This window comes from Notamacropus eugenii, chromosome 1 (assembly GCF_028372415.1).
Source record: "Notamacropus eugenii isolate mMacEug1 chromosome 1, mMacEug1.pri_v2, whole genome shotgun sequence".
NCBI lineage: Eukaryota > Metazoa > Chordata > Mammalia > Diprotodontia > Macropodidae > Notamacropus > Notamacropus eugenii.
In genome coordinates, this window is record NC_092872.1 from 90,417,476 (window position 1) to 90,994,191 (window position 576,716).

Sequence of the window (576,716 nt, forward strand, 5' to 3'; positions counted from 1 at the left end):
CTTAAAAAGGGTATAATCTGCAAAGATCTGGTGCTTAGAAAGAACACTTATCCTGCCTCAGGAGAAGGGGAATCAGAGTCCCTACAGGCAAATAAGAGGGCATGAAGCCCTTGGGACTGTCATGGCAAGCAAGGCCAAAATGATCATGGGGAAGGAGAGTCAATAATGAATTACACAATTAGGGTTTACAGGAAAATTCCTACCTTGGGGCAATATTCTCTCTACCATCCAAAGGAATTGGTATTTCTAAAAGTGAGGCACAATGGAAAGAAGGACCAAGGGATAAGACCTCTAAGGCAAAAACATAAAACTTGTTAAGAAGAAAGACCTCAAAATAGATCCTTTAAAAGCTTTAATTCATTGAGAAAAACAAAGATTAAAAAGAGATTAAATAAGTATAAAAGCTATGAATGAAAGAATGTAAGCCTAGTATAGACAGAAAAGGTGATGAAGTAAAATAATGAAGGGAATGAGGGGAAAGACCTTCTGTGCTGTTTTAGAAATAAGATAGGAGAATGACATTTTAACAGCTAACAAACAAAACAAAACTTAACTGATGGGGGAAAATAGGAGGAATTAACTAAAAAAAACAATAACTAAGAAAAGCAATTAATAAATAAAGCTCCAAACCTAGGTAAAGTGGTACCAAACTGGAAGGAGGAAAGGGTTGAGAATGAGGGAAAGAGCCAATGGGAATCAGAAATAACTGGGAAAACTTATTAATTTAGAAGAGGGAAAAATCCTAATTTGGAAGGAAAACAATATTAGAGAAAAAAATGGAGAATGCTAATAAGTTCAAAGGCAAATGGACTAAGCAGTCCATGAAAATGAAAAAGAGTAGTAGAATGAATAAGAAAACAAAATCCTACAATGTGGTGCTTACAAGAAATACATTTAAAAAGAAAAGACACACTTAGAATAAAAATGAGGGGTTGGGGAAAAAACTTGCTATGCATTAAGTGAATAAAAAAAACCCAGGAGTTGCAATCATGCTATCAAACAAAGCAAAAACAAACATTCCAATAAAAATGCAATACAAAGAAAATGACATTATACTGAAACAAAGTCAACAAGCTAATATCAATATTAAAATCTGCTCCAAATGTCTTAGTATCTAAATTCATAAAGGAAACATGCACTCCTCTATAAAATATAACAGTTTGCCTCTAAATCTGGGTTACACTGTTATCAATGCATGTTGTCCATGAGAAACAGTAGGCACAAACGGTAATTCCCAACTCTTGACTGCAGATTATGATGTCCTTGGTCCTGTAAACAGCTATACTACACAAAACCTCTTCCCTCCTAGCAGTTCCTTTCCTGGTCCTCTCTTGATCAGCAAAGTTATTCTTCTGTTTTTAAACCAATGAAGCAATGACAAACTTTTAAAGCTTAACAAGACGTTAAGAAGAATGATGTATCTTCCAACAAAATATATCAACATCGACTTTATATCAGAGAAAAGCAGTTCCTTTAAGCCAGATAACTGAAAAGCTCTTCAGGTTGGCGCTCTGTGCAATGCAGATAAATGCAGCCAGCTTTTCAGTAAAAAAGATTCAACTTTCTCCAATCAGCTTCTAGCAAGGCAAAGTCTTTTCCACCATAGGTACAACACCTATGTGCAGTAAAACAGATACAAAGCCTGCCTTTGCCCCTCTATTTTTCCTTCTCAAACCATAGAAGGCACTAGAAAGCAACCAGACACCCCTGAAGTTTCTTCTTCCTCAGGCTGTAGATATCACTAGAGAGCAATAAGTCGGTCACTAAGCATTCACCAAACTCTTACTATTTACCAGGTACACTATCCAGTGTTGGGGATAAAAATATAGGCAAAATTTTTCAAGTTCACATTCCAACGGGGAGGACGACATGCAAACAAGTTTGTACATACATGATCTATACACTGAAATGGAAGGCCATTTCCAAGGGAAAAGACTAGTAGTAACGGGAAGGGATGAACCAGGAAAGGCCTCCTGCAGAAGATAGAATTTTAGCTGAACCTTGAAAGAACCCAGGGAAGCTAGAAGTCAAAGATGAGAAAAAACATTCTAGTGCTCTGATAGCTCTGTACAGAGCAGAAACAGGATGCAACTCTTTTCCAATCAGCACAGCAACTAAAGAGTTCTCTCAGCTAATTCAGCATTACTCCAATCTGCCAAGAAATTCTTTTCTTCCAAACATCAGGCTCCCAGCAAAGCAGCTGAAGAGCCCATCAGTCAGATGGAAACAGCTTCCTTCGTAGCCTTTTATGTCTTGTTGCAACTCTACATTCAGCTTGGGGCAGCTAGGTGATGCAGTGGATAGAGCACCAACACAGAAGTCAGGAGAACATGAGTTCAAATCTCATCTCAGACATTTGACACTCACTACCTGTGTGACCTTGGGCAAGTCACTTAACCCCACCTGCCTCATCCTGGGTCATCTCCAGTCATCCTGATGAATATCTGGTCACTGGATTCAGATGGCTCTGGAGGAGAAGTGAGGCTGGTGACCCGCACAGCCCTCCCTCAGTTTCTCTGATGGCATGGTCTTCTTTGGCAACGAAGGATGAGCACACACATTCAGCTTATTTACTCTTTGGCATCTTTCTCTGGCCTCCTCTCTGGCTTCTAACATTTCAAATCAATGTCTTCTCAGGTACAATGACTCATCTGTGATTTATGACATGAAACTCAATAATTCCATACCTTTCTGTCAGGTATCCGTTGTATGGCCTTCCCATAGCCTCCAAAGAGTTGATTTCTAATTTCTGTTATAATTTTCAAAGCTCTTAAAAAAAACCATGCAAATTGCCACAATCCCCTGCAGCCATCATTACCTTAGACATTGTTCTTCCGCCTTCAGATTAGTCCATTCATCTGAGGGACAGATTTCTTTCTGGTCCTCAAAATAATCTGTGTCTCTCAACATTTTATTGGAGATGCTGTTTCTTGTTTTCCTTACATATGTGTTCTTTTTCTGTCCTTTTCAGGAACCAAACTGTTCATATATGAAAGCAGTGATAACTTGTAGTATCATTATTGCTAGGAAGTATAGGAATTTCAGAAACAGAGAAATATGTAAGATTTGGTGAAAGGTTCTAGGTTGAAATCCTGAGTCTTGAATGACTAGATAAGTCACTTTACCTCTTTAGGTTTCATTTTCCTCATATGTAAAATAAGAGGGTTGGACTGGAATGACCTCTAAAGTTTCTTTCCATTCTAGATCTATGATCCCATGATATAGAATTTTCTATTAAAAAAAGATGTGAAGGCTTTGAATGCATCCACTACTGGAATACGGGGGCTGGAGAATCTTTTTGGTTAGCAAAGATGACCATTGGGAGTAGCTCAGGATGACAGATTTGGGTCCGCTCTAAAATATATTTTCACTCTCCCAGATTTTGAAAGTTTATGTCAAGATTCTCCCAGCCTAGGCTGGAAAGATTTCTTATTTGCTTGGGTGTGATGATTCCCTGTCCTGGAGTAGGCAAACTGATTTAAATTCACATTTCATCTTTGATTACCCTTAGTCAGCGCAACTGCCAAAAATGAGGATTTGAGAGTTATGGAACAAAGAAAGTGTTTTTCCTTCAACCCTTTTTTTAATCAATGTAACACACCCTCAAGGGCTACTTCCCTCACTCTCTTGCTTTAGCAGGTCAGGTCTCTAATGATTAGCTGATTATGAGTACTCCTCAGAGTTTTAGGGGATAACCTTGAGGGCTGTTAGGATTTCCAGTCTTATAGCTCCTAAGACCCATTGCCCAGTGTGCTGCCTGCCCATTATCAAAAAGAATCAATTGAATTCTATCAGATTTTAGAAAAGGTGTTTAGGAGAACAATTGATACAAAATGGCACACTCTCCCCTTGAACACACAAGGTCCATAAGGAAAATGGGGTCAAATTTAAAAAGTACAATACTCAGACACATGTGTAAAGAACACATAGAAACAATGGGTACCTCAAGATTCCTAGTGCTGGGAATCCTTTTCTTCTTTCATGGTGTCCTTATAAAGTTCCCCTTAGATATAGTTTTGTGCTGGATTTTGAGGACATAGCCATAACCAACATTTTCCTGTGCCATAAGTGTTCATGATCTTTGAAGGTGTCCCTATCTTCAGGTAGCAGTCTTTCAATATCTGTCTACAGGCATTTTTTCTGTCACTGGCTACAGACATTTCATTAACACACAAGATAAAGTTATGGAGATAACATTTCTTTGGTTGTTTTGGACAATGCTAACTTTTCTCTGTTATTCACATGTCAATTATCTAGTACAGTAGATTTTTAATCTTTATCTCCACCATACATTTTTAATCTGCCCCCTCCCACTCACTCACCTGACTCCCACCCTAATGGGATTCTTGGACTATTGTTGCAATAAATCAGTTGATCAGCAAATATTTAGATTGGAGATTGCAGAAAGCATTTACTATGTGCTGGGAACCATGCTAGGGATAAGGGACAGAAACTGGAACTGTGATTTCACTGATATAGAGAACTACCAGATAAGAAAACTCCCTCTATCAAAGTATGGCAGCAGTTTCTCCAAAAAAATTTTAGTCTTAGAAAGAATGAAGGTTCCTCACCTGGGATATGTATAATCCCCAGGAGGACAAGAAATCTGTCAAGAGATTACAGGGAATATTTGACAAATAACTACATTATCCTATTGAAATTTTTTAATCTTATTTTACTTCTTGCACACATATTCATGGTAAATGCCAGAATTTATATCCTTTCATGTTGAATGAGGTATGAGATGTTTTACTGAAAGCCAAGGGGTACAGGGATTTAAAAAAATGATTTGATCCTCTGGTCTAGTGCATTAAGAGGTTTAATGACTTGCTCAGTCTATTCGCTGGGTAACCTCAGAGACAGGACCTCTTCAATCCTGGTCTGACTGGCTCTGAGACAGACCAGTTCTTCATTTATTAGGCTATATTAATAACTAAATAGTAATTGTTTCTCTTTTACCCAGGAACCCTGAGGGTCTTCCCCTCCCAAGTTTGATTTCCCTTGAGTAAAGGCTTAAAGAAGCCTATTCATTGAATGGGTGTATCTCACTCAAAGTGAGCATGTGATAAGACCTTAGCCTGAAAGCGTCTCACATTGCATCCTGGGCCATGTCCAGCCATCCTGATGAATATCAGGCCACTGGACCCAGATGGCTCAGGAAAAGAAAATGAGGTTGGTGACCTTGCACAGCCCTCCCTCATTCAAATCAAAGACAACTGCAAGTCATGTTATCATCTCGATGTCATGGTCCTCTTCGAGAACAAAGGACAAACACAGTGACAACAATACTGCTTCTCTACTGTGTTAGGGAACTATGTTAGGTGCAAGATTTTAAGCCTGAGTGACTGGGAGGATAGTGTTGACAGAAATAGGGAAATTGGAAGAAAGCAGGGTTCAGGAGTAAAAAGAATAACTTCGGCTTTGGACAGAGTGAGTTTAAGATATTCACATCTGACCACATCACCCTTCCTTGTTCAGGAAGCTCCAGTGTTTCCCTGTTACTTCGGGGAGAAAATGCAAATTCCTCTCTTTGGCTTTTTAATACCCCCCACTGTCGGGCCCCAGTCTACCTTTTCAGAATTATTGCGGTTCAGCTTAACTGTTTGCTGTTCTCCCTATAATAGCTTCTTTCAAGATCAAGCAACAGCTTTTTTTACAGGAAGCCTAGCTGAGCCTCCAAAGAGCTTCCTCCTTAAGTTACTTTGTATATCTTCTATTTTTTATTTAATGTATACATTGTTTCTCTCCCCCGATACAATTTAAACTCCTTGAAGGAAAGGACAGTTTCATTTTGGTCTTCTTTGCACAGGGACCCAGCACACTGCTGTGGTTCAGTCGCTCCTGTGGTGTCTGACTCTGGGTTTTCTTGGCAAAGACACCGGACTGGTTTGCCATTTCCTTCTCCAACCCGGCACATAGGAGGAGCCTAATAAAGGCTAGTTGAATTGAATCGCTAATTAATCTGAAACAATATGCAATCCAAAATTCTGTTCGAATCAAATATTTATTGGATGGCAGAGAACCAGTGGAAATATATTGTGAAATCCTATTTCTCTCTATAAGGCTTCAGATTGGCTCAGTTCAGCGTTAGGACAAAATTAGGATAAAACGGTGATTCTGGATTCAGAAGACCCCAGCTCTGCCCTTGGCCACAGGGCTTCAGTCTTCTCGTCTGGAAAATGGGGTTCGGGGTTACATCCGCTCTCAATCTTATGACTGGGTAGTAAAACCAGTTTCCGATCCCCCCCACCCCGACTTCACACTGATGGCTCCAGGGGGACACCTAGTGGTGGCCCAGGAGGGGATCGGGCCCCACTCTGGGCCCGTGTTCTTGGGCCGGGGATTTAAAGACTAACATTAGCTCGTACGCAAAATGGATGACGGACTTGGTGGGGAGAGGTACGTAAACAGCCTTCTGTCCCACAGAGCGCCGCCACCCTCCACGAGGGGATCCAAATAAATAGAGTGAATAATAGGGAGATTGCAACTCCACCGCCAGGCGCGCGTGCGCACAAGGGGCTCTGGGCTCCGGGCCTTCTCTCCCCCAGGGCCGGCTGAATGTGGCGCCGCAGGCCGGAAGTGCAGCTGCGGCTGGTTCCGGCGGCTGGGAAGGTGTTGGCATGGAAGAGGTTCCGCAGGGTGAGCCCGGGAAGGGGGACTCGGGTTGGGGGGCGGGGGGGGGCACTGCGGGGCGCGGGCGGAGAAGATTCTTAACGGCCGTTCCGTTCCCCCCCAGACTGCCCCGGAACCAGGAGTGCCCAGGCGGGCAAGGGGGCCTCGTGTCAGGGATGCCCGAACCAGCGTCTGTGTGCCTCGGGGGCTGGCGCCGCCCCCGACCCGGGTGAGGACAGCGCGAGGGGCGGGGTGGGGGGGAGCCAGGGGAGAGGGAGGGGGAGCGCAGGAGAGGAGGGAGGGGGAGGAGATGAGGGAGGGGGGGAGCGCAGGAGAGGAGGGAGGGGGGAGCGCAGGAGAGGAGGGAGGGGGGAGCAGAGGAGAGAAGGGAGGGGGAGGAGAGGAGGGAGGGGGGAGCGGAGGGAGGAGGGGCGACAAAGGAGGGGGGCCACCAAGTCCCCGAGAAAAGAAATTAAAGGAGTTAAGCGGGGCGGGGTCAGGGATAGGATTTAGAATTTGTAGTATGTATGCCCCACCTTCAACACACTCTCTTCTCTCTCCATATATATATATATATATATATATATATATATATATATATATATATATGCATGTAAATTACATATATGTATATACATGTGTGCATACACATGTGTATCTGTACGTGTGTATATAAATGAGTTGAGAAAGTCATTTATAGCAAGCACAAATTACATATATATACACATACATATGTATATATGTAATTTCTCCCCAGTAGATTGTACCTTCCTTCAGGACAGGTACTTTTTTCATTCACATTGTATCTTCAACATTTAACAATGAGTTAATGGAAACATTTCTCCAGCTCTTCCCACATGCTGATAATAGGAATTTAATATATACTTGATGACTGGGACTCCACATAAACACACAGATCAGGACTAGGAGTAGTAAGGAGCTGCTCCTGCCCTCCTGTACTGTGCCTTAGATGGAGCCACTTTGGCAGGCTGAAAAACGTGTAGCCTCAGAGATCTGGCAGACAGAGGGAGCTCTTGTTTCTGTAGTATACCCTAACCTAAAACAATGTTTTTTCTACAGCGATAGAGGAAATCAAAGAAAAAATGAGAACTGTGAAACACAAAATCTTGGTCTTATCCGGGAAAGGCGGTGTTGGCAAAAGCACGTTCAGTGCTCATCTTGCTCATGGCCTAGCGGAAGATGAAAGTAGACAGGTAGGGAGCTTTTTGAAAAATTTGGAAAGATCTATTTGGAGTTTACTTAAGTAGTGCTTGATTGGAAGCTTTGAACTCTTGTAAAATGAAAATGGATACTGATTCCCTATATTACTGTACTCTGGCATATTCAGATCATTTCACTACACCCTGAGTTTATTGTTTCACTGACCTATAGTTTGGTAGATTCAGCTTCTGGAATTTTGGGGTAAATCCATTGTGGGTTTGTTTATTTTTCAGGTTTAAGATAGGAATACCTAATCCCCTATTCTTTACAGGCAAGCAGAGTGAATTTTTTAAATTCCTAGTCTTGTACAGAGTAGGCTAACATACAAGTTTGTATCTACAAATTTAGTGACAGCCTTTGTACCTTACGCAGGGTGGTCACTTTTTAGAGGCATTCAATGAAATACCAGATTCCATCTACCATCATCTAGCTGGTTTAGCAAAGAATCTTTGAACTACAGATTGTACATCTTTTCTCTGAAACCAGGGGACATGTGTTCGGTGCACAGGGAAATTCAGCCTGTTAGACATACCACATCTATTGATTTCTCTTTTCTGAACTCCGTTATACTTACATACTCTATCATTTAGCACCTTGTCCACACCTATATTGAGGGTGGGTGTTCCTCCTTCTGAACCAAATTGCTGAGTATATGATCTTTATTGGTTTCTGTGCCTGAAGAAATTAATCACTAAGTGATCAACCTTCTAGAGATAAGCCTTTTCCAAATGAGTTGAGATAGTCATTTATAGCAAGTACAATATTTATTTGGAGGACCGCTACTGAAAACCAACTTGTTAGAACCTGTCAAAGTTTCTCTTTGCTGCCATGATAATAGTAATGATACATTTCAGTAGTGCCTTAAGGTTTACAAAGTACTTTCTTTAATCTAGGTTCCCAAAGGGGGTGATACTCCCCCCAGGCACTGAAATGATCCAGGGTGAGGCAGGGACATAGTAGCCTTGAATGCAATTGGGGGACATTGCATAAAAATGAGGGGGTGGTGGAAGTATAAGGAAGGAAGAGAAGAAAATTTTGAAAAACCTTTTATACATATTTCATCTGTTGTGTAACAGAGTTAAAGCTGTTGTGATTACATTATTCCAAATAAATATACAAAATCCAAGTTATTACCAATCAAGTCCACCAACAGGTCTTAACAAGCAAGTGTCAGCTGGCAAGCACGTTGTGCGTATGTTGGGAAGTCCAGCATGTGTCAGTCCAAATATGTGCATGTAATGACTGTAATGATGTAAAAACCCTACAAATTTATAGTAAATTATTAAATTTAAGATGCATCATTTTTTTTAAAAAAAATTATAATTTTTTGAAATGATGCAAATTTTTAAAAAGCCTTTAAAGGATTAAAGAAAGTAGATTAGAGGTGCACTGAGTAATTTTTTTAAAGGGGGTGGTAGACCAAATAAGTTTGGGATTCTCTGCTTTACAACATGCTTGTGAGCTGAGTAGATGGTGAAAGTATTATTCTTAGTATCATTGATCTATCAGACAGTAGAAAGGCAGGCAAACCAATTTTTAAGTTGTGGTAGAATGTAAAAATAAGGTTTCATAAATCTAATGCTTTTATCACTTAAGTGATAGTTACACAACATTGAATCCCTCTAAGATGTTAAAATCACAGTGAAGCATTTATGAGTTATGAATCTATATCCCAGACTTTTGGTGGGAAAGTTAGGTCATTTGAGTTTCATACATGTAAAACAACAATGTGTGTATATGCATACATAGATATATATACAGAGAGAGAGAACAAGAAGGAGCTTCTTAAGAACCAACTGTCTTTTCTATTTATATCCTCAGTACTTAGCACAGCACTTTTGCACATAGTAAATGCTCAATTCATTCTTGCATATAAATGTGTACACATATATGTTTATATTTGACTGGATGACTTCTAAGGTGTCTTCCAGATATAAATCTATAATTTTGAGATGACAAAGGAAACAAGTCATTCTGGTCCATTGCAGTCGTTTGTGTTTTGATGTACCAGCAGAGGGAGCTAGAGTTAGAAAGCTGATCTATTTTATGAATATTGTACTAACTGTAAACATGTGTGAATGAAAAACAGGAACAGGAAACTAATATTGAACACACAAAAAGTTAGAAAAACAAGAGAAAGAATAAAGGTATAAGGAACACTTCCATTTTGGAATGGAAACATGATTTTTAAGAATGAATATTTACCATCTTTTCAAAGGTTTACAGATTATTTTATCAACTCATTTTTGAAGAAAGAATGCTGCTTGGATTTAGGAAGCCTTCTGATGGTGTGTCTAATTCATTCTGGAGATGTTTCGCAGAAGATCTCCTTCCTGAAATCTTTAGTTTTAGATCTGAACCCAAGTGCAGGCTCTGTCATTGGTCAGGATACCAGGAAAACTCAGGTTGCTCAGGCAGACTAGCATGAAGTCCAAAATCGCCTTTTTTCATTCTCTTTAATATTTCTTTGTACTTCTCTAGACGCAAGTAAGTGTAGTTACTTACAAGAATCCCACATTGTTTGCTTTTTCCTTTCATGATTCTTCTTCCTCTACCCGTATTTACCTCCTGCTTTATATACTGTACTTGTACATTTTATTATGTAAATAGCCAACTCATACATTGTTTCTAGGTTGCTTTGCTGGACATTGATATTTGCGGACCATCAATTCCCAAAATGATGGGACTGGAGGGAGAACAGGTATGACTTCTTGAATGCAATTATGAATGTTCTCCCAAGTCATATGCTGCAATATACTCTTGAAACAATAGAACTGTGAATTTAGCATGTAAATCTTTATGTGAACTAGTGTATTAAATCTGATAAATTTTGCTTAATAATTTATTCAGTTGTCTTTAAATTTTTAATTTGTTTTTTATATCACCTACATTTTTCAGTATATTTCTTCCCTTTTCAGAGTTATATATTGTAACAAAAAATAAAAGCAAAGTAAAAAGACTTTTTAACCAAATCAGTGCATCACCTGAATCTGGCATGCTATGCAATGTTCCACACTCAGAGTTTCTGATCTCTGCAAAAGAGAGAGGGAGTTACATTTTCTTGTCTCTTCAGGGAGAAGCTTCATCATTAAAATTACACAGCATTCAGTTTAGGTTTTGTTGTCCTTTCTATTTACACTATAAATTGTTTTCTTACTTTTGCTTACTTCACTCTTCATCAGTTTGTATAGGTCTTCCTATGCTTCTCTGAATTCATATTTCTTACAGCATAGTGGTAGTCCATTATATTCATGTATCACATTTTGTTTACCATTCCACAATTGACAGGCATCTACTTTATTTCTAATTTTTTGCTACCAGAAAAAAGTTCTTCAATGATTATGTTAGTACATCTGGGACCTTTCTATATTTGACCTCTTTGGAATACTTGGCAGTATGGAATGGGTATTTTACACCCTTTATTAGTATAATTCTGAATTGCTTTCCAGAGTGGTGGAATCAGTTCATAATTCCACCAACAATGTATTAGGATGTCTGTCTTTCCACAGTTCCTCTTAAATTTGTCATCTTTGACACTCACTTTCTCTTAAAAAAAAAAAAATCTTCCTGTATCTGAAGTGTATTCTGAAGGAGCCAGCTAACTAAAATGGTAAATTTAGTAAATTCATATTATAAAATAAATCTCAAAAGGCTATTTGGGAGTGTTCAAGAGTGATGCCTAAAGGGAAAGGGGAAAAAATAAGAAATGTAAAAACGACTTTGAACTCACAGCTTTGATTAGCTGGATTAGGATTTTCAAGAGGCTTACACCAGAAATGAGATGCTTATGTTCAAGTGATAGCTTAAAGAACTGCTAGGTTCAGAACTGGACCTGTACATAATAGGGGGAAATTCAATGCACAGCTGATACCTCCCTTCTGACAGACAGGAAATGAGAAAAGATACTCTAATGGATAGTCAATTAAAACCAGAAACTGTAGTAAACTACAGGAGGTTTTGATGCAAGTGATTCTAGGAAAGATACCACAGGGGGCAGTTTTGACACTGAATTAAAAAGAATAAATGTAAAGAAGCCTGAAGAGGCTGAGTCAGTTTTAAAATATACATTAAGGAGTCGTGTGTTTCCCTATTTAGCTTCCTTAAATTATCCTAAAGAATTATCGTCATTAAATTTGTTTTCTTTGTAAGCTAAAACTTAATGATAGCTCCAAAGGTAATAGCTTTTTGCAGAGTAGAAACTTAGAAATTTGTGATTACATAGCCAGAGGTAAACATAGTTTGACTATCCACCATCCTGACCTAAGAAAGGCTTTTGCCACTTAGTGAAGGTATAGGGGCAGCTGTTAAGAAGTGGAACTAATGTTTTGACTGTTAACAACTGCAATCTGGCTAAAAGCTTAGTGGTACATAATAATGTAGTTGGTAGTCGTTTATCTTTAAAATTATATCATCCTATGTGGTCAAATATGGCAGTTGTTGCTCTTTTCTTTTTTGGTGCTCTCTTTTTGTCCCTTTAGAGCTTTGTTCTTGTCACAGTCCACAGGAAAAGAGAGAGAAGCTTTTCTCCTTTATGTTGTTGCTCCAATGTCTCCATTTGTTTCTCTGTTGCAACTTCTTTTCCCTTCTTTCACTGTACTGTTTCTGTCCAGCATGCAGAATAGTTTGACATATAACTAAAATTTGCCACCAAGTTGAGAAGATCCAAGGCTGTAGAATCCTAATAGTTGAGTTAGTTGAGAAGATCCAATGCTTCAGACCTCTTACAGTCTGATTCCTTACATTAGATGCATTCAGCCAATCTCCCCTCTGAAACCACTAGTTTTGAGTTATGCAAAGACAGTTTTTAGACCATTCATTTAAAAAAAAAATCCTTGCTTTCTTTTAGGCCTGGAACCAAGGACCTTTTCCTTCCTCTGTTATTAGAATACAAGGTCTGCTGGCTTCCCACCACCATTCTGTCCCCTTCATCCACCCTTAGAATCCTTAGCTTTCTTCAGAGCTCAGCTCATGCCTCTTCCATGAAGGCTTTTCTGAGCTCCTTCAGTACTTCTGCCTCCTCCCCAAATGATCGTGTCTTGTGCTTTTATTTATGTTGTATGCGTTATATATCTCTGTATGTGTCCATATTGTTTCCTGACGGAATGTAAGCCCCTTGAGAGCAGGGACTAGGCTTGTCTTTATATCTCTAGCACCTAGCACAATGCCTAGATAGTACATAATCCATAGATAAGGCATTTCATGTTTGCTGATTAATTTGATTCCAGCTTGTTTTTTCCCTTTTAAGCTTGTGGGCTCTTTAGGCTTTACTGGCTCATTTATGTTTTGAGACTCATGACATTCCAGCTTCCCTTTCCCTTTTTTATTTTTGACCCTCTTATAGCAGAAAATTTTATAGTAGGTTTTATTGCCATATAATAATTTTTGCATTTTTCACAAAAGACTTTACTACCCCAATGCTTATTTCGCTTTTATAAATAAATATTTTAGACCCTTCACTTGTATTTGAATCCAGGTACCTCAACCTAGCATATTCCCCCAAAGATAAAGACTCAACCTCTTAAAGAACAGATGTTCTTTAACACCTTCCTTTTTCTAAAATCCCTCAAGAGCTGGTTACATTCTGTTGAGATTTTTGTAGTAGTATGATACTAGTACTGAAATAGATATGGGATCTCATCAATTCAAGAGTTCCCTCCAATAACGAATGCATGTTGCAAGTAATCTATGCCTGCCCATCCTGTGAAATTCTCATTTATGTTCTCCTAAAAGTTCACTGCAGAAATTCTACTCTTATGTCCCAGCATGGGGACCTGGCTTCTTGAAGGCTATACCAGAGGAACTCAAGCTTTGACAGATTCTGCCATGTTGGAAACACTTCCCAGGAACTGACCTAGTCTATTTTCTATCCCACTACCTGGTGATAAAACTTTTTCTGGCCACAGTAACTCATGACATCCAGGAAAATGATGCTAATATTCTACAAAAATTTATGCATTATGTGTTACCATTGTAACAAATGTATTTTACCAATAGTTTTTGATTCTCATATTTGTTCAGGTTCATCAAAGTGGTTCTGGATGGTCTCCGGTGGTAAGTTTTTACCTAAACCTGCTTTGTTTTTGTGATAGTACATCATGTTGTATTTACAGGGAAATATATATACAAACATATATAACATATTTTGTGTGTATGCATAATAGAAAAGGCTAATAATAAGTATTTGCTTCTCTGACAACATTTTTCAGAACAGAGTGGTTTGTTTATAACCAGTTCTATTGTAGCAACAGAATAACCCATAATGGAATTCAGTTCAACAAATAGTGAAGCACCAACTATTAAAAGAGCTACTATATGTAGAGCACTGTATAAATATATAATGTGAATGTATATGTATAATGTGAATATATATGTAGAGCTCTATATAAATGTATAATGTGAACATATATGTAGAGCTCTATATAAATGTATAATGTGAATATACGTGTAGAGCTCTACATAAATGTTAGCCGTTGCTATCATTAATAATGAAAAATGTAATAACTCCTGGCCTTAAGAAATTTACATTCTCTGGGGAGGGATCCTACTTGACCATAGATAAAGGGGAAGGGAATTTATACATTTATATACTGCCTGCAACATTTCTAGCATTGTGCTAAGCAATTTTTTAAAAACAAATATCTCATCTGATCCTTACAACAATCTTGCAAGGTAGATGCTGTTATTAGCTTTATTTTACAGTTGAGAAAACTGAGGCAAACAGGTTAATTGACTTGCTCAAGGTCACACATCCAGTAAGTTTCTGAGGCTGGATTTGAACTTAGGTCTTCGTGCTTCTGGCATAGCACTCTGTCTACTGTGCCATCAAGCTACCTCTGATGAGACAGATACGTATATTGGACAAGGAGGGAAAAGAACAAGGAAAGATCTGACAAGATCAGTAGGAATATTCATGAAGTAAGAGCGCACTGGTCGCTTGGAGGGAGAATAACAAGGAAGGTTTTACAGAGAAGGCTGACCCCTGTTCTGAAAGGCAGAGAACAGAGAGTATATTCTAGGTGTAAGAGAAGGATACTTTATGCAAATGTGGGGAAGCAAACGTCTGATTCTTATTATGCTGCCGTCGTGTAGACAAATGGTACAACTAAATGCCAGAATGGAATAAGTTGCTACTTTGTGGCTACTGACATATTTTAGGGAAAGTCTGTCCTCCAATAAACCAATCTTCTGGGCAGAAGTAGAAGATGCTGCTTCTTCCCCTGTGACTGGAATGTAGAGGAATAATGTGAGGTAGGGCTGAAGAGGTAGATTGGACCCTGATTGTGGAAGACCTTAAATACTCGGCAAAAGTGATCATATTTTATCTTTGATGTAGTAGGGAACCACCAAAGATGCTTGGACAGAGGATTTACATAATAACACCTTAGGCACATGACTGGCCCTGAATTACAGTGGCAGCCATGTGAGCTTACACAACATGACCAACATGATGATTCTGCAGAAAGTGAATCAGCAGGACTTGAGAACTGACTGGACCTTGTGGTGAAGGAAAGAGTCAGGGATGACTTGAGCATCGTGTAAATCTGAGTGCTGAGGGAGTGTGCAGCCAGAAATCAGTAACAGCTGGGTGCCAGGCACTGTGTGAGATGTACAGATAAAGAAAATAATCCCTATGTGCAAGAAGCTTAAATTCTGGTGGGGGAAGTTAACAAGTACATTTGTAGATATATATGGAATAAATACAGATTAATTCAAAATAGCTAACTATACGGGAGTATGAGAGGGAGGGCACTGGTAGTTGGGGGATCAGGAAAGACTTTGTAAAAAGTGGTGCTTAAGCTATATCTTCAAAGAATGGAGGCATTCTATGAAGCCAAAGTGAGGAGGGAAGTGCATTCCAGGCTTGAGACATGGCCAGAGCAAAGGCAATACGATGCAGGAGGAGGGAAGGGGGGCCAATTTGACCATATGACAAAGTATGCTAGGGGAAACAGTATTCATTGAGGCTGGGAAGACAGGATGGAGCCATGTTATGAAGGGCTTTAAAAGCTAAACAGGACTTTTCGCTTTATCCTGGAGGTGGATAGTCAAGAAGACTGAGTCAGGAGGAGAGCACCACAGTCAGCTCTGTGTGCACTTAAGGAAAGTCACTTTGGCAATAGTGTGGAGAATGGACTGGAATGGGGAAAGACTTAAAGCAGGGAGAGCAGTTAGGAGGCTTTAGCTGTAATCTAGACAAGATGTGATGAAAGCCTGAACTAAGGAAGATGGCTGATCTAGTGTTCTAGGGTTGGAGGAAAGTCAGGAAGGAAAAAGGGTTCTTTGTCCCAGCCTAAAAGAACATAAAGCCTCAAGAGAAATAAGGAAAATTGGAGGAATAGTGGGGTTAGTGGGAACAATGATTACTTTAGTTTGTGATCCATGAAACTTGAGGTGCTGACAGAGGTCATAAGATCACAGTTAGAGCTGGTAAGGGCATTAGAAGGTCATCTAGTCCAACCCCCCTCATTTTCAGATGAAGGAAACAAGGCCTAGAGTGGATATACTTGTGAGTAACAGGTGGCATAGCCAGGATTTAAAGTCAAGTCCTCTGACTTCAGATGCATGCTTTCCCACCGTACTGTATGTCTTTCAATTAAGATGTAGGTCACTGTAGTCACGAGAGAGATTAGGGCCATATGTACAAGTTCACATAACTGAATCCATGGCGAATGGTGAGATCCCTGAGGGGGTGGCCAGAGCTCAGGATAGAACTTTAGGGGATACTCCTGCTGAAAGGAGTGGAAGCTAGGTGATGATACAGAAAAGGAGACTGAGAAAGCACCTTTGCTGCCATGTTGTTTTTTCCAGTAAAGTATTTCTCCTGTGACTGTTGCTTTTTGCCTGTTCCCTTTGCAGTATGTTGAAGAAAACCTTGGTGTGATGTCAGTAGGCTTCTTGCTTGGCAGTCCTGATGATGCCGTCATCTGGCGGGGACCAAAAAAAAATGGTTTGTGCCAAAGTCTTTCCTCATTTTGGCTTATTTCAGAACATGTGGTGTTGCTCTCAGTCGATGCACGTACCTTTGTAAACTCAGTTGTAATTGTCTCAGTGCCTGTTGGCCTTGCTGTGTCATTGTATTTAATGAGCTTAAATATAGAGAGCTGATGAGTACTAGTTCTGATTTAGTAATCTTTCATGTCATTTGTAAGAATTTTGCTCCTTAAAACATGTATGACTGGCATTTGTGTCATGACTCAAGGGGCATATTTAGATTTAGAGGTAGCACTGTAGGCTTATGTCATCAATAGCGTCAGACATTCACTATATTTAGTGAGATTCCATGGTAATGACTGAACAAATGTTATTTACATAGCATATAAATTAATGCCAAACCTTTTTTTTGTAATGGAAGCCATAAAGGTGAGGAAGTTATACCTTCTCTTTTCTCTCTTTCGAAGGAATGATCAAGCAGTTTCTCCGTGATGTGGATTGGGGAGAGATCGACTACCTCATTGTAGATACCCCACCGGGCACTTCAGATGAACACTTATCCATAGTCCAGTATCTCAGTGCAGCACACATAGATGGAGCAGTAATAATCACTACTCCCCAGGTGAGACTAATGCTATACACTGACATTAAGCATTGCTGGGAAGCAGTGTAAAGAATGTTGAATTTGGAGTCAGAAGATGGGAATTCAAATCCTGGTCCTTCCAGTTTATGTCCTTGTGATCCTGTTTTTCTGTTTGTTTGCCTAAAACTTGAAGGATGTGTGTTCATTTAACATAACAATTTTTAAATTGTGACATCTTTAGAAATAGTGCCCAGTTTCTTTACACATCTTATTTGCATCCAGGCAACTGTAATGTAAAAAAATCATTACATGTGTTTTTCCTGTGTTAAGTTAAACACTTCTTTATTCTGTAGCCCCTTTTGATTTGTATCACAAATGCAATGTAACTGTATATTATTCTACTTCATAAAAGTCTACTTTGCTAAAGTTTCTGCTTTCTCCCACAGCCCCACTAAGACTTGCAAACAACCAGAATTCCTAGTTTTTGGTGCATTTTTCAAAAATGGTTCATAAATATTCCCAGTATCTGTGAATTTAGTACTAAGGCCTGAAAAGAGTATTATATAAGCTGCTAATGAGTACTGGTTTTTTGGTTTAGTCATTTTTTTCAATAGTTTCTGACTCTTCATGACCCCATTTGGGGTTTTCTGGGGAAAGACTCTGGAGTGGTTTGCCATTTCCTCCTCCAGCTCATTTTACAGATGAAGGACCTGAGCCAGTAAGTTGCCAAGGGCAACACAGCCTCAGATATGAACTCAGGTCCTTCTGATTGCAGGGCCAGCACTCTGTCCACTACTGTATTACCTAGCTGCCCAGTGACTGTTAGGGTCCTATTTTTTCCCCACAGAAGGAATATAATAGAAAGGAGTCTCATAATAAGAAACTTAACATCTTGGATTTAACGACACTTAAATGGGGACCTATAAAAACCTATCCCTTAAGAAAGCTCAAGTTGTCTGAGATGAGAAAAATGGACAGTGGTCACTTTGATCAGTGATTGGGATATGCTTTCTATTAATGCCCTATTTAATTGAAAGAAATAGTTAATTGACTTTACTGCAATTTGAAAATTTTCTCTAGTCTCTGGTCCATTTCTCCTATTAGTAAGATTTTATGTTTGGGAAATGCATTATATTATATGATTTGTCAGGAAATACAGGTATACATTAGGATCCCACTGTGTGACAGTATTCATAGGAGGGCTGAATTGATTAGAAGGGGATTCTATCGTGGACTCCCACCTAAAAGGATTTTAGTTACTGAGTACTGAAAGGACCTAACAAGATGATGTTATATTGTAACTGTTAAATCTCTTCATGCACACAAACCCAAAATCTGGGCTTTATATGGAAATGTTGGTTTTGTAGATGCTAATTTTATAATCAGAAATTGACTAACATAGATAAATAGAGGAATAGACATGTTGGTTCCAGGAGGGCAAGAGAGTCGGATGTATGAACCAAGATAAAATGTGAGAGAAGAGAGTAGATAAAAATTTTTTGTCAAAAAAAGAAAAGCTCTGTAATTATTGGAAGAGTCCATGAAAAGACAACTGACAGAAAAACCACTTGTCTTGAAGGATATCCAAAGAAATAGGTTTTCTGCAGATACACATTTTCAGCATGAAACCAAGTTGAAAGTACCTAGTTCATTCAATTAGTAAAAGTTTTTGAGGGTGTCTTTGATTTTATCACATTAGACCATCCCATGGCTCTGAACCCATGGGACCGGTTTATAGCAGAATTCCTGTGAATTATTGAATCCATGCCAGTCTAGTAATATGTTTAACATTATTTTTCCTGTCTTAGAAAAGGAAAAAACTTTGAGCAATTAAGGTCATGTTATTGACTCAGTACCATTACTATACTATCACTGATAAATCATATCCCGGCCTATTTTTAAAGAAGTCCATAAAAGTTTACTACCTTAGCTAATTTTTTAAAAAAATGTATTGATTCTTCTGAAAACAAATTCCAAGTTTATGTCATGCCTAATAGGGTTGTAAAGGGTCTTCTCACAGTGGAATATAATAGGACAGTAACTCAAGAACACCCACTTATATGTATATGTAGATTAAATGGGGGAAAAAATATGAAACCAAGATAAAGCTATTTCTTTCCCTTGATCTTTTGGTTAATTACAAGACAGAGAATCTAATCTTAGAGACTTACTCCGCACTAAGTTTTACTAATATCCTGTTTTCAAATTGACATTTTGATTGCGTATTTTTTCTGCTCAGACAGTTCATGATCTCCAGAACCATCCTTTTTAATATATATCTACTCCTAACAACCAGCTCTACTGTTGGCCTTACTCTTTAGAAATGTAGATGGGCAGAACATTTCTGCCCAACAATCTGAAATAGGCAAGAAAGGTTAAACTGTCATGCTCCCCCTAGAGCTTTTTTCTAGTTTAGCAGTCTTGTATGGAACTTGTGTCTATTCAGTAGTTCTCAGTATATTTTTTGAACTTTTTTTATACACTAAGCAAACAAAATTATAAATTCTGGTGGTGATAATAAACTGATAGACATCTAACCATGTTCTCAACTGTAAAAATAGTATATTAAAGCTTCTTATGTACTGAAAAACTGACTGTATTCCTTTGATAGGAAGTATCACTACAGGATGTTCGAAAAGAAATCAACTTTTGTCATAAAGTGAAATTGCCGATAATTGGTGTAGTAGAGAACATGAGTGGCTTCATATGCCCCAAATGTAAGGTAAGAATGTGTATTTTTTTGAGAGAGAGAGAGAGAGAGAGAGAGAGTAGTATATATAATGCTACATGTTAATTTTTTAAAAATCTTCCATGCCTGAAGAAACAATTTTATGATGAGAATCTTCTTCCTAGAGCTATCTCTGGGTTCTATAATTCCAGAAAGTAGGCCCACAAAATTCTTTATTACGGATTTCATGAATAGACTGCTTTAGTTTAGCACATTAAATATCCACAAAAGCTGCTTCAGAGAATGATGGGGCCTACTTATAAGTGCAGTCCTTTAATAGGCTTTTAAAACTAAATTTTTTTATTCCATTTATGTACTAACTTTCTTTACAGAATGAATCGCAAATATTTCCTCCAACAACAGGGGGCGCAGAGGTGATGTGCCAAGATTTAAAAGTCCCCCTCCTTGGTAAAGTGCCTCTAGATCCACAGATAGGTGAGTGGTCCTCCAAGTATATGAAGACCTATAATGTCTTAAAATGAGTCAGTGATAAATTATTCAGTTATGCTCTTAACTAGGTAAGTTAAAGTAGGTTTGGGGGAATAAATATTCTCAAAGCAAACCTTCATTTGAAGGTAACATTATTATAAAAGTCACCAGAACCAAGAGAACAGAAATGTCACGTTCTGTTCATAAGCTTAAATTTGATTTTCTTTTTCAAGGTAAAAGTTGTGATAATGGACAATCCTTTTTGACTGAAGTGCCTGATTCACCAGCTACATTAGCATACAGAAATATAATCCAAAGTAAGTGTTTAAAACATGTTAATAATTATTTCCTTAAAGCTATTTCTCATGGTTCACAGTTGTCTTATCTGATATCTTAGATAAATGAGTGCTTTGTCCAGAGTTCCCTAGAATTTAGAGTATATTCATGTAAATCCTTCCACCATGTGATTATGACCAGTTGCTGAGCTGCACTTGTAAAGTGTAAAGACTGAATAAATTTTTTTAGTGTAGTGACTTCCTTGTAGATAGTAAATACCCAGCAAAGTGTGGTAAATATAGCAAAGAAAGTAAGTTGTAGGAAATTAGTAGTAGTGAATTCTCTGTCATATTAATGCATATATGAATATTTCTCTCCCTAGGAATTCAAGATTTTTGTGGCTTATATAGTTTGAAAGAAGAAAAGCTGACTAGCTGCTGACATGTGAATTTTTATGGACCTTAGCTATAGTCATAAACAGTCTGAGAAACGGACCAGTGCTATGTATAATTTTTTTAAAAGTCTAATCAATAACAGGGATAAGAGTTAAAAATTCAAAAGCCTGCCCTGGTTTTGAAATCACTTTTTTAAAGACACTTTAATCATCTAATTTTGATATACTTTTTATTAAGATATAAGTTAATATAAGGCACTGTATTTACAGATATGCCATTTAAAAAAATAAACATTTTTCCTCCTCTAAAACCTGACTTCTGAGACTTATTTGAAGCAGATAAGAAAAATGGTCATCATTTAAATTCAGCAGCATTCAGATGGGGAACCTTTCATCTAATTTCCCCGACCTTCTCAAAAAAAAAAAATTTAAATTCATATATTCAGTATTCTTTAAGAATCCACCTACCCAGATGGCATTCATTCTGTACCTTTGTATAAGGTCTCCACTAGCAGTTTATGTTACATTTTACAATGTGGCTTACATTTTCCTTAGATTTTGTAAAACTAAAGTTTATTGGAGAGAAGGGGAAGAGAGGTAAGCATTGACATACACTGTCAGCTCTTAACTGATGCTACCATTTATAAAACTGCTAAAGAGTGTCAGAATTACCAACTATGTTTTTAATCAGGAAAATCCAACAAATGGTTATTTCTATATTTAATAAACTCTTGAGTACCTGTGCATCAGGCACTGAGGAAGATACAGACAACTGAGTATCCTGTCTAGTTTGGACAATAACACTATTTTGCATTTATTTGTACAGAAGTTTACAAAGTGCTTTTACATATATTCTCATTTGATCCTCATAACACTGAGAAGCATAATATATATTAACCTGATATAATAATAAATAGTAGGTAGTTTAGTTCATATTTGAACCAGTCATCTTAGTCCAGCATTGTTCTATTCTACTAGCAAGAAGATGTCAAAAGATGGTATATAAGTGCCATAGAACCAATACTTATTTAAGAGTTATGAATTCATAGAAGGCCAGTATAGTGGGAGCAGCCAAGAAAAGCTTCAGTGGGGTGGACAGATGTGGATTAGATGAGACCCAAGTCAAGAAGTATGTGTAGCTTATTCAAGATACAATAAGACCAGGAAGACTGGAAAGGAGCCAGGTTACACAGTGGACCACAAATGCTAGTTTACTGTTACAGCCTTATTCTGGAGGGAATGAAGAGCTGCTTTTCATTTAATGTTTGTGTATTTCCATTCTCTCTAGACCAGGCTTTTGAAATTCATCTTGACACTCCTGTAAAATGGAAAATATGTTGATGTTTCATTACTATGTATGCAGAGAGAAATAAGCATAATTTCAGCATACAAAACATTTGCTCATTACTTAAGTATTAAGAAAGGGATTACTACTCCACAGTACTATTGTATTAATTAGTATCATCATAAAACATCACGATTTGGAAATAAAAGGTATTCCATAGCTAATTTCTTCAAAATTTAAAATCAACATATCTAGATGTATTTACCAGAAGATTCTAATCTTATTAAGTGGGAAGTTTGGGGTTTCATCTTTCCTTCTTAATAGTATTTAAATCTTTTGAAACTTAACAGTACTAGCTTGGCTTACATGTAAACTATTAAAAACTTGAGGTGTGGTATGTAGACACATAAAGTGACTCTTTCCTTGGGGCAGCTCGGTGGTGCAGTGGATAGAGCACTAGTGCAGGAGTCAGGAGGACCTCAGACCCTTGACACTCACTAGCTGTGTGACCTTGGGCAAGTCACTTAACCCCAACTACCCCATCCTGGATCATCTCCAGTCATCCTGATGAACATCTGGTCACTGGATTCAAATGGCCCTGGAGGAGAAGTGAGGCTGGTGATCTGAACAGTCCTCCCTCACTCAAAGCAAAGTCAAGTGCAAGTCATGTCATCATGTCTCTGATGGCATGGTCTCCTTCGGCAATGAAGGGCGAACACGCTCCAGGGCTTTAGCCCAAACTCAAGATATAGAACTACCTCCGACTTACTCTCTGAAACACCGTCTGGGATAGAAACCTTGATGTGACTTTAGTGATACTTCTTTGTCCTCCTATTTTACAGTGGATGTAGCCATAGAGATTAGCAGTTTGGAGGGAGATTCCAGCAATCACAAGGGCCTGTTGAGGAAAAAAAATGTTTTTATTAAATACAAAAATCCTACTGATTTTTTCATTTCAACCACCTTGACCGGCTATTAATCTTGCCTCATTCTGTTTTCCAGAAAACTATGGAATGTGGTTTCATTGTACTATTAATATTTTGTTTCAACTTTGGATAAACCAGATCTTGGCAGGAAACAGGCTCATCTTTAAGTATACTTAAGTACTCTGACTCATGCACTCATCGTAACGGGCTGAGTGTTAGAGGCCGAATGCAGCCTTAAAATGGTATTTCAAAAACCCCACCACTCCTGTGACTACAAGATTTAAGAAAACAACATGGAGATGTTCGTGACTTACGAGCCATTTGAGCTTCAGGGAGAATAAGGTACTAAAGAAGAATACAGTCCAGATCAGTGGACAGATAATTAGACCAAGCCAGAAGATTCTAGCTTCAGCTTCTGTTCCAGTTGAATTATTTAAAGAGACCTGTTAAGAGAATGGATCAAATTAAAATGTGATATGTTGTGGTTTATATTGACTTGACTTGTACTATTCACAATATGCATGTACCAGAAAAGAGGCAGTAGGGATACATCTTGTGCAGGGCAGGAATCAAGACAGGTACAAGTCCTGAAACAAACCAATATAAAAATTTAACAATTTTTGGTTTCTCCTTAACTCAGTTCTTAATACCTTTTTGGCTTCAAAAATCCAATGACTTTTTCCATCTTCATCTATCTGGTTCCACCAGCGTAAGCCAACCATGAGTCTTCCTGTCACATTCTAATGAAAACGGACAAATCAACTATAAGATGCAGTTTTCTTTGAGCTCACTATTTATGTTATTACAAACATACCACACAGAAAGAGTAACTCCCTTTAATGGAAGGTAAAATGTAAGTCATATAATTAATAACTGTCATGGGGACAGAAAGGGAAGGGAGATTGAAACATGCTATTTTCTTAAAATGAGTTTTTAGTGACATCTGATTTTAAATTAAAAAAAAATAGAAGAGATAAAGTCTGATCCATCTATTTCAGGACCAACTTATAAAATGAGAGACACAGAATTATCCAGAATCTGGTGGATAACAGAGAACTGCCATCCTAGCTAAGGTTCATAAATGTGAGACTTCTTTGTTGCCATCAGTAAAGAAGTAAATACTGTAACTTTTCACCAGCTTTAGGTAACACTGTTTCCATATCCTTAAATATTTAATAGCAATTTTAACCAAAGTAGGAGTTTGGTGCAATGTATAGAGAGCTGGAACTATGGGACTTCATCTCAGATCACTTAAACAAGCAGTTAATTAAAATTAAGCAGTTAATCTCAGCACCCTGGGCAGTCCTCTAAGACTATAAACTGCAGAGGCGCCACCCCACATTGGGAGTTTGGTCATCCCAGCATTCCCTATATCAGTGAGATCTCAGATGTAGTCTCTATCCCAAACCTGTATCTTTATCCAAATTCTACTTTTTTAATATTCAAATGAATCAAAAAGTCACAATCAGAAGATAAAGATTATAAAATTATTGGAAACAAATCCATTGCTGGTGCAAGACTTGTCTTACCTTGACAGACCAAAAGTCAAAGGACAGAAGCAGGAGAATAGTGACAAAACAGGCAACAAAGCTTTTGCTGAACCAGTCACAGAACAAGTAGGTAATGATTGCACTCACGCGGAAAAAGAGGTGGAAAAAGGTGGCCAGTGGATGCCTAGGAAAATAATCCAGAACACTTACTAGCTTTAAGAGGTAAACAGGAAAACGCTGTTAATCCAGGCTTGCAGAGCCTGTCCCTGAAGTAGCATTATTCAAATGCAGATACTTTATTCCTTAATATATTTTATGACAGATAGAATTTTAGACTGTAGATTGGATGGAAATTAGCTAAATGTCTAATACAAAGCATTACTGATACTAACGCATCTTTTGTTGTTTTTTTAAAATAGATTTTTCAAATTGATATCTTGTGTTTTAACATTGTCTAGATTTTCCCCATGCTTCTACTCCTCCCCCTCCCCGAGTCATCCCTTACAACAGAAATTTTAGAAAGGGAAAAAAATTCAGCAATACTGATCAATTCGTCAAAAGAATATGAAGTTGTAGGCAATATTTCATACCCATGTAATCCCCTTCCCCCACCTTCTTGCTACAAAAATATTAAAGGAAAGGATCCTCTCATACCTCTCTTTGAGGACAAGCTTATTTGCTATAATGCTGCAACTTTCCTTTCTCATTTGTTTCATTATAGTTGTTCTTTCCATTTGCATTATTGTAACCATTGTGTAGATTGTTTTATTTTTTCTTTTAAAAAAATAATTTCATACTCCCAAGAGTTCAAAATGGAAGCTTCAGGACAGCCTGCCCTAAACAGTCATTTTTTTCTTAGGGTGTGTTATTCACTATTTTGTACAAGTAAAATAGTGAGTCATTTAAAAAAAAAATTCAAATGAAAACCAGCCTTCTCTCCCTCCCACTCTCTTTTAAGAAAGCAAGAAAGACAAAACCTCCTACAAATAGGTACAGTTAAATGAAAAAAAAAAATTCCCCTGTTCTCCATGACCAGAAAAAATTATGTCTCATTTTGAACTCTGACCATCATTTATTATCAAAAGGTGGTAATATGTTTCATTGTGATTCTTCTGGAATTGTGGTTGGTCATTGTGAAGATCAGAATTCCTAAATTTTTACAAAATGTATGTCTTCACAATGTTGTTACTATAGAAATTGTTTTCCTGGTTGTGTTCACTTCATTCTGTATCAGTTCATATAAGTTTTCCCAGGTTTCTCTGAAGTCATGCCCAACATTATTCCATACAGTGCAATAGTATTCCATCACATTCATAGACTTGTTCAGCCAGTCATCAACTGATGGGTACCCTTTCATTTTCTAATTCTTTGGCATCACAAAAAGAGCAGCTATTGTAAATATTTTAGTACACGACTCCTTTTTCTTTGATCTCTAAGGGGTTTGCATCTAATAACATTATCATTGGGCCAAAGGATTTAATAGCTTTGGGGGCATAATTCCAAATTGCTTTCCAGAACAACTGGACCAATTCTTAGCTGTTCCAAAAGTGCACTAATATACTTGTTTTCTCACAGTGCCTCCAGCATTTGTCATTTTCCTTTTTTGTATATCTGATGAGTGTAAAGAGGGAATTTTCATGTGACTAACGATGGCTTGGATTTATTTCTTCCTGCTTGTTTATATCTGCTGACTCCTTACCAATGGGGAAATAGCTCTTACTCATGTAAATTTAAACTTTTTGCCTATACATCTCATAAAGAGACCTTAGAGTAAATTACTACAAAAATTCCCCCTCTCCTCCATTATTCTCTCTGCTAATTTTAGCTTCATTGAGGTTTTTGGTGCAAAAAATGTTCTAATTCTGTGTAATTAAAATTGTCAGTGTTACCTTCTGTCATTCTCTCTATTTCTTGTTTGGGAAGCAGAGTTAAGTGACTTGCCCAAGGTTACACAGCAAGTGTCTGAGGCCAGATTTGAACTCAGGAAGATTAGTTTTCCTGACTCCAGACCCAGCACTCTATCTAGCTGCTTTTTCACCATTCAGCTGCTTTTTATCAAATTCCATATTATTATCACTGATTTGGATATAGTAAGTGGCACAAAAAGCATCAGAAGCTTCTTATTGGAATGTGTAACTGGAAAAGATGGTGGGATGGCCATGGATAAAGAAGAAAGAATAACAGGTGAGTGCTCTGTTGGGATCCATAGTTATTAAGTGAGCTCAAGGGAAGTCCTCAGCATTGCAGGACCTCTCCGGGGAATTTATGGAAAGACTGACAAGAACCTCACAGAATGGGAAGGTGATGATTTCAATCTGCACTGTCAGAGAGGGTCTAAACACTGATTAGCCCAATTTAATCAATGAATTAGACAATACATTTTTTTCCTTAGAATTACAGAATACTAAAGGTACTCAAAATAAGGATATGAAATATTAGGTCAGGAGAGATGATAAAGGAAAGTATTAGTAGTTGCTCAGACTACAAAACTGGTAAGAAGAAAGAATTTATGGGCTTATATGATATAGAGTTCATATCTGACCTAATGGCAGGGTAGGTGAATGCGTATTCAATACATATGCTTTAGGCTATATTTTTACTCATATTATTCCAAATCTGTTATGAAACAATAAGGATAATCTTAGCCACTGAGGTTTTTTTTTTTAATTGAGTTCTCAAGTTGTGATATATGAATGTAATGAAATACTATTATGCTATTAGAAATTATGAGCAGGCAGATTTCAGAAAAACCCACAAAAATTCCTATGAACTGATGCTGCATGAAGTAAGCAGAACCAGGAGAACACTGTACACAGTAACAGCCATACTGTGCAATGATCAACTGTGATAGACTTAGCTCTTCTCAGCAGTACGATGATCCAAGAAAATTCCAAAAAATTCATGACGGAAAATGCTATTCACATTCAGAGAAAGAACTGATGGAGTCTGGAGGCAGACCAAAGTATGCTATTTTCACTTTCTTTGGAGTTTTGTTTTGTTTTTTGTGGTTTTTACCTTTTGTTCTGTTTATAATGTGGAAATATATTTAACATGATTGCATCTAATCAGAACGCTTGCTGTCTTGGGGAGATGGGGAGACAGATTTGGAACTCAAAATCCTATAAAAAATGAATGTTGAAAACTATCTTTATATGTCATTGGAAAAATAAAATGCTATTTACATAAAAAAATAAAGATTGAGTTTTCATAATTTTTGGCAGTTGTATTATCTTTGTAAACTTTTAAAAGACAACCTTTAAAACATACCAAATGCTTAAATACTAGACAGTGAGACCTTGGTTAACTCTCATTTGATGTAAATACTCATTTCTCAAGTGTTTAAGTCAAATGAGACCTTTTTTTCTTCTAACCTTGTTAATTCTTTCTACTATATTGTTTCCTGCTTTAATTTGTACATTGGGCTAGAAATCATAAGATCATAGAAGCAAAGTTAGAAGGGTCTTCAGAGGACAGGAAGTACAACCCCCTCATTTCATATAGGAAATAGGCTCAGAGGAGTTAAATAACTTGCCCAGGGTCCCACAGCTAGTGACTAATGTCTGAGATGAGATTCTAACTAGGAGAAATCAATGTTATGTTATTATATTAATAATTATTAACTTTTGATCTACCCTTTTCCTTTTATTTTTGTTAAAATCCAACATCTGAAAAGGTCAGTAAGCTGTATCTAAGGGCATGGATGAGTAAGATTGTGCCTAGCACTCAAGGTACATGCTCATTTACTAGGTTGGGTGGAATCCTACCCAACTGGGAAACCCAGTTTCTGTTCAGAGTATAAACAGAATCCAGGCTGGATGAGTCTTTGCCTAGGGAAAGAACCCCCTCTCCTTGATCCTCCTCCATCAGAGTTTAGGGCAACTTAGCTCATTAAGAAGAAAAATAGCCATACAGTTGAGGATGGAAATGCCTTGAGACTGCCTCATGACCAAGCCACATTCTCAGCAGGAGGAACCGAAGACTTTTAACTTACCTTCTCATTAAATTCCACCAATCAGGGATGAGTTTTTCTTTCCTGGGGACTTTCCTTTCAGAAAGGATTTAAGGCACTTCAGGGTCCCCTGTAGGGTCTCTGGTTACTAAGAAAAACCCCTGACCATCGATTGATTACTAGCTAGCCTAATTAAAAAACTGATTATTAATTGCCCAGAAACTCTATCTCTTGGGGGTTTTATATGTGACATGAACGAGGTCTTCCCAACTCTATGTCCAGCACTTTCCACTACATAAAGCTGCCTCATACTAACTGAATGTTTCTGGAATAATTGAGGATCTTATGATAGTTCAGTCATTCCTGAGTATCAGCTATCTCTACAAATTTAAGAAATTGTCTGAAAATACACTGACCCTGAGTTATACCCCAGAAGTTTTTTTGATTCTTGACATCTACTTGTTTTCTTGTCTTGCTGTCTCCCTAAGGCTAGGTATGGGGAGGTGGGGGGAGTAGCAATAATTTTAGGGTCTCGGTCAACTGGATTCTGGTTAATCAAGGTTTTATTTAAGACATAAATATAAAGTACTATGTGACCCTTCTTAGACCATTTAGTCTTTTAGCTCTTTCAAACAAGTCTCTAAGATGCTGAACAGGGTTTCTTCACCTCACTGGTGTCACAGACCCCTTTGCTAGTCTGGAGAAGCCCTATGATTACCTTCTCAAAATGGTGCTTTTAGGTTTACAACAGAAACCAAATATATTGAAATGCTGTTATATATATATATATATATATGTATATTTATATATATGCATATATATGTGGCATATTGTATAAATTTATATGCACATATACGGAATATGTGTGTATATGTGTGTTCATAGATGTACACATGTACATGTGTATACACACATGCATATACGCACCAAGTTCACATAGCCCAAGTTAAGAACCTCTACTTTAAGACTCCAAGTTACATACCAGTGGCTGATTTGCATCTGTAGATATGATTCCCTTACCCTACACCAATGAAATCACAGGTCCAGACCAAAAATAAAAATGATCCCAAGAAAAACAGGATAGTTATTTCAATATGTTATTCTTTCAGAACAAGTCATATTAAAAGTTCTTTAGGGTCAGTTTATATCTCCCCAATCTCTAGAACTTCCTTTTTCATGCATACAGATCTTGTATTAGTAAAGTGTGTATACCCAACAGGTTTAAGCATTTCCCCTGCTTTCACCAAAAAAAAAAAAGATATTGCACTAAGGCAGAAGCAAAATCTTAAGTCAAAATATCTGTTCCTTCACAGAAGGGAGTAGATTTGCTTCTCAGCACTGCAAAAATATATAGGTTGTAACTCATAAAAATAAATAGGACAGGCTTTCCTTCTCTCCTTCTACATATTCCCTGCCCTACTCCTCAAAGCAAAGCCTATAGTCCTCTCTTATTTATGGAATCCAATCTAATCTCAGTCTGACTACTTTCTGCTACCTCCTCCCATCTCTGCTTCTTCATCATTCTACCTTATTTTTCATTTCTTCGCCCAGCAGAACCTTTCCTTTTCTACCAAGAAGAATTCATCACTTTCCTTATAACATATAAATCAAATAATTTGTTATAGATTTAAACTAATGAGCCAAGCAGTTCTTCTCTATTTGACAGTTAATATGTCAGTGTCTGAATATGGGGACACATGTTGAAAGGGGGAAACGAAATTACTTAATTAAAGTGTTGTCAAGGTTGATAACATTAGGTTTGTTTGTCCACTTTTAAAACAAATGTTATTTCCTACTGGGGTCAAGTTACTTGACAGATTAAAAATAGTGTTACTGTCATAACTACTATAGAAAAAAAGTGTTGCTATACTCAGCTATAAAAGTCACATACTGTTAAGTACATCCATAATGAAAGAAAATACCAGTTTAGCTGCCCCTTCAGAAATTACATGCTCCTTCTAATTCAGTAAAGCAGGCTTCTATTTTAAAGACATATTAAAAGGACTGATACTCATCAAGACCAAAAACATCAGTATCCTTAAATTAGAAATAATAGAAATTAGACTATGACAATGGACAAGCCAAAGCTCTATATCTACACTGTTACGATTAACCATTTTTATTATTTTTAGCCAAAAAATTTAGTCAAACAATATAATTGACTGATTTTTTTACTCAATTGTCCTGTTTGAATTTATTAAATCCCTCACCATTATTACAGTGTGTTGTTGTGGTCTAGATTTCATTTCCTTCCCACATTTTGCTAAAGATGGCATCACATCTCCCTACTCCTCCTCCTCCATCCAAATTAGGGAAAATGCTCTATTTCTGACCTCCTTGGTACTACTAAGTAGGTAACATAAATGGTCATAATAATACGTTCTACATTCCCACTAAAGGTCAGAATAATAAAGATTTGGGCACAGAAATTAATCAAAGTTTGTACTCCCTTCTCAATCACCACATATTACTTTTCTCACTTGTTTTCTGTTCTATAAAGTGACATCACACTTTTGATGCCTGCAGTAACTGTCAGAAGATGAATGAACAATTCAATAAAGGGAAACAAAATAGGCAGATTCGGTTTGGGCAATCTTTTCTTCACGTTACTGGAGCTGCTGCAAACATTGTAGGGTCTTCTTTGGGGGGGGCAGGGAAGTGTTGGGATTTAATCTGGGGAAGATCTCAATCATGGGGCTGTTCAGTAGCACAAAGCCAAACCTTTTATTCAACTGTCCGATGTGAATATATGAATATGGTGGCTTCAAAATGCAACATGCCATAAAGGCATGTTGGCACACAAGCACGTAGACTAATTAGAGGACACTTTAACAGGAGGATACCTTAAATACTATATTTAAGCCAAGGACTGCTTCAAATAAGTACTAACTTTTGCACAAGTAAACAAGAGTCAACAGAAAAATTAAAAAATGTAATTAAACCAAAAGGATAAGATATATCCTAGAGAACTGCAGCCTATCATCTTAAATTAGGGAAGGGGGCTTTAAGAAGGAACTTGAATGTAACTAAGACAACTCATTTTTATAGATTCAACAAAGCATTTATTAAATACCTATAATGTGTGGACTTCTGGTGTTTGTGATTCACAAGCTACAGGGCTGGACATTTACTTCAATTCCCCCCCACCCCATGCTAAAAAAAAAAAAAAAGAGGCTAAGAGGTTAAGGGAGAGATTAAGCCATAACATACAGACACAGAACAAGAAAGCAAGAAACCTCAAAAGATAATAATAGCCTTAAAAATTAACAACACAGAATGCTAATCCATAACACCCCTTTTTGGTGGCTCTACCCTGCCAGACTTTCTGCCATCAATGGATACACAAACCAATCCATAGACAATGCTTCTGGACACATTCAGGAATTTCCTTCCTGCAGAAAAATCTCTGCTGGCACATGCAAACCTGCCTTTCCCAAATTATCCTGTTGCAATAAGCAATGGAATAAGAAAGTTTTGAGAGGAAGATGAAGAGGTAGAGAAGAGGGGAAATCAGGTTTCATGCTGATTAAGTTGGCCTCTAGGTTAGCAAACCTTGGAGTTTAACACAAAGACTCTGGCTAGAACACCCAATTCAAGCTCCAGTAGCTTCACAAAAGGCAGCAGGCACTGATTTAGCACAATCAGGGAACTAAAGACTAAAGAGAACTGAGGCAGGAAGCTACTGTGCATGGCTGCACTGCAAAGAAACAGGTACTGAATTTTGATCCAGAAGAAAGTGGTACTGATATCTCAACTTATCTACTCCTGAACTTCTAAAAGAGACTAGGGGCAGAGGCCAAAACCACTGAAAAGCAAATACCCCAACAGGGGAGGAGGCTGAGGCAGCCCTGTAGCTAGTCCCAGAGATAAATGTGCCATCAAATGGGTAAGAGTCAGAAAGTTAAAAACAGGAAGAAGGGTAAAAGGACAAAAAATTTCAAGAGGAAGAAAATTCAATTAAAAATCAAAGAGATTAAATTGTAGAGAAGATGCTAAAATGAGAAGATATTCTTACCAAAACATCCAAAAGGTTATAAAATCTTCTAAATAAATATTTTTAAACAAAGGAAACTGAACCACCACCTGATAAAGCAAAAACCTTACAGATACCCAAAAGAGCATGAAACCTCACCACAATATTCCAGAACATTCAAGAAGGAAATCAGAATCTTGAGTGAAGTTAGAAAAGAACAAATGAGGAAACTGAAATATTTCATCTGGGGTAGTAGGATGATGGTGGCTCAGGTGGGACCCAGGGTAGTGGGATGGAGCTGTCCCAGATACCTTCCTGGACAATGAGCAGGGTTCTGTGGCTTTTGGCCTCTCTGAGCCAGGAGCTGCCTGTCAGACCCAGATCAGGGAAGAGAAAGTGCTACAGGTTCACTATCTAATTAAAATCATCCATGACCAAGAGAAGCCCAATACTTCAGAAGAACTGCAAGTGGTAACCGAAAGTTGTGTGGAAGTTAAGGAGATACACAAAGAACATTATCTGGTCATTATCAGGTCAACATCTACAGTATCTCATTGCTCTCTGGCCACTCTTATTGGGCTTTGCTTACAAGTAAAACTTCAGAGGAATTTACCTTTCAAACATAAGTTGGAAACCTACATCTCTGAAGGACCCTATTCCACAGAAGAAGATACAAATAAACAAATCAGTGACAATGAAAGAGTTGCAACTTTGATAGAGAACCCCAGATTTCAGGAAATTGTCAAACAGTGCATCATTGGGTCTGATTAGTAGCCTGAGAGTCATCAAATTGTAATCATTTGATACATTTGTCTAGCTCTTTGTTAAACAGAATGTCCTTTTATTACTTGGACAATTTGTACCATTTCCCAAACAAGACTTCATTATAAGGTAGCATCTATTATGTTAATGTATGTAACATTCTCAGGCTTGATCACGTTTGGTGATCAGAAGTAGAATATTTTCTAGTTACTGTGCATAAGACGCATCACTTTCTCAGATGCTCATTCTGACATCATACTATTCTTTGTCAGATCAACTATCCCTACTATATGCAGACAAATCAGGCTTTAATCATTACTCTGTAAAAGTAGAAATAAAATGCAGATGCTTCTTATAATAAAACTGTCTTACCATTTCAATGTTTATTGGAAAAAGAGCAAATGGCAGAATTTATGGTGTGCACAGAAGAAATAATTAGCAGAATTTAAAAAAAAAACTTGAATCTATAGTGGTCTCTCCAAGAAGTGAAAAAGAAAATAAAAGATGAGTAAAAACAAATAGACTGAAGCAAAGGACTATCTAAGAGAGAAAGAGAAAGAGAAAATCAAAAGACAAATACATTAAAAGAACACATGATCTCTATAGAAGAAAAAGGCATTGATCTCAAAGACAAGACATAGAGAGACAACTTCAGAGAACCTCCCAAAAGAACAAGACAAGTTGAAAAACTTGATCATCACAATGCAAGAAGTCATAAGAAAAACTTCTCAGAACTTCTAAATATAGAATACAAAGCAGCAATCAAAATAATCCACAGACCCCTTCCAGAAAAAAAAAAAAACCTATTACGCTTTAAAGTCTAAGATGCATAGAAGTAAAATTTAATAATTCCAATGATAAATTAGCAATTGACCAGCAGGATGACTTTCAAATATAAAGGAAAGAAGATCTGAACAAATATGAGACTTTTCTGCATCCATTAGAAAGCACAGAAGGGAAATGAATAACATCCCAAAAAGTCGAGACTTAAGATATAACCTAAAATGACGTACTCTACAAAATACCTATTAAATGCAAAGCACCGTGCCGAGAGGGAAATGCAGAGATGAATAAGACAAGTCGCTGTCTTCCAGGAGATTACAATCCAGTAGAAAACAACCCTGTCTTGGCTGTCAATGTTAGACCATAAACTCCTTCCCTCTCACATCATGCTATATATTCAAACTTAGCATATCATAAATGTTAAAGTGAAATAAATTTTAAAATCACCAATAAAAGAATCATTGACCTTCATACACATTCTCTTTCAATATGAAAACATTCTTAGGGGGAAAGACTAAGTCAACTTCATTTAATTCTGGGCTATTTCCTTCTTTCTAACTATTTGGGATTTGGCCTTATAATAGAAAGACTATTGGATTAGGAATCAGGCCCCTGACTCCAGTTCCTGATCTGGCAGGATCAGACTTTCTACCACAGATACACTTCATCTCTGTTTTCAGGTTCATATTATGTGTCCCAGTCACTGATGCTGTGACTTGACAGATGATAGATTCCTCTCATATTGCTGGTTCTCATTTCTGGATATTTGCTCAGACCAGCTGGACTCCACAGGCATCCACATATTCTTTAACATTTCTAGCACCCAAACTATTGTTTGTTTTTCCCTTCCCAGACACTGTCCCAAGTGTCGTGTGAGGTAGTAGTCATTCATATTTGAGTGAAAATTAGTTTAATCTGATTGCATTCTTCCTAACAGAAAGAATAGGAATTTTGTGGAGAAATACTCTTGGTGCATCAAACACATGGAGGTAGGAGAGGGGATCTAGGCAAAAGTTTATTATGGGGAGTGCTGGGCAGCCATAGAGTTATATCAGGGCACTAAGTGGCTTGAAGGTATGGCCACGTGAATACCAGAAAGAGAGAGGAAAAATAAAAATCAGACCAAAATCAGAGCCCCAGCATACCACAATCAAAATATATGGGATCTGGAGGACCTGGGATTTATTGCCTGGGTGACTGGTCGTATGCAAAGCGCTGCAAGTCTCTGAACTTCAGTTTCCAGAAAATGAATTTTGTGGAATTTCCATATTTCTATATTATGGAAATTTCCAATATGTCTATAAAATGAATTAATTTCCAGTTTCTATAAAATGAATAAGGTGGAACTGATGCCCTCTGATGTCTGTTATGGTTCAAATTCTTTGGTCCTCTAGCTTCAAGAGCTCTCAGAGGTTATCTACTCCCATTCTCTGTCTGATAAATATTTATCCAACTCCTTCCCTCTAAAAAATTCATAAATGACTATATTGCTTAAACACTTATAGTGATGGGGGAAGGAAATCATAAAAGAAAGCATTTCACTTCATAAACTCTTATGAAGTTTATCTGCTGAGCTGAAAGAAGTTTTTGTTCCTTGTAACTTCCATCCATTTGTTCTAATTCTGCCCTCTGGAGCCAAATACAAAACCTTCAGTTTTTCTAAGAAGAAAAGAGTGTTAAGATACCAAAAGAAATTAAAAGTTTGTCCACTCAACAAAAAAGTCTTGCTCTCTCACTTCTAAAAGTCAAATGGGAATGTTTCCTCCTTTTGGAAAATAAGGCCAAAGAGAGAAGTGGTAAGCCACCTAATCAACTAACGGAAAGCTTGCAAGTACAAGTTGGGTCCTTTAACCTCCTGTGATTTGAAGGAGAATCCACATCTTGGAGTGGAGTGAGATCCTTCCCCTCTATTTGAAGATATTCCTTAAGAAACCCTATCTAACTCTCTTTAAGAAACTCCCTTTACTTCTCTAATACCTGCCAAACTTGTGAGGTAAAGGTTCAGATATAATTGCATTTAGCTAATATGACAAATGACATAGTATGTGGATTTGGAGAGAATGTAAATGAGAATAGCAGGGCAGATATTATAAAGAGTAGATAAACCTTTATAAATCACATTGCAATTAAGAGGGAAAATGAAAAGTACAGTGAAGTAAGAGTTAGACATCCCAGGCTTTAGTCTTGAGTCATACATAAACTAGCAGTGTGACTTTGGGAAAACTATTTCACTTTTCCAGGCCCCAATTTCTTTTCCTATAAAATTTCTTTTTCTAAAATGATTTAGTGTATCTTTCAATGACCCACCAGAACGTACCCAAAATCTAAGTTACCCATCTTCCAGATGGCTTAGCTTCCACAATTTATTTCATGTTAAGGGAACACCATATAAAGGGAAGTTAAACCAAAAGAGATGCAAGGAGTTAATTTCATAATATGTCATTTCCTGCTTTAATCAAAGAGAACTGAAATTTGTTTAGTTCCTTGATTCTGTGGGTTATTTTCCTTGGTAATCATGAATGTTCCTTAAAATGAAATAATCTGATCTCTGTTGGAGCTGCTTACATTGTTACATTTCTTTATTTTTAAGTAGATTTTTGAAAGTCAAGAAAAAAGTAACTATGATTTATTTTCCAAAGTCAAAATCCAGGCAAGTTCTCTAAAACCTGATGGTTCTGATAAAACTCAATTCTATTTCAGGAAAACAAATGGCCTTCTAAAAGAGCAGATGGCATGATCATCAGATATTTCCTTTCCTTAGTTTATTTTATACTGTGCCCTTTTTATAAGAAGATATTGTCACCCCTATTATGGTAGGTACTTTGATTTATCTCTGTTGCAGCAATTTTCCCACTAAGGCTGTTCATATTCTGGAACCTAGTTCTCCTGATCAATGTTTTGATCTGTTGATATGGCCAGCTAGAGTTAGAAGGACCATTTCTGACCATAGGACAAAATTTTTGATGTAGAGAATCATCTAAATCATTTTATAGAAAAAGAAATTGGGACCTGGAAAAGTGAAATAGTTTTCCCAAAGTCACACCACTAGTTTATGTATGACTCAAGACTAAAGCCTGGGATGTCTAACTCTTACTTCACTGTACTTTTCATTTTCCCTCTTAATTGCAATGTGGTTTATAAAGGTTTATCTGCTCTTTATAATATCTGTCCTGCTATTCTCATTTTACATTTAAGACTCAGGGAAGGCAAATGAATTCCCTCAAATCAAACATCTATCCTTGTCACATAGCTAGAACTAAAATTTCCTAGGTTAGGAAAGACTATCTGAATTTACCTGATTTTAGCTTTCCTCAATTCCAATTCCTCTTCATTTCCGAAATCAAGAGACACATCCTCTGTGTCGTCCACCAGGGACTAGGAGAAAACAAAACCAGAAAAGCCATTACTATGGACTGAAAGAGTGCTGGATTCAGAGTTGAGATCAATCTGACTCCACCATATGTACAACCATGGGCAAGTCCCTTAATTTCTCTGGACATCTTTCCTCAATTGTGAAATGAAGAAGCTAGACTAAATGCCCTGTAAGATTTCTTTCATCTCTAGATTATTAATCTTATGATGTCATACATTTCTGCACCATATTATCTGTCCTATACCACATTAGTTCATAACTTTAGGAATCCCCTAGGTATACTGCCCATTGCTTTAAATTTATTCTGGCCTCTCATAAAGAATGAACAATAGGAACTATAGAGGGTCATACCCAAGTCACAGAGTTAGAGGTGGAAGGGATCTTAGTAGAGGTCATGAAACTCAACCACTTCATTTTACAGATGAGGAAACTGAGGACCAGAGAAGCACACACACACACACACACACACACACACACACACACAGCACATTCTAGTAAAAGTTCACTCTGTTAGGATCTCACACATTGTCCCACCTTACTGCTTTGAGTTCAGTCTCTTCTTTCATATTCAACCCTCGGCCCCATCACCCTCTCCAACTACTCCTCTATGAACTGCCCTTACCTACCTGAGACCACTACGTCTAGCCTTCATTAATCCCACACTACACAATGTCAAAGGGCCAACAACAACAATCCCATTTGTACCATAAGCTCTCTTATCTCCCTGCCTTATCGTCAGCCACTCAACAAGTAATGTATTAAGTGAAATGCCTACTATGTGCCAGGCACTGCGCTACTTCACGATCTCAGCCCCTCCCATTTCCCCATACCCCAGGCCCTCCCATCCTTCTCCTGCTGTCAGAGCCCTTCCTTTGTCTTTTCCTCAAGGCTCTCCCTCTTCTCTCTTCCCTCCCTTACCCTTCCCATTCCTTCCCTTCTACCCCAGCTCCAGCACCACTCATCCCTTTTCTTCCAGCCCATCTTTCCCTTCTTCTTCCTCTGCTTCCTCCTCCTTCCTCCATGGCCCCTCCCAACCCTTCACTTGATAACCCCTTCCAGCCCTACCCCCAGTCCCTCAAAACCCTCCTTCATCGCTCCCCACCCCCACCGTTTCTCAACCAGGATGCTCCCATTCTTCTCCCTCCTTTCCACAACATCCCCCGACTCCAGCCAAGCCTTCGAGGCCCCTCCCATCACTCTCTCATTTCCTGGGGCGGAGGCGACCCCATCCTCCATCACCTCACCTGCTTCATCTTCCCACCTGGCCACCCTGGGCCGGCCCAATCCTCTACTAGGTTGAGGCCTGGTTTTTTTCCCTCTCTTGACGTCCGGCCGCCACTGGGCAGAAGGGTCAGGGGCATAGGCGGGATGGGACGGAGGTGGGGAGGGCAGTGCGTTGAGCTCAGGCTGCGGAGGTACCAGTTGCTAAGGGGCCGCCCTCCACACCCCAGAGCGCAGGCGCAGGATTGGCTGTCCAGCGTACCGGAGACCTGGGCTGGGGGCGGGGCCTTGGCGAAAAGGGTTAAATAGGAAAGAGTGAGTGACCAATGAGCTGCTGGAGGATAGGTGGACGCTGGCTGAGGTGGGCTGGTGGTCCTGCTGTCCAGGTGGGGCGGGTGTTAGTGCTGTCCAGGCTTTGGGGAATCACAAAATCAGACTTTCAATAATTTGGGAAAATCGTAGAGGTAGCATAGTTGTTCTCGAAGAGGACTGTAACATCGCGAAAGTGATGTCCTATCTTGCTAATGTATTAGATAAAGTGAGTCAGTCTGTGCAGTCACCAGCCTCACTCTTGAACCATCTGGGTCCAGTGGCAAGATATAGACCAAAAGGACTGGAAACGGACCCAGATGCAGTGGGAGACCTTGGCCTTTGAAAGCTAAGGTGTTTCCCGTGTCTCAAGCATGATATTTAGAGTTGAAAGGGACCTTAGAGATCTAGTGCAACTCCCTAGTTTTGCAGTTGAGGAAACTAAGAACCAACCAATCCATCAGTCAATACTAAGTGCTTACCATGTGCCAGGCACTGTGCTAAGTGCCAAGCATACAAAGAGGCAAAAGGCAGTGACTGCTCTAAAGGACCTTACAATCTAATTCACCAGAGAGTTGAAGTGATTTAAGGTCTCACCAACAGTAAGCACTAGAACATAGGTCCTATGTTTCAGATGCATATCTCTTTCCACTATGCCTCTTCAGCTTGTCCAACAATTTGAACAGAAATACCCCCTGCTATTATCTCTAACAAACATCGGGACTCTGCTTGAAAACCTTCAGTGATAGGGGAGGGGTCTCACTCACCTGACAACTCATTCCACTTTTGCATGACTGAGGAGGAGGTAGGGGGAAAGAAATATTGAAGGACTATGAGTGGGAGCCATCAATGGAGGGTGAGATGACAGATAATTCATGAAGGGTAGAGGTGGAGATAGACGGAAAATTCATTTTTAAATCTCATGTCTAATCTAGCAGGATGCTGAATAAATCCCCCAACTCACACTGGCAGGTTGGACCCCTAGAGTGCAACTGACTCCGTTCCTGCTTTTCTTAGGGTTCTAGAGGTAACCCTGAAGAGTTATGATTTCTCATATGATCACAAACTGCCATCCAGTGAACTCCTCTCAGTATTGATCAACCAATTGACTTCAATTAGTTTTTATAAGACAGTATTTTCTGAAAAGGCATAGCAAGGACAGAAGTTACAAAAAAACATTCCCCAAACTAGAGAGGCACTGTCATCCCTTTTCATATAAAGTTCATAGGAGTGGAGTTCACGGGGTTTAAGAATGGGCAATAATTTAAAGAACTATACTATTGAGGCATATATACAGGGAATATGTGTAGCCAAGAGGATATATTGACCCTGGTCATCTGTCTCTCTTCTCACAGTCTTTACCAAGTTTAGTTTGGGGCCAGGTGTTGTCAATGGGAGAATCACTGCCTTGTTCAGGTGTGTTGGCTCCCTACAGGATTCAGTGTCTCAGCTGATGAGTCAACCCACTGCAGGGCTGGGTGAACTAGGTCACACAACTGCTGTGTGGTGGTCTCTGCTACCGACTCAGGTTACTCTGAGGAGCTGTGCTCTCACTTCTGACCTTTCAAAGCTTACAAGGTCATAGCCTGGTCAATCCTGTCTCCATATGTTCACTTACCAAGATCAGGAAGTAATAAATACTAAATTAGCAGGTACTACATACTCAGGGACATGTGGCAGCTAGGTGGGGAGATAAAGCAGCTTTCTGTTCCAAAAAGTCATAATCCTCACTATGTAACTCACTCAAAAGTCACTCTGCTCTAACATTTGGAATGTACATTCAGTGTCTCTAATGAGTTATCAATCCTTCCAGCCCCTAAGCCAATGAAAAATCTTTTCATTATCATATGGTATGGACTCTTGAGTCTTTTACGTCCAGCCTCTCCCTCTACAAGGTTCCGTGTTTTAGATTGGAAACAAGCAATGAATATCAATGTATGCTTTGTATAAACCACCAAAAAGGGCAGATCTAAGCATGCTTTAGGGATTTCTCATTAAATTGAGTGGTTTGATTAAGGAAGGTTCCAAAGCAAGGACATAGTTGGTAGGAGGAATCTGTTACTAATTTTCATGGAGGAAAAGAGTTTCATAAGCATACCATGACCCACTGCCAGAATTTTTCTTAAATAATGAATGACCAGACACCAGAGGGTTCAGAGTTGACTCATGAGCAGTCAGAGTAATGCTACTGGGTGAAGTAGAATCATCAATGAGAGTCTTTTACTTTATTATGAAAATCTTGTATCCCTTAACCCAATCTCCATACCTCCCCCCCCCCCCCCAATGCAATACACTCTTTGGAGGACTGGAGAGGGTAAACTGGACGTTTTGTTTTGGAGATGAATAGTTTATGATAGTCAGAATAGAAGGTTTCACCTCTTCCTGGAGCCTGGAAACAGGTTAGTAATTTGGAGAATTTCTAGTAATTTCTAGTAATTTGGAGAAAAGTGGGTTTTATCTCTACCACAAGTTTTTTATCTCTTACAACTCCTCAAAATGTCAGTCTGAAATTTAGAGACTGAAAGTCAGATATGACAGTTGAAAAAGGTTACTTCTTAGAAAGGTTTTCACTAGTGGTTAATGATGGAAACTAAATGGTAAGAGTGGTGAAAAGGGGGATCATTGAGAAATGAGAATGTAGCAGAAATTTAGGGGCTTTTTCTCCCCAGATTTGCAACAGGTTTATATGCCATTGAATTAAGGTTCATAGATAGTTGTCTTGCTGGGAAATCACCTATAGAAACCCAACATTTTGCCTAACTGTTACTAACTGCCCTTGAGTTGTGGTTAATGTCCCAAAATACCCTCAATTCTCCAACATCTGTCCAAAGAGAAGGGAAAAGAAGCATAGATCATCCAAAAAGTGTGACCAGTAAAAAAACACTGACATTTGATCTTGTAATTCAGACACATAGATTTAAATGCTTGCATTCGCCTGGTTGCCTCATCCTAGCTTTGCCCTGTGTTTGGTGGTTAGTCCAAAAAGCAACTGGGACAGTTAAGAGAAAACACTGACATGGTCTACTAGGTCTCCCTTGCCTCTTCATGCAGCAGGCATTTATTAAGCAACTATTTTGTGCTAAGCTCTAGAGGTACAAAGATAAAATTAAAAATGTTTCTGTCTTCAAGGAGTTTTCATTCTTCAAAGAAGAAAACGAAAAACACACATAAGTCTGTTAATTGTCTCTTCTTGACTTTTCATGACATTACCCTTTCATGGTTATCTACCTAGCTGTATGATATCCTTTGTCCCCTTAGCTGAGCCATCATCCATATGCTACCCTCAAGTCATGGTTGTCACCCAAGGCTCTTTTCTGGTCTTTCTTTTCATCTCTCTATATCTTGTCTCTTGATGAGGTCATTAATGCTAAGGAATTACATTTTCACTTCTATGCAGATAACTCCTAAATTTATTTATTCAGTCCCATTCTCTTTCCTGAGTTTTAGTAATGTATTACTGGACATTCCCACCTGGATGTCCCATAAGGCATCTCAAACTCAAGTTAGGACAATTCCATGGTATAGTAGAGTAATGAACTTGGAGTCATGAAGGCCTGAGTCTGAATCCTATCTCAGACCTTTACTAGTTGTATGGCCCTAAGAAAGTCATTTAATCTCTCTGCGCCTCAGTTTCCTCATCTATTAAATAAAGGAGTTGAACTCAGAAGACTTTATGATCCCTTTCAGCTCTAAATCTATGATCTTAGATCCAGAACAGAACTCATATTTTATGTTAAGCCTATCTCTCTTCAGAATTTTGCTATTTTGGTTGAAAACAATACCATGTTTCTAAGTCCCCTAGGTTTTCAATCTTGGAGCCAACCTAGCACTGTCTTCAATCTCTCTCTCCCTCATATCCAATGAATTGCCAAGTCTTATCAGTTCTTCTTCCACAATGTCGCTCTTACTCATGTCCATTCACACAACTGCTTGAGGCTTTCATCTCATCTCATTAAATAGCCTTCTAAGTGAATTTCCAGGTTTCAGTTTCTCCCTCCTCTAGCACCATATTCGTGTTGCTGACCATATTAAAGCACAGACACTGTATTCTAGAACAGGCCTAACCTAGTCCAGTCCAGTGATTTAGGATGGAGGTTAAAATACAGTGAGGGATCTATGTCCCATGAAATGCAATGAAAAATTTGTAAAGTTAAAGCAGATGTAAAATGCTACTCCTCCACCTCCACAGTCAACACACAGCTGGCCAGGAAGACATTCCATAAGAGACAGCAACTTGGATAAAATCTCTGCTACCAATTCTCTCTTGTTTAGGTTATTTATGCTGGACAAAAATAGCCTAATGGCCTCTCCCTTAAAGAACCAGCCCAGCCTACATGCGTGGGTCACTTGGCATGGGGGGTGTTGAATGAGGCCTAAGGGGGTTGGCTGCTCCTCAGCCATGGCTCTCTGCCCCACTGTCCCCAGTTTGGCCACTGAAGGGAGCAACATAAAGTGACTATAGCAACAGAAGCAATACGAAACAAATGTTCGTCTTATGCCAATGGATCTGACCATTGCCCTTCCATGCTCAAGAAGCATCAGTTGCTCCTTATCACCCAGAGGATAAAATAGAAACTTCTCTCCCTAGAACTTAAGGCCCTTTATGATGCGACGTTAACCTACCTTTCTAGACATTTCATGTTATTCTCTTTTATGTTCTCTACCTTTTAGGCAAACTGTTCTACTTACCTGTCTTATATTTATTTATATCCTACAGCTTACTCCATGTTCACCAAGCCCATTTTCCATCTCCCTGTCTTGGCTTAGGTCCCCTACAAAAGGAATTCAGTTCTGTTTTATCTATATCTTATCTTCCTTCAAGGCCCAACTCAGGGGGCTTCCTGTCACAAGGAAACCTTTTCTAATTCTCCTGCTTTTAGGGTTCTCTTCCTCCTCAAATTATGTCACATTTCCTTATCTGTTTAAATTTTGCCTTACTTTGAGGAACCACAGTTACCACCCGCACTTCCTATTCTATACCACCCTGTATCCAAGCATATGACTTTTTTAATGGGTTCAGTCCAATGGAGTTGATTTTTAATAAAAAAGAGGGCAAGCCTTCTTATTCTCATATTCTATAACTTCTTATGTATTCTATCTTAGTGGATTTTAATTATTGATCATTTACAAAAAACAGCTTACAAAAAGGTGTGAGCCTTTTTTATCAGAAATTAGGAATGGAATAAGTAACTTATTCTGATAGACAAAAAGAATGCTAAACACAGAACATTAACAAGTAAACATCAATGGAATGACTTAAAAACAGGATTCAATAAGTTAACTTATAACTACTGTTATAATCTCCCCAGAGGCTAATAACTAAAACCTATCAGAATATAAAGTAACCACCTGAAAACCATGATCAGAAAAAGAGCCTTGACATCATTTGTCAAGAAATTATCAAGGAAAACAGCCCTTATATTCTAGAACCAGAGAGGGTAAGATAGAAATTGAAAGAATCCACCAAGCACTTCCTGAAAGAGATCCCAAAAGGAAAACTCCTAGGAATATTGGAACCAAATTCCAGAGGTCCCAGGTCAAGGAGAAAATATTACAAGCAGCCAGAAAGAATCAGTTCAAGTATTTTGGAAACACAATCAGGATAACACAGGATTTAGCAGCTTCTACGCTAAGGGATAGAAGGGCTTGGAATATGATATTCCAGAGGTCAAAGGAGCTAATATTAAAACCATGAATCACCTACCCAGCAAAACTGAGTATAATGCTTCAGGGGAAGAAATGGAATTTCAATGAAATAGGGGACTTCCAGCATTCTTATTGAAGAGACCAGAGCTGAATAGAAAAATCTGACTTTCAAATACAAGGATTGAGAAACATGAAAAGGTAAACAGGAAACAGAAGCCATAAGGGACTCATTAAAGTTGAACTGGTTATATTGCTACATGGAAAGGTGATATTTGCAACTCATGAGACCTTTCTTAGTATTAGGGTAGTTAGAGGGAATATATACAAATATACATACATATATGTGTGTGTATTACATATGTGTAGGTATGTGTATGTATGTGTGAACATATATGTGTATATATATACGCATATATATGTATACACACACATATACAGAGGGCACAGGGTGAGCTGAAGAGAGGATACCTAGAAATAAAAGTAAGTATTGAAAGAAATATGCTGAAAGAAAGAGAAAGGGAGAGGTAGAATGCGGTAAAGCATCTCACATAAAAGAGGCAAGAAAGAGCTTTTACAATGGAGGGGAAGAGGGAAGGACCTGAAAGGGAATAAGTGAGCCTTACTTCATTGGATTTGGCTTAAGCAGGGAATAATACACATTCAATTGGGCAAGAAGTGGGAAAGGGGATAGGAGAGGGAAAATCATAGAAGGGAAGGCAGCTTGGGGGAAGGGGTAGTCAGAAGTAAACCCTATTGTGGGAGGACAGTTCAAGGGAGAAAATGGACAGAAAATAGAGGGCAGGACAGGATAGAGGGAAATGTGGTTAGTCTTTCACAACATGACTGTCATGGAAGTGTTTTTCATGGCTACACATGTATGACCTATATCAAGTCACTTGCTTTCTCAATGAGGGTGCGTGGGGAGGGAGGAAGGGAGGAAATATGGAACTCAAAGTCTTAAAAATAAATGTTAAAAATTGTTTTTGTATGCAACTGGGAAATAAATTGTACAGGCAATGGGATATGGAAATCTATCTCACCCTACAGGCAAATAGAGGGCAGGGGGAATAGGAGAAGGGGGGCATGATAGAAGAGAGGGCAGACTGGGGAAAGGGATGGTTGGGGTACACACTGTCCTGGGATGGGAGTGAAGAGAGATGGGGAGAAAACTGGAATTCGAAATCTTGTGGAAATGAATGTTGAAAACTGAACATATTTTTAAAAGAATATAAAGCAGCCTACAGGATATATACATATATATATACATATTATATATAGACATTTTAGATTTTACCTGGAGTCAACATTGTCCAAAAAATTGTCAACACATGTCTGCTAGTAAAATGACCATGTGTGGGCCAGTCCCTTTCTTGTTTGCTGTAGCTCTGGATGTCATCTCTAAGAACTCTGGAGCAATGCCAGGGATGACTGCCTTTTGGCTTTAACCTCCGATAGGAATGCTGGGCCTGTCAACCTCATATCTTTGAACCTCAGCCTGATCATATCAGGATACTTTTCCTCCTAAAATCAGGAGGGGAAAAAAGCAGCAATGAAATGAGTCAGTCCAAAGCCAGTCTGAGACTTGCCTAGGCAGGACATAGCCCTGACATGCTATGTGCTCATGGTCACATGGAAGCTATGGAGTAGTCAGGGCAAATAATCCCTCCCCACACCTGGCTCTTGGTCTTTAAAGAAACAATCTAATTTACATCCAGAAAGGAAGAGAGCCAGAGAGGTGGGTCACTCTGTTTTGTTAGTTAACGGAGTTATCAGCAATTCTGGGTATGCAGTCAATATACAAGGTCCACATCATCTCAAAGTACAGATCCTTTAGTCCTGAGTCCATAGCTGGAAGCAGGCCCCAAAATTTCCTAGTGCTCACATGCTCCAAGGAATATAGTTATCCCTTCCACATAGTGACTTTCCCCATCACATTTCCAATGTATTGAGGGTGAGCATAAGAAATTAAATGGGAATTTGAGGGGAGTTTTGCAGAAGCCTCAAAGGACACATGAAGGCCAGCAGATGACACAAAAAAGTTTAGAAATTCAGAAATGCATAAAATATATGTACGGTATTGTATAATATAAAATATTGTATCTTTTAATATCATAATAATTCAGACATCTTCTCTGGTACAACAGGAAGGCCAAAACAGTTTATGCAGGTTTTCCAGATCACAGTGACACCATGCTCCTAACTCTTGAAATGTGAAAGGGATAATTGCAATTTTGTTACAGTTGAATCTATCCTAGTAGAATGAAAGCTACCAGAAAACAAGGACTATTTTTTGTCTATCTTTCTGTCCCCAGCACCTAGTACTATGCTTTACATGTAGTAGATATTTAATAATGCGTCTTGAATTGAGTAGGCCGGTGGCCATAGATCTAGGTTGCTCTGCCTACTCAGAGCTAGGAGGCCACTAAACTATACATTAGGATCCCTACAGGCTTCATATTGACTTAGAAAACCACATATAAACATTATCTGTGTTTTATTGCATTTTTTGTTTAATATTTCCCAATTATGGTTTAATCTGGTTCCAGCTGCATGCACTAGTGTTATGGCCCACATGCTGTGTCCACAGACTGTTTGTTTGATACCTCTGGACAAGACCTGTCAGTTGAACAATTTGATACATACAGTCTTATTCTCAAGTTGTTTCTTGTCTTGTAAATATTGTCTCTCCAAACTAGATTGAGAATTAAAGTTCAGGGACCTTCCCATATTTCTCCCACAGGCCCTGGAGTAGTGCTGGGCAAATAGGAGGTATACAACATATGTTTGTTAATTGAATAAGCATTTAGAATTGATCACATTCTCCACCCTTGATAACAAGGCATTGGTGAAGACAGTGCTCCATACTCTCACTTTTTGAACTTGCAGTAAACTCCTGGGCATTTCAAGTCCCCTTCATCAGCCCAAGTTGGTTTTAGTGCCCCACACAAGAGGCCCCTCTTCTCCAGACATGCCAAGTTTCTAACAAAGTTACCCAACAGTCAAAATTCTGATGTTGAAATCATTCAGGTAATTCAAGTTGAGGAAATTCCCTCCCCTCAACCTGTGCCTGAATTAGCAAGGTGATTTCCTTCAGACCCCACGACATTCTCAGAAGCAATTTAAGCTCTTACATGCTGCCTAATGATGCTGTGGAAACCTCAGAAAAGCTCAGCATTACAATCCGTAGATTGTGTGTGTCTGAATGTGTTTGCATGTGCATGTGTGTGTGTGTGTGAGAGAGAGACAGAGAGACAGAGAGACAGAGAGACAGACAGAGACAGAGACAGAGACAGAGATAGAGAAGGAGACAGAAATGGAGTTAGAAAGAGACTGAGACAGAAACAAAGGGATAGGGAGAGACAGAGAAAAACAGATTACTTTCTCGAAAACTTCCCCAAAGTTTTCCCCTTTATGTTGGCCCACATCATGATGGGAAGTAGGAACACAGGAAATTAAAAAGCAAGGTGAAAACTGACCCTTGGGAATCATCTCTGAGGTAAAACTCTGCCAGTGGGGAAGAAGGAACACTAACTCATCTACTTTATGTTTACCTTATAAGCAGCTTGAAGCATTTTCATTTTATTGTCTCTTATTTTCACTTACTTTCTCACACACTATTTCTGTGAGGGTGGGTAGGAAGACTCTTCTCCATTTTATTGAATCAGAGAGAGAGGTCCTGAGAGACAAAAAAATCTCTTTCAGGGTGATGTGATAAGACAGAGATAGGTTGCGGCTAGGACCAGGATCTCTTCTTTCCTAGTGCAGAATTTATCTATATTAAATATTTGCTAAGGTAGGGAGTTGTCCTTTTCGTAGGGGGAAGGAAAACCTTGGAAAGGGATGTAGGGGAGTTTCTATACCTATAAGAGATGGATGTCATGAAGTGAGCTCGTAGGGCAATGAACCAGCATATGTTGCTGTTCTGTGTGACTAGGAATTAGTCAGCATCATAGTACTGTGAAAAGAATATTGCCTTAAGAATCAAGAGGTTTAGGTTCAGTTTTCAGTTCAGCCACTATGTGACCTCGTGTAAATTACTTCACCTCAGCCTCAGTTTCCTCTTTTGTAAAATGGACTCCAAGATCTTTAGGGTCTCTCCTAATTTCAATTAGTTTTCTTTGATTCTAACATTTACCCTTTCAATGCCTCAGTTTCTCCTATTGCAGGAATCAGATACAGCAATGCTGAACTAAAGGGGAAGAGAGGGAAAATGCAGCAAACAAGGATAATTTACCTAATACTTAGGAAGCTAATGGATAATAGTGACTATTGGGATGTATTGTGTTAAAGCATTCACTAATAGAAAGACTAGTGTAGTTGAAGCGAGATGGCAGAAACTCGATTGAGAGTAACTACCTTCCCATGGCCATGGTCTTTATGCCTTGGGATTCTTTCCTTTCCTGAAAAACATTACCAGGCTAATCTTCCTTTAAAAACATACTTTGCATCACCTCCATAGCACAAAAGTATCCAACATCTCACTGTTTATGCATAAAATCCAGATTTCTATTCTTTGAATGAGACTCTCCAGAATAAGTCTGGCTCCAACTTATCCCGGCAACCTTATTTTCCATTATCTCTTATGAAAACCTAGGTGGGTCTATTCATGGTTCCCCAATATCTTAAGTAAGCCAGTATCACTTCATTCCTGAGTCTGAAATGCCTTCTCTCTTTCCTTCCACTATGAAGCTTTCCCCAAAGTCCCCAGAGCTCAGTGGTCACATCCTTTACTGAATTCCTACGGGTCTTAAGATCAGTTTCACCTATCTGGCCCTTTATTGTGATGGGTTACATTACTATGAAAACACTGATGACTGGAGCAAGGCTCAGAGTAGGAATTTCTGACTAGTAGTACGAAGAGAGAAGGAAACAGAAACTCCAACAATTTTCTGAGGGGGATAGGCCTTGACTCCTCAACTGTAATAGCTGTGGAAGGTGCTAACAGCCAGAGAAATTCATTACTAGCTCCCAAGAGGGTGGAGGCATGGAGGCCAAGAAACAGTGCTAAGGATTTTGAATGAGGGGCAGAGTTCTCAGAGGAAACCTGTTTGAGTAAAGGTCATTCTCTCTACAAAAGAAATTTCTTTCCAAGGCAGACTAGTCTATTGATTTGGTATTGGTATTAGTATTGGTAGGAAGCTCTTTTCTTATGTAGCACAAGCTCTGAGGTTACTATCTCAAATTCCTCAAAACTGGTACAGTAGGTCTCTAAAGGACAGCTGATAAGGGGCTGGGGTTTTGTTGTTGGTGGTGGTGTTTATTTGGTTTTTTTTCACTGTTACAAACCCCTAGTGGGAGCTATCTCTCCCTTCCAATATCATTTAACTAGTTATCAATCCTTCCATATATCTATGAACACCAATAAGATTTTACAAAGGGAGCATTTCATTAGAAAGCTCCAAACAGGGGGCACACTCTCCCCTGGTCTTTATGGGGGTGGAAGGGTGGCTCAAACTTAAAGTGGTTGCTACAAAAAATTCCCTTCATGGGGAGGGTACGGGGGTGGGGGAGGCAGGATATTTCCTGGCCTTAGAGTTCTTTTTCACTCTTCAAGATAAGTCCCCACCAAGTTCACCTCTAGGTACAGATTAGCCAGTAGACAAGTCACTCCTTTGCTGCCAGTCTGATTCACTGATGTGTTGGGTCAAACAGGCTCCTCTTCCTCACCAAACTTGGCTATGGAGTTCCTGAAAGGACCTTTGATGGCCCTTCTAACCTTTCAGCTTTCCAACAACTTACTCCAAGTTCTTACCAGGCACACACAGATATATGGTGGCTAGATGGGAAGATAGGGTAGTTATAGCATGCCAATGGCATTTCTTGCTCCTCACTTAAAAGTTACTGGAGAAGAGCTTAAAATCTCATTTGCCCAAACCATTTTTGCTATGATCGGGACGATTGGCCCTCCCCCACTCTTCACTGAAAGTGTGTGTGTGTGTGTGTGTGTGTGTGTGTGTGTGTGTGTGTGTGTAAGAGAGACAGACAGAGACACAGAGACACAGAGAGAAAGAAAGACTGAGATACAGGGATGATTCATAGTCCAGTGCAAGAACAAAAGTTATCTTTCCTTCTAATTGACAGAATGCTGCTCCCCAACTGTCATGATGTGTTTATGGGGTGGGGCAGGTAGAAAGGAGCCAAGGAATCACCTGGCTTTTGTTGCATCATCTTACACAGTCCAGTACTCCCTAAGTCCTGCAAATCAAAAGGGATGGAAAGGAAGAATATTTATTAAACACTTGGTATGTAGGAAGCTCTTGAGATTCATACGAAGGAGGTCGCTCTGTACCCACACTGTAATTCTAAATGTTCTGAACAAGGCCAGGGATTCAAGTATAGGTTTGGAGAACAAAATAAGAAATAAGATGAGGTACTCAGAGGCAATAAAAAAAAAAAAGAAATTTTACTTTATAATAGTATGGGAAAGATATAGTGTTTGATTAGCTGGATGGGACTCCCTTTACATCCGTTACGATGTGCCAGGTGACTCATACTGCAACAACGACAAGAGTCTGCCAGTTAATGTGCTTCAAACTAGCTCTCTGGGGAGAGAAATGCATATACCAGGTGCTTTTGAGTTTAGTTTGTATTATTAATATTTTCTCCATTGCTTTCTTAAGTCTAGACAATTAACAAAACAATAAACTGAACCCTGATTGGAAGTGTTAGTCAGTTTCTGAAGTACAAATGCTCTGAAAATTTAACGATTGACTCTCCAGACCTGGTACAAGCTGGCTCCAGTAAAGCCCTGAACAGCAGCAGGGGCACATCAAGTCTAAGTCTTCTCACATCCTGGTCTTTTTGTGACAACTTGAAAGCGATGTCCAAGGTTTAATCATTATTCCCCTGAAACAATTAAATTTTGATGATCATTTCATTGCCTTTTTAAAAAAAACACTTATCTTGTCTATGAGGAGTCCTTCTACTTTAACATTCATTCTACAGAAGAGGAAACTGAGACCGAGATAGGAAAGTGATTTGCTCAAGGACACGCAATTAATAAGAGGGAGATATGAACCAGGTGCAATTAATTAAAATTCATTCTTCTTGCTTTTGTTGGATACTTAATATTTTCCTGTACCCATGAGCTAAGGTCAGGGGGTAAGCCAGACCTGACCAGCATAATCCCTATTCTTTTGGGCTGGGGAGACTTAAGAGTCTTGTAGCTCTGAGATTCCTTCCATTTCATCTTTGAGGGTGGAAAAGTGAGGAGTTAAGAGGGATTTTCTACCTTGAAGGTCCTATAACCACCAAGAGTGTGACTGGGAAGATCCCAACATGGAGAGGAGGCAGCACTCAAGTAAAAGTTGCCTATTCACAAATAGCTTCTCATCTTTCCTGGGCTGACTTTGCCTGTAAAATTTTGAGGCATAGGATCATAACTATCCTCTCCCTGAACCCTTTGAAATTTCTCTTCTCCTAAAATCTAGACCTCATTCGATTGTTTAGTCTTCCTTTCTTCTGGCACAAATTCTACAGTGGAGTAGTTACTCCTCCCCAAAGTTCCTTTTCTTTCTGCTTTAGCCACCAGTTCCTCCTTGATGGTCAGAATGAAGGCCAGTATGCTATGGAGATCCCCCCCACCCCACCCTTCCCACAAGACTTTTTCTTCCTTCTGAAGGAGGAAATTGTCCCAGAAACAAGTCATGAATTTATCAGTTAAGCTGCCTCTGGCAGAATGAGAGCTCCAAAATTTTAAGTCCTCATTACTGTTATTTGATTCATTAAAGCAAAATATGACTTCAAAGTATCCTCTAAAAAGGTATCTCCCCCACATGTGTCACATCTGTACTAGATTCTCTGAAATGTATAACAACAGAAATGACCTACATGAGTTATAAAGGGCACATATTACTAGCTCCATTTTACAGTTGAGAAAATTGAGACCCAGAGAGAAAAAATCACATATCCAATTTCCAATCTAACAAAAATTTCTTAAGGCCTTTACTCTATATACAGCAAAGAGAAAATTCGTATTTGGCGTTGAGAAGTGTTTTTTTTTTTTACCTGGGGTCCTTGAACTTGTTTTTAAAAATATTTCAACTGTATTTCAATATAAATGGTTTCCTCTGATATCTTATTGGGGGGGGGGTTCTAAAATTTATTTACTTATTTTTAGTTTTCAACAGACAATTCCACAAGATTTTGAGTTCCAAATTTTGAGTTCCAAATTTTCTCCTCTCTGCCCACCCCAAAGACAGCATGCATTCTGATTATTACTTCCCCCAATCTGTCCTCCCTTCTATCACACATCCCCTTTCTCTTATCCCTGTCCCCTCTATTTTCTTGTAGGGCAAGATGGATTTCTGTACCCCATTGCCTGTATATCTTATTTCCCAGTTGCATGTTAAAACAATTTTTAGCATTTGTTTTTAAAACTTTCAGTTCCATCTACTTTCTCTTCCTCCCTCCTCACCCATCCCCACTGAGAAGGCAAGCAATTCAAAATAGGTTATATATGTGTAGCTGCACAAAACACTTCCATAAAGTCATATTGTAAAAGTCATATTTCCCTCCATCCTGTCCTGCCCTCCATTTATTCTATTCTCTCTTTTGACCCTATCCCTCCTCAAAAGTGTTTATTTCTAATTAACCCCTTCCTCCCATTTGCCCTCCCTTCTATCATTCCCCACACACCCCTGCTTATTCCCTTCCCCCCTACTTTCATGTAGTGTAAGATAGATTTTCAAACCAAACTGAGTGTGCATATTATTCCCTCCTTAAGCCAAATGTGATGAGAGTAAGGTTCACTCTTTCCCTCTCACCTGCCCCTTCTTCCCCTCCATTGAAAAAACTTTTTCTTGCCTCTTTTATGTAAGATAAGCTGTCCCATTTTATTTCTTCCTTTCTCCTCCCAATATATTCCTCTCTCACCCCTTGATTTTATTTTTTTTAGATATCATCCCTACCTATTCAGCTCACCCTGTGCCCTCTATCTATATGTATATAACCCCCCCCCAACTACCTTAATCCTGAGAAAAGTCTCAAGAGTTACAAATACTACCTTTTCATGTAGGAATGTAAACAGTTCGATTTTAGAAAGTTCCTTATGATTTCTCTTTCCTGTTTACATTTTCATGTTTCTCTTGATTCTTGTGTTTGAAAGTCAAATTTTCTATTCAGCTCTGGTCATTTCAACATGAATGCTTGAAAGTCCTCTATTTCATTGAATGACCATTTTTCCCCTGAAGTATTATACTCAGTTTTCCTGAGTAGGTGATTCTTGGTTTTAATCCTAGCTCCTTTGACCTGTGGAATATCATATTCTAAGCCCTTTGATCCCTTAATGTAGAAGCTGCTAGATCCTGTGTTATCCTGATTGTGTTTCCGCAATACTTGTATTGTTTCTCTCTGGCTGCTTGCAATATTTTTTCCTTGACCTAGGAGCTCTGGAATTTGGCTACAATATTCCTAGGAATTTTCCTTTTGGGATCTCTTTCAGGAGGTGATTGGTAGATTCTTTCCATATCTATTGAATTATTGAATATCTCTGGTTCTATAATATCAGGGCAGTTTTTCTTGATAATTTCTTGAAAGATGTTGTCTAGGCTCTTTTTTTGATCATGGCTTTCAGGTAGTCCTATAATTTTTAAATTGTCTCTCCTGGATCTATTTTCCAGGTCAGATGTTTTTCCAACGAGATATTTCATATTGTCTGCTATTTTTTCATTCCCTTGACTTTGTTTTATAATTTCTTGATTTTTCATAATGTTATTAGCTTCCATCTGCTCCATTCTAATCTTTAAGGAATTATTTTATTTCACTGAGCTTTTGGACCTCCTTTTCCATTTGGCCAATTCTGCTTTCTAAGGCATTCTTCTCCTCATTGGTTTTTTGGATCTCTTTTGCTGTTTGGTTTAGTCTATTTTTTAAAGTGTTATTTTCCTCCACATTTTTGGGCCTCCTTTAGCAAGCAGTTGACTTGTTTTTCATGATTTTGTTGCATCAATCTCATTTCTCTCCCCTATTTTTCCTATACTTCTCTTACTTGATTTAGAGAATCCTTTTTGAGCTCTTCCATGATCTGAGACCAATCAGTACTTTTCTTGGAGGCTTTAGATGTAGGAGCTTTGACTTTTCTCTCTCCTTCTGTTTGTATATTTTGGTCTTCCTTGTCACCAAAGTAAAATTCTGTTGTCTGATTCTTTTTCTGGATTTTGCTCATTTTTGCAGCTATTTACATGACGTTTGAGCTCTTTGTCAAGATAGTTCTCTGCTTCCAGTGGGAGTGGAGAGTGTACTGTCAGCTGCTCAGTCCACCCACAATCTGTGGGCCTAGAACTCCAGAAGCAGTTGCTGCCCCTGCAGCTGCTGCCACAGGCTTCTCCTCCACCCTCTCCCTTACCCTGGGGCTAAGGCCTGACCACTCTACTCTCTCATACAGATCCCACAAATTTTTTCCACCAACCTTCCAATTTGCCCTTGGCATTTTGGGGTTGTGAAAACTGCCACAGGTGCCCAAGATTTAATCCCTCCAAGACCTGCTCAGGTCCCCTTGGTGCCAGGGCAGCCCATGCTGAACTGAGCTCTTTTCCCAGCACGGCACAAAAGGCACTTCCCAGTAGCCTTCCAAGCTATCTTGGGCTGGAGATTTGCTTCACTCCATCATTCTGTGGGTTCTGCAGCTACAAAATTTGCTTAGAGTTATTTTTTACAGGTATTTGGCTGGGTTTGGGGGGAGAGCACTAGCAAGCCTGTGCTGTTACTGCTCCATCTTAGCCCTCTGTTATCTTGTGCATTTAAAAATATCTTTCTGAGAAAGGGTTCCTAATAGCCACCAAATTACCAAAGGGTCCATGATACATGCAGAAACGTTAAGAGCCTGTAATGGAGAGAGGATTTTATGACTTACAAGCAGATAAATAAATCATGACAATTTAAGGAGGTAAAAGACACCAAAAAGTTCTCATAGGAGATGGCACAAAAGCTGAATTTCAAAAAGTGATAAGGATTTTATTGCCTCATAGATAGTTTGAATGGGGTATCATACAGGAATCTCAGGGAAGAGGATAGGGAAGCAATAACAGATGAGGGAAATCCATTTTGTACCCTTTTGAAGGCAGGGATGATTTTTGTCTCATTAAGTCAATAAACATTTATTAAGTACCTACTATATACCAGTCACTGTACTAAGTTCTGGGGATACAAATAAAAACAAAGACAGTCCTTGACCTCAAGAAGTTAACAATCCAATGGGGGAAACCAACACATATCAGGAAGCTGAAAAAGGTGAGGAGAGGAGATAATCCCTTCTGCAGGGGCATGATGGAGTGTTTCAAAGATATCCAAAACTTTAGCACAGAGGACAGCTTCTGCAAAAGTTAAAAGGAAGGAGATGGAGTTTCCAGTTTATGGGATGGTAGGTCTTAACTGTTAGGCTAAAATGTAAAGTGCATGAAGGGGAGTAATGTTTAATATGTCTGTAAAAGCAGACTGAAGCCAGATCTGAATGGCAGATTAGGAAGTTTGAATTTTATCTTAGATGCCATAAAATGTCAATGCTGTTTCTTAAACAGGGTGGTAAAGGCCAGACTAGAAACAAAATCTTCTGACTCATAGTTCAGTATTCTTTCCACTTTAATGACATGTAGTCTTAGTAGACTGTGTGTGTGATTTGTCCTTCATTCTCAAAGAAGACCATGACATCAGGAAGATGATGACATGACTTGCAATTGAATTGGATTTGAGTGAGGGAGGACTGTGCAAAGTCACCAGCCTCACTTTCCCCTGCAGAGTCATCTGGGTCCTTGTCCCCTCCCCTCTCCTTCCCTCCCTCTTCTCTCTTTTTTTTCTCCTCTCCTCTTCTCTCCTCTCCTCTTCTTTCCTCTCCTCTCCTCTCCTCTCCTCTCCTCTCCTCTTCTCTCCTCTCTTCTCAATAGAGCTCAACATTGTGTATGTTAGCTATAGCGGACATAGCGAACCTTCTTTTTTTTGTCATCTCTCTCAGTTCTGCTATTCATTCACTTGCTATGAGACCTCTCATAAAAGACTAATCCTTTCTGTGCATAGTTCAATTATTTTTCCAAACACAATTCAATTCAACAAGTGTTTATTATTTTCTATGATCCCCACATGAACAAAAGCAAAAATCATCCCTGCCTTCCAAAGGGCACAGAATAGCTTTCCCTCATCTGTTATTCCCTCCTTATCCTCATTTCTCAGGACAATATGAGAAGCCTATAAATAGCAGATGAGCAGTCCTCAAATCTGCAGAACGAATTGCTGTAGAATAACTGATATTATTTTATTTTTATTTCTTAGGCTAATTTGGCTTTAGCTTCTAGAATTTCTTACCAGATTGTTACTAATGTACAATTCTAGCTAGGTTTCTTTGCAGAAAAAAAAGACACCAGACACAGCCAGCTAAGACCTTTAGAAATCTGTTCCAGAAATACCCCAACCAAATTTTGAACACTTCCATCATCACCACTTCTGCCCAAGATGGGTGGGTGGTGCTGTACCCACATCCCCTTACCCTTCCTCAGTTCCTAAACCAGACATTGTCCCCTCTGAGAAAAATCGGTAAAGTCTCATCTATAGAAGTGGGGAAAACCAACACAGATAAAGCAAAGCAGTGACAATTATTACTACAGTCACACCAAGTCCAAATGGAGCATTTATTAAACTGATTTGACTAGAGAGCATGACAGGACTGGAAATCTGTCTATGGAGTATATAAATGCTGGTCTGGGGTAGGAGTGGTGGGAGTGGTTGGGAGATTGTAATAACCTAGGGATGTACCTTTCTGAAGAGGTAATAGACTAGTTAAATGGCAGACAGACAGACAGACAGACAGACAGACAGATAGATAGACAGACAGACAGATAGTCAGATAGATAGATAGATAGATAGATAGATAGATAGATAGATAGATAGATAGATAGATAGATAGGCAGACAGACAGACAGTCAGATAGATAGATAGATAGATAGATAGATAGATAGATAGATAGATAGATAGATAGATAGATAGATAGATAGATAGATAGATAGACAGACAGACAGTCAGATAGATAGATAGATAGATAGATAGATAGATAGATAGATAGATAGATAGACAGACAGTCAGATAGATAGATAGATAGATAGATAGATAGATAGACAGACAGACAGACAGACAGACAGACAGACAGACAGTCAGATAGATAGATAGATAGATAGATAGATAGATAGATAGATAGACAGACAGACAGACAGACAGACAGACAGACAGACAGACAGACAGATAGATAGACAGACAGACAGACAGACAGACAGTCAGATAGATAGATAGATAGACAGACAGACAGACAGACAGACAGACAGACAGACAGACAGACAGACAGACAGACAGACAGACAGACAGATAGATAGATAGATAGATAGATAGATAGATAGATAGATAGATAGATAGATAGATAGATAAATGTATACATGGATAGATAAATTGAGATGGAACATTCATTACACAGTTACCATGTGCCAGGTACCATTCTAAGCACAGAGGATGCAAATGCAAACAAGATAACCCCTATCTTCAAGGAACTTATATTCTAATGGGAGAATATAACACATAGAGGGATGCTGGAAATGGGGTGAGAAATATTACCTTTGCAGAATAATGGTGCTGAGAAGTAGACAGGAAGAGTCATGGACTCTAGCTCCTCCCATGGCCAATCATAGATTGAAGATAGAGGAAAGCTCACCTGTCAAGGCCAGAGGATTTAGAGGTGGAATCCAAGTTTCTACTAGCCAATGGCTAAGGATGAGTGCTAGAATAAATGCCATGGTGTGGATGACATGGTGAGGAAATAATAAGAAAGTCATGTGGAGGTCTGGGCAGGATGAAGTTTAGAATGAGCTATGCATTTTTAGACATGGCCATTGTGTTGATTTGTTTTGCTTAAATGAGATTCTTATATCAATCAGTCAATCAACGAGCATTGATGTTGGAAGCTATAACAGTGTTCCAACACCTATTTTGTGGACATGTTAGGTTTTTTTTTCACTATAGAATTTTTGCTCCTTGAAGTCAGGGACTGTTTCATTTGTGTCTTTGTATGTTCATGGACCTAGCTCATAGAAGGCACTTGATAAATTCTTGTTAATTGTTTACATTTTTAGATTATTATGATTGGGAGATGAAAGTGAAAATTATATGAAAATCAATAATATATTTAAAAGAAAAAAATTCATTTGGATGTATTTTGGAGCATTTTGGAGTGAGAAAAGAACAACTGATTTGGACTCTAACAACATGGGTTCAAATCTTGACTCTAAAAACTAAAACATGGAAAACTCATTTAACCTCTCTGGGCCTCAATTTCCCAATCCATAAAAAGAAGGAAGTTGTAGCAGATTATTTCCAAGGTCTCTCCCAGCCCTAAACTCTTATTTTATTGATTAGCAGATGGGGTTGTTACCCTTTACCACTTCATTCCTTCCCCTACCTCAACCCTGAATATCAGCACCAGCAGATTTAAAATTTCCCCTTTGTGACTTTTCCCCTCTTCCAAGGCTGCCCTTGATTATTTCAAGTAAATTTTACCTGGAGGGAGGAGCCAAGATGGTGGAGTAGAAAGATACACATATGCTAGCTCCTAACCCACAGCCCATAAAATACCTGTAAAGAAGAACTCCCAACAAATTCTGGAGCAGCAGAAGCCACAGAACAACAGAGTGGAGGAGATTTCTGCTCCAGAGAGACCTGAAAAACCAACACCAAAGGTCTGTCACGCACCGCACCCGGAGCAGAGCCCAGCCCTGCCTTGGCCTCACAGCACCGAGGGGAGCAGATCTGAGCAGGCTTCAGGGGCAGAATCTCCAGTAGCCACGCAGGTCTCTTCACCCGCAGGCACCAAAGGTCAGTGAGAGGGTCTTTTCAGCTTGCCGAGAGGGGAGCGGGGTGTGTTTGTGACTCAGACCCCCTCAGGAGGCAGCAGCAGAGGCAGCAGCAGAAAGGGGCTCCCAAAGCAGGCAGGAGCCTGGATCCATTGTTGAAGGTCTCTGCATAAACCCCTTGAGGGAACTGAGCCCCGTGTGGCAGCCCTGCCCCCACCCGAGCACCTGAACTTAATCTCACACTGAATAGCAGCCCCTCCCCTCCAAAGCCCTAAGGCTGGGAAGCAGCATTTGAATCTCAGACCCCAAGCACTGGCTGGGAGGATCTGGAAGCAAGGTGGGTGTGGAGAGGACACTCAGAAGACAAGTCACTGGCTGGGAAAATTCCCAGAAAGGGGGGAAAAAAATAAGAGCATAGAAGATTACTTTCTTGGTGAACAGATATCTCCTCCCATCATTTCAGATGAGGAAGAACAATGCTTACCATCAGGGAAAGATATAGAAGTCAAGGCTTCTGTATCCCAAACATCCAAAATAAATATTCAATGGGCTCAGGCCATGGAAGAGCTCAAAAAGGATTTTGAAAATCAAGTTAGAGAGGTGAAGGAAAAACTGGGAAGAGAAATGAGAGAGATGCAAGAAAAGCATGAAAAGCAGATCAACACTCTGCTAAAGGAGACCCAAAAAAAATGCTGAAGAAAATAACACCTTGAAAAATAGGTTAACTCAATTGGCCAAAGAGGTTCAAAAAGCCAATGAAGAGAAGAATGCTTTAAAAAGCAGAATTAGCCAAATGGAAAAGGACATTCAAAATCTCACTGAAGAAAATAGTTCTTTAAAAATTAGAATGGAGCAGATGGAAACTAATGACTTTATGAGATACCAAGAAATCACAAAACAAAACCAAAAGAATGAAAAAATGGAAGATAATGTGAAATATCTCATTGGAAAAACAGCTGACCTAGAAAACAGATCCAGGAGAGACCATTTAAAAATTATGGAACTCCCTGAAAGCCATGATCAAAAGAAGAGCCTAGGCATCATCTTTCATGAAATTATCAAGAAAAACTGCCCTGATATTCTAGAACCAGAGGGCAAAATAAGTATTCAAGGAATACACTGATCACTGCCTGAAAGAGATCCAAAAAGAGAAACTCCTAGGAATATTGTGGCCAAATTCCAGAGTTCTCTGCTCAAGGAGAAAATATTGCAAGCAACTAGAAAAAAATAATTCAAGTATTGTGGAAATACAATCAGGATAACACAAGATCTAGCAGCTTCTACATTAAAAAATCAAAGAATTTGGAATATGATATTCTAGAAGTCAAAGGAACTAGGACTAAAACCAAGAATCACCTACCCAGCAAAACTGAGTATAATACTTCAGGGGAAAAAATGGTCTTTCAATGAAATCAAGGACTTTCAAGCATTCTTGATGAAAAGACCAGAGCTGAAAAGAAAATTTGACTTTCAAACATAAGAATGAAGAGAAGCATGAAAAGTTAAACAGCAAAGAGAAGTCGTAAGGGACTTACTAAAGTTGAACTGTTTATATTCCTACATGGAAAGACAATATTTGTAACTCTTGAAACTTTTCAGTATCTGGGCAGTTGGTGGGATCACACACACACACACACACACACACACACACGCAGAGCACAGAGTGAATTGAATAGGCTGGAATCATATCTTTAAAAAATGAAATTAAGCGGTGAGAGAGAAATATATTGGGAGAAAGGGAGAAATGGAATGGGGCAAATTATCTCTCATAAAAGAGGCAAGCAAAAGACTTTTTAGTGGAGGGAAAAAGAGGGGATGTGAGAGAAAAACATGAAGCTTACTCTCATCACATTCGACTAAAGGAAGGAATAAAATGCACACACATTTTGGTATGAAAACCTATCTTACAATACAGGACAGTGGGAGAGAAGCAGGGTGGGGAGGGATGATGGAAGGGAGGGCAGTGGGAGGAGGGAGCAATTTGAAGTCAGCACTCTTGGGGAGGGACAGGATCCAAAAAGAGAATAGTGACAATGGGGGGCAAGATAGGATGGAGGGAAATATAGTTAGTCTTATAGAAGACAGCTATTATGGAAGTCATTTGCAAAACTACACAGATATGGCCTATATTAAATTGCTTGCCTTCCCAACAGGAATGGGTGGGGAGGGAGGGATGAAGAGAAGTTGGAACTCAAAGTTTTAGGAACAACTGTCAAGTACTGTTCTTGCTACCAGGAAATAAGAAATACAGGTAATGGGGTATAGAAAGTTATCTGGCCCTACAGTACAAAAAGAGAAGATGGGGACAAGGGAAGGGAGGGATGTTAGAAGAGAGGGTAGATTGGTGATAGGGGCAATTAGAATGCTTGGTGTTTGGGGGTGGGGGGAGGGGACAAATGGGGAGAAAATTTGGAATGCAAAATTTTGTGAAAATGAATGTTAAAAGTTAAATAAATTAATTAAAAACAACAACAAAAACAAAAACAGAAACAAAAAAATTTACCTGGAAACAAATATTCGATGTTTGTAAGCAAGGGTTCAAAGTTCATTTACCGACTCTCCTCATTGTTTGCGATTGAATTACTCAATTCTCCCTGTCTGCATGAGTGGTAGAATTGGTGAAAATTTAGGAAAAGAGGCATTCTTGCCTTGGTTTTTGGTTTTGTATTTAGTTTTTGTTGTTGTTTTGGCTTACACCTTAAAAAGAGATTCCCAGATTTTCCTGAAGAGGAAATTCCCCAAAGTCTCTCGCGTGTTAAATTGGAGAAATGGAGTCCATGGAGATACTGGATCCTCTTCAGAGGTGTCAAACTTACAGCCCTAGAGGGTAGGGCAGGAAAACTTCCTAAATAATAAAGGTAGAGAAAACCAGATTAAAATGAAATTGGAAAATGCTTAACAAAACAAATAAAAATACAATGCAACATAAATAGTGTTTGAGGTTTTTCTATGACTCTTTGTGACCCCATTTGGAGTTTTCTTGGCTAAAATACTGGATTGGTTTGCTATTTCCTTCTCCAACTCATTTTACAGATGAGGAAACTGAGGCAAACAGGGTTAAGTGATTTATCCAGGGTCACACAGTTGGTGTCTAAGGCCAGATTTGAACTCAGGAAGAAGAATCATCCTCATTCCAGATCTGGCACTCTATCCACTATCCACTTCCCAAACTTATTTGGTGTACTGCTCCCTTTTCTAAAAAAAAAAATTCACTCAGTGCCCTCCTGGGGTTAGGTTAGGTTACCCCTTACTTTTATTCAACACCTCCAATGCACCTGAAGCTATTACCACACCCCTCATCCATATCACCCACTTTGGGATTCTATGTTTGACTACAGTTATCACCTAACTGCCCCTTGAGATAATGTTAATTGCTGTTTTTCTAGATCAATATGGGTAAGAATCTGTTTCTATTTGATTTCACCTTATTCTAGACTTTCTTTCCTTTCAACGACCTTTCCCTAAGAGAAGTCTAGAACCCCTTCTCTGAAGGCAAAATACTAGGATCTCTCCCATGCTTTCATCAATTCTGCCCCTCATAAAGGCATGGAACATTGAGTGATTAATCAATCTCTACCAATGAGGAGAATCTGATGCCAATGAACCTTGAACCCTGAGTTACAGTATGATTCATCCTATATCCTACTGGGGACACCTTGGTCCCATACATCCTTGCAAATGTACTCAGGCCCCACCCACCCCCACATATACAGGACCCTGGTTGAGGTTTCTAATAGTCTGCTAGGTATGACACACTTGAGGGTGATAATAGTTATAGTAATAACTGACATTTACATAGCTCTTTATAATTTGTAAGGCATTTTATGGACAATTTTTTTTTCAAAAATTTATTACTTTTTATTTATTGAATTTATTAAAGATTCGCCATATTGACAAAACTCTTAAGGAACCTCACCATTGGCTAGACTCTTAAGGAATCTGAGCACTTGTGATGCTCGTATGGACAAGCAAGCCTGACTGAATCTTAGCTAGATTGAATCTGAGTCATTTTATGGACATTATTAAGTCTGATCCATAAAAACCCTGTAAGCTAAGTTCTACAGATATTATTTACCACATTTTATAGATGGAGTAAAATTGTCCATAATTATATAACTAGCAAGTGTCATATGTGAAATTTGAACCCAAAACTCTTCTGAGTCCAAGTTCAGTACTATTTCTTCTATAGAACACAAAGAATGGTTGCTAGTAGAAGATAAGGAAGGTGTGTATGGGGGTTGGGGGGTAGATAAGAAAGGATATCAAAAAAAAGTTTCATGGAGCTGGAACTAGTCTGCCACCAAGAACCAGTCTAAGAGGCCAGAAGAAAGAGTTGACTCTTTCCTTCTAGAAAGGTTTTCAGACCTGAGGTGTTAGTGCAGCAATGGTATTTAATTTTTCTAAGTATAGAATGAGATTCATATAGACTACTAGACATGGGAGGTACTTTTAATATCATCTCATCTAACACCTTCATTTTACAAAAGAGGAAACTTAGGCCCAGTTAGGAAAAATGACTTGCCCAAGGTCATACAGCTTATCAGTGCTGGAGTCAGGACTTAAGCCTGCCTGGTTGCCATACAAAAGTTCATTTCAGTGAACCACACTACTCTGATTTAGCTTAGTGTATCTGTGGAACCCAGGACTGAGAAAACAGCAGATTGTCCATGTTAGTGCCTACCTAAGTAATGGAAAGTAATCTACTTCCACTACTGGGAAGTTTAACCAAGGTGCTTCTACACAGACACCGCAGACAAGGAAGGTACATCTTCTCCATGAAGTTTCAGGTGTGTTCACTTCAGATTTATTTGCTTTCCTAGCGGAGAAAATCCTAGTGGAGTGGTACCTTGAAGAGGAACCCAACTGATGTCTCACTTCCCAGGAATTTGAGCCAGAGGATTTGACAGTCTTGGAGTTGGGTCACCCAAGACAAAGAAAGCAGTGGTTGAGAAATCCCATTCTCAGGACCCAGAGTCATGAGGAGGAATAATGAATGAAGCCATGGGCTCCACAGGGGAATCTACCTGTAACTTTTGACTACAGCCCAGACCTTACTTAACCCTAGGAGTTTTAGGGACTTTCCAGAGTCTGGTAACGATGCCCAAAGAAAGATTTTTTCTTTAGTCCTTTAGATAGTCTGATTTTATTCTGCTACCCATGTACTCAATGTGAAACTAAAAGCTGCTTCTCCAGTCAGCTTTGTGGGTTTGGCTTGCCTTCTTGGTCTCAGTCATGTGTCAGAATTTCAGGTCTTGCAAACAAACTATTGTCCTTGTGAAGGCCCGTGGATGCCCATCTCGGAAGTCATGCCATTGCCTCTTCCTTCCTTCCTCCACCCCTTGCTCTTTGTGGTTTTTCTTCCAAGAATTCCCTTTGAGGACATCCATAGACAAGGTCTGCTGATTTCCTAGCATCCATCAGCACTGTTAGGGATATATCCCTTCTCAGAATTAAACTATCTTTGCTCATCACACTTATCCTACCCCTTGTTGTTAAATACAGAGTGGGTTTCTAAAGCTCTAGACAGGCAAACAAAGTTAGAAATCTACACACTCAGCAAAATTTCAAAGTTGATATTCTATATTTTGTCTCCTAGTCTTTTCTAGAGACTCAAAGAATGTTCCGGCTGGACAGGTCCCCAGAGCACTTGAACTAGGCCTTGAAAGGTAAGCAGGATTTTAGCAGGTATTGTTGAATACTATTTAACCAAGAATCAACACGATTGGGTATATGTTTTAGTAAGGCTAATACAACAGTCAAAGAATGGATTACAGTAGGGAGGGTTTAGAAGAATAGGGAATTCTTATAGAATTAATAGATTAATTAATAAATTCTTAATAGAATTAAGCCCTTGGGAAATCCCCTTCCTGAGAAGATTCTTCCTTCTCGTCATTCCTTCACTTTGGAGGTTTTCACAGGGCATGTCATAAACCAGTTACTCCACTGCTAAAACCATTTTACTCCTTTGTTGTCTCTGTAATCGAGAACCAAACAACACTAATAGTCATTTGGATCGTAAAAGGCGAGCCATGCACTAGGAAAGTCTGAGGATACAAAGCGGACCCTTGGCTAACTCAGCAGGCTTTGCTATGCTGGTAAATATTCAACCACTGGTTCTCTGGGGGGTTGGGGAGGGCGGGGAATGTGCTCGTGACACACTCAAGTTTAGTCTGTGTTACTCACATTTTCTCTATCACTTTCTAAAGTCTAGATAGTCAACGAAACAGCAAACCAAAGCCTTATTTACAGTTATCTGCCAAGGTGTAAGTGTGGACACTAAAAATTTAATAATCACTCCTGCCCATCCACGGGTCAGGCACCTTCTCAGCCTTGATAGTGGTGATGAGAAAACCGTAGGGCATTATGCCTACAAAGACATGAAAACTACATACTAGGTTCCCCTCCTTAATCACTTCTTTTGTGTCTGCTTTGTAGAATGGATTGAAACGTTGTTAGGGAAGGATGCTGGGTATGGTGACAAATTGTTTAGAAATTTTATGAGGGAAAATCTATACACTCAACGTGGAGAAAATAAGAAATAATTCTTGGTTCTCCTCTCCCACCCTTCCCAAGACCCTTTAAAATGTTTTTTAGAGGCAGCTAGGTGGTGCAGTGGATAAAGCACCAGTGCAGGAGTCAGGAGGACATGAGTTCAAATCTCACCTCAGACACTTGACACTCACTGTGTGACCTTGGGCAAGTCACTTAACCCCAATTGCCTCATCTTGGGTCATCTCCAGTCATCCTGATGAATGTCTGGTCACTGGATTCAGATGGCTCTGGAGGAGAAGTGAGGCTGGTGACCTGCACAGCCCTCCCTCACTCAAAACAAAGTCAAGTGCAAGTCATGTCATCATTTCTCTGATGGCGTGGTCTTCTTCAGCAACAAAATACTAACACACATATAAAATGTTTCTTGAGTTAAGGAAATATGAGTACAGTGGCAAGAGTAGTAATATTCTGAATTCTTCTTGGGTTGGAAATCTTTATACATGTCTTGTTTATGTGTCTCTAATTCTTTTGATATTGGAGAAGTGGATTTGATTATTTATTTGGAAAGAAGAACTCACTTTTGTGACTTCTCTCTCTTAAAGGGGAAGTGCAGCTTCTGTCAAAATCTGTTGTTTTGAAATGCTTTCTCCAAAATATTTTGGGTCATACTTTGGATACTTAAAACCATCCTCAAAAAAGATAACCAAGTCCAACTGGCTAAGGAAAGAATTGTCTTTCTTAATATCTAAGTCTTCTCACACATCCTCACCACGTTTTTGTATCAGCCATACGTGGGTATTCTCTAGTTCTCCCAAAGTCTCCAAGTCTATGTCTCATATTTCTCTCAAAATCATTCTCCACCTCAAGTCCTCTAGGACTGACTGTTTCTTCCTAACTTGAACATGCACTTTTGGATGGATTGCTCTGCAAATTCTTCTATCACTTCCTGGTATGTTAGGGCTCTCTAGTTCATTCACAGTTGAGACCATTTTTTCTATTTCCTTCCCATTTCATTGTCATAACTACCATAATGTTTTCATACATATACATATGTATATATGTCCATATATATGTATATGGATATGTACATATTACGAATTTAAGAAAATGAGAGAAAGCCTGAAAAGACATTACGCAAACTTAGGTTCCAAAAAGATTTTGAGAAGCTAGCTAGAATAATTAACTGAAATAGTATTCTTTGAGTGAATTCTTTGGTTTTTTCTTTTGGGCGGTTTTGTTACATTCCTATGTTTCCACTGGGGCAGCTAGGTGGTGCGGTGGATAGAGCAGCAGTGCAGGAGTCAGGAGGATCTGAGTTCAAATCTCACCTCAGACACTTGACACTCACTAGCTGTGTGACCTTGGGCAAGTCACTTAACCTCAATTGCCTGGGTTATCTCTAGTCATCCTGATGAATATCTGGTCACTGGATTCAGATGGCTCTGGAGGAGAAGTGAGACTGGTGACCTGCACAGCCCTCCCTCACTTAAAAACAAAGTCAAGTGCAAGTTATGTCATCATTTCTCTGATGGCATGGTCTTCTTTGACAACAAAGGATGAACACATACGTATATGTTTCCATTAGTCTGAGAACTTCAAGTGAGGAAACTCCTTTTGCCAATGCAGATTGGCAACTCCTATATAATGTATAGTCTTAGAGAGTTACCTGAAATGTTGATGGGTTATTAGTCTGTGAACTAACCTTTATTAAGAGTTGGTTATATGCTAAGTACTGGGCTACACTCTTGGGATTCAAAAAAAGGCACAAAAAAAAATTCTAGTACCTGCATTCAAGGATCTCACAGTCTAATGTGGGGGAAAAGAGGCAAACAACTATGTACAGACAGGATGTATAAAGGGTGAATTGGAGGGTAATCTCAGAGAGAAGACACTAATTAATATTAAGGAGAAACCAGGAAAGACTTCTTGCAGAGGGTGGGATTTTAATTAAAAGAGTGAAGGAAGCCAGGGAAAATGGTAGGCAGAGATGAGAAGGGAGAACATTTCAGGCATGCTGGATAACCTGTGAACATACTCTTAGAATTATAGTGTTACATGTGAGGAACAGCATGAAGTCTGGTGTCACTCAGAGTATGTAGAAGGGAATAAAGTATAAGAAGACTGGAAAGATAAGAAGGGGGCAAGTTATGAATGCCTTTAAAAGTCAAACAGGGTTTTCAATTTGATTCTGGGTAATAGGGAACCGCTAGAGTGTATTGAGTGGAGTAGGTGTCATGGTAGGACCCAAACTTTGGGAAGATCTCTTTGGTAGCTCAGTGGAGGATGGCCAGAGTATACGTGGTGGAGTGGGAAGAAACATCAGGTAGGGAGGACAACCAGGAGAGGAGATAATATGAAAGACTGGCCAGGGTCATTTTGTTCAAAATGTATATTTACAAAAATAAATGTACATCTATACCTGGTTTTAAAATAGCAGCTATAAAAGTAAAGAATGAGAGAAGTATGGCCACACAATGATTTTTGTGGGAAATTTTCTGGTGGGGCTTAGTATGAATCAAAAGTGTGACTTGGCTGCTTGAAAAAAAATGCTAATACTTTCTGGGGCTGCATTAATAGAAACTGCCCAAGTCAGACCAATTCTGGGCAATACATTTTAGGAAGGACATTGAAAAACTGTCAGACATGCGGAGGATGGTCACTAAGATACATGAGAAGACTGAAGACCATGTTACAGCATCCAAGTGCAAGGTGGACTCCAAATTCCTTTACGCTTTGGCTGGCTATATACGCATGATGTCAAGACTGTGCCTAGGCAGGTAAGAAACCCAATGAACGTGTCCCAAGGACTTAGTTTGGTTTCCATGCCTTGCCCCCAATTTACCCATCTACCAAGAAGAGTGGAAAAGCTTTGGAACTGAGAAACAAGGGGACTCCAAACTTTATAATTATTTGGCAGTTATTAGGCAAAGAGTCATTACAATAAAATCGATGAACCATCAGTCATCAATCAATAAGTATTTATTAAGTGCTGAATATGTTCCAGGCACTGTGGAAAGCACAGGGGAAACGAAAGAAAAATAAAAACAGTCCCAGCCCTTGAGGAGTATATATTTGAAGGAACATCTAAGAAGATGCATTAAAATGACATATTTAAAACAAGGTGCTTTGCATTCTGTTGTCTAATATGTTGCAGCGGTGAGCAAATTAACTGGGACAAAGTAAGACAATTTCATCGCAGTGCAATAAACTTTACAACTTTTTGACATTTCAAGAAGCTTTTAATATTTAATATATCCTACTTTTACTGAGGATGTTCATTTCACATTATTTGGTACTGAGTTCATAAGATTTTGACACAAAATCTCTAATCCTTCATTATGAAGCCATATTTTTATCATATTGGATATTAAATGTACCTTTGACAATTCATTTTTCCCCAAGTCTAACAAATTCCCAAGTCATTTAAAAATGGTTTTTCATCATTTTTCTAAATTTATTAACTCTTTATTATATGTGGCATAGTGCTAAGGTCATGTTGCAATTTTCCTTCTCCAATTTGAAATTTCTTTAATTCTGGTGTAATGAGACACCTGCCAATACCTGTCAGCTTGCTCAGATGATGTTTCTCCATAAGGAGCATGCTAGGGAGCATGCTACTTCTGGGAGAGTCACATTAATTTATAAACAAAGTGCCTTGGAGGTACTTGGAGACACATGGCTGTTCTGTAACTTAGTCCAGTTGACTAACTCCAAGGTGGGAAGACTTTTTCCCATAAACTGCAAATTAGAACTCTTTGTGGCTTCAAAGAGACCTGAGTCAGCTGCATTCCTCTCAATGCCTCATCTTCAGCTGTGCTCTGAAAGTGTGGCCACATCCAGTAAGAGACTATAAGGAAAGGAGAAGAGCTATGAGGATGTCTTCCCCTGCTGATGTCACATGGCTCCCCAGAAATTGAGCTTTGGTGAACTTTCCAATTATTCTTTTCCATTCTAGGTAAAAGAAGAAGAGTCTGCAATTTTGGTCAAGAAACAAGAACCACAGTAATCTGAGAGTTGGAATCCAGGCAGGGTCTGGTGCCTGGCATAACATTGATGCCCCAAGGAATCATCTTCAGGAGTGATTTTTTGGGGACTCTAGCACAGTAAAAGGATTTGTCTAGCAATTTTGCCACATCTGGAGATGAACTTGGCAGGACCAATACTATGTAGGAATTGAGCTGTTTTAAGCCTACTAACCCAGAAACTGAGATGGTATAGGGGAAAGTATGCCCTGGCAGCTTGGGGGGGGGGGAAGTGCTTAAATAGTTTACTGGAATTGGGGTGCTAGTTTCTAAAATGAGGGGAACATAGTGAGTAGAGGTTTAATCTGATGGTACCCTAAACACCTGAGAGTATCAAGAACCCTTAAGGAAATATATAGCCTGCCTATCCCTGAGAGGGATATTACATGGGAACAAATTATGCTTCTCAGTATATCAATATATTGATAAGAATCCATCATTTTCTCAATTGGGATGACTTCGAAAACCACTGGAAGCAAATATACATACCCAGAACTTTTTTGTATTTTTATATGATGAAGATGCCCAGATCTGATAGGTTCACTTGGATTTCTAACAATGGTTTTAGTTTGAATCAAAAAATTAATGAATTAATATTATCTTTTTCTTCCAGTAGTCAGTGCTCCAGTCTTTCTATCATGTTACTCATAATGATTGTTTTTTTTCTTCCTAGTGACAGTCAGCAACTCTTCTTTTTTTTCTAGTCTTCTTAATCTTTTTGCAATTACAAGAAATCTATGCCATACTGTAATGGAATCAATAGCAAATCTACTAACTGCCAGGACCCTCTCAATGTCTTTTCTTGTTTTCTGAAGTTTCATAAGGCTATTTTGCCACAATAGTTTGTCAGTTTTCATGTTCTTTTGCATTTCCTTACTTTTTTTTTTGCACTTTGGTGTGACTAGTACTGTTTCATTGCAGGTTTTAATTATCTTTGAAACACCTGACTTCTCCCTACCAATAGCTACTGGAATGTCTCAAATAGTTATTGAAGTGTGCTCTTATAGTTATAGTCATTCTTTAAAATCACAACATTTAAAAACATATAAGAAGAAATGAAGGAAACACATTGTGTGGCATGAAATTCAGCATTCAACTGAAAGAGAATGAACTAAAGATCAGGAAACTAGATCAAATCAGTTTCATCTGGTCAAAGTTCAGATTTTCTACATCAGCCTAGTGCCAAGAAAGGCATAAATGCTTGGTCCCTACTGGCTTAAAATGAAGCTACAGCAAAATTATTGCTTATCCTAAGTAATTTGCCTACCAACTATTGTAAGTAATTTTTCCCCAAAATAATCGGCTTATGTTAAGCAATCTTATCTTCTTTTCTACATGATCAAGAATACAGATTTCCAAGCTTTGGTTAAAAAGTTTGTCTCCATGTTAGAATCTGAGTTCAGACCCAAGAATTTAGATTTTTTTCAAAGTACAATAGCCAAATTGAGTAAACCACACCATGCATCTTAGTTACATGAAATACCATACCTAAACACATTAACAGTCTATAGAACTAGGACAGAAAAACCAACATTGAATGTTAATTTAAGAGGACAAAATTTAGAATGAACAGATATAATACAGCCTTTAAAGATTAAAATGAAAAGCTATATCAAATGCTATAAGCTAGAGTAAAGATGCCCAGAGACATCTGAACCTGTGACCAGGAAGTTCAGTTAAGAGTAAAACATTAGGCCTGAAGACATTAACTATTTGAGAGGACCCTGTTATGCATACTAGTGAGCTTGGCACTTGAAGAAAAGAATTGTGTACTGGCGATAGAATTCCTTGTAGACCAGACTCTGGAAATAGACAAACCACTCACTTCATAAAGGAAAAAAAAAGGGTGAGGATAGTATTTTCTTCCATAGGTCTTTTGCAGGGTATTATGACTCAAGCAAGGTGGGCTACTTTTCTAAAAAGAGGTGTTTGGGGTTTTTTTAAAGCCTTTGGCTTTTGAACTAAATTAATATGGCATACTCCTTTTTTTCTCAAGGGGAAGAGATAGCCTCATGACCAAAGACTTCTACTCTGCCAGAAGCTGGAAACACAGAGAATCTCCATACCCATGTGTCTAGACATACCTGGCCCAGTTACATCTGGTGGGGAAGATATGTTCAGGATCACTGGATCACTGCCTTGTCATGTTGGTGGGGCTTGCATAGTTCAATGAAATTATGAGCTATTCTGTTCATGATTACTCAAGACAGACAGGTCATAGTGGAGACTTTTTTAAAAAATTGTATTTATTTAGTATTTTATTTTTCCCCAGTAACATGTAAAAACAATTTTAACATATATTTTTAAAACTTTGAGTTCCAAATTCTCTCTCTTCCTCTCTCCCCATCACTCCTCATTGAGAAGGCAAACAATTCCATTAGGTTATATATGTGTAGCTATGCAAAACATATTCATAATAGTCATGTTGTGAAAGAAAACATAGATGTAAAAAAAAAACCAAGAAAAATAGAGAAAGTGGAAAAAGTTGCTTCAATCTGTATTCAGACACCACCAGTTCTTTCTCTGGAGATGGACAGCATTTTCATCCTAAGCCCTTCAGAGTTTTCATTGATCATTGTGTTGCCAATAACAGCTAAGCTATTCTCAGCTGATCATCCTACAACATTGTTGTTACTTTGGACCCATTACATTTCTTTTTTTTTTTTTTAGCAGTACTTTCATTTTATTTGAATTTCTTCTCTTTCCAGGGAAACATATGTGTTTTACAGTATCTATAAACACACCAATATGTTTACACTGATTTGTGAACTTAGTACATTCTGGAATTTTGGAATACTCATCAGACCCAAGGCAATATGCAACAACATGAAAGAGGGAGGAATGCAATAGATTAGGACATTTTATGGCTAAAAATACTCATAGCAGCAGATTTTGAAGGATGATTTCATTAAATTAAGTCATTTCACTTGGTCATTTTATTGCTACAGCAAAACAAAGCCATTTTATTATTGTTAAAACCGTTCATTTCTACTTGTAACTGATTGTCTTATTTGGCTCATCCACTGTAAGTTTTCCTGTGGATAACATGTTTAAAAATAATTTGGAGCATATTTTTTAATTGTTTTTTTTTAATGTTTATTTATTTATTTTTAGTTTTGAACATTCATTTCCACAAAATTTTAAGTTCCAAATTTTCTCCCCATCTTTCCCCTTACCCCACCCCAAAACACCATGCATTCTGATTACCCCTTCCTCCAATCTGCCCTCCCTTCTATTGCACCCCTCCTTTCCCTCATCCCTATCTTCTCTCTTTTCTTGTAGGGCAAGATAGATTTCTATTCTCCATTACCTGTATTTCTTATTTTCCAATTGTATGCAAAAACAATTCTCAACATTTGTTCCTGAAACTTTAAGTTCCACCTTCTTTCCCTTCCTCCCTCCCCACCATTCCCACTGAGAAGGTAAATAATTCAATATAGGCTATATATGCGTAGTTTTGCAAAAGACTTCCATAATAGTCATGTTGTGTAAGACTAACTATATTTCCCTCCCTCCTATCCTGACCCTCATTTATTCTATTCTCTTTTTTGACCTTGGCCCTCACTAAAAGTGTTTACTTCTAATTACTGCCTCCTCCCATTTGCCCTCCCTTCTACCATCCCCCCTACAGCACTTATCCCCTTCTCCTCTACTTTCCTGTAGTATAAGATAGATTTTCATACCAAATTGAGTGAGCATATTATGTCCTCCTTAAGTCAAATGTGATGAGAATAAGCTTTACTTTTTCTTCTCACCTCCCCCCTTTTCCCCTCCATTGAAAAAGCTTTTTCTTCCCTCTTTTATGTAAGATAAGCTGTCCCATTCTATTTCTCCCTTTCTCCTCCCAATATATTCCTCTCTCACCCCTTAAATTTATTTTTTAGATATCATTCCTTCGTATTCCATTCACCCTGTGCTCTGTGTGTGTGTGTGTGTAACCCCTTCAACTACCCAAATACTGAAAAAAGTTTCAAGAGTTACAAATATTATCTTTCCATGTAGGAATGTAAACAGTTCAACTTTAGGAAGTCCCTTATGATTTCTCTTTCCTGTTTACCTATTCATGCTTCTCTTGATTCTTGTGTTTGAAAGTCAAATTTCCTATTCAACTCTGGTCTTTTTACCAAGAATGCTTGAAAGTACTCTATTTCATTGAATGACCATTTTTCCCCCTGAAGGATTATACTCAGTTTTTCTGGGTAGGTGATTCTTGATTTTAATCCTAGTTCCTTTGACTTCTAGAATATCATATTCCAAATTCTTTGATTCCTTAATGTAGAAGCAGATAGAGCTTGTGTTATACTGATTGTACTTCCACAGTATTCAAATTGTTTCTTTCTGGCTGCTTACAATAATCCTTGACCTGGGGACTCTGGAATTTGGCTACAATATTCCAAGGAGTTTTTCTTTTTGGATATCTTTCAGAAGGTGATTGGTGGATTTTTCCAATATTTATTTTGCCCTTTGGTTCTAGAATATCAGGGCAGTTTTCCTTGATAATTTCATGAAAGTTGATGCCTTGGCTCTTTTTTTGATCATGGTTTTCAGGTAGTCCCATAATTATTAAATTGTCTCTCGATCTATTTTCCAGCTCAGTTGTTTTTTGAACGTGATATTTCACATTATTTGCCATTTTTTTATTCTTTTGGTTTTGTTTTGTAATTTCTTGTTTTCTCATAAAGTCATTAGCTTTCATCTACTCCATTCTAATTTTTAAAGGACTATTTTCTTCAGCGAGCTTTGGAACCTCCTTTGCTATTTGGATAATTCTGCTTTTTAGAGCATTCTGCTCCTCATTGGCTTTTTGGACCTCTTTTGCCAATTGAGTTAGTCTATTTGTAAAGGTATTATTTTCTTCAGCCTTTATTGGGATCTCCTTTAGCAAGCTGTTGACTCACTTTTCATAATTTTCTTGCATTGCTCTCATTTCTCTTCCCTATTTTTCCTCTACCTCTCTTACTTGATTTTCAAAATCTTTTTTGAGTTCTTCCATGGCCTGAGACCATTGCATATTTATTTTGGAGGTTTGGGATGGAGAAGCCTTGACTTTTATGTCTCCTTCTGATGGGTATGCATTGTTTTTCCTCATCAAAAAGGATGGAAGAAAATAGTTATTCACCAAGAACATAGCCTTCTATAGTCTTATTTTTTTTTACCCTTTTTGGGGCATTTTCTCAACCAGTTACTTGATTTTTGAGTCCTTTGCCAAGAGGAGGGTCTATTCTGGGGACCTGTAAGTTCTCAGTTCCTCCAAGGTGGCACAATGAAGAGAGAGGAGTTTACTCCTCTCCTGGCCTGCTCTCTGGTCTGGGAGCAACCACAAGCCCTCTTCTCTCCAGGATCTGAGAATAGGATTCCCTCTCCACCAGCTCCACCAGCAGCACTCTTCCTCAACCCAGGAGAGCCACTCAGGGCAGAGATGCAGATTAGCAGCTCAATTCCCCCAAGGTCTTTAGGCACAAGGCTCCAAAAATGGACACTGCAGATGCAGTGGCTGATGTCAGTGGGAACAGAATACGTTTCCTTTTCACCCAGGTGAAAGAGCTTTCTCACTGACCTTTGAAGCTGTCTTTGACGTTTGTGGGTTGAGCAATCTGGGAACTGCAGATGCTCCTGGTGGCGCCCTGAAGCCTGTTCCAACCCTGTCCCTGCCATGCCACACAGCCCACACTGGGCTGCACTCCACTCTGAACCTGGAGCAATAGACCTTTCCTATCAGCCTTCCAGCCTGTCTTGGCCTAGAAATCTCTTTCACTGTCGTTTTGTGGATTCTACTGCTCTAGAATTTATTTAGAGTCATTTTTGCAGGTATTTTATGGGCTGTGGTGTGGGGGAAGCTTACACAGGTCCATCTTTCTACTCCGCCATCTTGGCTCTGCCCCCAGAGTACATTTCTTAATTCTATGATCACAGTGAGAAATATAGAAAATAAATTTGTATGACATCAGGCCTACTTTTCTATTTTCATCATCAGAGAAATACTTCTAAAGAAAAAAAATTACAGACACAACAAATATTGTTAAAATTGGCAGTGTTCCATTTTTGATGCCTTCAGGAAGCTAAGTGAATACTGAATCAATGCATTACATTTCAAAAACTGTGGCATACCTGTATATTCAGTACATTCTCAGATGGTTCAGCATTATAATAGCCACTACAGATATTACACAGTTGACTCAAAGTGTTGTGCTTATGGGGACATTAGAAAGAAAATTAATCAATGCATGAAAATTGCATCCCTTTTCAGAATATAAATTCCACATTCCTACATATAGTATTTCTACATTCAATAATATGATGATATAACTGTCATGAATAGGAATTTCTAGCAGCATTCTGTTATATACCCAAACTGTACTGGTGAATTGTCATTCTGAAGGAAGATTTTTCTTCTTTAAATGGACACAAATAAGTTGAGGTCATTTAAGGCAAGTGCTTTTCTTTTCCTTATCTATTCAAGAAGGAAGTTACAGAAAGGGCAGCTAATAGATACCAGGGACTTTCCTGTGTATATATATATGTATATATATATATATTTACAAATCTCCTATTTAAAAAAAGTTTGTCTTCCTGCTGTGTTATAATCAGCACATGAATGATCTTAACTACTAGCAAGCCAAGGAAAGAATATTTAATTTTTCAGCTTCTTCCCATGAAGGAAAAGGAAAAACTTTCTCAAATATTCTTTCTAACAAAGATGATTCCTAGAATATAAAGAGTTTAAAATTTTCCCCTTTAACACTATCATTAAAACCAGATGAGGGAGAAGGGGCATTTGGGGGGAAAGATTTGGGTGCAAAAACAAACATACAAACAAAAAAACCAAAAAAACTTCATTTGCTTGGTCATTTTAAAAAAGGACATGGAATACTGGTAGCTAATTTTGATTAGTGGTGATTTCACTGGGACAGATGTCTATGACCTTCATAATGAGGCAACACATACATTTAAGCAAAGATCAGCTACCCCAAAGCAGTATTACGTATTATTTCAATAGCTTTATGAATCAGTATATTGATTATCCTGTATCAAAAAAAAGTTTTACTTCTATAAAATTAAATTGTAAAGGAAAGAATTGTATTGAGTAGCCATTACATTTCATTTTGCATCAACCCATGCAAGTCTTTCCAGGTTTTTCTGAGAGCATTCTGCTCATCATTTCTTATAGTACAATAGTATTCCATCACAATTAGATAGCCCAGCTTATTCAGCAATTTTCCAATTAATGTGAATCTCCTCAATTTCCAATTCTTTTTTTTTTTTACAAAATTGATGCCATGTTTATTTTTATTAGTTAATTTATTTTCAGTTTTTGACATTCACTTCTGTAAGTTTTATTTTCTCCTCTTCCCTCCCCCCCTCCCCAAGACAGCATGCAATCTGATATAGGCTCTACATATACATTCCTATTAAACACATTTTCACATTAGTCATGTAAATTTCCAGTTCTTTACCACCAGAAAAGAATTGCTATAAATATTTTTGTACATATAGGCCCTTTACCTTTTTGTTTTTTATCTTTTTTGTGGTATTGTTATGTCAAAGGGTGTGCATGGTTTTATAGCCTTTTGGGTATAATGCTCTATTGCTCTATAGAAGGGTTTAATCAATTCACAACTCTGACACTGAAGTCTCATTTTTGCCATATCCCCTCCAATATTTGTCATCAATTTTTCTGTCCTATTATCTAAACTAATTTGTATGAGGTAGTACCTCAGACTTGTTTTAACTTGCATTTATCCAGTCAATAGTGAGTTAGAATATTTTTTCATATGCCTATAAATAGCTTTAATTACTTCATCTGAAAATTGATTATATCTTTTTGATCATTTATTATTTTGGGAATTGCCCTCATTTTTATGATTTTGACACAGTTTTCTATATGTTAGAGAAATGAGGCCTTTATCAGAGAAACTTCCTTCAAATTTTTTTCTTACACAGCTACTATCACTAACTATAATTCCTTCCATCCTATCCCCATTTATCCTATTATCTCTCTCCTTTTACCCTGTCCATCCTCAAAAGTGTTTGCTTCTAATTATCCCTTCTATCACCCACTCTTATCCCCTTCCCACCTACTTTCTTGTAGGGTAAAATAGATTTCCATATTCAATTGAGTGTGTATGTTATTCCCTTCTTAAGCTAATTCTGATGAGATTAAAGTTCACTCATTCTCTCTAGCCTCCCCCTCTTCCACACTACTGAAAAAGCTTTTTCTTGCCTCTTTTATACGAGATAATTTACTCCATTCTACCTTTCCCTTTATCCTTCTCCCAGTACATTCTTCTCTCATCCTTTAATTTTGTTTTTTAGATACCATCCCTTCATATTCAACTCATCTTGTGCCTTCTGTCTGTAACTACTCTAATAATGAGAAAGGTCTCATGAGTTAAAAAAATCATCTTTCCATATAGGGATGCAAACAGCTAAACTTTAATAAGTCCCTTATGATTTCTCTTTCCTGCTTACCTTTACATGCTTCTCTGGAGTCTTGTCTTTGAAAGTCAAGCTTTCTATTCAACTCTGTTCTTTTCATCAAGAATGCATTAAATTCCTCTACTTCATTGAATATCAATTTCTTCCACTCATGGGTTATACTGGTTTTTTCTGGGTAGGTGATTTTGGGTTGTGATCCTAGCTCCTTTGACTTTTGGAATAATCATATCCTAAGCCCTCCAGTCCTTTAATGTAGAAGCTTCTAAGTCTTGTGTTATCCTGTTTGTGGTTCCACAGTACTTGAATTGTTTCTTTATGGATGTTTGCAATATTTTCTCCTTGACCTGGGAACTGTGGAATTTGACTATAATATTCCTGAGAGTCTTCCTTTTGGATCTCTTTTGGTAAGTGATCAGTGGATTCTTTCAATTTCTATTTTACCCTCTGGTTCTAGAATGCCAGGGAAGTTTTCCTTGATAATTTTATGAAAAATGATGTCTATGATCTTTTTTTGATCATGGCCTTCAGGTAGTCCAATAATTTTTACATTCTCTCTCCTGGATCTATTTTTCAGGTCAGTTGTTTTTCAAATGAGTTATTGCACATTGTCATCTATCTTCTCATTCTTTTGGTTTTGTTTTATAATTTCTTGATTTCTCATAGAGTCCTTAGCTTCCATTCTAATTTTTAAGGAATTATTTTCTTCAGTGATCTTTTAAACCTTCTTTTCCATCTGGCCAATTCTGCTTTTTAAGACATTCTTCTCCTCATTGACTTTTTGGACCTCTTTTGCCATTTGATCTAGTCTATTTTTTAAGATGTTATTTTCTTCAGTATTTTGGGGGGGGGGATCTCTTTTACCAAGCTGTTGACTCGTTTTCATTATTTTCTTGCATTACTCTCATTTTTCTTCCCAATTTTTCCTCTACTTCTCTTACTTGATTTTCAAAATCCTTTTTTGAGCTTTTCTATGACCTGAAACCATTTCACATTTTTCTCAGAAGCTTTGGGTGTAGGAGCTTTGGCTTTGTTGTCTTTTTCTGGTTGTATGTGTTGATCTTCCTTGTCACCAAAGTAAGATTTTATAGTCTGAGGGTATTTTCCCATTGTTGACTCATTTTCCTGGCCCATTATTTGACTTTTTAACTCTTTGTTAAAGTAGGACTCTGCTTTCAGCGTGAAGGGTGTACTATCTCAAGTTTTAGGGGTTTTATGCAGCTTTTTTCAGAGATACTTCTAGGGATCTGTAGGTTTTCAGTACTTCCAAGGTGGTATGATCTAAGAAAAGGTGTTTACTCATTTCCTGGTTTGTACTTTGGTCTATGAGTGACCACAGGCACTCTTTTCTGCCTCTCCACAGCTGCTATGAGCTCTGCTATATCAGTGCTTCCCCTCACCACAGAATAGCCATCTAGGACTGGGATGCAGATCAAAGTATGTCTAAAGCAACAGAGTCCTGCCTCAGTGCCAGCAAAGAAACCCCTGTAATCTCCTTCTAACCAGTTGTTCAATCCCCTTATCATCTGTGAGCTAAGAACCTTAGAAGCAGCCTCTGCCACTGATACTGCTGATTTAGTCACTCCCACAGCCTCCTCCTGGTTTGCTGAGGCTGGGGCTGGACTCTGTTCATCTCTTACCCAGGTATGACTGACCTTCTAAGTTATCTCTGGTGTTTGTGGATTGAAAAGTCTGGAAAATGCCACAGTCACCAGTGATTCAGTCCCTGAGACCTGCTCTGGGTTTACTGGGTCCAGTCTATGCTGGTGCAGCCTGTGCTGTACTGTGCTCTTCTCTCAGATTGGTGCAACAAGACTTTTCCTGTCAACCATCCAACCCAAGATTGTCTTGGGTTGGAAATTTGTTTCACTCAGTCTTTTTTGTGGGTTCTGCTACTCTAGAATATGTTTAGAGTCATTTTTACAGGTATTTAGAGGGGTTTGGGGGAGTGCTATGTCAAGTCCCTGCCTTCACTCTGCCATCTTGGCTCTTCCCACCCCAGACTTTTTACAAAAGATGATCCACTGGAGAAGGAAATGGCAAAGCACTCCAGTATCTTTGCCAAGAAAACCCCATGAACAATATTAAAATTATAAAAGAGATGATATTGGAAGATGAGTCCCTTAGATCTGAAGGTGTCCAATATGTTACTGGAGATAACCAGAGGATGACCACAGGTAGTTCCAGAAAGAATAAAGTATCTAGGCCAAAGCTAAAAGGAAGCTTAGTTGTGGGTGTGTCTGGTGACACATGTGCCTGTGAAAAGTCTGATGCTGCAAAGATTAATATTGCATAGGAACCTGAAATGGCAGATCTATGAACCAAAGTGAACTGGATGCAGTCAAACAGGAGATGGAAAGAGATTAACATCTTGTGCAACAGTGAACTTAAATCAATGGGTGAATTTAATTCAGGTGCTCATTACATATACTATTATGGGCAAGAATCCTTTAGAAGAAATAGAGTAGGCCTCATAGTTAATAAAAGGGTGAGGAAAGGAGTTCTGGGGTTTAATTTAAAAAATGATGGAATGAAGTCTATTTGAACCTAAGGCAAACTATTCAATATCACAGTAACACAAGTCTATGTTTCAACCATTGATACTGAAGAGGCTAAAGTTGTTCAATTTTATGAAGACCCATAACATTTAAAAATAGCACCAAAAACTTATGTCACATTCATCATAGGAGATGGAATGCTAAAATAGGAAATCAAAAGATATTTGGAGTAACAGGCAAGTTTGGCCTTGCAGTATAAAATGAAGCAGGGCAGAGACTAATCAGGTTTTGTCAAGGTAACTTGCTGGTCATAGTAAACACGCTTTTTCAATAACCCGAAAGGAAACTCTAAACATGGACATCACCAGATAGTCAATATAGAAGTCAGATTGATTTTATCCTTTGCAATCAAAGATGTAGAGGTTATATACAATCAGTTAAAATAAGACCTGGGGTTGATTGTGGCTCAGATGATGAGCTTCTTATTAAAAATTCAGACTTAATTTGAAGAAAGTAGGGAAAGCCATCAGATCATATAGGTGTGACTTAAATAATATGCCTTATGAATATGAAGTGGAGGTGATGAATAGATTTGAAAGACTGGGTGAGGTAGAGTGGCTGAAGAACCATGGCCAGAGAGTCACAATATTGTATAGGAAACAGCAACAAAAATATCCCAAAGTAAAAGCAGATCAAGAAAACAAAACAGCTGTCTGGTAAGGCTTTACAAATGGCTAAAGAAAGAAGGAAAGGGGGCGGAGCCAAGATGGCGGAGTAGAAAGACACACATACACTAGCTCCGAACCCACAGCCCATAAAATATCTGTAAAACAGAACTCCCAACAAATTCTGGAGCAGCAGAAGCCACAGAACAACAAAGTGGACAACATTTCTGTTCCAGAGAGCCTTGAAAACCTCTCACAAAAGGTCCTTCGCACTGCGGAGCCCTGCCTTGGGCTCGCGGCACCAAGAGGAGCAGATCCGAGCAGGCTTCAGGGGCAGAATCTCCAGTGGCCATGCAAGTCCCTCCACCCATAGGCACCAAAGGTCAGTGAGAGGGTCTCTTTGGCGGGTGGAGAGGGGAGTGGGGTGCTCCCATAACTCAGGCCCCCTCGGAAGGCAGCAGTGGAGGCGGGAGCAGACTGGTGCTCCCCAAACAGGCAGGAGCTCAGATCCATTGTTGAAGATCTCTGCATAAACCCCCTGAGGGAACTGAGCCCCAAGAGGTGGCCCTGCCCCCACCTGAGCACCTGAACTTAATCTCACACTGAATAGCAGCCCCACCCCCACCCAAAGCCCTGAGGCTGGGAAGCAGCATTTGAATTTCAGACCCCAAGTGCTGGCTGGGTGGATCTGGAGGCCAAGTGGGTGTGAAGAGAATATTCAGAAGTCAAGTCACTGGCTGGGAAAATGCCCAGAAAAGGGAAAAAAAATAAGACTATAGAAGGTTACTTTCTTGGTGAACAGGCATTTCCTCCCTTCCTTTCTGACAAGGAAGAACAATGCTTACCATCAGGGAAAGACACAGAAGTCAAGGTTTCTGTATCCCAGCCCACTCAATGGGCTCAGGCCATGGAAGAGCTCAAAAAGGATTTTGAAAATCAAGTTAGAGAGGTGGAGGAAAAACTGGGAGCAAAGCATGAAAAACAAGTAAACACCCTGCTAAAGGAGACCCAAAAAAATGCTGAAGAAAATAACACCCTGAAAAATAGGCTAACTCAATTGGCAAAAGAGGTTCAAAAAGCCAATGAGGAGAAGAATGCTTTCCAAAGGAGAATTAGCCAAATGGAAAAGGAAGTTCAAAAGCTCACTGAAGAAAATAGTTCTTTCAAAATTAGAATGGAACAGATGGAAACTAATGACTTTATGAGAAACCAAGAAATCACAAAACAAAACCAAAAGAATGAAGAAATGGAAAATAATGTGAAATATCTCATTGGAAAAACAACTGACCTGAAAAAATAGGTCCAGGAGAGACCATTTAAAAATTATGGGACTCCCTGAAAGCCATGATCAAAAAAAGAGCCTAGACATCATCTTTCATGAAATTATCAAGGAAAATCGCCCTGAGATTCTAGAACCAGGGGGCAAAATAAATATTGAAAGAATCCATGGATCACCTCCTGAAAGAGATCCAAAAAGAGAAACTCCTAGGAACATTGTGGCCAAATTCCAGAGTTCCCAGGTCAAAGAGAAAATATTACAAGCAGCCAGAAAGAAACAATTCAAGTATTGTGGAAATACAATCAGGATAACACAAGATCTAGCAGCTTCTACATTAAGGGATTGAAGGGTGTGGAATAGGATATTCCAGAAGTCAAAGGAACTAGGACTAAAACCGACAATCACCTACCCAGCAAAACTGAGTATAATACTTCAGGGGGAAAATTGGTCTTTCAATGAAATAGAGGACTTTCAAGCACTCTTGATGAAAAGACCAGAGCTGAAAAGAAAATTTGACTTTCAAACACAAGAATCAAGCAAGAGAAGCATGAAAAGGTAGACAGCAAAGAGAAATCATAAGGGACTTACTAAAGTTGAACTATTTACATTCTTACATGGAAAGACAATATTTGTAACTCTTGAAACATTTTTCATTATCTGGGTAGTTGGTGGGATTACACACACACACACACACACACACACACACACACACACAGAAAGAGACAGAGAGCACAGAGTGAATTGAATAGGATGGGATCATATCTTAAAAAAAAATGAAATTAAGGGGGTGGAGCCAAGATGGCGGAGTGAAAGCAACGACTCACCTAAGCTCCTGGAAAAACTCCTCTGGATATCTCTGGGGGGAGAGTCTGACCAGACTTTGGAGGGGTAGAATCCAGTGGGTGACGGACTTTGACGGATTCGGAGCCCAGGTTGCACTGGAGGGTCCACGGGAGGGATCTGTTCCGCGGGGGTAAGACCCCGGCGCACAGCGCAGCGTGGTCGGCACGGCAGGGCGGAGGGGACCTGAGGGGCCCGAGAGTGGCGGGCGAGACCAGCAGAGCAGGAGATAAGCCAGGCCGAGCCGATGAGAGCCGCTGAGCGCCAGATATCAGCGCAGCAGCCCTTGAAACCTTCAGCCTGAAGACTGGACTTCGGTGGGTCAACTACTTGAACTTCCAGGAGCTGGGATGGCGGAGTGATCAGTAAGTGCTCTCTCCTCCCCGCTGATGACCGTGAGGGAACCATAAAATTCTTCCCCAGATTAATCCTGGATCAGCGGGAACAGTAGAAGGGGGCGGGTGGTCTCATAACACCAGAGGCTGGAAAAGTGGCAAGGGGGGATTCTTCCTACTGTGGCAGAGGCGATCTGGAGGGACAGACGACCCAGGGCAGAGAAAATTCGCACTGAGACCCAGGCAAGCCTCAGCGCCGGGAGACGAGCCCCAAGAGGGGCGGGAACACGCATTAGCTTCTAGGCGTGCCCTAGCCCTCCAGGGGAAAAGGGAAGACAATAGGGAAGCTGGGATCACCATCCCCTGACCTTGTCTTTGCCTCAGGTCAGCTGAGGAGATCTCCTGAGACCAGACCACCCCTCCCACACACCTAACAAGCTAACCCCAGGGTTGATCTGGGAAACAACAACAACAAAAAAAAAGCCTGCTTTTAGCCTAGACACACATCAACTCAACTTAAAAGATCTGTATCTTCTGACTGAAAGAGCCAAAAGCTACAACACTCAGCCAACATCATGAATTGGAAAAAGCAGACGAAATGTGAAAAAACCATAGAATCTTTCTATGGGGATAAGGACCAAAACACAAACACCAAAGAGGTCAGAGCTGAGACTGTACTTCCATCTGAAACCTCAGATGGGACCATGAATTTCTCGCAAGCACAACTAGATTACCTGGAACATCTGAAGAAGGATATAAAAGAAAAACTGGCCAATGATTTTAAAATTATAAAAAAAGAATTCACTGATGAGAACATCACTCTGAAAAAGAAAATTGAAGAAATGGAAAAGGAAGTTCAAAAATTAACTGGAGAGAATAATTCCCTAAAAGGAAGAGTTAATCAAACGGAAAAGGAAACCCAAACCTAATTGGGAAAATTGATCAGATGGAAAAGGAAACCCAAAACCTAACTGGGAAAATTGGTCGAATGGAAAAAGAAGTACAAAAATTAAATGGAGAAAATAACTCCTTAAAGGGAAGAATTGGTCAGATGGAAAAGGAGATGCAAAAGCTAACTGAAGAAAACAATACGATGAAGATTAGAATTGGGCAAGTAGAAACTAATGACTCAATGAGGCAACAAGAATCAGTCAAACAAAATCTAAAGAATGAAAAGATAGAAGAAAATGTAAAATATTTAATTGGAAAAACAACTGACCTGGAAAATAGATCCAGGAGAGAAAATTTAAGAATTATTGGCCTGCCAGAAACCCATGATGAAGAAAAGAGTCTGGACAACATCTTCCAGGAAATCATCAAGGAAAACTGCCCAGAAGTACTAGACTCAGAGGGCAAAATAGTCATCGAAAGAATCCACTGTTCCCCTCCCGAAAGGGATCCCAAACTCAAAACCCCAAGAAATATAGTTGCCAAATTCCAGAGCTATCAAGTGAAGGAGAAAATACTACAAGCAGCCAGAAAGAAACAATTCAAATATCAAGGACACACAGTCAGGATCACACAGGACCTTGCAGCTTCTACATTAAAAGATCGAAAGAATTGGAGCCCAATATTCCATAAGGCAAAGGAGTTGGGACTTCAACCAAGGATCAACTACCCAGCAAAGTTCAGCATAACATTTCAGGCAAGGAGAAAGTCATTCAATGAAATAAGGGATTTCCAGAGCTTCCTGACCAAAACACCAGAACTCAATAGACAATTTGATCTTCAAATGCAGGTCTCCAGAGAATCATAAAAAGGTAAACAGAGGGGGGAAAAAACAAAAACAAAAACTTGCTACTCAATTAGGGCAAACTGTTTACTTCCCTATAAGGGAAGATGATACCTGTTAATCTTAAGAACTGTGCAGCTATTATGATAAAAGGGATATATGTAGAGGGAACGGGCATAAAGTAAATGATGTCATGTCAAAAATATGATTTAAGTATGAGAAGGGAATGTAATAGGAGGTGTGGAAAGGGGGAAGCAGAAAATGGCAAATTATATCACAGGAAGAAGTACAAAACTATAGTAGAGGGAAGGAGGGGAGGGAGATGAGCATTGTTTGAGAGGTACTCTCATCCGATTTGTTCAAAGGAGGGAACAATAATCTTAAGTAGATAATCCTAACTAGCTCTATAGGTAGTAGGAGGGGAAGGGGGAAGAAAGGGGAGGGTGGCTAAAAGGGAGGAAAGAAGCAATAAGAGTAAAGGGGAGTAAAAGGGAGGGGGGATAAAAGAAGGAGGGGAAGGCTGCAGGAGGAGGGGGAGAAAAGTGAATACTATTGAGGAGGGGAAGGGAGACAGGAGAGCTAAAAGCACAAATGGTAGGAAAGAGGTTGGAGGGAAATACACAGATTGTAATCATAACTGTGAATGTGAATGGAATGAACTCTCCCATAAAACAGAGACAGATAGCAGAATGGATTAAAAGCCATAATCCAACAATATGCTGCTTACAAGAAACACATTTGAAACGGGGGGATACACATAGGATAAAGGTCAAAGAATGGAGCAGAATATATTGTGCTTCAGGTCATGTAAGAAAGGCAGGAGTAGCAATCCTAATCTCAGACAAAGCGAAAGCAGAAATAGATCTAATCAAAAGGGATAAGGATGGAAACTATATCCTGCTAAAAGGCACCATAGACAATGAAGCAATATCATTACTAAACATGTATGCTCCAAGTGGTATAGCATCCAAATTCTTAGAGGAGAGGTTGGGGGAGTTGAAGGAAGAAATTGATAGCAAAACTATACTAGTGGGGGACCTCAACCTCCCCCTCTCTGAACTTGATAAATCCAACCTCAAAATAAACAAGAAAGAGGTTAAGGAGGTAAATAAAACTCTGGATAAGGTAGATATGATAGATCTTTGGAGAAAATTAAATGGGAATAGAAAGGAATATACCTTTTTCTCAGCGGTACATGGAGCATTTACAAAAATTGACCATGTACTAGGACATAAAAATCTCACAATCCAGTGCAGAAAGGTAGAGATAATCAATGCATCCTTTTCAGATCATAATGCATTAAAAATTACATGTAATAAAAGGCCATGGAAAGAGAAACCAAAAATCAATTGGAAACTAAATAATCTAATTCTAAAGAAGGGTTGGGTTAAAGAAGAAATCATAGAAACAATCAACAATTTCATTCAAGAGAACGACAATAGTGAGACAACATACCAAAACTTATGGGATACTGCAAAAGCAGTTATTAGGGGAAGTTTTATATCTTTGAATGCTTACATAAATAAAATAGAGAAAGAGGAGATCAATGACTTAGGCTTGCAGTTGAAAAAGCTAGAAAAAGAACAAATTGAAACTCCCCAAATAAATACCAAATTAGAAATACTGAAAACCAAAGGAGAGATTAATAAAATTGAAATTAAGAAAACTATTGAATTAATAAATAAAACCAATAGTTGGTTTTATGAAAAAACTAATAAAATTGATAAACCTTTGGTCAATCTGATTAAAAAAAAGAAAGAAGAAAACCAAATTACTAATATTAAAAATGAAAGGGGTGAACTCACCTCCAATGAGGAGGAAATTAAAACAATAATTAGAAACTACTTTGCCCAACTTTATGCCCACAAATTCGATAATCTAAACGAGATGGATGAATATTTTAAAAAATACAAATTGCCCAGATTAACAGAAGAGGAAGTTGAATATTTAAACAACCCCATCTTAGAAAAAGAAATTGAACAAGCCATCAATGAACTCCCTAGGAAAAAATCTCCAGGGCCAGATGGATTCACAAGTGAATTCTATCAAACATTTAAAGAACAGTTAATTCCAATACTACATACACTATTTTTGAAAATTAGGGAAGAAGGAGTCCTCCCAAATTCTTTCTATGATACAAATATGGTTTTGATACCCAGACCAGGAAGAGACAAAACAGAGAAAGAAAATTATAGACCAATTTCCCTAATGAATATAGATGCAAAAATTTTAAATAAGATTTTAGCAAAACGAATACAGCATCTTATCACGAGATTAATACATTATGATCAGGTAGGATTCATACCAGGACTACAGGGCTGGTTCAATATTAGGAAAACTATTAGCATTATCGATCACATCAACAACAAAGCTAACAAAAACCACATGATTATCTCAATAGATGCAGAAAAAGCTTTTGACAAAATACAACATCCATTCCTACTAAAAACATTGGAGAACGTAGGAATAAAGGGAACTTTCCATAAAATAATAAGCAGTATCTATCTAAAACCTTCAGCAAGCATTATATGCAATGGGGATAAGCTAGATGCATTCCCAATAAGATCAGGGGTGAAACAAGGTTGTCCATTATCACCACTATTATTCAATATGGTACTAGAAATGTTAGCTGTAGCAATTAGACAAGATAAAGATATTCAAGGAATAAGAATAGCCAAAGAAGAAACTAAGTTATCACTCTTTGCAGATGATATGATGATTTACCTAGAGAATCCAAGAGATTCAAGTAAAAAATTACTTGAATTAATAAACAACTTTGGCAAAGTTGCAGGGTACAAAATAAACCCACACAAATCTTCTGCATTCCTATATATTAGCAACAAAGTCCAACAGCAAGAGATAGAAAGAGAAATCCCATTTAAAGCTAGGGTAGACAGTATCAAATACTTAGGAGTCTACCTGCCAAAACAAACCCAGGGATTATATGAACACAATTACAAGACACTTTTTGCACAAATAAAGTCAGATTTAAGTAAGTGGAAAAACATTAGTTGCTCATGGGTAGGCCGTGCTAATATAATAAAAATGACAATTCTACCCAAATTAATATACTTATTTAGTGCCATACCAATTAAACTATCAGACAATTACTTTCTAGAGCTGGATAAAATAATATCAAAATTCATTTGGAAAAACAAAAGGTCCAGAATATCAAAGGGACTAATGAAAAGAAATGCTTGGGAAGGTGGCCTAGCGCTACCAGACCTCAAACTGTACTATAAAGCAGCAATTATCAAAACCACTTGGTATTGGCTAAGAAACAGAGAGGTAGACAAGTGGAATAGACTTGGCACTCAAGATGCAGTAGGCAAGGAATATAGCAACCTTCTGTTTGATAAATCCAAGGACCCCAGCTTCTAGGATAAGAACTCATTGTTTGACAAAAATTGCTGGGAAAACGGGATAACAGTGTGGCGGAAATTAGGCATAGACCCATACCTGACACCGTACACAAGAATAAAGTCCAAATGGGTACATGATTTAGGTATAAAGATTGATACCATGAATAAACTGGAGAAGCAAGGAATAGTGTATTTATCAGATCTATGGAGAAGGGAAGAATTCTTTACTAAAGGAGAGATAGAAAGCATTATGAAATGCAAAATGGATAACTTTGATTACATTAAACTGAGAAGTTTTTGCACAACCAATCCCAATGCAACCAAAATCCGGAGGGATGTAGTAAATTGGGAAAGAATTTTTACAGCTAAGCTCGGGGATAAAGGCCTCATTTCTAGAATATATAGAGAACTGACCCAAATGTATAATCATACAAGTCATTCCCCAATTGATAAATGGTCAAAGGATATGAACAGGCAATTTTCAGAGGAAGAAATTAAAGCTATCCATAATCATATGAAAAAATGCTCTAAATCACTATTGGTTAGAGAGATGCAAATCAAAACAACTCTGAGGTACCACATCACACCTATAAGATTGGCAAACATGACAGAACAAGAAAATGATAAATGCTGGAGAGGATGTGGGAGAGTTGGAACACTAATTCATTGTTGGTGGAGCTGCGAGCGCATCCAACCATTCTGGAGAGCAATTTGGAACTATGCCCAAAGGGCTACAAAAATGTGCATACCCTTTGACCCAGCAATATCGCTACTAGGACTATATCCCCAAGAGATCATAAAAATGGGAAAGGGTCCCACATGTACAAAAATATTTATAGCAGCACTCTATGTAGTTGCCAAAAACTGGAAGTCAAGGGGATGTCCATCAATTGGGGAATGGCTGAATAAATTATGGTATATGAATGTAATGGAGTACTATTGTGCCATAAGAAATGATGAACAAGAAGACTTCAGAGAGGCCTGGAAGGACTTATATGACCTGATGCTGAGTGAAAGGAGCAGAACCAGGAGAACTTTATGCACAGCAACGACCACAGTGTGTGAGAGTTTTTTCTGGTAGACTTAGATTTTTGTAATAACACAAGAACTTCTTACAAAAAAAAAAAATCCCAATGGTGGATCTCAAGGCAAAATGCCTTCCACACTCAGAGAGAGAAATATGGAAGTCACTCACATAATGTTGCAGATCATGTTTGTGTAAGTGTATGTGTGTGTGTATCATGTTATGATTTGTTATACGATTTCTTTCATTTATCTTAGTCTGACTACATAGCATGACTATAGTGAAAATATACTCAATAGGAAAATAAAAAATAAAAAAAATGAAATTAAGGGGTGAGAGAGAAATATATTGGGAGGAGAAAGGGAGAAATGGAATGGGGCAAATTATCTCTCATAAAAGAGGCAAGCAAAAGACTCTTTAGTGGAGGGAAAAAGAGGGGAGGTGAGAGAAAAACATGAAGTTTACTGTCATCACATTCCACTAAAGGAAGGAATAAAATGTACACTCATTTTGGTATGAAAACCTATCTTACAATACAGGACAGTGGGAGAGAAGCAGGGTGGGGAGGGATGATGGAAGGGAGGGCAGTGGGAGGAGGGAGCAATTTGAAGTCAACACTCTTGGGGAGGGACAGGATCCAAAAAGAGAATAGTGACAATGCGGGGCAAGATAGGATGGAGGGCAATATAGTTAGTCTTACACAACACGACTATTATGGAAGTCATTTGCAAAACTATACAGATATGGCCTATATTGAATTGCTTGCCTTCTCAGTGGGGATGGGTCGGGAGGGAGGGAGGAAGAGAAGTTGGAACTCAAAGTTTTAGGAACAAATTTTGAGTATCATCTTGCAACTAGGAAATAAGAAATGCAATTAATAAGGTAGAGAAAGTTATCTTGCCCTACAGGACAAAAGAGAAGATGGGGATAAGGGAAGGGAGGGAATGTTAGAAGGGAGGACAGACTGGTGATAGGGGTAATTAGAATGCTCAGCATTCTGGGGTGGGGGGAGAGGAGAAATGGGGAGAAAATTTGGAATCCAAAATTTTATGGAAATGAATATTGAAAACTTAAATAAATAAATTTTAAAATAAAAAGAAAAAAAATGAAAACTGAGTGCCACAGAATCCATGTTTTCAAATTATGTTTCTGGAGAAGACTGTTGAGAGTCCTTTTGACAGCAAGGAGATTAAATCAGTCAATATTTAAAGAAATTAATTCAGACTACTCATTTGAAGGACAAATTTTGAAGCTGAAGCTTAAATACTTTGGTCACATGTTGAGAAGATAGGACTCACTGGAAGGGGCCCTGATGTTGGGAAACATTGAAGGCAAAAGAAGAATAGGATGGCAGAGGATAAGTTGGATAGATAGAGTCATGGAAGCAATGAATATGAACTTGGACAGACTTCAGGAGACAATAAAAGATAGAAGGACCTGACTTTCTATAGTCCATGGTGTCATGAGGAGTCAGACATGATTGAATGACTGAACAACAACATGGCCAGGGGAGCAGCCTCCAACAGAGGAGTGTCCAGTGAAGGAGTATCTAGCAAAGGCAAAGCATTTGACAGAGACCAGTAAGGAGCAGGTCTGACAAAAGCAGTACAATAATATCACTAGAGTACATGATCTGCCCCAGAATAGCAAACATGTGAATCACCCCCTCCACATGTGTGCCCTGGCCACATATACTCTTTTTGTATATGTTCTTCTATTTCCTGGTGACATATGATAACCCCTCCACAGCAATACCCTGGCCTCACATGTTTCTATATGCCTATCCTCCCACATGTGTTCCCGATTCCTTATTTGCATCCACTCTTCCCAATGATGGCATGTGCATTTCAGGGAGAGAGTGTCCTAGGTTTATGGGGGAAATGGTTTATTGCCACTTTTTTTGCTATGTCATTTCGTCCAGTTGTACTGCTTTGAGCTAATTGTGTTCTCTGACTATTAAAGGTAAAACAATTAATGAGGGCTTGTGTGCTATGACTTTCCTCAATAAATGTAGAATACGAACTACCTTGGGCTAGCCTTCTCTGGGGGACTCACTCTGTGAGTTGGGGTGGAGAGAGGGAGAGGTTGAGAGCCTTCAATCTCTACATGTGGATGGAGTGAAGGAACTTGAGATGGTCATACCAGAAATGAGAAACCTGGAAAGGAGAGAGGGACTAGGGAATTATTTCCAAATATTTGAAGAATTAGATATGTTCAATTTTTTAATAGAAAGGACAGAAAAGGAACAATAAGTGAATTTTGAGGAAAGATGTAAGGGAAAGTTTCCTAACGATTAGAATGGAAAGTTTTTTTTTTCATTGGAAAACTTCAAGTAGAGACCAGATGACCACTTGCTGGGGATATTATAAAAAGCATACTAGTTCAGCTGTAAGTTAGATTCCATGATTTCTAAATTTCTTCTAATGTTGAGATTCTATGACTGACTCACTTCTAAGAGTGACCAATCTTCATGTTTTACCAAACTCTGAGAGCAAGGTCGTTAATTAACGAAATCTTTTTAGCTCCCATTTTGTGCAGAGTCCTCTATTTGGGGTGGTAGTGAAGGGCTATGAAAAGGGAGGAAGAAATGTTAAGTAGACTGAAGGGAGGGGAATCTGCACAGTACATTCAGCAACTCAATTCATCAGCCATATACTCAATACATAATATGTGCAAGGCATCATGGAAAGAGCACTAAACTGAGTCATCTAAATTATAGTCTTGATTCTGACCTTGACTTATTATGTGACCAGAGCAAGATAACATTTACACACACACACACACACACACACACACACACACACAACATACAGTTATCTCCCCCAACACAGTATGTGAGAATCTTCAGGACATTACAATAATAAGTATATTTATAATAATAATATATGTGTATATATGTATATGTATATACATATATAGATATAGATAAGATGTCTATGGTTTCTGTTTCCTTATCTGTAAAATGGATATGAGGACTTGCCCTGCCTGACTCATCAGGTTGTTGTAAGTATCAAATGTCAAAAAGGTATACATGAATGTTCTTTGAAAAAGTGTAAAATACTGTGTAAATACAAGGAAGCAATTAACACATATTTATTAAATGTATACTATGTATCAGGCACTACGCTAGGTACTTAGATGCAAAGACAAAAAAAAAGTCAAATAGTCCTTCTGGAGAATCTTAGATTCTATTTGAGGTTAACATGTACATATATGTGTGTGTGTATGTGTGTATATATGTGTGTGTATGTATATATGTGTATCAGTATATACATATGCATGTGTGCCTATACATATATAAATGTATGTGTACATATACATATATACACACACACATACAGTTATCTTCCCCATTGTAGAATGTGAGCTCTTTCAGGAGCTTACAATAATAAGTAAACATAATAGTAATATATGTGTGTATAAGTTTATATGTATATATGTACATATAGATATAGATAGATAGATGTAGATATATAGGTGGGAATCAACTCCCACCCTTCCATATAAAGTACATATGAAGGCTTTCATTGTGTGACTCAAAGGGAGGTAAAATAGAACTCTCTACCCTCTTCTTTCCCATTCTTCTCCAAGGGAGACTTTCATTTCTGCCAGGAGGGGAAGCTGGAGGTTGGGGGCAAGATCATTCCACTCTCCTCAGAGAAAGAAAGTATTGGGCTAGAAGAATATCTACCTGTTCCCTTAAATGGTTGGATTTCTTCTAACTTCTGATAACTTTGCCATTTGTAGGGGAAGAAAGACCCCCAAGCTCCATATGCAACACTTGACTGCTTTCCATCAATACCAGTTCCATGATGAACACAGATAGTAAATAGCAGAGAAACCCATTTACCCACCGCATAGCAAAACAAGACACCAGAGAAGGTATATACAGGATAATATATACCAGACAACACAGAGTGAAGGAGCTGTCCCTTTGGAAGTAAGACAACTCAGCTTGATCAAGAAAGGAAGTTCTGCCAAAACTCCCCAATTCTGTGAAGTAGCATGCTGCATATAGGGACATGAGGGAGACTGACAGCACCTCTCATTTCTTCCCAGAGTGTTTTCTTTCAACAATCTGAAATGGGGTTGATCTCTTCCATCTTCTCTCTCAAAGTTGGAAGCCAGCAGCACATGAAGCAACTTGATTCTAGAACAAAACTAGGAACTTGATGAGTCCCCAAAGGGGACTAGCTCTGAAGAATTTCAAAAGGGAACTCATAGGGAACTGGCCTTGAAAAGTCCCCAGAAGGGACCCCTGCTTAAAGAATCCCCAAAGGGGGACTGGCTGAGAACTGAAGCTCTCTTCTCTTACCAACTGCACCCTGCCTCTCACATAGGACATGACCTTCATCTCCACCAGTAAAGAGTCCCATATCAATTGGCTTTGAAACAGGTTACACAGACAAAATAAATACCAAGTGATTCTAAGGGATGACCCTAGCCACTGGAGGAGTCAGAAAGGTTTCATGTAGAAGAAAGGCTTTGATCTGAGTTTTGGAAGAGATTAGGGAGTCTAAGAGGTTGGGATGATGACAGTGTATTACAGGTAAGAGGAAGGGCCAGTGCAAAGACACAGAGATGGGAATCATTCTAGTTTACCAAACAAGGCAATTGCATGGTCAGAACTGGCTTTTAAAAAATCTCCTTGCAGCTGAAGGAGATAAATTGCCAAGGGGAGACACAAGGCAGGGAGGTAAATTAGGAGACAATAGCAAAAGTGCCGATTAGGGGTTATGGGAGCCAGAACTTGGGTGATAGGCTTGTGAGTAAAGTGAAGGGGAAGGATACAAGTGATACAGAGTAGGTAAAATCAACCAGAATTGGTAAATGATGGGATATGTGGAGTAAGAGTGAAAAGTTGAGGATGACTGAGGTTGTGTACCTGGATGACTAGGGGAAAATGGTGGCACCCTTGAGAGAAAAAGAGAAGCTTGAAAGAAGGATATTTTGGGGAGAATAAATAATGGTTAATAAATAATAATTTGTGATGCAAAACTAAAGCTAGATAAAGAGATCCTTGAGTAAACTGTATAAAGATGATAATTAAGCTCACCGGAGCTGATGGGGTTACTAAGTGAGAGTCTAAAGGATAAGGATAAAGGATAAAAAGGCAAAGAATAAGTACTATTGTGATCGAATGTTACTTGACTTTGGAAATTTACAATGTGCTAATAATCTGTGAAATCCTTTGAAAATATTTAAATATTTGAATATTTAAATTTAAATATTTGAAAATATTTAAAAGTAGCTTAATGACAAAAGTAAAAGTAGGCTTCCTTTTAGTACTAAAATATAATGATGTGACAATCCTATAGAAAAAGCAACATTTGAGACAAAAAGATTGGTGAATGCTAAACGAAGAATCAGGAACAAGGAAGCCTAGGTGCTCAAGGATTGACAAAGGAGAAAGAAATTCTAGAGGACAGGGGTTTTACCTGAAAGTATTTACTGTTAAGGTAGTCTGGTAAATGTTGAACAAACATATCTAAAAATGAAAAAATATGACACACTTTACATTTAATCTGCATTTTTAACATTTTCTCCATCACTTTCTTAGTCTAGAAATTAACACAATAATAAATCAAACCCTGATCTGTAATTTTGTTGATTTAAGAAAATCACCTGGGCTCACACTGAAAATTAACATTTTCTCTAGAGAGGTGGTGTGACCTGGTTTCCACAGACACCTATGGGTAGGAAATAGGATGCATAATAGAAGGAATTAACAGACTGCACCAGGGTCAGAGAGCCTATTGACTTGGCTGGTATGTGATAGCCATAGAAAGACAGTAATAAGAAATGAATTTAGAGAAATGTATCAGTTAATGGAGAGCCATGAATGTGTGGTTGTTTGACATGAGTTGGTGGGGGAAGGTGGAAGTCACTGGGGATATTTTAATGTTCCATTCTTCTTATGGTAATCATTTGTTAACAAGGAACTATTTGAAAAGGAATTGGTTACACCAAAGACATGAAGTTCTAGTGGTAAAATATCAGGTGATATGGCCCCTGAGCTATTTTTTGACATGGGGCCAGGGGTTATGGATGGCACATTCCTTTACTGGCACTACTCCAATAACATAACAAACACAATTGTCTTTGCATAAGATGGGCCCTTCGAGTAAGACTAGGGATGCCAGGTTTCTCATATATCTATCAGGCTACTTGGAAAGAGTGGACATTTCTTCCACAAAGCCTTTGTAATTCATGCCCCACCTCCAAGATTTGAAAGTAATTTTGAACCTTTCAACCTACTTTATTTGACCTTTCCTTTGCACTTAATCATATTCTAACTTGTATTAATGAAATTCTAAGCTTCTCAAGGTCACAAACTTTCACTTTTCATCTTTGTATTCTCAGTGACTGGCACGTGAGCCTGGGATATAATGTATGGCATTCCTCACACTGGTACAGATTACGACCTGTCTATGTCTTTTTATTTTGTGCAATTATCATTCACATTCTCCACAGATCTTCCACAGAAGACCCATCCAGAGTTTAGAGGTCATCTTTTAGGTTAGAGGTTCCAAAGCTTATTTGGTCTATTGCCCCCTTAAAAAAATTACTCAGTGTCCCCCAGGAAATCTACTTTCTTTAACCCTTTAACATTTTTTTAATTGTGTCTTTTCAAAAAAAATACAAAAACCTTTTTAAATGATGCATCTTAAATGTAATAATTTATTGCAAATTTGTAGGCATTGCAATTTTGATGACACAATATTGTATCATGTACCCATATAGTATCATATTGTAAACAAGTCATTACACACAGTTATTCCTGTAGATAAATACTGGACTTCTCAACAACATAAAAGATACTCACCTGCCAACACTTGCTTGTTAAGACCTGTCAGTGGATTTGACCACACTGATCAGTTATAACTTGCATTTTGTGTGTTTATTTGGAAAATAATGCAATCATTGTGACTTTAACTCTTACACCACAGATGAAACGTGTACAAATGGTTTTTCAAAACTTTCTTATCTTCTCTTTTTCCTTATGCTTCTAGCACCCCTTTATTTTTATTCAATGCCCCCCAATTGTACCCAAGGCTACCACTGTACCCCCATTGTTCCAGCACCCCACAGAGGGTGATATCACCCACTTTGGAAACCTCTGCTTAGGTCATTTTATATACTGTAGTATTCAGCAGATCATATAGCTTTGAGATAGTGATGACTAATATTTGAAATGAAGCTAAAGATTTGTGTGGCAGCATATTGACTTTGAAAACTATATAGTAAACGTTATCTGTATCCTATTGTACTTGTATTTTGTTAAACATTTCCCAGTTACATTTTAATCTGATTAGGTACACTCTGCAGCATTGTGGGCCTTCTGTGTGTTTGGAACCTCTACTTTAAGCACTTAAGAGTTGTTTATTCAATTGAATTGGATTTTTACTTTGGCTATAAAATGAGAGCCATTGATAGGGAAATTGCAAGAAATGCTAATTTGAAGGGGGAAATGATGAGCTCAAGTTTTAGCATGTTTCATTTTAGATATTCATGTGACACTCAAATAGATATGTTTTATATGAGGTAGATTGCTGAGAGAGTGAGAGATTAGGGTGGAAGATAAAGATCTGAGTCACCCATGTTCAGGAACTTTGAGACTTTGAATGTCAAAGGGTTCCCTGAAAGAGAGTGTATAGAACAGAGATTCTTAAACTTAAACCTGGTCATAGACTCCTTTTGACTGTTAAAGACTGTTAATGGCTCCTTCTCAGAATGTTTTTAAATGTCTAAAACAAAATACATAGGATTACAAAGAAAATATATTACATTAAACCTGAGTTCGAATCCTGCCTCAGACCCTTACTAGCTATGTGACTGGGCAAATCACTTAACTTCTCTTAGACTCAATTCTTCATCTGGAAAATGGGGTTAATAATAGCACCCCCCTCGCAGGATTGTTGAGAGAATCAAATGAGGTAATACTTGTAAAGTACTTTGCAAACCTGAAAGGGCTATGATTATATTTTGAAATAAATATGTAACTTTTTTCTCATCCAAGTTCACAGACACCACCTGAAAACCATGCATGGACCTCTACTGACCCTTGTTAAGAAGCCCCGGTGGTGGGCAAGAAATTTGTTCTGTGAAATTTGATTTAGTCAAAGGGCCACACTTGAGGACCTAGAGGGCCCCATGTGGCCTTAAGGCCGCAGGTTCCCCACACCTGTGCCTAGAATATAAAGTAAGAGAAATTAGCAATGTCATCTGTAAACAGCATGTCCTGGAATTAGCTTGCAGATTATTGCTATGACTAAGTGGGCGGGTAGGCACAAGGAGGTAAATATCATTAGTCAAGGATCACCTGAATTACACTTTGAAAGGGTGATTATTGTCAATACGTATATGAAGAAGCAACATTAGCAGTCTAGCATCAATGATTTTGAGGTTATATATTATAGTTCTGCTGCAACAGAATTCACGAGAATATTCTTCCTTTTAGGAATGGAGATTTGAGAGTTGACCTGATGTCTAGATTTGCGACTGCCAGCTGGAGAGTGCAAAACTTTTTCATTCTTTTATTAATTTTTGTTATTTGTGATTCAGGGCCGTTCTTTTTGCATATCTTGTTTAATTGAAAGCCTGTTTTCTGTTAATATTAACCTCACCCAATTAAAACGTGACTCATGTTAGAGGAAGAATGTTTACCATTCCTCAGATAAGAAGCCAAAAAGAGGGTCAAAGCTTCCCAAGTAATTTGACTTAAGGTGACTCTCTAGGCTTATAAATCTCTCCCCACCCCAGTCAGACTTTTTGTGAACCCTCTAAATGTAGTTTAATCTATAACCTAACTTAATTTACATATAGAGTCTGTTTAACTAGATTTGCTTCCTTAAAGAATGCATAAGATTATAACTCTAATTAAATGTTTATTTAACTTTTATGACTTTGAAAGAAGTATGGGGCTATGAATCTGTCTTTTAGAAAAAACTTTGTTGCCCAAAAGAATGTATGAGATTACAATCTGTAAAGGAATTAGTTCTCTACCTCCCTGAGGTAACTTTACCTATAGAAGATTGTCAGAAAAGCCTGATCTTTGTTCTGGGGTTATTTTTTTCTATGCCTCTGAACTTGTTCTTAAGCATAATAAAATCTAGGTTTTTAACTTCTGTAATTTCTGCACTGTGGTAGGTCTATTTCAGCAGCACTTACCTGCCACATGAACCCAAAAAAGAGATATTTCTACCATAACATGAGTCTATACTTGTCTTCTCTGTAGATTATAGAGATAGACTAGGAGAAGTGCCAGTTGAGAAATTGACTCCAGGTTTAATAGCAAGTTTAAATACGTAAACTTCAACTTAGGGAAGCTTTTTTGTCCCTTGTAATGAAATATAATAAGGAGAGAGATAAGGGCTGTACCACTGATGTCTTCAGTAGAAGAAACTCCCAGATGAGGAAAATCTCTTTACCAACGAAGACTGGCACCTTCTCTGAAATTGATCATTTTAGAGAGTTGCCTAGATTAGAGATGTCAAATTCATAGTAGTCCACAAAAATCTTGAGTGTATCCCAAAGCAGATTAAAATGTAATTAGGAGATATTTAATAAAACTTGACATCCCTAGCCTAGAGAATTGAGAAGTCAAGTGACTTGCCTAGGGTCACACGCTTATCCATATCAGAGGGAGGGTTCAAGCCTAGGCTTTCCTGGCTCCTAAACCATCATTCTACTCATTGTATCACACTTCTTCTCACAGCACAGAGAAGAAAACAATATTAACACAGAGAGCAAAAGACTAAGCCTTAGAAGACTTCCACAGTAAGAAGTGAAGCCAATTTTAATATCTTTGGTCCTGAAGATGGATACCCTATGACCTTTAGTTTAAGAAAAGGGCAGAAGAGGGGGAGGAGCCAAGATGGCAGAGTAGAAAGATACACATATGCTAGCTTCTAACCCACAGCCCATAAAATACCTATAAAGAAGAACTCCCAACAAATTCTGGAGCAGCAGAAGCCACAGAACAACAGAGTGGAAGAGATTTCTGTTCCAGAAAGCCTTGAAAACAGACACCAAAGGTCCATCGCGCAGCAGACCCAGAGCAGAGCCCAGCCCTGCCTTGGCCACGTGGCACTGAGAAGAGCAGAACCAAGCAGGCTTCAGGGACAGAATCTCCAGAGGCCTTGCAGGTCCCTCCATCCACAGGCGCCAGGGATGAGTGAGAGAGTCTTTCTGTCTCGCCAGAAGGGGAGCAGGGTGTCTCCATGGCTTGGGCCCCCTCAGGAGGCAGCAGCAGAGGCAGCAGCAGACAAGGGCTCCCCAAGCAGGCAGGAGCTCAGATCCATTGTTGAAGGTCTCAGCATAAACCCCTTGAGGGAACTGAGCCCCAGATGATGACCCTGCCCCCACCTGAGCACCTGAACTTAATCTCACACTGAATAGCAGCCCCACCCCCACCCAAAGCCCTGAGGCTGGGAAGCAGCACTTGAATCTCAGACCCCAAGCGCTGGCTGGGTGGATCTGGAGGCGAGATGGTTGTGGAGAGGACACTCAGAAGTCAAGTCACTGGCTGGGAAAATGCCCAGAAAAGGGAAAAAAAATAAGACCATAGAAGGATACTTTCTTGGTGAACAGATATCTCCTCCCTTCCTTTCAGATGAGGAAGAACAAGGCTTAACATCAGGGAAAGACACAGAAGTCAAGGCTTCTGTATCCCAGACATCCAAAATAAATATTCAATGGGCTCAGGCCATGGAAGAGCTCAGAAAGGATTTTAAAAATCAAGTTAAAGAGGTGGAGGAAACACTGGGAAGAGAAATGAAAGAGATGCAAGAAAATCATGAAAAGCAGTCAACACCTTGCTAAAGGAGACCCCCAAAAAATGCTGAAGAAAATAACACCTTTAAAAAAAATAGAAAGATTATTTTAACATTATTGATCATATCAACAACAAAACTAACAGAAAACACATGATTATCTCAATAGATGCAGAAAAAGCTTTTGACAAAATATGACACCCATTCCTATTAAACACACAGGAGAGTACAGGAATAAAGGGAACTTTTCATAAAATAATAAGCAGTATCTACCTAAAACCTTCAGCAAGCATTATATGCAATGGAGATAAGCTAGATGCATTTTCAATAAGATCAGGGGTGAAAGAAGCATGTCCATTATCACCACTGTTATTCAGTATGGTACTAGAAATGTTAGCTATAGCTATTAGAGAAGATAAAGAAACTGAAGGAATTAAAATAGACAAAAAAGAAAAGAAGTTATTACTCTTTGCAGATAATATGATGACATACATAGAGAATCTCAGAGATTCAAGTAAAAAACTACTTGAAACAATAAACAACCTTGGCAGAGTTGTTGATTACAAAATAAACCCTCACACATCTTCTGCATTTCTATATATTAGTAACAAAGTACAGCAGCAAGAGGTGGAAAGAGAAATCCCATTTAAAGCTAGGGTAGACTCTATAAAATATTTGGGAGTTTACCTACCAACACAAACCCAGAGACTATATGAACACAACTATAAGACACTTTTCTCACAAATACTCAGATCTACATAAGTGGAAAAACGTCAGTTGCTTGTGGGTAGACCAAGCCAATATAATAAAAATGACAATTCTACTTAAATTAATTTACTTATTTAGTGCCATACCAATCAGACTATTAGATAATTATTTTCTAGAGCTGGAAAAAATAATATCAAAATTCATCTGGAAGAACAAGAGGTCCAAAATATCAAGGAGACTAATGGAAAGAAATGCTAGGGAAGCTCTACCAGATCTCAAATTGTATTATAAAGCAGCAATTATTAAAACCACTTGGTACTGGCTAAGAAATAGAAGGGTAGACAAGTGGCTAGCCTATTGGCAAGGTACTCAAAACACAGTAAGTAATGAATATGGCAATCTACTGTTTGATAAATCCAAGCTTCTGGGATAAGAACTCACTGTTTGATAAAAATTGCTGGGAAAACTGGATAATAGAGTGGCAGAAACTAGGCATAGACCAATGCCTGACACCATACACAAGAATAAAGTCCAAATGGGTACATGTTCTAGGTATTAAAATCGATACTATGGACAAATTAGTGGAGCAAGGAATAGTGTATTTATCAGATTGATGGAAAAGGGAATAATTTTCAACTAAAGGATAGAAAGCATTATGAAGTGCAAGATGGATAATTTTGATTACATTAAACTGAAAAGGTTTTCCACAGCCAAATCCAATGCAACCAAGATTCAGAGGGATGCAGAAAACTGGAAAAAAAATTTTTGCAGTTAGTGTCTATGATAAAGGCCTCATTTCTAGAATATATAGAGAACTAAATCAAATGTACAAAAACGTAAGTCATTCCCCAATTGATAAATGGTCAAAGAATATGAACAGGAAGTTTTCACAGGAAGAAATTAAAAATATATATAGTCATAAGAAAAAATGCTCTAAATCATTATTGATTAGAGAAATGCAAATCAAAACAACGCTGAGGTACCACATCAAACCTATCAGATTGGCAAACATGACAGAACAGGAAGATGATAAATGTTGGAGAGGATGTGGGAGAGTTGGAACACTAATTCATTGTTGGTGGAGCTGTGAGATAATCCAACCATTCTGGAGAGCAATTTGGAACTATGCCCAAAGGGCTACAAAAATATGCACATCCTTTGACCCAGCAATATTGCTTCTAGGACCATATTCCCCCATCATAAAAATGGGAAAGGGTCCCACATGTTCAAAAATATTTATAGCAGCACTCTTTGTGGTGGCCCAAAACTGGAAATCAAGGGGATGCCCATCAATTGGAGAATGGCTGAATAAATTATGGTACATGAATGTAATGAAATACTATGGTGCTATAAGAAATGATGAACAAGAGGACTTCAGAGAGGCCTGGAAAGACTTATATGATCTGATGCTGAGTAAAAGGAGCAGAGCACAGCAACGACCACAGTGTGCGAGAGTTTTTCTGGTAGACTTGGAATTTCATTGCAATGCAAAGACTTTAAAAAATTCCCAAACATCTTTTAAGGCAAAATGCCTTCCACATTCAGAGGAAGAGCTGTGGAATTCAATCACAGAATGTAGCAGATCACTTTCTTTTGCATTATGTTTTGGTTTGTTATATGATTTGTCCCATTCATTTTAATTCTTCTATACAGCATGACTATGGTGGAAATGTATTTAATAGGAATATATGTGTAGAACCTATATAAAATTGTATGCTGTCTCAGGGAGGGAGAGGGAAGGCAGGGGGAAAAAATCTAAGTTATATGGTAATGACTGTAGCACACTGAAAATAAATAAAATTAATAAATAGAAAAAGAAAATATCTACACATAACTATTGTAAAGGGATCCAGCAGAGAGACTACTTCTGACGCTCACCTTGTTTTTTACTTTCTTTTTTATTGTGAAGTTGTGTAATGTAAAGATCTTCCCAACCCATTAATGGGCCTCAGATTAGGGGAAGTTTGTTTGGTAGGAATGCCCACACCTTTTGTCAATTGCTAATGAGGCACTGGGTCACAAAGGTCGTGCCCTCTGGCTCTGAAAAGTATATATATATATATATATATATATATATATATATATATATATATATATATATATATATATCCCCTGAGTTGAGGTTTTGCTTTGGGGGCTCACTCTTTGAAAGAAGGTTCATGTGCCAGATGAGACTCTAGTTAGGCATTAAGGACTTCCTCCTCAACCCCATCTTTGAAAACCCAGATGTTGGTGCTTCTCTCTCTGGTAACTATGTATGTATGTAATGGTCAGACAGTTGGATCTGTCTATTGATCTGTGATGTATATATTGCTCATGGTCAGACAGTTGGAATCCCTGTCTGTTGGTCTTTATTTCTCTACTTGAATTTTCTCTGTTGGTATATGTGATTAAAGAAGATTGTTGGCCTCTCAAAAGTTGCTTTTCTTTTAGAAAAACAGATCTAAGAACCTGCTGCACAGGCCCTGCTGTGTATGCTAAGGAGCTTGCTGCTACAACTTGACAAACATTGAGAAATAAAATATGTACATACAATACATACATACATTCTACATACAAAGGAGAAAAGAAAAAGAAGATAGTATGTGAAATCACAAAGCTCTAATATGTACAATTTAGGCTTTTTAGAAGTACAAAATAAATCTAGCTCAGTAGTTCTAACAATGTCCCACTTGTCTATATCTCTTCTCAACTTCCTTCTGCTCTCTTCTGTGTGTTTTTAAATGTTTCATTAATGACCTCTTAATTTGGTGGGGGAGGTTTGGAAAGCCATCAATATTATTACTCTTCCAACTCCATAGTATCTCCCTCTTTCTTCCCATCAGAAGCCATTACTTATAACAAATACATAGTCAAACAAAACAAACCCACACAATGGCCATGTCTGCAAATACATAGCCCATTCTGTACCTCAAAGTCCATCCCCTTTGTCAAGAGGTAGGAATCATGATTCGTTATTGATCTTTTGGCGTTGTGAATGGCTGGACAAATTTTAACAACTCCAACACTGTATGGGTGTGCCTGTCCTTTCACAAATCTTTGCCAAGCTGATGAGTTTAAGGTGGAAGATCAAAGTTAATTAGTGTTTCTAACTTGCATTAGAAGAAATAAAGATGTCTTCTTTCGACAACTGCCTGCTCATATCCTTCCACATGAAACATCAGCAAAAACGGGTCACATGAACCAAAAGAAGGAAGACTAGGTGTCTCCTCTATCTTTATAACCTGTTAAAACTCTTCCATAGAAGAATTATACACAAGAAGTAAAGTACTTGCAGCAATCTCTGAATGCTAAGACACCAAAAACTCTAATAAACTAACAAACTGAAAAATTAACAGCAGAGAAGGATAGTCTCTAGTCCTTAGTTCTCTTACTCAATAGCCTCTCCTCTCCTCCAGCTCTATGAAGGCAGTACAAGACACATGATCTTGTGCCTTGAGATCTACTCAACAATTCTCTTGCTGCTGCTGCAATTGCTTCCAACACACCCTGCTTCTGTCCTCACCAAAACATTTTGTGACAACAAGAGCAGAACTCAGCTCTTCCACTTTGATCCCTGTGCAGATGGTGGTAGAGGTATTGGAAAATGAATTCTGACTGGAGCAGCAGTGTACTGTGCTATAGCTGTGATTAGTGAAAGGATTTGAGAATTGGGGTAGGGCACCAGATTGTGGGGCTACACCAAGGCTGAAAGGAAGTGGATTGGCTTCTGGGTGGGGTCAGTTTTGTTCTCCCAAAAGCCACTTAGGGCAAGAACTGAAGCTGGTAAAGAGTGAATATGCCAGCATAAGAGGAGGCTGAGACAGCTATGAAGTACATTAAAGGGAAAGGACTCAGAAAATGAATGACAGAATATAAGGAAAAAAGAATGAAATGACAAAGATCTCAGAAGGAAGAAAACTCTGTTAAAAAAAAAAGCCTTAAGAAAAAGCAGATAAATAAACAAAAATATATTCATAACAAAAGTGAAGATTTCCTCTAGAATATCTAAATGGGTTCAAACATCTTTGAATAATTATTGCAAAACAAAAGAAAATAAATCAACACCTGATGAGAAAAGGGAAACTATAGATTTATAAAAAAAGCAAAGAACAATAAAAGGATGTTACTGAATAGTTCAAGAGAAAAATAAGAATCATAAAGGCAGAATTTATGGCCTACGTGGAAGAAATAATTTGAAGAATAGAAAAACTTGAATCTGTGGTGGCAAATCTCTCCAAAGAAATGAAAGAACAACTTACTGGGAAGACAATTATACAGAAGTAAAGGGCAATCTGGAAGAAGAGAAGAAAAAAGCAATAGTGTTAAATGAATGCATGATCTCTCTGCAAGCAAAATAGTGATCTCAAAGATATTGTATTTACATATTGGCAACTTACAGATCATAGGTCTCCAGAAGCACATGAGTCCAAAAAAAAATTTGAAGAGCATAGTGCATGAATTAATAGAGGAAAACTTCCCAGAACTTCTGAACACAGAAAACAAAGGGCCAACCAAAGGAATGCAGAGATCACCTCCAGAACGAAAAATAAAATAAAAATAACTTTAGGCTGCCATGGATTATATATCGGGGAATGATTCTTATTATATTCACATATTACATATTTGAATCAATTGCCTATTTATCTGAAAGGTCAAACCTTAATCTGAGAAGTGTTGCAAAGTATTTAATTTTTTCCCTCCTAGTTTTAACTTCATTGATTTTGTTTGTCCAAAAATACCTATCTTTAAAAGATGAGATTAATAATGTTCAGTGAGGGCTCATCACTAGGTTAGCTACTAGGTGATGATTTTTTTGACCATAGCAACTCTCAGAGTTCTGTGAAGTTCACAAGAAATAACATGTGAAAGTAATTTGAAAAGTACTTTTCAGATATAAGGATCACAGATTTAGAAATAGAAGGTACCTTTTAGGTCAACTAATTCAACCCCCTCATTTTACAGATGGATATACTAAGGTACAGATAATTATATGCCCAATAATTAATGTCATTATTATTTCTTCATTGAAATTACTAGAAATCTTGGTGATGTGAGGTCCTAGATTTGTCAGCCCCTGACATCTCTGAGTTGAATTACTACCAACAATAACAATAATAGAGGTCATTATATCAAGAACTTATCATCTTCAAGCTACCTAGAATGAAAGTCTTTAAACATAGAGAGATCAAAATCATATGGGAAGAGGATGAGATCCACAGTATCCTAATTGTCTTGTCTGTTACTGGAATTGTACCAATTGTACCAAGGATGTTTTCAGTCAGCTTAAAGAGGTTGAATTTATATCTTAATACTTATTTAACTTAATACAATATTCAACTACAAAATTCAGTTATTTTATTTAGCTGTGAAATAGTCTATGGAACATTAAATACAAGATAGCAGGACAGTGATTTGCCCCCAAACCATTTCATTCTCAACCCTTCCCCCAAAAATTAAAAAGAAAGAAGTACTGATGATGACAATAAAAACAACAATATATCCCTTTTTTGATTTAATTTTATTTTTAATTTTATATAATTTACTTATTTTCAGTTCTCAATATTCACTTCCACAAGAATTTGAATTCAAAATTTTCTCCCCATCTCTCCCCACCCCCACCCTAGGACAACATGCACCCCATCCACACCTTCCTCCAATCTGTCTTCCCTTCCATTACCCACCCTTCTTTCATCCCCCTTTCCCTCTATTTTCCTGTAGGACAAAATAGATTTCTATACTCCATTGCCTGTATAGCTTAATTTCCAGTTGCATGATAAGACAACTTTTAACATTTATTCTTAAAGCTTTGAGTTCCATATTCTCTCCCTTCCTCCCTTCCTCCCTCTCCACCCACCCTCACTGAGAAAACAAGCAATTCAATATAGGTCTGTGTAACTGTGCAACTGTGTAACAATGCAAAGCACTTCCATAATAGTTATGTTGTAAAAGACTAATCACATTTCCCTCTATCCTATCCTGCCCTCCATTTATTCCATTCTCTATCCCTTGACTCTTCCTCCCACAATAGTGTTTGCTTCTGATTATCCCTTTCCCCAATTTGCTGTACCTTCTATTATCTTCCCTTTCCTGTCCCCTTCTCCCTTGCCTTCCTGTAGGGTAAAATAAGTGTCCATATCCAATTGAGTGTGTATTATTCCCCCCTTAAACCAAATCCCATGAGAGTAAGGCTCACTTATTTCCTTTTATCTCCCTCCTCTTCCTCTCCATTGTAAAAGCTCTTTCTTTCTTCTTTTATGTGAGATCATGGTTTTCAGGTAGACCAATCATTTTTAAATTATCTCTCCTGGATCTATTTTCCAGGTCAGTTGCTTTTCCAGTAAAATATTTCACATTGTCTTCTACTTTTTCATTCTTTTGGTTTTGTTTTATAATGTCTTGGTTTCTCATTTGCTTCCATCTGCTCCATTCTAATTTTTAAAGAACTATTTTCTTCAGTGAGCTTTTGAACCTCCTTTTCTATTTGGCCAATTTTGCTTTTTAAAATATTCTTCTTCTCATTGACTTTTTGGACTTCTTTTGCCATTTGGGTTAGTCTGTTTTTAAAGGTGTTATTTTCTTCATTGTTTTTGGGGTCTCCTTTAGCAAGCTGTTGACTCGTTTTTAATGATTTTCTTGCATCGCTCTCATTTCTCTTCCCAACTTTTTCTCCACCTCTCTTACTTGTTTTTCAAAATCCTTTTAGAGCTCTTCCATGGCCTGAGATCACTGAATATTTTTTGGAGGCTTTGGATGTACAAGCCTTGACTTTGATGTCTTCCTCTGATGGTATGCTTTCCTCTTCCTCATCTGAAAGGATGGAATTAAATGCCTTTTCACTAAGAAAGTAACCTTCTATAGGCTTATTTTTTTTTCCTTTTTTGGGCATTTTCCCAGCCAGTTACTTGACTTTTGAGTCCTTTGTCAAGTAGACGGTATACTACCTTAGACTTCAGAGGTTTTGTGCAGCTGTTCTCTGAGATATCTATAGGTACCTGTAAGTTCTCAGTTCCTCCAAGGTGACACAATCAAGGGAGAGGAGTTTACTCCTCTCCTCCCTGCTGTGAGCAACCACAAGCACTCTTTTCTGCCCTGGAACTGTGAGTAGGATTCCCTCTACATAGCCACCACCAGCTCCACCACACCAGCCCTCCTCCTCACCCCAGGACTGCCACTCAAGACTGAGACCCAGATCAATTGTTGGATTCCCCTAGGGTCTTTAAGCTGAGGGCTCCAAAAGTAGATGCTGCTGCCACAGTGGATGCCGCTGCCCTGGGACCAGAGCTGGGGCCACACAATGCTCCCCTCTCACCCAGATGAAAGAGCTTTCTTACTGACCTTTGAAGCTGTCTTTGGCATTTGTGGGTTGAGAAATCTGGGAAAAGCAGCTGCTACCTGTGATTCCATGCCCTGAAGCCTGCTCCAGTCCTATCCACGCTGTGGGCTGCACTCTGCTCTGAGCCCAGTATGATAGAATCTTCCTGTTGGTCTTCCAGACTGTCTTGAGCAAGGAAATCTCTTTCACTCCTTCATTTTGTGGCTTCTGCTGCTCTAGAATTTGTTTAGGGAAATTTTTTACAGATATTTTATGGGCTATGGGGGGAGAGCTTCTACAGGTCTGTCCTTCTACTCTGCCATCTTGGCTCTGCCCCTAATAATAAATCTCTTGACCTGTAAGCAGGTCATTATGAGTCTACCTTCAATAATGGATATAAAACTATCTTGAAAACTTAAAAGGAGTACATAAATGTGAGTTAGAAATGTTAATTATTGAATTATTGCATTGAATTAGAAATGTTCATTATTAATATATAAAAGTAATGTGGGGGTACAAAAGCACCTTACTAAAATTGTCCTCTACTGTCTCAAGATAATATGAAAGTGATTTGATTATTTAAGGTTAAGGTGGCAGAAAACCCTAGGACTACATGAATTTATAAGTATATTCTACAAAACATTTAAGGAATTCCAATATTGTATAATCTGTTTGAAAAAAATAGGAAAAGAAAAGGTACTAACATAACAAATTCCTTCCATGTTACATATATGGCCTTGATGTTTAGACCAGGGAGAATCAAAACAAATAAAGAAAAGTATAAAGCAATATCCCATAAAATTTTACCAGAGACTAAAGCAACATATCACAAAGGTCATGAATGCACTATGACTAGTTTGGATTTATACTAGAATTTCAGGGTTGGTTCAATATTAAGAAAATTATAAAAAATAATTGATCATATGAATAACAAGAACAACAAAAATCATATAATCATATCAATATTCACTGAAAACTTTTTGGCAAAATGCAACACACATTCTTGTTTATAACAACACTGTAAAGCCTAAGAATAAATATATTTTTCTCAATATGATGAGTAATACCTATCTAACAAAGAACCAGCATTACCTGCAATTCTACCTAAATTAATTTATTTATACAGTGTCATACCAATCAAATTATCAAAGGATTACTTAATAAAACTAGAAAACATAATGAAATTAATTTGGAAGAATAAAAGGTCAGGAATCTCAAGGGAAATAATTTTTTTAAATGGGAAGGAAAGCAGTTAAGAAGTATCAGTTCTCAAATTATACTGTAAAAGAATAATCTTAACAATGATTTGGTAATGATTAAGAATTAGAAAGGGTGATAAAATTAGATACACAATACACAGAAACAAATGAGCACGGTAACCTAGGTCTCAAAACCCAAAGATCTCAGCTGTTAGGAGAAGAATTTACTATTTGACAAAAAAGTGTTGGGAAAACTAGAAAGTTGAGAAAAGCTTAGGTGCCAGCTAGGTGGAATACAGTGCTGACCCTGGAGTAGAAAAGATCTGAGTTCAAATCTAGTCTCAGACACTTACTAGCTGTTTGACCTTAAGCAAATTACTTTACCACTCTAAAACACAAATTTGTATGCTTCTTCTTGCCTGACAACGAGAACTATTCAACCTAAACCATTTCCCTTTTTGCCTTAACTACTAAGAGAGTGCTGGAATTGATTTTCAAATGACCTAGATTCAAGTAGTTATTCTGTTCTTTGCTACCTCTGTGACCTTGGGCAAGTCTCTTAACGTTTGTGAGCCTCATTTTATCATTTGTAAAAGGCTAGTAAAAGTGATGGAATTCAGCTGAGCTATTTAAAATCCTAAAAGATGATGCTGTTAAAGTGCTGTACTCAGTATGCCAGAAATTTTGGAAAACTCAACAATGGCCCCAGAAGTGGAAATGATCAATTTACCTCCCAATATAGAAGAAGGGCAATGCCAAGAAATGTTCAAATTACCAAACAATTTCACACATCAGCAAGATTATGCTTAGGGTTCTGCAAGCTAGGCTTCAGCAATGTATGAATCAAGAATAATCAGAAAAGCAGGATGGTTTTTTGAAGAGGCAGAGGAACTAGAGACCAAACTGTCAACATTTGCTGGATTATGGGGAAAGCAAGAGTTTCAGAAAAACATCTACTTCTGCTTGGTTGGCTACACTAAAGTGTTTGACTGTGTAGATCACAACAAGATGTGGCAAGTTCTTAAAGAGATAGAAGTATAAGGTCTTCATAGACCTGTGGTTGTCAGTAGAAATAAGAATAGCCTCAGATTATGCAGATGATACCACTCTGGTAGCAGAAAGTAAAGAAAAATTAAGAAGTCCCTTTTTTTTTTACTCTTTATTAATTTATTTTTAGTTTTCAACATTAACTTCCACAAGATTTTGCCTTCCAAATTTTCTCCCCATCTCTACGCCCCTCACCCCAGATGGGGTGCATTCTGATTACCCCTTCCCCCAATCTGCCCTCCCTTCTATCACCCCCTTCTCTTATCCTTCCCTTCTGTTTTCCTGTAGGCAAGATTGATTTCTATTCCCCATTGGCTGTATATCTTATTTCCCAGTTGTATGTAAAAATAATTTTTAACATTTGTTTTTAAAACTATGTTACATATTCTCTCTCAATTCCTCCCTCCCTTCCCACTCTCATTGAGAAGGCAAGCAATTCAATATAGGTTATAGATGTGTAGTTATGCAAAATACTTCCATGACAGTCATGTTGTGAAAGACTTTCTCTCCATCCTATCTCTCCCTCCCCCCATTTATTCTATTCTCTCCTTTGACCTTGTCCCTCCTCAAACATGTTTGCTTCTCATTACCCCTTCCTCCTATTTGCCTTCCCTTCTATCATCCCTTACCTCTCTTATCCCCTTCCCCTCTACTTTTCAGTAGGGTAAGATAGATTTTCATGCTCAGTTGAGTGTGTATGTTATTCCCTCCTTAAGCCAAATCTGATGAGAGTTGAGGTTCATTTATTCACTTTCACCTCCTCCCTCTTCCTCCTCATTGTAAAAGTTTTTTCTTTCCTCTTTTATGTGAGATAATTTACCCCATTCTAGCTCTCTCTTTCTCCTTCTTCCTGTACATTCCTCTCTTACCCCTTAATTTTATTTTTTAGATATCATCCCTTCATATTCAACTCATCCTGTGCCCAATCAATATAGATAGGTAGATATAGATATAGATGATATATAGATATATTCCCTCCAACTACCCTAACATTGAGAAAGATTTCATGAGTTACAAATATCATTTTTCCAAGTAGGCATGTAAACAGTTCAACTTTAATAAGTCCCTTGTGATTTCTCTTTCCTGTTTACCTTTTCATACTTCTCTTAATTCTTGTGTTTGAAAGTTAAATTTTCTATTCAGCTCTCCTCTTTTCATCAAGAATGCTTGAAAGTCCTCCATTTTGGAGTGGAACCAAGATGGCAGACTAGAAAGACACACTTATGCAGGGTCCTCCTCACAGCCCATAAAATACCTGCAGAGAGGGACTCTCAACAAATTTTGGAGCAGCAGAAGTTGAGAACAACAGAGTGGAGAAGATTTCCAGCCCATGGTGACCTGAAAGGCCCACAGAAATGTCGGTTGCTCCAGACACGGAGCCAAGCATGGAGCCCAGCCCAGCCTTGGCCAAGTGGCACAGCGTGAGGAGACTCTGGGAGGAGGACACCTCGGGGGCAGAATCTCCAGTCACAGTAGCGGGTCCTCAGATCCCTCAGCCCACAGGCACCAAAGGTCAGTGACAGGGATTTATCAGACAGCCAGGAAGGGAGAAGGGCCTTCCCATAGCTCCGGCAACAGGCAGCAGCCACAGAGCCTGCACAGCAGCCTATACTGAAGCTCCATTGTTGGAGCATAAAAACCCCTGGGGGTATTGAAGAGCTGAATCTTACCTCAGCCCTGGGTGGAGGTCCTGGGAGAACTGGTCTTTGTCTCACATTGAATGGCGGCCCTGCCCATTCAGCTTATCTAAAAACCAGCCCCCAGTGCTGACTTGGGAACTGAAGGCCAGGTGGCTGTGGAGAGGTAACTGCTAAAATTCTGGGTATAAAAATCCCTCTCTGAGTCCAGACCAGTACATGCTTGATTGTGCCACCTTGGAGGAACTGAGATCTCACAGATTCCCAGAGTATACCCTACTCTTGACAAAGGACCCCAAAGTCAAGTAACTGGTTGGGAAAATGTACAAAAAAGGGAAAAAATATAAGACTATAGAAGGTTACTTTCTTGGTGAACAGGTATCTTCTCCCATCCTTTCAGATGAGGAAGAACAATGCTTACCATAAGGGAAAGACATAAAAGTCAAGGTTTCTGTATCTCAAACATCCAAAATAAATATTCCATGGGCTCAGGCCATGGAAGAGCTCAAAAAGGATTTTGAAAATCAAATTAGAGAGGTGGAGGAAAAACTGGGAAGAGAAATGAGAGAGATGCAAGAAAAGCATAAAAAGCAGGTCAACACCTTGCTAAAGGAGACCCAAAAAAATGCTGAAGAAAATAACACCTTGAAAAATAGGCTAACTCAATTGGCAAAAGAGGTTCAAAAAGCCAATGAAGAGAAGAATGCTTTCAAAAGCAGAATTAGCCAAATGGAAAAGGAGGTTCAAAAGCTCACTGAAGAAAATAGTTCTTTCAAAATTAGAATGGAACAGATGGAGGCTAATGACTTTATGAGAAACCAAGAAATCACAAAACAAAACCAAAAGAATGAAAAAATGGAAGAAAATGTGAAATATCTCATTGGAAAAACAACTGACCTGGAAAATAGATCCAGGAGAGACAATTTAAAAATTATGGGACTCCCTGAAAGCCATGATCAAAAAAAGAGCCTAGACATCATCTTTCATGAAATTATCAAGAAAAACTGCCCTGAGATTCTAGAACCAGAGGGCAAAATAAGTATTCAAGGAATCCACTGATCACCACCTGAAAGAGATCCAAAAAGAGAAACTCCTAGGAACATTGTGGCCAAATTCCAGAGTTCCCAGGTCAAGGAGAAAATATTGCAAGCAGCTAGAAAGAAACAATTTGAGTATTGTGGAAATACAATCAGGATAACACAAGATCTAGCAGCTTCTACATTAAGGAATCAAAGAATTTGGAATATGATATTCCAGAAATCAAAGGAACTAGGACAAAAACCAAGAATCACCTACCCAGCAAAACTGAATATAATACTTCAGGGGAAAAAATAGTCTTTCAATGAAATCAAGGACTTTCAAGCATTCTTGAAGAAAAGACCAAAGCTGAAAAGAAAATTTGACCTTCAAACACAAGAATGAAGAGAAGCATGAAAAGGTAAACAGCAAAGAGAAGTCATAAGGGACTTACTAAAGTTGAACTGTTTACATTCCTACATGGAAAGACAATATTTGTAACTCTTGAAACTTTTCAGTAGAAGGAATTTGGCAGTTCCCTTACTCTTACTTTTGAAAAGCTTGGCTAATATTGGAATTAAATGTTCTTGGAGTATTTAATAGAATTCACTTGTAAATATATCTAATCCCATTTTTCCCCCAGGGCAGTTTCTTCTTGGCTTGTTCAATTTCTTTTTGTGAGATTGAATTATTTAAATTATTTTTTCATATTTTGTTAATCTAAGTATTTTATATTTTTGTTAAAATCCATTGCATTAATATTATCAGTTTTGTTGGTATATAACTGGGCAAAATTATCTCTAAAGATTTCTTTTTGCTTCTTCATTTGTTGTTAATGCTTCCATTTTAATTTTTATATTGGTGATTTGATGTTTTTCTCTCTTTAAAAAATCAGATTTGTTAATAATTTAATCTATTTTATTTGTTCCTTAAGCAGTTCTTAGATTTATTTGTTCATGCAATAAGGATTTTCTGGATAATAATTTTTGAAATTTCTTCTTTAATTTTTAGAATTTCTCTTTTGTATTCAGTTAGTGTTTTTTGATGTTTTGCTTTCTGATTTTTTTATTGTATGCCCAGTTCATTGATTTGTTCTCTTTTTCTTTTGTTGATAAAAATATTCAGTCATAAAAATAAATAAATAAAATAAAATCTTGGGCTGTGAAGAGCAAAAAAAAAAAAAAAAAGTCCTCCATTTCATTGAATGTCCATTTTTCACCTGAAATATTACACTCAGTTTTGCTGGGTAAGTGATTCTTGATTTTAATCCTAGTTCCTTTGTCCTCTGGAATATATATTGTAAGCTTTTGGATCCTTTAATGTAGAAGCTGCTAGATCTTGTGTTATCCTAATTGTGTTTCCATAATACTTGAATTGTTTCTTTTCTGGATGCTCACAATATTTTCTCCTTGACCTAGAAACTCTGGAATTTGGCTACAATATTCCTTAGAGTTTTCCTTTGGGGATTTCTTTCAGGAGGTAATTGGTGGATTCTTTCAATGTCTATTTTACCACCTGGTTCTAGAATATCAGGGCAGTCTTCCTTTATAATTTCTTCAAAGGTTGTGCCTAAGACTCTTTTCTTATCATGGCTTCCAGATAGTCTAATAATTTTTAAATTATTTCTGCTGGATCAATTTTTCAGGTCAGTTGTTCCTTCAATAAGATATTTAACATCATCTGTTTTTTTCATTCTTTTGGTTTTGTTTTATTATTTCTTGTTTTTCATAAAGTCACTAGCTTCCATTTGCTCCATTCTAATTTTTAAGGAATTAATTTTTTCAGTGAACTTTTGGATCTCCTTTTCCATTTGGCCCATTCTGCTTTTTAAGTCATTCTTCTCCTCATTGCTTTTTAGACCTCTTTTGCCATTTGAATTAGTCTATTTTTTCCCAAATTTATTAATTTATTTGTTTTCAATTTTCAGTATTCACTTTCACAGGCTTTAAATTTTCTTCCCTTTCCTCCTCTCTCCTTCCCTAAGACAATGTACAATCTTATATAGGCTCCACACATACATTCCTATTAAAAACATTTTCACATTAGTGATGTTGCATAGAAGAATTATAGTGAAAGAGAGAAACCATAAGAAAAACAAAATAAAACATAACCAAAGAGAAAATAGTCTGCTTCACTCTGCATTCTGACTCCATAATTCTTTCTCTGTATGAATGGCATTTTGCATCATGAGTCCTTTGAAAATGTTTAAGGTGTTATTTTCCTCAGTATTTGGTGGGGGGAGGGGTCTTCTTTAGCAAGCTGTTGACTTGCTTTTCATGATTTTTTTTGCATCACTCTCTTTTCTCTTACTTGATTTTCAAAATGCTTTTTGAGCTCTTCCATGGCCTGAGACCAATTCATATTATTTTCTTGGAAGCTTTGATATAGGAGCTGGACTTTGTTGTCTTCTTCTGGTTATATGTTTTGATCTTCCTTGTCCCCAAAATAAGATTCTATAGTCTGTTTTTTCCCCACTTTTTGCCTATTTTCCCAGCCCATTACATGACTTTTTAGCTGTTTGATAGTGTCTCTGCTTCCAGAGTGAAAGGTGTACTGTCACAAACTTCAAGGGTTTTGTACAGCTATTTCCAGAGATATTTCTATGGACCTATTAGTTTTCAATTCTCCCAAGGTTGTATGATCAAAGGAGAAATGTTTACTCCTCTCCTCATCTGTGTTCTGGTCTGTGAGTGACCACAAGCACTCTTTTCTGCATTGGAAGTGTGAGGAGCATTCCCTCTCCACCTCCACCATAAGCTCCGCCATGCCAGTGCTCCTCCTTAACCCAAGACCACTACCCAGGACTGTGACCCAGATTGAAGCACAGGCAAAGCAAGAGAATCCTGCCTCAGTGCCAGAAATCTCTGCAATCTCCCTCTGATCAACCACTCAATCCCTCCACTGTCTGTGAACTAAGAGCTCCAGAAACAGCCACTACTGTTGCTGCTGCCACCACCACTGCCCTGAGGCTGGGGCCAGTCCATGCTCCTCTCTCATCCAGGTCTGACAAACCTTTCCTACTGATCTCATAAGTTTTCTTTGGCATTTGTGGATTGAGAAGTCTGGAAAATAGCCAAAGCTCCCAGTGATTCAGTCCCCTGATACCTGCTCCAGCTTGGGTTGTTGGTGCAGCCCATGCTGGACTGTGTTCTTCCTTCATGTTGCTGCAACAGACTTTTCCTCTCCACTTTTCAAGTTATTTTGGATTGAAAATTTGTTTCACTCTGTCATTTTGTTGGTTCTGCTGATCTAGAATTTATTTAGAGTCATTTTTTACAGGTATTTGGAGGGGGTTAGGGGAGAACTCAAGCAAGTCCCTGCTTTTACTTCACCATCTTGGCTCTGTACCTCAAGAAGCCTCTTGATGAAGGTAAAAAAAAAAAGAGCATGTAAAAGCTGGCTTAAAGTTTAACTTCAAAAAAATTCAGATCCTGGCAACTGATTATACCACCTGCAGGCAAACAGAGGGAGAAGAAATGGAAGCAATGTCAGATTTTGTATTCTTGGACTCAAAGATCACTGCAAAATTAAAAGATCTTTGTTCCTTGGAAGGAAGATATGACAAATCTGGACAGCACACTAAAAAGCAGAGACATCACCTTGCCAACTAAGTTCTGTATAGTCAAAGCTATGATTTTTCCAATAGCAATTTATGGCTATGACAGCAGGACTACAAGAAAAGCTGAGTGTCACAGAATCAATGTTTTCAAATTGTGGTGCTGGAGAAGACTTTTGAGAGTCCCTTGTACAGCAAGTCAAATCAGTCAATACTTAAAGAAATTACTCCAGACTATTCACTGGAAAGTCAAATATTGAAGTTCCAATGAAAAGTCTTTTTCTTACCTCTTTTATGAGAGATAATTTGCCCCATTCCATTTCTCCCTTTCTCCTCCCAATATATTCCTATCTCACCCCTTAATTTCATTTTTTTAGATATGATCCCTTCCTATTCAACTCACCCTGTGTTCTCTGTCTCTCTCTCTCTATGTGTGTGTGTGTGTTTGTGTGTTTGTATGTGTGTGTGTGTGTGTGTGTATAATCCCACCAACTACTCAGATACTGCAAAAAGTTTCAAGAGTTACAAATATTATCTTTCCATGTGGGAATGTAAACAGTTCAACTTTAATAAGTCCCTTATGATTTCTCTTTCCTATTTACTTTTTCATGCTTCTCTTGATTCTTGTGTTTGATCAAATACTGAAGCTAAAGCTTAAATACTTTAGTTACATAATTGGAACAAGGACTCATTGCAGAAGATACTGATGTTGAGAAAGACTGAAAGCAAGAGGAAAAGGGGACAGCAGAGGATAAGATAGACAGATAGTGTCTTGTGAACAATGAGCATGAATTTGGTCAGACTTCAAGAGTTAGTGGGGTACGGAAGGACTTGGTGTGCAATGACCATGGGGGTCATGAAGTCAGGCATGACTGAATGAATAAGTAAGAACAAAAATGGAGGTGGTGGTGTCATACCACCAGATGATCTCTAAAACTGTTTCCAGCTCTGAATCTTATGATTCTATTGCATCCAAAAATTCATCCTAGAGGACACTCAAAAACAGACCCAAATCAAGCCACATTCTTCATGTTACTAGGCTACTTTCTAGGACTCTATTGGAATCTGATGCATTCTGTCCAGTCACTTATCAGATATATTATAATGATATAGATATGAAACAATAGATTATTGGCATGTAACTGGTCATTATATTGTGTTGTTGTATAGTTGTTCATTGAATTTTAACTGATTGTTATACTGTAGTAAGATAATTATGATTACAATCTGAGGTGGGGGGAGGCCATGTGCTTTTGTTAGTAATGGAAACTTCCAGTGAGGAAATTCCTTCTTGTAATGCTGATCAGCATCAGAGGGTTGCTATGGTACTGAATGACCAAGGTCACACAGCAAGTAAATTGCAGAGGCCAGATTTGATCCCTGGTTGTCAGTAGGGTTGAAATAGAACCTTTGGATTCCCTGAGTCCCTTAGTCCAGCTCTTAGTTGCTACTTATAATCATGAGCCAAGAACAAAGGCCAAGAAAAACTTCAGGTAGACATAGGGGAAAATCCAGAAGTGAAAGTCAATAAGTTGTATCCGCCTCTGGTGGCCAAGATGACTCAGAGGCTGTATTACCTCACAGAACCAGTCATAAGTCTGTGGACAGCTACCAAACAAAGGGGGAAGGGGGTTGAGAAATAACAACAGATTCTGTTTCAGGCTGTTCTCTACTTGTGTAAGCAGCAAGGTAAAAATGTGGAAGAAACAGACCTAAAAGCCCTGGTGAGACATTTGTGGCTGGCTAAGAGCTGGCTTTGGGGTTGGGGACTGAGTTTCCATACCACTGGAACCCTAGATTGGGCTGCTGTCCCTCCATCCTCTTAAAGAAGTTCCTCCCTTTCCCTTCCCTTCCCTACCCAAGTAGACGAATACACAGTAGCCTGGGGTTGATCTATCTTCCAAATTGCATTTCTGAGTCCTCCCATCTTTCAATAGAGCAGCCCAAGCCTAGCCAATCCTACAGATATTGAAGAAGCAGCATAGATGATTCTACTAATGACTTCTGGATGGCATTAGGTGTGAGGAGGCAAGCTGTGACTTTCCCAGGGGACAAGCAGGAGGCTTAAGAAGGGGGAAGCAGTGTTGAGGGAAGGGTAAATAATACATTTTGTTCTTCACCTTGGTAGGAGGTGGTAGCAGTGACCTATACTCATGAATACACATTACTGGCTTGACAGAGTGATGGCTTTCTCAGCCTGCTCTGAGAATCCACACTCCCCTGTCTCAGGGCCTGGAAGACAGTGGGTTTTTTTTTGTTTTGGGGGGGTTTTTTTGGATTCCTACTCTCTAAATGTAGCATTTTAAAACTGGAAGAGATCCATAATCATCTGATCTAGCCACCTTATTTCACAGAGAAGAGAACTGAGGCCCAGAGAGTCGAAGTTATTTGTACCAGGTCATGAAACAGAGTTATGTCAGAGCTGGGACTCAAATACTGACATCCTAACTCCCAGGCCAAAAGTTCCTCAATATTTATATCACAACCATGTGGTTCTTTGTATAAGCCATATTCTTCCCCTAAATCTGACTGGCATGAAACCTGAGTGTATTTTATAATAATTCTCTTAGTTTTACCCATTTTTGGCATTTTCATTTTTGAAGAGAGCAATGGGGATGAAAATAAATAAAGCATTTTATTTCAATTGTAAGAAAAAAACTCCACTGGAAAGAAATATTTTAAAGGTTAACATGAGAGGTAGCGTGCTGTAATGTGGAGAGAGTCAATCTCCAAGTCAAGAAGACCTGTGTTCAAGTTCTCCATCCCAAAACATTCTTGTTGGGGGCCCCTGGATGAGTCATAATCTCTTGATGTCCCAGGTACTTCCATGAAGTTATCAATCTGCATTGATATTGGGTGCTTCTTATTCTACCACTGAAAATAGCTAGAATGTATATAGAACTTACTATACACCAAGTGCTTTATAAATATCTCATTTGATCCTCACAACACTTGGAGGTAGGTGCTATTTTTATTCCCATTTTACAGATGAAGCAACTGAGGGAAATAGAAGTTAAGACACTTGCTCATGGTCACACAGCTTATGCATGTCTGAGGCTGAATCTGAACTCAGACCTTCTTGACTCCAGTCCCAATGTCCTATCCACTGCACCACCTAGCCATACCAATGAAATCACAAGTCCAAAAAACTTTTTCACAATAATTTTTTTTCCTTTCAAAGGGATATCATTTTCGGGTTCCAATCTATGTTTACATCAATATAGTATGCATCTCTGATGAAGGAGCTAAAGTGCCTCATGTAGGATCTTCTACATTCTATTACTAACTAGTAGCTATGGCATAACTTTGGGCAAATGCATGTCTCCAAATCTGAATTTCTTTATCTATAGAATGTAAGATTTGGACTCTTCCACTCCAAGGCTATACTTAATTTTACCACCCTTGCCCCAGACTGTGAACACAATAAAATTAAAAAGAAAATGAACCACAATCACATTTACATTTGTATAGCCTTTTTTTGTCTAGAACACAATAGAAGCTTAAATAAATGTTTGTTAAACATACTCCAATCCAGCGACACTGGCTTCCTTGATCTTCTTCCCACATCATCTCCCAACACAGGGAGTTGGGACATTCATTTCATTGGTTGTCCCCCATGCCTCTCTCCCTCTACCTGCTTGTTAAATGAATACTTAATACTTGTAGATTTAAAGCTTCAGTGCCTCCAAAGTGGGGAATGTGCCTCTATAACTTCCTTCAAGCCTTAGCTAAATCTCAATTTCTTCAAGAAACTTTTTCCAGTCCTCCTTAATCTTAGTACCTTTACTCTGAAATTATCTCTGCTTTTTTCTGTATATGTCATACATAATTGTTTACATGCTATCTCTCCCATTAGACTGAGAACTCTTTGATAGCAGAGACTGTTTTTGCCTTTTTTTTTGTACCCCTAATGCTCAGCACCATGCCTGGCATATAGTAGGTGCTTAATCCTTGTTAAATGAACACTTAATACTTGTAGATTTGAACCTTCAGTGACTCCAAAGTGGAGTATGTGCCTGCCAGAGACAACACAAAAATGATACATGGGAGTGCAGGAAAATTTTTAGAAATTTATTCTTATATTTTAGTATTTATTTTATTTTTTAAATTTAATTAATTTGTTTTCAATTTTCAACAACCACTTCCATAAGTTTAAAATTTTCTCCCCTCTTTCCTTCCTCCCTCCCTGAGATAGCATGCAATTTTATATGAATTCTACACTTACATTCTTATTAAACACATTTTCACATTAGTCATGTTGCATAGAAGAATTAAAATGAATGGGAGAAACCATGAGAAAAACTAAACCAAACCAAAACATAAATAGAATATTTATAAATATTATAAACAAATGAATGAATGAATGAATAAAATAAATAGAAAATATCCTGCTTCATTCTGCGTTCTGTCTCTATAGTTCTTTCTCTGGTTGTGGATGGCATTTTGCCTCCAGTCCTTTGGGAATGTTTTAGGTTCTTGCATTGCTGTAAAGGGATGAGTCTATCAGAAACAGTCCTCACACACTGTGGTTGCTACTGTGTATAATGTTCTTCTGGTTCTGTTCATTTCACTCAGCATCAGTTCATATAAGTCCAGGTTTTTCTGAAGTCCAACTGTTCATCATTTCTTATAGTTATGCTTATATTTGTAACCTAAAAAAGAAATTAAGCTTTACTAACTTTAATATATGGATTGACTCTGACATGCTCACACAACTCATAAATCAGACATTCATATGACAGGTATGGTATGAGAGGTATCCTAAAAGAAGAGTAGGAATTTCACAATGTGAATGAATGCATTGACAGTGGTACCCATATTTGTTCATCCACTTTCAGCCTATTGAAAAATATGGTAGTTCACATGTATCCAGGCAAATGGCCTACAGATTATATTATCAAGTTTTCACAAAACTAGCCTTCACAAAATGAACAAATGGTTTAAAAAGATTCCTGCAAAGAAATGAAGTGAGCCCAAATGAATAAGAAAATAGGAAATGGACAATTCTACTTCTAGTACAAGGTTTTAGTGGAATTATGAGGTAATAACAAGGATGTTCTACCCTGATCTGACAAAAAGTGAGCCCTAAAACTTAAAACTGCCAATTGAGTTGTATGAAATACGAATTTGCATCCACTACCATTAACAATTACCTTCCCCAAACAGATATTGAGTTTTGAAATATTAGCTAGTGATAGTCTGAAGTTACTACAATTAACACAACATTTTAAAAGCTAAGCTTTTGTGATTATAAGCAGTATAAGTTTATCACCTATACAAATTCTCTTACCTTCACACTTCAAAATTTGGAAATAGAATTTTTAACCTGTTTAAAAATCATCCACATAGAAGTGTCAGTGGGTTTTGAATTATTTGTTAGAATTTTAAAACTCAACAACTTCTGATTAGTTTGTAAGAGTAGCTGATTGACACCTGAGAAAAAAGGAAATTTTCTAGACTAATTTCACCAGAAAATCTTGCACAACTGGTGGATGAGATTGGAAAAATGAGTATGATGATTTAGTAAGCATTGACTACCATGAATTTCTTCCATCTGGATTCTAAGAGGCATCTTTTTTCAGCTCACAGCCATTAAAAACAAGTATTTAAATAAACTATGCTTAGAACCAGAACTTATCACGTATAGGAGTACCCAACTATAATAATTCCTGCTACTGGGGGAGGCTGAGGCTAGCAGATTGCTTAAATGTGGGAGTTCTGAGTTGCAGTAGGGATAAAACCAATGGAACATCCACCACTAAGTCCAGCACCAACATAGTGAGTTGTCAGTAGTGGAGGTCCATCATACTGCTTAAGAAGGGGTAAACCAGCCTTGACTGGAAAAGTGGAGCATGTTAATTTAAAGCTCCCACACCGATACACCTTGAAGGCAGTCTATGAGTGACTACTGTGTTTGTTTCTAGGCTAAGCAGATAAGGAAACTCAGTCCCAAAAAATAAGTAAATTAATAAACAATTGAAATAACCAAGCATATGTAATCATATTGCTATAACTAAAAAGAGTTTAAATTAATAATTTTGGTGAGAACAAAAAGGTTTTATACATTAAGAAATAAGTAAACATTCTTTTAAAACATTTTATTTCATCTTTCATCATTTTTAATGTCTTTTGGGTATATATGTTATAATGTACATAATATATGATTAGAGAATTACATGTACACAATATATAAATAAGTAAATATATTGGAGGGATGTCCATACTCGAAAATGTTTTTATAGGAGTAAAGAATAAAAATATCTTTGGAAATTGTTGACCTGTAGGATAAAGTACAAACTCTTTATGTTACCATTCAGGACTCTTTATAATCTGTCCTCAGTTTATCCTTCCTACCTATCTCCTAGCATAAAACCTCTACTCCAGTCAAGTTATCTATTCACTGCCCCAGGAGTTTACAATAATCATCCCTGTTTCTTGGCCTTGGTTCATACTACTCCTTCCTCTCCCACCTCTCCATCTGTCATTCTTCAAAGCCCATCTAAATTACCCCCTACCCTTTGTCTACAGAAACCCCCCAGAAGTCCCAGAGCTTTTTTGTATCATCTTACTCCTTGGGTGTGATTGAGATACTGATTACCTCATTACTTCAATTCTGTGTAACGCATAGAACAATCTTATCACCCAAACTAGAGTAGCAGATCTTTAGGTGCAGAGATCATAGAATGATGTAGATACAGAATTGAAAGGGACCTTAGAAAGTCATCTGGTACAATAACATTACTTTACAGATGAAACTGAGGCAAAAAGGAATTGACTGTAGCAGTGCCATATTACAATCATGTGGTATGTTTTTTTTTTCTCTCCCACTCCCAGCAGTGTCTAGCACAGAACACTTAATAGGTGCTTACCATCAAATTGAAACCAACCTCTTTGCAGTAAGGATAGTCTCACAGCTATTACACAAACGGTACCACCAATAAGAGTGGGTTCACAGCTACTACACAAACCAGTACTAGAGGGATGTTATATCTTGTCAATATTTCAGAAAGCAATATTTCTAGATATTTGTCATCTCATTGGGAAATTTCCTGCCAATAACAAGTGACAACTATTGTCCCCAGCCTATATACTTACTAAGAATTGACATCAGAATTCTTCGAGATGCAAGGTAGAAAACAAGACACACATTATGTAGGAATTAATTTTGCTTGACTCAGTACATAGCAACTGCTATTCATAAGGCCCTGTGGTAGGAATTGAAAGGACTCCAAAAATGACTAATCATAAAATGTAACAACTGGAAAGGGACTTAGCGCCTGTCTGATTCAATGAATTCATTTTACAAGTAAAGGCAAAATGAATAAGGAAACTTGGGGCAGGTATTTTTGTGTACTTTCCGTGTTGCCACCACCCCACTTAACAGCTAGCATGGGAGCTGGGTGTGCTTAATCATTCAAAAAGTCTTCATGGAGCAATTACTCTTGAATGGAATCTACATTTCTAATCTGTTATTAACACACGATTTGTATGTATGCATGACATCTACAAAGACTGACTTTTAAGTAATGAGACTGAACAAGACAGTTGAGGATGGCATTGATAATCATCGTAGTGTGAGGTAGGTTGGACCAAAGTCTGAAGTTTGAAGATCAAGGCAGGAAAGTAGGAAAGGTGTGAAGTTGGTGATCCCATGGGATACAGTCCCTTTCCCTTAAAGTACTTAGTAAGCTGCCAAGCTGGTATTCCTAAAACACAAACCCATGTTATTCTCCTTCTCAAGAAGACCTCCTAGTTTCTAATTACCCCTAGGAAAATAGAGTATTTATAAGCCAGGGTATGCCCCCCAACCCTTCCCTCTGCTGGTTTAGGCAAGTTCTTCTCTGAAAAGTAAGAAAAGCTGTGCCTAGGATTTGACTGGCCCAGGACATTAAGGCCTGTCCAAGTCTTAAACAACTAGTGTATTTCACTGCATAATTGTCCCAGATTTTATGATAAGGTTTTTGGGGTATTTTTGTTTTGTTTTAGTTTTTTTGCAAAAAAGTGGGATGTGACTATTATGAGAAGCTTTTAAAATATTGCACCAGTATTACTTAAAAATCATTTATTACTAAATTGTCTTTGGTGCAAGATTAGTATGCATGGAATACTTGCGAATATACGTTAAAATTGAATGGTGACAATGCACTAAGAATGGGCTAAGAATCCTAGGTTCCCCTTGCAATGCCTGAGAGTTAAATGTGCATCCATATGCCACTAGCAAATACATTGCTTCTCTGTTTACCTTTTAAGTGGCATAATGAACAGAATTATGTCATGTGATGATTACACAATGAAAGGTTATAAACCAATTTTTGGACTGAAAACACAGGATGCAATGATTTTGAGGAACATATTTATGTAGCTTTCCATTTACTAAGAACATAAAAGACCTGTCTAAATAGAGTTAGTAGCTTTTCACACTTGGTGAATATCCCAAGACTGTTACACCCTACTATCCCAACTTACTACACCTTACCCACCTGACTAAGCATGTTTCAATTTGAGGGAGGTGGATACCTAAACTGAGTTCTGTATCCTATCCATGCTATGGCTAAGTAAACCTTTTTTGGTTGACTTGCAACAATTGCAAGTGTCTCATGGCAATCCAACATTAGACCTAAACTACCACGGCACTAGCCTTAATCAGGTTCAGGCCACAATTGGCTCTGGTCAAAATCAAGAAATATCTTACCCCGGGTTGGAATAATAATACCATCAGATATGGAAACTGCATTTTAAAATTTACAAAATACTTTCCTTACAGCTTTGTGAAGAAGGAAGTACAAGTAGTATTATCTCTATTTTTACAAATAGGGATACCACGGCTCAAAAAGATTTAGTCAGCTTCCTACAGTCACATAACTACCAAGCATCAGAATCAGAATTCCAACTTATATTTCCTGACGGCAAGTTGCATGCTCTTTTCACTACTCAGCTGTATCCACAGCCTGAAATCAAATGAGGAAATATCCTTCCTCATGAATAAAGTGTGTGGGTTGAGTTGTCAAATTTCTCACTTCATCTTTTGGATGCTATTGTCTGGGTGGCTTCTCCTGGACAGCAGAGATCTGAGCTCAGAGTTGGTGAGACCTCCTGTACCTTTGCATGGTGATGGACCAGTTCAAGGTAATTCTGCCCCAGGTGAGGGCACTGCTATCCAGTCCTTGGCCTGCCCAGGTACGGGGCTTTCTAGATGGTCTTCTGGAAAAGGACCTCCTCTCCAAAGAGTACCACCAGGCTTTGCTCCGAGAACCTGATCGAGAAGCACTGGCCAGAAAGGTTTCCTTGTCCCTGTTGGAGAAATGGGATCTGTGCATAGGGACCCTGCTCCAATGTGTGAGATGCTCTGGGAACAAGCTCCATACTCCAGGGATGGATGGAGTCTCTTCAAGGAGTAGAGGTAATAAGAATATCCATATGTTAGGGAACAGTAATTGTCTATAGGTCTGGGGTTTCACCTTTCTCCATCCCTTTGCTTTCCCTGAAATAAATAACTTGTGACATTTTACAGATAGGGAATGTAAGGTCTGGAAAGGAGCAAGGGTCATAGAATATGGTCAGCAAGGAGTGAGAAGCTTAAACTTCCATCTTTGATATTGAAAATGGTTTGAGATTTCGGGGGTGATCGAGGGTGCCTGAAATGTAGACCTTATCCTAAGTCTCTCACAAAGGCTCTATAGAGTTATTCAGAAGGAAAATGATAGAACTGTGCCTTAGAGGTGGAAGCTATGTCATTTGATAGCAAGCTGAGGGAATGGAAACCCTGCTTCTTGTCCTAGGCATCCCTGATTATCTGAGGGTCTGGGGGAAGGAGCAAGAGGAACCTTGGAATATAGTTAAGTATTGGATAAGTGGAAGGTTTTGGAGGGTGGGAAAAGTTGGATCTCTAGGGTCCAACCTTCTGTGACTTCAAAGAGCTAACCATCTCTCCACTTCTGCTCTGCCCTCCCCCACCCTCTCCACCTCAAATCTGCTCTCTTTTTCTATGTGACATGGTTCCTGTTATGTCGGTAGTATTTCCTCTCTGGGATGTGATCTTGACCTCTTTATCCAAGCAACTCCAAAAAGTGGAACTGGGTTCAAATGTGGTCTTTCGCAAGGGACTGGTGGGGATGTGAGGACAGGGAATGCCCACTCCCTGTTCCTGGGCTCACATTCCCAGGACCTCATTGTCATATGGATTAAGCTGATCATCTAACCAATGAGTCGCTCATTCTCTTTGCAAGTATCTTTTGGGCACCTACTCTTCACCCAATCAGAGTGGGACTTAACCCAGTCTTAGATACTGTGGGGGATACAAGAGAAAGAGAAAATATGATTCTTTCCCCTTAGGAACTGTTAAATCTTCTCTTTTTCAGATTGCATAGTTACAATTCTTCCAACTTTTTTCCTCCCAAAGAGTTCATCCTTCCAAACAATAAGGGTAGACATAGACACGGGAGCAAGCAGCCCATCTCTTTCTTCAAAGGTCTTAAGACAGAAGAAATTTTCATCTGCCTATGATTGATTAGGTGACACAAGGATTCTATACTCTGTGGAAAAAAATATTCTACCTGCCCTCTTTTTCCTCCCTCAGGCCTATGGCACCCCAAATCTCTCCCATGAAAGAAGAGTCTGTCCCCATAGATACTTCCCTGAACAACAATCAGAGCACTGTATTAGAGTGCTTTTTCCCATCACTCATTTAATATGGAGCAAAGCTTTTCGAAGTATGACCCACAAGCCTTTGCTTACCCATTGGATATTCCAGGTAGTAATAGCGAACTCTTTGAGAAAATTAATATTTATTCAGAATGGTCGACTATTCTGGTTATTTAACTATTCTAGGTAACTGAGAGACTATAAAAACATCCTATATTGATTCCTAATTTTCAAAGAATTAGAATATGATAATATATACTTTGTACCTAACCATAGGCTCAGTGTAATGTAATCTTTAATGGTTTAGAAGGCATTTCAGGATTTGATATTGCTTCAGAATTGCTTCTAAAGACATCAGTTCTCATTGTGTGGGATTGCCTCCAAAAAAAATTTTTTTTTCCTTCAATCCTCATCCTCTTTAACCTCTCTGAGGCATTTGCCATTGTTGGCCATTCTCTCCTACTGAATATTCCATCTCTTCCTTTGTCTTCAAAGACACTGTAATTTCTTGGAGGGGTCCATCTCCAGCCATCCTAATCTGTATCTTTCCACTGGACCCTGATGGCTCCAGCAGAGAAAGTGAGGCTGGTAACCTTGCACAACCCTGCCTCACTTAAATACAATTCACCTGCTAGTTATGGCATCGCCTTCCTGATGTCATGGTCTCCTTTGAGAAAAAAGGACAAAAAATAACAATGATCTCTTGGCACTTCTCCTACCTCTTGAGTTGCTGCCTTCTTCACTGTCTTCTCTATTCCATTAAGGAGGATGTTCCTCACTCACTACTCTTTTCTTATCCTCTTTCCTTTTTCCTTCCTGAAGGAGGAGGAGGCACTATCAAAGCAGATAAAAGAAGAAGTTGGAGAATATAGTGTCTTGGAAGATGAGGGTAGAGAGCATGTACAGTAGGAATAGAAGCCAACAGTGTCAAAAGCTTTAGAAAGTTCAGGAAGGATTAGTACAAAAAAGGGTGATTGGATTTGGGGTGATTAGAAAATTATGCATGACTTTCAGCGCATTAGTGGTGGCTGATTCCAGCTCAACAAGGGGTTGGAGAAAGAAAGTATAGAAATGACTAAGGTGGATGTTCCCCACTCTCTCCCCTTTCCTTCTGATCACAGAAGACAAGGTATTCTATGGTCTGCTGGGGCTAATTCTTCAACTTGCATTTTAGCTATCATTCCTTGACTCCTTCTCCAGGAACTAGTTCAATTAGTTATGTCCTCTTTCTAATCCTCAAATTTTCCTTTTCCCCTGGCTCTTATATTTGTGTATGAATACAACTCCGGTATTCCCAACTAACAAAAAATTGGGAAAAGGTAAATATGTTTATCTTTTTCACCCACTTCATTTCTATACATTCCCTTATTGAACAGGATGCAGCCATCATCAATCTACTGAAAGACATGAATAACTTTCTAATCAACCCCGAATCCAATCACCCTTTTTTCCCAGTTCTAACCCTCATTGAGTTTTCTCTCCTTCACTCAAAACAAAATCAAGTGCAAGTCACATCGTCATTTCTCTAATGGCATGGTCTTCTTCAGCAACAACGAAGGACTAACATGATGCTTTTGACACTGTTGACCTCTATTCCTACTATGTATACTCTCTGCCCTCAAATTGCAAGACACTACACTCTTCTGCTTTTCCTTTGTCTGCTTTGCTGGTTTCCAGTTCCTTAATATGTGTTTCTTAAAGGTTTGTCCTTGTCACTCTTTTCCCAGCACAATCTCTGGACAGTTTCATTCATTTCCACAGCTTCCACTACTACCTTACACTGATGCCTCCTAAATCTGTATTTCTAGTCCTGACCTTTACTCTCTGAGCTCTGGGCTCACATCTACAGCTGCCTATAGGACCTCTTTACTTGGATGTCCCACAAATGTTTTTAACAAGCTTGTTCTCTTCCTTATGCACGTTTTTGAATTCTGTCAGCTGGGCACAATTTCTTTCTGTGGAAGTATCATTCAGTTTCTCTTCCATGTTCCTAGCATTGTAGTTATCACTGACTCTTCCCAATTGCTCTATGTAAGCACTAAACAAATTCTGTCTACCCAATTCCTACAACATTTCTCCCAAGTGTACCTGATTCTCCATTTCCTCTGCCACTACTCTTGTCCAAACCCTCCTTACCACATCCCTGACTTAGCACAAAAGTCATTTCTACCTCTATGATCTCTCCTCCTACTGATTCATCCTATAGCTAGCATAATATTTTTATTTGTGGATTGAATCATGATTATTCTTTTCTAAAAGTCTTTAGTGTTCCCTTATTAATTCATAATTTCAAAATCTTTTTCCTGTCATTTAAAGCAAACTCCGTTGCCTCCACAATTTTGTGCCACTTCGCCCTGCTGTTTTTTATTAATATTATTCCTCTCTACACATTCCATACTCCAGTCAAACTAGATTAGACTTTCCCTCCTCAACTCTGTCCTGTGCTCTCAACTTCTATACCTAGCTGTAAATATTTGTGAAATGAATTCATTTATTGGGCACGTACTAAGTACCCAGACCTGTGCTAGGAACTGAAGGAAATACAAGAGAAGTAAACAGTCCAATGCTTTCCATCTCATTAAGGAAACAAAATATATGATGACAATGATAATGATATCTCTTGTTGATTGACACATGAAATAATCAATAAACTCTTCAAGAAGTGAGATGTTTGATTCTCTAAATGCTAGTCTTAAATCACATAACAATGTCTATACTTTGGTTTCTTGTATGAATAATAATTAATTTAGGATTCTCATCATTAACCTCTAATTCAAAGCAACAAATGTTCCCATCCATTATGGAGAGGGTGAGATTTTTTTTCTCCTCATAGTAAGTGTGACTATGGAAAGAAAGGAAGACAGAAACAGCACATGAGGTCTATGGGATGTTCCATTTTTGGAAAAGTGGTTCATGAACTGAAAAACGCATCCTCCATCTCTTTGATAATCATTGTCCTAGAATGTTCCTGAATACCTTAGACAAAAAGGAAGGGAAAAAAGAGTCAAAGTACCAAGACCATTGGAGTTCCCATTGCCAGACATGTATGCTTCCTTCCTCATTCAATTCTGGCAAGCAGATGGCTCCAAGAACAGAAGAAAGTGCCATTCCTTGAAAATGCTTGACTCATTTTCCATTTTGTGGTAGATGATTTTGCTCATTTAGAGCAATTCTTTTGAAATGGGAAGGAGAATTTGTCATGAGAAAGGAAGTTCATTTTTTGAAGAAAAAGTATATTCCTACAGAATGAAAGTAGACTTTTAATGAAACAAGGAATTTCTAATCATTCCTAATGAAAACACCAGAGTTGCATAGAAACTTTGAAGCAGAATCACCAGAATCACAAGAAATATAAGACAAACATGCATGAGTTTATAATCCTAAGTAATCCTAAGTAACCAAACAAAGGTAAGCTATGTGCATTCTAATATGAGATTGCATGTGTGTGTATAAAATATATATGTATGCATGTAAGTATATATGTATGTATGTATGCATATATGTGGCAGTTACACAATGCAGTGGATACAGTACCAGGTCTGAAGTCAGGAAGACCTCAATTCAAATCTGGCCTCAGATATTAGCTGTGTGACCATGAATAAGTCATTTAATTTCTGTATGCCTCAGTTTCCCCATCTGTAAAACATGGATAATAATAGCATCTACCCCCCAGAGCTGTTGTGAGGATCAGATGAGATAATAATTGTAAAACTCTTAGAAAAGTGTCTAGTACATGGTAGCTGCTATGTAAATATTAGTTATTAGTTATTTTTGTTTTTCATTATTACTACTCGTTCCTTCTGAACTCTATTGTCATTAGGTGTAATAGAGGGAGTTCTAATTAAGCAGAAGGCCTGGGAGTGTTTCTGTTATCTTTTAATGATCCTATAAAAAAGAAAGGAAAGGGAAGGAAAGAGGAATACACAGAGAGGGCTGAGAGAAAGATTGGTGAAAATTATCTCAAATAACTGGAGCACACAAGTAAAAGTCTATATAAACAAGGAGGAAGGAATGAGGGAGGGGATGACACTTGAAGTTTACTCTCATCTGAATTCATTAAAAGAAGGAAGAATACATATATATAGTTGAGTATAGAAATACATTTCACTCAACAGGGAAAGAGGAGAGAAAATGAAGAGGTGAAAGGGAAAACTAAAAGGAAGGATAAATTAAAGGAAGTGTTTTTCCTAAGCAAAACAACCCCTGAGGAGAGAAAAAGGGTGACAATATAAATAAATTAAAGGAGCAAGGAAAAAATTATATTTCATTTCTATGGATAGGGGAAGAATTCATGACCAAAAACAAGGAATAGAGAAACCACAGAAGGTAAAATGGACAATTTTGATTATATTAAATTAAGATGTATCTGCACAAACAAAATCAATGCAGCTAAAATTAGAAGATAAGCAGGTAGATAGGGGAAATTTTTGCTGCAGTTTTCTCTGATAAAGGTCTTATTTCTAAGACATATAGGGAGCTGATTCAAATCTATTAAAATAAGAGCTATTCACCAATTAATAGTCAAAGGCTATGAACAAGTAGTTTTCAGAATAGCTTTCTAAGCTATTGATAACCATATATAAATATTCTAGATCACTAATAATTAGAGATACACAAATTAAAACAACTCTGAGGTTCCACTTCATACCCATCAGATTAGTAGAGTTGACAAAAATAGAAAATGACAAATGTTGAGGAGCTATTGGTAAATAGGTTGCATTGTTGGTGGAATTGTAAACGGGTCTAGCCACTTTGGAAAGCAATTTGGAACTATGCCCCAAAAGTTATTAAAATGAATATATCATTTCAGCTATTGATAGCATATTAGTTCTGCTGTATCCCAATGAGATAAAAAGAAAGAGAAAGAAAGTTTATGTGTGCAAAAATAATTGTGACAGCTTTTTGTGGTAATAAAAAATGGAAACCAAAGGGAATATTCATCTCATTGCTGTTGGGGAATACCTGAACAAGTTATGATATATGAAAGTGTTGTAATACTGTTGCACTATAAGATTATGAAGAAGATGGTTTCAGAGAAAACTGGGAAGACTTGTGGCAACTGATGCAGAGTGAAATGAGTAGAATCAAGAAAACATTTTCTATGATAACAATATTGTAAAGACAAACAATTTCGAAATGCTTAGAAGCTCTGACCAATCACAGAAGACTCATCATCAAACATGATATTCAATATCCTAAAAAGGAATGATAGACTCTGAGTGCAGGTTAAGATTTTTTATACATGGCCAGTGTGGGAGTTTGTTCTGTTTGAGTTAGCTTGGGTATACATGGTCTTCTTCGAAAATGAAGGATGAACACACACACAACACATACTTATAACAAGGGTTTTGCTCTTGCTTTCTAAGTGTAGAGAGAGGGAGAGGGAAAGTGGGAAGGAGAAAAGGCAAAATTTTGCTGATTGAAAAGAAAATAAATTTAATTTAAAAAGAATGACTCCTGAAGCATAGGTGGAGTTGAGATCTCATTTGTCCAAGAGATGAATTACTTACCTTTAATTTATTGACATATATATAAGTTAATATAATATAATACTTTATTGCCTTGTTGAATCTGTGTGTTCATTTGTGTGGATGCTCATATCAGTGGTGCAGCTCCCAACACTTTAAAGCCTTCTTGTTTTATATTATTATAGTCAATAACTTGTCCTTATCGTTCCACAAACCTCTATCCCATGAAATGATGTCTATTCATTAGTCCTTTTCATATTCCTGAGGTACCTCCTCCAATCCTTAACAGAATTTGGAGGTGAGGTATTGGATCCATCATGTAAAATATTATATATAATGCCAGATTTTTTTCAGTGTTTTGACCAGTTGGATTTTTCTTCTCTTCTTCCTATTTTTATTTATTTTTAAATTATTTGTCATAAGGCATAGTTCTTTGGAAAGAGATAAAGGAGAAGATAAAGGGGGAAATCTGTAAATGTAAATTTACAATGCAAAGTGAAATATACAGATACATGTAAATGCAATGTAAAGACAAAAGACATCAGTAAAAATCTGTTCAACGTATTTCTGAGGTGCCGAGATAGCAGTGAAACTGATCATCTGGTATCTCAAATGATCTTACTCTTCACCTTTGGCTCTTAGGAAATCCTGATCCCTTCAAGATAGTGCCTTCTTCAGGAGATTTTCCCAGGTCTCCCAGATGCTGGTGCCTTCTCTTCAAGTTATACATCCCCTCTACTCTATAGGTATCATGTATTTACCTATTTATCTACATGCAGCCTCTCCCATTAGAGCATAAGCTCCTTGAGGGAAGGGGATGTTTTCACTCTTTCCTTTTCATCCTCAAAGCTTATCCTCTCAGTGCCTGGTACAAAATTAGCATTTAATAAATGCTGGTTGATGGATTGTTTCTTCTCCAAACATGACCAGCTCACCCCCTTTTCTGGTCCTGAATTGGATCATAGATCTAGAGCTAGAAAGGATCTCAATCTAGTCTAATGGTCTCATTTTACATATGAGAAAACTGAGGCCCACGAAGATTAAGTGACAATCAACCTCACAAAGGTAATAAGCATCAGGGGCAGGATCTGAACACACATCATCTGACCACAGAGGTAAAAAAAATTCTTTCTGCTGCCATACTCCCTCAACTATCAGTGTGTGTGTGTGTGTGTGTGTGTGTGTGTGTGTGTGTGTGTGTGTGCGTGTGCATTTATGCCTTTTCTCATGTGCAAATCATCATTGGAGATCTGTTATAGACTATTTATACTTCCCATAAATCTGTCCATTGCTCCTTTGGTTATTTGTAATTTTGGCTCCTCCAAAGAATATCATAATTCCTTGATTTGTAGCCTTTTGGCATCATCAGGAGAATATTAACAGGAAAAAAGTGAGCTTTTGAAGAAGCAAACGTTTTAAGATCACTAAAACAATACAATTCAATGACAGGATGTGTTGCTGGACAGACCCGTAGATATTGTCATGGAGTCTGTCCATAACCTTTATTTTATAGATAGGCCTAGAGTGCTTAAGTGATAATGGACAGAGTCTGGATTTGAACTCAGTTCTCTTGACTCCAAATTTAGTGCTTTTTACATTTCACCAGTGATCCAACTCACTGAATATGTGTCATGTCTATCCAAGATCTAGCAAGCTCATTGTATTATGATTGGGAGCAATTATTTAACGGCATGTTTTATTCTAAGCTATATCTATTTTTCATTCACTTTGATTTCCAGTTTCAATGGTTAAACCGACATCTTTTTTGCATTACTATGTATTTTACTGAGGCTTTGTCGTATTGGGGGACTTAATGCAATTAGTACTATATTATCTGTAAGCACTTGGAAGCCCACATTGTCCTCTTTTTGCTTGGACTATGTACACACAACATCCACCATTATCCTGGCAAATGCCTCAAAGGTCATTGAGTTTAAAGGCAGAAGGGACCTTAGAAATCTAATTCAACACCTTCATTTTAGGAAAGAGGAAACAAACTTAGATTGTGACTTGCCCTCCCGCAAAAACCTTCCCCTCTTCCTAACTTCCCCATTTCTGTTAAGAATACCACAGTCCTTTCAGTCAGGAAAATTCACAACCTGAGTCATCCTCAGATCTTCCCTCTTCCTCACTCTTCTCATTCAATTCATTGACAAGTCTTGCCAATCAACCCTCTTACTGTTTCTCATACAAGATACTCCATTTTCCACCTCCAGGCTTTTATACAAGCCCCCATGCCTAGAATGCACTCCATCTTTACCTCCACCTAACAGAATCCCTAGATTCAAAGCTCAGCTTAGTTGCCACCTCCTACAGAAAGCCTATTCTGATCATTCCAGTTGGTACGGCACTCTCCCTACCCCAATTCCATTTCTTTTCTAAAATTTTTTTTGAAATATTTTTTACTTTTCCCCAGTTACATGTTTAAACTATTTTAAACTTTTTTTTTTAAGTTTTGAGTTCCAAACTCTATGCCTCCCTCCTCTCTTCCTTCCCTACGATGGTAAGTGATCTGATATAGCTTATACGTGCATATATATACAACATGTAAACAGGTATTATATATATAATATACATCACATATGTTTACTTATTTACATGTTGTTCTATATGTTTACATATATATAACATGTTTTATATATATTTATTTACCTGTTTACATGTTATTTCACTGAACAGTTCTGAGAGCAAAGACTTTATTGCTGGACATTTTTTTTGTCTTCCTGTCCCCTGTGTCTAGTGCAGTGTCTGGCACATGGTAGTAGGTACTTAATAAATGCTTACTGAGTTAAACTGAATTCAATTGCTCAAGGTTACAGAAATAATGAGTAACAGAACTAGGATTCAAAGTCAAGTACTCTGATTGTAAATCTAAGGCCATTTCCACTTAGCCTCACTTGATATTTTAATACTCGTTCAATTATTGAATAAAATTAGCTCTGCAGTTCCATTTGTCACAGAGTCTTCAATAATTTTTAACATGTCATAGGTATGTCAATGGATCTGTGATCTCATCAGTGTGGGGATTCTATCCACTATAAAGATCTCAACTCTTCTTCATCTTCCTAACCTGGGAAGTTCTTGTCTCCATCCCTTCACAAATCTACCCAGTATGCTGGAGATCTTACTTGAAGTCTTTTTATATTTGGTGGATGGTGAGATGCCCATGTTGTCCCTTGAATTCATTACTTGTCTCACTTTCTCCTTCAATTGCACATATTCTGAATTATGGGTTACTTGTTAGTAGGTCATCATTCAATTCTATTCAATTTAAGAAACTTTGAAACCTTACTGCGCTCAAGACACTGTGCTTGGCAATGACAAAAATAAAAAAGCCATTCTTGCCCTCAAGAAGCTTACATTACTCTAGGAGAAGGGGATACAAGATATGCATAAATAAATAAATAAATATTTATGAGAGAACACTAAGGTGGAGGAGAGTTTCATATAGACTTAAACTTAAGAGGAAATTAAAATTCTGAGAAGTTTAAATAGGTAGGGAACTCTAGATATGGAGGACAGCTTGTGCTAAGATAAGAAGATGAGACAGAATATTAAATTTGAATGGGTTAGGTTGACTGGAATGTTAAGTGTATTAAAAGGAGGAGTATAAAATAAACCTGGAAAGATTGGTTGGATTCCAAATTTTTCAGAGCTTTAAATGCCAAGCTTGAGAGTTTGGCTTAGTGTCAATAGATAGCCACAGAAGCTTCCTGAGCAAATGAGTCACATGGTCAGATTATTTTGGCAACTATGTACAAAATGGATTGGAAAGGAGAAAGACTAAAAGCTAATTGTGATTGGGAGGATATTGCAATGATTCAGGAGAGAAGAGGTCCTGAACCAAAGTGGTGGTATATGAGATTAATAATAATAATATGCTTTAAGATTTGCAAAACTCTTTATGTATGTTAACTCATTTAATCCTCACAACTCTGTGAAGTAAACGCTATTATTATCTCCACTTTATAAATGAAGCAATTGAAATACAGATGGGTTATATGATTTGCCAAGGGTCATCCATCTAGTTGCATATATACACATATAACCAGGGCACTGGCTTAGAGGGGATATTCACACCTCCAGTACTTCAGGTCTACCAATAATAATGCTAGCAGTTGGCAATGTAATCTATCAATTTCTGCTCCCCACTAGTGGTGTGAGGTCTTTCCTAGGGGTATAGAATGGCATGTAGTCTCTGATTGTGTTGTTCTGTGTTGGTCATGTGTGGCTGCTCCTTGACAATGATTCATTAGTCCTGGGGTCACTTTGTGCCTCTCCTCTGTTCTTAGCTTTCAGCTTCAGCTGGAAGTCAAACTAAATCTTCCCATGAGAGAAGGAATGGGTTCTTCCACTGCACTTTTAGGTTAAAGGTTGATGTTTTTCTACTACAACTCATCTGGAAAAGGCAACACACTCATACAACCACTAGAAGGGATGTGTCTATTTCTCTGAGTCATGGTTATGATGGTCATTTTGTCTCTGAAAGGAAATTCCTCATCTCGAACTCAAAGCTCTTAGGAACAAATATTGAGGGACCCAGCAATCTAATATCTTTAGGCTGAAATTTATTTTTGAAGCTCAACTCCTTGTTCATCAAGAGCCACACAACATCTCTGCCCTTTTGACCTATAGTCAGAAAGTTGATGTAACTGCCCACTTAACTTCCATTTGCTAAATTACTCCCAATAAACTTCCATTTAAAGCAAGGGTTCTCAGCCTTTTTTTTGTACCATAGACCCCTTTGGTCATCTAGAAAAGTCTACAGAGTAAGGTTCTTCTCAGAATAATATTTTTTTCACTCACAAAATAAAGCACACAGCATCAAAAAGAGAAATAATTATATTAAAATGTGGTTATCAAAAAATATTTTTAAGTTCACAGACCCCAGATTGAATCCCTGTTCAAAGGTTACCCTGTCAGCAAATTGCCAAAAGCTACCTAGATTTGGGGGGCAATTACTCAATACCCCAAATCTTTTGGATGTCATGAAAATATGCTTGAGTTAGTAACATTTATGTGCATAGCAGTTCAGCAAGAATCTGCCCTTGTGTGTATTTTAAAATCCTAGAAGATTCTTGGCTAAATGACTAGCACTGGTGGAGCATAGTGTGGTGCTATACTGGCTGGCAAGGGGGATTTGTTCTTCCTCACTGCCCTTACCCACTTCCTTTGTGGGCATGGTTTGGTCATTTCCTTCATGCTTTCAGCTCTACCTCTGGGAAAGGCTTGATTTCTCTTTCAAACCCACATCAGGAACAAAATGGGTGATGAAAGTATCAAGGTCACTTTGCTCATACCTGTCACGAGTTCTCCCACTCAAAACTACTGACCCATTTGTCGCCTTTGATGTTATAAAAGTGAATCAGTTCTCCCAACTATAGTTCTGAGCTTCTAACCAAGGAAATTACTTGATGAATATATGCTGCAGCTGTAGAATCCATTTAGCACTTTTCTCTTTCACATGCCTTCATATGGTCTTTTTCTTGAGTAATGAAATTCATGGAGTAGTAATGCAATGGTTAACTACATTTATCCTATTTTTTAAAAAGCCAACAATACAATAGAAAGTGAAAGTAACTGTTTCATAATAGGTTTTCCGGGAAAAGGCTCCACTTCTTTTTAATGCCATTTATTTATTTATTTTTAATGGGTTTTTTTCTCGAGTTCCAAATCTCTTCCTCGTATCATTTTCTCCCACACCCACTAAGAAGGAAATCAACATGACATCAATTAAACAAGTGAAATCATGTACAATATATTTTCATATTAGCTATTTTTTTAAAAAAGCAAGAAAAATAAAGTGAGAAAATTGGCAATTTGCCGTCAGAGTCCGAAGTTTCTCTCTCTGGAGGTGAAAAGCATTTTTTTTTTATCATGAGTCCTTCGGCATTGTCTTGGATCATTGTATTGATCAGAGTAGTCAAATCTTTCACAACTGGTCATCATTACAACATTGTTGTTACTGTGCACAATGATCTCCCAGTTCTTCTCATTTACTTTTGCATCAATTCATTTAGGTCTTGCCATATTTTTCTGAAACCACCCTTCCCCCTTGTCATTTCTTTATTGCACAATATATAGTATACCATCATAATCACAGGACACAAATTGCTTTTCCCCAACTGATATACCTTCCCTTGATTTCCAATTCTTTGCCACCACAAAAAGAGCTGCTATAAATATTTTTATAAATATAGGTCTTTTTTCTTTGTCCTTGATTTTGGGATACAGAGCTGGTAGTGTAATTGCTGGGTCAAAGCGTGAGCACAGTTTTACAGTCCTTTGGGCCTAGTTCCAAATAATTCTCTGGACTGATTAGACCAGCTTACTATTCCAACCACAATTCATTAGGATACTTCTTTTTTCTTCATCCCCTGGAGCATTTGGTATTTCTGATAGGTGTGAGGTGGTACCTCAGAGTTGTTTTAATTTGCCTTTCTCTAACTGCTAGTAATTTAGAGCATTTTTGTGTGTGTGTGCCTATAGATACCTTTGATTTCTTCTGAAAACTGTCTATTTATACCCTTTGACCATTTATCATTTGGGAATGGCTCTTATTTTTACAAATTTAATTCAGTTCTGCACTCAGTATATATTTGAGAAATGAGTTCTTTATCAGAAAAACTTGCCGTAAAAATTTTTGATATTATTTCATTGTCTATGGAATCTTTCAGCAAAATATATTTTCTATGATTATCCCTTTAAATTGGGTCTATATTCTATTTTTGCTTTGTCTGAGATCATAATTGCTACCTTTGTCTTTTTTACTGCAGCTGAATGAAGCATAATAAATTCTGCTCCAGCTCTTTATTTTAACTCTACGTATCATTCTGTTACAAGTGTGTCTCTCATAAACAACATACTGTTCGATTTTGGTTTCTAAACGATTCTGCGATCCACTTTCATTTTGTGAATGAGCTCATCCCATTCACATTCATAAGGATTACCAACTACAGTTACTTTCCTCCATCCCATTTCTTTTGTTTCTTTCTGTCTCTCTCTGTCTCTGTCTCTCTCTGTCTCTATCTCTCTCTCTGTCTCTCTGTCTCTTTCTCTGTCTTTCTTTCTCTCTGCTCTGTCTCTCTCTCTCTGTCCCTCCTTAAAAGTGTATTTTGCTTCTAACCACTGCCTCTCTTATTCTGTCCTCCCTTTTGTCATCACCTCTTTTTTTTCTTATCACCTTCACCTTCAATTTCCCTCTTGGATAAGTTACATTTCCATACACAACTGAGTGAGTATATGTGTGTGTGCATACACATGTATATTCTTCCCTCTTTGAATCAATTCTGATGAAAGTGAGGTTCAAGCATTGCCTACTCACCCCCATTTTCTAGCCACTGTAAAAGTTCTTCCTTATCTTTTATATGAGAAAAATGTCCCCATTCTACCTTTCCCTTCCTCTCCTCCCAATGCATCCCTCTTTCTCATCTCTTCATTTTTTGGGAGATCATTCCAATATAATCAATGCCTTCTGTTTATGTAAATTTCTTTTAACTGCCTTAATAATGATAAATTTATCAGGTGTCATATGTATCATCTTCCCATATAGGAATGTAAAACACTTTAATTTTATTGAGTCCCTTATTAATTACTTTTTCAATTTTACCTTTTCTTTGCTTTTCTTGAGTCTTGTGGTTGAATGTCAAATTTTCTATTCAATATTGGTCTTTTCATCAGGAGAGCTTGAAAGTCCTCTATTTTATTAAATATCAGTTTTCTTGGAACACTAATGCATTGTTGGTGAAGTCATGAACTGATTCAACCATTCTGGAGAGCAATTTGGGACTGTGCCCACAGGGCTATAAAACTGCGCATACCCTTTGATCCAGCAATATTATTACTACTAGGTCTGTATCCCAAAGAGACCATAAAAAATGGGAAAGGACCCATATGTACGCAAATATTTATAACAGCTCTTTTCATGGTGGCAAAGAATTGGAAATTAGGCGATGTCCATTGATTGGGGAATGGCTGAACAAGTTGTGGTATATGAATGTAATGGAATACTATTGGTCCATAAGAAATGGTGAGCAGGAAGACTTCAGAAAATGTCTAGAAAGACTAGCCTGAACTGATGCTGAGTGAAGTGAGCAGAACCAGGAGAACAACGTATACAGTAACAGTAACACTGTGTGATGACCAACTTTGTTAGACTTAGCTCTTCTGAGTAATGCAATGATGTAAGACAATTCCAAAAGACTAAAGATGGAAAATGCTATCCACATCCAGAGAAAGAACTATGGAGTCTGACTGCAGATCCGGTCATACTATTTTCTCTTTTTTTGGTGTTGTCTGTTGCTTGTGGTTTTTCCCTTTTATTCTGATTCTTCTTTCACAACATAGCTAATGTGCAAACTGTTTAATATGATCATACCTGTAAAGCCTATATCAGACTGCAAGTCATGTTGGGGATGGGGGAGTGGAGCAGGGGATTTAGAACTCAAAATCTTATAAAAGAGAATGTTGAAAACCAAAAATAAATATTTTTTTAAAAGGATGGTTAAATAAATAAATAACTATCTACTTTCCCCTGAAGGATTACACTGAGTTTTTCTGGGTAGGTTATTCTTGGTTATAATCCTAGCTCCTTTGTCTTCTGAAAGCCCTTCTCTCCTTTAATGTGGAAGCCTCTAACTTTTGTGTAATTCTGACTGTGACTCCACAGTATTGGAACTGCTTCTTTCTGACTGCTTGAAGTATTTTCTCTTTTACCTGGGAGTGCTGGAATTTGACTATAATATTCCTGGGAGTTTTCATTTTGAGATCTCTTTCAGAAGGTAATCAGAAGATTCTTTCCATTTTTATTTTATACTGAATCTAAGCTATCAGGGAAGTTTTTCTTGATAATTTCTTGACAGATGATGTCTAGGCTCTTTTTCAAATAGTTGCTTTCAAGTAGTCCAATAATTCTTAAGTTATCTCTCCACAATCTATTTTCTGAAGCAATTGTTTTTCTAATGAGATATTTCACTTGATATGGGAAAATCTACCTACCCATCACATACTTTTGCCATAGCACAGTGTTCAGTTCTGGTCCTCACACCTGATGGGAAGCATGATGAAGGGCCAGAGGATTGTCATGGAGGCAATAAAAGGATGAAAACCAAGATCTATAGGAGCCCTCTGGAACCAGATCTGAAGTCAATTAGGGTTGAGACACAAAGACAGGAACCAAGAACCATGAACAAAATAGTGTAATAACAAATAATAATCAATATGAGTGCACAGCCAATGGTTCAAGCCTGGAGTCAGCAGAGTTAATAGAGTCAAGACGAACCAGGATCTATAAACTGAAGCATGAGTCAAAGCAAAATATATGGGGCGTCAGAATCACCATAGTCAAGACAACGTGAAACTGCCATAGTGTCATGGTTTGGGGGGATAGGGACTGATAGGTTTGGCCTGGTTCAATTTTCACAGAAAGTAGAATATAAGCTCCCTGAGGTTTTTCATCTGAATTTTGTATCAGGACCTATCAAGCAGTATGGGCTTAATAAATGTGGGTTGAAAATTGGATCAGAAGGCAAGTCTGAGGATCACATATGAAATTGACTAAGGGTTCACTTCATCCAGATTACTGTATCTGTACAAGGAAGGAGGTAAAATAAATGGTCTCCAAGGGCCTTCCATCTCAAAATTCTATAATTCTATTGCTAATTTCCATACTGCCTTCCAATTTCAACATTTTTTTCTTTAGAGTGGGACTTAGTAGCTTAGGAGGAGTTGCCTGGGGAACAACTTGAGGTGAATCTTTGATGGGTAATTATTTGGAGAGTGGAAGTTAGCTCTTCTTTTTATTCCAAGGAGGAAAAATCAAGAGAAAAGACATTAGAAACTACATCTAATGGACATTTGCAGATAATAGGAAGATTTTGCTGACCTGATGATGTCAAATATTGTAAAAAGGTACTCAGGGAAACTGAAATATTCTTTTCTAAAGGTCTTTAAAATCAGAATGAATTTTCATGGAAAACCCCCTCTGGATACTCCCTCCCTTGCATTACCACAAGCAATTTGAGTCCCCAGAGGGTTGTTGCTACCTTGAATTCCAAGGGTTATACTGTGGATCCCTCTTTGTCTAGAAATTACAGCTTATGAACCACCCTCCCTGGGGAGGTTCCACCTTAACATTAGCCAGTAGGCCCAAATTAAAGGCATTTTCTAAGATGTTGTAACAATAGTTTTGGGGCATTGTAGACTTCTATAATACTAGAGAAGAGCAGGTGAAATGAAAGTATGGAATAGCCAATGAGGCAAAAGGACAAAGTACAAAAAAAAAAAACCTTGAAAAAAGCAATCACAGTCCAGAGTATAAATTCCAGAGGATGAATTCCCACTGGTGTGGGAAGGACCACCTTTAGGACACAAAGATAGCATCACCACTTGCAGCTTGAATAGGGAATCAGGAAGACTTGAGTTCTAAACCTGCCTCAGACACTTCCTAACTGTGTGACCCTGTGCAAATCATTTACCCTTTCTCAGCTTCGGTTTCTTATGGATATAATAATAGCACCTACCTCACTAGGTTATTGTCTGAATCAAATGAGGTTACATATGTAAAATACTTTGCAAATCTAAAAGTGCTATATAAATGCTAGGTATTATTATTAGTCAAACCAGATATATACATACAATTTTCACTTTAGAAGTCATTCTCCCTTGGGATCTATCAAAAAGAGGATGCAGGGTCTCAGGTTTGTACTCTGGACATTTTACCCCTTGACGGCTTTGTCATACAAAGTACTTTTTTTCAACTTACTTGGTTAACATTTTTCATTTCATTTATCTCTCTATCTTCCTTACCCATAATGTCATTTGAGGGTTTTAAGAGCTTTTGAGTAAATTCAGATATGACACAGAAAAGGTATTATCATGCCCATTTTGTAAACAAAGAAAGTAAAGCTCAGAAAGGGTAAGTAAAGAGTAGATCCAAAACTAGAACTCAGGCTTTCTGATTCCTTACCCAATAATCATGCTAATTGGAGTCTGGCTGTAAACCTGAAGTTCAATTCATAGTGCAATCTGCCATCAAAAAGTAAAATGGTTACCCCCAATATGTCCATATGGGTATATCATCTACAATTTTAAATACATTTCAATAGAAATTGCCCTGAAGATAGAGATCACAGAAAGATGTGATTATGCAGAGGGAAGTCTATAGTTCTAAGAACTATTCACTCACCTAGTGGAAATTCTTAGGTTCTACAAACATCTAATCTATTACTTTATAGTAATCATGTTATGGTTATTCAGTCCCAAACACTTCATTTCTATTTCCCAAATATGTCAAAGGTAAACACTGGCATCTGATGCCAATTTGGGATGCATCTGTGCTTCAGTCATTTCACGATTCTAATTTCAAGTTGCACTCAAGAGAGATAACAAAGTTCTCTGGTCATCACAATAGTGAAGTGAAATAAAATATTAATCTCAGGCAATAGTTCAAAGGAGCATCATCAAAGTGGGACTTGTCTAGACAGCTGGGCAAGAAAATCTTAGCTCGCTGCAAGAGTAATCCATTGATTCCTTGGTTTTCTCCTTTGCAAGTTGGCTTCTCTGCTGTGGACTCTAGCTAAAGAAGGAGAAACCAATAGTAGCTGAGCAGTGCTTACTTATTAATGGCCTGAGACACTGGCTCTTTGAGGGTTCTCTCCTTAGTATTTGACATTCCAGTTCATCAGTCAAGTAGGCTCTGAGCTTGCAGACAATCAGAATACTAAACACTAGGAGAGCCAATTACACTCTTCTACTTCGGTTCCAGGTACTCAGGTGACCCACTTAAATCTGGTAACTAAAGGTAAGAAGCTAACAATTAAGAAAAAACCCAAAGAGGTGGAGGGAAGTGAATTGAAAATTTTCTAATGCAGTAGGGACAAGAAGGTGATTTGGCTATAAGAGAGAAGTTGCCTTTCCAAGTATATCTTGCACTAGAGAAAAGCCCAAAAGCACACCTCTCCAGACCAGTGCAGCCCTGAGTCAATTGCATCAAGACAAAATATTATTTTTCTTTCCTTGTCTACAATAACCTTGTTTTCAGGATTGAACCTCCTATTTTAGCCATATGGAAGTGCAAGTGCTTAGGAGATCTGCCTGATGACAATTGGGAGAAAAAAAGGCAGTACTTTGCTGGTATCTCAGAGAGTAAGAGGGGACATGAGGCAATTGAGATGCACTAGATATTATTTTACTGGGATGAAAAGAGGATCTTAAGACCTATTAAAACATTGTAGAATGTTGTATTGTCATTGACTTAAAACTAGAACAGAGTTTTGAGGACACCTAGTGCATCCCTTCATTTTACAGGTTAGGAAATTGAGTCAAAGTTATTTGCCCAGGTCACATAAGTGTTGCCCCATGGACTGCTGGGAAGAACTTTAGAAATCTTCCAGCATCTTCCCTGGTTTTCTCCTTGGTCCCTCCAATACTCTTATCTCATACAATATTGATTTATAAATAATATAAATATATTTACAATACATTGTAAACTCCTTATGGGCTTTGTTGTTATTCACCTTTGTGTCTCCAATTCCTAACACAGGCATATGTAGGTGTCTGGCATATAGTAGGTTGATTATCGAATTGAAATGAATGTAGTCCAAGACCATATACTTAAGATCATTGCATTTTGAGTTGCAAGGGATCTTAGAAATCATTAAGTACTGCTTGCTTCATTTTCTTGCTTCATTTCAGATAAGAAAACTGAAACCCAGAAAGGAAAGGAGACTCCACACAAGTCACACAAGTAGTATGTAGAGTTAGCAGATGGAACCAAGTCCTTCAACTCCAGATCCCATACTCTTTGCACTGTACAAGAGTGTAGATGAGATAAGAAAAATGTAGATGATAAAATTGAGGCCCAGAAATGTGAAAAAACTTGGAAGCATAGAGTGTAAAAGCCAGAAGGGACATTCAGGATCTAATTCTCATCTGTCCCTAAATATCCCCATTTTAATGCTGAGGAAGTAGCAAATTCATCCCATTCACATTCTAAGCTATAATTATTTTTGTATTTTTTGTATATTTTGTATTTTCCTCCCTCCTTTTTTCCTCACTAGCCTTCTCTCCCTATTCCTATCCCTTCTCACTCCTCTGCTTTACTTCTATTAGTTAATTGCCTTCCTATTCCTTAACCTACCCACCCCTCCAAGAGTCCCTCCCTTATCCTCTCCCTTCCCTCCATCCCCTTCTCTTTTTATTTCTTTCTGTATTTAGAAGATTTCTATACCTTTCTAGAGATATATGTTGTTTCTCTTAAACCCATTACTTATGAGAGTAAAGTTCATCACTGCCTACCCTCTTCTTTTGTATCAATTTTTCCTTTTATATCTCATTTGTATAATTCTTCCTTTTTATCTCTCTCTACAGTTTTATTTTTTTAGAATCATCTCATCATACACAATTCAGTCCAAGCCCTTTTTTCAAACTACCCAAATAATTATGACAGTCATAAGAGCACTGCTAACATTTTAACATACAAGAAGTAAACAATTTGACCTTAGTGAGTCCCTTATAATTGGACTTTAATGTTTACCTTATATTTCTCCTGGATGTTATATGTCAAATTTTTCCTTAGGTTCTGCTACTTCTGTCACAAATACCTGAATGTCTTTCAGTTCATTAAACATCCCATTTTTTTTCCATTCAGGATTTAATTAACTTTGCTGGGTAAGTTACCTTTGGTACCAGCTCTTTTACTCTATGAAATATTATTCTGAGATGTATGATCCTTCAGAATAGTAGCTACTAGGTCTTGTGTAATCCTTATTGTAGCTCCATGTCACGGAACTACATGAAATTTTTTTTTCTTGTTGCTTCCAATATTTGAATTCTAAGTTTTGAAACTTGGTTGTAATATTCCTGTAAGTTTCCCTCCTGGGATCTCTTTCAGGTGGTGTTCAGTGGATTTTTTTCTATTTCTGCTTTGCTTTCTTGTGCTCAAACTTTAGGGCAACTTTCCTTGATAATTTCTTGGAATATTGTATCGATTCCTTTTTTTATTGCAATTTTCAGGTAGTCGGACTATTCCCACTTTATCCTTCCTCAATCTGTTCTCCAGATCAATTGTTTCGCTGCCAAGATATTTCACATTCTCTTCTATTTTCTCATTCTTTTGATTTTGTTTTATTATTTCTTGGTGTCTTAGAATGTTATTAGCTCCCTTTTGCCCAATTCTAGTCTTCAGAGAATTATTATCTTAAGTTTTTTATTGTCTATTTCAAATTGTCTAATTAGGTTACAGGTTTAAGGGTGTGCCCGCCCAGAGCATGGTACAGAGAGCCAGTAGTGGCTAGGCTTTGAACTTTTGCACCTGGGCATGATTGAGTCTTAAGCTCAATAGGCCAAAAGGAATTGGGATTTTGTCCAAATCAGGGGCTCTCCAGCCACTGTGAGGACTGATTGCACAGATAGTAAACGCCTAAAGTCTTCTTTTCCCCCAACGATCTGACTCCCACCCTTCTGATGCCAAATGTCTGCAGCCATCTAGCCCCAGCCGAAGAACCTTCCCACCCTCTTAGGAGGAGGCATCTCTGCCTTCCTGGCTTCCTAGGGCTAAGGCATTTGACCCCAGGGCACATTACCTGTCTACCAGCAGTCAAGTTGAGGTAGGGTATGTGTGTGCGAAAAAAGGATGAGGTGGTGTTGGAACTTCTCAGTAGCGTGGCAGATCGCCCTGTTTGTGCCTTGGGAGGGCTCCGCAAGGTAGTGAGGGCAACTCTGAGGTAGTAACGGAGGTCAACTATTTCAAGTTGCACACAGCTCCAAGAGAAATAGTCCAGAAGGGCTGTGAGGAAGCTAAACTCTTTCACCTCTTTGTGCATCCCTTTTGAACTGTGGCTTCAACCTGCACGCTTTAGGATAACGGCAGAGCTTGATAGTGGCAGAAGTTTGGAGCTGAATGATGATAGATTACAGGAAGACTTGGGTTGGGGTGGCACTATTGAAGAGGGGACACAGCATGTGAGAATGAGAAGAGTGGGGTACGACTTTGGGTGTGAAAGTGTATACAACTGGATCTTTGGGTGAGAAGGAATTTTCCCTTCAAGCTAATTCAATTAAGGCAACTATACGCGTCTGTTGTGTGCAAAGCACAGAGTTTGGTGCAGGACAGATTCAAAGTGGAAAGAGCACCTGCACTTAAGGGTGCGGACCCTGGATGAATGTGTTTTGGGAGGGGAGAGGGTGGAACTAAGTGCTCTTTATCTCACTCGGAGAATTCCCCACCACACCGCCGACCCCGTCCTGAAAGCAGCTTTAAGAAGGTTTATCCTAAAATAGAAAGTGAAAGGAGTTTGAGTACATGCAATATTAAGGCTAACCCACTGAAAATGGCTTGAGGGAGGAGTGCGAGGGTAGGGGAGGTGGGTGGCACTGAGCCAGGGAGGCGGGAAGGAGGAGTGAAAGGGGCTAGTTTGCGCCTAACTTTGGCCCAGACCTGTGCCACAGGCAGAAGAAAGGCAGCCACTGCCTTAACCAGAGCGCACGTCGTGGCTGCAACTTGGAGAGAGGATGAGACAGTTACGTGGTAGGTGCGGGCGCGGGATGAAAGTGACCAAGGCAATGTGGATAGATTTTCCATGTGTAGCTCTCACTCTCATCACAGGTTGTAGCCTGAGAAGCAGTGTGTGTGTGTGTGTGTGTGTGTGTGTGTGTGTGTGTGTGTGTGTGTGTGTGTACCTGTCTACCTGTTTACCTATTTAGAATCGTAGCTTCATAGGTGGAAGTTCAGCAGTCTTCGCGTCCATCTCTCCCCTTCCATTTTACAGATAAGAAAATTGAATCAGAGAATTTAAGTGACTTTTCCAGAATCGTAGCTTCTAGTCTGTGTTCAAATTCGAACTCAGATCCCCCAGCACTCTGTCAAAATACGCCAGGCTTCCACAATGAATATAAAATCATGGGAGTGTAGACTTCCCAAAATAACATTGCTATATGTTAGTCCCCACATAAAGGTTGTAAGCCGAGGACAGGCTTTTTCAAAATCGTTTTAATAGGGCCACCAGCCCTAAGGAATCTCACAGGATACAGCCTCCAGTGGGAAAATCCTGGAGTTGGAAGTATTAGGGAGTGAAGGACGGTGCTGGGCGGTACTCGAGAATGCCATCTCCACCTGGGTTAATCTCCAGTTCTGAGAAACCTGTGGATTTGGGATTCTAGAAGCAAACTAGAGGGTGCAGAAGGGTGCATTGGAGGGAGGGAAATTAGACACCTGGGGAGCTGGGAGAAGCGGTTGAGCTGGGGTTGAGTGAACGCCAAGCTGCTTGTGGCAGTGGCCCAACCAGTGCTCTGTAATATCCTTGAAGTGGAGTGGAGCAGCTTCCCTTAGGTTACTGGAGGGAGTTCGAGTTTCCGGAGTCTACGGTGGAGTGGCTGGGGGAATCAAAAGGCTGGGGGAAGGGGGGCGGCGGGAAGGAAACAGGTTGGGACTTGAATATTCCAATTTGATTAGCCTCCCCACCCTTGAATTTCCCCGCATCTCCACGCTCATCCTTCTCTCTGCTTTCCCTGCACACAGGTCCATCACAATTTTAACTGTGGAAAAAAGGGGGAAGGGGAAAGTAGGGACGGCAGAAGAGAGGGAAATATGGAGATACATGATATCGAGGTTAGAGTGAGCCTTGACCCTTCCCAAGCTCCCAAACACAGTCCCCACATCGACAGTACCACTCTGGCCTCATTTCCCACGGAAGGACAGATTTTAAATTGGCTTTGGAGAAGAAGTTGGATTCAAATATTGCCCCTTATACTTGTAATTTGGGCAGCTAAGTGGCGAAGTGGATAGAGCGTCTGACCTGGAGTCGGACAAACTCATCTTCCTGAGTTCAGGTGTGGCCAGTTCAAATCTGAGCCTAACGGCTCTTCCCAGAACGGCAAGCAGAGTCGCTGGAGTGGAAGCAGCCTTCCAAAACAAACAAACAAAGGAAGAACTAGTCAATCTCAGTGCTTTCTCAGCACCTCCTAGGTGCCCAGTACTGCGCTAGGAACTGGGACGCATCTGCTCTGCCTTCCAAATTCTTGGAATGCCGAAACAGAGAAAATCATCAAGCACCAAATGGTGAGATTACAGGCTCATAAATGTAGCTAAAGTTGAAAAAAGGGAAAGATCACTCTGCCTAGAAGGATGGGCTGAGAGGATCGGGAAAGCATTATGAGTGGTAGGTAATAAACAGAAACAAAAGCGTAGACCATTCAAAAACAAGATATGAGGCAAACATTAAGGAGATCCACCTAACTGGATCTAGAATTAGCACTGTGGAGTCATAGAAGACAAGGTAGTTGAGGTACAGTGAGCCCAGATGTAAAGGACCTTCAATTTCAGGTGGAAGAGCTAAGATTTCCCCAGTTAGACAGCATGGAGCCATTGGGATTGAGAACCTGGAATGTGAGCGAGCTGATGAAAGGCCAGTTTTAGGTAAAAATTAGTCTGCCTGTATAGATTGGAAGGAGTCAGATGCAGCAAACCTTTCATGAAGTGATTAGGACATGAACTAGGTGAGAACTGCGCAAATGTAAAGGAAGGGGTGAATCTTAGACATTTTGGAATAAGGAAAAACATGAATAAGCAACAGATTAGTTGTGGGGAGAGACATGCTCCAATGTTTCAAATCTAGGAGACTAAAAGATAGAATTAGGGAAAGTGTGAAGGGAAAATAATTTTTTTGTTTGTTTTGTGGAGGAGATGAGGAGTTTGGTGGAGAATATGCTGAATCTAAGGTAAAGTTGGGACCTTAAACTGTAGGAAGCTGGTAATACAAGACTGTGGTTCAGGGCAAGGTCAGAGTTTGAGACAATTGCTTTCTCTGGTACCAGGCTTGGACATTTCACTTTCCTTTTATATTTCCATTTTTGATTTCTTTTCTTATTTACCATGAGGAAACTGTGACTGGGCCCAGGGAACTGGGATACTACACCCACTTTTCCCTACCCTCCCCCCCAACCCCCCCACCCTCCCGCATACTTAGACATGTAGCTTGGACCAGGTTCAGTCCTTTAGAGCTCCCTTCTGATGAAGAGGGTTAGGCTCTCTTTTTTATTGCTCTTTGACTTTTAAACCCCAACCCCAGATCAATTCAACAAGGCAACAAGTATTTATTAAGTGGTAATTATGGTTCCAAGTGTTGTGCTAAGCTCTGCAGAAACAAGGTAAATAAAAACAAAAGACAGTCTCCATATTCAAGGGCCTTATATTCTGTTTGAGGAAAACAATACAAAAAAAAAGAGCAAAAAGTTGGGGAGGGTGAGACGAAGGTATCCAGGAGAGGAATGATGTTGCAGTCAGAAAACTCAGAAGCCATAGGTTGGAAGGGAAACCAAACTGGCCAGCTCTCATGTGCAATCAGGTGGGGCAGTTCTGAGCATGCTCTATGGGAGCATTTCTAATAATTTTTTGTTTTAACATCCACAACATCTCTCACTCAATTCCCTTTCCTCCACTTACCCATTCTAGTTCAGAAGTTCTCACCTGTTATTTACACTATTGCCCTAACTGGGCTCCCTTGCTTCCAGTATCCTCCACAAAGTTACCCAATTGGTATTTCTAAAACCCTGCTCTGACTATATCACCCTTGAACCCTACTCAAAAAAATTTTAATGCCTACCTATAGCTCCTAGGATAAAATAGAAAATACCTAACCTGGTATTGGAGGCCCTCGATATTCTGGCTCCCATCTATCTTTCCAGTCTTATTTTATATTACTCCTTTTCAAATATTCTTAGTTCTGGTCAAAGTGGCCTACTATGTCCTCCTCATATGAAAGACCATCTTTTGCTTCCAGGTCTTTGTGTGGAGGGGGTCTAGCATTTGTGGCATTTAATGCCTCTTCATCTCTGGCTCTTGGAATCCCTATTGTGCTTCAAGATGGAGCTCAGGAGTCACTTCCTACATGAGACCTTTACTTATTTCCCTAGCTTTTAGCATTGTCTCTCTAAATTACTTTCTAGCCTTTTGTATCTACTCTACGTTTACTTCATCAGATCATAGATTTAAAGCTGTAAGAGACCTTAGAGATTGAGTCCAATCCCGTTATTTTTTCTTTTTTTTATTATTATTATTAATTTATTTGTTCTCAGTTTTCAACAATCACTTCCATATGTTTTCAATTTTCTCCCCCTGCCCAAAATGGCATGCAATCTTATATGGGTTCTATGCATACATTCTTTTTTTTTTTTAGTGCATAAGACATTTAAAAAATTTTTAATTTATTTACAGTTTTTGACATTCACTTTTTTCTGAGTTGATTTATTTTTTTTAATTTAATTAATTTCTTTGTTTTTAGATCTCAACAATCATTTCTATAAGTTTTAAATTTTCTCCCCCTCCCTTTTGCCTCCCTCCCCAAGATGGCATTCAATCTTATATGGGTTCTATACATACATTCTTATTAAACACATTTTCACATTAGTCATGTTGCATAGAAGAATTAAAACAAATGGGAGAAGCCATGAGGAAAAACAAACAAAAACAAAATATAACAAAAGAGAAAATAGTCTGCTTTATTCTGCCTTCTGATTCTGTAGTTCTTTTTCTGGATGTGGATGGCATTTTGCATCAAGTGTCCTTTAGAAATGTTTTAGGTCTTTGCATTGCTATGAAGGACTAAGTATATCAAAACAGTTCTCTCACGCTGTGGATATTACTATGTATAATGTTCTCCTGGTTCTGCTCATTTCACTCAGCATCAGTTCATATAAGTCTTTCCAGGTTTTTCTGAAGCCTGACCGTCATTTCTTATAGCACAGAAGTATTTCATTACATTCATATACCACAACTTGTTCAGTCATTCCCCAATTGATGGACATTCCTTGATTTCCAGTTCTTGACCACCACAAAAAGAATTGCTATAAATATTTTTGTACATATGGGTCCTTTTCCCGTTTTTATGATATCTTTGAGATACAGTCCTAGAAGCAACATTGCTGGGTCAAAGGTTTGCACATAGTTCCAAATAGCTCTCCAGAATGGTTGGATCAGCTCACAGCTCCACCATCAGTAAATTAGGGTTCCAACTCTTTCCACATCTTCTCCAACATTTATCATCTTCCTGTTTTGTCATGTTAGTCAATCGGATACAACCCCATCATTTTTACAGATGAAGACCCTGAGACCCATACAGGTTAAATGAGTTGCCAAGGATCATACAACTAGTTAAGTGACTGAGGCATCATAAGAAACCAAATCTTCCTAACCCCAAATCCAGCACTTTATTACACTTTATTACACTGTGTACATGCTGTATCCCCTTGCCTAGTAAAATATAAAATCATTGAGGGAAGGTCTTTTATGTTTGATTTTATGTCCCCAGGACCTGGCAACATGCCTTGAGCATAGTAGGTGCTTCATGAATGTTTGTGGAATCAAATTCTATTGAAGCTTTGTTGCAGTTGAGTAGGGGTTTTTAATGTCCATGAGATCAACTGTCCAGGGACGAGGTAATGGCTAAGGAACTATAAAAGATCAAAGTTGGAAAATACAAAGGGAAGTTATTTTCTTGCCTATGAGACAGTGTGGAGGCTATGACTTGTGATCCTTTCCTCATTTGCTTTTCTCTCATAACCTAGCTACATTTCTGATCTATAACTTTTTTTAATCATGTGACCATCAACCTTCCAACCTCCTATACCACAGTTTGCCTTTCACATCCAGTTGTCAATCGTCTTCTATTTGCCTCCTAATGGTAATTTTGCCTTATCTTCTCCATATCTAATCTACTCTCTCTACAAGTTGTCATAGTATCTTTTTTATTTAATGTTATTTCTGTTGCCTCATTTCTATAATTATATGTAATTTCAATACATCTATCACAGATTTTTTTCTTTGTGTGTATGTGTGTGTATTTTTTTCTCATTTTCCAGTGAATAGTGTGTTGGTGTCTATGACACAGAATAGAAGAGAAACTGAACTGCAATGAATATAGACTTTTTTCTTCTCCAAAGACCAAGAAATAGAACTACAGGTGCACCCAACCACAAACATACATTAACTGGTCATGAGAAATCTACATAGGCTAAGTGTAATGAGAATGTTTGTTATTCCAAAAAATCTCTGGAGAGAAAAGATACAGGATTGGCACTGGAAAAAATTAGGACAGCTAAGTGGATATTGTCTGAAAGTTGGCATGGATCCATATCTTTAAAAATATATCAAGATAAGAAAAGCTGTAAATTTTTTAGAAACACAGAAAATACTGTTTTTCATAAAGATCTGATTGCCTTGGCACAGGCTTTGTGGGCAGAAACAAACACAGGACTCCCAAATCCTATTACAGAAGAGAAGTGACTTTTATTTTAATTTTCAGGATATTCATGTTACTCTTTCACTGATATGATTTGATCCGAATTAGCAGTAGGAGCCTCAGGAGCCCCTTCTGCTGGGGCAACAGATTCCTGGGCCTTAGGTGTAGAGAGCTTCCATTGCTGCTGGGGTCTCCTTGGAAGAAGCAGTAGCTTATCTGCTGCTAGGTTTTCAGTCTGAACTGGAGCCACTTCCCTTTTTGTTTCTTGGGCAAGCCTCAGTCTTTCTGTTCCACTTCCTTTTTGCTCTTGTCATCTACTTTACTAGGTTCTATGGCTTCTGAAAACTAGGAGACCTTTGCTTCAGTGCTAGACACTGAAATCAGAAGCATCACTACTGGGTGATGTAACAAAGACAAGAGTCTGCTTCTACTCCATATACTTCTGCTGCCCTTGCATCAGAGTTTCTGTGGCTCTGATTTCAGAGTCACTTTGCCTGCCACCACATCTTTCTCTAGTTCCTTATCTTCTGCCTTATTAGCAGTGATCTGTGAATATTTCTTGATTCCCACTTCATTGCTGTTCACATCTGTAGTCTCTGCCACTGTCTGGTTCTCATCATTCTCCTTGGGGGTTTCTTCCTGTACACCAGCCTCTTCAGCCTTCTTGTCTTCATCTTTGGCTTTCTTATCATTTATGTTGTACTCCTTCTTGTCAATCTTACTTCTTTGGAGTTCTGGCTTTATTCTCTTTTCCACCCCCTCAGTGTGTATAGCACACCCTGGTGTCATCAAGAGAGTCTTGGGTAGACTAAGGGCCATGCTGGTGGGTCTGGGTGGTACAAAGTCTCTCTTGGACTCAGGATCAGAGACTGGAGCTTGAGGAGCCTGTTGGAGCAAAGCTACCACTGCTCCTCCAAAGTGATGTTCTTAAAGCCCAAATCTAGTCATATCATTTGATAGGCTCAATACAGATTCCTTCATGGGACATTTAAAACCCTTTAAAACCTGCTTATATTTCTAGCCTTATAGTGTATTTTGCACCTTCACACACCCTATGATCAAGCCAAACTGATCTTCTTGCTGTTTTTCACCCACAACATTCTATCTCTCTGCCTTTGAACAGACTAACTCCCATCCCCATCTCACAAATTCCCGAATTTCCTTCAAAGCTCAGTTCAAGTACCACCTTCTAAGGTAGGTTTTTCTTGATCTTCTCAACTACTAGTGCCTCCCTCCGTAACTAAAAAGAAGAGCCTTTGTATTTATTTTTAATGTGTCTATGTGTACATATTACCTCCCCTGATAGAGTGTAAGCTTCTTCAAGGCAGTCAATGTCACATTGACTGCCTGAACATGCCTGGTTCAGGTAGGGACTTAATAAGTGTCGATTGATTGATCTGAACTCAACAGACTTAGTTTTTAAAAACAAAGGGATGAGGGGCAGCTAGGTGGTACAGCGGATAGAACACCAGCCCCAGAGTCTGGAGGACCTGAGTTTAAATATGGCCCCAGACACTTAACAATTACTAGTTGTGTGACTCTGGCCAAGTCATTTAACCCTGATTGCCCTGCAAAAAACAAAGAAACAAACAAAGGGAAAGGCTAGGAAGAAGGGGAAATTGAATCACTTCATTTTAATGCTTTACTAGCAAATGATCCATCAAAACCATGGAATTCAGAAATGGTGGTTCTTTCTCTCACTCTCTCTCTCTGTCTCTCTCTGTCTCTCTTCCTCTCTCTCTCATGTTTTAGGATTTATAGATGATCTGCCTCCCTTGTGATGAGGTAGCATGTCTTAGGTTTTCACACCATCTTGGGTAGACTAGTCCAGTGCAGGATAAAGTGGCTGAAGTGGAGTTTCTAAGAATATTTTGGCTAACATTTTCCTATCTTGCTTAGAAAGTTGGTAGAGGCCTGAGCAGGATCTAGGATTTGAAAGCACTAACTATCTGTTTGGGGGAAAAAAAATCTCTCCATGGCAAAGTAAGGCTGAGTAAACAGGCATCTGTTTTTTGCAATGTGCTGCTCCTGCAGATGGTCTGGTCTTGCACCACTGCTCAACAAGTCACAGTTGGTTGCCTCAGTTTGTGTAGGTCCCCCTCCCCTTCCCCAGAGACTTCTCTCAGAGGAGACACATAGGGTTCATCTAGAGGGATCAACAACTCAGTGTTCTTCTGCCTGACCCTGGGTAAAACGGGGTACTGGCCTGATTCATCCTTTCCTCTCTTATCCAAGGACCAGGTGCCCATTTTTGCTGGTTCCTGTCATTTGGTATTGTTAGGGTGAGTTGTACCTTGACCCTCTCCCCTCTTAGATTCCATCTTTCTCTGGTGAAGTGGCCCAACCATCTTCAAACCATAGAATGTTAGAACCAGAAGGGATCTGGAAATCACTTTGCCCAATATTGTTATTTGTAATATATGAGAAACATGGTACTAATTGATTAGAATCAGAGCAGCTGGGTTTAAATCCTGCCTCTGATACTTTTTGGGCAAATCACTTAAACTCTCTGGATCTCAGTTTCCCTATCTGTACAGTGACAGAGTAGACAGCATGGTCTACAAAGTTACTTCCTGCTTTAGATTTGTGATTTAGATTTTGCCATGAAACAAAGGTCCACACAGGAGAAGGAACTTAAGATCACATCTCTCTCCTCCCCCCACCCCAAGATGGCAAGCCTATGACCAAAGTCTAGGTTTCCTAGCCTTACCTGGCCCTTTGCTTTTTTTACTTTACCATCTGGACTCTTTTTCATGGAAGCTACCCAATCCTGTCAGTCATTTTAATTCTCTCTAAGATATTTGGCTTTATGTCTTTTTCTTGGTGGCAATCAGGATTAAGTGACTTGCCCAGGGTCACACAGCTACTAAGTGTCTGAGGACATATGTGAACCCAAGTCCTCCTGACTCCATGGTGCCATCTAGCTGCCCCAGCTCTGTCTCTGTGAATTTTATAGGATCAGAATTAGAAAGGATTATAGTCCCATCTCTTCATTTTATAAATAAGAAAACTGAAGCACATAGGAAGGAAGGAAACAAGTATTTATTAAGCACCTACTATGTGCCAGGCCCTGTGCTAAGACCTTTACAAATCTCCTCTATCTCTTCACAACAACTCTGGGAAGTAGACCCTGTTGTTTTTATTCCTATTTTACAGATGAGAAAATTGAGGCAGACAGAGGTGAAATGATTTGCCCAGGGTCACATACCTATTAAGTATCTAAGGCTGGATGGGAAATAGATCTTCTGGACTCCAGGCCCAGCTCTCCATCTAATATACAATCAAAATGAATTGAGTATCTCATGTGCAAATTTGCTGAAATTTTAAGCAACTCTAAGATTATGCAATTTTTTCCATTCTCTGGGCCTCCTCCTCCCCATTTATAGCATGAGGCCACTTTCCCCATATCTCTGTGGTTCTGGAGGGATTTTGGAGGAGAATATTTGTGAGCTCATTTGAAGTATGTTACTCCCTGGGTTGGCAGAGTTTTTGATCCATTGGTATACCTATCAAGCACTAGGCACTGGGATTTAGGGTCAGGGAATAGACCTGTGTCAGCCCTGAGGGCACAGATTGACATCTCATTGGAAAGGCCAAACAGACAGATAGACTTCATTAGCAACTCGAGGGAACTCAGGATGTTTGAAGAGTGTCCTTAGAGTTAGGGTGAAGTAGAATGGGAAGAAAGGAGAGAGAAATGATCTGAAAACTACCTAGGCATTTCAGATGAGAGAAGGTGTTCATTATATGTTTTAATGTTCTCTCATTATCTCTCCTACTTTATCTCCTCCTACTTACTAACCCTTAGGGTCACCTCTAAGAAAAATGTTCATCTGAGAAGTCTGTCTTTGGCAGCCCTTCACACCACCCCTTTTTCATGACTTTATTTTTTTTTAATTTTAAACAATTTATTTTTAGTTTTCAACATTCATTTCCACAAGATTTTGAGTTCCAAATTTTTACCCCATCTCTCCCTTACCCCCACCCCAAGATGATATGCATTCTGATTACCTCTTCCCCCAGTCTGCCCTCCCTTCTATCACCTACCCCCACCTTAGCTCTTTCCCCCTTACTTTCTTGTAGGACAAGAGATAGATTTCTATACCCCATTGCTTGTATACCTTATTTCCCAGTTGCATGTAAAAACAATTTTTAACATTCATTTTTGAAACTTTGAGTTCCCAGTTCTCTCCCTTCTTCCCTCCCCACACATCCTCATCAAGAAGGCAAGCAACTCAATATAAGTTATACATGTGTAGTCATGCAAAAACCTTCCATAATGGTCATGTTGTGAAAGACTAACTGTAGTTCCCTCCATCCTATCTTGCCCCCCATTTATTCTATTCTGTCCTTTAACCCTCCTCAAAAGTGCTTGCTTCTGACTACCTCCTTCCCCAATCTTCTCTCCCTTCTATCATTCTCCCTTCTCTTATCCCTTTCCCAAAAGCATTTTTAAAGCAACTGTTTAAGACATTTTCTCAAGAGCTGAGCACACAAAGTAAAAAAAAAACAAAAAAACTACCTTCAGGGGCCTTACTTGGAAGAAGAACTATGATATTGCCTGTATAAATATGATAGTACAAGGAATGAAGTAAGGTAAAAGAGAGATCAAAGTTCTGTAGGAATATTTGAGGCAAGAGATAATAATAATAGGTGGAAGGTTCAAGGAGAGGACAATAGCAGAGGATACTCTCCTCTCCTAGATCCTGGACTCCTGTTATTTTCCTCATATCTGTCCTATTTCCATTCCCATTGGGCTGTTTTCTCAGCTGTCTTATTGGAGTAAAGGCATTCGCTGACTAGAGGTTAAGGTGACATCCTTCCCAGGGATGTTTGCTGTTTGTTTACAGGAGACTCAGAAAGACAGAAAAGTCTTTAAGGTTAAAGGGATCTTAGAATTGGAATTGGGCTGGAGAACAGCCCAGTGTGAGAGATGGCTTTCCCATCTTCCTTCAAATCATAAAATGTCTGCTTTCATCTCTTCATAAAGCAATGAGACAGATTCTGTTAACCGAATCCCAGACTCCCAAGTCTGAGAATCTTCTTCCTGGATCTTTCTGGTTTTCTGAAGGTGGATAGTCCAAAGAAAAGGAAAAGCAGAGGATGTGATTGATAGTTTGATTAGATTTGCCCCTTTCCTACACCTCTCCATCCCCAACTCTGCCATTTTGGTCATTCATCAAACACATAGAAAAAAGTATAATGGAAAAGGGGAACTTGATTAATTTACTAACATACTTCCTTCCTTTGCACTCATGGTTCCTTATAATGAACTTACTATCTCAGAAAACAGCTTTCAGTCTCCTCCAAACCTGCCCCTCTCCTCCCTGGGGCCCCAGGAGAAAGGTATAATTTCAAATTTGACACATCCCTAAACAATTAACCAGAGGGAGAAAGGAAAGCAAAGGGCCCTTCCTAAGGGGGAACATTCCTTTTCAGAGCCAGACTATAGAAAGACTGGGGGAGGGGATGTCACAGAGGATTGGTTTAAGCCAAGTCTTATGGGAATAGTTAGGTGAGCTAGGTGGCTGAAAGGAAAAATTAGGATAATAAGGTTTATATCTGGGAGGAACCCTGGATAACATTTACCTCAACCCACTCATTTTAATAATAGATAATAATAACTCACACTTATTTGTGCAAAACACTTTCCTCACAACAACCCTGTGAAATAATTAGCACAAATAGTGTGGCCTCTATTTTACAGATGAAGAAACTAAGGCCCGGGGAATTAAAGTGAGTAGCTGAGTCAGGATATGAGCCCAGGTCTTGTGGTTCTAAATTGAACATTCTTGCCACTGTCCCATGCTGCCTAAATTAAGGGAATGGTAGGGCTGAGAAGCTAGTTAAAGGCTTGCTATTTCTTCTCCCACCAAACACACACACACACACACACACACACACACACACACACACGCACACACACACACACGAACACGAACAAATTCCGGGTAGAAGACAATGAACCAGATTCAATTCAACAAGCATCCAGAGTTGTTGTAAAGATCCAGTGCGATGATAATTGCAAAGCAAAGTACATAGTTATGTGCCTGGCACATGACCAGAGCTACATAAATGTTAGCTGTTATTATTATTGGGCAGCTAGCTGGTACAGTGTATAGGGTGCTGGGCCTGGAGTTAGGAAGATATCTTCTTGAGTTCAAATCTGGCCTCGGAGACTTACTACTTGTATGACCCTAGAAAAGCACCACTCCAACGTCTTTGCCAAAAAATCCCCAGATGAGGTCATGAAGAGTTGAACATGACTGAAAACAACTCAACAACAACAAATTATTATTATTATGGGAGGGGGGGTTGTCACCACACACAGATAATTGGAGTAATCAGTCAGCAAAGGCCTCTCTCAAGGGGGTAATACTGAGACTTGAAAGGAGCTTGAAGTATTAAGAGTCAAGATGGAGAGGAATAACACACAAGAAGAACTATACAGTCATGCACATAGGACATGGAACATTATGTATAGAGATGAGAAAATAGTTCAGTTTGGCTGGAAAGTATAGAGTAGAAACCAAAGAAAGTAACGTGATCAGGTTGGAAGGAAAAGTTACACAAATTGTACAGAACTTTAAATGCAAAACAGAGCAAATGGCTAATAATAGCTAACCTTTCTATGGTGCCTTAAAGTTTATAAAGCCCTTGCTATCTTGATACAAACAAGGGAGTTTCTAGTTTATTCTAAAGGCAATAGGGAACCCCTGAAACATCTTAAGCAGGGGGATGATATGGTTGCATTTGTGTTTTAGGAATATCATCTTGGCAGTTGTATGGAGAACAGATTGAAGAGGAGAAAGGTAGCATATTGGAAGATCAATTAGGAGTAATGAAGATGTCAATTAGGGTGGTTATGGCACAAGTGATGAAAAGAGGTAGTGGCCATGTGAGTGATGCAAAAGAGATGGAATCCAGGAATGTTTTGGAGGTAGGAAGATCAAGACTTGGCAAAAGATTGAATCTGAGGAATGAGAATACACTTAAGACTGACTACTGGATGACAAACTTGGAAGACTGGAAGAATGGTAGAAATGGGGACCAAAATAGGGAAGTGAGAATGAGGGGTAGGTTTGGGGAGAAAGATAATAAGTTCTATTTTGGTCATGTTGAGTTTGAGAAGTTTCAAAGACATTCAAACTGAGATGTCAAAAAATGAGCCAAAGATGCAGGATAGGAGCTTGGAAGAGAGATGAGAGCTGAAAGTACAGACCTGGGATATCTGAGGTCTGCATAGGGGTCATAATCAAATCCATTAGAGCTAACGAGAAAGAGAGTTTAGAAAGAAAAGAAAAGAAGGCTTCTGACAAAGCAGCTAGGTGACACAATGGATAGAGTGATGATTCTGGAGTCAAGAAGACCTGAGATCAAATCCAGCATCAGACACTTTCTAACTAGGTGACTCTGGGTAGGTCACTTAACACTTGTCTGCTTCAGTTTCCTTATCTTTAAAGTGGTTATCATAACAACACCTTCCTCCTATAGCTGATCTGTGTCTGGAACATGTTAGCTATTTAAATGTTGGCTCTAATTATTATTACCTTGTAGCTTTGGGCAAAGCACTTAATTTCTCTGGGCCTCCGTTTTCTCTTCTGCAAAATGTAGCAGTTGTACTAGATGGTCATTTACAGCTCTAAATTCTGTTATTTAGAGGAAGATTCCTGCCTAGGAAGGAGACTGGAGAACAAGGCTGAGAGTATGTTGATGAAAGTGTGGGTGAAGTAGATATTCATAGACTAGGGGAAGTCTACTTAGATATTAGACATTATGGAAATGAGTAACACCATTCTGAGGAATGAAGAATCTAAGCCAGCACTTTAGACAGAGGGCATGGGAATGAGAGCAGAAAGGCTTTTAGAAGAGGATATTCTAAAAATACTATCAGCTTATAGTTTTCTGTAAAGTATCTCAAAAGGAGAAATGGGAGCAGGAAGGAGTAAGCATTCCATTAACTCTGCTAGCATGTCCTTCAAATGAAGGGCAAAGTCGAGGTTGATGGTAGGGCTTGTTTAGGTAAACCAGGTGTGTCCTTTTGGGATCAACAGAGATTTCTGCAAAAGAGAGGTAGCTCTCTATGGAAAACCACTGACCTGACTCTCCCAAAAATAATCAGTTTATTATTTGACCTCTCCCCCTTTTTACAGGGGTGTCAAAGCAAAAATGGGAACTGGAGCTGAGATAGGCTGAATGCCTCAATCAACAAAACTACTTGTAACCACTTGTCTTAGAGCTTCTGCAGACATGGCCCAAAGGCCAAACAGATGTTGAACTCTTGAGAAAATAAAGGAGTATTGGTGAAAGGGGATAGTACTGTGCCAGGCTTGAGCAAGAGATCTTTTCAGGTTAGACTGAGCTCTTAGAAACATCTTCCTCCTCACAGATTGGGTCAGTAACCTGAAATAACCTGGGCATTCAGTTCAGTGATCTGGCTCTATATTTGACTACACAAGCTGTGAAAGGGCAAGTCTTATGAGGCCCTTGTTGGAACTGATTGTCCCAAAATAGGAAAAAGTATTTAACCTTAGGATTACATTTTTCTTCTCACTTGAATATAGGTTTGCTCATGGGAATTCTCAGTGATTCAAAGAAAAATTAAGAGACCACACTGGAACAAATTAGGAGATGCTAGAATCCCACTGAACCTCTCTAATATGACAAATAGAAGTAGTTGCTCATGCTGATCATCATCATTATTATCCCAGTACTTCGACTTGGTTACAAAATAGCAACTATTTTATCCATAGTCCACAGAGCATTAAATATAAAAGGCTAACATCAGGATCCTACTTATCCCAGGAACTTTTATCTGAACTCTTCAATAATATGAAGATAAGATTAACAGTGGGAGTAGTAATACTAGTAATAGTAGTAGTGGCAGTAGTGGTAATAGTAGTAGTAATGAGAAGAATAAAAATAATAGCTTGTATTTTTGCTTCATAGGTTTTAAGGTTATTTTACAACTATTTCTTCATTTGATCATCACATCACCCCATGAATTTGGTTAGGACAGGTATTATTATCTCCAATTAACAGATAAGAAATTTGATCCTCAGAAAAGTGAAGCAATTGATTGTCCCACAAGGCTGATCTAGAACCTAGAATAATGCTGGATATGACTCTGTGTCTATAGAGGAAAAAAGTTGAAAACAAATGAAATAGTCTTGGGGGAAAGACCTGGGTGGTCTTGGGTCATGGGGAGAATCTGAGAGCTTCAGGATCTCAGGATCCCTCCCTCACTTAAGGTGTGAGAACAGATTGAGTTCTTCATGTCTAATCAGTCACCCCCTGGAGTCCTGGTAGGGTAGGCATCAACCACAATCTTGTGTACAGTCTCCTTCCGTTCCAGAAATTAGACAGTGGGGCACTCTCAGTTCTTCTTCTGTTGGTCACAGATAGCTGCTCCCTCCTGAACAGCTTGTGTGTGTGTGTGTGTGTGTGTGTGTGTGTGTGTGTATGGTGTGTGTGTGTGTGTGTATGGTGTGTGTGTGTGTGTGTGTATGTGTATGGTGTGTGTGTGTATATGTGTATGGTGTATGTGTTGTGTGTGTGTGTGTGTTCCCACAGCCTCCACCCTAACCCTTTTATAGAACAGAGGCTGCCTTTGCAAAGGCTAGCCCACAAGAAGGAAAAGTTTCTCTGTGGGGAGGTGGGGTAACCTCTCTGCTGTTCTTAGTCTTCGGATCTTTCAGGTTGGAGAAAGTTGTTAGAAAGTATCAGTACAGTTATCCCTTCCACACTGCATGGGGTTAAGGACATAGCATCTCCATGACCTGGAAAATCTGTGTAAAATATGTTGGCCTGCCCTTTGTACCAGAAAGGAAGTTCGAATTTTTATGGTATTAAAAGATAAAATATTATACAATATTATACACATATATTTTTCTGTGTCATCTGCTAGCCTTTGTGCACAGTCTGCAGCTTCCACAAAGCTACCAAAAATTTCTCATTTAATTTCTCACACCAACCTAAGATATATCAAAAACTTGATGGGGAAAGTCATGATGTGGAAGGGATAACTGTATAATCAGGCAGGAGGGATCAATAGTTTCTTTTCCCCTTGTTTTCAGGACTATTGTGAGAGGAGCTCAGGATACCAAGTTTAATGTAAATGTGTGCCATTAATCAATCAAACAGTTTTTAATAAACACTTACTATATCAGTGTTGAGCACTGTACTAATCACTGGAGATAAAAAAAAAGAGCAAAACCAGGGACCTCAAGACACTTTCATTCTAATGGGGGGGACAACATTTGCATTAAAATGAATATACAGTAGAGCTGGGCAGTGTTAAAAATATTTTGATAACTACATTGCAATATAATTGTTTTCCTTTGAAATCCTATGTATTTTATTTTCTACATTTAAAAACATTCCAAGCAGGGGGCCATGGGTTTCACCAAACTGCCAAAAGGGTCCATGACACACAAAAATTTGAGGAACCCCTGTAGTAGAGGGAAGATAACCTCAGAAGGCAAGGAACTAGAAGGTCTGGAAAAGATTTTCATTTGAGCTAATCCTGGAAGATTTCTAAGAGGAAGGAATGAGGAAGGAGTCAATGGAGATGGCCCATCCAAAGATACCAAGACAACAGATAGAGCACCTTGTTTGTTTCATAGTACAGAGGCCACTGCGTCTGGATTGTAGATTGTGTGGAAGTGATTAGTATGTAAGAAGACTGAAAAGAGGTAAAGCATCCAGATCATAAAGAGCTTTAAATGCCAACTAAAGAATTCATATTTGGTCTTAAAGGTAACAGGGAGCCACTGGAATTTGTTGGGTAGGGCTATTTCTTGACTGTGCCTTCAGTCACTACAAATCCCTCCTCTTCTGTCCTTTCGTTCATGGTCTTCCCTCCTGCCCCCAAAATGCCCCTTCTCTTTTTCACCAATATACTAGAATATTTTAGAATATTAGGGGCATCTAGTTGGGGCAGTGGATAAAGCACCAGCTCTGAAGTCAGGAGGACCTGAATTCAAATCTGTCCTCAGACACTTACTAGTTGTGTGACCCTGGGCAACTCACTTAACTATGATTGCCTCCAAAAGAAGAAGTAGAAGATTAGAGCTAAAAGGGACCTTAGAGGTCCTTTAAATCAAGACTGATCAAGTTCTAACTCCTGCATAAAACCTTCCCTCTAACTTCTATTGATTTCTTTTCCACATTTCTATAGTACTTCACATCTGGATCCTACTCTACCGTATAACACTTGAATATAGAGAACATAAACTGTCTTGTCATTGTTCTTTGCTTCATGGGTTTCTATCTTATCTCCCAGCTAGACTGTAAATTCCTTGGATAAAGGGACCATGAGACGTCTAATTCTTCTGCAGGTCCACAATATGCACTTAATAAATATTTGTCCATTTGTCTTCTGTTCCCGACTATACCACAATCTGGTCCTTATGGTGAGTAATAGACTGAGTCAGTGCTATATTGCTAAGAGTATGTTTTGTTTGTTTCAGCTACTGATCAGTGTGTAGCCATGGAATCTGGGCCATTGGCAGAAGGAAGCTACCTAGGGCTGCTCCAAAGTGACTTTAATCCCCTACAACTTCTCCATTTTTATGACCAGCCCTTTTCAGCAGAAGAAGAGATTGAGTATTCTTCAGGTGAGTGATGCTTCCAAAAGACTCAAACATGTCCTACCCTACAACCTCCTTACACCCCCCCCCCCCCAGCCTTTAGCATGGTTTAGCGGGAAAGGCACTGGTTTTATAATCAAAAGATCTTGGTTAGGATATCAGATTTCCCTTGTGTTAAGATTAATATAGCCAAGATTTGAAGGAAAACAGAAAATTGGGGTGGGGGGAACCTTCCTAGACAATCTCAGCTACAATATGATTGTGTTGGAATACTTCTGTGATATAAGAAATGATGAGCTAGTTGATTTAGAAAAATATGGAAAGACTTAGACCTATGAAGGAAGATGCTATCCACCTCCAGAGAAAGAAATGACAAATAGAGATATGCATAGTATGGTCTTACATGTATGTGTGTATATACATACATGTATACATATGTGTTTGTGTTTATGTGTACATGCATATATATTTATGTATATGTAAATATCCACATTTAATTGTAGCCTTAGGGGAGGGAGGTAGGGAAATGGAAAAAATAAAGTAAAAAGTGCACAGCAAAGAACAAAAGAAAACCTAGAAGGAAGCAAAGAAAAGCTGGGTAGCTTTGAAAACAATATTCATCACATAGGTTTTCTTGAAATGGAAATGTATTGCTTTATATTGAATCCTCTTGTGTTCTGTTGTGTATATGGAAATGTTCTTTTTTTCTTTTCTCATTTTGTATTTAAGTTTAAAATAAATAAAACAAATTTACAAACACATACACAAAAAAAGGAAAATTAAATGAAAAGAGCTGGAGAAAAAAAGAATATCAGATTTCCTACTGATTACCTATTGCCCATTCACTCAACTTCTCTGTGCTTTCATTTCCTGAGTTGTCAAATGAAGGGTGACCTTCATAATCTCCTGGCAACTACATATTGTATGACCTCCCCCACAGAATCCCTTACAATCAGAGGAAACATTGTTGTCAATCAGTTCAGCAAACTTTTACTAAACAACTATTTCTTGCAAAGCAATGTACTTTAGTTGGTGCTGCAAATAAAATGAAAAAATACTCTACGTTCTCCAGGAATTTACATGCAACCAAGGGAATAAAACATTTACACAGATAAGTAAATATATAATAATTTCAGGAAGGAAAGAACACTAAAAACTAGGGCAATTAGTAAGACTTCCTGTAGAAGGTGGTACTTGAGTTTTGAAGAAAACTAAATATTCCAAGTGGATGAGATGAGAAGGAAGTGCATTACAAGAGGCATGTAGGACAAACTGCAAAAAGCAGGGAGATGAAAGATGTTTGAGGAAAAGCAAGTTATCCAATCTGGCTAGAACAGAGAATGTGTGAAGGAAATTTATAAGAAGAAATCTAAAAAGGTAGGCTGTAACCAGACTCAAAAAAAGGTTAACTTCCAAGCTGAGTTTGTATTTTATCCATGGAACAATACAGAACTTCTGAAGATTGTGGAGAATCTGAGAAACATGTTCTTCCTTGCTTCTTAAAACCAAGAATGATAGAGCCACAAGGATCTTAGAAATCATCTAATCCAATTAATTCATGTAATTTTTTGAGATAAGTGTTCGGCCTAACGACCGTGGGCTACCTGAGTCTTCTTACCTTAGTCCAGGTCTTCGGTGGCCAGCCAGATAAACGTATTGAGAGAAGAGACTTTCCAGAGTCAAACAAGGGTTAGGCTTTATTCAGGGTCTTGGTTACATGTCCATATGCAGGCAAGTTCTTCCCCAGGAGGAAAGGACCCCCCTCCTCCTCAAGGAGCAAGGATCATACAGCGAGAGGACTGGGGCGGAAGAGGGGAGGAACCCCCGGAGGGGACCCCGCAGCAAAAAGGGGCCACCTCAGGCTTCCCTGTCCCTACTTAAGCTCTCCCAGCCGAATAGTTTGCACATGAATACCATGCGTGCTCTCAGCCCCTAGCTAATTAACAACAGGTGTGCTCAGACCATGGACCAATCTCAAGGGTGGGATGCTCTCCCCAGCAAGTTTCCACTGAGAAGAGGCGGAAATACAAGATAGCTTGTGTTTCACTCCTCAATTCCCAGCTGTTCCCTGGGGGGCCTCTTGAGAGCTCTGAGGTTTAGAAGCCTTCATTTTTACCTGCCTGAAACCATTCACATGAAAACTGAGCTTACACCCTAACAGATAAGGAAGCTAATTCTTAGATATATCAAATTTTTTTGCTCAAGGTCATACATCCAATAAGTGATAGAGTCAGATTTGCATAGAACCAGAGATCCTCTGATTCTCACGTAAAGTGATCTTTCTATTATACCATGTTGCTGCCTTCCTCATCTTCTGCTTACTAATTGTTTTTGATGTGATTCACTTTCTTATGGCAAGAGAAAGTAAAAGGAAATAAGCATTTGTTAAATATCCACTATGGTACCAAGTACTGTGCTGTGTGCTTTACAGATATCATTTCTTTTGATCCTTTCAGCAACCATGGAGTGTAGGTACTGTTATGATCCTCATTTGAGTTGAGGAAACTGAGGCAGACAGAGGGGGCCACACAGCTAGGTAGTGTCTGAGGCTAGATTTGAACTCAGCTCTTCCTAACTCTAGGTCCAGCAGTATATTCACTCCACCATCTAGCTGCCTCTTAGCAGTGACTCCAAACTGAGTAATTCTTAGCAATTACTCCAAACACTTTCTTACTGGTATAACTACAGAGATTATAGGGTCCAACTAGGGCACTTAGGGTCCTAGAACAAAGTGACAAGATTCAGATCTAGCCCCTGTTCAAGAGCAAAATCTTTCTTCCCAGAGGCTGGACTACTTGTGTCCCAGTAACCCTGGCAGCACCATGGACAGCACCATAAGGCCATCACAGAGGTAGTACTCATTGACTGGAGACTGGCTTCTACTTCAAACTCACCCCTGGCCGTCTTTCCACTTGTCTGTTCCAGGGACTTCTTACTCCTTATGAGCCTTACTCATAGGCTTATAGAATTTTGATCTGGATATTAGAATCTATCTAGTTCAATAACTTAATTTTGTTGTTATTAATCAGTCATTTTTTTAGTCTTGTCTAACTTTTTGTGATTCTGTTCAGGGTTTTCTTGGCAAAGGTACTAAAGTGGTTTGCCAATTCCTTCTCTAGCTCATTTTACAGCTAAAGAAATTGAGGTAAACAGGGTTAAGTGATTTGCTCAGGATCATATAACTAGTAAGGGTCTGTGGCCAGATTTGAACTCAGGTCTTCCTGACTCCAGGCCTGGCATTCTATTAACTGTGTGACCTAGTTGCCCATAGCTTCATTTCACAGAGGCATAAATGGAGGCTCAGAGAGGTTAAATGACTTGACAGATAGAAGAAGAGTAGGGATTTGAATTCTGGTCTTCTGACTCTTGATTTAGAACTCTTTTGATAGAATACTATATTGCTTCTCTTTCATCCAGTCATCTTTTCCTTCCAGATCCTGATACTGACACAATCAACTGTGATCAGGTCAACAGGCTGTGGAATGCCATAGAAGATGAGGGGACAGGAGAGGCCTATGACAGGATAGGTAAGGGGGCATGGGTAAAGGTGATGGTGGTGGTGGCAGCATTTTAACCTTTGGTTTGAATTTAAAACAACAATAATGACAAAATCCCAAATGTCAGAGATATCCTCATATTCTTTTTTTTTTAATTTTCTTGTCTTTGATCTGTCTTATTCACCTATTTATTGTGAACCCAGGCCAGAAATGTGATGGAAGGGTTGGTGGAGATGGGAGGAAGCAAGGGAAGGACACCTAATCCAAGGAAAAAGTATGAAGGGCATTGATGGTAAGGCCATCACAGAGGCCTTCTCTTCTCCCCTCCACCCACCCAGTTCCAGGCTATGTTGTAAAACATGTATTTCCTCCACTTTTCCCTCTTGGCTTCCTCTTTCAACCAAAGGACACAGTGCCTTCACCCCCTTTCCCCAAAAACTGTACCCAAAACTGCTGTCAGGAAAAGATCTGATAAAACAGGTATAACATTTAGTTGTGATATTTCTCCAAGACACCTGAATTTTAATAGAGATTATGGTTTGTTACAGCCCTATCTTTGACACCTACTGGTTGTGTAACCCTGGGTAAGTTGCTTACCCTTTCAACATTTGGGGCAACTCTTTAATACTGTAAATTGAAAGGTACTGACCTACCTTATTCAGTCAGGCTTTCTACTCTTGGAGTTTCCTATACATTGAAACTTGATTTTAGCATAGTGATGTCATTTTGGTCCTCTTCGAGAGCAAAGGATAACAGCCAATCTACCTACCTACACCAATGAATTCACTGCTCTAAGCAAAGGAAGGTAATATTTTAAGCTTTAATTAGCTGGATGGGAGAGGAAGTCACACTCTTCTTTATACTACCTATGTGTGAAGGGAGGTCCTTTCTTTAGGCTACAGCCTAGAGAAGGCTGAGTCAGATGCAAACCCAAGCTATTTAGGTGAGTATGGAGATTTGCCATCACAGGCAGATGTCTCCCCCCTTGGATCACTATGGAATTACTATAGAACCAAATACCTATTCCATGATCTGATAGTTATCCATAAGACCACTGGATTTAGAGCTGGCAGGAACCTTAGACATCAGCTAGTCCAAACCCCGTGCTAGAAGGGTGATCACTTCCCTCAGGACTCACAGATATTAAGTAGTAAAGTCAGGATTCTAAACTATGTCCTCTGACATTAAAGGTCTTTTATACAGTGGCCCCACCTTGCCTTTCCAGATTTATTTTCAATTGTACTTTCTGTCTGTACCTGGCATGGACCCACTTGTACTCACTCGTGCCCTTAGCTCTCAGGTCTGTCTGTTTTCTTTCCTCCTTATGCATGGTGCTCTCTTTTCCAATATAAATTCAAAACATTGAAATAAATGTGGTAATCCCACCTCCCATGTTACTACTCTGCTCCATAAACTTCAGTGACTCCCTGTTACCTTTGAGATAAAATATGAATTCTTCTATTCAGCTTTTTTAAAATTAATTTATTTGTTTTCAGTTTTTAACAATCACTTCCATATGTTTTAAATTTTCTCCCCCTCCCTTCCTCCTCACTCCTCAAGATGGCACATAATTTTATATGGGTTCTACACATACATTCTTATTAAATATATTTTCACATTAGTCATGTTGCATGGAAGAATTAAAATGAATGGGAGAAACCATAAGAAAAAAACAAAACAAAACATAACAAAAGAGAAAACATTCCAATTCTGGATATGGATGGCATTTTGCATCAAGAATCCTTTGGAAATATTTTAGGTCCTTGCATTGCTGTGAAGGAATAAATCTATCAGAAACAGTCCTCGCACACTGTGGCTGTTATTGTGTATAATGTTCTCCTGGTTCTGCTCATTTCACTCATCAGTTCCTATAGTCTTTCCATGTTTTTCTAAACTGTTCCTGTTCATCATTTCTTATAGTCTGTTTAGCTTTTAAGGCTCTTCACGTCCTGACCTCAATGTATCTTTCCAGCTTCATTACATATTGCATTATACTTCCAGGGTTCAATTCAATTCAGTCAAGTTGGCTCTCTAGATTTAAAAATCTAAAATCTAGAAAGCATATGAATAAATGGAGCTTTTATCAAAATAAGTAGTATCTATCCAAAACTAAGAGCAAGCATTGTCTGTAACGGGGATAAGCTATAAACCTATCCAATAAGGGCAATGATAAAGCAACAATATACATTACAGCCATTATTATTGAATATTGTACCTGAAATGCTAGCTTTTGCAATAAGACCAAAAAAAGAAAATGAAAGAGTAAACATAGGCAATAAAGAAATGAAACTATCACTTTTGCAGCTGATATGATAGTATACTTATAGAACCTTAGGGAGTCAACTAAAAAACTAGTTAAAACAATTAATTTCAGTGAAGTTGCAAGACACAAAATAAGCCCACATAAATCATCAGCTACAGGCAAGGGAGTGCGTTCTAGGCATGGCAGACAGCCTGTGAAAAAGTGTTGATTCAGTTCTACACTTACTATATATTTGAGAAATGAGGCCTTTGTCAGAGAAAGTTGCTGTAAAACGTTTTTATATTACTTCATTGTCTATGACACCTTTTAGCAAAATGTAGTTTCCTTGATTGTCCCATTTAATTAGGTCTGTGTTTGGTTTTTGCTTTAAGATTATGGTTGCTACCTCTGCCTTTTTTACTTCAGCTAAAGCATAAGATTCTGCTCCTGGCCTCTATTTTAACTCCGTGTGTAATTCTTTCTATTTCATGTATGTCTCTTGTAAACAACATACTGTTGATTCTGATTTCTAATCCATTCTGCTAGCTGTTTCTGTTTTATAGGTGACGCCATCCCATTCACACTCATAGTTCTTATTACTAACTGTATATTTCCCTCCATCCCATTTTCTTCTATTTCTTCCCCGCTCCCTTTTTATCCTGTCTCTGTTCAAAAATTTATTTTGCTTCTAACTGCTGTCTCCCTTAATCTACCCCCTTTTATCATCCTTTCCCTTTTTCTATTACCTTCCCCTCCAGTTTCCCTACTGGATAAGTTACATTTTTAAATACAACTGAGCTTACACACATATACACACATATTCACACACACACATGCACTAACACACACACACATGTGCACATACGTGCATTTGTACACATACTCCTTTCCTCTTTGAATCAATTCTGATGAGAGTGAGGTTCAAGCATTGTCTGCCATAACCACCCCCATTTCAGCCTCCGTAGTAATAACTCTTCCTATGTGAGAAAATTTTCCTCACTCTACCTTTCCCTTTTCCCTTCTCCCAGTGCATTTCTCTTTCTCACCCCTTCATTCTTAAAAAATCACTCCAACACAATCGACTCACACCTTTGCCCTCTGTCTATGTAAACTCCTTTTAACTGCCCTAATAAAGTTCTTAGGAATTAAATGTATCATCTTCCCATGGAGAAATGTAAACAATTTAACTTTATTGAGTCCCTTACTGTTTACTTTTTCAGGTTTACCTTTTCATGCTTCTCTCAGGCCCTCTGTTTGAAGGTCAAATAATCTATTCAGTTCTGGTCTTTTCATCAGGAATGCTTGAAAGTCCTCTATTTCATTATTCCTTTTTCCCCTGAAGGATTATGCTCAGTTTTGTTGGGTAGTTGCTTCTTGGTTGTAATCCCAGCTCCCTTGCCTTGCAGAATATTACATTACTAAGCCCTCTGCTCCTTTAATGTGGAAGCCTCTAAATCTTGTGTGATCCTGACCAGCAGCAACGATATGTTGTTTGCAAAGACACACCTGAAACAGAAAGATATATACAAAGAGTTAAAATAAAGGCCTGGCTCCATGATATTTGAATTATTTCTTTCTGGCTGCTTGAAGTAGTTTCTTTTTGACCTGGGTGCTCTGGAATTTGGCTATAATAATCCCAGGAGTTTTCATTTTGGAGGCGATTGGTGGATTCTTTCAATTTCTATTTTATCCTTGATAATTTCTTGACAAGTGATGTCCAAGCTCTTTCATTGATCATGACTTTCAGGTAATCCAATAATTCTTCAATTATCTCTCCTCAATTTTCCAGGTAAGTTGTTTTACTGATGAGATATTTCATATTTTCTTCTATTTTTTTTTTATTCTTTTGACTTTACTTTATTGCTTCTTAATGTCTCTTGGAAACATTAGCTCCTATTTGCCCAGTTCTTATTTTAAGAAATTATTTTTTAAAATTTAATTTTAATTTAATTTAATTTAAAGCTTTTTTCCATTTGGCTAATTCTGTTTTTTAAGAAGTTCTCTTCAAGAAAGACGTGTCATCATTTCTCTGATGTCATGGTCTTTTTCAAAAGCAAAGGACAAACACAACAACAAACTTGCCCCTGTTAATGAATGTTATCTGGCTGGGAGAAATGCCTCAGTTTATGTTTTTGTAAAATTTCCTGTGACATAGTATAGCATTAAAAGTATAAATTATTTTGGGTAATAGTGTTATTTTTATTATAGTGACACTGAATATTCTCCCATCCCATTATGCTGACCTTCATTTCTTTAAGGATTCCTTTGTAGTTGAATCTGTGCAACTCTTTTTGGGTCCTTTGGGATATTGTATGAATATTTTGTTTATTTGGAATGAGATTTTTCCTTCTTGCAGAGAAGTGATTATTAATAACCGATGATTTGGGGAGATCCACCCCTCTCCCTTTATCTAAAGTCCTGATTTCTAAAATGTTCACTTTCTTGAAGGACTTTGCTGATAATGAGATTGGACCCCAATTCTAAAATCACGTTTCTCCCTAGCCTCAAAACACTGTTTCAGGCAGTTTCTCCTCAGCCCAAGGACAGCTTACCCTGGGTCTCTTTACCTGATACAGTAGCCAGCTGCTTCTATAGAATTTATTAGCTTGAACCAGCTGTGTACTGGCTGAACTGGTTGTGTACTATGTACTGGGTAATAAAGACATTTACTACTCAAAAAAAAAAAAAAAAAGAAGTTCTCTTCAGTGAATTCTTGTCCCTGCTAATTCTCTTTTCATATTTTTCTTGCTTCACTCTCATTTCTTTTTCCAATTTCTCCTATACTACTCTTATCTCTTTCTTTAACTCTTCTGGGAATTCTTGTTGGGTTTGATCCAATTAGCATTTTTCTTTGAAACTTTTTTGGTAGCTGTTTCACATTGCTGTCTTCTGAATTTATATCTTGGTCTTCCCTGTCACCATAGTAGCTTTTTATGGTAAAGTTCTTTGTTGTTTGCTCATTTTCTCAATCTATTTCTTGACTTTGAACTTTATGTTAAAGTTAGGCTCTCCTCCCCTGAGGCTGGGGTGGCACTGTGTCAAGTTTCAGGCTTTTTCATGCTACTATTTTCAGAGTCAGTTCTGGATGTTTGCAAATGCTTCCAAGTTGGTGCGACCCTGGGAGAGGTATGGTAACTGATACAAAGAAAGAAAAAAAGAAAAAAGAAAGGAAGGAAGGAAAGAGTGGCTTCTTGTCTTCTTTTTTTGGTGTTTTGCTTCTGTTTTCCTTTATTTAAGAAAAATATACAACTATTATTACACTTAAGCAACCTGCCTAACCTAAAGAAGTACGTAGGAAGGGGAAAGGGAAGGAATAGGGAGAGGGGGAACGGGCCCTGATGCATAAGTGTGGAGCAACAAGGAAAATACTAACAAGACTCATGAGGAAGGCCCAGAGCAGGTTTTGGTGGACTTACTGATGTGTTGCTTCATCATGGATGGCCTCCTGAGCTAGATTACAAGTGATTGTATCATGAGCAATTTGGAAAATTCCTAAGGGCTCTGGGCATCACAATACAGTTGACAAGAATAAATGACTTGACTTCCCAAAGAAGAAGCTTGCCCACCAATGGTCCAGGCCTGATTTTGGAAGACCAGGATGGTGAGGGATCACTTTCTCAGAGCACTTTCCACTTCTACAGCAGCTTTTGTAGAAGTGCAACCCAGATGCTTTTGGGAGTGGTTATGGGTTGCTACAAGTGAATAGTTGGACAGGATGGCTACCATGTTGCTTCTTCTTGCTTCTTGGGATGATGCAAACTTTAGTAATGCCTCTTGAGTAGTCCCCATCAGGAAGTAGGCTGAGGCAAACACTCACAGGTGACTTGGTTCAAGGAAAGGGGGTGCAAGGCCACATCCCATTTGTATGGAAGATAATTCGATGATATTTCATGTCAATGGGAAGTAGGAGACTTCTTTGGTCTTTTTGATGGATTATATTTTTCTTTCCTTGGCAGCGGCACTGGCAGAATACATGTTCTCAGATCGACACCCAGAGACAGAAGGCATTTTTGGTAAGTTTGGAATATCTTAGTTGATTTAAGCATTGTATTCCTGCTTATTCTTTCTGGGAAGATCATTCCACCTGATCATCATAAGCTATACTCTGATGAGTTTGTAAGACTCCTTTTGACATGGTGGAGACACAACTCAGACATTGGCTAGTTTTCTTCCATCTTTGTTTCTTTGCTTGTGCTTGGCATGGTGCCTGGCACATAGTTGGTGCTTGATAAATGTTTATTGACTGACCTACTTTCCTCCATATTAGGGAACATTGGCCCAGATGAGGTGATCAACGAGAATATAGATGCTTTGACTGAGATACCACAGAAATCACACAAATGTCAGAAAAGATGTAAGTGAATGACCTAGCAGTTTCCACTGAGAATGGAAGTTATTCTCTCCCTCTTCCCTCCCCAAACACCCTTGACTATTTCATTCCATCCTTTCCTCAGGAGTTAGGACCATCTTTCTGAAACAGCACTTGGATTAAAATACTCCTCTGGGACTACAAAGTCACTGTCCTGAAACCATTTAGTTCCTTTGCATAGAGTTTGAAGTACTATAAAATTCCATTTATCTAATGCCACCGTTGGTGGCCCAAACAGGTTAAAGAAATACTTTTGGTGAAGTCTTCTTTCACAACACAGTCAAAATCTGGACACCTAGAGAAATTTTTGTCTCCTAGAAGTTTACCTTTTTCCTTTCTTCAAAATTTATTTCAATTAACAAAAGTTTATTTTCTCTCCTTCCTACCCCTCTCCAATTGAAAAGAAAAAGATTGTAAAAAAAAACAAAAAACAAACAAAAACCAAGGATAGTCTGTCAAAACTAATGCCCACATTGACCATGTCCAAAAAATACGTCTCAATCTGCTGTCCAGCTCTATCCTTGTCTCTCAGAAGAGTTCACGTTTCTATTACCCATTTTCTTATTGCCTTTTGCATGGGAGCTTGGGTTTCTGTCATCTCTTTTCCAATCATGATTACCACCTCTGAACCTAAGATTATTCATTTAGGTAATTATTTCTCCCTGTCCCACAATGCTCAGGCTGAAATAGAAAAACTTGCTTTTATAACCACTTGCTTTCATCTTGGAGCCTTGACATAAAGTCATTCCACCATCTTCTTCCTTCCTCCCCTCTCTTGAAAACTCACATCCCTCCTACCTTGCCTCCAAATTTTGACTTTCCTCTAGAAATTAATTGATCAATTAAGTGCTTACCATGTACCAGGCATTGGGCATTGAGGTTATAAAAAGAAGCTAAAGGCAGTTCTTGCCCCTAAGGGATTTTAAGTCTAATGGGAATGTTACAGTCTAATGAAAGACTTTCTAGATTGTTCAATGCCTCATACCATGCTTTCAAGCACTTAAAAAAATTATTGAATGAATTAATTCTCCCTATTCTGCATTTTCTTCAGCATTAAATGTTAATTATAGTACTTTATAGTGGTGTTGTCTAGTACTGTTTTGTATATAGTCTTTGCCTATTGGCTTTAGATTTTTCTGGGATATCTTGCCTTCTTCCTTAGATTATAACCTCCCCAAGCATGAGAGCCATGCCTGCTGCCTCCAGTAGTTCCCAGAACAAAGCTTTCTCCATACTGGGTGCTCAGTCCATACTGCTGATTGATATAATTTTATCTGGATTCTTGATAATTAAATCTAATTCACTCAGAAATCTGAAATGGATGCCTAATCCTTGAAAATAAGATGAGGTGGTACAAAGTTTACTTGCCCAACTTTGTGTCTTTAGATATTCTCTTTGGTACTTGGTACCTGATAGTGGAGATTTTCCAGCTCTCCTTTCATCATCTTTTGGTCCATGACTTCATGCTAAATTGGTCCCATGCTATATCTCCCATCACAGGGCAGTTCCCCAATTGAGATGACAAGTTAGCATTAGGATCTTCTTGAGCTTTCTGCTGTCAAGTGGGATGGAGTGGGTATGGATCATCATCAAGTTCTGGGCATGCTAATGTGCTTTCTTAGCTTAGAGATATCATCCTTCATTGTCCATGGGAAACCATGGAAGGGGGGCCACTGGAGTCATGTCTCCAGACTGTGTGTGTCTGCCTTCTCAAAATGAACCACATTCAAAATTTAGGACCCAGAACAAATTCACAGGACCCAAGTAATTCTGGAGTCACTTCAGTAGTTTAGCTAGTAGGAAGAAAAAAGGAGAGGCAATATGGGCAGAAGTAGAGATTTGAAAATAGTCCTTGTGAGTCATAAGAAAATGGATCCTTTCTGCTACATGGAGACTTCAGAGCCTTATGATTACTTTCAAACAAATGGACCTAACTCCATCCCACCCAAAGCTTACAGTGAACACTCACTCCAAGATCGTTTTCTCTCTACAGTGTTTCTGGATAACCCTGAGCCTCAGTCAGACAGTTGCGAGGCCAAACGCAGAAAGCCAGGTGAGCATAGTTATCCCTAACTCAGATTTTGAGTTAGGTTAGTCATTTCAAACTCAACCTGCTTGTTTATTTTAAATTTATAGCACAGATCTATTTATGATGCTATTGTCTAATAATGGGATCATTCAATTATATATGACTCTGACCAGGGGTACAAGGGACTGTATAATATGATTTGAAGGACAGGTAACAGTCCAAAGCAGTGAGTTTGGGATATCTGGATGAGGAGACAGGAGAAACAATGGGTTCTTTCCTTTTGACCGTATATGGTTGACAATGATTTGAAAGTTCTGTTCCTGGTGGTCTCTCCTTTTTCCTAGCTATCTGGGGATCTGGTGTCCCATCCTCCTTTTCAACCTCCCTCTATCTTCCTCAGTAACCACAGTTCAGAGACAATTCTGACCTTCTTTTTGTGGAGTACTTGAGATCAACAGGACATTGGAAGTCATTTAATTCAGCTTCCCAGTTTTGCAGATGAAAACCTTAGCTGTGCAACCCTGGATAAAACAACCACTCTGAGCCGGCTTCCTCATTTTTTAAATGGGAATAATAATACTTACCTTTCTTTATAGCATCATTTGAAAGAATCGAGTATAGGATAGGTACAGGCACTGGATCTATGGTTTCATTTGGTATAGAGAATTCCCAGAGGAGGAAATTTCCTTCCCCAGTGCAGGTCAGTACCTATTCTGCAAATTAAGGTCTTAGTGAATTTCCACAAGGGCAAATGAGAGAGGAATCATCTTCCTCAGAAGCATACAGTCAATGTATGTCGGAGTCATCAGAGGACTCAAACCTGAGTCTTTCTGACTGAGGCAAACTCACAATCCAAAATCCCTCCGAAGAGAGTAAAATGGGATAAAAATAAGTGAAACAACATTGTAAGCCATAAATCACCATGCAAGTATAAGGGATGATGGTGATAACTATAAATAGGCCACATGGGCTATTGCTATGGGAAGGCTCATCTTTGATATCCCAAGATAGCATTTCCATCCGTAGCTACTTTGAACAGAAGAAAGACCATATTGAACAATTATGTATGAAATAAAGTATTTTATAAATGGAAGTATTATTATTATTGTTAATTAAATAAAACTGCAGTGAAGAGTTCGTTCACCTACACGTTCCCCAACCCCCAGAAACACTACTCTTCAGATAAGTCCCATAAAGCCTCTCCATAGCAACCTCTGGTGAGAAGGTAACAGAGGGCTGAGGGAATATAGAATATCATTGCCCTTCCTTCTCCTTGCTTACCCAGTTGGTCTTAGAGTTTCTTCCTTAAGGAATTTAATATTTTTACTTTATACACATTGAAACCTAAACTCTTCCAAAGCAGTTGGAGAACATGTTTGTAGTACAACTGGTCAGTTCTTAAATTGGAACTGTATAGCCAACAAGGGTCCTAGGGGCAGGGATAGAGTTTTAGTTCATGATTTGGTCCCTCTTTGGAGTCCAATCTGAACGCATGCATGTATAAATGAACAAATAATTACCACATGCCTGAATCCCTGCCCTCAAGCAGTTTATACTTTAATAATGGGGAAGAACACATATAGAGGAATAGTGTCCAGGGAAGGAAGCTTTTGGTTGGAGAATCGCAGGAACAGTAGAGAGAGTCGTAGCACAATCAATTATTATGCCCTTTCCTGAAGCAATCAGAGTAGCAAAAGGTAGAAAGGAGAAGGAGCTGAAATAAGTAGGGTATGCTTCAGGCGTCAGGGCATATGTCCCAAGATGTCTGGAGTGAATGGATGTGAAATATTGTCTAAAACCAACTAGATACCATAAATCAGGAAAGTTTACACCCATTCCCTGTCAAATCAAGTTCAGCTACAATTCCAAACTGAATGGATTAACTCAGACAAGGAGGGAGGTAGACTCTCTGCTGTTCCAGGTGAGGACTGGGGGAAAGGGTACAGCATCAGAATGGATAGACAGAATAGGAAGAATGTAAGCGAGGAGCAAGTAGAACCTCCTGACATAAGATCCATTGCCCTTATCTGAGTTGAGATGATTCCAATCCATCCCAGGTGACTACTTGAAAGAAAAGGAACTGAGGCTGTTACCAGACTGGCCCTGGCAGATAGGGGTGGTGGAACGGGATTGGATAACCTCAGATCCTAAGAAATAAGATGTATCCATTTCTCCAGGCTAACACTTCCTAGAGTCAATATGACCCCTCCCCCATTGGGACACTCCTTGGTCTGTTCACTAACGTTAACTGAGACCTCCCCACTGTTTACCCCTCCCCATCAGCATCTTTGTGATATATGAGGAAGGATTACACAAAAATGAAGGAACAAAGGGTTAAGGTTCTCCTAGTCTTATAGAAGAGGAGACAGATCCCTTCCTCTGAAGGTTACCATTCTAATGAGAAAGTTAGGGTGTGGATCTGGGAAGTGGATAGAAGGGCACAGACAATAAAAAAAAATTTGACCAAGTACAAGTTACCATAGTGTAGACTGTGTTTTTAGGTGATTATTATACTTTCTGAGTAGGAATTCCCCTAAGGGGCTCCTAAAGATGTGGTGAGTGACAAGTGACAACCAGTCCCAACTCCTACTCAATCCTCTCGTGGAAGCCCACTTTAGGGGCCCAGGTTACAAATGAATGAATCAAAACAGACTTGTCAGGGATGGAAGAGGAAGCCCCATGAGTTTCCCTTCCAATTAGAGATAGAGAAAAATCCTCCTCTAGCCATAACCACTTCTTCATCACCCTAATTTGCTCAGAAGGTTAATCTTCACTCACTGACTGTAGTTCCCCACCTACATCTGAACTACAACAGGCAAACTGTTGCCTTGTTTCTTGGATGCTTATATCCCACTTTTGACAAGCTACTTTGGGTTGGGTGGGATGGAGGAACCTGGCCTTCATGAAATATGGCTTTTTCTTTCTTCACAGAGGCATCCCCAGCTACTCCATTGGTAACCAGCAGTTCAGAGATAGTGTCTTCCAGAAACAATTTGGCCCTGAAGGGATCTCTGTCTCCTCTCCCAGGCCAGGTTGTCAACCCCAGCCTGCTCTCCACAGAAGAAACCTTCTTGGTGCCTAGTATGTGAGGGGATTTGGGGAAAGTGTTGTGTTTATGTTGGCTATAGTTAGAGTCCTGGAGTTAGTTTCTAAGGAGTAGTTTGGTCTTTGGGACTGAGAGATTAGAAATGGCCAATGAAAGGAGTTTTTTGAGAAGCAGCTTTGAAAAGAGTGCTAGGATTGGAGTGAGAGTTCATACTACCTATGTAACTTTGGGTCACCTAGTCCACTCTCTTCATTTTGCAGTTAATGAACCTGAGGTCCAGAAAGAGAAAGTGTCTTGCCTAGTGTCACCTAAGTAGTGAATTGCAGGATTTGGGGAGTCAAGTCTAAATCCTCTGACTCTCCAAACAGTTCTCTTTCTTCTACAATACACTCCCTCATAATCTAATCCCAAACTTCCTCCTACACCTTCAGCCTAAACCTTCTCTGCCCAATTTCTTCCTCCTCCTGGGAAATTATTGGGGTAAAGACGCTCACTTTGAAAGTCACTTGGGAATCTCCTCAGGACTAGGGAATTCATCTCCACTGAAGTAAAATTCCTGAAGATTCTGTTTACCCTGTCTTCCTTTATTGTCCTCAGCTAATCCTGTTCTCACCTGCCTAAAAGTCAACGGGGGACCCATCCAAATCATCCCCACCTTCCCTACTCTGCCCCAAGGTGTCCTCCACTTCACAGTGGAAAACGGGGTCTCCAACATCTTGCTATACCCAGGTAAGTGTGTCACAGATGTCAACCCCAGCTTCCCCCACACCAGTATTGGGCAGCTCAGCCTGGATGAAACATGGGGTACTTTTCTCCCTGTTTCTATCGTCACCTCTCAGGGCACTTGCCTATGTAGTGAAGCCTTTTTGGCCCTCTAGAGTTTCTCTTTTTCCTCTCTAATCAGTATCTCCCTCAAAAAAATTCTCCAAAAAATAAAAATGAGAAACTGAGGCAACAGAAAAAATGTAATCTAACAGGAAAAGACTTAGATTGAGATTGAAGACACCTGATTTTCCTCTCGGTGATAATTAACTGCTTTCTTGAGCCCTTGTTTCCTCTAACTGCAAAATGGCCGAGCTAACCATTGCCAGGTTCGGTTGGTTGTGATGAAAGGAAACACTGAATAATCTGAGCTCTTTGGTTTGGGGAGAGGGAGTGGTATTGAAAGGGAAATTCTGTGGAAATAAAGGATTATTGTAATGAAGAATTTTTAAAACTCCTTTTGTGCTCTCCACACTCCCCTAAAGCCTTGTAGCCCAAAGTAGAGTGTGTGGGAGTATGGGAATGACCCAATGGTTGGGTGGAAAAGCCATTTTTAGCCTTAGTGTTTCAAGTACTTCCAGCTGACTCATGACCACTTTTGATTCACAAGCCTCATCAGGGGGAGGTGCCATCATTCAGAGTCTCCCAGTATCCCCTGACAGGCATGGCTCCACCAGTCCATTTACTCCATCAGCAATGGATATGCCCAACATGCCTGAGGCCTCAGCTCTAACCTCACAAGATGGAAAAACAGGTATGTTTCTGGGTGACACAATATGCCAACCAAGGGGCATATTTGACCCCTTGAATAACAGGATTTGGAAGGACTGGAAAGGTGGCACTCTACATATCTTGCCCCTGTCTTTCTCAAGACAATAGAACTCAATGGAATTTAACTGATTGTATTGAGTTAATAGAACTGTTTTCTTTTGTCTTTATATTACCAGTCCCCTACTTCTGCTACTCCTTAGCTCACCTTGGGGGAGTCATTTACAGGGGTGTGCAGTAGCCAGCTCCAGCTAGCCAATTGTTAGATTTTCAGTACGACAGTTTACATCTCAGAAATCAACAAAGATTACAAATCTGGAATTGGGTCACTTTTTTGTCAGTTGCCCACCAGCAGCACATGGGGGTGAGAAAAATCTGGCAAGAGTTAAAGGTTTCTGAAAATGCAATGACCAAAAATGAATTCAAAATCAAATACGTAATGAATTTGAGGTGTTTCTGGTAGCGCTTGCCCAGTGTTGCAACCTGCAACTTCCCTGTAGCCTTGGATCTGAATACAAAGCATGTGCACTTTGCACTGCACAGGCCCTCACAGCATGTTGCACAAAGTCCGGAAAAAGGAACTGCAAGGGGAAAAAGTTTAAGAAGCCCTCATAGATATCAACCTCGGGGCCTACTGACCTAGAGTGTGGTTGAACCAGACTAAAATGTAATTGGAAAATGATTAACAAATTAAAAATGCAGTGCACCATAGATTATGTTAACTTGTGGCTTTCTAAATCAACATGCAGCCTGCAGGGCTCCATTTCTGTTTGAGTTTAAATACTACTGCTCTAGACTTTTAAAAGTGATGGACAAAATGTTAACAATGCAAATTAAGTTTAAAAGTGTATGTTGTATACATTTTTTCCCCTGGAGAAATAGTTATTAAATGTGTACCAGCATACCCTTGCATTTAATCCCTCTGGGGCTCTGTTTCTGCATTTGTAAAATGAAAGGTTTACACCAGATGACCTCTAAAGTTCCTTTGTGTGTAGATCATAAATCTAAGATCCTATTACCTTTCCTGCTCTGAGTCCCAGGATTCTATATTCTATCTAGTTGTGGAGTCAAGGCTCCATACCTGAAACACTAAGGAAAACAAGATAGTAGGAAGTCAAGTGCTAAATTGTAGGAAACAGTAAAACTTAAGAGAAGGGAAAGATGAGTGGAGGGGAAGGTCTCTCTAGGTGGAAAGGAAGGTCAAGAATCCTACAGTGATTGAGGGGTAGCTATGAAGCGGTTTAAACTGATAACAGTGTGGGGGAGCCATTCAGATGACTGGGTTACCAACTCCCCTTTGGGTTTTTGCAGAGTCTGTGGAACAGTTCTGTAATGCTCTGCACAAAGCTTATGCAGATATTCCAGAGGATCCCAACATCCATTATATTGATCTAGACCTCACAAGAACCCAGGTGGAGAAAAATAGCAAGTATCTGGAGAAGGAACTGGTGATCCAGGACTGGACAGAGAGACAGAAGGCCCATGTGGGATGGAGAGAGGTGTTTGCCAACACCAGAGGACAGAAGAGAGAGACGCGAGTGATTGCAGTACTGGGCAAGGCTGGTCTGGGCAAAAGTGCCTGGACCCAGGAGGTCTGTAGGAACTGGGCCCGGGGCCAGCTTCCCCAGTATGAATTTGTCTTTCACTACAAATGCCGCAGCCTGAACATGCCAGGGAATGACTACTGTTTGAAGGATATGTTTTTCAGACTCTGTCATCATCCACTGGAAGAGAATGAGGAAGTCTTCAAATACATTTTGAAGCACCCAAATCGTATTCTCATCATTCTGGACTCATTTGAGGATCTGGAGGGCCAAGATGGTTTTTTGAATTGTCCAGCCAGCCCCTCTCCTGGGGAGCCACGGCCCATCAAAGGGCTGCTGGCTGGCCTCTTCCAAAGGAAGCTCTTGAGGGGTTGCACGTTGCTGATCACAGCCAGGCCAAAGGGAAGGTTTAGTCAGTACTTGGCCAAGGTAGACAGCCTCCTGGAGGTGCAGGGCTTCTCTCCTGAGCAGGTGGAGTCTTACTTTGAAAAGTACTTCCAGAACTCACCATCAGACAGGGATGAGGCCTTGAGGCTTGTCCGGGCCCAGCCCTACCTGCTCAGTCACTGCTACAGCCCTTCTGTGTGCCTCTCCCTCTGTCAGCTTTGTGAGAAGATTCTGGGCACAAAGGGTCCTGCCCAACTTCCCTCCACACTTACGGGACTCTTTGTCCACCTCCTTTGCTCAGTACTGAGAACCAGGGAAAAGAAGCCATCTGAAACCTGGCCCAGGAACTGCCTGGCAGGCTTGGCAGAGTTGGCATGGGAACTGGGCCAGAGACATTGCAATGTCCTGAGAGAGGACCAGTTCCCCTCCACAGAAGTGAAGGAGTTTGCCATTTGGGGGGACTTTGTGTGGCCACTTCCAACAGCCAGGGAACCAGAGATGGCCTTCTCTACCTTTCTCCTGCAGAACTTCCTGGGTGCTTTGAGGCTGACACTTAGTGAGGAAGTAAAAGACAAAGAGCTCCCTAGATACCTAGCCCTGACCCCTAGAAAGAAGAAACCCTATGACAACTGGCTGGAGAGGGTACCCCACTTCCTGACTGGGCTTCTCTTCCAACCCCTGTCCTCCTGCCTTGGACTCCTTGGTGGGGTTAAGCAAGTTGAGCTTGTATGCAAGAGGCAGAAGGTACTCTTGAACTATCTGACCCGACTCCAGCCTGAGACACTGGGGCCTGGGAAGCTCATTGAATTGCTGCATTGTGCCCATGAGGCAACTGACAGACACCTATGGGAGCATGTAATAGCTGGACTACCCTCTTGTCTTTCCTTCTGGGGAGTACGACTGGCCCCACCAGATGTTCATGTTTTGGGTGAGGCCCTAAAAGCAGCTGGTAAGGACTTCTCCCTGGATCTCAGGAACACTTCCATTAATCTGCGTGGGCTAGGGATCCTGGTCCAACTTGATTGTGTCACCTGCTTCAGGTGAGGCCCTGGGCAGGGGAAAGACTGAAATGGGAGGGGAGCTGAAAAGCAATGTTCACCACTTTCCTTGCCGAATCACCTTCCCCTACCACTCCCTGCCCCCGACCTTCTCAGCAAATATTCTAGGAATGGAAATGTGGTGACAAAATAGTGAGCCTCCTGTCTCATGCTACTTTGTACAGAGTCCCGGTTCAAAGCTCTTGTCTTCCACATGAAGGCACCCCAATGCAACACATACATCCATACATCCATACACAAACACAGAGGTTGAGCTAGGCAAGGCTTTAAAGGTCAGATAGTTCAGTCCTCCCATTTTATAGATTAGGAAATTAAGACCCAACATATGCTGAAAATCCTGCAGCTACTTTGTGGAAGAATGTTAGGATCAAAAGTTAGACTTTCTGCTTCCTAGTAAAAGGTTCTTTCCAATATGCCACACTTTCTCCCACAATTCAAAGGAACCATAGAATAATGTTACCTTTCCTGCATGAGAATAATGTTTGAGTTGTGTCTCTATTTCTCACCTGATTCTCATTATACCACATTCTCAAGTGTCTGGCTGGAATGGGAGATGTAACCTATGAACACGGATCAGGGCAACATTCACTATCATGAAGAGTGAACCTTTGAACTCATTGACACCATCCTCTAATCTGTTAAGTTAACCAGCCACACCCTGGTTAACAAGATTTTTAAAAAAATATTACATAGCCTTCAAGGTCACAGTTACAGAATCTCAGGTCCTCAAAAATACATGCAATGTCATATATATTCTTTGAGAAATACAGATTGCACATTCTGGTACGTACTTTTTCAACTGATCATTTTTCCCTGGACATACACAGAGAGGTTCAAAGTAGTTCAATACAGTTTTCATGATTAGTTAGACCAACCCCTGGAACAGGAAGGCCTTCGCTCCTGCATATCACACTTGTTTCATAGGTTTCCAGAAACATTTTTTTGGGGATATGGAATTTCTTTGGTTCATTTATACACTCCAGTAATTCATTACATGAGTTTTTATTGAGCATTGATAGCACAGTGCTATGGAAGATATGAAATCTTTGCCTTCCAAAGCCTAATAATGTTGGGAAGACAGGATACATATGGAGCCATGAAATAATAATATCACACTAATATGTGATAAATACCAAAATAACTGCTATGGAGGAAGGAGAGATTAATGAGAACTCAAGGGCTTCCTAGAAGAGTTGCATTCTAAAGAATGGTTGTGACTTGTATAGGCTAACAGTTTCTCGCAGCAAATTGCTCTCCTTCTGGGTTGGGACCTGGCTATTTTGGAACCGAGGGTCCACTCTAGGGATTTGTTCCCTGTGGGAAGTTCCTAGATCCCTGGGTCTGAGGACTTCCATCCACAGGGCATCTCTGAGTGACACAGTATGGCTGTGGGAATCCCTTCAGCAGAGTGGGGAATATGATCTACTCCGAAGATCCACTGAGAAGTTCACCATTGATCCTTTCAAGGTCAAGTCCATGAAGGATGTGGAGGACCTTTGTAGCCTGGTGCATATCCAACGGTAAGTGGCTTACTCACTAGCATAGAACTTTGATAGCTCTTGGTGGGAAGGAGAAAGGGGCTTTGCATAAGGGGTGGGCTAGGACAGGCTAGAGAGGTCATTTGGGAGAAAACAGCTTTGCCACTGGAAAAAGAGCCCACTAGAGAGAGAAAGAGGAAGATGAGATTTTTGCCCAGTCACTGACCTACAAAAAGTAGAGAGGGAAAAGTGGGATCTCCTAGATATAAGTAAGAACCAACAGCGTAGAAAAGCAGAAACCCTACAGTGGATCCTGGAAGAACCTAATCCCTAAGTGTCAAGAGTCTAGGAGTGGGGAACCTGCAGCCTCGAGGCCACATGTGACCTTCTACATCCTACAAAGTGCAGCCCTTTGACTGAATCCAAACTTTACTGGTTCCCCACCCCTGGTGGAGACCAATCAATACTGATAGAAAACCCAACAGCCAAATTCTCCCATTCTAATTCTCTCTCTAGTTTGGATAAATATCCAATGCCCCCATTTAGCCACCCCAGGGATAATAGACACATGCCTGTCCAACTACTTTTCCTTGAAAATTTAGAAAATGACCTATCTAGAGAAGTGTGAAAATCTTGGAATCTTCTTCCTTTAAAATAAGAACAATGATAATACTTCTGGCTTCCTTATCCATTGAATGAGAAACCTGTCCTGATTTTGATTTCTGGGCAAAGTCAGAGCCTGGCAAAATTAAAAGGCAAAGTTTATCTGAATGATCTCTTTGCCTCTTTACCCCTTCATGGTGCCGTTGATACCCAACGGGTCAACGAGTACTCTGATGCTGGCCCCAGATCTCCCTCCACTGTAGCAGTTCTTCTTGGTAAAGCCCAGGACTGAATCCATTCTCCTATTCTCTCTTTCTTCCCCGCTCAAAACAATTCTATCTAAATCCAATCTTAAATCTCATTCCTTCTCATACAAAGCTATATAATAAGAACTACTAGTGAATGAATTAATGTATTACCTCCATGGAAGGAGATGTATTTTAATGGGAATTTAGCACTCTTTTGCCCCAGTGGAATAAATCTCAAATGGTGAAGCGTCAGTTACAGGTGTAGATAGTCACCAGTGGCAAAAATGGAGAGGGGACTACCTACTTTCAAATCATCCTGTTAGACAGGATACTCTGCCCCTAAGATCAACCCCAGAGTTGTAACATCACTCATGTCATATTCTTTGTAGCTCAGGAAATGCCCCTATAGAGGCCTGCACCCCTCTTCCTGCCATCAGAGACCTGAAGAAGCTTGAGTTTGCGTGAGTAACATATGATGGTCTTTGATTCTGCAGCCTGCCGTCTTAGCTCAGCAAGGCCTGAACGCTGAACTGTTAGTGAGGGTGATCCACAGTGTAGTTACCACATCATCTCTCCCATTTCCTCTTTTGACTAAGAACATTCATTTGTAACAAAGTTGGCTAAGGTTAATGGGCTATCTTTGATCTCTGAGTTTTTCTGGTTATGACCTGAACTACCATAGCACATGTTCCACCCACCTGCACCACCTGGCTTAAATTATGACTCCCTACCAACTCCTGGGAAAAAGGACACAGTGCTCAGGAACTTTTGCCTAGGGAAAAGGACCAGATCAGGCTGTACCTGAGCTCCTCTAAAGGAAAATGCCTCTGCAGGACTGGTACGAGTTCCATACTATATTATTGACATCATCGATTGAAGTGTTAATTAAGGTAATTTCCTCCTCCTCCACCTAAAAGACAAAAAACTCCTGTTTGGGGGAGGAGGGGTGAAGACAACGTATGGTTAGAGCAGGACTAAAATTGTTACAGAAAAGAGGAAATTCATGAGAAAAACACTAAGGGCCATTTCTTTTGAAAATTATTTTAAGCATCAAAAAATTGCCGCTCTCAAAATGTCTCACTCACTTTAGATGAGCGGCAGATGCCAGACCAAGAATGCAAAATTCAGGGTCCTGGGCAATATATGGGAGGTGGGAGGAAGAAGGAAGCCAAGGGTCGATGACTTGGTTTCTCATAAAAGCTATTTAAAGGGGAAGAGGATATTTGCAGATTTTCATATTTTAAAGGTAAAGTTCCCCAGCGAACATTGGGCATTAAAAAAAAAAGATACTAACTCTGGGCAAACCACTTTAATCTCTCTGGGCCTCAGTTTCCTCATTTGTAAAAATGAGGACTTTGGAGTCTATGACCTCTAAGGTTCCATCCAGTTCTTTCCTATGATTCTATGACCTGTGGTCAGGAGACCTGGGTTCAAGCCCTACTCTCTGACATTACTAGCTTTCTGATCGTGGGTGAGTACCTTCACTTGAGTGAATCTCATGTTCATTTTACAAATAAGAAAATTAACATATTTAACAAATTACTTGAGTAATCTCACTAAGTTGCTCTGAGATAGACATTTTGGAAAATTATAAAAGGCTATATAAATATGGCCTGGGGTCCCTGTGGTTTAGAAGTGTTGGGGACTCTAAAATGTTGTTCCATCCCATTGGAGAGAAGGCAGCAGAGTCCACAGTTGCAGTGCCTGTGGTCTAGCACATTGGGGGTATGTTCACTGGGCTCTGTGGGTGTCGATAGGTGTCTCAAATAGAAATCTAGTGTAAACAGGGAGGACTCAGGGTCACTGGCAGACGGAGCCAGGGCCAGGTGAAAGAACTTAGAGCAGAGGACAAGGAAAAGTAAGGAGATAGGCCTATGGGGATGACTATTACATCAGAAAATATTTGTTTTATTCTGAGCTTACCTTGGAAAGGGGCTGGAAATGGAAGGACGAGACTGAGAAAAAGAGACCAAGAAACTCATCTGAGTCTTACAGAACAGAACTTGAAACTGCCTCTATCCATTCAAGTTGGCACTTTCTTTGCAGTCTTAGAGTACTGCATAGACCAAGGAGAAGTAAAATGACTTCCCTAGGCTCCCACAGCCAATATGTCGAGGCCATACTTGAACTCAGGTTTTCCTGACCTTTGAAGGTCAACTGTCTTTTCATTATACCATCACACTAATTCTTTCGGGAACTCACCTAAGCTGTTTCCTTCTAGGCTTGGCCCAGTGTTGGGTCCCCAGGGCTTTCCGAAATTGGTTAAGATACTTGCAGCTTTTTCATCCCTTCAGCATTTGGAGTAAGTACGTTCTGCCCCTGTTCTGTCCTTGACTAATTATAATAATGATGATAGGAGGAGGAAGAGGAGAAACTGATGAACAGTAGCCCCATTGTGGGAAAGAGTGGGAGGAGGCAGAATTGATGAAAGTAGCCCCATTGTGGGAACGAGTGGGAGAGTAATACTGAGAAAAATGGTCATGTTCTGGTTTAGGACCAGAGAAAAGAAGTGGGGCTAGAGCTGAGGCTTCTCAATTAATGCCATTCTTAGTAAATCTTTAAGCAAATGACTTCAACTCTCTAGGCCACTGTTGCCCCCTTGTGGAGCTACAGTTTTTTGCTGATATCCAGCAAATTAATCATGTAATGTTGATACACATTCGAGCCTGGGGAATTTAAAAAAAAACAAATCAGACTGACAACCATCCAACACATCAACTGCTTGGGAAGAGTGGAGTCCAAGGAAATATTTTTTTCAGTCTACACTAGCTCATTTCCTACTGCCTACAAACTTGTCCAAATTTCCCCTATCCTGAAAAAACCCTCACCATCCTTCTACCTTTCCTATATCTTTTCTGGGCTTTGTAGCTACAGTGCTTAAAAAGTTTATCTTCAGTAGGTACCTCCACTTTCTTCCCTCTCACTTTCTTCTTAATCCTTTACCGTCTGGCTTCCACCCTTAGCATTCCACTAAAACTGCCTTCTCCAAAGTCAGTAATGGCCTCCTAGTTGCCAAATCCAATGGCCTCTTCTCAATCCTCATCCTCCTTGACCTCTCTGATCGCTCTCTTCTCCATGATATTCTTTTTTTCTCTAGATTTTCAGGACACTGCTCTCTCCTGGTTCTCTTCCTCCCTATCTGACTGCTCCTTCTCTGTCTCCTTTGCTGGATCCTCCTCCAGATCATGGCTTCTAACTGTAGGTATCCCTCACTTTTCTGTCCTGGTCCCTCTTCTACTTCTATACTGCTTCATTTACTACCTCATCAGCTCCCATGGATTTAATTACCATCTCTATGCTAGTGATTCTCATATCTGCCTTTCCTGCCCCAATCTCTTTGCTGATCTCCAATCTTGCATCTTCAACTGCCTTTCAGACACCTTGAACTGGATGCCCAGTAGACAGCTTAAACTTACATGTCCAAAACTGAACTCATCTTTCCCCCTAAACTGTGACCCCAGCCCACACATACCTCCTACCATCTTCCCAGTCCCTCAAGTTCACAACCTACGAGTCATCCTAGATTCCTCACTCTTTCCTCACTCTGTTCATGCACTGTAATGTTAACTATTGGTCAAGCAACTACTCTTCCACACCCTTTACTCAGCCCTTAAATCCCCTAATGTAGGGGAAAATATTCTAATCTAGTCATCCTAGATTTCTCTCACCTCCCCATTCCCATATCCAATCTGTTGCCAAGGCCTGCCCCTTTCACCTTTGCAACATCTCTCAGATATGCCCTCTTCTCTCTTCTGTCACAGCCACTACTCTAGGACAGACCCCTCATTACCTCATGCTTGGGTTATTGCTATAGCCTACTAGTGGGTCCAGCTGCCTCAAGTCTTTCCCCACTCCAATCCATTCTCCACTCAGCCACTTAAGTGATTTTCCTAAAACTCATATCCAATCATGTCACCCCCCCCCCCACCCACCCATCCAATAAACTCCAGAGACTTCCTGTTGTCTCTAGGAGCAAATACAAAATGTACTATTTGGCATTCAAAGCCCTTCAGAACACCCCTCTCCTACATTTCTGTTCTGCTTACTCCTTATTGTCCAACACATAATTTTCAGTCCAGTGATACTGGCCTCCTGGTTGTTCTAAAACAAGACATGCCATCTCTCAGCTCCAGGAATTCTCTCTGCTGTGCCCCATGCCTGAAACACTCTTTCTCTTTCCTTCTCACTAGTGATCTCCCTGGCTTCCTTTAAGTCCTAACTAAAATCCCATCTTCTACAGGGAACCTTTCTTAATTCCAGTGCTTTCTCTTTTTTCATTACTTCCTGTTTAGCTTGCTTTGTATATTTTTGTTTGCGTATTGGCCTCCCCATTAGATTGTAAACTCTTTGAGGATGGGCATTGTTTTCTGCCTCTCTTTAATATTCTTAGGGCTTTGCACACAGTAGGTGCCTAATAAATGTTTATTGACTAAAAGATTAACATCACCTTGACAAAAGGAATGATTAGAAATGGATTTTGCTCCTAGAAATTTTCCTCACGCTCAGCTTGATTTCTTTTAGCCCAGGTTGGTAGACTGGTTACTTACTAAGCCCAGTTGTACCATATTGTTGTACAGTTGTACAGACTGTGGCAGGGTTTAATTTCCATGAATATGATCAGACACTTTTGAATACATGATATTCACCTGCCCAGACTCCCCAGCCCCATCTTGAATGAGAGAAAGCCCAACGAGAACACTGTCAAGAAAGCATCTGTAGAAAAAATATTATGGTTTTGGAACCAGAGGATCTAGGTTAAACTGCCTGCTGTGCTACTTAATACCTGCGTGACCTTGGGCAGGTCATTTCCCATTTCTGAGCATCAGTTATCTAATCCTTTGAGAGGAAAGTGCCTCAAATGGAAGTCTTTCTTCCTTATCTCTAATTACCTATCCTAGGAACCTGGTATGAGACCAAGTTAGCTTCCTCATACATTTAGAGGTGGAAAGAATCTAGAGAATGTTTCTTGTTCAATGCCCTCATTTTATATGAGGAAACTGAGGTCCATAGAGCATAGGTGACTTGCCCAAAGCCACACAGGTGATGGAGCTGGGATTTGAGCCCAGGTTCTTTGACTCTAAATCCAGTACTCTTCCTCTGCTTTTGACTCAGATTTTCATTTTAACAGAAACCTTCAATTCTTTAACCCTAAGGCTACTTAATGGGAGTTCATGCACTGTAATGTTAACTATTGGTCAAGCAACTACTCCTCCACACCCTTTACTCAGCCCTTAAATCCCCTAATGTAGGGGAAAATATTCTAAATCTGGAGTCATAGGATCTGAGTTCAAATGCTAGCTCTTTAGTTTTCTACTTGTGTGACTTTGTACAAGTCTGAAATCCTCTGGGACTCGGTTCCTTCATCTGTTAGAGGAAGGAATCAAACTAGATGTCCTTTAAGGCCCCTTCTACCTCTCACTCTATGATCAGGTGATCTTCCTACCTCCTAGCCAGAACTACAAGGAGGTAATCAATGGTCAGTGGGTTGTTATTGTCCTATAAACTTGGCAGTGGAAAGAACATTGAACTTAGAGTCATAAGGCTCAACTACAGTTTAAATGCCAGATGTTCCACCTACTAGCTGCATCACCTCAAGCAAATCTCTTAACCTCCCTAGACCTCAGTTTTCCCATCTCTAAATGGAGAAGATTGTACCAGTAGGCCTCTACTGTCTCTCTAGCTTTATGAATCTTCTGTTTTGGGCTCTACCTGAGGAAGGCATTCAGCTAAAGCCAACCTGGGACCCAGTTACCATCCCAATGACTCAAAATTCTGCTCCCTGGAGCTTTGTTGACTCTACAAAGGGCCATTAGAGGAAGTCTATGGTTCCTCTCTATCACTGGGGTTTTAACTATCCAAAATTCTGAAATTCTGATCCTGTGTCTTTTCTGAAGAGAAGTTTCCCCTTTCCCTTTCTCCCTTTCTCTCTCTCTGATCCCTCAGGGTAGTGAAAGTCATCAAGCAAAGCTACTCCAGAGAACTCTCCATTTAAAATTTTAGCCACACTAACTCTGAAATGTATGAAGGTACGTTAGGCTGTCTCTTTTATGTTAATAAAAAAATTAGACAGCAATCAAATACACAGGCACATTTAATCCTTGAGGTATCCTCATAAGGTGGGCAGGGTAGATAATATTGTCCTGTTTCATAAAATGTATAAACAGAGACTCAGAAAAGTTAAGTTACTTGCCCAAGGTCACCCAGTTGATTAGTGACAGAAAGAGTCAGAACTCCAATCAGTTTTCCTGTCACCCAGACTGACATTCTTTTTACTATGTTGCAGTTATCAATCACCAAATTTATCCGTATATTCTTAAGTGAGTTTTCAGCTCCCTTTAACCCACCTGCGTCCACAAAATGGGGTGATCAAAGAGACAATGTGTATTTTCTTTTCTGCAAGCAATGGGGATCAGTGTGATAGTAAGGCACAGTGAGACAGAATTAGAACTAGAAGCAGTAAGGGGAGGACATTATCAATCTCCAGGGAATGATGATTTATAAGAAGGAAATCTCATTTCTCCTGTTGGTCTAGACAAGGGAGAGGATGCAACATGGGGTCAAAAAAAGGCTGCCCTCAGAATCAGGTTGGTGATTTTTGTGCTTGGTTCATTCTTATAGCCTGGAAACCCTGAGTCAAAACAAGATTGGGGATGAAGGTGTATCTCAGCTCTCTGCCATCTTTCCAGAGCTAAAGTCTTTGGAAACCCTGAAGTAAGTGCCAAATCAAGCCCTTTGTCTCTCTGCCTCTATCACTAGCCTCAGGGTAGTCCAAAATTTAGACTATAAGTTCTTGTTGGTAGGGTGGAGGGCTGGTAGAAGGCTTAAATGGGACAGAGAATCAATTTGGGCTATTGCAAATCTCCCCCGAAGCAAGAATCACACTGACCAGTGCTCTTGTCCACTCTATCCTTCCTTTCTATCCTCCTCCCGCCATTCTGTGTTTCCCCCAGTTTGTCTCAGAACAGCATCACTGATGTGGGAGCCATGGAGTTGGCCAAGGCTCTGCCATCTCTGGCAACATCGCTTGTTACACTGAGGTGAGTGAGGGGCTCTCTTGACAAATTCTGGAAAAAATTAGTGGTTTGGGTGCAGAGAGCTCTCTGTCACAGCAGCAACTTGTCACATTGAAGGTTCTAAAAACTCCACAGTCCACTGACCTTGCTGGGAATCTTATTTGGGAGAATAAGATTTCAACATCCCTCAGACAAATGGTGATCTCTCGCTCACCCATCAGAGAAGATCCTGTGGCCCCCTTCCACTTCTTCTAGTATCTTCCAACCTTTAATGCTGGACATTCTTTAAGTCTTCCCAAAATCCTTCCTGCTGCAAGTATAAACTTTGATAGTTTCACCATTGAATATGTATATATCTGTATATCTATATATGTATACATATATGTATATTTATGTGCATATATATACATACATACATATATACATATATATATATGAACAATACCTCCCACACAGCAGTACATGATTGATGTTAACAGTTGTGGGCACAGCGTTTAAGACAGCGTGACTGGCAACGCTCATCTTGTTAAAGCAATACTCTATAATGACTGTGTAGCCATTATAAATGACTCCCAACAACACTAACTCTACACACATTATAGGGTGTTGGGCTACCCCAGTGACTGAAGAGACAATGTGTTTTTATTTTCTCCAAGAAATGGGGATCAGTGAGACAGAATTAGAGCTTCCCTACCCCATCCCCCAGGTCCTTAAGCACCCAATGGTTCCTCCCCCTCTGTTTTTGGCAGCTTGTACAACAACTGCATCTGTGATACTGGAGCTGAGAACCTCGCTAGCGTGCTTCCCAACATGGTGTCCCTGAGGGTGCTGGAGTAAGTCTGGGAGGTGCTGGGGGATTGGAGTGGGGCAAGATTGGGAAGGGGGGGTCTGAGGTGCAAGGTTTTGGAGGGCATTATACCCTTTTTATGCAACCTGCAGCATCTCCTATTGACACTTTGCAGAGGGCTTGTCAGTGCTGTACAATCTCCAGGGAACCTCAACCCTCAGAGAGGAAGCTTTGAAAGGAGACAGAGGAGCTATGGTTACAAGACCCTTAGGGATTACCTCCCAAATCCCCAAATCCTTTTTGTCTCTAGTATGAGAAGGGAACCAAAGGATTCTTGAAGGAGCCCCGCACCACCTACTGACCAGTAAATGCATGGTTTTATTGGGGAGCAAAAAGCATATAATGTACAGAGACTTCTGGGGTGCTGTAATTAAATGAATACCAGGTTGGGGAACTAGAGCTGGACAGATCCCTTGGAGGCCAAGCTGTTGGGCATAGTGTATAGGGAATTGGGCCACTGCTACTCCCTGTCCTGAGGGAAGTAAAAACAATGCCGGCGCCCCAGCCTAGAATTCTGCCTGCCTTGGATCATACATAGGCCCTTGAGCTTTCATAACGTGAGGGCTTGAATGTCAGCAGATCTGGGGTGGTTGTCTCTTCGATTTAGAACTGAAAGGGATTTTAGATGTAATCTCGTCCAACCCTTTCACTGGAAAGATGACTAACCTGTAGATTAAAGGAGCAATGTCCTCAGATTCCCAAGGGTTGGAAGTGACAGAGATGAGATTCAAATCCAAACCCCCTGACTCCGAATTCACCATCCTTACCATTGTTTCATGATGCTGTTAGATTTGTTAGGAAAGAGAACTGACTCTCAGTATACACTGTCTGCCGTAATGTGGGTGTGTGGAGTTGGTGGTGGTTTGTTCTGTGAGATCTGTTCCCTGCTCACAGGAAGTAGGGCCTTGCTGAGATAGCTGCTCCCTGGGCTCAGACCCAAGATCCAGGGTCATATTCTTTGCCATCATAACAGTGAGCCTCCCAGACTAACAACAACCAATGAATTTTTCTTCACAGTGTCCAGTACAACAAGTTCACAAGGGCAGGAGCCCAGCAACTCACAGCCAGTCTGAAGAAATGTCCACATATTGAGACGCTGGCGTAAGTCCTCACAGCCTGAGGTCTGGTTGCTATATGTAGGAGAGCTAATGATCCCCTAAACTATGTAGCAGTTATATAATCTTTTTAAAAAGTATTCATAATATAATCTCATGTGAGCATTCCAATAGCCCAATGAGGTAGGTAATATAAGAATTATTATCACCATTTTAGAAGTGATGAAACTAAGGCTCATAGAGGTGACTTAACTGGTCCAAGGTCACAGCTAGTCATATAGCTGAGCTTAGAATCGAAGTCTCCTCATTTCTAATAGGAATGATAATAATAATAGTCTAGCATATATTGCCTTTAAGGTTTGCAAAGTGCTTTAGAGATGTTAATGCTTCACAATAACCCTGTATAGTAGGTGGAAGTATTATCCCCATTTTACAGATGAGGAAAATGAGGTAAACAGGGGCAAACAGGGGTCAGGTAACTTTTGCAGGGTCATATACCTAGTAATTACCTGGAGGTGGATTCGAACTCAGTTCTTCTAGACTCCAAATCCTCTGCCCTATCCACTGTACTACCTAGTCTAATACTTAATGGTATTACATGAGGAGGCTGCTAATTAGGAGTAAGTGGGATGCCTCCATTCCTCTTACTTATGTCTGAGGGATGATGCAGAAAACAAGAATCTGATAGTGCCATGGGCTGAGTCCCTCATCTCTTTTTCTAACTCGTCTCCTGCCCTCCCTTTCCAGGATGTGGAACCCCACCATTCCTTATGGTGTTCAGGAACATCTACAACAGCTGGATCCTAGAATAAGCTTGCGGTAACATCATACAGAGTGTTCACAAAAGGTAACTGGGGAAATATCTGGTGGTCATTAAGGTGAAGGAGAGAATGTACAGTATCCAAGGGTCTGAGGATTTTTTTTAGTCTATTTGGATTCCACAGTGGAGAGAGGGTAGAAATAGGAATATCAGGCTCAAAATTGTTTTCATAGGCAATTTTGAATAGACACAGAACATGGAGACTTAGATTCAAGTCTATACCACCTGAGTCACCATTGGCAAATCAATTAGCCTCTCAGTATCTTAATATTAGGAAGTTGTTCCTTTTATCATCTATAAATGGAAGGGGACATTTAAGCCAGTTCAGTTATGTCCTATCTTCCAATGGAAGGGGCAGCTAGGTGGTGCAATGGATAGAGCACCAGTGCAGGAGTCAGGACCTGAGTTCAAATCCCACCTCAGACACTTGACACTCACTAGCTGTGTGACCTTGGGCAAGTCACTTAATCCCAATTGCCTCATCCGGGGTCATCTCCAGTCATCCTGATGAATATCTGGTCACTGGATTCAGATGGCTCTGGAGGAGAAGTGAGGCTGGTGACCTGCACAGCCCTCCCTCACTCAAAACAAAGTCAAGTGCAAGTCATGTCATCATTTCTCTGATGGCATGTTCTTCTTCAGCAACAAAAGACAAACACACACAACCTCCAATGGAGTAGCCTTAATAAATTCCTTCCTCAGATTTCCTGCATCTGATCCCTGTAGACAGCCTAATTTCCTTCCACCTTAGATTTGCTACCCATCTTCCCTCAGGTTCTCAAAATGATCTTTTCCTTTTGCTGATAGGTCCTAAGTCCAGAAGCCTTTCCGGTATTCTCAGGTTTCATCCATCCATCAGACCTTCAGCTCAGGGACCCAAATCTCTGCTGGATGAGTCTAACTTGGCTGCCACCTTGGTTTGCATCTAGGCATCTCAGACTGGTCAATGCTGCTCCTGATCTCCTGTCAACATAAGGCTTCTTGGCTTGGCAAAAGGCCACCAGATCAGCGTCAGGGTGACGGTGAATCACAGCTCCTGACTCTCCCTGATGTATTCATTTGGTCTGGAAGGTAGACTAAAAGTGGCAGCATTTCCTTTTTCCCTTGTCTGCCCCAGGAGGCAGAAGAGGGAAGTGAAAGAGGTACTTCCTGCCTGCTTCCAGCCGCAAATGCTAGAAACCTAAGACAGAACTGTGGATTTCAGGTGTCTAATTCTCAAAGATGCAGAGAAACTATTTGCACTGTGGTCACTGCACTTTGGCTCTTGGACACATCATTTTGCACTGACTTTCCTAGCTAGAGTTTCAAGGCAGAGAACTGGAAGCTAATGCTGGGATAACCAAGAAACACTTAAGTAAAGAAACATTATAAATAGCATCACTAGTAGTTGCCCTGGGTAAATGTTACACTAATTGGGTTATGGGTTAAGGGTAGGGATGGCTGATAGGATTTTGTTTGTAACAAAATCTACTATTTTTTCAATCTGGAAGGAAAGCACAGGGATGGAAGGATGAAAGTGGGAAATAAATATCTCATCTCAGGGCAACTGGAGCAAGGAGGAATAAAGGGCTTCTTAGAGACCAGGTTGTAGGGTCAAGTAAGAAAGGGCATCTTTCATTGTAACTCACAGGATAAGCAGCTCAGTATCATCTGACACACCTGAATGGAGAAGTGAAAATCTTTTTTCTGACCTGAAAGAGGGGAAATTCCTAATTCTTCTACCAGCTTTTTGACAGAGTACTTGGGCAAGCATCCCCCTCATGTATTTCCATTGCCCAAAGTGACGGAGGTGGGGATCCCCCAGGAAAAGAGAGTGTGGCAGCTGCATCTGATTTCCTCTTTCATATTGCTGGACTGGATGCTAATCTAGGGCTGATTTTTCCTGTGCCATGTGATAAGATGACAAAGAGAAAAATGACATTTTCTTTGTGCCATGGGGCCCCTGTGGCTGTGCTGAGAGTAAACTACATATACACTGGAAACAAAAGTATCTTCCTGATAGGTCTTAGGTCTAGGAGCCTTTTTGGGATTCTCAGGCCCTATCTACGCATCAGGCCTTCAGCTCAGGGACCCAAATTCATGCTGGTAGAGTCTAACTTGGCTGCCATCTTGGTTTGTACGCAGACCTCTCAGTCCAATCATCTGGGGAGTGGCTGAACTAATTTTGAGAAAGCAGAATGAAATAAACATAAGGAGGGAAACAATATGCATTACTACAATAAAGGAAAAGAATGATAAAATGAAACTGAATGCTGTGTGATAATAATGATGATTCTTGGACCCAGAAAAGAGATAAGAAAATGTCTCTCTCCTTTCATTAAAAGGTGGGGGACTATGGGTGTGGAATGGTGCATTTGCTTTCAGACTTGATCTCTGTGTCAGTTCGTTTTGCTTAACTTTTTCTTTATTACAAGAAGACTCATGTAGAAAAGAAGAGTGGAGGGAGAGAGTAAAGGAGAGCTATATCTGGAAGTGACTGATCTAAAAAGATATAGCAATAATTTTTTTAAGTTTAATATATGATAGAATCTTATTAGCATGCGGTCCTCTGAGTTTTGCTATTTTTCTCCATTTCCTGGTAGTCTGCTTTGCACAACAGTCATCATTACAGATAGATAGATAGGTAGATAGAGAGAGAGAGAGAGAGAGGGAGGGAGGGAGAGAGAGAGAGAGAGAGAGGTAGATAGACAGACACAGACACACACACACACACACACACATATATATATATATACATACATACACACATACACACATACACACACATATATAAAAAATTGGCATCGTGGGCCTTCTAAAAAGGATTTAGGGTTAGGTTGGAGGTATGATCCAAAGCCCATGCCCATCATTCTGGCAGTAACTCTGAGTTGAGACAGGTTCCTGAACTTCCCTTTCTTCAAGTTTTCTCCTTAAACAGGAAGTCTAGTCTGGCCTATTCTGCCATTGGAAGTTTAAACAATGGGCAGAACCTCCACACTCAAACAATTTGTGACCTGTGACCGTCAACATGGATGTTGGAAGGGTAACATTTCTAGAGGACAGTAAGAGTAAATATTGATGGGAAAAAGAAAAGCCTGAACTCCCCCCTCCACTCTCTGTAAAGCATCCTTTCTTTCCTCTGACAAAGATGCTGCTTCCTTATGAGATAGTCCTATGAGCACTGTAGTGGGGCAGACTTTCAGTAACTAGGACTGAGTCAAGAGCTAGGGCATTGTCCAAGTGAGACATCTTACTTGTCAAGGGAACGGAACCCCTGAGCATGCCCTAGGCCTTCGAAAACACTAGGCCCAATGAATTCCATCTTTAGGGCCAGCCTTACACATATTCATTGTCAATAAAGGGAGGTAGCCACTTATAAGCTTTGACTCCAGGGATTCCAGAAAGTCTTTTTAGGCATTTAGCTAACATCTGAATTAGAGAGTAATTCCTTCCGGTTAGGGCATTGTTTACAATTAAAATGCAGATACCTCCAGAAAGAGTAAGCTGTTATTAGAATTTGAAATTGATTTAATTAATTTAAAAATTAAAATTAATTATAAAGAATTAAGCTGTTCCTGGGCATCAGCATCCCAATTTGGGTGAGTTTATCAAATCTTTTAGGACTGACCATTGACAATGAAATGACAATAAGCAGTTTGGTTGGGAGAGAACCCAACCAGGATAACCTGAAGTGAAGGTCTGAGACCTTGGTAGGAGGTGGAAAGAGGGCCCTAAAAAAGAGGTGGGAGGATACCCATGACAATCTTTGAGGATTTCTTCATTTTGCCTGGGGCTGGCCCTATATTCGCTCACCCCTAAAGAAAGGTCCAAAGTGGGCTGATGTATTTTTATCTTCTATTTGTTAGATGTGAACACCACATATGCCTGTGGCAAAGTACAAACAGGACATTTTTGGAGACTAATTACGCATGCTTAGACAGGTTGTACTGGTTCACCTCGCACAGTTGGAGCCTAGGCTATCTGGGTATAGTGGAAAGAATTCTGGACTCAGAGGATCTTTAAGTCTCCATTCCTGCCTCTGAATCTTAGCTCCCTCATTTGTAAAATGGGGATAAGGATGCCTCACAGGGTAGTTGTAAGGATCAAAGGAGAGCATATACGTAAAGTTCACCATCAGTCTTCAGCTTGGGCCACGCCTACCTGACCTTAGTTTGTGTACATTTAAAAAATTTATTGACAGCAATGTTTTCTTTCTAAAAGAATACATCAAGGATCAAGAGGTTAGTGAAGACTTCATAAGTATTATATAAAAGGAACAATTTTCTCTGCATATTTTATATATTTTCTACTGATTTTTAATCCTATCCGTAGAGATACATGGCATAGATCATATTTTGCAGTCTGAATATAAACTTGTATTAAAAACTCCATTTGTAGTTATTTATTAATGATTCTGTCATAAACTTTTTAAAAATTAAATGTTAGCTACCTTTTCTCTAAGACATACATCTTTGTTCAATGCAAGTTATTTTTTTCAACTCTGATTCTCACTAAGGACTCTTTAGCTTAGGATCAGGTTTAACCCATTCACTAAACTTCCTTTCCTCTTGCAGTTAATGAAAAGCTCCTGACTGAGGATGGCATTTCATCCCTGCAGTTGGAAAGGCCTGTCAAGTGGCCTGCCTTCTGACTTGGCTCGGCAATAAAATACATTAGCATGTTAGAAAATAGTTGAGGGGGGAAGAGGACACGATTTAAAAATAGCTCAGTAACCATCTCTTAGAAGTGCAAAACATTTCTCTTATGTTCCATTCTGATGACAAAACTAACTTGTCCATGTCTTGTCTTGGGAGGAGCCCAGGGTGCCTTTCTTGAATAACATTTTGTAGTCAAGTCATGTTCTCCCAACCTTAGAGATAAGTGAACTGAGACCCAGGAAGGAAAAGTACTTCCATATAATCACAGAGTTATTCAGTGAGAGAATCAAGGTCTTCTGATTCTGTGTACTATTTTTAAACATGCTAAAATACCAGGCATGGGCTTTCTACCTTCCACTTTCCCCTTTGTTCTTATTTTCTCTATTCTACTGAACTCTCTCGCAATTTTGCATTTCCACAAGGAAAAAAAAAAGTAGCAAACCTGTTTAGTACATCTGGAAGCTGAGTTGTCAACTGACTTCTATTTAAACTCAGTTCCTCTATTACAGTTTTCCTCAACCTACTTGAGTGGCTTCACAGATCAAGCACAATTCTGTTTGTGAATTAATTTGAACAAATATAAAATGTCATGAACCTTAAAAAGATTATTGTAAGTTGTTGTGATTACAAGTTGCTTCCCCCCTCTCCCCCGCTTTTTTTTGAGAACTTTCAAAGTTCTCAAAGGAGTGAGCTTGACGGATTCCAGTCTTCTTCAGTTTTCAATACGGGTCGCAGGCGTCATTAGCTGGTTTGCTGGTCTGAATAAGTCCAACAGGCTGGGGTTCATAAAGACTTACCAAACCACAATGGCCCAAATTCTAACTACCAAATGGCATTATCATCTGCTTATAACAGTCATGGTCAATACTGAATTTCTTTAAACCTGGTTTTCTCAAATTTATTGAGGCAAGGATAAAAAAAAGCAAGACATTCCAGGAGGTTTTATTTAATCTTTTTTTTTTTTTTAATCAAAAGAGGCTAGCTTTTTCCACGGAGTGCTTTTACAGGTTTATGGGAGCTGAATTTAAATAATACTATTATTTTCAAAGCATCTTGGGTTGGATAATTAAGTCATTCTCTGGACATATTCTTCTAGTTCTCATCCAAAGAACAACGCAGATCTGCAACACCAATGGAAGACAAGTAGAATGAAAACAAAAGGGATGACCCACCAAGCCAAGCCTCTGGAACATTCCCCTGACTCCCCACCTGAGAGCATCTCTAGAACTACCAGTCAACAAAATTCTAAACATTTCATCCACTTTAGGCTTTATTGACAACAAATATTGATATAGACAACTCTTCATTGCTAAACAGTCTTAAGTACATTTTCCCCCAAAGTTGACCCTTCAAGGTACTGATGCTAGAAATAATACCGAAAGAGAAAAGCTTGGATTTCCATACAAAATATGCATCCAAATCATGTAAGGTACTAAACTAAGGCATTGGCCTCTTGTGCAACTCTGCCGCTGGACAGTCATGGAGGGAGCATCTGTTTGGAAGAATCTGTGATCTGGCTCCTTCTGCTTCTCTGCTTTCCATTTTTCCAGTCTGTGCGCCTTTCCAACCTGAGCACTTTTCAATCCCGTTAATCCCAGGAGTTACATTGTGGTGCACTTTCAAGGTGAGCAGACCTAGTGAAAATCAGATGCTAAAGTCACTAACACAGGCAGAATCAGCCTTTGTCCAAAATGGCAAGGAGAGTTAGTCCCTCAGAACAGCCCAAAGGTTTTTACCGCCCCTCTCTGAAGCCCCAGTGGCAGATTGAATTGGTGTTGTGGAAAAAAGCACTTGCTGGGGGTCAAAGGACCTGGGTTTGAGTCCAGACGCTGCTGTTCACACTAGCAGTGTCAGCTTGGACAAGTCATTTAACCTCTCTCGGCCTCCGTTTTCTGATCTGTACAATGAGGGCACTGAGCTAGATATAAGGTCCCTTGCAGCTCTAAATATGCGATGCTATTATTAGAACCAAGGCTATAAATTTTATTGCTCATTTTTATTCTTTTAAATTTATTATTAACATAATAATAATAGATGACATTTATATGGCATTTTAAAGTTTGCAATTACTTTACAAATATCTCATTTTATCGTCACAACAACACTGGGAGATCAAGGCTACTGTCATCTTCATTCTAGCCTGATTTCAAAAGAAAGAAGAAAACTGACATTTATTTTTTTTTGGAGGAGGAGATGAGGCAATTGGAGTTAAGTGACTTGCCCAAGGTCAAACAGCTAGTAAGTGTCATGTGTCTGAGGCTGGATTTGAACTCAGGTTCCAACTCCAGGGCCAGTGCTCTATTCACCATGCCTCCTCGTTGTCCCTGAAAACTGACATTTATAGAGCTTTTAAGGTAGGCAGTGGCTATATCCCTGGACGTGGAATCAGAAAGATGAGTTCAAATCTTGCCTTGCATATTTATTAGCCATGCAACCCTGTGTGACCCTTGGCATCATTCAGTCCTCGTCTCCTCTTCTGCAAAATGGGGGCAATAATGGTTGTTGTGAGGATCAGATGAGTTCACACATACAAGAAGCACTTTGCAAAGTGCTACAGAAATTCTGGCTATTCTTTTCCAATGACTTTACATTATGGAATCTCATTTGAGGGAGGCGGCCAATGGTGTAGAGGCTTTAGTCAGAGGACACCTTTGGGCCTGTTTCCTCAGATGCAAAATGAGGAGGTGGACTAGATGACCTCAAAGCTCCCTTCTAATTCTAAACCTATGATCTCATGATACTTACTGTGACCTGTGATTAGGTAGACACTACAGACAATACTCTTCCCATTTTACAGGGAAAGAAACCATGGCTCAGAGTGGGTAAGTGATCTCCTCATAATCCCACAGCTATTAAATGCCAGAGGCAGCTACCTTGTTTCTTTGATGCTTTTAGAAGGACTCTTGTTCATGGTGCTTGGCTGATTATCCCAGAAAATATTAAACAAGAGTAATTACAATAGCAATTATATTTAGGTAACAATTTATAAAGTATCCCCAGCCAATGGGCATCTCTTCTGTTCTAAGCACCTCTGAAGGAGGAAATTCCACACATCCCCTAGTTGTGGCATCCATGATAGTGCTTAATAATCATGACACATTCTTAAAGTATGAGGTGGGACTAGAATAGAATGAGATTGATTTAAACACACACACACACACACACACACACACACAGCACAATGCCTTGGACACATAAGGCAGTGCATAATTGTCTGTGAAATTTTTGAACTTCTATGAAATAACAGCTGCATTGTGTTGTTACTGCCCAGATCATTTCTAAAACTGCTCTTTGGAAACGAAGGTAGGAAAGATGCATTTATTAAGCACCTACTATGTGTCAAACATTGTGCTAGGTGCTTTACCAATACTATCTCATCTGATCTTCACAACAATGAAGGGAGGTAGGTACCAGTCTTATTCTGATTACTCCCATTTTACAACTGAGGAAACTGAGTCCCAGAGAGGTTAAGCTCTTGTCTGAGGTCCCACAGCTGGTCCCACACTCGCTGTGGCTGGATTTGAACTCATCTTCCTGACTCCATGCTCTAATGAAGTCCACCAAGCCATCGAGATCATCTGAAATTCAAACATTCATCAGCTCCCACCACATGCAAAGCCAGACACACTGCAAATTTACAGACTTTCTAAGGACAGTCTCATCATTTTGTTATCCCATCAGGTAAATACAAAAGCTTGTGTCAGCTAATTCTAGGAGTTCAGAGCTGGAAGAGACTTGAGAGATGATCTAGTTCAAACCCATCATGTGACAGATGAGGAAATTGAGGTAGGTGTGGAAAGGGTGGAGAGAGGAATGATTTGTGTGAGGAAAGATCCCAGGTAGTAGCAGACTGAAGCCTGGATCTCAGGACTGCTGACAACTATTCCATCTTTCTTACTAGGCTGATTTTTGGCTAGCATGTTAAATTTGTCCACCTCAAGTGCCCTGTTGCCTCCTCCTGGCCAGTTTCTCCATGGTAGATGAGCCCATTCGAAGGGTAGAGTGGCTGCTAAAGCAGCTGGAAGGAAAGTTAGGAGAGGTATAGCTGCCTCTTTTAAAACCAAGAGGGTAAGAATACAGCCATTTGGTTAACCTCTTGATTTTCTTTGCCAAGTCTGGGAAGAACAGAGAATTGCCAGCTCAAAACCCTGCTTCCCCCAGGGCCAAAGATGTTAGTACCCTGTGGCACCCAGACTGCAGAGCTTGGGAGCCGAGAGCCTGCCTATGATTTTCTGAGGTGAAGCTCCTTAGCAGGCTCCCCACACTCCCAGATAACCTGCTCTACAATCCTGCAGCAGATTCCAGGTTTTCTCCCATGTATCATATCAGCTGATGCCGGTCTGATGGAGTCAAACAATTTCTAATGTTTGGCTTTTCCTGAAATGCTATAGGAACCTCAATGCCCACACATTTGTGGTCCCTACTACAGATTGAACTCCAGTGTCTCCCTATTACTCCCAGGATTAAATATAATCTTCTATTTAGGATTTAAAACTCTTCATAAACTAGCTTCTTTCTACCTTTCTGGTCTTATCTCCTCAATGGCCTACTTGCAGTTCTTCAAATACTACACTCCATCTCCCATCTCCATGCCTGGGATTGGAGGTTGGCTCCTATGCCTGGAATGCTCTTCCCCCTCCCCTCTGCCTCTTAGTGTCCCTTCCTTCCTTTAAGATTTAGTTCAAATCCCATATTTCTTCTACAGGTCTTTCCTGGTTCTCCTTCTGTTCCAGTCCCTCCCCCGCCAAATCGGTTTTTACATTATCTCAAGTTTCTCTCTCTCTCCCTCCCTCCCCAATAACATACATAATAACAACACACTAACAGTATATATAAATATATATACATTAATATGTACATATTATATAGTCAAAAATGGAACTTGAAGTAAGATTTCCCCTGAATCCAAGTTCAATGCTTTTATCACTCTTAGCAAACTCCTCACATATATGTACGTATGTACGTACTGGATGTACCTAATAATTTACATACATTAAAACACTAATTCCTTGAGGACAGAGACTATTTTTCACCTTTCTTTGTGACCCCAGCACTTAGCACAGTGCTTGAAACATAATAAATTGAATAATACATTTATAATAAATGCTTGTTAACTGGCATTCCAGAATGGTAGACACACCTAATGCCCTAACGAGTCTTTGTCCCTTTGGCTCGTGCCAAGGCCTCCACCTTGTCCATTCAAATGCTTCCATCCTTCAAGGTACCCCTCGGCTTCTATCTCCTTCATAAAGCCTTCTCGGACCAATTATCCCCTTTCTCTGAGCTCCAATAATATTCCCTACAGTTATAGGATCTGAGTGTTTGAGGCAACAGCCCAACCCAACTTCCACAAAGACACTGAAGACAAGGGAAGTGAATGAACTTGCCTTGGGTCAGAAAGCCAGTTAAAGGTAGAGTAAGAATTGGAACGCAGGCCTTATCACTACACCACATTAATAATAATAGGGTTTTTTTTGTATAGTGCTTTAAAGTTTGAAAAGAGCTCATTCCTAAAAACAATCCTGTAAGGTGAGTGTGTAAATGCTAGTGTTATCTCTGTTTTATAGATGAGAAAAATTATTTGGAGAGAGGTTAAGTCCTGGCTCAGGATGACTCAGCTTGTAAGTGTCAAAGGCGGCATTGAAGATGAGGGTCTTTCTGACTCTCTATCCCACACTTTGGATGTGTGTTTCCATGTAAATCCTGTCTCATAAATGAGATTGGAAACATTCTGAGGGCAGGGGCAGTATAGTGCCTATAACAAGTGCTATTTCAACAATTATTAAGTTGAATTAATGGCCTACCTTTGTTCTAAACTCCTTAAAATACTAAAAAAAAAAATCATTAGACCATTAACTTTGTTTCTGGGATCACACCAGTTTAATTACTGGTCATTCCATGGGTAAGAGGGAGGAAAAGGTGCTCTTACATATCTGGAATGACAGCCCAACAACACATTAGCTCCTTTAATATACAATTACATAGCTTAATATTTTTGTGGATAAACTGTCTAATTTGGGTTCCAACTAATTCAGTAAATTATGCACCAGCATCGCTCTGCTTTTTGAGATATTTATCCTGGATGGATGGATATAGGGAGGGAGGGAAGCCTGACTGCTGACATCATACGTGCTTTGTTCCAGATAAACTACTTGTTCTCTGAACTCAACATTCTATCTCCTGTACAGGCTGTTCTCCGTGCCCAGAAAGCTCTTCCTCCTCATTTCTTTCCAACCTCCTTCAAGAATCAGCTCAAATACTATCTCCCACTACAGGAGGCCTTCCCAACCCTTTCCTCAACAACAGACATTACTTTGTATTTTATTTATTTATATGTATATATATATGTATATACACACACATATACACACATGTATAGATATATACTATGCAACAGACATTATTTTGTATTTATTACACATGTATATTTCTCCACATATATATGTATATGTACAGATATACACATCTATATCTGGCTAGATAGATAGTAAATATAAAGTGATTCCTTTTGTTGAGGAGACAGGGTTAGGGAAATCAGGAAATATCTAACAGATTATCTAGGAAATGCAAAGTAATTTTTGCTCTGATATGTGTATGTGTGTATACACAATGGAACACAAATATGTATAAATACACACATATATATATACACATATCTAGACACACATATACATACAACAGAATATAAATATAGTCAGCACATACATAAAAAATTTACATACAAACATATATAGGTAGTATTAATTTATCTGCACTCCTGTTATCTCCTCCCAGTAGAATTTGAGTGCCTTGAAAGCAGAGTCCTCTTTTGTATATCTGTGTATATCTAGCACAGTGCCTTTTAACAAGGGTAAATCCTTAATAAATGCTTGTTGGATAAATGAACAGATATTACCATGGCTCGCCATTGAAATGAAGGCAGCCTCATAGCAAAGAAAAGTCTTCTTTTCTAGGAATTTCTGGAAGGGGGATTCAGATATTCTCCCATAGAACCCATCAATTTATATACAAGTGATTCTACAACCTGCAACCGCTAGGGTTGTGTCATTATAATAATAAAATGTACACTGGAGGTCTACAAAGTGCTTCACTGAGCATTTTTTTGCTTGCGATATTTCTCTATTATCCAAATTTTACAGATGAAGGAGCTCATGCTCAGGGACTTACTTTGTGACTTCCCTGTGGTCACAGTAATTGTCAAAGGCAGGACTTGAACCCACATTTCCCATGAATACAAGTTCACTGCTTTTACCACTATTTTACCAAACTCCTCCCCATAAAAACAACAAAAAAATTATCTAATCTCACCAGAGCCCTGCCTACTTCTAAGTGACTTTTTTTTCCTCCCTAATTGACTCTACCTCACTCCCAGCAGGGGCTGCTCCAAACCTGCTCTCCTCTCCTCAATCCTCAATCCTCCTACATTACCCTCCCTCCTTTCTCAGCTACTTTCAAGGAAAGATGGAGTCTATTAATGGCGAGCTCTCTCTTCTTTCCTTTTCTATATCTCAACACCCCTTGCCGCCGTCCTCATCCTCTCCTCTGCTCTCTTCTCCAATAAAAGGCCCTTATTCCCGGCAATCCCTCTCCTGGGCCCTGGATCCTAACCCCCTCCTGTCTCCTTGATTTTTCTTTTAGTTCAGTTCTATCCGCTTTCTTATCCTAAATCTAGCAGTATCTTTTGGCCCCTTCCCCCACACCTATATATACGTCCAGGTCTCCTTGATTCTTTAAAAAACAACCCTTCGCTTAACCACGTCATCCCTTCAAGCGATTGTCCTATACATCTCTCTCCTTCCTTTCACAGACATGTTCCTAGAAAAGGCAGTCTACACCGTGGCGTCCACTTCCTCTACTCACCCCCTTGCAGTGTAGGTTGGGGTATCATTACTCCACTGAAACAGTCCAAGTCTCTCAGTGATTGCTGAATTGTTAAATTCCACAGCCTTCTCTTAGTTCTCAAATCTGCAGCATTTGACGCTCTGGATCACCATCTTTCTTGGACACTCTCTCTTCCTTGGGTTACCATGATACGGCTCTCTCCTGCTCTCAACTCATTTCACCACTCCTCATCCTCCTTTGGTGGAGTACTATCTATGTCCCAGTCCCCTAAAGGTGGGTGAACCCCAGGCTTTGTGTTGGGTTCTCTTCTCTGTCTACATCAGAGTTTCTTAATCATTTTGTGTGTGTCATAAACCCTTCGGGCAGTTTAGTGAAGTATTATTTTTAAACATGTAAAATACAATACAATATAAATAAAAGAAAAGATTGATGTATAGAATAATTTTACATATATACCTTTTGTGTCTCATGGTAGCTATCTCTAAGGGTGTGGAGGGGGAAGAAAAAAGGAAAATAAGAAATTCCCATGATAATTTTGTTGTAGATTTAAAAGGAATCGCAAGTTTCACATAGCAGATTTGTAGTTTCATGTGCAAATAACTTTTTTATCATACTGTTATGGAAATGCTTGTTTTATTCCATAACTTAAGATAAAAAAGATAAAATACATAAGATTACAAAGGAAATCAGTTGTCCTTAAGGATCCCTGGTTAAGGACACCCTTCTCAACCTCCACCTGTCTGCTTGTCATTTTTATGCATACGATTCACAGATTTACATATTTGACCCTGCTCTTTCTTCTGAGCCCTTGGTGTCTGTCACCAACTAGTCTGGGAAAATTTCAAATGGGACGTTCAACAAGCATCTCAAATTCAACGTGTCCAACACATAACTCATCTTTCACTTAAATCTTTTCTCCTAAGCTCAATTTTCTTTCTTGATGTTGAGGGGACTACTATACATAAAGGTACCCCAGTCTGAAAATTCCCATTCCCTCATCCTCACATCCAATAAGTTGCCAAATCTTGTTGATTCTGCTTCCAGTCTCATATCCACACACAGAATCACCATCATAATTCTGACCCTTATCGCCTCTTGACTGGACCATTGCAATATTATCCTAATCATACTCCCAACTTTCCCGATTCTCCCCATCCCCAATACACCCTCTGCACAGATGTTAAAGGAATATTCCTAAGGCAAGGGCCTGAGCACTTACCCATTTAATTATCCTTATTGCTTTCCTATTACCTCTCAAATAAAATGCAAACTCCTCAGTTTGCCATTTAAAAACCTTCACAGTCTGTCTCTAGCCTACTTTCCAGGCTTATGACACATTTTTGTCTTTATCCCCAGTACCAAGCAGTGTCTAGAACATAGTTGGTACTTTGTCACTCATGAATTCATTCCTGTATTGTATGTTTCAGGCAAACAGGGATACTTTCTATCCCCTAAACTTGAGATTTTTATCTTCCCCCTCAATACTTTCGCACAGGCTGTCTCCCATGACTGAAACGTAGCCCCATGTAGCCCCAGGTTAATATCCTTGGCTTCTTTCAAGGCTTAGTTCATATACCACCTTTAAAGGACCAAACTTTAGTCCAGAGGGTCCCTTTAGAAGTCTGGTGAAGCCTACAGGCTCCTTTTGGAATGATGTTTTTAAATAACTGAAGGAAACGTTATATTTTGGTTACAGTGTAGTGAAAATAAAGATTTTTTTTTTATTCCAGTTCATGGACTCCCTGCAATCCATCCACGAACCCCCTTGCTTTCAATGTTACTACTTTCTTCAAATGGTATATATGTTTATATGCATACACACATATATGTATATAAACATATATACACACAAACTTATATGTTTACAAGCTGTATCTCCCCCACTGAAATGTTGTCTCTATGAGGACAAGAACTTTTAAATTTTGTCTTTGTACTCAGCATAGGGCCTTGCTTAGTAAATTGTGGTTGAATTGGATGTTTCAAGTTAATATTAAGTCCCCAAGAATTAAATGTTTCCAGTGAAGCAGTTGGGTAGAGAAATGAAGAAAGCATTATACCAAAAGTTAGGAAGACCTGTGTTCAAATCTAGCCTCAGATACTTATTAGCCTTATGACCCTGGGCAAATTACTTGACCTCTGCGTGCCTCAGTTTCCTCAACTGTAAAATGGATTTAACAATAGCACCTGTATCTTATCTCCCAGGGTTGTTGTGGGGATTAAATGAGATATTTATAAAGTGCTTAGCACAGTGCCTGGCACACAGTAGGCACTTAAAAAATACTTGCTTCTTTCATTCCAGAACAAAGTTGGGAAGCATTTTATAGTGGTTTTCTAGACTCTCTAAGCTACTAAGACTCAAGTAGTAATTTTCAGCAGTTGATGACAAATGGCAATCAGATGTTACACCTAAGCTAGCACTGAATGCCTTTCCTCTCCAATGAGCTATAAAGGAAGAATCTACTTTTCCAACTTGAGGAGAAGCTATGTCTCAGGGATGAGCAGTGAAGTGTAGAGGTTCCATTTTGCCTTTATGCTCACTTCACTAAGTTATATATTTTGAATCTGGATGTGGTCCTTAATAGCTTGAAGGAGATGGAAAATGAGACCTGTCACGGAGGGAAAACAGTGTTTACAGGTGCAAAGGAATTGTCAAAGACTCATCAACAGGAAAGAATGAAATAAGAGTTTATCTTTACATAGGGCTACCCATCTATTAACTCATCTGATCCCTATATCAGTCCTGTGAGGTATGTAGGGTAGGCATGATCATCCTCATTTTATAGATGATTAAATTGAAGCTCAGAGAGGTTAAATTATTGAACCACGGTCACACAGGTAATAAAGGGAAAAGCCAGGATTTAATTCCAAATCTTCTGCCATTATATAATAGTGCCTCTCAAACATCTGCACCAAATTCTCAAATTACAATTGTTTACTAGTCTACTGTAAGGATTATTCATTTAAGTAAGATACTCTGCCTTTACTGAAGTTAGGAAAGGGTCAATAGTTTTGATTAAATATTTTGAATATTATTTAATATTTTGAATATTGATTGAATATTTGTCCAGCTAAGATTCTCTATTTACCCCAGGAAACTTTCATCTGCCTCTTTATAAGCCCTCTTCTACTATTGGTTATGAAAGGTAATACAAGAAGATTCATTTGTATAATCTCTGGGAAGGGCTGATGGCATATGACAACTTCAGAACAAGTCCTCAGGAACCTGCTTGTAACCATTTCTGCCTGTTGAGCAGATGAGAATGCTGATGTCATTTACCTTTCCATGGCTGCCACCTGCACAAGGATCAGAAAAAGGAGGAGCTCTAGATTGCCAAGGGTTTGGTCCTTATTGGCCAAGCTATGGTACCATGATTCTTTGAGGAGGGAAGCAGTGGAATGCAGACAACCTAAGACAGCTGTTTTTAACCTGGAGATCATGAACGTGGATGGGAAAAAATATGTTGATAAGTCTATTTCAATAAAATTATAATTCTATGTATTTTATCGCATGCATTTAAAAACATTGTGAGAAGTCCATAGGTTTCACTAGACTGCCATGAAAGAAAACAAGCTAAGAACTCCTAATCTAGATGATTAATAGCAAATGTCTTATTTCCTTTCATGTCAGGCTCATGGATGATTTCCTCTTAACTCCTATGACCTCCTCTCTACTCATGCTATCTTCCATGGCTTAACAAAATGACAGAATCATGTAAAGCCCCTCAAGCCAAGAGGAAGCAGGTGGGGGAACAGTGTTTTCAAAGTCTTTACTAGAACCTGAGTCACAGTTCAATTAGATATTGTGGCAGATGGCCCAAGATCTAGCTCAGCCTCAAAAGTACTTGAGTAATGAGAATGTCCTTCTCTCATCAAATAGCAAATCTGTCTTTTTCCTGCTGAAAGGGATATTTTTTACTGCCTATCTTTCCATATTTACCCTTTAGAGGAAACGGCAACAGGAAGAATTCCCTGATGGATCTGATCTAGTTTTACTCAGAAAAGGGAGGAAAGGCTTCAGTGGGAAAAGAACAAAAAATAGGAAAAGATTGGGCATACAGCTGACCTGTTTGTTCAATAGTATGAGAGTGTTTATCTAGTAGGGAAATGTGACCTTAAATCTCTTTATGCCAGAGTGTGTGTGTGTGTGTGTGTGTGTGTGTGTGTGTGTGTGTGTGTGTGTGTGAGAGACAGAGAGAGAGAGACAGAGAGAGAGACAGAGAGAGAGAGACAGAGAGAGAAAGGGGGAGAGGGAAACAGAGAGAGAGAGATAGAGAGAGACAGAGACAGAGATACACAGAGATTGGGGGGGACAGGGACAGGGAAGCTGTTTTTCCTTAAAATTTTTGTGGCTTAGGGTCTACACAGTTTAAATACCTACAAGAATGATCAGTCCACAGTTGGTGAATTAACTTAAAAAAGAGATTTTTATGTTATTTTTGGTTGTTTTTTCTTCCCTACAATCATCATGTATCTTGATTTTGTCACATTGTTTGTGAGACTGAAGTTCAGTGTAACTGAAGATGGAGAAGAGAAAGAAGATGGAGAAGAGAAAAGCTATGGTCCCTTTTTTTCCTCTCTTGAAAGTTTGCCTTCTTTCAAGAAGTCAAGGAAATAACACCCTTGTTGCATGGAGACACATCTTTGTTATTTTCCCTGATTGAAAAATAACTTTGATAGCTCTGCAAAGATGTCCCTGAAAAATGTGTTTACTTGTGTTTATACTTAAACACCGTTTGCTGAAAATTATGTGGGACCATTTGGCTTTAAATTTTTCATTAGACTATGTCAGCACTTTTATTTGGATGGGAAAGTGTTTCTTATTGATGTCGAGAGTGGAAAAGATAAAATAAGAATCTTTTCACAAAATTGCATTGTTGAGACGGTATCTTTAAAATCAGCAATGACTTTGAGTAATGTAGATGGTTTTTTTAATGTTTCCCCACCCCCACCCCACCTCATGGTAGCAAGCAGAACCAGGGCCTCACAGAGGAATCCACCAACCATTGCCATCTTGATGGAGATGGGTACAGTGTGTGTTTAGTTATAGATGAAGACAAATGGAACAAGTTTTACAGTTCTAAGGGGTGAAGGGTAGAAAGCAGAGAAAATTCCTAGCTGTCTTTTCTGATGCTTCCCCACCCAAAAACTCAGGCCAGAATCTTATTATTGTAGAAATAATTGGCCCAGTGCCTGGATATGACCTCAGGATCCTAGCAAATACTCAAAAAGCTGACATGACAGGCAGGATGTTCTTAGTCTTGGTGGGGAGGAAGGGCCTTGGATTGTCAGACTTTTTCCAGCTGTCATCTGACTACGGCCAACAACAGCAGCTAGCCAAAGAAGCAAACAAACTTATCCTAATCCCCCAAAGGGCATCCTAGCCGGGTTTCCATAACCCTTATTGGTAGAATGACATAAACCTGAGCCAGTCCCTAATGTTGTTCTCAAAAGAGGGAAACTTTCTGGGAGTCATGACCTCAAAGTCTCATGTTCCAGTACGCCTCTCTCCTCACGTTCCAGTAGGTCTGTGGAGTTCAATGGGGAATGCCAACGCTGATGCTAAGGGCAGCCCCAGACTCCCACTTTCCCCTTTCAGCTTGCCTTGCAAAGTTGGCCTGCCCTACAGAAACAATATGCAATATTAATTATGGTAGGCACCCTGAAATCTGATTCCAGAATGCAGACTTGGAAAAAAGCAAACCCAAGATAAGTGGTCCCCTGACTTCCCCCTCTGCAAGTTCTTTCTCAGAATAAAGTTCCAACTAGTGACTCTCCTAACAGCCCTTCCTCTCAAATCCCTCACCCTCCAACATAGGGCTGATATTTAGGGCCTCTCACTGTTCATCTAGGCTACTTGGACAAATTCTAAAATAGCATGAATGATTAGCCTCCCTCTTTTTCATAACTCATAATTTCCTGGAGGAAATTCCCCCCTTCAGAGGGAAGACAAACAACCACTTACAGGTATTTTATTAACAAATTCACATAATATAGAGTAGTTTTTATAACTATGACCCCTTGGCTATCTTCCCACTGAGGAAATGGAAGGGGAAAAGAGACTTGTCCCGTGGTTCTGTTGCTTATCCCTTACCCCTAGGTGGGAATCTAGGTTTCCTAATGTCCAGTGGGTGCTGAACTTAAAGCTGAGCCCAGAAGCACCCTCTTGGAAGTCTGAGGAGGTCCACTTGGTGCCAAACTGACCCCATCTCTGTGATTTCAAGCTGATGACCTCTCTCTCTACCTCCCTCCCTATTCCTCTTTAACCCTCCAATCCTCTGCAGCAGCTGATCAGTACCAAGTGAGCACTTATGAACAACAGCTGTGACATAAACAAGGTTTCAGCTTCACAGTTACCCTCTGGAAATGCTCCACAGCCCAGATTCCTGAAGACCCAAAAAGGGAGAACTGATCATTCACATTCCTATTCTCATAGAATCCAGATTATAAACTGAACAGTTCCAGAGCACAACAGGCAAGAGGAGGGGGAAAGCAAAGACCTTTGGGGGAATAAGTCGGAAAAATGCCTGTATGGGGAATCAGAGTCCTCTGGAATCAGGGATAGATCAGGCAGGTCCTCAGCCTTCATTTCTTCCCTGCCCAGCCCACATGTATTCAAACCCACTCAATTCTACCAGGCAGGGAAGACACTTACAGGTCTTGAGGGCCAGGGAGGGCATTGTCCTGGGTCCCCTTGAAGGAGGGAAGACATCATCGGTGGCAACTCCTGTGTCACCCACAGTATCAGCCTGTCCCAGGCATTCTGGCCTAGGAAGTACAAGCTGCAATAGGCCTGAAGATTTCCTCTGTAGGGCCTGAGGGAAGGAAGGCTCTGACTGGGGGACCCCAGCCTCAGGATCCCTCTACTCCAGGTAGCCATCGAAGACATCCAACTCACTGTCGGTGTCATAGAGCCCAGAGCCTGGATCTGAGAGTACACCCAGATCCACCAGTGCTTGGTCCATGTCCTCAGGCAGGAAGACCAAACCCACATTAAGGACGATGTACTCCATCAGGAAGGCATAATACAGAATCAGGACGTTGACAAAGAACAACCCCACGTAGAACATATAGGGGAGCAGGGGCACATGGGAGGTAAGGGGGCCCAGTGCATCCAGATGGGCAGCAATTCCTGGAGTGGGCATGCAGAGAAAGGCAAGTTGGGGGCTGAGATGGGGCAATCCAGGCGTGTGTGCGTTAAAGGGAAGGAAAAGTGGGATGGGAGAAAACTTGGCTGCTGTGCTAAGCGGTAGGGAGGGATTTGGGATCTGAGGGCATAAGTCCAGATGTGTTAGGACTCTGCAGTAACTTGAAGAAGGAGGGAGGAAGTGGGCTTTCCAGCTATGCCGATGGGTTCCAGAGATGGGAAACCCGGGCAAGGCAAGGCCTGTGCTGTTACAGGGAAGATATCCAGATGTGGCAGTCCCAAGACAGGAGTCCAGACGCTTCCACTCTGCGGTGGCGATGGGAGAGAGACGGAATACACGTAAGGCAACTGCAGCAGCACCCTCGGGGCAGCCTCCAGGGCTCTCCAGCTGCGCAGCAGTGCGGAGCCCGGCCGAGCGCTCCCTCCCCACTTGCAGGGGTCCCAGGGCCCGGCTGCGGGGCTCAGTGTCCAGGAGGAGGTCGGGGCTCCGGGGACATCGCCGCTTCCGCCGTTCGAGTGTCCTCCTTTCGGCCCGTCCTCCGCCCCGCACGTCCTGCCTGCGCTCTCCTCTAGGGCCGGCCGGGCTCGGCTTCCCCTTCAGTGCCCTGGGCCCAGCGATCCCATGGCCGCGTCTCCCCTCCCCGCCTCCGCGGGGCCCCAGCTCGGCCTCTAGCGCAGCCTCCGCCCCGCCCAGCGCGCACTGGCCCGGGCCGCCCAGGGGCGGGGGCAGAGGCGGGCGCTACTCGGGCTCCCGGGCTCCGCATCCCCGCCCGGCCTGCGCTCATCCCAGCCGTCCGGCCCGCCACCTGGGCTGGCGTAGCCAGGGTAGTCCGCACTTCGTCCCAGGATTCCGCCTGTGTTTGAGAAAATTGGAAAAAATAAAGTAGATAAAAAAATAAGGGCTGAAAGGCATTCCCTTTACTTTCACGTTACTCCCCATCCGGCGCCATGGCTAACCCTTACAGAAGAAGTCTGCGGGCTCTCTGCAATGCTGAAGAACGCTCCTCCACATTCCTCCTCTTTCTGAAACCCTCTCAGAACAAGCTTTCCCGAGCCCTTCAGTTTTCAGCTGGGGAGAATAAGCACCTTCCTCAGATGTTCCTGGGGCATTTGCTTCACTCCTTTATCTCTTGCACATTCTACCTCAGGATCCTGGGAAACATGGGGCCCTCAGAAGCCATCTAAGCCTAATTCCTTTGTGGTGGTGTCTTCTTTCAGTCCTGTCCAACTCTCTGAGAGCCCGTTTGGGGTTTTCTTGGCAAAGATGTTGGAGTGGTTTGCCATGTCCTTTTCCAACTCATTTTATAGATGAGGAAACTGAGGTAAACTGAGTTAAGTGACCAGCCCAGGGTCACACATCTAGTAAGTGTCTGAGGCCAGATCTGAACTCAGGAAGATGTTTTCCTGACTCCAGGTCAAGCACTCTATCCACTGTGCCACGTGGCTGCCCTTCCTTCATTTTTACAGATGAGGAAACAGGGATGTTCAGTAACCCTGTCCAAGATCACATGGGTTGTGTGTTCGTCCTTCATTGCCAAAGAAGACCATGCCATCAGAGAAATGATGACATGACTTGCATTTGACTTTGTTTTGAGTGAGGGAGGGCTGTGCAGGTCACCAGCCTCACTTCTCCTCCAGAGTCATCTGAATCCAGTGACCAGATATTCATCAGGATGACTGGAGATGACCCAGGATAAGGCAATTGGGGTTAAGTGACTTGCCCAAGGTCACACACCTAGTGAGTGTCAAGTGTCTGAGGTGAGATTTGAACTCAGGTCCTCCTGACTCCTGCACTGGTGCTTTATCCACTGCATCACTTCGCTGCCCTATTTTATGGAGAACTTGCATGGGGCAGACAATCACATGGTGGCCAGAAGAAACGATACAAGGATACTCTCAAGGTCTCTCTCAAGAACTTTGGATTTGATTGTGCAGCATGGGAGACACTGGCACAGGACCCCTCAGCATGGCATGCCCACATAAGAAAAGGTGCTGTGCTCTTTGAGCAAAGCAGAATTGAGACAACACAAGTAAATACAGGATGTGCAAATTTGGGATATCCACCCCAAATATTCACATGGACTATCTGTGGCCAACCTGTGGTAGAGCCCTCCGATCCCATATTGGTCTGATCAGACATAGACACACTGAAATTTCACTTTACAATGGTGATGTCATTTTGGTCCTTTTCGAAGACGAAGAACAACAACCAACCAACCAACCAACCAACCAAGGTCACACCGGTAATAAGCATCAGAGGATGTATCTGAACTCAGGTACTCTGACTCCAGAGCCCCTTGTATCATATCTATTTGTACTCAGGTATTCTGTACCTGTACTCCCCCTTAGACTGTAAATCACTTTAGACACACTTTGTGTTTTCATTGTTGTGCAGTGCCTCATACACTACAGGAACACAATCAAGACTGAACTGGACCAAATCCTATCTCTGTCACAACTTTTGTCACCTTGGACAATTTGCCTGATATTTCTGAGTCTCAGTTTCCTTGTCTGTAAAATGAGCTAAATGATCTCTAAGGTTCCTTCCACCTCCAAATCTATAATCCTATAAATGAGAAATTGCAACTAAAACTGTAGTATCGGGAATCAGAGCAACTCTAGGCAGATGTGGGGGCAAGTCACTATTAGTTTTTTGCACTTTTCTGTTGGGGAAGTGTTGGGAGGGCAAAGCCAAGAAGTTATCAGTTGAATTCCCCAGAAGCTCTAACAGCTTGGTATTATCGAGCTTACATTGTTAAGATGGTTTGTGCAACTAGAAGTGAAGGGGTTTCTTATCTGAGTCTGAAGGGTATTTCCATTTTCTAGAAAATTCATACACTTCTGCCTTTCTCCTTCTTTTTCTTCCCCCAGATTCAGGATGATACTCTGTAGGTAGGATAGGATGTCATTTTTACTCATCATGTCCTTAGAGTTTGGGACAGTGAATTCTAGTGATATAAGGAGAACAGAATTCCAATCCCTGCCCCTACCTCACTCACTATATGACTGTGAGAAAGTTATTTAGCCTCCCTTGGTCCTTAAGTGAGAAGCATGTGGGGTATAATAGGAAGAACATTGAATTTAAGACTAAGAACCTGGGTCTGTCACTTAACAGCTATGTGACTTTGGAAAGCCATTTAACTTGAGCTTTATTTTTCATCTCTGTAAATTGACAAACCTGCCCTATCTATTTACAGGGTTATTGTGTGGAAAATGTTTTGTGAATCACAAAACATGATATAGTTTAAAATGCTGAGCACAATGCCTGGCGCACAGCAGAGGCTTAATAAAGCTTGTTCCGTTCTTCCATATAAATGCAGTTTTCATTTGCAAAATGAGAAAGAACCATCCCTGCTCTAAATTTATTTCTGGAGGAGAAATTTAGGCATTTTCCCCTGGTTATTATTCTTCAGATGCAGGGATGTTTTACTTCTTACAGCCCCAGTAAAATGTTAATATGGAAAAGATGGGTCCTTGCTTTCATGGGGAATTTGCAATCAATAAAAGCCCTTGGTAATCTTCTGAAAGCAATCCAGTTTATTCTCCTTCTTTTCAACTCTGGCCCAGCTCATTGCCTGTCTGTACTGCCTGTCTCAGATATATATACTTTTGGGCATGCTCTAGAGGGTGTCTACTCACATTCATGCTGAAATCTGGGCAGTAGATATTCTTTATCTATTTAGTCTTTCTTGGGGGAAAAGGGAAGGAAATAGGCATTTATTAAGCACCTAATATATGTCATCATCATAGTTACTGTTTGTCCTGCATTCTGGAAAAGGACTAATGACATCACAAGGGGGATGTTTTGACTTTTTGAATTGGGTTTAAGTGAGGAAGTTTCAGAAAGTCCTCATCCTCATTCCCTTCTCCATAGTTATCAGTCAAGACAAAAGTCAAAAGGGAGGAGAAAGAAAGAGTCAGGACCTTTTACACTGATTCTCATTGATCCTCACAACAACTCTTAGTGATAGAGACTATTATTGTCCTCATTTTACAGTTGGGGAAGCTGCGACAAATAGGAAGTTAAGGACATACAGCAAGCAAATGTCCGATGGCAGATTTGAACTCAGGGCTTTCTTTCCCCCACCCCCACTTCATAGTATTTTATTTCTTTCCAATTACATGTAAAGATAGTTTTCAACATTCATTTCTGTAAGATTTTGAGTTCTAAATTTTTCTTCCTCCCGCCATTCCCCCTTCCCCAAAACAGTAAGCAATCTGATATAGATTATACATGTAAAATCAGGTTAAAACATATTTCCACATTAGTCATATTGTGAAAGAAGAATCAGAACAAAGGCGAAAGACCACAAGAAACAAAAAAAAGGTTAAAATAGTATGCTTTGATCTGCATTCAGACTCTACATTTCTTTCTCTGGATGTGGATAACATTTTCCATCGTAAGTCTTTTAGAACTGTCTTAGATAATTGTACTGCTGGGAAGAGCTAATTCTATCATAGGTGATCACATAATTTTGCTATTACTATCTACGATGTTCTCCTGGTTCTGTTCACTTCACTCACCATCAGTTCATGTAGGTCTTTCCTGGTTTTTCTTAAATCTGCCAGCTCATTATTTCTTATAGAACAATAGTATTCCATTACATTGACATACCACAACTTGTTCAACCATTCCCCAATTGATGGGCATTCTCTCAATTTCCAATTCTTTGCCACTACAAAAAGAGCTGCTATAAATGTTTTTGTACATGTGGGTACTTTCCCCTTTTTTTATGATCTCTGGGATAGGGATCTAGTAGAGGTATTTGCTGAATCAAAGGGTATGCACAGTTTTATAGCTCTCCAAAATAGTTCGATCAGTTCACAAGTCCATCAACAATGCATTAGTGTTCCTATTTTCCCACATTTTCTCTAACACTTATCGTTTTCCTTTGCTGTCAGATTCGCCAATCTGATAGTTGTGAGGTGGTACCTCAGAGCTGTTTTAATTTGCATTTCTCTAATCAATAATGATTTTAGAGCATTTTTTCATGTGACTATAGATAGCTTTAATTTCTTCATATGAAAACTGCCTTCCTTTGACCATTTATCAATTGGGGAATGACTTGTATTCTTATAAATTTGATTCAGTTCACTATATATTTTGGAAATGAGGCCTTTATCACAAACACTGGCCATAAAAATTGCTTCCCAGGTTTCTGCTGTCCTTTTAATCTTGGTTGCATTGGTTGTGTTTGTGCAAAAACTTTTTAAATTTAATGTAACCAAAATTCACTATTTTGCATTTCATAATATTCTCTACATCTTGTTTGGTCATAAATTTTTCCCTTCTCCATAGATCTGACAGGTAAACTATTTCTTGCTCTCTTAATTTACTTATGGTAGCACCCTTTATTTCTGAATCATGTACCCATTTCAACTTCATTTTAGTACACGGTGTGAGATATTGGTCTCTACCTAGCTTTGTCATACCATTTTACAGTTTTCCCAGCAGTTTTTTGTCAAATAGTGGAACTCAGGGCTTTCTGACTTGAGGTTCAACATTTTATCCACTATACCACCATGTGCTTCCTAGGATAGAGAGGTTAAACTCATGGTGAGTAAGAGCAGACTCTAACATATAACCACATAAGAGGAGTCCAACTCCTCTTCCTTCCTTATACAGATAAAAAAAAATTGGAGCCCAGGCAGTTTAAGTAATTTGCCCAAAGTCAAAGAGGTAGTAAGCATCATATGTGGGATCTGAACTGAGGTTCACTGACTCCATAGTCCTCTCATATTCTATCACACCAAGTTGCTAATCAGAAAAGGCTGGACCACTTGTTAGGAATATTGTAAAGACGATTCTTGTTTAAGTGAGTCTGAAAGTCTGTGACATCATCCTTGCCCCTGAAATTCTGTGATTTAAGTAATTTGTCCAAAGTCAGGTAGATAGCAAGAGCCAGAGTCAGAATACAGATCTCCTGACTTGTAGGGGCAACAGTCACCATACCTGTCAGTAATAACAATTCACGGTGATTTGATGCTTTGAGGTTTACTAGAAGTGGTGGTAGGAAGGCAACTAGGTGATATAGTGGATAGAGTACTAGACTTGAACAGAATTCATAATCCTACCCCAGGTACTTACTGTGAATCCCTGGGTACATCATTTAGTGACTTGAACTTCACTTTTCTCTTCTGTTAAATGGGGATAATAATATTGCCCATCTCGGAGCTGTTGTGAGGACGGAACAATTTTTGCATGTACTTGGAAAACCTTAGAGTGCTCTATAAAGGCCAGCATTGTAATTTCCCCTCCCCCCTTTAAAAGAATTTATGAGGCAACAGAGACGTGGAGAGGCAAAGTGACTTGTCCAAGGTCCTAGGACCACTAGATACTTATCTGGCATCCAGCATCAGGCTTCTGCCTACACACCAGCACGCTCTCCAGGGCACTAGGCTGCTTTCCTATGCAGATGAATATGAGATTTGGTCTGACTCCAGCTCTCATTCTTTCTAGGGCACTTATGCCGACTTTTGTCATGAATTATTTTGTTTTGCTAAAAAAAATACAATCCTGGGAGAGGATAGGTGCTCTGAGGCAGACACAGGAATTCCCTGGGCCTTTGGGCCGAAGAGGGTAAATTCAAAGGATTTTATCATTTATGACCAACACCATTATCCATTACATCCATTACCTCCCTTCGCAGGAAGCTGCGGATTTCTGCTTAGGCCCGCCCCCTTAGGAGAGGGAGGTTGAAAGGCATCAGGGTGGGGGAGGGGAGGAACTGGGGCGTGCGCTGTGCACGATGGGACTTGTAGTTCGGACACGACCAACCTGGGGCCCTCATCGAGTCCCGGCCGCAGGGGCCCCTGGAGAGAACTCCACTTCCCGGCATTCTCGGCGGTGGCCGTAAAGCGCGAGGGCCGACTGGCCGGGTTCCGGGACTGAATGTCAGTACCGGACTGTAAGGCTTGGGGGGAAGGTGGTTGGCGGTTCGTCTGCGGCCACCGCCGCCGTTGCCGCTTCTGCTGCCGCGGGTCTTCGGCGGTTCCCGGGATGAAGTCGTGAGGGGAAACCATAGAGAGGGGGCCGCGGAAATGTTTGGCCGCTCGCGGAGCTGGGTGGGTGGGGGCCATGGGAAGTCCTCCCGCAGCATCCACTCCTTGGACCACCTGAAGTGAGTTGGGGGAGGGGGGAGGCTTTTCAGTTGGGGGAGGGGAGGGAAAGCAGAAGCCTCCAGGTGGGGGTGGAGGGAGAGGAGAGCGAGACCCCAAGTTTGGGGACTACCAGGCCGGCAGGTGGCTGAGGCCAGGGATAAGGAATGCGGGGGGAGGATGGGAAAATGCCCCCTTGGTGTAGGGTGGAAGATGGAGACAAGAAGGTCGGGGGGTCGACGGGGGTCGAAGCCGGAGATAGGGATAGGGTGGGGGAGGGAAGAAGAAGAAGAAGAAGAAGTCTCCTGGGATGGGGGCCAGCTCCTGGAAAAAGAATGCAGCTCCACCCCCCAGAGCGGGGAGAGAAAAGGGATGTATTGAAAGGGGCACGAAAGAAAGATATTGAGGATGGGGGTGGTACCGATCCCAGAACTGAAGACGGATCCCGGTGCTGGTAGGGTGGGAGAGGGAAGAGTTTGGGGAGGGGGCACAAACTAGGAATCTCCAAAGGGCAGTGGGAGTTAGGGAGGAATTCAGACAGGTGACTTGTCCGTCACCGCTGTCCTTATTCCCTTGCCTGTCCAGCTATGCCCACCGAATCTTGACCGACATAGCGCAGAGTCCCGTTGGACGTTTTCTGGCTCTTGTTTGCATTTCGTCGTTCTGGTTCAGTTTTGGGGGACTTTTCCCCTTTGCTCAGCCGTGAGCAGTGTGTTTGGGGGGTTTGGGGTTTTTTTTGCATTTTCTTTGCATCTCCCAGCTCTTAGCATTGACTGGCCCGTAGCAAGGGGTTAATAAGCGCTTGCTATATGGACACAGTAGATCCGAGGATCGGGAGGTGGAAGACACCTTCTTGTTGTGGAAACCGAAGCCCCGGAAAGAAAATGACTTCCCCAGCCTCACTGCGGTAGCTGAGCTAGACTTTAAATCCAGGCTTACCGCTTTCAGTTCCAGAGCTCTTTCTACTGTGCTGAGAAGTCAGCATGGGCTGGGTGAGAAGTTAGGAACTTTGTGATTGTTCCTGGACCGAGAGATAGATGCCGTGAAGATTCTTAGGTTTTTTCTGGAAGTGTCCTAGAAAATGTTTACATTGTATCAGATGGCTACGGTATTAGTTAGATCTGCTTAATCAGTATTACAGATTAAAGGAGAGACAAATTGTTTTCAGTCTTGGGCTACCTGTTTACAAGCTGACTGCTCAGAAATGATTCTTGCAGTACAAATGAACACAGACGAAAACTTAAGATTTTTTTGTTGTTTGTCTGAACTGAAGAGGGGTATGGGGGCAACTATTTGTGATTGTGGCAAGATCATTTTTCTGTATGTCTCTTCTTCACTTTCACACCCTGCAAATGAAAAGATCTTCCTATTAGTTAAGATTTCAGTTTTCTAAAAGGAAGGGCAACTGTTTAATTCCTAAACTGCTCCTTAACACTCCTTGTGCATAGGGCTGTAGAGATTGTGTTGAAGACATAAAATCTGCTGTATAGAATTAAGGTGGCCACACCTAATCTAAGCTGTGTAGTTGGAAGAGGTAGTAATATGCAGAGAAGATCTATAATTATTTACTAAAATACCATGAGCAGTTAGTACCTGGAATAATGGCAAGGACCTGAGGCTTACTGATACACCGTTTGTTGCTTTCATAGGTAAAAGTTTTTGGGCACCACTGAAACAAATGATTCTATACATATTCAGTTTTTAATAGGAACTTCAAACTGGTGTAGCTTTTTGCTTGCCTTCCCAATTCTAGCAAAATTTGGTATATTTAAAAGTTGATTAGGATGGCTGTACCATTCTTAGGACTTCATTATGTCCTTAGGACATCATTATGTGGCATAAGGGAAAGTAAATTTTATTTTCTCCTTCCTGGACATATCTAAACCCTGCTGCTTGTACTCTGGCCTCTTTCTCCTCCCACCTAACTTGTAATTCTGACCCAGGGATCTGACACTGGTGAGCTTTCACCTTATCTTTGATATCCCAGATCCACGATAGTACCTCCTGGCTATCTCCAAGGGATGCTGTGTAGCATTACCTTCCCCAGGTGTACCCCCACTGCCATCCCTCCTTCCCAATTCTAGCTTGTCATATATGTTGTCTTCTCCTATTAGAATGTGAACTCCCTGAAGGCAGAGACTGTCTTGTTTGCTTGTTTTTGCATCCCTAATATTTAGTTCAGTTCCTGGCACAGGAACTCTTTGGGAGTCAAGAGATTTGGATTCTAGTAGCTGCCCTGATGTTACCTTTCTGCGTCACCTTAGATAAGTTGTGTAGTCTTTCTGATCTTACTTCCATCACCTGTAAAGTGAAGGGATTGGTGTATTGGAAAGTAATTTAAATTATTGTAAGAAAGTGACTGAAATTTCCTTCCCTTTGATCCCAAGATGTCACTGCTGTGTATAAAATCCAAGGAAGTTAAAGCCAGCAAGAAAGGTCTAATAGACATAAAAAATATTTATATCCCACTTTTGTAATAGAAAAGAATAAGAAACAAAGTAGATGTCTATCATTTTTGTAATGGCTACTCAAATTGTGGGTATATGAAAATAATGGAATATTAATGTACTGTAAGAAATGAGAGTTTGACTCATTGGGAAGAATTTCCATGTAAACTGTAACACATAAGACGTGAGGCGTCATTTTTCTGTTTGCTCATACTTAATTTCAAACCCCCACAGTTACTAGTAAGTGTAATGTTTAGTGGTATTGTCAGCTTATTGTTTAAATATAATTAAGGCCATTTATTTATTGGAAATATTTTTCAATACATTTTTTAATTAAAAAGAAGAAAGTAATGATGATTATGATGACTATAGGGAGGCATGGGAATCGATACAAAATGAAATAAACAGAATCAGGAAAACAATATGCACAATAACCATGACAATGTAAATGAAAAATAACAACAAAAGATTGAATGCTGTATAATTAAAATGACCAAATATGACTCCTAAGGAGGTATATGAGAACATACTTTATTCCCTTCTTTGCATCTATGAATGTGGAACACTGCACATAAGATTGATGTGTTGGTTTTGTTGAACTACTTTTCCTCTCCTCTTTTTAAAAAATTGTTATAGGAGCAGCTCCGTGATTTAGGGAGGAGGAAGAGGTATCTGTTGCGAAATGAAGTGACATAAAAAAAGTCTCAATACAGTTTTGTTTTTTTTTTAAATAAGAGAGGGGGATTGGACTAGATAGGTGACCTTAAAGATCCCTTCTAGTTCTAAAATTATTTGAGTCTGATTAGTCTTCTTAAAATACAGGTTTTAAGTATTACTCCTCTATTGAGGACATATGATGATTTTCTACCACATCGAGTGGAAATTTGTGATGTAGTGGAAAGAACACTAGATTTAGAATCAAAAGATCTGAATTTGAATCTGAATCATAGATCTAGAAGTTCTTAGAGGTCATCTAGCCTGACCCCTTCATTCTAATAGGTAAGGAAACTGAAGCCTGGAGAAACCAAGTGACTTATTTGCATTTATCCTCTTTAAATTTATTCAGCGTTTACTTATATATGTCCTTGTTATCTCCCCCATTAGAATGGGAGCTCCTTAAGAATGGGATTGTTTCATTCTTGTATTTATATCCCCAGTGCTCAGTACAATTCCTTACGGATAATAGGCACTTAATAAACGCTTCTTGATTGTCATTGAATGAGGTTGTAATTAGCAGAGTTGAAATTTGAACTCAGGTCCTCTGACTCCCAGTTTACCTTTTTTTCTTCTGTAACAAGCTTCCATTTATGACCTTGGGTAAATTATTTCCCCCACTCTGAGGTTGTTTCCTTATCTGTAAAATAGTTGGACTTGATAATCTCTAAGGTGCCATCCAATTCTAAAATCCTATGATCCTATGAAACCTCTGCTTAGCTTTTTAGACCCTACATAATCTGATCCCATTCCCCTGTTTGCCTGTCCCCCATCTCTTGGCTCAGTTACCTTACTCAGTGCGCTTCTTCCTGTATTAGATGTTCTCTCTGTGTAGCCATATGTTCCCTATCCTTCAATGCCTGGGTTATTTTGTGAAAATTTCTCAGTGCCTCCAGCCTATCTTGATCTTTTCCTTTATCTTATTGCATTTCAAACTTTTTGTCTCTACTTTACAATGACCATTTTATCATATGCTGTTTTGCTCAATTTCATGTCTTACCTTTCCAGTTAGATTCCAGACTCCTTGTGAGTAGAGACACTGTTGTATTCTGGGCTATCCTATCATAGCACAGACATTCTCATTTACATAATTCTTTAAAATCCTTATTGGCTGGTGTAAGGTTATGTCACTTCAATATATATCCACTTGTCTTTGCTTGTGACTTTTACTGCAAGCTGTATCCCTCTTTGGTGTGAAAATTACAGTTCTGCAGACAACAGATGGATCCAGGTAGTTGTAGGTCTAGTGATGTCCCAGCCCCAGTTTTGCTCACTGACCTAGTTTTACATTTTTAAGCATGAGTCAGAGGGAGAAGCAGCACATGTAAATACTTAATTTTATATTCTTGTGTTGTCTTATGATTTTTAATTTCTTATGGTTTCTCCATTATTTCGAAGGTTATTAAATGAAGATTGCAGAGGCATGCTATTTGAAGAACATTGTCTGTATATCAAAAGTAGTACAGCTCTGGCACTCTTTCTCAGGACCCACAGGAAAATCACTGGTTTTTGACAGTGACGTGTATTTCCTACTTAAAGACTTCATTTTCTTAGTTTGATTTGGAAAGGATTAATAGGAATTGATAGAAATTGATGGGAATCAATTCTAAGCATTTATTAAGCATTTTTATGTCCTGGGGATAATCAAATACTCAAATGGATCTGCAATTTCTCTAGATTTAAGAGTTTTGCCTTCAACCTTACCATTCACAGCCTTTCAGTCTTGTTTGTCCTGTGATACTCTCCTTCAAGTTCTTCCAAAAGTTTGCCATGAGTGGTTGATCCACTCATTCCCTCAGAGGCCTATTTTACCATTTCTTGATGTGGAGGAAAGGAACTAGTGTACCCTCTCCCAACAGTCGTTCCTTAGTCTTGCCACTGGACCAACCTCTCTTTTCTTCCCATCATGTAATTCCTTGATGATGAGCTATGTCACGGTCCTTCAGAATTCTTTGTTGGTTATGTGCTACAGTCAGTTTTCATCTAGCATGTGCTTCTTTGTTGCCCGCTGTGTGATACTAATCTTTAATTCTCAGAGGCAGTAGTGTTTCTTTTCTTGCTACTATACAGCAACACTGATAAAATATTAGCATTGAAAAGATAGGTCTTCATTTTCATGGGATGCTTAGAGGCAATGAAATAACTTTGCTATTTTCTTGAAAGCAATCCAGCCCTCTCTCCTTTTCAATTCTGGGTCCAAATCATTGTCCCATCTTAAGCTGTTTGTTCCAGATAATAGATAACATTTATAGGATGTCCATCCAAATGCATATTGAAATCTGGGCATTCTTCACTTACTTGGTATTTCCTTGGCTCTGGGAGCCTTCCCTCCCTTTGATTTGAGAGAGTGGACAGTGGTTATCAGAGAACTCCTCCAAAATTTTCCATTTAAGGAAGGTGTCCAGTGTAGCCACTTTATCATCTCCTACCCAGCTAGTGCCCTGGATTTTTTTTTTTTCTCCAACAACTCATCTTCCTGCAGTATTTCATCAATTCGAATTCATGCCTTCTCAGTACTCCTTAGCCCTGGGACCCTTCTCTCCCTCTGATTGGAGAGGATGGAAGGTGGATATCAGAGAGCTTCTTTCAGATCATAATTTCCCATACAGTTTCAGGTCTTCGTCATGCCACCATGGCCACTGCCCTTCCCTCTGCACCTTTTTAGCCTCTTTTTACGTGTTGTCTTCTCATTAGATTAGAGCTTCTTGAGGGCAGGGAATGTCTTTTGCCTTTCTTTGTATTCCTAGTGTTTAGCACAGTGCCTGACACATTAGTAGGTGCTTCTTGGTGATATTTGTTTAGTTGTTTCAGTCGTGTCTGACTCTTTGTAACCTCATTTGGGGTTTTCTTGGCAAAGATATTGTCATGTTTGGTTATTTCCTTCTCCAGCTCATTTTACAGATGAGGAAACTGAGGCAGACAGGGTTACCTGAATTGCCCAGGGTCACACAGCTACTGTCTAACACCAGATTTGAATTCAGATTTGACTCCATGCCTGGCACTCTATCGACTGCCCCTCCTACCTGCCCTAGCTGAACCTAAGTAGGTACTTAATAACACTTATTGACTATTTCTTGTGTGGATGGACAAGTCAAACTCCTTTAGGGCTTGATATAGTCAGCACAAAGACATCTGCAAATAGAAGCAACTGGAGGGCCTCACCATCCATAGGGAATACTTCCTTTACTTGGACTCTGCCCTGGATTTCTTTGCTGAAGATAAAACTCCCTTTTTTATGCCTCAGATTATCTTTATTATCAGTGTGAACAGGTCATCTCTGTTAGATCATCTCAGAAGTCTTGAATGATCTTGATGTCTGGGAGACACTTTGCTAGAAAAGTGACATTTTTGTTCTGTAGGCATTGCATCTGGATCAAATGCTTTGTCATCATCAACAGACAATAAGCACAGTAGGATCTTGTATTCTCTATATCTTTCACTTAATTATGAGATGGTAAAGATGTGGTTCATTGTGGAATATTGCTCATGAAAGCCTGTGTGTCCTCTCCTAGGATGTCCCTGATTTGGACATAGATGAATCTCAGAAAGATTTTCTATAGATGTAAGTTGGTAGTTATTGATGTTCTCTTGGTCACCTTTTTTTGGGTGTTAACAAAGGCCAAGATTTTTTTTTCTCTGCCTTTGTCATCTTCTTTTCTTTCAGATATCTTTTATTTTAGTCCCTTAGTATTCTCACAATTGTATAGCCTCCAGGGCAGATCTATAGGCTAATTTGGCTGTTTTTCTCATTTTTGGTCTTTAGATACTAGAGATGCAAAGATTTAAAAAAAATAAAAAAGATCCACAATCCCTTACTTCAACTTATATTCTACGTGGTGAAGCATCCTGTATGCATATAAGTAGATACAAAATATATATAAAAGGAGACAGTAAACATTTATTAAGTATCTACTATGTGCCAGGCACCTTGCTAAACTCTGGGGATAAAGAAAAGACAGAAGGAGAGTTCCTGTCCTCAAGGGGCTCGAAATCTAATTGGGGGGGGGGGGGGGCAGACAAAAAGCAAACAAAATTTTACTAATAAGCTGCATGCAAGAAAAATAGGCATTGGCAGCTTGGGGCGGGGTAGTGATGTGGATTTAGGAAAGACCTTATGTGGAAGATCTTTCCTTCCTTGAGCTGAGTTTTGAAGAAAACTGGGGATTCTAAAAGGTAGAGAAGTGAGAAAGGAATGAAAGCCTGTGTAAAGTCAAGGAGACGGGAAATCAAATATTCTAGGTGAGAAACAGTTTCACCATACCAAAGAGTACATAAAGGGAAGAAATGTGTCATAATTCTTTAAAAAAGTAGGTTATAGCTAGGTAATGAAAGACTTTAAAACCTGAACTGAAATTTCTATTTTATGTTAGAGGCAATGTGAAGCTACTGCAACTTCTTTAGCAGATGAGTGACAGTCATACCTGTCACACTTTTACAATATTCCTTTGGCAGTTGTATGGAGTATAGATTGGAGAGGGAAAAGATATGAGTCAGGGAGGCCAGTTAGGACTTTTGTAATAGACTTAGTCAAAGATGATGAGGGCCCGAGCTATGGTGGTGGCTGTGTAAGTAGAAAGAAGGGAATAGATATGAGAGCCATTATGAAGATAACTTATATGGATATGGGGGATAAAGGAGAGTGTGGCATCAAGGATGAGTCCAAGATTACCAAACTGGGTAACTGGAAGGATAATGGTTCCTTGAAGAAAGAGAAGTTAATTAGAACTATTAGTTTAGGATAAAGGTAAAAGGAGAAAGATAAAACAAGGGCTTGTTTTCTAACTGCCACTAGGTATTTTTATTTTTGAGATGGAGTTGGACTGTTTTTTAAGATCCATTAAGTGTGTGTTGTTGCTTTATTTAATATTTCAACCTTCTAATTTGCACAGTATCCAAAATTACATAGTAGCAACAAAATGAACATATTATGAGAAATCTTTAAATAGAAAGAAACCCATTTTGGATCTGTTTGGATTTCCATGGAAAATGCTGTAGTCTGTGTTTATTAGCTTTAGAATTGAATGGGGATGTCAGAAGTCTTCTGGTCTAATTCGCTCATTCTCCAGATTGGAAAGTTGAGACCTGTGGAGTCTACATGACTTGCCAAAGGCAACATAAGGAAATAGTAGAGACAGAATTTAAGATCAGATCTCACACTAGAGACAGTGATCTTTCCACTATATGCTGCTTATCCAGTGCTTTAATGTCTCTGTGTTTAAACTGGGTCTTGTAATCCAATTTCCCTTGGTTACTATAACTTATATAGCTCTCTTAAAACAGAGTAATTGATACCTACTCTTAGCAGTCCTTAGTTATATGTAAATAATCCTTTAATGTATTTTAGAAATTGTAGGCTTTTAGTAGGTTTCTGTTTTTTGGTGTCATTGGTTCTAGGCTCTAGAAATCTGGTGATGTTAAATGATTACTATTCGATTAAGTCTGATTTTGAGATGTTACATTTCTATAAAGTTTGTTGTGTTTGATTAAGATATGATTATATTTGAAGTATAGTCAGTGATAGTTTTTTTTTTCAAATTTTATTTACTTGATTTTAGTTTTCAACATTCGCTTCTATAAAATTTTCAGTTCTAAATTTTCTCTCCCTCCCCAAGATGATATGCATTCTGATATAGGCTATACATGTACAAACATATTTCCATGTTAGTCATGATGTAAAGAAGAATTAGGACCAAAGAGAAAAGCCACAAGAAAGAAGAAACAAAAAAAGAGAGAAAGAAAATAGTAGGCTTTGGTCTGCACTCAGACTCCATAGTCCTTTCTCTGGATGTGGATGGCATTTTCCATCATGAGTCTTTTGGAAGATCCTTGTATTGCTGAGAAGAGTTAAGTCTATCAAAGTTGGTTATCTCACAAAGTTGCTGTTGCAGTGTTCTCCTGGTTGTTCTCACTTCACTCAGCATCAGTTCATGTAAGTCTTTCCAGGTTTTTCTGAAATCTGTCTGCTCATAATTTCTAATGGAACAATAGTATTCCATTACATTCATGTACCAATTGATGGGCATCCCTTAATTTCCAATTCTAGAGCACCTCAAAAAACTGCTATAAATATGTTTGTACATGTGTGTCCTTTTCCTTTTTTTTGTGATCTCTTTGGGATAAAGACCTAGAAGTGATATTGCTGGATCAAAGGGTATACACAGTTTTATAACCCTTTGGGTATATCAGCAGTACACCAATGTATGTATTTTCTCACAGCCTCTCCAGCATGTCATTTTTCTTTGTGGTCAACTTTGCAAATCTAAGAAGTGTAAAGTGGTGCCTCAGAGTTGTTTTCATTTGCATTTCCTAATTATTTACAGCATTCTTTAATGTGGTTATTGATAGCTTAGATTTCTTCCTCTGATGAAAAATGCCTGTTCATATCCTATGACCGTTTTGCAAGGTGAGGAGTCACTCTTATTCTTATAAATTTGAATCAGTTCCCTGTATATGTGTTCATATTCTAAGATATATCCACATATTTGAAATTTCTCTTTGTAAAAGAAATATTCTGCAGAGATTTTGCCCCCTATTTACCCTTCTAATTTTTCCTGCATGAGTTCTAATTGTGCAAAAACGTTCAACATTTTATGCAGAACATTATTTTTATTGATTTTGTTTTTTAAAATAAGTTTTTATTAATATCTTCTGTTTCTCACATCATCATAGTTTTCCCAGGTATTCTTCCTTTACTTTCCTAGAAGCCATTCCATGTAACAAGTAGTATTTTTTAGAGAGGAAAAAAATCATCACAATTAGTCAATAGATTGAAAAATTCCCAAAATATGTGCAATGTATAACATCTGTGGACCTCCTCCCTCCACAGAGAGATGAATTGGGAGTATCCTCTCATATCTCTTTATTAGAATCCTTCTCTGTCTTTATGATTGAGTCATATTGACTTGGTGATTTTTTGGTATCTAGGTCTTTCCATTTACGTTTTTGTAGTTACACTGTGTATTACTTTCTTGGCTCTGTTTACTCGGCATCAGTTCATTTAGATCTTTCCGTGCTTCTCTGTATTTATCACACACATTTTTTCTTGCATCATAGTAATATTCGATTACATTAATGTGCCACAGTTAATTTAGTCATTCTTCAATTGATGGGCATCAACTTTGCTTCCGATTCTTTATGTAAAAGTACACAAAGAGGTTAAGAGTGAAGAGGTGGCCCTGGTGCATTATGGGCAGAAGTTGGCCACAACCATTCCTGCAGATGAATCAGTGTTCTTTCTTGAGACCACATTACAAAATAGGAATACAAAATAGCAAAAGAATGCTGCTATAAACATTCTGGAGTACATGGGAACTTTCTTATTGATGACTTTCTTGGGGTATAGGTTGGTATAGATGTTTTAATCACTTTATTTGTGTAATTCTAAATTGCTTTCCAAAATGGTTGTACCATTCACAATTCCAGCAACAGTGTATATCAGTGTGCCTATCATTCCATAAGACCTCCCCCAACATTGATTATTGCCATTTTTTGTCATTTTTGCCACTTATTAGGGTGTGAGGTAACATTCCAGGCTTATTTTGATTTGTGTTTTTTTTCACGGGGGTTGTGAATACCTTGCAATTCTTATTTTGCACATTGTTCATAACCTTTGACCACTTATCTATTGGGGCATGGCTGCTAGTCTTGTACATATTTATTGGTTGTTACTGTCTCTTGGACCCTTCCTTAACCACGGCCCTGATTATTCAGCCTAACCCTGCTCTTTACTCTCCTCATTTTCCTCAAAACATCCTCCCTGGGTCCATGGTCTCCCATTCCCCTCAGATGTCAGTTGCCTCCAGGATTTTCAGTTCCCTCACTCCTGAGGTAAGACATGTAGCCTTTTCAAGCCCCAAATCCCTCAGAGGTGGGTAACCTATGGCCTTGAGGCTGCAGATTCCCTACCCCCTCCTCTCCCCACCCCTCCCCACCCAGGTTATTCCAGTGTGCAAAGGTCCTTATCTCTCTTAACCTCTCTTCATCCTTAGCAACATTCATCATTCAGCCGCTTCCCTACAACAAAGTAAAGCCTCTTTCCTTTCCCCTCCTTGTCAGTCTTTCCCTTTTTTCCTTAACCATTCCACTGTAGGTTCTTTTTCTGAGACCACAGAAATCACCTTCCTCCTACTCATTTGATAGCCCTTGATTTGGCTCTGGCATATCACCCATTCCTCTCTATCCTCCTGTTCCCCTCCCTCCTTCATATACCTTCCTGTTTTGTAAAGTGGACTCAAGAAAGAACATTGATTCACCTGCAGGCATAGTTGTGGCTGAGTTCTGCCCATAATACCCCAGGGCAGCCTCTTCACTGTTAACCTCTTTGTGTGCCTTTAGAAAAACATCTCTCACTGATTTCTCTGCTGTCACTCTTGTCCTTGGGTGCTACATTTATTCACTTCTCCTGTATCGTTTGGGGTGTTTGAAAGGCAAATAGTCTCTTTAGTTCTGGTTTTCTTTCTAAAAATGTTTCAAGTAACACTTAATTATTGAATGTCCATCTTTTTTTACGTATTTAAACCCTGATTTGCAGGATAGGTCACCCTGGCCTGCATCCTGAGAGCTCTGATCTTCAGAACACAGTCCATTCCCTCCTATTTTATGCAGAATAGTCTCCCAATGTCCAAATTTCTTTTCCTTTGTCTTTGAAGGTATTTCTCCTGATCACTTGCAGAACTTGTTGGATCTAAATTTAATTTTAATTGTTAAATTTAGCCACTGTGAGTCTTTGAGTTATGTGTTGGTTTGGTTTGTTATTTTCTTGATGATTTGTGAATTCTTTCAATTAACATTTCATTTTCTGTGGTCAAAATTTCTGGGCAGTTCTCTGCTATTATTTCATACGTTATGGTGTGAAGGTTTTTTTCTCCTGTTGTGTTTTTCTGTGAGACCCATGATCCCTAGGTTGTCTCTATATATCCTGCCTTCCAGATTAATATTTTTGCTTGCATAATGAGCAGATTTTAAAATCGTTATTGTTTTTTGCTTCTCTTCCTCTCAATTATCTTTCATTTCTTTATATTTGCATTCCCAGTCTGTTCTCTCTTTTGTTGCTTTGGTGAGACTTGCTATTACAAAGATTGCAGTTTTTCTATTTTGCTCATTATTTTAGAGTGCAGGCCATAAATTCTACTGTCGTAATTCTCATTTCTCTTTTAAACCATTTAGGAGCAGTGTGTTGTGGTTCCATGTTTTCTCTACTTCTCACAAGGTGCTCTGTCTCATCAAGTACTAAATAATTTTCCTTTCATTTTGTAGTATTCATAGATGCCTGAACTCGTTTACTAGATCCTGGAGGCCATATTTAATTGTGTTTGTTATGGGAGATTTGTGTACTCTCTGAGTTCACATGGTAGGTAACTAATGCCAAAGATCTATTTGCCACAATACAGAAATTATGAAGTTACAAAACCGAGGCTTAATTATTGTGCTCAGACATAAGGTCAGGCTTCAGAGATAACCTGAACCAGCATAAGGATTCTGACAAGACTTCTTTTAGGAAAAATTATATCAGAATGATACAGAAATAATTCATTTACATATTACAGTATTATACATTCCTCTTTAGCTATAGGAGTTAAAGAAAAGATAGCTGCATTCCATTCTTCCTTCAGTGTAATAAAAGTTGAACAAATTTGGTTAAACACAGTAATAATGTTATATATCTTCTAAGAAAACAAACAATATAGGTAATTTAAGTCAGGTGACGGATTAAACTATCTTTAAAGGGTTCACAAACAGGCTAATTGAAGGGGAAGAGGTACATGTCTCCAAGATAATCAAGAAGACTGGGGCTGCAGGGAAATCCTTCCTTGATCTTTTAGCCTGGGGAACTAACAAATAGCTAAATACTTTGGCTTCTGTCTGAGAAATGTCAAGCAGTCTTTCCTTATTTCATGAGTAAGATTTTGGTCAGGTAAGGTCAGTATTATGGCAGACTTTTAGTGAACCAAAATTTGCAGGATGATGGCCCAGAGTCCAGAATAATAAAAAGAAATTTTAAAAGTTACATAACATGTTGTTTTTCCTTTTGATGTATGTTCTTATGTTCAAGTTCTTTGAGTTTTCTCCTTCCATAGATCTTTAGTAGTTTTAGTCCTCCCCTGCCAGTTTTCCTCTTTTCAATTCCTGGCCCTGTCCCCTCTTCTTGTTGGTTTCCTTGGGGACTGGATCTCAGAGCATCTCAGCCTCCTCCCATGCTGGGCAGTTCACAGTTCACAAGCAGAGGTCTTTTGTGTGGTCACAGCTGGCCCCAGGTGGATGCTCTGCTCTTTTCCTCAGGCTTCTTGGAATGCTGCAACTCCTCAACACATACACATACTCACACACAGCGGTCCTGTCCCTCTTCTGTTACTTAGTTTTCTTGCCTGTCACCAGCAGCTCTTGCGCTGATGTTATTGTCTGGGGTTGTCCAAGGTGGCAGTGCTTTGCTGATGCTGCAAGATTGTCTGCCCCTGCAGCAGTACTTTGGGATTGTCCACTCTGGCACCAGCATTTGAGGGCTTTGCAGTGATGGTAGTGCTTGCGTTGTGGCAAACGGAGGTCTCCATGGCACTGGAAAGGAGGAGAGACCAGGGTGTGGGGGTGAGTTTTGTTGTAAGCTCTTATGTCCTTGGATTTGCTAGTGGATGCAGGTAACCTGGGAGGTGAGAGAGAACTGCTGAGTGGGTTCAGGGTCCCGGAACTTCAATTCATTAACTTTCTTTTGGATTCTGTGTGTCCTAGACCATGGAGACAGCTGAAGTTGCTTTATCTTTGGTGCATAATTTCTGCATTGGAGGAGTTTGAGAGGGCCTAGGGATCAGAGAAAATACAACAAGGTTCCATCCTGTTGCTCATGGGAAAGATCATTCTTTTTAAATGCACAGAGTAAAATGCATAAACTTACAAAGGAAACCAATTATATTGAAAAATGGTTATTGGAATATATTTTTTTAAAGTTCATGTGACTGAAAGTTATGAACTTTCAATGTAGAAAATGATGAGCTGAATTTTGGAGGCAATAAGGGATGCAAAGTGGCAGAGGTGAGAAGGGGGCTGCATTTCAGTTATGGATTATGGTGTAGCCAGTACAAAGACATAGGAGATAGGAAGAGCAGCGTTGTGTGTCAGGAACAGTCATCCTGGCTGGACTGCAGCATGGTAGGAGGGGGAGTACTGTTGGAAGAGATAGTAGCAGGATTGAAAAGGTGTGGTAGCTTCACACCATCTTGTGCCTGTGCTATTGCAGTAGCTTTCTGGTTGGTTTCCTTGCCTCAAATCTTACCCTCTTCTAGTTCATCCTCTACTCACCTGTCTATTTGGTCTACCTAAAGAGTAAGTTTTCACTGTCATCTTGTTGGAACACTCTCCATCTGCATCTCCACCTCCTACTTTCCCTGACTTCTTTCAAGGTTCATCTAAAGTCCCAGCTTCTGCAAGAAGCCTTTCCCTCTTAAAGTTAGGACCTCCTCTTTGTTGATTATTTCCAAATAATCCTGTAATTTTCTTGTTTGTACATAATTATTTGCAAACTGTCTCTCATTAAACTGAGCTCCTTGGGAGCAGTGGTTATCTTTGTGTCTGTGTCTTTTCAGTGTTTGGTGCATTGCCTGGCACATGGTAAGTTCTTCATAAATGCTGGTAGACTACTGATTGACCTACAGTGTATTAAAAACTCAATTAGAGGCCTTAGTAGTTTAAAGACAGTAGAGAACTGTTTGAGTAGGAGAAGAATGAGATCTGTGCTTTAGGAAAATTATTTTAGCCTCTGTATGTGGTGTGTGTGTGTGTATGTGTATGTATGTGTGTGTGTTCGTGTGTATTTGTGTTCTACTGTTATATGCTGGTATTTGGTGGTGTGAGTTTCTTTTAGGATAGGAAAGCATGGATTTCCCCAACCTTTGATATCTTATTTGCTCGGTTTACTTATGGTATGGGAAACTCCTAAAACACATTAATATTGCTTAATAAAATTTTCCAGTTTCTGTGTAATTTGTACTATTTTCTCTTTTAATGACTTAAAATTTGTAAACTTGAAAGTATTCCCTTTTAAAAATTAATTGTGTATGTGTAGTTAAAAATTCCACTCGTAGGCACATATGTTATTACATTTAACCTAGTGCTTTGGAGTTAGATGCAACAGATTGAATGCTCCTTTATATTGTCTTGCCTCTCCATTAATGGAAAAACCCCAGAAGGCCAGTGAATTGAAGGAACAGTTGATTGATATAGGCAGCTACACAGTCTTCAGCCTGTTGATCTGGACCACATTTGCTCTTAAGATGAAGTACTGAATGACTGTATATTGAACTTCCAGTAGCTACTTTTGTTGTTTATTGAGGATGCTTTCAAAGTAGAATTTTTGATTGACTCAGCTCCAGACTTTATTAGCAGTGTATTTTTGTGATCCTTGCATTTGAAATTTATGTGTAGTGCTAAAGTTTCCAGGCTTGGAGAAATGGCCAAAGTTTGCTTTGATATATTCAGCATGATTAGTCTTTATTCTCATCTCAGACAAAAAGCATCACAAATTTGGATCTTGAATTTCAGGCTTTATAGTTTTAAATTGTGGGTGTTTCAAAAGTTGGATTTTCATGTTTTCTGTTGTTGGAATGGGTATAATTTATGTTAAGAGTGGAGCCAGGCACATACACATAGCTCCGAACCCACAACCCACAGAACGGCTAGAGGGGACCAACTCACGGTGAATTCTGCACCCAGAGGCCACAGAATATTGGAGCGAGGGAGATTTCTGTTCCCGAGAGACCTGCAAACCTCTCGTGGGGGGTCCTTCGCGCTGTGGACTGGGCGCCGGGACTGGGAGCAGAGGGCAGCCCTGCAGCGGCCGCGACACCGTGAGGAAAAGATCCGAGCAGGCTACGGGGACGGGATCTCCAGCGGCCACGTGGGTCCCTCCACCCACAGAGGGACCTGCAAACCTCTCGCAAAAGGTCCGTCGCCCTGCAGACGCGGAGCCCAGCCCAGACCTGCAGCGGCCTTGGCTCCGAGAGGTACAGATCCGAGCAGGCTTCAGGGATGGGATCTCCAGCGGCAGCACAAGCCCCTCCACCCACAGGTGACGGGGGTCGGTGAGAGAGTCCCTTTGGCGGGTCGAAAGAGGAGTGGGATGCCCCCATGGCTCGGGCCCCCCCGGGAGATAGAAGCTGAGAGGCGGCTGCAGACAGGGGCTCCCCAAGTGGGCGGGAGCCTGGATCCATTGTGGAAGGTCTGTACATAAACCCCCTGAGGGAACTGAGCCTGAGAGGCGGCCCTGCCCCGACCTGACCACCTGAACTTAATTCTCACACTGAATAGCAGCCCTGCCCCCGCCAAAAGCCCTAAGGCGGGAAGCAGCACTTGAATCTCAGTCCCCAAACACTGGCTGGGAGGATCAGGAGGCGAGGTGGGTGTGAGGAGAATATTCAGAGGTCAAGTCACTGGCTGGGGAGAATGCCCAGAAAAGGGAAAAGAAATAAAACGATTGAAGGCTACTTTCTTGGAGAACAGACATTTCCTCCCTTCCTTTCTGATGAGGAAGAACAATGCTTACCATCAGGCAAAGACATAGAATTCAAGGATTCTGTGTCCCAGCCCACCCAATGGGCTCAGGCCATGGAAGAGCTCAAAAAGAATTTTGAAAATCAAGTTAGAGAGGTGGAGGAAAAACTGGGAAGAGAAATGAGAGGGATGAAAGAGAAGCATGAAAAGCTTCCTGCTAAAGGAGAACCAAAAAAATGTTGAAGAAATTAACACCTTGAAAACTAGCCTAACTCAATTGGCAAAAGAGGTTCAAAAAGCCAATGAGGAGAAGAATGCTTTCAAAAGCAGAATCAGCCAAATGGAAAAGGAGATTCAAAAGCTCACTGAAGAAAATAGTTCTTTCAAAACTAGAATGGCACAGATGGACGCTAAGGACTTTATGAGAAAGACAGATATCACAGAACATAGCGAGAAGATTGGAAAAATGGAAGATAATGTGAAATATCTTATTGGAAAAACAACTGACCTGGAAAATAGATTCAGGAGAGACAATTTAAAAATTTTGGGACTACCTGAAAGCCATGATCAAAAGAAGAGCCTAGACATCATCTTCCATGAAATTATCAAGGAAAACTGCCCTGAGATTCTAGAACCAGAGGGCAAAATAAATATTCAAGGAATCCACAGAACACCGCATGAAAGAGATCCAAAAAGAGAAACTCCTAGGAACATTGTGGCCAAATTCCAGAATTCCCAGGTGAAAGAGAAAATATTGCAAGCAGCTAGAAAGAAACAATTCAAGTATTGTGGAAATACAATCAGGATAACACAAGATCTAGCACCCTCTACATTAAGGGATCGAAGGGAATGGAATAGGATATTCCAGAAGTCAAAGGAACTAGGACTAAAACCAAGAATCACCTACCCAGCAAAACTGAGTATAATACTTCAGGAGAAAAAATGGTCTTTCAATGAAATGGAGGATTTTCAGGTTTTCTTGATGAAAAGACCAGAGCTGAAAAGAAAATTTGACTTTCAAACACAAGAATGAAGAGAACCATGAAAAGGTGAACAGCAAAGAGAAGTCATAAGGGACTTACTAAAGTTGAACTGTTTACATTCCTACATGGAAAGACAATATTTGTAACTCTTGAGACATTTCAGTATCTGGGTACTGGGTGGGAGTACACACACACACATGCGCACACGCACACATACATAGAGACAGAGTGCACAGAGTGAATTGAAGAGGATGGGATCATATCTTAAAAAAAAAATGAAATCAAGCAGTGAGAGAGAAATATTGGGAGGAGAAAGGGAGAAATTGAATGGGGCAAATTATCTCTCATAAAAGAGGCAAGCAAAAGACGTATTAGTGGAGGGATAAAGAGGGGAGGTGAGAGAAAAACATGAGGTCTACTCTCATCACATTCCACTAAAGGAAAGAATAAAATGCACACTCATTTTGATAGGAAAACCTATCTCACAATACAGGAGAGTGGGGGACAACGGCACAAGCAGGGTGGGGGGGAGGATAGAGGGGAGGGCATGGGGAGGAGAATGCAATCTGAGGTCGACACTCATGGGGAGGGAAAGGATCATAAGAGAATAGAAGTAATGGGGGACAGGATAGGATGGAGGGAAATATAGTTAGTCCTGTACAACACAACTAGTATGGAAATCATTTGCAAAACTACACAGATTTGGCCTATATTGAATTGCTTGTCCTCCAAAGGGAAGGGGTGGAGAGGGAGGGAGCTAAAGAAGTTGGAACTCAAAGTGTTAGGATCAACTGTAATGTTCTTACCACTAGGAAATAAGAAATACAGGTTAAGGGGTAAAGAAAGCTATCTGGCCCTACAGGACAAAAGAGAAGATGGAGACAAGGGCAGAGAGGGAGGATAGAAGAGAGAGCAGATTGGTCACAGGGGCAATTAGAATGCTTGGGTTTGGGGGGGGAGGGGATAAAAGGGGAGAAAATTTGTAACCCAAAATTTTGTGAAAATAAATGTTAAAAGTTAAATTAAAAAAAAAAAAAGAGTGGAGCCAAAAGCACCTGGTATCAGGAGTAAAGCTTTGGCTAATACTGATTTTAGTTTTATGGGGGAAAAAAAGACTCCCAGATTTCAGGTCACTTAACAGACTGCTTTGAAGTAAAACTTAGTAGTAAGTACCCTCTCCAAATAAATGCTTTTTTTTTTTTAAATTCAGCTGTAGGTAGATATAAAATGCCTGTTCTTATATATGCTGTCATTTTTCTAATTGTAAGTTGCTGCTGTCATTGTATGATATTAATCTCCAACATAGGTGTTTAACTTTCAGGCCCCTCTGTTGAAATAATTAATATGAATCTTTTAGGTTTGGTATTCTAAACAGCAGTGTTGAAAGATTTTTTTAAGCAGTGTATCTAATCTGTAAGGAGTGCTTAAACTGTATTTGGAATGCCATCTCACAATAAAGTGGATTGCCCTTGTTCCCATAGTGATATTGAGTGCCAACAAAGGAGTTACCATAAAAAGTGTTTTGATTTTTTTTTCTCTTCTTAAATCAACAGAAATTCAAAATTGTGTTGGAAGATTTCAATAGAAGAACTTAGTGTCTTCTAGAAGGGAAACATGATGATTTGACATTGGCATTTGCTATTTTAGTTGAATATTCTTTTGTTTTTTGATCCTAATTGTTTCATTGAATCACTGCTTCCAAAATGCCTAGGAGTGCAGTCATGATGCTTCTGATGGCCAAGGACCATATTCTGTGCATTTTCTTTTTTTAAGTTTTAAAATAGATCTTTCTTCCATTATTCGCTGAAGTATTTTCATTGCAAGATAGTGATACCAATTGTTATGATTACTTTTTCACTAAAACTATTCATGCAAAGGGGAGAATTTTAAGCATCTGAGAAGTAAACTGGTTTTTTTTAGTGTTCTTTACCAAATTCTGATCTCCCTGAAATTTTCTATCTACGGTGGTTTATATTGATCTCCTTCCTGAATTCTTATAGCACTTTATTGCCTGTCCCATTTTGGATTATTTTCTGCCCTGTATTATTTCTTTCCTTTTATATGTCCTTACTTCCCCAGTAAGAATGTCCTTGGGAACAGAAAACGGTATCTTCAACTTTTTATATCCCTACATGGTACTAATGGTATTGGGCATCTGGCAGTCAATTAATACATATTTGTGGAATTAAAATGTGTATTAGTATTTTAAATCTGAATAAGAAAATCCTCCCTAGAGTTAGATAAAGCATTATTGTTTGGGGAATAGGCAACTTATGGGAAAAAAAAGAGGCAAACTGGGAAGTTTTCCTCTTGAACATTACATCTAAAAGTTTTAAATGTATATGACAGCTGTAGATGGAGGATAGATGTCAGATTACAAGTATGTTACTATGGCACAATGAAATTCAAAAGTGTGATTCACAAGGTGGTTAAAATGCATTAACTTGTATATGTGTGTTCTGAGGTACTTTCCCTGAGAGAGGCAGCATGATGTAGTAGTAAGGTCAGCCTCAGCTCTGGATCTGTGATCCTGTTGATCCTTTGCAAGATCATTTGCACAGAGGTGGAACTGTATTTATGTTTTACACACTTCAGTATTTCAAGGCTACATAGTTTGATAAACATGTATACTCCCTCATCAATACAATCCTCCTGTGCCATGCTAGGCAGTCTGTATGAATTGATGTAGGCTTGAGTATTTATCACCTGGTAGTCAGCCTTCTGGTGATACACCTTCCCAATCTTAGGTGGGTGGGTCAGTGACAAAGATCTTTGTCAGGTCCCTAGCTTGAAGGGCTACCTGCCAGAACTTGTACTCCACTGATATAACCTTGGAGTTCAAAGGATTACCTCCATACCACAAAGAAGCAGCCGAGTAGGATTTTTGTAGAGGATTTCTATTTTAGGAATTTCCAAACCATATGTGCTTATTCTATTGACAATGAGAATGGCTCCTCATGAATCATCTCTCCTGGTGCGGTTTTCAGTTCAGAGGGTACAGCGTACCAACTGGGAACATTACAGTGATCTGAGAAATGCTCTGGAAAAGTTGTTGCTTAGAGTCCAGTGGAACAAGTTGTGCTATTACTGCTTGGCCAGGCACGTAGTATTTGTATTAACTAGGTTGAGGTTTAGTAGAAGGAAGCACATTGGACATGGAATCAGAGAATTTAGGTTAGACCATTGGCTGTACCTGTTAGGACCAGTGTGACTTTGTGCAAGCTACTTAATTCTTCTGTGTCTCATTTTCCTTATCTTATAAAATTAGAGGATTGGTTAGTGAATCTCTAACCAAAGGTCACTTCCATCATCTTGTGAGAATTGTATTATATGCTTAGTGAGGAATTGTGTTTAATCTAAATAGGTAGGTGTAGCAAAATCATCTGAAACGCGCAGCTCAGTGGTATTATTGTTGGATTAACATTATTATAGTTGAACCAGACTTTGATTTCTTTTGTCCTTTTCCCTTTTCCTTCCTCCTAGATATTTGTATCATGTTTTGACCAAAAACACCACAGTAACAGAACAAAATCGCAACTTACTTGTGGAGACTATACGTTCCATCACTGAGATTCTTATTTGGGGGGATCAGAATGACAGCTCTGTATTCGAGTAAGTACTTTGGCTTTTTTCTTTCTTTTGAACATTTCTCAAAATTTAAACCATGCACTGTCCCTAGGGACGTCAGGATTTAGGCCTAGATTTTCTTTGCACGTTCATGTGACTCATGTCATTGTTTCTACAATATAAAGACTTAGCATGTAAATTTAAAAAGGATATCTGAAAGATTTAAAACCATAGCCTTCAGAAATCTCGATGTAATTACGGATAATTTATTCCCTAAATAGTCTAATGATCTTTCTTAAAATGTGAGAAAATCCTCTTCCACTTAGATTCAAAATGAGACAAATTTGAATGCCATCTTTAAGAGTAATAAGGACATTCTGAAAAATTCTCCACGCTTATCTAGCTTTTTAGTTAAATGAGAAAGGCCAGATTGCTGTTGGAAGATCCTAATCTATCCCCCTTTAAAATGCTGTCAGTGTGATAGTGCTGTTAGGTGCCAAGAGAAAAGTGTGATAGTCAAAAGAAACATTGCTTAGGAGTATAACCAAATTTCTTTTGGGATGGATTGGAAAGGATTTTTTGAAAGAATTTAGAAAAGGTTATCCTAGATGCCTGGCTTGTGGAAAGATTGGTAAGGCAAGAATTATTACAACTCTATCTATTTTCTATAACTGACTTTGCTAAATTTTCACATCTTAAAAGAATCTAAATCTAAGAATAAACAAATAATGGTTCACATAATCTGAAGAGAAGTGAGAACATAGGCTTTTTGATTTTCTGTTGATGTCTCAGTGAACAAATATTCAGATAATTCTAGATCAGTTGAAAAACATTTCTAATCAATCCTCAAACCAGAATATACCTAAAGATGAATTAGTAACATCTGAAAATTTTGCCAACAGCTGTAGTCTTAAAAAGCTGCAGTTTTCAGATGTCAGGAACATAGGAAAAGTCTTAGCACAGACCAATACTAAAGTAAAATACTAAGGAGATGAATTTAAGTGGAAAGTAATATTTATTCATTTTATAATTGTAAATGGCTTCACACTTGTGTAGCAAGTGAAGTACATTTCCTGTTCTGCCAAGTTCTACTTCAGTCCTTCTTAGAATTGATGATTTGTTTCTATGTCCTTTGCAGTGAGCTAGAAGGCATGTATTTTATTGAATCTATAAGCACCTGTTCCTTAGATGCTCATTACTGCAAAATTGAAGAGCTTTTCAAATGTCATTCATCTCTCATACAGGAAGATGTTTTTCTTCATTTTGTACTCATGGTTGGGGGTGTGAATCATAATCATCTGCTGTGTACTATGAAGTATGTATGATTTGAATTGAATAGTATGAGTATGAAAAATGAATCACTGACTCTCTAATTATATCCTAGCTTTTTCCTGGAGAAGAATATGTTTGTTTTCTTCTTGAACATCCTGCGTCAGAAATCTGGTCGTTATGTCTGTGTTCAGCTGCTACAAACCTTGAACATCCTTTTTGAAAATATCAGTCATGAGACCTCACTTTGTAAGATTGCTTCTTCTTTTTTTAAAACCATTTGACTATTTTCTAAGCTATTTACATCTGGAGCTTTTAAAGTTAAGCAAAATAAGACGACTGTTCGGCTAGGGAAGTTACAAGGGATTAAAAGCCATTAATTACTTTGAATAATTATTTTGCATTCTGTTTATATATCTGTCTTCTGAAACCTTCAGTATTAAGGATGTTGACTAGTAAATTCTATATGAATGTAAGCTGATTTGGTAATAAAGACAGACAGTCCCCAGCTCACAAATGAATTGTGTTACAAAATACAAAGATGACTGTAAAAGTGATCAGGGGGATGGTAGTACCATCAAGGAAGGTTGGGAGGAGAGGTATGTTTTGGAAGACATCCTTGGTTTGAGGTGCCAGTAGGATATCCAGTTTTATTTGCCCAGCAGACAGTTTGAAATGTAGGATTGGAGCTCAGGAAAGAAGTTGGAGCTGACTAAATGCATGTGTATGCTTCATCTTCATAGAGGTGTTCACTTATGTCATGGGAATAGATTTGATCATTAAGGAAGGAAAAACCAGCCTTCTCCCCTTTCCCCCTCCCACTCCCCCAAGCACCAGCTTTCAAAACTGTATCTCAGTCAACAATATTTTTATTTTGGGCTTTTCGTTATTAGCACTACAATTATATTATTTTCTGTTATAAAGAAATTTCATCTATATTATCGGTTAAATAGACTTGGCAACCATCTTTAACTGGACCCTCTAGATCCAGTCAGTTATCAAATCTTATCAGTATCTCCTCAGTCTTTTGCATCTGTTCTCTTCTTTCCACCCAAACTGTCAGTACCTTAATTTAGGGCCTTCATTGCCTTCTGGCTGGACTATTGAGGCAGCTTCCTAACTGATATCCCTCCAAGCTGCCATTTAATCTTTTAAAATCACAGGGCTCATCATATTGTTCTCATACTCTGAAACTTTTAGCGGCTTCTTATCCCTGTAGAGTAGAATACATGTGATCATTAGCTAGGCATTCCAGATCTGGCTCCAGGCAAACTCCAGAATGGAAGTGAAGTGAGAATGGCCTGATGAAAATGGTAAGAATAGGAAAAGCAAGAAGGAGGAGGGAAGGGTGTAAAGGGGAGGGGTGTGGGTGAGTGTGTGTGTGTGTGTGTGTGTGTGTCTGTGTCTGTGTCTGTGTGTATACTTATGAAAAAGAAATAGCTCAATTTTTTCTACCTCAGACAATATATGGTGAAAGACAGAAATAACACAGGGTATGTCTCCTTATCCTTCTGAGAAGGAAGTAAAAGAGGTATTGATAAAGAATCAGGATCTTAAGATTGTAAGTTGTTTAGTCCAAACCCTTGCATGAACAAGAATCCCCCTACAACATACCTGACAAGTAGTCACTCAGGCTTTGCTTGAAGACCCCATCTGAAATGGAGAGAGATGTGACAGTGTCTTATGCTAGCCACAGCTTATCTGAAATGCCTCAGAGTAGGTAGTGTCTCTGTCAATAATTTTCTATCAGTGGGACAGTCTCAGATTGATAAATTTTAATTTCTTCATTTTGCTCTTGGTTTTGAGAGATCAAATAGCATGCTTGACAATCAGCCCTGCCCAAAACATTACTGATGTTTTGGATGGCCTGGGGAATATGAGGGTCTGTAGGGCTTTATACTAAGCTAAACAGGGAGTTGCATCTTTTTACAAATGTACCAATCTGGGTTAATAGATAATTAATGATAACCCTTTGCAAATACCAATTATGAGGACACATAAGGATAAACAGGTAAGTTGCTAAAAATTTCCTTTGAATCTGGGTCTTCACATCATCCTTATCAGTTCTGTTAATTGCTGACTCCCTCCTCTCTTTGGACAAAGGGGTACAGGCTAACCAGGTGGCATTAGTTACCGTAAGAAGTTATTTAACTGTAGTTAAATTGTGGTTTCAACTGTAGTTTCTTTAGCTCTAAAATGAGGATAATATGTTATTTAAATATGGTTACTCTCCTTGGTATTTCATCAACTAACATTTGTTAATTTGCTTGATTTTACTAAGTTCCATGCTCCACATTGGGAGAGATTTCAAGATTATTTATCTGTATTATTTATACAGTTCTTACCCCTAATGGTGTTTATAACCTAGTTGAAGGGAGTATAGTCCATACACAAATAATACAAAATAGACCATGATGATGGTTAAGACAGTTATAGACATTGGAAAGCTTTGGATATGTATGGGGAATGATGAGTGATCCATTTATTCAAATTTAGACTTTATGTAAAGGTTGTGGGATTTAGCACAATATTAAGACATTTTAAAAAGAATGTATCTGTTATAGCTGAGAAAATGAAGAATGTTATTCACAACTTGAAAATTTTGTGTTCATATGTAAATAATTTGATATTTGTGAAAATGCCAGTATATCCTCACAACTATATATTCCCTCTTCCTCCCTTCTTCTCCTTCCCCTGCCTAAAGTTTTATTTTTTTCATTGTAGATGCTTCTTTGGTTTTAGTGGAAGGCATTCAGATTTTTTTTTTAGGGAATTGTCCTTGAATAAGTTCTGAATAGTAGGATCTAAGAAATAAAATTATTTAAAATATTAAAATGTTCTCATACTCTATAACTAAATGGAAATGCTTAATCAGTACTGCTATGGTAATATAATTTATCTACGTGTTTCTGAATATTCATTTAATGTGATAGTTTCCAGTGTTAATTAACATGTAACTTTTGACTTTTTTGTCCCCAGATTATTTACTCTCTAATAACTATGTAAATTCTATCATTGTCCATAAATTTGACTTTTCTGATGAGGAGATTATGGCATATTATATATCATTCTTAAAAACACTTTCATTAAAACTCAACAATCACACCGTTCATTTCTTTTACAATGAGGTAAGTAGTAGCTATTGAAACAATTTTTTTTTGAAAGCTAAACTATGAGTATATATGGCTTATTATTATATAGTATTATTTCTAGATATGTATCTATTTAAGTAAATATATCGTCTACTTTGAATAGTCTGCAGTGCTTTACCATGGCATGGGTAATCTAAAAGTAATCGAATAAGTAACCAAAAAGTAATTTTTATTTGGTTTAGGAATATGTGGTTTTTTCAGCCTTTCTCATTTTAATGTAAAAATCAGTTTGAATTCCTGGAACATATTCTGATTCATTATGAGAAGTACCTAAAAGTGTATTAGTTGACAGGGAAAAGTCTTCTTGAGATTTAAAATTTGCTAGGGATTAGCCGCAAAGTAAATTATGCAAGTAAGGGTAATTTGAGGATCGGACTATTCTGGCCTCTGAAAACCTATAGAAATGAAAGTGTGATATCTTGACCCCGATTCTCTCCTCTTCCTATTAGAGTGATCTCATGTAAATATAGATTGTAATGAAGAGTCTTTTCTATACATGCGTACGGTACCTGAGTACGTGAAGCTATGGAGGTGGAATGTAGCTTATTGCAAAGCTTAGAATGGGACCAGAGAACCAGAACACGCAGGTTCTCTGTAGATCTCTCTCTGGTTTTGCAGGTTGGAAGTCAATCACTTTATTCTCAAATGTAATGCTAGGAGTTTAATTTCAAATTTGTGGCTTACGTTGTTAATTCAGCAAATATTTATTGAGTAGTTGCTATATACAGAGCATTGTACGAGGCTCAGAAGAGATAGAAATCAATGACATGATCTCTTCACATCCCAGTAGGAGAGCTATTGTTTACAAATTTACTGTTCTAATCTAGGCTGTCCTTAAGTTTATCCGTGTATGAAACACGACCACCTTCCCTTCTATGTTAAGGAACTATGGTGGCAGAAAAATGACCACAAGAGGCCAGTAAGGGCATTGTCAATGCTTCCTTCCTGAGTTATTTTTCTCCTGGACTTGTATTCTATAGTCTTGGAGATGTGGCATAGCCAGTATGTTGTCGTTGTCTTCCTTTTTGAGTTCTTTAATGAAATTCTGGGGTGGGGAGAACCATTCTTGAAGTTGTATAACGTATTTTGCATGCCATTTATGTTTTAGCACACAAATGACTTTGCCCTGTATACAGAAGCCATCAAATTTTTTAATCACCCTGAAAGCATGGTCAGGATTGCTGTGAGAACCATAACTTTAAATGTTTATAAAGGTAAGTTGTCACATATTTCTTCATATAGTACTTGCTTCCTAACGTAGTAGTGGATTCCAGCTCTCTTGTTTCTGTGCCTTTCTTTATTTCGAGGGCAAACTACCGATTTATTCTAAACCGAGTACAGCGATCATGTGCCTCAATGATGGTGCCTTTTAAAATTGGCTTGTAATCATTACAAACCTGACTAGCATCTTATCCATATTTGCAACCCTATTTTTATGTGCTGTGCATAAGGATGGAGAAGTTAGATATATACTGTGATACGTTAGAAGGAATTGTATTGGAAGAACATGTACTGTGTAAGATTTTGAATAGACATTGGCAGTAAGGGAAAGAAAATTTTCTTAAAAAATTAAATCCTTTCTTTTGTTTTTGCATGTAAAATGTGAGAGACAGTGTTCCATAGTGGATAGAGAGCTAGCCTCAGAACCAGGAAGAGTTGGTTCAAACCCCTCCTCTAGTACATTCTGCCTTCCGTGACCTTAGGCATTTTACATCACTGAACTTATCAGTGCTCAAGGCAGCTAAGACTGAGTTGGAGGAGAGATGCTGGTCTGAATCAGGGAATCAGTGGAATCATAGTCCTGTCCCTTTCCCTGTGTGAAATGGAAAGCTAAGTTCTATGAGCCCCTTTCTTTACTGTAGTCATTTTTCATCTCCATGGCCAGAAGAGGGCAGCATGAGACCATGAGTGAGAGCATGCAGCACTAATGTACTACTTCTCTCTCAAGATGTTGCATCTAAGCTTTCTGTGTTTCTTCACCTACTGCCCCAAATGCTGAGTATGTATATGGACACTAATCTCCTGAACTAGAAAATGCCTTCTCAGTCGCAAGCCCTTTGAGGCTTTCTGCCCGAAGGTGCCGCTGCAGTGTGATTGCACACTGTTATTATCCTAGGGTTAGGTCTGCATTTTTTCAGGAAACAAAGACTTTGAACATTGCATATTGGAAATTGTTAATTATGATGATGTTCTAAACTATAGTTTTTGTTTTAGAATGGATTAAATTTTAGAATTTCTCCAAATAATGAATTTGAGAAATGCATCTGTCAGTTCTGAGGTAGTAGTTTCTTGCTTTCTGGTTTGCACGTGTTCTTTTCTAACCTGTATCTTTTAGTCTAGATGCTTCCTGCCTTAGCTATTTATCCCTTTGGGCGGATGTCTCACCATCCCAGTTCCTAATCCTGTTAAACTGTTGTCTGTTTTTTGCCCTTCCTTCAATGATGATTCCTGTGTTCCTTATTGCAGTGTCATGTAAGTCATTAACCACTCTTGGTTTTCAGCATTCTTGCCTTATTCTTACATGTAAATAAAAAAAATGCTTGAAAATGATGCCATTTTCTGCTTTAGTCTAGTTAAACTTGCAACCTCTAGACTGATAGGGCAATAAGCCCTTTAGCATGTGCTATTAATATTCAACTAGATTAATGCATCATGCAAATGTAAAAATGCCATACTCCTTTAAAGAAAAATATCATAATTAAGATAAATATTTTCAACCAAGTCCCAAAAAGATTTAGAATATTAATGTTAAGTTTTCCTTCCTTGAAATTCTCTCTGGAAGGTTGATTTCTTTTCTTTTGTAAATTTTCTCAGTGGATAACCAGGCCATGCTGCACTACATCAGAGATAAAACTGCAGTTCCTTACTTCTCCAATTTGGTTTGGTTCATTGGAAGTCATGTGATTGAATTGGATAACTGTGTCCAGACTGATGAAGAGTAAGTAACTTTCATCTGGTCCTTATTAGCTGTGAAAGTATCACTTCTTGAACAATTCAGTTTCATCGGGAGTAGAGCAGATTGCTGCAAATGAGCTTCCCTGTGTAGTTATTGGTAGCATCTACTTAAAAGTAATTCTCCTGCTGGAATATTATTCCCAAGGTGTCCATCTTTTGTAACCTCCTTGAATCATTACAAAAATCCCTGAGGACAGCAGTAATTTTTCTTTTTTTTTTTGCGGTAGCAAAAAGTGCTGCTGAGGAAGAGGGAAGATGGTAAGGGAAGGGAGAGAGTGAAGAGAGAGAAGGGAAGAGAGAGTATTGAAGGGACAATTCAGTAGCTGATATTGTGGCCTAGCAAAAAAGTTACACCACCTTATATACTTTACTCTCCTTTCAGGGACATTGGATTCAAGTTTGAAATAGTTATTTTTCTTTTACAGGCATAGGAATAGAGGAAAACTGAGTGACTTGGTAGCAGAACATCTTGACCATCTACATTACCTCAATGACATCCTTATCATCAATTGTGAATTCCTAAATGATGTACTTACAGACCACTTACTCAATAGGCTTTTTCTCCCTCTTTATGTATATTCACTGGTAAATCAAGACAAGGTGAGTTTGGAGTTTAAAAGAGATATCATTACAACAACTGGTATTTATAAAGGGCAACTACCTTGTTTTGGGCAGAGGTGCAAAAGTCCTGGTACCTGATATAGACAACAGAAGTTGAGATAATTTTCCTTTTCTCTTATTTCCTTAAGATTATCCTTTTTAGATGCCTGTAGATCAGTTAATGCAAACAAATAATTGATATCAGAAGAAAACGTGAAGTCTTTATTAATTTTTTTTTTTTTGGCTTTTGTGCATTTCTCCCTTGAGGTTTTGGTTACTTGTAGCATACCTATATATCTTCAGGTAGTAATTGATCTGGAGAAGATTCTGTAGAAGGAAGTAATAATCTCTTAAGTAATAAAAATACACTGCAAGCATGAAGACACACTTGATGTTTGAGGAAGTATTGAGTGAATTTCCTGACAAATGGCATGACATCCTTCTTGATGTTGGTCTGGTTTTAGGTCTTCTTTGAACATACTAAAGCTATCTTAACTACTTAAAATATGGAGAAACCCTTTTTAGGGTCAGTCGCAGCAGACCTCTGTATAGTTTAAGGGCCACTTTGAAGTCCTGGTCTGGGATTGAGGTCAGTTTTAGATACAACCTAACTGACCTGTGAATCCATTTTATTACATATAGAATTTTACCAGGACTGATTCGCATTCTGGGCCTTTCTGGACTAGGGATGACTATGATCTGTGTGAAGGAATCTAAGGTCATTTCTGATCTGGATCCTTGGGACTTGGATCATATTAATTGGAGAGGGTTGGAGGAGAAAGAGGAAGAGGTTGAGGCCAAAGATACTGGGCATTTGTTTTATTGTGTGATATTAGAAAAATGGAAAAAAAACTGAGCAGGTCACATGATTTTAATATACAATAGTCTATAAATGATTTTTCCTGAAGAATATACCTATACTTTTCCTTTAGGGAAGGATCATAAGGTTTTGATTTTAAATAAGAGAGAGAGAGAGACAGAGAGAGACAGAGAGAATTAAAACCATTTTAAGTACTAATTAAATCCAAGTGAAGCCAGTTTAAGAGAGTATCCACATTTTCTACTTATAACATTCATCTTTGCTTCTTATACTTTGAAAGTTGCCTTACAGGAATTGGGCACCACAAGAGTCCTTTCAAGTAAGTCTGCTTTTCTGCTAAAGCAGCTGTTTGAAATTAACATTCCAGAGAATTTAAGGAGAAAATTGAATGCTTTTTCCTGAGGTCTTGGACCTAAATCTTTTGTTAATGAAGAGAATTTTAAGATGAAAAGTGACATACTTGTAAATAGTGTTAAATAAAATTATATCAATGATTTATTTTATGAAGAACAGTTTTATGTGAATGGGGGGAGTGTAATGTAGGAGAAAACTAATGAATTATTTAGAGTTTTGTAGTTTGCAGTAATAACTTTACCTTAACAGTTTCTTTTTAGTCTTCAGCATTTATATGACTTTGAAATATTTTCTTCTCATCTCTTTCCCCATCATCCCCACCCTTTTTTTTTTTCTGCAGGGAGGAGAACGTCCAAAAATAAGCCTTCCAGTTTCTCTCTATCTTCTGTCACAGGTGCGTTTGTTAGCTCCATTGTGTCACTGGAGTACGTCAGGACTTTTCAGCTCATTCATTTTGAGTGTTGCTTTGTAGGGGATCTTCTTTGCCTTCTAACTTCAAATAGCTATTACATGTCATCTTCTCCCCTTTTTTGATCTTTACTCATAAGCAATATCTCTGAAATGAAATTAAAAGAAAAAAATGTGAATTGTGGGAAAATATTTTTTTTAAAATTTATCTGATAAAGGTGTGAAATCCACAATCCGTAAAGAACTGACATACATCTATTAAACTGATGATGCATGGTAGAACATTTCAAAGGAGGAAATTCATATTATTAATAACCACATGAAATATACTCCTACTCCATAATAGAGGAATGTAAATCAGGACAACCTTAGAATATCACCTTACATAGAATGACAAAAAGTAGTAAAAAATTTCCTGTTGGCTAGAATGCAGAGAAAATGTTGGTGGGGCTGTCAGCTGGTGAAATGTTTTTAAGAGTAATATGGTAATGTACAATGATAGAATCAGTTATGTATTTTGACTGGGTGATTATAGTACTAAGACTCTATCCGAAAAATGACTTGGAGACCATCTGCCTCAGGCTCTGTTTTACATCTAAGGAAACTGAGGTACAGAAGGTTTAAGTGTCTTGCCCATAATCACGTGGCAAGTAAGTAGCAGAGGGTCCTCAGGCTCTTAATGCAAAATCTGCCTTCTTTATCATTTAGAAATTAGAAACCCATATGTTCAGTGATTAGATAATGGCTGAACACATTATGGCATACTAATGTAAGAAATATCATTGGCACCAGAAGAACAAATACCAGTAAATGTGAAATACGCAAGGAATTATGGAAAAACAAAGTGATGCTAGTTGAGATCGGTAGAACCATAACTATACATTAACTACAACTGTGTTAAAACCTTAACCAGCAAAAATGACAAAAATAGCTGGTTTCAGACTGGAAAGGGATATCGTACATATAACATTGTTTATTCATCAGTTGATTTGGTTGCCTTTAAATGCTAAGGATTTTATGTAAAATTTCTCTCCTTAGTTAGTATGATTTTTAAAAATTATTTTTGCTAATAGTTATTTATAGTAAAATAAAAATTTTAAATAGCATTAGAAAATATGACTTTTCCAGTGATGGAGTAGGATATTATCTACCATCTTCATAATAACCAAGATAAACTTGAAATGAAATGAAAAACAAAACTCTGCTTGTTCATTCATAAGAGCATAGATTTTTGAGTTGACAGAGACTTAGGAGACTCTTATCAGATGGGGAAACTGAGGCAATAAAAGTTTAAGTCATTTGCTCATGGTCATAGAAGTACTAAGTGTGAAAATTGAGATTTGATCTCAGACTTCCTGACTCTTTCCATTATGCCGTTTTGCTAATCCATAGACTAGATTTCTACGAGCAGTTATAAGATACTCTTAATGTTTTGGAAAAGCATAATTTTTTGTTGTTGTTTTTTTTTTTGACAGTACAAACATCTTATTTATAGCACTTTGAAGTTAAGCCCGTAACTTCTAGACCAGGGATGCACATGTGTTTACTGAGAAGTCACAGTGTAATATTTCATTTAGTAGAATTGTATTTTTTAAAAAAATTTATTGTTTTTTTAATTGTATTTTGATGCCAAGTTGGAATATTGCTTTCTATTAAGAAAACTTGTAGCAGTTCTCATTCTTTTCATCTCATGAGTTTGTGTATTTTGCTAAAGTTGTCTTTTGCTTCTCCCCACCTCAAGAATTGTACTTCCTTCCCATAATTTTGTAGTATTTACATGAAGGGAAAAACTCTATGGTAACCTAGCTATGTAACATTTTAAAATATTTTTATTATGAATAACCCACATTCTTAAGTCATCTAGTTTTATTGTCAAATATTCAAACATTTGACCATAGGTTGGTTCCATTTCTGAAAATAGAAGTATTTATCTTTATGAAAGGGAGTGCTTCTGACCTTGGTTCCTGAGCTTTGCCGTTTGGGAATAAAGTTTGTTTTGTCTCTCTCAACATGAATTTTGAGTTGAGATCCTTCCTGCATCCTGTGACTTCTGATGCTGACTGAATAATTTTAACGTTCACGAATTTTAGTGTTGGTTGTTGTCTTTAATGTAGATTTATGCAAGTGCTCAGCATTTAGAACCCTCGCTGATTTTGGCAGGTGGATCTTACTGCTCCCACCTTATGAAACAATATGGCAACATAGCCTGTGTACTATTCTGGGAGTTCAGGAGGCTCTTCTTGCTGGTCACATTCATGACATTGAGAACCTGGTAGAAAGTAAAAACATTCTCAGCACCTTTTTGATTTTTCCTTTTGAAGCCTGGTAAGTGACAGCATGTTCTCTGTACCTTTCCAGTCTTCTAGAGTTCTGGACTTGGAGTCAGCAAGACCTGAATTCAAATTCTGCCTTTTACACTCATGGGCTGGGTGACTCTGGGCAAGTCACTTGACTTCTAACTCTCAGTTTCCTCATCTGTAAAGTGGGGTTAATAATAGACCCTACTTCAGCGGGTTGTTGTGAGGTGAGGTTGTTGTGAGATGAGATAATGTGAGTGTATTATTATTCGTGAGAGAGATAAAGTACTTAGGAAACCTTCAAATGCTATATAAATGCTAGCTATTACCATTATTTCTTAATACTTTACTCTTCTTCATGCACTCTAAAATTCAGCTTATTTTCAGTTCCTGAACATTCCCCGTTATCTCTCATCTCTCTGCCTTCTGTCTGTCCTCCATTCCTGGAATGCTCTGCCTCCTTACCTCTGCCTCTTATTTTCTCTGGCTTCCTTCAGGAATTACTCAAATTTCACTTTTTACAACAAGCCTTTCCCAGTTCTTCCACCTACTAATGCCTTCCCCTCTCAAACTGCTTTCCATGTATGCTGATATATCTCCTATCTACCTAGTTATTTACATGTTCACTGCACCATTAGAATGGAAACTCCTTAAAGAGTATCTTTGTAACCCAAGTGATTAGCACAGTGCTTGGCATATGGAAATTACTTACTAAGTACTTGAAGACTGACGGAATGGCAAATGCTAATGATGTTGGAGGGCAGAGCAGTGTTGTCTGTGCCCTGGCTTTGAGAAGCTCTTGTTTATTCTGTTTGTCCCAGTCTTTCTTCCTAGTTGAATTCAGCGTGTACACTGATTTTCTGCTTCTATTTTCGTTGTTTCCTTCTTTTAACAATTAGTAGTGACTCTATATACTCTGCTTTTTCCAAAATTGAAAAAATTCTTCTCATTTATAGTTTTTAATTATATTAAAGCATTCCATTACATTTGTATGCCATAGTTTATCTAGCCGTTCTTCAACTTGGAGATAGTTAGCTTGTTTCTAGTTCTTTGTAAAGAAAATAATGCTGTTATAAATCTTAGACATTAAATATTCTTGAAGTTGCTTGGGGATTGGAAAAGAAAGATGTCAAGATCCCTCCAGTTTTAAGATTTGTCATTTCAGTAAAGAAAAATATATTTATATATATTTACAAATGCTGCATTCTGATATATTATTTCTCTTTTTCATTAGGTTTTCTTAATTATACACTATGCGCCACTGGTGAACTCATTAGCTGAAGTCATTCTGAATGGGGATCTGTCCATGTTCTGCTGTAGGTCTGAACAAGATGTTCAGAGAAGTTCTGTAAGTCTTTCACTTTCATAATGTACTTTGACTATGTTAATGAAAGAGTACATTGAATTTTTTTTGTAAGGTCAAAATTGGTGTTTTGTTTGTATAATTAAGAGAGGTTGAGAGAGGCAGATAGACCAATGGATAAAGGGCAAACTTTAGATCTAGATTGACCTGGATTCACATTACCTTGAAGACACACTGGGCAGCTTAAGATCACTAAAACTTTTGGGGCCCCGGGCAGTGATGTGTTTCACCTTGGTATGAGGAATTTCCTCATCTTTGAGGTCCCTAAACTAATGAAATTGCAAGTATGGGCACAAAACCAGAAGTCTTTCTCTGAGCAGCTTTCCTAGATCCCCTCCGGTGCCACTTTTCTTCTCTCTTCCTCCTCAGGTTACCTTCTGTTATATTTATTTGCATATATGCTGTATATGCTCTCCATAGGATGTTGGTTCCTGAAGAGAAGGGACTGTTTCATTTTTTTCCCTGTTATGTCCATTGCCAAACGATATTTTGTACATAGTAGCCTTAATCCATATTTGTTGAATTTGAAATTTGAAGTGAATTAGCAGGCCTTAAAGTCAGAAAGATCTACATTCAAGCCTCATCTCTGACCCATCATGGCTGTGTGACCTTGGGAAAATCACTTAGAGAATTTGCGCTCCAGGAAACTCTCTTAAGACCTGAAGTTGCTGAGCACTGGCTGATCTGCCTTGATAGGAGGAGCTCCCTTGACAGGAAGCTACTGACCCCCATGGGGAACAACTTGAGAAAGTTGTATGTAAGTGGGCCAGGTCACCCACTTATTCTCTTCAGATTAATACACAGAACATCCTCAAATAACCGTGTGCTTCATTTAAGTACAAAATGGCATTCCTAGATATAAAGATTCTGTTGTATAAAATCCATTCTTATCCTTACGTATTATGAGTAATAGACGTGTAAATATTTTTTGTGTCTGAAGTGAAAAGGGTTACTTAGCAGCTGTTGAGTTTTCTTTAACCATATCTAAACACATGATTAACAGATTGTCTTGAAATATGTGAGAGACTTAACACAGTATAATTTCTTTAGGTTCTGCCTTATGTGAACTGCTGTAGTATATCTGAATCATGTAGTGATGAAGGAAAATATTGAAGTCTTCAAAATTTCTGATAATTTTTTATAGTTATTCTTTGTAGAATTTAGCAAAATCAGTGGGCACAAGAAGAGATTGGTGACCTCTCTCTAGGACTGAGAGAGTACTGAAACCCATATCCTAAAAGAATTATTTGAAGGAGCTGGGTATGTTTGCCTTGAAAAAAGTTGCAGGGGATATAATAGCTCTCTTTAGGTATTTGAAGAGCTGTGATATGGAAGAGAGATTAGACTTGTTTGGATCAGCTGGATAGAAGGATTAGATGCACTTGATAGAAGTTTGAAAGAGATACATTCAATTTCAGGTTTAAGAAAAACTTCCAAAAAATTAAATTTATTTAAAAGTAAAAAGTGGAGTGCTTGCAGAAAGAGGGTGAACTTTCACATCACTTAAGGTCTTCAAGTAGAATCTAGGTAATAATTTCTTAGCGATGCATTGGACCTGGAAACACTTGAACTCCCTTTAAAGTCTGACATTTTATAAATCTTTTATTTTTCTTGTGGTTTCTTCCTCCTCTCAAGGATTAAAATCATACTTCTTGAGAATTTAGGGATAAAATGAGTACTTTTGTGCAAATACCTTATGAAAGTCTCTGATAAATATTTAATTGAATTGAGTTAATGAAAGAATACTAAGTCTGATGGTACCTAAAGTCTAAGAGATGCTATTAGTGCTCTATCAAAGATTGCAGTTATATGCAGTCCCCATTTCAGTGGTTCATTTGTAGGATGAAGAAACTAGTGGAAGATGTGATGTCTTAAGGAATAAACCAGGAAATCACAGTAATGTGGTCTGCTGGTTTGCTAATTCAGCAAGGGATAAATGCAGAAAGTTTTGGAGACTTCTACATGTGTGACACACACTTCAGTCAAACTCTCTAACATGGAGGAGGACCCAGAAAGGAGTGCAACAGAGATACAGCTCTTTTAGCCAGATTTTTTTTCTGTTTAAATAATCTCCTCCTCCTCTTGTACTGTACACATCAGGACTTGTATTTTACTCACTACTTGGTATGAGGTAAACTGAAAATGAGACTTGAGTTGAATGTGAAAAAATCAGTTGTTAGAGTGAAAGTGTCATCTTCCTTATCCTGATGTGAAAATTTGAAGTCACATATTGGTCTTCTGGTGACCACAGTTTAAATTTGGGAAGAGTTAAAGGTAAATGTAGTGTAACTTGTTTGACAGCAGTCAGGGTAAGATTGCCTTCCTTCCTGATGAGTGAGAACTGCCTCCTCTTGTTTCCTGTACAAGTCAGATGGGGTTTTATCACACTTGTTTTAAGTGTCTTGGTCTTTTTTAACCTACTTTCTCCTTCCCGTAACATGTAGATGAGTTACTGGTACTGTTTCATGTTACCAGCAGACCTTTCACAAAATAAAACCAAGATTGAACAGGAGAGGAGTTATTTGAAGAATATGTATATTAGCATTAAATTCAAATACAGCAGCATAGTACGTGAAATGTACAATTGAAATTTATATGTTGAAATATGTTGTTTAGAACTAAAAATATGTTTGTAAGGGTAACTTTTACTATTCTAATTGTCTTGCAAAAGCAAAATAATGGCTTCTGGTTTAAGGAAATGTAATACAAGCGCCCTAAGCCTGAAACTGGTAGTACTTTGTTATTTTTCTGAAAGGAACGTAAATTTTTTCTGTAGGATTTGCATAAGTGCTTTTTGTTATATCAGGTTGTCTTCCATTATCTTGAGTTGTTTTGTCCTTTTTGATTCACAGAGCTAAGTTAGTTTTAATGTACTTTGGTTTAAAACAAGAAATTAAGAGAGTTCTTATTACACTTTCGGTGGGAGCAAGGCTGGTCAGGAATCATGAAACTCCATTAGAAGTAGACTATCAAAACTTGAAAGAATTTGAAAATCTGTTGAATACATGGGGTTTGATTTACCTCTTCTTTTAGGCAACATGATTTCCAGGCAAGAAAATGAACTTTAATTCAGGTTTCAAATCCTAGTTCTAATACTTGGTGATTGTGGAAAGTCACTCTATTTCTCAGCTTCTGTAGCTGTAAAATAGGCATAATGTTCCCTGACATATCATCTCTGGAACATGGGAAGATCTGTTAGTTAATATGAAATACAAATAGGCAATCTAGACTACAGTTCATGATAAAAAGTTCCAAGGATTTCATTGGACTGCAACACCATGAAATAGTAGCCAAAAAGCCTAATTCAGTTTTTGGCTTCATTAAGAAAGGATAGTGTCCGGAACAAGGATGGTGATATCCTCTACTCTGCCCTGGTCAAGCCACATGTACAGTATTGAGTTTAATTGAGGGCATCACATTTTAGGAAGGGTGTTAATAAATAGGAGTATACCTGGAGGAGGGTGCTTAGGATTATGATAGGTCTATAAGAATCAGTTGAAGGGACTAAGATTATTTAATCAGGAGCATAGAAGATTTAGTGGTTTTGTGGGGAAGGAGACAATGGCAGAGGGCTAAACCTATAGCAGACATTTACTCAACACAAATTAATTGACAGGGTCGATTGATGTTTAAGTGTTGTGAGTTACATCAGTGTGAAAAGTAGACACCTCTGGGAACCTCACTGGCTCATGTCTAGGACCTACTTTAATAAATTAGAGTAGTCACAGGATGTTGGGTGCCCTGGAGATCTGAAACATCTCCCATTGGTGAATCATTTATCCTGTACACAAGAAGACCTAATATTACTGATAGTATTATTCTGTTAGAGAATTCTCACAGGGATCTTTCATGGATAAACAAACTACTTACTTTTCTTACTTGTATGTTTGCTCATTTAGAATACTAATGATCTACTTTGGGTTTCTCAGGCATTAATTAGTGTGAAATGTTATCATGTTGTTTTTCCAGTATATGTAATTTAAATCAGACATTACATATTGTCTTCTACATATCAAAGCATCTTAACTTCAAATCATGATTATAATTTCGTTACGTGTTATAGTATAACCTTGACCTCATGTGTGAGCTAAGAGTTAATGATGGTGTTAAGCATGCATATCCTTGGTTCTGAAAGCAATAATAGGTTCCTGGGATGCAGTTGATAGTGATTGAGGGAGCAGGAGCAGGGGGAGGAGGGAATAGACTTCCATAAATCAGGTTCCTTAATTGGTAGGTTATAAAATGTTTCCACAAAGAATTAGAACTCAATTTGTGTTTTCCATTTTCACATGGTTATTGTGGTTTATCACAGTAATCCCTTAATGGAGTTATAGCTCCATAGTGCAGTTATTTCCTGAAGCATTCAGTGTGTTATTCTGGCTAAATAAGAATATTTAGTAGAATAAAAGAAAAATCGCAGTGTACGCTTCAAATTCTGGAGTACTCCATTGCCCATACAGTAGGTTTATATTTAGAAAATCCTTATAGCTTTTTCTGTAATGGACAGTCTGAGCCTTGGAATCAGACCAGAATTCAAATCCTCCTTCAGATACTAATAAGCTTTATGATCTTGGGCAAGTTACTTATTTCCTCAAAATGGAAATAATAACAGCACCTATCTCATAGGGTTTTTGTAAAGATGAAATGAGATAACATATATAAAATGGGTTGATTTTAAAGTGTTACGTAATTGATAGCTATACTTATGTTTTTAGTGTAGATTTGTGATGTCATTGGCATAGGGAACTTCCAGCGAGGAGGCTCCTTTTGTCAATGCAGATCCAATTAGTCAACAGGCATTTATTGAGTGCTTTCTTTGTGCCAGGTACAATTCTAGGCATTGACAAAGCGTGAAGCAATTCCTTTTCTCCAGGTGCTTAGAAATCATCTGGCCCTGCATCCTTACTTTATAGATGAAAGAACTTGAGTCACAGAGAGAGGTTCAATTACTTCTTGATCAGTGGTTGAGGAATGGGATTTTGTGGTTAATCAAATGTGCTTAGCATAGTGAATTGAAAAAGCCTTGGAGTCAGGAAGTTTTTGGTTCAGGTCCTTCTCCTGACATGTTGGCTATGTGACGCTGGGCATGTCATTTAACTTTTCAGGACTCTAGACAACTTTCTTGGCCAGTAAATTGAAAGAGTACCAACTGGCATTTGTAGAGGGTGTTTCCTTTTCTGGGAATTCTCAGTACCAGTGAAAACACATTAATATGTGTGTTCCTTGAAAGGTTACATTCCTGAAGAAGTAGAACATAATGCAATTCTTAATAGAAGGACACTTAACATAGATACTTCAGAAATTCCCAATTTTACAGTAGATGCTCTCCTCTAGAGCAGAAAATAAACCTGTACAACTCAGGAGATAGTCTCTGAGAGAATTGCTTTGGCCAAAAAGTTATCACCTTGTTGCCAACTTGGTAACAAGCTTCTCTGTATTTAGCTAGGCTGGCCCTCACAAAATAAATACAGAAACTATTCAGTAATGCACAGGATGAACTATAGTTCTTAACATAGTGAGTGAAATTTGTCCTCACAGGTACTGCTGAGACTTAGTTGAATGAGACCTATGACTGAGATGTGACTTTAGAAAGGAATATTTAATCCAAAAGAAGCAAGATAGATAATAGATTTAGGTGAGGGGTAGGGCTGGACTAATGTTGTATATTAATAAGAAATACCAGAAACTGTTACTATGCTAGTAGTCAAAGGGGATGAAGACATAGTTTTCAAAAGAAGAATCAAAAACTTATCCATATGAAAAAATGCTTCAAATAACTAATAAGACAAATGCAAATCCAAACAACTCTGACCTTTCACCTTATACTTAGAAAATTGGCAAAGATGACAGAAGATGGGAATTACCAATATTGGAAGGATTGTGGAGTTACAGGCTTGTTGATGGAACTGTGAGTTGGTCCAACCATTCCGGAAAGTAATCTGGAATTAGGCAGATAAAGTGACTAAAATGTCTCTCTGCCCTTTCACCTAGAGATCTCAGTAGTAAGCATACACTCCAGCATGTCATTGACCATTAAAAGAAAGGATCCATATACACAAAATATTTATAGCAGCCTTTTTTTTTTTTTTTTTTGTGGCAGCAAAGAAACAGAAACTAAGTTGTGGTCCATAATATGATGAAATATTACTGTGCTATAAGAGACAGATGTGATGAATACAGAGCAGCATGAAATGATTTATATGAAATGATGCTAAACTAAGTAGAGGCAAGAAAATAGTATAGACAATGATGACAATATTGGAAATGAAGAATAACCACTAAAGAGTTGAAATTGACTATAGTGAAATTATAAAGCCCAAGGTTGGCCAAAAGAAGAGACATGAGAAGATACTTCTTGCCCCACTCCCTTGCCGAACTAGTTGTCTGAATGTGAAACACTGCATATAACATCAAATTTTTTTGATGTCTTGATTAGTTTTGTTGAATTTTTTGTCTTCAGAAAAACTCCTTATTGTAAGAGATAATTCTGGGAGAAGGGAACACAGAGAAAAATGTAGACATTATTACAAACAGAAGATATCAATAAAAATCTATTTTTTAAACAAAATCCCCAGCACAAATTGAGAATGGTGGGAAATTTCTCTCCAAACTGGCAAGCATCCATTTCTCTGTCTCGATTCTCTTAGTGATATCTATAAGAATCATAGCCAAGACAGTGCTGCCTCTACACGTTGTTCCTCTGGTAAAGTATAAACTTCTTAAGAGCAGGGATTGTTTCTCTTTTGTCTGAATATTTCAAGTGGCTAGCACAGTTCCTGGCACATAGTAAACATTTAATGAATGCTTGTTGAATGATCTACTTTGTAACTCTAGAGTGTACTTAATATGTGATATTGTCTATTATACCTCTCAAAGATTTATATGATACTTAATTAAACATTAAAGGCATAAACATTCAGATGCAGGATTTGGAACCGAAAGGGATTTTGTTTTATGAATACAGGAGTGAAGGTCCAAAGAAGTTGAGTCCTTTTCCAAGGTCACTCAGGTTGTAAGAGTCAGGTTTCAGATCTAAGTGAGGTAAATGCTCTTTCCTTTGCACCATTTTGTGCAAATTTTCTCATTTTTATTGAAGGTTAAAATATATCATATGTCTTGGAAATAAGTGAATGAGTGTGTATTTCCACAGGTGTTGTTTGGTTTAACCCTAGCTGAAGCAGCAAGGTATCTTGAGGGGTAGAAAGGAGGAAGAGGCAGGTGAGTGAAGACCCTGAACCCAGCAGCCATCAAAATAGCAGTATACCCCACACTATTGACCCTGCTTCAGCTGAGCACCAACAGCCATCATCCAGGGAAGGTAAACCCTCTGGAGATAAGGCCTGGCAAATACTTCTGCAGATGCTGTATCCCCTGACTACTCAGCAGCTGTAGATACTTTCGACCCAGAAAAGAAAGTTCTGACCACTAAAGTTCTGGGAAGTGTCAAGGTTCATCATCAAAAACATAGAAAGTTTATAAGTTGAAATGATGTTAAAAAATGGACATTATCATCCACTTTGATATTGTACTCTAAGAACCATTTGACTTTTAGTTGAAACCTTCTCTGTGTAATGTCTCCCTTATTGGGACATGAGTTTCTTGAGAGTGGAGACTCTATTTTTATCCTCAGCACTTAGTACAGTGCTTTGCATATATAGTAAGCAGTAAATAAAATATTTTTTTCATTCATTCACATTATTGTGGTCATCCTGTGTATTTTCCTGGCTCTACTCATTTTATTCTGTCAGTTAACACAGATTTTTCTGAGTTTCACTGAATCCTTCATATTTGATATTTTTCTGTAGCAAAGTATATTCACTTTGTTTTCAGTTTTTTGTTACAAAACAATAAGTGCTACTATGAATGTTTTTGTATATCTAACTCCCTCTTCCCCTACACTTCTTTGGACTATATGTCTTGTAGTTATATTATGGGATCAGAGTATGTGTAGTTTTGTACCTTTTGGGTATAATGCTAAGTTGTTTTGCAGAATGATTAGAACAATTCACAACTTCACCAACAGCACATTCGTGTACCCGTTCTCCCACATCCTTTCCAATAACTTTGATTTTTTTATCATCCTTGCTAGTCTGATGGAAGGTGTTACTACAGAGCTGCTTTTATTTGCATTTTTATTAGTGATCTGGAGCATCATTTCACGTGGTAGTTGATAGTTTGTGGTAGTTGATAATTTGAGCTAGATTGTTTGGATTTTCAGATGGATGAAAGTTTATTATATTTTTATCTTTACCAATATAGTACTCATCAATCCATAGCTTATTCCCTTAGAGGAAGTGCATTTTCATGTCAGTAGCAGTACCAATTTAGGTTTTTCTTTTCACATTAGCCTTAGTTGCATTATCAGATCCCTATGCTGGGATTTTGCATTCCAGATGTACTTTTGGGCTTTAGTTCAAGAATCATATATTACTCAAAGTTTGGCGTACAATATATGCATACTTATGCATCATCTTATAGTTTATTCAGTCTGATATGTACTTATTTGATCGTTTCATTCTGGAATGAACATATATATACTTTTCAGTGATTATATCGTGCTTACAATTCATAGCCTATTTTAAAGCTGTCCAAGCCAATACCATTGTCTGCATTTTGGTTCATCTTATGTTGCTTTGGTAATCATTGGTTTTGAATAATAGGATAATATGTGTGCTTGAGCTGAGAACACAGTGTCTTTCCATGTTGTTTGCAGACTTAATCATCCAAAGATCTCAAGAACATACACTAGGTAACTGCATAAAAACAAGCCTATTGGTTTGAAAGCTTTCTGCATTCTGGGTTTATTTTAAAGGACAGGGATTGCTTAGGTTTTTGGGGAGGTTCTATGGTGCAGTGGAGAGAACACTAGGCCTGAAATCAGAAAGGCCTGAGTTCAAATTTAGCCTTAGATGCTTGCTAGCTGTGTGAGCCTGAGGAAGTCATTTAACCTCTTTTTACCTCAGTTTCATCATTTGTAAAATGAGGATAATTATGGCACTTTCCAGAGTTGTTATGAAGATCTAATGAGATGATATTTATAGAAGGCTTAAGTAGAATGCCTAGCCCAGAGTAGGCACCATGTAAGTGTTAACCATTATTGTTGTTTGTATTATTGTTGTATCACTTCTTCTGGATACTGACTCAAGAATGTATTAGTAATAAAGTATTGAATTTTTGCAACTCTCTCTGCAGTATGCTACGTACATTAAACATATAAGTTTAGTCTAAATCCTCAGTGTTTCTGATTTCCTGTGTTTTGGGAAGGTAGTATATGAAATTGTTAACTTCCCCTTAGTAAGACCTTTATTGAGATATAATAAGACTAGTGGGAAGGAAGTTGTTTGTCTGAGAAAATAATATTTCCCCTCAGTTCTCACAAATCTTTAGCATCATTTATAGATTCGTCATCTAACATAAAAGATAGTGGTACTTTAAAAGCATGAATATTTTTATGAGCACAAATTCCATGTATCTTTTTAAGAAAAAAATTTATTCTCTCATCGTGAAGTCCCTTAACTGATCTTAGTAACCTCGAGGACACCTATAGTTATAATAGCCAAGCTAAAGGGATTTTATGGGAGTTTCCTTTCTGTTAAGAGAATTAATTTCATTGCATGTTCCACTTGTTAAACATGATTTGTGATTTATGCTTTCTGCTTTTATAGATTCAAATAGAATTTTAGTGAACAATAATGCTAATCAGCGGCCATAGGGAACTTCAAATTGCCTAGTTTACTCCTAGGCACTATCTGTGGTGTTAGAAGAATGTAGTTTCCTTAAAGCCTCCATTCTTTGCTTTTGCTAGAGAAAGATGTAAATATCAACACCTGTTCTCATATTCGCTATTCACAATGAAATGTATTTAACTGAAGACTGCCTTATTTTACCCTTCAGGTTTATTTGCATTTTTAACCTGGATGTCTCAGAGTATCCTAATAGAAAGATAGGCACATATTGTTGTTGAGTCATTTCAGTCATGTCCTACTCTTTGTGATCTCATTTTGGGTTTTTCTTGGCAAAGATACTGGAGTGGTTTGCATTTCCTTCTGCAGCTTATTTTACAGATGAGGAACTGATGCAGACAGTTAAATGACTTGCATCCAGCTAGGCAGTATATGGGGCAGAATTTGAATTCATGAAGATGAGTTTCTATCCACTATGCCACCTAGTTTCCCCTAGAAGAGATACAGAGGTGTAATATAATCAGAGATTCAGAACCTCTTGAACTGCTGCAGTCAGTCAGCAAGCAATTATTAGGTGCTTACTGTGTGCCACGCACTGTTTTCTCCTGTGAGGATACAGTCAATCAACTGGCATTTATTAAGCACCTACTATTTGCCAGCCACTATTGTTCAGCACTGAAGATACAAAGAAAGACAAAAAACAGCCATTACTCTCAGAGAGCTCATTGTGAATGAGGGAGACAACATGCAAACAACTACATTCGAAAAGACAGATATAGGATTAATAGTGGGTAGTCTTGGAGAGAGGCACAGAGGTGTTCTGAGCTGGGAAATGAAGCATAGTGTTCAAAGAATAACAGGGAGGCCAGAGTCACTGGATCACAGCATGTGTTGAGGGAAGTAACATGTAAGAGAATTGGAAAGGCAGACTGGGGTCAGTCCCTGCCTTCAAGGACCTCACATTCTAATGAGGAAGCAACTACATAAATACAGGATGTATACTTCTGTACTCAGTCCACAAGCAGATTATTAAGGGCTTACTGTGTGCGAGGCACTGAGTTAAACAGTAGGAATACAGAAAAGAGCAAAAACAAAGTGGCTGCCCTCCAGGAGCTCACATCCAAATGACTGTGTACAGGGGAGATCTAGACAGAGTAAAAGGGAAGTGACTTCTGAGGGAAGGCACTGGCATGGGGGGTGGGGAAAGGCCTCCTGCAGAAGAGAGCCAAGGGATCTAGGAAAAGGAGGCGAAGGAGGACAGCATTCCCAAGTCGGGTGCACAGCCAATGAAAAAAGGCTGTGTGCTAAAAACAGCAGGAAAGTCAGGATCATTGGCTTATAGAGCACATTTTCTCTGAGGTTACTTTCCATCTACTCTGGTATACCTAGTTACTTATTTGTTGTACCTACCATTAGAATCTGAGCTCCTTGAAGACAAAGCCTGTTTTTTGCCTTTCTTTGTATCCCCAATACTTAGCCCAGTTCCAGGTATATAGTACATCCTTAATAAGTGTTTCTTGACTGACTTGTTGAATTACTTTAAAGTGCTTTACTCACATTACTTCTCTGAGGTATTATTTTCCATATTTTACAGAATAGAAAAATGAGGTCTTGGGAGGGTAAGTGCTCAAGATTACCCTATTGGTGAAGGAGGGAGCTGAGATTTTCACCCTAGTTTTCCGATTCCACATCTGCTGCTATCGCGAACTGCCTTCAGCATTAATGGAAGGATAAACAATCCCAAAATAAGTATGATACAAGGTAGAATATGAGAGGAAGGAAGATCAGAGTCTGCTTTAGAAAAATCTGAGAAAGGAGTGATAACTTTATGCTAAGAGAATTAGAGAAAGCTTCATTGAAAAGGTATCTCACTGAGCTAGGCCTTGAAGAAAGAGAGGGATTTTATTTGGTAGAAATGAAGACAAAGGGAGTGGGCTTCAGACATATGCAGGCATTATTCAGGACGATGGAATAAATCTAAAAATGTGAATTCTAAAAAAATAATTAATTTTTAGTTTACAGCATTCAGTTCCACAAGCTTTTGAATTCCAAATTTTATCCCCCTCCTTCCCCTCCCCATTACCCACCCACCTTCCTAAGGCGGCATGCAGTCTGATAGGTGTTCTCTCTCTCTTTCTGTCTCTCTCTCTCCCCCTCTCTCTCTCTTTCTCTCTCCCCCCCCCCCCCGAGCTATAAGAGAACTTAGAGGTCATCTAGTTCAACACCTTCATTTTCCAGTTGAGGAAATTGAAGCCCAAAGAGGTTCAATGATGTCATAGTTCACACAGGTATTAAATTGAGAGCTAAGAGGATGGGGGAGAAGAAACTATGGCAGGTTTGAAGAGAGATGAAAAGGTTTGGAGAAGCCATTGTGGAGAGTGAAACACTGAGTTGATGAGGGAAGTATAGTAGCATTGCCTAGCAGCAGTGAAGGCCTAGTTGAGATTATGTAATATTTTAAATTTGTAGCAGATTCAGATAGAATGGTTATGTGATTTTCTCATCTTTCATTCAGTAGTATGTGTGTTGGAACAAAGGCAACAAATGGTAGGTATGATTTAAGACTGAGGTTTGGTAAGGCTTAATTGGTGATATGATAAGGGAGCTAGGGATTCAAGAGAAGACAGTGTAGAGTTAAATTAGTTTACCAAAGGGTCAAGATGGGGTCAAAAGAGTGGTTAGTGCAAGGGAGAAATCTGGGAGAGAACTGAAGGGTCAAACGATTGGAGGTCGTGGTGCAGAAGAAGAATAGGATCTTTAAAGGAAAGGCAGAGGGAGAGGTGAAAAGCCAATGAATTATGGATAAATAAGGGGATTTTGAAATTTTTTGAACATAGAGGTGGTATGTGGTGCATTTGTGGAAGATGGCAAGATCAACCGTGTGACCATCTTTGTGTGGCTGATTCAGGTCGCTTATGCACATTTGTCTGTTAACATGTTCAGTATTTTCTTTTTAAGAACAAAGGCTTAAAAAAACATAATTTTTGTCTGTTAACAATTTAGTTGAACTTGTTGTTTAAGGTAAATTAACCTACTGAGTATGATTGTTATTTTGCTTTTAATCTTGCAGTTTAGACTTTTTTTTAATAGTATAAGACATTATTCAGGTAGTGTGCATTTATAAAGTGTCCACTATATACCAGGCATTGTGTTAGACCCTGGAGATACAAAATAAAAAATAAAAATCTCTGCCCATGAGGAGCTTACATTCTGTTGGGGGAGACAATGCATGCATGCATGTATGTATGTATGTATGTATGTATGTATGTATGTATGCATTGCATCCATATAAAATAAATACAAGATAATTAATTAGAGGAGGGCATTAGTAGCTGAGAGGGAGAATGATGGACCAGAAAATGATTCCTGAGGTGGTACTTTGAATTGAACTTTGAAAGAAACTAGGAATTCTGAGAGGCAGAGGTGAGTTGCGGGTACATCCCACCCAGACATGTACAGTAAGAGAGATGGGAACAGCAAGAAGGCCAGTTTGGCCAAACTGTGGGTGCAGATGAGAGTAATATATAGGAAGACAGGTAAGGTGGTTGGAGTCATTCTTTGAAGGGCTTTAAATACCAAAGAGACCTTTGTTCTTGATCCTAGAGGTACTGGAGTTTATTGAGGGGAAGGAGAGGGAGGTTACATGAGCAGATGTGCTTTAAGAGAATCATTTTGGCATCTGTGTGGAGAAGAGAGAGGCAAGCCAACTGAGTAAGAGGAGATAAAGACTTGAATTAGGCTGGTTGTTGGGTGAGTAGAGAGAAGGGGACATATGCAAGAGGTTCTGATATCCTGGGTTAAGTCAAATTGGAAACAAAATTGGACTTCTTAGAAGACGTTTCTGCTTTTAAGATTGGTGTCATAATGGAAGAATATAAATCCTACCTATAACCCTATCTTAAGGGTTAAAGTTGATTCACTTTTCATGATAATTGTGTTTTAAAGATTTAAAACACTTTTAAATATTGGTTCCTAGTTAAAACTTGGTGTATAGGAAAAAACAGAATGGCAGCAGCAAGTCCATGTTTGAGTTTCAAGTAATAAAGTTCAGTACTTTAATGCACTGGAATCAAACTTAAGTAGAAGTGATCCCTCCTACCACATAATGGCTCAGAAAATCACAGATTAGCATTATTTTTAAAAAAAATTTTATTTTATTTTTCATTTTTAACACAGTTCATATCACATAAAACAATTCCAACTTTTGGTCAGGTGATACTTCTTTTTAAAGCATTTACAATACAGACCACAAAAGAATTTTTTTTTAAACATTAACTGAGACACAAATAATATTTATGTATGCTAATTTCACAAGCCCTTGACCTAATTGTCTCCACAGTATTACCAAGAATTAAAGGACCCTAACTTATTGTTTTTGGTCTAAAGTCCTAAGCCTAACAGCTTAATTTTAGACTTAACCTCAGATGTTCCCCTACCAACAACCTATAATTTAATAGATCTGGTATTAAGCTTACAAACCTTTTGACTATAGGAAATTGCCACTAGGAGTAGGGACATTGCAGGGAACCAATATCTCCCCAACTTCATCTGAGTTCCAGGTAGGAGTAGATTGTCAGCTTGCATTCAGTCAGGCTTAAAGTCTGCCAGGTGTCAGTGGGGAAATTGAGTCAGGAGAATCCTACCTCAGCCCAGGCTGAAGAGCCACTCTCCCACCCTTCCCATGAGATCACCTTTTGCAGTTCATACCAGCATCTCACAGACTTACTGGGATCATGGATTGGAGGCTCAGACCACCTTTCTTGCTGTCCGTACCTGGAGTCAAACTCAGAAGAACAATCAGTTAGTAGTCCCATAGATTCTTAAAATAGCAAGATCCAATAACCAGGTTTCAGATATGACTATGATTTCACATTGGCTAAGGAACATTTTTGAAGCAAGTCTTAAGTGGCTTACATGCCTTTCTCTACTTATTCTGGTTCCTGATTAAATAGCAATCATAAAATCAAATTTACTATTAAAACCTTAACTTTTCCATCAGTGCCAAATTTTACCTGAGGTTACCTGCCTCTAGGAAATTTAGACTAAAATTCATTTCCCCAAACTAAAGATGTCTCTGATTTAGTCTCAGTAATTAATTCAGTCAGTTGTTTTAATACTAATTGCTTTTACCTCACTTTGTAACATGTCCAATTTTTCTCCCCATCACTTCCCTCCCCCTGCTTCCTAATATCTTGCATTCTGATTACTCCTTCCTTCAATGTACCCTCCCTTCTATCACACCCCACCCTTCCCTTATCCCCATCTTCTCTCTTTTCTTGTAGGGCAAGATAAATTTCTAGAACCCATTCTCTGTATTTCTTATTTCCCGATTATATGCAATAAAAATTCTCAACATTCATTACTAATACTTTGAATTCCAACTTCTCTCCCTCCCTCCCTCCCTATCCATCCCCACTGACAAGGCAAGCAATTCAATACAGACTGAATATGTGTCATTTTGCAAAAGACTTCCATAATAATCATGTTGTGTAAAACTAACTATATTGCCCTCTATCCTACTCTATCTCCCCTTATTTTTTTTTATTTTTTTATTCCCTCATTTGACCTTGTCCCTTCTCAAAAGTGTTTATTTCTAGTTACTCCCTTCTCCTATTTGCCCTCCCTTCTATCATTCCCCTCACCCCACTTGTCACCTCCTCCCCTACTTTCCTGTGGTATAAGATACATTTTCATATCAAATTTAGTGAGCATGTTATTCCCTCCTTCAGTCATATGTGGAGAACTTCACTTTTCTCTTCTCCCCTTCTCCCTTTTCTCCTCCATTGAACAAGATTTTTCTTATCTCTTTTATGAATTATAGCCTGCCCCATTCCATTTCTCCCTTTCTCCTCCCAGTATTTTCCTCTCTCACCCCTTAATTTTTATTTTATTTTTATTTTTTTGTGGATATCATCTCTTCTAATTGGACACAGCCTGTACTCTCTGTCTATATGTGTGTGTGTGTATATGTGTGTATGTGCAATCCCTCCACTTACCCAAATACTAAGACAAGGTTCAAGAGTTATAAATATTTTCTTTCCATGTAGGAATGTAAACAGTTCAGCTTTAGAAAATTTTTTATGGGGGGCAGAGCCAAGATGGCAGACTAGAAAGACACACTTATGCAGGGTCCTCCCCACAGCCCATAAAATACCTGTAGAGAGGGACTCTCAACAAATTTTGGAGCAGCAGAAATGGAGAACAACAGAGTGGAGGAGATTTGCAGCCCACGGTAACCTGAAAGGCCCACGGAAACGTTGGTTGCGCTGGACACGGATTCGAGCACAGAGCCCAGCCTATCCTTGGCTGAGGGACGAGACTCTGGGAGGAGGACATCTCGGGGGTGGAATCTCCAGTCCCAGTAGCGTGTCCTCAGATCCCTCAGCACACAGACCCCAGAGGTCAATGACAAGGTTTAATCAGCAGTCCAGGAAGGGAGAAGGGCTTTCCCACAGCTCTGGCAGCAGGCAGCAGCCACAGAGCCTGCACAGCAGCCTGTATGGAAAGCTCCATTGTTAGAGTGTAAAAAACCCTAGGGGCATTGAAGAGCTGAGTCTTGCCTCCACCTTGTGTGGAGGCCCTGGGGAGCTGGTCTTTGTATCACACTGAATGGCTGCCCTGCCCATCCAGCGTATCTGAAAACCAGCCCCCAGTGCTGACTTGGGAACTGAAGGCAAGGTGGCTGTGGAGATGTAACTGCTAAAATTCTGGGTATAAAAATCCCTCTCTGAGTCCAGACCAGTACACGCTTGATTGTGCCACCTTGGAGGAACTGAGATCTCACAGATTCCCAGATTATACCCTACTCCTGACAAAGGACCCAAAAGTCAAATAACTGGTTGGGAAAATGCCCAAAAAAGGGAAAAAAAAGTAAGACCATAGAAGGCTACTTTCTTGGTGAACAGATATCTCCTCCCATCCTTTCTGACGAGGAAGAACGATGCTTACCATCAAGGAAAGATATAAAAGTCAAGGCTTCTGTATCCCAAATACCCAGAATAAATATTCAGTGGGCTCAGGCCATGGAAAAGCTCAAAAAGGATTTTGAAAATCAAGTTAGAGAGGTGGAGGAAAAACTGGGAAGAGAAATGAAAGAGATGCAAGAAAAGCATGAAAAGCAGGTCAACACCTTGCTAAAGGAGACCCAAAAAAATGATGAAGAAAATAACACCTTGAAAAATAGGCTAACTCAATTGGCAAAAGAGGTTCAAAAAGCCAATGAGGAGAAGAATGCTTTCAAAAGCAGAATTAGCCAAATGGAAAAGGAGGTTCAAAAGCTCACTGAAGAAAATAATTCTTTCAAAATTAGAATGGAACAGATGGAGGCTAATGACTTTGTGAGAAACCAAGAAATCACAAAACAAAACCAAAAGAATGAAAAAATGGGAGATAATGTGAAATATCTCATTGAAAAAACAACTGACCTAGACAATAGATCCAGAAGAGACAATTTAAAAATTATGGGACTCCCTGAAAGCCATGATCAAAAAAAGAGCCTAGACATCATCTTTCATGAAATTATCAAGGAAAACTGCCCTGAGATTCTAGAACCAGAGGGCAAAACAAATATTGAAAGAATCCACCGATCACCACCAGCAAGAGATCCAAAAAGAGAAACTTCTAGGAACATTGTGGCCAAATTCCAGAGTTCCCAGGTCAAGGAGAAAATATTGCAAGCAGCTAGAAAGAAACAATTCAAGTATTGTGGAAATACAGTCAGGATAACACAAGATCTAGCAGCTTCTACATTACAGGATTGAAGGGCATGGAATAGGATATTCCAGAAGTCAAAGGAACTAGGACTAAAACCAAGAATCACCTACCCAGCAAAACTGAGTATAATACTTCAGGGGAAAAAATGGTCTTTCAATGGAAGAGAGGATTTTCAAGCATTCTTGATGAAAAGACCAGAGCTGAAAAGAAAATTTGAATTTCAAACACAAGAATGAAGAGAAGCATGAAAAGGTAAACAGCAAAGAGAAGTCATAAGGGACTTACTAAAGTTGAACTGTTTACATTCCTACATGGAAAGACAATATTTGTAACTCTTGAAACATTTTTCAGTATCTGGGTAGTTGGTGGGACTACACACACACACACACACACACACACACACACACACACACACACACACACCACAGAGTGAGATGAATAGGATGGGATCACATCTTAAAAAAATGAAATTAAGCAGTGAGAGATAAATATATTGGGAGGAGAAAGGTAGAAATGGAATGGGGCAAATTATCTCTCATAAAAGAGGCAAGCAAAAGACTTTTCAGTGGAGGGAAAAAGAGGGGAGGTGAGAGAAAAACATGAAGCTTACTCTCATCACATTCGACTAAAGGAAGGAATAAAATGCACAATCATTTTAGTATGAAAATCTATCTTACAATACAGGAAAGTGGGGGAGAAGGGGATAGGAGGGTGGAGGGCAGTGGGAGGAGGGAGCAATTTGAGGTCAACACTCTTGGCAAGGGACAGGATCCAAAGAGAGAACAGAAGCAATGGGGGGCAGGATAGGATGGAGGGAAATATAGTTAGTCGTACGCAACATGACTATTATGGAAGTCTTTTGCAAAACTACAGAGATATGGCCTATATTGAATTGCTTGCTTCCCAAAAGGAATGGGTGGGGAGGAAGGGATGAAGAGAAGTTGGATGTCAAAGTGTTAGGAAGAACTGTCGAGTATTGTTCTTACTACTAAGAAATAAGAAATACAGGTAAGGGGGTATAGAAAGATATCTGGCCCTACAGGACAAAAGAGAAGATGGGGACAAAGGAAGGGAGGGATGTTAGAAGAGAGGGCAGATCGGTGATAGGGGCAATCAGAATGCTCAGCCTTTTGGGGAGGGGGGAGGGGAGAAATGGGGAGAAAATTTGGAACCCAAAATTTTGTGAAAATGAATGTTAAAAGCTAAATAAATAAATTTTTAAAAAAAAGAATTTTTTTATGATTTCTCTTTCCTGTTTACCTTTTCATGCTTCTCTTGATTCTTGTGTTGGAAAGTCAAATTTTCTATATAGTTCTGGTCTTTTCCTCAATATGAATGCTTCATAGTCCTCTATATTATTTAATGACCATTTATTCCCTTGAAGTATTATACTCAGTTTTGCTGGGTAGGTGATTCTTGGTTTTAATTCCAGTTCCTTTAACTTCTGGAATATCCTATTCCAAGCCCTTCAATCCCCCAATGTTGAAGCTGCCAGACCCTGTGTTATCCTTATTATATTTCCACAATACTCAAATTGTTTCTTTCTAGCTTCTTGTAGTATTTTCTCCTTGATCTGGGAACTCTGAAATTTGACCACAATATTCCTAGGAGTTTTTCTGTTCGGGTCTCTTTTAGGAGGTGATCTGTGGATTCTTTCAATATTTATTTTGCCGTCTGGTTCTAGAATATCAGGGCAGTTTTCCTTGATAATTTCATGGAAGATGATATCTAGGCTCTTTTTTTGATCATGGCTTTCAGGTAGTCTCATAATTTTTAAATTGTTTCTCCTGCATCTGTTTTCCAGGTCAGTTGTTTTTCCAGTTAGATGCTTCACATTATCTTCTATTTTTCAAACTTTTGGTTTTATTTTTTTAACTGCTTGGTTTATCTTATAGTCATTCATTTCCCTGAACTCAATTCTCTCTTTCAATGAATTATTTTGTTCAGTGAGCTTTTGAACCTTCTCCTCCATTTGGCTAATTCTGTTTTTTAAAGCCTCCTTCTCCTCATTGGCTTTTTGGACCTCTTTTTCCAATTGAGTTAGCCTCTTTTTATTTATTTATTTTTTTTAAATTTTTATTTTTTTTATTTAACTTTTAACATTCATTTTCACAAAATTTTGGGTTACAAATTTTCTCCCCTTTTATCCCCTCCCCCCCCCCAAACATCAAGCATTCTCATTGCCCCTATGACCAATCTGCTCTCTCTTCTGTCCTCCCTCTCTGCCCTTGTCTCCATCTTCTCTTTTGTCCTGTAGGGCCAGATAGCTTTCTATACCCCTTTACCTGTATTTCTTATTTCCTAGTGGCAAGAACATTACTCGACAGTTGATCCTAATACTTTGAGTTCCAACTTCTTTATCTCCCTCCCTCTCCACGCCTTCCCTTTGGAAGGCAAGCAATTCAATATAGGCCAAATCTGTGTAGTTTTGCAAATGATTTCCATACTAGTTGTGTTGTATAGGACTAACTATATTTCCCTCCCTCCTATCCTGTCCCCCATTACTTCTATTCTCTTTTGATCCTATCTCTCCCCATGAGTGTCGACCTCAAATTGCACTCTCCTCCCCATGCCCTCCCTTCTATCATCCCCCCCACCCTGCTTATCCCCTTATCCCCCACTTTCCTATATTGTAAGATAGGTTTTCATACCAAAATGAGTGTGTATTTTATTCTTTCCTTTAGTGGAATGTGATGAGAGTAGACTTCATGTTTTTCTCTCACCTCCCCTCTTTATCCCTCCACTAATGAGTCTTTTGCTTGCCTCTTTTATGAGAGATAATTTGCCCCATTCAATTTCTCCCTTTCTCCTCCCAATATCTTTCTCTCTCACTGCTTGATTTCATTTTTTTTTAAGATATGATCCCATCCTCTTCAATTCACTCTGTGCACTCTGTCTCTATGTATGTGTGCGTGTGCGCATGTGTGTGTGTGTACTCCCACCCAGTACCCAGATACTGAAATGTCTCAAGAGTTACAAATATTGTCTTTCCATGTAGGGATGTAAACAGTTCAACTTTAGTAAGTCCCTTATGACTTCTCCTTGCTGTTCACCTTTTCATGGTTCTCTTCATTCTTGTGTTTGAAATTCAAATTTTCTTTTCAGCTCTGGTCTTTTCATCAAGAATGCTTGAAAATCCTCTCTTCCATTGAAAGACCATTTTTTCCCCTGAAGTATTATACTCAGTTTTGCTGGGTAGGTGATTCTTGGTTTTAGTCCTAGTTCCTTTGACTTCTGGAATATCCTATTCCATGCCCTTCAATCCCGTAATGTAGAAGCTGCTAGATCTTGTGTTATCCTGACTGTATTTCCACAATACTTGAATTGTTTCTTTCTAGCTGCTTGCAATATTTTCTCCTTGACCTGGGAACTCTGGAATTTGGCCACAATGTTCCTAGAAGTTTCTCTTTTTGGATCTCTTTCAGGCGGTGTTCTGTGGATTCCTTGAATATTTATTTTGCCCTCTGGTTCTAGAATCTCAGGGCAGTTTTCCTTGATAATTTCATGAAAGATGATGTCTAAGCTCTTCTTTTGATCATGGCTTTCAGGTAGTCCCATAATTTTTAGATTATCTCTCCTGGATCTATTTTCCAGGTCAATTGTTTTTCCAGTTAGATGCTTCACATTATCTTTTATTTTTCAAACTTTTGGTTTTATTTTTTTAACTGCTTGGTTTATCTTATAGTCGTTCATTTCCCTGAACTCAGTTCTCTCTTTCAATGAATTATTTTGTTCAGTGAGCTTTTGAACCTTCTCCTCCATTTGGCTAATTCAGTTTTTTAAAGCCTCCTTCTCCTCATTGGCTTTTTGGACCTCTTTTTCCAGTTGAGTTAGCCTCTTTTTAAAGGTGTTATTTTCCTCAGCATTTTTTTGGTTCTCCTTTAGTAATCTGCCAACTCTCTTTTCAAGCTCTTCTGTTGCCTGAGACCAGTTTAAGATCCCTTTGGAGGCCCTGGAGGCAGGGGCCTTGACTTCTGACAGTATGCCTTGTTCTTCCTCACCTGAAAGGATCAGAGGAGATACCTGTTCACCAAGAAAGTACCGTTCTATGGTCTTATTTTTTTCCCCTTTTTTGGGCATTTTCCCAGCCAGTTACTTGACTTCTGAGTTTCCTCTCCACAATCACCTGGCCTCCAGTTCTGCCAAGCCAACACTGGGGGCTTAGATTTAGATGAGCTGCTCCAAACCCTCAGGGGCTTTGGGGCGGGGCAGGGTTGCTATTCAGTGTGAGATTAAGATCAGCTGTGGAGACAGGACAGCCACACAGGGCTCAGTTTCCTCAGGGACTTTACGATGAGGCCTTCCACTATGGAGGCAGGTCTGCTGCTGCCTCCGCTGCTGCCACCTGAGGAGGCCTGAGTTATGAGGACACCCTGCTCCCTTCTTGGCCAGCAGAAAAAACCCTCTCACTGACCTTTAATGCCTGTGGGTTCAGGGATCTGCACTGCCGCTTGAGATTCTGTCCCTGAAGGCTGCTCAGTTCTGCTCCTCCCGGTGCATGGCCAAGGCTGGACTGGGCTCTGCTCTATGTCTGGTGCAACAGACCTTTGCCATTGGTCTTTCACGTCGCTCTGGGCTAGAAATCTCCTCCACTCTGTTGTTCTGTGGCTTCTGCTGTTCTAGAATTTGTTGAGAGTCTTTCTTTACAGGTATTTTATGGACTGTGGGGTAAGAGCTAGTGTATTTAAATCTTTCTATTCCACCATCTTGACTTCGCCTCCCACAAATTAGCATTATTTATATTGTATTATGTTTTTATTTTTTTTGTTACCTACTTCCCAATTCCATTTTAGTCTGATGTAGGAGTATGGGCCACTGCTCAGAGTTTGTCCCCTCTGCTGTAGTGTATTTGTGATCTTCTTGATCCCAAGCAGCTGTTGATGACTTGGGTAGAACAGCTTAGGAGTCAGCAACACAACCAGCTTTGTGACCCCAGACAACTCACTGAATCTCTCTTAGCCTCAGTTTCCCTGTCTATAAAATGAGGATGATAATAGCACCTGTTTCACAGGTTTGTAAGGAGGGTCAAGTAATATAATGTAAAGCATTTTGCAAGCCATAAAATGCTACTTAAATGTTAGCTATTTTTATTATTATTTATATGGTTACTGTTTCCCACCTTCCCAGTGGTGTAGATCTAAACCTCTCCTATGATTTCTTACACTGTCAGACTCTTGTCCAAGTTCTCCTATAGAGCTTCCAGTGGGTCCACCCAAAATGTAAGTACCTTTCGTTAGGTTGCTAGTTTCATTTAAGTACCCAGTATAGCAGAACTATCTTATTAGTTATCCTTCACTCTAGCCATGCAAGAGACCCACTTCCTTTTCTAGTTATATGTCTTTTTGATAACTTTTGTGTACTTTTCGCACACAAGTCTTTAATTAATGTTAACATACTTCACCCCTTGCATGATATACAGGTACTTGAGTTTTGCAATTGGTCTCTTTATAAGTAATGAAATGTATACATACTACACTATAGCATATGTTATCATGGAGTTTATAGTCATTATTTGCAGATGAAATCTTCTAAATTAATCTGTATGAGTTTCATTACCCATAATATATAATCCAGTATCCTGTTGCTGAAGCTATACATGTAGTCTTCAACATGTTTTTGGAAATATTCTGATTTTTTTGTGTTCTAAAACTAACTTGTATTCAGCTGAGAGAAGGTTTTGAAATAAACAGTTTTGAAGATCTATTATTTTTCTTCTGCTTGTTTTTAGGCAAGTTAACAAAAAGACTTTGATTTTTCCCTGTTAGAGTTCTTCAAAAGAAAGAAGGAGTGTTGATCTATGTTTTAATAAAGCAGCAATATAAATCAGATGTTGACAGATGTTTCCTGTCCTCCCGAAATATGTTAGGAAGACTTTTGTTTTGTGATCAGGATTCTTTTGATGGTTGAAAACTGGTAAAATATATGGCATTGTGTATAGGTCATTTTTTAACTAGGGATTTATGTGAATAGTTGGAGCAGTAGAATGGATAATCTAAGATGAGGTGAATAAAAATTCATAATTGGTTTTGAATTTTATGATCATAGGGATTTTAGAGTTGGAATGAATTTGACAACAAATTTAACTTCCAGAATATATTTTACTTTAGTCTACAGTTTAATTAGTATTTCCTGTATATGTTCATATTTTTGATAATCCAGATTAAGAATGGCTGAAAGCAGACTTACATAACATCTTGGTGATGAAAAAATTTATTGTAGGTAATTCATATGAGAATAAACTAAAAGTTGTAATTTATTGAACTTCTTTGGATTCACTGAGGTAAAGTGATGATTTTACAAAACACTAAGTTAACATTTGTTCTTCTGGAGAATCTTTTCATGTGGATAAACGTTTCTGTGTAGCGAATTAAAGTGAGTCTTCAATTACTTAAAATGTATCCTCCATGGTTGACTCTTCTAGGCAAAGTCCAGCATTAGGTGTTTCATTAAACCAACTGAGTCACTGGAAAGATCTCTTGAAATAAATAAGCAGAAAGGAAAGAAAAGACTGCAAAAGAGACCCAACTATAAAAATGTTGGTGAGGAAGAAGAAGAGGAGAAAGGCCCTGAAGAAAGTCAGGAAGATGCTGATAAGGCTAAAGGTATAGAAGGTAGTTCAAAAGGCATCAAGACAAGTGGGGAGAGTGAAGGTGAGTAAACCAATGAATCAAAAAATACACCAACTAATATTTATTTAGAAATACTGTTTTTGTCCAAATAAGTTTCTTGTTTGTGGTATATTGTATAAAAGTATTTAATACCATTACAATCCCTTTCTTATCCTGTTTTATGTAAATGTAAAGTATGTTCCTTAAGAAAATCTTTATAATTGGATTTTTTAAAAAATAAGGTTTTTTTTTTTAGATACCTTATGTTGGTTTTTTTTTTTTGGTAAAACAAATAATAATCTCTTTGTAAATTCATGTTTTCAGTTAGCAAATGTGTTTACAATGAGGTGTACCAGTACTATGTGTGCTTAATAAGAAGAATCTTAAACTCTTTTTTCCTTTCGATGCTTGTGGTTTATCTTTTACTTCCCATCTCTATGTAATCAACCATTCAGAAAGTAGTATTCTTGTTTGTAGAAAACATTTCTTATAAAATGTTGTACAATTCCTTCTCTTGTGTTTTAAGCCTATGTATTTTTAGACCTTACAAGAATCTTAAAATTGGAACGAACCTCAAAGGTGATCTGGTCCAAACCATACTTGATCAAGAATGCCTTTACAACATTCCCAACAAATGTATTCTTTGTGAGTGGTGCTTATGGTAGTAGTGGTGGTTCTTTGCAGATAAGATCAAAACAGAGATCTTGTGACAGACAGGAGAGCCCATTTTTTCAGAAGCCTTTGGTAGCCTGCTGTTCCATGGTGCTGGGGCATTACATTCTTATAGCTGTCTTTTTGTATTGATGCACCATTAGGGGATGCTCTTCAGCCATCTATTTCAGTACTCTGTCAGGATAGTCAGTATATCAGAGAGTTAGAACTCATTTTCTGGAAAAATGTGCCTTTCCCAAGCCCCCAGCGAAGACTCCATCCTCCTTCTATGTTAGGATTTTCTTGGCACTTGCTGTTTTGTAATGGATTTAGTGATTACATAAAGTATTTGAGAAGTGTTTCTTTCATGGATGCATTGGTAATATTGTATTGAGGCTTTTAAGAAAAAAACACTTAAACCTCAACAACATGTCTTTTTAGAGCAAGATATAAATTAGACATTTTTGTTCAAAGGAGGAGCTGACATGAGCTTGGATTTTCTTTTTGGTAAATCTTTGCAAAATTTTATGAAGTTGACTTTTGGGAGAAATGAAACAGACAAATAGAGGGGGAATGTATAGAGTAAAGACATATATGGGGAGAAAATTTGGTTACTTTAATATGTTAGTCCTATCTAGTGAATGTTTCAGAGAAAATGTTACTCTCCTTTGCTATTTTCAAAAAGATGTTTTGCATACTCTACTCATGTCTGTTTCTTCTGGGAAAATGTAACGCCTTTGTTCCTTCCCTTTTAAGGGATAATCTTTAATATTGCACTGGCCATGACTAACTGTGGTATGGACAGAGCCTTATGGGGTTTGCTATGAAATCAAAATCAAGTTAGTCAGCATTCCTCCACCATCCCAAAACACACAAGTTGAAATTAAGAACTTAGGCTACTCTTAATACACTGATTCTGCTTGGTTTACTCAAATTAGTGGGAGGGCTTGGACTAGAGGAGACCCTTTCTTTGAAGAACTCTATGTCCTTTGCACCAGTGAGCTCTGGAGGATGATGCTTATGGATGGGCAGTGGGCATTTTCATAAACCTCTTAAAATAGTATTTGGAAAACTATTAAGTTTCTATAGGATGACCAAGGCACAGGAGTTTCCCACTAGCGGATTTGCTTGTACAGCTGATACTTATTTCATAGCACATACAGACATAACTTTTCATTGACCTGTCAGCATTTTTGGTACCCTTATATTTTCTTTAACAAGTTAGTCATTCCTAAATATGATATGCATGTCATCTTTCCATCTAACTGGTCTTAAATAAACATGATGATCGTGCACCCACTGTGCAAAGAAAATCCTGATTTGGCAAAGATGATTACATTCTTAAACTTTTTGTTTCCTGTATTCAAGTAATGAGGGAGGGATGTGAATATGTTTCTCTTTTAGGCTGTATCTATATTAGGGTGAAATAACACTGAATTTAATCCATGTGACTTGGAAGAGAATTTGTTCTCCAGCTGAATAAATAGAACTTTGCCAAAGATTTAAAGACTCTTTGTTTACCTGTCAGAATAGACTGCTAGTATTAAGAGCTACAGTGCATCGCATTCTTCCTGCTTCTGGGAAATAGTGATCAGATGACCTCAGAGCTAGAAATGTTTTAGACATTCGTTGGGCGGATAGGCAACAACCGAGAAAATTCAGTGTCTCTCCCCAAATAAAAAGCATGATTTGTTAAAATTCCACCCTTTCTAATGGAAGCCCTCAGTTAAGTTATGGCTGGCTGATGTCGGAAACTTCACAGATTAAAATCTAGAGAGGACCTTAAAGATCATATTCTGGACCAAGCCTTTTCATTTTCTAAGAAAGAAGACTGGAGCATAGAGTGGTTGTTACTTGCACAATGTCACATAGGTGATAAGTAGATAATCTAATAATAATGCTAAATCGATAATTTAGTAATGATAATGTAGATAACTTAGATAAGCTAGAATTTGAACCTAGTTTCTCCAAAACCTCATTACTACTGCATCCTACTACTTGTCTAAAGGCTAACTGTGATCCATTATTTAATATGATGATGTTTATAAAAAACATAGACCTTTTGTAAAAGTGTACTTTTAGTGCCTAAAGACTATTGTTGAAAATAGAAGAGAAGGAGATAAGAGAAGGAGGGGATGAGCTAGTGATAGAAGGAAAAGCATATTGGAGTAAGGGATAAGCAGAATGCATGCCGTCTTGGGGTGGGAGGAAGGGAGAGATGGGGAGAAAATTTGGAAATCAGAATCTTACGGAAGTGAATGTTGAAAACTAAAACTAAATTAATAAAAAAAAAACAAAAAGACTGTTGTTGGGTTCCACTATGTTCAAGTTTATTGGGTTGTCCTTGTGTTGACAACTTGACAATTGACAACTTGACAACTGACAAAAATAATTTTAATCATTTGTGATTTTCAGTTGTTGCTCTTTAACTTGTATTTGGCCTGCAATTTGTTTTCACCTGTAGATCAATGACTTATGAAAAAAATGGTAATTAGTTAAAAAGTATTTTTCCATAAGCATTTGTTGTTAAATATTATATTGAAGGCCTTGTATTAGACATTGTAAGGGATTCAAAGTAGTATGAACCTTGGTGTCTATCCCTAGTGTCTATGCTTTTGTTTGAAAAGAACAAGAGAAAAGCTAAATAATGATACAAGACTTAAATACCAAGTAAATACAACAATCCCAAGAAATGTCACTAGGACAGTATTGCCATTTAATTGCTAATTAATTGCCAACTGAATGTTCCCTGCGTCTGAAACCAGGTTTTCCTTTCTACCTAAACCTGTTCCTCTTTCCTTATTTCTGTCAGTTGTGTTGGCATTTACTATACCTCCTATGCTTGAAGTCTGGGGATTATTATTGAATGTTTACTAGTAATTTTTAGTGGGTTAAAGGATATATACAGTATAATTTCAGATTGTTTTTTTTTTTCAGAGTAATTGGGCTACTTTATTTTCTCACAGCTCCTGTAACATGTACCATTTTCATTTTTGCCGATCTGATCGGTATGAGGTGAAACCTCCAAGTTGTTTTAATTTGCATTTTTCTTATAATTAGTGATTGGAAGCATTTTTTTCACATTATTGATAGGCTACATTTCGTCTTCTGACTGAAAAGTACCTTTGAATGTCTTCTGCTGAGTGGTTTTGTTCTTACCTGCTTATATTACTTACATATATTTGCATTTACACACACATATGTATATATCCATATATGTGTATGTATGGATCAAAGAAATTTACTACAAAAATTTTTTTTTCCATTCAGATCCTCTTTTTATTCTGGCTGCTCTGATTTTGTTTTGCAAAAGCTATTTAACTTTGTGTAATTGTTTTATCTTTTATAATGATCATTTTTTAGTTAAGAATTCTTCCCCTAGTCATTGTCATTCAAGGTGCCAACTTGTTTTATTCTCCTCTAATTTTACCGGAACAAATATTTAGACAGTGTACATTTATGATATAAGAAGTAATATGTTGATCTAAACCCAGTTTTTGCCTTCAGGGTTTTCTAGAAGTTCTTGTAAAATAGGGAGAAGACAGTTCTTTGTTCGTATTCCTAGGAATGTACAGAAAAGCAAAGTGGATTATATGATATTAGATCTGACTTTAGAGTCATTGTAGTGTGCAGAAAGATTTGGACTCAGAGGACTTGGATTCTGTTCTTAGCTCTATTACTTAGTAACAGATTTACAGTCTTGGGAAAATCATCTTATATCTTTTGGTCTCCGTTACCCAATATGTAAGATGAGGGAGTTGTACTAGATAATCTTTAAGGCCCCTTCCAGCTCTAAACGAATGCATGGTTTCCAGTCTTGACTTAGTTACAGATTCATTATGTAGTTTTGTCAAGTCCCTTAAGATCTCTGGACCTCAGTTTGCCTCATCTGTAGATTTTGGTATTAGGAGAAGGTAGTAATACCTCCATCATGGTGTGCATAAAAACCAAGGTGATGAAGTTATCATATTTACTTGTATACATAACCTTTTATTCTCATTACCATCACTCTGAGTGTCTGTACACATGGTATATTTAATTCTTTCCAAATTTTCTTAACATTTCCTCCCCTTCTGCCTTATTTCTATTCTGGCAGGTTGATTTAGGCATTAGGGGACTGATTTTGTTTAGTTAGAAACATTGGCCAATACTACTTTCTAAATGTTTGAAAAAGTAAAAAGGGATTAAGAAAGGTGAATAATACTAGCCAATACTTACTTGTATATGTGAAGCACTTGGCGGAGGGGGACTGTGGAAAAGGAGTGGAAGTAGGAGAGGAGGATACAAAGATAGAAAGGAAGCTTTTCCTGCCCCCAAGGGTGCCCCTTTCTTTGGAAAGGGACAGTTAAGCTTCCAGATGCTGCTCCTGGGGTCTATTCACGTCATTAATTTTGTGATAGCCCACTTGCAACCTCATTTTGTTTATCTGCATAAGTAAGCTAATGGAATAAGGGGTTTATGTGTTATAAACTCATAGACTACATGAGGTAGTCATAAAGCAAAACACTACTCTGGTCTTATTTAACTGTATCATCTGAACTTGTATAACTAAAATAATTAATAGATTAGCCTAGGTGTTGCACCATACTCAAGCCCAGTAAAAGAACTCCATGGGATATATTGGTTGGCATGAAAAAAGTTACCTTAATTTCCCTTGGGTCATGAGCCTTTGGCTCCTCATTTTGAAACTATTAAAGAAATTCACAGTGCACCTAATTTTGTAGATACTGAATATTTAAAAGAAAAAAAGACAAATTCTGTCATGGGATTAAATAGCTGAAGAAATGATAATCACCTGTTCAGAAGGTTAACTTCTCTCTTTATAAAGTGCATTTTGGTTTTTCAGTTCAGTTTCTAGTCTGCATGTACAATTGTTATTAGATACATTTTGTAAATGCATTATGAGAAAAAGTAATTCTGAACAATGGGAATAAACTAACTTTTTGTTTAGAAAATTTTATCTAGTTCCATTTATTTGCTTAGGGAAGCAATTGACATTCCCCATTTTCATTTTAAAGTTATCTTTTATCTACAGTTTGCTCACTATAACGCAAACTAGACCAGGAATTTTTAACCTTTATGTTGTCAGAGTCTCTCCTGACATTCCAGTGAAGCCTACTACCCTCTTCCCAGAATATTTTTATAAAAACAAATTATGTAGAAATACAGTTATCAAAATATATTTTTGAAAAAAGCTTTTTGGACTCCAGATTAAAAGCTTCTGAACTAGAGCAACTTAAAAAATAACCTGTAAAATAAATGGCCTAAACCTTCTTGCTTTACTTATTAGTATGCCCTGAATTAAAGACATAATTGGTTTGCAGTAAAGCTAGAAAAATGTATGGTTATTCTACCAAAGAAATCAGGAGATTCCTTCTTAAACCCTGCAGAGGAAATTATCTTTAGATTATCATATTGCCTTACCTAGAACTGCATCAGACTATAAAATGGGGGTGAACATGCCAGTTTTCGTGATAGGGATATGTCTGTGTTTGAAAGGAACATCTGATGGTCTTCTCTATTGATATGAAATATCTAGCTACATTTGTCAGAACCCCTTTTTTCTGGCTATCACACCAGCTGTGGTCATGTTCTAATAATTTCACTTTGCGTGTGGTAAGGGGAGAATGTTTCAAAGCATTTTTGGAAAGAATTGAGAATGATAATTTTTCAGTCTTAAGGGGAAGATTGACATCTATTGTATGGTGTTTGGAGGAAAGAATACAGCTTTTAGTAAATAACCTCCCAAGAAATTATTCAGAATTCATCCTGCTTTTATTCAAAAACAGTACAAAAAGTAGATATGCATAGAGGCTTAGGGTAAGATTGGTGAGGAGAAAGGGAACTCAGTGGCCCCCCCCACACACACACACACATTAAAACCCACCCATACGTGACGTGTATGTCCTTCAGGTGCTCTTGCCTCTTGACATTCTGTTCACAGTGAGCCAGTTCAATTCTGTCTTTTCCAATTTTGTTTCCTAGAAACCTAACAATGTTTTTTTTTCCACAGCAGTTAACCTTTATTTTGGAGCCTTTCTCTTATCCTGTTCATCTTGTATCATTAATTACTCAATTGAACACATCAATACCATATGTTGTAGCATATTTTTATTCCTTATGATTGATGGGAAATGGATGAAAGGTAACAAGAGATAGAATCCTTGAGGTTTTTCAGCCAAAAGATATTTCGTGATTATTAGTTCTGTTTCCCTGAAAAGTATTTCATTTCACATATGGTAAGCAGATTAAAGTGTACTTTATATATAAAGTAAATAAATTATTGCAATTTTTAAAACAATTAGTGAAATGGAGACATTAGAAATTCAGAGACTTTGCTAAAGTAACATTTTAGAATTGTTAGGTTCATAATTGGAGTGTCACCCATTCGGGTTCTTACTCTTCTCCCCAGTCCACACTACTTAGTACTTCGATCAGTAATCTAGAACTAGATTGTCTTTTCCATCAACAACAGTCATCTTGACAACAGACAAAGATTTGGACTTTCCACATCTTTTAAAGCCATGTAGAAATGGATTCAGCCTGTGGCTTAATGTAAAGCAGGCAGTCACTGTCATGGATGCTATTAAAGTGGAATCCAAGACAGTTATTGGTAGCACACAACTTCTCTCTACCATATGCACCACTTTCTTTCTCCCTCCTTTCTCTTCTCATTTGTATCTCATTAAGTCTGTTGATTAAAGCACTGCAAATGAATCCAAAGACATATTTCAGTCCTATATGGGACAGTGAGTTTTTCTTGTTTCATGGCCACATACTAGGTTTCAAATTCTGACCATCTGTATTACAGATGTGTGCTGTTGATCACCAGAGGGACCTTGGTATATGAAGAAATGAAATACATTCTTAATCAAACATCTGAAATGTGGCTCCTTCAAATGATGTAGATCTTAACTCATCCGTGCCTGCCCACTCTATGCGACTCTTGATCATATCCTTCCCTAAGTTCTCCACACTCTTACTGCTAGATAAAGCAAACTATTTCCAAATATTCAGATGGAGCCCTAATCCTCTTCTGAGTTCCTGCCCCATATCTCCAACTGTCTATTGATATCTCCACTTAGATGTCTCATAGGCATCGCTGTGTCGACTCACATTGTGACCTAACTAGATACAACCAGTTTGTGTTGGGGTTGGCCCTCACACCCAGGTCTCAGTGACTCTAAGGCCTATCTATTTTGTTATGCTGCCTCCCATGTCAATTAGTCTATGTCAGTATACTAAATAAACAAGTTCAGCCATTCATATGGTTACAAAAATAGAGCAGAGATCTGTTACAAGAGGGTTTATTATGGCATGAATTTTGATATATTACAAATCAACCCCATTGTAATTACCAAAGCTCAAATTACAGTCTCCTGAAATACATTGACTACATTAAGAAAAATCCTCTTGTAATGTGTAGCCAGACCACAATTGTTGATCCCCTCCCCACCACATCCCCATCATGTGAAACTGATGGATTCTGATCTATTAACAGGGGTGATGCATGTAGCAGAATAAGTACTAGGAACTGAATGGGAATTACATAGAATTATGGATGTTCACACCTTACTTGTCTTATTAGACACTACTAATATTAATTGTAGAAATCACCTGGTAGATACATTAAGTGACCCATAGTGTTGTTCTTCCTTCAGAGACTTGTAGATCAGTCATTTAACCAACAGGTATTTATTAAATGCTTGCTATGTGTTAGGCACTGTGCTGTGCTCTAGGGAGTCAAAGAAAAACATGATAGGTAAATGAAAGACTGTAAGACTGTCTTTGGGAGAACTTAGAGATAATCTGTCACTTGGCTACAAAAAAACCACTTTGGTCAGGGCTTATCAAAGCTTCAGTCCTAATAAAGCAAGGACAACATTTGTTCACCAAAGGAGGGCAGATACATCAATAAGGTCAGATTGGGAGAAAGAGTGGTTGAAAAAGTTTTGATTTTGTGAAAAGAATAGGTTGCACTGCTTTTTCTTATTTAGACAGAATAGGCTTTCTGGAGGAAGAGAACTTGGAAGAAAGTTGACTTAAAATTAGGTGGAGGGGAGACATAAATGACAGTATGAAATAATGTGAATAGACAAGTCAAGTAAAAAGGATTGGAATAGAGGACTGAGAGCTTTCTTTGGAATGAAACTGATGGGTAGAGAAATACATCACTTAATGTGGAAAATTAGGATATGGGATAGTTTGGAAGAGCATGAAATTCAATGTGTCATTTGAATTTGATGTATAGACAATAGGGATGTTAATAGAGTGATTTAGTTGAGGGGGAATGGAGAGAGTTTGAAGCACTGGGCAAGAAGAGCATTTTTCTTTTTTGTCTTTTTTATAGCTCATGAACATATGTTTTCCATTTGAATAGATAAATGTCTAAGGTACCAAATATGAGTTATTGGCGAATTAGTATCAATTCAAGATATTTTCTATAGTTTTCCAAAAAACTAAACAATTTTTAAACATTTAAATTGTGGGGACAATGATTTGTTTATTTGATCAAGAAAAAACAATATAAACTGGGAATGAGGGAAAAAAAGGGCAAACAAAGCATTCTTCAAAAAACCCAATGAAAATTTTAAAAATATGCTTAAGCTTTCGAATGAATCCACTAAATATCATTTATGTGCTGAAATAAATCAACATTTCTTTTAAAAATTCCTGTTGCCTTATTAAAGTCAGAAATATGTTTTTTAACATTGTTTATGGCTAAAGAAATCAAAATCTGTACTTACTGTTTTGTTCTTCACATATGTGTGATCTGTATTGTCTGAGTTAGTTACTATTAAACATAGCCATAACACTGGGAACAATTACATTTGCTTACCAGTGTTAGTTTAATTTATTTGTAAAATTCACACTGGTTACATCAGAAATACTTCTGTGGATTCTTCATCAAATAAAATGAATTTTATTCTCTTTAAGAAATAGAGATGGTAATCATGGAGCGAAGCAAACTAACCGAATTAGCCATTTCTGTAGTGACAGAACAGAATACAACAGATGAAGAGAAGAGTGCTGCTGCCTCTGGGAGTGAGAACACACAGTGGAACAGGTAGGCTCTCCCACGTGAGGATCATGCTTCCACATTTCATTTCTTTGTCTTAGTATTTCAAGGTAAGCTTTTCCTATACTTTACCACTAGATAGTAGAATAATTTTGTTTTGTTGACATGATAGATAGAAGAGACCAGTGTAAATGAATGTTAGCTATACTGTTGAACTTTTTTTTTTTTTTTTTTTTACTTCTTATGGAAATGGACTGGAAAATGAAATGTTTGCTTCCTCTGATGCACTTAGATTTTGGAGCCAATCCTAAAGAGTATGCATCACCCTGAGAATTAGCCAGCTCTTGGCACTGTCATATAAATTTTGAGAAATTCCATATTTGGTCTGTATGTGAATGCATTTATAGTCATTCATCCTCTTATATGTGCATCACTATCTTTCCTGTTTCCCATTATACATACATACTAATTGACTTGTCCACCATAATTTTAGTTGACTAATTAGTACTAGAGGTCACCTTACTGTGGGAGTGGATAAAATGGTTACTCTGGTGATGGTCAGGTGAACCTGAATTTTCCTGGTACAACTGGGAATTTTTTTTAATTTTCAGAGTGCAAAATAGGGCTTTTTTTTTTTTTTACAACAATATCATATGATGAAGAACAAGGTGTAAGATTGACTACATCTAAGTGTTTAGTCAGTAAAGTATCCAAAGGGTCTCTTTACGCTAAGGGGGTTTCACTAATATAGTGGACCCTGAAGACAGTATTAAAAAACTAGTGCATTTATGTGTATAATGGTTCTCCATTGTCTTAAGTACACACCCATTGGGAAAGTGTTATCTTTTGAGAAAACAGTATTCCTGGTCTGTCTATGAATTTGAATTAAAAATAAGTATTTGAGAAACACTGACTTCCCCTCTTTTCCATTTCCCTGACCTCATTTTATTTATGTCTTTGTTCTGCAAAAGTCTCTGTTACTTATCAGAATGAATTTTTTAGTAGTTGAACAAGGGATTTATTTCTAGGCTGAGTTAACTATAATGTATATATTTGAACAAAAAGCAGCTCTCAGGTACTGCAATATATTTTGTAATTTTGTTTAGTATTTTTGAGCAGTCTAGTAGATACTGGATGTGTATGTGGGTATGTCGTATATATGTATACATACATGTATACATTTACATATATATTTAACTTTAAAACTAATGAAGAAAATGCCTGTCTTAGAGCTCTTATGGTGCTTAGTTGATGCCATTATTGGTAAGTTTTTTACAATTTTATGTGATTGCCACATGCAATAATTGACATTGTACTGTTTAACTGACTGGGTAATAAGTACAAGACTTACAAATACTTGTCTTACAGGATATGTATGAATGATGATGTAAGCGTCCCAAACCCTTGCCCTCACTTTAGTATATTTGGGAAGTAATGACCTAGGGAGTTACTTTCTTTTTCAACGGGTAAAGAGGTGCTTTTTCTTACTGAGGGAAACAGTTTATGGTATCCATCGTAGAATCATCTCTCTTAGCTGTACCCTAGCCCCTTCTTTGTACAAGGTGCTTCTTGGGAGAAACTGTAGCCATCATGAGAAAAAAGAATGTTTTTAGTATCTTAAGTTGGAACTAATAATGCATTTTCTTATGGAAATAATGTTATAAATAAAGTACTTGGGCAGAAAAGAAAAAGGAAAGGGACATAAAAGGAAATATATTGTTGTTAAGTGTATGTTTTTTTATGTAAATAGTTCTCAATTCCCCCCCCATTTGATTTGCATTTATTGAGATTGCTTAGTTCATAATTTAAATTTTCCTTAAAATAGTTTTTGATATTATAAATATTTACTTAGATCCTAGTCTGATGCTTCATTGGGGTGTGCAGGTGATGCTTACCTCTGGAAGACTGTTCTAGTGGAGTGAAAGCTTTACAAGATTCTGCTAAGCTAAAAAGATGATAGCCCAGTGGACAGATTGCTTTTCTGTTGTCTAAGGATGTGTCTGTCAAACTTAGTTTAGAGAGGCTTATCATCAGGATATTAGCCATTAGTTGATGATTTTTTTTTCCCTAAGAAACTTATTAAGAGCATCTGCCATGATTTAGAAGGGGTATAGTATTCAATAATGAGGAAGATACCTGCCTTGAAGAAATCTTGAATCCTTGACATATGTATTTATATGTAAATGTTGGTTAGGTGAGTTGGAATGGTACTTTTAAGAGCTTTACTTCTATTACATTATGGGTTAAATAGTCCTATGTAGGCTGGTTTGACCACCTAACCACTAAGTGATAGTACATTTTATCAAAAAAAGAAATTTAAGCGCCAAACAACCAGGTAACACACTTTTGCTGAAAAGCCCACTTATTAGCTGGGAGCTTAAAAACTGATGAGTTAATTAACTGGTTAGTTAATTAATTTAATGTTAATTAATTTAACATTGAAGATGACAGTCATGGTAGATATATATAACTAAAGATGTGCTTATAGATTAGGAACTGAGTATTGAGTAAGAGGATGTTTTTGATCTATAATGTAGGTGTAGGTGCTGTTAGTGCCTTCTACAGAGAAGGGGCTGGGATAGAGATGAGAGTGAGGATTCTATCATGGATACCACAAACTGTTTCCACCAGTAAGAAAACGTACCTCTTTACCTATTGAAGAAAGAAGGTAACTCCCTAGGTTATTACTTCCCAAGCGTAATAAACTGGGGGCAGAGGTTTAGGACTCTGCTTCCATCATTCATATGTGTCTTTTGTAAGACAAACATTTTTAAAATGTGAGAAATGTTATGAGATAAAAAACAAAATTTTACTACCAAATGTATATGTGGGGTGAAGTAAAGGAAGAAATAATGCCTCTAGGAAAAAAAAATCTAAGATACTAGAAGGATGGTGGTGGCCTTCAACTAAAATAGGGTAATTAACGGGAAGGATTGATTTGATGGAGTGAGAGAGATAATGGTTTTGAACATGCTGAGTTTGCAGTGTCTATGGAACATCTGATTTGTTTTGTCCAGAAAGCAGTTGGTGATGTGGTACTGGAGCTCAGAAGAGATATTGTGGCTGGATACATAGATCTAGTGGTCATCTGCATCGTATGATAATTAAGCCCATGGGGACTGATGGGGTCACCAAATGAGAGGACATGTATATATAGAAAAAAGAAACTTACGGCATACCTCAATTCGGGAGCAAGATATGCATAATGAACCAGTGAAGGAGATGGAAAAGGAGTGGGCAGATGGGCAAGGGAACCGAGAGAGAGAGAAGAAAGAGTAGCCAGGAGGACCCGATGTTCAGTAGCATCAAATCCTGCACAGACATTAAGAAGAATGAGGATTTAGAGTAGAAGATTGGATGTGTCAATTAAGACATCTTGCTAACTTTGAAGAGAGCAAGTTTAGTTGAGTGATGAGGTCAGAAGCCAAACTGTAAAGAGTTGAGAAGTGAGAAAGTGGAGAAAAAGTATAGGCACCAAATGTAGACAGGTTTTGTGTATGTGTGTGTGTGTGGGTCTGTCTGTGGGTGGGTGTCTGTGGGTGTTGGTGTGTGTGTGTGTGTGTGTGTGTGTGTGTGTGTGTGTGTGTGTGTGTGTGTGTGTATGAAAGTCAGGAGAGATATAGAGTGATAACTTGAGGTCATGGTAAAGTCTAGTAAGAGCTTTTTAAGGATGGGGAAGACTTAGACATGTTTGTAGGAAACAGGGAAGGAATCAGTAAGTAGGGAGAGAATGAAGATTACTGAGGCAGTAGAGGTGACTGGGGGAGAGATCTGCAGGAGAAGATGGGTTGGGATGGGATCGAGTGTACCCTTGCTGAAGAAAAGAGCCACTTGTGTATTAGAGTTTGGAATAAAGGAGAAGAGAAAGAAGCTTGCTGCCAAGGGTTTTGAGATGTAGAGAAGAAAAGAGGGAGCTCGTGGTCAATGAGCCTCTATTTTTTCTCTTCACTTGAGAGATTGGGATAGCTGGTGTTTTGAGAGTCTTGAAGAGAGAAGCAAAAGTCTGGAACAGCTTTTCTCTTGGAACAGCCTCCTCCATGATGAGTGGATAGAGATTCAGGAAGGAGTTGTTACAGTGAGGGCACAATTAAGATCAGGTAACACAGATTTGTAGTGATCCTAATCATCTTAGTGTTGTGACATCCTCCAGCACTATGGAGTGCCACATGGAGAGTTTTGGAGGCAAATGGTGGGAGTCATGTAGGTTTGGGGTTGGACAAAGCTTTAATGTCACTAGGTTAGATGGGTAAGGGATTCAAGAACAGAGGACAGTGTAGTGTTGAGATTGAGAACAAAGTAGATTAGCAGAGATGACAGGACAAAGTGTGGAGGAGAGGAGAGGTAGGAGGTTCTGGTGAAGAGTAAAAATATGTTTAAGAATGTAAGGCATAGGAAGAGATAGAAAGAGGGAAGGCTGTTATCAGATAAAGAGATTTCAGAGTTTTTGAACGTGCAAGTGGAACACTTTGTGGGTCATGGGGAGATCAAGGGTATGGCTCTCTCTGTATGTAGTTGAGGCAGAGTGGAAAAGTTAGTTATAGGAACTGAGGATGTTGAGGAACTGGAAGAGGCTAGAGTGTTTGACAGAATATCAACAATAGTCTCTTAGTATAAAGGCAAGATTTGGGGTAGAGAGAAATACTGTAATGGAGTTAGCCAGTCAACAAGCCAGGAAAGGCCTCCTAGTGATGCTTCAGCTAAGTCTTGAAAGAAGCCAGGGCTTCTAAGAGGCAGAGATGACATGAGAGAGAATTTCAGGCATGGGGATCAGGTAAAGAGACAAGGGTAGAGACAGGACATAGAACATGCTATGTGAGGAACAGCAGGAAGGCCAGTATTGCTGGAAGAGAGTGAGAAGATTGGAAAGGTAGGAAGAAACCAGGTTATAAAGAATTGTAAATGCCATACAGAGTTTAGGTTTAATTCTGGAGATAATAGGGACCCCCTAGAGTTTATTGAGTAGGGAATGACAGTTCCACCTCAGCTTTAGAAAAAAATGACCTGGAGTTAGTGAATACAATAGCCGCCAGCATCTGGATTGAGGGATCAGTTTGGACAGAGTGAACCTCAGAAGCAGCAAGGGTGCTGAGTAATTACAGCAAAGAGAACATCTGCAAGTGGTAGAGAGGAGCAATGAGTGTTCCAGCACCTTCCAGGACCAGTACATGTATTGGAGTGTAGGGAGAGATAAAAAGATTTTGAAATAGATAGCTTTTTATAAATTTACAAGGAATGAAAATAATGAAAACAAAAAGCAGATTACCTGAGCTTCAGGGTTCTGGAGGCAGCAGGGGGCCTTTTCTGGAGGGGCACAGCTCCTGAGTCTCTCCTTCTGGCTGCTTAGAAATTGGGAGCTGCGAAGTATCTCTTTGGTTAGTCAGTCAGTCAACATTTATTTAACGATTATTATATATCAAGCACTGTGCTAAGTGCTGGAGACAGGTCCTTAGGGGAAAAAAAGCATGCTTCTTATAGGAACTGTTCTCATCCTCTTTCCAACATGGCAGAAAGTGCCATGATTTGTGCTCTGTTGGCATTGTATTTGAGAACTCTTGAGGTCACCTTTATGTCCAAAGAGGCATTGAATGGAGACTTTTCTGGAGTTAATTGATAATGCATCAAATGCTAACCTCTGTAATAATTCTCTCGCAGACCTTTCCTTGACATGGTATATAATGCACTGGACAGTCCTGAGGATGATTATCATGCCCTTTTTGTGCTCTGTCTTCTGTATGCCATGTCTCATAATAAAGGTAAGGTTTTAAATTATCCTGATAACTGCGGATGCTTTCAAATATTGTGTCTATCTCTCTTTAAAAGAAATAAAAGATATTTATATTAAGGGGTTTTTCGTAACATTATTCCAGTTTCTAGAATTCTTGATAGATGGAAAGTAGAGCTTGTTTTTCCATATCCCTCTGCCAGAAAAAAAATCATCATTAAAAGTAAATTTAAAGAATTGGTTTTTTTTTGGGTCTGGACCTATGATTTCAGTGGTGTAGGGAATTCCCAGCTTGGGATCTCCATCAGTGAAGACAAGCAACTCATCATCTATAACTGAGATTCACAGAAAATTTCCTGAACCATTGAAAGATTAAGTGATTTGCCTGTGGATGCACAGCTAGACTGTATTAGAAGCAAGACTTGAATCCTACCCTTCTTGACTCTGTGGCCAGTACACCAAGCTGCCTCTTAACTGGACTCATATGGTGTTTTGGTATTTTCCTAGCCCTTTGCCATAAAACAAAGCTTCTGGTACTTTTAATATATTTTCCTAGTAGTTGTGCCAAAATCCAATTGATTTTATAATTTTGGTCTTTCTCTTTATATTTAAATTATCTTCCTGATGTGTATAAAGAGTGTGCATGCAGGAAGCAAAACTGAGATTTCTTCCTACTAGAAGATCAGTGTTACCTCCCCTGTTTTGATCAAGCAGTATCAGAAGTTAGAGCCTTGGAGATGAGAATGGTTTCTATTTTAAAATATGATTAGCATTTTTTCATTCATTGGCATAGGGGTCAGATAAAGAACCTCAAAGCCAGAAAAGACCTGACTAAGGGCAAGTCACTTAATCTCCTGGAGCCCCAGGCAGCTCTCAAGACTTAAGTTGCAGGCTAGATACAAAACTACCTTGGTAGGGGGATTTTCCTATGCTAGTGAATTGACTGATGACACCTAGGAATGAGTAATCTTTGTCCATTTGAAGATTCCCTTTGCGGTTTATCATGTGGAAATACATTAAGCAGCTGTATCCAAAGGATCTGTGTTTTTTGGAAGAAGAGAAATCAAGATCTAGATGGAATATAGATTCCATTTTCAGATGGCACAACACTGAGAGAGACGTAACACGTTTGGATGACAGGGTTAGGATATAAAAAGACCTTGACAAGCTAGACTGTTGAGCTGACACTAAAATGACATTTAATAGTGACAGCTTTAGAATCTTACAGTTGGGCTTAAAAAATAATTTCACTACTACAACATGGAGGAGACATGGCTATGTAACAGTTTTAGTGGACTCTGAGTTGAATGTAAGTCAATGTTATGATATAGCAGACACAACCTAGAAGCATTTCCTTATACAAAGTAGAGTACAAAAGAGGATTGTTTATGAAACCATAAGTTTTCCATTCTCCTTGCTATTTAAAAAACTAAAATAAATTCGGTATGCCCCACTTGTCCATACTTACTTCTGTTCTGTTCAAAATGTCTTATTTTTAGTGAAACCATGCTGCCTCTCTGTGATCACTGCTAACCATTCTTTTAATAAGACCTCCTAGAATTTCAAGCAATCAAAGTCAAGGTTGCTGGTTTTAATCCTTGCAGACTCCAGCTCTTCATTTGGGACATTTGCTCTTTCCCAGCTTGTGGTATCTCTTCATCACCCTCAATCTTTCCGACATCTTTGTCAGGGAGTGCCTCTAGAATGACATCTCACAGTACTTTCTGTACCCTTCAGTCTAAATCGTCTGTGCCTGATGGCTCAACTAATTTATGGCTGCAAGAGAATTTTTGCCCCTATTTTTCTTAAATATAAACTTATAATTAGCCCTTTTTTATTTTCAATCATTCACATTGGCCTTTACATAGAAAATAGAAACAAAATAAGATTTGTGATAATAACAAAACTTGTGATAGTAATAATAAATTAAGAGCAGTGATGCTTTCTCTTAGTATTGGCCCATCCATCCTGAATAGTGATATGAAAATAATCCAGTGTAGTCCTTGAGATTGGCCATCTTTTATTGTTTGAAGAGCATTGTGTTTGGACCTACAAAAGAGAGAAAACTTGGGCAAGATATCCTCTGTCCTCAAGAAACTTATTATCTGTAGAGAAGCATGTTTGCACAAATAGCTCTAACAGAAAGTACATGATAAATATATGAGTGTTACAAGTAAAATGTTGGATGAGATCCAAGAAGTAGGATGGCACAATAGAAAGAAGAAATACTAAATACTGAAAAATGCTGAAATCAGTAGACTTAGGTTCAATTCTTGCCATATACCTGTGCTAGCTGTTACATTATCATAGGCAAGTCACTTCACTTTCACCTTCAACTTTCTCATCTATTAACTGGAGATAATGATAATTTTACTTTACATCCTAGGATTGTTGTGAGGAAAACACTTTAAATTTGAAGTGTTACATACATATGAGTTATTATTATGAAGGTCATTACCAGCTTGAGGGACTAGGGAATACTTCTTGGAAGAAATGACATTTGAGTGAGTCTTTATAGAATGGGTAGGGATTTAATTGTATGAGGGCAAGAGCGTTTCACACCTAGGAAGAATAAAGGCTTAGGTGAAAAAGTACAGGATATCTCTGTTAGGAAGTGAGTACTCCAGTTTGAGCAGAGTGTAGAGAATGTGGAAGGGAATAATATAAGTTGGAATGAGAATGATGCTGGGTTGTGTAAGGGCCTGCAAAGTAAGATCTTTTGCCGTTTTTATTTTAGTATAATCAAGTGCCTCTGATTGAATCTTGCCGTTATCAACCAAGAGTCTTTACTAGAAGTACAGAAACAAGAGTTTCTTTAACTAAAAACTTTATATGTATTAGTATTCTTAAGGTGATTAAAGATCTTCCCCACCCATTGATGGGCCTGCCCACTAAAGAGAGTTTGATTAGGGAAGATTTGTAGGAAGACCCACACCTTTTGTTAATAAAGCACTGGTTCTCAAGGGTTGGCTCTAACAAAGGTAAAAATACTCTGAGGGCAAGGTTTTACTTTGGGGCTTAGTTTTTGGAAGAAGGTTTGTGTGCCAGGTAAGAGATCCTGGGAAGCCACTAAACAGCTTTGAAAACCCATATGTCTATGCTTCCCTTTCTGGTAACTATGGTAATATAGTTGGACTTTTCTGTTGATTTGTGATATATGTATTGATTATGGTCAGACAGAGGAAGCCCTCTCTGTTGATCTTTATTTCTCTGTATTTTCTCTGAAGTTCAGGGTGCCGACTCCCCTGAACTAAGTGAATGATATATGTGCTTGATTAAAGGAGATTGTTAACCCCTCAAAAGTTGCCTTTCTTTTTAGAAAAATAAATCTAAGATCCTGTGATAGCAGGTTCCCCTGTGTACTGATACAGGTTGTAATGGGCAGTGAATGCCAGGGTAAGGAGTTTAGACTTCATGTGGTGGGCGGTGGGGAATAAGGTAGGAGGAGGGTTAGACTTATTTACTTTGTCCCAGAGGACAGAACTAAGGACAGCTGGTCATCCTTTGTTTTCAAAGAGGAACAAAATGACATCACCACGATTGTGTTTGATCAGACCAATATGAGCTCAGAATGCTCTGCCACAGATTGGGCACAGATAGTCCGTATTAATATTTTGGGTGCATATCCCAAATTTGCGCATTCTGTGTTTACTTTGTGCTGTCTCAATTCTGCTTTGCTCATAGAGCACAGCACCCTTTCTGATGTGGGCACACCATGCTGAGCGGTCTTGTGTCAATGTCTCCCATGTTGCACAGTCACATCCAAAGTTCTTGAGAGAGACCTTGAGAGTGTCCTTGTATCACTTCTTCTGACCACCATGTGATCGCCTGCCCCATGCAAGTTCTCCATAAAATAGTCTTTTTGGTAAGCATACATTTTGCATTCAAACAACGTGGACAGTGCATCGGAGTTGTGCTCTCTGAAGCATAGTTTGAATACTTGGCAGTTCAGCTCGAGCAAGGACTTCAGTGTCTGGTACCTTATCCTGCCAGGTGGTCCTCAGAATCTTCCTAAGACAGTTCAAATGGAAGCGATTCAGTTTCCTGGCATGGCGCTGGTAGACTGTCCATGTTTCACAAGCGTACAACAACAAGGTCAGCACAGCAGTTCTGTAGACCTTCATTTTGGTAGTCAGTCCAATACCTCTTCTCTCCCAAACCTTTCTTTGGAGACTCCCAAATGCTGAGCTGGCTCTGGCAGTGCGTGCATCAACCTCATTGTCTATGTGTACATCCCTGGAAAGTACACTACCAAGGTAAGTGAACTTATCCACAGCATTCAGAACTTCTCTATTTGTTGTAATCGATGGTTCCACGTATGGATGGTGTGGTGGTGACTGATGGAGCACCTGTGTTTTCTTGGTGTTAATTATTAGGCCAACATTAGCACAGGCTTCAGAGAATTGATCCATACTTTGTTGCATCTCAACTTCAGAGGCTGCATTGAGTGCACAATCATGTGCAAACAGAAAACCATGCACCAACACTCCCTCCACTTTGGTCTTGGCTTGTAGCCTTTTCACAGTGAAGAACTTAGCATCAGTACAGTAGTTGATTTTGACACTGTGTTCATCCTCATTGAAAGCATTTGACAACATGACTGAAAACATCATGCTAAAAAGCATGGGAGCAAGCACACAACCTTGTTTCACTCCATTGGTGACTGGGAACGCACGAGAGCTTTGTCCATTATCCAGAACCCAGGCAAACATGAAATTGACATACGATATTGATGAACTTCTCTAGGCAACCAAATTTTTCCATAATTTTCCATAAACCCTCATGACTAACAGTGTCAAAGGCCTTGGTCAGATCTACAAATGTTGTGTACAGACCTCTGTTCTGCTCTTGACATTTCTCCTGGAGTTGTCGGGCAGCAAACACCATATCAACTGTTCCTTGTCCCTTTCTGAAGTCACACTGGTTCTCAGGTATATGAACATCCTCCAGGTGAAGGATCAGCCTATCAAGGAGGACTTTAGGAAGAATTTTGCCAGCAATGACTAAGAGAGAGACCCCCCCCACTCTGATTTTCCCCGGACAATCCATTCCCTTTACCTTTATAGAGATGGACAATGGAGGCATCCTTGAACTCCCTGAGGGATAACTTTGTCTTGCCATATAACCTGGAAAATTTCAGTCAGCTTTTGTATGAGCAAAATACCTTGTAAATCTCAGCTGGAATAAAATCAGCACCAGAAGCTTTGCCACATGAAAGGAGCCTAATGGCCCTTAAAACCTCTTCTTCAGTTGGAAGTTCAAGTAGTTGTTGGCCTCAGCGTTGATTGATGATGGTCTCTTGAGAACACCATGGAAGTATTCAGCCCATCTCTCTAGGATCATGTCCTTATCACTAATTAATATGGCTCCATCAGAACTGAGTAGTTGTGATGCACCATAGGTTTTTGGTCCATAAACAGCTTTCAGGGAATCATATAAGTGTTTTGTATTGATACTATCTGCATAAAACTGAAGGAGAAGGGCAGATTTTTGCGTAATAAAAGGAAAAATTTCCTTATAATTAGAGCTGCTCAAAAATGCAGTGGGCTGCCTTATATCTCCCATCACTGAAGTTCATTAAGTGGACTTTTACATTAGATATTGTAGACAGGATTCCTATTCAGGTAATGTTTGGACTAACTGACCTCTGAGGTTCCTTTGAAGTCTAAGATTCAGTAATTTGGTAGAGATCTAGTGAAGGTATGGGGCAAAGGAGGGACGCCCTGATCTGATCTATGTGTAAAGATTACTATTAAGCCTTGTGGAATATGAATTTGGCTTGGGAAAGGGGACTGGAGTCAGGAAGACTAGGTAGTAAGATGCTGTAGTAGTAGAGGGAAGTAATAATGAGTCCTTCTACCAGCAGAGAAAGAGACCTGTTCAAGAGCTCCTATGGAGATAGAATTGACAGGATCTAATAGTTGATTATATATGAAAAGAATTAATGATAACACTAAAAATAACACAAACTGTGATAGACCTGGTGAATGGGTATACCACTGGCACGTTCTAAATGACTTCATTGCAGTATTCCTTATATGAGTATTGGGTCATCTGTTAGTGTTCTTTCTTTTCTGTGACTCACATTTTAGCTTTAAAAGTAAAACTGAATATTTATGGAGGGTAGTATCCCATCAATGTGACTATTAGTTAAAAACTGTTTTTGCAACAAAAAGAAACATTTGACAGTGCAGATGCCAAAAAAAAAAAAAGTCAAATTGTTTCTTTCTTTACTTTCCCACTAATAATCTACTTGAAACATTGTTTTCTTTGAGAAAGTTTTGTGTTAATGCTATTGGAATAGGGTTATGCAGAAAAGGCCACATCATCTCATTTGTAGAATTTATTATTTGCTTTTGCTTTATTTCCAGTCTTAGGATAGGATTTTGGTTAGGTGTATTTTTTCTTTGAGGCAACAGAAGGTCATTTCTACGTAACTTTCTGAATTTTCATTCCAAATTTTTACCACCATCACAGCTCGCTTAATGAGATGGTCTCTCCATCAGATGGATTTTTCATCATGAGACAATTTAAACATAAAAGGAATGATAATAAAACTGAATGTTAGCTTAGGACTTCCAGTAAATAACAGTAGATTAAAGGCCACATCAAAATGAATATACAGCAGTAGAAAGGGTTGAATGGAATAAGAGAGCTTTGGCACTTAGGATTCAGTAGGGTGACATAATGAATTCTGGTTCGTGACCATAATAGAAAATTTGTCCTTTCATTCCTTTGTTGAGTCTCCTAAAAGCAGTGGCTGACAGTAGAAACCTTCTCTATATAAACCAACGTGGTGGTCTTTGGAGTTATTATATTTCTGTTTTAAGGCAACCTCCTTCTAACCCCCCCATACAACACACAAACACACTTTGTGGGAAATACCACCTAAAGGAAGAGAAATCTGTTTTCATGGAGTGATACTGCTCGGAAAGGGTGAAAGAAATAGGGAAACTAGATAGACACTAAAATAAAGTGGAATTTTTATTTTTTTCAAAGATTTGGAAAAACATTTTTTCAAGAGTAGAAATTATACCTGATATTTCAGCATGGGAAGAAAGCTTAATGCAGTCCAAACTTATCTTATACAGAAATTACCTCTACAATATTCCTGATAGCTGGTTATCTAGCCTTTGTTTAAATATTTCCAATATTGGGAGTTATATTATTATGACACTAATGATGACAGTAATAGGTGCCGTATGTGTGTGTGTGTGTGTGTGTGTGTGTATCACTTTAAGGTTTGTAAAGCCTTACCTACTTTATCTGATTTCATCATCACAACAGTCCTGTTACGTAGATGTTATTATTATCTTCTTTTTCCAGATGAGGAAGCAAACTTAGAAAAGTTCGGTGACTTGCCCAAGATCACATAGCTAGTACATATGACACCATGCTGCTTACTCTCACTACTGCCCAAGGCAATCCCTTCTAGTTTTGAACAGCTCATGATTCAAGGGAGCTAAAAGGCCACTATGGAATAGATTCTGAAGCAGGCTATTTAAAAGAAAAAAAATATTTTCCATTTTCAACATTCACTTGCCTAAATTTTAAATTTTCTCCACTTCCTTCCCCTCCCTCTTCCCCAAGATGGCATGCAATTTGATACAGGCTCTACATATACATTCTTACTAAACATATTTTCACATTAGTCATGTTATATAGAAGATTTAGAACATATGGGAGGAACCATGAAAAAGAAAAACAAAAAAGGAGAGTAAATAGTCTGCTTCCATCTGCATTCAGATTCCATAGTTCTTCGTCTGGATGTGGATGACTTTTTCCATCATGAGTCTTTTGGAGCTGTTTTTGATCCTTGCGTTACTGAGAAGAACTAAGTATCAGTCAGTCATTGCACAGTGTAGCTGTTACTGTGTACAGTGTTCTCCTGACTTCCCTCAGCATCAGTTCATATAAATCTTTGCAGGTTTTTCTGAAGTCCACCGGCTCATCATTTCTTATAGCATAGTAGTATTCCATTACATTCATACACCACATCTTGTTCAGCCCTTACCCAATTGATGGACAACCCCTTAATTTCCAGTTCTTGGCCCCCACAAAAAGAACTGCTATAAATATTTTTGTACATGTGGATCTTTTCTCCAGATTTTATGATCTCTTGGGGATACAGCCCTAGAAGTGGTATTGCTGGATCAAACACTTTGGGCAGAGTTCTAAATGACTCTCCAGAAGGGTTAGAACAATTCACAACTCCACCAACAATGCATTAATGTTCCAATTTTCCTGCATCTTCTCCATCATTTGTACTTTTCCTGTCTTGTCATGTTAGCCAATCTGATAGATTTGATGTGGTACCTCAGAATTGTTTTGATTTACATTTCTCTAATCAATAGTGATTTAGAGCATTTTTTCATGTGACTATAAATAGCTTTAGTTTCTGCCTCTGAAAATTGGAAGCAGGCTATTTTTAAACAACTGTAAATATCAGCTTAACTGAAGATGTGATCTTGAGTGTTACCTGTTCAATTTCCCCCCACTTTTATTCAGATCTAACCTATTATTGTCTAACTTGGCAAGTGGTATTTTGAGCATACCTAGTGACTTTTTTGAGGTGTGGAGGAGGAGATTTTTGTAGACTTTTCTGTCCAGGAGTCTATTTCAGCTCATTGTCATAAAATTTGAGGCCCACCCCTAGTGTTGGGGCTGTATTTCTGTCTCCAGAATCATTGTTGTGGGAGGGAATCCAAGAATAAGAAAGTCTGTTTAATTACCAGTAACTGAGATTAGCTGATTAGGAAACCTCCCACAGAGTAACACTGCCTCCAGTTCTTTAAATTAGTCTCTTTTCACTCCTGGTGTTGGTGGTAATAGAGATGACATGAAAACACACAAACTTATTTTTTCAGGTCACGATCTGACAGATGTAGATACAGGGAAAGACCTGCCATGCCAGATGTTTGGAAGATTTCAGTAATTTCCTCCCTTCCTCCTAACCCCTCTAACACTGCCCCCTCTCATTCCGCTACCCTCCTCCTTCTCCCCCAGCCCTAGTCATAGGAGGTATGTGAAGTACAAGATTACATCTCCAAATTGTCATCAGACGTTTATGAAGTGCCTTTTGTGTATTTGACACTGATGTCAGTTTCAAAAGATAAAAATATTACCCTGCAAAGAAGCTAAATACCCTTGCAACTGGCCCTGACTTTCTGTATTTGAAAATCACTAGTCTTCATCACTGTAGAGGATATAGAAGAATTAATACATTGTTCCTGAACATCCAGATGTAGAACCACAGAACAAATGATGATTGTGACAAAGATTAGATGTAGTATAGTTTTTTACATAGATGGCATAGAACTTATTTATTGGAAATATTCAGCTGTCTTATCAAAGAATCAATATTGTACTTAGTGGGAACATTAGAATTTTAAATGTTTTTTAAAATCTCTTTGAACTTCTCAATGTATATAAAAGTCTAAGGAAGGGAGAAACTATGATTTGGGGACATTATCTTTCTCTTTCTTCTCTTTTTTTTTTCCCCAGAGTATTTGACTTTTCCAGGCTTTTAAGCTGTCTAAAAACTTTTCCAGTTTCTGTTTCTAAAATAAATTTTAAACTTTTTTTTGCATGTATGAGAGATTTAGCACCAAATAAAATGTCTTCCTTTCTGTTTAAATGTAAACAGTATTACACCTTTTTGGTGTTTGAGAACTGTGATTCCAGTTCAGCATTTGCCATTCACCTGTGGACCAAATTTCACTGAAATTACTGAAAATTATACAACATGTCATTTGGAGGTTTTATCAACCATTATTTTCTTTTAGAATACTGTTCTGAGGTATAATTCAATTTTCGGATAGAACTTGATACCCATTGGAAGTCTGTGAAATTTGATGAAGATCTGTAAATTCTTTTAAAAGGGTATCATGAAACAGAAAGACAAATATAAAATGCTAAGCAGTCAGCTATAGTGGTCACAACTTATGAATTAACATTTCTGTTTTCCTCTTCCTGCTCTTTCATTTTTAGATTTTATCTGTCTTTGGGGTTGGTACTGTCCATTACAGAAGGGGTAGCATTATCAGTTTCAGGAAAGTCAGAATAACCACTGAAATTAAAGTGTTTTATTTCTGTGATAAGAAACCTCTATATGTTCTTTGTTTGTGCCAAAAAAAATAAATAAATAAAGGAAGGAGGGGGAAGGAAAGAGAAATGTTGAACACATACAAGTACATAGAAATATTTCCCAAAATTTGTGTCTTTCAGTGTGCTTTATGGCTTGACACTGAATTCCGGGGAAAACCAACAACCCATGTTCTGTGTGACCTCTTCTTTAAAGTCGTGTGTTTGATTAAGGGACCATAAAGTTAGGTGATAAATTTAGCGTAAAGTGCTGTTTTCTTTTTCAAAACTTATTGTTTGAAGGAGAAAGAGTCTAATGTTGCTGAATTCTCTAGGTAACAGAATACAAATTGCCATCAAAACTATCTTTTAGATTTTTTTCAAATGAATAAAATACAACCAGGATGCAACATCAGTATTTTTCTATTGTAGTATGAGTAATTATGTTTTAAAATGATGTATTCTAAACAAGATGAATTTTCATTGAAATACAGTTTTTGAAGAATAGATTTTTATTGTTGTATATGACAGGAGTTATTAAATGTATTTGGAAGGTGTATGTCAAAAACGTCGTTTCCTTGGAATTATTTAACAACTTAAGTTCACTATTGGAAGAAATTCAACAAAATAAGATATATTGTTATGGTTTATTATGTTAGTATGTTTGTTGCACTTACTTAGAGTCCAGACAATAAGCTGTTGGATGCAGTTTTCATCTCTTTTGTCAAGTTTCTTAGGAAGCATCTAGTTCTCAAAGGACAATATGTCAAGTGTTCCAAGCAGTGACATTTCTCCCTTCCCTTGCTTTTGTTTCGTCCTTCCCCCTCCAATTTTAAGATTTAAATAGCTATTTATTGAAGTGTTTCATTGGCACAAAAACAATGAATTTTTAGTGTTGTTGGGTTTCCATTTGTGTCAGTAAGCACCGCTACATGTACGGGGGCCTGCTGTCACAGGTTTTTAGATCTGCATTCATAAAAGGAAAGGCAGCTTTTGAGGGGTTAATAATCACTTTAATCAAGTACGGGTATCATTCCTTTAACCAAACACATATTTCATTCACCTAGTTCAGGGGAACCAGCACTCTGAACTTCAAAGACAATACAGAGACATGGCTTCCTCTGCCTGACCATGATTCAACAGACAGGTCCAGCTGTCTGACCATAGTTACCAAAGAGGGAAGCATTGACATCTGGGTTTTCAAAGTGGGGGGGTCTCCTTAAAGTGGCTTCCCAGAGTCTTCATCTGGCACTCAAACCTTCTTACAAAAACTAAGCCCCAAAGTAAAACCTCACCCTCAGAGTATTTATGCACTGAGGCACTGACCCAGTGCCTCAACAGAAAAAACAAAAGGTACTTGGGACCCTCCTACAGAGCAACTCCCCTAATCAAGCTTCCCACAATGGACATGCACATCAATGAGAGAGAAAGATCTTCTTTAATCACATTATTCAATTAGAGGTACTTTTAGTAAAACAAAAACAGCAAGAGATCCTAATTAGATTGCCATCACACCATTGTATGTACTTCCTCTCTGCCCTCCAAATTCTGTGTTGACTGAAATTCATATAAAAAGTTTGTTGAAGCTGTATATTTCTAACGATGGAGATATGATCCTTTGTGAGATGGTATTTACAATGAATGGTGAGAATTTTAGTTACAATATAGTTGCCTTTGTACCTATTGGTCTCTCTTCCTTAAGTGAGCAAATCTTTTGATGAAAATCTTTTTTTATGTTTTACATTGTTGTTTCATTTGTTTTCATTGTAGGAATTGATCCAGAGAAGTTAGATAGAATTCAGCTTCCAGTGCAGACTGAAGTTGAGAAGACCTCCTATAACCACTTACTTGCCGAGAGACTCATCAGGATAATGAACTATGCTGCTCAGATTGGTAAGGGTTACTGTCAGGCAACACTGGAACAAGGTTAAGACCTTAAAATCATTTTTCTAATCCTAACTTTTCTGTTGTTCACCTAAGCAAGCAATATTTTCTCATTCTTCCTCAGTTTGCTCATCTGTAAAATAAAGCATCTGAGAAAATATAAAGTACACCCTCAAAAAATTAGAAATGGTGTGGTTTAATGGAAAGAACACTGGCCTAGGAAGCAGATGACTTGTGTTCATGTCCTGGCTCTTACATTTACTATCTTGTGACCTTGGAGAAGTCACCTAACCTTTCCAATCCTCAGTTGCCTAATCTGGAATATCTAAATTCCTCTTCCTACCCTTTTAATCTGATGGTGATTACTTTTTACTTAAGTGGTAAAGGTCAAATGAGATAATGAATGTGAAAGCGCTCTATAAATTGTAAAATGTTATAAATATAAGTCATAATCACAGTTATTTAGTAAAATACTCCCAGTATTTTCAATGGCTTTTTTCTATTGCTGTCACTGTGATCTGGGAAAATATAACTTTGTGTGTTATATTTTTGGTGATTGGCTTTTTTTGCTTACTATTATAAATTTTATTTTAATTTCCATTGAAAGAGATAAGTATTCAGTGTTGGATTCTTGTTGTTTGTAAACCAACCAAAATGCTTCACAAAAGTCATGTGTGGATTGATTCAGTGGAATTAATAAGTACAAATGAAGTATAAGAAGTATAGACCATTATCCCCACACATGGGGATGTGATAATCGAACAGAAGAGATTGTATATACAGAATTGTGATCTCTGGAAAAACCCCCAGAGTGGAGTTTGGAACTTTTAGAGCAAAATGGAATAGAAAACAGAAAACTTGAGGGAAACGCAGGCTGAGATAGGAAGCAGTAGGATAAGTGGGTAGTTAGGGTAAACTGAAGGGAAAGGAAATAGCCTCATTCATGTTACTCTTTATTGTGATCCCCTCAGAATACCTTGCACATACTAAGCATTCAGCAAATACTTGTAGAATGAACAAGTGGAAGAGTGAGTAGCAGAGGAGAGGCTGATTCAGGGCTAGGCTACTGCCAGGAAAGTTTCAAGCCAAAGCTGAGGAGTAGACCTGGGGCTCAGGAGTTTGCTTCCCTAGTGTCAAAATGGACTAACATTACTAGCTCCACTTTGTATTGGGTGGGAGTGGGGAGAGAACCAGTAAGAAATGATTCTTAAGGATCATTTTACCATAGGAAAAAAAACACATGGCATGAAATAGGGAATAAAAGACTTGAGAAGCCAAGTCGAGGTAACTGCTTACCTCTAATTAACCAATTCTAGTTATAAAATCTCAAATTCTCTTGTAGTAAAGTAAAATAGCTATGTATTTCAAAATATCTGATGAGTTGTGCTGTGCCACAATGTATAACAGTAGTATCAAACTGTAGTTGGGAAATGTTTAACAAAATAAATAAAAATGTAATACAGCATAGATAATTTGTGGTTTTCTAAGTCAACATGCAGCCCGCAGGGGCCCTTTCTACTTGAGTTTGACACCACTGGTGTACACTATGCAGAAGGGAAATTAAAATGTAAAGACCATGAATTCCAGGAGCATGGTTGTTAGAAAAAATTTCCTTTTATCAGAAGAAAATTGTCTTATCAGTTAGAACAATTGAACTTTTGCCAGTAAGCTCAGTTTGTTGGCCTCCCCAAGGGCACATTGTATTATCAGTTTGGGGCTTTCTTTTTGCTTAGTAGTGAGGCAGCTAGATGGTACAGTGGATAGAGCACCAGTGAAGGAGTTAGGAGCACCTGAGTTCAAATCTCACCTCAGACACACTAGCTGTGTGACCTTGGGCAAGTCACTTAACCCCAACTGCCTCATTCTGGGTCATGGAGAAGTGAGGCTGGTGACCTGCACAGCCCTCCCTCACTCAAAACAAAGTTAAGTGCAGGTCATGTCATTATTTCTCTGATGACATGGTCTTCTTCAGCAACAAAGGAGGAACACACACATATAGTGCTTAGTAGTCCAGTTGTAGATGTACTGCAGTAGGATAATATTCTCTCTCTTTTTATACCTCCATGGAAGAGGTCAGCATAGTGAGCTGCTGTGTAGCAACACATTGAGGTGGAGTGGAGCAGTTACAGGAGAGCAGGATTTTGACCTTGGTCTTGGCTTTGGCATTAACTCATTTCCTTGACCCTGGACAAGTCACTACTTCTTGGAGCTTCAGTTTCTTCATCTGTAAAACTGAGGAAGATGGACTAGTTTATTTCCAAAATTTCTTATACCTACAAAATTCTATGATTTTTATGACTGACTCCTCTTTTTTCTGTGTTATAAGATACTCATGAGTATTTAGGGTTTGCTCTAAAAACTCTACTGAACAGTTAAGATTTTTGTGAAATATTAGTGGGCAATGAAATGACCTGTTCAAATGAGTGAAGGCTGCTTTGAAGGTATTTACTAACTTATCTCTTGCTTTCTATAGATGGAAAAATCAGACTGGCTACTTTGGAACTAAGCTGCTTGTTACTAAAGCAGCAAGTCATGACAAACAATGGGAGCATTATAAAGGATGTGCACCTTGCCTGTCTTGAGGTAAGGACTTGTCTTCTCCTATAGAGGAGTGATCTTTCCAACCAACATTGTAACCCACCTCATTCAGTGGATAGTGTTAGCAAAGGAGAAGCAGCACCTTAAATTCCTTCTCAGAAAATATAGATTCTTTCTTGAATCTAAAATATACTTTTAGTAAATCTCATTTTATAATTAGTCACTGGTACTTTTTCAACAATTATTTGATTCCCATGTTTATCTTAAGATTTTTAAATTCAGTTTTCTGAACTTTTTCCCATATAAGATTTGATTTTTTCCATGTTTTTCTCTCTTTAATAGGGTGCAAGAGAGGAAAGTGTTCACCTTGTGAGGCATTTTTATAAGGTAAATATGTACATACAAGTACATATACATAAATGTGCAACAGTCTATTGATTCCTCAGATATTTAAACTTAGGCAGTTGATTTTCAATGGAAAAAGAGTATGAAGAGTGATCCAGAAGGTTTGAGGCCAATATGGTGGGGTAAAGCAGGGAACTACTTGAACTCATTCAAATTTCCCTCTAAATAACTTTGAAATAACACCTCCAAAAAAAATCTGGAACTGCAGAACCAACAGAAGGATAAAGTAAAACAATTTTCCAGTCTAAGACAATTTAGGAGGTGGTCAGGAAAGGTCTCTCTAAACAGAGTGAGAGTGGAGCACAGGCCAAGCTGTGGCAAGCCAGCTACAGGCCTTGGAGGCAACTGAATTGGTGGCAGCAGGCTCTGAAGCTCTTATCCCACAGATGTTTAGAGGAGGCTGGCCAGACAGTTGGTCAGAAGGTTGGTCTTTACTCTTATGGGGTGCAGTATTCTGTTGCATTGTCCCTACTCAGTTCCAAGTCACAGTCCCAAGAAGAGAAGGATACTAGCATATCTGTGACTGCAGGGGAACAAGAACCATGGTCATAGTTCTAGGGTGGAAAAGAATGCTGTTGGTCATTCACAGACCGGAGCAGAGGCCAGGAGAGCAGTGACCACACCTTTCCTTAGAGAATACTGCCTTTGAAGAACTGAAAACTTAAAGACTTCCCTCCAGAACTAGCTCTGAAAATGGCAACCTGAAAAACTTGAAGGTTGGAACAGTGCCTCCTTCACACCTGGGTGCAAAGCCAACTTTAATACGTAGTTAAAAGTCAAGACATAGGATACAAAAATTAGCAAACAACAACAAAAAAGGAACCTGACCATATATTACTATGGTGACAGGGAAGATCAAAACACAGACTCAGAAGATAGCAAAGTTAATTGCAATATCCAGATCCTCAAAGAAAAAAATTAGTCTCAGGCCCCAAAAGAGTTCCTAGAAAAGCTCAAAAGGTATTTCAAAATGCAAATAAGAGAGGTAGAGGAAAACTTGGGAAAAGAAATGAGAATAACAGGGGCAGAGCCAAGATGGCCAAGATAGAAGGATGCACCTCTAGAAGCTCTTCTCCCACAGCTCATAAAATACCTGTAAAAAATGACTCTAAACAAATTCTAAAGCAGCAGAAGCCACAAAACAACAGAGTGAAAGAGACTTCAAGCCCAAGGCAGCCTGGAAGGCTGACAGGAAAGGTCTGTCGCACTGGGCGTGGAGCAGAGCGCAGTTCAGCTTTGGCCACTCTGTGGCAAGGATAGGAACAGGCGTCAAGGTGCCACCGGTAGCTACGGGTCACACATTCCTCAACTCACAAACGCCAAAGACACCTTCAAAGGTCAGTGAGAAAGCTGTTTCACCTGGGTAAGAAGGGAATGCAGTGGTCTAGTCTCAGCCCCAGGTGGCGACAACTTATGTTGTTGGAACCCAGGCCTCCCCAAGCCTAAAGACCCTGGGGAAATTGAGTGGTTGATCTGGATCTCAGCCCTGAGTGGTGGTCCAGGGGTGAGAAGGAGTGCTGACGTGATGGAGTTGGCAGAGGCTTTGGAGAGGGAATTTTGTTCGCAGAAAAGAATGCTTGTAGTTGCTCTCAGACCAGAGGGCAGGTCAGGAAAGGAGTAAACTCCTTTCCCTTGATTGTGTCACCTTGGAGGAACTGAGAACTCAGAAGTGCCCAGAGTATACACTCCTCTTGACAAAGAACTCAAAAGTCAAGTAACTGACTGGGAAAATGCCCAAAAAAGGAAAAAAGAATAAGACAATAGAAGGTTACTTTCTTTGTGAGCAGGTATTTTCTTCCCTTCTTTCAGATGAGGAAGAACAATACATACCATCAGAGGAAGACCTAAAAGTCAAGGCTTCTGCATCCAAAACCTCCAAAATAAATATGCAATGGTCTCAGGCCATGGAAGAGCTCAAAAAGGATTTTAAAAGTCAAGTAAGAGGGATGGAGGAAAAATTGGAAAGAGAAATGAGAGCAATGCAAGAAAATCATGAAAAGTGAGTCAACAGCTTGCTAAAGGAGACCCAAAAAAGTGCTGAAGAAAATAAAAACTTTAAAAATAGGCTAACTCAATTGGCAAAAGAGGTCCAAAAAGCCAATGAGGAGAAGAATGCTTTCAAAAGCAGAATTAGCCAAATGGAAAAGGAGGTTCAAAAGCTCACTGAAGAAAATAGTTCTTTAAAAATTAGAATGGAGCAGGTGGAAGTTAATAACTTTATGAGAAACCAAGGAATTACAGAATAAAACCAAAAGAATGAAAAAGTAGAAGACAATATGAACTGTCTCATTGGAAAAACAACTGACTTGGAAAATAGATCCAGGAGAGACAATTTAAAAATTATGGGACTAGCTGAAAGACATGATCAAAAAAAGAGCCTAGACATCATCTTTCATGAAATTATCAAGGAGAACTGCCCTGATATTCTATAACCAGAGGTCAAAATAAATATTGAAAGAATCCACCAATCACCTCCTGAAAGAGATCCAAAAAGCGAAACTCCTAGGAGCATTGTAGCCAAGTTCCAAAGTTCCCAGGTCAAGGAGAAAATATTGCAAGCAGATAGAAAGAAACAATTTGAGTATTGTGGAAATACAATGAGGATAACACAGGATCTGACAGCTTCTACATTAAGGATTGAAGGGCTTGGAATATGATATTCCAGAAGTCTAAGGAACTAGGATTAAAACCAAGAATCACCTACCCAGCAAAACTGAATATAATACTTCAAGGGAAAAAATGGTCATTCAGTGAAATAGAGGACTTTAAAGCATTCTTGATGAAAAGACCAGAGCTGAACAGAAAATTTGACTCTCAGACACAAGAATCAAGAGACTCATAAAAAGGTTAACAGGAAAGAGAAATCATAAGGGACTTACTAAAGTTAAACTGTTTACATTCCTGCATGGAAAGAGATTTGTAACTCTTGAAACTTTTCTCAGTATTTGGTTAGTTGGAAGGATTATACACACGTATATATAGACAGAGGGCACAGAAAGAGTTGAATAGGAAGGGATGATATCTAAAAAATAAAAGTAAGGGGTAAGAGAGGAATATATCAGGAGGAGAAAGGGAAAAATGGAATGGGGCAAATTATCTCATAAAAAAGGCAAAAAAAAGCTTTTTCAATGGAGGGGGAAAGGGGGAGGTAAAAGGGAAAAAGTGAAACTTACTCCCATCACATTTGACTTAAGGAGGAAATAACATGCACACTCAATTTGGTATGAAAATCTGTCTCACACTACAGGAAAGTAGGGGAGAAGGGGATAAGTGGGGTGTGAGAAGAATGATAGAAGGGAGGGAAAATGAGAGGAGGGGGTTAATTAGAGGTAAACACTTTTGGAGAGGGATAAGGTCAAAAAAGAGAATAGAAAAAATGGGGAGGAGGACAGAATGGAGGGAAATATAGTTAGTCTTTTACGACATGACTGTTATGAAAGTCTTTAGGAAAACTACACATATATAGCCTATATTGAATTACTTGCCTTCTCAGTGGGGATAGGTGGGGAGGGAGGAAGGGAGAGAAGTTGGAGCTCAAAGTTTTACGAATGAATGTTGAGAATTGTTTTTGCATGTAACTGGGAAGTAAGAAATTTAGGTAATGGGGTATAGAAATCTATCCTGCCCTCCAAAAAAAGAAAGAAGATGGGGATAAGGGAAGGGAGGGGGTATGAGAGAAGTAGGGTAGGTTGGAGAAAGGAGTAATCAGAATGCAGGGTGTTTGGGGGTGAGGAGAGGGGAGAGATGGGGAGAAAATTTGAAACTCAAAATCTTGTGCAAATGAATGTTGAAAACTAAAAATTAATTAAAAAAAAAAAAGTAAAAGGGGCATGAGAGATCAGAATCTAAAATGGAGAGCTCCCTGGACAAGAAGTCAGGAACTGATTTCTGGTCTTGCTCCTGAGACTTACTAGTAGAGGGCAAGTTACGACTTTTCCAAGTCTCAGTTTCTTCATCTTTAGGTAAAATGGGGGAATAATTCTGATACTACCTGTCTCACAAGGTTTCTGGGAAGAAAGTATTTTATAACAAAGATAATAGGTGACATTGATGTAGCATTTTAGTGCTTGCAAAATACTTTACATAAATTAACTCACTAATATACTATGTAAATTCTAAATATTATTAAAGATTATAACTTAAAAAAAAAGAAATGAGAATGATGCAAGAAAATCATGAAGCTCCAATGGCTTGGTAAAGGAGGCACCAAAAAAGCCCTCCAAAACTGTAGAAAATAACATCTTAAAAAACAGAATAGGCCAAATGGTAAAAGAGGCACAAAAAATCCACTGAACAGAACAACTCCTTAAAAAGCAGAGTTGGCCAAATGGAAAAGGAGATATCAAAGTTCACTGAAGAAAATAATTCCTTAAAATTTAGAATTGGGCAAGTGGAAATTAATGACTTCATGAGAAATCAAGAATAAAGCAACATCACAAGAATGAAAAAATTGAAGAAAATGTGAAATATCTCATTGGAAAAGCAACTGACCTAAAAACTAGATTGAGGAGAGATAATGTAAGAATTATTGGACTACCTGAAAGCTGTGATCTAAAAAAAGAGCATTGACATCATCTTTTAAGAAATTATCAAGAAAAACTGCCCTGGTATCTTGAACTGGAGGGTTCTAGAAATTGAAGCAACCCACTGATCACCTCCTAAAAGAGATCCGAAAATGAAAACTCCCATGAATGTCATAACCAAATTCCAAAGCTCCTGGGTCAAGGAGAAAATATTTCAAGAAGCATTCAGAAAGAAAATATTTCAAATATCATGGAACCACAGTCAGAATAACACAAGATTTATCAGATGCCACATTTAAAGGTTTGGAGGGCTTGGAATGTGAATTCTAGAGGGCAAAGGAGCTGGAATTCTAACAAAAAATCCCCTACTCATCAATATTGAACATAATCCTTCAGAGAAAAAAATGGACATTTAATGAAATAGAGAACTTTCAAGCATTCCTGGTGAAAAGACCATAGCTGAATAGAAATTTTGAGTTTCAAATACAAGACTCCAGAGAAGCATAGCAAGGTGAACAGGAAAGTGAAATCATAAGGGATTTAATAAGGTCAAACTGTTTACATTCATACATGCGAAAAGATGCTTGTAATTCTTAGGATCTTTAATATTGTTAGGGCAGTTAGAAAACAGAGGTTATGGGTGAAAGTTGACTCTGACAGGATAATATCTTTAAAAAATAAAGTTAAGTAGTGAGAAAGATGGATGACCATGATGGGATAGACATCTAAAACAACAAAATTAAGGGGTGAGAAAGAGGTATGCATTTGGAAAAGGGGGAAGGGAGAGGTAGAATGAGGTAAATTTTCTCACATAAAAGGGTTGCAAGAGCTTTTACAATGGAGGGGAAGATGGAGGGCAAGATGAAGTTGCAGACAATGATTGGACCTTATTCTTATTGGAATTGGCTCAGAGAGGGAATGACATACACACTCATTTGTCATAGAATTCTGTCTTATGCTACAGGGAAGTAGAAGGGGAAGATGAGTTAAGAAAGAGGTGGGATGGGACTGAAACATGGAAAGGCAGTTTTGGGGAGGTGGTGGTCAGAAGCAAGACATTTGAGAAAGGACAGGGTGAAAGGAGAGAGAGAGAAAGATTAACAGGAAAAAATAGCATGGAGAGAAATACATTGTAATCATAATTGTGAATAAATTTTTACATGAAGATTCTTTGATAAAGGCCTCATTTCTCAAATATATAGGGAACTGAGTCAAATTAAATAAGAACACAAGTTATTCCCCAATTGATAAATGGTCAAATGATGTGAGTAGACAACATTCAGATGAAGAAATCAAAGCTATTGATTAGAAAAAAAGCAATTAAACAACTCTGAGGTACCGCCTCACACCTATCAGATTGTCTAATGTGACAGAAAACAAAAATGGCAAATTTTGGAGGGGATGTGGGTAAATTGGGACACTGAAGCACTGTTGGTAGAATTGTGAACTGAGCCAACCACTCTGGAAAGCAATTTGGAGCTATGTCCAAAGGGCCATAAAACTCTACATGCCCTTTGACCCTGCAATACCACCACTAGTTCTGTATCCCAAAGAGATTTAAAAAAAAAAAAAAAAAAGGAAAAGGACTTGTGTGCACAAAAGAGTAGCTCTTTTTGTGGTGGCAAAGAATTGGAAATTGAAGGGATTGTTTGAAGGAGCCAGTGTGTTTGGCTGCAAAAGAGGAAACACAGGGACAACATAACTACTTGCCGATATTAAAAGGTAGTCAGTTGGAAAGGAATTGATCTTGTTCAGTTTATCTCCACCAGGCAGAAGTAGGAGTGATGGTTGGAAGTCGTTAAGAGACAACTTTAGGCTTGATATCAGGAAAACTTCCAACAATTATAGCCATCCAAAGGTGGGATGTGCTGCCTGGGGAGGTAATAAATTCTCCTTCATTAGAGCTCTTCGAACAAAGAGTGAGTGACCACTCACTGGATAGTTTAACAGAGAACTTTTGTTGTATTACATGGCTTCTGAAGTCCCATCCAACTTGTTTTGTTTTGTTTTTTTTTTTCAAAAGGAAATGGAGACAGTGTATTTTATCAGTGCACATTTCATTACCATCTTCTAACCCTTCTGTAGTTAAAACGTCTGGTAGTATGGGAATTCCTATTCAGAATGATGACCTTGAAGAATTACAAAATTCTAAGTGCCTTCTGAATCATCTTAAAAATGATATAGATCTAACCAAGATCTAAAATAATGTTTATCATTTTAGTATCATATTAGGATTCTTTAAGGATTGGTAAACCATATATGGTCAAATAGTAACTTTCAGCTAACCAAAATTTCCCATTCTTCCACCATTATGAAGAAACAGGAGTTCACTATGTTTAGTTTGGCAAATTTTAGAATCAACATCTTTTGAAAATATTTGAATATTAACTTTATTGGAATTATTTGTAGTGTTTATTTTTATACTAACCACTTACACAAAAGAAGGGATTTAACAGTTTTCCTTTCCCTTTCCACTCTTCCCACACCAATATAAAGTCATGTAAAAGATAGTACAATCCTGTCACCTTAGAGTAATTAATATGAATGCCTCATTTCTGTTTCAGTTTTGATGTAAGGGTTTTAAAAATTGGTGACTGGTGAAATGTGAGATTTCATATATCATTTAATTGTGTGTGTGCATGTGTGTGTGTGTGTGTGTTTTAGTTCCTGTTGATTTACGAGAACTTGGTAATGAAAAACAGATGGCTTAACAGCCATGAACTGGGGTTTATAATACTTTTCTTGTTTATGGAAAAAAATGAATAGTCTTGCCCTTTTTCTTTTAAGGGAGAAGAAATTTTTTTGGATATGTTTGAAGATGAATATAGGAGCATGACAGTAAGTGACTAGTCAAAGTAACCAACTGTATAAAAGAAATGCACATATGTTAGGATACTGGCTGATTTCCTTTTAAGTTTAGCAGTTGTGTTAAAAAAAAAAAAGAGAGAGAGCACTTTATTTAAATTGTACTTTCTTACAGAGTGTTACAGATTAGTAGAAGAATTTAGTTCTCTTTTTGTGAACCTTGTAGGACATTTAATTTACCTCCTTACCGTTTGTTCTGGGTGCTGCTGATGTTGCAGACTATACCCTCCTCATGAGAGCAGGTGTTTGCATGCAGGGCTGTCAGAAGTGCTCACGGTAAACAAATGCATTTTCCATCCGCGAGGTGGTTCTTGGGACTACGTGTTCTTCTTGGCACTCTCTCCTTTTCCTGCTGTTCTTGAAACCTCTGTGCTCCAGTACTTCTGTCTTCTGAAATGTCACTGATTGGTGCAAGTGAAGCCACTCAGCCTGTTACATTAAAGGTGGAAAACGTGTACTAGAGAGAAACCCCACCCTCCCTAGAAAGCATCTGCCTCTCTTTGACATTTCTGACCTTCCCTAGTACTTGGAGTGATAAGAGAAAAGATGGTTAAGAGCCATGGACCTTTTGGTGGTGGTGGGGAACCATTATGGACTCCTTTCTCTTGCTCCACCTCTCAGATACGATCCACTTTTCTTACTACTTACTCTGACCTGTCCCCTGCCCTTCCAAATTCTTGCTTCACCTTCCTTATCCCCTTAAGTGTTTCCATTAAGTCACATAGCCTTCTTTTTTAAGTTAAACATGCCAAATAAAGGACCTATTTGATTTGCATTTTTGCCATCTTCTCTGGTTCTTCAAAGGAATCTCTAAGTTCCAAAAACATTCCACCTCACCAGTTTCTATTGACTGTGTTTATGGGCATCAGTGTTATTGTCACATCATAATTCACAATGTGCCTCTGTAGCAGTTTTGAATACAGCCTCACACATTTTCAAAGAGCTGTTTTAAGAAAAAGTATAAATTAGCATAAGTCATTTTCTAAAATGCCTTCTGTGAGCTACTGTGGAGGTAGAGGAACTTGTTTCATGTCATCTTAACAGAGATGTATATGTTTGTGTATTTCTGCTCACAGTTTTCATTGGTGGTCACAATCAGCTCACTGTTCCCTTTAGTCCCTTTGAGGAATTTCACTGTTATATCCTGGCCATTAATCAAAGTGAAGTGTATGTAGTGGTTATTTGCCATTTTATCTTACCCTATGACAATTCCTTCTCTAATGAAATTCTACCAACCTGTTTTACTTTTTGAAAACTTGAGGCTTATTCTTCTGATGAACATTTAAATGCTATCGTAATTATGTATTGTCTGCTCTTAAGAGAGTTACAATAGGCTTCAGTCTTTCCACCAATCAATCAAGTATTTATTGAGTACCTACTGTTTGCCCAGTTTAGTGATAAGTACTTTAAGGGATACAGTGGAGATGTGGTCTCTAAAAAGATGACTTTCAGATCTGTACGTCCAGTCCTTATGACTTCACTGAGCTCCAGTCCTACATTTTCATCTGTGTGCCAGACATATCCACCATAATGTCCTGCCAACATACCTCAGACTCATGGTCAAACTGAACTTATCTCCTCTTCCAACTTCCCTATTTCTATTGATACTATTTCTTCTTATCACCTGGTTCAAAACTTTGGGGTCACTTTGGCATGATCTTCTCTCTTCCCCACCCCAACATGTGAACTTGTCAGTCATTTGTCAGATTCTATGAATTCTGCCTCCAAAGTGTCTCTTGCACCTGCCCCTTCTCTGCTCAGTTTGCTACCATTTCTAACCCTAAATCAAACCTTTATTGTTTTTCTCTTCTAAAATATTGCAGTAATCTCTGAACTGGTTTCCATGCCTCCAGTATCTTACCTCCAATCCATTTTATGTTACACAGTCTCCAAATTGATCTTTATATTTTGAACTATTTTGTATCTCTGTTTCCTGGTTTGCTATGACTAGAGAATTCATCACTGAATACCCAGGCTGCTGGTGATGAGCTTTTCCGTTCTTTGGAATGCAGAAATAGTCTCATATTCCGACTGTACTCAAAGCCTTTTTATATTGAAAACTGCCAGAGCCTTTATTTCTTCTGGTATAATCTTTGAGAACCAGAGTCACCTCTTTATTGTGATGAAACCTCAGAATAAGAGTATACCATGCTATCCTTGTAATGTCAAAAGAAATTAAAGAAGGTCTCTAACGTACTGGGAAATTTAGGGGAGGACCTAAATAAGAGTTACTCACAAGCTCAGTAGGCATCTAAAAATAGATAGGTTGTGATCAGCATTATTGAAGCGAAAGCCCACATCAGTGAGGTCACAGAGTCATCTGAGTATGATGCATGGGTTTGACTGTCACTCTTCTGATTCAAAACAAAATGACTTCAGCAGCTTCTCATTGTCTTTTCATTGAACAAACTCTGCAGCTGGACATTTGAGATTCTTTGCAATCTGACTTCTACCTACCTGACTTGTCCTGTATCATATTATTCTTCATGCACTCTTCCTATTGGATGGGCTACTAGCTCTTCACCTGAGCCATCCTGGATACTCCAGATACTAACCCCCATGTGTGGAAAGTTCTCCAATCACATACCCATCTATTATAATCTTATAGTGAAATACCCACTTCAGATTCTCACTTCTCCATGAAGCTGCCCTCCTCAAATTTCCTTATGACATTTTGTTTGAATTTCTCCCTTCCTTTTATCGTGTTCTACCTATCACCATATTTATATCCATGTTGTACCTGACTTCTATTAGATTGTAAGCATCTTGAAGATAAATTTTATCTTTGTATCACCTCATGTGGAACAATACTTTACAAATTGTAGTAAAAGCACTTAATCAAATGTGTTTCAAATTGAAATTTTTAATCTGACCATGCCTCATACCTTTTTTAGTAGTCAGCTTGATGGTAATTTTGAACCTCAGAAGAAAGCCTCTCTAGGGAAATTTTAAAAAACAACAAACTTCTGAGTTTGGAGTGGAGGGATGGAGGGAGTAAGCATTTGTGAAGCACCTACTGTGTGCTGGGCACTGTGCTGAGTGTCTTGGAAATATTATCTCATTTGATTCTCTCAACAACCCTGAGAGAGAGGTGCTATTTATTGTCCCCATTATACAGTTGAGAAAAATTAGTCAGAGGGTAAGTGACTTGCCTAGGATCACACAGCTAGGAAGTATATGAGACTGTATTTGAACTAGAATGTCTTCCTGATTCCAAGTCCAACACTCTGTCTAAAGCCCCAACACTAAGTCAAGTATTTTACTTTAGACCCCTCACTCAGAACTCTTGTTTATTATACAGCTTTTGATGAACTGCTTATCTGATTTTTCCAGCCCTTGGCCAATTAGAATAGAGTGAAATGAGGAGGATAGAGGAAAGGTAGGATACAGTATTTTCTAGAGGCAGTCAGTGACAGTAGAAAAAGGGATAGCTGACATTAAGGGAAGATTCAAGGAAAAAATTAAAAGCAGAACTGTATTGCTGCATAGTATAGTAATTGTTTTCAGAATGATAACCCCAAATCATGAGAAGTTAAATTATGTTTTGTAATGTTTGCTTAAAAGAAGGCAGGGAATATACAATGTATTTTATATAAATTTCCATTAAAAACATTTGCTTATGTGGAACCCTTTAGGCTCCTAATGATGCTGAATAAATTGTGTTGATGGAATTTTTTTTAAATGGCCCCTATCCTTAAGTAACCTAGAGTCTATTTGGGTAGCACCCACATGGAACAACTAGTTAAACACTAATTGTATGGTGCTAAATTTAATACGGATTTAGAGAAAGTCAAGACCTGGGTGGGTTCAATTTGAACAATTCAAATTGTTATCAGAGGCTCCATGGAGAAGATAGATTTGAGGAGGACTTTGAAGGTTGGGTAAGGTTTGAATAGAGAAAAGGAAGAGGACAGTTTAGGTTAAGAGAGTGACATGGGAGAGTCATGGGAGATTAAGGTGACCTTCTGGAAAAGATGAAACTTATTCTGACTGTCATAGTGGGGAGTGCTGAGGGTAAGATTTCATGTGCTTGCATGGGTAATGTGGGGAGATAGCAAATAACCAATAGATTATCTTTGCAATTGAATATAGCATGAGGAACTTTTTTTTTCAACAGCATACTCTTTATTGAGTTGGATCAAGGCATTGTATTTATTGAATTTTGGTTTAATTTGAGACATTTTATTTTTATTCTTTAATATAATAAGATCAGTATAATCTGCCAAGCAACCTCCTACTTCCATGCTTAACTTTAATTTCTCTTTAATAGATTAAGCCCATGAATGTGGAATATTTAATGATGGATGCCTCTATCTTGCTACCTCCAACTGGAACACCTTTAACTGGGATTGACTTTGTAAAACGATTGCCATGTGGTGATGTGGAAAGAACCCGTAGAGTAAGTATGCTTTAATTTTTCTCCCCAAAATTCAATTACACAGAGTAGTTTTTGAGTATGAGGTAAAAAGTACTTGGTTACAGTAAAATATGTACTATAGGCAGCTAGGTATTGCTGTGGGTAGAGTGCTATGCTTTAGGAAGATCTGAGTTCAAACCCAACCTCAGACATTTGCTAACTGTGAGACCCTAGACAAGTCACTTTACCTCCATCAGCTTCAGTTTTTTCAATCATAAAATGGCACCTAACTGATAGAGTTGTTGTGAGGATCAAATGAGATATTTGTAAAGCACTTAGCTCAGTAAAAGACACATAGTAGGGGCTTAATAAATACTTGTTCCCTCCTCTTCTCTAATATTTGTTGTGGTACTATGAGAAGATACCACAAATACCCACCAGGCAATCTAAGCTTTCTTTAGAATGATTAAATTGTTTAGATTTGAATTCATTTCCTTTGGCACTGGGTATTAATTAAAATAAGACTTGACTTGGTCAATCTAAAGTAAAGCTCAGAGAATTGAGCACTGTGGGAAATAAGGGGTAGTTGAGTACCCAGTGTCAAATAAAGTACAAATGAACTCCATACTCCTTGATGATTTGTTGGTAAGAAATCTATTTTGTCTTGGTTTAAGTGTAGTCATATATCATTGTGATTCATGTTTGTCTGAGGGAGAAAATGTGTAAGAAAGTAGATTAATTCCTAGAACATTCTATAAAGTGTTATTTCCTTATCAGTACTTATTCTAAAGCATTTGGTTTAGGAAACTGTCTGCACTGTTCACAGTATTTTATCTTACTTTGTAAGATCATGGTTTCTTAGAAAGCACTCAAATCTTTTCCTAGAAAATCATTCCATGGAGGCAATTAATATTAATGGATGTTTTAGAGAAGTTCATTGAAGTAAGCACCTGTTATCAGGGTGTATGTTTCTTTGAACTTAAGCCACATACATAACTATAGAGCCATTGGTGGTTTACTTACTGTTTTCTGAAAGGTAAAAGCCCTTTCCTAAGTATTCAACAAAAGAAAGCTAGTACTATCCTCATTAATTTTTTTCTCATCATGTGGAGCAAAGTATTTTCTCATTTTCCTTCTGTAAAATGTGGAAATAACATCAAAAACATCTTTCTTGCTGTATCTACCTTCACTATTGTCTAATCAAATCTACAGATTGCAGTACAGAATCCAGCCCTTTTAAGAACTTCTGCATGTGTACATGTTTCTTTGATGTACTTTGAATGAACTTTTAGAGTTCTGCAGTGTATAAAAAATTACCTGGTAGAATTTATTTCATTTTAATCAGATATCAGTTTAGGTGAGACAGATTCCATTTGGACTCGAATGACTGCTTCTGATCTAAGGTAGCATTTCAATGCTTTAGTGATTTTTCTTATTTTACTTCATTGAACATTTTGTTGAAATTAGGGAGCTGACTTTAAACTTTGTTTTTTCTTCCCAGCCTTAACATCCAACAAATAGGGAAGTAATAGTAAGATATTATTGCCTTTACAAAAACTTACCTTGTGTAGTAGAATCACCTGCTTTCAATCAGAAAGGTTCAGGAAATCATGGACATTTAGGAATGTTACTCCGAGTTAAACTCTTTGAAACCTCCTTTTGTTTATACTTAACAAATTTCTCCTCAATATTTACCCAAACATCCTTTGATTTATAAAATTCTTTACTGGAGGACTCAGGTGGAACAGGCTTTATTGGACCATATTCCTAGCAATGCCTCCTTTGCCCTACCCATGGGCCAGGCCCCTCCAGTTTGCCTACTCAGAGCAGACATAGCCTTTCATACTACAGTCCTTCTGGTAAGATATTGGACAGTCTTCTCTGCCTTGACAGTGCACCTTCCTACCTATAAGACCTTCTCATTTGTCCTACCCTGGAGGACCCCTGGCATTATCATCTGATCTGCTGATGCACCCTATGGACCACAGAGAGCTTTGCTCTCTGCCCTGCAGTGAAACTCTTCTTTATGTGTTTGCCTTAATAAGAATGTGAGCCAAGGGTTTTGATTTTATATTTCAAGCACTTAGCACAATGTTTGACATATAGTAAATGTTTAACACATGCTTTTTCACTCATTCATTCAAAAAGCAGCATCTTAATATAATTTAGGTGTCTGATAGTTCATTTTTATCACTTAGTCATTTACTGAAAGAATTAGTTGTTTTTGTTGGATAGGTTTTTGTATCAGATCCCATGGGGGAGTGAAGAGGCAGCCCTAGTGTTGGAAAGCACAGGGAGGGAGAGTGGGGAGGAGAAAAGGATGGGATTTTCCAGATATTCAGGAAAATAGACATTGGAGTTACCTAATATCTAAGTGCCTCCTGTTGTGGTGTTCTAAAGTGTACCATTAGATCAGCAGTTCTCTCAACTTAAGAATTCTAGTCATTTGTAAGTTACTCAAATGTTCATGCTTCTTATTTCTTTTCTATCCTCTCAGCTTTCTTTCTGAGAATAGAACACCCAAAAAACGATGGATTCTTAGCAGTACACTTATATCAAGTGCCTAGAGAGTTACCATAAGCTTTGGGAGTCCTTTACATCACTATTTGGGGGAACTATTGAAGTATTTAAAAGGTCACAATCTGTTCCCACAGCAGGAAGGACTCTTCAGTGAAATGTAGTAGGGTGATTTTGGTTATGGATAGGCAGCAATGATTTTTTTTAGTTTTTAATTTTTATTCTGAACTCGAACAACAAAACAGTATTTCCATATATACAACAGAACACAAAAAAGAAGATTGTGTATGAAACTTAGTCTTCATTTCCTACTCCTTGCTCTTAAAAAAATAAAATCGTGTAATAATTTCCATGTTACTTTCTTTTTCTACTTCTTTTTTTTTTTTTGGTGAGACAGTTAGGGTTAATAACTTGCCCAGGCTCACACAGCTAGTAAGTGTCAAGAGTCTGAGATGAGATTTGAACTCAGATTGTCCTGACTCCAGGGCCAGTGCTCTATCCACTAAACTGTCCCCATATGTTTCAACACTATCCTCCTTGTTTGTGATTTCTTCTGAACTTTCTCCTGTTCTCCTCTTTACATTTTAAAAAATGTTTCAGTCGTCCTTTTTTTGCCCCGTCCCCTTGTCCTGTCTAATTAAAAACATTGGAGGAAAAACCCTGTTAACAAGTAGATCTAATCAAATTAAACAAGTTCATGTAGTTGCTGTGCTTAACAAATGTATCTCTTTCTGTTCTTTAAATCCATCCCCTTTCTGTCAAGTCATGGCTAAGTGTTTATGTAGGTCTTCCAGAGACTTTGACCAGGATTCTGAAGTCTTTCAGAGTTGTTGTTTTTTAGCATTGTGCTTGTATAAGTTGTTCTTTTGTTCATTTCACTGCATCAGTTCTTACTCCCCAGGATTCTTTGAAATGATCTTTTTTTATAATTTCTTATGGTGAAATAACACTCCGTTACATCTATGAACCACCGTTTGTTTAGCCATTCCTCAGCAGAGAGTCACTCCCTTGGCTTCCAGTTCTTCACATTTTTTTTTTTCTATTCAGTATCTGGAATTTGGTTCTCCTTGCAACTGTTCTCTACTGGTTCTGTCCTCCATTTTGTTCAGCCCGCCTTCATCTGGTTCCGTCCTGGTTCAGCAAAGTCTCAGGCTTCTCTGAAGCCCATTTCCCCACCCTTTCCCATGTGTTTGTTTGCTCTTCTTCTCCTCAAGCCCTCATATGACGCAGGCATTTCATGAAAAATACCTATGCTCTTTTTATCAAAAATACTTGAAAGTCCTTTTTTTGCAAATAAGTTGATTGAAGAATATGAACAATTCTCAAAATAAGAATTGCAAATTATTAACTACTATGTGAAAAAATGCTCCAAATCACTATTAACAAGAGAAATACAGATTTTAAAAAATGCTTAGATTTACCTTAAACTCAGCAAATTGGCAAAGATAAGAAAAAGTGGAAGTAGTCAGTATTGTAGAGATTATGGAAAGATTAGCCCATGAATGCATTTTTTATAGGACTGTGAATTAGTTTTGGAAAACAATTTTGGAAAACAATTCGGAATTATGCAGATAAAGAGGTGAAAATGTCCATAACCTTTGACCTAGTGATTCCATTACTAGACATATATGCCAAGGGGGCCATTGATTTTTTATAATTAATTAGTTGGGTTTTTTTAGGGATTTAGTATTTCTCTTTCCCACTGTCCCAAACTGGACTCAGAAAAAGACTGTCAGAACAAATAAGCATAGTCCAGCAAGACAGATTTGTGTTGGCCAGGTCCAAGAATATAGATCTCATTCTGCAGGAAATCTGATATCAATGATACACATAAAGTCATACAAAACCTATTAGCCAACGTTAGAAAAAAAGCAGGAAAAATAAAGTAAAAAAGCAAACTCCCACCTGCATTCAGAGTTCATAATTTTTCTCTCTGGAGGTGGATAGCATTTTTCATCATGGGTCCTTTGGAATTATTATGGATTGTTGTCTTGATCAGAGTAGCTAAGACTTTCACAGTTGGTCATCGTTACAGTGCTAATAAGCTAAAAGTTGTTTAAATGACAAAATTAAATTATTGGATTATTTCCATGATATTCCTCATTCTTTTTACTTTTCAAAGACTTTTTAAATATGGCAAACATTTCTAGTAAGTTAAAATCTCCTTGTAAATGTCAGAATACCTTGGAATAATATGCTTTGAGTAAGGGCTAAAGAGAGTATATATGTTTAGTGCTTGATTGTGGAATAATTTCGTTTATTAGTGTTTTAATTGGAGAGGGGGTGTGTATATTCAAAGGATATTGTGGATAGTTGTCTGAGAACTGTTGAAGTCTATCTGTATTTACTCATTAGAATTGCTATAACTTTTAGGAAGTCAATTATTTTAAAAGTTGTCAAGAGAGTTTTAAAAGCATTTATTAGTAAATTTTAAGGTTTTTTTTTTTACATCTAGCAACAGAAATCAATTTTTCACTGCATTTTTCTGCTAGATACTAAATTTTGTTCTCTATATTTTCTCCTAGATATTAAATGTGAAAACACTAATGGTTTATTTCAGAGTTATTAAGTACTTTAAAAGGATATTTTATTTAAAATAATGTTACTATTGAGATTTGATAATGACATTTTTAACAGTCTTAAATTGGATGCTAGAGCTATATCCTTACTCACTCTACATTATACCCAAACTTTGGATAACATATCTTAGGTGTTCCTTATGCAATCTGTTTAGGAAGGAATTGTGGTAGAGAGGAAAGAGTGATGGATTTTCAATTAGAGGACCTTCATGTGCATTCCAGTTTTACTGCTTGAAGTGATCTTGGGCATATCCCTTAACCTCTCTAGACTCTTAATTTCATTATTCATAAAATAAAAAGGTTGGACTGGGTGACCTTATGAAGTCCCAGCAACTGTAGATTGGTGATATTGTGATTCAAAAATGAAAAAGAAACAGTGGCTAGAGCTATTTAACTTCTTAATTTCTCCTTCCCACCAACAATGAAAAGTAAAGCTCCTTGAGGGGATGGACTGGGGTTTTTCTTTTTTCTTTTTTGTTCTTGTAGCCACATGCCTAGCACATAGTTGACATGTAATAGATAAATGATGATTATATACAAATACATGTTGGTTAATGTTATAACTTGAAATTTAACCTTGAATAAGGCAAGGAAAAATAAAGTTTTATATGTAAGACAATACTTTCCCTTCCTTTTCAGTTTAAAAATAATTTTTTAACATTAAAACATTTTTAAAAAGTCTTTCATCTCTACCTCTCACCTCTCCTCTACCCCCATTGAAAAATGATGGAAAGAGAAATTCTTTGTAACAAATATTCATAATCAAGTAAAAAAAACATACATCTCTCTGTCACCTCTGTTTCCTCATGAGTCCTTTAGAACTGTAGTTGATCAACCCATTGATCAGAGCTTTTGCGTATTTCAGAGTTGTTTCTTTTCACAACGTTGTATAAATCATTGTCATGGAAATTGTTCTCATGAATCTGCTCACTGCATTCTTTTTATCAGTTCATACAGGTCTTCCCAGGTTTCTCTAAAACTGTCTCCATCATTTTCTTATAGCACACAAGTATTCTGTCACATTCATGTGCCGTAATTGGTTCAGTCACCCCACAGTTGATGGATACCCTTCTTATTGGCCCAGTTCCTGAGTTCAGATCTGGCCTCAGACACTTATTAACTGTGTTAACCTAGGCAAGTCACTTAACCCTGTTTGCCTCAGTTTCCTCATCTGTAAAAGGAGCTGGAGAAGGAAATGTCAAATCACTCCAGTGTCTTTGTCAAGAAAACCCCAAACAAGGTCAGGAAGAGTTGGTTATAACTGAAACAACTGAGCAACAACAACAGAACTCCTTATTTTCCAGTTCGTGGCCACCACAAAAGGAGTTGGTACAAATATTTTTTATACGTATAAATCTTTTTCCTCTTTCTTTTATCCTATTGACGTGTAAATCTAGTAGTAGTTAAAGGATACACACAGTTTAGTGACATTGGAAGGATATTCCAAATTCCTTTTCATAATGACTGGATGAGTTCATGACTCTACCAACAATGCATTAATTGATGTGTTTTCCCTAAGACCTTCTAGCATTTGACATTTTCCTTGGCAAATCAAATCTTAAAACACATTATCCACCTTTCCCTGATATTCTTAAAAGTAAGATTATGAATGATATCTTTATTTAACATGTTTTTTACTTTTTCCATATTTTTTTCTCTTCATTATAGAGAAACCTCCAATCTATTTTTCTTTATCATAGCCATGAAGAAATTGAAGGTTTCTTTTTGGTGGGGTGAAGGGGCTGGCAGGAGATTGTTGGGGAGGCACCAATCTAACAATTATTTTGAAAGTAGATTTTCTGTATTTAGAGTTAGATCCTCAGTCCTCCCAAACTGAACTTTCTAATCATTGGAGTCCTCATCATATTTTCAGAAATAATACACATTAAAATTTATGTGTTTGGAAGTTAGGCATATTTCTCAAGTGGGTCTCTCCATAACTACATTAGTAACCATATACAATTGTAGAGTACTTCATGGGTGAAGAAACCAAAATCACTTCTTAAGACTTTGCTTTAGCTGTTTAATTTGAAAATCATTAAACTTGGAAAATTTAAATTTGTTTAATTTCCAAATTAGAAATTAATTTGGGCCTTGACTCTTTCCAGAACTAATAACTCTTTTTGGTAAGCCATCTAAGTATTTGATTTTACAGGGATTTTACATAATAACTCATATGAGTATTTGAGTCTATAAGGATTTTCTTTATATTCAGTGATTTTGTTGAATTTTTCTTTTTGTGTTGGAAATGAGGCAGAGTGGAATAGTAGAGAGCTGGCCTTGGAGTGAGGAAGACTTGAATGCAAATCCTACCTCTACCGCATATTGACTGTGTGACCTTGGGCAAGTGACTTAAACTAAACACTAGGCAAATTTCTAAGAATACAAGGTGTTGACAGGTATTTTGGAAATTACCTGGCCAGTTGGCATGCTGTCATTTATGTCGAAAGAGAAAGGAACCAAGAATGTCATGATTTCTCAAGTCATGAATATTTTAATTTTTTTTGCATAGGAGAAGACAGGGTTGGAGAATGAAGAGATAAATGTTTATAGATATCAGAATCCTCAATTAAACAGCAAATTGGAAGTCTTGAAAAATCAAAAGAGGGATGAATAAAATTGAAAGTAAGAAAAACATTAAACTAATGAATAAAACTGGGAGCTAATTTTATGAAAAATAAACCCGGTAAAATAGGTAAACGATTGGTTAATTTCATTGAAAAAAGAAAACCAAATTACCAGTATCAAAAATGAAAAGGGTGAGTTCACCACCAATGAAGAGGAAGTTACAGCAATTATAAGGAGCTGTTTTGTTCAATTATATGCCAATTAAATCTGACAATCTAAGTGAAATGGAAGAATATTTACAAAAATATAAGTTGCCCAAGTTAACAGAAGAGGAAGTAGAACACTTAAATAACCCTGTTTTAGAAAAAGAAATTGAACAAGCCATCGATGAGATCACTAAAAAAAAAATCCCCAGGGACAGATGAATTCACAGGTCAATTCTACCAGACATTTAAAGAACAATTAATTCTAATATTATATAGACTACTTGGAAAATAGGTGAAGGAGTCCTCCCAAGTTCCTTTTATGACACAAATATGATGTGACCAGGAAGAGCCAAAACAGAGAAAGAAAACTATAAACCAATTTCCTTAATGAATATTGTCGCAAAATTTTTAAGTAAAACACTGGCAAGGAGATTACAGCAGTCACTAACTAGGTGGGATTTACATCAGGAATGGAAGATTGGTTCAGTATTACAAAAACTGTCAGCATAATTGACCATATCAGTAACAAAGCCAACAAAAACCATGTGATTCAAACCTTGACAAAAATACGACACTCATTCCTATTAAAAAGTCTAAAAAGTCTAGCAATAAATGGAGCTTTCCTTAAAACAATAAAGTAGTGTTAATCTAAAACCAACAGCAAGTATTATTTATAATGGGGCTAAACTAGACACCTTCCCAGTAAGATCAGAGGTGAAGCAAGTATATCCATTATCACCACTATTATTCAATAATGTACTGGAAATGCTCACCATAGCAACAAAAGAAAAAAAAAGAAATTGAAGGAATAGGCAATGAGAAAACAAAACCATTACTCTTTGCAGTTGCCATGACATGGAGAATCCTAAAAAACTAGTTGAAGTAATTAATAACATTGGCAAAGTTTCAGGATTTAAAATAAACCTACATAAATCATCAGCATTTCTATATACTACCAACAAATCCTGGCATTATGAGAAATTCCACTTAAAATAACTGTCAACGAATATAAAATATTTGGAAGACTACCTGCCAAGACAAACCCAGGAACTACATGAACACAGAATATGCTTTTCACACAAAGTTAGATCTAAACAATTGGAAGAATATTAATAGCTTAATGACAGTGCTGCTTAAATTAATACACTAAGTGCCACACGAGCTACCAAAAATTATTTTACAGAACTCGAAAGGGTAATGACAGAATTCATCTGGAAGAACAAAAGGTCAAAGAATGTCAAGGAAATTAGTGAAAAAAAATGTGCAGGAAGGTGGCCTAGGCACACCAGACCTGAATCAGATACTGGCTAAGAATCAGAGTTGTGGAGCAGTAGAATAGATTAGGTACGTAGTGCACAGCAGGAAATAACCATAGTAATCTAGTGGTCAATAAACCCAAAGACCCAAACTTTTGGGACAAGAACTCTGTTTGACAAAAACTGCAGGGAACATTGGAAAGTGGTTTGGCAGAAACTAGGTATGGACCAACATCTCACACTGTGTACCAAGATAAGGTCAAAATGGGTTCATGATTTAGACATATGGGGAGATGCCATAAGCAAATTAGGAGAGCATTGAATAGTTTACCTGTCAGATCTATAGATAAGGAAAGAATTTATTATCAAATGAGATGGAGACTATTACAGGAGGTAAAATATATCATTTTGTTTACATTAAATTAAACAGGTTTTGCACAAATAAAACCACATGCAACCAAAATCGAAGGAAAGCAGAAAACTGGGGAAAAAAATTGGTAGCAAGTTTCTTTGATAAAGACCTCATCTCTCAAATATAGATAACAGTCAAGTTTATATTAATATGAGTCAGTCCCCAATTGATAAATGGTCAAAGGATATGAACAGGTAATTTTCAGATGAAGAAATCAAAGCTATCTATAATCATATGAAAAAATACTCTGAATCTCTACTGATTAAAGAAATGCAAATTAATACAACTCTGAGGGACCATCTCACACCTATTAGATTGGCTAATAGGACAAAAACAGAAAATAACAAATATTGGAGGGGATGTGGAAACATTGAGACACTAAAGCACTATTGGTGGAATTGTGAACTAATCCATCCATTCTGGAGAGAAATTTGAACTATGCCCAAAGAGCCATGCAATTCTGGGAGCTTTAACTGAGCAATGCCACTTCTAGGTCTATATCCTAAAGAGATTTAAAAAAAAAAAAGGATTGGGATAAGGACCTATACTTATAGAGACTTTTTGTGGTGGCAAAGAATTGTAAATTGAGGGGATGCCCATCAATTGGGGAATTTCTGAACAAGTTGTGATATATGATTGTGATAGAATGCTATTGAAATTATGAGCAGGATACGTTCAGAAAAACCTGGAAAGACTTACAGTGTGAAGTGAGCAAAACCAGGAGAACATTGTACACATTAAGAGCAATGTTGTAAAATGATCACCTGCAGGTGACTTAGGTATTTCCAGCAATACAAAGATCTAGTACGATTCAGAAAGATCTGTGATGAAAAATTACCTCTAGAGAAAGAGCTGATGGAATCTAAAAGCAGATCATAGCATACTGTTCTTTTTTTGGGGGGGGGGTGAGGGGGTTCTGTGTTTCCTTTCATAACAATGACTAATATAGAAATACGTTTTGTATGACTGCACAGATTTCTTGCCTTCTTGATGATGGGAGTTGGGAAGGAGGATTGGAAAAATTTGGAACTCAAAATTATAAAAAATGAAAGTTAAAATTGTTTTTACATGTAATTGGGGAAAATATTAAAATTTAAAAAATAAATAGGCCAAAAAGGTGAATCTTGCATCAGGACTTTTGCTTTTTTTCTTTTGGTGAGTTCAAGGGGAAAAAACAAAAACTTGCCTTCAGCCACCATGAGGGAACATCTGGGTGCATAGACAAACCTCAAAGGTACATGTTCATAGTATGTATTGTTGCTCATGTAAAGTTTGATCAGCACTAGTTAGTCCTGCTTCCTCAGAAATGTAGCAGCCTGCTCTTCTCATATATATATGTTTTTTGATATTCATACTGCCTGTTATCCTTAAGCTTGATACTCTTTCTTTTAAGGGTTTGCATAGGAAACAGGAAATGTAAGGGGAGATTTTATTTTTTTAAAAAATATTCCTGGAAATATTTCCCATTTGTTGTTTATAGTGAAACCAGATGTTTTACCAAAAAGACCTGCATTTTGAGCCAAATTCAGCACACGTTTTGCATTTTGAGGTTTCACTTTTTAAAGAAATGGATTATAATAAGACATACAGGATTCTATTTTCACATGTCCAGGCCAGGATCTTGCTTAATTTTTCTTCACTTAAGTATGTGCTTTTATACTTCTGGAGTATTGTGCTGTTGACTTGAAAATGAGACTTCTGCTTTCTGAAAATTTGATAGTTTTTCCTCCATTACACACATGGGAAGAACTTTTCTTTTAAATTCTTAAAATGAAATAACATATCAGTCGCCACCCATATCTTGTACTCTGTAGCATACTAGGGCAACTCTGTCAGGATCTGTCTTTACGTGGCATAAATGCATGGACCTTAATTAAAACCTTTGGTAAAGTGGCAGTCGCTTAAGGAGATAATGTTTTTTTTTCTCTGCTTCTGACACATCTTTATGTAGATGCAGACATTTTAAATCTATTTAAAAAAAAAAAAGCTATAGCATGACTTAAGCCTTTCCTTAGAAGAGTTCAAAGCACAAGCTTGACCTGTTTAAACTCCTTGATGCTCACTTAGGATGTTAGTCAATGGAAATTCATCTTTTTGCAAGCAAAAATAAAGACTTTTGGGGAAGAATACTTTCCTATTCATCCTTTTAGCATTGTATAGTAAAAATAATATTGGGCTTGGAATCAGATAATTTGATTTCAAGTCCTTGTCCCTTATTTCCTATCTGTGTGTCCATAGGCAAGCCATTTTACTTTCTCAAGCCTCAGTTTCATCTATAAATTAGAAGTAATAATATTTGTGCTTTCTACCTCATAGCAGGATTATGAGAAAGGTTTTATTGGTATTTAAATGAGAGCTTTTATCATTTATAATGTTACAACTAGAAGAGACTTGGAAGTCTACTTGACCATATCTCTCTTTTTCAAGATAATGAGACTATACAGTTGACCACAGTTGTGGTGCTATTAGTTTGAACTTAAACATCTTTTACCACAGAAGTATAGTGAAATGAGTTACAATGCCCTCACATTCTTACTCATGACAAACCTCTTACACGGGAATTGGGGCAAAATGGGATTGGTCAGCCCACTGATTTTTATTATTGGAAAAGACATTATCTGCATGAACACATTAACTATGGCCATTAACACTAGGTGACCATTAACTGCTAGAAACTCTGATGTCTGTCTGAAAAAACAGATTTCTTCCTCTTCAAAAGAAAAGAGAGGGATTTCTGTCTGAGCAATACTTTTTTAAGGAAGTAAAAATAGCTTCATCGATGTTAAAAGAACTTAAATGTCTTTTTCCTTCACTGAAAATTTTTGTTAGCAATAAAGTTAGAATCTACAGTGTAATTTTTTGGGGGGAGGGCGGGGGAGGTTAGGATAGCAAAAGGAGGCTAAAAAACCTTTGACCAACATGAAAATTAATTATTTTACACAGTCAACTCCCATGTCACCCCTTGTCTTCGTTGTGTATAGCAGATTACTTGCTGTTTTTCCTCAGATCTTGCTGTCTTCCTTCCTGAGGCTGAATGACTGTTTGTCAAATACTTTATGATGGGAATTCCTTTCAGGTATAGGTTGAACTAGATAGTGGTTGATTTCCTTTCCAACTGCAAATTCTATGACTCTGCTTGGCTGTTTTAATGCTCTACTAGTCAGCCAAAGAATGGAAAGAAGAGTAAATTTAAATCATTCAGTACCCCAAAGGAAAAGTTATTTGGCAGAAAGTTAAAAATCTTGCCTAAATAATTTTTTTTAATTTTCACTTTGTCATACTTCAGTATTACCATGTATTGTCTCTGGGCAAATGAAAGCAAGTGGAGGAGATGCACTCAAGTTGCAGAATCTATTTTTAGATATAGCTAATTCAGGAATTTGTTTTGGTTGAATAAATATATATAGTATGTATGTGTATAAAATTAAGTTTTTATTGCCGTCTTCAGTTTCGATCTTCATCATAGTTTTCCCAAGTATTCCTCCCTCTCCCAGAGAGGCATTCCATATAACAAATAGTATTTTTTAAAGAGGAAAAAAATCAACAGAAGTCAGCAAGACATTGGAAAAGTCTAAAAGCATATGCAATGTATAATACCTGGACTTCCCATTTCCACAGAAGGATTTGTTAAGGGTATCCTTTCATATTTCTTCATTTGAGTCCTGCTTGATCTTTATAAGTTTGATATATTTAATCAATTTTTTATTGTTCTTTCAATTTCCATTGTTTTAGTTATATATACATATCTATTGTTTTCTTGTCTCTGCTCACTTCACTCTGCATCAGTTCATGTGGAACTTTTCCTGATTCTCTGTATTCGTCACGTGCATCACTTCTTGTAGCACGTTAATTTTTCATTTGCTACAGTTCACGTGTTCAGGAGCTGTAATTTGTTTCATCTTTTCTCAGTTGATGTGTTATCTACTCTTTCTAAGGCTTTGCTGTCACAAAAAGTGTTGCTATAAGACTATGCCTATTTGTTAACAAGGTTTTTTGTTTTTTCCAACGGTTGGGAGAGGGGAGAGAAAATTTGAATTTTGTTCATTGCAAAAATAAAATATATTTTAAAAAATACGCTTGAAAGTATTTGTATCACTCTGTATTCATGTCTAGCACAGGCCTGGTTCATGGTGGGTGCATAATTGATTATTTCCCTGTTATTTCCCCATAGGTTATCCAGGTATAATCTATGCCAAAAAAGTGAAGCTAAAAGAAATAGGGGTTAAAAGAGATGTGTGTGTGTTCCATTAAGTTGCTGTAACAATTCGGTCTTGCTACATGATTTTTTTGTGGAGTTTTATATTAATGACTCAGCAGTTTTACTGTTTCTGTTTTCTTACATATTTCTCTAGGCAATTCGAGTTTTCTTCATGTACCGCTCTCTGTCACTACAACTTCGAGATGAACCTGAGACCCAGTTACCACTGACAAGAGAAGAGGACCTAATCAAAACAGATGATGTCCTGGATCTGAGTAAGAAACCCTTTGTTATTAATAGTAATCGTGAAGAAAGCTAACAGTATGCTTTACAGGTGCTAAACAAATAAACATTTGACCTTTGTCTTGCTATATAGTAATTTTAGTAACCGTACTACATGTATGTGATGTCTATTCTAATTTGAAAAAAGTACACTGGATTGTTCTCTACTTTGAGGTCAGGCTGTGAGTGCTTCTCTGAACATTTCAATAGTTTTTTTCTTTCCTACGTCTACAGAGTAGAACATCGACTGATCGTGCCAGATAGTTTCTCCTGTCTCTCTGTACTGTTTTCAACCTGTTAACTGTTTTTGTTTTTATTTGCTTGCATCTGTCTTTTTTCCCCTTTCTTAGAACCTTAGACAAACAATTTAGTTCTCAGTGTGTGCTACCTGTCTCCTTTCCCTCCACCTTTGCCCTTTTATTGTTTCATTCCCTAACAGATGATGACAGGGGTTTCTTGAAGAGTGTTAGAAGTTATGGATTGATTACGTTGCTTAGTTTGATTGTGATGAAACAAAGTTTTTCTTGGGTTTGACAGTGAATATTTTCATCAACAAAGTAAAATTAAATGTCAGAAAACATGCTGGCAAATTCATGTTTTTCTCCTCTGTCTTTATGGATAGCCAACTGAAATAAAATTTCACATTATTTTACTTACCAGTTTTAATTGATTAGCTGGCTAGTCATGGTCACTTTACTGAGCTTCTGAAGTCTTCTCCCATTTGGCCCTAATGGGGTCAAGCCTGAATAAGGCAATTCTGCCAGACGGTTTACTGAATGAAAGTTTGTTATAGCAGTTTGTGGCCAGATTCAGGGAGGCAGTGGGAGAAGTTTTGTTTGGTGCTGTGTTCTTCTCAAATAATTCCTTGAAGCAGTTTCTTTGAACTTCAGACCCAATGGTTTGAGAGTAAGAAATAGAAAAAGACTTCTCTTGATGACTGTAAAATAAATATACAATTTGGTTCTGATTCCTTATCCTTGAATATAATTTTCAGTAAGGCTGGAAAATTTTAAATTATCCCTCAGAGTATGCCCTTCCCCCTTCCCAGTTTCTTCCCACGTTTTTAAGCTCCGTGGTGATCTTGGTGCTGTAAGTTGTGTAAGAGCACAGACTGGAAGAATTATATCAATGCTAGGATTAAATTAATTGTTTTTGTTAAAATCCTTACACATTGGCTAATTTTCCTTTACATGCTGACTCATTTCTTTCAAGTTGGGGAGCATTGTAATTTTGCCATGGTTGCCTTCATTTTGTCCAGATTGCTCCTTATTCCCAAGAACTAAGTAATTTTGAAGCATATAATAGTAGTAATAATGTGCTACTCTTGATATAGAGAGATGGTGCTACCCACTCATGCAGTTTCAGTTGTTTTTTCCATTAACACGATTGAGTTATTAATGGCATATCTGTGAACTTTTAGCTTTTCTCTCTCATGTTCAGTTGCCCACATTTATTAGACAACTGATCTAGTATTAGAGGTACAGTCTGTAATCGTGAAACATTGTGAAATAAATTTGATTATCTAAGATTCAAACCCATACCATTGCTTTCATTGGTAACATGTTATAACTAACTGAACAAACTAGTCATGGATATTTGAAAAAATTTCAAGTCCAGCAGGTGTTCCATAACTTTCATGCAGATGGACTTCTTGGGATTTATACCATTATTGAATGTAGTCACTGAAAATAACATAAGATCTTATTGTCATAGGATAATAAAACTAGAAGGGAAATCAAGCCATCTACTCCAAATTATCTCATGTAATAGATGAGGAAATTTAGTTGAGACAGATCAGAATGCAAGCAGTGCTACTGAGGCTTACGAGCTAAAACCAAATTGTTTCGTTCTCCCCTCAAACCTAAGTCTGTGGCCAAATTACAGATTGGTAACAGAATTAGAAAAATTAGAATCATTTTGTGTTCTAATTCCTAGTCAAGTTGTAATTCTTTATTTCAAAGTTTATTAAGTTTTAGCATACCATATTTAGAGTCTTGGATACTTGATTCTTGACAAATTAGAGTTTTTCTCAAGTGGTTAGCTCTAGGTTTATGTTGTCCTGAAATTGTACTGCCTCCTGAGAGTTTCAACAACTTTAATCATATGGTTTGGTCCATATGTAAGTGATCTATCTTCTCCATTCCTTTTGTTTCAGGATATCCACTATTTATTGTTATAATAAAGGGCAGCTAGCTATAATTAGGGCAGCTAGGTGACCCACTGGGCTTGGAATCAGGAAGACTCATCTTCATGAGTTCGGATCTAGCCTTAGATTTACTAGCTATGTGACCCTGGGCAAGTCTCTTAACCCTGTTTGCTTCAGTTCCTCATCTGTAAAATGAACTGGAGAAGGAAATGGCAAACCACTCCAGTATCTCTGCCAAGAAAACTCAAATGGAGTAAGGAAGATGTTGGATGTGACTGAAATGACTCAGCAACAACATAACAATGGTGTTTATTGTTATAGTCCTATCTATCACTATACAAAAATTTTTTCCATAAAACTATTTCAGTACTTTCTCATTTATTCTATTATTAGCCTTGTCTAAAACAAAACAGGCAGCATTTCAAGGTAGTTATGAATAAAGGAATAATATGAAAGATTGAAAGCTTAGTGATCACTCAACATAAATACACTAAATGGCATACAGTAACCATAGCACTTTGCAAGAACAGTTTTTCATGTATTTTCTTGTTTTCATCTATCATATTGTTAATTTAAGTATATTTTAATTCAGTTGGGTGTTTTTTGAAAAGTTTTGGTGGAGTAGATAGTTGATTGATAAAGGTACAGGTCAAGCATTTTATCCAACTACATTATGAGTTAAATTACAGTAGTGCTTCTTAGAAAATGAAGGTGAAAATAAGACAATTCCAAATAAAATGAATCTTTTGGAGCATTTAAGTTCAAGTACTTAGAGATAGAGCTCTGAGAGTTTCTTTAGCAATAGAAGAGTGAGCTAAATTAGTTCAAATGAAATTTGAGAGGCAAGTATATATGTGGCATTTGAAAAGCAAGTGCATGTGGCCATTGTGGCTTTTGTGGGTAATATTTTCCCCTTTTTGTTGTTTTCTTCTTAAAGAGAATGTAATTCAAGTTTGATTGGTCTACTTTAAAATGTATTCAGATGGGGAAACAGCATTAAAAAAACTAGGTATAGCAGCCACTTTATTCATAAACACTTAAGGTGATTTCATTAACATGAAATTGGCCTTTTTAAGTGTAAAAAGCTTTAGTGGTTTGAGACAATTGTGATGGCCAAACTTTTTAAGAAGGCCTAAATATAACTAAAATGAATTTTTACACACACTGTGCATTTGGTTATGTTGTTGTCATTCACAAATTCTCCTAACTATGAATGTTGGCCACATTTTCCACAGAATTTGAAATACGGTATTTTTAAAAATTTTTGTTTTTGTTCAAATATTACATTACACAAAGAGTCTAAAAATCTATACAAAATGTACAGAATGTAGACTGTATTTTAATTTTTACAAATTATCCACTGCAGTCTTAATTATTTTTTATATTGATGCTCTGCCTGCATGTTCTTTTTTCTTTTCCCTCCTTGAAACTAGGGCTATATGCTATGCTAACCAGAAAGAGGATCATGTCTGGATTAAACTGCCAGTTCTCCAAGGGAATGATAACATGAAATTAACATCATTTCCCCTCTCTCTATGAATTACACTTCTTCTCTGAGTGTTTGATGAATAATACTGCTTACCTTTTTTCAGAAATGAAGTAGAAATATGGAGAAATGAAATTTTGTCTTATAAACAGACTGGAAATGTGATTATAATTCAGCTGTCAGTTTTGTTCTAGTGAATTTCTTAAAGTAAATCAAATTGTAGTATTAGTTTGTACTTTTAAAACAGGATGATGTAGTTGTTTCCTACATATTGATTATTTGATTGGTACCTGTCTGCCACAACTTTTTTTCAGTAATGCTCATTGATGTGATTTAATGTATATTCCTGTAATCTTTCCCCATTTTTATAAACTTAAAATCATAATTGAGGTGCTTAGAGACATTCTACTGAAATAATATGGTCACTTATATACCCCCTTTTTATGTACTGGAGTAAACCTAGAATATTTATCTGGAAAAAGACAAAAGCTATTTTTCCCCTATCTACCTGACTTTCTGTGTTTAATCTGTTTTGAGGAATTTTTAAAAAGCATTTGGAAAGAGAATGTTAAGTTTTACCTTTTAAAATTATGTTTACTATCTGTGAAAGACCATGTGTTGATTTTCCCTAAAAATGGATCTTTTGATTTTTTATCAGTTTCTATTAGTCTTTGATTTCCTAATAATAATCACTTCACTGTATTCTTGACATTCATTGATTTCTGAGTTTATAGACCAATGCAACATTTTCCTTTTTCATAGCATGCAATTATATCTTATCTGCCTTCAAGTTTTATGTGGGGCTGTTTAACTGCATCAATGTTTTAACTAATTTTCTGTGAATTAGTATTGCCACCAAAAGACCGAATGAGCATCAGCAGTTTTTCCTTTTAAAAGTTTTATACTAATTATTACCTTCTGCCACCCTACTCCTGTCTCTATCCCCAATTTTGTCCATCTTTTAAGAAATGGCTGAGTGTTCTAAACTTGGAACATATTAAAGCCAAAGGTGTCATTTCCACTTTATCTTGATTAGAAATAAGAAATGAAATTTAGTTTTTAAAACTATCCTTCTGTGTTACTGTACATCAGAGGAATTGACGAGACTATCTATGCCTGACAAGTGTGTTTTATAAGAAGGCAAAAGTTTCTTTACTGACTTTAGGTGGATAAAGAAACTGAGAAACAAGTTTTATGGCTTCTGTTACTAAGAACATCTTTAAAATTTCAATTTGTTTTTCCTTAGTAGGAGGTTTTAAAGATGTTCCTAGTAGCTAAAACCATAGAATGTACTTCCTATATTCGGCATCCCCCTGAAAGAGGTTTAGAAAATAAAAGCTGCTTCTCATTTAACATCCTCCTATCCATCATTACTAATAAGTAAGTATTTAGGAGGTAACACGTGCTATGTATTAGGGTTTTTATTTAGTAGTTCTTAAGCAGTTGTAATTTAAAATTTCAATAATTTAGAAAAAGAAACAGTTGAGGAGAGTAGGAAAGTATGCTTACTGGACTGAGAAGTAAGTACTACACATTGGGAACTGGTATTCTTTTGACTTGAGACCTTTATTAAAGGTCATGTTGTCTGCCACTTTTTCAGACTCTTTAGAGATTTGTTTTGGGTGTCTTGTGGTTGATCAGATATCAGGGCCAGAAACAAATCTTCCTCCCTCAGAGGATTTTAAGATAACTGAATTCTGTGTTAATATGATTTGTCTGTAACATTGTCAGAGACTGTAGTGGGTTGACACATGGGAGTGAAGGGTTGAAATGGAAATGCTTCGATTGGACTTACGTTAAGGGGAAGTACCTTTTGAACCGAAACTCTCTGTAGGAAGAGTATAAGATAGTAAATGAGTTTAACCATGGTGCATCTTAGAATTAGATACATATGTGGTAAGCCTTTACTTTCTTGATTTCCCTCCTCTATCAAGTTACCTTCTCCAGTTTCCTCTACTTCCCCCCAAAAATAAAAAGTCTACAGAAAATCTCTCTGCTACTGGCATATTTATGATATCTTTGAGAGGCAGTGAGCAAAAGTAAAAAGTTGCTGACCTGGGAATCAGCAAACCTGAGCTGGAACCTAAACTGCTAGCACAGTGACTGTGCTACCTCTAGACTTCTGTTTTCTTATCTGGAAAATGACAGTCTTATCAGCAAACATTTATTAAGCTCCTACTGTGTACTAGTTTCTGTGACCTACCTGCAGGTAGACTGTAGGTGCTAAAGTTTCTTCTAGTTGTAAACAGCACCTATATTAATGTTTTAAAACTACAAGAAAAGATTGTGTGTCCAGGACTAAATCTTCAAACACATCTAAACACAGTCATCAGAGATTAATATCGAAAATCTAAGACCTATGGAAGTGGTTGTAGAGAACTGAAAACAAATAAATTATTTTTTTAAAAAACCACCACAAAAAAAAGAAATTACTGTCAGTCATAGGTACTGCTTATTTTAGCATTCAGATGTCATGAGATAGAAGTAGCCTTCTATTTACCTTTTCTTTTAAGATGATTAATTCTATAATTATAGGCAGAAATTCCTTACCTGGAAATTGAGTTCTGAAAGTTTTTCACATTTTGTTCAATTTCAGGTACAATTTTTCTAAATAGAACCAAATTTCTTCTAAAATAGATATTACTTCTTTCCTGAATATCCTCTTCCCAACAAATGGTCATATAGAAAAGCTTTATCTTCCTAATTTCTTCAGTTTGGTGCTTAAAGCTATCTTTTCATTCATCTGTTTTCGTTGCCCATCCCTGACTGTCAGATTTTAAACTGTGCTTTGCATTTTTCTAAATACATTTGGGACTTTCCAAAGTGCTTTGGCAGGAAAACGTATGTAATTTCATGACTAGTATAACCTTTAGCCTTTTCTGATGTCCATAAAGCTGTTTTTTCTCCAGTTGTTTGCATTCTTTGTATTAGTAAAATGGACACAAATCATAGGATCATAGATCTGGAGGTGAGAGGGACCTTGAGGCATAAACCCTGTTGTTCTATAGATGAGGAAACTGAGGCACAGAGAGAGAAGTAACTTGTTCAGAGGCACAGTGCTAGTTGAATATGTGGTTGTTCTTGGCAGTTGAACTCAAACTAGTGCAGTTTCTAAAGATATGCTTCCTTCCCTTCACTAATGGTAATCTTCACTGCTCAGTTCCTATACATGTATACAGGGAGCCAGTATACCTGTACATGTCATCTCCCCTTTTTGGATGTAAGCACATTGTCCTTTAGACATTTCCTAAGCCAAAGATTCTCTGGCCATATTCCTTCTTGGCTGCTTGGAATGCTTTGCTGATGCCAACACCTAGGGGACTGTGGACTTTGGATATCTTCTCCCAAGTTCTTGTAATTGCTTTTTCCCTTTCATTTCTTTTGCAGTTAACCTTTCCTTCACAGTATCTTTTTCATTTCACAAAATCTTCTTATTGAATTGTATCTCCAGCTCCTAACAGTATGTGGCACATAGTAGGCATTTAACAGATGCTTGTTGATTGATTGTGTTTATGTAGCACAACACAGTCAGTAGTTTTAGAGTACGTGAATGCTGACTGTTAACTGTGAGAGGAACTCTTTAGGTATACACACTTTAGCTATGGACAGTAGAACAGGTAAATGATGTCTGCACAATCTGGCAGGACTGTTAGCTTGCCTAAGCTGTCATCTCCTAAATTAGATGGCTCCTATTATAACCAAGTCCTGGAGGTCATCCCCTATCTTTGATATTTTCTCCATACTTTCCATATTCAGACTAGAGCTAAGCTACTTCCTTCAGCCTTCTCCTTGCTTAGAAAAGCAAGGCCCTTTTCTGTCTGAGCCTCAGAGCCGTCACTGATATCAAATACAGATTTCTAGCAAACTCCCAGACCTTGACTTGACATTCCTCAACTTGTCCATGATAAGCATCTTTGCTGGACACAGTGTGCTTTTAGCTTTCCATAGCAGTACTAAATGGAATGTGGTACAGTAGAAAGAGCGCTGGATTGGGCTCAAAGGAACTGGTTTCCTTTCCAAATTTTGCCATTTTACTCTGCCTCTGTGACTTTGGGTCAGTCTCTTGGGGCCTGTTTCCTCATCTATAAAACAAGTGGATTTGTTTGAATAATCAATAAGGTTCCTTCCAGCTACCGTTAATCTTTAACTCCAAAACATCTAGTCTCAGTTGTTCTATTCTAAAATCCTCAAGCATCCTTTATAGCATCTCCCTCACCAACCCCACCTCATTCATGCAGGGGCTTCTAACACCTTTTCTAAGCATCAGCACCCGTATTCTCTCTGGGGGTCATCTTTCCAAGCCTTTCTTCTTGTCTCTTCACAGACAACATTAGCGTAGAATAATAGTGTACTGTGACCCAGTTACCTTTCAGTTCTTCCTACTTCTGTCAGAATAGTGATACTCTAAAATTCACAAATGAATTTTGAAAGGGAAGTTTTTATTAAAGACTGAGTTCAACTGTGGACTTTTCTCAGGAAAAAGGAGAAAGAGTTCTTGGCACTAACTAGACTTGTTGGTACTTTTTCATAAGGGAATCATTTTCAAACATTTTCCTTGAAGCATTTATAACACTTTTGATATGAGGAGAAAATATGTCTTGCTCAGGGCTTTAAGATTATGTATCTGCAAATGTTTCATTCGATTTTGAGATCAGTGCAAAAACCCCACAGTGAGCCTTGATGTTGGTGTGAATATGTGTAATGGGAAATCAGAGTGACTCAACTCTACCTATATACAGTTACTAAAATACTCAGGGACAAACAATTTGGAACTTCTCTGTGGGGTAACCCATTCTCACTTCCCCCAGAACACTCAAGTCCGTTCTTTCAGTTTTGGAGCTATAAAAAGGCTTTTTCTGTTGAAAATCGATGGTCCTCCTTGAAAATTACCTTCACTAACATACTACTTCACTGGAGTTAAAAGCGAAAGTGGAGGCATTCATTAGTTCTCGTCAATACTGTAGTATGTATGATATTTAAATAACCTATTTTTTGCCCTTTCTTGTGATATACCTAGTCGTACAAAAATGTGATCTCACCATCTATTCTTTCTCTTTGCCTGAAAAGGATATAAGCATTCATTCCTGACTATGAATTTTCTTGCTCTGGAGTTTGGACTAAATAATAGTTTCTATTACAAATTTTTATTAAAATTAATTACTATATTTTCTGGAGGCTTATATTTTGTTATTTAAAATTCTTTTGCAGATGTACCAACTTTGTACTTGAATTTAAATCTCGTGTATGTTGGGTAGTTAGAATTTTCCATTCAAGATATCCCCTTTCAATCTGATCATTTGATTTACCATATGATATTGTTTAAGAACCCTTGGGAATCTTTCTGATATAATCATGCATCCCAATTTAAATCTAAGTATCTAAAACCCAAGTACCATAATTCCTTTAGAGAACGGATTCTAAACTCCACAATACAGTCTTCTGGTCCTTAGGATCATCACTGTTTCTCTAGCTTCAAACTTAACAAATACTTCTTAAGCACCTACTTTGTGCCAGGTACTGTGCTAAACAAAGACAAAAGTAAAACAGGCTCTATCCTCAATGACCATACAGTGTAAGAGGAGAGAGAAGATGTATATGTGTAGGTATTTATATGATAGTATTCAAAGTAAATGCAAAGTAAAATGATTGGGGAAGGTATCAGCAATTGGGAGGAACTGGAAAAAGCTTCCAGCAGATGGTAACATTTGAACTGAGTCTTGGGGTAAATTAAGGCTACCTAGAGGCTGAGGGTAAAGGAGGGAGGAAGAGCATTCTAAGGAAGAGGGACAGCTTGTGAAAAGGCACAGAGACAGGAAATGGGAGGGTTAGGAGCCTGCTAGATATAGACTTATATGAGTAGAGGGGAGTAATATGTAAGAAGTCTAAAAAGATGGGAAAAAGCCAGGTTATGAAGGATTATAACTGTAAAACAGGAGCTTATGTTTTGACCCTAGAGATGACAAGAAGTTATTAGAGTCCATTGAGTAGGGGACTAACATGATCAGAATTTCCCTTTAGGAAAATTTCTTTGGTGACCATGTGAACAATGGTTTGGAGTGAGGAGAGTCTTGAGGCAAGAAAGGCCAATTAAGAGACAGTTGTAAGAACTCAGCAGAAGTGATCATGAGGGCAACCTACCCTCACTGAATTCTGTAATGAAATTGAATAAGCAGGCAGTGTAGTATAGTGGAAAGAACACTGGTCCTGGTGTCAGAAGACCCAGGTGACATCCCATTTCAGATCTAGTTTTTTGATCTTGGGCAAATCATTTAGTTGCTCTATGTCTCAAGCTTCTTCACCTGAGAAAGGGGTATTGCAATGATATCCACACTACCTACCTTGAGTGTTAGTTATTAGAAAAGTCAACTAGCTAGCATTTATTAAGCCCCTGTTATATGCAAGACACTTTCCAGTGGTGGGAATACAACAAAGAAAAGCAAAGAAGAAATAGTCCCTGCTCACATTTGAGGGAATACAACATACAAGCAACCATGTATTAGTACTAGAGTCTTATTTTATAATTTGTATATATAAATCAAACAAGACCTATAAAGGGTAAAATTGGGGGTAATCTCAGAGACGAGCTTTAGCATTAAGTAGGACTAGGAAAGGTTTCTTGTAAGTAGGATTTTAGATGGGACTTGAGGGAAGCCAGGAAAGCCAGGAGGATGTAATGAGTAAAGAGAATGTTCTAGGTATGGGAACAGCAAGAGAAAATGCTCTATTGAGAGACTGAGTGTTGTGTGGGAGAAACAACAAGGAGGCCACTGGATCTCAGAGCACCTGGAGGAATGTTAGGTATAAAAAGACTAGGAAGGTCATAAGGGGTCAGATTATATAAAACTTTGAAAGCCAGAGGATTTTCTATTTATTCCTAGAGGCAATAGAGAGCCACTGGAGTTTATTGCCTAGGGTCAGGTCAGGGCAGGAGTGGGAGAAGAATGGGATCTGGTTTTTAGGAGAATCATTCTGATAGCTGGTTGAAGAATATATTAGAGTGGGGAGTTATGCTTTTCTGCCATTAAATTAGTGGCAGAACAGAAAGTAAATTGTTAAGGCTGTTTCCTTTAACTGTCTAAGAATAATCTCATTATTGGGAGATGGCAGGGGCAGAACAAGCATTTACTAAGCAGCTCCTACGTGTCAGACAGTTGTTAAGCACTTTACCAATGTGTCGTTGAGGGAAAGATACCAATACTGATGTTAATATCATATCAAGAAAAGAAAGAAAGAACTGTAACTTTATTCCAATAAACAGGAATATTTAAATTCAGATCTTGTTTTCAGTAATTCACAGTGTCCTCTATTAACTGACTCAGGTATTTATTAGCTATACAGTAATAAATCATCCCCAAGAGTCTCCAAAGATGCGCTCAAGATTATTGCATGTAATTGTGTGTAATCTTTTAATATGTTTACATAGCAGTCATTCAAGGGCGTCATGGCTAACTCTCTCATGCGTACTTTGATTCTCACATTTTCTTCTACATTTCAATTTAGTCTACCTTTGCTGGTCAGAAGTTGGTCCAGTACCACGATTTTATTTGGAGGACTAGTACTAGAGTCTTATTTCATAATTTGTACATATAAATCAACTTCTTTGTGGAAGAGGATATTTTTAAACTTTAAAAGAAGTCACATATACACAACTCTATGATGAATAAATATCAGTGTCCCTTTGAAAAGTCTCTTAACAATCTGTACTTATTCAGATGCCTTTTAGATTCCATCATGAAAAGATGATTAACTTGAAAAAAATTAATAGCTTCCTATCACTTTTGAAATCATGAAAAATTCAGTGCCAGATTGTTTTTATTATGAGAAGTCATTTGCTGTTTTATCCCCTCCTCTGTTTTTTGGTAGTCTCTGCATTTACCATTTTTTTTTTTTTTGTAAAGGAACTTGCCATTACTTTCTTTGAAATTAACATTAGGATGTTTAATTTATATTGAGGGAAGGGAAAAATCTGTCCACATCCTCATCCTTATGGCACTTTCTCATCGTCTAGAATGCCCCATTAGGTTCCCCAGTCCATGTTTTCAGCCTAAGAGTGACAAAATGTGAATGTTTATAATAATAAATGTGTGTTAAAATACACATTTCTTGGTAGAATCATGGTAAGGAGAAATTTTTGCCTATTTTCTGGCTAAAACTAGCTTGTTTTTATTTAGGTGTGTAAATTTGAATGGACAAGGGACACAATTATAACATTTCATTTTAAATAGCAAGCCTTCTGTATCACCTTAGTTTAGATCATTATCATCTATCACCTATATTATTGCAACAACCTCCTGTTTGACCTCTTTGTCTCAAGACTCTCACCACCACAGTCCATCCTCCAAAATGTTGCCATAGTAGCTTTCCTTAAGCTCAGATCTGACCATAGTGTTCTCTTACTCATTCTATTCAGTGACTTCCTACTGTCTCAAGGAGAAAATAGAAACTTCTTGGCTTAGCTTTTATTTAAAAAAAATTCATTTTTTTCCAATTACGTATAAAAACAATTATTAACATTCATTCAAAAATTTTTTGAGTTCCAAAATCCCTCCCTCCTTCCTCTTTTTCCCCTCCTTCCTCTCATTGAGAAAGCAAGCAGTTTGATATAGGTTGTATTTGTGCAGTCATGCAAAACATTTCCATTTTAGTCATATTGTGAAAGAAAACATAGACAAAAAAAACCCAAGACAAAACAATGAAGACATAAAGTAAAAAAATAATATACTTCAATTTGCATTCAGACTCCATCAGTTCTTTTTCCTCATAAGCCCTTCGTAATTATCTTAGATCTTTGTATTGCTGAGAATAGCTGTCATTCACAGTTGTTCATTTTAATACAATATTACTGTTGCTGTGTACGGTGTTCTCCTGGTTCTACTCACTTCACTTTGCATTAGTTCATTTAATCTTTCCAACTTTTTCTGAAAGCATCCTGCTTGTCATTTCTTAGAGCATAGTAGTGTGCCATCATATTCATATGCCACAGCTTGTTCAGCCATTCCCCAGTTGATGGGCATCCCTTCAATTTATGATTCTTTGCCACCACAAAAAATGTTGCTATATGTACATAAAGATCCTTTTCCTCCTTTTGTTTAATCTCTTTGGGATACATACCTAGCAGTGGTATTGCTGGGTAAAGGGTATTTGGCTTAGCTTTTAAAGACCTAAACAATCTGACTCTGACTTTTCTTTTTCAGCCCTATCCAGTATTGTTCCCCCTTCCACATTCTGCAGTACAGCCAAATCAGCCTTCTCTTTCTTCATCACACTTTGTTCGTCACAAAGATTTATTCTGTGAAGTTTAGATTCAGTCAAAGGGCTACACTTGAAATCTAGAGAGCCACATGTGACTTCGAGGCTGCAGATTTTCCACCCCTGCTGGGCACTCCTCTTCCTATTTCTGTGCCTTTGCACAGGCAAATTCCCTGTACCAGGAATTCTTTCCTTATTTCTGAATCACAAAGTCCCTGTTCCTTTAAGATTTAGTTCAGCCACCATCTGTATGAAGCCTTGCTGAATCCTCACAACTGTAGTGCCCTCTCTCCCGAATTACCTTATTTTTAACTACTTTGTATGCATTTGTGTTGATTCACTTAATACGTATACTGTGTGTATGTGTGTGTATGTATATATATATGTATATATAGGTAGATAGATATAGATAGATAGATATAGATATATATTCATCTCTATTTCCTGTCTTCCCCAATTAGAACTAAACCAGCAGGTAGAGGTTGTTTCGTTCTTTATACTTGCATCCCCAGAGGTTTATACTGTGCCTGTAACATAGCAGATGATTAATAGATTCTTGTTGATTGTTGATTTGTTGGTCAGTTGATATCTGAAGCCTGAATCTTTTTCTTTATTATTGTATTTTTTTCTGTCACCTTAGACTTCTAGCATGGTGAAGGGAGAAACAGTTAACAAGTTAAGTCTGCCATCTATCTAGTTTCCCTGTGGCCTCACATTTTGACCTTCATTAAATTGCTTCATCTCTGTTTCAGTTTGTATAATCTAGTACCTTTGTATAGTGAGTTCCATGTTGGTGGTTAACTGTTGAGCAGGGAGTTCCTATTACTAAGTTATCTGCTTTCTGAAGGCTAAAGTAGGAGCCTAGTATCCAGGTAGAACTATAGAAAGTGGAGATATGGAGGAAATTAAAGCAAAGAGAAGATAAAATCGACTAAGTATATAACACATTTTAAAACAGCATGTGTAGGAAAATTACACTGATCATAGCATAGACAAATTAAAAGGCTGTTGAGGGGAGCGTGAGTGAGGGAAGATGATATGCAAAGGCAGTAAATACTAATAAATAATTGGCTTCCTAAGTATCACTTACATCACTTGCTAGTCCCTTCAAGAAATACAGAATTACTCTTGAAACTTCAGGAATTGGTTCTCCCACAGAGAACTCTGGGTCAAAATGGAGCTTTTGTTCAGATAAATCTGTAATAGTTGAGAAGATTATAGAAACAACTATGGTTTACATTTAAACTTTACAGGACATTTATATAATCCATATAGTTTGGGAGAGAAGAAAGTCTGACATACTACGTGCTGTTTGACATCCTTCTCATTGTGGCATGCAGGTAACTGGGTATTTTGAAAGCTGTGTTGGTGCCACATAAGCTCAGATTCTTATCAAGCTGAAATGCTTTAAGAATGGTACCAGCAATAGAATATATCCGGTTTCTGAAGACCAGTTTAATTGGTAGTAGAGTGACCTGATGATGATGGGTTCTGTGACTGTATTAAGCATGGCCATGCATCATTTCTTTAAAGTCAGGTACTGTACAAACTCCTCAGCCTAAAACTTAAAGCTCTGCACAGTGTAGCTCCAACTTGACTTATTTCCTATTACTTTCTGTGGTGATAGTCCAAATCTTCTCTCTTTAAGTTTCCCATACTATCTCCGACTTGCTTCTTCTTAGCCAAGGACCTGCCTTTATATTATTAAGAAAGTAGTCATTGTGACCTCCCTTTTTTCCCCCCACTCCTCAATGTAAAATCTCTCTTCACCTTTTATCAATCTCTTCTCATTTGCTCCAACTTCTGCTGAAGGAATGGGTCTTCTCTTTTCTAAAACTAAACCTTACACTTGTGCTCTTGATCTCATCCCTTCCCATTTCCTCCAGGAACTTTCCTCTTGGATTATTACCTCTCTGCCATCTTCTTTCTCCTTTTCCACTGTCTTCTCCCCTGCCACCTATCCACATGTCCTAATCTCTTCACCTTTAAAAACCATAACAAATTAAAAAGTCCTTTATTTATCCCTGTTATTCTCTCAAGCTGTCATCCTAATATGTCTTCTCCATTTCATAAACTCCTAGTAAAGGCCATCTATACTCATTGCTAGTTCACGTCCCATTTATTTCTCAGGTCCCATGAAATCTAACTTGTGACCCTACCATTTGACTGAGAATATTCACTACAATATTACTGTTAATCTCTTTACTACTAAATCTTATAGCCTTTTCTTAGTCCTATTTGGCTTTTCTACAACTTTAGACACTGTCCCCCAACTCCTCTTCCTGGACACTGCCTCCTCCCTTGACTTCTTGAGACCTTTCCTACTAGTCTGACATTTTCAGTTTCCTTTGCTAGGTCATCATTATCCTCCCACTCATTAAGTGTAGGTGTCCCCCACATGTCTCTATTTTGGGCTGTTTTCTTTGCTTTTTCCAGTGATCTCATTAGCTCTCACAGGTTCAATTATCATCTCTATGAAGATTACTTCCAAACTTATATATTCAAACCTAATCTCTTTCCTGAATTTCAGGCTTATATTATCTACAGTCTGCTCTTCATATCCACCTGGGTGTCCCATAGACATTTCAAACTCAACACTTCCAAAGTAAAACTTACTCTCCCCTATCCTCCCCCACAAAACTGTCTTGCCTCCAAGTTTCTCTGTTTATGTTGACAGTACTGCCATCCCTGAGGCACCTAGCTTCTCAGCTTTAGAGTCATCCTTGACTCTTCCCTTGTCTTCAGTCTCCTCTCTCCCATATCCAATCAGTTCTTAACTCTTATTGGTCCTGCCTCTTACATCTATCCCTTTCTCTCTTGTAACCTCTACCCTAGTTCATGTCTCATCATCTCTATCCTGGACTAATGTCTCATAATTGGTCTTTCTACTTCAAGTTTTGCCCCTATCCAATCCATCTTTATTAAAACTGTCAGATTGTTATTCCTGAACACAGATTTGACCATGTCACTTCCCTACCCAAAAAAATCTTCAGTTACTCTCTATTGCTTTTAGAATAAAACTTAAACTCCTCAACCTAGCTTAAAAAAAATTAACATCTATTTTCTTTCTCTCCCATACTTGGGGGGGAGGGGAACTCAAGTAAAATCCTTATTGAAAATACCCATAGTCAAACAAAACAAAAAAAAAAAAATTCTCTTCTTGACTGTGTGCAAAAAATATACATCTCCTTCTGCCCTCTAAGTCCAGCACCTCTCTGGTAGATAGCATTCTTCATCATCAGTCCTCTGAAACAATGAGTTGTCATAGTGACAACTTTCAAAGTTGTTTGTCTTTAGATTGTTGTCATTGTGTAAATTGTTGTCCTGATACTGTGCACTTCACTCTGCATCAGTTCATACAAGTCTTTCCAGGCTGCTTTGAAATCTTTTTTCCTCATTTCTCAGACCACAAAACTATTCCATTACATAACTTCATATACACAGTTTGTTGTCATGCCACAAATGACAGGCCCATAGTTTCTAGTTCTTTACCAAACCAAAACGCTGCTACAAATATTTTTTGTACATAAGGGACCTCCTTTCTTTGACCTTGTTGTAATCTAAACCTAGTAGTGCTATAGTTGGTCAAAACTAATTATTTTTTAGATTAAATTTCATTTTTTCAGTTAACAAAAATTTGCCTTCCCCACTTCACTGTCCATTGAGAAAGCAAGAAAAAAATCCTTATTATAAACATGCATATTCAAGCAAAATAAATTCCCACATTGGCCAGGTGAAAAAAAAGAGGAGCGGGGGGCTCATTCTGCCCTCTTGAATCCATCCGTCCACTCCCCAGAGGCAGGGAACAGATGTCAGCATGAGTCCTCTCTTCTTTTAAGCTTCTTGTCAAGCTACACCCTTGCTTAGAACTAATTTTTCCCTTAATGCACTTACCCTCGTATTCTCTTTCTGCCTTTCCTCTTTCCCTCCTATTTCCCTGTTGTGGGGAATGTATTTCTGTACCCAATTCTGTGTGCGTTTTTTCCTTGAGGCTTTGCTTGTAGATATTTTGAAGCCATTCTCTTTAGGGTTTTATCTTGAGTATCTGTTTCACTATAATAGCTTTTTATGTTAGAATTCCATTTTTGTTTGCTCATTTTTCCAGGTTACTTACTGATTTTGGCATTTATGTTAGGGATGGGCTCTGCACACTTCTGGAGTAAATGTCTTGGCTGAGTTTCTTGGGGATATAGAGTGTTGTGTTATTCTAGGATCTCATAAATAACTCAGACTGAGCTCCTACAAGTTTTCAGTGCTCCCAAAGTAATAGGATACAGTGCAAAGTCTGATTGCTGCCCCCTAATCTGAGCCTTTCAGTTATCTGCCCTGAATTTGGATCTGATAAACATGCCTATGGGCTTGTTCCAATAAATTGCTACTGGACTTAGCCACTATTATTAATCAGCTGGAAAGCTCTCCTGGTTCAGAGTGACAAAATTTTAGATTCCCCTTTGACCTAAGATTCTTGCCCTGATTATTCCACAGGAAGTTTCAGACTAGGTCAGAGCTTGCAAGGAGACCTTGTTCCACTCCTAAAGTGTGAACCATATAGCTGTTCCTTGCTTCTGAACTTATTTTTAGCTTAGAACACAGAATATCAAGGCACAGATTCACCTTGCATCTATGGCATGCAGCTGGAAAGGGAGGGAAAGAATTGCTGGTTGACCTTTGTTCCTGCATCCTACAGGTCAGGCCCTTCTATATTGGATCAGAGGTTTCTTCTTGCCCTGGTATGTAGCTTTTCCCTGAACTAGAATGCTCCACATGGCAGCTGCTGGTTAAGTCCCTTCCCAGGATGCACAGATCTCTCTAACTGTCTTCATATGCTACCCTGGGAAGGAAAAATAATAACTCATTATTTTTTCTTGGGTTGTCCTATCAGCACTTGGTCTGATGGATTTTCTGTATCTGTGTGAAGAAGCTGGTGGTGAGGAGCTCAACTATACCTCTTTTTGACATTCTGCCATCTTAATTCCAATAAAACTCATTCTGTCTTTTAAAGTTAGAGGAAGAGACTGATAGAAAAATGTTGCTCTTGAGCTAGAAGGGACCTCAGAAGCCATCTAGTCCAACCCCTTCAGACCATTCCCTGACCTCAGCATCCTATCGCCTGCCTCTTTGCCTTTATGTAGGCTGTCTTACATACCTGTTCTCATATCTGCCTCTTAGAATTGCTGTCTTCCTTTGTGGCTCAGTACAAATGCTAGTTCCCATGGGAAGTACTGCTTCATTGCAAAGATGAGCATGGTGGATGATGCCAAAAAAAAAGTGTATCAGGAAGTGTGGCTCAAAATGAAAGAGGTAATTAGCAACTTCTGATTCACAGTCTTATTTTCTTATCTATGTAAAAATTTTAGAACAATAATTCAATGATGTTATTCTTGAAGGGAGGGAAGAGAATGATCAGACTTTGACAAATAGTATCCTACAGAGCACAGTTGCCTGAGAAGGGTAGCAAATGCAAAATGCTTCTTGATACTTCTTATGGTTTATTATAAAAAGTTATTTTTTTTATTTGAGAGAGTAATATGATGTCTTAAAGCCTTGTTCCTTCAGCAAGGTAGCTTCTATCCTTTTGCCAAAATCATCCAGAATTCCTTGAAAAATGTAATACTAGCATACCCTTTGATTCAGCAATACCACTTCTAGGTCTATATCTCAAAAAGACTTTTTTAAAAGCAAAATTTGTACAGAAATATTTATAGTAACTTTTTGTGGTGATAACAAATTGAAAATTGAGAAGATGCCCATCACCTGGGGAAACGGCTGAACAAGTTGTAGTATATGATTATAATGGAATGCTGTTGTGCAGTAAGAAATGATGAGCAGGCAGATTTCAGAGAAACCTAGAAAAACTTACATAAACTGATGCAGAGTGGAGGGAGCAGAATGAGGAGAACATTGTACACAGTAACAGCAATATTGTACGATGATCAACTATGAATGACTTTGCTGTTTTCAGCAACACAATGACCTAAGACAGTCCCAGAGGACCCTTGACAAAAAATGCTATCCACCTCTAGAGGAGGACAGATGGAGTCTGAATGCAGATTGAAGTATACTGTATTTATCATTTTCCTTCTCTTTCTTTCATTTTTTTTCTCTTTCTTTTGAGTTTTCTTCCACAAAATGGCTAATATGAACATATGTTTTACATGATTGTACATGTATAACCTGTAGCACATTGCTTGTCTCCTCAATAAGGGAATAGGGGAGACAACAAGGAAGGGAATTTGGAATTCAAAATTTGAAAAAAATGAATGTTAAAAATTGTTTTTACATATAGTTGGGGGGAAATATTTTAAAAAAGAAAGAAAAATAGAACAGTAGAAATAACCTACCTTGCCTCTGATGCATAAAACAGGCAAATAGATGCTCACCAAAAGGGTCATGAAGAATAATCAGTGAAGAATCCAGATCAAAGAGGAATTTGCTCTAGATGGTGAAGTATTTGAGTTTGCTCTTATTTTCAGAGGACATTGAGCTTACTGAGGACTTACTGAGCATAGAACATTGCAAAACCTCCTAAATGAAATGCAAAGAATGCCTAAACAAATAGAACATTTTTAAGCACTTGATATGTAGCAGGTACTGAGCTAAATGCTAAGAATACAAAATACAAGTGAAAAGTCCCTCCTGTCAGGGAGCTCACATTCTGATGGGGGCAGAACATACAAGGTAGTTGAAAGGATCTGGGGAAGGTGAAGAGTTGCTTTGAGGAGTCATGACCTAAGCCAGATTTGAAGTGAACATGGGTACTTTCTCAAGTGGAGATTCTAGGGATGAATTTTAATATCTACTGTGTAGACCAGAGATATCAAACAACTCAGCAAACCAGATTAAATTGTAATTAAGAAATATATAATTAAATAAATAAAAATAAAACAGAACATAAGTAATGTCTGATATGAGGTTATCTAAGTCAATATGCAGCTGACAGAGATGGCTTCTGTTTCCCTATGAGGTAAAACTTCGTCCATGTTTTTGTTTTCCAAATCCCCATTACTAGTGTAATTCTGAAACCACAAAGTAATCTGTACCAGTTCAGCACAGACTGCTTTATGTTGACCTATGTAGTAAAAATTTTTGTTAAAAGCAAATTGTCCCTCTGAATATAACCTTACTAAATCTGTACTGAAGGGTTGTTTTATAAGCAACGATTTGAGCACGTTTGATTTATATATATATATATATATATATATATATATATACACACACACACACACTGTAAATATTTGCTGTTTTAGCAGCCTGGCATAATGGATAGAGAGGCCAGTCTTGGAGTAAAAAACAAACCTGAATTCTAGTCCTGTTTCTGACAAACTGCCCTGAATTGAAAGGAGTTCCCTATGTCTGTGAAATCAGAGTGCTGATTTATTTTTTAAATTCTTAATATACTTATGCAACACTCATCTACCTGTGTGAGCAATCATTGACTATTTCTTAGGGTTCCACTTGGTGTGAGGCATTTAAAATACATCCAAATAAAAGGGTAGGTGACCGCTGTCTAGTAGCAATACACATTTGTTTTCTATTCATATTTCCTTTGTAGGACATGATTTGGCCTGTGTTATATCCCAAGCAGTGTAGTAATTAGTCATTTTATAAACAGAATTATACTGCAGTATCATTTGGAAAAGATAAATTCTGATTTTAAGAGGTTCAAAGTGAAATTGAAAACTATGAATCAAGTGTTCCAGAAAATTTACATAAAACCTTTATCACTCCATTGCAGACAACATACGCCAATGCTTTCAGCTATACCTTGTTGCTGTAGACAGTGTGAAGGTACCTTTTTACATGTTCAGTGGAAACATGGGTTGAGTTTAACACTAGCTGTGCAAGGTTGGTTGGTGTTTCACATAGGACAAGTCTTTCATCTTGTGCAGCCAACAGCCTTTATACAAAAGTTCATCTGTGATGATGCATAAGCATGCTGTTTTCACTAGTTTGCTTTTTGTGGCTGACTTCTTTTGTAACTATTCCAAATCAAGTTGTATTGAAATTCAAATGAAATTTTAAAATGTGCAGGCTTTATAAAATTCAAGGAAGTCATAGTGGTGCGACTTTAGGCTGCTGCAGCTGAAATGAACAAATACCTTAACAAAAGCAAGAGGTTCTCTTTTTGAGAATGTTCTGACTCACACCTCGATGTCTGTAAACTGCCAAAAGTACCCCTGAGAGCCTCTCCACCTTGCTGCCAAAGTTGGGCGCTAATTCTTCTCTCTTTCCTGCACAACACCTATTGTATATTTTACAGTATCATTATTGATGTCATCATTACAGTTAGATTTGTATAATTTCAATGAATTTTGCATAAATATATTTAAATGACAAACTCTGTAGAATGAAAGGATAATATTACAAAAAAATGCTAGAAGATTTAAAGTACCCGTACTCTGGTTTACTTATCTCTTCTATGGTGGAAGAAGCTTTCTACTGGTGATTAAGTGCTCAGTTGTGATAAAATCTCTGTTGTATGGTAAATCATTACCTGCTTAAGCTTTTATATTCCCAGCCCTCTTAAAACTAGGGCCACATTTTAAGTATGAGTAGTAGAGTTTTTAATTTTTATCACTGTGGTGTCTTTAACCATAGCAAGAATAAATTTGTCAGACTTTCCATTGCCTGCTGTCTCACTGAACAATAATTAGTATCACAAAATCTTTATTTGGCATTCTATTTAAAATCTCTACTGTGTGTATAAGATGGAGATAACTAATGTGAATGATTTGAAGAAAAAGTGGTAAATTATGTTATGAAAAGTAGATATGTTGTTTCAAGTACTCAGCTTCTCTTAACCAAAAGAGATTGGAAATGATCATCTACATAAATCATTGAAGAAAAAAATGAATTGTAAAGTGAGCTGAGAATTCTGATCCTAGCAATGTCATGTCTCATTTTGTGACCTTCAATACACCACTTAAATTCTTATTGTAGGGGCAGCTAACTGGCAGAGTGTACCAGAGAGCACCAGCCCTGGAGTCAGGAGGACCTGAGGTCAAATCTGGTCTCAGACACTTGACCCTTACTAGTTGTGTGAGCCTGGGCAAGTCACTTAATCACAATTGCCTCAAACATAAAAAATTCTTAATTGTATTGGTTTCTTAATCTACATGATTATTATTATAATCCTATAATAGGTTCATTCATAAAGTTCTGAGGCAGTAGATTGAAATCATTGCAAAATGCTCTATGGGAATAGAGTATTATATTGTAGTTGTGAGCATAAATAATAATCAAAAAAATTTCTGTTAACTGAGATTGTTTAAAATGGTGGTAGTTACTGAGCATATGCCCTAAAAAAGGTCAAAGTATAAAATAAAGGTCCCATGGTTATCAAAATATTTATATCAACATTTTTTGTAATAGCCAAAATCCTGGAAACAAAGTAAGGTCCTATCAGTTACAGAATATCTGAACAAATTGTGGTATATGAATTTAATGGAATAGTGTTGCTCAATAAGAAACAACTGATATGAGGCATTCAGACAAACATAGAGAAGAATTGTATGAACTTTGCTGCAAAGTGAAACAATGAAGACTCAAGAAAATGGCATGCGCAAAGACTACAGTAATGGCAATTACATCAGTTGATTGTAGAGACTAAGCAGTCTTTAGTCCCTTACTCTTTGTGGGGTAGGAGGAAGGTCTATGGGTGTCAAATGTTATGTGTACTATAGAAGCAGTCTTTTGATTGGTCAATTTTGTTTACTGTTTTTGTTGTTGAAAAGGAGGCTTTATTGATTTGGAAGGATGGGATAGGTCTAGAAATGACAGTAGCTAAAAAAACAAACATATTAGTACAGTTTATAGTGGAGAGTTCTGACAAAAAGTGATCCACTGGGGAAAAAATGGCAAGCCATTACAATATCTTTGCCAGGAAATCCACTTGTACAGTATTAAAATGATAAAAGTTTGACACTGGAAAATGAATCCTTTGGTCTGAAGGTGCTAAAGGACAGAAGAGTGGAGGACATTTACAAGTAGCTCCAGAACTAATGAATTGGCTGGGTGAAATGGAAGCTTAGCTGCAGATGTGTCTGGTGATGAAAGCAAAGTCCAGTGCTGTAAAGGTCAGTATTGTAAAGGAACCTGGAATGTAAGATCTGTGAACCAAGGTGATCTGGATGTGACCAAACAGGAGGTGGATAGATTAAACAGTCATTGTACTTAAATGGATGGGAATGGATGAGTTTAATTCAAGAGATCATTATACATACTACTGTGGGGAAGAATCCCTTAGAAAAAATGGAGTAGCCCCCATAGTCCGCAAAGGGATGAGAAAAGCAGTACTGAGGTATAGTCTTAGAAATGACAGAATGATATCTGTTCGAATCCAAGGCAAACTGTTCAGTATTACAGTATTGTTCCATCCACTAATGTCAAAGAGGCGAAAGACTTGTATTATCTTCTAGAAATAACATGTTTTAAAAAAATGTCACATTCATCATAGGAAATTAAAATGCTAAAATGAGAAATCAAAAGATAATTGGAATAACAGGCAAGTTTGCCTCTGGAGGACAAAATGAAGCAGGTTAGAGACTAATAATAGAGTTTTGTCAGAATAGCTTATTGGTCATGGCACTATTTTTTCAGCAACTAGTAAGTGACTGTACACTTGGACCAGATGGTCAATATTAAAATTAGATTGATCACATATACTTTGCAGCCAAAGGTGAAGTTTGATACAGTTGGTTAAAAACAAGACCTGGGAGCACCATCCCTGGAGTCAGGAGGACCTGAGTTCAAATCTCACCTCAGACACTTGACACTTACTAGCTTGTGTGACCCTGGTCAAGTCACTTGATCCCAGTTGCCTCAAGGAAACAAGCAATAACAACAAAAAAACTGGAGCTGACTTTGACTCAGATCATAAGCTTCATATTACAAAATTCATATTACAAAATTCAGATTTAAATTGAAGAAAGTAGGGGAAACCATCAGACTATATAGGAATGGCTCAAATAGTACCCCTTGTGAATGTGAAGTGAAATGATAAACAGATTTAAGGGATTAGATCTGGTAGAGTACGTAAAGAACTGTGGACAGAGATTTGCAATTTCGTACAGGAAGCAGCAACAAAAAACATCCCAGAGAAAAAGAAGAGTAAGAATGCAAATAACTATCTAAAATAGATGACTATCTATGCAGAAAGTTAAGGAAAGAAGGGAAAGCAAAAGGTAAAAGAAAAAGGGATAGATAGACCCACTTGAATGTAGAATTCCAGAGAATAACAAGGAGAGATAAGAAAGTTTTCTTAAATGAGCAATGAAAAGAAAACAATTAAATAGGAAAGACAAGAGAGCTCTTCAAGAGAATTAGAGATGTCCAGGGACTATTTCATACAAAATGAGCATGATGGTAGCAAGACCACTGGCCCTAGAATCACAGGGACCTTAGGCGAGTTACTTAATCCAACTTGCCTTCCAGAAGAAGAGGAGAAGGAGGCAAGACTGTATAGAATAACTATACAAGAAAGATCTTAACATCACCAAGTAACTACACAATGGTGTAGTTACTGATCTAGAGCCAGATTTCCTGGAGAATGAAGACAAGTGGGCCTTAGGAAGCATTGCCAATAGGAAGACTAGTAGAGGTGGTAGAATTCCAGCTAAGCTAGTTAAAATCTAAAAGATGATGCTGTTAAATATCCCAACACATTTGGGGAAAAAAAATCAATAATGGCCATTGGAATGGAAAAGATCAGTTTACATCCCAATCCTAAAGAAGGGTAATGCCAAATAATATTCAAATTACCGAACAGTTTCACTCATTTTACATGCCAGCAGGGTTATGTGTAAGATTCAGCATGCTAAGTTTCAGCAGTATGTGAACCAAGAATTACCAGAAGTGCTGACTGGATTTTGAAGAGGCATAGGAACTAGAGACCAAATTACCAGCATTCCCTGGATTATGGAGAAAGCAAAGGAGCTCTGAAAAAAAAAAAACCATCAAATTCTTCTCCATTGGCTACACCAAAGCCTTTGTGTGGATCACAACAAAATCTGTCAAGTTCTCGAAGAGTTGGGAGTACCAGATCGTCTTACTTGTCTCCTGAGGCACTTGTATGCAGGTCAAGAAGCAACAGTTAGAACTGACCATGGAATAATTAATTGGTTTAAGATTAGGAAAGAAGTACGTCAAGACTATATATTGTCACTTTATTTATTTAACTTATATGCAGAATACATCATGAGAAATGCCATCTTGGGTGAATCAAAAGCCAGAATTAAAGTTGCTGTGAGAAACATCAACAATCACAGATATACAGGCAATACCACTCTGATGTCAGAAAGTAAAGAAGATTTAAGAAACCTTTTGATGGGGTCAAAAGAGGAGAGTGTAAAAGCTGGATTGGAGTTTAACATTAAAAATGAGATCATGGCAAGTGGTCACATCACTTCCTGGCAAAAAGAGGGAGAAGAAATAGAGGCAGTGTCAGATTTTATGTTCATAGAATCATTGATGACTGCAGATAGCAGCTATAGCTATGAAATTAAAAGTTGTCTGCTCCTTGGAAGGAAAGCTTTGGCAAATCTGGACAGCATGCTAAAAAGCCAAGAAAGATTTGTATAGTCAAAGCTATGGTTTTTCCAGTAGTAATATATGGTTGTGAGATTTGACTATAAGGAAAACTGAGTACCGCAGAATCAATGCTTTCAAATTGTGGTGGTGCCTTTAAAAATGGGAAAAGGTCCCACATGTACAAAAATATTTATAGCAGCGCTCTTTGTAGTTGCCAGAAACTGGAAATCAAGAGGATGCCCATCAATTGGAGAATGGCTGAATAAGTTGTGGTATATGAATATAATGGAATACTATTGCACCATAAGAAATGATGAACAAGAAGACTTCAGAGAGGCCTGGAAAGACTTACATGATCTGATGCTGAGTGAAAGGAGCAGAACCAGGAGAACTTTGTGCACAGCAATGACTACAGTGTGCGAGAGTTTTTTTCTGGTAGACTTGGAACTTTGTAACAACACAAGAACTTAAAAAAAAAAAATCCAAATGGTCTTCTAAGGCAAAATGCCTTCCACACTCAGAGAAAGAACTATGGAATTCGTTTGCAGAATGTAGCAGATCATGGTGTGTGTGTGTGTGTGTGTGTGTGTGTGTGTGTGTGTGTGTGTGTGTGTGTGTGTGTGTGTGTGTGTGTGTGTGTGTGTGTGTGTTATGTTTTGATTTGTTATATGATTTCCATTTATTTTAGTTCGTCTATACAGCATGACTATAGTGAAAACGTGTTCAATAGGAAAGTATATGTAGATCATATATAGAATTGTATGGTGTCTTGGGGAGGGAGGGGGGTGGTGGGAGGTAGGCGGAGGGGGTAAAAATCTAAGCTTTTTGGTAGTGATTGTAGAACATTATTAAAAAAATTTAAAAAAATTGTGGTGGTAAAGGACAACAAGGAGATCAAATCAGTTATAACTTAATTAGTTCACACTATTCACTAGAAGGTCAGATGCTGAAGCTTAAGCTTAAATACTTTGATTAGTTAATGAAAAGACAAGACTTATTGTAGAAGACCTTGGGAAAGATTGAAGGCAAAAGGAGAAAGGGACAGTAGAGTTACGAGATGATAGTGTCATGAAAGCAATTAACAATAGAAGGATCTATTGTGCCCATGGGGTGAAAAGCAACAAAATGGATTGACACTGACTCCATATAATGCGGATTGTCACATGTCATATGCAGTACTTGAGGTATCTCTGGGAGTTGAAGACTGGGAGTTGCAGAGCGTGGAAGGATTGATGATGGAGTGTTTATATGGTAGTTCACTTTCAGCATATTGTGATGTATTGCAGTTTATGTGTACCCAGTTAAGTGGCATTGTAGATTATATTGACTAGTTTTAACTAAGGTATCCCTCATAAAATGGATAAATTGCATAAATGGATTCCTGCAAAGAAACTGCAGGTTGAAGATGATACTAATAATGACAGTATAAACAAACAAGAAAATTGCAGGGCTGACATTTGTACTCCTCATACAAACTCTGTTAATCACTTTGTAAGGGAACAACAAGACATTAGAGTGAGAGCTGACAAGTTAGTTCCTCCCCCCATTGAAATTATCAAGAAGATTATTTGAAATATGAATTGACATTTACTTTCTTGAATGAAAAACCTCATCCTAAGAGTACTTGTGTCTTGACCCATTTGCTTCTGGTAGTATGAAGTCATAACAACCAAGACGTTCAAAACTAAGCTCTTATTGCTGAAAATGATTTGCATTTGTCATTTAAAACTAAAAATGTAGCACCTCCTAATTGCTTTGACAGTTGATGACATCAGAAAAGATGAAAATTTACTTGACAGATCTCAACACAAACCTTTATATACTTGGTGGATAGGTTTCAAAAATGAAGCTCATCGTTTAATATGTAAAGCCAATGATGCATTTCTTCCATTTGAGATTGTATATCTTTGTGAAGTATCTTTTCCAGCAAAGGCAGTCATTAAAACCAAGAATTGATACAAACTGAGATTAGAACCAGGCCTTCAAATTACTATCATATAGTATTAAACCAAAACAAATTTTTAAATGATAAAGCATTCAATCATATTACTCTCAAAATTAATAATTGAGTAGGATTTATATGTGCATTAAATGAATAAATGTAAACTATTGAATAAGTAGGACATAGAAAATATTTTTAACATATTTCATTTTTATATCCTTCAAAAACTTCAATTTTTAATGTGTTTTATAATATACATGATTCACTAGTACGGTAGTGTATGTATATAATTTACAAATCAATACACTGGGAGTTCCTACTAAATTTTTTTTTTTTTTACTAATAAAGTAAAGGTACATGATAAAACCACTTTAGAAACCATTGTTCTAAAATAAGTCAAATACCTTAATATCTAGTGACTAATACAAAGGAAAAGATGGCCAAAAAAATTATGTTAGAAGATATGGTTCATAATTAAGAAATGAAAAAGATCTAATGCTGAAACCTCATGCCTGAATTTCATGAATAATTTCTTTTGGAGGAGACTTGAAAAATGCTAGATATGGTGAGCCCCAAACAGTATCATGAAAAATGAACTATTTAACAGATAAAAAATGACTGGTTTACCGAGTTGGGAGTCATTTCTAAATCAGCTGTCTTTGTGCATTCAGACTGTAAACTAATTAGAATATGACCAAAATCAACACCAAACTGCAAGAAAGGATAAGCATGAGAAAGAAACATTGGGCAGTTACAACAGCTCCAACATGACATGTTTAACAAACTATTTTGCCAATGAAAAATGGAAAATAAAGAAAAAGATACCAGAGCTGATTATCACCATTTCCCCCAGAAATTTTGACTGATGTAATCACCACAAAAAAGAGGTCAGCAGCCACCTCAGACAGCTTATAAACCACTTGATTCCCTTGCAAAGTAGAGACACTTGACATCTAAAAGTAGCACCAGTTTAAAATCATTTGCGACACATTGCAGAGGAAGATAGTGAAAGATTATGAGCAACATTGCTTCACAAAATGGGCAAACTCAGTAGAGGGCAAATCAATTACGCAGAAAATTTGGTGTTAGATATAATATCATAAGCCCAGAGCATTTATAAATGAAACTGGGAAGAGAGTTATAGATTTTTTTAAAATGAAGCACTTTTATTTTTATAATTTATAATAATGGCTTAATCATATTTGAACTCAATGTCTTTGTCCCCAGTGTGCTAGATAAGAAAGTGAAAATGTTTCTTTAAAAAGACCAAATATACACAGAAGAAACTGAAGGTGACACTGTTTTGAAAGCATTGAGGATTTGATTTTCAAGATATCTGAAAAATGGAAAGACACCTGTGGTACTTTTTTTAATCTCCATGGGATCTTTATCAAAATTATTTTTTCCTACATTGAGGATATCCTTGCTACAAACTAAGATAGACAGGCTTTCACAAACAATGTTCTCTTGCAAACCATATCTTTACAGTCATATATATTCTAGAGAAGACGATCCTATGGATTTTATTGTTTATAAGAAATAATTTGATTCAGAATAGCAAAGTGAAACCTTGAGAACAATTTTCTACCGAGTCGTCTTTCATGCACGTTTTGTTCGCATAAGATTACTTAGTCAAGACAAGCCCAGAAATCAGTCAATGGGTATTTATTCAACACCTACTATAGATAAGGCATTGTGCTAGGTGCTGGATAACAAAGACAAAAATGAAATATTCCTTGCCTTTAAGGAACTTGCATTCTATAAGGAGAGATGGCATGTATGTATACATAAAAACATATATGTTGTGTATGTGTATATACGTGCATATATATTCACATACGAAGTAAATACAAGGAAAATTTTTTTTGCAGAGAGTGTGCTAGTAGCTCAGGGAAATCAGTAAGGACATTATGTAGTATGTAGTACCTGAGTAGACTTTTGAAGGTAGCAAGGGATTCTGCAAGAGGAAGGTGAGGAAGCAGTACATCTGTTATACTTGATCCTAGAGTGATTAGATTTTGTTGAGTTGGGAGCATGAAGGGTTGACGTGGTCAGACCTGAACTTTAGAAAGATCACTTTGGCACCTATATAGATAATGGATTAGACAGGACAGAGACCTAACCAAATGGAAGGCTATTAAAATAGTCCAGGAGAGAGACGATGAGAGCCAGAACTAGAGTAAAGTGAAGGAGGCATAAAGAGGATGATAGAAAAAAAAAAAACAGCCAAGATTGGTCAATTGGCTGAATATATGGGATAAGATAAAATGAGTCAGAGGCGACTCTGAAGTTATAAACCTGAGTGACTGAAATAATGGTCTTGCTTTCAACAGAAAGAGGCAAGTTAGTCAGAGGGATAGATTTGACAGCAATAAAGGGCAGATAATGAGTTCTGGTTTGGATATGTTGAGTTTGATAAAGTTATGGTACATACAATTTGAAATATCCAGTAGACAGGTGGAGATGTAGGACTCTGGAGCTCAGGAAATAGATTAGGGCTGGATATGTAGATCTCAGCATCAACTACATAGAGATAATAATTAAACCCATAAAAATTGATGAAGCCAACAAAGGAGAGAATGTAATCAGGGTTCTTGGTATCTGTGAACTTGGTTTTCTAAAAACTGTTAACTATATTTTCTTGTAATTTGTTTCTTTTGTAATCTTATGTATTTTATCTTATGTATTTAAAAATATTATTCTTAGCAAGAATCCATAGGCTTGTTGCCAAAGGGACCCATGACACAAAAAAAGGAAACTCTCTCTCTCACGCACACGCGCGCGCACACACACACACACACACACACACACACACACACACACACACACACACACTCCCTGGTATAGAAAGAGAATAGAAGACGACTCAGATAATCTTTGGGAGTATCTGTAGTTAGGTATGATACAGGGCAGCTCAGGTGACTCTGGCTAGAGTGTTGGGCTTCATTTTCCTTCCTTTAATCTGACCTCAGACACTTACTAGCTGTGTGACTCTGGACAAGTCTTTAACCTGTGTTTGTCTTAATCCGCTGAGAAGGAAATGGCAAACCAGTATCTTTGCCAAAAAAAAAAACCAAAAAACAAATCCAAAACTCAAATGGGCTTACAAAAGTCAGGACTGAAAAGACTGAACTACTATGATATGAATGATGAACTAGCAAAGTAAAGACTGAGGAGCTGCCGGAAGAGAAACAAAGAATAATATTATGAAAAGATAGTCAGTGTCAAACACAGAGAGAGAGGATGAGAATTATGAAGAGGCCACCAGATTTGGGTAACTTTGGAGAGAGCCTTATTTGTTGAATAATGAAATTAGAAACCATATTGCAAAAGGTTGAATGGTTAGGGAGGGAAAAGGTAGAGGAGGAAGCAAGTTTAGATAACTTTTTCTAAGCATTTGCCTTTGAAAGAGAGGAAGGATCTTGATAGGATGATAAGGTCTAATGATTTTTTTTAAGGACAAGGAGAGTTGGATATGTATATAACAGGGAAAAAATCATTTCTAAGGAGAGTGTTGCTGTTTGCCCTTCATTTTCAAAGAAGACCGGTTACATTGTGGATGATGTCTTGTCTTGTACCTAAATTGGATTAAAATGAGGCAGAGTTTCACAAAGTCATCAGCCTCATTCTTTTCTGGAGTCATTGAAGTTCAGTGGCAAGACAAAAGTCAAGATGACTAGTGATGCCCTTGATGCCTTCAATGTCTGACCAAGCTCTAAGCACTCCACAGTGCCTACTTGCTATCTTCATGGCCATTGGAACAAATTTTTCTCATCCGTGCATTCCACAGGGAGAGTCTTCACATGCTTGAGGTAGATATCCTCCTAACTCACTGACATCTTTAAGGCCTGTCAGTTGCCCTCAACCTAGTTTGACTTCTGCCAAGATGGTTTACCAGGGTATGGCCATTGTGCATGCTACACTTTTTTGGAGCCACAGGTAAGAGTTGGGTGAATCAGATGGACACCAAAGATGGATGAAGAGCCCTGAAAAAGGCTCAGCAAGCCCTCACACTTTAGGTGCTAGTTCTCTTGAACACCCCATATATCCCACTTGAAAAGAAAATGAATGTGAGAGTGTGAGGGATTATTGTGGAGGTAGTCACCTGGAGAAGGTGAGGAGTATATGCAGTCAGGAATACATATAGAATGGTTGGCCTCTCCATCCCTTTCTGTTCTAAAGAGACCAACAATTATAATAATTAGTACTTACAACAATGATACAAAGAATTAAATGGCTGAAGAATATGTATTCCTCAGACCATGACATTCAAATGAATGGGTTGAATTAGTCTGTCAGTATATTTGTCCTAGATAAGAAATGCAAATGGACAGTGATCTAGGACCCAGAACTGGATAAGAGAATGAGTAGACTAGATTGCATTTGAAAAATAGCTCAGAACTTTCAAGGCTTCCAAGTTGTTCCTTCCCACAAAAACCCATCTTTTTATGACCAGTTTTCTTCTGGTGGTGTGGCTGTGACTCATATCTCAGAAGAATCAGAATTACACTTCACCTTAAAAACAATGTAGGCACAAATAGTGGAGTAGTATATTACCATAGGTTTGGGTTTTGTTTTGGTTTTTTTGGTTTGTTTATTTTTAAGAAATGTCATACAAAGAATTGGAAATTGAGGGGAACGGCTAAACAAGCTGTATCGTATTATAGTAGAATACTGTTGTTCTGTTAGAAATGATGAGCAGGTGGACTTCAGAAAACACTGGAAAGATTTATATGAACTGATGCTGAAGTGAACAGAACCAGGAGAACATTATACACAGTAACAGCCGCAGTGTGTGATGACTCACTTTGATAGACTTATCTCTTCTTAGCAATGCAAGGATCTAAGAGAACTCCAAAAAACTTACAATGGGAAATGCTGTCCATGTCCAGAAAAAGGACCATGGGGTTTGAATGCAGATTGAAGTGTACTGTTTACTCTCTATTTTTTTTTTATTTCTTTTTTCTTATGGTTTCTCTCATTGATTCTAATTTGTTTTTATGTATTATGTGTTGTCTTGGGGCGGGGGAGGGGAGAGATGGGGAGAAAATTTGGAACTCAATCTTATGGAAGTGAATGTTGAAAACTAAAAATAAATAAATACATAAAAATATTATCCAGCCTATGTATGCTTAGAAGAGATGGGACAGTCATAGAATGAGAACAAGGATAAGCAGATGGACAGTCTGATGCTTCATTGGTGTTTACAGAAAGTTAGCAGAAATTTCTAGAATTCAGCTTCCAACATACTGAATAGAACCTCTGTGGACAAGCTGTAGGACAATATAGACCTGCATCGCACAGTATAAGAAGGCATGCCTGAAGGTTGCACCTACACTATGGGATCACTGGGGCCTTAAAGACTGGGGGGTCCAGCTCCTTCATTTTACAGATAAAGAAACTAACCAAGAAAGATTAGATAACTCGCCTAAGGTCATGTTATGACTGACTGAGGCAGAATTTGAACCTGGTTCCAGTTCATTGACTTCAAATTTAAGTCACAGACTCATTGAAGTAATTTAAATTCACAACTTTAAGCAAATGTATCACAATACTCATAAATTCCTGAACACTAAGGATTTAATCACATAATCTGTCAGTGACTGCTTGCCAGTTATTCATTTTTTTCAGTGCTTCTGTAAAAGCATTTTAATACTTCCTTTAACTATATGATATGAATGTGTTAGTTATGAATTCAAATTTGACATCTTGGAACCATTTTCAAATGCCTTAGCTATCCCCTTGGTTTCTTTTCCACGGGCAGTTCTGTCATGTATTCATTTGCTGAAATTCTTAATGCATTAGGTATCACACTGGAAAGCATTTTGGAATTATGCTTAGAAAGTGACCAAAATGGCTATATTCTTTGATTCAAAAATCCTGCTGTTAGACATATACCTTAAGAAGGAGGATGATAAAAAGGGAGACTTCATATGTACCAAAATAGTCATAGTAGTACTCTTTCTAGTAGCAGGTAAAATGGTGTCTATTGATTGGGAAACACCTAAACAACCTGTGTTGTGTGAATTTAATGCACTCTTACTGTGCTTGAAGAAATGATGCATTTGCGGATGTAAAAATACACAGGACAACTTTGGAATGGATACAGAGTGAAGTCAGCAGAACAAGAAAATAAAATCACTACCAGCTGTAGATTAGGAAGAACAACAGCGAAGAAAAAAAATCAGAATCTGAATGCTGTGAAATGTTAACAACTGAGCTGGGCGTCAGAGAAGAGGTATGGAAAATGAGCCACCCAATGTAGACTACTGCATTTAATGCCAGACTTGGTTGATTTGTTGGTTAGTTTTTGCAAAAACTGACTTTTTTTTCTTTCTTTTCTTTACTTTTTATTATAAGGGATGGCTCTTTGGGAATAGAAGGGGGAACAATATATACTAGGAAATGAAGGTGACATTAAAAATCATTTTTTTTAAAAGAAGGTAGCACAGATCTTTATGGTTGAGTACACTCAGTAGTGTATTCTGAGAACTTCTGAGAACAATCAGTCAGATGCTTTCTAGTATATTCAAGGCCCTGTGATTAAACCAGTTTTTAAAAAGTCGAGGGGCTGAGGGAGCACACTCAATTCATTAACATCATGCTAGCTATTTACCCTTATGTTGGCACTGTGAACTTTAGTCTCTGGAAGGTCTGTAAGCCATGAGCAATGTGCCCTCCTTGAATCAAGTGGGGGAAATAAAATAGACTTATTTAAGGCTATTTGAAAATAGTCACTTACCACCAAAGTAAATGGCAGTTTTTATGTGGTTGAATGTGAAAATAATTTGAGATTTTGTTTCCTTTAAAAACTTGTGGGCTTGGAAATGTTTTGTACTTATTTGGAAGATAGCTTTAAAAAAAAAACAACTCTTCTTGACATTTGAAGACCTGTCAATCTTCTTTTTGTTGTCTAATTGGTGTTTTCCTGATTGGTTTAATTATGGGGTTAACTTGCCGAGTTTCCTACAAAGTGATACATTTGTCATTTGTGTTTATTTTGGTGAATAACCAAGATTGAATTTTGCCAAAGTTTTCAGTTTTTTCAGGTCAAGTAGTTCTAGAACATTAGGTCCTGCTGCCTTTATGTCATTGCATTACATGGGAAAAGCTTAAATAGCATTCGGTGGTCCTACTTAGCACACTTTCCCGTCCTGAAAATGTACTGTTATCAAGTAAGTTCTGAGTAGACAGTGACTTGCCCTTGTATTCATTATATCTGCATTTCAACTTCTGGTTGAAACTTTTTTTTTTATCCTTCCTTTTGATAAGTGTGTGTCTGTATCCCCAGGCTATATGCTGTTGACTTTTTCTGGGTTGAGGTGGCCCAGGTAAGAGCAGGTAGTGGCACAGCTGGACACAGTTGTCAGAGCAGTTTTGTTCAGTCTCTGGAGTTGAGGGAATGAAGCTGCACTGGTTTTAGACTTAGATTTTAAATACTGTTTTCACATACATTTTACTTGTGCAGATTATTAGACCAAAACTCTTATAAATTTTTGTCTGCCAAAAGCCTATTTTTACAACCAAAATTGATACAGTAAAATCTTAGCAATATTGATGACTTGTGTATATGAGATGTCAGAGAAAAGTTTCACACATCCATACATTTTAGTGAAGTGTTAAAAGTTCAGCTTACTTTAAACTTGAGCTCTAAAGTCACATGGCTACATCTGGATGTCATAGTGAAAAAACATTTCTATTTATGGTTTCTTTCTCTGCAAATTGATTAGCTTACTGTGCTAGGAATTTTGCAGGAAAAGCTAAAGTAGAAGATTTTATCAGGGATGATAATAATAGCTAACATATATTTCTCTAAGGTTTGCAAAGTGTTTTATAAATAGTGTGTCATTTTATCCTCATAACAACCCTGGGAGGAAGGTGCTATTATATTGTACCCGTTTTACAGATGTGGAAACCAAAGCAAAGATCAAGTAGTCTGTCCAGGTCTACATAGCTCATAAATGTCTGGGTCCAAGTTTGAACTTGGGTCTTCCTGACTCCAGGTCAAGTTAACCCTGTCCATAACAGTTTTTCTCTGAGTTTTATTCATTTGTTAACATAATCATGCCTTACTAATTCCAACTTGTTATGGGACACTCAATTGGAATCATTGTGAAAAGTCTGAATCATGTAATACAGAAAGAGTTTTGTTTAAATGTATAGAGTGACTTGTTACAAGCTAACCAAATGTTGCCCAGGAGAGGTCCAAGGACAGTAGCTTTGTTGCATAAATATGAATTAGTTGTAATTATCATAGTAAATGTTTATAAGTGGGTGTTTCTTAAATGCCTTTTATAGATTTGAAATTAAGAGAATCTGAATTAGTGTGAGTTGCCCAAATAACTATTGTCCAAAAACACTACAATAACTGCCTTTACAAGGTTTACCCAATTTCTAGGCATTAATGTAATGATGTTTGTTTTCTCCCTGCAATATATGAGAAATTCTATATTTAAAGTTTGTTTTCATTATTTTAAGAATAAATGAACAAAAGTACAAGAGATTGATTATTTCAGCGCATAATCGTTACCACAGCATAATCAATTGCCCTGTTTTTTTTAGTCCAAAAATTAGTTTATAGTCTTTCATTGCATAATCATGGTGCAGCATAATTCTGTTTGTCACTTCACTTAAAGGTAAATAGAGCAGCAATGTATGCACCAGTGGCATATGGATCCGCATTTGTTTCTCAAGCATTGGGAGCCGTGAGCCTAGAATTCTCTGTGTATATGCATCATCAGTATTCAGTTTTAATGTATATTCATGAATATTCCATGCATTCTAATCTTGCACCAAAGACAGTTTAGTAATAAATTATTTTTAAGTGATACCAGTACAGTTTTTAAAAGCCTCACATAATGGTTGCACCCCTCTTTTTGTGCAAATTGGGCATAAAATCTGCGACAATTCTGCAGTGAAATATGTTATACATTTTGTGTGATGGCTTTGAAGAAAGCACACTGTGCATGCAGTGACTGGTTTGTAAAGAATGACAGGATTTATAGTATTGGAATGAAAATTGTCTCACTAAGATATAATTTTATATTAAGGGTAGTAGCTTAAAATAAATTATAACTTGCTGAATTATAAATGTATTATATGATCTGTTATGTAGCATTATATAATGTGTTTGAAATTTATATGCATGATAATGTACAACTATTATACAAATGTAAGCATATTGAGTCCTAAACCACGCGGCCTTATGCTGTGTCCTGTCATCAGCAGCACGTTGTTGTTACGCCGCAGCGCCGTAGACTTAGCACACGAGACAGATAGCTCACCCTGTAAAGTATATAGCTTTTCTTTAAATTCAGTTATAGTTTTCTTGACCAGAAGTCTCTTATATTTACTTCGTAATGTTTGATAAATACTAAATAATCACATTTATATTAACTGTACAGTCTGAAATAAGATTGTTAAATGTGTCCTGTTTTCAGAAGCATGTTTAAATGATTGATTATGGTGTTAATAAACATTCGGAATTTGGAGGTGTGTGTAGTATACTGTCTTAACTATAATATTGACTTCTTTCTGATCACTAAAGTCCATGGAATTCCACACTTACTCTGTCCCCACCATGTGCTCAATGCAGCACTTATGCATTGGGAACCTTACAGAAAAAGGGGCAAATGTGGTTCTTGCTTTTCGAGGTGGTTAAGACGTAGGCAGTGAAGTCAGGAGGGCGAGCATTCTACAGCAGCGTATAGTAAAGTGTGTTACTGTGGACTTCAAACTGTTTGCTATTTTGAGAATTAAAATTTTAAAAAAAGGATTACTTAGGATTAGGTTTAAAACACAAAGTTTATAGGAAATAGGTTAGATTTCTTTAGGTCATGAAGGAAATGTCAGATTTATTAACTTTTATTTATTAATGCTTTGCACATATAATAATATATGTATATGTAGACATTACATATACATATGTGTATACTATGCTGTTAATAATAATAAATGCAGCATTCAAGGTGATGACAACAACATACACAATTTGAAGGGGTTAGAAAATTGTCTTTGCATTGTCATAAAATTTACTGATTAGCCTAACTAGAAAGCAAGGACAAGACATAAAGCTGCATAAGCAAGATAAGTGAAAGTGAAAGAAGGCCTTGAATGCCATGCTTGAGTTATGTAAAATAATCTAAAATGGATCTCTGAAGAATTCTTGTCATCTATATCCATACAACACCTGAAATAAACCTGTACAACCAAAAAGAAAAGTGGAATTACTTTAATTAGAGTTTTTCTTTAGTAACAGTGAAATGTAAATTCACAAAATTTATATCTCCATATTTTCTGTCTTTATATTTCCATCTTTATTAAGTCAATCAACAATGTTTGTTAAGTACCCATTATGTGCTGGACACTATGGTAGGCACTAAGGATGCAGAGAAAAGTGACATATCCCCTGTTCTTAAGGAACTTTATTTCTCCTGGGAGATAAAACATGTCATGGTTAAGCATATACACAACCAATGCAAAATAGTTGGGTAGTGTAGGAAAGGAAGGCTCTAGAAATTGTCTTTGTAATTCCTTTTCAGGCCCCTCACTGCATAGCAAGAGTCTGTCTCAAGTAGAAAACTACTCTCTGGAGCTGCTATTTTTGTGAGTTTTATATTCTGTCTTTAAGTTAACAGCTGTAATAGCCCTAATGCTCCAAAAGGCAATGAGAGGAAATGCAGTGGCAACAGAGGATGTTCTCTGTCAGTGGGAATCTTTTATTCTAGTTTCAGTGTTACAGCACGTGCTTGTGAAGAACCATAAGAGTACAAACACAGAATAAAGCAAAGTAGACTATAAATATTTATGTTTTAAAAGGACACACAACAAAAGAGCAATAAGAATGAGGTTGAGTTTTGGAGGGCAAGCTAATTATTTACCAGAAAGATAGCATAAAGTATTACACAAGAAGCTGGGTGAAAGAAAAGAGTTACAAAAAGTATAAATTTATCAGAAGCAAATTAAGTACATGTGCTAAAGCATATTGACTGACCTTAGGGTTTTACAATAGGCAATTGTAATATTCAAATATTTTCTAGGAAATCTCCAGTTTTCCATTTTCGCTCTTTACTAAATTAGGCAACTTGTTTACAGTGCTTTTGAAAGGAAATTATGCAACATATTATGCAAATTTAGAATTCCTGAGAGCAGAATCTGAAGATGTGTAACCACTGTGTATTGTGAAGATGTGAGCCATTTATAGTTCTTAGTAACAGACTTTGTATTACTTTAAGTGGCTATGAGATAATTTATGTAAATAAAATAAGATAACATGTAGAGTGTTTTGCAGACCTTAAAGGGCTATACAAATACTTATTATTATTATTATTCCAACTCTAAATCTGTGATCTTGTATATTTAAAAACTCTACTCATAGTTGTATTAGAGGAGTAATGAAGTAGAAAGGGAGCCCAAGGATTATTGTATTTGTAATTATATGTATGTCTATAAAAGGGCAAGATAATTTTAGTATGGCTTTTGGAAATCAATCTTTATAGACTTTCCGAGTTGAAAGTTCTCATACTAGACCATCTAGTCCAATCTGCCCACCTATGACACACTTGACAAACAGTAATCCATCTAGGAGGAAGCCACTTGCCTAAGGAGCCTATTATACTTTTAGATAGCTCTAATCATTAGTTTTTCCTTACATCAGTTCAGGTTTTCCTCTTTGTAGGATCTACCTAATTTTGTGCTTTGGCAGAATAAAGACCTAACATCTCTTCAGCTACTAAAGGCAACTCTCTTCCTCTCCTCAAGTCTTTTCTTCTTCAAGCTAACTATATGTAGTTCCTTCAGTTGATCCTCATATTGAATGAGCTTGAGGTACTTCAGCTTTTCAATGTTTTTAAAATGTAGTACCCCAAACTGGGCATAGTGTGTTCTCACTGTGATGTAGAGCATCACCATCACCTCTCTAGTTTTGGACACTGCACCTTTCTCAATGAAGCTTAAGATTGAATTCATTTTCTTGGTTTTCATATGGCACTGTTGATTGATACTAAGTTTGCAGTCTATTAAAGCCGTGGACTAGCTAGATAATAGCATTAGCCAGCCCTTTTTAGATATTATAAACAAATGCAGGATGTGTTCCAGACTGCTTAATTGTCATCATCCTTTGCAAATTTCACGTACCTTCTAAAAGGAAAAGACTATTTTTTTCTCTTTTTTTTTGTGTACGGTGTTGTGTCGAGAACAAAAGGTAATAATTCCGTTTTTGTTCCATGTTTGGTCATTGAGATGTTATGATTTACAGAACTGTCTTAGCCTGCTGGGAAAACGAGCACATTGAGACATTCTTCAAAGAAGTCAAAGTCATTGATGATTACTTGAACAAATGATGCATAAGCTTTTGCCGGGTTAATGGAGAAATAATTACTTAATTTTCTTCAAAGGATTGACTGAGTGTGAGCAAAATTGATTCTGCAAAGTCCTTCCGACCCTAACTGTGAAAGATCAGATACTTCCTGCTGTATCTGAGAGTTCTGAGGACAGTGTGGTGTAGTGAAAACCTGAAGAGGGAGGGAATGAGGGGGATCTGTGTTCTGGCTATGGTATGGAAACATAAAGTACCATAAATGTAAGCTATTATGTACACAAGTAAAAATTATATTCATCTTACACATTATATTATGTATTATATTATGTTCATCTTCTATCCACTGAGCTATTTGTTTTCACGTTATTGCTATAAGACTACTTTCTTTTGTTGGGAACATTTGTATCATGTCTAAGTTAGTCAACAAGTATTGGTTAAGTACTTACTATGTACTAGGCATTATGCTAAGTACTGGGGACGCTAGAGAAGGAGAGGAAGTCAGTGTCCTCACAGAGCTCACATTTTAACTAGTTATATACAAACCATATACAGAGGGCATGGAAGGGAACGGAAGGGAAAGAAAGGGAAGAGCAGACACTGTCGATGGGCAATAACTAGAATGGCCTCTTACAGAAGATGGGATTTCAGCTGAGCCTTGAAGGAAGCCAGGAATACTAAGAGGCAACACTGAGACAAGGAGAGCCTTCAGGGCATGGGGGATAACCAGGGCAAAAGCACAAAGATGAGTTTCAGTGACTTGTGGGAAAGAACATTTGGTAGGACACATGAACTATTTGGAAGGGAATTAAAGTTTTAGAAGATGGATAAGGTAGAAAGGGACCAGGTTGTGAAAAGCTTTAAATATTTTTATCCTAGAGATAATAGGGAACCACTGGAATATATTGGGGTGGTGAGTGACATGGTTAGACCTATGCTTTAAGGCCACTGAGTGCGCAATACTCTGGAGCAGATCATTACAAAGGATCTCTTTTCTTATCCCAGTTGTGTACTAATAGAAGACACTTATTTTCAAAGAAGTCAAAGCACTTCCTGAGGAAATGTGATATTAGTAACTTTGTTATACCTAATGACAGGTGCTGTTTTCATTTGGATAATGGATTTTGATAGAATGGTGACATTTGGGTGGTGGATAACTTTCTCATATGATTTTTCTTTTCTGATACACTGACTTGTACAATTTTTTTTATGAGCCAGATGATTCATAAGTGTGTTTTATATAAGTGTATTATTGGTTTGATTAAAGGCTTCTTCCTACATTATACGTTTGCATTTCCGAGGTCAGTGAGGAGTGTTTCGTTTTCCAGGCTGTGGCTGCTTATCTTCACTGGTGTAAAATTCAAAGCTTCATTCAGTTCCAGAGCCAAAATTTCTTTATGTTGGTTAAAATACTCTAGTTTCTATAGAGTGTCTTACAGATCCTGACAGGGCTGTCTTCCAAAGTCATAATTTCAAAAAAATGTCACCATGTTAAATAATTCCTCTAAAGTAAACAATGCAAGAGCAATGCCAAAAGTGGAGCTGGGAAGATGGACTTAGGTCATGATGGTTCAAGCTCTAAATAAGAAAATACTTCTTGATTTATTTAAATAACTGATGCTGAGATACCTTCTTTTATTGTTGTTGCTAAGAACAACAATAATAAATAGACAATTATGTAGCTTTGGAGGATTAGAAAGGTGCTTTTACATATATTATCTCATTTAATTTTTACACCTCCTGAGATAAGTGTAACAGCTATTTATTATCCCTATTTTGAAAATGAGGGAAGTGAGACTGAGAGCAGACAAATGACCTGCCTAGGATCTCATAGCTAGTAAATGTCTGAAAAAGGATGCAAACCCAGATCTTCTTGACTCAGAGTCCAATACTCTAATCATTACACCTTGGTAGCACCTTTGCTTGTTAAGTCAGTAATTCAAGATAACCTGTGGGAAACTAAAATTTTAGCTTATCGCTATGAATTAGATTTAAACTTTATATAAATTAGACCTTGTAATAAAATGCACATACTTCATCTTATTAAATTTCTTAAGGACAGGAAGCCTGTCTTATTTAAATACCTCTACACAGTATGTGTTAATGAATGTTTGTCAGATAAATAGATACATTCAAAACCCTGCATATTAAATAGGACTTTGAATAGTTTGGGGTTTTATTACTATAAATGAAATTTTTAATGAACATATATTTTCTATATTCATATCTATCTATGACCTTGTTGTAACCCAAATTGGTACCCAGTTTGATAAAGCCCATTTGTGTTTTTCTTAGTCATTAAAACATTCTACAATGTGCAAATCTCTAGCTAGTATGAATTTTAAAATTTTTCCTTTTATATGAATTTAACAAGCATCAAGAAACATGAACATTTCTATATACAAGCAACATATGAAAATACGATTCTTCATTACTTACAACTTGGTTTTTTATATATATATTTCAAATTTAACACAAAAGTTCAGCACTGCCCTACTTTTCCGTATCTACTTTTGAACTTCTGTCTTCTCTTTTCTGTTTTTTCAATGACTCATTGTGCCTATTTTCTTATTTTAATATCTGTCTCACTATTTTCTATTCCTTCCCCCTCACAAAAGAAATTAAAGCTCTCCCTTATAATAAGTGTAGTAATGCAAAATAAATCAACATATAGACAATATCTAAAAATGTATGTCTTGTTGTATACCTCTAGTCCATAAAGTCTTTTTAAGAAGTAGGAAACATGATTCATCATCAGCCTTCTTGAGTCATGATTGGTTATTCCATTGATTGTAGTTTTTAAATTCACTTTTCTTTACAGTATTGTGGTCATTGTGTAAACTACTGTCCTAGTTCTCCTCACTTCACTCTCCATCAATTCATCAAAACATTCCAGGTTTCTCTGGATTCATCCCTTTTGTCACTTCATATAGGCACTATTATAATTCTATTACATTCATTGACCATAATTTGTTCAGCCGTTCCTTAAACTGATAAGCACAAACTTTGTTTCTAGTTCTTTGCTGCAGCGAAAGGTGCTTTTATTAATATTTTGTGTGTAATAATCCGTTCCCTCTTCCTTTGATTTTTTTTTTTTTTTGTATATAAAGTGGTCTCACGGGGAATACCCATTTTAGTGACTTTTTGGGTATTCAAAATTGTTTTCAACTTCACGCCTTCACCAATGATGCATTATTATGCCTGTCTTTCCAAATCCCCTCTAACAATGGTTATTTTCTCATTTTATCATCTTTGCTAATCTTATGAGTGAGAAGTGGAAATTCAGAGTTGTTTCAGTATTAATTTCTCTTATCATTAGTGATTTGTAGCATTTTTTCATGTATTTAATACCTTACCTTTCTTCCTCTGAGCTTTGTTTGCGCTAGACCAAGATTGTCCTTTGACCAAGTATTATTTTCTGTCGGATAACCCATATAACCATCAACTCTTTCTCTTAGTTGGCTAAGAAATCTTTCCTTATCCCTAGTTCTGAAAGCTTTCCTACTCCTCTGTATTTCTGATATGTCCTTTTATATCTAGGACTTATATCTATTTGGAGCTTATTTGCTACACAATATAAAATGTTGATATAAACTTCATTTCTACCAGGCTGCTTCTCACCTTTCCCATAATATTTTGTGAATTACTAAATCCTTATCCCAGTAATTGGAATCCTTGGGATTGTTGTACAGTATACTGCTATGTTCATTGATTGCTCTTGAATCTGGTGTACATAATCTGTTCCAATGACAGCTGGTAGTATAATGGAGCAATGGACATGGAGTCAAGGAGACCTGAATTCATTTCCAACCTCAGACTTTTACTAGTAAGTTACGTGATCCAGAGCCAATCTGTTTGCCTCAGTTTCCTCAACTGTAAAATGGGGATGAAAATAGCATCTACCTTACAAGGTTCTTGTGAAGATCAGATGAGATAACATTTGTAAAAAGTAATTAGGACATTGCCTAACACATAGTAGGTACTATATAAATGCATATTCCCTTTCCATTAATCAACTTCTCTATTTTTTTAACCAGTACCAAAGAGTTTTGATGATTACTGCTTGTAATCTAATTTGAAATCTAATGCTGCCAGATCTCTTTCCTTCCTGCTTATTTTCATTATTTTCTTTTAAATTCTTGCCTTTTTATTCCTCCAGATGAATTATTTGTTATTTCCTAGCTCGACTAAAGTTATTTGGTAGGCTGATATAACACTGCATCTGTAAGTTAATTTTAGATAGTATTGTCATTTTTATTACATGGACATAGTCCAACTGTGAGCATTTAATATTTCTCTAATTGTTTAGGTCTGTCTTTATCTCTATGAAGAGTGTTTTGTAGTTAAGTTTATATAATCCCTATGTGCATCTTGTGGACTCTGAACTTGTGTAGTTAACTTTGACTGGAATTTCTTTCTGTATTTCTTCTTGATAAGTTTTGTTTGTAATATTAAAAAAAGGCTAATGATTTTTGTTTATATCTTGCTCCTTTACTGAAATTATTATTTCAATTAACTTTTTAGTTAACTGTCTAAGGTTCTCTAAGTAAACCATCATGTCATTTCAAAAACTGATCATTTTATTTCCTCTTTGTTGGCTAGTGTTTATCAAAAACAGGAGGTAGAATGGAAGTGTTTTTATGGAAATGCTGCTGTTCTATTTCCCAAAGAAAATGAGTGATCTCTCTTTGTGCTTACAGGAGTAATCATGGCTTCCTGTTAGCTGTCAAGCTTTGCTTTGAACCCTCCAGTACTGAGAATTCAAGCTGGATGTACTAAGTAGTACTAAGGATTTGTTATACTGCTACTTACTTTCTGACCTCTGATGAACAGCATGTGTCTGAAAGCCTTTGTACTTGTAATAGAATATTTACATTCAGTGTTACACATTTAAACTGCAGCTGCATCAGTGTTCAAGAAATGTGTATGTGTCCTTAGATATTTGATTTCAAAGAACGTTAATTCAGCAAGACTGTAGAGACTGTCCTAGACATAAACCTTAAATGTATTTGACGACACAGATGCCAAGATTGGAAGTGTAATACTGGCACCTGTATTTTATTGAGGTATAATTTAAAATGTAGCGTTATTATTGTAGATGAGTTGCATTGTGTCTGGGCATTGTGTGTGTGTGTGTGTGTGTGTGTGTGTGTGTGTGTGTGTGTGTCTGGGCGTTGTGTGTGTGTGTTTTGGGCTGTGACTTTTTACTAGGATGGTTACCAAGGGTGCTAAGAAGCTATTCACTTCCTAGTGTGAGGCTGCCCATGAGGTATTAGTAGGTAAAGGCACATGGATAGCCCTCTTACTTGTCAGCTACATGGACATTCTTACAAACTGACTGGAAATAATGCTTGCCTTTTTTCCTGTCTGAAATCAGCTTCAGTTCAGTGGTACCTCACTCTTTTTTTTCTTCTTCTACATTAAAGCTGATGAAAGATGGTTCTGTATTTTCTATTTTTTCACCCTTTTTTCTCTTAATACTGAATGGCATTCTGAAGACACAAAAGCACATTGATCAACCCAAAATAATTTCTCTAGATTTTGGTTTATTTTTTAAATACTGACCAAATGTTTGAAATGCTGCTTCAAATTTACACATTTGAAATCAAGCTTTGCATTACCATTTAAAATGAAATTTTTTTTGTCCTCATGAATATACAGAAGATCAAAATTCTATAGTTTTATTAACATACCTCTGAATATTTTTCTTCCATCAGGCATTATTTATGCCTATGTTATCTCTTTTCATATTTGTCATTGAGCTGTTCATATGTGATTCTTTTTCATTAACTCAAAATTGTTGATAGAAGTGACATTTCATATTATTTGTTGTCTGCCTCTCTAATGCATTAATGTTGTTCTTGAACTTAAGTTCCGTTCTGGACAGAACAGTATGATTGAAGACTTGAATGCACACTTCAAGTAATCCAGTTTTGAAGATAATTATCAGGGAAGGGTAGTAGGTAATAACTAAATGATATCACATTATTAACAGGTCATGTTGAAATGAACTATAAAATAGTTGAGTTTCTAGTAAGGAAACCATACCATTTTTTAAACCACAGAGGAGCATGATTCAATGATTTAGTTCATCAAATACAACCTGTAACCTTAAGATTTCCCAAAAAGAGAAAGGTCCTTTAGCAAGTTAACTTCCTATTTTCTAGTGGCTCCTTTTTGGTTTTCTCATGAATTTATACCTCTGTACTTACAGAGCTTTGACTGCTTAACCAGATTTTTGAGTGTTTTCCCCTCTTATTTTTATAGCTTCCAAAGTCTAACATTCAGAGATTAGCTGTGTTCAGAAATCAGGGGAGTTGGGGCCAGTGCAGGCAAATGACACAGTGACTGATGTTGTATGACTGTGTTTTCCCACAATAAAAGCATTCAGAATGACTCATTTTACAATGGGAGTGGAAGAAAGCTGAGTTTCTTTCCTGTTCGTGTTTCTTTTGTGAAGAATGTCCCAGAAGGGTAACATTGCAATGAACTAAATAACGCTATAAATAAAGACATTTCAGGGCCGTCTGGAATGAACAAGATGCATCAGAGAAGCACTGGGAGCCTAGATTAGCTGAAAGTGTTCCTACATGTGTGTCAGACCAACAGACGGATAGGTACTGGTATCTCTCCTCTCTCTCTCATTTGTGTTTCTCTGCCAGAAAAAGGTTATGCTTAAAAAGAGCTGTTCTGTGAAACTAAAAAATTAGACATTCAAATACTAATTGTGTTGTATGATCCAGGGTGTAATGGAATGATTACAGATCATATCATTTTGATCTCCATCTCTTATTCTTTTCAGATAACAGCGATTTAATTGCTTGTACAGTCATTACAAAAGATGGAGGTCTCGTTCAGCGCTTTCTAGCTGTGGATATTTATCAGATGAGTTTGGTGGAGCCAGATGTTGCAAGACTAGGGTGGGGAGTAGTCAAGTTTGCAGGTCTCTTGCAGGTAAGGTGTCAGAAAGTTCCAAAAATCCTCTTGTATGTCTTGTGATTCAGAGCTAGGAGGAATCTAAAAGGTGATCCAATTTAACCTCCCAGTTGATATGGAAATGCCTCTTCAAACATCATTATACTCTTTCTTGGAATACATGCAGCGTTCTTACAGACTTAGAAAGCAGTTCTTGTGCTTCAGACAGCTTTAGCTGTTAGCCAGAACCTGACTCCTTTTAACTTCTACCCACTGATTTTAGTTTTGTGCTCTGGAGCTGCAAAAAAATCAGTATTACACACAATAGCTCTTCAGATATTTGAAGATCAATATCATCTTAAGTCTTTTCCAAACAATCTTTTTTTCTTCTGAAAACGGCTGAAATTTTGCACTAGAACAGTTTCCAGGTTTTAGTTTGATTTGTTCTTCTAAGCTACTTTTTGTTCATTTTTCAGATTCCACAGCTATGCAGAATTTACCCTACAAATATCTACCTCTGATGCATCATTCTTAATAGGTTATAAAATGTTTTAATAGGTGTGATACAATCTATGATAATTCATGATTTGGGCTTTAGTTCATTATCTCAGGTTTCACAGTATTAAAGAAACTTTGAAACATAGCTTTCCTGTTAAAAGATTGTATATGTATCTATTTAGCTGACATCTACTTAATATTTTAAGGTTTTCCAAGTATTTTGTACACGTTAAAGTTTATATCACGTTTTTATTTGTTAATTAGAGCATGGTTAATCACCAGGCTTAGAGTGTTATCTGCCACTCTCACCTTCAGAATCATTAGATTCTCTAGCATATCACCATTCTCCTTTTGTGTGGTGTTGCTCATGGCTTAGATCAGCAAGCTCCTGTTGGACATAATCTTGTTCCAGAGGGCAAAAATGATGCCAGATTTGGTGGCAGGATCCAAGTTTGAGTTCAGATTCTTGCCTTATCAGCTTTGTGACTTGGCGATGTCAAGTCCTTTGCCCTCCATGAACTTCATTTAACTCATCTGTTTAATAGTAATAACAATATTTGTATTACCAACCTTACAGAGATGTGAGGAAAATGCTTTGTGAAATATAAACCTCTGTATACTTCTTACTACCTCTCTACCTGAGAGCCTTGTTTTTCTGGAAAGGGGTACTGCCAGGCTGTAGAAAGAGCCCAACAACCCTTGGTTCCAACCTTTGCTCTGTTATTGATGTGACCTGTGGAAACTTCCATTCTGCCTCTCCAAGGTCTGTTTTCTAAACTGTAAAATAAAGGGTTTGAACTTGATGTTGTCTAAGATCCCTTCTTGCTGTCTAACTTATGTCTCCTGTGAAAGTATAGGAAAACTGTTTTCAGCTTGATTCTCTCTTGCTTTACTTCCTCAGGCTTGTTTGCTGCATCAGACAGTCAGCCAGTTGAAAGTCAGTTGAAAGGACTTTGTCCTTGTTTTAACTGAGGGATGGGAATGGTGGGACAGAATAGACCTGTAATATGGTATGCCATTTTGAAACTAGCTTTTTGTGAGAACAGTCATGCAGTATTGTGTACTATAACTTCTTGAGGAAAACTGGTCTTTTTTTAGTTATTTTATTATGTTTGATTATGTATAGTATCCAGAAATCTTTTTCCCTGGCTTTGCTCCCTCACATATTAGACTTAGAAAAGGAATTCATCTTTTACCAGTTAAGTAAGCATTCATGTTTTTGACATTTTTCAGAATTATTTCATAGGAGTTGATTGGGCATTAGGCTCCTTTGAGATGCCACCATATTATGAACTTAATTGGATTACTGTTTTTCTACAGGATATGCAGGTAACTGGAGTAGAAGAAGACAGCAGAGCTCTGAACATTATCATTCACAAGCCTGCTTCTAGCCCGCATTCTAAACCTTTCCCCATTCTCCAAGCTACATTTGTATTTTCTGATCACATCCGCTGTATCATTGCAAAACAGCGCTTAGCAAAAGGTCGTATCCAGGCGCGGCGTATGAAGATGCAGCGTATAGCTGGTGAGTAGATTCATCACCTCCCTATTTTTCTTGTTTTCTTTTGGTAACAGAATGACTTCCCTCTCCTGAGATTGCAGAGTTCAATGATGTATTGAATCTACTGATCTCCTGTAGCTGAAAACAGTGTACTCTTAAAATAAGACAACAAACTCAAGTTAATAGTAAATCTTTTATTTCTGCTTATTTGTAGGATGGAGGAATGACAATTGGAATTGGCAGTAAATTTCTGTTATTGTAGGTAGTCTCTCTGAGATGTGGAGGAGAAGCTAACACTTCCTCTCTGCTTAGGCCCAGGAGGAGCAATTGGGACACTGATTTATAAATGCCAATTGGTTAAAAATTGTTTTTCATTTGGATAGGATACAAGAAATAATCTCCATATCAAAACCATTTTGTCCAAATACGTATCTGCTCTGATCTACTAACACAGTCAAAGAAATGGGAGTATTCCCCATTTATAGTTTTTTGTAAAAGACAGTGTAGCTTAGTGGGTACAGAGCTAGTCTCAAAGTCAGAAAGACCTAAGTTCCGTTTCTGTCTCTGACACATAAGATCATAAATCAAGATCTGAAAGGCCCTTAGAGACCATCTAGTCCAAGCCCCTCATTTTAGAATCAGGAAACTGAGCCCCAAGGATTTCACCAGGATCACTCAGCATCAGAAACAGTACTTGAACCCAGGTCATTTGACTGGAGCTCAGTGGGTTGGTTTTTTTTTTTTTTCCATTGGACCATATTGTTCCTGACTCAGGATAAGTCACTTGGCCTCTCAGCATCCCAGGGAACTTTCTAGGACTGTGGGTTGCAGAAGAGTTACAAAAATCTGTCTTGGGGAAGGGACTTTTCTTCAACTGTTCCCTATGTTGATAAAATCAGAAACTCGGCTCTCCTCCTTAATTCTCCCTTTCAGAAAGGTACTAGCTAACTCAGGTCTATAGGAACTATTCCACTGTTGTGGAGGATTTTGAGAATTTGAAAAGCAAGCTAATTTCTAATATTCTGTAAAGAAAATATACCTTTTTGTGTTTAAAAAAACTTTTTCAGAAATTGGGGCATTTGGTGATTTCTAGTTAAGTAACTACAGTATGCATTTTGGTCAAAGCCTTTGAAGTAAGCTTCTAACTTCAGTTTTTCTCAGTTGTCCAATCATCTTTCAGTTCAAGAACAAATGAGTTTTGCAGTACAGTTGTTTGACTGTTTTAAGCCTGCCTGGCAGATCTTTCTCAAATTAATTCCTTGAAATTTAAAAAAAAACTTTTTTAGGGTCCAGGTTTATGAATATTCATGGATTTAGTTATTTACTAGGGTTCACTATCATCCTCACTTATTAATTCTCTGTTCTCTTGAGTGCTTCTGTCATCTTATTTTCCATTTAACTAAAACTTGGCTTACAAAATCATTACAGAAGCATTTTGTAATGCAAGAAATTACTTAAATCATTCAATCCTTTCTTTTAAGATTTATTCTGGGAGAATTTTCTCCTCTTTAAAGTAATTTCTTACAGCTGGCTCAACGGTAAAAATATTTCATTTTTAAATTGGGAATTATGCTATAAAGTGGCTGTTAGAATTTGTGCCACAGGGTATTTTAAAAATTGATTTTTTAAATTCTAACAGCTTCGATTTATAGTAAGATTTATCTATGGAAATGAAGATTAGCAACTTTGACATATATAATTTTAGAGCTGAATATGTGGTCAATGCCTTGGGGATTGAAATGTAAAAAGTACCTGAACCTTGGGAAATAAGACCTTCTATGTTCACAGCTCAAGAAAAGGTCATAGTAGTGAGTTCAAGAAGACTACAAACCAACTAGCACCCAGATCTCCCTTCTCAGGCCTTTGTGCCCTCATATGGCGTTGTATAGTGGGAAGTCAGCTGGCCTTGGAGTCACCACTTACCAGCTGTGTGACTCTGGGCAGTCAGTTTAATTTCTCTGTCCCTCATGGGTTTTTTGTTTTGTTTCTGTCTTTTGTAAATGGAACTAATAATATTTTCACTACCCACCTCATAAGGTTATAATGAGGAAAGTAGTTTGTAAACTGTAAAGCACCATTAAAATGTGAACTGTTGTTATTGTTATTATAAAAGTTGAATATTATGTTAGATTTTATGTTAATTGAAAGTATTTGTAGCCTATCAAAGTGATCAGAATATGCCTCAGTTATTAGATATTCCATCTCAATTGTGATCAAGTATTAGCATTATGGCCCCATGAGTTTAACCTAACAATACAAAGTATCTTATCTTCGCCATCTGCGGTTTTATTAATCAAATGCTGCATTATTTAAACCTAGCACTCCTGGACCTTCCCATCCAGCCTTCAACAGAAGTCATGGGGTTCGCACTTAATGCTTCAGCTTCAAGCCAGCACCTGCCTTTCCGATTCTATGAACAGTCTCGCCGTGGCAGCAGTGATCCAACTGTGCAACGTTCTGTTTTTGCATCTGTTGACAAGGTACCAGGTAAGCCTGGCCTGTAACTCATATGTAGCTTGTGTTCAGCCTCCTTTGGAAGAATGGAACCTTCTTCCCTGTCCTCTCTTCCCCCTAACTTTTCTCCTCCACAGTTGTAGCCTGCAGTTTCATCCTCATTAAACTATTAAGCTCAAAAATGGAGCTAGCTTTGCAGTGTTCTTTCTTTAAAAATCTCTGAAGGTGTAATCCCAGGTTAAACTAAAGGCACAAAAGTAAATCTTGGCTTTATTTTTGGTTTGGTTTTCCAGGACATTTCTGGGGTATATAGAAAAACTTCTTAGAAGTTTAAGACCAAGAGATTTCTTGGAAATTTCTTGGAAATACTTAAATTAGTACTAGTAAAGTTGTGGTAGAGTAGTTTCCGTCCTGGTGCAAGATGACTAGAAAGAGATAGTGTGTGTGGTCAGTGTTCTCACCCCACTGAAGAAGTGATACTTAAGAAAAATGCCCTATTATCAACGTTGTGGCTTTTATTTCATTCCATCTCTGAAAATCTTTTCCCACTTTCACCAAAGTGCATATGCTAGGGAATGTTTAAGGTGGAGAAGAGGCAGTCGGAGGGGAGGTCTATATCGTGTGAATGTGAAAAGGCTATTATGTGGTATAGAGATCTGAGTTATTTTGCTGTATCCTAGAGGGCAGAAGTAAGAGCAGTAGGTGGAAATTGTAGAGAGACAACTTTAAACTTGACTCAAGGTAAAACTTCCTAACAATCAGAACTGTTCTCAAGTGTAATGGTCTGACCTGCAGTGCAAGAGTCCCCTTCACTGGGGGTCCTGAATCAAGATTGAATGGTTACTTGCCAGGGTTGTAGATTACTGTGCAAGTATGGGTTGGACTGAATAACTTTTGCGGTCCCTTCCAATTCTTAAGTTCTGTGATATGTACGGGAGAGAGTGTGTGTGTGTGTGTGTGTATGTATGTGTGTGTGTGTGTGTGTGTGCGCGCGTGTGTGTGTGTGTGTGTATAGAAGGTTTAACTTGAGAAAGTAACATAGATTGCTTCAGTGATAGAAAAATGGGCTCTGTGACCTACTATTTTAACATTTTTACTTAAACCCATAAGTACATTGGATTTCTATACAAAGTACTTTTCCCTTTATTATAAAACTTCATAAAAAAAAACAAGCCAAACATAGTGAATTTAAGAGTAAATGTGTTATGATGAAAAGAATACTTGATTTGGAGTTAGAATTGGTTTCAAGTCCTTGGCTGTACTCCTTACTACCTCTGTAACCTCGGACAAGTCAGTTAACCTCTTTGGGCCTCGGTTTTTCTCTTTTGAAAAAATAGGTTGAGCAGGTGATCTCTAAGGTACCTTCCATCTGTGATTCTGTGAATTTCTCTATGTATTTAGGATTTAAATTAGAATATCCTACTGTTACAATTTTAAAAGCTGTTCTGAAGTGTTATTTGATTTAAGACAATTTAAATTTTTATCTGTGTGTTCTTTCAAGATTATCCTTCCTCTACCCTCAATATCTTTCACAGACTGGTAGTAAAAACGATCTAGTATTGGTCCTAACATGAGTTTGTCATTTATGACTATATCCCTTTCTCAGGCATCAGATAGAGATATTAATGTTTCCCTTTATCACCATCCAGAAGTCTGGAGTTTTATTTTGAAAAGGAAATATAAAATCTTGTATTTTATAGAGATCCATAATAAATGAACTCTTTATATGTTTAACATGGTTTGACATACCATGGCTTACAAAGTTTACCTTCTCTTAGCATGTAACATGGCATAGGAAGAAGGAAAAGGTCAAAGAGATTTTGTAAATTACTTTTAATCCACTGTAACTTCTTTTAGCTCCAGAAAGATATATATAATTTTTTTCATTGAGATAATATACTTTTTTTTAAACACAAGTCAATTTATTGCTTTCTTTTGCTTGCCTTGCCAGCAGCTAGATGATATTGTTTGTGTTCGTCCTTCATAGCCAAAGAAGACCATACCATCAGAAAAATGATGACATGACTTGCATTTGACTTTGTTTTGAGTGAGGGAGGGCTGTGCAGGTCACCAGCCTCACTTCTCCTCCACAGCCATCTGAATTCAGTGACCAGATATTCATCAGGATGACTGGAGATGACCCAGGATGCACTGGGAGACCTTGATCTTAGGCTGCAGTCTTTGCAAGTACTCACTTAGGGTGAGGCAACACCCATTCATTGAATAGTCCTATTTAAGAGGTAACCAGGGCTTGGCCCCTTTAATGAGGCTAAATGGTACCATTCTGCACAAAGCACTGGCCCGGAAATCAACAAAACCAGCTTCACTTACTAGCTTTGTGATCTAGAGCAAATCACTTTACCTTTCTGCCTCAAATTGCTGTAAGGATAAAATGAAATTAATACTTGTAAAGCACTCTACGCGCCTAACAATACAAATGGTAGCTCTGCTAGCATGTCTCTCCTTTCCTCTTCTCCTCTTCAAGGGATACATAGGTCCTTGACCATAGCCCCCACCTTTGTTGGAGGTTTCTGAAGGAAGCTTACCAATTAGATTTTGCCAGTTGGTTATGGTTGATAAGGTTTTCTGATTTTCATTCTGTTTTGTCAGCACTTTCCCAACACTCCTGGAAAAAGCTGCACATGATGGGGAAAATATCACCTCCCCTGTAACAAGTGTAGGTTTGTGAACACCCTGTGGCTCAGGATGTTGCCTACTATTCAAAGACAAGGGTAGGCTTATGGAGTCTAAGGAATAGTGTGCATAGCATAAGGTAAATAAGATGAATCACGGTTAGTGACTAGAGGATTCCATTAAGGACGAGTGAGCCAGATCACCTGGGAGAGCGAAGACATTCCAAATTTGACCACTGGTTTTGATCCACAGTGATTCACAAGAGAAATTTGAAGAAAAAAATCATCTTAGGAGTTTAAGCATCGTTTTACTACTTACATCATTAAAGAGAAGGTCAGTAGCCAGATTAAAGTAATGAACTTGTTGGCTGTAAATGGTTTATGGAAAGACCCAGGAAGTGAACAAGTATGTCCCAGGCTCTGTGCTAAACCCTAAATAAGAAGAGATTTGCTGAGTAGGCTTTAATTTCCCTATTCACAGCTTAATTCATGTTATTTCAGAAGTGTGAGTAGAAATTCCAAAGGACAAGTGATACATGGGAGCTGGATGGTAGGTAGGTAATTAGCATAAAAAAGCAAGACCTAGATTTTTCTAACTGAAATCTGCTGCTGATACTGCATTTTAATTGTTTCAACTAGTTGTTTATTCCACAATAGACATTCCACATCCAAACTTCCTCAAAGGAATATAATTGCTTCGTTTTCCTTTCCATACTAATAAGAAAAAATATACATGGCTACTTGGGGTACTTTTTGCCGCTCCCTCAGAATAATTTACAAGAAAGATGATGTACTGAAAATATGCTAGGGTTAATACAAAGTATCCCAGTGTTACAGTTATCTTCCCAGTTATGCTGGTACATATAATTGCATGTCATTTTTGTGTCCCCCCTACTGGGATAAGAATCATTGTTTAACTAAAATATGCCCTTTATATTTCTTTTGAGAAGCAGCTGAGCCAGAATTTTGATGGAGATTAATTAGGTAACTAGCCATGTAGCATCTAAGTTTTTGTATGTAAACATTTTACTTTATTTTCTTGTCTTGTTAGACTAGTATGAATTTGAAGGTAATATACATGAAGTGGTTAAATTAAAACTCTTGAGAAAGGCAAAAGGGCATTTAGAAGTTTAACCTACCTACATTTAATGCTAGAGATAAAGATCCTATATGGAGACTTAGATTAGACATAATTTATAGATGTATATAAGAATCTGAGACTCAAATATCTAAAGTTGGTAATCACTTTTATAAAAACTGAATGAACTAGATTCCCCCAAAGCAAAAGTAACCCCCACCAAGTAAGTTACTTTGAATAGTTATATTTCTCTTAATCAAGTAGGGAACCAGAGTTAAAACTTATACTTTGTTTACTCATAAAGTTTCTTAGAGGTACCTTCCCTAGGGGCTGTTTATACTGAGAAAATCTCTTTAATCTCAGTATTATTCCTCTTCCAACATTGGACATCCCCCCATTCCTGAATTGCACTACCACCCCAAACCCTTCTTAGACTCTCCTGTTTCCTTCAAAACTTTGCTGGAATGCTACTTTCTATACAAAGCTTTTCCTGATTCCTCTCCCCGCTTCACTACTAGTTCCTCCCTGCCACCCCCCAAAAAATTACCATCTATTTATTGTATTGGGTGTCCCAAAAGTCTTAGTCTTTGACATGGTCTTTAACTTATTAAAGCTTTTTGTTAATTTTATTAATTTGTTGATTGATTTTGTTAATAATTTTTATTATATTTCCAGATTCACATTCCTCCCACCCTACACTGGGGAAAAAAAAAATCAAACCTGTTACAAACATGTATAGTCAAGCAAAATAAATTAATACACACACATGCATGTACACATGCATGCATGTGCACACATGTATATAAAATGTATATATGCTATATGTTTTAGAGGTTAAAATATAGACATTTTAGGTATTTCATACACACACATATACGAGGGAATTCACATAGACGTACACACCTTTCAGTCTGTACTGCAGCTGTTACCTCTTTAACTGGAAGTGGGTAGCATATTTCACTATGAGTCCTTTGGAAATATGGTTGGTCATCACATTGATAAAATTTTCAGTCTTTCAAAGTTGTGCGTCTTTACAGCATTGTTATTGTTGTATAAATTGTTCTCCTGGTTTTGCTTTACTTCACTTTGTGTTAGTTTCTGTAAGTCTTCCTAGATTTCTCTGAAACCATCCCCTTCCTCATTTTTTACAGCACAGTAGTATTGTCACATCAGCTTTTCCCCAGTTATTGGGCTCCCCCTCAGTTTCTAATTCTTTGCCACCACAAAAAGAGGTGCTATAAAGAGTTTTGCGCATGTGCATCCTTTTTCTCTTTCTTTGATATCTTTGGGACATAGACCTAAGGTATGTACCATTTAATGACTTTGGAGGCATAATTCCAAATTTAAGCTGTTAAAACTTAAATCTATAGTATGATTTTGGGGATACTGTGTGTGTATGTCTTTGTGTGTGCACATACACATGTGTATGTACATGTTTTCTCCCCTGACCTGACAATATATAAGTTCTTTGAGAGCAAATTTGTTTCATTTCTGTCTTTGAATGCCTTTTAAAGGCTAACCCAGTTCATGGTCCATAATTAGCACATAATAAATGCTCACTGATTTGTTAGTTTCAGTAGATATTTGTTTACTCAGTTGGTATTGGGGGAGAGAAAGAGTGGCTGTCATAACCCAGTGTGTCTTATGGATTGCTTGTGTGTTTGGGACACATTCTTGTCGGGGAGGGAGCAACATAACCTTGAGAAGCATATAATGCCATAGTTTTCTAGAACCATATAATTCCTTTAAAAATAGCGATATTTAATAACTACTTCTGTTAAATTAGTGTTCACTGAAAGTATTAACAGTTGTTTTAAAAGAGTGACAGGTGGGATACTTTGTGTTAAATGTCACTCATTTTGGCTAACTGATGAGCTTAAAGGATTAATGACTTAATTCATCCAGATGCTGATCATAGCCAAGCCTCATAAATTCTGTGACAGCTCCTTTTATGTGTAGTTTGAAGCATGTGTGTGTGTGCGTGTGCGCGCACGCACATGCCTGCACGCACCTGTTTCCTAATACAGTCTTAGGTTGTGGCATGGCCTTCTCCATCCTTGTTTAAACATTTACATCTCTTAAGAACAAGGAGTACCTTATTTTTCATAGGTATTATCTTTATGAAAGCAAAATAATCAGGCTGGATCAGCTTCCTAACTTGGCGTATTTAATAGGTCTGTGGAAAAGAGAAGCAGCAAAAAAGTATTTTGGGCAGCTAAGCAGCAGAGGAAGCATGTGAAGATGAAGGGACGTGTCCTACTGGCTGATCAGTGTTGCTGAACTGTATGGTGTCTGTGAAGGGGAGAAAAAAGTAAGAAGGCAGTCTGTTGTGAAGTGCTTCAGAAACCAAGCCGAAGATCTTAAATGTAATAGGGAGCCACTGGAATTCATTACCTTGGGAGGAGCCCCCCTTCCCCAGAATGGGAACATGATCACAAGTGTACTTTGGCAGCTGGGTAGAGAATGGATTGGAAGGAACAGGGAGACCAAAGGAAAAGTCATTACAATAGTCAAGGCAAGATGTGAGAGCAGCCTGAACAAGAGTGTGGTCACTGTGAGAGTAGAGAAGACATATGTACTGAAATTGGACAATTGCTTGGATATATGGGTTGAATGAAAGGGAGGGGTGTTGAGGGTGCCACCAAGGTTAGGAACCTGGATGTCTAAAAGGATGACTTTGTCCTTGACAGAAATAGGGAAGTTCTTAAATGGAATGGATTTAGATATGTTCTGGGTAGAGCCTAACTTAGGCCAGTCTATTGATTTAGCCTAGGATTGAAAATAAATAACTTGAGAACATTAAACCTGGGCATCTTTTAAAAAAAAAATCATTTGGAGCATCTAAATGAGTGGCCCTTTAGGCAATTTTCATGGAAAGGAAGAAGAGGAAACAGTTGTTGGATTCAGGCCTCTGAAAAGGAATAATCCTTTTTTTTAAGACCAATTGAAAAATCCTTTTTTTTAAGACCTTGTGAAAAGGTTTCAAGTCAGTGGGTACTAAAGAAAACTCAGTAACCATAACAAATTAGAATATTTGTCGCCATGTCTGTTCAGTAATTCCAAGTACAATGTTAGTCTATTCATTTTTAGCCTGTCAGAAATATAGTGGCCATGTTTATTGCAAAGAGAGTGGTTTGGTTCTCATGGACCTCGTTGCAAACCTTATTTTGTCATCACCCTCATAGCTACCACACCAGAATTTAAAAGGTTTGCACTGAGTGCCTATCTCATTTCACTTCTATTAATCATGACTTTATTTTCTCTTTGCAACAGAATTCTCTTAGTTGAAGTATCATTTTCTTTAATCAGAGCTTAAAACTGTGGTATTTTGAATGAATGAGAGCTTCTTTTTGTCTTCTAACACTCATCCACTATTTTGACATCTCTGTAATGGCAGAAGAGCTGGAAATTAATCGTTTCAAAGTTCCTTTTATAATCAAAAGTATGACATGATAAGATTGATAAATTTATCATTTTGAAGATTGTTTTGAACATACATTAAATATTAATCATAACCCAAAAACCTTTTTTATATGCACAATAGATATTTTTTCTTATCTTTTTATCCTAATTTTATTTTCCATACTCTCAAGTAGAGGTTAACATAGGAAAAAATACAGCCCAAAATAATGGAAAATGATGAATCAAATAATCATTCATTTACCTAGGACTTTAAGGTTTGCAAAGTTCTGTGCAGATGAGTTATATGTAAGTATTTTGGCTCAAATACAAAGAACAAAATTATGTAAGTAAAGTTAACACTTGTATTATGATCCATCCGAATAGATACCTATTTTTTCTTTACTGATGTGGTGACATGAAGTAAAGAAAGCCTTTGTTTTTCCACCATTCATCATTCGTTTGCTTTGACTTAACCTCCCACCCCATGCAATTGAAGTCCTACAAAAATTCTTTTCAAATAAAGTATTTCTTTGCATTTGTAACCTGGAAAGATGTGAGTCTGAAGTTATAAAGCAGGTCTGGAGGTAAAAGAGAACACAGTTTAGGCTGATGCTTTGCATAAGGCTGGGAAGTGGCAATGTCTTTCTGGAACTTTAAATAAAGAACCCAGAAGGAAATAGAGAGACAGAATGGACAGCCTTCCAGCTCATCCTGAAGCATTTCTAAACATGTGTCTTTATTTCTTTGTCTCAAGCATTGTGAATTCCCAGAATGCAAGACCTTTTGTGTATTCTGAAGCCAAACTCTTTTGAAAATTATTTCTTATGTTGTTGGACTGTTCATCCCACTACTGCCTTTCATTAGTGTGAATTATTGGAAGTTTGTACATATGTTCAAAAGTTTTGGGCAAACAACTTCATTTGTAGTAATTTAAAAGAATTTTTGTTTCTGTCATTTTTCTACTAGTTATTCATCATTGTAAAATTTCAGGTAAGTAGATATAATATGATATGCTTCACTTTGAATATCATAATTGTGTTTTTTACGTAAAAGAATAAAAAAATGCATTCCTACATGCATTCCATTTTTCAGTGAGTTAAATTCACTGTGTATTTATTTTAATGATAACAGCAAACATTTATATAGCACTTTAAGATTGCAAAGTGCTTTACAAATATTTCACTTGGTCCTCACAACAACTCTGGGAAATAGGTGCTCTTACATTATCCATTTCATAGATGAGGAAATTGAAGCTGAGCCCAGTTCAGTGACTTGCTCAGGGTCATATAGCTAAGAAGAGTCTAAGACTGGATTCTAACTCAGATCTTCCTGACTCTAAGTCCAGGGCTCCATTTTCTCTACAAATGACTTTGGATTTTGAAATATATTGCCAGTACCCATACTTACTGGTCTGAGGATGTGGAACATCCCCAGGGTAAAGGGGAAAGGACGGAGAAAAGGGAGCAAACTAGAGGCAGCTTTCTAATGATTTTTTAAAAAATTTTTTATGAATAGTTAAATATATTAGGGGGAAAAGATGTTAACCTTGTCATTTTCTCACAGAGAAATGTAAGGGTTGAAGCAGCAATGTAGTGGAAATAGTGGAAAGTTCTAATCAGTGGACCTTTTTTTCTAATCTTGATGCTAATACTTAGCTGTGTGCTTAGATCAGCCACTTACACTGTCTGGTTCAGTTTCCTCCTCTGTAAAAGAGATTGGACTAGGTAATTGTGAAGGTCCCTCCTAGCTATGATACTGTAAATTCCATTCACATTTTGTCAGAAACTCTGACGTCCATAGAATGGGGTGTGTGTGTGTGTGGGTGTGTGTGTGTGTGTGTGTGTGTGTGTGTGTGTGTGTGTGTGTGTGTGTGTGTGTGTGTGTGTGTGTGTGTGTGCATGTGCACATTCCTGAGCAATAGTCATGTGGACAGGAAATAGAAACAAAATATCTAGAAAACATATCATTTAAACTCAGTCTTTTGGCTGGTAACATTAGATCATGATTAAAACATTTAATATTTATTAATTCTTGAAAATTTAGGTTGGAGTAAAAGGTTTGTTTTTTGTTTTTTCAGATTTCTAGTTTAACTCCCAATGTAAAGCTCCCCCAACTCTTGGTGTTCTGGTTTTCATGAAACTTTAAGCAGTTTTTAGAGACTCTCTCCTTCATCTTCTCACTCTTTCTTCCCTTGACCAGAATAACAAAGGGAGAAGAAACACTTCAGTACACATCCTGCGTTTAGAAATCACCCACAACTAACGTCTGTCACAGTGTCCCACTGGTAGAAACTCTAGGCATAGAGGAATTGGTTAGGGGTACTTAATTTTAGGAGAGAAAAGACTCAAAAGGCCTGTTGTTGTGGAGTTTTCTAGGCTCTGACCGAGGTGTGAAGATTAAATGCTCTGGACATCAAGTGCCATCAATAAGGAGAATACATAAGAATACCAAATTTGGTGTTTGCTTTGCTTGGGCTTCTGACAAATGATCATGGTCTCTGTTGCCAGTTGTACTATAAACTCTCACAGATTGCTTGTGAAAAAGGCACTTTGCAAACCCTAAAAACCTGAAGATATGTTGTTATAGTTGTTAACATTAATAATCCATTTTTATGTTTAACTGACTTATATAATATCGTTGAACACTGAATTTTAAAAGCTCAAATGTGTTTAGTTCCATAATACTTTCTTTTCAGAAATTTGCAGAGCCAGTCTTCAGAGGTCCAGGAAATCTGAAGGAATTCTGGACCTGGGCCTCAAGGAAACCTTGATTCATAGCTGGACCCAGCTGAGCAGTTCTTCCTTACATGTCACAACCAAAGTTGAAATCTGTTGTGTGCTGGGAGCTGTGTAAATGATTTTCTGAGCAATGCTGTGAATGCTAGCTCATAAATCAAGTAGAAAAAAGCCCTGCTCTTGGCTCAAAACTGGAGGTGCTTGTCAAGGCTTCCCAGACCAGTAGGTGGGATTCATCAACAGCTGTGTCTTGTACTGTTCGAAATCCAGTTTGGCTGTTGGCCAGATCTCTTAATTAAAAAAAAAAAAATCATTGACCTACAGTGAAAAAAAGCTTAAGTGCTGTAGAGGACCAGCACTATTTTAACTATGAATTTGAAATCTGCTGCTGGTCAGTGATGTATTTAGGCATAGGGCTTTCAAGAGCAGTAATGGAAATACATTTGTCCAGTATCTGGGTAGGTCTTGGATTGATGCAAGTGTGTGGACCTTTTTATCCTACTATATTCAGGAAACTAAAAAAGAAGCTTTCTGTAAAAACAAAGTTAAAACTGGTACAGAAGCTACCAGAAACAAAGAGGAAGAACTAAATAACAAATTGATTTTAATTTCTTTGAAAGTAATTACTGCAAAATTATCCAATCACTCAGCACACTTATTAGGTGCCTAAGATGTGGCGGCGCCTTGCTGGATGATAGGGACGCAAATACAATAACTGAAATAATTTCCGCTTGCAAGGAGCTCACATTCTGAATTCTTATCAGTTCTTGCCCTGTCTTTAAACCCTACAAAATTTAGAAATCCCAGTTCAATTGCTGAGTTTCACCAGGATCTAGTACAGTGACAGACCAGGGTTCGCAGATTGTTAAAGCTAGAAGGAGCCTTTGAAACCACCTCACTAGTCGTCAGTTTATATAGTCGATGGAATAGTCAAGTTCGTGGCAAAGTGGAGCCTCAAAGCCTGACTTCCAGCCTAGTGCTCTCCACCATGCAGTGGTCCCTGACTTCGCTCACAGTGTTTTGTGATTTAACTGACCACATAGCATCCCATCCAAATGAGAGATTCTCTGTAGTGTTGAAGACTGTGGTGGGCAGCTGCTTAATTATGTAGGAAGTGAAGGGTGGAGTTGGCTTCCTTTTACGTGAAAGGTGTCATCTCAGCATTCACATTGGAGACTTTTTGGTGTTTATGGTGATGATTAGGCTGTGTGCGTTGTATGTAGTGTTCAACCAGCTTAGCAGAGAGCTCTGTGATGCTAATAGTAATGTTGGAATACTTGGATAGTCTAGAAACACCTTCTTGGATATGTGCATATTTAATCCTGAAATTTGGCTGTATATTTTCATGACACCTATATAATTGTAACTAGACACTGGAGAAACAAACACAGGCAAAACTCTGGTCAGCTAGTGAACTTCCAAGAGTGTGCTGGGCTTGAAGAATAATAATAATAGAGGCTACCTAAAGGGTATTTTTTTCTGAATACACACCAGTGAGATCTGTGCCAAATCACTCATTGGAAGTCCTCTCATTAAACAGATAAATATAAGGAAGCCTTGCTAATTCCACTTTAGATTATCTTGGTGCTTTAAAAAGGTATCCCAGGGAAATGAAATATAAAGATACCACATATTCAAAGATTCAGAGATCCTATTTATATGTTGCAGTTAGCTTGGTGTGTCGTGTGGTTAGGCAGCATAGTGTGATGAAAAGTCAGGTAGACTTGGATTGAGAGAGCCTTCCTAGTTATGTGTCTGGTCAAATCAAATAATCAGCAGTTGTTTTCTCATCTGCAAAATTTGTACAATACTTTCTACTGTATAAATATCAGTTATTCTTGTGGTTATCTCATTTTTCTCATCCTTTTCATTGGATTTCATATAGAAATGGTCCTGGGACAAGTTGCTTGTTTTTCTAACCTTTTATTTCTTCATCTCCGTTATCAAAGTTAACACCGAGGGATTCAGTGAACAGGACTCACTTAAAATACTGCAGTATAGAGATTTTCCCTAAAGAATAAACATTTTTTTCACTGTGTCAAGAAAAAAATTATGCCCTATGAGATATATCTGTGCTTAGAAAAAGATAATTTCTACATACTTTAAAAATTAAACTCAAGATATTTTAATTTTATCATGCCCTTCTGGAATGTGGAAAGAATTGTTAGTGGGGTCAGGTCCCAAGTCATCCTGCCTATGAGATCTGATGACCCAAATTTAACTGGCAAAGAGGAGTGTGGTTGATAACACATTCATGTGTCTAACAGCTGGAGAACAGATCAACTGGAAGAACTGTGTAGTGCCATATACCACAAATAATTCCTATCTCCCTAGAACTGAAAAAATGCTCCTAATATAATTTGAAACTGGTTTTAAAAACACAAAACAAGCAGCAACAACAATAACATTTCACACTAGCTTTGTGGAGTCAAGGCTTGTTGGGAAGAACAGTTATTTAGGAAAATGAAAAGTACTGTACAAGGAGCATTAGATCCAGGGCTCTCTTGGACCCTTGGTCCAAAGTTTCTGCATAGGCGGAATGGATGGAAAGAAAAGTCCCTAGTCCTGTATAAAGTCCAAAGGTTTAAATTAAGACTCGTATCATTTCCCATAATTTAGTACTATGTCCTCTCACAAGATTGTAATAAACAGAAGTATCATAAAATGATATTTCCATTAGTACTTCTTTAGTCCTTTCCTGTTTATGAGAGAGTGAAACAGAGACAGAGAGAGAAAAAGAGAGAGACATACTGTGATCCTTCAAGTCAATTTTATTCCCTACGAATCATAACTAGTTACCAACTTGTCAGGGCCACATTAAAACTGGTCTGTTTCAGAAGTTATGTTACCATGTTATCTGATTTGCAGACCACATTAGTCAAAGCCAACTTTTTTGTAGCTTTTTCCTAACAGTGATCCAAATTTTTTTTTTTTAAATTGGAAACATTTAATACATTCCATATTAATTTGGAAATCTCAATGAGCTCCAGAAACACCTGGCAGCTTTCCTTTTTCCTAAAACTATTACTCTTCCATTCCTTTTTTTTTTTTATTTTGAAGAAGAAACTCATATTCCTGGTAAAGTAACATTTGTTCCCTTTTCTTTCCTGTAAGTTATGAGATAAGTTCTCATTTCATACCTTTCCAGAAATCTGCTTTGATTGTGGTCTGACCTCAGAATCTTGACTGATGAAGAGAAAAGTCGGTCATTAGAATTATTTCTGCGGGCATTTATTGAGAACTTCTAAAGTAGTTTGCATTTTGTGTTGTGGAATTGAGATAGAAAACCGATGAAAAGCATGTCTTTGTCCAGAATTTGAATGCCATCTAGCAGAGACAAGAAAATATGTTGATTTCCAATACTTACTTTCTCTGAGAATTTTAGCAGATTTTTTAGAAGTATAACCCAGAATTCTTAGTTCCATTATACTTCTAATAGGTAAACAGGTTTATGTTTTCGGGGAGTTAGTATAGTGGGATTATCAAATTCCCAGCCCAGTGATATCCTTAGGTCATTGTTCTTTACTCTGTATTAACTCTCCTAAGGTTGCTCTGTTGGAGCAGTTTTGTAGGACCAAGGGCGTTCAATGGGCTTTATAAGATGTGGACCAGCTGCTTTTCCTTCAGACCAATATCATGCCAAAACTATCTCATTTTCATTCTTTTCTTTTTTTCATTTTTTGGCCAGGTAGTAAGTACGTCCTTTAGCAAAAGCCAAACAACTGTTGCATAAAGAAGCTGCAGCAAGTTCTGTTTGGGAACCAGGAGGTATTTGTGTCAAAGAAAGCTCTCATTATTATTTATTAATTGTAAAAGGAAAGAAAAAATAAGGTTTCCTGGAAAAGGATAAAGGTTCAATATGATAAACTCCTGAAAAGCAATAAAAGGCCAAGGAGCTCAGAAAAATAAAGGACAGGAGAGAGTAAAAGAGATGATTTATCCAAGTGGCAAGTGTATTACCAGAGGCAAGGTAAGCAGCTATATTTCATCTTGATTAAGGTACTGGAAGATGGGATTCTGTTTAGATGAGTTAACTTGATCACATTTTATGTGTAGAAGCAGCCAAAAGTAATTGGAGCATGAGAGATTTTAAAGGCCAGAAGCTGTGGATGAGCTGACAATGACAAAAGCAGCTGGAATATGCATAGGCTTTTGGTTTAAGCCCCCAATATTTTTGCTCTGCTAAATGGCTGAGCACCATCATAGCCAAGGAGAGCTTTAAAACTGGAAAACACTTTTCCCTGTATTCTCTGTTACCTGAAAGGGAGTAAAATGCAGCCTAGTGACTAAAACTTGGTGGTACATCTGGTACCAAGGGATTATAAATTATGAATTATTTATTAATATTTAGGTCATTCTGGGTACTTGAGAAACATCAAACATGTTTGACTTCTTCTTAGAGGCTCAGGCCTCAGTCCATTGACATATTACCAGTTCTTCCCAGAAAATTGATCTACTTAGACTCCATATCTTGGAACCACGTTTTAAAGTTTCTGAATGTCTTGGGCTGCTCTTTGACTATAATAGCAGAGTAGTAAATGTGAAGGTTTAATTTTAGTTTTAGGATTTGTATTTTGTTTTGTTTTAAATTAGGGTACTTCAGAGTTGCATTTATCTTGGCTTTTCCCTATAAATTACAGTTTTTAAAAGGTGAATTTCCTAACAGGCACTGGTGTTTTTATTTTGTTCTTGCTAAATGTAGATAAGGTACAAGGTCATAACAAAAAAGATATCATAGCTCAGATTCCTGTTAGGAATGGTTTTTATGCAACTGCTTATGAGTATAAAGATTTTAGGAATGCTGGCTCTTGGATGGCAGGCATTAAATCAATCACTGAAATTTCCCTCACAGGGCAACTTGCCAAGTCATACCCAGAAAGAAGAAAGTTGTGTGATTTAGTTCAGTCAATAAAGCGCAGTAGTCTACATCATTCCACTACTGAAAGGCAATCAAATAATGAACAATCAGACACTTTTGGGTGGGGGTAGAAGACTTATAAAAAGCAAATCATAGCAAGCAAACCTGATTACGTTTATGGATGGAATTTCAGATCTGTGAATGAACAAACCCTGGAAGTGGAGTGTTGTTATTAGAGGCAACTGGAGCAAAGCAGCAGCAGAAAAATCGTTTAGGGAACTGAAGAGTGTGAAAGAAAGTTAAAGGAGGTATCTACGTGCATTCTGGCAGAATGTGGAGTGGAATCAAGGAAAGGGTTCAGTCTGGCAGTGAAAGAGAGTGGTAGGATGAAGGGAAGGATAGATTTAGACCTCACTTCAAAGGAGAACATCAGTCTCAAATGTGGCGCTGCCTTTTAAAGGAAACTGGAAGCACGGCTGTCATTGGGGATATTTGTACTTGAATGGATAAAAACCTAGGAAAAATTAATGATTGCAACCATCTTGTTCAGTTAGGAAGTCTAATAGGAGCCTTCCTTTGGGGAGGTTTCTATATGCATAATAATGGATATTTTCTCATTCCCAAGAACAAGGTACTTGTTGCTCTTTTTCCCCAAGAAAGATTTTATATTTTTAATCCTGAATCTTTCTCTTGTGTGGTAGGTAGGAGGGAGAGGAATACAACCTTTTCTTGATTGTTTAGTTGACCTCAGACTGACATTTTTGGACAGTACCTGACTGAATGTATTACATATGTGCAATAATAATAAGAGTCTTCTGGCAATGATCCCCATTTTGTATTAAAACATAGCAGTAGTTTTAGATATGTATCTTACCTGTGTGTAGATGATACAAATTCCATTGTTAAACTTGCTCCCTGAAAAAAATATTAATTTTCTCTTAATAATACCTTTATGTGCACAGTTGTCCAATAGCACAAGTGTTACTCACTAAATTTCACTCAAAGCATAAAACTTTGATACTATGTTTTGGTCCTGGGAAAATTTCAGATTTAATATTTTGGAAACTGATCACCTGAATTTAGACATCAAAGTTCACTTAAAATAAAGATAAGATATTCTCAAGAATTCATACCTCTAAAACTTTAATTCTTAATATACAGATTTTCCACAGAGAATTTGGAAGAAATAGATTAAAATCTCACCTGCCCTATTCCATCTCTACATTGCAGAGCAGCCTATATTGAAACTTAGATTCTTTGGAGGGAACAGGTTTGATACATAAAATGATTTGGACACTTGTTAATAATAAACATGGAAGAAGTGGAAAGGATGTCAAATATTTAAAAAACAAATTCAGGACACTTAGATCATTTTGCCAGTCACTGTTCGTGCATGAGCTCAGTAAAAGGTTTGTTTTACCCCAAGTATTTGAAGTGAATAAGAAGAGAAGGAAATTTCTGCTTCAGACAACACAAAATCACAGTGATCGTTATATTGCCTTTTTTTAAACAAAAGACAAGAGAAAATATTAAAGAAATAAGTTTTTGTAAACCATAGAATGATGGAATAGATCTTAAAGAGCTATAGAAATGCTAGGAGTCCCTCTCTGAAGCTTTTTTGTTTAAATCATATTTTTTTTTAATTGCTTTTAAGTGTTTTATATAGATCATTGATTTTTTAAAAGTTTTGTTAGTCTAGTATTCATTCTGAAGAGTTTGTGCTGACTTATTAAATAAAAGATTTGTATATCTCTGTGGAGTTTAATGAAGTAGTAGATAGTTGCCTGACCATGAGATCAGGACACCTGGGTTCATATCTTCTGTTGATCATGGGCAGGTTACTTGACCTCTTCAGAGATTTTTCTCATTGATTAATTGGGGAAAATTATAATTTCACTATCTACCTCGTAGGGTTGGTATGAAAAATTCACTTTGCGGATCTTAAAAAGGCTTTGTAAATGGGGGTGGGATACTTTGTATCCCCTAAATAGAATGTAAGCTCCTTGAGGATAGGAACTGTTTCTTTTTTTGTCTTTTTTATCTCTACACCAAAAACAGTGCTATGCACATAACAAACACTTAATTTGTCAAATTGACTCTTTTAGGGAGAAATTTCAGTTGTATGGTGGGCCCAGCTGCCACGGGGGTGACTGAGGAGGAGAGGTATGAGGAAATGTCAGTTAGACTGAGGTTTTTTGAGAAGTTGGCTATGAAAGGGAAGAGAGAAGTAGGATGGGAATGTTGTGGTATAGATCATGCTGTTAAGCCTGGGGAGACTACCTGTGTTTGCAGTCAGATGGGAAAAAGCTTTGGAGACAGATGAAAGATACACGAAAACAAGTTATTCTTAAGAAAGTGGCAAAGTTTAAAATTTCATTTTGAGAGGAGGAATTGAGTCTTATTCTAAATATTAATAATACTAAGAATAAGTCAAACTGTGAATGTAAAGTAGTTAGGGTTATTTTAATGTTTGGTGCAGTGATAGAAAGAAAGACAAGGAAAGCTTAATCTAGAACATTCTAGATTGAAATGTCTCTAAGGTTCTACAAACTCCTGTTTCCATGGCCTTACAAGAGAACATAGAGCTTACTTAATTTTTTGAGACTTTCTTAGAGCCATGGAAGCTGCTACATTTTTAAAGTTAAGAGATTGACCTCAACTGGAAAAAAAAAAAAAGAGAGAGAAGACAAAACCACAGCAGTGGCTTCAATTCAAAATACAGCAGGAAATTAGCTAATGGGGGAACACATTTGCCTGAAGCACACTGCCCACGAGGATCTATAAACGTTCAGATTTTTAAAATGTAGCTAACACATACCAAAACCGTTCTCTACTTCATGAGTTACTATAACCAAGGTTTGGGTTTTTTTTATTGAGTTACTCTTAATAAGGGATACCTTTAACATGCTGAGTCTAAAAAAGAAATGCCAAATGAAAGAGTACATGGTCTTAGTATATATTCATTGTACCCATGATCATTAAGATTTACGGAATCTAGTTTCAGGAGAAGAGACTTGTGTTCTCTTATTAATCATATTTTGTAAACTTATTTTTAAAATATCTGTCCAGAGTTGTCACTTCTAAAAGCAGCCTTATTTCTTAAATTATCATCTCATGATGTGGCAAACGCTTTAGACGTGGAGTAGAAGAATTCTAGCTTGAATCCTGGCTCTACTACTCCAGTAGCTTTGTTACCTTGGGCAAATCCTTTAACTTCTCTAGCCCTCACTTTCCCCATTTATAAAATGAGGAAGTTATTTTAAAGTTCTCTTCTTTTTATCACTGTATCTATAATCTTATTTGCTCCAGAAGTATTCATTTGCTGTTTTTAAGAAAGGCATGAACAAGTATTTTTTTAAGGCACTAAGTCATTCTTAGTCCTAAACCATCATGTGATGGAGTACTTGCTTTGTTCAACTAAAACTCCACTTGTGCTTTAGAAGTTTCGTTATATTTAAGGTGCTGGATTTATTAACTAAACTCTAAGCAGTTACTTGGAATGTTATCTACCACATCATTTCTGGTCATTTACCTCAATATCAATGAGGTAAAACAGAAAAATTTATGAAAATATAATATTTGTTTCCACAAATCAAACCATTTACAACATTCCAAAAACTTTTTCCTTCTACTTATCCAATTAATTACTGTGGCATCTGTGCAGAGGTTGAAGGTATTCAACTAAGTGTTTGTCATGGGAACAAATGTAAAGAGACAAGATTGTGAACAGAAATTTGAGGAACACCCACCTCTAAGAAATGAGAATGAATGGAATGATTTGCCTTTTCTCACAATGTGTGTCAAGACCCAAATTACAAAGTAATGTCTTCTTAAGGGCCCCAAGTATAGGATTTCAAAACTTGGTTGGGTCTGATTATACATCTAGATTGTTTGTATAATATATAAATTTCTAAACTCACTGTGGCATGTGTCGATTTCAAGAAATTATTACATATTTTATGTCATATTTTGTTATATTATTTATGATTGAATGTCACTGCGTCAGGCCAAAATATGACCTTTCAAATACAGATGTGGTATACAAGGATTCCATAAACATATCCATGACTATAATAGCTTTCCACTCAACATCATGAAATCAAGATCCTAAGCAATATATTCATGTTAGAGTCGAATGTGAAATAATATCAGTGAATGACATTCTGTTTGGAAGTATTTTACGTATTGATGGAAGTTATTAATGCCTTTACAAAGAGCTGAGACCTCTTACATGATATTCTCTATACATGAGCACCTATTCACGTAGTATAACATCATGGATGCTCTCCATGTAATCTCCACACGCTGCTAGTGAAAGTGAAAAACAGGGCTAGTAAGGTAGTAGAAGAACAAGGGGAAATGGGGAATCATTGAAATGATTAGGACGTTGCTTCAGACAGGGTTGTTCGGTCGATATATCCTAGTACACAGTGTACCCCAGCTATATGGCTATATCAATCTCATTCTCATAGAGCAGGGGTTAACAAACTACCCCCGTCTGCAGGCTCATCACCCTTTTTTTGTACAGCCCATGAGCTAAGAATTGTTTTCACATTTTTATTTGAACCTCAGGCTTTAGTTTTCCAACCCCTATAATAGAGCATAGGAAATGGTTTCCTACTCCATAAGGTTCTTGACCCTTATTGTCTGGAAGTCCTCTCTGATAGCTACCCTCATTCTCCATTTCCATAATGAAAGCCCATTTTCTCTTGTTCTGCCCTCAGTAAAGATTGAGAAGATACAGATAACAGGTTCGAGAACAAGTTCTCAAAATCCATTCCTGAGAAACTGTTACTGAGCTATGAGTTCTAGTTTATACATAGTAATAAGATCTAGAGAGGGATAGAGGTGGAAAAGATAGGAAATGCCAAATATAAGCTAATTCTTGGCAACCTTAAATTCCAAAACAGGGGTTTGCCCTGACGTACCATTCTGAGACACTCAAAGATTTATTCCAGTGATAGTGATCCTACTGCCATCTGAATCTCTGGGAAGTAGATAAATTGTTACATATTCGTAGAGATGACAGAAGTAAGTAAAATTACAGAACACATTAGCATGTTTGTGCAGATTGAAGATGGAACTGATTTCTTAGACCTTACCCCACCAATGAAATGGTTGTTCTGAGCTTGTCTGTGAATGGCAGCCTCTATTTGGAGAGCAGTTATAGGAAGAGCCAGTTGAGAGAAATATTGTAAGGAAATGCAAGATAATGAAAAACAATTTTTTATCTTTAGCTGGTTGTCAAACTTAAAAAATAAAATTCCTCGAGGTAGCAACATGATAAACAACTCTAAAGGCTGAAAGATTTTTTTTAAGTTTGCAGTATTTTTGACAAACTATTATTTTAACAGCAACCAAAAATGTTTTAAAAGTGTATGTGTGATCCAGAGGAAGAACTATGGAACTGGACTGCAGCATGAAGCAGACCATTTTCCTTTGTATTAGGTTTTGTTTTGTTTTGTTTTACAGTCTCTCCCATTCATTTTAATTCTTTTATGCAACATGACTAAGGTGAAAATGTATTTAATAGGAATGTATGTGTAGAACCTATATAAGATTGTACACCATCTCAGGGAGGGAGTGGGGAAGGAGGGGGGAAGAGGGAGAGGGAGGGGAAAAATCTAAGATGTACAGAAGTGACTGTAGAACACTGAAAACAAATCAAATAATTTAATTAAAAAAGTATATGTGTGTATACATATACACACACAGTGTACTTATATATATACGTACATATGTAGAGACATGCATGCATATACACATATGTGTGTGTGTATAAAAGCATTAATGGTCATATCACTCATGTATACTTTAAGTGCTTTGGATACTTCCAAAAGAGTGAGGGTTTTAATAATGGGTTTGGCATGCTATCTTACTTTGAGGTTCAAGAGTTGTAGCTACTGTATATGGAACTGATTTCAACCACAATAAATTTATGACCCCTATAGTTGGGCCCTTGCTGCTTCTCCATAGTCTCTCTACCCTGTCCTTTATCAGCTCCCTCTGATTTCCCCCACAATTTCTGTTTGAAATCCTTTCATTTCATTCTTATTACACCCCACCCCCGCCTCCACCATACTTAGAGTAGAGGGCATTCTGTTTCGCTGAGAAGATTGAAGCCATCTGGCATGAGCTTTCTAAGCAGCCTTGTCCTATTGTGCCAAACTTCTCCGCACCAACACCTAATCTCTCCTCCTTCCTTCATGTCACCAAAGGCACAACTTCAGTTCCTAACGAAGATAACTTCTTTTGCTTGTACATTGATCCCACTGACCCCTTCAGGACCTTGTTCCAACAGTCATTCCCTTTTCTCATTTATCTTCAGTTTCTCATTCCCTATACCAATAAATATGCTCATATCTCTATGTTGTAAGAAAAAATTTCCTTTTCACCTTTCTGTCCAGTTCAGTTATCATCTCACTATTCCCCTCTTCCCAATTCGCTGTTAAATTAATTAGAAAAGTCTGGTGCAAGCCTGGGAGCAGCAACCTCACATCTATCTTAGAACTTTTGCAGCCTGACCAGCTATCCCCCGAGCTACCCTCCAAAATGGCATCAACTGTCAAGGAGCAGCTTATCTTGAATGTCCTAAAGGAGGACCAGGTTCCCCAGAACAAGATCACTGTTGTTGGGGTTGGTGCAGTTGGCATGGTATGTACCATTAGTATCTTAACAAAGGAATTGGCTGATGAACTTGCCCTAGTTGATGTAATAGAAGACAAACTGAAGGAAGAGATAATGGATCTCCAACATGGCAGCCTTTTCCTCAAAACGCCAAAGACTACAGTGTGACTGCAAACTCAAAGCTGGTCATTGTTACAGCTAGGGCACGTCAACAATAGGGAGAAAGTCGTCTTAATTCAGTCCAGTGTAATTGAATATCTTTAAATTCATCATTCTCAACATTGTTAAATAAATTAATTGGAAAAGTCTGCTTGATAACTGCTTCTTTCCTTACTACCCGCTCTTTGATGAATCTCTTACATTCTGATTTCCCCACCATTCTGCTATAAAACTGTTCTCATACATCACTGTTGATTACTAACTGCCAAATTCTGTCTTCATCCTACTACTCTGCAGCTTTTTATATTGTTCAGCACCCCTTCCTACTCAGTGTTCTTTCTTCTCTTCCCCTGACTTAAGAGATATTTTGAATTTATTCAGTTAATATTTGAAAAAAGCAAATACTCAAATGTCACCATATTATAACTCCAATCAGAAGTTTCCTTCTGAAATAATAACACGTGATAAAGAACACAGACCCGGAATCTATACACATATGTAAAGTCAGAATCCATCTCTCTGTTATTTAAAAATAATAAGAGCAATATTTACAATATCTCTACAAAAAGAAGTTACTTCTGGGTTAAATGCCCTGCTAAAATAGTAAAAAAAAAAAAAAAAAAAGAAGAAGAAAAAAAGAAAGAAAGAAAGAAAGAAAGAAAGAAAAAAAAAAAGAAAGAAATTTATCATTGGTTTACTTAGATTGTGTGTACTATCGCACTTGATGCACTTGATGGTTCCACCTAATTGCACCCTATACCATTATATTCTCTGAGTTCTGTTTCTGTTCTTGTCCTTTTCATGGTTCCTCATCCTTTCCCCAAACTCTCAATGGGATCAGACTCCCAAGGGTCAGCTCTTTAAAGGTGATAAAGGCAAAGGATGGGGGATGAGAGAGAAGGGTGAGTGGTTATAAACTCCTTAAGGTCAGGGATGATTTCATTTCTGCCTGGCATATAGTAGGTGGATTTGTTGATGGCTGGAATGATATTGTGTGTGTGTGTGTGTGTGTGTGTGTGTGTGTGTCACTCAACAATTTCAGCTACTACCTATGTTTACAAATGCAGACTTTGAAATCTACATCTCCATCTCATTAGAACCCTAATACTGCATCTTCAGCTGCCTGCAATATAGTAGTACCTGTTTATCCCAGTGGTAACTCCAACTCAGCGTGTCCAAAACTGGGTTTGTCTTTTCCCACAAAACCTGTCAGTCCTTTTGGCCTCATTATTTCTGTCTGTGGCACCACCATGTGCTCTGGCTCCTGTGCTCAAAGCCGTTGACGCTTTTTACTCTCTTCATGGCCGTTCACCAAGCTCTATAGATTCTACTTCCTGTTAAGTGTTTCCACCTCTGTTCCCTTGACTGCCCCTGTTCCTCCCTTCTAGAAGAAAAATCGTTACAGATACATCTGGTCACACCTTTCTTTTGCCAAAACAGATGTTCAGTGGCTCCCTATTTTCTCCAAAATACAGTTCAGATTCTTTTACCCAGTTTTCAAGTCCTCCCACAGAGAGGTACCAGCCTGCCCTTCCAGCCTTCCTTCACATCTCTCCTCTTCACACACTCCACCACAGTCAGACTAGTTTACTGTGCCCACTGAGCACGTCCTGTGCTTCTCTATCTCCAAACTTTTGCTCACACTGTTCCCTCTGCATGGCATGTCCTCCTTTCTCCCTCTTTTCTTAATTCCTGCCCATCCTTTAAAACCCAGTTCAAATGCCCCTCCTCCATAAAGTCTTCATACTCATCCTTTGTTTTACAGCTCTCTCATATGCTAAAGTAATATCATATATTAGTTTTCTGAACTTATGTCTTAGTCTCCTAGTAGGTACAAAGTTTTTTATGTCTCAGTGTCTAAGACAGTCCTCTACTCACTGAGGGTTCTTAACAAAAGTATGTTGAATAAATTTTTGACTGTGTTCTTATATCTCCCCCCCAAAAAAATAGAATTGTAAATCTTTGGCACAGTTTAGTATGATAATGAATCAGCTGAGCTCCGAGCTTTGCCCTCCCTTCATATTTTCCCTCTTTACATCTCTCCATGATACATAGCACTAACTCAGAGAAGTTTTCAACACATAATTTAAACTTAATTTCATCCAGGGCTCTTTTCCCATATTCAGCTTCCCTGTGAGTGATTTAGTGAGTTGTGTTCGGGGTGAAAATATGAGCAAAAGAAGCTCGCATTTGTTAGAAAATAAAGGTCACGGCCTCACTCCATGTCTAATGCTGTGCATGTGAGGTCAGAAGGCCAATTGATTATTCACTGTTTCCCAGCATAGCTGGGGTTGTACTAAAATATGAATACTGCAGCAGAAACGTGATATTCAGTCTGTCTGAATGAATTTGCTAATGAAAGGCCAACTTCAACTATCATGAGTTTTATGGAAGTCATTCCTGTTGGAGACTGTAGAATCAATGAACTGTTTCTCCTGAACCAACTGGGTGTCTTCATGTAGACTCAGTTTTATCTCATGGTTAATGATTGCAGCAGATCTGTGGGGTTTGTTTCTAGTATGAGCATAAATAAATACTTACGTTTTATGAGAAAAGCATCCTTCTTGTTGGAGTTGGTTTCTAAAATAAGTCCATGGCAAAATGGGTCTCATATCCTTTGCAGTACCTTTTTCTTAGACTCACAATAGGCCTTATCTTTCTGAAGTGTTCTTGCCAAGCTTCCTGCGTCACAGACCTGTGAAATTTGCATATGGTTCTTGATGTTTATCATTATGAGTTGGAATTACTTTTCTCAGATGAGCCTTCCAGGTATCACCTAAGCATACAGCATAGCCTTTTTTTTTAATAATGAAAGGAGATTCAGACCCAAAATGGATGGGATTTTAAAATATACATCTTAACCAAGTTTAGTAAGGAGAGAGATTCCCATTTCATAGAGGAGTTACCTGTTTGCTAGATTGAAGTTCTCCCAGTGTTGTGATTGACTTATTGACATGTGTTCTGCATTTATATAGTCACTTAGCTATTTTGGAAAGCCAAGAAAATGCCCTTCTCATTGGATATATGGCCTGATCTAAGCTATAGGTATGGTACATTTTGAAGCTTCTAATGTAGGATGGCCCATCCAGAGAATGATCTAAGTGTTGGGTGCCATTCAGAGTTCTCCAACATATTCTTGAAGAGTATATGCTTTAAAATGATACTCGGCCTTTTTTTTTGTAACATCAGAGGTACTAATACTCTAGTTTGTAAGTCTCATTGATCTTATCAAGAATCTAAACAAATAATACAAGTTCCTCGTTCTCCAAATGACTAAAGCTTTTTAATAAGTTTATTTTTAAAAAAACCCTAAATCTGCATTTTCAGATACACTTTCCAGCCCTTTCTCCTTTTTCAACTGCCTTATTTCTACTTCCTACCTTCCTCCTACCTCATCCTTCTAAAAAAAAAAAAAAAGGTACAGACATTAAATAAGGATTGAAATCATAGAATGTTAAGTCTGGAAGCGACCTCAGAGGAAAAGTAAAATCCAGCATTATTAAATGACATGTAACAAAGCCAGAAATAAAAACCTGACTGAAATTTAGTGACGTTCTTATGATGTTGAAGGAACTTAAGAGGTCATCTAATTCAAGCCCCACCCCCATTTTAAGAATGAGGCAACTAGGGCCCAAGAAAGTTAGCTCATTGGCCCAAGTCCACAAAGCTAGTAAAATGGCAAAGGCACGATTTTGACCTAGAACTTCAAACTCTCAGATTCATTGCTTTTTCCATTTTACAAGCTTCTTCCTAAATGACTTACACATGGAAATAAAGTCAGTTATTTACATAATAAACATTTATTAGTGCTTACCTACTATATACCAGGCACAATGCTAGGAAAGACAAAAGATAAACCCTACCCTCAAGGAGCTTACAGCCTGATGAGGAAAACAGCATTCAAACAACTGTACAAACAAACTATATTCAGGATAAATAGGGATAATCACAGAGGGAAGGCATAAGCATTAAAGGAGGTCAGGAAAGTTTTCTCATAAAATGTGGAATTTTAGCAGGGACTTCAAAGAAGCTAGGAAAGCCAGCAGGTGAAGAACTAAGTCTGAGCCCTGAATTTGACTCCTAGTTCAGAGTTTTGTCAAGTAGGCCATGCTTCAAAGGGCATAAAACTAATATATCAAAATAGTACCGTTGGTCTCCAAACTTTTTATTGTATACCCCGAGCAGTAAAAATTTGTAAACCTCTGCCCAGTATGTGTGTATTTACATATATGTGTATATATGTATATGTACTACATATGTTATGTACATGCACTACTGTACTAACAATATGTACATTTTAAAGCATGTGATCTTTTGTTGAATAATACAAAAACCTTTTTGCTCTCACAAAAATATTAATGACATTCTAATGAGAGCAATATGATAGAATATTAATTTTGAACATCTTGGTTTATCACTGACCCATCAGTTCAAAGGTCCTGTTCAAAGTTCATTTTTTTTCAAAACTGAATTTTAAGGGTTGTCATAGCTGGAAAAGCAGCGTCACACAGATAAGTAGATCCAGATGAAGAGTATATTACCTGCATTTACTAAATCAATACTCACTTTTCAGACCCATCCACCAGTTCAACAAAAATTTTTGTTGAATTTCAGTGAATAGATTTCTGTATTTCCTGGTATCTATCAAATCATTTGTTCTTGCAAATTAAGCAGTAGAAGTTGCATTTTTTAAATTTTTTTTTGACAATTTGGGTTCAAAACCACTGAAATTCTTCATTTAGAAGATTTTTCTACAGTTTAGAAAATTTCGTCTCCAAATTTTTTTTTAATGTGCCAACATGATAATTTTTATAAGTAAAAGCACTTTTAGCCATCCAGAAAGGGAAAGAGTAAGGGAATGGGCAACAGTTTCCAAAGTTAAGGTCAAGAAAGATTAAGAAGAGGTCTTCAGATTTGGCAACTAAGAGATCATTGGTAACTTTGACTAGTAGTTTCAGTTGAGTAAGGAGTCAAGGATAATGAGGACTTTGAGAACCTGGGAGACTGTAAGAATAGTGGTGACCTTAATGGAAATAAGGAAGTTTCTAAGAGAGGTAGGTTTGGGGAGAAAGATAGCATAGTAAGTTCTACAGTGCAACCCATCTGTGTCTGTTTATTCTGTGCTACCTGCTTTTTTCCACTGAAGAAAAGAAGAGATTTAGGGGAAGAAGAAGGTGAATCAGCTTATTCACTGATTACTACTTCCCTCCCCCAAGCTCAGAAAACACCTGCAACAAGAGGAGCATGCTCAGGAAGGAGGGAAGCAGGAAATGTTGTCTGTGCAACTATTTGGAGTGCCTGGATCCTACTTAGGTTATCATTTCCATGAAGATCCAGTGCCCAGGAGACCAGTGGGGAAGGAGAGCAGAGTGGGAGAATGTTGAGGTAAAGGGGATAATACCGTGCTCTTGCAAGGAAGTGAGGATGTTATTCATCTTCTAATGTCCCATTTGGTTGATCTTATCCCTCTTGGGGGGCAAGTGACAGCTCTCAGGTTGGAAATAACGTATCAACTAACACTTTTTTGGTCAAAGACTCATACAAGGCCCCAAGTATGCCTGGCTTAAGCCAGGTTCCTAGACTTCTAGATCCTCAGGATAATTTTTGTTTTGTTTTTAGACATGTGAATATATTCATCTATGTTCTACGTAAAAATACATGAGAGTACATATAATCTACTTTAATTTTGTAAAGGTGATTAAATATGGGGAAAGAATAAGAATAGGAATTAGGAAAACTGAAATCTAGTCTGCCTCTGCCACCACCTATATCTGGCATTGGAGAAGTAACTTTACCATCTGTAGTTGCCTCATCTATAAAATGAAGAAAATTAGTCCACTAGCAGACGTTTTTAAGTAAGTGCCTACTGTGTGCCAGGTACTGTGTGAGGGGCTAGGGAGGCAAAGAAAGATGAAAGAAAGGAAGGAAGGGAAGGGAAGGGAAGGGAAGGGAGGAAGGAAGGAAGGAAGGAAGGAAGGAAGGAAGGAAGGAAGGAAGGAAGGAAGGAAGGAAGGAAGGAAGGAAGGAAAGTTCCTTCTGTCAAGGAACTTAGATTCTAACTGGGGATGCAGCATGCATACATATGAGTTTATTCATGATACATGTGAAGTGATCTCATAGGGTAGGCACTGATATCTGGGGACAAGGAAAGGCCCCTGCTGATGTCTTTATTCTGCATCTTGAAGGAAACCAGTGACCCCCAAAAGTAGAGGAAGAACATTTCCGGCCTGAAAAACAGCAGTGCAGAGGCCTGTACAGTTGGGAGACAGTGCTGTCTGTGAACAATAAGCTCATCAACAAAGCTCTTTCCAGCTCTTCTCAAAATTCTGTAATTTCATAATAAAATGTCTCTGCTTGTCGAGGAAGTCCAGAAGAGCATTGTTGAATCTGAAAACATGATTTGTGCTCCAGAGAAGATCCTAATGGTGTGTTAGGTCGTCTGTCATTTAAGCAAATGAATCTCACATTATTTCCTGGAGATATTCCCAAAAAAGACATCGATTTTCATTGGTTATTGAGCTGAGATCTGTTCAAAGTTCAATCTCTTCTACATTTGCCCCATTTCTTAGTGTCCCCATGATACATGCTGTCCAATGTATGTGTTTGAAAATACTTGGCAGTCTGTATATGTTTGACTAGTTTCCAGAAACACTCTATCTCAGCCAAGGTTAATTCATCCTGCCTCAGCCTACTGGCAAGCAAGAAAGGGAAATACGCTAGCTATAAGTTATTTGTCATACAATCTGCTCAGCACCAATCTGACTCTCTGGCTGCATTCTGAAGAGGTGGTAACCTTTGGTACATGAAAGTGCTCCTTGAGGTTGTAGAGTGGTCTGAGTTACAGTAGAAGGTAGCCCAGCTGAGCCACTCTTGAGTGCATACTGCCATTAAGAGAGAAGAGAGAGCTGGGAGGTGAGGTGGCATTGAATAGCATGAAGAAAGCACAGGAGCTTCAGAGAAAGAGTGTGTGAGAGTGTGTGTGTGTGTATGTGAGTGTGTATGTGAATGTGTGTGTGTTAGTACTTTGCCCATTTGGGCCTAACAAAAAAATAGTATCTGAGATTGATGATTTTTCCACTCCACTTTCAAAGCAAGTGAAGATGTACAATATTTATTAGCGTGTCTGTATAACAAGACGTTCTTAATCCCATAAACTAAAGGACATTAGCATCTTGAACCTCTTTTAGATTGTAATTTCCACATCTCAGATGCTAATGTTCAGCTCAGACCCAGAAATTTTACAGTGCAGTAATAGAATGTGAAGTAAAAAGGAGAGGATAAATGTCCCGGAAAAGTAGCACCTGAGACCAGCTACAGTGACAGCTGCATCTTGTACGTAGTCTGGTATCATTACCTGGTGTATGAAAGACTTAACTCAGACTTTATGACACAAATAGTACTTCATTTTAAATCTTTTATAAATAAACTTCTTTGCAAAAGTCATCATGACATTTTGATTTGTTAAAAGGTAATTCATTTTTGAGACAAGAAAACAAGCTTGTAAACTTAAAATTTTACCACTTTAAATGATTAAGAAATAAACAACTGTAAAACTGGCTATATGTAATTGTGATTAAATTGCTTTCTGGGGATTTTCCTGATTTTTTGTTTGCCCAAGGAGTTTGGAACATTAACTGTAAAATAGCCAAAAAAAAAAAAAAAAAGTTCACACACACATACATATGCATAAGTATGCACACAAGCCTTTATTCTTGAGAGGAAAGACCTTTTCTATATATCTATATGTATATGTGGATCTTCACACAAACATATACTGTAACTTTTTGCCAAGGGTTTAAGGTACTTAATCCTTTTATCCTACCAGGAATCTTGTGTGATAAGTATGGGCAGGAATAATTATTCCCATCTTCAAGATAACTCAAATACTGAGAGATTGTTTTGCTCACACTTTAGCAGATAGTGACAGTCTCTGACCTCTTTTAATCTGCTACTAGGGCATGCTGCTTCTATCTCTAGTAGTATTTTAAGAGCCTCCTAACTGATCTCAATGACTCAGTGTCTTCCCTTTCTGATTCATTCTTCACATAGCTACCGAATTATTCTTCCTAATGCTCAGGTCTCACCATGCTATTTCCCAGATCCAAAGCCTTCAGTGACCCCCTTTTGCCTGGAGAGTAAGAAATAACAAACTGCTAAACCTGGTAAGATTTACGTAATCTGGTTGCAACCTACCTTTCCAGACTTATTTGACAATATTCATTTACACACAGCACTTGGAAGTGTGTTCATCCACACACAATACCCTTTCATTCACTCTCTATTCTAAACTAGTCCCTGATATTTGTCCTGACTTCTCCTTCCATATACTGGGAGCCACTATTACCCCTGTTAGGCTATGTCCTCTTTCCCATCTCTGCTTACTGAAAAAATACTCAGTTCAAGTTCTGGTTACATCCTCTGTGAAGCTTTCTTTAATTTCCACTGCCAGATCAAAGTGATGATGCTCTCAGATTTTCTTAAAGTACTTTATACTTCTTTTCTTTAGCCACATTCTGACTTGTATTCTGTTTATATGTGTATATATATTATTCTCTGCCTCTCTCCCCCTCCCCACTATATTCTAAGTTTTTTGAAGGAAAGGATTTTGTTTCTTCCTTTGAATAGCTAGTCCTTAGCACATAGATACTTAATAAATGTTTGAATGAATGTGAATATTTGTGTAGTGTCCACTGTGTCCCCAGAACTTGGGATATTGTGAGGACTATAAAACATGACTCCTGCCCTTGAAGACCCTGAAGTCTAATTGAAAAGATAAAGACTTACATACAAGAAAAAGTTGGAGAACATTACACAATAGAGATATCAAATGCTAAACTGTGTGTGGTATGAATAACTACATTTTAGAACACAAGGAGAAATTGATATCAATATTAGTAATCAAGGAGAGCTTCCTGAAGGAGGTAGGATATGAGTTGGTCCTAAAGATTAGGCAACACTGTTGTTACAGACAATATTTACTCTCTTGAATTTAACTGACTAAGTTTGTCTAAAGTTTGAGTATACAGATCATCCCATGGTTTCATTCATCACTATATGGCTCAGTGGGATACTTAAGACAAGCTTGTACCATTTTGTGGGTGTCTGCAGCAATATGTAAAACATCCTTGGTTGTCCTCTAGATCTATTCTTAGGACTGTTCTGCTTGTACTAATTTGACACTTTTCTGAGCCATGAGATCCTGGTAGCTATCATAATACATACCTAGCTTAATTGGGGGCATTTTTAGAAGCAGTATGGTATTGGTAAAAGCATTAGATGAGAAATCAGAAGACACAGCTTCAAATTCCAGCTCTACTGCCATTACCTAGTAACAATAGGCAGTCATGGGGGGGTGGGGGTGGAGCCAAGATGGCAGAGTAGAAAGACTCACCTACTCTAGCTCTTCCCCCATGGCCCATAAAATACCTGTAAAAAATGACTCTAAACAAATTCTAGAGCAGCAGAAGTCAAAAAACAACATATTTCCAGCCCAAAGCAGCCTGGAAGACCAACAGGAAAGGTCTGTCACATGGGGCGCAGAGTGGAGCATAGCCCACAGAGCCCAGCCCAGCCTTGGCTGCGCTGCACTGGCAGGAACACGACCAAAGCAGGCCTCAGGGGCAGAATCCCTGGCAGCAGCTGCGGTTCTCAGATCCCTCAACCCACAGATGCCAAAGACAGCTTCAGAGGTCAGTGAGAAAGCTTTTTCACCTGGGAGAGAAAGGAGCAGGGTCCTCCCCTAGTCCCAGCCCCAGATGGCAGGAGCAGCAAAAGCATCCATTTTTAGAGCCCTCAGCCTAAAGCTCCTGGGGGAATTGAGTTGCTAATCTGGGTCTCAGCCCTCAGTGGTGACCCTGGGGTGAGGAAGAGCGCTGTCTGGCATGGTGAAGCTGATGGAGGTTCTGGAAAGAGACTTCTACTTGCAGATCCTGGGCAGAAAAGCTTTGGTAACTCCCAGACCAGAGTGCAGGCCAGGAGAGGAGTAACTCCTCTCCTTTGATTGTGCCACCTTGGAGAAACTGAGAACTTACAGGTCCACAGAGTATACCCTACTCTTGACAAAGGACTCAAAGATCAAGTAACTGACTGGGAATATGCCCAAAAAAGGGGGAAAAAAATATAGGTTACTTTCTTGATAAACAGGTTTTTTCTTCCATTTTTTTGGTTGAGGAAGAACAATGTGTACCATGAGAGGAAGACATAAAAATCAAACCTTCTGCATCTAAAACCTCCAAAATAAATATGCAATGGTCCCAGGCCATGGAAGAGTTCAAAAAGGACTTTGAAAATCAAGCAAGAGAGGTGGAGGAAAAATTGGGAAGAGAAATGAAAGCAATACAAGAAAATCATGAAAAGTGAATCAACAGCTTGCTAAAGGAGACCCAAAAAAATGCTGAAGAAAATAACACCTTTAAAAATAGGCTAACTCAATTGGCAAAAGAGGTCCAAAAAGCCAATGAAGAGAAGAACGCTTTAAAAAGCAGAATTAGCCAAATGGAAAAGGAGGTTTAAAAGCTCACTGAAGAAAATGGTTCTTTAAAAATTAGAATGGAACAGATGGAAGCTAATGACTTTATGAGAAATCAAGAAATTACAAAACAAAACCAAAAGAATGAAAAAAATAGAATGTGAAATATCTCGTTGGAAAAACAACTGACTGGGAAAATGGATCCAGAAGAGACAATTTAATAGTTATGGGACTACCTGAAAGCCATGATCAAAAAAGACCCTAGATATCATCTTTCATGAAATTATCAAAGAAAACTGCCCTGGTATTCTAGAACCAGAAGTCAAAATAAATATTGAATGAATTCACCGATCACCTCCTGAAAGAGACCCCAAAAGGAAACCACCTAGGAATATTATAGCCAAATTCCAGAGTTTCCAGGTCAAGGAGAAAATATTGCAAGCAGCCAAAAAGAAACAATTTGAGTATTGTGGAAATACAATCAGGATAACACAAGATCTAGCAGCTTCTACATTAAGGGACTGAAGGGCTTGGAATATGATATTCCAGAAGTCAAAGGAGCTAGAATTAAAACCAAGAATCACATACCCAGCAGAACAGTATAATAATACTTCAGGGGGGAAAATTGTCATTCAATGAAATAGAGGACTTTCAAGCATTCTTGATGAGAAGACCAGAGCTGAATAGAAAATTTGACTTTCAAACACAAGAATCAAGAGAAGCTTGAAAAGGTAAACAGGAAAGAGAAATCATAAGGGACTTACTAAAGTTGAATTGTTCACATTCCTACATGGAAAGGTAATATTTGTAACTCTTGAAACTTTTCTCAGTATTTGGGTAATTGGAGGGATTATACACATTTTTATATATATATATGTATGTATGTATATATATGTGTGTGTGTGTACATACATATATGTGTGTATATATATACATACATATATATATAATATATATATATATTTTTATGGACAGAGCACAGGGTGAGTTGAATAGGAAGGGATGATACCTGAAAAAATAAAATTAAGGGGTGAGAGAGGAATATATTGGGAGGAGAAAGAAATGAAATGGGGCAAATTATCTCTCATAAAAGAGGCAAGAAAAAGCTTTTTCAATGAAGGAGAAAAGGGGAGAGGTGAGAAGGAAAAAGTGAAGCTTACTCTCATCACATTTGGCTTAAGGAGGGAATACAGGCACACTCAATTTGGTATGAAAATCTATCTTATACTACAGGAAAGTAGGGGAGAAGGGGATAAGTGGGGTGGGAAGAATGGTGGAAGGGAGGGCAAATGGGAGGAGGGAGCAATTAGAAGTAAACAGTTTTGGGGAGGGACAAGTTCAAAAGAGAGAATAGAATAAATGGGGGGCAGGATAGGATGGAGGGAAATAGAGTTAGTCTTACACAACATGGCTATTATGGAAGTCATTTGCAAAACTGCATATATATAGCCTATATTGAATTGCTTGCCTTCTCAGTAAGGATGGGTAGGGAGGGGAGAAGTTGGAAGTCAAAAATTTTAGGAGCAAATGTTGAGAATTGTTTTTGGCATAAAACAGGGAAATAAGAAATACAGGTAATGTGGTATAGAAATTTATTTTGCCCAAAAGAAAAAGGAGAAGATGGGGATAAGGGAAGGGAGGGGTGTGATAGAAGGGAGGGCAGATTGGGGTAAGGAGTAACCAGAATGCACAGCTTTTTGAGGTAGGGGGAGGGGAGAGATGGGGAGAAAATTTGGAACTCAAAATTTTGTGGAAATGATTGTTGAAAAATTAAAAAAAAAAAAAGAATGTCCAAAAAAACCAAACAAAACCATGGACAGTCGTTCATTCTTAAGAGGCAGCTAGGTGGTCCAGTAGATAAAGTGCTGGGCTTGGAATTAAGAAGGCCTGAACTTAATTCTGTTTTGTGTGACCCTGAGCAAAACATTTGACCTCTGCCTCAATTTCCTCAACTATAAAGTGGGGATAATAGCCCTACTTCCCTAACACTCAGGATTGTTTTGAGAATCAAATGAGATAATATTTGTAAATCACTTAGCACAGTGTCTGGCACATGGTACTTGCTTAATAAATGCTTATTTCCTTCTCTCCTTCTCCAAACATCAGTTTCCTCACTTATAAAATGAATAAAGATAATATATTGTGCTCTTCCTTCACAGACTGTTTTTAAAATCAAATGAAATAATATATGTAAAAGAGCTTTGTAACTGAAGTCTCAAACAATTAGAAATGTAGTAGGAAGTGCTTCTATTTATATCTGATAACACGAGAAGATCTCTGATGTGGAAAACAATGTAGCGGGAAGAGAAGTTAAAAGAGAGGAGCTTTTAATCATATTGCTCTGCAGAAGATTCTGGATTCCATCCCAAAAGAAACATTTTACCAATTTTGTCTGTGGCAGACAATTTTCAGAGGGCAAAGACACAGTCTTCAAAAATTAGGATCACACAGTCTTCAAAAATTAGGATCTCACAGTTGTCAGAGGAATGCTTCGAGCCTAATTCTTTGGTTTCACAGAAATTTTCACTTTTTCTCTTTTACCTGAAATTTGAAATTAATTTAAAATATTTTAGTTACCTCAGTCTCCTAGTTTTACCAGAAAGAATTTAACCAAATTTTAGAGAAATATTGTTTACCAGATATTGAGATAGTGGAACCCATTTTTGTGTTTAATTTTCTGGACTATCCTTTGAGTTGTGATGATTTGTACCAGTGAGAGGAGGTAAAGGGGAAACAAAAATAATAAATAATAAAAGTAAAAAATACAGCATAATGTTAATTTTCTAAGTTAATATGCTGCTAGCAGGGATCCTTTCTATTTGGGTTTGATACAGCTGATTTACACCAGTTTAATATGATTTTTATTTCCATTTGATTTTTGAGCTAATCTCAGCAGATAGATTGCTTTTGGCCTTTTTTTCTTTTCTTTTTTATTACTAAAACTTAAATACACAGTAAAAAAAAAAAAGAAAAACATTAAAAACTTAGATACAAAATAAGAAAAGAAAAAAGTATGTCATGTGCACAACAGAACTTAAGAGAGGATTTAAAGCATATAGCAACAAATTTCCATTTCAAGAAAACCTATGTAATAAATACTATGCATTGCGTTGAGAGCTGTCCGTCTTTTCTGTGCTTCCTTATTACTTTTCTTTTGTTCTCTGCTGTGCACTTTTTATTTTGTTCTTTCCTCTCCCTTCTTCCTCCCACCCCAGAAGGCTACAATTGTGCATAGATATATGTATACAAACATAAAGATACACATATGCATATATGCACATGCATATATACTTACATATAAAGACATACTTTCCCTAAAAAATTCTAATTTTGATCTTTGTTTATATGTTTGTTCATATCTCTTATTTCCTATTCCTCCTAAATCCTCGACTTTACTTCCATCCCCCACCTTGCCCTCTTATAACATAACCTACCTCTCTCCCTAAGGATCCCTCCCTTATCCTGCCATTCCCATTAATCTAAATATCTTTCTATACTTATTCCCTCACCCTCCTATCTAGAGATCTCTGCCTGTCCTCTTGGAATTTTATTTCTTTCTGAATTTAGAAGGCTTTTATACTCTTCTAAATGTGTGTGTGTGTTTGTGTGTTTTGTTCCCTCTTAAATCCATTCCCAATGAAAATAGGTTTCCAGAACTAACAGCCCTCCTCCCCCATCTAATTCCTCTGTATCAGTTCTTCCTCTTGCACCACTATATTTAAATTGTTTTTTTCTTGTTGCTCATAACATTTCGTCCTTGAGCCTGGAGGTTTCAGAATTTGCCTATACCATTCCTATGGGTTTTCCTCATAGCATCTCTTTCGGATGGTGATCGACAGATTTTTTTCTATTTCTACTTTCCCCTCTTGTTCTAAATGCTTCAGAGAAATTTCCTTCGATTATTTCCTTTAATTATTATTGTATCAAGATCATTTTTTTGATCATAGCTTTCAGGTAATCCAGTTATTCTTATGTTTTCTCTTCTTGATCTATTCTCCAGATTAGTTGTTTTATGAGGTGTTTCACATTCTCTTCTATTTTTCATTCTTTATATTTTGTTTGATTATTTCTTGATCTCTTATAACTTCACTAGCTTTCCCTTGCCTAATTCTGTTTTTCAAGGAGTCATTTTCTTCCTTTAGACTCTGGATCTCCTTTTCTAATTGGTTGTCTTTTCATAATCTTTTTGGTTTTCTTGGATTGTTCTGTTCGTTTTTTGTTTTTTGGGATTTTTTTTTTTTTTTAGTTTTTCCTCAATCTGTCTCATTTGATTTTTAAAGTCTTTTTAAAGCTCTCTGGATTCTTTTTGGGCAAGTAACCATTTGACATCACTCTTCAGGGTAAGAGAGAGTTTCTTTGCTTCAATACCCTCCTCTGAGGATGAACCCCAGTCTTCTCTATTCCCATAATAACTCGCTATGGTTAGATTCTTTCTCCTTTGCCTGTTCTTTTTTTTTTATAGTGTCTTAATTTTTGTAATCACCTCTGGACCTGGGGCATGAGGAATGTTGCCTCTGTCCTTAGATCCTCCTTCGGTTCTCACCTCTAACCTGGAACTGGAGCCAAGACCTCCAGTGCCCACAGTCAGCAGTGTCTCTGCCCCACTGCTTCTGCACTCTCTGGAAATGTGCTGGTTTTTTCTCTCCCCAGTTGTGTCTCCACAGCACAGCTGTATCTGGCATTCCTTGTCAGCAGGGATTCCTTCAATCTTCCCCAGTTCAGATACCCAACTCCCCTCACTGTCCCAGGGGTAAAAGTTCCTGCAGCTGGGACTGAGGCAGCTTTTCAACCCAGTTAATCCCAGAGCTTCCCATTTGTTGTTTAAGCAGATCTAGAACCTAGCCCAGAGATGTTTACTTATCATAGGGACCAAATCTTGTCCAGTTCTTCTCTTGTTGTCCCAGGAGGACCCCTATTCTACCCCTACTCTAATTTATGTTTACTTCTCTGTGTTCAGTCTAAGGCATTATTTCATCTCTTTTGTGGGGAAAAATCTTGAGAGCTTAGAATTTCCTAACCTACTCTGCCATCTTCCTGGAATCCTCCTCTGCTTTTGGTCTTAACGAAAGGAAAAATCTCCAGATGGGACCATAGTCCCATAAGGTGGGGTGGACAAAGGTTAGATTTGGCATCAGGAAGACCTGAGTTTGAAGCCTGCCTCAAGCATATAATACCACTGTGACCTTGGACAAATCACTTAAATTTTCTTAGCCTTAGTTTCCTCATGTAAAATAGGGACAATAATAGTGTATATTATTGTACATTATTGTGAGGATCAAATGAGATAATACATATAAGGAGTCTTGTAAACCTTAAAATGCCATATAAATGTTAGCTGTTATTGTTGTTGTTGACCCTCTGGCACACCCCAACCTTATCAGGTACTGAAAAAATAATATGATAATAAGATCTGATAAAATCTGATAATATTGGGTTAAATATTTATTTCAATCAGTCATTGCTACCAGATAATCTCTGTACTGTTCATCCCAAAAATTTCTTCCTTTATACATATATTTTTTAGTTTTTAGTTTTTAGTTTTCAACTTTCACTTCTATAAGAATTTGAAATCAAAATTTTCTCCCCATCTCTCCCCATCCCCAACCCCAGGGGATGCACCCCATCTACCCCTTCCTCCATTCTGTCCTCACTTCTGTTACCCCTCCTTATTCCATCTTCCTCCCCTCTATTTTCCTGTAGGGCAAAATAGATTTCTATACCCCATTGCCTCCACATCTTATTTCCCAGTTACATGCAAAAACAATTTTTTAACATTCATTATTAAAGCTTTGAGTTGCATATTCTCTCCCTTTCTCCCTCCCCACCCACCCTCATTGAGAAAGCAATCAATTCAATGTAGGGTATACATGTATAGCCATGTAAAACACTTCCATAGTAGTTATGTTTAGAAGGACTGACTACATTTCCCTCTGTCCTATCCTGCCCTCCATTTATTCCATTCTCTCCCTTGACATGTCCTCCCGCAATAGTGTTTGCTTCTGATTATCCCTTTCCCCAGTTTGCTGTCCCTTCTATTATCTTCCCTCTCCTATCCCCTTCTAACTTGCTTTCCTGCAGGGTAAAATAGATTTCCATATCCAATTGAGTGTTTGTTATTCCCTCCTTAAGCCAAATCCCATAGGAGTAAGGCTCATTTATTCCCTTTCATGTGTCTCCTTTCCCTCCACTGTAAAAGCTCTTTCTTGCCTCTTTTATTTGATATGATTTGCTACATTCTGCTCCTCCCTTTCTCTTGCTCCTAGTACATTTCACCCTTCATATTCAGATCACCCTGTGCCCTCTATGTGTGTGTGTGTGTATACACATACATATACATACATGCATACACCCATGTACATATACATACATGCACATACATACATACCCATACACACCTACATATACATACATGTGTATCTATATGTATATATATTCCCTCTAACTACCCTAATCCTGAAAAAAGTCTCATGAGTTACAAGTAACATCTTTCCATGTAGGAATGTAAACACTTCAACTTTAATAAGTCCCTTATGGCTTCTCTTTCCTGCTTACCTTTCCATGTTTCTCTTGATTCTTGTATTTGAATTCTTGTATATGAATATAGCAATCTACTCTTGGCTAAACCCCAAAACCCCAGCTTCTGGGATGAGAACTCACTGTTTGACAAAAATTGCTGGGAAAATTGGATAACAAATGTGGCAGAAACTAGACATAGAGGAGTTCCTGACACTGTACACAAGAATAAAGTCCAAATGGGTACATGATCTAGGTATAAAGATTGATACTATAAACAAATTAGTGGAGCAAGGAACAGTATATTTTTCAGATTTATGGAGAAGGGAAGAATTTTTGACTGAACAAGAGATAGAAAGCATTATGAAGTGCAAAATGGATAATTTTGATTACATTAAACTGAAAAGTTTTTGCACAACCAAACTCAGTGCAACCAAGGTCAGGAAGGAAGCAGAAAACTGGGAAAGAATTTTTGCAACTAATGTCTGTGATAAAGGTCTCATTTCTAAAACATATAGAGAACTGAGTCAAATGTACAAGAATACAAGTCATTCCCCAATTGATAAATGGTCAAAGGATATGAATAGGCAGTTTCCAGAGGAAGAAATTAAAGCTATTTATAGTCATATGAAATCACTATTAATCAGAGAGATGCAAATCAAAACAACTCTGAGGTACCACATCATACCTATCAGATTGGCTAACATGACAAAACAGGAAGATGATAAATGTTGGAGAAGATGTGGGAGAGTTGGAACACGAATTGTTGGTGGAGCTGTGAGGTGATCCAAGCATTCTGGAGAGCAATTTGAAACTATGCCCAAAGGACTACAAAAATGTGCATAACCTTTGACCAGCAATTCCACTTCGAGGACTGTATCCCCAAGAGATCATAAAAATGGGAAAGGGTCCCACACGTACAAAAACATATATAGCAGCTCTCTTTGTGGTGGCCAAAAACTGAAAATCACAGAGATGCCCATCAACTGGGGGAATGGTTGAACAAATTGTGGTATATGAATGTAATGGAATACTATTGTAGTATAAGAAATGATGAACAGGAAGACTTCGGAGAGGCCTGGAAAGACTTACATGAACTGATGCTGAGTGAAAGGAGCAGAACCAGGAGAACTTTGTACACAGCCACAACCACAGTGTGTGAGGAATTTTTCTGTTAGACTTAGTACTTCATTGCAATGCAAGGACTTAAATAATTCTTAATGGTCTCTTAAGGCAAGATGCCTTCTGCATCCAGGGAAAGAACTATGGAATTCAGTTGCAGAATGAAGCAGATCATTTTTTTTTGTATTATGTTTTGGTTTGTTTTATGATTTCTCTCATTCATTTTAATTCTTCTGTGCAACATGACTAAGGTGAAAATGTATTTAATAAGATTGTATGGGTAGAACCTATATAAAACTGTTTGCCTTCTCAGGGAGGGAGTTGGGAGGTAGGGGGGTAAGAGGGGGAGAGAGGGCAAAAATCTAAGATACATGGAAGTGATTGTAGAACATTGAAAACAAATTTAAAAAAGAAACTCGAATTTTCTATTCAGCTCTGGTTTTTTCAACAAGAATGCTTGGAAGTCCTCTATTTCATTGAAATTCCATTTTTTTCCCCTGAAGTATTATACTCAGTTTTGCTGGGTAGGTGATTTTTGGTTTTAATCCTATCTCCTTTGACCTCAGGAATATCATATTCCAACCCCTTCAATCCCTTAGTGTAGAAGCTACTAAATCCTGTGTTTTCCTGACTGTATTTCCACAATACTTGAATTGTTTCTTTCTAGCTCCTTGACCCGGAATTTGGCTATAATATTCCTAGGAGTTTTCTTTTGAGATCTCTTTCAGGAGATGATCAGTGAATTTTTTCCATTTCTATTTTTTACCCTCTGGGTCTAGAATATCAGGGCAGTTTTCCTTGATAATTTCTTGGAAGATGATGTCTAGGCTCTTGTTTTGATCATGGTAGACCAATAATTTTTAAATTATCTCTCCTGGATCTGTTTTCTAGTTCAGTTGTTTTTCCAATGAGATATTTCACATTGTCTTGTATCTTTTTATTCTTTTGGTTTTGTTTTATAATTTCTTGGTTTTTCATAAAGTCATCAGCTTCCATCTGCTCCATTTTAATTTTTAAAATATTTTCTTCAGTGAGCTTTTGAACTTCCTTTTCCATTTGGCCAATTCTGTTTTTAAAGCATTCTTCTCCTCATTGGCTTTTTGGACCTCTTTTGCCATTTGGATTAGTCTATTTTTAAAGGTGTTATTTTCTTCGGCATTTTTTTGGGGGGGGTCTTCTTTAGCAAGCTGTTGACTCATTTTTCATGATTTTCTTGCATCACTCTCATGTCTTCCCAGTTTTTCCTCCACCTCTCTTACTTGATTTTCAAAATCCTTTTTGAACTCTTCCATGGCCTGAGACCACTGCACATTTTTTTGGAGGCTTTGGATGTATGACCTTGCTGTCTTCCTCCAGTTATATGCTTTGGTCTTCTTCTGATTGTATGCTTTTCTCTTCCTCCTCTGAAAGTATGGAAGAAAATACCTTTTCACCAAAAAAGTAACCATTCTGTAGTCTTATTTTTTCCCCTTTTTGGGTATTTTCCCAGCCTGTTACTTGACTTTTGAGTCCCTTGTGAAGTGGAGGGTAAACTATCCCAGGCTTCACAGGTTTTGTACAGCTGTTCTCCCAGATATCTGTAAGGATGTGTAAGTTTTCAGTTCCTCCAAAGTAGCATAATCACAGGAGAGGTGTTTTCTCCTCCCTTGGCCTGTGCTTTGGTCTGTGAGCAACCTCAAGTGCTCTTTTCTACCCTGGAACTGCGAGTAGAATTTCCTCTCCACAGCCACCACCAGCTCTGCCCCTCCATTGCTCTTCCTCACCCCAGGACCACCACTCAGAACTGAGACCCAGATCTGCTGCTTGGTTCCCCCAGGGTTTGTAGGCCAACAGCTCCAGAAGTGGCTGCTGCTGTGCCAGTGGTTGCTGCCACTCTACAACTAGGGCTAGGGCAGGATCACATTCCCCTCTCCACAGGTAAAAGAGCTTTCTCACTGACCTTTGAAGCTATCTTTGGTATTTGTGGGTTGAGAAATCTGAAAACCACAGCAGCTGCCCATGATTCAGCACCCTGAAGCCTGCTCCAGTCCCATCTCTGCTAGAGTGGCCCATGCTGGGCTACGCTCCACTCCTTTCCAAGCTGGTGCAATGGACCTTTCCTGTTGGTCTCCCAGGCTGTCTTGGGCTGGAAATCTGTTTCACTCTGTCATTTTGTGACTTCTGCTTTTCTAGAATTTGTTTAGAGTCATTTTTTTACATGTATTTTAAGGGCTTTGGGGGGAGAGCTCAAGCATGTCCCATGCTTCTACTCCTCCATCTTGGCTCCACTCTACACATGTTATTAACCATATTAAATTTCTTTAACCACCCATAAATAATGGCAAGGAGGTGAAAAACAGTGCTATTGCTAGACATTTTTTAATGCTTATATTAAGTTCTAAAAAGTTTCTTGAAACAGTTTCTAGGATTAACTATAACTTTTGTTGTTATTGTTCAATCATTTCAGTCATGTCCAACTCTTCATGACACCATTTGGTGTTTTCTTGGTAAAGATACTGGAGTAGTTTGCCATTTCCTTCTCCAGCTCATTTTACAAATGAGGAAACTGAGGCAAATAGGGTTAAGTGACTTGCCTACGGTCACATAGCTAGTAAGTGTCCAAGTCTGGATTTGAACTCAGGTCTTCCTATCTCCAGGCCCAGTATTCTGTACGTTGTATGACCTACCTGCCTCATAACTTTTGTTAATTGTTGATAAACATTCTTTTTACAACTTTCACTATCTGTCTATGAAGGTATAATTGATTTTTTCCCTGCATTTTGTAGTTATTGATATATTCAGCCATATTAAGAATGTACTTTGCACTCAGTGCAGTCAAGTATAGCACCATGCCAGGTCCTGGGGAGGATGTAAAAGAAAAGTAAGGCATCATCCCTCCTCTCTAAGAGCTTACATTCCAGTTGTGGAATCAGGACACTTACTTATGAGCAGATTAATTAAGCATAATTGAATGGTGGAGGTAGTAAGTGCCATTAATTCCAGAGAAGGAAGAGATCACTGTGGAACAGAATAGTTAGAAAAGGCTGGCTTTGTGAGTGAAGCAAACTGGAAAATGGATAGGATTGAAATAGGCAGATAAGAAGGATAGTGGTACGGCAGGCAGAAGGGAAAACATTCATTAATAAAGGCCTCATGTCCAGCATGAGCGTAGTATATTACTGTAATGGTAATCAGATGAAGAAAATCTTGCGATCACTGATTTGTCCTTGCTTTAATCAAATTAACAGTTAAATTGTTTGATACTCATTAGAATGAACTATGAAATTGTTAGGAATCTAAACAAAAGCATATGTTGCCCACAGATGATCACTCATGTTCTGCTTCTTTACAAATGACTTCTTCACATGTGAGATTTCCTTTTTTGTATTTACTACGTTCATGTAACTAAAAACTCTTCTTTTTTAGAGAGGCAGCCCTTAATTCATGCATAAAAGTATATCCGTACTAAAAGGAGAAAGATCAAACTATTGGTTTCAATAAATCAATAGAAGTATTGGTTTTAGATTTTGTTTAAGTTATATGCCATAGAAAATGTTAAATCTGCTAAAATTCCAAATTTCACGTTGTTGTGAAGAGTGTTCCGCAGTTACTCTTTTTGTGGTTTTTGATACTGTGCTTTATTTGTACCACAAGTTGCATTTGGATTGAGAATTGACCAGGCTGGTGATCCTTTGAAAGCCCATCAGCAGATCAAGTCATCAGTCCTTGTGTTCATTCCTGTGGTTTGTGTATGTCCTGTAAATGTCCTTAAACTTCCATATGGTGGTTCACATTGGTAAAGTACTTTAGAGTTAGAACTCTCCTCATTAAAGAGTTACCACCAGTGCCCTTAAAGGCACAGTATACTGCTAAGAATATTCTGAAACACAGAGCTCTGTGTGATCTGCTTTACTAAATTCACTGTGGAGCCAACAGCAGGAGCTTAAATTTGTGATTCTTATTCCTGTATTCATTCATCTCTGTTCTCTTGCTTGAAGTCAGCATGTTTATTTTAGGAAATTTTCATTTGAATTTTCTTTTTAAATAACTGGTCATTACAGTTAAATTAAATTAAGATCATTACAACAAACTCTAGAGAGCTGTCCAGATTCAGTGTTGTTGCGTCAAATATTCTTTGAATCGAGAGGACCACTGCCTTGAGCTTAAAACTTGTTCATTGATAACGAGCAGTGATTTTTGTTGTTTCTTGAACCTGCAGAATTGCAGCTTTGCTGAAATGAACACTCACCCTTTGGCCTTCCCAGTCCATCTTAAGGCCATCATTGCCTGTTAAGATTGGATGATTTTTTTTTCCGCTTGTGAATTTCAGGGTCTTGTCTTGCAGGTTTTGCTGTGGCCCAGTGTATAAACCAGCATGGTTCGTCACCCCTGCCATCATCATCTCCTCCTTCCAGTGGCAGTTCCAGTGGTAGTGGCAGTACGGGGCGCTGTGACTCGGTTGCACCCAGCTCCACTTCCACTCCTTCTGCAGCACAAAGCCCATCAGGTATTGAATACTTTTTATGAGCTAGATGGGGAATGTGTAGCGGCCAGGAAAAAAAAATGTGAAGTAGTGATTTTCAACTTTGTTTGGGAAACTGGCCAGTTCACGCACAGTGTGCCCTTCTACTCTGAACCTCCCCACCCCTAGATCAGACAGTGTCATGAGATATTCATCATCATAGACACTAGAGGATTGCTTTTTCCATTGATCTGCTTTCTGCTTGTGGTAATTTGAATGGTACTTGTTGACTTGCTGCTCCTGCTTCCAGATTGACCTAGTTTGATTAAATCTCTTCTACTGCTTATTATTGGACCATATTCAGCTCTTCCCTGACTAGAGAGCTACAGGGAAATGAAGTTTGTCAGGTTTGTTCTTCCTCAATTAGTCCCAATTATCACCATAAAGTTTTTTTTGGGGGGGGTGTGGAATCCATAAGGATGAAAGTACACTAAGTTAACTTATTTGGAACTTTGATGAATTTTGTCATATTTTTCTTTTTTAAAATACTGTGCTTAAATTTTAAATTTATATTACAGTGGATGACCTGTACTGTCATCACCAAGGAATTACGGTCCAGAAACTATGCAGCATGTTTAGACTCTTATCAAGCCATGATTTTTTTATACTATTATGATATTCTTATAAATAGATTTGACAAGATTCTAAGTTGTGTTTCACTCTTAGGACACTTAGGGTGTGGTCTCTCTATAATCTTTTCATGTCAAGTTACATGAATTTGTGGCTTCATAATGCCTCTTCTTCATCACACTGATGTTTCCAGATTGATCTCTCTGAAGTTGTTTTAAGGTTTCCTGATCCTCAGTAAAGGGTTAATGTGCCATGATTTGTTTGGCTCAGTGTGTATCTAGCCTGTCAAGAGTCCCCCTATGTAGCATTTACTGAGCATCCATTACCTTGATCTTCTATTGACATTCATGAGCCTGAGAGAGCTGCTGGGAATTGAAGTGAGGGGCCAAGCAGGAAGGTCATCTTGAAGTCACTTCACTTAGATGCTCCTCCATTCAGCACCTGATCCCTCCTGACCCAGTTTGGTCTTGAAGATTGAGGTGACTGACCATCTTTTGAGAACAACCGTGGTGAAACCCTGATTCAAGATTTATAAGTTGTTGCCTGGTTTTCTTAGAAATTTGCTGGTTTTATCAAGCAGCCAAAGACAAGCCTTGGGCTTTGTTAAGCTTTGTAATAATGCTTACATGTTGTATTAGAAGTACAGTATTTTCTTTTCATGTACTTATACTGCAGTCTGTGCATTTTTAATAGTCACAAATATATAAATATAATTACATTTCAAGTATAAAACTCTAATACATTTATGATATTTTATAAAAGAAGTATGAACTATTAGGGTTCTTAACCTGGGATCTCTGAACCCATTTCTTTTTAAATTTTTTATCATTTTGATAACTGTATTTCAATATAATTGATTTCCTTTGTAATCCTATATATTTAGTTTATATATTTAAAACTTTATTCTGAGAAGAGGTTTACAAGTTTCAACAAACTTCTGAGAGGGTCTGTGACATAAAAAAGGTTAAGAACTCCCAAACTCAGTGAATGAATGAATAACACATTGCTACTAAGCTCCCAAACCTATTAAAGTATATCATTTTATTATGATTCAGAATATATAAATTGTTCATCTTACCATAGCCTCTGTGTGAGTCTCCCATCTTCCCTCAGATGCCCAGCATTATTTGTTCTCAGTCTTTCCCAGCCCCTTGACACTAATCTCCTCTTCCATCTTCATATCATGTTTTCTCATGTTAGAAAATGAGAAGCTATTAAGCTATCTGATGGTGAAAGTAACTGGACAATTCTGCTAGCTTTAGTACTAAGTTGATAAGTGATGGTTATAACTTTATAAGTTTATACTTTAGTTCTGTGCATCTTATTGTATCTGGAAAAGCATCTATTGGGTCACCATTCTTAATGTGACCCGACAGTGAAAGCACTGAAGTAAATCCTGCCTGCCTGACTCTCCTGAAACTAGAGTGACTCACCTCCATGATGAAGAGCTGCACGTGTCAGGCGGGCTGCTCGCTCTCCATCGATCACTAGAAGCAAAGTAACAAAGAATATGAGCTGCTTCCAAAGGGGTATGATAACAGTGAGGAGCTCCCAATCGGAAGGCACCTCAGGATTTAGAAAGTGTGGTGCATAGTAGGTAAGTTACCCCATGGGAGCCAGACTGTTTCTGAATTGTGTAAAAATCTAGACCTGAAAGCTGGCAACAACTCAAGTTAAAAGCTACATTTGTGTTGAGATGTAGAATTTCTGGCCTAAACTTGTGGTATATTCAGTTACATTTAGAAAATAGGATATTGGTTTTCCAGATTCTTTATGGAGGTGAGGGTAGAGGGAGAGATGTCCCTATAGCAAGATGTTTTCAGCATCTGGTTGGTGTCATGCTAAACCACAGCAGAGGGGAAATACACAGCCACCAACCAAAAAGAAGGGAAGACTTATTCTTGGCATGGCTGTCTTTCTGCCAGTTGTTTGGCACCATATTGGCTTCTAGGGAGTTTGTTCTTGGGATCCTTACCAGAGGTACAGCTTTCTGACCTTTAGCCACAGCTATGACAACATTTTACCACCACACTTTCTACCCTCTGATGAAGGGGTTTGTGATTTTCTCAATATTTTAGTCAGACTGGCCTAGTTTGTAACAAACCAGATAGAGCACCACCTCAGTCAGCCCTCCCAACCATTTGCTGGAACCATTTTATACGGGAGAAAAATGCTCTTTGCACTATTGCTCATTGTTGTTGGAATGGTTTTTGAGGGCAGCAGTGCTGAATCAGATGAATTTTGTTGCTGTTTATTATGTAGCCTCCTAGAGTCAGTAAACTCCCCATGAGTATTGAACAATTTCTTGTTATGTTTGAAGTACTCAATAGAACTAGGTTTTCCCTTATCTTGAAACTCTGTTAAGTAAGGTACCTGGGAATGTGTAGGTCAGTGGTGTCCCAAACAAGATGTTGGTTACTCATGTGTATATCCTTATCTTAAACAATCTCTCAGAGCTGAATTATACACATAGGGAATGATCATCATTCATGGTGACCTATTCAAAATAAAGTTTTGAAAATCAGCCTTATGCCAGTGATAATGACCATTAGTAATCCCTTAAATGGTTTTCCCTTTTATTGTTTGGCACAAATGAATGGAACATAGAGTATCTTTTACTGAAGATTTAAACTCATGCTAAAACGTGTCAACTCAAACATCTATAAACATTGATATAATTATTCATCTTAAGCAAAAACTCCATGAACATAGTATACCAAATGCTCACGTGAATACAACTTATGGTTCTGTCCCACTTATGGCCAAAGCATGTGCTTTGTCCTTGCTCAACCTTAAATATTCAAGAATATCTGGTATCTGATAATGCATTATGGGTCTCTCACTCCTGGCTGTACCTTTTTTGAACATAATTATAGTTTCTAACTCTACTATCTGCTGTTTGAAGTAGCACTTTCTCTTGTGTCCTAAATTTAATTCCTTCTAACTTTATGGGGGACCACTTATTCTAGAATCTTAGAATTTGGGAAACAAATTCATTTTTCATCCTCTTCCTACACATTATGATTTTATAGACTTTGATGTCTGCCTTCTAATGTTTTTGTCTGCCCTCATACAGCATTGCTCTCCTTCTTTAGCCCACATTAATCATGCTATTTGATGTTTTTTCTGTTCTCAGAATAATGTGTTGTGGTCATATATTCTCTTTCCCCCTTGATAATGGTATAATGAATGGTTCCTGGGACTCTTTAGTCTTACAAAGTATCTGACTTTCCAAAAACTGGAAAAGGTGAAAATTACTTCTTGAGACATATTGAGATTTACTCATGTCTTTCTTTGTGAACATGCTGGTGCGCCAACTCTAAGTTCATTACTCAGAACTGAAGACAAATCTTTTTTGGAAACTTGTCCTATCAACTTGTACATTCTTATAGTCCAGTGGAGATCTTTTCAGTTTCATTCTTTATCACATCAAAGAGTGATATAATGTAATAGTCACTTAGCAATAAATATTGTACTATAATTAGGAGTGAGACTATGCTACTTCTTAGGAGGATTAAACACTGAAAAATCTGTTTAAGATCAAAGATGTCTAATTACAAATTCTTTATATTAAAAAACAGTGCACCAAAATAATTATTATCATCTTATAATTTCTGTGCTATTCAGCCTTTTAAACTGAGTGCTTTGAGATCCCTAAAAAGGTCAGTGATTAGCAAAACTCTTGTTAAAGAAATTAATTTTTTTGACTTCTTAGGCTAAAAGCCAAGAGTCATATCTGTGACAGGCCAAACATAAGTAGTCTAATGGCTTTTAATTTGATCCTGTTTTAGACAAGCATGGGATTAGATGCATCTTGCATTTTTTTTAATAGTATTTTATAGTTTTTGAGAAACCTAAATAACAAAGATTACATAGTAAGAGGGAAATAGACCTAATAGTAGAAATAAATATAAAGCATTTAAAAATATGCTTAAGTTATTTTACTGAGTTTTTTCCTTCATTAATACTTGTGATTTGGTTTAGCATATAGTGTCCTTAGGTAAGTGTTATCTAAAGTGTAAGTCTCCCTAAATGTCCAAACAATACTCTATCTTCTGATATCCATATTTTGAGATTTTTAAATGTGTTTTTGAATGTGCTACTTATTAGGTAAGGGAAAAATCTACTTTTTGATGAAGCTGAAATGAGATATTGGGTGTAACTCATGTTCTTTTTTAATCATGTTCATTTTAAAGATATGTCAAGCTATAACATGCAGCTTCATTTGAATTTCTCCAAGTTTCCTTAAAAGAAGTAAAGGGGTGTGTGTGTGTGTGTGTGTGTGTGTGTGTGTGTGTGTGTGTGTGTGTGTGTGTGTGTATGTCTATGTCTATGAAAAGAATGACATGGGAGACACAGGAAGAAAGAAACAATCCTTTAAAAATAAGTTATATAGGGGCAGAATCAAGATGGTGGAGTAGGAGGACTGACCTGCTCTAGCTCTCCCCCCACAGCCCATAAAATACCTGTAAAAAAGGACTCTAAACAAATTCTAGAGCAGCAGAAGCCACAAAATGACCGAGTGAAACATTTCCAGCCCAAGATAGCCTGGAAGGCTGACAGGAAAGATCTATCGCACCATGCTCAGAGTGGAGCACAGCCCAGCCTAGGCCCCACGGCATGGACAAGACTGGAGCAGACTTCAGGGAGCAGAATCATGAGTAGCAACTGCGGTTCCCAGATTTCTCAGCTCACAAATGCCAAGGACAACTTCAAAGGTCAATAAGAAAGCTCTTTCACTTGGGTAAGAGGGGAGTGCAGTCAGGCCCCAGCCACAGGGCAGTGGCACCCATGTCCATTTTTGGAGCCTTCAAACTAAAGACCCGAAGGGAATCAAGCAGCTGGGTCTCAGTTCTGACTGGCAGTGCTGGGGTGAGGGGGAACACTGGTGCTGATGTGTTGGAGCTGGTGGTGGCTGTGGAGAGGGAATCCAACTTGCATATTCTCAGCAGATGAAAATGCTTGTAGTTGGTCACAGACCAGAGCGAAGGCCAGGAGAGGAGTGAACTCCTCTCCCTTGATTGTGCTACCTTGGAGGAACTGAGAACTTACAGGTTCCTAGACATATCTCAGAGAACAGCTGCACAAAACCTCTGAAACCTAGGGTAGTATAACCTCCACTTGACAAAGGACTCAAAAGTCAAGTGATTGGCTGGGAAAATGCCCAAAAAAGGGAAAAAAAATAAGACTTTCTTGGTGAAAAGGTATTCTCTTCCATCCTTTTGGATGAGGAAGGACGAAGCATACTATCAGAGGAAGACATCAAAGTCAAGGCTTCTACATCTAAAACCTCCAAAAAAAAAAATATGCAATGCTCTCAGATCATGGAAGAGCTCAAAAAGGATTTTGAAAATCAAGTAAGAGAGATGGAGGAAAAAATGGGAAGAGAAATGAGAGTGATACAAGAAAATCATGAAAAGTGAGTCAATAGCTTGCTAAAGAAGATCAAAAAAAAAAATGCCAAAGAAAATAACACCTTTAAAAATAGACTAATCCAAATGGCAAAAGAGGTCCAAAAACCCATTGAGGAGAGGAATGCTTTAAAAGCAGAATTGGCCAAATGGAAAAGGAAGTTCAAAAGCTCACTGAAGAAAATAGTTCTTTCAAAATTAGAATGGAACAGATGGAGGCTAATGACTTTATGAGAAACCAAGAAATCACAAACCAAAACCAAAAGAATGAAGAAAATGGAAGATAATGTGAAATATCTCATTGGAAAAACAACTGACCTGGAAAATAGATCCCAGAGAGATAATTCAGAAATTATTGGTCTACCTGAAAACCATGATCAAAAAAAGAGCCTAGACATCATCTTCCAAGAAATTATCAAGGAAATCTACCTTGATATTCTAGACCCAGAGGGTAAAATAGAAATGGAAACAATTAACTACTCACCTCCTGAAAGAGATTCCCCAAAGGAAAACTCCTAGGAATATTATAGCCAAATTCCAGAGTCCTTAAATCAAGGAGAAAATATTACAAGAAGCCAGAAAGAAACAATTCAAGTATTGTGGAAATAGAGTCAAGATAACACAAGATTTAGCAGCTTCTACACTAAGGGATTGAAGGGCTTGGAATATGATGTTCCAGAGGTCAAAGGAGAAAGGATTAAAACCAAGAGTCACCTACCCAGCAAAATTGAGTATAATACTTAAGGGGAAAAAAATGGAATTTCAATGAAATAGAAGACTTCCAAACATTCTTGTTGAAAAGACCAGAGCTGAATAGAAAATTCAAGTTTCAAATACAAGAATCAAGAGCAACATGAAAAGGTAAACAGGAAAGAGATGGCTTAAGGAATTCATAAAAGCTGAACTGTTTACATTCCTACATGGAAAGATGTTATTTGTAACTCATGAGATCTTTTTCAGTTTTAGGGTAGTTAGAGGGAATATATATATGTAGGTGTGTATGGGTACATGGTATGTGTGTATTATATGTGTGTGCGTATGTATATGTACATGGGAGTGTGTATATATGTGTGTGTATGTATATGCGTGTGTGTATACATACATACATACATAGAGGGCACAGGTGAGCTGAATAGGAAGGGAGAATACCATAAAAAAATAAAATTTGCTATTGAATGGAATGTACTAGGAGTAAGAGAAAGGAAAAAGTAGAATGTAGCAAATCATCTCACATAAAAGAGGGAAAAAGAGCTTTTACAGTGGAGGGGAAGAGGGGGGAGATGAAAGGAAATAAGTGAGCCTTACTCTAGGGAAATTTGACTTAAGGAGGGAATAACACACATTCAACTGGATATGGAAATCTATTTTACCCTACAGGAAGGCAGAGGGGAAGGGAATAGGAGAGGGAAGATAACAGAAGGGACAGCAAACTAGGGAAAGGGATAATCAGAAGCAAACACTATTGTGGGAGGACGGGTCAAGGGAGAGAATGGAATAAATGAAGGGCAGGATAAGGCAGAGGGAAATGTGGTTAGTCTTTCACAACATAACTATTATGGAAGTATTTTACATTGTTGCACATGTATGACCTATATTGAATTGCTTTTTCTCTCAGAGGGGAGAAGGGAGAGGATATGGAACTCACAGCTTTAATAATGAATGTTAAAAATTGTTTTAGCATGCAACTGGAAATTAAGATGTACAGGCAGTGGAGTATATTAATCTATTTTGTCCTACAAGAAAATAGAGGGGAGAGGGATGGAAGAAGGCTAGGTAATAGAAGGGAGGACAGACTGGAGAAAGGGTTGGATGGGGTGTGTGCTGTCCTGGGGTGAGGGGTGGGGAGAGACAGGGACAAAATTTTGAATTCAAATTCTTGTGGAAGTGAATGTTGAGAACTGAAAAATAAGTTATATGTTAACAAAGTTATAGATTGAAATGGCCTTGACTTAATATAAACAAGTCAGCATAGGTCATTCCTGGGAGACTATGAGTCTGCAGGCTGTCAATGATTTGTTTCTATATCCACACTGTTGAACCATCAGTTTCAATATAATCCAAATTTTCACTTCAAAAATAGCAAAAAAATCAGACTACTACTAAGTGAAGATGCATATGATTTAATTTCATTTTGAGAAGAAACACCCAGAAAATAAAAGTGCTTCTTTTCAGACTCCTTAATTTCATTAATTTAGGGTTAAGATCTTAGGAATCTGTTTCTTTTAAAGGCAATGAAATTTTCCCTTGTTATAGATATGTCACTAACCTTTTCTTACAATTAGAATGGCACATATTTCACTTTAGGCTCTTTGTATTGAAGTATTTTGCCCTTGCTTTTTAAAAGGTATTAATTTGAGTATCCTTTAAGGGAACGCAAGTGCCCATAAGAATTATATATAACGGAAAGAACACAAGCTAAGAGACAACCTCAGTTCTAATGCTCCCCTGCCACTGACAAATTGTGTCACCTTGAGCAAATCACTTCCCACATCTGAACCAAGGAAGGGGTTGGCTTAGGTGATCTCGAAGATCCTTCCAGTCTGCTATAATATCTGAAGACTATCAGAATCCTGCCCTCTAGTTCTGTCTTGGATGGTTTAGTATCAGAGAACAGTGCTGTAATTTTCTTAATGTGACTCTGATCGTTGTCTGCTTTATTAATGGCTGCCCATTCCCTTCCCCCCCCCCCCACTCCCCTGCTCAGCTCCACCTCCCTACTCGGTCCCGTCTGTAAAACTATCATTTCTTAACTGCTGGTTCACATCTAAAATCACCAGATGTTTTTTTCTTGAGTCTGTTGAACTTTGCAACCTAGACTAAACATTGTTGATCCAAAATCTTGTTTCCTTTCCCAACAGGCCTGATGCTTCATTATCTTTATACTGTTAAGAAATCCGATTGGAGGGGGATACGTTCCTTCTTAGGTGTCATTTTGCTCTTCAGTAGCTCCGCCTAATGTGCATGCTAAGCATGACTTCATAAATAGCGCTAGACACCAGCAGTTATGAGCAAATGTTACACTGCATCTCTTACTGTTTTGTTGTTGGTATCGTAACATTTATCCTGTATCCATTCCCACTTCCCTTTTCTCTGTTCCATTGTTAAAGACTTCCTATGATCTGTCGCTGTGTTTTCCTTTAGTAAGGTCTGGCAGGAAAGGACGACGGCGAGTGTTCAGTCTGTCGGAGGCTGACAGTCATGGTGGACACTGGGTTTAGGTCTTCAAGCAGCAGCTGCCACGGCAACTCACGCAGAATCAATTCAGGCAGGTTTCTCCATTAGACTTCATGAGCTCACAGCCTTTAAGTCCATGCTGTATTTCCATACTAACAATCATGACTTGCTCAGGTACAGGTGGGACACGCTGTCTAAAACAACATCAGCCAGCAGAACTTTGAAAGCGTCTGGCTGTATGATTTAAGAACATCGTTCTAAACTTCAACATAGTTCATCATGATTGGCTCTTTATAAGCTTTCATGTAGAAGCTTTTCATCAAATTATCTTTTTGGCTCTGTCTAGTTGGTAGAGTGAAATACTTAGAGACCAATGAGGTACTTCAGGCTCAGTTCTAAGCTAAATTTGTGCAGACCTGGAATGATGCCCATTTCTGTGAAATACAGTGTCAAAATCAAGATTGGCACAAACCTATCCATCAGCAGGCTTATTCCATGTGCTGTGAAATAGAGATAAATTTCCAAATGGAATTTCTTCAGGGTTACCCCAATTCAAGTTTGGTGTGGAGGTTTTGTTTTAGGGATCTTTTTTCTGGGAGGGAGGTCAGGAGATAAAGGGTAGCATATGAAAGAAAATGAAGAATTAACCAAGCAGTCAAGTGTTATTATGGAATTATTTTTTTGTTGTACTTGAAGTAATAAATGTTATTAAAACAGTAGGAGTCCTAGCACAACAGTAATGTCTCTTACAAATATCAATATGCTTATCATTTTCCTCTTTTTACATAAGTTTTCATAATACTAGACATTTAGATTGATTATGGACCATTGACAAGAATCTTTGCTAGTACCTTTGTTGTGAACTTAAATATTTAATAATTTTGCAAATTATATTTCTCATTTGGTTTCTAAGTTGTGTTCTAGTAGTTTATGATTTCTTTTGTCTCTTGGTAGTATTTTGACTTCTTTTTATTTAAAAATTCTTCCCTTTGGGTTTTTCACTCTTGCTTACTTTGTCGTTTCCTTGATTTTCTATGTAACTACTCTGTGCCTTTCTGTCATAGGACAATAAATCAAAGTCTTTTTATTCCGGGCCCTCAGGCAACGAGTATTTAGCAGTTGTCCACAAGATGCATAATACTGTGGTGTAGTAGGTACAATGTACCTGATAAAACCAATTAAGAATTCATTTCTCAGTCTAAGACTCTAAACACCTTAGTCTCATACACCTTTGCTCACATGGTCAGCATTTTCCACAAATACAGTGTTTCCTGGGCCATAATCGTAATACTTTGTTGGAATGAGAAAAAGCCCTCAGCCACCATGGTGCCTTGCTGGCAGCAAACACATATGTGCTCTTCATGTGAGTAATTGGCAGGAAAATTAGTTCTCATTCTCCTTTATGAAAACCCAACAAAGTTCTCCTCTTCTTCTTCTCCCTTGTATTGTTAAACTATGTCACAATCAAGGAGATATTTAGTTTAAAATTAAGAATGGTATGATAGTTTAGGGAAGAATAAGAGAATATTCCTTTAAAAGATTGCTGAAGTGATTTTTAGGCAAAAAACAACTTTTCTGTAAATTGTAGGTTCATTTTCCAGACTAAAACAGTTTTTAAACTATCGTTACTTTTTTCCTGCAAATTTCTAACATTGCTTATCATTCCTGTCATCAAAGAACCCGTCATTTGTGACACTGTTCAAAAATCTGGTCTGTGATATTTGCTACTTCTAATTACCTTTCTTCTTTGTATCTAAAAACTACATTAAAACACAAAATTCAACAAAAGGAAAACCATTGAAAAAGAATTTTGAGAGTTGCACCTGCAAAGCGTCCCTGCTGTTTGCTGTTGGGATGACCTACATGCACAGTGGGACTCTTTCCAAATGGCTTTATCAGCCCCTAAATCATGCATGTGTTAGCCTTTGTCTTCAATGCAAGAAAAAGCCCAGATTAGGGGGAAGCAATGTGCAATGAAGAGTCGGTAAGCCTGTAGGGTATCAAGTCCAGGGACACCTCCAAGTCTTTACCAGTTAGAAGGAGTTAGCTGAAATTCAGAGAAATCAGAATTCATGTTCTGTGTTTGCTCAGCATTTCTTGGTCTGGTGTTTTGCCTTGAGTCACTTTTTCTGCTGTTGCTCACTACTGCCCCACTGCCTCTTTTTTTAGACAAAATCTAAAGCCAAGACATTTATTTTTCCTTTTTTCTTTTAAAAATTAATCTTGTAAAGAAAATCAGGTTGCAAGCATATATTGATTGGCAGTCTTATTAGAAGATGTAGATTGATACTTCCAGAGATAAATTTCAAATTTTTTTCCTTTGAAGTAGTATATTAATCAGGATTTTCCTGTTTCCATTCTGCACAGTATTTTGCTTTCTGTCTTTTGCTGTAGCTTTAGTTTTTGCTTTCGTTTTGTTTTGTTTTTCTTTGATTAAAACTAACAGGAATCATCTTGAAACAGATTTCTGAATCCTTAAGATCTCAGTGCATCCTCAGAAATAATACTCGTTAGAGGTTCTTCTCCAGATGACCAGTGTAATTAAATGGTATCCGTGAAATGAAGATCCATATAAACAAAAATTATTTCTCCTAACAGAATGTCTGCATCACTATAATGGTTTTTTAAATTACCATCATCTGGAATCTTAGAAGATGTATTTAAAATGAACCCCAGTCTTATTGAGTGTTTCTGTATACGTGAAACACTCAGTGGAAGGCAAATAGGTAATTTGTCTATAATTTAATCAGCATTTTGAAAAGTACCAAAAAGAAATTGCAGCTCCTCAAATAACTTCATTAGGTGGAAAGCCTCTCCTTTCCCCTGAAATGGCTGTCTTCCATAGTCCCAGTGGAGAATAATCACTCTAGTAATGGAGTTTGCCTATTAGAGGTTCCTTTCTGATTGCTAACTCAGCACTCATGTACCAGTGTGAAACTGACCGCAGGGCAGGGTCTGTGTAAACTGAAAAGTTCTCCAGAATTAGGTCTGCCTTTTTTTCCCAGTGATTTCACAATCTGACCTCCCACACCAACCCTGAGCAAATTTCACCAAATTTAGTTTCTGGAAATGGTCATTATACAGACTTGAAATATATCCATAAGTTTATTAGAGCTAGTTTGCTTTCTTAATAATGTGCTCTGGCTAGGATCCAGCCACATCTAAAGCATGCCCACATCCATGCCTCTGCACTTCAGTGTGGTGATAATGGCATTACCCACCTGTAATTATGTGTAAGTTCCAGAATACTTATGGTCATAGTAATGCAGTTTTGTATCACACCTAAAGACAGTATTTTGATACACTTAGTTTTGAGCATACAGAGAGATTGTTAGAGGCATGTTGCTCACCAGATATTTAGCTACTTTCTGCATACTTTTTTCACATGGCTCAAGCAGTCTTTAGGGAATCATTTTTGAGAGAGAGAGAGAGAGAGAGAAAGAGAGAAAGAGAGAGAGAGTCTTCAGGACCTCAAATAGAAAAAATAGTATCATGTTAAGTGTTTCTTTGTTTTCTCTACTAGATGATCCCATGGCTCCCCAGCAGCTCCCACTGACCTTTCCTGACCAAGTGGTGATTATTAATGAAATGCCTACAACTTCCAAGTCCAGCAAGAGCCTTGGAAAGGGTTCAGAAGTGGAAACTGCAAACCTGTCCCCCAGCCTGATTCCTGCCCAGCAGCCCACCATCTCTCTCATTTCTGATGACACTGCAGATGCACTTAGTGTGGAATCCCTGACCCTGATTCCTCCCGTTGACCCACACAGCCTCCGCTCTTTTACCTGCACCCCTCAGTCTTCCGCACAGACAGAAACTTATAAAGTGACAGAGAGTGAGCTTGCTCCTCATGAGCCAGCAGATCAGTCTGAACAGTGATGGGGTTGATTTTGCTCTGTTTTTGTGGCCTCGCAAAAAGCTATAGGAACGAAACGGTAGCTACATGAAGGATACTTGTGAAACAGCCAGAATTGTAAGAAAGGGCATAGCCTGTCCTAACAAATATTGTTTCTGTCTTTGTTCATATTGACATTTGTCATGTTGTAAGTCAGAAGAACCAGGCATCGAAGAAGCTGATGAAGACAGAGTTTCTCCAGACTACCGTAATTACACCTGCGTGATGCTGTTCCATGTTTGCTGCCAAAGGAAGAAACTCCTTTGTGATATTCTCGTTATGCTTTTTGTTAGACTTCAGATGCAAAACACTTGTCCAGAAAGAGGGAAAAACCAAGAACAAAGAAGGCTCTTGTAGCTGTGTCGAGCCACCACCAGAAAACTGTCCATTCAGCTGATGTTGTTCTGTTTGCATTTTGTTCATCTTGGCTTGACCCAAAAGATTTATCTAACAGCAGTGGATGAGGTCCTTTCAAAAGATATTCAAAACAAGATGAACTGTAGTAATGTCTCAGTGGTATAATATTTATTTCAGCATTTGATATCAGACTAGAAACATTTATTTAAAAAAAAGAAAAACCACCACCACCTCATTCCTGAAATTTCTTGTAATGCTAAGAGTCCAACGTGTGATTTTTTTATCTTGCTCTTACCTGTCTTTTCCAAGCTGTCTGTGAAGGAGGTGTGCTATGCTACGTTGTCCTAAGTGACATCCATGACTTCATTACTCACCAAGCCAGCTCTGCATGCCTGCTGAATGAAAAAGCCCCTTTCCTAGAAAGCCTCGATTCTTTTTCAGACAGAGAAGGGATGTGAAGATATCAGGTGTAGTAAGTTTCTTTGTCATAGTCAAGAAGCCCTATTTTCTTCTTTAATGAGAACATCTTTTCTTGAAAAGATAAAAAGTTCAAAGAAATCTTCTACTCAGGCTTTTTTCTGTAACCAAATGTGGACTGTGTTTTGAGCATCCCCTTTAGTTATTGCCATCTCTGAATGGGGCAAAGAAAGAAATGTGGAAAACCATGAGGACTGCAAAATAGACTTCCTATAATTTTATACAAGTGAAATGAGATTTGTCTATTGAATTTGCCCATAAAACCAGTTTTATGTACTCATTCGCAGAGGTAAAAATCCAAGAGCCAGCTAATAATCTCAATGGTAATGACATTCAAGGTTTTTGCAGTCTTGAGGGTTTTGACTCAGTTGCTCTCTTCCCCCTACCCTCTTGACCATTGTACAAATGTACAAGTTTGTTTGTAAAACAATACAAGACTCTACATTTCCTCTTTCATCCTTTCAACATCACATTTTGGTTTAGGTGTGGATGAACACATTGGTATACTTAAAATTAAACTAAAGATTACATATACCTTTCTACAAAGCAAAATTGTTTACCATCCACAAATAGTTAATATATTATTCATCTCAGTCCATTCAGCTGTAAAACCAAAAGACTGCTTTCTTTTTAGTGAAGAATCTGTCCATCAGATGTGTCTATAATAATTCTTATACTGCTATTTACTGAACTTTTGGCAAAGCTATCGGACTATCCCTGGCCAACTAGAGGAGCAATGTCCTTGCAACATCTTTCACACTAGTTCTCTGATGTAGCTTATTGACCTGCTAAAATTCAAATTTTACGTCACTGGAATAGGAATGATTTAGAAGAGTTGTAAGCAGTGGATAAAGAAGTAAAAAAAAAATTAAGTATGGGTACCAAGTCACTCCAAATAGATCTCACACTTAGTTTCATCCTTCAGACCTCCAATCAGAAATGTGACAACAGGGGGACCCTCACGTTGATAAAGAAAACATCCACTCTGAAACGCGCTGTTTGAGCAGAAGTGAACAAAGCCCGTGCAAAGACAGTAAAAACCATATTTATTGAAGATATCGTGTGTTCCCCTGCAAAGAAAGGGAAGGCAGGTAGAAAAGGGCAGAAGATGATTGATGGAAATAAATGAATAAAGGAATGGGTGACCCTCCCCCCTCAAACAGCTAATTATTCAGCGTTTACTCATTTTCTTCTTACGGCAGTATGAGTGTATATCAGGGAGGGCAACATTTCATATATTTCATGCCCATGGAGTTTCCCTCTTACCCTCTTGGAAGCCAGTAACCTCTGAGAAATATATACTTCTGTTTTTTAAATTATTTGTACTTAATTTTTCTGGCAGTAGAAAATAGAGAAGCACAGCTACTTTCCCAGGCTATTGTCATTAAAAAAAAAAAAAGAATAACAATATTTTCCCAGAAATAAAAAATGAAAGTGGTCCCTACCAGAAATCCTATGGAACCATGTTTACAGAAATGATATGGTTTCATCAATTGTCTTATCAGAGCACTGTGGAAGAAATTGCAAGTTGTGGGATCTTTGGTCATGGGGGACCCTCTGATTTTCAGTATTTTCAGTCTGGTTCCATGTACCTTTGAGAATTTATAATGGTGCTGGTGTACTTTGGCTCTTACTGAAAGCAATTTGTATCCTTTTATCAAAGCCCCATAAATTCCTTCTTTTCGGGGAATAGCTATTCTAAGAAATTAAGGCTGGATTGAATTGAACAGCTTTTGTGATTTAATTTATTCCCTCCAGTTTTTTTTCTTCCCAAGATACTTGTTTAACATAAAGTATTGGTAGGATCTATAGGCCATCTTCCCTGCTGCCAGACAATCTCCAGTAATTATGAACAGAAAAAGGTAGGACCCAGATTTTTTTAAGAACTAGGTTTTAAAAACAGTGTTTACAAGAACCATCTCGTATGAAAATAAAAGGACCTTGGGATATACTTTACCATAGTATTGCACACACCAAGAGGAATGAGCATGATTGTTCTCTGATAAAACGTTTAGTAATCTTGGTATTCTAAACTCTGTTGCAGACTGTCCAGATGGTGTTGACTCTTTGGAATGCTTGAGTACTTGTTGGACCCTGTGAATTGCAGCATATTTCATGTGTTTTAAACTAGAAGAATAGTCGCAAACTTTACACCACAACCCAAAAGCAAGCTTGATGTTGAGGCTGAGGGGGCAGGACTGGCCCACACAGTTGCTCCCACTCTTATTGCTACAAGCTTTCAGCCAGTCATTATGAGGGTTCTGTCTTGCTGTGGAAATTAATCTTTGCTTCCCACATCACTTCACATGTTTTATTAGATTATTTAATTCATATTAACACAAATACTGTAGTTGATCATGTAGCCAAATCTAATAGACCAAATTCTCATGATGTTTTGCACTGGATAGATAGGATAGCCTTAGGAAAAACTTTGGAATTGTCATATGACCCCTCTGAAGTTTGGGCCCTAGACCCAAATCCTTGGAATTCAGTTCAGAAAATCTTTTAACTCCACTTTGTATCACCTTCAGGAATTGCAGGTACAGCCCTTCGTTCAGCCCTATTGCAGTTCTTTTGCCCCTTGACCTAACCCTTGATGTGGAAACAGAAGTTAATTTGCCAGAGTAGGGGGGCAAGGTTATTAGTCACTTTGACTTTGATCCCCCATGCTTTCTCTGAAGTGTGTAATCTAACCAGCACTAGTCTTGGGTTAGGCTTAATTCCAGGGTTTTGGTGTGCAGCCAAACTGCTCCCAACAAATTGGATTATGTAGCTAAAAACTAGCAAACCTGTGGTGATAGCAGATGTAATGAATTCTTCTTAAGTGGTCTTCTGAAGAATGTTGGGTGGAGTGACCTGTGCTTTCATTGCTTCGAGTTCTTTGGAGGAATGGGAATGAAAGGAAAATGCAATGCCCTGCCCTAGGGCTTTTTGGGAAAATTGGCCAGCCAAAGGGATTTTGTCTTTTGCAATAGTCACTGCTGAGGCAGACATGTGGCTATTATGATTTTTACAGTAATGTGATATCACAAAGTGGTAGCCTTTCAAAAAATTGTAATTTGCAGAGAACCAGATTTGACAGAACTAATTTCTATAGATAGAGCAGAGATTGAAAACTGATTTCATTTAGCTTTTCATTTAAAAACACATTGTATTTTTATTGTCTGTCTTATTTTATTTGGTCTTCACTGCAATGGGAGTGGAGGAGATACCTCATTTTTTTTAAAGAGGGTGACCAACATGTGCTATGTAAGCATTCACCAAGCAAAAAAAAGGATCAGGTAAGTAGTAGGATGCACGTATTTAAGTAAGGTGACGTACAGTACTTGATAACACATAGTTCTGAAGATGCACTGTAAGAATGAAGATACAGGGAGAATTTAATTCTGATCTTTTTCTAGAGGCAATAAATATATTTAATCTAAGTCATGTTAAATGTTTGGAGTGAATGTAATAATACATTATGTTCCTTTAAATAATAGATGTAAATACTAGATGTTGGAGAGGAGCATATTTGGGAAATCTTGGTACTGTAGATGTTACTGAAAATGTGGCCCATTCTAGGGAAGTACCTGCATTTGCTGGCATGAGTCACAGTTCATGTGTACTAAGCATGAGGCTGGAAATGAAAACTGGAACTTCCTTGTAAATTTAACTTGGTAATAAAAATGATGTTATGGAGAATCTGGTCTGCTGCTATACTGTGTCATAATAGAGGTTTCTTCATATGTTACAGGAGGCTTCCTCAGGAAGGCAGAGAGCTAGGAACCAGTACCCCACTGTGCTGAGTCATTCTAGGTTGTGTAGAATGGAGGAAACCCATGCCTTTTCTTCAGGTAGTTCTTTATCAATCATTTCTTAGGAGGAGGGTGGAGCTGTCTACCGAGCTGGTAAAATGGAATTATTTGAAAAATTATCCTTTTAGATACCAGGTTTTGTTATTTTACCATAGCCAAGAATAACCTCAGGTTTAGCAACGAGGTTCAGAGCAAAATGATTTGTTGTACCAAGAAAAATGGATTTTTTTTTAATAAGAAAGTCTGAAAGTGCAAAAAGAAAGATACTTAAGTAGTGCTAAGTTATTTTCCATCTGTAGTACAGGCAAATAAGAGGGAGCAGATTGAGCAACATCATGAGGAACACATTGTTAGACAATAAGTTATAAAATGGAGTATGGTAGATGGTAAAGTTAAGCTTTATTTAGACCTTTAGGGCTTTCTGACTTCAATTTTTAGTCATATTTTTCTTGTTTAGAATCAGAGAGGTACAAAATAGCTAATGAGGTACCTTGAGCCCTTCAGAATGAAAGATACTAATCCAGAAGCAGAGAAAATGTTCACATAAGTTTGGATACTACCTGAACTCAATGGCCTTGAGATGAAAATGGTCTGACGTGGTTTGGGCTTGGCCTATCCTAGTTGGTTTAGGGGTAAAGAAATTGTCTGTCACTTGCCAGAACTTGACTTCCAGATCAAATGGCCTGTTTCATTCCTTAAGTTTTTTGCAGTACTTAATATTTTTGACCATCATTTCTCTTCCCTTAGCTTCTGTGAAGCCCTTCCCATGCTCCTATAGAAACATTCCTCAGTCTTCTTCATTGGTTCAGTTCTGCTTAACAAATATTGATTGTTTCACTGTTATGTTCAAGACTTCAGGATAGGTGCTAGGCATATAAAGATGGCAATCCCTGCCCTCAAGCAACTTCAATCTAGTAAATAAGAAAACTGGCTTAGAGGTGCTGTTATTTGCTCAGTTACACTGCTAGGAAGTATCAGAGCCCAAAGTCAAATGTTGATCTTTAGACCCCAAGTCCAATATAACTTCCATTATCCTGTGCTGCCATCACCATCCACCTTCTTCTTTGTGCCCCCTTCATGTGAGTATACCTCAAAAAGCTGTCTACTTTCTCTCCCTGTCTTACCCCTCTTCTCTATCTTCTTGTCATCTCCCTTGCTCCCACCCCCACCCCCAAGGGTGGGAAGATCTCTGACACAACCACATCTCTCTCTTATCTCTCAGTACTCCCCCAGTCAGCCCCTTCCTTTGATTTGCAAGCTCCCAGCCTCTTCCTTCTGCTCCTGGCATTCTTTTGTCAAGGAAGTTATTACCCAACCACTACTCAGCAGCCCAGAGCAGTGATTGTGCAGATATTAATGAGAAAATCCTCTGCTCCCTTACGTCCACCCTGTCCCCTTCAGATCACCTTTTGGCTGCAGTGCCCCTTGGAGAGTCAGACTTTGTGCTCTGAGGCAATGACCAATGAGTAAAAGCCCCCAATAACCCCTACCCTTACATTTTGGGTGGGACTAGGTGAGTCACACCGGATGAGCTGGCTTAGATTGGCCATGATTTGCCTTGCAGATCTCATTCATTATCTTCTAACCCAAATCCATCCTTTCAAATTTCCCTCACCATCCTTCTAGACTCTTCATGTGCCATCTTTAATTCCTCTTTTCCTCACCCTACATATCCCATTGCCAAATTTCATCATTTCTGTCTTCATCTTTTGCAACTCTCTTCTGCTCCTTCAGTCACTATCCTATTTCAGATTCTTGCCACTTCTTGCCAGGCCTATTTTAATAGCCTTCTGATTGATTTCCCTCCTTCAAGTCTTAACACACTGCTGATAAAGTTCTTTCCCTAAAGTGCAGGTCTTACCATGCCACTGCTCTACTCAATAAACTCTGATACCTCCTTATTAATTCTAAGCCCAATAACATTTCAGCCTTTCATTTACATTTTCGCATAAACTTTATAACCTACTTAATTATTAGTGTAGTCCTACATATATATACATATATATGATTAATAAATATGTCAATGTGTGTGTGTGTGTGTGTGTGTGTGTGTGTGTGTGTGTGTGTGTGTGGTAAGTACGTTTTTAGTTTCCCAGAGCGAGGCCAGCTGTATCTCTAGGGTGCTGTTAAGAAGCCGAGAGGCGTATCTTTTCTACTGCTGTCAGCTCAAGCCCCCTGCCAGTTGCATCTGACCCCACTTTATTTGCCAGTCCACTCAATCACTTATCATCAGCTGTCTTTTATAGGGGATATTTACTTCAAAGATGTAATAAGAACAGAAGAATAAACATTCCTCCTGTGCCTCTCCCCAGCACCTTGCCAGCACAACTCCTACATCGTCTCAGACTCTGGACAGGCGTCTTTCTCTTCGTAGTCTCCTATGTAACGTTAGTACTATCAAGTTCATACCTAGATGCAGTGTGACTACCAAATGGGTCCCTCATCTTATCTGCTCTGGACTGGCTCCTGAAAGTCGTACTTTGTTTCTCAGGGCACTAGTGCTAATGCCCTGAAAAAACTAGGGAGGCTAAGATGGTCCTCCACCTAAAATGAAAGAACATCAAGACAGGCAAAAAGCTAGGCCTATATTCACAGGACCACATGGCAGCCTTGGTAGGGAGGGACCAAGGCCTCTCCATTTACCAAGATCATCTCTCTTTGGATGCTTGTTAGTTAAAAAGTCCAAGAAATCCACCAAGAATGCAGCTGACGAGAACATGGCCATAGATGTTTCTGTAAACAATCTCATGTCTAGCGAAGTGGCCGTTCGATAAAAACTGCTAACCACATGGTGAGCAGTCTAGACCCAGTAATGGAATGTCTACATGTGTTCCACAGTTTGCTGAAGACATTTCCTGCAAAGTGGCACAGTTGTTAGAATGCCAGACCTAGAGTCAGGAGGACCAGAGTTCAAATCTGACCTTAGACAATTAAGATCACACCAGCTGTATGATCCTGGGCAAGTCACTTAACCTCTGCCTCAGTTTCCTTATCTGTAAAATAAGAGGTTTGGATTAAATAATCTCTTCCAGCTCCTGGAAACTCCAGTACCTTGCACATGGGCACTTAATAAGCATTGATTGAATTGAAGTCCTCTATATCATTCTTATTCCTGGAGTCTTGTGAATGGTGAGTCAGCACTGGCACTTCCCTCATATTCTCCACGGCTAGTTTTATCTTTGTTCATTTCCCTGGAAATTTGGCCTGCACAGACTCCTCCTTTCAGCCCTCCCTTAGAGTATTAAGCATGTCCCAAGTATGGATTTAGTTTAGAGTAGAAACCGACTGAACTGGGAGCAAGATTTCCATTGTTTTGGAATGGGATCCCTTCTTTGTAGAGGCTTTATGAACCATTAAGCTTTTGTTGGAAATTTCAATTGGACTGTGCTTCCTTCTCATCCAGATCTGTCTCAAGGTACACAGCAACTTAATTGGGACTCTGGTTCACAAAGTATTTTTTAAATTCACTCTTGCCAACAAAGCTTCAGAATACTATTTTATTCTGAATTTGGGATTTCACAGGATCCCAGGAGAAGATGGAAGAGAGGGAATATAGTTTGTTATACCCAACAATTGTTTCCTTTAAAAAGGTTCCAGCAAACATTTTTTAAGTTCCTGTGCAGTATGAAACTTTATTCTAGGCGCCAGGAGTACAGTCATAACCTAAATCCTTTCTGCCTTAGAGGACTATACAGTCTACTAGAGGGATCCAACATGTTGACATGTAAGTGCAAAGTAAATTGAGGAGTAAATTGTCATAATACAACTATGATAGTCAGGGAAGGCTTCCTACAGGAGGTAGCGCTTGAGCTGGGCATAAGGCCAGGATGAGGGAGTTAAGGGAAGGCTAGCTGGTGAGAGAGTACATGTAGACAGTTCAAAGAAAAGCTAGTAATCCAGTTTGGCTGAAACATGAGTAAGCTGTGAAAAAAGAAAAAAAAAACCTGAGGATTCTTCCCTCACACTCTTCCCCACCATGTATTGTTTTGTTTTGCCACAACGCCCTTCCCATTTACATACCCAAATAAAATTTGCAAAGTGCAGGCACTATTAAAGAAAATCACCTAATAGCATAATTTTGACTAATGATACATTTCACTTTCCACTAAGTCGTTTATGGATTGTTAACATGAAGAAAGAATGCCTCAGTAACTTCTGTAGGCCTTAGTTTTCTCAACTCTAAAACAAGGGTGTAAAGATAAATGACCTTTCACTTTTCTGCCAGTTCTAAATCTAAAAGCCTAGGATTCTGTGTCTTCAGAGCACAGCAGTTCTCAGATTTTTTGTTCTTAGAACTCCTTCACACTCTTAAAAATGGAGGATTCTCCCCAAAATGCTTTTGTATATGATTTATATCTATCATCAATCAATAAACATTTATTAAGCACCTAGTATGTGCCAGAGTATTTACCAAATTAGAAATTGAAATACCTTCATATTGATGAAAAATATTTGGTATGAAAGACTCCCTGAAAGGGTCTCAGAGACCCCTGGGGAGGCCCCTAGATCACACTTGGAGAACTGCTGCCTTAGAGTAATAGGAACAACTTTCATTGTTGTGTTTGCTACAGTTTCTTTGCCTGTAGACAGTATTTACATGTTGCATAGTTCTTTGTATGTATCGTTTTTCTGGCTGTGCTGTTCACTGTGCTCGTTTCCTAACAGCTCTTAGCCATTCTGACAGCACAGACCAGAACAGATTGTCTTGGTGGTTTACATGCCGCATGTATGTGTGATGCCGCACCTCATTCATCTGCTGACGATATCTCCCCTTCCCTCACCTATACCTGTTCTTTAAAAACACTTGTAGGGGGTATTTTGATTTTTGTTTTACTCTTAAGTATAGAAACAAATAGTTTCTTGATGCTCTCACCTCCATTTCCTACTCAACAATTAATAAAAAAAAAACAACAACAAAATTAAGAACCTCAAATGATGCAATTTGTATAACCTTCATAGAATCACAGATTTAGAACTAGGAGACACCTTAGAAGGTATTTAATCCAAATCCCTTATTTTACAGTTAAGGAACCTGAGGCTCACAGTGGTTGAGTGACTTACCTAGAGTCACAGGGCTAGTAAGTGAATGAGGCAGGGTTTAAATGGAAGTCTGACTGATTCAGAGCCTCACACTCTTAAAGTGGCTAGAGTCCTGCAACGTTAAGGATCAGGAGCAAATAGGGCCTAAAGTTCAGAATCTGGGAATCTAAACTGAGGAAATGGGGGCAGGGGGGTAGGGCTGCATGCAGTTAGGAAGTAAAGAGAGGATTCTGATTTCCCAAACTTGTTCACAACCTTCCATTTTCTTAACTTTGGGCTTTTCATTCTACCATAGTTATTGTAACTGCTTTAAAATAGTTTTCTTTAGCATTGTAAGAAAATAATATATTGAAGTATTTTATTTTTATTCTTTTATTGACAGTCATCAATAAATATAAACATTTCAATATACAAAGAAGGGCATAAAGAGTATTATATATGAAACCATGAATCTTCCATGTGTAATTTGTTAGTTTTTTTGACTGTATGTCCAATTTCAGATAGTTGTAACAAGCACTTCTTTCTTGTCTCCATCTCTCCCCTACTGAATTTCCTTTTGCTCTGGTATGTGTATTTTTACATATTTCACTGATAACACTTCTTTTTATTGTTCTTTATCATGGTTCAACTCTTCCCCTACCATATACACACATAACAATCTCCTCTTCCTCAATTAAAATCCTACCTTTTAATTAATAAATATTAGTCAAGCAAACAAATGCATGTTATATCTAATGGTTCTAAAAATGTGGTTCATTCTGTATCTAGGACCCATCACTTCTCCCATAGAGGTGAGAAAATATGTAAAGCATTTATTTTAACGCCCCTAAATGTCAAGTTAGATAAGCTGTGTTTGCCATGAAGGTGAAATGAACCTATTGGCCTGAGTCCATAGCAACACCACGTCATTATGGGCAGTTTAAGTTTTCTTCTTCCACAACTGGAGCTGTTCTTGCCATTATACTGTATACAGGCATCTGAGACTAAATCCTCACCCCCAACCCCTCAAATGAAATACTCAAATCACTGAAAAGTTCCACTTGGAGTAAATATATTTGGTCTTTTTAAAAATGGAATGGGGGACCATAATGGTTTTTCATCCCTTTGTCTCTGAGTTGGTACAAAAAAATTCTAAGTAGCACCAAAAAATTACCAAATGCGGTAGGAATGTGCTTTAGGGGCCTGAAGCACTTTAGATTAATTGGTTTTGCACATATAGAGGAATTTTCTGGCCAGAGGCAATAAACACAGTTTTCAGTGGTAAGGAGAAAGCCCTGAGCTCATCACTTCTTTCTCTAAAGGGGGGACGACTGTCTACCAGTGCCTGTGATTTTGCTTCATTTAGCTCTGATTAGATGGAAGGTGAAGGGGATTCATTTTTTCCCTCTATGTTCCAGAAGCACAGCAGTTTTCCTGCTTTATGACCCCATAAACTTTGTGCTGGACAGGGGGAGGGGACAGAAAAGGACAAGAGAATGGGAATGAAAGGCAGGCACAAAGGCACAAACTGCGAAGTGAATTGTAACCCATATTACCAGAGGGTCTGCTATAGAAGATTGTTTTTCCTTTAATTTTTGAAATAGTTTTCTTAGTTGGAACTTTCAGAAGAGGATATGGTGTTCCACTGATTAGAAAGCTCTTGGGTGAGGGAGAAGTAGTATAATAGCTATTTTCTAGAAGAGGAAACTGAGCCTAGGAGGTTTACCTTTCCATGGTTCAGTAGCTCAAAGTATCAAAGTAAGAATTGTACCCAGCTCCCAACTCATAACTCCAACACTCTACTGCTCCATATGGTCTCTTGGTAAGAGATTCCCCAGGTACCCCCTGACATATGGGTAAGGGAAGTGATATAGATGTTCCATAGCCAGGGCAACTTTGATGGTGTTCTACTTGAGGTGAGGCTCAGAACATCACTCATATCTTTGCCTTCTAACTGGGGAGTAGTTTTTTCCTGGGCAGCCACATGACAGCTACATTTCTTGACAGCCCTTCTGGACTTGATAGAAGTTAGTAGAAGTTATTCCAGGAGAGAAGATGTCTTCAGTGGCAGGGCTTTTTACCTATGCGTTGGATGACTGCATTTTTTAACAAGGAATTGAGTAATTGGTTCAAATGGAGGTGGCCCATGATGGAGGTCAAACTCTGGTGTCAGGCTCACCTGAACGGGATGCCAAAGCATATGGCCAGTCCCATTGCTATGCAGCTGTCATCGTGAGGTTGGGCTCTCCCAGCTTCCTTCTGTGGGAAGAAATGGTCATGTCAATTCCATCTTTCTGCAGGGGTGTGATAAATGAAGGAGCATGAAGGAATCTGTGGTCATCTCATCAGGGTGACATCCTGAACCTTCTCCAGAGATCTGTGCCCAGTCCCTATAGAGGGACCAAGAAACCCCTCACTTCCTCTCCCTCAAGAAGTATATAGAACCCTTTATTGTGGCAATGTGGGGAGATAAGGCCATCTTGTATCCTGGAGGATCCCTTAGAGCCACTTTAAGGTCTTAAGTCCAGTATTGCATTCATTGTTGCAAAAAATATCTCATCTCTTCATTGGAAAATCGCAGTAGTATGGATTAGGAAAAACAACAGATATTTGAAGTCATATCAACCTGATCTTGGAGTGCATTACATAATATATAAGTTGATAATTAATAATATTTTAATAATTCAAATGATTTATTGGATGATATGTACAGATAGATAATTCTGAAAAAAAATTTTACTTTATTCAAGTATTTACATTCTTAAACCCATACAGGTTGTTTTGTACCCTTGCAGAAGTCAGATCAAGCATTAGGAATTCGTTTACTCCACAATCTGGACCAGTTTCTTCATCTCTAAAAAGAAGGTGGCTGTTGACCTTCATTCCAGCCATAACTATATGACTTGATGATCCAAGAAAGAATCAAGAATGGGATTCTCCCCATTTTCAGTCTTGTTTTGCTGGGTTATTTTGGCTTTGACCTAGGATGGCTTCAGCCAGTCCAGATATAACAGGTACAAGTCAGGGACAGAGTCCCACTTTGCATAGGCTAACTAGTGGCTCAGTGGACGCTAAATGTCAGGAGACTTCTTTCCAGTACCTTCTTCACAACCTGACCTTTCTGGGTTTCTATGGTCATTTGTATAATTAGCATTTACATTTTAGATAGTGCATACACCATTTCCTCCATTGAGTTCTATGTCCTGAATAAAAGGGAAAAGAAATCTGAGTCATGTCCCTGGGAGTACTTAAACTGGGAGACTTCATTACCTAATGAGATTATGGTTAATGAGAGTGGACAAGCCGTAACAGAAGGGGCTTACTTTTCCTCACTGCTCTCTTCCCTGCTTTCTTGCTTTCCCCTGCTTTCCCTTCTTCCCTTTGTTCAATTAGAGTAATAATAATTCATATCTGTGTAATTCTTTACTACTTTGCTTACTGTCTGAGGTAGGTATTCATATTCATGCCATTGTAAAGATGAGGAAACTGAGAGGTTAAGTGATTTACCTATGACCACACTGCTGATAAACAGAACTGGGACTAGAAACCAGAGCCCCTGAGTCTTAAAACTTGGCTTTCTTTGCATCACATGCTGCTGATTCTTGTATAAACAAGGCCTGTGACACATCTAGACTGCTTCCCCATACCTAGCTCAGTGCTCTTCACATGATTGGCACTTAGCATTTATTATTCTTCAGAATCTCAGAGTTGGAAGGAAATTTGATGGTCACCTCATCCAACCCATAACCCTTTCCCTGAACCCCTAGCAACCATTCTTTGTGACTGGACTTTTAGCTCTAGTCTAGTCAGAATGTTTAGATTTCCTGTAAGAAATTATTTAGGAAAAATTAGTGACTTGGTGATCCTGTAGTTAGGCAACAGCAGTTCCCCAGAAAAGCAGCCTCCCTGAAACCAGAGTCCTCCAAAGAATTACAGCCTTTCTCTGCCCCACTGTACCCTGCCCTGGCCTGATGTGGTCTCATGACCTAGCCTTTTCACCTCCATTCTGCCTCTACACTGACCATTACATAAATTAGTTTTCTTTAGTGCTTATGAGCCTTACCTGGCTGTTCTCATCACATTTTTCCCTTGACGATTTCTCTAAGGATTCTCTAGGGAGCCAATCCAGGAAACTGTTTCAGTAGAGTACAACAGGCAAGCAACCAGCACATTGCATTGTCATGTTTGAGGTAGGAAAAGAACATGACTTTTAAGTGCTTAGGCAGATAGGTGGTGCAGTGGTTAGGGTGCTGGACTTGGAGTCAAGAAAGCTGAATTCAAATTGTACCTCAGATACTTCTTACTGTGACCACAGGCACATCGTGGAACCTCTCAGCTTCTGTTTTCTCATCTGTAAAATGGAAGTAGTAATACCTACTTCATGGGGCTGTTATAAGGATCAAATGAGATAATACACATAAAGTGCTATGTAAATGCTGACGTGGTAGGGATGTAGGTCATCAGCATCTCTGCCAGGCAGGAGTTAAGGAACATTTACTCTGGGGCACCCTGTTCAATCACCTGATGGCAAAGATGTTAATCACATTGGTTTGGCATCCAGAGTCTCCATCATAGGCCTGTTTATCCAACTCTAGCTCCTGTCCTGAGCTCCAGTACCAAATCCCCAACAGCTTTTTGGGACATTTGGACATGGATGGCACCATAGATTTAACATGTCCAGAACTCAGTTCCCCCCCCAAAAAAAAAACCCTCCAGATTTCACTGCAAAGGGCACTACCATGCTCTCACTCAGGTTCACAACCTCATCGCCACCCTCAACTCCTCACTCTCAATCCATACATTTGGTCCATTGCCATAGCTTGTTGTTTCTACCTTCACAATATCGCTCCTGTACTTCCCTCACAAAGCTGCTATCTTAATTCAGACACATCTCCTAGACTGTTGTTCTCCCAGCATCTTCTCTCTCCTCTCCAGTATGTCCTCCACTCTGATGCCAAAGTGATTTTCCTAAAAAGTAGTTCTGCCCATGTCCTTCCCCCGTCACCCTGCTCTTGCACATGGATTCTCAAGTATGTATGCACACACACACACACACACACACACACACACACACACACACCTTAGTGGTTCCATTAGCTCTCTGACATTTAAATCTCTTCATAACCCTTCTTACCTTCCCAATCTGTGTACACTTCTTTCCTTTCCACAAACTGTGATAAAGCCACATTGACTTCTTCAGATATGACACTCCCATCCCCATGTCTTTGCCCTAGTTGTCTTCCATGCCTGGGATGGTCTTCCTCCTCACCTCTACCTCTCAATTTCCCTGGACCCCATTTCGTCCCAGCTACTATTGCCTTGTCTTCTGAGATTACCTTCACTGACTCTGTATGCATCTTGAATGTACTTAGTTGGTTACATATTGTCTTCTCCATTATAATGTGTGCTTCTTGAAGTCAGGCACTGAGTTTTTGCCTTTCTTTATATGCCCTGGCACGTAGAACAGTGATTGTCACGAACCAAGTGCTTAATAAATAATAATTCAAGAAATGAGTTTGACTTTGTCATTCCCCTGTTCTAAAATCTCTGTTGGCTCTCCTTTTCCTTGAAGATGACAGAAATCACCAGCATTTCCAGACTGGCATTTGAGGCCCACTGTAATCTGGCTCCAGCCTACCTATTGAGCCTTATTTCACCTAACTCAGAATTCCAACTAAACTGGACATTTAATTCCCCATCTCTGTAGTCATCTTCCATGGCATGAGGTCCATGGAGTGTTGAAGGGCTTCTCATCCACTTTTGGTATCCATCTGTCACCTATCTCTCACCTGTGATTCCAAGAAGCTGTAGCATGTGCAGGGGCCACACCCCAGTAAAACTGCCTTACAGACAGACTAAACCAGGTTGAGGGTAACTGACAGGCTTCAAACCCATTGGTGATTTGGCTTGGGGGCTGGGGGGTAGGTCTACCTCAAGCATGTGAAGACCCCTGGTGGAATGGGTGAATGAGAACAATTTGTTCCAACGGCCATGAAGTGCTATGAAGCACTTAGAGTTTGATCACATGTTGAAAATGCTAAGGTCTTCCACTGCATCCCAGGCAGTGTTCACTTTTGTCTTGCCTCTGGACTTGCGCACCTCTGCCTCACATTAAGTACAATTCACACGCAAGTCAAGACATCAACCCATAATGCCATTGGTCCCTCTCCAAAAACTAAGGATAAACAGCCATGGCTGAAATGCCCTCCTTTCTTCCCTCTACCTTTCAGAGTACTTATTCTTTAAGGCTCAGCTCAGGCATCACCTCCTCTGGGTAGCCTTCCCTGGTCTGCCCCAAATCCATCTCCTTCACATATATCCTATCAGTCTTAGTAAAATGTGGATTCCCAAGGAGTAGGGCCATTTTTTTTCATCTCTATAGCTCCAGCCACTAACACAGTGCCTTGCCCCTAATAGGTACTTAGTAAAAGTTTATTGAATTGAATTGAATTTTATCCTTCAAGTGACCAGTTAATAAACCATGCCAGACCAGACCCATGTGGCCTTTTGTTCATCCTTGGAGCCACTCACAAATAAGTTCCCGGGTATGGAGTGTTAGGATTAGGAGGAAAAGGGACATGACAAAAATAATTTCTCTGCTTCTGGAAATTCAATAAATTGTGTATAATACATTGAGAGAAACCATCTACTCTCTTTATGTCCTTTCCATGCTTCTAAGTATGACTCTTGGAAGTCAAAAATGCCCTCTGCCCTCTTCTTTCCATTAAGATGTCTTTCTTCAACTTAAAACTCTTCTCTACTATGGCTGCTTCTCTCCCTCAGTCACCGTCCTTCCCCAGTCGCCATCCTTCCCCAGTCACCGTCCTTTCCCAGCCACCCATCTCCAGAGCAAACATAGCAAACCCTCAATACCACAGCCTCAGATATTCTGCAAATTTTTCTCACTTGTACGGTTGGACTTTTTTCTCAGTAATATAACTTGTCCTCTCTATTGACCTGTAAACTTGGAAGCCAGAACTACTTTGACCATTTGTTATTTCTGTTCTCTCTCTCCTCTCAGTTCATAGGATAGTGTTTTTCACATAGTAGGTTTTCAGTGAGTGAGACTGAACTGAGGGTATGGAAAGTCTCTTTAAAAAAGAGTTGCTCAGAGGAGCCAAGATGGCGGAGTAGAAAGATACACATATGCTAGCTCCAAACTCACAGCCCATAAAATACCTGTAAAGAAGAACTCCCAACAAATTAGGGAGCAGCAGAAGCCACACAATAATGGAGCAGAGGAGATTTCTGTTCCAGAGAGCCCTGAAAAACTGACCCAAAAGGTCCCTTGCGCACTGGACCCAGAGCAGAGCCCAGCCCTGTCTCGGCCCTGCAGCACCGAGAGGAGATACAAGCAGGCTTCAGGGACAGAATCTCCAGCGGTCCCACAGGTCCCTCCACCCACAGGGGGCAAAGGTCAGTGAGAGGGGCTTTTCAGTTCCCGGAGAGGGGAGTGAGGTGCTCCCATAACTCAGGCCCCCTCAGGAAGCAGCAGTGGAGGCGGCAGCAGACAGGGGCTGCCAGAGCAGGCAGGAGCTCGGACCCATTGTTGAAGGTCTCTGCATAAATCCCCTGAGGGAACTCAGTCCTGTGAGGTGGCCCTGCCCCCACCTGAGCACCTGAACTTAATCTCACACTGAATAGCAGCCCCGCCCGCCAAAGCCCTAAAGTTGGGAAGCAGCATTTGAATCTCAGACCCCAAGCACTGGCTGGGTGGAGGCTGGGTGGATCTGGAGGCAAGGTGGGAGTGGAAAGAAAACTCAGAAGTCAAGTCACTGGCTGGGAAAATGCCCAGAAAAGGGAAAAAAAAAATAAGACCATAGAAGTCTACTTTCTTGGTGAACATGTATCTCCTCCCTTCCTTTCTGATGAGGAAGAACAATGCTTACCACCAGGGAAAGACATAGAAATCAAGGCTTCTGTATCCCAAACAGGTAAAATAAATATTCAGTGGGCTCAGGCCATGGAAGAGCTCAAAAAGGATTTTGAAAATCAAGTTAGAGAGGTGGAGGAAAAACTGGGAAGAGAAATGAGAGAGATGCAAGAAAAGCATGAAAAGCAGGTCAACACCTTGCTAAAGGAGACCCAAAAACATGCTGAAGAAAATAACACCTTGAAAAATAGGCTAACTCAATTGGCAAGAGAGGTTCAAAAAGCCAATGAGATGAAAAATGCTTTCAAAAGCAGAATTAGCCAAATGGAAAAGGAGGTTCAAAAGCTCACTGAAGAAAATAGTTCTTTCAAAATTAGAATGGAACAGATGGAGGCTAATGACTTTATGAGAAACCAAGAAATCACAAAACAAAACCAAAAGAATGAAAAAAATGGAAGATAATGTGAAATATCTCATTGGAAAAACAACTGACCTGGAAAATAGATCCAGGAGAGACAATTTAAAAATTATGGGACTACCTGAAAGCCATGATCAAAAAAAGAGCCTAGACATCATCTTTCATGAAATTATCAAGGAAAACTGCCCTGAGATTCTAGAACCAGAGGGCAAAATAAGTATTGAATGAATCCACCAATCACTGCCTGAAAGAGATCCAAAAAGAGAAACTCCTAGGAACAGTGTGACTGAATTCCAGAGTTCCCTGGTCAAGGAGAAAATATTGCAAGCAGCTAGAAAGAAACAATTCAAATATTGTGGAAATACAGTCAGGATAACACAAGATCTAGCAGCTTCTACATTAAGGGATCGAAGGGCATGGAATAGGATATTCCAGAAGTCAAAGGAACTAGGACTAAAACCAAGAATCACCTACCCAGCAAAACTGAGTATAATACTTCAGGGGAAAAAATGGTCTTTCAATGAAATAGAGGACTTTCAAGCATTCTTGATGAAAAGATCAGAGCTGAAAAGAAAATTTGACTTTCAAACACAAGAATGAAGAGAAGCATGAAAAGGTAAACAGCAAAGAGAAGTCATAAGGGACTTACTAAAGTTGAACTGTTTACATTCCTACATGGAAAGAAAATATTTGTAACTCTTGAAACTTTTCAGTATCTGAGTAGTGGGTGGGATTACACACACACACACACACACACACACACACACAGCACAGAGTGAATGGAATAGGATGGGATATCTTTAAAAAATGAAATTAAGCGGTGAGAAATATATTGGGAAAAGAAAGGGAGAAATGGAATGGGGCAAATTATCTCTCATAAAAGAGGCAAGCAAAAGACTTATTAGTGGAGGGAAAAAGAGGGGAGGTAAGAGAAAAACATGAAGTTTACTCTCATGACATTTGACTAAAGGAAGGAATAAAATGCACACTCATTTTGGTATGAAAACCTATCTTACAATACAGGAAAGTGGGGGAAAAGGGGATAAGCAGGGTGGGGGGGATGATGGAAGGGAGGGCAATGGGAGGAGGGAACAATTTGAAGGGACAGGATCAAAAGAGAGAACAGAAGCAATGGGGAGCAGGATAGGATGGAGGGCAATATAGTTAGTCTTACACAACACGACTATTATGGAAGTCATTTGCAAAACTCCACAGACATGGCCTATATTGAATTGGTTGCCTTCTGAAGGGAATGGGTGGGGAGGGAGGGATGAAGAGAAGTTGGAACTCAAAGTTATAGGAACAACTGTCGAGTACTGTTCTTGCTACTAGGAAATAAGAAATACAGGTAAAGGGGTATAGAAAGTTATCTGGCCCTACAGGACAAAAGAGAAGTTGGGGACAAGGGAAGGGAGGGATGATAGAAGAGAGGGCAGATTGGTGACAGGGGCAATTAGAATACTCGGTGTTTTGGGGTGGGGGGAGGGGACAAATGGGGAGAAAATTTGGAACCCAAAATTTTGTGAAAATGAATGCTAAAAGTTAAATAAATTTAAAAACAACAACAAAAAAAAAGATTCAAAAAAAAAAAAGTTGCTGAGTTGGACTGGTGTAGTAAAGCCAAGATGGCAGAGTGTTAGGAGTAGTATGATGAGCTCCCCTCCACAAACTTCTCCAAACAGATATAGAAAATGCATCAGACTGAATCTTGGTGGGGAAATTCAGAAAAAGTCACAATGAGGTCTTTGTACAGGCTGGCTTAGCCTAGGGAGACAGATAGCAGAGATGAGGCAGGAGCATGATACACATAGTACTCTGGCATCCAAGGAGAGACTGTGCACCACAGTAAGAGGAGGTCCCATACTGGGGCCATATTAGAGCAGCCCCAGACTCATACCACAGCACTATGATGGAGATAGGTGCAAACCGGCAGCTTTGTCACATCACCTAATTCCAGGTCACATATCCAGGGTGGGCTGAGAAGGGGACCTGCACAGCCAGTGGTATTCTGGGTAGGGAGGTCCTGAATTGTGTATAGAGAAAGGACAAGATTCCGAAGTCAGAAGCAGTAACAGTGTTAGCTCAGACCCCAAATGCAGAGTCCCCAAGTGTCTAGCCCAGCCTACAAAGGAATGACGAAGGCAGGGATGTCAAACCAAACAGGAACCTATAATTCTGCCACTTTGAATCAACAGCTCTCTAGTTGGATTCTCTAGCAGAGTCCAGCAGCAGCCTATTTTTGCTCAGGACCAAATCCAGGTAAGGAACTGGCAAATTTCAAACCAAGAGGGCAACAATCAGATTTTCCCACTCTGGTGGTCTGAAAGCTTACAGGTATACTCAGCTTATCCCTGAGATTCTGGAATAACATAATACCCAATACCCCTCCCCAAAATCTGTAACAGAACCAGCCTAGACCTTCCCTCCACAAGTATGACAGAGCCTGACCCTAACATCAAATATGAAGGAAGTAGACTGGAAAAATTGGTAAACAAAGAAGAACCCCACCATAAAGTTATTGTGGTGTCAAGGATACTCAAGATGTGAACACAGAAAAGAATGACTCCAAAACATCTACAAGCAAAGCCCCCCAAAGAAAAATGCTATTTGGACTGAAACTCAATTAGAAGTCCCAGAAGAGGTGAAGCAAGAGTTTTAAAGAGTTTAAAATATTCTTTATAGATGAAATGGGAGCATTAGAAGAGAAAACTGGAAAAGAATTGAAAGCTATGAAAGAAGGAACTGGAAAGGGAGTTAAGGCACAAGAGGTTAAAAGAAGATGTTGCATATGCAGCAGCCACACCCCAGCAAAACAGGGCTCATCAGCAGATGGGCTCAAGCATATTGAGGGTAACTGAAAGGCCTCAAACCCATCACTGAGTTAGGGGAATGTCTAAAAAAGTGGTGTCAAAATGGCCAGTAAAGACACGTACTTGCCTGAGCTCCCCTCCAAATAATTTTTAAAATTACTCTAAACAAATTCTAGAACCCACAAAAAGATGGAGTGAAATAAAGATCTGTTGCACCAGAGTAAAAGAGGAGTGCAGTCTAGCACAAACCATGCCAACACAGACTGGGCCCCAGCAAACTGGGAGCAGACCTCGGAATAACTAAATCACAGCCAGCAGTGGCAGTTTCTGGACCTCTCAGCCCACAATCACCAAAGACAAAAGATCAGCAGGAAAGGTCTGTGGCATCTGGGTGAGAGTGGAACAGAGTCCAGCTTAGGCCTCACCAGCACAGCCCTGGCCCAAGCAAATCAGGAACAGTCCTTGGGAGTGAATGAAACAGTATTAGCAGCAGCTACTTCTGGAGCTCTCAGTCCACAAATGGCAAGGGGGTTGGACAACTGGTCTGAAGGAGATTACAGGGGTTTTGTTGCTAGCACTGAGGCAGAACTCTGTTGCTTTGCCCATACTCAGATCCAGGTTGCAATCCTGGGTGGCAGTCCTGGAGTGAGGAGGAGCACTAGCACAGTACAGCTTGTGGCAGCAGTGGAGAGGGGGAGTCTCCCCACAGTTCTAGGAAAGAAAAGAGTGCTTGTGGTCATTCACAGACCAGAGCACAGGCCAGGAGAGTAGTAAACACCTCTCCTTTGATCATATCACCTTGGAAGAACTGAAAACTTATAAATTCCTAGAAGAATCTCTGAAAACAGTTGCACCAAACCCCCAAAACTTGGGACAGTATGCCTTCCACCATGGAAGCAGAGCTCTACTTTAGCAAACAGTTAAAAATCAATTAATAGGCTGGAAAAATGAGCAAACTCGGACTTTGAAAATTACTAAGGTGACAAGGAAAATCAAAACACATACTCAAAAGAAGACACAAAGTCAAAGCTCCTACATCCAAAGTCTCCAAGAAAAATATGAATTGATCTCAGGCCATGGAAGAGTTCAAAAAGGATGTTGAAAATCAAGTAAGAGAGATAGAGGAAAAATGGGGAAGAGAAATGAGAGTGATGCAAGAAAATCATGAAAAATGAGTTAACAGCTTGGTAAAGGAGACACACGCACACACAAAAAACTGAAGAACAAAAAAAAAACCTTAGAAAACAGACTATGGTGAATGATAAAAGAGGTCCAAAAGCCAAAGAGGAGAAGAATGCCTTAAAAAACAGAATTGGCTAAATGGCAAAGGAAGTCTGAAAGCTCACTGAAGAAAATAATTCCTTAAAAATTAGAATGGAGCAAATGGAGAATATCTACCATGAGTATGTGAAGACTTCCAGTGGTGGAATGGGCAGATGAGAATCATTTGTTCCAACAGCCATGAAAGCAGCTGAAGCAGGTACTGTAGAGCGCTTAGAGCTTGGTCAGACATTGAAGATGTCAAGGTCATTCAATGCATCCTGGGCTATCAGCAATTGTGTTACCACTGGACTTTGATGGCCCTGGAAGACGGAGTGAGGCTGATGACTTTGTGCAATAGTGCCTCACCCAAATCCAAGTCACAAGTTAAGACACCACCCTGTGGTCCTCTTTTGAAAACAAAGGAAAAAACCAAGACAAGACACAAACCTCCCCCAAGCAACAAACTCCCTGAAAATTAGAAGGGATCAAATAGAAGCCAATGACTTGATGAGGCAACAAGAAATATTCAAACAAACTCAAAAGGCTGAAAACATAAAAGGGAATGTGTTATCTCATAGCAAAAACAACTGACTTGGAAAACAGATCAAAACATTTAAGGAACATCTTGACCAAAAAGCTGAGACATCATTTCAAAAATCTTAAAATATAAAAATCTTTAAAACTTAAAGCTAGATCTCTTAGAACCAAAGAACAAAGTGAAAATAGAAAGAGTCCATCAGTCACCTCCTGAAAGAATCCCCAAAGTGAAAGCTCATAGGGACATTCGTAGCAAAAATGAAAACTTACAGATCCAAAATAAAAAAATAAAATACTGCAAACAATCAGAAAATAAGAATTCACATACCAGGAAGCCCAGTTAGACTCACACTTGATTTGGCAGACACTGTCCCATAAAGGAGTGAGAGCTTGGAATATGGTATTCCAGAAGGCAAGAATAACCTACCCAGCAAAGCTGAGTATAATGATACAAGGGAAAAATAAATCTTTAATGCAGTAGAGGACTTCCAAGCATTCTTGGTGAAAAGAGCAGAGCTGTAGAGAAACTTTGCAGTTCAAGCACAAAAGTGAAGAGAAACATTAAAAGGTAAACATGAATGAACAATGATAAAAAACTAAACTAAGGATAAGCTATTTACATTCAGTTATGGGTAGATGATTCATGTGTTTCCTATGAACCCCATCATCATCAGCATTCACAGAGGAAATTCAATTAGACAGGGTCTAGGAATGGTTCTTGTTATGTCCTGGGGCAACTAGGTGGTACAGTGGATAGAGTGGTGGGGCTGGAGTCAGAAAGAACTAAGTTCAAATCCAGCCTCAAACACTACCTAGCTGTGTGACCCTGGGCAAGTCACCTAACTTCTATTTGCCTCATTTCCCTCAGTTGTGGAGATAATGGAGACAATTATAGTACCCACTTTCAAGGTTGTTTTTGTGAGGGTCAGACAAGATAATAACTGTAAAGCACTTAGCACAGTGCTTGGCACATAGTAAGTGCTGTATAAAAGTTATCATCATCATGAGTATGGTGATTATGATGATCTTGAGAATGGAGAGAGGAATATCCTGAGGGGAGGAGGACAAGGAAAGGAAAGTTGGGGGAAATGATCTCACATAATCCAAGTACACAACTAGATACCTGCACAGCAAGGAGGAGGGTATGGGACAGGAGAGTGACTGACACTTGAACTTGACTCTCATAAGAACTGACCAAGAGAAGGACACACACAGTTGGGCTCAGAAATACATTTTACTTAGCAAGGAAATAGAAGGAGAAAGGGTGAGGAGGAATTAGAGGAAGAGTAAATTGGAGGCAGAGTGGGGCAGGATTAGTCCTAAGCAAGACATTCTAAGAATATATAAAAATATTTAGAGTTCTTTCGGAAGTGGCAAAGAATGGGAATCTGAAGGGGTGCCCACAAATTGCCGAATGGATGGATAAGTTACGGCATAAAAATGTGATAGAATGCTATTGTGCTGAACTCTCTTCAGCATAATGACCAGCCAGGATTCCAGAGGACTAATGGTATGATATGCTACCCACCTCCTGATAGAGAAGTAAAGAATTCAGAATGCAAAATGAGACAATTGTTTTAAACATGGCCAATGTGGAAATTTAATTGCACATCTACATGTTTGGCTTTGTTTTTCCTTTGTTGTCAATTAGGGGTAGAGGATTGGGATTGGAGATAGATCTTGAATGACTAAAACAACAAAAATTTTTAAATTTTGTATAATTAAAAAAAATATTGCTCTATTGCCTCATCCTATTTTCTCATCACCCCTAGCCTGGGATACTCCTTGCTCTTCCTACCTCTGCTTTGTTTCTGCAAGCCCACCTCTTTTGAGGGATGGTTTCCTATATCATCCTTGAAAAGTCCTACAGGCATCAGAATATGTATAGTCCTGTGTAGTAAGAAAGTTTGTTTAGATGCCTTTTTAACTTCTTGACTGCCTAGATGCTATCTAGATGTGGTGCAAGTTGTCCCTGACCCATGGGTGAGGTGGATAGTGTGATGGAGGCATGTAGCTAGATGTTAAAGGTTATTCTGGAGATGAGCTCTAGCTCATGGAATCTTGGAGTGGAGAAAGAGAATGACCTGTTCTCTGCTAAGAGCAAGGGCATTTTAAATCTCCATCCATGCTCTAGGTCACCCACTCACAGAATATCCCAAACCCCTCCCATTTGCCCATCTTCAGGCAGGGACAGAGGCCTTTGGTCCATTGCCAAACAAAGCTTCCAGAGAAGAAATATGACCCTAGTTAAGCTTTGATGGTTTAGTCATATGAGGCCTTTTGTTGGGTGAAGTAGAGATAAAGGTTTCTGAACCTGCCCAGAAGAGGGGAGGGAGAAAGGGAAAGGTAACATTGTCTTTAATGGAGAGAGAGAAAGGAACCTCTTTCAGTAAAGGAAGGAGGAGACTCCATGACACAAACCTGGAAATCCTCTTCCAGAAAGACCAAAATCAGAATTGTGCTCCTCTGTCCCCCCACCTAATCCCCACCTTCACTCCCACCACCCTACAGATTGCCTTGGTCTCATTTCTGATCTCAAATCAGAGAAATCAGACAAGGAGATGAGGAGCTTGGACCCTCCTACCATTGCTGTCCCCCCTTTCCCCCTAAGTACATATGGGATAGGGAGGAGCTGGTAGGAAGCAGGTTTCAGTTGCTGTTATCTGCTGAGTACCTTTGACAGAGGAATTCAAAGGAACTGTTTTGATTCTTCTCTATCTCTCATGTCTTCTCTTGAACTTGCTTATCACTAGCAGTTTATCCGCTCAAGGTTTTCCTGTGAAAGCCTCGAGTGTGTGGCAGGCTTTTTTTTTCTATGTCTCTCTCTCTCTTTCATGGCTGTTACCAGGAAGAGTGTGGAAATCGTCCCACTTCTGCTTTGCTTGTTGGCCCTGGTTCAATGTGGGGCATGTAGCAAAATGGTAAGATGATCCTGAGGTATGTTTCCACGTTGGTCAACCTTCCCCTTACCCCGTAGTGAGGACCCAGTTCCAGGCTAGATATATGCAGAGGTAGGGTGTGTCTCATTCTGAATACTTCATGATATCAGCTTTCTTGACTGGGATCCAGCATGTTTCATGGAGAGACCTTAAAGGCAGTTCCCATGTGCAGGCTAGAGCTAGAGCTAAAAGTGCCCTTAGAGACCATCTAGCTCAATTCCACCATCTAACATTTGGAGAACTAAGGTTCAAAGAATGTGAGGCAGCTGGTGACCCAGTGGATAGAGCACTGGCCTAGAGTCAGGAAGACCTGACTTGACCCAGCCCCAGATACTTAATAGCTATGTGAACCTGGGCAAGTCACTTAATCTCTACCTTAGTTTCATATGAGATTAAATAATATCCCCTACCCCACAGGGGATGAAATATTTCTTTAAAAAAAAAAAAGTGTGTAGCCTACTGCCTAGCATTTAAGTAGGCCCTCTCTACCCCTTGTGACTTGCTAAAAGTCAATCCTTTTTAAAAAATTTTTTGTTTTTCCCCAGTAACATCTAAAAGCAATTTTTAACATTTATTTTCAAAACTTTGAGTTACAAATTCTCTCCTTTCTTCCTCGCCATCCCCACCACCCCATTGAAAAGGCAAGCAGTTCAATATGGGCTATACATGGGCAGTCATGCAAAATGTATCCATAATAGTCATGTTGTGAAAGAAAACATAGACCAAAAATACCTCAAGAAAAATCAAGTAAAAAAAGTACACTTTAATCTGTATTCAGACACCACTAGTTCTTTCTCTGAGGATGGATAGCATTTTTATTTGGTTGTAAGTCCTTCAGAGTTGTCTTGGATGGTTGTATTGGGCAGCTAGGTGGTGCAGTGGATAGAGCACCAGTGCAGGAGTCAGAAGGGCCTGAGTTCAAATCTCACCTCAGACACTTTACACTCACTAGTTGTGTGACCTTGGACAAGTCACTTAACCCCAATTGCCTCATCCTGGGTCATCTCCAGTCATCCTGATGAATAGCTGGTCACTGGATTCAGATGGCTCTGGAGAAGAAGTGAGGCTGGTGACCTGCACAGCCCTCCCTCACTCAAAAACAAAGTCAAGTGCAAGTCATGTCATCATTTTTCTGATGGCATGGTCTTCTTTGGCATCGAAGGACAAACACACATATTGGATGGTTGTGTTGCTGAGAAGTAAGTCATTCACAGCTCATCGTCCTATAATGTTGCTGTTACTTTGTATACTCCAGTTTTTGTATTCTCTTTCTCCTTTCACCCTGTCCCTCCTCAAGTGTTTTGCTTCTAACTACCCCCTCTCCTAATCTGCTCTCCCTTCTATCACTGCCCACCCCCATCCCCTTTCCCTCCTAATTTCCTGTAGGGTAAATTAGATTTTCATACCCAATTGAGTGTATGTGTTATTCCCTCTTTGAGTTAATTTTAATGAGAGTAAGGTTCACTGACTCCCTCTCACCTCCCTCCTCTTCCCTTCCACTGTAAAAGCTTTTTTCTTGCCTCTTTTATGTGAGATAATTTACCCATTCTACCTCTCCCTTTCTCTTCCTCCCAGTACATTTCTCTCTCACCCTTAATTTTATTTTTTAGATTTCATGCCTTCATATTCAACTCACACCTCTACCCTCTGTCTATATATACTCCTAACTACCCTAATAATGAGAAAGGTCTTATGAATTACAAGTATCTTCTTCCCATGTAGGAATGTAAACAGTTTAACCTTATTAAGTCCCTTATGATTTCCCTTTCCTGGTTACCTTTCTATGCTTCTCTTGAGCCTTGTTTTTGAAAGTCAGATTTTCTATTCAGCTCTGGTCTTTTCATCAAGAATGCTTAAAAATCCTTTATCTGATTGAATATCCATTTTCCCTTCTAAAGTATTATATTCAATTTTGCTGTGTAGGTGATTCTTTGTTGTAATCCTAGCTCCTTTGCTCTCTGGAATATCATCTTCCTAGCCTCCAGTTCTTTAATGTAGAAGCTGCTAAATCTTGTGTTATCCTGACTGTGACTCCACCATACTTGAATTGTTTCTTTCTGGATGCTTGCAATATTTTCTCCTTGATCTGGGAACTTTGGTATTTGGCTATAAAATTCCTGGGATTTCATTTTGAGATCTCTTTCCAGAGGTGATCAGTGGATTCTTTCAATATTTATTCTACCCTCTGATTCTAGAATATCAGGGCAGTTTTCCTTGATAATTCCTTGAAAGATGATATCCAGGCTTTTTTGTTGATCACAGCTTTCAAGTAGTTCAATAATTTTTAAATTATCTCTCCTGGATCTATTTTCCAGGTCAATTTTTTTTCCCCAGTGAGATAGTTCACATTGTCTTCTATTTTTTTTATTCTTTTGATTCCATTTTATAATTTCTTGATTTCTCATAAAGTCATTAGCTTCCATTTGCTCCATACTAATTTTGAAGGAATTATTTTCTTCAGTGAGTTTTTGCACCTCCTTTTCCATTGGGCCAATTCTGCTTTTTAAGGCATTCTTCTCCTCATTGGCTTTTTGGACTTCTTTTGCCATTTGGCTTAGTCTATTTTTTAAGGTGTTATTTTCTTCAGTATTTTTTGAGTCTCCTTTAGCAAGGTGTTGACTCAATTTTCATGATTTTATTGCATTGCTCTCATCTCTCTTCCCAATTTTTCCTCTGCTTCTCTTACTTGATTTTCAAAATCCTTTTTGAGGTCCTCCATGGCCTGTCACCAATTCATATTCCTCTTGGAGGTTTTTGTTGTAGGAGCTTTGACTCTGCTGTCCTCCTCTGGTTTTGTCCCAAACTTCCTTGTCACCAAAGTAAGATTCTATAGTCTGAATTCTTTTATGATGTTTACTCATCTTCCCAGCCAAACATTTGACTTTCTAACTCTTTGTCAAGGTAGAACTCTGCTTCCAGTGGGGGTGGGGATGGGGATGGGTGTTCTGTCCCAGGCTTCCTGGATTTTGTACCAGCTGCTCAATCCCCCACTGTCTGTGGATCCAGAGTTCTGGAAGCAGCCTCTGCCATTGCTGCTGCTGCCGCCACTGCTCACCCCCTCCACCCCCACCAGCTGGGGTTGGGGCCAGACCTGACTAGATCATGTGCTCCCCTTTCACCCAGGTTCCACAGAGTTTTCTCACTGACATTTTTGGTGTTTGTGGATTGGGAAGTCTGAAAACTATCACAGCTGCCAATGATTCAGTCTCCAGAGGCCTGCTCTGGCTGATCTGTGCTGGTGTGACCCATGCCAGACTGTGCTCTGCTCCCTGTCCAATGCAAAAGACCCTTCCTGTCAACTTTCTAGGTTGTCTTGGGCTGGATATTTGTTTCACTCTGTTATGTTGTGCATTCTGTAGCTCTGGAATTTGTTTAGAGTCATTTTTTACAGGTATTTGGAGGGCTTTGGGGGAGATCTCAGGGAACTCCCTGCCTTTACTCCACCATCTTGGCTCTACCAGTTAATCTTTTTACTTTGAGCTCCTTTCCTGATTTGTATCAATTAGCATTTCTTAGCCCCCTCCTAAGTCCTGGGCCCTGGAGATTCAAGGAGGAAAAAAATCTTTCCCCAAGGAATTTATATTCTCCTGTCATATACCATGATCCCTTTCAGGAACAAGGCATAGAGGAAAGGGTACACTTTTCACTGAGAAACAGTTCACACATAGTAGATACATCTTAGAGGAAAGCTTAGTGAGAAAAGAAGAAAACACTTTGGGAAAAACACCCTTCCCTTCATTCCTCCTTATCCCTCAAGCACCAATCAGTCAATGATTGCCATGTAGAACTTCCCTTAATAGCCTGAAAGATCGATCACTTAGAGTACAGAAGCATCATGCTGACTCTCATGGAATTCAATAGGGAAAAATGTAAAGTCTAATTTAGGTTCAAAAAATGTTTCTGAGCAGAGCATCAAAGAGGTATGACTAGATAACAGTTTTTAAAAGATTGGGGAGCTTTAGCAGACTACAAGCACCTATACAAGATGGTAGCATTTAAAAAAAAATCAAAAGAAAATGGTCTGCTTCATTCTGCAATCAAATTCCATAGTTCTTTCTGTGCATGTGGAAGGCATTTTGTCTCAAAAGTCCATTGGAAATTTAGGTCCTTGCATTGCTATGAAGGACTAAGTCTAACAGAAAAATTCCTCACACACAGTGGTTGTGGCTGTGTACAAAGTTCTCCTGGTTCTGCTCCTTTCACTCAGCATCAGTTCATGTAAGTCTTTCCAGGCCTCTCCGAAGTCTTCCTGTTCATCATTTCTTATACTACAATAGTATTCCATTACATTCATATACCACAATTTGTTCAACCATTCCCCCAGTTGATGGGCATCTCTGTGATTTTCAGTTTTTGGCCACCACAAAGAGAGCTGCTATATATGTTTTTGTACGTGTGGGACCCTTTCCCATTTTTATGATCTCTTGGGGATACAGTCCTCGAAGTGGAATTGCTGGTCAAAGGTTATGCACATTTTTGTAGTCCTTTGGGCATAGTTTCAAATTGCTCTCCAGAATGCTTGGATCACCTCACAGCTCCACCAACAATTCGTGTTCCAACTCTCCCACATCTTCTCCAACATTTATCATCTTCCTGTTTTGTCATGTTAGCCAATCTGATAGGTATGATGTGGTACCTCAGAGTTGTTTTGATTTGCATCTCTCTGATTAGTAGTGATTTCATATGACTATAAATAGCTTTAATTTCTTCCTCTGAAAACTGCCTATTCATATCCTTTGACCATTTATCAATTGGGGAATGACTTGTATTCTTGTACATTTGACTCAGTTCTCTATATGTTTTAGAAATGAGACCTTTATCATAGACATTAGTCGCAAAAATTCTTTCCCAGTTTTCTGCTTCCTTCCTGACCTTGGTTGCATTGGGTCTGGTTGTGCAAAAACTTTTCAGTTTAACATAATCAAAATTATCCACTTTTCACTTCATAATGTTCTCTATCTCTTGTTTGGTCAAAAATTTATCCATTCTCCATAAATCTGACAAATGCACTCTTCCTTGTTGCCCTGATTTGTTTATTGTGTCAATCTTTATGCCTAGATCATGTGTCCATTTGGACTTTATTCTTGTGCACGGTGTCAGGCACTGGTCTATGCCCAGTTTCCGCCACACTGTTACCCAGTTTTCCCTGCAGTTTTTGTCAAACAGTGAGTTCTCATCCCAGAAGCTGGGGTCCTTGGGTTTATCGGACAGTAGATTGCTATATGTATTATTCATTTTCTTTTGTATTACGTTTTGTTTAGTTTTATGGTTTCCCCCATTCATTTTAATTCTTCTATTCAACATGACTAAGGCGAAAATGTATTTAATAGGAATGTATGTGTAGAGCCTATTTAAGATTTCACGCCTTCTCAGGTGGGGAGTGGAGAGGGAGGGGTGAAGAAGGGGGAGGGAGGGGAAAAAAGTCTAAGATATATGGAAGTGATTGTAGAACACTGAAAACAAACACAATAATTTTTTTTAAAAAGGCTCCAGAATCCATATAGATGATCAGAATGCTCAAGACAAAACTCGGCAAAAGGTGAGCGAGGAAGGCAAAATCAGAGAACAGCAAGTTCTGTTTACCAAGCAACACAAGAACAGGCTATCAGACGGCAGGAAGTGTGCCATGTCTCTGACTTGCTGAGTGTTGGATAGGCACTCACCATGGTGACCAGCAGCGCCAGACTACTGAGGCCCTTGTGGATGCCAAAGCTGGGCCGAGGGAAGCTCTCCAGGAAGAGCAGCAGTATGGCTGCAGAGATGGTGAGCCTGGGCCCCAGGTCTCTCCTTAAAGACTCCAGAACTGCCTTGACAAAATATCTTGTATGTATATTACTATTTGTATATTGGCTCTGCTGCTGGAATTTTGAGTTTTTTAAAAGCAGGGGCCTTATTTTTAACCTTTCTTTGTATCCCTAGTACTTAACATAGTGGTTGGACCCATATTAAGTTCTTAATAAATTCTGGTTGACTCACTAAAAAAAAAAATCAAGAACTATGGTTTCATTGATGTAGGAATCTCCCAGCAAGGAAATCTCTTCAACCAATGTAGACTGGCAACCATTTGGCAACTCTCTCAGAGTTGCCTCGGTTAAGTGACTTCCCTAGGGTGTCAAAGACCAAGGTCTTCTTGAAGGCCAGCTCTCTGCCCACTTAACCATGATGCCTTTCTAGAAGAGGGATTCTTTCCAGTAATGAGGAGGTAGTAGTCTCTTTGGACTGAGCCTTAGGCACATCACAACTGTGTTCAAGTCTGACTAACAGTTTAAAAAGGACTTGGATAAACCCCTCTTGAGGAGAACACTCAGAATAGTGAAAATCCTTGAGCCCAAATCACATGAAGCTTGGGAGCCTGGTGTTATGGGTTGGTATAGTGTGGAGTAAAGGACAGTAGATCACGAGGCAAGAGCAGAGGGCTTGAGTTGAAAGCTTGTATTCTAATGGGGGAAGATGATACAAAAAGAGAAGTGAAATTCTAGGTGAGGGGTAAAAAGGAGGAGTATGAAAGCACCTGTTACGGAGCATGGTACTGAAGTCCAACTGGGACAGCAATGAAAGGGAGCTAGCTTTGCATTCCTCCCCAAAATGGAGGAACTGGAAACAACTCACCAATTGGAGCAGAGAGAAGTGTGATAGAGAGATGTTCCAGGAGGAAGCAGAAGGGAAAGATGGATGTTCCAGGGTGAGAAAGCCCCAGGTGCCAAGGGAAGCTCCAGAACAAGGCTGTTGCTGAGCCATGGTATCAAAGCGTGGACATAAGTTCCCTTCCTATCACCCACATGGCCATCACACTAGTTCTGAACGTCATCATCTGTCACCTGGAAATGCACTATCCTTCTAATCCCCTCATGAGATTCCATCTCTTTTCATGTATGGATTAGATTAGGTGGCCACTGAGGTCACTCAGCACTCATTCTGTGATTCTGGGACCCCTGCTGCCAACCTGTCTCCTCTCCAATTCTGCCAAAGCTCTATTTCTAAAGACTAAGTCTCAGCCTATTATTCTCCCAATCAGAAAGCTCCAGTGCATCCCTATGATCTCCTCCCTTCTCACAGTCCTTCATAATCTAGCTTCAGTCTTCTTTGCCAGGCTTATCACACATGGCTCTTCTTCCACACTCTTCATTCCAACCAACCTGGCTTCTTTGCTGTCCTTCCTATGTGCCACCCTCTCTCACATCAAATCCTTTACAAGGGCAGTCCTCCCTTTCCTGAAATCCTCTCTCTTCACCTCTTTCCCTTACAATCCCTAGCTTCCTTCAAAGTGTCACACAAGTGCCACATTAGGTCTTGCTGTGTGTTAACATTTCTGGTGTACGTCAGCCTCCCTTCTCGCAAACCTCTTTGAGGCCAAAGACTGTTTCATTTTTCTTTGCATGGCCAGAGCCTGGTGTAGTATCTACTACATTGTTGCTGTTGTCCAGTCATTTCAGTTTTGTCCAGCTCTTCATGATCCAATTTGGGATTTCTTGGCAGAGATACTGCCCATTTCTTTCTCCAGTTCATTTTATAGTGAGGAAATTGAGGCAAACAGGGTAAAGTGACTTGCCCAGTGTCACTTAGCTGGTGAGGCCAGATTTGAACTCACAAAAATGAGTCTTCCTTATTCCAAGCCCAGCACTCTATCCACTGTATCACCTAGGTGCTTAATACATATTTGTTGATTGATAGATGGATTAAAGAGGGAAATATGCAGATGAGTCCATCTTCTGCAAAGCTGTCAAATTGTTCTTCCTGACACACAAATCTGACCATTCCAGTCCGTCAGTCAGTCCATACCACTTGCTACAGAGTACCTCTAAAAATCAATTACAAAATACTTCTCTTGGTATTAAAAATCCTTTACAACCTGACTCCAACATAATTAGGTTTATTATTCATTACTCCTATTCATGCACTCTCAGATGCCCCCCAAATTGTCCTTGATGTTCCGTGTACATGACATTCCTTCTGTCTTTCCACAGGCTGCCTGGAATTTGTTCCCTCCTCCCTCCTTCTCTAGAATCCCTAGTTTCCTTCATAACTCAACTCAGAAGCCACCCCCTACATGATGCTTTTTCTGATCTCTCAGCTAGTGTTTCTTTCTTCCATCCCCAACATTGTGTTGTATTTGTATGTATGCTGTATTGTGTATATACATATATGTGTGTGTGTGTATGTATGTATGTATATATTGTCTTCCCCCAGTAGAATATAAGCTCCATGAAGTCAGGGACTGTTTCCTTTTTTGTCTTTTGTATCCCCAGCAAAGACCCAGAATATAATGGGCATTTAATTAAATATTTTTTGGTTAATGGATTCCCTGGTTCCATTCATTCTACTAACCTTTATTCAACACCTGTTGTGTATAAGGTATTTTTAAAAAACACTGTGAGAGATGCCAAAGGTGTACAATGGCATAATTTCTGCCATCACAAGTAATTACCAGATACAGCAGTATATATTAAGTTTAATAAGATCACCACAAAGAGGTTTAGCAGTTCAGACAAGAAGGAAATCCCCTCCCAAGAAAGGTTTCATGGGAGAGATGGTATTTCAAATGCCAAGAGGTAGAATTTCAAAAGTTTGAAATAAATTGGGTACGGAATTTTGGAGTGAAGAACTGATAAGAACAGAGGTTCTGAGGAAAGAAGTCACAGTGTGTTTGAGGAATGGCCAATATTCTAAGTTGTTTGGGTTTTCTTCAAGTAGTAGTAGTAGGAAAAGAGACTCAAAGTTTGTTATCTGGGGTCACATTATGCATGTTTTAGAATCCTAGGCTAAAGTGTTTGAACTTATTTTGTAGGTAACAGAATACCCTTTTGGGTTTTAGGTCTTTGAGGAACACGATCAAAACATTGTCAGGAAAAGAGATCTATCAGTGGTGAGGCAACCAGTGGTGCTGTGGATAGAACACTGAGCCTAAATTCAGTCCAGCCTCAGAGGCGTAGTAGCTATGAGACCTTGGGAAAGTCAATAATCTCTGTTTGCCACAGTTTCTTCAACTGTAAAATGTGAATAATAACATTTACCTCCCCGGGTCGCTGTAAGACTCAAATGGGATAATAGTTGCAGAACACTTAGCATAGTGCCTGGCCCACAGGATATGTTGTACAAATGCTCGTTTCTTTCTCCTTCTCTTGGTAGAAGGATAAATTTGTGGAGAGTTGGACTCAGGGGGTGAAGGTAGGGAGACTTATGAGGAAGCTACTTCAGTTATCTAGGCATGAAACCACTGGACCTGAGCTAGTACAATGGGAAAGAAAAGCATAGGGTAGGGGCAGTGGAGACAGAATTGACAAGAATTGGCAACTAATTGAATATGGGGGGCAAGGGGGAGAGGGAAGTAAATTTTAAGTTTTTCAGCTTTGGCAGCTGGGAGAATGGTGACATCCTGAACAACAAAAAGGGAGGTTAGAGAAATGAGATGGCTTGCACTGAGATTGGTGGACGAGATTGAGTTGAGAGGATCAATTGGGCCTTAAGGTGGAAGGGAACCAGCAAAAAGCTGAAAATGCTAGAATCAAGAAACAAATAGAAGCTAGATATCTGGGAATCATATGTATGCTGGGGAGGGCTTTGGGACTGGAAAGAGTCATACCATTACAAGGTAATCATGAAAGTAGATGAGATCACAGAGAGAGAAGAGAACAAGGACAGAATCTTTGGGAGCAACCATATTTAAAGACTGGAAGGAGGCATCAGAAAATTGGCAAAGAGGAGAAACAGGATAGAATTGTCCTGACAAAGTAGAAGAGAGCGTCTCTTTTCCTCATCAAGAAGAATTATCTTCAGATAGACAATAAAACAGCAAGGTTAAGAAGAAATAACCATCTTTTGTTTTTTAAAAAAAATTTTTGAAAGAGGAAGAAAGTAAAAAAGAGGGAACTGAAAAATCATGATTAGTAAGACAGCATCTAGCTCCCTCGATAAGTTCAAGCACTTAGCCTGGACAAACTGTATCCAACAGTGCTGAAAGAGTTGGAGGATGTGGTTGCTGACTGATTTTTTTGTGAAATTACCTATTATAAAGGTGAGATCTGCTGTAAGATTAGGGGTTCAATTCAATCAACACACATTTATTAAGCACTAGTATGTGCTGGGCACTAGAGATACAAAGAAAAAATAAAAACAGTCCCTGTCCTCAAAGAGCTTCAGTTTTACTGGAGAAACCTTGTCACACAACTGACAATCATCTGAGACTCAGATGTGAAGTCAGGAAGACCCCTCTTCCTGATTCTGTTCCCTAACATTCTACCCACTGAGCCACATAACTACACAAGGTTATTTTGATGGTACAAGGAGGGGAAGCACTAACTTGGAGAATCAGGCAATGCCTCATGTAGGAAGTAACACTTTACATGAGCTTTGAATGGTGCTAAGGGTTCCAAAAGCAAAGATGAGGAGGGAGAGAAAGCCATGAGACAGTTGTCTATACTTTGCAAAAGCAGAGAGGCAGGAAATAGGATGTTACATATGGAAAAGAGCTGGTAAGCCAGCTTTGTTAGGAAAATAGTATGCATGATGTTGAGTAATGTAAAATATTGACCAGAGGAAGATGGTGAATGACTTTAAATGCCAAACAGGATGTGAGCAAATGTCCTTATTTTCCAGAGAGGGGTAGATTTCAGAATCTTTGAGCTGATGAGATGGACACTGTTCCCCCAACAAAATTCTAGATTATGAGGAGCAATAGAGGAAAATATCTATCCCCATGAACTCTCACAGATTCATAATGCACAGGTCACAGCAGACTAGCATTATTTCCCTTTTGTGACAGGTTATAAGATCAAAAGGTCATGGAAATGCTGTTGACATAGTGTATATTAACTCTGTGTCCTTGTGGACAAGATGAAGTAGATGATGGTACTGTTTGGTGGTTCCAACAACCAGGCCCAGAATGTTAATGGATTGATGTCAGCCCGAATATATGTATCAAATCCCTGGTTTTACTCTCCCAAGCCACATAAGCGTGAGCAGTGCCCAAGTGTGACTGGTTGATTCCGTCTTCCCCTTAGGGTTCTAGGGGTACTCCTGAGGGTCAGTGAAATTCTTCTAATGGTTGAAGTTACAAGACAAAGGTATAATGAATATAATAAGTTCCTGGAAGTGAGGTAAATAGGATAAATGTTATTACCCTAAATGCCTTTACAGATGAGGGAAACCAAGTCATAGAGAAACTAATATATGGCATCATGCTAAAAACTGAAGAAGATGCAAAAGAAACATTATCTATCTATGAAATATAATTGAGAAAACTGTTGAATATTGCACTTTAACCTTTAGGCCACAGTATCAGGTGATATTTGAGGAAGTACTAAAATGAGAATACTAACGGAAGTGTAGAAAGAAGGGGAAGATCCCTGTATACGAGAGTGGCCTGGGAAGAATTCCTTGAGGAGGTGAAAACGTCATCGAAACCTCAAAGGGTAGATCGATGGAAAGGGAAAGGGTAGAACAACATAAGCAAAGGCAGGGAAAGAAACAAGAAAAGCGTGGGTGAGAAACTCTAGAATAGCCGAAGAAGGGAAGGTTTATGTTTTGGAGGACTGGGATGTAAAGTTATCGACTTGTTGAGGATCATAAAGTTCTTCAGTAGCATGCTCTTGTTACTTCAGGCATCAAGCAAAGCAGAGGTAGAATGTCTGATGCAGAGAAATAGATAGATGTCCATTGGTCTGAGACTAGACGTTTTTTCTATGTACAATTAGGTCACTAATTTGACTTGGGGTAAAATGTACTTTCTTCAATGTGGAGGAGTCGTAGTCTGAATTAAGGTGAAAAAGAACCTCCTCCTTTGCTGATTAGCGTTTTCCAGCCTTCACTCACCACATGGCTGAGAAGGGATCCAGCCATTGTAGCCAGGCTATGTAAGAGCCTAGATTTAGAACTGGAAAGGACAATATGGTTCTTTTGGTTTAACCCCAGCAGAGGCCCAGAAAGGTTAAATAATTTGCCCAATGTCACAGATAGTACGTGGTAGAGTAGGGATTCAAACCCAAATCCAAAAGTATGTGGTCCTCCTAGGCCGCCCTTTCTTTTCCCGAGTCTCTTGATAGTTTCAGCTTCCGAGACTGGGAGCCACAGAAAATGCCAAAGGTGTCTGGTGTTAGACATTATAAATGATGAGCTACCTTGGAGCCAAAAGGAGCTGGGTACAGCTAAGCCAAACAGGAGCTTTGATATCTGTTCAGAAACATGGACCTCACCTACTTAGCTTCAGATTTATTTACTCAATAGAGCTATAGTTATATTACCATGGAACTAATCATCTGAACTGTAAGTAAAAGTCCCAGGAAGGAGCACCTAATGCTAATTTCCTCTGCCTAGTGTTCCTGGCATCCTACGAGCTCTTTGAACATGCTCAAGGAAGTGCCAAGGACCTTGTAAATTCACCATAGCAAGGAACACACAGAACCCTGAGTCAGGAGACCTGGACTCGAATCACAATATTCTCTGCCACTTACTAGGCTTGGGTAAATGGTGATAGTAACAGCAACAAAGATTACATATAAAGAAAAAGAAGAATGGGTTGAATTTGTCCCTTAGAGGTAGCTAGATGACACAATGGATAGAGCTCTGGGTCTGGGGTCAAGAAGACCTGAGTTCAAATCCAGCCTCAGATACTTCCTAGCTGTGTGACCCTGGGAAGTCACTTAATCTCTGTTTGCTTCAATTTCCTCATCTATAAAGTAGGGATAATAATAATAATATCTATCGCCCAGAGTTGTTGTGAGGATCAAATAAAATAATATTTGTAAAGGGCTTTGCATACAATAGATACCGAAGAAATGCTTGTGTCCTTCCTTCATTCCTTTCTTCCTTACTTGCTTTCTCTTTGGAGGATGACTTACAGGAAAACATGGGCAAGAATCACATAGGATGAAAGGAATGAGTGAAATGGGATGAAATTAGAGAGCGATAAAGAGCCAAGAGCTCGCCCAAGTGTCCCAAGGCCATGTCCCAAGTCCCTTCACGCTGGAAGGTTTCTGAGAAGGTGCCCCCGGGCCGGGAGGATAAGTGTGAGTGTGGCTGGCTCCAGCAGGCCGTGGCTCAATATCTTTCTTGTTGGATTGTTCTTGCCCCAAAGTCCATTTCCTAGGAGAAGGACACACCCATTGTTTACCCAGCAGTTATAGCTAACTTGTGCCCCAATTGCCTTGTGGCAGGGCTGTGTTCTTGTTGTGCTGATACATGAGCACAGAACAAGTACTCCCTGATCCCAACCAAACAGAAAGTAAAAGCAGCAACTCAGCCATTTATGGATTCTCCACTTACCCCCCCAGACCCAGAGTCCAAGAGCAATCATGCCAAAGGATATGTGAGCCACTGGTCAGCCCAGCCAGCCCTGGAGAGGACATCAAGCCCCTTTCCAAGAAGGTAGAGTTAATGTTTCCTTAAATTCTTTGCATTTTCCATTGGCAGTTTCTCCCAACCTGATCACCCTTCAATGAGAACACAATTACTCATGGGGAGCAGTCACTGAGAAAATTGGTGTTCTCCTGTGGCAAGAGGAGAGTGAGCAAGATGAACAGATCTGAAATAAACCCATTCCATAGCCTAGAGCAGAGCTAGGTCTGGGCCGTACCTGTTGTTTTGTCTTGGACAGCCAGCTTTCTGCTGACTATCTATCGTTTATGAAGCCTTCCTGATCACCTTTTCAGGCCTAGTTTTCTCTTAACTTCTGAATTCGGATCTGCTTTGAATGAGTCCTCTAAACAAAGTGATCCAAATATTCTCTTAGCTCAGGAAGGAGAACAGAAAACTTGTTTCTTTCAAACTGAAAAGCAATCCCTCGTGCCTTCTTAGTCTTCTGTAACTGAGGTTCCATGAGAATATAATCCAAAAAAGAGGTCCCAAGAAGAAGAGGCAGAATTCAAGTTGTCTTGAGCACCCCAAGCATCATTAGAAGCATCATTAGAAACCTCCCCTTTGCCCAAGGACCAAAGCCCAGGGAAGTCCCAAGATTGTGACTTGGAACCCCAACAATCTGAAGAAAGTGAAGAAAGTTGTATCTGCCCAATGAAGCCTGAGTCTGAGACAATGAGTGAAGAGTATCTCTTCTGTGAAGACCTAACTAAAAGGTCCCTATCACTAACATCTCTGAGCTAGGGTTGGTTGAAAAATTGAAGGAGGGTAGAATGGGGGGCTGGTGGTTAGGAGAAGTTTGGGGAAAAGTCATTAGATATCTCCCCAAAGGAGATATCACAACAGCTCACCTACTGGCCTTGCTATACCAGATCTCAAACTGTATTATAAAGCAATAATCATCAAAACAATCTGGTAGTGGCTAAGAATTAGAGTGTTGAATCAGTGGAATAGATTAGGTACCCAATACACAGTAGTAAATGACCATAGTAATCTAATGTTTAATAAACCCAAAGATCCAAACTTTTAGAACAAAAATTCACTGTTTGACAGAAACTTCTAGGAACACTGGAAAACAGTTTGGCAGAAACTCTAGATCAACACCTTACACCAAGATAAGGTCAAAATATACACGTGATTTAGACATAAAGGGTTTTGATACCGTAAGCAAAGTAGGAGAATATGGAATAGTTTGCCTGTCAGATCTATGGAGAAGGGAAGAATTTATGACTAGACAAGAGATAGAGAGCATTATGCGGTGTAAAAATGGATGATTTTGATTACATTAAATTTTTTTTTTATTAATTGTTTTATTTTTTTAATGTTTAACAATCACTGCCATAAATTGCGATTTTATCCCTCCCCACCCACCCCCCACTACCTCCCTCCCTCCCCACGACTACATACAATTCTGTATAGATTCTACATATACTTTCCTATTGAGTATATTTTCACTATAGTGATGCTATGTAGTCAGACTAAGATAAATGAAAGAATCCGTATAACAAATCAGAACATGATACACAAACAGATACACATACACAAACATGATCTGCTACATTATGTGAGTGACTTCCATATTTCTCTCTCTGAGTGTGGAAGGCATTTTGTCTTGAGGTCCACCATTGGGATTTTTTTTTTTTTCAGAAGTTCTTGTGTTATTACAAAAATCTAAGTCTACCAGAAAAAACTCTCACACACTGTGGTTGTTGCTGTGCATAAAGTTCTCCTGGTTCTGCTCCTTTCACTCAGCATCAGGTCATATAAGTCCTTCCAGGCCTCTCTGAAGTCTTCTTGTTCATCATTTCTTATGGCACAATAGTACTCCATTACATTCATATACCATAATTTATTCAGCCATTCCCCAATTGATGGACATCCCCTTGACTTCCAGTTTTTGGCAACTACATAGAGTGCTGCTATAAATATTTTTGTACATGTGGGTACATTAAATTTTTTAAAAAAGTTTTTGCACAAACAAAATCAATGCGGCCAAGATTAGAGCAAAAGCAGAAAGTTGGAGTAATTTTTTTTTAGTAGCAAGTATCTCTGATAAAGGCCTCATTTCTCAAATATGTAGAAACTGAGTCAAATGTATAAGAATACAACTAATTCCCCAATTAATAAATGTGCAAATAGGCGGTCTTCAGACAAAGAAATCAATGCTATCTATGGTCATATGAAAAAACCACTATTGATTGGAGAAATGCAAATTAACACAACTCTGAGGTAGCACTTAATACCTATCTGATTGGCTAATGGGTTAGAAAAGGAAAATGACAAATGTTGGAGGGAATGTGGGAAAACCAGGACATTAATGAACTGTTGGTAGAGTTATGAACTGATACAGCCATTCTGGAGAACAATTTGAAACTATGCTCAAAGGGCTATAAAATTCTGCACACCCTTTGACCCAACACTACTAGATCTGTATCTTCAAAAGATCAAAGGAAAAGGAAAAGGACCTATTTGCACAAAAATATTTATAGTAGCTCTTTTTCTGGTGGCAATGAATTGGAATTTTAGGGATGCCTATTAATCGGGGAATGGCTAAACAATTAATTGTATATGATTCTAATGGAATACTATTGTGCTATAACAAATGATGAGTAGGATGATTTCAGAAAAACCTGGAAAGAGTTAGATGAACTGATGCAGAGCAAAGGGAGCAGAACTAGGAAAATATTGTACACAGTAACAGCAGCATTGTAGGATGATCAACTGTGAATGACTTAGCCATTCTCAGCAATATAATGATCCAAGATGATTCCAAAGTACTATCCACTTCCAGAGAAAGAACTGATGGAGTCTAAGTGCAGATCAAAGCATACTATTTTCTACTTCATTTTTCTCACCTTTTTGGGAGGGGAGGAGGGAGTCTGTGTTTTCTTTTACAACATGACTAATATGATAGTATTTCTTGCATGATTACACATGTATAATCTGTATCAAATTGCTTACTGTCCTAGGGAAGGGAAAGGAAAGGAAGAGGGAAAGGAGGGAGGGAGAGAATTTAGAAGTCAAATTTTTTTAAATGAATGTTGAAAATTGTTTTTACATGCAATTTGAAAATAATAAAATATTATTTTACAAGTTTTTTAACCAACTCACCAACATTACTGTAAGGTTTAGAGTGTTTTCTTCACAATAACCCTGTGTAGTAGGTAATAACCAGAATTCTTAGCTTCATTTTGCTGTGAAGAAATTGCACTTAGAGAAGTTAAATGACTTGGTAGTCCTAAAGCATATGTCAGAGCTAGAATTTAGTTTTGTCTCCTGACCAAAAAAGTCCTATTTTTTTCTAGTATTCTTAAGACATCCCCATTCCCTACCCTTGACTTTCGCTTTGTCTCTACACCTCACTACAATCAACAATGACCCTCCCCCACCGCCACCAAACCTTTAAAAAAGGTCCAGCAATCATTTTCTCATCAAGAGTTAGGGAGTAAAGCAGTTTGGGTGAGGAAGTCAGAGAGGGAACTCAGCAGAGTATTTCATTTTCTTTGCAGGTTAGCACAGCTTCAGAGCCACAGCTCTGCCTAGTTTGATGGCCTTCTCCAGGTCACTGTGCTAGTCTAAGCCTTGGGATTCTTATCTGTACAATCAGAAATGAGGCTAGGTGATCGGTGAGGTCTCTTCTAGAGCTAACATTCTACAACTCTATTTAATACTCAAAGATGTCATTTAACTTCAGATACTTTGAAACCTTCAGATACCTTCCAACTTGAAAAGGCTACAAGTCAAGACCAAAGTGGAGGGAGTGTTGGTGCATTATTTTCTGTTTGCAGATGATTGTGCACTCAATGCAGCCTCTGAAGCTGAGATGCAACAAAGTGTGGATTGATTCTCTGCTTCTTGTGCTAATTTTGGCCTGACAATTAACACCAAGAAAACATAGGTGCTCCATCAGCCACCACCACACCATCCATACATGGAACCATTGGTTACAGCAAATGGAGAAGTTTTGAATGCTGTGGATAAGTTCACTTACCTTGGTAGTGTACTTTTCAGGGATGTACACACTGATAATGAGATTGGCATGTGCATTGCCAGAGCTAGTTCAGTGTTTGGAAGTCTTTGAAGGAAAGTATGAGAGAGAACTGAAGGTCTACAGACCCGTTGTGCTGACCTCATTGTTGTATGCCTGTGAAACCTTCTCGGTCCACCAGTGTCATGCCAGAAAACTGAATCCCTTCCATTTGCACTGCCTTAGGAAGATTCTGAGGATCACCTGGCAGGATAAGGTACCAGACAATGAGGTCCTTTCTCGAACTAAACTGCCAAGCATTCAAACTCTGCATCCAAGAACACAACTCTGATGGTCTAGCAGGTGCCTCCCAGGTGGAGAATGGATAAAAAAATTATAGTATATAAATGCAATGGAATATTATTATGCCACCAGAAATGACTAATAGTAGGGACTCCAAAATATGTGGGAATACTTATATGAACTGATACGAAACAAAGAAAGTAGAACCAAGAAAATAGTATACACAATGGCCTAATCTCTCTCTTTTGGTTTGCCTACAGATGTGCCTACATCTTCCCATCCCTAAAGAACCTTCTGTACAATCATTCCTTCCCTCCAGCTATCCTTTTATTTCTCCTCCCTTCTCAGCTGAACTCCATCCTTGTTGGCCTCCTCTCACTCCTCAGGCCTGATGTCAGTCCTAGCCGATTGCAATAGCCTGCTGGTTGATTTATCTGCTGTAACTCTCCCTACTTTTCCTCTGCTCAGCCATCAGAATTATTTCCCTAAAGTTCAAGTCTGACCATGCTACCCCACCCCACTCCCCCAAGCCATTAGCTCCCTATTACTTCCAAAATCAAATATAAAATCCTTTTTTTGGTATTTAAAACCCTTCATGACATAGCTCTTCTCCCCTTCCAGTCTTCTTATACCTTATACTCTCCCCTCCTCCCCTGCCCCGGCACACACTCTTAGATCGAGTTTCACTGGCTTCCTTACTGTTCCTCAAACAAAACATTCCATCTCCGGTCTCCAGTCATTTTCACTGGCTGTCCCCCATGTCTGAAATTCTTTCCTACCCTGTCCCTGCCTCTCAGCTTCCCTGGTTTCCTTCAAGTCCCAGCTAAAAACCTTTGTAATCCCTCTTAATCCTCATGCTTCCCCTCTGTTGATTATTTTCTACTTATCCTATGTATAATTTGATTGGAAGTAATAGTTTCCCTGGCTAGCTAGATGGTGCCATTAGTAGAGTGCCAGGCCTAGAGTTAGGAAGACCTGAGACACTTATATGTGTGACCCTAGATAAGTCACTTAACCTTGTTTGCCTCGATTCCTTATCTGTAGAATAAGCTGGAGAAGGAAACAGAAAACCACTGCAGTATCTTTGCCAAGAAAACCCCAAGTAGGGTCATGAAGAGCTGGGCATGATTGAATAATGTTAGTCTCCTCTTAGACTGGGAGCTCTTTCTTTGTATCCCCAGCACTTAGCATGTTGCCTGGCACATAACTGGTTGGTTATTGTCCTTTGTTCTCAAAGAGAACCTGAATGACATCACTATGTTGGGATCCAGGTACAGTGTGCCCCAGTGTGGTTGATCAGACCAAAACAAGCTCAGAAGGCTCTGCACCAGGTCAGGCCAAATAATCCACATGAACATTTGGAGAGGAGATGACTCTGAAATTGCACATCTCAAATTTCTTTCTTTCTTTTTTTTTTTTTTTGGAAGGGGACAACTGGGGTTAAGTGACTTACCCAAAGTCACACAGCTGGAAAGTGTCAAGTGTCTGAAGTCACATTTGAACTCAGGTTCTCTTGACTCCAGGGCAGTCCTCTACTTACCATATCCCTTAGCTGCCCCTCACATTTCTTTTAAGCTAATGCAATACTGTTTTGCTCATAGAGCACAGCCCCTTCTTTGTGGCAGATACACCATGCTGGGTTATTCTTTGCTAGTGCCTTCCATGTCTCACATCGATTCCAAAATTCTTCAGAGACATCTTGAGAATGTCATTGTACCGCTTCTTCTGACCTCCATATGAGCGCTTGCCTTGTGTGAGTTCTCTGTAAATGGTCACTGACTGGTTCACTCTGTGCCTCATGTCTCTCATCCTCCTCTCAGATATCAAAATGTTCTTCCTAAAGCACCGGTATGATGATGCACTACTCACTATACCCCTGAGGCTCCCTGTGATCTCCCTCTCTTTGGCTTTTCAAACTTTTCATAGAGTAGCTGCTTCCTACTTTTCCAGTCTTCTTACACTTCACTCCCCTCCATACAGTTTTTGATCCAGTGACACTGGCCTCCTGAGTGTTCTTCCAATGAGACACTCTATCTCCTAACTTTGGGAATTTTCAGTGGATGTCTCCCACACCCGGAACTCTTTTTTTTTTTTTTTTGCCTTCTAAGTTCCCTGGTTTCTTTCAAGTCTCTATTAAAGTCCTATCATTTTTTTCAAAAGGTCTTTCCCATAGTTAGTCATTGGTGTGTTGTCTCCTCCAGTAGACTAAGCTTCTTGAGACTGGGGCCTGTGTATTTTCCTTCCTTTGTATCCCTACAGTGTTTGGCACATAATAGTCATTTAATAAATGCTTGTTGATTTGGGATACAGAGATGGGGAACTAGTAATTCATACACTGCCAAACAGAGTTGTTGTTTGGGTTTTGCTAAACTTTTTCTTGGTTATAAGGGGGAATTTAATAAGAGGGTGTGTATGTTCAGAAATTATCGTTGTGCTAAAAATATGAATAAAACTTTAAAAAATGTAACAAGGAAGAAAAAATATTTCAACAAACACGTTCACAAATATAGATTCCCTTTACCCCATCTCCCCTCCCTCAAAGGAAATCCCTAATTCCAAAGCATGGTCTAGGGGATTTGTGATGTTGTAATAGATGGAGGAGATGGCTAAGACTGACCCTGCTCACTCAGGCCGGAGTTCACATTTCCTGTCTTTAGTATATCCAGACTCAAAGCAGGTGGGTGGTTTGGTCATGTCCTACAGGGAGCAACACTCACTAGCTGTGTGACCTTGGGTAAGTCACTTAACCCCAACTGCCTCATCCTGGGTCATGTCCAGTCATCCTGATGCATATCTGGTCACTGGATTCAGACGGTTCTGCAGGAGAAGTGAGGCTGGTGACCTGCACAGCCCTCCCTCACTCAAAGCAAAGTCAAGTGCAAGTCATGTTATCATTTCTCTCATGGCGTGGTCTTCTTCGGCAAGGAAGGATGAGCACACAAGACAGAGAACAAGATCCCATCCATTTCACCAAATGGCTGGGTGTAGTGTGGAGAGCACTGGCCTTAGAACCAGAAAGCTGAGTTCCAATCTTAACAGCCGGTTGACCCTAAGCATACCTTCACCTCTAGGCTACTACATGATGCTTGACTTGCAGTCAGGGAGCCCTGAGTGAAAATCCTGCCTCAGACACTAACTTGAGCCCTGGGCAATTCATTTAACCCCTGTGAGGTTCAGTTTCATCTGTAAAATAGTGATAATAATAGCCCCTACTTTACAGAGTTGTTTATGGGCATTCAGTGAGATAGTTGGTGAAGAATTTTGTAAACCTTACAATCCTATATAAAATCTAGCCATTATTGATTATGATCACTATTACTGAAGTGAAAGCAGCGGACTGAATGATCCCTAGCTCCAGAAGTCTGTAAGTTTATAAGATCATCCTGACCCACATTGATAGAAAGCCTCCTTCTGGCTGTGGAGCTCTCCCAAGAGCTCTGTCTGCTCTCAGTAAGAGACCCAGCCATCCTGGGGGCTGAGACTGAGGAGTCAATGTGCTGTGTCAGCTTCAGGCTTATCCATTGAAAAATAAGCGGGTGGCTGACCATTCTTCCCAGACTAGGCCATTGTCCTGCTCTCTTCAGAATGCCCTCAGGAAGTGGTTAATTCTGCTGAGTGAAGGCTGCCAGTGGAGGGTGATGGGACAGATCACTATGTGTGTGAAACTGAAGAAAAGTGAGTGGGATTTAAACTGACTTCAAATTTTATGTAATTCCACCATGGTCACATCAGAAGCCCTCATTTTAAGCCATAACATAGGGTTAGAATGTAATTGGTCTGGGTAGGGAATTAAGGTATTAGATATTTGTTTCAAGGCAAAACTTCTCCACGGTTTTTCCGAACAAATCACTTAGTTAGTTTGCTTTTTTCTTCCTTTACATAAAATGCCAGGAATGGCCGTGACCCATTTGACGTGATCTACCAGATGCCTTCAACCCAACAAGGAATGACTGATAAATAAATATACAGACCTCAGTTCCAGAGGACTCTTAGCAGCCCCTGTGTTTAGACTTATCTGACCTACTCAAAGTTGGTAAAAGCCCCCCTTCCCTAACATCTGCAGGCCCTCTAGTTGTTGGGCTGTGTCTGAATAGAGCTGTCTTGGAGGGAACAGTTTCATCCAGATGAAGGAGGTCTTTCTGTACAATGTCTTGTGGTTCTTGGAACCTCAGACCAGACCAGCATACCCTTTGACTCAGAGGTCTGCCTGGCCAGAATGAAAGGGCTCAGGACTGCAGCAGCAGAGCAGCATATGAAAGCATGCAGGCAAAGTAGCAATGCTCTGGCTTCTGCGTTTAGGAGAACTGTGCAGTCTGTGCACATGTGACTGGTTCCTCTTCCCTCTGAGTCACAGGCAGTCTGTTAAATGTCACACTAACTCTCGGAGGTCATCTTTTCTAGTCACATGAAGTTCCTGGAGTTGGACTGAAAGCAAAACTTATGGAGCCCTGGAGGTCTGATATCGGGGGCAGGGGGAAAGCCTTGCTGAAGTATCTCAAAGCCTACAGATCACACTCTCTTTTTCCCTTAATTCCCTCATGGGTCCCTCTGTATTGGAGCTGAACGTACCAGGTGTGTTCCTCTCACTCTCAGACCCATAAGCCTCAGATTTCTGATATTGGGAAGACTGGAACCTGGGTGACCTTAGAAAGTTATTCAAGCCCCTCTTCTGTTGCTCCATTCCCTTCTGAATTTGGGGACCAGGTACACGATGGCTGATGGGTCCTCCTTAATTACAAACTTGGTTTAGATCAGGGGAGGACAGCAGGAAAGGGAGATGCTGTTAAAAAGGAAATACCATCATTTGTGTATTCCCAGCACTTAGGACAGTGCCTGGCACATGGAGCACTTAGTAAATACTTTATGATTGATTGATTGGTTGATTGATGGATTACAGTTGCAGAGCTTTTCCCCAAAGCCTTTTTCTAGGGAATTCAAAATACTTTGAATACTCATCTCTGTCCTTCTTCACAACATTTTACAGATGCATATCTTGTATGTACCTAGTTATTCACAGGCTTCTTCTATTAAATGGGAATTCCTTGAGGGCAGGAATGCTTTTTACCTACCTTATCTTAGATGAATCACATGCCTCCACAAAACTTGCATCTCTCCCTTTGGCAGTCATCTTTCAACTAACTCTGGGAGAAAAGGGTGAGGTAAGAAAAATCCATGCCCAGGAAAAAAAGTGCAAATGATAGGATATCCATGCTCTGTGGGTCTTGTCAGGGCGATCTAAGCAGGCATGGTTCTGTTCTGGCTCTGACTCACTTTGTGAGCTAGGCCAGATCCCTTCCCTTGGAGCATCAAGGCTTCATTAGCCACAGGAGCCCGTGACCAGGCAGACCTGGTGCAGATGTGAGCAGTTCTTTGAGACAGCAAGAACCCAAACAACCTACTTCAACACTTCCACCAAGTGACTGGCAAACAGAAAATGGAAGTGATGGGTGTTCTAGTTCTAGACACCACTCTTCAAACCCCATTGGTGTGGGAGTGGGAAACCTGAGCTTCACAGAGATTTTCTGCCTGCCAAAGGTAGGGCAGAGGGATCTCCTTCCATCAACTCCAAGACCCCCTTCTTAAATCTACCCACATAACCATTGGGACAGAAGAAAAGGAGGGTGATAAACACATATTAAACACTAGGAACATTTTGTGACAGACATTGTGATAAGCATTTTACAAATATCTCATCTGATCTTCAAAATAATTCTGTAAGGGAGATACTATTATGATCTCCATTTTACAGTTGAGGAAACTGAGTCAGAGATTAAGTGACTTGCCCAGAGTTACACAGGAGAGTAAGTATCCAAGTTCAGATCTGAACTCAAATCTTTCTGACTCCAAGGTCTAATGTTCTAACCTGTGACCTTCTAGGTCCTTGGGTGCAGTCTTTTGACTGAACCTAGTTTTACAGAACAAATTCTTTTATTAAGGGGATTTGTCCTGTGAAGTTTGAATTCAGTCAAAAGACCACACTTAAGGACCTACAGGTTCCCCACCCCTGGACTCTCTAAGGAGGTCAGAGCGTAAGATAGGCCAATGCCCAAGTCCAGGGATGTAGACATGCTGCCCCAGTGATTCACCTTCCATCTTGTGTTTCTGGTTCTTCACAGACTTAGGTTGTTTTTGGCTCTCTGGCTTCTGGTTCTTTAGAGAAGAGGGGATGGGCACGTGGGCAGGGTGTCCCTGGGTGTGCCAGCAGGTTCTGGGGCATGCTTTACCTCTTCCCTTTCCCCAAAGAGAAAGCCAGTAATGACTGATAATGTTTAATATAAAATTTTAGAATAATCTCTTTGTTCTCTCTGAAGTAAACTCAGAGAGTGCCTCTTCCTATGTCAGCAAAAGCCAGCCAAGGCCGACTCTACACTCCTTAAGGAGACCTTTAACCTAAGACACTATATCTTGAATAATAAGACTTTCCTTTGATGAATAATGAGACTTTCCTTTGATGAATCTTATTATCTATAGACACATACTATGTTATGAATAATGGGACTTTCCTTTGATCTATAGACATATACTATGTTATGGCGTATTAATGATAAAGAAAATATAGACATCTTAGATCATAATTTCTATTGAACATTGTTTACGCTTTCCTATGTCAATTATCTGTTTAAGGGAGGAAGCCTACCACTTACTAGTGGTGGGGTTTCTTTCCTTATAACCGAGACATATGCTTACCCAGCTGGAATCCCAAGGCCTGACCAACATTACTTTGTTAATTGTCTTGTCTTACTAAATTTATGATTTGTTCAACTAGGAGAGTTCCTTTCTCACGGCAAAATGTATATAAGCCAGAAGATTTCTGCACTGGGTAGCCAGAACATTTCTGGCTCCATAATGCATTATGTTACCGTTGTCTTTAATAGGGAATTGATTAATTAATTAAATCATAAAATGTATGCATTAGCCTGTTGCCTTTCTTTAACCAAGTTTTCAGGTCAACATGACTGAGAAGGGAAATAAGGAAAGAAGCAGGATTTTCATAGATAAAGCCCCAGTGAGTCCAGTCCTCTTTACCAACTGCCCTGTGACCTAGTTTTCTTGGACCTAACCAGGAAAAGACTCCTGTCTCTGAGTTCATGCCCTAAAGACAAGCCAAAAAAATGGAGTTGAGAGAGTGAAGAACGTCCTTATCCTCAGCTGTTCCTTTGCCCCAGTCTCCATCTTCTTATTCTCTAGAATAGTTTTTTTTTTTTAATTTGCTAAGCACTTTACATATGTTAACTCAATTGATTTCACCACAACCTTATAAGGTAGGTGCTATCATCATCCCCATTTTACAGATGAGCAAGCTGAAGCATGCAGTAGTTAACTTGTCCAAGGTCATGTAGCCAGTAAATGTTTGAAGCAGGATTCATACTTAGGCTTCCTGATTCCAAGCCTCCTGCTGTCATTCCCTCCCAGGGCCTCCGATGGCTGCTCCAGGTGCCTCTAACTCCTCATTTCCCTCATTCATCTAGGATCATAGGCTGAGTTGAAAGAGATATTAGAAGCCAGAAACCTGGGCAGGGCCTTTGCCCCCAAATCTAGTGCCCTTTCCCTTGTATCACACTTAACTCATCAGGAAGACTTCTGGTGTTGGCTTTAGCTGCGATCAAAGTGGTCCTGTTAAAACCCATGATATTTGGGTGCTGGTTGGGATCAGTTTCAGTAGAGAACCAAGAGGACCCTCTCCCGCAGCCCCTGTTTGACTATCCAACTGGGGCAAACATGAAATATAATCTGGGGGAGAATTAATTTTTGTCTCCACAGAACAGTGTAGTGGTAACATCACTGGACTTAGGAGTGAGGAGAGGCCTAGGTTCAAATCTCACTTTCCATACTGACGAGCTCTGTGACTATGGACAATTCATATAACTTCTCAGCCTCAGTTTCCTCATTTGTAAATTGAGGAATTGAGGGTTTCTGTCTATAAACGGATGTAACTATGTATTTTGCAAACCTTGTGGAGCTATGTGTATGTGTGTCTACATATACATGTAACATACATATGTACATGTTAGAAATTATGATCTCATGATGTTAGATGGAGTTCAAGTATAAACAGTCCTGAGACAAGCCATTATTCTACTATAATAGCAAGCCATTGTTATTAATATTGTTGTTAATTATTTGAAAGGCAGCGTGTCATAATGCAAAGAGAGTTGACCTTGGAGCCACAAAGACCTGAGTTCAAGTCCAACTTCCCGTGAATATTTGATTGTGACCTGGGGCAAATCATTTAGCTTCTCAGGGCCCTAGAGACTCTTAGACTGTGTCTGGGTCCTGATTTGTGTGATTAATGAATCCCGTGAGAAGTAGTTACATGTTCACACCATTCAAAGTTGTAATTACATAAAATATGGTAATTGGTTCCAGTTCAATGGAAATATGCTGTTCGATTTGAATAATTCAACACTTCCCAAGATTCATTATTCATACTACTCAGGATATAGCTGTATAAACAGCAGAGAAGTTCTCTTGGAACTTGGAATCATGTGTCCAGTACCTATGTTATCATTACTGTCCTCATTGTCAGTATTATTATTGAGACACAGTGTGGTGTAGTGGTTAGAGAGCTGGCTTCTGTAAGGAATTAAGAAAGATCTGAGCTAAAGTCTTGTCTTTCACACATACTAGCCATGTGACTCTGGCTAAATCACTTAACTTTGCCGTGTTCTAGGAAACTAAGTTATGGAGAAGGTACTAATCTGCATTGATGGAGGGATCCTCATGAAGGAATTCCTTATGCCAATAAAGGGGGGGATCTAGGTGCCACGGTGGCACCCCTGGGAGTGGCAGGCCTGGGGTCAGGAAGACTTATCTTCCTGAATTCAAATCCAGCCTCAGACATGTGACCTTGGGTAAGTCTCTTAACCCTGTTTGCCTTGGTTTCCTCATCTGTAAAGTGTTCTGGAGAAGGAAATGGCAAACCACTCCAGTATCTCCGCCAAGAAAACTCCCAAATGGGGTCATGGAGAGTCAGACATGCCTGAAAACGACTCAACAATAGCAACATACTAGTGAAAAATCCTAAGTCAGGTCAGTGAGCCGACAAGCATTTACATGAAGCACATTGTGCAAAATGCACAGTCTCCATCCTCAAGGAACTCACGATGCAAAGGGGGGGGAACAACATGAAAACAACTGTACACAAACAAGTTGTATAGAGGATACATTGAAAATAATCAACAAAGGGAAGGCACTAGCATTCGGGGGAGCAGGAAAGGCTTCTCACAGAATGTGAAATTTGAAGGTAGCCAGAGAAGAAAGGATGCAGAAAAGAGGAGGGAGAGAATCTCAGTGAAAATCCCCAGAGTCAGGAGCTGAAGTGTCTTATGTGAAGATCAGTAAGGAGGCCAGAGTGGCTGGATTCCAGAGCATCTAGGGGTGAGTGAGGCATGAGAATTACTGTAAAGTTATAATTACTGCTCTTTATTTTATTACCCTCCTCAGGACGTGGGACAACATAGATACAATGGTCAGTCTTCTCCAGAGGGAAACAAGTCTTCACAGGAGAAGGAGAATGTCTTTTGTTTTTACCCAGAATGATCTAGATCAGAATTAATCCCCAGCATACCTAAAAATTTGGAGGAAATGTCTCAGCTGTAAACTCCCCCTGGAAGCCAACCTCACATTGGTGACTCCCATATTAATCACCCTAGCCAGTTTGAAGCCAAGATCAAGATAGCATGTCGATGATACTTCTACCCCAAATTTTGCTTAGTCACTTTTCCTCTCCTTGATCTCTCTGCCTCATGTGACTCAGACTACCCACAGATGACCTGTCTTCTCCAGGAGAAATAGGCCCATTTCTCAGTGCTGTAACTAAGATTCCTCTCCACAACACTGACATTTAGAGAGTCTTGACGATGCTCATTGGAGTCTAGATTTAGAACTAGAAGAGACCACAGAGGTCATCCAGCCCAACCACCTCATTTTATAAAGAAGGAAGCTGAGGCCCCAAAAGGAGAAGTTATTTAACCAAAGTTGTGCAGGTAGTGACATAGGCAGAGTTTGGACCCAGGGCCTCTGATTCAAAATCCAGGGCTCTTTCTACTGCACTAGTCCCCTCTCCTGGGATTCACTTCAGAGGGTAGAAAGATATTAAACTTAGCACCTTAAAAAGAATTAGTTTAAATAGGAGGCTGTTCAATGGCCTGTCCTCTCTCTCATAGGATCCAAGGATTGGAGTATCATAAGGGAATTTAGAAACCATCTACACCATCCTCCTCCTCATTTTATGCTAGAGCAAACCGACTCACAAATGCCAAGTGTCTTGTCTAGAGTCATATGTATAATAGGTAACAGAGTAAGGATTTTAACCCAGGTCCTCTGACTCTGAATCTGGTGCTTTTTGTGTCCTAGCAGCTACCTCTCCTTTCATTATTACAGCAGTTAGAATGATACATTAAAGAATAATTATTTAAAATAGGAAGCAACCAGATGGTCCATCACCTTTCTCTGGCAGGTAAATCTCGGATGGGCTCTTCCCAGTGAAGTTCTATTTTATACCGTCCCCTAGTTACTTCTCAGTAGCAACTTGGTATTCACCAAGGGTTTCTCTCTGTCTCTTATGGGGCAGCGTCCCAGGGTCTCTGTTTCCCCACAAAGGGACAAAGTCTCTTTCCCACGCAGAGCCTTATGGTCTTAGGTCCAAGATCTCTGCCCCCTCCCCCAACTCCATTTCATTATCTTACAAATTGTGTTTAAAGGCCTATTGTACCTTGCCTGTTCCCAGGGTTTGTGCTGCTTGCCCCAGCAGCCAGAATCGCTAGTTCTCATGCTGCCGTTTCTTGAAAGAAAGATGGCTTCATGCGTCAGTACCCCTGCAGTTCAATCTGACCTTGATTGGGTCAGATAACTGAGGGAAAGAAAAGACGAGGATGTGTGAGAGCATATTTGGACTTGTCACCGAACAGGCAACACATCATTGCTGCCTTTTTTTTTTTAAGTGGAGGAAAGGGGAAGAAACAGAGGGAAGAAAGATAAGTGGTGTTTAACCAAACAAGAAAAAAAAAATAACTCTTATCTGCACATCCTGAATCACTAGTTCCCCCCACCCCAATGCCCCCAGGGAAGCTTTCCCCTGGACCAAAGCAAAAGTGAATCTGACTCCATGTATAGTTCACCAACTTCCTAACTGTCAAAGCAGAACACTTGGAAAATTCCCTATTCACCTAGGAATTTCCCACATATCTTTGCTCTTATATTCAGGTAATTGAGCTTAGCCTCTCTGCTGGCTCTTAAGAAGAAACAGCAAAATTTGAAGGCTCTAGAAGGAGAGTGACTAAAGAGACCATAGGAGACTCCTGCCATTGAGTGTTGGAGTAGCTAAAACTGAGCATGTCACCTGAAGACCCCAACTCCAAGCCCATTGGAAGAGAGAGTATCAGCCTCTTGGGAACTGTGGCTCTCTCATGGACCGACACCATGAGTAGCTCCCACCACCTCTGACTCTTTCTCTATACAAGGTGCCAATTTTGTGAGATAATAGGTTACAAGAAAGGTGCACGGTAAATGTCTGAAAATAGATATTAGCTACGTTTGCACAATGTAGGAAGGGAGATTGAAACATAATTATAACTTGTGGTAATGACTTTAATTACAGCATAAGCTCAGGCAAGGGAGCCCGCCCATGGTGGTTCCCAGAGCCAGGGTCACAGTGCGGGGAGAGATAGATGGGGGAATTTACTGAGATGGGAAATTTGCTCAGTTGAACCCCAGGGACTTTCTAACCCAACGATGGACTCTTTCTCCGCACAGATAGGTCACTGTCCTGCCTGAGACTATATCAGCAATTCAAGGACAATATTTATTATCTGCCATGAAATAAGTTATCATTTGCATAGCGCTTTAAAGTTTGCAAAGTCCTTTAGCCAAATCAAATCAGGTCAATGAAGCAACCAGTATGTGCTTACTATATGCCAGGCAGGCACTGTGCCAAGCTCTGGAAATACAAAGGCAAAAATAAGGTCCCTGCCCTCAGTGACCTCCCATTGGATCTGGGGAGATGAGACACAAGTAACTCTGTACTGACAAGATAAATTGACCAGGTAAATTGGAGATAATCTCGGAAGAAAGGCAGACCACAAAAGCCTTCTTACAGATGGATTTTAGTTGAGACTTGAAGGAAGCCAAGGGAATTGGGAAGGGAAGTGTATTATCATACTTGATTCTCACAACCACCCTAGGAGGTAGGTGCTATTGTCTTAGAGAGTCTAAGTGACACATCTAGTGTCACATAGCTAAAAACTGTCTGATAACAGGAGTCTTCCTGACTCCAAATCCTCTCCATAACACCACCTAACTGTCCAAGTGTACAAGGAATTGTGCTAGACTTCAAGAATATGTGATTTTAATAATTTGTTAATCCTTTCACCAACATGATCACTCTCGGACTTGGTATATTGTCTTCAAGATATGTGACCACAAATGTCCTCAAGCTTTCTGCCTCACCAGTTTCTTGAACTGAAACTCAGAAATTAGATATTCAGTAGACCCCAGGGCTTGGTTTGCATAATGCCTCTCTAACTTGAAAGGACCTAGGAAAGCTAGCACTTCACTGGCAGAGCCTTCAAGAGCCCTGGGTTGCCTCCAGGTCTTTATGACACATTGATATAAAATCTTAATTGAGTCTAAGATTAAAAAAATGATTCAGTCGTTGCAGTCAGAGTTTGCAATATAATGTGGGTGGGGTGTCTCTGAGAGATATACACAAAAAATTATCCTATGAGAATGAGAAAAATATATAGCAGAGGCTATAAGGTCTGAGAGATCAGGAATCTCCTTTACCTGAAGGAATCAGGGAAGAAGAGGCATCTGAAGAGAAAGACATCAACCGGTGGAGACACAGGAAGTCAGCTCTAGGGACTAAGAGAAAGAAAAAAGCGTAAGTATTTCTATAGTGTCTCCTATGTGTGTTAAGCCCTGTGCTAAGCACGGTTTACATGTATTGCCGCACATCTTTTTTTACAAATATTATCTCATTTATAATATCACAACACTGTGATATTGTCCCCATTTTACAGTTGGGGAAACTAAGGCAAAGAGAGGTTAAGTAAGTTGCCCAGTCACAGCTAATAAGTGTCTCAGACTGGCTTTGGACATTCCATTCAATTCAGCAAATTTCTGCCTAGTGCAGTAGCCACTGTTTCACCAGCTGCCTCTGAGCATGCTCTAAGGCATGCAGGATTTCATCGACCAGTGTTAATTAAACACTTACTGTGCGCTAAGCATTGGAAATACAAAGACAACCATGGAACAGTGCCTGTCCTCAGGGAGTTAACCTTCTACTCTAAGGCTGTAAGAAATGATGAAGGGGATAATTTCAGAGGAACACAGGGAGACATGATACAGAATTAAGTAAAGAGAACCCAGAGAGCGATTTATACAAAAACAGTAATCTTGTAAAAACAAACACCTTTGCAACACTCTGATCGATTCTGATCAACACAGTGACCAACCACAATTCCAAAGGACTCATGATGTTACCCACTTACTGAGAGAGAGAGAGAGAGAGAGAGAGAGAGAGAGAGAGAGAGAGAGAGAGAGAGAGAGAGAGAGAGAGAGAGAGTGAGAGAGATGGCGGATTCCGAGTACAGACCGAGACATCTTCTTTTTTGGACATGGCCAATGGGGGAATTGATTTTTTTTTGACTATACATGTTTGTGATAGGGGTTTTGTTCTTGTTTTCTCATTTGGCCAGGGGTGGGGATGTGGAGGGAGAAGGGGAATAAGGGAGGAAGTGGAGGGAGAGAATGCAGAATTGAAAATAAAATTTAATTTTACAGAATTCTACTTTATTGGATACATGGAAACAGTAAAAGGGGAAAGTACAGGTCAGGTTTGGGGAACAGCTAGGCCCTGGCCTCTAGCTTCTAGTTCCTTCCCCTCCAAAGTGACCATACACTTCCTTCATATGCATTTTGTATATGACTACTTATGAGCATGTAGTAGAATGCATCTTAAAAGCATAAGCTCCTTGAGAGCAGTAACTATATTCATTTGTCTTTGTCTGCCCAGGTCTGGCACATAATGACCACTTAATGAGTGTTTGTTGAAGGATCAACTGATAACCCAGTTTGCTGGAATATAGAAGTAACTAAGGGGAGCATTATGAAATAAGATGAGAAAGACACACTAAGATAAAAATAAAGAGAGCACCTTTTATCAGATAAAGATGCTTGTATTTGTTTCCTTTAGGGTTCATAATAAGTCATAGAGAGTTTGTGTTTTTCATCAAGGACATAATGTAATCACATTTGTGCAGCTGCAAGATGGCTTTGGTAGTGGTGGTGGGACACACTTGAGAATGAGGGGACTGGATGCAGAGAGACCAGTACTGTGGTATAAGCAAGAGGTTGTGGGTTTTTCCTTTTTTCTCAAAGAGCGCCATGATATGAGGAAGGTGATGCCATGACTTGCAAGTGACCTGGATTTAAGTGATGCAGGGTTGTGTACCAGCCTCACTCTCTCCTCCAGAACAGTCTGGGTCCAGTGGTCAGATATAGATCAGAACAACTGGAGATGGCCCCCAGTCTGAGCAAGAGGTGATGAGAGCTTCAAGTAGGGTGATGAGAGGATGAATTGAGAGGTGGGGATAGACTCAAGAAATATATGATAGTGGACTCACTGGAATTTAGTCATTGAACACAGGATGCGAAGGAAAGAGAAAAGACAACCTGAAGGTCTGAGTCTGGAATGATTAGTGGAACCATCAACACAAATAGGGAACTTAAGAGAAAGGGAAGATTTGTAGAGAGAGGAAATGATGAGTTCACTTTTAAACGAGTTATTCAAAATGTCAATGTGACTTGCAGATGGAGATGTCCATCAAACAGTTGAAAATTCTAGATTAAAGCAAAAGAGAGAGGTCTGGAGATGTAAGTGGGGGAACGGTCTACACAGAGGTGATGAGCGTAGCTATGGGAGTAGATGAGATGAGCTAGAGAGCGAGGAAAGAATAATGTCATGGGAGCCATGATAGATGAGTCTCCAGAAGGAGCTTAATAATATTGAAAGCTAAAGTGAGGTCATGGAGCATGAAGATGGAAAAAAATCCTATTGGAGTCATCTTTTTATAAATTTAATTTTAAAAAATTAGCAGAAGTATATTTTTTCTCCCTCCCACTCTCCACCCCATTGAGAAAAAAAAGAAAAAACAAATTCCTTGTAACAAATATACATAGTCAAGCAAAATAAATATCCTCATGGCCACATCAAAAATCTGTCTCATTCTGCATCAAATTCATCACTCTGTCAGGTGATGCTGCATCTTTGGTCCCCTGAAATCAAGGAATGGCCATTATATTGATAGAGTTCTTATAGCTTCCAAAGTGGCTCGTTCTGACAACGTAGTTATTGTATAAATTGTTCACCTGATTCTGCCCATTTTATTCTTAACCTGTTTGTATGTCTTCAGAACAGTTCATGTTTCTTGCATTAATGGTATGGTACATTTATCTCCTGGTTCTACATGCTTTCCTCCGTATCCGTTCATGCGTCTTTTAGAAATCATGTCTTTCCTTGTTTCTTACAGCACAATAGTTAGTATTCCATCGCATTCAACACCATAATTTGTGCAGACATTCCCCAATGGATGGATATCCCCATAGTTTTTGACCTTTATTTTTTTGCCACCACAAAAAGAGCTGCTATATTTTTGTTCACATAGGATCTTTTCCTGTTTCTTTTACTTCTTTGAGGTATAGCTGTGTCCAAAAATATGGATGTGTCAGTTAGCAGCGAAAACAATAGTCGTAGTAATAGTAATAAGTTGCCCTAGTGAATAGAACACTGAACTTGGAGTCCGAAGCCCTGAATTCAAATCCTACTTCAGATACACTAGCTATGTGACCCTGGGCAAGTCATTTAATCTCTGTTTCCCTCAGTTTCCTCATCTGTAAAATGGGGATCATTATGGTCCCTATGTCACAGGGTTGTCGAGAAAATCAAATGTAATCATATATGTTCAGTACTTTGCCAAATCCTGAATGTACATAGAAATGTTAGCTATTGTTATTAGTGATAATAAAAATAGTAAGAACTGACATTTCTATATCGCTTTAAAGTTTAGAAGGTGCTCTACATACAGAATCTCATTTGGGAAAGAACCCAAACTCAAAGAGAGGCTGTCCTCTTCATGACTGGCCATTTTACAAAATGTCGTCCAAGACTTCGTCTCTCCTGCTTTTCCCCCCTATTCTGTTCAATTGAGCAAAAATGTATTGCATTCTGAGTTCTGTGTTTGGGGCTGGAGAAAACAGAAAAATAAATGAACGGAAGAGGGAACGTGCCTCTTGAATTCCCTTAAAAAAGTCATAGTGTCCAGAACAATGATCGCTGGGGTCATGTTTTGCCATACCCTGCCTCCAGATGTCACATCACATCTGGAGTGCACACTTCTATAGGGATGAAGATGTCCAAAGCACTTTCCCCACAACAACCCTAGTAATATTATCCCCATTTTTCAACTTGGGAAACTGAGGCTCAGAGACCCTTACCCAGAGTTATATCACTAGGAATTGTCCAAATCCGAACAGGAATCCAGGTTCTCCTGACTCTAAGTCTATCTACTATATACCACAACTCTTTCAACTATACCACAGCATCTGGGTCCTTCCCAGCACCTAGGGAAAATTTGTGTACATGGTGAGCATTCTCTGAGCTAAAAGCCCCATGGAAGTTTTTCTTTTTCTTCCTTAAACACTGCCAACACTCCTAATCTCACTATATCTGACCTTCAGAAGTTGATTTGAGGGCAGTGTGATTAAAAACCACCTAAACTGGTTCCAGCCAGCTTGCCAGCCATACTAACCTCTCTCCCCTTGCCCTCGTCCTGAAATACCCTTTCTGAAATCTGGGGGAAGAACAACACTGTCTGACTGTCATTCACTTCTATCCATAGCTTGACCAGAAAGGGGGAACAGGGAACAACCTACAGCTGGCTGGAAGTTATTTTTAAGTGAGTCTGTGGGAGGGGCATTAGACAGAGTCACTGCATGAAAAGGGCGCATTGTCTTTCTCCTATGGAGAATCAACAAGCATTTATTGTATTTACTGTGCATCAGGCTAGGGATACCAAGACAGAAATAAAACAGTCCCTCCCTCAAGGAGCTCACGTACTTTGGCTTAATACATTAAAAAAAATTTATTTATATCATCTTGCTTTCTGAATATATGCTTCCTCCCTTCCTCAGAGAGCCATTCTCTGTAACAAGGAGTGACAACACACCCACCAAGTGGGAAGATATGTGCAGCACACAGAGCTCACCATTCTTGGAGAAGAGATCACAGGTTCATGAACTAGTAGTAATAAGGGCCAAACATTTATAAAGGCATCGAGGCGCTGCAAAGGATAGAGCTTGGATTCAGAAAGACTCATCTTCATAAGTTCAAAGCCATCCCCAGACACTTCCCAGCTGTGTGACCCCAGGCAAGTCACTTAACCCTGTTTGCCTCAGTTTCCTCATCCGTAAAATGAGCTACAGAAGGAAATGGCAAGTCATCCCAGTGTCTTTACTATGAAAACCCTAAATGGGATCACAAAAAGTCAGACAACAGCAAAAACGTTTATAAAGCGCCTGTGACATTCCAGGCACTGTGCTGAGTACTGTACAGATTACTCTTTAATTTTCACAACATTCCTGGGCAGTAGGAGCTATTGGTATCTCCATGTTACAGAGGAGGAAACTGAAGCAAACAGACTTTAAGTGACTTGCCTAGGGTCACACAGCTGGCAAGTAAGCAAGCCAGATTTGAACTCAGGTCTTCCTGACACCAGGCCCATTGTTCTGTTCATAGGCTGAGAGATGGAAGGGAATCTATAAGCCACCCCATCATTTTAGAAAAGAAGAAACTGAAACCCAGACAGCTTTCAGTGACTTACCCAAAGTCTCATGTGGAAGCACAGAATGATAGAGTAGGAAGGGACCTTAGAGAACATCTTATTCAGCCTCTTTATTTTGTACAGCTGTAAATGTGCCCAAGATTGTACAGCTAAGAAGTGATATGACAAGAATTTGAACCCAGGCCTTCTGATTTAGGTTACAGGATCATTGATCTAGAGTTAGAAGGGACCTCAGTATATGGTTCTCTGATTCTATGTTGCCTTTTTTTTTTTTATTAGCCTTCAGAAGGCTTTTCAGTTTATCTCTGCCTAGGCTCTAAAAAAGGAGATTTGATAAATACCTTTCTGTTCTGACACAGTTTTATTATAGATTTTTTTTTAAACAGAAAAAAATCTAAAGCAGAAAAGTCAAAGAAGAAACATAATTAGGAAGAAGAAATGTAATCAGGTAGCAACAGAGATTACAGGAAAGAGGATGGGTTATTACAGACACTTCTGGGAAGAGAGAGAGAGTGCCTAAACACATCTGAGACCTTTGACCCAAAGCTAAAATGCACAGCTGCCAGGGCTGACGATCTTCTTCCTTTTCCTGGAGAGGGTTCTTACTGTGCACCATTGATCGCTCAGCTACAGTCTGGTACTCAGTTCACCATCCATCCACTTGCCAGAATGAGATTAGAAATTGGGACACTAACTTCTGGGCAGAACATCCGTCAGAAACTCCTGCTATTTCTGGGCTTCTGGCCTCATAGTGATCTCTTGATAAATTCCCCATCCCTCCCACCTCAGTGCCCCTACCTCTGCCCTGTGACTGGCTGACAGGGCTTGGTCTGGTTGTCTGAGAATCATGGGAAGTGTTCCCGCTCCCATTGAGACTTAGATCAGCAGGCTTTGTCACAGTTTCAGAAATCATATGGGATTAGGCAATGATTTATATCCTTTTCCTGTTATAGTGGATATGCAAATGTGGGAAAATGAGGGCAGTTTTCTAGTGCTGCTTTCCTGGAATGATAACATTGATTTCCTTAGTACATTGGCCCCAGAAGGCCGGGAGTTGACACTTGGTGACTGTGATTTTTAAATGGTTATGGATTTTTATGTGTAATTTCTGGCTCCTTTTCTATATTGATGCTGGACAGCAACAAACATCCGAGATTCCGAGCAACCAGGTAGCAATCTGAACTGGTTTTTTTCTCTTTCCCAGAGAGACTTGAAAAAAACTCAACCCCAGTGAGAACCAGTTGACCTCCAAGGTTCGTTGTACCTCCAAATCTCTGATCATATACGAGAATTGGACTTGATTCACCTCCTAGGATATGTTAGTATTGAATCACAAGTAAACCCTAGCCATTGACCTGGTTGAGTCTTTAAGAGCTGGTCAGAAGAGCTAGACAATACTAAGAATCAGATATTCCCTCTTGGTTCCCATCTCCCCTCTCTCCTTTCTGCCTTTGTCTCTTTTTCACATGTCTTACCTCCTAACTCCAGTTCCAATCTCACACACATCTTTGTGCATTCTATCTTAGTCAGAATAGGACATAGACAATATGGAGAGCATTTGGAAGGAGACCAGAGTATTGAAGGGCCTTGAGTTCCTCAGTCATTCAATCAATCAACAGGTATTTATTAATCGCCTACTAAGTGATTAATAATAATTATTATTAATAATAAATTAATAATAATAATTTATTAATCACCTACTAAATGTTCTAAACACTGAGAATCCAAATATTAAAAAAATTAAACAATGTCTACTTGCAAGTATATTACATTCTAACGAGAGAGACTCATCTCATTAGTACATATAAAAACAAACTTTCAAAATAAATAAATATACATATATGTGCGTACATGTATATGTATACATGCATGTGTATATATGTATATGTATGTACATATTATGAATGTATATGTATACACATTACATGTATACAAAGTAGTTGATACAAGGTAGCTTAGGAGGGAGAACACTAGCAGTTGCATACATCAGGAAAAGCTTGGTAGAGAAGATGGTGCCTGAGCTTCCAGACTATGAGGCAGAGATAAGGAGGGAGCCCAATCCAGCCATGGAAGACAGTCAGTACAAAGGCATGGAGATGGGAGATGGATAGTCATATGTAAGGTACAGAAGGAAAGCCAATGTGTTTGGATTACAGAGTAGAAGAAAAAGAGTAATAGCCACTGGAGCTGGAGAAAAAAGGTTGGGGCAAGTAGTGTAGTGCTTTCAAAATTAAACAGAGGAATTTCCATTTGATCCTTGAGTCAATAATAAGTTACTAGAGTCAATTGAGTAGGGAGTCACATGTTCAGATCTGAACTTAATAAATATTTCTTTGGCAGCAGTGCGGACAACTTGCTGGAATGTGAAGAGACTGGAGGAAGGTAAACCAATTACACAGTTGCTGCAATAATCTAAGGGAAAGGTGATAAGGGCCTGAATTCATGCCAGATGAGAGTGGAATAACTGGAACAGGAGATGTTTAGGCTAGAGCCTTCTCTTCTCTTAGTTTCTTCAACCACATCCTCATGGGACGTGAACTGGAAACCCTTCATTGTCTTGGTCACCCTCTTGTGGATACCCTCTCTGCTTTATCAATGTGCTCTGTAACCTTTGCCTCTAAGAACTGAATATAATACTGCAGAAGTGGCCTGAGAAGGACAGAGTACAGAGCACCACATCCTTATTCTTAGAAGCTATGCCTCTCTTAAGGGCAGCTGTGTGGTGTGGTAGATAGAGTGCCAGGCTTGGAGTCACCTTTCTCCTGAGTTCAAATGTGACTTCAGACACTTACTAGCTGTGTGACTCTGGGCAAGTCAATTAACCCTGTTTACCTCAGTTTCTTCATCTATAAAATGAACTAGAGAAGGAAATGGCAAACAACTTCAGTACCTTTGCCAAGAAAACCCCCAATGGGGTCATGAGGAGTCGGGCATGACTAAACAAAAATAACACGTCTCTCTTAAGGCAGCCCAAGGTTGCTTTATTTTTTTGGCCACCACATCACAACGCTGACTCATGTTGAGCTCCTAGTCTACTAAAATCCCTAGGTCTTTGTTTGAACCAGTGCTGAAATCAAGTATTCTTTTCATTGTTTCATGATGGACTTTTCTTCCCTCCTTTAGCCAAACTACTGTTGTTTGCTTAACCTCACTCATATACACTTTGCGTGTTCCTACATGGTTCTGGAACGGTCTTCATTTTCTTCCTCTTTGTAAGGGGTCTTTCTTGTCCCAAGGATGACAGTTAATAGATTCTTGGAGGCAGCCTGCCTCCAAGGATAAAACATGAGATCCTTAGACCAGCATCATAAACTCTCCAAAATGTGCCTCCTACCTTCCTTGCCAAACTCGTTTCATATTATATTGAGTCTTTGATCCAGTCGAACTGACTGCTAGTATCTAGACATGACATTCCATCTCCCGGAGGCCCTGGGACTGCCGGACTTCATCTTCTTTCCTCTCCTGACTCTTCTCCTGACTCAACAATCTGGGCCACCACAACTCAGCTGCTTTCTTACCCTGGAAGTTCCACACTTTCACTCTGGAACATCCTGACCCCCCACAGTCAGTCCCCTTCTCCCACTTTGAGGAAAGGCCCAGACCAGCCACCCTCTCTTGCCCCTGCCCCACACGCCTGTCTGAGCCCCTCCTCCTTCTTTCTCATATCTGTATTGCCAGCACTTAATACCACAGTGAGCACTTCACGTGTTTGTTGACTTGTCTCCAGCCTACATGTCTTTGTATGGGTAGTGCCCTGCGTCTGGAACACACTCCTTCCTCACAAACTTCACTTCCCCACAAAATACAATTTTGAGGTCTGATCTTCCTGCCTCCTGAAATTACTTTGTACTTTTTCCTCATCTATTTTGTCTGTGATCAAGTTGTATTCTGGCATTAGAATATAAAGACATTGTGTGTGTGTTTGTGTGTGTGTGTGTGTGTGTGTGTGTGTGTGTGAACAGGGGTGAAGTGACTAACCCAGGGTCCCACAGCTAGTGAGTATCAAATGGAGGGCAAATTTGAACTCAGCTCCTCTGGACCACCGTGCCCCCTAGCTGCCCCTGAGTGTAAGAGCATCTTGAGCTGGGACTGCCACTTCTGTATTTATACCCCTATGATATGGTACAACAACACTTAAGTGTTGGATTGAATTGAGGACACATAGTGACTTGCTGCATCATTCTCCAAGAGGACCATGACCTCAGGGAAGTGATGCTATGACATGCATGGACTTGAGTGAGGGACAGCTGTGCAAAGTCACTAGCCTCACTTGCTCTTCAGCCAGATGTGGATCAGGACAACTGCAGATGGCCCAGGATGCAGTGGGGTGTGGGGATGGGGGCGGGGGGAACGTCGACCTTTTCAAGCTAAGAGACTCAAAAAAAGTGAAGCAAAGAATGGCCCCCTAAAAAAAAATAGCTCTGGGAGGGGAAGACTCTCAGGGTCTCTGGCCAAAACAGAAGCAAGTGTTATTTGCGTTTATTATGAGCCGATCAGGGCCCAAATACTGACCAAGTGGGCCTTGGTCTGGGGCCAGAGTAAGCATCATGGCTACAACAGATGGGAAGGAGAAGAGCCACTTTTGTAATAACCTAGCTTGACCCCAAAGAAGAGATAGTGCCTCCCCCACTCCTTGGCAGAGTTAAAAAAGATGAGTATGGAACACTGCAGATAGTCAGACTATTTGGATGTGTTGGTTAGTTTTGTTGAACTGAATTTTCCCACTTTTTTTTATTCTTTGTTGTAGGAAATGACTCTCAGGGATGGGAAGAATACATTGGGAAATGTAGGTGATATAAAAAAGTTAGTAGTAAAAATTATTTTTAAATTAATTTTTAAATTTTTTTCATGAATTTCACTGAATTGAACCTCTGAGATCAGTGAGCTTATCCCGGTAGAATAAAATACAAACCCCTCTGTTTGACATTTAAAATCTTTCACAATCTCTCTCCATCCTATCTTTGCAAACTAGTTACACTTCACTCCCACTCACATATTCTGTGTTTCAACCAGACTGGCCTACTTGGGGCTCCTGGTATGTGAACTTTGATCTCATGACTTGGTGCTTTTTGCATAGGTCTCATCTCTGAAATGCTAGTCATCTCCTCTCAGGCAGGCACTCTCTCAATTTTTGATTGTGTCTCATGTCTCATCATAGTGCCTGGCACATAGTAGATACTTAATTCTGTAAATATGATTTAAAATACATAGTATTGGACTGGGAGTCAGGAAAACTGAGTTCAAATCTTTTTTCACTTACTAGGTGTGTCTCAGTCTCAGTTTCCCCATCTGGTTGTCATGAGGATCAAATGAGAGACATATACAGTCAATCCTTAACATTCCAGCATCTACCTTTTGCAGCTTTAAGAATTTGCTTGATGTAGCCTTATTTTTACTTTCCTGTTGGCAACTGAACACACTGAGGCTGGGCACAGGAGAGCACCCCTGCCTTCTCACCAGAGTTTGCACCCAGCCAGTCCTGTATTCCTGCTGCTGATTCTGCCAAGCTCCTGAATTACCTGGCAGGTTGGTCAAGTCAACCCAGACAGGAATTCTGAACAACCACCTGGGTGCCAGAGACTCACCTCAGGCACCTGCTTTTCATCAGGTTCAACCACTGATACAAAAGGAGATTAGAGGTAGCAGGTTGTCCCTTTCCCTTTTGTACCTTAGGGTTCTTCTGACATTGCCACCCTTGCCCCTGCCCTCCCCTGTATTGCATGTTTACTGTGTTAAGAAAAGTGAGCATTATCAGAATTAATGTTTTGTCATATAAAGAATTATATGCAGAAAAAAGTGTATTTTCAGCAATTTCTAGCAAAAAAAATTATAATTTTTGGTGGTTTGAGTTTTTGACTTCTGTGTCATTTTCTAGGAACATTACCTCCACAAAAGTTTATGTGTGTGTGTGTGTGTGTGTGTGTGTGTGTGTGTGTACATATAGAGTATATATACTGTCATCAGCCAGGAAAACCTTAGAGAATCAGAACTCTGCTTAAGAAGACGGTTTCAGCAATCAGGGCTTATTTACGTGATTATAACCTCAGGTTTGATCGTTTGAGTGTTTGGTGGGCAGAAAGGACTCTTCAACGTACATACAGATGGAATGTGATCTGCTTCCTTTGTCTCTTGTCTGTTTTTACCACTGAAGTCCTGCTAACAGGCCATCAGTCAAGTATTGATCGAGTACTTACCATATACCATACTTATATACCAAGTACTCTACTTGGAGCTAGGCTGCTGGGGCGGGGGTGGGGTGGGGTAGGATGAGGGATGTAAGTATAAACACTGTAAGCTTCTTGAGGGCACAGACCAATTGGTTAAGGAGAATCATATGTTCAAGCTGGATGTGCTCAGAGCTTAGGTTTGATGTGGCAGCAACCAGAAGCCATCTGGTCCAATGTTGTCATGTGATGGATGATGAAACTTGGGAAGATGAAGATTGAGACTAGACTATGTTAACATAGATATTAGATCTTTGGAAGGCAATGGGGTGAAGACTACCAGTGCTTTAGGAATGCAAAGAAGAGAGAAAATATGGAGGAATGGTCCAGGCTTCAGCGAGAAGGTGGGACTTGTATGAGGCCATGATAGGTGTAGAAGGTTTGGATTGGCCAAAGGGAGAGAGGAGAACAAGGGGGAGAGGATTCTAGGGTATGTTTGTAGGAAAGGGTTCGTGTTAGGCTGTATTTGGCAATAAGGTTGAAGATTTGTAGCTTTTTCATGTGTTTATTGGGCAGTATTGAAGTTTTTCGTTTGGCTCTTATTCCGTCTACTTGATTATAGATGCCTTGCGGACAAGGACTATTATTTAAATTTAGCCATTTCTCCAGATCACAGGCTTAGAGCTGGAGGTTCTTTGAGGACATTTGTCATTTCACAGATATTGAAGACTAGAGAAGTAAAGTTATTTGTCCAAAGTCATGTCGGTAATAAGTGGCAGAGAACAGATTTGAACTCAGGTCTATATTGTATTAATTGCTAGGTCACTCACAATACATAGTGGTGCTTAATAAATGTTTGAAGGAATGATGTTGTTCTCAAAGAGGACCATGACGTCAGGAAAGGTGACGCCATAATTTGCAACTGAGTTGGATTTAAGTGAGGGAGGGCTGTGCAAGGTCACCAGCCTCATTTTCTCCCCTGGAGCCACCTGGGTCCATTGGCAAGATAGAGATCAGGACGACTGGAAATGGTCCTGTTGAATAAGTGAATGGATGGGTGGGTAGGTGGTTGGATTAACTAATAAGTTAATGGGTAGTATATAGACAAATTGTGAAAAGCTTTAAAGGCAGAAAGAAGAGCTTAGATATGATGTGGCATCAACCAGGAAACCACAATAGGCTTGGGATCAGAGGAGTGGCATGTTGAAATACTGTTGGAAGGACCACAGTTAGGAACAGAAAGGGGAACTTACTCTCATGGGAATGTTAAGTATTACTAATTTATTCCATTTGTAACTTTCCAAAGCATTTTCTTATCTGTGATCTCATATGATCCCCACAGGGAGGGAGATAAAACAGGTAAGGTATCCATTGTCTTCACTGGATGGATAAAGAAACTGAGACATAGAGGGACTGTGGTAGCACCCTCTTTCTGGGTGATCTCAACTGCTCAACAATTCTTATTTTCTTGTAAATGATTCCCAAATCAATTTCTCAAACCCTAGTATCTCTCCTGAACTCTAATCCCATATTATGTTATCCCATCCTCAAAAAAACCCTCACTTCATCCATCCACTCCAACTAGCTATCACTCACATCTGTACTGTTTTATGAATAAACTCTTTGAAAAGTCTGTCTAGAAGTGACTGTTTTCTCCTTTGTTATGTTTTGTTTTGTTTTTCTCATGGTTTCTCCCATTCGTTTTAATTCTTCAATGCAACATGACTAAGGTGAAAACGTGTTTAATAGGAATGTATGTGCAGAACCCATGTAAGATTGAATGTCATCTTGAAGAGGAAGGGAAGAGAGAAGGGGAGAAAATTTGGAATTTATGGAAGTGATTGTTGAAAAGTGAAAACAAATAAATTAATAAATTTTGTGGGGGGGTAGAAAGTCTGTCTACAATAGGTACCTACACTTCCTTTCTTCTCACTATTTTCTTAACTTTTCCCACCATTCAATCAAATCATTCAATCAAAACTGCTTTCTCCAACGTTTGTAATAATCTCTTAATTGCCAATTCTAATGACCTTTTCTCAGCCCCCATCCTTCTTGATCCCTTCACAGCCTTTGATACGTTCAATCATCCTCTCCTCCTTGATACTCATTATTTCTAGGTTTTCATGATACTACATTGTCCTGATTCTCCTCTCTGACTGCTCTTTCTCAGGTTCTTTAGTTGCACCTTCATGTAAGTCATGTCTGCTAACTGCTGGTGTCCCACAGGGCTCTGTCCCGGGCCCTCTTCTATTGTCCTTGGATACCATTTCACCTGGTGATTTCCTACTTATGGGAACTTTCCCATGGATTCAATTATCATCTTTATGCTGATGATTCGCAAAACTATCTATCCCTAATCTCTCTGCTGACCTATGGACATCTCCAACTGTATGTCCCATAGATATCAAAAATGAACTCATCTTGTCTCCCCAAATCTCCTCCTCTTCCTAACTTTACCTATTACTGTCCATGGTCTAGGCTGGCAACCTCAGTGTCATCCTTGACCTCCTTGTTTTCTCATTCCACCCATATCTAATCTGTTGCCAAGGCCTGATGATTTTGCCTTCAGAATATCTCTTGAATAAACCCTCTTCTCTCCTCTGATGCTGAGGACCCTGGTATAGGCCCTTGTTACTTCATACTTGAATTACTGCAACAGCCTGCTAGTTGGTTTCCCTGCCACAAGTCTCTTTCTACTCCCCATCCATCTGGCATTTAGCTGTCAAAGTGATTTTCCTAAAGTGCAAGTCTGACCAAGTCACCTTCCTAACTCAATAAGCTCCAGGGGCTCCCTATTACCTCCAGGATCAATATATAATACTCTGGGACTCAAAACCCTTCATAGCCTGCCCCACTTCTTTCCAGTATTCTTATACATTACACTGCCCCCATTTACTCTATGATCCAGTGACACTGGTCTCCTTGAACAAGGTATTCCATCTTCCAGCTCTGGGCATTTTTACCAGCTGTACCCTATACCTCCAATGTTCTCTCTCCTCACCTCTACTTCCTGACTTCCTTCAAGTTCCAACTAAAATCCCACCTTCTACAGAGTCTTTCCTGATCCCCCTTAATTCTAGTACATTCCCTCTACTGATTATTCCCAATTTAACTTGTATATATATGATTGGTCACATGTTGTTCCCTCCATTCGATTGGGAGCTCCTCAAGGACAGGTACTGTTTTGTCTTTTTGTATCTCAAATGCTCAACACAATGCCTAGCCCATAGCTAGTGATTAATAAATGTTTCTAGATTGACTAAATGGAATATTTGGCTGCCTTTAAGACTCTGCTCAAGCGTTACCCCCTGAAGCAGAACTTACACGGTCTCACCAGGCAGTTCCTCTAATGTTGCCTTCCCTCTACTCTGAATTTATTTTGTATATACTGGTTAGGCACATTGCGTCTCCCGTTGGCATGTAAGCTCCTTGAGCTCAGGAACTGTTTTTTTCCTTCACATGCCCAGTGCCACGGTTTTTGTTGGCCAGTCATTTCAGTAATGTCCAACCCTTCATGACCCCATTTGGGGTTTTCTTGGCAAAGGGTAGTGTGTCATTTCCTTTTGCAAAATGTGCCACAGTATCTGGTGGTCTTTTTTTTTTTACTTACAGGTTATAAATTACTTACAGGTGATAAAGCCTTGTTGATAATGCATTGCTTGGTTGGTGCTGAAAAGTAGTGGCAGAGAAAGAAGTAGAAATCTGAGTTTCTAGACTAACACTTTTCCACTTTATCACACAGAAAATCTCCCATACAGGAAGACTCGTGACATTTAAACCTGGTTAGGGATGGAAAAAATTCATAAGCTGATCTACTCTATTCCACTGCTAGGTCAGGGAACTTAAGCAGAGGACATGAACTGGAGAGCTTTACTTAAGGTCAAGCCAGCATTCCAGGCCTGACCAGGGAAAGACTGCAACAAGAATATATTTTTTGCCTCTCTGCCTCACTATTCCCAATGGAGAAGGGGTGGGAAGGTCAACAGACTCTCCAAAAAAACAGTTATAACCCATGACCCAAAACTGAAACCCTGGGTTTTTATGAGCTGGATTCACTCTTAGAGATTCTCTCTAACTCTTTGGCTGGGGCTTCCACCTAAGATTTCTCCCTGAAAAAATTAGAATTTTACTTGTTTTGTCCCAAATTTTAGGTTTCTATCTGCATTTTTGAGGGAGTATCTAGCTTGACAAGGACACAGACACATTTAAGAATTTGACTATAAAATAAGGAAAACATTTCCTAATAACTTGAACTGTGCAAAAGTAGGATCTGCTGCCTTAGGAGGCAGAAGGTACCCATTTACTAAAAGTTTCCAAGTAAAGGCTAGATGACTTGTTGGGGGTTTAACAGAGGAGAGTCTTTTCAGTTATGGCTTGTATAAGATGGCTCTGAGACGATGATGATAACTATAACTTCTATGTGCTTTAAGGTTTGCAAAGCACTTACTAAACTGTACTTCATTTTATCCTCCTAACAAGCCCAGGAGGTGTGCTGTAATAATCTCCCTTTTACAGATGAGAGAAGCTCCTGAGGCTGCACTGATCTCAGATCTTCTGGATTCCAGGTCCCGTTAGCTGCCCTAGCACTGAAGTCCTTCAAGCACAGCTCTGAGATTCTGTGATTCGGTAAACTGATTTTTCTCTAAATCACTGAGCAAATAAGAAGTCTGAGGACTAAGGTCTCCAGTCTCTTTCCACTCCATGTGATCTTTACTAGACTATCTCTAGTACGAATTTCTAATCTTCATTTGCCAATGAAGAGCCAGTATTTTCCTGGTCATCCTATTATCTCTAGCTGGGCTCAGAAGATTCACCTGTAAACTCTGACCTCTCTATACCAGCTCAGGTTTCTGGTGCCCAGAAATGTGAACAACTTAAGCCTCTAAAGACCCATTGGGAAAACAGACAGAAAGCAGAATCCAGGAAAAATATACAAAGACATATTGAAATGTCCTTGACTGTGTCTGAGATTTCCCATTAACAACAAAGGTTAGGCCACACAGTCCAATTGCATGTCTAGGGAGGAAGAGGTATTTTCTTTATTTGCCAGACACTTGCAAAGATCTGATCACGTGTTTTCTCTGCTCAGAACCCTGCAATAGTTCCCTATGGCCCAATGAATAAAGGTCAAGCCCCTTTTCTTGGATTAAAGAGAGAAGGTAGAGAAATAGTATTGTAATATTTAGAGCCGAAATGGTCTTTAGCAGGTGATCATCGAGTGTTCAAACCTCCTCGCTCCACAAAAGAGGAAAATAAAGTCCCAGGGGTTGTATATTGTCCCAGGTTAGACAGGTAGGAAAAAAAAAGCTGAGCCAGGATTTCAGCCCAGTTGTTCTGACTTTCAGATCTTGCATGCTTTCCATTAAGCCATGCTACCTGCCTTAGATTTCCTTTTCCCTGAGCTTTTACAATACCCAAGGATAGATCTCCAGGGAGAAGAAGGCCTAGAGCAAATCATTGTTTGGGGGTAATACTTAGTGAACGTTACAAAGCCAAAACACAGCAAAAACTCATCCATTCAGTGAAATAAGGAAAAGGCCAATCTGATTTGGAATTTTTGAATATTTTAAGAGAAGTATAATTTTATTACTTTCAAGTCTTTTTTGTTATAGCAAAGACTTGGAAACTAAGGGGATACTAGTCATTTTAAACGTTTGTTTTTGTTGTTTCACCATGACTCTTCATGACCCCATTTGGGTTTTCTGCACAAAGATATTGCAGTGGTTTGTCATTTTCTTCTCCAGTTCATTTTACAGATTAGGAAACTGAGACAAACAGGGTGAAGTGACTTGCCCAGGGTCACATAACTACACACAACTTCTCAAGAAGAGTCTTCCTGACTTCAGACCTGGCACTCTATCCTCTGCATCACCTAGCAATGTATTAAGTGCTGGGGATATAAGGAAAGGCAAAAGACAGTCTCTCAAGAAGCTCACAGTCTAAGGAGGGAGACAATATGCAAACAATTATGCACAAGCAAGATAAATTGGAGGTAGTCTCAGAGGAAGAACAATAAAATTAAGGAGGTCTGGAAAAAGCATCTTGCAAATGATGATTCTTTAACTGAGATTTGAAGGAAGCCAGGAAAGGCAGGAGGCAGAGATGAGAAGAGAGACTTCCAGGAATGGGAGAAAACTATTGGAAATCCCCAGCATTGGGAAATGGAGTTTCTAGTTTGAGGAATATCAAGGAAGCCATTGACACTGGATCACAGAATATATAGTAGTGTATATGGGGTGGGGAGGGAAGGTGGGAGATAAAGGTAGGAAGGGACCAGAATACAAAGGGCTTTAAAAGTCAAACACGGGATTTTATATTTGATCCTGGAGGAAATAAAGAACCACCACAGTTGACTGAAGTGAGGGGTAACATGAACAGAACTGTGTGTTAGGAAAATTACTTTAATAGCCATGTGGAGGATGAACTGGAGTGGGAAAAGACTTCAGACAATGCCAGCAAGCAGTAATCTATTGCAGTAGTCCAGGCACGAAGGGATAAGATCCTTTACCAGGGTGGTGGTGGTGATGTCAGAAAAGAGAAAGGGAGATATCCAAGAGATGCTTGGAAGGCAGAAACCACTGATTGAATATGGAGAGAGAGAGAGAGAGAGAGAGAGAGAGAGAGAGAGAGAGAGAGAGAGAGAGAGAGAGAGAGAGAGAGAGAGAGAGAGAGAGTTGAGAATAACACCTGCATTTCAACTCCAGGTGACTGGGATGATAGTGGTACCTTTGACAGTAATAGACAAGTAAGAAAGGAGGGAGGGTTTGGAGGAAAAGATAGAGTTTGGTTTTGGACATGTTCAGTTTAAGATGTTTATAAGACATCCAGTTTAAGATGTCCAATTGACAGTTGGAGATTGGAAACTAGAGGTCAGGAAAAAGGTTAGGGCTGGACTAATAAGTCTGAGAACCATCTGTATAGAGAAGATAGTTGAAACCATGAGCCCAGGACTAAAATTTGAGAAACACTCACAGTTAACAGGCATGTTTTTTCCACTCTTGATGCCTTTTCAAGATTCAGAGGTGTTAGTTGGCATTGTGTGGCCTGAGGCATGCACAGTAAGCTTTGTGTTCAGAACCAAGCCTGCAGTGAAGTTGCAGGATGCAACACAGGTAAGTGCCACCAGAAACACCTCGGATTCATTATGTGCTTGACTTTTAATTTTTGGTCATTACATGTTCAGAAACCTCTTACTTGTGCCATATTTTTCACAACCCCATATGGGGTTATGACCCACAGTTTAAGAAATGCTGATCTAGATGAAGATCCAGCAAAGGAGACTGAGAAGCAATGGTTACACAAACAGGAGGAGAACTGGGAGCAAGCACTGTCTAGAAAATCTAGAGAATAAAGAATACTGATGCCCATCAGTTGGGAAATGGCTTAACAAATTATGCCATGTGAAGGTAATGTCATATTATTGTGTCATAAGAAATGATGAAAGGGACACTTTCAAAGAAACCTGAAAAGGACTTTATGAACTGATGCGGAGTAAAGTAAGTAGAATAATGAGAATAACTCAATAAAAATGGCATGATAAAGGAAAACAGCTTGGAAAGACTTCAGGACTCTCATCTATGGAATGATGAACCACTATTCCAAAGGACTAACGATGAAACCTGCCATCTCCTGACAGAGAGGTGATAAACCTAAGATACACTATTTCAGACATGGCCAATGCAAAAATTTGTTTTGCTTGACTATGAATATTTGTTACAAGCGTTTAATTTTTTTTTCTTTCCATTTGAGTGGATGGGGGAAGAGGGAGGAAAAAGGTAATAAGGATAGGATAAAATAAAAGAGGGTCATTGAAATATCTTTTTAATGCATAAAAAAGAATAGAAGAAAAGCCAGAAAGAATCAGAGACAAGTAAGACAGTTTTGAAAGTTTCATGTTGAATTTATTATATATTTAAAGGAAAAGCAAACTATATGTAATAAAAATTTCCAGTTTCATGTACAATTCTCTTCCTTTATCACACTACGTATATGGGAATACTCATTTTATTTGGTGTTAAGTTCAGAAATTTAAAAAAAGAGACAAGTGTAAGCTAAGATAAAAATCAGAACTAATTCATAAAGTATGTTAAATAAAAAAATAAAAATTAATAATACACCAATACTGCATAATAATTCCTGATGAGCATTCAAAAAGTTTAGCATGGATGAATTCATTTCTGAATAACAACAAAGTGATTTTACAGAAGAGAGAAGCCGGGCAGAAGGACAAGGTAAATAGCTTATTATTGATATTATTTTGTATGACTTATTTAAAAAATAAAACAAAAACCCAAAGCTGAGAGCTACAAGTAGAGCAGCAACAGCTGAAGCTTACCCTGAGGACCTGGAATATAGAAGTTGCTGAAAGGACTTTTAGTTCTCCAGTGGGTGGGTAAGAACAACAAAGTTAAACACCTAGTTAGCAAGAAGAATTAGTTAAAATTGGAAGCTACCAACTACATCATCCCTCCCAGATCTTTACAGTAAGTAAATTCCTGACTCTCCACCTTCTCTTGCCCTTCCCCAATATCTCCTGCACCTTTTTAGCAACATCCTGGTGAACCCATGGAATTCAATATCCTGGCTTAAAAAGCTGATTTAAAGGTATAATTTTTGTTACTTTCATCTCATATCAAAAAATTACTAGTTGCTTTGAAAAGTGTAAATTTTATTGATTTTATTATTTTATTTGGATATTTTTGTAGGATTTTCCCTTTGCTTTGTTGGTTGGTTTGTACTTATTAAGTTTTTTTTTTATCCAGACTGTAGAACCCAGATCTTTCTGACTCTAAAGTCAACTTTCTATCCACTGTGTCAAGCTATTTCTTAGTTGTTAGGATTATTAAACTTATAGTTAAATATTATTTTGAAACAATTAAAAGAATAAGTTTCTGGGTCCAGAAATTAAATGTATTGAAGTCCTGAATTTCTTAAGCTTTTAGTTTGAAAAAACTGTGATTTTAAGACTTGATCCAGGAAATTCTCAGAGGTAAAAATTATTTTGATTTCTTTTTCCAGTAAGAATTACATGTATTTTGCCTCCTATTGAAAATTTCAAATGAGTGTTGTCCAAATTTATGAGGTTTTTTTTTCACTGTAGTCAGTATTAGTTTTCCTTGTGGGGATCTGAGTTGGAACTTTTCTATTTTTCTTGAGTTAAGTTCTTTCTCCTGTTGGATTTCTGATAATATGACTCTAGATTTTGGGAATGTCCAACTTAATTTCTCTTTTAGAAAATAAACCAGCAGCGGCGCCTTCTATAAATGCAATTCCCCATTCAATGAAGAACCTTTCCCCCACCCAACATTTCCCCAAACTCCTTTCTCTCCCTCCTTCCTCCTTTTCATATTCCCACCCAACTACTCATTCATAGCTTTCCCTGGCCTGACAAGCACATCCTGGCTTTTGACCAAGAGTTTTACTAAAAGCACTGGGTCATCTCTATTGGGAAAGCCCTATTCATTCAGATTTCTAAAAGTACAAGGCTTAGGGGTCAGATAACACAAGTCTTCCAGTTAAATGTTTGACACATGTTTCCTAAGGCTGGTCCAGAAAGCATGAGTCACAGAAGCAACACCCTTCACCTCATCCATTGTTCCCCCTGGTGTAGACACATACATACTCCTAGTTAGCCTCCCTCTACAACAGTCCTGTTCTACCCAGGGATCTGCAAAGTCTCGGCGAGAGAAGAACACAGATTTGTTTTCTAGTCCCCTGTTCTGATCTGAGATGGGGCTCCTATCATCCAGTTTTCCTTCTTTGATTACAATCGGGTGGTAGGCCTGGGATAGATTGATGTGGAGATGGGAAGGCCTAAAAAGGAGTAACTCTCTAAAAGCATGTATCACATTAAAATGGCTCCAAGTCATCAATGGTAGAGTCAGAAGCAACCTCCTGACTTAGTGTGGTAAAGGGAAGAGACATAGAATTATTAAGGCAAGCTAAGAAATTATTACTTTCTCTGCTTTGGTCAGTGAAAAAGTGTCCCAATAATTGAAATCCTCTACAACTTCCATATCATGCCTCCATATCAGGTTTCTGATATATCTCCTAAATGCCTCATCTCTTTCTTCCTTCTCATCCTTCCACTGAGCTTCAGGTGGGAACCATCTATATCTCCTCAGGGTCTACTGGGCCTCCTTCTGGGCCCTCAGTATTTCTCTCTTACACGCACACATACACACTCATGAGAGAGAGAGAAAGAAAGAGAGAGAGACAGAGAGAGAGAGACAGAGAGAGAGAGACAGAGAGAGACAGAGACAGAGACAGAGACAGAGAGACAGAGAGACAGAGAGAGAGAGAGGAGTCCCAGTCCCTGTTAACAATGGTAACCTAACTCAATTTCCTCCTCAATGGAAATCTGAAAGTGGCAAGCCATTCCAGTGTCTCTACCAAGAAAACTTCAAGTGGGATCACCAAGAGTCAGACACAATTGAACAACAACCACCCCCCACCCGCCACCGTACCTATCCCATTCCAGTGATTCTAAATGTCTGGTTGTCATTGTTCAAACTCTACCCTCCATCCTCCATTGACTAATCTCTCATTCCCATCCCACTCAACCCAAATCCCTCAACCTCCCACTCTAAAGCCACCCAACCCTTTGTGCTCAATGGAATGACTACACCCCATGGGTAACAAAGTAAATTTCATCTTAAATCTTTTCCTTTCTCATTCCCTCCATCTTCTTGTATTTACTGAACCTGCTTTCCCTGGCTATATATTCCAGCTCTGGTTGCACTTCTATCCATTTGCCCAGATTTACTGGTCTTGTTGGGGGTGTTAGATTATTCCTTGCTCCCCATTGCCACTTCCACGCACTCAATAACTTGATTGGGTGACAAATAACACCCAGTCAAGATTCTGATAACCATTGTCTTCAGACTTCCAGGACACTCTCCTTCTTTCCTCAATAAACTCAATGCCTAGCTCACAGCCTTTCTCTCCCTCATATTAATGGACTTCAATATACATAATTGCACTCCCTCAAATATCCCAACCTCCCAGTTCCTCAACTTACTCATTTCTTATGACCCATTCTTCTACCCACATAGAGACACTCGTTGCCTTGATGACAAATGTTCCACATCCATGTTCATAAATTCTGAAATTCCGTGATCTGATCATAATCTGGTCATTCCACCTCTCTCTCTGCCTTGCAACCCCTAACCTTGTTCATCATCCTCACCATGAACTCGGCTCCTTTGACCTTTCAGTTCCTTCCCAGGCCATCACTCCTGCATTGTCTGTACTCTCTTCCCTTCTCCATCTTGACTCACTGGTGAAACAGTCCAACATCTACACCATCTTCTTCTCTTGAGTTCTTTTCCCCCTTATCATATCTTCAATCTTGCCCTACTTATTCAACCACACAACTATGCTGACTGGATCTACTAGAAGTTTATGTTACATAACTTCAACTGAGTCCTCACCACTAAAAAGCAAGCCTTCTATATTGTCCTAATTAATTCACTGTGCCACCCACCACACTGGTTTTTCCAAACCTTTTCATGCTTCCTCAAGTCTTCCACAGTTCCCCCTCTTCCGTCTCAGATGAAAACTTTGTTTTGTATTTCACTGGAAAAAAAAGAGGCCATTTGTAGAGAACTCCCCATTTTCCCTGTTCCTTATCTCACATTAGCTGGTTGCCTTGTGCCACAATCTCCTTCTTTACTCTTATTTCACATGAAACAGTGGACTTTCTCCTTGCCCTGTGTATGAACAAGTGATCACATTCCATCTTGGCTTCTGTAGCACATTGACCCTTCTATAATGTCTACTAATATCCAATTGTTCTCTCTCTACTGACTGCTTCCCTACTGCCTATAATCAGGCCATATGTCCCCCTCCTCAGAATAACTTCCCTTGACCCATTCATTCCTTCTGTGAGGTATCATTCTATATCACTCCTTTTCATGACTAAAATCCTCAAGAAGCCCATTTACCATAGGTGCCTCCATTTCCTTTCCTCTTACTTTTGTCTTAGTTCTTCTCAGTCTCTCTTCCAGCCTCATCAACCAACTGGAACCATTCTCTCCAAAGTTACTGATTTCTTAATTGGCAAATCTACTAGCCTTTTCTCAGTCCTTATTCTTCTCAGCCTCTTTGCCGCCTGACATTTCAATCACTCTCTCCTTATTGATACTCTGTTCTCTCTAGGTTTTCATGACACCCCTCACTCTCAACTGTCCCTTATCTGTCCGAAGGCTCCTTCTCTTTCTACTTGGTTGAATCTTCATCCAGGTTTTGCCCACTCAAGGTGGGTGTCCCCCAAGACTCTGTCTTGAGTCCTCTTCTCTTTTGATTCTATTTCACTTGATGATCTCAGCAGCTTCCTTGGTTTTAATTATCATCTCCATGCAGACGACTCTAAGATCTACTTATTCGTCATTCACCTCTCTGCTAACCTCCAACCTCACATCTCCAACTCTCTTTTAGACATCTCAGACTGGACGTTCCATAGACGTCTTAAACATGTTCAAAGTTAAACCTATTATCTTTCCCCCCAAGTCCTTCTCTCTTCCTAACTTCCTTGTTACTGTCAAGTAAGTTCCATGTTTTCCCACTGGACCTTGTCACTTCTCTTCCTTAGGATCCCTGGACCTACTTCAAGCCTAGTTTTTGCCAACTAGTCCAAGTCATGAGATTCACAAACAAGGTGCTATGTTCAACTCCTGATATTCTCTCACTTCCCAGATCCAATTGTTAGAAAAGTCCTGTCATTTCCACCTTCAAAACATCTCGTATCTAAGCCCTCTTCTCTCCTCTCCTGCTGCCACCACCTTGGTGCCTGACCCTCATTAACATATCATGCCTGGACTATTGCACCAGACTGCTTCTTGGTCACCCTCCTCAAGCCTCTTTCCACTCCAGTCCATTCTCTTTACAGAGGCATCTAGGTGGCACAGTGGATAGAACGCTGGGCCTCTATTCAGGAAGATCTGAGTTCGTATTTTGCCTCAGACATTTACTAGCTATGTGATCCTGAGCATATCACTTAACCAGTGTCTGCCTTAGTTCCATCACCTGGAAAATGGGAATAATAATAGCAACTGCCTCCCAGGGTTGTTGTGAGGAAATTGTGTGAATTAAATGAATCATGCTGACTCCATTTTGTGATTAATTCTAGATCTAGCTCAGTTCCCTTTCCATTCAATTGTGGGTCTAATTTCTGTCTTGTGAGAAAACTTTATTAAATTATGGGAACTGTGAGAAAACTTTATTGCATTGTCTGAACCTAGTCTTACATGTCTGGGAAGTTGAACCACCTCTACTTGTTTCTTAGAGACCCTTAATGAAGTACTTAGGTTATGCTGACCAGAAATCCAGTCAGATCCAAAGATTGATGTGAAATTTATGAAAATTATACATTTCAAACAACTCATATGTTTTATCGTTGTTTCCATGTTCCTTTGATTTAATACAGACACTTGGAGTGGGATAGCCCTTTTCTATGACTTCAGGGAATTGAACCCGTTTGCTCTCCCCTTCCCAACTCAGAAAGCCCATAATCTCTCTTCCAATTAGAAATCAAATTCCCTGATTTTGTATCCTTTTCTTTGTTTTCTTTTCATTAATTTGTCTTATTTAATTGTTTTTTAATACATAAAAATCTATCTCCCCCTGTATTTGGGGTCTGGTGCTAAGCTGAAGAGTTCTGGTTCCAATTTATAATGCAATTGGCATGCATTGTTTAATAAATTGATATGTTCAGAAGATGGATATATAGGCATTTGAGTTCATAAGCTTTATTGCTGACTATCTTCTTGCATTTTTCCTCCTCTAAATTTCTGGGCATTTCTGCTACTATTTTTAATACAATAAAGAGTTCTGGATTTAGAGTGTATGGGGTCACCCAAATGGTTCTACCATTTACCACCTGTGTGACCTTGGGGAAATCACATAACTTCTCAGTTGTAAGATTAGGAGGTTGTTTATGATCCAACTCTAGATCTAGAATCCTACAAACTTTCTGGAAATCTGGCACAAAGGGATAAGATTCTCCCCCATCTCACCATGAGAATGCCCTTGCCTACAGTAGTAACCGAAGTTCCTTTCCTACCATTCCCCAGAGATCTGGTATTCCCCAAACAATCTCCCATAGCTTGCCATCCCTTATCACTTCTTTTCCTTAGGATCCCTGGTTCTTTGGCTTATTCAAACCTAACTTTTGCCAACTAGCCTAAGCTTCACCTTAGGGAATTTCCACCCCACCTCCTGGGCAGGGAGACTTAGCTTGTGCTCAGCTTGTTATCGCCAGTCTCTCCTGGCATAATGATTTGAAAAAGAACAAAGGTCTTGGCAGAAACAAGTTCTGAGACTATAGAGAAACTCCCACCCTTCCACAGAGTAAGGCTGTAGGGTAGCATTGTTTCCTTTCTACCTTCCCTCAGTCTCCCCTCCCCCCTCCCCACTTCTCAAAGTACATCCTCTCCTCTTCCTTTCTGGAGAATTAGGTGCCACCCTGGCATGCCAGTAGAAAGCAAGCCCAGCCAAGCCTGGGACTTCCCAGGGGGCAAATGTGTTTAAAAAATGATGAAAGAAAATGCAATTCAGGGCTGGAAATTCAGCCCTTACCTGGGCAAGGCAGAGATCTATCTAGTCCACTACCTGCAGGATACCACAGCACCTGACAGGAGACTAATCAGCTGCTCTGAATCATGCTTCTGAGCTCTGTGGCTAGGAGCCAGCCCCCTGGAAATCGCTAACAATACAGCCCAGAGTTATCCCTAAACTAAGGTTGCCCTCACAAGCTCAACACTGTTTTGTCTGGGAAGGCTTCCAAAAGGAAGTGGGCTTGGACAGAGCGGGAGGGATGAGGAGCGATATGGAGCACACATGGTCTCTGTAGTAGTTTTTCTTCATTTTTTTTCCTACCTGCTGGCCCTTGCATTTCTGAATATTCCGTGGAGAATCCCAGATGCAACCCCATTCGGTCTAGTCTGGACCTAACCCTTACAAGTGCCCTTCCCCAGAACCCTTGCTCAGCAGGGCAAGGTTAGCAGACTTGGCAAAAAGTCTTGCATTTTAGCCAGTGCTTGTATCTGCTGGAGAGATATGTCTATTGGCTGCCTGGTCTAACAGACTGACTCTGTAAGAAGGTTGGATCTGAAATGCTTCATAGGCATTCTTCATTCTAAGGAAATTCCATACAGATGAGCTCAGATTTACAGACTTGAAAAATTAGGGAATGAGCACATTTGACAAAATCCACAACCTCCAACTTCGAGGATTCCCTGGATTTCTCTTTTGTAAAATGACAGGAAACTCTCAAGGAGCATATTGATAAAAGTAGTAGAAAACGAAAATTTAAAAAGCTTTTCTACAAATAAAACCAATGTGGCCAAGATTTAGAAGGAAAGTAGAAAATTGGGGAGAAAAATTTTATAGGCACTTTCTTGGATAAAGGTTTTGTATCTCAAATATATAGAGAACTTTGTCAAATTGATGAGAATATGTCATTCCCCAGCTGATAAGTGGTCAAAGGATACGAACACAGTTTTTTGACAAAGAAATCAAAGCTATATATAGTCATATAAAAAATGCTCTACATCATTATTAATTAGAGAAAAACAAATTAAAAGAATTTTGAGATTCTTTTATCCATTTTTATCCATATAATTCCTTGAGATATGGTTATGTGAAGAAACTTATTAACTGTGTTTAACAATTGTCCAGGTTTGGCTGGACTTGAAAACATCCAACTAAAAGACAAGAAAAATTTGGTTCCTTTAAAAAAAAAATGAAGGTATTAAAACTAGATGATTTCTAAAAATGCCTTCTATTTCTATTAAAAAAAATTGTGGCAGCTAGGTGGTACAGTTCATTAAGTGCTAAACTTGGAGTTAGGAAGAGCACTTATCAAATATCTGCTATATGGCAAGGTACTGTGTTAAATGGTGGGGAAACAAAGAAATGCAAAAGACATGCCCTTCCCTCAAAAAGCTCACAATGTGATGGGAGACAAGAGGAAAACTACTCCTCACAAGCAAATTATATGCAGGATGAAGGCTGTTCATCCTTTGTTGTCAGAGGACCGATGACATCACAGATGATGTCTTGACTTGTGTGTGAATGTAAGTGAGGCAGAGTTGCACAAAGTCCTCAGCCTTACTCAGTCTTCCAGCATCCAGTGGCCATATAGAAGTCAAGGTGACTGGTAACCGCCCAGGAGGCAGTGATGACCTTGGGATCTTCAATGTCTGACCGAGTTCTAAGAGCTCCGCAGCACCTACTTCAGCCACCCTTGTGGCCAGTGGAACCTTGCTTTACCAGGGTGTGGCTACTGCACATGCTATAGTTTCTTGGAACCCAAGAGAGAGTTGGGTGACAGGTGGACACCAAAGGTGGATGAGCAGCCCTGTAAAAGGGCTCAGCAAGCCCTCTTACTAGAGGTGCTAGTCTTTCCTGAACACCCCATACACCACAGACAAGATAAACAGAAAATACTTGATGGAGGGTAGGCTGCTTGGTTGGTTGGTTGTTGTCCTTCGTCTTTGAAGAGGAACAAAATGACATCACCATGATAAAGCTCAAGTTTCAGTGTGTCTAACTGTGGCTGATCAGACCAATACAAGCTCGCAATGCTCTACCACTGGTTGGGCACAGTTAACCTGCATGAATATTTGGAGTGGTGACTCCAAATTTGCACATCCTATGTTTCCTTTGTGCTGTCTCAATTCTGCTTTGCTCATAGAGCACAGCACCTTTTCTGATGTGGGGATGCCATGCTGAGTGGTGCTGTGCCAGTATCTCCCATGTCACACAATCAAATTCAAAGTTCTTGAGAGAGACCTTGAGAGGGTCCTTATATTGCTTTTTCTGGCCACCATGTGATCACCTGCCCCATGTGAGTTCTCCATAAATTAGTCTCTTTTGGCAAGTGTATATTTTGCATTCAGACACCGTGGCTAGCCCATTGGAGTTGCGTTCTCTGAAGCATAGTTTGAATGCTTGGCAGTTCAGCTTGAGCAAGGACTTCAGTGTCTGGTACCTTAAACTGCCAGGTGATCCTCAGAATCTTCCTAAGACAGTTCAAATGGAAGCAATTCAGTTTCCTGTTCTGTTGGAACAAATTGTTCTCATCTGCCCCTTCCACGAGGGGAAGTCTTCACATGCCTTGGGTAGATACCCTCCTAACTCACCAATGGGTCTGAGACCCCTTGGTTACCCACAACGTGGTTTGGCTGGTCTGCCGACATGGTTTACTGGGATGTGGCCACTGCACATGCTGCAGCTTCTTGTAGTCACAGGTGAGAGCTGGGTGAAACAGGTGGACACCAAAGCTGGAAAGCAGTCCTGGAAAGGACTCAGCAGCCTTCACACCAATGAGACTGGTCCTGAACCCACCCTACACCCTGGAGGGGAGGCACTAGAATTAAGAAGGACTGGGAAAAATCAAATCCTCTACCAGACATTGATTTAGCTGTGTGACCCTGAGCAAGTTATTTCACCCATCTCAGCATCAGTTTCCTCATCTGTGAAATGGATATAAAAATGGCACCCACCTTACAGGTAATTGTGAAGGTCAAATCAGCTAATTTAAAGTATTATACAAATGCTAGGGATCATTAAAAGCAAGCTATCATTTTTATGATTCTATGAATTTTCCAGGTGTGTTGTGTGCTTAATACTTGAAGAAGCAATGTGATGAAGTGAAAAGACTTGATTTAGAATCAGAAAAGATAAATTTAAATCCAAACTCTGTCACTTGCTTCTACTTGCATAAACTTGGTTCTTGTTCATTCATGTCTGACTCTTTGTGACCCCATTTGGGGTTTTCTTGCAAAAATACTAGAATGGTTTGCCATTTCCTTCTCCGGCTCATTTTACACATAAGAAAACTGAGGCAAACAGGGTTAAGTGACTTAGCTGGGATCTGAACTCAGGAAGTTGAGTCTTCCTGACTCCAGGCGCTCTATCCAGCTGCTCAGCATATATTTAGGCCTGTCACTTAAACTCAAAAGTCTTCAGTTCCTCATCTATGAAATTAGGGGTGGATCTCTAAAGTCCCTACCAGCTCTAAATCTATCATTCTTTGTGCTAGATAACCCCCCACTCGCAGCCCCGCCCCCCCACCTACTGATGAAAGGTCATATTGCAACTCAGCCCCATTAGATATGGTAAAATTCCAGACAAACTGAGAGAAAGGATCACAAAGTTCCAGAAGGATGTAGTCAGATAATGGAGAAATCCTAGCAGTAGTCAGCAGGGTAACTTACTAGTGGTGGAGAGATCCTAGAGTAGGGAAACCACAGTCCCCAAAATGGCAACCACATCTTCCAGCAGGAAAAACAAAAATCAAAAAAGTACTTCTAGCATCACATTAATGCCACCTCTCACCAAAAGATCTATTTGTCTGTACATGTGAAGAAGCCAGTGAAAACACAAAGTTTTCATTATAGTTAACAAAACTTGAAGGTAGCCATTGTATAAAGTGACTGACTAGTCATTCACTTCCAACCAATCCACTCCCATTCAACAAGCACTTCTTACATTCCTTCTATATGTCAGGAGAGAGGAGGTGTTGTATAGGAAATAGAGAGCCCAGTCTTGGAATCAGGAAGACCTATGTTCAAATCCTACCTCTAACATATAGTAGCTGTGGCCCCAGGCAACTCTAATCAGTCAACAAGCATTCATTAAGCACCTAAGGTATGCCAGGGTTGTGTTAAGTGTTGGGGATACAAAGAAAGACAAAACCAAACCAAACCCCAGTCTCTACCCTCAAGGAGTTCATAATCTAATGGAGGAGATAATACACTGACACTGTATACATAATATATACAGAATAAATTAGAGACAATCAACAGAGCAAAGGCAGTAGTTTAAGAAGGAATAGAAAAGACTTCCTGTAGAAACTGGGACTTTAAGAATTCAGGGAAGCCAGGAAGAAGAGATGAGGAGAGAGAGGACTCTAAGCATGGAGGCTAGCCTGAGAGTCTGCAGATTGGAGGAGTAGAAAAGAAGTCAGTGATACTGGACTGCAGAGTATCTGGTGGGGAGTATGGTGGAAGAAGACTGGAAAGCTAAGAGCAGCCGGGTGCTGAAGGGCTTTGGATGCCAAGCAGAGAATTTTATATTTGACCATGGGGGTCATAGGAAGTCATTGCCACTGACCAAGGAGAGGGATGACCCAGTCAGAACTGTCCTTAAGGAATATTCATCTGACACCCTGATGTAGGATGGACTGAAGCGGGGAACAATTTTGAGACTGGGAGATGGGCTAGCAGGCATGAGGTAACAAGGGCCGGCATGCAAGTGGTGACAATATCTACAGAGAGAGTAGAGGAGTATTTGTGATGTCACGAAGGTAGAATCAGCAGGACTTCGTAATTGATTGGATGTGGTGGGTGAGAGAGAGCATAGAGTTAAGGATGACACCTAGGGGACTGGGAGGACGGTGGTAGCCTTAATAGTCATAAAGAAGAAAACTCTGAAATTTTAAAACTCTAAATTTTAAATTTAAAATGAAATGAAATTTAAATTTGAAAGTTAGCCTGCACCAGTGGAGGCAGTTTCCACATGGGGAGTTTCCCATACTGACATAGTCATAGACTTGAACCATGTGATTGGCATTGTGTAGGTAGTGTGGATACAGAGATGAAAAAGCAGCTTATGTTCTTGGGGGTATGACATGAATACAAAAAATGTATAGTAGGAAGGAGAAAGCACCGACAATTTGGGAGGGATAAGGGACAGGAAGGATTTCCCCTTGGGGTAGTCCTCTGAAGAAACTTGTTTTTGGCTCTTACCTGTAATTTCATTGGAATAAGGAACTCTAGGTGAAGAATCTCTTACCAATGCAGACTGGCATCCTGTTATAATCATAGAGAGTTACCCAGGGCACTGAGAGATTAAGCGATTTGTCCACAAAATCCACTGTATGTCAGAGACAGAACTTGGGCCCAGATCTTCCTAACTCTGAGCCTGGGTCTTTATCTACTAGACCACATTGCCTCCTGAATACTTGTAACAAAAATGATCATAATAATCAGAGCTAACATTTATACAGCACCACCATGTGCTAAGCACTTGACAAATATTTTATTTTAACTTCACAACAACCCTGGGAGGTAGGTTCTATGGGGATATAATCCCCATTTTACAGTTAAGGAAACTGAGGCAGACAGAAGTTAGGTGAATTGCCCAGGGTCACAAAGTTAGTAAGTGTCTGAGGCCAGATTTGAACTCAAGTCTTCTGACTCCAGTCCCAGTCCTCTTAATCACTGCATCATCTTCATTAGGAAGTGAATCAAAACGCTTGCTCTCAGCATCCATGGAATTGGGCGCTGTTGCTCATGAGCTACGAGAAATGCTCCAGATTCTAGTCACTGAAATGTCAAACAACCCCTCACTCACAGGATGTTAGTATTCAGGGGAGGAAGGGTTGGACCGTAGAGAGCACCTTTCATTTTGTAGGTGACTAACCAAACTCCTACCTTCCCCTTTGTCTTTTCCCAGCTAAAAGTCTCCCTTGTTGTGTGCGATCACACGGAAGGAAGTGTATTCTGTGCTTTGTGCTAGGATCCAAACAGATGGAAGTGTGAAGAAAGCTTCCCCAGTCCTTATCTCCTCACTGGCTTGTGAAATGTTCTGCTGCCTGTTTCTTTCTTTGTTTTGCTTTCTTTTTTCAGGAAGTGTTCCTGGAAAGCATGCCTCACTGATTTTCCTCAGAAAGATCACAGGAGGCACTCACTACCCACTGCCACTCGGCTGTAAGGTTTCTGTCCCCTGGACTTCGGTTAACACTTCCCTTCTGTGGGGAAGCAGATTTTGCAGCGACTTGAACACCGCGTGCTTTGAGATGAGCATTTCTCGGTAATAGTGACCTTCCTGTCTCTTCGCCTCTGGAACAATCTGTCTCAGTGTTTCCTGTAGCCCCACGTCACTGTGGCTGGGTTCCACTGCTACCCTGTGCCAAGCCCTCACCAGCAATGTCTCTCCTGAGCCTAGGGCTGAAGGAGCTGAAGGACCCTTTTTCATCCTTTCCTTGATAAACTTCAGAAAAGGGGAAATTTCTGAATGTCTGCAGGCTAACGCTGGGAACCTTAGGTAAGAGCTAGCTAGATTCTGTTCACAGCCCCCAGGGTTGGCGTCCCCAGCCACAGGCCACTCCTGCCAGACAATCCTGAAGACTGAAGAACCTAGGGCTTATTTTGCTTGGCTGGGAGCTTTGCCCAGAGCTTAGAGTTTCTCACACAGATGGAATTCCCTCCACTGGCACAGAGTGATGCCTTTGCATAGTTGCTCTGTTTAGCACTGTAACTTCTATATATCCTAGGAATACCCAGTACTTAGAGCTGTGACACTGGGCAAGTCACTTAACTTCAGTCTTGCCTCAGTTTCCTCAACTGTAAGATGGGGATAACAGCATCTGACTCTCAGAGTTCTAGTGAAGATAGAATGAGATAGTATTGGCAGTGCTTGGCACGAGGCCATGGTAGGCACTATATAAATAAATGTTCATTCCTTTCCCTTCCCCTAGATGTCAGGGCATGGACCCAGAAATATCTGTTTGGCTGACCTCGCATTAGTATAAAGATAAAATGAAGTGCAGTAGAATAGTTCTTAACCCGATTTACTTCATATATAATTTGAGAAAACCTATAGAAGGGGCAACTAGGTGGTACAGAGGAAACAGCACTGGTTCTGGAGTCAGTCAGGAGGACCTGAGTTCAAATCTGACCCCAAGCGTTTCCTAGCTGTGTGACCTTGGGCAAGCTATTTAACCAGTTGCTTCCCCCTCCTCCCAAAAAACCCAAAGCCTATGGATTCCTTCTTAGAATAATGCTTTTAAAGGCATAGAATGAAATACATAGAATTGCAAAAGAAATTAGCTGTATTGAAGTGAAGATGTACTTCCCCCCCATTCAGGTTCATAGTTCTGCCCTCCCCACCCCAAATCTACCCATGAATCCCTTTACCCCAGGTAAAGAAACCCTGCAAAAGAATGAAATAACAAATAGGAGTATGCTTTGAAAAGAAAAGCTCTATATACATATACAGTCATCATCATCATCATTGTCTCTATTTGGCAAAGAGACCTCCAGACAAAGCACTATCCATGTTTGGGTCTGCACTTGGCTTGGACAGATAGACCTGGAAAGTAAAATCGCTACCAGAGTTTCTGGACAGTAGGATATAAATTCCTTGAGGCCAGGATGCAGTTCCTTTCTATCTCTGCATCCCGGTACCCCCATTGTTGACACTTGATAAATGTCTGCCATATTGGAGGTTAGGAGCTGGCCATTCAGAAGGTCCCTGTGTGGGGACCAAGGATCCTGCTCAGCCCAAGTTCTCCCGATTAGTATTTCTGGGGGCCTAACTTGCTTCCACATCTCAGGCTGGTGCCAGGTTTCTCTTTCTATTACAAGCTCCCTTTTTCTGTTTTCTGTAAAACCTCACCTATTACCATCCCCAGCCACTTTCACTTTCCCCACAACCTCTTCCTCTTTGGGCTGTCTCCCTGCTTTCCCCTCCCCCACCCCTCACCCCAGCATCCGAGTCTCCTCCCCACCCTGGTTGTTCTCACCATCCCTTATCTCACTGCCCCATGCTTAGTTCTAGCCCCTAATCATTCTGCTTCCCCCTACCTACCTGGCTAAAATGTTCCTGTGTACCTCTAGGTGTGGTGAGCCTGGGCAGAATTTCCTCTCCACATGGACCAAACTGGCCCATCTACACACACTGCCTCAGAGGTCTAGTTCAGCTCTGGAGAGCAGGCTGCTTCCTCCTCACACCATGCCTTCCCCCTGAGGTTCTTGGCCAAGACCTGCTTCATTCTGTTAAGGGGTGGATTGTGGCAGAATTAGTCAGTGCCATCTACATTCCAGAGGCAGCAATTCTGCTGTCACCTGAGCCTTCAGAGCCTTGGGGACATGTGATTTTGGGGCCTTATGGGAGGCCCCATTCCATCCATTAATAAACATTAAGCACCTCCTATGTTTCATGTGCTGTGTCTCTTTCCCCCATATCCCCACCTTGAATGGCTGACCCTGCCACAAACATCTGAGTGATTTGTTAAATCTAACCCAGCACCTAGAGCTCGGTACTTTTTCATTCATGCTATTACAATTGTTCATTAAATGGTGCGTTTGCGTAGAACTGACAGAGAACTAAGAACAGAAAAACATCAGCAAGAAATCCTATTCAAATTATGCTGCTGACCTGGAGGGAGGAGGGAGCTGAAGGGAGGGAAAGACCCTCTAGGTGTGAATAAGCTTCCAAAAGGAGGTCAACAATGAGTCAAAAAAACATGGATCAAGAGCCTACTTAGCACATGCCAGGTCCAGCGCTAAGCACTGGTGATACAAAGAGGGGCAAAAGACATTGTTACTCTCAAGAAACTCACAGTCTAATGCGGAGAGAGCATGCAAATAAGGTATAGACAGGATAAACTGGAAATTAATCATAAGAGGAAAGGCTCTTGAACTAAGGGGAATTGAAAAGACTTTCTGCAGATAAGATTTTAACTGGGACTTGAAGGAAGAGACAGCAGCCAGGAGGTGGAACTGAGGAAGAAGTATGATCCTGCTGTGAGGAACAGTTATGAAAATGCCTAGCATAGAGATGGAGTGTCTTGTCTGAGGAATAACCAGGGGCCCCGGTTACTAGTCTACAAGATGCTTGTCAGGGTACAGAGTAAGATGCACCCTAGATATAGCACAAGAAATGGAATTGTTCAGCACCCACCAACTGTGCTACGTAATCAAAGGTGAACAGGACCTTGATTATGATGGTGAGAATGACATTTTAAGCTTTGCAAAATGCTTTCATTCCCTCAAATGTGCTCTCATGGTGGTTTTCTCGGCTTGGAACTCATCTGGTTTCATTTTAATAGCTGCAAAATGTTGCCTATTTGGGGAGACAAACACTCTTAGGGATATCCCTTGATGTACCTATGTGAAATTCCTTCTTTTCCCATGGCATATTAAAAAAGCTGGGGATACAGTTTCTTCTACAGGGTTGGTGACTACTTGGAATAGCCATCCTCTTTTTCTCTGCCAATCCAAATCCTTTGGCATGAGCAGTCACCAGTTTTCTCTACTTAATATTTCAACCTGCTCAATCCAACCTGGCTCAATGACCGTGCTGTGCGAAGCTGAACAAGTCACTTTACAATCACCTCACAGTGCTTTAAGGTTTGCAAAGCCCTTTATAGAAACTATCTCATTTGATCCACACAACAAGCCTGTGAATTAAATGCTGTTAGTACCCCCATTTTGCAGGTGAGGAAACTGACTGAGCGCTTGGGAGAAGTTGTGCCTTGCCCAAAGCCAGCTAGTAAAAGGGTGAAATGGGACTGAAACTTGTTTCTTCCTCACTTCAAGTCTGTCACTCCATCTATCATATCACATAGCTGCCACTTGGGTCACCACCTCTCTGGGCCCCTACGCATTTTGGAAATGAGGGGATTGAAGGAGCTGGCTGATCCTTCAGAGTCCTTTCCTCTGCTAATGTTTCATGATCCCATGTTTCTATACCTTCTTACCATGACCTTTATCTGCAGATCTGATGGTTTCCACCAGGGCTGGCGAGTTCACTTGAGCAGATGAAGAAGACATTTGCACCTGCAGAATGTTCATTTTTCAACGATCTCCTTTATGATGCAATTACCAGGAACAGGCTACATTGTGAAAGTGTGAAACATCTGTTTATGGCTTAGTACTTAGCAGAAAATGAGGTACAGAGAAGGTATTCAGGCTGTACTTACTGAATTAGTTCATGCTGAACTGACCCTGGATCTTCTAGGTAAGAAGGAAATTTTGCAATTGAAGTTGCCACATCAGGAGGGACAGCTGTATTAATTAGCCAGGCCTAGGACTTGAAGGCTCACTTCACCAAACCGTGGATGACCTATTGCTGTCAGTGGGCACTATAGCCACAGCTCTGACCTCAAAGTGCCCTAGAACAAGGTTAGCCTTTGTACCCTGATTGACAAACAAAAAGAAGGAAGTCAGGGAGAGCTGGCTGATTTGCAAGCCGAGCTTGTCACTTCCAAAACTAGGCCTCCTTAAGACAAAACTAATGGGAAAGGATTTGGCTCTTTCAGACAAACGATGGGATTTTTGGGTTCCAGTCAGGACCAGGGACCAGTAAGTGACAGTCAGTGTTTGGCAGAACAGCCTGGACTATTTTTCAGTTGGTTTAGGTTCGGCCAACTCCCCACTGTATTTTGCCAAATTCATTTTCCAATCCCATTCAAACTTCATGGATTGCAAGGAAAATTTGGCCATAACCCTCTTATTCCCTCCAACCCTTCTTAGCACCAGATTTGGAGGTGGGAGTGGATTTGCAAATTCTACCCCCAGTCTCATTTCAAAGCCCTTACAATCCATGCCTTTCAAACCCAGAAATTCCATGAGACACTAGGTAAAAGGAAGACTTACGCTGTGACATTTTAGGGTGAACGTTGCTTTGAGTTCTGGCTCTTGAGGCAATGACAACTTTGTTTTTACCTGCTTGTCTGTTTCCTTTACACTTATGGGGATGGGGACACCCAAAAAGGATGTTTTCTGACTGACTGAGAATGAGTTTAGGATTGTAGAAGGGACAGTTAGATTCAGAATACCCAACTGAGAAAATCCCGTAGAGGGGAGTAGTGAGGAGAGGGGGGGCTCATAGAACCCACATATTTAGACCTGGAAGAGAATTGTGTTCTAGAACCCTCTCTTGAGGGCAGGTGGTAGAAGGCTGAGTGTTCTTGGGCTGGAGAGAATCATAAGGACCAAGATAGATCCGACGACCTTTCGTTGAAATTTAGGTTAGAAAACTGAAGTACCAATCACTTGTGGCAAGAATTTTCAGGGTCCTTACTAGCTATTGCCCAAATTAGCCAGCACAAAATTCAGAGAGAAAAACAAACTACAGTTTATTCACTCAACAACATGACCCAGGAGGTGATGCCGAGAAGTTCTAACTTGCCTGCGGTTTCTGCCAGTGCTGCTGAGTTCGCTTGAACACATGAAGGCAAGAGTACACCTGCAAGTGCCAACTTCATTTTTCAACGATCTCCCTTATGATGCAATTACCAGGAACTTGTAAAAGTGTGAAACATCTGTTTTTGGCTTAGTACCTAGCGGAGCATTACATATACAGTAGGCACTCAGCCTGTACTGTGACGGATATTTTGTCTCAGAATTCTGCAGATGACATGTGTATATTTACACATATAAATTATTATTTTATGTATGTATGTATATATGTATATCTTCTCTCCTGCTGTGCTATTTACTAGGAGCCAGAGAGGAACAACTTTTTACAAAGCAGTTTTGGTAAGAGCAGGAAGATATTACAAGTAGACAGGAATAAGTACTTAATACAACAAAAGGTGATGCTCATCCCTTGTTACAAAGGAAAGAATCTTCCTTGTTAGCAAAGCCTTGTATACTAGACCAAAGCAATTCTAGTAAGTCTGGCAGTCAGTAAGCATTTGTTCAGGGCCTACTACCTTTATTAGTTATAATAAAAGAAGGGAACTTCCCTGCATTGTTGAGATTCTTTGAATTTTCTTTTGTAGTCTTAAGAGGAAGGGAAATATGGAAGGGGTCATTCCCTACATGTCAAAGAAACAGAAAAATAGGAAATAGAGGATAAAATGGGGTTCTAATTTCCCCAAATCCACTTTCCACACAAGTAAGAAGCTTTTATTGTATGCTACAACTTGGTGCAGCTCTGTCTCACTCAAATCCAATTCACAGGCAAGTCACGACTTTGCCCTCATGCCACTGGATGTCTTCCAGAAGTGAAGGACCGACACCAACAATGTGCCAGGCATGGTACTACACCCTGGGCAACTAAATTCAGTGAAGGGATGTAAATATATTCAGAATAAATACAATGGAAATAAAGGCAAGTGAATGCAAAGTACTTAAATACAAGGTCCTTTGAGAGGAAGAGAGTGAACACGTGGGGAGCATCCCAGAACCTCATTTCAGGGCACTCAAGGCAGGCAACCATCTCTTCACTTTTTCACCAGGTAACAATCCAAACTCCTCCATATGCCCCTGGGTACTTCCCCTTCCCTCTAATTTTTAACTCCTTCCCTCTTTAGAATATAAGCTTCTTGAGGGCAGGCTTGTATCTGTATCCCTATTGCTTCTGCACAGTCCCTAGCACCTAGTAAGCACTTAATAAATTCTTATTAACTGAATGACCAGAAGTATAGTGGCAGCTATAGTGGATAAAATGCTGGATCTGGATTCAGGAAGACCCAAGTTCAAATCCTACATCAGACACTAGCTCTGTGACCCTATATGTCTGCCTCAGTATCCTCATCTGTAAAATGGAGAGAATACTAGCCACTATGTCCCAAAGTTGTAAAAATAAAACGAGATAACATTTGTAAAGTGCTTTGCAAAGCTTAAAGCACTGTATTAATGATAGGTATTAGCAGATGATGCTTGAATTTTGTCTTAAAGGAGAAAAGGGATTCTATCATCCAATAAGTATTTATCAATCACATACTGTGTAATAGGCACTGTGCTAGGCACTGGGGGAGTCAATGAATGAAACAATCCCCACCCATATGGAGCATACTCTGTAGGAGGCAGAGGTAAGGAGAGAGGGCATTCCTGGTATGCATGGGGGACAGCAATGCACATCATGTATGTGCAGTGTGATGAGTAGATAGGCTGATTTGGTTGGATTGAAGAGGGAAAGAAGGGGAATAAGGCACAATGAGGCTGGAAAGATAGGTTGGGGACAAGTTCTCAAGGGTTTTAAAAGTGAAACAGAGGAGAAGACATACCTGTTTGGGACTGAGTAGTGATTTCTATAATATTCACACTTCTAATGACCTCACCTCAGTGTACTATCTCTGAATTTGTATATATTTTTTTCTTCTTACAAACAAACTCTAGAAAAGCTACTCTTGAGATCTGCAAATATGTGGTAGCAAAGGTGGAAGGGCAATAAAGGGCAAATATCTGAATTAGTCATCCAACTACTGTGTCAAAAGCAGAAGGCAGACATGAGACAGGTCATTAAAGGTCTGGTGTTGTAGGCCCTAAGCCCTAGGAGGCAAAGGGACTGAGAGATGAGGAAGACTAGGGTGTTCAGGACCTGAAACTGAGGTTTACAAAATGATTGAAAAAAAAAATAATCGAATTTGAGCAAGTCACAAAAAGAGGAAGTATTGAGACCAAAAGCAAGTTCTCCTGGATGGACTCCAAGGAGGAGCTGGAATCCCCGGGAAGCTAGCCGAGATCAGCAAGGCTTGGGGCCCAGGGACAGATCTTTCACAGAATCCAAGCCACACAGTGTCTGTGTTTTGTTAGAAACAGAGAGCCTAGAAACAACTGGAGACTATTCACCGTCCATCCATGGGGCTCCAGCAGCCAATGGCTAAGGAAGCAGTGTGGTCTTGGAATTTGTGATAAATGAATGTTAAGTATGCCCTCTGCTGCTGCCATACTGGTTCCCTCTCTAAGGATGGAAAATCAGGGATGAGCTCAACCGGTACCTTTCAGACTGGTCTTTCCAGACTGGATCTGAGAGCAGCTTCCAACATCAAATACTTGCTCAATTCTATATTCAGGCTCTGGAGCCAAATGAGCTTACAATCACATAAAATGGAGAAAATAACACCAATCACAGATTCAGAACTTCAAGATACCTTAGAATCCATCCAATTCAGCTGCGATATTTTAAAGATGAGGAAACTGAGGTCCAAATAAGTAAAATGACTTGTCCATGTCATATAGTTAGTAAGGTTCAGGAGTCAGAATTTGAACTCATATCTTCCTGTCTCCAAGTCTAGCATGCTATGCACTACAGCCAATCATGGCTGACAAGGCCAATGCATCTGGTGGCCTGTTTTTTTGTGCAGCCTAAGAACTAAGAATGGTTTTCATATTTTTAAGTAAAGTGCTTTGCAAAACTTAAAGCACTGTATTAATGCTAGGTATTAGAAGATGATGCTTGAATTTTTTGTCTTAAAGGAAGGAGATTCTTGTATTTAAAAATATATAAACCAAACTTTATTTTTAAAAGTAAATACCATTGTAGGGTAAGAGGTGAGGGGTGGGGGCATTCAAAATCAAGAATTTGGTCCATGAGCTATAGTTCAAGGAAAGGGGTTGTTTTCTGTGAACTTTGGGGGTAAAGAGGGTGTCAAATTGAATTATTTTAACTTTTCAGATGACGGAAACATTAACTTTTCTTCACTTTTTTTTAGTGAAAGGGAAGAGGTGGTGGGAGAAGAGATCTGGTAATTAGATAGGAATGTGATTATACCCAGGAAGCAGAGTGCTGATAAATGGTAACAACTAGTATAATAATATATTATTATTATATATGTAACATATATTATATATAAGTAATAATAATACTTTTAAGTTTGATTTCCATTAGCAGCATTTTCTCCAATACTTTCTTAAGTCTAGAGGGTCAATCAATAAAACAATAAGTCCAGTCCTTATTTTGGACATTTCTCTATTTCTGAGATGTAGATGTTCACACTAAAAATTTAACAATTGGCTCTTTGAGTCAGCACTGGTGAGCCCCATTGCCAAGACAGAGTGGGAAAAAGCAAATTCTTGCTAGGTTTGGAATGAAAAGACCTGGGTTCAAGACCTATATATGTCACTTACTAGCTATGTGTCGTTATTGTATCAGCTGTGTCTGATTCTTAGCAACCCCCTTTGGAGGGGGGGGGGGGGTTCTTATCAAAGATACTGGAGTAATTTGCCATTTCCTTCTACAGCTCATTTTACAAACGAGAAAACTAAGGCAAACAGGGTTAAGTGACTTGCCCAGAGTCATATGGACAAGTTAGTCAGTGTATGAGGACAGATTTGAACTCAGGTCTTCCTGATTCCAGGTCTGATGCTCTATCCATTGCACCACATAGCTGCTGCTGGACCTTAGTTTGCTCATCTACAAAATGATATTGATTAGCATCAATTATCTCTAAGATTCATGCCAGCTCTGAAACTCCTAGGATCCTCTAAATCTTCCAGTAATTGGGATTGCTGGATGATTTAGAGTGAACCTGAGACATAGATTCAGTGAATGGACTGAATCCTGAATGTCCAGATGGATGAAATCCAAGCAGAATGTTCTGGTGAAGAAGACACCATTCTCCTTGGGCACCCGAAGGAAGTCTAATGCTGTCCTCATGGGCTATACAAGGCTGTGATAAACTGTAGCTAGATGGAACATACAAAACTTGAGTATCAGACTAAGAAAGTGAGGCTGGTGACCTTGCACAGCCCTCCCTACCTCAAATCAAAGTCAGCTGCAAGCCATGTCATCTCCCTGATGTCATGGCCCTCTTTGAGAATGAAAGACAAACATAACAACAAAAAATTTTCTTTTGAAGTTCTTTGTAACTGTAGAATATTGTATAGTTTACTAAGTAGTTTTCTCTTGTAGGTTCATTTAGTTATCTACACTGGTGTAGCATTTCTGAATTTGCACATAATTCATGTCTCAGTTGGGCTTTGGTCCCTAACATGGTAGACTTGGACACGAGTGAGGGAGGAATGATATGACAGTCATAAACCAAAAATCACTCTGGTTTATACTCTTGCCCAGGGAAACCATGGAAATGACAGTATCTTGCTCCATGTGACCTTTTGGTACCCCTACAAGCATTCAGATTAATAACAAATAGTATATATGATACATTTTACTTAAACCCCCCCCAAATCCAGAACTATCCTCATCTCTAAGTCTCTGAACTTTCAGTAAATCTCAATTCCCCTTGCCAGAGCATATCAAGCAGCCTTCCCTTCTGAGGAGTGCCACTTTTCTCTCTGAGACCTGCAGAGACCACATGATTCATAGCACACGATGAAGGGATAGATCAGGATTGCTCCACAGTACCCATGGTGCCCTGCCATACTCTCTTTAGTATCAGTGTTAGAATAGGGCCTGTCTATTTGCTCCTCCCCAAAAGAGAAGTCTGTGTCTCATTGATCTTGGACGTCCATGACTCCCTATGATCATATTCCCTTTAGAAAGGGCAGGATTTATGGGTTTCTTTCTCCCCACTGTGGTTATCACGATTCTAATATCTCTTTGTGCATGTTTCTCTCCAGGAGCTGTGTACAGTCACCCTCTGTGTTCTTATTCCTAATGCTCTCTGTATTCCTTCATATCGAGAAAAAGAATCCCTCTAGGGGGTATCCCTTGTGAACAAAGGTAGAGGAGTTTAGCATTAAATCTATCCATCTATCAACATAAGCCTTTATTAAGTGCTTACTATGTGCCAGGCACAATGCTAAGTGCTGAGGATACAAAAAAGACAAAAACACAAGAAGAGTCTCTGCCCTCAAGGAGCTTATATAGTAGTAGTCTCCTTTTCTTTGTAAGTCAGTCCTAAAATAATAACAAAACCTCCATTTATTATCATGAATTTAGAGCTAAAAGACAACTTAAAAGTTATCTAAATCTAACTCTCTCTCATTTTACAGATGAGCAAACAGAGAGTCAGAAAAGATAGGCAACTTATCCAAGATCACAAAGTAGAGATGGATTTGATCCTAGTCACTTAACCTCTATTTGCCTCAATTTCCTCTTTTGTAAAATGGAAATAATAATAGCCCCTACCTTCCAGAGTTGTTGTGAGGATCAAAGGATATAATAATTACAAAGTAGTTGGCCCCGTGCCTAGCACATAGTAGGTGCTATGTAAATGTTAGCTATCATTTTTATTATTATTACAATCTGGAACATATTGTTCTCTAATAAATTTCATGTGTGAAAGACTCCACTACCTATCGCAGTTATAGCTCACATTTATGTAACACTCTACAGTTACAAAGAACTTTCAAGAGGAAATTTTTGGTTGCGTTTGTCCTTTGTTCTTGCAGAGGACCGTGACATCTGGAAGATGACATGACCTGCAGTTGACTTTGATTTGAGGGAGGAAGGGCTGTGCAAAGTCACCAGCCTCATTTTCTCCTCCAGAGCCATCTGGGTCCAATGGCCAGATCCAAGAGGAAATGTGTTTTATGAGAAAGAAGAGCATCATCCGTGGAAACAGAGTTGAGTTCCCTGAGTTGATTGTTAAATTTTTCAATGTGAGTGTTTACATCTTGGAAATTGGCAAATGTCACAAATCAGTACTTGATTTATTGTTTCATTGATGGTCTGTACTTCAAAAAGTGATGGAAAATGTTAATAAAGCAGATTAAAAGGAAGTGTTTTATGTTCTTCAGAGAGCTGGTTGTTAAGCATTTACCAGCACACCCCAGTTATAAAGTTATTCTCTCCAATTTTTTTTAGCACAGATAAGAACCAAACCCTGCTTTTGAGTCAGAGGACACTGGAATAAATTTCACTTTGGATGCTTACTGCCTGCATGAGTTTAGGTAGGTTGCTTAAACTGCCTGGGCCTCAGTTTCCTCATCTGCAAAACAAAAGAGTGGATTCTGGGCATGAGGTACCTGTAGTCTCTGCTGCTGGGGTGGCTAAAGCTAAGACTAGTAGATCAAGTAAGTTCAGGACTTCTGAGCTGCAGTAGGGCTGAAGCCAATCTGGTGTCCAATATAATGAGATCCAGGGAGTGGAGTTACAGCAGGTGGCCCAAGGAGGGCTAAACTAGCCTGGGATGGTAAAATGGGGCAGTTTAAAGTTTCTGTAACAAATCAGTATTAGGAAAAGACCTGTGAGTGGCTGCTACCCTTCTACCCTAGAAGAGAGGGATACCCAGGAGAAATAAAGGAGAGAAGAGGAGAGGAGAGAAGAGGAGAGGAGAGAAGAGGGGAGGGGAGGAGAGGAGAGGAGGGGAGAAAGAGAGAGACAGACAGACAGACAGAGACAGAGAGAGACAGAGAGACAGAAATACAGAGAGAGACACAGAGAGACAGAGATACAGAGAGAGACACAGAGAGCAAATTGGTTGTGCAATCTGATCTGTAAAGTCCTTTCCAGCTCCAGCGTTCCATGAGTCACGTGTTATCTTGTCTGGTCTTCACAACAACTTTGTGAGATATCTAGTACAAATATTATTATTCCCATTTTAGAGATAGGTGATCTTTCTTCTGCTCGTTCTATTCTCCCAGCACGATCACCACTAGGATCTGCTTAGCATTACATACCTTTCCCCACTGGGTGCCATCTTATCTTTCTGGTCACACTTTACGCCCTTCCTCTATCCTCTGTACTCTGGCTACATTGCTCTGCTTACTGTTCCTTGCACAAGATGCTCCCTCTTCTGCTTTTGCATTCACTATCCCTGCTGATTTCCTCAAGTTGACTTCAAGATATGGTTCAAATCCCATCTTTTGCAAGAGATCTCTTATGTTGTTCAGTCATTTCAGTCATGTCCAACCCTTCCCAACCCCTTTTCGGGAGGATTTCTTGGCAAAGATATTGGAGTGATTTGCCACTCCTTCTCCAGCTCATTTGACAGATGAAGAAACAGAGGCAAACAGGATGAAGTGACTTGCCCAGGCTCACACAGCTAGCAGGTATCTGAGGCCAGATTTGAACTCAGGTCTTCCTCACTCCAGGTCTGGTATTCTATTGATTGCACCATCTAGCTACCCATTACTATATATTGCTCCTATTCATTAAATTGGCCTCACGAACAATGCTCCTCACACATGAGACTTCATCTCTTGCCTCCATGCCTTTGCATAGGCTGTATTTCTATTTCCTCCTTGGCCTCTTAAAATCTCTAGTTTCCTTCAAAGCCCTCCTCCACCTCCCCTATATTAATGTATAAATATTAAATTATACTGTTGTTTTACACAACAAAATGTAAAGCTCTTTGGGGGCAAGGACTATATCCCTTTTTGTCTTATCCTAGTACCTAATATGGTACCTTACTAATTGATCCATTTAAAACAGGGGCCATATTTTTACTTAAGAAACAAAAGACAATCTTTAGCCTGTACATGAAATACTAAGCAAATAGTAATTGATCAATAAATAAAATGTTGGTTGACTGACCATGGGCCCCCTCCCCCATTGAAAAATACCAGTTTCTGAAGTATTTGCAGAACAGCAGCAGGCTCAGAGGTTAGAGACTTTTTGTCTGAACCACCTCCTTCCCCACCCTTCAGGGATGTTCTACCATGCTAGTTGATTGTCCCCTTAGACCTTACCAGTCCAGCCACGGGCAGTCCATTGTCAGTTTGTTAGCAAGTCTTTATTAAGGGCTTACTATGTGCCAGGTATTGTGCTAAGTGTTAGAGATACAAAGAAATGAGGAGTTTACATTCAAGTGAGGAAGATAACATGCAAAATATTTTACATACAAAATATATACAGTATGGATAGAAGGTAGGGGCATCTAGGTTGCTAGAATGGATAGAATGTCAGGCCTGGAGTCAGGAAGATCTGAATTCAAATTCAGACTCAGATACTTACCAGTTGTGTGACCCTATGCAAGTCACTTAATCTTGTTTGCCTGAGTTTCCTCATCTGTTAAATGAGCTGGAGAAGGAGCATGTTTGCCAAGAAAACCCCAAATGAGGTCACAGAGAGTTGGATACAACTGAAATAAATTAATAACAACAGAAAATAGGTGGGAGGCAATCTAAGAGGTAAGGATACATAGGGGAGGAAGGAAGGAAGGAAAAGAAAGTGGAAGCCAGGAGGGGAGGTACAGAGAGAACATTCCAGGCCTGGGGTACACCCAATTCAAAGGCATAAGATGGTGGCATACTGTGTTCAAGAAATAGTGTTGGTGGATCTTAGAGTAAAGGGAGGACAGTAAATGACAAGAAAACTGGAAGGGAAGGAAGGGGCTAGACTATTAAAAGCTTTAAATACCAAATAGAGGATTTTATATTCAGTCCCCATAATGGCCACCTACCACCAGTCTCTTCTCCTTTCTTTATGAGAGAAGTCCCTCAAAAGGGTGGAAATTGCTGGACCCATCCCACATTAAGAAACTAGCCTTGGAATTTCATATCAGTGTGGGAGGTACCTAAAAATAAAACACAAATTCAGTAGAAAGAGGTGGGATTGGCTGAGAGAAGCCAGGAACCTCAGACTTTCCCCCCTGTTTGCTCCCCATCCATCCCCAGTAGGCCCATTATCCAGCACACACTGTTTCAAGAGTGTGCCTCAGGCCAGGGGATGGATTCTATCTTGACTTCAGCTGAAAAGGCCACATATTGATTTTCAGAAATGCTGTTTTTCAGCGAGCTTGTCAATAGACGCTGGGGGCCTGCTGGTACTCAGAGACGAGAAAGAGCTGACTGCCCATTACCCAGGCTGGGAGCTTGCCCCAGTCTGGGGGTGTTGGGCTCGAGGGGAGAGTGGATGACATCATTTCCTGGCTCAGAGGATCAGTCTTTGAGGAGTCGGGGAGTCTGCTCTCAAGGACCATTCTTCGATTCTCAGTGTCGCTGTGGTTGAGCAATGAGGTTCCTGGTTTGGATGTGCAGAGTCAGGGAGAAATTGATGAGAATCCTGCCAGAGGGTACACCATGGAGCTGTGAAGAGAAGCCATTGGTAGAGTGGGGCTGGAGGCACAGGAATGGAGATGTGGGGTGGGTGTCTGATATCTCACCCTTGTCTTCCTCAAGTTCAAGTATCAAGGCCACCCCTCAAAGAAAAGCTCATACCAGTAGATTAACTCCTATAGTTAAGAACTTTCCCAAGAAGGTTTAAACTCCATGTCTATTTGGTTTTGCCGAAAGCCATCAAGCTCCCGGTGAAGAGAAGGAGGAGAGAAAGGATCAACATTACCTACCCCAAGGGATCTCAAAGGTGATGAAGATCCCCTCCTCCCTCAGTCATGTCTACTAGTGCCACCCAGAAATGGCTCCACAATTTAGGTGCCAGTAGATTAACAAGTTTGTCTAATTCCCTAGGGACGTGGGGCTGGCTTGATTGAAATATCTCTAAGAATGATTAAGAACTCCCTTCCCCATGCTCATGGACTGGGTAATGGCTGAACAAATTGTGGTACATGAATGTGATGGAATACTATCATTCCATAAGAAATAATGAGCAGGCAGACTTCAGAAAAACCTAGAAAGGCTTACCTGAACTGATTCTGAGTGAAGTGAGCAGAACCAGGAGAACACTGTACACACGAAAGGCAACAATGTTAACTGTATTTGATATATGATATCTTTGGTAGACTTCTCTCTTCTCAGCAATACAAGGATCTAAGACACCAAAAGACTCAGGGTGGAAAGTGCTGTCCACATCCAGAAAAAGAATTATGAAGTCTGAAAGCAGATTGAAGAAGACTATTTGCTCTCTCCCTTTGTTGATGTTTCTTCTTTCTCTTGGTTTCTCCCATTGGTTCTAATTCTTCTTTACAACATGACTAATGTGAAAATGTGTTTAATATGAATGAATATGGATAACCTATAACAGATGGCACACTGTCTTGGAGAAGGGGAAGGGAGGGAGTAGGAGAAAATTTAAAACTCAAAATCTTATGGAAGTGAATGTGAAAACTAAAAATTAATTTAAAAAATAATTTTTAAAGAAAGAACTCCCTTCCCCACCAACTGTTCTGGAGGAGAGTGTTCCTGGAGGGACTGACGATGACCTAAGGGAAATCTCTTCCAAATCCAAGGGACCTAGGAGCTCTTGGATTTTTCAAAGGTGATCACCTCTTCTCCTTCCTCCCCCCCCCCCCCCAAAGAAACAACAGGATAACTACAAAGTAGCATCATTCGCTTGCTAAGTAATATCCCTCCTTGGAGGCTTTGGAGACAGAACCACCATTTAGTTGGATTGAGCCCTTTCCCATGTCTCTGAGCTATAATGCACTTTATAGAATAACTGTTGTTGTTCCTTCATTCTCAAAGAGGACCGATGACATGAAGAGAGTGCTGTCTTGACTTGCTAGCAAATGGGATATGAGTGGGGCAGAGCTGTGCAAAGTCATCAGCCTCTCTCTTTCAGCCTAAGGAAAGGCTGAGCTTTTTGGCACTAGGTCTCCAGGTGTTATATAAATAGGCACTGAGGAATCCCTGGTTACAATAGAGATAGCTCTTGGGTCTTCTTTCGGAGAGCTAACAGGTATAGACCAGTATAGGCTGCACCAAGAGGATAGAATTTGTAGTCAGAAGAGCTGGGTTCAAGTCCCACTTTGCTTACTTCCTGTAGTATGATCTCATTAAGCTACTTCAATCAACCAATCAACGAATATTTATTAAACTACTACTAGAGATAGAAGTGTAGCCACTGAAACCATCCCTACTCACAAGGAGCTTGTTTTCTATTTGGAGATGTGTACATGTCAAAATATATACAGCATAAACATAGAATTAATTCATACAAATATATACAAAGTGCTTAAACATAAGTTCATTTTCAAGAGAGGGCCCTAGCAGTTAGGGGATCAGCCAGAGAACTTGGCTAAATTTGGTGGTTGAGCTTCATCTTAAAGGAAAAGAGAGAATCTATGAGAATCTAGGGATAATGGTAGTACCTGGCATGCAGTAACCAGTGTTTAATAAATGCTTATTGATCTGACTTGAGATAAGAAAGGGGTAGATTCCAGATATGGGAGGATGGCCAATGCAAAGATACAGCGACAGAAAATGGTATCTAGTGTGAGGAACATAGAGAACATAGAGGAACATTTGGCTGGACCGCACAGGCAATAAAAACATAGTACACCATGAGCCTGTATTCAGAGATATGTCAGTCAATATTTAACAACAGGCTCTCTGGAAGAAAAAAAGTACACATGACACACTTTTGAGTTTAATGTACGTCATTAACACTTTTCCATCACTTTGTAAAATCTAGACCATCAAAAAAAAAAAAAACCAACCCAATAACTCAAGCCCTGATTTGTGCTATTTCTTGATTTCCAAGGTGTAAATGCTCATACTGAAAATTTAACAATCAGCTTGGGGAACTAGCATGAGCCAGCTACAACATCCTCCTGCCTGTATTTAAAACCTTTTCAACTTGGAAGGCCCTTCCAGATTCTGAACGCTGCTGGCTCTGGGAAGGTGCTTCAGTAGTGCTAGGAAGGTACAGAACAGTAGAAAGAGAGCCAGCTCTGGAATCTGGAATCTATTCTAAAGGTAATAGGAAGCCACTGGTGTTGATTGAGTAAGGTATTCATATAGTCAGATCTAGACTTGGGGAAAATTATTTTGTTGACATTGTGTAGGCAGGAGTGGTAAGAGAGTTGAGTCAAGGAGGCCTGTTAGGCGACTGTTTCAATAATCCAAGTGACAGGTGATGAAGGCCCAAACTAAGACAGCCAAGATGGTGACTGTCTGAATGAAGAGATGAAGTAGGATGTGGGAGAGATCTCATAAAAGAAGAGATGGCAAGATATGGCACATGGTTTGATTGGTCCGTTTCTATTGTCTTCTCTCTGTTGATTACTTCCTAGTTGTCTTGGCTATAGATGGTTCTCACATAGTAAATTGTGTGCACTCTCCTTGAATAGACTGTAAGCTCCTTGAGGGAAGAAACTGCCTTTTTACCTTTTTTGGTATCTCCGGTGCTTAGCATAGTGTCTGGCACATAGTAGGTACTTAGCAAATGCTTATTAACTACCTGGTCTCAGTTTTCTAAATTGTACTATGAGAGGGGGTTGGAGTAGATGATCAATAAAATCCCTTCTCATTCTAATTCTGAAATCATTTTCTATACTGCTTTGAGTCCCACCTGCTGTTTAATTCAACAAAAGTTTATTCCAGCACCTACTATGTATAGAATATTAAGCTAAGAGCCCAAGGAGCTTAAGATCTACTAGAGAGATAAAACAAATATATTCATACTTCCAGGTTCTCTGATTGTCTGTGTGGGAATTCTCCCTTACTGTGTAAATTTAGTAGATTACTCCCTTACTGTGCAATTTAGCAGATTTTTGGCAAAAGTTGCTATGGATGAAAAATTAATCATCCTGAGTAATGTGTCTCTCTGAACTAAGTTATTTTGACCCATGAATGACAAAAATATAGTCCACCATAAGGCTATATTTGGGGGTGTGCTGGTCATTGTTTAACAGCAGGTTCTCTGAAAAAAAAGTCCACATGACACACTTTTAAATTTGATCTGCATCATTAACATTTACTTTCATCACTTTGTAAAGTCTAGACAATTAAAGAAACCCCAATAACTCAAACCCTGATTAGTAGTGTTTGTTGATTTCCAAGGTGTAAATGCTCATGCTGAAAATTTGACAATCAGTTTGGGAAGCCAGAATGAGCCAGCTACAGCATGCTCCCAAAGCCTTTTCAACTTGAAAGACTCTTCTAGACCTGAACTCTGTTGGCTCGAGAAAGGGATTTCAGAGGAAATGGTTCAGAATTGTAGAAATTGTTGCTGTGTTTGTGCTTCGTTCTTGAAGAGGACCATGACATCAAGATGATGACATGACTTGCAGTTGACTTTGATTTGAGTGAAGAAGGGCTGTGCAAGGTCACCAGCCTCACTTTCTCTTCCTGAGTCATCTGGGTCCAGTGGCCTGATATTCATCAGGATGACTGGAGATGGCCCAGGATGCAATGTGAACCCTGGCCCTTTCAGGCTAAGGTTCTATAGAATTCTCACTTTGAGTGAGATACATCCATTCAATGAATAAACTTCTTTAAGTAGTTGCTCAAGGGATGGCCCCTTTAATAGAAAAAAAAATAAAACAGGGAGGAAGACAAACAATTCCTATTTAGTATTTAAATCCATTTTGTGCTAGGTAGGTGGGGTCTTGTTATCCAGTCTATGAGCTCCACAGTGAATTGAGTTTGAGACTTGGGCTAATTTGACAAAAAAGGAAGTTGATAAATGTTAGAGAAGAGGTGGGAAAATTGGGACCCTGATACACTATTAGTGGAATTGTAAACTTACTCAACCATTCTGGAAAGCAATTTGGAACTATGCCCAAAGGGCAATTCTGACACCTGCTACTTGTGTATCCTTGGGCAAGTCATTTCTCTTCCCCGGGCCTCCATTTCCTCATCAGTAATATGGGAATGGAAGGTGGACTAACTCACCCCTTCCAATTCTGGTTCTGTGATCCTATCATTATATAAGAGTTTAGCGTAGGGAAGCACACACATAAATAAATAATTCTAAGTTAGTGCACAAGGGAGGCCCAAACAGACCTCTGGTCTGAGAGATTCAAGAGGAGAGAGATCACTTTTGTGATCAGGGAAGTCTTCATGGAGGAGATGGCACCTGCTGTTTACTTGAAAAAAAGGCTAGTCAATTAAGCATTTATGAAGCTAGGCTCTGAGACTCCAGAGACAAAAATCAAAAGTTCTTGTTCTCAAGGCATTTAAACTCCCCTGGGGGAAACAAAATATAAATGGAGAAGTAAACAGGGCAGGTACAAAGTAATTTGGGGTATGTGGGGAGGGAGACACTGATGACTTCGTGAATCAGGGCTGGCCTCTTACGGGAGGTGAACTTCATGAATAGAGAGCTGGAAATCTGTAACTCAGGTTTCTGAGGGTGCAGACATAGTGGGAGTCAACTGTACAGAGGGGACAAAGGAAGCTATGGTAATGGGTAAAGTCACCAAATGAAACCGGGTATAGAATACAGGAGAGGAGAGGAGAGGGAAAAGAGGAGAGAGCAGAGAGAGAAGAGGAATAAAAGAGAGAGGGAGAAGAAAGGAGAGGAGAAAGGAGGGGAAAGAGAGGAGAGGGAAAAGAGAGGAGTGGAGAGGGAAAAGAGAGGAGTGGAGAGGGAAAAGAGAGGAGTGGAGGGGAAAAAGAGAGGAGTGGAGAGGGAAAAGAGAGGAGTGGAGGGGAAAAAGAGAGGAGTGGAGAGGGAAAAGAGAGGAGTGAAGAGGGAAAAGAGAGGAGTGAAGAGGGAAAAGAGAGGAGTGGGAAGGGAGAAGAAGAGAAAAGGAAAGGAGAGGGATTAAAATAAAAGAGAAGGGAAAGGAGAGAACTTTGGGGGACATCCACATTTAGAGGGTAGGAGGAAGAGGTAATAAAGAAGCTATAAAACAAGGCATTCTTGAGGTAGAAGAGCCAAGGATGTAGTCTTGTGCAGTCCAAGAAAATGTCAAGAAGGAAGGTTGATAATCAGTTTCAAATGCTGCAGAGATCGAGGAACATGAGGTTTCAGTCCATTGAACTTAGTGATAAGGGATTAATTAATGATTCTGAAAAGAGGAGAGTCTTGTTGCCTGCTCTCTCTCCATAGGACATTACTGCCTACCGAAGATGGTTCTCATTAGGGCAGGATGCACAGTTGACCTTTGGACCAGGAGCTTAGGTCTCTCCTAGAATTACCTTTCATTCATTCATTCAGGAAAATCCTTTGCCCCCCCCTCCCCCCAATCAGTGTTTACACATGGCCTGAATTCCAAGCAAAGCTCCTTTATCTTCAACGAATGTGAAATCTTCTTAGAATTTGAGGAAGGGATGATTGGCTTTGAGCCCCAGGGTGAAGGCCTGTCAGTGGTATTGATTGAGGGCCCTCGCTTGGCCTCAGTAGAACTATTACAAAGAGCGGAAGAGATGGGTCTCTGATCTCCAGGAGCAAGCAGTTTCATGCTGTGTCTGAATGCTGAGTGTTTGCACAGTAAAGACTTGGTCACACCAGAGAAAATAAATAGCACCTCTTCCCAGGCCAGTCTCCAGGAGTAAGTCTAGTGAACTGTGGCATTAATTTTACAATCTGTTAGCTCAACTATTTCCTTTTTTCTGTTTCCTTGCTATTGCCCTGACCTTTCCTGATCCCGAAACAATCTTCCCTCTTCATTTTGGGACCTTTGAGCTCAAGGTATCCCCAAAGATGCCAGTCCCCTTACAAAACCTATGAGATCTATCATTTTGCTTCTCCCAAGCAGACTAGCTAATGATTACTAGATTAACCTTCCTAAAACACTGATTTAATCGTCAATACCAGTCTCAAGAACCTTCAACAGTCTCCTTTCTTCTCTTAACCCTTCAACAAAAAAAGAAGAAAAAAAAGAGCCTAAATCCTTTCACCTGGATTTCAAAATCTTCTGTATGGTGGCTCAATGAACCAGCCTTTTCAACTTTATCAAAGTGTTCTGTTTGGCCTAAACACAGCTTGCGTTTTTCCCCCTGCCTTCATGCCTTTGTTCATACATTTCTTCCTTCAATTAACTTCTCTGCCATCTCAGCTTTTTACTTTCAAGGCCCAGGTCAGATTTCAAATTGGAATGATCTCTTGTGCTAGATCCAGGTGGGGAATTTTCAGCCTTGAGACCACATGTGGCCCTCTAGGTCTTCAAGTCCTTCACAGAGACGTGAAGTTGCATTCAGTCAAAGGGCTGAACTTGAGGACCTAGAGGGCCATATGTGGCCTCGAAGCTGCAGGTCCCTACTCTTGTCCTAGATATTGTAGAGGTGCTCTTGTTGGGCTGATCTAAGAGTTCTTGACTTCTTTATGTCACTACGCTCCCCTTCTCCAATATAGGGAGACCACTTCTTGAAGAATGTTTTCAATACATAAAATAAATTACATAGAATTAGACAGTAAATTAATTATAATGAAATACAACTTTCAAAATATTATTAAAATGATTAAGATATTTAATTTAATTATGAAAGGAAAAATGTTCGTGGACTCCAGATTAACAAGCCCTGGATTAACTGACCTCTGAGGTCCCTTTCAAAGCTGATATCCCATCCATTCCATTCCAACAAATTTAACTCTGTTACCCTTCCCAGGGTTATTTGTATTTTAAAGAGTAAAAATAATGATCACTGACATGTATACAATGCTTCAAAGTTTTCCAAAACAGTTACCTACTTTTAGAGGCAGTTTATAGGATAGAGTGCTGGACCTGAAATCAGAAAGGTCTGAAACTAAAATCTGTCCTCAAATGTTTGTGAGCTGTGGGACCCTGGTCAAGTCAAATAAGATAGTATTTGTAAAGTGCTTGCCATGGTGCCTAGAAGATAGTGGAATGCTTGTTCCCCCATCTCTACTATGTGTCCTGTACTATACTGGGTACAGAGAATGCAAACACAAAAAGGAAAAGTATGCCTACTCTTAAGGAACTTGTATTCTACTGAAGGGAATCACAGACACAGTGAAATGAAATACTAGTTATATACAAAATCAAGATGTAATTTGGGCACGGAGAATGCTAACAAAAGGGGGTGAGGCTGGGGTGAGGTGGGGGCTGTGGAATCAGGAGAGACCTCTCATAGCAGATGGCATTTGACTTGTTAGGGGTTCCAAGAAGCAGAGGGATACAGAGAGAAAGCATCAGACATGGCAGGCAACGTGTTCAAAGACATGAAGACTCATGCACCCTTTCTTCCTTCTCTGATCATTCTATCTGGAAAGGACTTCTATGTTCTCTGAACTCCTGGAGAGATTTTATTTTTTCCTCCTCCCACATGTCTTGGACTGTGGTTGTGTCCACATCACCCCTTCCTCATTGGATGACAAGGAGGGTAAGGATGGGGAGAGGGGTGGGGAGAGTCCATTCATATCTGTATTTTCCCTCAGACTTTTGATTTGCCTAATGATACTTCTCTGTCTGCCCCCCTGCTTATGACCTTCTCTCCCTCTCTTCCTCCTCCTCCAGACACAACCCACACTACTACTACTCCATAAGAGAGCTGGAAGATGACTCCTTTCAGTTTTTGTTTATTCACATTTCACCCTGGACAGAATGGAGAAAGAAATGAAGATGGTCTTTGTAGCCCCTACCTTCTCTTTGACATTTTCCTCCCTTTCAGCTTCCCTGTTTACAATAATAAACATAATCTAGCAATGCTATTCATGCTAAATCATTAGAGACTTTACTCTGTTACCCTTCTCAAAGATATTTGTATTTTAAAGAATAAAAATAATGATCACTGACATTTAAACAGTGCTTTAAAGTTTTCCAAATCATTTATATACATTATCTTGTATATATGCCTCATTAGCAACAGAGTTTGGCACATGGTAAATAATAAATGCTTTTCTTCATTCATCCATTTCTTTCATCTTGTTTGAGCCCTACAACAACTCTGTGAGGTAAGTGCTACTGTAGTTACTATTCCCATTTTACAGAGGAGGAAACATACTCAGAGAGGTTAGTTATTTACCCATGATAATGAAGAGGATAATGTTCAACCCAAAGAAATGATCCTCTAATGGTAAATTTCAAACTACAACCTATCCTTCCCTTGCTTCCTTCCTTCCTTCCTATTATTCCCGTCTACACACTCTAGTCTTGCCAAACTGGATTAATTGCTATCTCTAAGTTGTCCAACATTCTCTGCCCTCTCCCCTGCCCTCCAACTCCTGCCATCTTTCCTGTTCTTTTGATCAGACTGTTTTCTCCCCTTAAAATGCCCTCCTCCATTCTCACGCCCATCTCTGCCTGTCAATACCTTACCTATCCTTCAGACCCACAGGTTCAAATCGACACTCTGATACTAGCTAGATAACCATGGGCCATAGGTAATGTGGTGTAGTCGAGGTAATTCTGAGTTTAGAGTTAAATATGATCCTGAGCTCAAATTCCACCTTCCCCATGCGATCTTGGGCAAATCATTTACTCTTTCTGTGTACCTCAGTTTCCTCATTCCTAAAATGAGGGAGTTGACTGAATGATCTCTAAGGTTCCTTCTATTACTATCTGTAAGGATACTATCATCCCATGAAGTCAATAGCTTCTCTGATCACCAGTGGCCTCATTTGTAAAATGGAGATAATACCTAGAGTCCCAATATCATGGGTTTGTCTTAGGATTCAAATGAAATAAAAGTAGATAAAGCTCTTTGCAAATCTTAAAGCTCAATAAAAGTATCAGTTTGGAATAATAGTCCCTAAGCTCCATGTTAACACCCTTAAGGCTGGGGCCATGTCTTATTTATCTATTTCCCCCAGCCCTTTGACTATACCAGAGATGTAACAAATTATTGGGTGAGTGAATGAATGAAAGGATAGAGGGGGAAGTGCAGTGTTTTGGTGGAGAGAACACTTGCATCTGGAGTTAGAGGCCATAGATTTGAATCCTGGCTTTTGTTTCTTCCTGTTTGGCCTTGGACAGATCACTTACCACCTCCCTGGGTCTTAGTTTCCCCATCTATAAAATGAAAGGATTAGACTAAATGAATTCTAAGGTATCTTTTGGTTCTAAATCTATAATTCTATGTCTTTTTTTTTTTTTAGTCTTGATCCTTGCCTTAAATTCTATGCTTTTGGAAAACAACTTACTTACTCCTGCTCATGAGGTTAGCCTTGAAAGCTATTGGCAATACCAGTCTCTTTTCAGGGAAATTCAGCCAGTGAGGGCTTAGGGTTTTCATTTTCCTCCAAAGAATCTTGATTCTGCTAAATGCCTTGCCTACTGAAGGGTAAGGCAGCTCCCCCACCCCAGCCCCCACAAGTATACCCAGAGTTATATTTTCTGACTTGATTTCTGTGAATTTGGGAGTCCTTAAGTGCAAGGGAAATGCTGCAGAATTGAGGAAGTATGCTACTAATCTGGCCCCAAACTAACTATTCATCACTGATGAAATGCAGTGAATCTCTCCCTCCTGGGGAGTTCCACAGAATTATGTGGCCCTTCGTTTGTCTTGCTTTGATGACACCATAGTGATTTTTCTTGACAAAGAAGTGGAATTTTTTCTTATTGGATTTCCAAGGCCTTGACAGAAACTGAAATCCCATGCAAACATTTTTGTTAAACTGCCACCAGAGCCAGAGTGGGTACTTTCACAGTATTTTCTTGGAGTTGTCACTGGGGGGGGTTGGGGTGGATATGGGGGCTGGGGGGGTGGGGGCTTCCAGTGCTGAGAGGATATGGAGGAAGTTAGCCTCTCCCAAGTCTCTTATGCAGAGAGCCCTGTATACCCTGCGTGAAATACTTCAGACCCTCTCTTCTGGTGATCTAACCCAACATTGTAAGGTAAACACACAGGGATGCAAGAAAAATCCATGCAGCTGCTTTACTGGAAATCAGAAGGCTGAAGGCTATTTCTGGTCCAGTGTCTCTGAATGGTAGTTACGCTAGCAGTGTGAGAGGCTGGTCTGAAGGGCTGCACTGTACAGGGTGTGGAGTGAAAGAAATACTATTGATTTTGATCTCAGAGAGTTACTGAAAACCAAAAGGAAGAGGGGAGCAAGAGGGGAGGGGTGTATTTCCAGGTAGAGTAAAACTGAGATAAGATGACTGCAGCCTGGGGAAGGGGGGGAGAGGAAGAGGGCAGCCTTGTTCTCTGACTGTCTTCAAAACTTTTCTAATTGGGCACTAGCAAACTTCGGGGAAGTAGCTGAGTTTGTTTTCCAGGAAGAGATAATGAATGCTGAAACCTTTTTCTTGTGGGTTGCTTTCATCACATGGCTTTTAAAGTAGACGTCAGGCAGTCTTCGCTTCGTGTTAAAGCAAAGTCTTGGTAACCAGCCACTCCCTTTGAACTCCACAAGCTCAGAGAAGGGTCTCACAGTGACAGCTGCTCCCCACTCCCACCTGGAAGGGGCCCTCAGCTGCCCCACTATGGCAGGCATCTTGAGAGGAGTTTTAATAGGTTTCTTTAGGTTTTCTCTACTTAGAACTCAGCCTCAGAAGTTCTATAGAAGACCTCTCACCAGTGGGAAGGTGGCAGAACATTTCTTCCAATGTGGCTACCCCACAACAAAAGATGAGAATGATACAGATGACTGAAATTACGGTCACAGGGAACTGCACTGGTGGGTCATTAGGAGTCAAAGAAATCACTGGCTCGTATCACGTGAAAATTCTGCCACATACAAGACATCTGATACCGAGAGAAAAGAAAATTCACCTTCCTTCAAAAAAAATTAAGTTTAATGGATCATTAATTGGTCTTCTGAAGAGTTTAGAATCACATATCATCAAAAATTAGAGGCTGAAAGGGACTTTAGAGGTCATTTAATCCCTTTCATTTTACAGATGAAGAAACTGAATTTCCAAGTGATTGTAGGATCATGGATTTTGAGTGGAAGGACATGCAAGGGTGGTCTAGTCCAATCTCTTCACTGTACAGATAAGAAAATTGAGGCCTAGGGAGTTAAGTGACTTGTCCATAGGGAGGATCACAAGATTATAGATCCATAGAGATCTTTTTAGTCCAAACATCTTACAGATGAGGAAATTGAGGCCTAGGGAGGTTTAGTGATTTGCCCGAGGTCATGTAGGTAATGTCAGCAAGTAGGTTTCTGAATCCAGCTCCTATGACTTGAGAATCAGTGCTTTTTCATGGGCAGCTAGGTGGTGCAGCCAGGCCTGGATTCAAGAAGACTCATCTTCTTGAGTTCAAATCTGGCTTTAGATACTTACTGTGTGACTCTGGACAAGTCACTTAACCCTGTTTGCCTCAGTTTCCTCATCTGTAAATGTACTGGAGAAGGAAATGGCAAACCATTGCAGTCTCTTTGCCAAGAAAATCCCAAATGGGGTCACAAAGAATTGGACACAATTGAAATGATGATGACACTTCTAATTTCCCATCCCATGCTCTTTCTACTAAAAATACTTTCAGATCTTTTTTTTCCATTTTTTTGCACTAGCCCTGAGTAGAAAAAAAAGGTAGGAATCATAAAATCTTTGATTTGAAAGAGATCTTACAACAGGTCTCCTTCAATGCAGAAATCCCCCTCTTGTCTACCCCTGGGAGATAGCCATCCAGTTCACTCCTTTTTGAACTGTTTTTTTTGGGGGGGAGGGGGGAGAAGAGAAGGCAATGCAGTTGGGCTTAGGTGATTGCCCAAGGTCACACAGCTAGCAAGTGTCTAAGGTAAAATTTGAACTCAGGTTCTCCTGACTCCAAGGTCACTTAGGTGCCCCTAATTCACTGCTTTTGAGGGAATCCATTCCATCACTGGATTTGAATTGCTGGGAAGCCCTCACACATCCTGAAGTGGGCAGACTCCGTACAACTTAAGATCGTTGATCCAAAGCTGAAGGATTCTCAGAGACCATCTAGTCCAAACAAACTCATTTTACAGGTGAGGAAACTGAGGCAAGCAAAGGCAAGTTAAGCATTCTGATCAAGGCAACACGGGGGCTAAGTATCAGAGGCAGGCTTTGAACCCAGGTCATCTGTCTCCAAAGACACCGGTCTTTCCATTGTCTCTTCCTATGCTAAAAACAGCCACCATGTTCCCCCTAAGATTTCTCTTTTCTATGCTAATCTTCCTTGGTTCCTTCAATCAATCATCATAGAAGGCAATGTAGGATTTATCCCAGCTCCGACAATCCATGATAGAAGCAGGATTAGAACTTTGGTTGGTTATAGTTCTTATTCCTTTCTCCTCCTCTGCCTCAATTCCCATTCATCTAACCAGGGGTGGGGGACTTGCAACCTCAAGGTCACCTATGGCTTTCTAGGTCTTTGGGTATGGCCTTTTGACTGAGTCCAAGTTTTACAGAACATATCCTTTTATTAAGGGGCTTTGTTCTGTGAAGTTTGGATTCAGTCAAAGGGCCACACTTGAGGTCCTACAGGGCCACATGTGGCCTCAAGGCCCTAGGTTCCCCACTCCTAGACTAGATTCTTATCTTCTAGAGGTAAGATAATTACTTTGTATTCTCACTGTCCTGAATCAAGCCTAATTTGGAGAAGCTCACACAAGTTTAAACATTTACCTCATTTTCTTCAATGCTTCTCCAAGCTCTGGTTCTGTTTCCTTTCCTTTCTTACTGGTGTCAACAAGAGACAGTGTGTCAGAAGGTCTTGGACTTTGAGTCAGGAAGACCTGGATTTGACCCCAACTTACTTTTTGGGTGACTCTGGGCAAGTCACTTAACTTCTCGGGGCCTGAGTTTTCTCATCAGTAAATTGGGGAGAAGCAGCTGGATTCAAATAACTTCTAAAGGTTCCTTTCATCTTTAAATCTCTGAGCAGGAGCTCTAGCATGCAGTCGTTTGCCATACCAATCCAAATGCCTATGCCAGGTCTTGTACATAACAAGCACTCAATAAATGCTTGTTGACCGACTGATTGATTGTCCTAGCAACTATGGGGAATAAATAAATAAATAAAGACTCATTCTCTGTCTTCAGAGAACTTAGAATCAAATAAAATTATTATAACCATCACAATGAACCTGGTGCCTTGGGCCGAAGAGAACCATTTAAAACTAGGGGTAGCTTCTGAGGCCCCTTAGTCTGTGACTTTATCATCATCTAGAACTGTAACTAGGTCAGGGATATTGGACTTTGTCTCAAGGTGTGAAATACAGAAGGTTAGAGTCACAGACAGAACCATCCGGAGCTCCTTCCCTCCCCGCAATGGTGTTAACCTTATCTGGGGATGCATTTCCTTTCCTGACCCTCTCTTCCTCCCCAGTAGCCACCAACCCTCAACAGCCTCGAAATCTTGAGGTATCCTGAGATATTATTATCTTATATTATACTTACACACACACACACACACACACACACACACACACATACACACACACACACTCTCCCTCTCTCTCTTTCTCCCTCTTTTCTCAGGTATAAACATTGGTAGTTCCAGATCTCCTACTATCTCAACCCATCAAACTGTGGTCCCTGGGAATTCTGGTCACTTTTCTCCCTTTCAGCTTTAGGTGTCAGAGACAAATTGCTGGTCGGTCTTCTAACACCATCAACTAAGTGCCACTCTCGTTGAGGGTGAGTAGATTCCACCCTATTGTGGCCTCTGGGTCTTTTGGTAGTTTTCCAAGTTATTCCAGTCAAAATCTAGGAGTTTTCCCACAGTCTATCCCTGTCAGGTCTGCCTGACCTTAATCAGAAAACAAACATGGTAGCAGGAAATAATGATCATATCACTTAACCCAGAAATCTAACTGCTAGACATATACCTCAAGAAGGTTAAAAAAAAACTGAAAGAAAAGTACAATATACACTAAAATATTCATAGAAAAATTTTTTTGTGGTAACAAAGAACTAGAAATTTATCCATCAATCAAGGAATGGCTAAACAAGTTGTGGTACACAAATTCTCCTATTCACGTCTCCTTCCCTACAAGATGGGCTAGTTTTCAATACATTTAAAGAGAAGAAAAGGGGGAAAAGGAGAGAGGCACAGGGGAGGCAGTACAGTGAGAAAGCCAGAGAAGAAGAAGAGAAAGAAGGAAGATAAATAATGATACCTAGCATTTACATAGCATTTTTTAGACTTGCAAAACACTTTACAAATGTGACTTCATTTGCTCCACACAAGGATTTTGTGAGATAGGTACTACTATTATCCACATTTTACTGAGGCTGAGAGATTAACTGACTTGCCCAGGATCATACAGTTAGAATTCTGAGACAGGATTTGAATTTAGGTCTTTGTGAGTCTTTATAACTCCACGTCAAACATTATTCTCTGTACCATCTAATCATTGGCGTGCCAACATAAAATTCTGAAATGAAAATTTCCTCTTAAAAGTAAACACTTAGGTCCTGTTTCACTGCATCAAAAAAAAAAATTTTTTTTTGCCAGTTCCAAAGAGAGAATCACAACAATGCATTAAAAGCTGTGGGGAGGTTTCATCACCACCGACTCTCATCATTCAAGGTTAACAATTTCCTTCCTCTCCCATTTAGGGAGCAGAAATCACCCTTTCAATTTGCTCACACTAAACTTCAGTCCTCTAGTCAAAACAATGGAGCTCCTCTCTCTAGGAATGATTCAAAAATGCTGATCTGCCAAGGCTGGCTAAATACAAGTCAGCCTTTCCTAGGAATCCAAAGTCAGCCGGTGATGGGCATGGGCAGACAGACACGCAAGAGATCAGCTAGTGGGTGTACAGGAAACGTAGCAACCGCTACATTATGTTTCTAATGCTACCGTGTTAGCTTTTCCAGGTCCCAGGGAGAAGAGAATTTAAATGTGTTGACAGAGCTGGTGATGCTCCTGGAGTCTATGGCCCTGACGCTTGCCAACTCACATCAGCGGGGAAGTCATTACTTCTCTGAGACTCATTTTTCTCACCTGTAAAATGGAGAGAAGAATATCTGCTCTACTTATCTAGCAGAGTTGTTGGGAGAAAGTCATTTTATATGCCTCAAATGTAAACTTTTGATCTCAATGGAAAAGGGAGATGACAGAAAGAAGGATGAAATGAAATGAAATGTCACTAGTAGATATGGGGTAGGTTCAAAGAAATGTCCTGATCTGGCAAAAAAAAAAAAATATGTGCAGACTGGAGGGTATAGAATCTGTCTGCACAACTAAACTCCCAATAGGGAAAAAAAAACACCCTGGAAATGCAGAGGGTCCCCACTGAATGGGGAGTGGTTGAACAAACTGTGGCATGTGAATATAATAGAATATTATTGCACTTTCAGAAATGACCATTATGAGGACACCAGAAAAAAAAGGGCAGATTTTTATGAACTGATGCATAGCAAAGTAAGCAGAACCAAGAGAACTTTATATACAGAATAATAATGCAAGTGAAAAAGAAATACTAACCAAAAGCTGGACTCTGAGTAATTGTAATAACCCGTCTTTCTTCCAGAGACCAGAAAATGGGATGCACCTTTCTCCTTTACATAAACCAGGGGTGGGAACCTGTGGCCTTGAGGCCACATGTGGCTCTCTAGGTCCTTTGACCAAATCACAGAAATTTGGATTCTGTCAAAGGGCCACACTTAAGGACCTAGAGGACCACATGTGGCCTTCAAGGGTGCAGGTTCCCACCCCTGGTACAGAATATTATATACACCATCAGATGAGGTGACCCTATCAGTTGGTTTTGTTTAACTGGTTGTCTTTGTTTCACAGCAAGGATTAATGGAGGGGGCAGGGATAGGACAGGGAAATGTATATGTAGAAATTACTGTCAGGTAAAAAACAAAAGATTTCAATAAAACCTTTTTTTTTTTTTTAAACTTCAAAATCTTGATTCCTCTCATTCTTGGATGTAAAATTTTTGTTTCTATGAACAAGTCTTCAGTGACTCAAATTCAAGCTCCATGTCTGATGTTACCCATCTGGGCCTCAATTTCTATATCTCTAAAATGAGGCATCTGGGAAGTTGAACACTATATAATTTTAATGACCCATCTTTGCCCCAGAGGAAGGCTGAGGAAATGGACCTCCGTCCTTTTATTGTAGAAGGGGAGGAGGGGTGTCTACAGGGTTGGAATGTCACATTGCTGTCAGATGAAAGCAAAGTATCAGGTGGCTTTGTTTAACTTTTTCTCTGTGACAGAGAAGTTTAAGGGGTGTGTGTGTAGGGGGAGACATATCCAGAAAGACTGTGATCTAGAAACAAAAGGCACTAAAAAACCTTTAAAAAAATGAAAATAAAATAAATAGCGAGTTGGACCAAACGATCTCTTTAACGTTCTCTTGCAGCAGCTCTAAATGCTATGATCCTATGAGGCTACTATGACTCGGTGAGCTCAGTAAAGCCTTTGGGACGCCAAGTAGGCCAAAGTCACAGGCTCCATCCTATTGTGACTCAGTCGGCTCCACCAATTTCTTCAGGCCTGAGCCACAGAAATCAAAGCAGTCTTTCCAACAAAAGACATTGGGGTCAAATTCACACCATGGGTCAGGGATGGCACTGGGTGAGAGTGTGTGCAAACCCATTCCTGCTGCTAGAAAAACAATGTAAATTCCACAAGTTAGCAATGGTTGCTCACCAGGAAGGTTACCTTCGTATGGTAAAGACAGAAAGGTTACTGGTTTTTTCCAAGGCTGGCCTAAACTTGTGCTTAGAACCCTAGAAACAGTCATTAAATAGGGCTGAGATTGACTAACCATTTCCTGCTCTGTCACTGAGATACCAGGAAAGCAGTTGTTCTTATCGGAGTTCTATCCCCACAGGAACCAACCAGTTCTGGACAGGATCTCTTCCAATGTTCTGTTTATTGTCAGTGTCTAGCCCAGCTGGGCAGATTGAGAAAGCAGTAGGGTAATCAGGGAAGCCAAAATCTTGAATGATTGAGAACTTTGATTCAATTCAGCCCACATTTTATTAAATGCCTACTATGTCCTGGACATAGCTAAGTATTGTGGATACAAATTTTTTAAAAAAATGAAAATAGTCCCAGCCCACAAGGAGCTCACATTGCACTGAAATGCCAGATTTACCCCTTGGTTCAAATCTGTCCATGTCCCTGCATAGCAGGGTGGAACTGGAATGCAGCAAGATGGAATTTCCAGTGATTTGGGGATCTGCCGCAAAGAGCCTGGCTCAAGGAGCCCAGAAAACTTAAAGTACTATGCAAACATGAGGGACTGCTTTTTCATCACTCTTTTTCTGGTTACCATATTAAGAAGATGGGATATGAATGGGGAAGAGGGTAGTAAAAGGTCTATGTGATATATATCATATCTATATGACTGGAAGCCAGTCTAGTCTGTCTTCCTGCCTCCTGTCATGCCTGTATTTAACCATTCATTGACCATATTGTACTAAGGGAAAAGTGCTAATTCTGGAGTCAAAAGACCTGAGTTCAAATTCTGCCTCTAACTCTTCCTACATATGAGACCTTGGGCAAATAACTTCGCTCTGAGCCTGAGTTTCTAGGCCTCTATTTCCTCATCTGTAAAATGAAGTGGATTGGACATTGGGGTTCCATCTATCATTTATGATCCTTCAGCATTTATTCTATTTTTAGGACTCACATGGTAATAGGTTTCACTTCCTTTCTGAATAGACCTCATTTGGACACTGTGGCAGAATTGGTTTTGACAGCTTATTTTTAGGGTGTTGTTGTTCAGTTGTGTCTGACTCTTTGTGACCCTCTGGATGGTAGACACCAATATTGTCCATGGGGTTTAATGGGCAGTTGCTGTAGTGGTTTACCATTTCCCTCTCCAGTGCATTAAGGCAAACAGAGGTTAAATCGCTTGCCCAGGGTCACATGGTAAGTGTTTGAAGTCAGATTTGAAGTTGAATCCTCTTGATTCCAGGCCCATTTCTGGATCCACTTCACCACCTGACTACCTGCTGATGTTAACTGCAGCAACAAAACACTTAAGACTCCCCAGATCTTTAGGGCAGAGGAAACAAATATGGATGATCAGTCTTATGAGTGATCTTAGAATGTGAGAGGCTTAGAGATCACATAGTCCAAGACATTTCCTTATACAGATCAGTCAATCAACAAGTATTTATTAAGCAATCGTGCCAAGTTCTGTGTTAAATGATGAGAATGAATCATTGACTTGCAAATACAAGGAAAAAAAAAGAGAGAAAGTTCTTGCCTTCAAGGGGCTAATATTCTAATGGGGGAAGGAAACAGATCACACATAAAAGGAAGTTGAAAAGGAGTGTGAGGAGGAGAAAAAGCAGAAGGTAGTTGGAGAACATCCTGGTGAGAAGCGAACAAGATGGTTGGCCTGGGCATCCTCCTTAAATGAGGATTTTGGAAAGGGTCATCTAATCAGAAAGAGGGTCAAGGGCAGAAAGTACTTCTGAGGTGTTGCAAAAGGAAAGTGATCTTCCAGAGCTGAAAAGGTTTCTGTGTCATAATGGAACAGTCCATAGTACAGCCTGGTGGGAAATGGTGATATCAAGAGACTTGCTCAAGGTCACGCATCCAGGTTATGACAGAGAAGGGAGTGGAGTCCAGATCTTCCAGTTCCAGATCACTGGTAGATCAGAAAGCATCCAGGATCCTTCTGTTCCTCAGCCTCTGCCTATGATCTTCATCAGCTAGGAGGTGGGAACTTTGTTGTGGTTTGAGACCAAAAACACTTGGCAGACTTGGAGCCTCTTCTCCCAAACCCAGCCCCAGCTTGGCAGGAAATAAAATATAGGAAGGAGTCTCCTCTTCCTGCTGATGCAAAGAAACTGTCCTGTTGAGCTTGCCTGGGATAAGGATTTAGAAACTTAACTGGGGGCACATGAAGGATATGAATGTGATAGTTCCAAGAAATATGGAACTTCTACAAATCTGCTCTCTCTGATGTTGGGAAGCCGGTCCCCAGCTAGCCTTGATAGCTTCCATCAATGCTCTTGTATCCTCATCAGCCTGGGAAGATGCATGCAGAAAGAAAGCTGTTTGTTGCCACAGAAGTTTTGTCAGCCTAGGTCATAAGGTCCTCAGGCTTGGGTGGAGATTGAGGGGAGAAGGAAGAGTAAAGTGTCAGCTTGTCTCTCAGGTCACTCTGTTTTCCTCCTCTTTCCTCAATATCACAGAATCTCCTAAACAAAGAGATCTCAAAGGTCATCTAATCAACAAGAGTCTGCTCTATACTATCCCTGACCAGTGTTTCACTCATCCTTGGTATTCTTTAAGATTCAGCACAGGTTCTTCCTGCTACAGAAGGTCCATCCCAGCTGCTAGAGTCAGAAAGACCTGAGTTCAAATGTAGCTTCAGATACTTATTATAGTGTGACCCTGGGCAAGTCACTTAACTTCTGTTTGTCTCAGTTTCTTTTCTTTAAAATAAGGATAATAATAGCTCCTACTTTCCAGGGTTGTTATGAGAAGCAAATAAGATAATAATAAAAAAGCACTAACCTCAGTGCCTGGCACGTAGTAAGCACTATTTAGATATTTATTATTATTTTGATTGATATTATTATGTGTAACCTACTATTTTTGCACGTCTTGTCTCCCCCAACAGAATGGAAGTTTCTTGAAGGCCGGGCTGTCTTTGTTTTTCCTCTATATCCCCAGTGCCCAGTATACAATGAATACTAAGTAGAAAGGAAAGAAGGAAACTTCACAATCATTTATTAAGTACTTACTGTGCTTAATGCTTTACAAATCTTATCTCACTTGATCCTCATAACAGCCGTATGAGGTAGATCTATTAGTATACTCATTTTATCATTGGTGAAACTGAGGCAGACAGAGATTAAATGATGTACCCAGGGTCACACACAACTAATTAAGCATCTGAGGCTAAAGATGAACTCAGTTCTTACTGACTTCAGAGCTCCATCTAATAACACTAGTAAAATAATACTAGTAATAAATACTAGTAATAAAATTTACATATATAAATATATATGCGTATCCAGATCTGGGGAATCTGCAGCCTTGAGGTCACATGTGACCCTCTAGGTCCTCAAGTGTGGCCCTTTGACTAAATCTAAACCCAACAAAAGGATTTGTTCTGTAAAACCTAGACTCAGTCAAAAGGCCACACCCAAGGACCTAGAAAGCCACATGTGGCCTCAAGGTTGCAGGTTCCCCACCTGGGATACACGTATATATCTGGAAGAGAAGACGCTTATGAATAATACATACAATAGAGGTGGAACCAAGATGGCAGAGTAATGGCAGAGACTTGTCTGAGCTCTCCCCCAAACCCTTCCAAATATCTTTAAATAATGACTCTAAACAAATTCTAGAGTGGCAGAAACCACAAAGGATGGAGTGAAATAATTTTCCAGCCCAAGACAACTTAAAAAGTCAGCAGGAAAGGCTTGTTGCACCTGGGTGAGAGGGGAGCGCAGTGAAGCACAGGCCAGGCTAGCACAGACTGGGCCCCAGAAAATCTGGAGCAGGCTTCAGAGCAACTGAATCAATGGCAGCAGTGGTGGTTTCCAGATCTCAGCCCACAGAGGTAAGAGGATCAGACAACAGGTCAGAAGGAGATTTACAGGGGTGCCTTTGCTAACACCAGGGACAGGATTCTGTTGCATTGCTTATACTTGGATCTGGGTTGCAGTCCTCGGTCTTAGTCCCAGTGTGAGGCGGAGCACTAGTATAGCAGAGCTTGGGGCCACAGGGGAGCAGGGACTCTGGTCCCAGATCCAGGGTTGAAAAGAGAGCTTGTCATGTCTCACACAGTACAGGAGAGTTGTTAACACACTTCTCCCTAGATTATATCACCTTGGAAGAGTCAAAACCTTACAGGTCCCTCTGAAAACAACTCCACAAATAATCTGAAGCGTGTGACAGTGCCCCCTCCACTTGGAAAGCAGAGTCCCACTTTAGCATAGAGTTAAAAGTCAAAAAATTGGCTGGAAAATGAGCAAATAGCAGGAAAAAAACCATAGAAAGTTACTATGGTGACAGGGAAGATCAAACTATATATTCAGAAGAAGAAAACAAAGTCAAAATTCTTGCATCCAAAGCCTCAAATTAAAATATGAATTGGCCTTGGGCCTTGAAAAATGTCAGAAAGGATTTTAAAAATTAAATAAGACAGGTAGAAGAAAAATTGGGAGGAGAAATGAGAATGATGCAAGAAAATCATGAAAAAAGAGTCAACAGCTTGGAGGCACAAAAAAATACTGTGGAAAATGACACTTATTGTCCAAATGATAAAAGAGGCACAAAAATTCAAGGTAGAGAAGGATGCCCTGAAAAGCAGAATTGACCAAATGGAAAAGGATGTAAAAAGGCTCACTGAAGAGAAGAACTCCTCAAAAAGTAGAACTGGCCAAATGGAAAAGGAGGTTAAATAAAAGCTCATTGAAGAAAATAATTCCTTAAAAATTAGAATTGGGCAAGTGGAAGCTAATGACTTTATGAGACATCAAGAAACAAACAAAATGAGAAAAATAGAAGAAAATGTGAAATACCTCATTGGAAAAACAATTGACACAGAAAATGGATCTAGGAGAGATAATTTAAGAATTATTCAACTACCTGAAAGTCATGATCAAAAAAGAGTCTAGACATCATCTTTCAAGAAATTATCAAGGAAAACTGCTCTGATAGAGGTAAAATAGAAATAGAAAGAATCTACTAATCATCTCCTGAAAGAGATTCCAAAATGAAAACTCCCAAGAATATTATAGCCAAATTCTAGACCTTGCAGATCAAAGAGAAAATACTGCAAGCAGTAAAAAAGAAACAATTCCAATATTGTGAAGTCACAGTGAGGATAACATAGGATTTGGCAGTTTCTACAGTAAAAGATCAGAGGGCTTGGAATGTGATATTCTGGAGAGCAAAAGAACTAGAATTACAGCCAAGAATCACCTACCCAGCAAAACTGAGTATATCTTTCAGGAGAAAAAAAGTGGACATTCAATGAAATAGAGGATTTTCAAGCATTCCTAATAAAAAGATCAGAGCTGAATAGAAAATTAGACTTTCAAATACAAGATGCAAAAGAAGTATGAAAAGGTAAACAGGAAAGAGAAATCATAAGGGATTTGATGAGGTTAAACTGTTTATATTTCTACATGGGAAAATGATATTTATAATGCCAAAATCTTCCTCCTTGTTAAGGCAGTTAGAAAGAGTATACATAAACATAAAGCAGAGGTGTAAGTTGAATGTGATGGTATGATTATCTTAAAAAATTAAGTTAAGACATGAGAAAGAAGAATGCACTTGGGGAGTGGGAAAGGGAGAGTTGGAATGGAATAAATTATCTGATGTAAAAGAGGCCTAAAAAGAGATTTTTACAGTAGATGGGGAAATGGAGGAAGTGGGGAGGGGAGACATGAACCTTACTCTTATCAGAATTGGCTCAAAAAGGGGATAATGCACACATTTAGCTGGGTGCAGAAATCTATCTTATCATACAGGAAAGTAGGAAGAGAAAGGAATAACAGAAGGGAATTGAGGGAGTTGATAGAAGGGAGGGCAATTTGGCAAAGGTAAAAATCAGAAGCAAAACACTTTTGAGAATGGATAGGTAAAGGATGAGAAAGAAAGAGAGAGACAGAGACAGAGAGAGAGAGAAGGATAAACAGGGAAAAACAGGATGGAGGAAAATACATAGCTGGTAATCATTACTGTGAAAAAAAATTTTACAGTGAGTTTCTCTGATAAAGACTTCTTGTATCAAACATATAGAAAACTGAGTCAAATTTATAGCAAGGAGAGCCATTTCTCAATTGATAAATGGTCAAAGGATATGAACAGGCAGTTTTCAGACAAAGTAGTCAAATTTAAAAAAAACCATAAATCACTATTGATGAGAGAAATGCACATTAAAACAACTCTAAGCTACTACCTCACATCTATCAGATTGGCTAATATGACGGAAAAGGAAAATGACAAATGTTGGAGAGGATATGTAAAAATTAAAACACCAATGTATAACATGGTGAAGTTGTATACTAACACAATCATTCTGGAAAGCAATTTGAGACTATGCCCAAAGGGCTATAAAACCATGTATAACCTTTGACCAAGCAATACCACTACTAGATCTGTATCCCAAAGAGATGAAAAAGCCCAAACAAAAAGGAAAAGGACCTATGTGTACAAAAATATTTATAGCAGCTCTTTTAGTGGTGGAAAAGAATTGGAAATTGAGATGATATCCATCATTTGGGGGAATGGTTGAACAAGTTGTTGTATATGATTGTGCCAGAATACTATTTTGCCTTAAGAAATGATGAGCAAGGATGCTCTCAGAAAAACCTGCAAAGATTTACATGAATTGATGCAAAGTGAAATGAGCAGAGCCAGAACAATTGTACATAGTAACAGTCATATTGTATTATTCTACTATTAATAGCTTAGCTATTCTCAGCAATACAATGATCCAAGACATTCTCTAGGACTTATGATGAAAGATGCTATCTGTCTCCAGAGAAAGAACTGGTAGAGTCGCAGATCAAAGATACTTTTTCTTTATTTTTCTTGTGTTTTTTTTTTGTCTCTGTTTTCTTTCACAGAATGACTTACATGGAAATGTGTTTCGCATGACTACATATGTATAACCTATGCTGTGTTGGTTGCCTTTGCAGTGGAGGGGAGGGGAGGGAGGAAGAGAACTTTGAAATCAAAATTTGAAAAAAAAAAGTTAAAATTATTTATACATGTAATTGGGGAAACAGAATATCAAATAAGATTTTTAAAAACAGAAAAACAAAATGTGTAATACACTTAAGTTTATATTAACATTATCCCATACATAGCCTATGAGCAAATACTTAACCCAAATTTTACAATAAGGTACTATAAACAGTCCATAAAAGAAAAAGAAAAATATCAGACTTCTTCTCTGATATGTAGAGAGGACCAAAAAATTTACTTGAATTTTTCAGATCATGGTGGTGCTGCACCACTAACCTTGATGTGGAAGGGTTCAGTGGATGTGATGTGGAAGTCCAGTGACTGGAACAGCTTAAGGGTAATGCCACTGAACTTGTCTAAGAACAAGAGATGCAAGGCAGTTATTTCTAAGAAGTAAATCTATAAATGGGAAATATATTCAGTTCAACTCAATTGTCAAGTTAAAGATTAATGGGTGGTACTGAACAGTCTAGACAGGGGTCAGAATAGAGGCCTTGGTTTGGTGTTAGGTTTTTAGCTGGCACTATTAAAACATATTGGTTAGGAAGTCCTCCTGGACTCAAGGGTCCTTTCTCTTGGCAAGAGAGAGGTGATAGCTGAATGTCAGAAGGGGGTGACTGACCCCTGCTTTTTTTTAGAGCTTCTCACAGAGCTATAACTAGCCCAACTCAAAAGAGCCTTTCCCCTAGGATATTAGAATCTGGAGACTGAACTTCCTTCTGCAGCAACGGTCTTAAACCATATTTTCTGCCCTTCCTCACAACAATCACTCTTAGGTTCTCTTCAGTCCAGTGACAACAGTCTCTTTGCTGTCCTTCAAACAAGACAGTCCATCTCCTGACTCTGGGCATTGTCTCTGGTTGTCCTTCATGCCTGGAATTCTCTCTCTCCTCATCTCCTAGTTTCCCTGACTTCCTTCAGGTCTCAGCTAAAGTACCACCTTCTGCAAGAAACTTTTCCCAGTCCTCTCTCTATATTATATTTGTACATAATCATTTGCACAATGCCTCCTCTATTACATTATGAGCTCCTTGAGGACAGGGACTGAGTCCTCAGCTCTTAACTCAGTGCTACGTACTGATACATAGTACATGCTTAATAAATGTTTGGTGATGGACTAACTGCCACCTCAAGGTGGACACTCCCTCAAAATTTGTAATTAATAGTCTTAGGGAGTTACCCAGAGCGTCCTGAGATGAGACAGCATGTGTCTGAGGCAAGACTTGAACCCAGGTCTGCCTAAGGGTGAGACCCACCTGTTCTCTATCCACTGAGCCAGGCTGCTTTCTCAGTCCACTTTTAAATATGCTAAATTTTGTTAACATTAGAAATGCAGGCAAAAAGTAAAACCAGGTGCCTTGACTTTTCCTATTTCAGATAAAAAGTGTATAGTATGACATGTTTCAGGGGTGATCAAATGGTTTTACCAGTAAAACGGATGCGTATTCTATCAGCTAGCATCAAGTTCTTGACATTATTCTAGGTACTGACTGTTCATGACTGACTGACAGGCAATCGTAGAGTAGCATGCCAGTTAGACTGTTTATCAGATGGGGCCATCTTGACTCACTCAGTGACCCAGGGCAACTGAAATGCCTGTCATCTCCTGCCCAAAAGGGCATTACGAGAAATCCTTGATGACATCATGGTCCTGTAAAAGGGCCAGCTGGGGATGGTTAGGAGTGCTTTGAATCCCTCAGAGTCTTCCAAAGAACCAGCTGGATTCCCTTTGACTCTTTACATCACCCTATCACTCTAGGACTCTCCCTTGCGTGGTTCTCAGCCTAGCCAAGCACTTCAATAGCAGCCTTGACCTTCTCTCTGGATAGCCTTAGGCCTACCCAACATGGGCCTCATGCCTAGAGTAGCAGGAGCACATGATATATTAGCTATGTTAGCTTTCCTGTTGGGGCCATTCCCTGTTCCTCTCTCCCTGATCTTGTTTTTGGGGATTTGTGTGTTTTTGTTTTTGTTCCTCACTAGATGTAGTAATGAAGACACAGTTGCCACTATGAAAGCATACTAGTTAGGAATTTCTACAGGCCACCTTTTGCCAAGAGGTACCTTTGGGATTTTATATCTTTGGAATGATAGAGGAGAGGGTAAGGAGGAAGGGGAAGTCATTGCTTTCTAGCTAGGCCTTTTCTAGTTTCATATCCACTTTATCCAAAATGACTTAGCCCTTAATCACTGAATGGGTATTGCCGCAGTCAAACAGAGACCTGTTAGAGACCTTAGCCTGAAAAGGTCAAGGTCCCACACTGCATCCTGGATCATCTCCAGTGGTCCTGATTTATATCTGGTCACTGAACTCAGATGGCTCCAGAGGAGAAAGTGAGGCTGGTTTCTTTCCACAGCCCTCCCTCATTTAAATTCAATTTATTTGCCTGTCATGGCATCACCTTCCTGATACTGTGGTCCTCTTCGAGAATGAGAGAGCAAAAAAGAAAGGGCTT

General features: G+C 38.9%; 5 protein-coding genes, 1 long non-coding RNA gene and 2 pseudogenes across 18 annotated transcripts; 5 read left to right on the forward strand and 3 right to left on the reverse strand.

Annotated features, from left to right (window-relative positions):
* Nucleotides 1-6,274: 6,274 nt before the first annotated feature.
* Nucleotides 6,275-21,485, forward strand: NUBP1 (NUBP iron-sulfur cluster assembly factor 1, cytosolic). The gene is made up of 11 exons (XM_072609115.1): nucleotides 6,275-6,639; nucleotides 6,737-6,841; nucleotides 7,693-7,826; nucleotides 10,466-10,534; nucleotides 13,852-13,884; nucleotides 16,690-16,780; nucleotides 17,232-17,386; nucleotides 19,959-20,069; nucleotides 20,408-20,510; nucleotides 20,738-20,821; nucleotides 21,163-21,485. The coding sequence occupies exons 1-11, from the start codon at nucleotides 6,621-6,623 to the stop codon at nucleotides 21,219-21,221; spliced, it is 963 nt and encodes a 320-aa protein (XP_072465216.1). The 5' UTR covers nucleotides 6,275-6,620; the 3' UTR covers nucleotides 21,222-21,485.
* A 394-nt stretch (nucleotides 21,486-21,879) lies between these two features.
* TVP23A (trans-golgi network vesicle protein 23 homolog A) lies at nucleotides 21,880-39,169 on the reverse strand. Its single transcript, XM_072609127.1, has 7 exons — nucleotides 38,960-39,169; nucleotides 37,638-37,717; nucleotides 24,915-25,059; nucleotides 24,036-24,125; nucleotides 23,700-23,828; nucleotides 23,229-23,357; nucleotides 21,880-22,492 (listed from the first exon to the last, which is right to left on the reverse strand). The coding sequence occupies exons 1-7, from the start codon at nucleotides 39,074-39,076 to the stop codon at nucleotides 22,433-22,435; spliced, it is 750 nt and encodes a 249-aa protein (XP_072465228.1). The 5' UTR covers nucleotides 39,077-39,169; the 3' UTR covers nucleotides 21,880-22,432.
* LOC140504325 (cytosolic iron-sulfur assembly component 2A pseudogene) lies at nucleotides 33,041-33,568 on the forward strand (annotated as a pseudogene).
* Nucleotides 39,170-126,667: 87,498 nt separating the features above from the next.
* On the forward strand, nucleotides 126,668-200,569 carry CIITA (class II major histocompatibility complex transactivator). Of its 3 annotated transcripts, none has more exons than XM_072609145.1 (19): nucleotides 126,668-127,025; nucleotides 166,439-166,585; nucleotides 169,993-170,085; nucleotides 176,254-176,310; nucleotides 176,565-176,651; nucleotides 178,660-178,719; nucleotides 181,627-181,776; nucleotides 182,339-182,470; nucleotides 183,114-183,257; nucleotides 184,583-186,242; nucleotides 187,622-187,780; nucleotides 188,979-189,050; nucleotides 190,811-190,891; nucleotides 195,208-195,300; nucleotides 195,540-195,626; nucleotides 196,352-196,435; nucleotides 197,467-197,550; nucleotides 198,252-198,351; nucleotides 199,132-200,569. In XM_072609145.1, the coding sequence occupies exons 1-18, from the start codon at nucleotides 126,731-126,733 to the stop codon at nucleotides 198,325-198,327; spliced, it is 3,561 nt and encodes a 1,186-aa protein (XP_072465246.1). In that variant the 5' UTR covers nucleotides 126,668-126,730; the 3' UTR covers nucleotides 198,328-198,351; nucleotides 199,132-200,569. The 3 variants fall into 3 exon arrangements, with proteins under 3 accessions (XP_072465246.1, XP_072465254.1, XP_072465261.1); XM_072609153.1 differs by lacking the exon at nucleotides 126,668-127,025 and adding an exon at nucleotides 149,141-149,260; XM_072609160.1 differs by lacking the exon at nucleotides 126,668-127,025 and adding an exon at nucleotides 150,146-150,790.
* LOC140504353 (uncharacterized) lies at nucleotides 151,701-157,354 on the reverse strand (annotated as a pseudogene).
* Nucleotides 200,570-203,901: 3,332 nt separating the features above from the next.
* On the reverse strand, nucleotides 203,902-218,037 carry DEXI (Dexi homolog). Its single transcript, XM_072609183.1, has 2 exons — nucleotides 217,456-218,037; nucleotides 203,902-204,595 (listed from the first exon to the last, which is right to left on the reverse strand). Exon 1 carries the CDS (start codon nucleotides 217,943-217,945, stop codon nucleotides 217,664-217,666), a length of 282 nt encoding a protein of 93 aa, XP_072465284.1. The 5' UTR covers nucleotides 217,946-218,037; the 3' UTR covers nucleotides 203,902-204,595; nucleotides 217,456-217,663.
* A 6,770-nt stretch (nucleotides 218,038-224,807) lies between these two features.
* CLEC16A (C-type lectin domain containing 16A) lies at nucleotides 224,808-452,215 on the forward strand. 11 transcript variants are annotated; one of them, XM_072609236.1, is made up of 24 exons: nucleotides 224,808-225,068; nucleotides 246,149-246,277; nucleotides 247,617-247,750; nucleotides 250,481-250,629; nucleotides 251,762-251,867; nucleotides 253,468-253,591; nucleotides 254,034-254,208; nucleotides 255,723-255,776; nucleotides 259,322-259,435; nucleotides 283,268-283,496; nucleotides 293,043-293,172; nucleotides 298,777-298,877; nucleotides 310,700-310,822; nucleotides 313,287-313,396; nucleotides 313,694-313,738; nucleotides 321,067-321,117; nucleotides 325,415-325,543; nucleotides 339,392-339,512; nucleotides 385,989-386,140; nucleotides 387,920-388,124; nucleotides 390,420-390,587; nucleotides 434,474-434,635; nucleotides 443,773-443,896; nucleotides 447,329-452,215. In XM_072609236.1, the coding sequence occupies exons 1-23, from the start codon at nucleotides 224,989-224,991 to the stop codon at nucleotides 443,847-443,849; spliced, it is 2,868 nt and encodes a 955-aa protein (XP_072465337.1). In that variant the 5' UTR covers nucleotides 224,808-224,988; the 3' UTR covers nucleotides 443,850-443,896; nucleotides 447,329-452,215. The 11 variants fall into 11 exon arrangements, with proteins under 11 accessions (XP_072465337.1, XP_072465294.1, XP_072465302.1 ...); XM_072609193.1 differs by having other exon boundaries at nucleotides 443,777-443,896; XM_072609201.1 differs by having other exon boundaries at nucleotides 293,049-293,172; nucleotides 443,777-443,896.
* An 87,268-nt stretch (nucleotides 452,216-539,483) lies between these two features.
* On the forward strand, nucleotides 539,484-547,130 carry LOC140523395 (uncharacterized). Its single transcript, XR_011973386.1, has 3 exons — nucleotides 539,484-539,561; nucleotides 541,511-541,788; nucleotides 547,044-547,130. It is a non-coding gene; the product is annotated as an uncharacterized lncRNA (long non-coding RNA).
* Nucleotides 547,131-576,716: the final 29,586 nt, after the last annotated feature.

Excerpts from the sequence above, each read along its gene's own strand:
- NUBP1 (XM_072609115.1), top strand. Across the intron at positions 6,842-7,692 it reads TGGCGCCGCCCCCGACCCGG|CGATAGAGGAAATCAAAGAA; the intron begins GTGAGGACAGCG and ends TTTTTTCTACAG. Across the intron at positions 17,387-19,958 it reads TAATAATCACTACTCCCCAG|GAAGTATCACTACAGGATGT; the intron begins GTGAGACTAATG and ends TTCCTTTGATAG.
- TVP23A (XM_072609127.1), bottom strand. The coding sequence starts at position 39,076 with ATGCCCCTGACCCTTCTGCCCAGTGGCGGCCGGACGTCAAGAGAGGGA. Across the intron at positions 23,829-24,035 it reads GGATTTTTGAAGCCAAAAAG|GTCTCTTTAAATAATTCAAC; the intron begins GTATTAAGAACT and ends TTCTCTTAACAG. Across the intron at positions 22,493-23,228 it reads CCCAGACGGTGTTTCAGAGA|GAGTGTCAAGATGAATTTCA; the intron begins GTAAGTCGGAGG and ends TCCATTTTACAG.
- CIITA (XM_072609145.1), top strand. The coding sequence starts at position 126,731 with ATGGTGATGGACCAGTTCAAGGTAATTCTGCCCCAGGTGAGGGCACTG. Across the intron at positions 166,586-169,992 it reads AGAGATTGAGTATTCTTCAG|ATCCTGATACTGACACAATC; the intron begins GTGAGTGATGCT and ends TTTTCCTTCCAG. Across the intron at positions 195,301-195,539 it reads AAGTCTTTGGAAACCCTGAA|TTTGTCTCAGAACAGCATCA; the intron begins GTAAGTGCCAAA and ends TGTTTCCCCCAG.
- DEXI (XM_072609183.1), bottom strand. The coding sequence starts at position 217,945 with ATGCCCACTCCAGGAATTGCTGCCCATCTGGATGCACTGGGCCCCCTT.
- CLEC16A (XM_072609193.1), top strand. The coding sequence starts at position 224,989 with ATGTTTGGCCGCTCGCGGAGCTGGGTGGGTGGGGGCCATGGGAAGTCC. Across the intron at positions 298,878-310,699 it reads TGCCATGTCTCATAATAAAG|GAATTGATCCAGAGAAGTTA; the intron begins GTAAGGTTTTAA and ends TTTTCATTGTAG. Across the intron at positions 321,118-325,414 it reads ATGAATATAGGAGCATGACA|ATTAAGCCCATGAATGTGGA; the intron begins GTAAGTGACTAG and ends TCTCTTTAATAG.